At 41.6% G+C, this 576,716-nt stretch overlaps 4 protein-coding genes across 12 annotated transcripts; 2 read left to right on the top strand and 2 right to left on the bottom strand.

The window, feature by feature from the left end:
• Positions 1–119,306: 119,306 nt before the first annotated feature.
• On the top strand, positions 119,307–186,603 carry hyi (hydroxypyruvate isomerase). 5 transcript variants are annotated; one of them, XM_087990510.1, is made up of 10 exons: positions 119,307–119,386; positions 133,430–133,636; positions 134,252–134,363; positions 137,840–137,954; positions 138,637–138,715; positions 148,394–148,443; positions 152,053–152,122; positions 154,957–155,091; positions 161,977–162,102; positions 186,473–186,603. In XM_087990510.1, exons 2-9 carry the CDS (start codon positions 133,435–133,437, stop codon positions 162,060–162,062), a joined length of 849 nt encoding a protein of 282 aa, XP_087846636.1. In that variant the 5' UTR covers positions 119,307–119,386; positions 133,430–133,434; the 3' UTR covers positions 162,063–162,102; positions 186,473–186,603. The 5 variants fall into 5 exon arrangements, with proteins under 5 accessions (XP_087846636.1, XP_043554862.1, XP_043554863.1 ...); XM_043698927.2 differs by lacking the exon at positions 186,473–186,603 and having other exon boundaries at positions 161,977–162,974; XM_043698928.2 differs by lacking the exon at positions 186,473–186,603 and having other exon boundaries at positions 119,310–119,355; positions 161,977–162,975.
• Positions 186,604–186,658: 55 nt separating this feature from the next.
• szt2 (SZT2 subunit of KICSTOR complex) lies at positions 186,659–447,270 on the bottom strand. The gene is given in 75 exon segments (XM_087990508.1): positions 186,659–187,930; positions 188,597–188,665; positions 192,650–192,766; positions 194,229–194,715; positions 202,968–203,090; positions 209,303–209,486; positions 210,918–211,131; positions 220,702–220,767; positions 223,600–223,674; positions 226,741–226,824; positions 231,803–231,875; positions 233,460–233,662; positions 241,818–241,943; positions 242,488–242,567; positions 243,599–243,869; positions 252,917–253,099; positions 253,783–253,922; positions 265,219–265,346; positions 266,199–266,331; positions 273,075–273,172; positions 274,650–274,831; positions 276,491–276,651; positions 277,903–278,094; positions 281,535–281,717; positions 299,633–299,714; positions 301,071–301,235; positions 302,391–302,509; positions 306,746–306,857; positions 306,953–307,076; positions 310,248–310,350; positions 313,091–313,243; positions 315,836–315,965; positions 316,772–316,889; positions 317,263–317,401; positions 324,523–324,597; positions 325,843–326,152; positions 327,031–327,324; positions 327,911–328,096; positions 329,691–329,769; positions 337,665–337,781; positions 339,715–339,850; positions 340,451–340,747; positions 342,026–342,107; positions 346,877–346,969; positions 347,414–347,588; positions 358,971–359,229; positions 360,197–360,324; positions 362,890–362,937; positions 367,302–367,527; positions 372,531–372,899; positions 375,400–375,535; positions 387,357–387,463; positions 391,870–392,070; positions 392,701–392,814; positions 406,217–406,331; positions 407,100–407,268; positions 409,477–409,571; positions 410,237–410,315; positions 411,893–412,129; positions 415,015–415,220; positions 423,534–423,648; positions 424,417–424,569; positions 424,848–424,993; positions 428,617–428,746; positions 428,898–429,129; positions 431,319–431,496; positions 431,498–431,562; positions 431,565–431,781; positions 431,870–431,976; positions 432,292–432,451; positions 433,178–433,309; positions 434,376–434,546; positions 444,132–444,305; positions 445,298–445,423; positions 447,146–447,270. Coding segments are annotated over 75 exon segments (11,430 nt in total). The 5' UTR covers positions 447,173–447,270; the 3' UTR covers positions 186,659–187,783.
• Positions 447,271–447,276: 6 nt separating this feature from the next.
• Positions 447,277–475,821, top strand: med8 (mediator complex subunit 8). Its single transcript, XM_043698924.2, has 7 exons — positions 447,277–447,380; positions 453,674–453,795; positions 455,141–455,285; positions 459,787–459,927; positions 461,295–461,382; positions 463,044–463,289; positions 470,458–475,821. Exons 1-7 carry the CDS (start codon positions 447,375–447,377, stop codon positions 470,520–470,522), a joined length of 813 nt encoding a protein of 270 aa, XP_043554859.1. The 5' UTR covers positions 447,277–447,374; the 3' UTR covers positions 470,523–475,821.
• A 6,119-nt stretch (positions 475,822–481,940) lies between these two features.
• Positions 481,941–557,217, bottom strand: LOC122554232 (very long chain fatty acid elongase 1-like). Of its 5 annotated transcripts, none has more exons than XM_043698908.2 (10): positions 557,126–557,217; positions 518,716–518,770; positions 501,044–501,147; positions 496,606–496,691; positions 493,863–494,053; positions 491,615–491,695; positions 487,502–487,558; positions 486,520–486,625; positions 484,839–484,975; positions 481,941–483,744 (listed from the first exon to the last, which is right to left on the bottom strand). In XM_043698908.2, exons 4-10 carry the CDS (start codon positions 496,661–496,663, stop codon positions 483,463–483,465), a joined length of 912 nt encoding a protein of 303 aa, XP_043554843.1. In that variant the 5' UTR covers positions 496,664–496,691; positions 501,044–501,147; positions 518,716–518,770; positions 557,126–557,217; the 3' UTR covers positions 481,941–483,462. The 5 variants fall into 5 exon arrangements, with proteins under 5 accessions (XP_043554843.1, XP_087846632.1, XP_043554848.1 ...); XM_087990506.1 differs by lacking the exon at positions 557,126–557,217 and adding an exon at positions 556,487–556,545; XM_043698913.2 differs by lacking the exons at positions 518,716–518,770; positions 557,126–557,217 and adding an exon at positions 518,538–518,588.
• Between the last annotated feature and the right edge of the window lie 19,499 nt (positions 557,218–576,716).

Raw genomic sequence — 576,716 nt, 5'->3', positions numbered from 1 at the left:
CCCCTGCTCTTGTTTGTATCATGTCATGAGATCTATTACATCCATCTGAGAAGACAAGTCATTGATTAAATGCCTCATCAGAAAGGCATCACCTCTGCTCATACAGTATGGCATTGACCTGTCAGCTTAAATTATGTGCCTAAGTCCTTGAAGGTATAATGTTCAGTCCCAAATGGCTTCATTTCCATCTCTATCCATGCACCCAACTCCCCCAGCCCTGTCACTACCGAACACTGTATTGGTATCACAGGAGCCTGTAGACAGATAAGGCCAGACTGAACCCTTAACAGCAGATGGGATTCAGCCCAAAGCTACATCATCTGTTGTATGAGCACAAGATCCACCTTGGGATATGTAACTATCATCTTCCTTTTCTCTTTCCTGTCTCAGGAGAACTGTTTAGCTGAAACACACGCATACCCCACACAAAAGAAAGACTCTGTTAAAAAGCAAAAACACAGTAATGGAAAAAATTAAGTTGACAGAAACAAGCATTCAGTAAATATGTTGTTGACAGATTGGTGTTACTGAGATTTTGAAGTAATTATGGCAGGTTGAATAACGATAAAAGGGATTGTGAATGGATTTGCATTGCGATTCTCAGGAATGTCTTTAAAATAGCAGAAGGGCAGAAAGGAAATGACAGGATTCAGAGGTATCCTGAGTAGCAGAGTCAGCAGCAGAGCTCCAGCAGGAGGAGACAAGAGATGTTGAAATCAATGACAACATACCTGTCCTCAGTGTGTCTTAAGACTTGTCTTATCCATCTTCCAAATCCTTCTGCCTTAACACTTCCCTTGTACATTTTGTGCTCTCAGTAAAGGATCCTAGCATCAGCGGCTTGGTTGCTCCAAGTCTCACTGATGTCACAGTGAAAAGTGTCTTCATGAGTTACATCTTAAGATTTCAGCATTGGTGTTGCTTTCATTCCTTCTTACATTTAAGTGAATGTTGCTACGTGTTCTGTGTCCCTAAAATACCGCACATCCTTGGCCGTGAGTTGACATAAAGGTTCACATGCCAACAACAAATCGAGTGAAAATTTTGCTAAACAGTTAACAAATCTATCGAATCATTGGATTGCTTCTATATCTATTGCATCTCTGTTACAGGTTTCATCTATTCAGGATCTGGATAAAGACTTTTTAACTGTCGGTATGCGGCCTATGTACTTGAGAATGGACATCTTTAATTGTAACCATACTTGTTCAGCCTTAAGATCATCTGCATAACTCTGTCTAGCAGTTGCACTAGATTTTTATTATGGTCAGAAAATGCCTTCTTTCTTCTTTTCCAGCACTTCTATCTTATCTTTCAGGCTGGAGTTGAGGGCAGTTGAAACATTTCTCGGCAGATACTGGGCTAATGCTTACACAAGTTTAGAAGAATGAGGGGGAATCTGATTGAAACATCTAAAATTCTAACAGGGTTGGACAGACTAGATGCAGGATTGATGTTTTCTTTGGTTGGGGAGTTTAGAATCGGGGACAGTCTCAGGATGCAGGGTAGGTCATTTAGGTCTGAGTTGAGGAAAAAAATGTAGTGAACTGTAATTCTCTAGCAAAGAAGGGTGTGGGCCAACAGACCCAATTGCCCTCAATTGTTGGGATTTTAAAGGCATCAAGAAGTATGGGGAAAATGCGAGAACGTGGCACTCAGAGTTAGCACTGCTGCCTCACAGCACCAGGGACCCGGGTTCGGGCGACTGTGTGGAGTTTGCACATTCTCCCCGGTCCGCGTGGGTTTCCTCCGGGTGCTCCGGTTTCCTCCCACAGTCCAAAGATGTGCAGGTTAGGTGAATTGGCCATGCTAAATTGTCCATGGTGTTAGGTGCATAAGTCAGAGGGAAATGGGTCTGAGTGGGTTACTCTTCAGAGGATCGGTTTGAACCTGTTGGGCCGAAGGGCCTGTTTCCACATGTAGGGAATCTAAACATGATCATATTAACGGCAGAGCAGGCTCAAAGGACAGAACAGCCTACTTCTGTTCCTGGTTTCTATGATTCTAGTTCAATCTTTATGCTTGATGCAACTGAAATAAGTGGGTTTTACTTGCTGTTGTGATCTGGAACTCCAGATCTTCACTCATGTTAGGGCACTGGGGTACCAGTATAATCTATCTCCATGGCACAAATATTGCCATTGTTTGTCTCAAACTTACTTTCAAGGACCTAATTTATATGATATCATGTTGTGCCGCTTCATACACATCATGACATAACATGACGCACTTGTGTCCATTTTTACATTGATTTGGTATTCCTTTCTGCAGTCATCATTCCAGCAGTCACCCATTGTCACCTCTCATATATCACTTATCAACCTGACTTATTAGGCAAAAGTGAGGACTGCAGATGCTGGAAATCGGAGTTTACATTAGAGTGGTGCTGGAAAAGCTCAGCAGGTCAGGCAGCATCCAAGGAGCAGGAAAATCAACATATTGGGCAAAGGCCCTTCATCAGGAATGAAGGCAGGGAGCCTCCAGGGTGGAGAAATAAATGGGAGGGGAGGTTGGAGGTGGGGGGGAAGGTAGCAAAGGGTACAATAGGTGGATAGAGGTGGGGTGAAGGTGATAGGTCAGAGAGGAGAGTGAAACGGATAGGTGGGAGGAAAGATTGGGAGATAGGACAGGTCATGAGGATGGTGCTGAGCTGGAAGGTTGGAACTGGGGTAAGGTGGGGGGGAGAGGAAATGAGGAAACTGGTGAAGTCAACCACTCTGATTCAATTTATTGCTTCATTGCATTATTCATCAAAACCTTCAGCTGATCTGTCTCCAGTGGCCATCTGTACTTCCTTGTCTTTCTTTCTAAGCATGTGCTTGTGTGCAAAATCATTCAGTTTCTTGCAGTGAGGGCACTTCTTTCCCAATGTTCCCAATTTTCTCCTCCTTTGCATGATGCCCTCCAAGTATATATACCCTGCCTTTCTCCATGATTGTTATTTGGGGTGGGGAGTATTAATTCACATAAAGCAAGACCTGGTTTGTTCTGTTATGAATATGTTCCAGCTGCTAATCTATAATCTCAGCACTTTAACACTTCAATTGCTTCCCTGAAAATGAGCTTCTCCTCTCTCAGTAGAGGTGGTCTCACTGCAGGATCTCTTTAAAATCTTATCTTTAATTAGATTATTCTTGAGTTGTACAGATTCGCTGAGTTTTGCCAACTGTACTTCAAATCACACATTCATTAATGGACTCTTTCACCTTGGGCCCTAATTTTGAACAAGCCACTTCTGATGAAGGGCTTATGCCCGAAACGCTGAGTCCCCTGCTCCTCAGATGCTGCCTGATCTGCTGTGCTTTTCTAGCACTACGCTTTTCAACCTTGATCTCCAGCATCTGCAGTCCTCACTTTCCCCTAATTTCAAACATCTACTATTTATAACTTATATGCACTTGGAATTCAAAATGTCTCTTCAAGGCGTCCAAAATATCTGAGGTCTTTGTTTTTGTTGTTATAGAGATTCAGGGTGAAATACACTTGGAACGAATCCCTTCCCAACAGAGATAAAAGTGGTAGTGCATAACAATGACCTGTTGTTATTTTGTAATTTTGCCACTGAGTGTGAAAGACGACTACTTTTGCTTCATATCAACTTTTGTTTTGACTGGAACTGGGAGAAGAAATGTTGGAGCCATCCTTTCTTGCCGAGTGTTGCAGCTGTGGACTGCTCCTCTGTTTTTTATTCAGTTGCCTGTTAGCAGTATTCATACGTGTGAATGCCCTTGTGTCTCCATGCCATAGCTATGCTTTTTTACACCTTTACAACACTCAATCCCAATTTCACTTTTGGCACCATGTTCTGTACTTAGTAATGATTATTCCCTACAGTGTGGAAACAGGCCCTTCGGCCCAACAAGTCCACACTCATCCTCCGAAGAGTAACCCACCCAGACTCAGTTCCCTCTGACTAATGCACCTACCACTATGGGCAATTTAGCATGGCCAATTCACCTGACCTGCACATATTTTGGACTGTGGGAGGAAACCGGAGCACCCGGAGGAAACCCATGCAGACACAGGGAGACTGTGCAAATTCCACACAGACAGTCTCCCGAGGCCAGAATCAAACCTGGGGCCCTGGTGCTGTGAGGTAGCCGTGCTAACCACTGAGCCCCTGATCTTTATTGAAATGTTTCCTAAGATAGCTGCTTGGAATGTGTGCCTCATGTCTAATGTCACATGAATATGGTCTAGATTAGAGTGATCTGGAAAAGCACAGCAGGTCAGGCAGCATCCGAGGAGCAGAAAAATCGACATTTCGGGCAAAAGCCCTTCATCACGAATGCATCACTCTAATCTAGATTCTGATCTCCAGCACCTGCGGTCCTCACTTTTGCCCTGTCACATGAATCTGGCAGACTAGGAGGACATTTATCCATAGTTGTATTTCAATCCATATATATTGGCTTCCTTTTAACCTGCTTGGAACATTCTCAAAGAACACATATGATGTTTTTTTCATGAAATCAAGTTGACATTAATTACCTCACAATATCTATAAACAAACTGCCTCTACACCCAAAGAACAATTAAGCTCTTTTACCTGTAAACAGCGCTCCATTATGGTGACTTTTAACATTGGTTAATTGTAAGGCTGCATGGTAGCATTGCTGCAAAAACAATGCAAGTCTATTTCTTCATTCTTGTTATTAATTACAGAACCAACAAAATAAAACATCCAAACTAATTAGTTGGTATTTTTGGTGACCAATAATATTCAACATGGTTTCCAGAACTGTGATTGTAATGATTGGAATCACCATCAATTGGCATCTTCCATGGCAAACATCCAAACTAATTAGTTGGTATTTTTGGTGACCAATAATATTCAATATGGTTTCCAGAACTGTGATTTTAATGATTGCAATCACCATCAATTGGCTTCACATTCAAGCCAATGCATGTGTTCATGTAGGGAATATTTATTAAATCCTTGTGACTGAAACAAAATAAATATTAAGTAAATAACATGGATACTTTATCACTCCCTCACTTCATGAAGAAAGAATAAAGAAAAGGTTTGCACCGATATAACACTTTTCATGGCCTTGGGATGCACAGAAGCACATTACAGTCGCTGTCAAGTATTTTTGTAGCATAATTATGTAGCCAATTTGTGAAAATTTGCAAAAGCTTCCTAACATCAAATCATGCTAGTGGTCTCCCCCTCTAAACTGTCTTCATTTTGTTCCTCATGTCCATTAACATTTTGTGTAAAAAGACCAATGTGACAAACATGTTGTAGTTGGATGTTATATTTCATATTGAAATCTGTACTGTCTGTAGAATAAGCCATTGAAAGCAATTTGATTCATGTATCAACGGAAGCTACACATATCTGCTTTTGGGCCAGCAGTGTCCTTATGAGTTAAGCAGCCCAATGTGACAGCTATGTGTAATGTGTTCTGATTTTCTTTAGTTTCCCTGGCATTTAGAATAACCACACTATAAGTTTGGAAAGATTAAAGTTCTTTTGTTTACTTCTAACTTGCCATGTAGTTTGGTGGAAGACTTCCAGAGCTGTGGCTATGTTCCACAAAAGATCTGACTCTCAGCCTAGTCATGAATGTTCCTCGCTGGAATATTTATTCATACTTGTGGTTCCTGGTTAATTAATTCCTGGCTCTTTACAGACATCACAACCTTAAATAACATTGTGTTTTAAGGATCTCACCATTAGGTGTCCTTACTTAGTCCAAGAATAAAATTTGTAATGTTATTTGTTTATTATTTCCTCAAATTGCTTTCAATTTTTTAAAGATGTGATATGCGTTCCATTAGTTTGCCACTATCATGGATGGTAAGGACTTTGAACAGTTAATCTAACTTTTCCATAAAAGAAAACATTTAGCATGTCTGAACTGCACTGTCGTTTACATCAAATCAGTCACAGAAGTGAAAGAGGTAGTAATTTAAAATCAAACTCAAACTGAGTACAAAATTCACTTCTAATCAGTCCTTTCATTGCTCTGTCCATTAGCTCATCAGGTTTGTGAGAAGACCCACCTCGTTCTCTATAATCAGAATCAAGACACGGCACTTAGCCGCAGCAGAATGTCACGTTGTTGTCGGCCCTTTTCCAGACCTGAGCTGCAGCTGAAGGAAGCTGGTGATCACTGAACTCCTTAACCGTGGCTTGCATTCCCATTATAGTGAGAAACCTTCCACTTTAGTCAACTCTCTAAATCTGCAGCAAACATTGAGAGCTGACCTTATCAGAATGTAATGGAATTTTGATTGTTTCAGCTGCAGAATGTGCCTGCAGCAGTTATGAGACTCCCTGGCGGCTCACCAAGTTTACCCAGCCAGAGATTGTGCCAAACAGATTTTAAAAAGTCTTGTTTTTGGACTTCAGCATGTTCTGTGGGATTTGAAATAACAGCAGGACTGTTGCCATTACCCTCAGTAGCCTGAGGAGAATTGACCAGGGCCCAACTTTGATTCTGATTGCTATCCAGTGACCTGTATACAAGCAAACAGCATACCAATTCTTCTGGCTTTAAACTATAATGTCTTCAAAGGTGAGGCGTGGTCCCATGGAGTGGCTTAAGTTCAACGTAGTGAAACATACGCAACAACAATCTGTCCAGCTGGCCTGAGATGTGAACGAGCAATCAAGTCGGTGATAAATAGGTTCAGGACCCTTTTTTTTAAAAAAACACCTGTTGAGGCATGTTGTGATACACTGGAAATGATGACTTTGTACACTTTTCACTGTACTCATGTACTTGAGTAGACGTGACAACATGCCTAATTATAATTCTAACCTCTAGGTGGAGACACTTGCACTGCTCCACACGAGTGGAGCCCTTAGTTAAGTTGATCCTGACAACTACTTTGAGCAGTGTTGAAACTTTATTGCTGGAACAGCACAGCAGGTCAGGCAGCATCCAGGGAACAGGAGATTCGACGTTTCGGGCACAGGTCCTTCTTCAGGAATGAGCAGAGAGTGTTCAGCAGGAGAAGATAAAAGGTAGGGAGGAGGGACTTGGAGGAGGGGCGTTGGAAATGTGATAGGTGGAAAGAGGTCAAGGTGAGGGTGATAGGTCGGAGTAGGATGGAGGCGGAGAGGTCAAGAAGAAGACTGCAGGTCAGGAAGGCGGTGCCGGGCTGGAGGGATTCGGCTGAGACAAGGTGGGGGGAGGGGGGATGAAGAAACTGGTGAAGTCCAAGTTCATCCCCTGTGGTTGGAGGGTTCCCAGTCGGAAGATAAGACGCTCCTCCTCCGACCGTCGCGTTGTTGTGGTTTGGCGGTGGATGAGTCCAATGACCTGCATATCCTCGGTGGAGTGGGAGGGGGAGTTGAAATGCTGTGCTACAGGGTGGTTGGGTTGGTTCGTCCGGGTGGCCCAGAGGTGCTCTCTGAATCGCTCCGCAAGTAGGCGGCCTGTCTCCCCAATATAGAGGAGGCCACACCGGCTGCAGCGGATACAGTAGATGATGTGGGTGGAGGTGCAGGTGAATCTGTGGCGGATATGGAAGTTTCCTTTGGGGCCTTGGAGAGAAGTGAGGGGGGAGGTGTGGGCTCAAGTGTTGCACCTCCTGCGGTTGCAAGGGAAGGTGCCGGGAGTGGAGGTTGGGTCGGTGGGGGGTGTGGATCTGACAAGGGAGTCGCGGAGGGAGTGGTCTCTACGGAAAGCTGATAGGGGAGGGGAGGGAAATATATCCTTGGTGCTGGGGTCTGTTTGGAGGTGGCGGAAGTGACGGCGGATGATGCGCTGTACATGGAGATTGGTGGGGTGGTAGGTGAGGACCAGTGGGGTTCTGTCCTGGTGGCGGTTGGAGGGGCGGGGCTCAAGGGCGGAGGAGCGGGAAGTGGAGGAGATGCGGTGGAGGGCACCGTCGACCACGTCGGGGGGGAAATTGCGGTCCTTGAAGAAGGAGGCCATCTGTGTTGTACGTATTTTGAACTGGTCCTCCTGGGAGCAGATGCGGCGGAGACGAAGGAATTGGGAGAATGGGATGGTGTTTTTACAGGGGGCAGGATGGGAGGAGGTGTAGTCCAGGTAGCTGTGGGAGTCGGTTGGTTTGTAGTAGATGTCCGTGTTGATTCGGTCGCCTGAGATAGAAACAGAAAGGTCTAGGAAGGGGAGGGAGGAGTCCGAGACTGTCCAGGTGAATTTGAGGTCGGGGTGGAAGGTGTTAGTGTAGTGGATGAACTGTTCAACCTCCTCGTGGGAGCACGAGGTAGCGCCGATACAGTCATCAATGTAGCGAAGGAAAAGATGGGGGGTGGGGCCAGTGTAGTTGCGGAAGATGGATTGTTCCACATACCCTACGAAGAGGCAGGCATAGCTGGGGCCCATGCGGGTGCCCATGGCTACTCCTTTTGTTTGGAGAAAGTGGGAGGATTGGAAAGAAAAGTTGTTCAGGGTGAGGACCAGTTCGGTCAGTCGAAGGAGGGTGTCGGTGGAAGGGTACTGGGTGGTACGGCGGGAAAGGAAGAAGCGGAGTGCTTTGAGTCCTTCGTGATGGGGGATGGAGGTGTACAGGGACTGGATGTCCATGGTGAAGATGAGGCGTTGGGGATCGGGGAAGCGGAAATCCTGGAGGAGGTGGAGGGCGTGGGTGGTGTCACGAACATAGGTGGGGAGTTCTTGGACTAATGGGGACAGGACCGTGTCGAGGTATGCCGGACTAATGGGGACAGGACCGTGTCGAGGTATGCCGGATTAATGGGGACAGGACCGTGTCGAGGTATGCGGGACTAATGGGGACAGGACCGTGTCGAGGTATGCCGGACTAATGGGGACAGGACCGTGTCGAGGTATGCCGGACTTGAGCAAATGCAGATCTCATGTCAATTTTGAAAAGAAATGCGCATTTCAGATCCCAGTTCTTAAATTCAATCTGACTAATTTGAAGACGAATGTTTAAGAGCAAAATCAAAGAAAAAGCTAGACTTGAGATAAAACTTGCCCATTAAGAATCTCATATAACTGCTCATAGTGCAGACTGTGCAAGAGATCTAAATGACGTGGAATTGCATTACTGCCTGCAATGGCGATCAGAAATTGTCAGCCATATTTCCAGATTTTGAGATGCCTGAAGAATGGCCTGTGAAGGGACTGCTGGGCCACACTCAAAAAGAAGAGTCCAAATGCTACAAAAGTCAGAGATTGGTGTAATCAGAAAGATTCTCTTGTCCTGTTCAAAAACCCTGGGATCACCCAACACCAATCCCAGATAACAGAGCTCAATGAAGTTATTTCTGATTTTCTTTATTCTTCCATGGATTGTAGGTGAATTAGTCATGGGAAATGCAAGGTTGCGGGGGGGGAGAGTGGGTCTAGGTGGGATGCTCTCCAGCAGATGGCTGTAGACCTGATGTGCTGAATGGCCTGCCTAGACATTATAGGGATTCTATGTAGGCACCAGTGACAAGGTCAACATCTTTTACCCAAGTAACTAATTGAAATTCCACCAGCTACTGTGTTAGGATTTGAATCATGTCCCTGGAACATTAACCTGGGCTTCTGAACCACTAGTCTAGTAACATTTCACTACACCACAGTCTCCACTGAGTGCACCAGTTGATCATTTGAACTCACCTAAATCATAAGGCTTAAAGCATTATTGGCAACTTTGATATTATCATTTAAACAGACATTAATATTAAGATGCATGTCATTGCAGGCAGTAATGCAATTCCAGGTCATTTAGATCTCTTGCGCAGTCTGCACTACAATTTGACATGTGAGATTCTTAACGGGCAAGTTTTATCTCAAATCTAGCTTTTTCTTTAATTTTGCACTTAAACATCAATCTTCAAATTAAGAGAAGTTACATTTTATTCCAACTTATCAGGCTGATTTAAAATTGTTTTTTGAAGTATTGAATCAGTTGCTTTCAGGAAGCATAGAGACCTTGCTGAGTACTGCATTGTCTACCCTGAATGCTGTGTGAGCTATACAGAGTGCGAAATGGAAATAGTGAGATAGAAGGAGTTCAATGAAAGGGGAAAGAGATACTCCTTTTATCTTCAAACATTTTCAGCCTCCAGTAGTTGGAACTTATTGTGAATACAAAGACAGGCTGATTGGTGAGTATGGGTAAGTAATTCTACTATTCCAACTGTAATGAATAGTTTTCAAAGTTATGGGATTGCAAGTCAGCTCAGCCAAGTGCAGTGTGTATCCTGCAGTATGTATGAAGATACAGCTGCACCACATGTCCCAGATGAACACCATCTATAGGGAGCTGGTCATACGACATATTAGAAGTATGAAGGAAGAGAGAGGATGCGTCAACACCAGACAATCCAAGAGAACCAGGTGGGCATTAAAGGAGTCCTGAGTCTACCCCTTCTTCTGATTTCTGAGGCACTGACACCACTCTTGGGGAAAATGGGACTTCAATAAGCCAGTCTGCACCTGAGCATGATCAGAATAAATATTCTCGCAGAAAAATTTGCAAATGCCGTTGGGGAAGGTTTAATCTAGATTGACAAGGTGATGGAACATGATGGCAAATTCAGAGCTGGGAAATGGATGGAAGAAATTTAGCAAATGGCTCTGAGAGACAGAAGAAGCAGAGGTTAAAAGGTGTACGGCACAAGAATGTGGCAGCATTAAACTGTATAAATTAGAACACGAAGCACATAGCGATTAAAGCTGATGAGCTGAGGGCATAGTTAGACACATGGTAGCATGATACAATTCGTATAATGGAAAACTGGCTTAATGAGGTGCAAGGATGACAGTTTAACATCCCTGGATATAGAGTTTACAGATAGGACATAGATGGTGATAATATGAAACAAATGTATCGTTTGTTTTGTAATCAATCTCCTCAGAGATTAGATTAGATTCCATTCGGCCCAGCAAGACCACACTGACCCTCCAAAGAGTAATCCACCCAGACCCATTCCCTTACATTTACCCCTGACTATTGCACCTAAAACTATGATCAACTTAGCTTGGCCAATTCACTTGACCTGCACATCTTTGGATTGTGGGAGGAAACCGGAGCACCTGGAGGAAACCCACGCAGACACAGGGAGAATGTGCAAACTCCACATAGACTGTCATCTGAGGCTGAAATCGAACCCAGGTCCCTGGCATGTGAGGCAACAGTGGAACTTGAATCTACGCCTCTTGGCTCAGAGGTAGGGACTGCACCACAAGAGCCCTGTCAGGTTAAATCACTTACATTATCGATTGCAGCTCTGAGGAGGAACAGTATATTAAATGAAGTATCCAATAAGCCCATCTGGGTTGAGCTCAGAAACAAAAAGAGGGCAGCTATACTGCTAGGTATACACCATAGACACTCAAATAATGGGAGACAGTTAGAGGAGCAAATACATCAGGAAATATCTGACTGCCAAAAAGAATAGAAGGGGAATTCAACTATCCAAATGCAAACAATGTGAACCTGAAAGAGGACAATATTCTTGAACTGCATTCAAGGGTATCTTTTTTGCCAGCACGCAATAAATCAAATGAGAGAGTGTACAATTCTGGAATTTGTTTTTGGGCAATAAAGGTGAGTAGCTGGATAAAGTAGCAATTTTGACCTCCTTGAAGATGATGATCATGATGCAGTTAGATTTAGCATCATCATGCAAAGGGACAAAGGTAAAACAGGAATACAAGTTCTAAATTGGGGTAAGACAAATTGTACAAAGCTGAGAGATGATCGAGCAAAAACAGACTGGATAAAATTACTTGATTGAAAATCAGTGGCAAATCAATGAGGGGCTTTTGAAAGAGGAATTCCACAGGTGTAGTGTTAGCATGTCCCCACACAGAAAAGAATTTGATGTCCCCACACCATCAAATCTAGACTCTAGTTATCAGAAAGTATATTGGATAAGATTCTGCAGGAATATAGAGCTTGAGACAATGTCTAACAAAATGTTATATTTCAGGAAGGTAAAAGAATGGAGTAGGCTGCAGGGAAAGTTAATGGAGGTGTAAAAAAACAATGAAGGGCTTGGATAGAGAGGACAGGGAAGACCTGTTTCCCCCAGCAGAGAAATCAGTTACCCAGAGGCATAGATTTAAGGTGATTGATAGAAACGTCACAGCCATAGAACCATTAGATTAGATTACTTACAGAGTGGAAACAGGCCCTTCAGCCGAACAAGTCCACACCGACCCGCCGAAGCGCAACCCACCCACACCCATTCCTCTACATTTACCCCTTCACCTAACACTACGGGCAATTTTAGCATGGCCAATTCACCTAACCTGCACATCTTTAGACGGTGAGAGGAAACCGGAGCACCCGGAGGAAACCCACGCGGACACTGGGAGAATGTGCAAACTCCACACAGTCATTCGCCTGAGGCAGGAATTGAACCCAGGTCTCTGACGCTGTGAGGCAGCAGTGTTAACCACTGTGCCACCGTGCCGCCCATTAGAAGGGACATGAGGTAAAACTTTTTCGCCTAGAGGGTAGTGGATGACTGGAATTCACTGCCCAGTTTGGTGGTTGAAGCAGAAGCCTTCAACGCATTCAAAAGGAACCTGGATCCGTACCTGAGGAATTAGAGACCAGGCACTGTAAAGTGGGATTATTGTGGGTGGCCAGTTTATTCAGCCAGTGCAGACATCATAGATTGAATGGCCTCTCTCTATGCTGTAACTCTTCTATGGTTCTCCGGTTCTGTTAGCACTTGAAAGCTGAAGCACCAAACAGTCTCCACTAATGCTAACTCTATGCCTGTCCTTCAACTACATCTATATTAATTTATTAAGAGGTAATGGAACAAATCACAAAGATGAATTTAATACAGTCCTCAAGCCTCTCCATCTGGCACACTGTCACTGTGCTTTCCTCGATTCACACCCTCTTTGGGCACAATCCATTCCCTTTACATTTATCATGCTGACTAATATTGTCAAAGTCAGAAGTCACACAACATCAGGTTATAGTTCAAAAGGTTTATAGTTCAAAAGGGACCTAAGGGGCAGCTTTCAGATCGCTGCTCCTTCATCATTGATAATTCCAGGTAATTCAGAGTTTCAAAATTTCTCAATCATTTCTGGAATTATCTAGCGTTTATCTCTCCGCTTATAAATCTTGTGCTTGTGTGCTTCCCTCCACGTCACCTGATGAAGGCGCTGCATTCCGAAAGCTTGTGATTTCAAATAAATCTGTTGCATTATAACCTGGTGTCGTGTGACTTCTGACCTTGAACATCAATCTATGATGTCTGCACTGGCTGAATAAACTGGCCACCCACTCTAATCCCACTTTACAGTGCCTGGCCTATAATTCTTCAGGAATGGATCCAGTTTCCTTTTAAATGAGTTGAAGGCTTCTCCTTCAACCACCAAACTGGGCAGAGAATTCCAGTCCAACACTGGCACCTCCACATCATAATATTGCCATGTTATTGTTAAAGCTTCAACTCCTGTATAAACATCTTTCAAATCACTGCTTATATCGTATGGTAACAGCTCGGTTAAACCATCACCAGTTGTTTCTCTCTAATGAAAGAACAGTCCTGTGATCCTCTGGGACTATGGTGACTTTTATATGATATAAAAAGATGTATTAATATATTTTACATGGCATTGGAGTGATTTATGGATATGATGTGATTAAAATTGTTTAGAGATCTGTGCTGTCCTTTAATTCTGGAACTCCTATGAGAGTCCCATCTAGTGGTGTCATGGATGAATTAATGCAGATCAGTGTGATTACTGAACATTACAATTTGAATTAACATGCCACTTTGTATTCACACCATGGGTGTGGGCTCTTGTGGTGTACCCATAATGTCCTTACCTCTGCACTAGGATGGTTGGATTCAAGTCCTACCTGCTTCAGAGGTGTAATCTCCCTAAACAGGTTGATCATTAAATATCCATATGACAGGGGTACTGGCACCTTGATATTGCAATTTCCACAGAAAATCGTTGCAGAAAAGCTTTCAATGCAATGTTCACCCACAGAAAAGTTTTTGAGTTAGTTACAGATTAGCAGATTTCCCATGATATTGCTCAAGGCAAGTCAAATGAGAAGTTATCAACAGACGCGATGCAGTGTTCTGAATAACGAATCACAATGCACAACTTCTTGACTCGGGTCAATCAGAGATTAGCTACTGCCTGCACAATTTTATCTAAGTGAATATGAGGACTCCATCCCAATTGTTAAGCAATTTTAAGGGGAGTCCTTCTTTTCTATGGACTCCAAACTTGTTTTCCCAGGGATCATTGGGCCTGGCTTCATCACCCTGCCCCCACTAACTCTGCCCCTTCATTTTGGTTGGGCAGCAAAAGCAGATGGTCCTGACACCTTCGGCAGGAGTATAATGCCAATTGGTCCACACACTAGTAATGCCCCACTTCTCCAGACAATGACCCCTTAAGTCTGAGAATTTCAGCTTGGTTGATAACATGACGACAATCTCAGTATAATTCGCAAAATTTTGTCTTCCTGAAAGTTAATACTTATTGTAAATGCAAAGAATCAACGTCTTTGTAGAAGAAAAGAAACTTTCTACACAGGTAGCACTATGTATGTTATTTGACCTGGTCTTGCAATATCAGTAAGGTGTATATGTTTACCCCTCAGAAACGGTGTTTAACCAAGATAGACCCAAAACACTATGTGGACAAGGAGGCAAGGCAAGAAGTGTCAGCAGTCTCTTGGATTCCAGAAGGCTTTGACAAGGTGCCATACAGGAGGTTGCTAAATAAGATAAGAGCCCCTGATGTTAGAGGCAAGACACTGGCATGAATAAAGGATTGACTGACTGGCAGAAGGAAGAGAATGGGGATACAAAGGATGGCAGCCCATGACTAGTGGAGTGCTGCAGGGTCTGTGTTAGACACCACACTTATGCATGGTGTACATGAACGATCTAGACGAAAGAATTAAGGGCATTGTTGCTAAGCTTGCAGATGACAAAGTAGGCGGAAGGACAGGTAGCGTTGAGGAAGGGAAGAGGCTGCAGAAGGACTTGGACAGAGTAGGAGAGTGGACGAAGAAGTGACAGATGGAATGCAATGTGGGGAAGTGTGAGGTCATGTACTTTGGGAGGAAGAATAGAGGCAGAGACTATTTTCTAAATGGGGAAAGGCTTCAAAAATCTGAAGCACAAGGAACTTAGGAGTCCTAGTCCAGGAGTCTGTTAAGGTTTACATGCAGGTTCAGTTGGCAGTTAGGAAGACAAATGCAATGTTAGCATTAATTTAAAATGAGTTATAATACAAAAGCAGAGATGTAATGCTGAGGTTATATAAGGCTCTGATCAGAACACATTTGGAATATTGTGACTCATTTTGGGCCCAGCATCGAAGGAAGGATGTACTGGCATGGGAAGAGGTTGAAAGGAGGCTGATCCTGGGGATGAAAGGCTCATCATATGAGGAACAGTTGAGGACTCTGGGTCTATATTCAATGGTGTTTAAAAGGATGCAGGGGAATCTGATTGAAACTTACAGAATACTGAGAGACCTGGACAGAGTAGATGTGGAGAAGATGTTTCCACCAGTAGGAGAGACTAGGGGCTGAAGGCACAACCTCAGAGTGAAGGAAAGACCCTTTAGAACTGATTGATGCCGACAAAATCATGAGAGGTATTGACAGGGTGGATAGCAAGAAGCTTTATCCCAGAGTGCGGAACTTAATTACTAGGGGTCACAAGTTCAACGTGAGAGGGGAAAGGTTTAGGGGAGATATGCGTGGATAGTTCTTTATGGAACACGTTGCCAGTGGAGGTGGTAGAGGTGGGAATGATAGCATCATTTAAGATGTATCTAGATACATGAATGTGCAGGGAGCAAAGGGATACAGATCCTTAGAAAATAGGCAACAGGTTTAGACAGAGGATCTGGATTGGCGCAGACTTGGAGAGGTGAAGAGTCTGTTCCTGTGCTGTAAGGTTCTTTGTTCTTGTTCTTTGTTCAGACTTAAGGGGGCGAATGGCCAAATTCGATTCCTATGTCTTTTCTTCTTAGCTACAGCTTAGAATAAATTCAAATATTACCAGTGCTGAATCCTCCAACTATTAATGTCCTGGGGATTAACATTTACAGAGAATTGAACTGGTCTAACCATATAATTACTGTGGTTAAAAGAATGTGTCAAAAGCTTGGAATTTCAGCAAGCAATTCACTTCCTGATTCCCCAAAGAACATCTACCATCTACAGGGCACAAGTCAAGAATGGGTTGGAATATGCATCTGTCACCTGGATGGGTTCAGCTCCAATAACACCCAGGAAGCTTGATACCATGCAGGAGAAAGCAGCCTGCTTGACTGGCACCCTATCCACCAACTTCACCACTGATGCACAGTGGCCGCGGTCTGTACCATCTGCAAAATGCACTGGAATAATTCAGCCAAGCTCCTCCGAAAGCACCTTCCAAACTCTATCACCATGAAGGACAAAGGAATAGCACCAGCTGCAGACTCCCCTCCAAAAGGCACACCTTTCCTGACATGGTAATATGTCGCCAATCTTTCATTGCTGCTGGTCAAAAATCCTGGAATTCCCTTCCTAAAAGCACTGTGGATGTCTGTACATCCCAGGGACCACAACAACTCATCCCCACCTTCCCCTCGACAATTAAGTCTGAGAAATAAATGCTATCCTAGGCAGCGATTGTCACATTCCATGAATAAATTTTTAAAAATGAGGGAAAACACAAGTGTCGTGAATTGCATTTCTCAGTTTCTGTGTGAAATGCCACTCAAAAAACTGTTGTTGGCTTTAAGTGTTCATCACAGTTTCTAGTGCAATATCCTTCCCCTATTATGTGAAAAGTCCCTTATGGGAATTATAAATGTATTAGAAGTTAAACTCTAATCAATATGTTGGTACAAGAGGTGTTTGTTTCAATTAGTTTTATTGATTAATCTGATGATTTGAAATGGATGCAGCCAAACAGTAATGATATAAACCAGTACTGCAGCAATTACTTTTGCTGAATTCTTAATGAAGGTTAGAAATAATGAGTCACCAACATTTAGCAGAACCTTTGCTATTGGAATGGTCTTATTAATGTTGACCTCAGAAACCCGGTGGCAATGAAGTTTTAATGTTAACTGGACTGAAAGGAATATAGTTAGCATGTGATACTCAATAATACTGCATAGTTTTACCCGTTAGTTGAAAGAAGGTAAGTGTAATTATCATTGTAGTGGATATTTATCATCAGAATCTATACATCTCAAATAGCACACAAGTGCTGGTGTTTTGCACATTGAAAATTCACAATTCATTTCAATATGTCTACACTATCTATTGCCGTTAAATGTTCTGCCTCATTTGCTTAAGTCAGTTCAGGTTCCCAAAATATTGGGTTTGACAGCACATCAAGTTAGTGGATTTGTATTAACACAGTGCTATCAACAGGCAGCCGAGAGTGCAAAGGTCATGCTTCAGAGCAGTCCAAGTTATGAGCAGGTAAGAATGAAAGAGTCAGGCAGAATTAAGATGTCCAGCTTTCACTTGAATCTAACAAGTTTGGAATTTATTTCTGTTGAGCCTGGGAGAAAAGACATGAAGAATGAAACACACGAGAAAAAGAAATGTTTCCTGTAGAGGAGTCAATCGTTTTCAGCAGAGAATCACATGAGATCTGCATCTGTTGTTTCAGTTTGAAATTCATTTCATGTCCTGCATCATTTCTATCTTTGTCTTGATGGATTACATTTCCTGATTATCTGGGGCTTGTTGTTTCTCTTCCTGCCTCTTTTCATTTGCTCTTCCAAAACAAACCTCAGGTTTTGAGGAAAACAAAATATGAAGAGAATGAGAGGAAAGGAATGATAAGCCTGATTTCAACCACTGCTGCTGGGCAGGGACGAGGGTCAGCAAGGGGTTAAAATGAGCAGAGTTACATACTGGCACCATTCCTGTACGGTGGCATTTTGATGACAAGTTTCACCATGGATGAGATCCCTGCTGCAGTCAGTCCTGATGGCGAAAAATCAGGATAAATGGAACCTAATGTTATTGCAGAACAAGTCATTCTTATTCTTCAGCATGCCTACTTGGGGAAATCTATGTTTAATGCAATGTCAAATTTAAAGTGGCCACAATCTTGATCAACTCCACTGCAGGTTGTATGATGTGTCATTTGGCTGTGTGTTTATTGTTATTGTATATTTTGAAAAATATTGTGTACATAGAGTTGGGACAAACAGTTACGCAGAGTATCAGTGAGAATTTTTGTGACAGTGGGAGTATGGTTCAGAGGAAGAAAACAAATCTAAGGAATTTAAACCAAGGCACGATAAACTTAAGAGACTGAAAACTAACCAAGTCCCAGGATCTGATGGCCTACATCCAAAGTTTCAAAAGGAAGTAGATGCACTAGATCCAATTTTCCTAAATCCCACAGATTCTATCATGGTTCCAGAGTGGAAGTTAACAAATATAGCACTGTTAAAAATCACACAACACCAGGTTATAGTCCAACAGGTTTATTTGGAATCACTAACTTTCAGAGCGCTGCTACTTCATCAGGTGGTTGTAATCAGCGCTCTGAAAATCATCAGGCAAAGTCAATGCAATTTACAGAAGGAAGATTGTTTTTGAGAAATTCATTCAAGGTTTTGAGGAATTCCAAGACTGTAACCCATCAACAGTGGAGGAACAGCTATCATTCCCAGTGAAATGGTTTAGAGAGGAACTTGCAGGTGACCCCATATATCTGTCGTTTTTGCCCTTCCAGATTGTAATCATAGGTTTGGAAGATACTGTCAAAGGAGTCTTGGTGAATTTCTGTATTGTGTCTTGTAATAGTGCACCCATAAGGTCACATGTTGTGCTACCATGCATCAATGGTGGAGGGAGTTAATATTTGTGGATATGGTGCCAGTCAGGTGGGCTGTTTTGTTCTGGATGGTGTCAGGTTTCTTGTAGTGTAACCTACACTCATCCAATAAATGGGAAGTATTTCATTATTTTGCTGACTTGTGCCTTATAGGTGGTGGATAAGCTTGGGGAGAGAGGAGATGAGTTATTCAGTGCAGCATCCCCAGCTCTGACTTGATCTTTTATACATAGTGTTTATGTAGCTGGTCCAGTGATGGCAATATCATTGAATGTCAAGGCACAATGGTTAGATTTTATCTTGCTGAAGGTCATCATTCTCAGGTATTTTTGTGTCGCAAGTATGATATGCCACTTGTTCAAGTCCATTGTCCAGGTCAGTTCAATATGGACTGTTTTAGTATCTGAGCAGTCACAGATGGTGCTGAACATTGTGCGGTCATAAAAAAGAATCCCCACTTCTGACTTTGTGACGGAGAGGTCATTGATGAAGGAGCTGAAGATGGTTAGGCCTAAGACACTAGCCAAGGTATCATATCAAAGTAACAGAGTTGATGAGAATCTATGTAAATTGGGCCCATACTCTCTGAAGTTGAGCATAATAAGAGGTGATCTCATTAAATTGTACAAGGATCTGCAGCAGTTTGACATTTAGACACAGAGGGTGGAATCTTATCAGGGTTTGAATGATGTAGGCTATGGGCGAGATGTCACAAAGTGCCTTATTAATATTCAGACTTCCATTTTACTAAACCCACCAAACAAGCTACATCAGGAAAGATGTACACACCATACTTTCTGTACATGGTGGATTCAGCTCACCTCTGCTCCAAACAAACTGTAGTCCTGGGCACGGTCAATGGGCATCAGCCAAATACACTCCTCCTCCACAGGCACTGGCATCTGGCATCTGTCAACCCATCATGACCACCCTGGCACTATAACTATGGACTGGTAGAATGTTCTGGAATCACACATTTACATTGCAGCAATTTGTATTGAAAGGTTGCATTAGGAATGGTTTGTGCACAGTGGCAGATACCCAGCTCGCAGACTGGACTAAGCTGCATCTCCAGAAAGGTCACTTGTTTTCTTAGTGCTCACCCACTTAGCACCAATCTGCAATGCTGCCTTTCCAATTAGTACAGTCATAGACCCTTAGTTCACTTTGTTGTTAGACAGTTCTCAGTCTAGGGGGTGCACATATGAATCTCACAACTGCAACATGTGCCAGCAGGGTACTCAGCAAACACACTGCATGTGCAGTAAATAAGCAGCTGGGTCTCAGTCCTAGGGAAGTAGTCCTAACCAAGATCTACAGAGACACCCATCAGTCAAGAGTTCCAGCCCAATAGGTCAAAGGCAGCTTTCCATACCATTCCAGGGGATTGGCCGTGGCCAGGCATCTGGGTGAAAGGATCTTGGGAAGGGGGCCTTTGCCTCTCAAATTGAGTTCCAAAGTGACCAGTTTAGGGGGTAAGGCTCACATGGTAGTGACTAGTCAGGGGTCTGGGAGGGACTTGACCTGGGGGTGTCTGGTCATGTCAGTCAGGTCTGTCCAAAGAAAATGAGAGGAGGGGAGTGGGAACAGGTAGGAGGAGAGGGGTCAATGCGTGTATGGCCCCAGTACTGAGCCTCATCAATTTCATCTTCAGGACCAGGGGGCTGCGAGCTCTGGCCAAGGGTATTAACAATTGTGAATTGGAGGGATTGGGGGGGACAGGATATGCAGAGGGGAATGCATGGCTGGGAAAGAGATAACGTGCTGGGGTGAGGGTGTGGGATTTGTCTTCAGTCAGGAACACCTTGGCTTCAAGGGGTTACCAATGTATATTTTATTTCCAGGGTCTAGGTGGGAAGGGTAGGCAGGTGTAGACACATCGAGATAAGATGGGCAGGCACTTTGGAAAATAGGTTGACATGGTGGGCTAAGACAAGTAAGTGGATATGGATATTTGGGCTGCTCACTGGTACGTTCAGCCACTGGAAGAGGAACGCACACTACCACCTTCCATCATACTGACTATTGTGAGCGGGGAAGAAAATGGCTAGGAGCACATTCAGAATGGATGGGGTCAGTGGCTCAACCTGTGAGAGTGGCAGCTGAATTGTATTGAATTGAAGTAGCTTTATTGTCACAGTGAAAAGTTCATACATCGCCACTTACAGCACCATCGTAGGTACAAACATATCTACGTACAATCCTCAGTTACAGAATACAGCAATGAAGAAAAAAAAGTTACGTTACAGCTATACACATACAGCACTCACCACTCAGAGGTTTTAAAGGGAGAGCCCATCAGTGACAGGCCCATGGAAGGTGCAGCACACAACTTATGCAGGCTTATCTTTTTCATTCATTCATGGGATGAGGGCATTGTTGCCTAGGCCAGTACTTACTGCCCAACCTACAGGGCAGATAAAAGTTAACCATATTGCTCTGGATTTGGAGTCACATGTAATCCAGACCAGTAAATATGGCAGTTTCCTCCCCTAAAGGACAAAAGTGAACCCAGTGGGCTTTTTAAACTCTTAAATCCAAATTTTTATTGGATTAAAATTCCACCATCTGCCATGGTAGGATTTGAACCCGGATCCCTGGAACATTATTCGGGTCTTTGGATTGATAGTCCGGTGATTTGACCACAAGACTTGGTAATCTCCCTGTATAAGCCTTATCCCTGACAAACTTTCAGCATTGACCCTCTCTGTATGTTGCACATCCGTAACGCAGCAACTGCTGGACAACTCTTTGACAACTATATCCTTGCACACAGAGGGAGTTCAACATTAGAGATGTTGAATAAGGAGGACAAATGTGTCAGCAGGACCCAGAGTCATGTGTACACATTGTCCGCCCTGCTTACAGCTGGTGCTGGTTGCTGTCAGCTCAGACTTCCATCCATTGAGCTTCATGCGTGTGTGACCATGAACTGATGCTGATCAGTGGGAAAGTACATTCTGCCCCTACACAGAGACTCCCAAATACACATGTGTGAAAGTTAACACCATGTACATTTATGTGAAAATTGATGTTCACATAAAAAACCCATGTCATCAACCTGCCCTCAGTAGACTATTTCCTTCCTCTCCCTCTCACTAAGTATTGGTGTATTCCCTGCTTCCTCAGATCGATTAGAAGGATCTTGCTCTGTTCTGGATGTTTGGTGGGATGACCCTGGGGATTGGGGGAGGAGGGCGATGCATACATAAGAAGTCCTTATGTATGCATTTCTGGCAAATGTAAATGAGCCATGTTATTAGTTTGGCTGATTCACTTCAATTGATTCTTTGTTTAATTATTAGCACAATTGAGGATTGTTCGGCAAGTGCTGCCAAATCACAGAATCTCATCAAACAGTAAACTGTTCAGAGTTGCATAAGGTAACTTTCGGGGACTATCAAGCGGAGGTTTTGTCAGAGGGCTAGGTTTTATGCAATGCCTTAAAAGAGGAGAGAGAGAGAGAGAGAGAAGTGGAAAAATGTGGGGAATGAATTCCAGAGCTGGGGTCAGAAAGCAAATCACTCATTAATTGATCACAATAATTACAATTGTGAATGCTCCAGAGGTCTGAATGAGGGGAGCAAAATATCTCAATGTTGTGGACCTGGAGAAGATCACAGACGAAGAGGGAGATAATCCTGGAGGAATTTGAAAACAAGGGCTTCACAAAGAAAGAGAACAGTAATGTGGAAGTCATCCTTCAGCAGGATACAAAAAGACTGGAAAGATAAGTCCTGAAGTATTAAGCACTTCAGATTCTCTTTCATGATATAGTGGAGGCAACAGGTTTCAACAATTCATTTTGAGATATTAACAAGAAGATAATCCCAAGCAATGGTTACACCAGCTACATGATACTCACTATAGTCTGCTGAATTCAATCTATCATTATTTTTACGTCCTTGAGCACCTTGAGGAGGAAGAGTTGATAAAAGTCTTTGCATCAGATGAAAAGATCTAACCAAAGGAACATTGATAACATTTATACTATTTAACAATGGAAACCGTGTGCTGGCATGTGTACAAATACCATCTCTTTCAATGAAAAATGAAATTGGTTATTTTAGGTGGGGTGAGAATCACATAGTTATCATTAGTGCTGCTGAAAGAAATGGTTTGGCTGGAACTTCACCATATTCTTGACATGCACTAGTGTTCAAGCTAAGGCACACAACCCTGCAAAAAGCACCAATCTCACACAGGTTAGCAAAAAGAACTATTCACATTCATGGCAGCTAAAGGTTCTTCTGGAAATTGTGCCAGACATTTTTGTGACCAAGTTCAAAATTAAAAGTGGCTGTTAGCCTAAAAATGCAAATGATCAAATGGAAGATCTCAGAGTTCTGTCATCAATTGTCAAAGAGCACATTGAGAGAACAAAAGGTAAATCCATTAGCTAAGGAAGCTGCTTGCAAACGGGGCATTGCAGTGTGAGTATCAGAATGCATCATCATCCTATTACATAAATACGAATGAAAATAATTTACAGAATACCATGGAATTGCTGACAACAACAGAGCAATTACAGTTAACAGAAGTAGACAGTTTCCTTGTTGGGATTAGAGTGGTGCTGGAAAAGCACAGCAGGTCAGGCAGCATCTGAGAACCAGGAAAATCAATGCCAATTTTCCCGCTCCTTGGATGCTGCCTGACATGCTGTGTTTTTTCAGCACCACTCTAATCTTGACTCTAATCTCTAGCATCTGCAATACCCACCTCTGCCTAGTTTCCCCATTGGTTTCACCAGATTTTAACTTCATGGGCAGTAATTATTGGAGGTGATAAGGTTATCACACACTGGTTCTGGACAGCCAGTATGAACCTCACATTCCTGGTATTCAGGAAGGCCATTGAGTATCACCCCAACCTCTATTCAGGTACAACACATCCAATCTATTTCAGTCCTAACTTCTGTTATGGACCAGGGCAAACCCCCTCAAAATATTTGAAGGAGGTAGCCGAGGCCCTAACTTTTTATTTGTTGTCTAGGCAGATGGATAGTGGATATTCCAGGAGTGAAGCAGCTGGTCAAACTACTCGGCCTGAAACAAAACAGAATTTATTTAAACACTATGGATGAAACAAGAACAAAAGAAAACGGAACTTAGAATAACTTAGCGTAATTGAAAACCCAACCAACATGATATCGCAACTGAATGAAGCTGTTCCAATCTCTGCAAAATCTCATAACCACACCCCTTGGCAAAAGGTAAATTCAAACTCAGGTTCTTACAGGCAGGAGAGATTTCAGAGAGAAAGTTCAGGCAAAACCTCTGCTGAAGCTTGGAACCTTGTTTCCCAGGAGCTGCTTCTTCTTGCTAGCAGTTTTCTGACCCTCTTCCAAAACTGAACCAAATTGGAAAAAAAAACCCTGAACTGGGAAAACTGGCCCTTCCCCTGCCATTATTGAAAAATACCACTTCCAGACAGATCAGCACCTCCACCTTTATAACCCTGCTTGAAAAACACCAAGGACAACATAACCTTGTTAAAGGGGTTGCATCACCACACTCCCCCAGAACCAGCCCCAGTATCCCTGGAATCTTAAAAAAAGAAACCCTCATGCACAGTTTCTCCAGCTATCCATTCATCTGTGCTCACAAACATGACCCTGGCAGTAATCCAAAGATTACTGGTAGAAATGTGGGGTCTACATTATTGTGAGGGACCATGAACAGGCTTTATTACTCCTAAGCATTTACTAAACATGGTTGGAGAAGCCATCCAGCTGGATGTTTATGGACTCAGGCTCTGAAACTACTGACATAGCACCTTCTGCACATGCTCAGTAACTGGAGTAAAGGTATATTTAACATTTCCCCTCCAATACCATCCCCCCTCCCAAGTTCTTTTACACTGCAATAAACCCCTACTTAAAGTTATTTCACCTAATATTTCATTTTAATGTTGTCAATAAAGTAGGATTGACACAACTTCAGTTTCACTTTAACATCATTTACCAGATTTCATGTTCAATGGCTTGCCTGTTCAGATTACCCTATCCCCAGAGTTCTGCTCTCATCTCAGTTCCTCTTACCTTTTGTAATGTCTCTACTGAAAAAAAACGGAGTGTCTGTATCGCCTTTGTGTAGAGGTGGAACTGGAATGTCAATAGTAGAGCGTGATTTTGTGGTGCACTGCATGTATCGCAACACCTCACTGTGGTTAATAATGATATACAGAGTTTATATAATATCTATCATTTGTAGCATGCTTCTGCTCTTTCACTCTGAATAATAAAATATTTGTTGTATAAGATATCTGATTTCAATTTATCTTGTATCCCAAAGTTGATTGAAGAGTAGTCTGAGAACGTTTTGCCTTAACCATGATGAGTTTCTGAAAGAATAAATGCATCTTCCTCTGTGTACAAATTAAACCTGGTTACTTTATCATTTTCCACCTGCATGCCAGAATTCATCTTGCAGCCAACATCATCAGAAACCACTTTGGGAATAGAACCAATCTGACTCAAGATTGGGATACAAACAGACTCTAACCTCACACCTTCAATGCATTGTCTGAGCTGGGATGTCACCTTTTGTTACAAAACCTTAAGTTATCTTGAGAATGTGACTTAAAAGAAGTTCTAGAATTGACATATTAATGAACTGAAACCTGCCACCCATTCTAAAAGATGAAAGACTTATCAAGCTAGCTACATGATACCGTAATCTTTTGCTGTAAATTCTGTCTCTTATGGTCCTGCTTCACAACCTGATGAAGGAGCAGCGCTCTAAAAGCTAGTGCTTCAATATAAACCTATTGGACAATAACCTCTTGCTGTGTGATTTTTAACTTTTCCCTGCTGTTTTTAGACTTCTGAATGTACCTCTCAAATTTCAAATCTAATGTTGATCTTGCCTTTCATACACCTTCTTTGCAGTAGTAATTTTGAATTCCTTGCTCTGTTCAATCATTCTGTGGTCTTTGTATGTCATAACCTGTCTGTGCTACATGCAAAACAAAATTTGCACTATACTTAGATACATGTGACAATAGTAAATCAAATCAAATCAGGAAGTCAAAATCCTGCAGTGAGCCTGCCAGGAGCTCAAGGCAGACTTCATTCTGCCTCTTTGTTTCCTTTACAGCTCAGACACCTGCAGAATGTCGTGCTCTGGCTTTAATTTTTTTATGCTACTGCTGGAGCTGTGACCCAGTCTCTCTCTTGGAGCTTGCAACCCACTGTAAAACTGGAGGGACTGAGTTCCCATTTATGGGGTTCTTTAATAGCATCAACTACATCTTGTTCCTTTGCGCATTTGCCATCAGTGAAATTTCTGAGTGCTTGTTCTGGTGAGCACATCTAATTTACTGTAACGGTTCAGTGCACTGTGGTCAATTGATTTTTTTATTATTGCTTGCCATGATCTCTGCTGTGGCTGTCTCCTGTGCTGTTCCAGCTTGTGCATGGGTTTCCTCTCTTTGCATTTTGATGTATAGGTGAGTCTTAAACTCTGTTGCTCACTGGTTCCTGTCATCACTGGAGATTTTTTTCAGATATTTCCCAGCTTTGGGACCTTCCACATATTGTCTAGCTATCACCATTGTTAACAGCTAACCCGAGAATGCAACTTTTTTAAAAAATGGTTTTGTGATTTACACATGAAAGAAGTGAAACTATCACTGTATTCTAACAGATGAAAGGCTTGACAATCAATTTTTCAATGTATAATTTCAGTTACAGCACACTGTAAATTTTTGCTATAAATTCTGTGTGTTAGGATTGAGCCCTCCACTACCACCTGATGAAGGAGCGTCACTCTGAAAGCTAGTGTGCTTCCAATTAAACCTGTTGGACTATAACCTGGTGTTGTGTGATTTTTAACTTTGAGCTCCTATAGTTCACCTGTAACATTGCCAGAGTTAATTGCAGGTCCATATTGCCTACTTGCCTCTAATTTAGTGGGTCTGGTCAGTGCTGCAACCATACTGTATTACAAGGTATGTACACTTGTGAGTGAAAATTAACAGGTATTATTAAACATAAATGACCATAGTGTGGTAAGAGAGAACAACTAGCTGGAACCTTACCTTAGGCTTCAGTTTCATTGATCTGATGCCACTGTGACACAGGTACTGAGCACATAAGAGCTAATCTTAGTGTAAAGGTGTACTTAACCCTTTACCCTACAAACACAACCTCCAAGATCCTTGTTTCCGGTTTCTTTCTTAGCTCCCTAAATTCTGCCTGTAGGATATCTAATTTTCCACCTGTGTCATTGATGTTAATACAGAACACACCCTCTTGCTGTTCATCTTTGTCCTTCATGATGCTCTGCAGACTCTCAGTGACATCTTGGACCTTCGTACCAGAGAGGAAACGCATCATCTTGGATTCAGGTTTGCAACCACAGAAATACCTCCCTGTTCTCCCAGCTATAGATGCCTCATTCACTATTGCTTTCCCAATTTTCCTTCTAAGCTTCCTGCTCCATCTCAGGGCATGTACTTTACTCTTAACCTCATAGTTGTTCTACAGTGATGCCAACTGCTGGTACTCAAACTCCAAGACTAAGGATGCCAATCTTCCAGGATTGCCCTGGCATCTCCAAGAATTAAAATGGATGTTGTGGTCAGTAAAATGCAGGAGAAAATCTACCCCCTTTTGTTTCAGCTCTGTTTATCAATGATCAGGCATTAAAGATGAGGAATTAAAAGCTGTTTAACATGTAGGGCAAAAGAGGAGATATGATTTGATTTATTATTGTCAAATGTACCTGGGTACAGTGAAAAGTTTTGTTTTGTGTGCAGTACAGACAGATCAGACCATACAAAGTGCATAAGTGTATTTGAACGGAGCAAGGAATACAATGTTACAGCTGCAGACAGGGTGCACAAAGAGCAAGTTCAACATTAAAATTAAAATTTGAGAGGTCTATTCATGTGTCTAATAACAGCAGGGAAGAAGCTGTTCTTACTGGATAAACATATAGGTGAAAATGAAACAGTGTAGGTTAGATGGGCTTTAGATTTGTTTCACAGGTTGGCGTAACATCGAGGGCTGAAGGGCCTGTACTGTGCTGTAATGTTCTATGCTCTAAATCTGTTGGTACGTGTGTTCAAGCTTTTGTATCTTCTGCTTGACGGAAGAACTTGGAAGAGATTATAACTGGGGTGGGAGGGATCTTTGATTATGTTGGCTGCCTTCCTGAGGCAGTGAGAAGTATAGATGGAGTCCATGGATGGGAGGTTGGCTTGTGAGACAGAAAACCGTGTTCTCAACTCTGTTTTGTTTCTTACGGTCCTGGGCACAGCGGTCGCCATACCAAGCCACGATGCATCCAGATAGAATGCTTGCATCTATAAAAATGGGAAAAAGTCTTTAAGGATATGCCCAATTTACTTAGCCTCCTGAGGAGGAAGAAGTGTTGTTGTGCTTTCTTGAGTGTCACATCAAAGTAGGTGGACAAGACAGATTGCAGGTGGTCAACACTCCTAGGAACTTGTTGCTGTCGACCATCTCTACCTCAGTTCCACTGATGTAGATCAAGGCGTGCCCTCCACTCTACTTCCTGAAGTCAGTGACCAGCTCTTTTGTTTTGATGATGTTGAGGGGAAGATTGTTATCTTTATACTGTGGTACTAAGCACTCTGTCTCTTTCCTGTATTCTCTCTCATCATTGTTTGAGATCCGGCCTACAACAGTGGTGTTGTTTGTGAACTTGTAGACGGAACTAGGATGAAATTTGGCCACACAGTAATGAGTGTACAGGGAGTAAAGTAATGGGTTGAGTACATAGCCTTGCAGGATGCAAGTGTTCAGGTGTTGCTGAAGAGAAATTCTCAGCATTGGCCACCCTATGAGCATGAGCTGCTTCAGCTGAAATGTCAGTTATCAAGGCTGCCTAGGGAAGGTGATGTGTCCTCCATGGGACAGAGAAGCCTCTGTTTATTAGGCTGTGAGCTGACTTAGCTGGAGTAAACCTGAGACTTGAAAAGTACAGACACACCAGTTTCATCCCTTGTGCTGAAATCGCATTTTTATAGCGAGTTAACCGGAGTGTTTTATTTCTAGTTTCATCAATTCCTTCAGCCAGGTTAAACCATAAATTTAATATAGAACCTCATAATTTCCAAGAACATGCTGGTCCTATTTTAAACAACTGCAGAGGATCAGAAGAATGGCAGGGACACCCTTTATACACACTACAGCAAAAACACCCAAAGACGTCTACCTGCTGTCCTTTGACCTAAATAATTGCTGAATTCTTGTTGACTTGTTCTCACATTGCTATCTCTCTCTCCCTCTATCACTTCTTTATTCCAAACATATTTTCGGACTTTTCCCCTCTTGTGCTCCCTGTCTCTCTCTCTCTCTCCGTGCTATGCTCGCTGTCTGCCTGTCTCTCTGTCTCTCTCCCTGCTGTGCTCTCTGTCTGTCTGACTCTCTCTCTCTCTCCCTGCTGTGCTCTCTGTCTGTCTGTCTGTCTCTCTCTCTCCCTGCTGTGCTCTCTGTCTGTCTGTCTGTCTCCCTCGCTCACCCTGCTGTGCTGTCTGGTTGTCTGTCTCTCTCTCTCTCTCTCTCTCTCCCTGCTGTGTTCTCTGTCTGTCTCTCTCTCTCTGTGCTGTGTTCTCTCCCTGCTCTCTCTCCCTGCTGTGATCTCTGTCTGTCTGTCTCTCTCTCCTTGTTGTGCTCTCTGTCTGTCTGTCTGTCTTTCTCTCTCTCCCTGCTGTGTTCTCTGTCTGTCTGTCTCTCTCCGTGCTGTGCTCTCTGTCTGTCTCTCTCTCCCTGCTGTATTCTCTGTCTGTCTGTCTCTCTCCCTGCTGTGTTCTCTGTCTGTCTGTCTCTCTCCGTGCTGTGATCTCTGTCTGTCTCTCTCTCCCTGCTGTGTTCTCGGTCTGTCTGTCTCTCTCTCCGTGCTGTGTTCTCTGTCTGTCTCTCTCTCTCTGTGCTGTGTTCTGTCTGTCTCTCTCTCCCTGCTGTGTTCTCTGTCTGTCTGTCTCTCTCCGTGCTGTGTTCTGTCTGTCTCTCTCTCCCTGCTGTGTTCTCTGTCTGTCTCTCTCTCTCCGTGCTGTGTTCTCTGTCTGTCTCTCTCTCCGTGCTGTGTTCTGTCTGACTCTCTCTCCCTGCTGTGTTCTCTGTCTGTCTCTCTCTCTCTGTGCTGTGTTCTCTGTCTGTCTCTCTCCATGCTGTGTTCTCTGTATGTCTCTCTCTCTCCGTGCTGTGTTCTCTGTATGTCTCTCTCTCTCTCCGTGCTGTGTTCTCTGTCTGTCTCTGTCTCCCTGCTGTGTTCTCTGTCCGTCTGTCTGTCTCTCTCTCTCCATCTGGTCTCTGTCTGTCTCTCTCTCCATGCTGTGCTCTCTGTCTATCTGTGTCTCTCCATGCTGTGCTCTCTGTCTGTCTGTCTCTCTCCCTGCTGTGCTCTCTGTCTGTCTATGTGTCTCTCTCCGTGCTGTTCTTGCTGTCTGTCTGTCTCTCTCCCTGCTGTGCTCTCTGTCAGTCTGTCTGTCTGTCTGTCTCTCTCCATGCTGTGCTCTCTGTCTGTCTGTCTATCTCTCCCTGCTGCGGTCTCTGTCCATGTTCTCTGTCTGTCTCTCTCTCCCTGCTGTGCTCTCTGTCTGTCTGTCTCTCTCTCTCTCTCTCTCTCCCTGCTGTGTTCTCTGTCTGTCTGTCTCTCCCTGCTGTGTTCTCTGTCTGTCTGTCTCTCTCCCTGCTGTGTTCTCTGTCTGTCTGTCTCTCTCCGTGCTGTGATCTCTGTCTGTCTCTCTCTCCCTGCTGTGTTCTCGGTCTGTCTGTCTCTCTCTCCGTGCTGTGTTCTCTGTCTGTCTCTCTCTCTCTGTGCTGTGTTCTGTCTGTCTCTCTCTCCCTGCTGTGTTCTCTGTCTGTCTGTCTCTCTCCGTGCTGTGTTCTGTCTGTCTCTCTCTCCCTGCTGTGTTCTCTGTCTGTCTCTCTCTCTCCGTGCTGTGTTCTCTGTCTGTCTCTCTCTCCGTGCTGTGTTCTGTCTGACTCTCTCTCCCTGCTGTGTTCTCTGTCTGTCTCTCTCTCTCTGTGCTGTGTTCTCTGTCTGTCTCTCTCCATGCTGTGTTCTCTGTATGTCTCTCTCTCTCCGTGCTGTGTTCTCTGTATGTCTCTCTCTCTCCGTGCTGTGTTCTCTGTCTGTCTCTGTCTCCCTGCTGTGTTCTCTGTCCGTCTGTCTGTCTCTCTCTCCATCTGGTCTCTGTCTGTCTCTCTCTCCATGCTGTGCTCTCTGTCTATCTGTGTCTCTCCATGCTGTGCTCTCTGTCTGTCTCTCTCTCCCTGCTGTATTCTCTGTCTGTCTGTCTCTCTCCCTGCTGTGTTCTCTGTCTGTCTGTCTCTCTCCGTGCTGTGATCTCTGTCTGTCTCTCTCTCCCTGCTGTGTTCTCGGTCTGTCTGTCTCTCTCTCCGTGCTGTGTTCTCTGTCTGTCTCTCTCTCTCTCTGCTGTGTTCTGTCTGTCTCTCTCTCCCTGCTGTGTTCTCTGTCTGTCTGTCTCTCTCCGTGCTGTGTTCTGTCTGTCTCTCTCTCCCTGCTGTGTTCTCTGTCTGTCTCTCTCTCTCCGTGCTGTGTTCTCTGTCTGTCTCTCTCTCCGTGCTGTGTTCTGTCTGACTCTCTCTCCCTGCTGTGTTCTCTGTCTGTCTCTCTCTCTCTGTGCTGTGTTCTCTGTCTGTCTCTCTCCATGCTGTGTTCTCTGTATGTCTCTCTCTCTCCGTGCTGTGTTCTCTGTATGTCTCTCTCTCTCCGTGCTGTGTTCTCTGTCTGTCTCTGTCTCCCTGCTGTGTTCTCTGTCCGTCTGTCTGTCTCTCTCTCTCCATCTGGTCTCTGTCTGTCTCTCTCTCCATGCTGTGCTCTCTGTCTATCTGTGTCTCTCCATGCTGTGCTCTCTGTCTGTCTGTCTCTCTCCCTGCTGTGCTCTCTGTCTGTCTATGTGTCTCTCTCCGTGCTGTTCTTGCTGTCTGTCTGTCTCTCTCCCTGCTGTGCTCTCTGTCAGTCTGTCTGTCTGTCTGTCTCTCTCCATGCTGTGCTCTCTGTCTGTCTGTCTATCTCTCCCTGCTGCGGTCTCTGTCCATGTTCTCTGTCTGTCTCTCTCTCCCTGCTGTGCTCTCTGTCTGTCTGTCTCTCTCTCTCTCTCTCCCTGCTGTGTTCTCTGTCTGTCTGTCTCTCCCTGCTGTGTTCTCTGTCTGTCTGTCTCTCTCCCCCTGCTGTGCTCTGTCTGTCTGTCCGTCCGTCTATCTCTCCCTGCTGTGCTCTCTGTCTGTCTCTCTGTCTATCTCTCCCGGCTGTGTTCTCTGTCTGTCTGTCTGTCTGTCTCCCTGCTGTGTTCTCTGTCTGTCTGTCTATCTCTCCCTGCTGTGCTCTCTGTCTGTCTCTCTGTCTATCTCTCCCTGCTGTGTTCTCTGTCTGTCTGTCTGTCTATCTCTCCCTGCTGTGCTCTCTCTGTCTGTCTATCTGTCTGTCTCTCTCCCTGCTGTGTTCTCTGTCTGTCTGTCTGTGTCTCCCTGCTGTGCTCTCTGTCTGTCTGTCCATAAGACCATAAGACCATAAGACATAGGAGTGGAAGTAAGGCCATTCGGCCCATCGAGTCCACTCCACCATTTAATCATGGCTGATGGGCATTTCAACTCCACTTACCCATATTCTCCCCGTAGCCCTTAATTCCTTGTGACATCAAGAATTTATCAATCTCTGCCTTGTAGACATTTAGCGTCCCGGCCTCCACTGCACTCCGCGTCAATGAATTCCATAGGCCCACCACTCTCTGGCTGAAGAAATGTCTCCGCATTTCTGTTCTGAATTTACCCCCTCTAATTCTAAGGCTGTGTCCACGGGTCCTAGTCTCCTCGCCTAACGGAAACAGTTTTCTAGCATCCACCCTTTCCTAGCCATGTATTATCTTGTAAGTTTCTATTAGATCTCCCCTTAATCTTCTAAATTCCAATGAATACAATCCCAGGATCCTCAGCCATTCCTCGTATGTTAGACCTACCATTCCAGGGATCATCCGTGTGAATCTTTGCTGGACACGCTCCAGTGTCCTTTCTGAGGTGCGGGGACCAAAACTGGACACAGTACTCCAAATGGGGCCTAACCAGAGCTTTATAAAGTCTCAGTAGCACAACAGTGCTTTTATATTCCAACCCTCCTGAGATAAATGACAACATTGCATTCGCTTTCTTAATCACGGACTCAACCTGCATGTTTACCTTTAGAGAATCCTCAACTAGCACTCCCAGATCCCTCTGTACTTTGGCTTTACGAATTTTCTCACCGTTTAGAAAGTAGTCCATGCTTGTATTCTTTTTTCCAAAGTGCAAGACCTCAATTTGCTCACATTGAATTCCATCAGCCATTTCCTGGACCACTCTCCCAAACTGTCTAGATCCTTCTGCAGCCTCCCCACTTCCTCAGTACTACCTGCCTGTCCACCTAACTTTGTATCATCGGCAAACTTCGCTAGAATGCCCCCAGTGCCTTCATCCAGATCATTAATATATAATGTGAACAGCTGCGGCCCCAAAACTGAACCCTGCAGGACATCGCTTGTCACCGGCTGCCATTCTGAAAAAGAACCTTTTACCCCAACTCTCTGCCTTCTGTCAGACAGCCAATCCTCAATCCATACCAGTAGCTCACCTCGAACACCATGGGCCCTCACCTTACTCAGCAGCCTCCCGTGTGGCACCTTATCAAAGGCCTTTTGGAAGTCTAGATAGACCACATCTACTGGGTTTCCCTTGTCTAACCTACTTGTCACCTCTTCAAAGAATTCCAACAGGTTTGTCAGGCACGACCTCCCCTTACTAAATCCATGTTGACTTGTTCTAATCCGACTCTGCTCTTCCAAGAATTTAGACACCTCATCCTTAATGATGGATTCTAGAATTTTACCAACAACCGAGGTTAGGCTAATTGGCCTATAATTTTCCATCTTTTGTCTTGATCCTTTCTTGAACAAGGGGGTTACAACAGCGATCTTCCAATCATCCGGGACTTTCCCTGACTCCAGTGACTTTTGAAAGATCTCAACCAACGCCTCCGCTATTTCCTCAGCCACCTCCCTCAGAACTCTAGGATGTAACCCATCAGGGCCAGGAGATTTATCAATTTTAAGACCTTTTAGCTTTTCTAGCGCTTTCTCTTTTGTGATGGCAACCATACTCAACTCAGCCCCCTGACTACCTTCAATTGTTGGGATATTACTCATGTCTTCCACTGTGATGACTGATGCAAAGTACTTGTTAAGTTCTCCTGCTATTTCCTTATCTCCCATCACTAGGCTTCCAGCATCAGTTTGAAGTGGCCCAATGTCTACTTTTGCCTGTTGTTTGTTTCTTATGTATTGAAAGAAACTTTTACTATCATTTCTAATATTACTGGCTAGCCTACCTTCATATTTGATCCTCTCCTTCCTTATTTCTCTCTATGTTATCCTCTGTTTGTTTTTGTAGTCTTCCCAATCTTCTGATTTCCCAGTGCTCTTGGCCACTTTATAGGATCTCCCTTTTTCTTTCAGACGTTTCCTGACTTCCTTTGTCAGCCATGGCTGTCCAATCCCTCCCCGGATAATCTTTCTTTTCTTGGGGATGAACCTCTGTACTGTGTCCTCAACTATACCCACAAACTCCTGCTATTTTTGCTCTACTGTCTTCCCCGCTAGGCTCTGCTTCCAGTCTATTTTCGTCAGTTCCTCTCTCATGCCCTTATAATTACCTTTATTTAACTGTAACACCATTACATCCGATTTTGCCTTCTCTCTTTCAGACTGCAGACTGAACTCTACCATATTATGATTGCTGCTTCCTAAGTGTTCCCTTACTTTAAGATCTTTTAAAAAGTCTGGTTCATTACATAGCACTAAGTCCAGAATAGCCGGCTCCCTTGTGGGCTCCATGACAAGCTGTTCCAAAAAGCCATCCTGTAAGCATTCCATGAATTCCCTTTCTTTGGATCCACTGGCAACATTATTTACCCAGTCCACCTGCATATTGAAGTCTCCCATGATCACTGTGACCTTGCCTTTCTGACATGCCTTCTCTATTTCCCGGTACATGTCGCGCCCCTGATCCTGACCACTGTTAGGAGGTCTGTACATAACTCCCACTATGGTTTTTTTGCCTTTGTGGTTCCTCAATTCCACCCAGACAGACTCCACATCATCCGACACTATGTCATTCAGTGCCATAGATGTAATTTTGTTCTTAACTAACAAGGCAACCCCACCCCCTCTGCCCACCTCCCTGTCTTTTCGATAAGTTGAAAATCCTTGGATGTTTAACTGCCAGTCCTGACCCCCCCTGCAACCACGTCTCTGTGATGCCTACTACATCATAATCACTCACGATGATCTGTGCCATTAGTTCATCTGCTTTGTTACGAATGCTACGAGCATTCAGGTAAAGTGCCTTAATGCTAACTTTCTTATCATTAGAGATATTGGAAGTCATAAGATGTCCTAAGTTATCCTTCCTTTTTGCTGCATTCCCAGTCTGTCTCAAGTTTAAATCCACCTGCACATATGCTATCCTGTTGCTTATCTTTCCATTTAATGCCATACTCCCTGTCGCTTTCACTTTCCCTTCACCCCAACTCAGAAGGTTAAAGACCGACTGACCACCCTATTTATTCTCTTCGCTAGAACATTGGTACCTGATCAGTTCAGGTGGAGACTGTCCCAACGGTACAGATCCCCCCAGTTCCAAAACTGATGGCAATCCCTCTTTCCCACATCAATCCCTTAGCCACGTGTTTACTTCCCTAATTTTCTTATCCCTATGCCAATTAGCACGTGGCTCGGGCAGTAATCCGGAGATTATGACACTTGTCTGTCTGTCTATCTCTCCCTGCTGTGCTCTCTGTCTGTCTGTCTGTCTCTCTCTCTCTCCTTGTCTTCTCTGTCTGTCTGTCTCTCTCTCTCTCCCTGCTTTACTCTCTGTCTGTCTGTCTCTCTATCTCCCTGCTGTGCTCTCTGTCTGTCTGTCTGTCTGTCTAACTCTCCCTGCTGTGTTCTCTGTCTGTCTGTCTGTCTCCGTGCTGTGCTCTCTGTCTGCCTGTCTGTCTCTCCCTCCTGTGCTCTCTGGATGTCTGTCTCTCTCCGTGCTGTGCTCTCTGCCTGTCTGTCTATCTCTCTCTGCTGTGTTCACTGTCTGTCTGTCTCTCCCTTTCTCCCTGCTGTGCTCTCTGTCTGTCTCTCTCCGTGCTGTGCTCTCTGTCTGTCTGTCTGTCTCTCCCTCTCTCCCTGCTGTGCTCTCTGTCTGTCTCTCTCCCTGCTGTGCTCTCTGTCTGCCTGCCAGTCTCCCTGCTGTGCTCTCTGTATGTCTGTCTCTCTCCTTGCTGTGTTCTCTGTCTGTCTCTCTCCGTGCTGTGCTCTCTGTCTGTCAGTCTGTCTCTCTCTCCCTGCTGTGCTCTCTGTCTGTCTCTATCTCCCTGCTGTGCTCACTGTCTGTCTGTCTCTCTTCGCGCTGTGCTCTCTGTCTATCTGTCTCTCTCCGTGCTGTGCTCTCTGTCTGTCTCTCTCTACCTGCTGTGCTCTCTGTCTGTCTGCCTGTCTCCCTGCTGTGCTCTCTGTATGTCTGTCTCTCTCCGTGAAGTGCTCTCTGTCTGTCTCTCTCTCCCTGCTGTGCTCTCTGTCTGTCTGTCTCTCCCTCTCTCCCTGCTGTGCACTCTGTCTGTCTCTCTCACTGCTGTGCTCTCTGTCTGCCTGTCTGTCTCTCCCTCTCTATGTGTTGTGCTCTCTGTCTGTCTGTCTCTCTCCCTGCTGTGCTCTCTGTCTGTCTGTCTATCTCTACCTGCAATGTTCACTGTCTGCCTGTCTCTCCCTCTCTCCCTGCTGTGCTCTCTGTCTCTCTCTCTCCCTGCTGTGCTCTCTGTCTGTCTGTATGTCTCTCTCCCTGCTGTACTCTCTGTCTCTCTCTCCCTGCTGTGCTCTCTGTCTGTCTCTCTCCATGCTGTGCTCTCTGTCTGTCTGTATGTCTTCCTCCCTGCTGTGCTCTCTGTCTGTCTGTCTATCTCTACCTGATATGTTCACTGTCTGTCTGTCTCTCCCTCTCTCCCTGCTGTGCTCTCTGTCTGTCTGTCTCTCCCTGCTGTGCTCTGTGTCTGTCTGCCTGTCTCTCTCCCTGCTGTGCTCTCTGTCTGTCTGCCTGTCTCTCTCCCTGCTGTGCTCTCTGTCTGTCTCTCCCTCTCTCCCTGCTGTGCTCTCTGTCTGTCTGTCTCTCCTTCTCTCCCTGCTGTGCTCTCTGTCTGTCTCTCTCACTGCTGTGCTCTCTGTCTGCCTGTCTGTCTCTCCCTCTCTATGTGCTGTGCTCTCTGTCTGTCTGTCTCTCTCCGTGCTGTGCTCTCTGTCTGCCTGTATGTCTTCCTCCCTGCTGTGCTCTCTGTCTGTCTGTCTATCTCTACCTGCTATGTTCACTGTCTGTCTGTCTCTCCCTCTCTCCCTGCTGTGCTCTCTGTCTGTCTCTCTCCCTGCTGTGCTCTCTGTCTGTCTCTCTCTCCCTGCTGTGCTCTCTGTCTGTCTGTCTCTCTCCGTGCTGTGCTCTCTGTCTGTCTGTATGTCTCTCTCCCTGCTGTGCTCTCTGTCTGTCTATCTCTACCTGCTATGTTCACTGTCCGCCTGTCTCTCCCTCTCTCCCTGCTGTGCTCTCTGTCTCTCTCTCTCCCTGCTATGCTCTCTGTCTGTCTGTCTGTCTGTCTCTCCCTCTCTCCCTGCTGTGCTCTCTGTCTCTCTCTCTCCCTGCTATGCTCTCTGTCTGTCTGTCTGTCTCTCCCTCTCTCCCTGCTGTGCTCTCTGTCTGTCTGTCTCTCTCTGTGCTGTGCTCTCTGTCTGTCTGTATGTCTCTCTCCCTGCTGTGCTCTCTGTCTGTCTGTCTATCTCTACCTGCTATGTTCACTGTCTGCCTGTCTCTCCCTCTCTCCCTGCCGTGCTCTGTGTCTCTCTCTCCCTGCTGTGCTCTCTGTCTGTCTGTATGTCTCTCTCCCTGCTGTACTCTCTGTCTCTCTCTCCCTGCTGTGCTCTCTGTCTGTCTCTCTCCATGCTGTGCTCTCTGTCTGTCTCTCTCCATGCTGTGCTCTCTGTCTGTCTGTATGTCTCTCTCCCTGCTGTGCTCTCTGTCTGTCTGTCTATCTCTACCTGCTATGTTCACTGTCTGTCTGTCTCTCCCTCTCTCCCTGCTGTGCTCTCTGTCTGTCTCTCTCCCTGCTGTGCTCTCTGTCTGTCTGTCTCTCCCTGTTGTGCTCTGTGTCTGTCTGCCTGTCTCTCTCCCTGCTGTGCTCTGTGTCTGTCTGCCTGTCTCTCTCCCTGCTGTGCTCTCTGTCTGTCAGTCTCTCCCTCTCTCCCTACTGAGCTCTCTGTCTGTCTCTCCCTCTCTCCCTGCTGTGCTCTCTGTCTGTCTGTCTGTCTCTCCCTCTCTACCTGCTGTGCTCTCTGTCTGTCTCTCTCACTGCTGTGCTCTCTGTCTGCCTGTCTGTCTCTCCCTCTCTATCTGCTGTGCTCTCTGTCTGTCTGTCTCTCTCCGTGCTGTGCTCTCTGTCTGTCTGTATGTCTTTCTCCCTGCTGTGCTCTCTGTCTGTCTGTCTATCTCTACCTGCTATGTTCACTGTCTGTCTGTCTCTCCCTCTCTCCCTGCTGTGCTCTCTTTCTGTCTCTCTCCCTGCTGTGCTCTCTGTCTGTCTGTCTCTCCCTGTTGTGCTCTGTGTCTGTCTGCCTGTCTCTCTCCCTGCTGTGCTCTCTGTCTGTCTGTCTCTCCCTCTCTCCCTACTGTGCTCTCTGTCTGTCTCTCTCTCTCTCCCTGCTGTGCTGTCTGTCTGTCTCTCCCTGCTGTGCTCTGTGTCTGTCTGCCTGTCTCTCTCTCCCTGCTGTGCTCTGTGTCTGTCTGCCTGTCTCTCTCTCCCTGCTGTGCTCTCTGTCTGTCTCTCCCTCTCTCCCTGCTATGCTCTCTGTCTGTCTGTCTCTCCCTCTCTGCCTGCTGTGCTCTCTGTCTGTCTGTCTCTCCCTCTCTCCCTGCTGTGCTCTCTGTCTGTCTCTCTCCCTGCTGTGCTCTCTGTCTGTCTGTCTCTCTCCGTGCTGTGCTCTCTGTCTGTCTGTCTCTCTCTCTCTCTCCCTCTTGTGCTCTCTGTATGTCTGTCTCTCTCCCTGCTGTGCTCTCTGTCTGTTTGTCTCTCTCCCTGCTGTGCTCTCTATCTGTCTGTCTCTTTCCGTGCTGCGCTCTCTGTCTGTCTCTCTCTCCCTGCTATGCTCTCTGCCTGTCTCTCTCTCTCTCCTTGCTGTGCTCTCTGTCTGTCTGTCTGTCTCTCTCCGTGCTGTGCTCTCTCTCTGTCTGTCTCTCTCTCTCCGTGCTGTGTTCTCTGTCTGTCTCTCTCCCCCTGTTGTGGTCTCTGCTTGTCTGTCTCTCTCTCTATCTCTGCTGTACTCTCTGTCTGTCTTTCTCTCTCTCTCTGCTGTGCTCTGTCTGTCTGTCTTTCTGTCCTTGCTGTGCTCTCTGTCTGTCTGTCTCTCTTTCTCTCCCTGCTGTGCTCTCTGTCTGTCTGTCTCTTTCTCCCTGCTGTACTCTCTGTCTCTCTCTCTCACTCCCTGCTGTGTTCTCTGTCTGTCTATCTCTCTGTGCTGTGCTCTCCTCTGTCTATCTCTCTCTCTCTCCCTGCTGTGCTCCCTGTCTCTCTCCCTGCTGTGTTCTCTATCTGTCTGTCTCTCTCCATGCTGTGCTCTCTGTCTGTCTGTCTGTCTCTCCCTCTCTGCCTGCTGTGCTCTTTGTGTGTCTCTCTCCCTCTTGTGCTCTCTGTCTGTCTGTCTCTCTCTCTGTCCCTCTTGTGCTCTCTGTCTCTCTGTCTCTCTCTCTCCCTGCTGTGCTTTCTGTCTGTTTGCCTGTCTCCCTGCTGTGCTCTTTGTCTGTCTCTCTCCCTCTTGTGCTCTCTGTCTGTCTCTCTCTCTGTCCCTCTTGTGCTCTCTGTCTCTCTGTCTCTCTCTCTCCCTGCTGTGCTCTCTGTCTGTCTATCTCTCTCCGTGCTGTACTCTCTGTCTGCCTATCTCTCTCTCCCTGCTGTGCTCTCTGTCTGTCTCTCCCTGCTGTGCTCTCTGTCTGTCTGTCTCTCTCCGTGCAGTGCTCTCTGTCTGTCTCTCTCCCTGCTGTGCTCTCTGTCTCTCTCTCTCCGTGCTGTACTCTCTGTCTGCCTCTCTCTCCCTCCCTGCTGTGCTCTCTGTCTGTCTCTCTCTCCCTGCTGTGCTCTCTGTCTCTCTCTCTCTCCGTGCTGTACTCTCTGTCTGCCTCTCTCTCCCTCCCTGCTGTGCTCTCTGTCTGTCTCTCTCCCTGCTGTGCTCTGTGTCTGTCTGCCTGTCTCTCTCCCTGCTGTGTCCTCTGTCTGTCTCTCTCTCTCTCTGTCCCTGCTGTGCTCTCTGTCTGTCTGTCTCTCTCTCTGTCCCTGCTGTGCTCTCTGTCTGTCTGTCTCTCTCTCTGTCCCTGCTGTGCTCTCTGTCTGTCTGTCTCTCTCTGTCCCTGCTGTGCTCTCTGTCTGTCTGTCTCTTTCTCCCTGCTGTACTCTCTGTCTCTCTCTCTCTCTCCCTGCTGAACGTAAATTTTCATATGTAAATCCCATACAAAAGAACTGAAACCTACATGGTCATCCTAAAAGGTGAGAGACTTAACAGACAATTTGGGTCTTTTTCAATATATAATTTCAGTTATGTCACACTGTAAACTTTTGCTATAAATTCTGTGTCTTCCAATCTTTTCTCCACAATCACCTGATGAAGGAGCAGCGCTCTGAAAGATAGTGCTTCCAAATAAGTCTGTTGGGTTATAACCTGGTGTTGTGTGATTTTTAATTTTGTACACCCCAGTCCAACACCACTATCTCCAAATCAGGATAATCATAGGAAATGTAGAATGGAGAGAGGAGTATAGGAAAGAAAGCAGGGTGTAGAATAGTGACAGAAGGATGAATCCAAAGAATTGAAATGAATGAGAAAGGGGAGGCAACATAATGAGATAGGGAGAGGGATAACAACGTGAGAAAAAGATTGCGATGAATAAATGGTACAACAAAATCAATCCAATAGAGATGATGTGAAGAAAAGAATGGGAGGGAATTGAAAAGGGAAAAAAGATTATGAGAAATAAAGCTAATACCCAGGGTCATGATTTTATTCACACATAAAATAACGATTTGTGACCATCGCCATGGGAACAAGATGGAGGCTGCAGCCTTTGTTCATAGCCTTGTCAGTGCTTGTGTCTGGAAACTCTAATTATTTATTTCTTTAAATGTAAAATGCAGGATAATGCACATTTCAAACAAATACACTCTTGAATTCACCTTCTGACATTTTACAGGGATGTAGATAAAGACAGTTACACGTTACACATTGCAGATTCAGAGTCTTACTTTGAAAGAGTTCAGACTCTTATCAACTACCTTTTCCTTTATTGCTGAGCACAGCTTAAGGAGCCTTTAATTGGTTTCTGCCAAAGAATGGGGGTGAGACAGACAGTAAAAGGAACATGGAAAAATAAATTAAAAGGCTGCAATTCCTGTAGCACCTATATTTATGGAAAAGATAAGACTTGTCCTGAGCTTGTTCAGCTGAAAAATTTAACCTGTGATTGCCAGAATATACAAAGGTGCATGTAAATAAGATGTAGAACAACTTGATAGATTTAAGAAATAATGACCTTAACTATACTGTGATTCTAATATATGACTCTTTAGGACAATCATCTGAACCTTTTTTTTTCTTATCAACAATGTTATTAAATAGCTTTGGAGCAGGTGGGACTTGAACCCAAGCTTTCTGATTCAGGGATAGGGACACTACCACTGTGCCATTACAGCCAAGAGAACATAGAACAGGAACAGGCCCTTCAGCCCACGATGTTGTGCCAAACATGATGTCTAACTAAAGTAACCTCTTCTGCCTGCCCTAGGTCCATATCCCTCCATTTCTCGCATATTCAGGTATTTATCTGAAAGCCCCTTTAATGCTCCTATTGTCTCTGCCTCCACCACCACCTCTGTGTAAAATACTTGCCCTCACGTCTCCTTTGAACTGTCCCTTTCTCACCTTAAATGCATGTTCCCTGGTACTAGACATTTCAACTCTGGGAAAAAGATCTGACTGTCAACTCTATCTATGAATCTAATAATTTTATAGACTTCTATCAAGTCTCCCCTCAGCCTCCACCATTTCAGGGAAAAAAACCCTAGTTTTTTCTATCCTGTCCTTACAGTTCATAAGCTCTAATCCAGGCAACATCCTGGTAAAACTCTTCTGTACCATCTCCATTTCCCTAATCAAACTCTTCAGGGATGTTATTACACTCCTCTGGAGCAGGTAGGACCTGAACCACTATCTCTGCACCACATGGGGGTCTCCCAACTACAGCTTCTTGCTCTATTTAGTTAAAAATCACACAACACCAGGTTGTAGTCCAACAGGTTTATTTGAAAGCACTCGCTTTCAAGGCACTGCCTCTTCATCACATGGTTGTGGAACAGAACTATAACATCTGCTCTATTTAACTTAATAGGAGTAATGACTGCTATTGATCCATTAATTAGTGAGACACACAGAGCTTTCTTCTAAAGACACCCTGGTAGGCAATGAAACACCTAGTTCAGGAGCGTTATATTAGAATCCTCTCTGCCATGAGAAAGTGCCAAGAACAGCACTATAGGTGGTCCCTCAGACAACATTCCAAAGAACCTCAATGCAAAGATAAAATAGCTGAGAGAGAAACTTGAGAATTCAAACTACAAGAATTTCAGGGTCAATGCAATTAAGGAAATGTTTTATGCACCTAATTCTGCATTGAAATCTTAATTCAGTATAGGCTTGAACAAAAGCCAAGAATTTGTAACATCTGGCTTGGTTTGCTTTTTAAAATGTCGCATTTATCTAATTTGAATCCTTTCAAATTTAGGGTGACCCACCCCTTTCAAAAAATGTTCTCTATATGAAATCTAAAGAAGCTGTTCAATTTTGTATTCACTTAAATATTAACTTCTTGTTTCTAACTGCAAGCAAAATGCATTCCCAGCTTTGATTGCTCCAACCTACAGCAACACTTTTGCTACATTTGTTTTGCTATTAAATAATTTAAGGTTACAAAGTAAGATTTAAAAACACATTGCCCTATAACGATCTAATTCAAGACCTCCAGTTCCCAGTACAGAATTTCTGGACCAGTTAATTCAAGCAAGGAAGGTTGTAAGTACTACACTGTAATTTCACCACTCTAAAAGGCGATTGTTCAAAAAAAATACAGTTGTCTAGTATTTTCATGAACAGACATGTACATCATTAATATCATTTTGGGAGCAGAAACACAGAAGGTACAGTATTTGTGTCAGTAAAACAATTTTAATTGCTGTTCGGTAATGTTTTTTCACTGTTTCATGTAAATATTTCTGTCCACAGTGTTTGTCATTTCACGCACCATTTGGTCAAGCATTCTAACATCATTCTATAATCCAGAAAATTGCAATATCCTGAAATTATTTGGTTTCAAATATTCCCAATTTGTGAGGCTACAGTGTGTATGACCTTGGTACTGTCAGCTGTCTAGCGCAGTTAAATATAATGACAAACAACTGATGTCACAATCGCTTCAGCTTGTCAAAATTATACTGATAATAAACTTGCAACCTCACTCATAAAATGCTACAGACAACAAATGCCATTTTGACAATGCAGCAAACAAATTGCAGCAAAAGCATTGCTGTGGGTTATAGCAATCAAAGCTGGGAATGCATTTTGTTTGCAGTTAGAAACAAGAAATTAATGTTTGAGTGAATACTCTTCTGAAGTTGGAGATTTGGCACGTTGCTAAATGGTTACGTTCCAACTTGATTGTGCAGCTCTCTCCTGCTCTTTTTACCTTTAAAACTATGTCAATGAAACAAGAGTGAAGGCAGACATTACATTGTCCAATGGCATATGATAGAGAGGTAGAAGAACTAGAAGATGGGAGGGGCTAAAATAGCAATATGAAAAGATTTAGGGAGTTATGGCTCTGGTAGCTGAGGACTCTGCTTTTCATGGAGGAGTGTGGAGAAAAGAAGCCAGTGAAAGCAAAGCACCCAATAGCATAGGATCTAGAAACGGCGAAGATTGCAATGTTAAATGGAACAATGCCACAGAGAGCTTTTAAACAAGGAAAAGAAATTTGAATATAATTGTTGGGGAAAAAGGAATCATTGCAGATTAGGAATAATGAATGAACAGCACTTAGTAAGGGACAGGATATGAATGTCTTGTTTTGGATAACTCAGAGTGAGTATGTACTGGAGTTTGGAAGGCTAGCTAAAAATAGTATCAGAGAAGATAACAATTGTAATGATAAAGAGTTTGATATCAGTCGAGCTAAGATGACGGCTTCTCATTTAAAATTACTTTTGAAGAGCGACTGAACTTCAGCGATAGAACTACAGTTGTGATTAGGCTGGATAGCTCTTTCTCAGCCAGGGCAAACCCAATGAGCTGAATGGCCTCTAGCTGAATGTTAGAACTTACCATGATTTTAAACAAATGATGGAGAAGGAAGTGACCTTGATGGTGAGGCAAATATGGCTTGAGTTAAGGTTGATTGGTAAGACAGAGTAATGACACATTTACTCCCCAGCTACTGTATTTTACATCCTTCCTGGAAGCACTAAAGGTTGCTAAAAGGACCAAAAAGTGTCATTCACACACTTAAAGCTAAAGGTGGCCACCTGATAAATGTGAATTTAACCAGAATGTTTCTGGGTTTCCCTCAATGGTGCAACAAACATTTCTTTTTAAATGATCCCAGGTTTTAACCTGTCATTGAGGGATGGCACAGTGGCTGAGTGGTTAGCACCATTGCCACACAGCACCAGGGACCCAGGTTTGACTCCAACCTTGGGTGACTGTCTGTGTGGTTTGCACAGTCTCCTCGTGTCTGTGCAGGTTTCTTCCTATGGCCCAAAGATGTGCCAGTTAGGTGTACTGGACAATTTAACATGGCCATGGTATCCAAGAATGTGCAGGCTAGGTGGAATAACTGTGGTAAATGCAAGGTTATAGGGTAGGGGGTGGGTCTGGGTGGGATGTTCTTCAGAGTGTTGGTGTGAACTCAATGAGTTGAATTCCACAATTTCGAAGGATTCTTATTCTTCGAAAAGCCCATTTCAGTAGTTGATTATTTGGAGCCCTGCATGTTTACTGTGATAGCAAAGAAATCAATGGGAATGGGACAGAGTCTCCTTTGGACACTTGGCAGTCAAGACATCCCACAGACAGGGGAGGAACTTTAACTCCACAGTGAATTTATTTGACCCCAACACATTTCCCAGCTGGGGATGGAACTGATGAACTGGCCTGATTTCTAGTTGGTCAGGGATCACTATACAGGAGGCCATAGTACTAGATAGATCCATGAGCTATGGAGAGGAGATCTACAGTGCAGGATGTCAGCAGGATGTTTGGGATGTGATCCCCAGCTTGAAATGTCCAATCCGATTGGGGAGGAATTCAGATTCCCAGTTTTATTGTGGTGATGATCCATTATTGACCTGGGGTTGTTTATCTGAGTGGGATGATAAGAAGAGGGCTTTGCAGACTGGAAGGGACACTCCTGCTTCTCCTAGTCCAGTAGAGATATGCAGTAAAAGACATTAAGCTGCTGCCTTGCCCATTATTGAAGGTTTCATGAGGCCTGGAATGCATAGCTGCTCACATTCCGCCTGTTAAATCAGGCCATTTCTGAGTTAATATATTGGCAATGGCAAGCTACCTCTGGTGATCAGTTGGCTGTATCTCAGTCATCCTGCCTCCTAAAAAAACCCAAAACAATCTTGTGGTGGGAACTTGTTCAGATGGTATGGCGCTTATCAATTGGCAGGAGAGTCTGATCCTGAAAAGATCCATCAAATCACACACCAATTACATCATAGAGAAGTCAATGAGCTTTCCCACGGAATCAGGTTGTCTTTGTCTATGTAAATGTGAGTGTGTTCATGTGTATGTGTCTTTGTGGGTGTGTCTGTGTGGTTGTGAGTGGGTAGGTGTTAGTATGTGAGTGTGTCTGTGTGTGTGTCTCTGTGTGTGAGTGTGGATGTGTGTCTGGGTGGGTGTGAGTGAGTGGGCCTGTGTCTGGGTGGGTGTGAGTGATGGGTGTGTGTCTGTACATCTGTAGGGGTGCGTGTCTGGGTGTGTGGGTATGCCTGTGTGGGTGTGTGTGTCTTTGTGGGTATGAGTGGGTATGTGTGTATATTTTGGTATGTCTGAGAATGGGTAGGTGTGTGGGAGTGTGGGTGAATATGGTTACGTATGTAGCTGTGTGTGCGCGTGTGTCTGAATGTGTGTAAAGGTGTGTATGTAGATGTGGGGGTAGCGTATGTGTGTGGTGGGGGATGGGTGTGTGCATGTTGATGTGTATGCAGATATGGATGTGTATATGAATGTGACTGTGTGTAATGTCAAGTGAGAACTGTTAGCCAATCAAAAACCAGTGGCTCCTGTGCTCACTGAGGAGGTCATGACATTTTTTTATTAAGTGATGGGATGCGAGCATCACCGGCTAAGCCAGCATTTATTGTTGGTCCCTAGTTGCCTTTGAGAAGTTGGTGGTGAGCTGCCTCCTTGAACCATTGCAGTCCATGTGCTGCGGTAGACCCTTAGGGAGAAAATTCCAAGCCAACGATTTTGGTCAGAAAAGCTGCTGGATGTTGTGGATTGGGCCCAGAACAAAGCTGAGTGATACTGGGGCTGGGGTTTCTCAAAGGGGAAAGAGGGGTCTCAGCAGCAAAGGCAGGGCTTGACTCACTATTGGCACCTATATCAAATCCCTCGAGCTGACCCTGATTAGCTTTGGTTCAGGGACACCCACTGAGGAGAGGAGCTGCCTGCAGTAATTAACGTGTTGGGCACATCACCCACTCACACCCACCCAGACACACACCCACACTCACACACCAGCCGCAGGCTCCGAGGCCGTTAAATAATCCTTAATTGGTTTTAATTGATAGTGGGGCTGGAAGATCGGCTATGGGCTTTCCCAACCAGAACTTAATTCTGGAGAAGGCAATGCAGTCTGGGAGTGCCATTTCCCCACTCATTATCTGTCCTATCTACCTCTAAAGTAGAAGCTTCTGTCTGATGAGCTGCAACTACTTTCCCAACACAATCGGGATTCTTCTATATTTAACTCATAGCTGACCAGATTCCAATCCGACATGTTAAAATTGTCCCTTGTGTAGAATAAACTTCTTAATATCAGTCTTACAATGACCTTTTGTTAGATTGTGTGTGTGTTTTCTTGGAGGAACATAGGATCGGGAATGTGGCATTCAGTCTCTCCAGTTTGTTAATCCATTCAATCAAACTTTGGCCAATTTGTATCTTAATTCCATCTGCATCCATCTTGGTACAATATTCCTTAAATGTCTTGCCTAAGAAAAGGCTATCGATCTCAATTTTGAAATCTTCAGTTGACCGAGCTAATTGTTCTCTTTTTTGCAATTTCAAGTAACATTAAAAATAGCCCCATGGGTGGCACGGTGGCACAGTGGTTAGCACTGCTGCCTCACAGCGCCAGAGACCTGGGTTCAATTCCCGCCTCAGGCGACTGACTGTGTGGAGTTTGCACATTCTCCCCGTGTCTGCGTGGGTTTCGTCCGGGTGCTCCAGTTTCCTCCCACAGTCCAAAAGATGTGCAGGCCAGGTGAATTGGCCATGCTAAATTGCCCGTAGTGCTAGGTAAGAAGGGGTAAATGTAGGGGTATTGGTGGGTTGCGCTTTGGCGGGTCGGTGTGGACTTGTTGAGCCGAAGGGCCCGTTTCCACACTGTAAGTAATCTAATCTAATCTAATCTTTCTATCTTGTATATCTCAGCAATAACCTGCCTTTTTAAAGACACTTTTCATTTAAGTAAATACTCCAAGTTGTAGGTTTTCTTTAAGATGCCTCAGTTCCAGGGTTAAGAGCTCAGGCCTTTTCAGTCTTGTTTCTTAACTTATGGCATTTTACATTAAGTGATCACCCTTTGGACTTTTTTCCTCTGCATTTCCTTCAGGACTTAAACATCTAATGCTGTTGTTTCTTGGTAAACTAGTGGCAATATTTAAGGAGCAGTCTAATCAGATCCAGCACGACACTTTAATTTTCTGTTCTACTGTTTCAGTTATACAGCCCAATAAAAGACTGATGTGATTGCAGCTTTGTATTCTTCAGAAAGATTGTATTTTTTAATCTAATCCCAGGGCCCCATATCCTATTTAGAAAGAATGGGTTCAAGTTTTTGTTAAAGTAGTGTACTAAGCACTTTCTGACAAAGCATTAATTCTCGGATCACATAGCACAATTTTAATGTATTAATTCCACTAATTTATGTGTTTTGTTCGTCTCTGATAACTTATCACGTTTTTTCTGCTTTGCTGCTTTGTGGATTAAATCAAATATTTTTCCTGAAGCCAGCATTTTTCATGAGCAGCAATAAAAAATGCAATTCAATTTTATTAACTGAATGGTAAGCAGCTTGTTAAAAGCTATTGAGGAATTTGCAACAGTGTGTAGTGTGACAAGATGCTAACTGTTTGAGCTATAGAGCCATGCTTCAATCTCCTTCTATGTTCGTACAGAAACTGCCCCATCACTTAAACAGCTAACACAGACTGAACTCTGGGCTGCAAGTGCAATTACATTAGAAATGTGGTGCCAACAATGATAAACTATTTTTTAATTAAAGTGTCCGCATTTTTCCATGATCTTCATCTGCAGCAGAGCTGGGATGCCCAAGAAGTGCATGTGTCTTGACACCATACTTATGAGGTGTATGCAATGAGGTATTATAGCTGGTTTAGACCTGTTTCTGCATTAAATTGCAGTAAGATCACTGCAGTGGGAGAGATCAGGAAGGTTTTCTCTGTGTGCTTAATGTAGTGAAACTGCAAACACGTTTAAAATGAAAATATCTGCAATCAGAAAGTGAATCTTGTCTTGTGTATCAGGATGCCAGATTGGTACCTGGTAGGATTAAATTTTACAGAGAATTAACACCAGTTTTGAAATGGGAGGTAATTGTTTGGGAATTGAAAATAAATCTCACCTTCGTTAGATTGGTCCGAAATATATGTGGAGTTGAGATTCTGAGTTTAATCGAATAGACAAAGGGGGAACAGTGGAATGAAGAAATTTTGATTAGAGCAGATGGAGAGAGATAAAGAGTAAACATAATGAAGTTGTAAAACAGACTAAAATAGAAACATTTAGAAATCTGTGGTCATTGTTAAATTATAATAAATTGCATCAACATGGCAAGTTTTTACAGTACAGCGACTTCATGACCAGATTTTATGTAAACCACAAAAGGAAATATGAGGTCTGATGATCAAATGTTTGGTAGATTTTATGGAATGACCTTAACTGAGAAGAAACATGGAGAGAACTAACGATTTCCAAAGTTTATTACCTGGGTAACTGAAAGTACAATCACCATGCAGCAAACTGGGTATGTGTGAGAGGCAGAATGGGAGGAGGACAGAGATCCTTCAGGGTTGCATGTCTGAAGGAGCTTCGAGACATAGGGAATGGAAAACCATGAAGGGATTTAAAAACGAGATGAGATATTTAAAATTAAGATGTTGCCAGACCTGGAGCAATTGCAGATCAGTAAACACAAAGAGTGATATATTGTATATATATATATATATATATATATATATGTTGGACATAGACTCATAGAGTTATAGACATGTTCAACATGGAAACAAACCCTTTGGTTCAACTCATCCATGCCAACCAGATATCTGAACCTAATCTAGTCACATTTGTCAGCAATTAGCCTATATTACTCTTCCTTTTCATTCACCCATTCAGATGTTTTAAATGTTGTAATTGTACCAGCCTCCACCACTTCCTCTGGCAGCTCATTCCATACACGCACCACCCTATGCATGAAAAAGTTGCCCCTTAGGTCTCTTTTATATCTTTCCCTTCTCACCCTAAACCTATGCCCACTAGTTCTGGATTCCACCACCCCAGGGAGTAGACTTTGTCTATTTATCCTATCCCTGGCCCACATGATTTTATAAACCTCTATAAGGTCATCCCTCAGCCTCCAAAGCTCCAGGGAAAACAGCCCCAGCCTATTCAGCCTCTCCTTGTAGCTCAAATCCTCCAACCTTGGCAACATCCTTGTAAATCTTTTCTGAACCCTTTCAAGTTTCACAACATCCTTCTGATAGGAAGGAGTCCAGAATTGCACACAATATTCCAAAAGTTGCCTAATCAATGTCCTACACAGCTGCAACATGACCTCCCAACTCCTGTACTCAATGCTCTGACCAATAAAGGAAAGCATATCAAACGCCTTCTTCACTATCCTATCTACCTGCGACTCCACTTTCAAGGAGCTATGAACCTGTACTCCAAGGTCTCTTTGTTCAGCAACACTCCCCAGGACCTCACGATTAAGTGTATAAGTCCTGCTTTGATTTGCCTTTCCAAAATGCAACACCTCGCATTTATCTAAATTAAACTCCAGCTACCACTCCTCGGCCCATTGCCCATTTGTTCAAGATCCCATTGTAATCTGAGGTAACCTTCTGCACTGTCCACTACACCTCCAATTTTGGTGTCATCTGCAAGCCTACTAACTATACCTGCTATGTTCACATCCAAATCATTTATATAAATGACAAAAAGCAGTGGACCCACCACTGATCCTTGTGGCACACCATTGGTCACAGGCCTCCAATCTGAAAAGCAACCCGACACAATCACCCTCTGTCTTCTACCTTTGAGCTAGTTCTGTATCCCAAGTGGCTCGCTCTCCGTCTACTCCATGAGATCTAACCTTGCTAATCAGTCTCCCATGGGGAACATTGTCGAACGCCTTACTGAAGTCCATATAGATCACATCTATGGCTCTGCCCTCATCAATACTCTTCGTCACTTCTTCATAAAACTCAGTCAAGTTTGTGAGACATGATTTCCTACGCACAAAGCCATGCTGACTATCCCTAATCAGTCCTTGCCTTTCCAAATACATGTAAATCCTGTCCCTCAGGATACCATCCAATAATTTGCCCACCACCAATATCAGACTCACTGGTTTACAGTTCCCTGGCTTTTCCTTACCACATGTCTTAAATAGTGGCACCATATTTGCAAACGTCCAATCTTCCAGTACCTCACCTGTGACTAGCAATGATACAACTATCTGAGCAAGAGGCCCAATATCACTTCCCGAGCTTCCCACAGAATTCGAGGGGTACACCTGATCAGGTCCTGGGGATTTATCCACTTTTATGAGTTAAGACATCCAGCACCTCCTCCTCTATAATATGAACATATTTCAAGATGTCACCAACCATTTCCCCACATTCTATACCTGCCACGTCCTCCACAGTAAATACTAATGCAAAACACTGATGTTTAGTATCTCCCCATCTCTTGCGGCTCCACAAATAGGCTGCTTTGCTTATCTTCGAAAGGCAAGATTAGAGTGGTGCTGGAAATGTATAGCAGATCAGCATCCAAGGAACAGGAAAATTGACGTTTCGAGCAGGAGCCCTTCGTCAGGAACATGATGAAGGACTCCTGCCCGGAACGTCGATTTTCCTGTTCCTCAGATGCTGCCTGACCTGCTATGCATTTCCAGTACCACTCTAATCTTGACTCTAATCTCCAGCATCTGCAGTCCTCACTATCGCTTGATCTTTGAGGGGCCCTATTCTATTGGAAGGTTTTAGAAGAAATGGGCAAAGTGTATATACCTTATTCTATCCCTCTTAACCTTAATGTATTTGTAAAAACCCTTTGGATTCTCCTTAACCCTACTTGCCAAAGCTACCACATGTCCCCTTTTTGCCCTCCTGACTTTCCTCTTAAGTACACTCCTACTGCGTGACAAGTTTTGGATGAGCTAAAAATGTGTTGCTGGAAAAGCGCAGCAGGTCAGGCAGCATCCAAGGAACAGGAAAATCAGCGTTTCGGGCATAAGCCCTTCTTCAGGAAAGCCCTGAAGAAGGGCTTATGCCCGAAACGTCAATTCTCCTGTTCCTTGGATGCTGCCTGACTTGCTGCACTTTCCCAGCAACACATTTTTAGCTCTGATCTCCAGCATCTGCAGTCCTCACTTTCTCCTCGAAGTTTTGGATGAGCTCATATCAACAGTGTAGTCTAGCCAGGAGAGCATTGGAATAATCCAGGATGGAGAAAACAAAGGCATGAATGAAAATTCTTGTAGCAGATGGGCTGATGCAGGGATGGAAGCAGGCAATGTTACAGAGGTAGAAGTTAGCAGTCTTAGTCATGGAGAGGATGTCAATGGGATACTGAGGTTGAAAGCTGCATGCACCGGGTGGTTGGGGGCGGTCAACGGAGTTAATCAGGAACCGAATTTTGTTGAGGACAACAATAATGGCATAACCTTCCTAACAGTGGATTGAAGGAAATTGGGTATATGTAAGAGGGCAGACAGATATATTTCAACTCATACAATAATGCGTGTCATAGTTCCCTTCCAATTCATTTACCCATTCAGATGTCTTTTAAATGTTGTAATTTTAATAGCCTCCAGCACTGTTTTTTTGGCATCTCATTCCATACATGCACTCCCTCGGTGTGAAAAAGTTGCCCCTTCGGTCTCTTTATATCTTTCCCCTCTGACCTTAAATCTCTGCCCTCTAGTTTTGAACTTCCCTACCTTGGGAAAAATACTTTGTCTATTTACTTTATCCATGCCCCTCATGATGTTGTAAACCTCTATAAGGTCACCCCTCAGTCTCCGATGCTCCAGGGAAAACAGCCCCAGCCTATTCAGCCTCTCCCTTTAGCTCAAATCCTCCAACTGTGGCAACATCCTTGGAAACCTTTTCTGAACACTTTCAAGTTTCACAACATCTCCCTATAGCAGGGAGACCAGAACTGCACACAGTATTTCAAAAGTAGCCTAACCAATGTCCTGTACATGACATCCCAACTCATATACTGAATGTACTGACCAATAAAGGCAAGTGTACCAAACACCTTCTTCATTACCCTGCCTGTGACTCCACAGGTCTCATTGTTCAGCAACACTCCCCAGAATCCTACCATTAAGTATATAAGTCATGGCCTAGTTTGCCTTACCAAAATGCAACACCTCACATTATCTAAATTAAATTCTACCTGCTGCTCCTCAGCCCATCAGCCATCTGATCAGGATCCAGTTGCACTCTGAAATAACTTTCTTCACTGTCCATTACACCACCAATTTTGGTGTCATCTGCAAAATTATTAAGCATTCCTCCTATATTTACATCCAAAACATTCATATAAATGACAAAAAAAACAATGGATCCAGCATCAATCCTTGCACCATACCATTGGTCACAGGCCTCCAGTCTGAAAATGAGCCCTCCTGCAAAACTGCCTGCTGTCTCCTAGCTGCAACCAAGTTTTGTATCCAAATGGCTAGGTCTCCCTGACTTCCATGCAATCTAACCTTGCTAACCAGTCTACTGTGTAGACCCTTGTTGAATGCCTCAGAAAATCATCACGGTAATTCACAAGCAAATTAACTGTGGCCGTTTACAAATTTAATGCATGATGTTTTACACAATTTATCTAAATCTAGATTATTTTTATTACCATTTGGTCTTTCCCATACAACATAATCATCATGGCATAATCATTTTCCTGGAGCTGACCTTGAAGACAGCATTGTTGCAAAATACAACAATCTGTAACTCATTGTGATGTTGGATTGTAGTTACTGTATACTGTGCTTTCCCAATGTGGAGATGCACTGGTGCCATCAAATTGTCCAAACAGCCAAACAGATTAAAGAACTCTCAAAGTCAGTCAGAAAATGTAAAATAGCATGAATAAAATCTTTGTTTTCAAAGCTTTATATAGAGCAAAATCAAAACTGGAGTGAAGATTGAATCTAAAAGACCACGGGAGAATTTTCTTCTGAATGCTGAACAACATGGGCAATAATGAGTCAGTTGGAAAGAATGGGAAGAGATTCCTGATATTGAGAAAAATAAGTTCTGATTTTGCACTGAAAGTTTTAACAGCTAGATAAGAGTCTCGCCAGTAAGTACCACAGGGTCTATTTACATGCATTAATAGCTCGTTGTTACTTAGACTTGTTTCATTTATGAAGCAGGAAAAGCGACGTTTCAGGCAAAAGCCCCTCACCGGGTCTTTCTGCTCTTCGATGCTGCCTGACCTGCTGTGCTTTTCCAGCACCACTCTAACCTAGACTCTAATCTCCAGCATCTGCAGTCCTCACTTTTGCCTTGTCTCATTTATGTGCAGTTTCCTATTTTCCCAAGCCTTGAAGAGCAATTAGCATCAATTCTCAACATGAAGATCAGAGTGGTTACCTGCTGGCCGCAGCTTGCTGCTTGTTTATCCAGACTTGGATAATGCGACCTTGGCTCGCATTTGTCAACATGTCAGGACCCAATCCAACTGAATCCTCCATTCTCAGAGGTTGGCATCGGCCAAGCACTAGTATCATCATGGGACCTGCCCAATTTATCATATTATGATCCATTTGCTAAAGTGTGCTGGGAGCAGATACTTGCAGGAAAATCCACATCTGAGCAGTCAGAGACTTTCGAAAGGATAATACTGAGAGTGCAGGGGCAACACATTTCAGTAAAGGTGAAAGATGGGACCAACAAGTGCAGAAAACTCTGGATCTTAAGGTAGATAAGAAGGTTAAGAATACAAGAGTAAGTAGGTTATGATAGAGCATTTGTTAGGAGTACTGAGTACAGCTTTCGGTACCACACTAGATGAAAGATATAAGTGCACTGAAGAAGGTAGAGAAGTTATTCACCAGGATGTTGCCAGGGTTGGAATGGTTCAGGTATGAAGAGAGATGAGATAGGCTGGGATAGGGGGCACAGTTTGAAGTTAATGAGCAGGATATTTCAAGGGGATTGGAGAATTTTCTTTACAAGAGGGATGTGGGTAACTGGAACTCACTGCCTAAGAGTATAGTAGAAGTGGGATTCCTCAAGATATTCAAAGAGTTCTTAGATGAGCATTCAAAACGCTACAGTGTACAGTGTCCCCATGGTAGGCTTATGCGGAAAGTCAGGAGGCATGGGATAGAGGGAAATTTGGCCAATTGGATAGAAAACTGGCTAACCGGTCGAAGACAGAGAGTGGTGGTAGATGGTAAATATTCAGCCTGGAGCCCAGTTACAAGTGGAGTTCCGCAGGGATCAGTTCTGGGTCCTCTGCTGTTTGTAATTTTTATTAATGACTTAGATGAGGGAGTCGAAGGGTGGGTCAGTAAATTTGCAGATGATACGAAGATAGGTGGAGTTGTGGACAGTGAGGAGGGCTGTTGTCGGCTGCAGAGGGACTTAGATATGATGCAGAGCTGGGCTGCGGAGTGGCAGATGGAGTTCAACCCTGCCAAGTGTGAGGTTGTCCATTTTGGAAGAACAAATAAGAATGCGGAATACAGGGTTAATGGTAGGGTTCTTAGTCAGGTGGAGGAACAGAGGGATCTTGGGGTCTATGTACATAGATCTTTGAAGGTTGCCACTCAGGTGGATAGAGTTTGTAAGAAGGCCTATGGAGTATTATCGTTCATTAGCAGAGGGATTGAATTCAAGAGTCGTGAAGTGATGTTGCAGCTGTACAGGACTTTGGTTAGGCCACAGTTGGAGTACTGTGTGCAGTTCTGGTCGCCTCACTTTAGGAAAGATGTGGAAGCTTTGGAGAGGGTGCAGAGAAGATTTACCAGGATGTTGCCTGGAATGGAGAGGAAGTCGTACGAGGATAGGTTGAGAGTTCTCGGCCTTTTCTCGTTGGAACGGCGAAGGATGAGGGGTGACTTGATAGAGGTTTATAAGATGATCAGAGGAATAGATAGAGTAGACAGTCAGAAACTTTTTCCCCGGGTACGACAGAGTGTTACAAGGGGACATAAATTTAAGGTGAAGGGTGGAAGGTATAGGGGAGATGTCAGGGGTGGGTTCTTTACCCAGAGAGTGGTGGGGGCATGGAATGCGCTGCCCGTGGGAGTGGTAGAGTCGGAATCTACCACTTTGCAAATGATACGAAGATAGGTGGAGTTGTGGACAGTGAGGAGGGCTGTTGTCGGCTGCAGAGGGACTTAGATATGATGCAGAGCTGGGCTGCGGAGTGGCAGATGGAGTTCAACCCTGCCAAGTGTGAGGTTGTCCATTTTGGAAGAACAAATAAGAATGCGGAATACAAGGTTAATGGTAGGGTTCTTAGTCAGGTGGAGGAACAGAGGGATCTTGGGGTCTATGTACATAGATCTTTGAAGGTTGCCACTCAGGTGGATAGAGTTTGTAAGAAGGCCTATGGAGTATTGTCGTTCATTAGCAGAGGGATTGAATTCAAGAGTCGTGAAGTGATGTTGCAGCTGTACAGGACTTTGGTTATGCCATAGTTGGAGTACTGTGTGCAGTTCTGGTCGCCTCACTTTAGGAAAGATGTGGAAGCTTTGGAGAGGGTGCAGAGAAGATTTACCAGGATGTTGCCTGGAATGGAGAGGAAGTCGTACGAGGATAGGTTGAGAGTTCTCGGCCTTTTCTCGTTGGAACGGCGAAGGATGAGGGGTGACTTGATAGAGGTTTATAAGATGATCAGAGGAATAGATAGAGTAGACAGTCAGAAACTTTTTCCCCGGGTACAACAGAGTGTTACAAGGGGACATAAATTTAAGGTGAAGGGTGGAAGGTATAGGGGAGATGTCAGGGGTGGGTTCTTTACCCAGAGAGTGGTGGGGGCATGGAATGCGCTGCCCGTGGGAGTGGTAGAGTCGGAATCATTGGCGACCTTTAAGCGGCATTTGGATAGGTACATGGATGGGTACTTAATCGAGGTTAGAAGTTCGGCACAACATCGTGGGCCGAAGGGCCTGTTCTGTGCTGTATTGTTCTATGTTCTATGTTCTATGTACAAGACTAGAGGCCAAGGGCTAGAAGATGGATTAGAACAGTTGGACGTTTAATGCTATTTTAGTCAGAGTCATTCTTATCATTTAGTTGAATCAGATAGGCATTAAGACCGCGCATTCTATTCCCTGAGGAGACGGTTTGAAACCCAAGACTCACGTGATCTAGGCCAAACCTTGCCATTTTAACAACTAAATCACTGGAAACTAGGGGTGGAATCTTTTAGGGGCCTGAACAACGTGAATAATGGCTAGATTTGCGGCAGAGTCGAGCAACAAATCCAGCAAGGCCAATTTCGACGTTGGGAATGACTTGATGCATCTTTGTGCACTTACTAAGCAGCGAGGCAAACTTCTTACTAGACAACAGTGAGTTGCCAATTAATGGGAATGATTGCTTGTCAAATGCCTCATTAACACCACAACTCACCTCATTAATATTCAGCTTCCTAACTTATCAAAGACACTCAATAAGCTAGATGTCAAGAATTCTCGATATAGCAGTTACAGCAGGTACCTGACACTTTCGCTGAAGAACTTCCATGTTGGACACCAACATCCCAGGGCACACTCCTTTGGCACCGACTGCATACATCCCATGGCCAAGAATATCACCATGTGTCAGCCTCTATGAACCTGCATGCACATGTCCAATCCACTTACAGGATGCTTCTGAACTTCAACACTACACTATGGGCTGCACTGGCAACTATCAATGTAATGCTGCAGCAAGGACACTGTGTGCTCAGGGACACATACCCAGCTAATGCACTGGACTAAGCTGTCTCTCCAACCTTGCTGTCATAGTGTCCACTCACTCCGAGCTTACCTGGATGCTCACAGTATCCCTGCTTTGCACTGCATTCTTGTGTTTTGCCCCATCAGTCAGGGATACCAGGTTTATCTTGCTTTTGTCTTGTCATGTCATTTAGTGCAGGTACATAGCCACCAAGTTTGTCATGGTTGTCAGCTGACCTCTATCAAGTCAAGGGAGATAGCCTTCACTCTGGGGTTCCAAGTACGGTAAGTCAAGGCCAGCCTCTGGAACTAGCCTGGAAATCAGCAGCATGCTATGATCAGAGTTAAGTTGCTTTCCACATCAAGGGTGAGGGGTTGAATAGTTGGGTTCAACTCTTCCTGCTCTACTGCGGACCACTTTTCTCCAAGAATGAGAGAGAGAGGTCCATATTATGGTACGTAGGTGGGTGGCACAGCTCTTACTTTCTATAGATGTGGGGAGGTTTCCCGAACAAGTAAATAGATAATGTAGAAGGCATGCAGGGTTAGTGGTGCTGGGGATTGGTGTGTGTAAGTGAGGGAAGATGGTATAGACAATTTGGGAGTGATAGGGCATGAGCCATGGTGAGACATAAGTGCAGTAGCAAAGAGAAGCTGACAGTCTTTACACTGGCAGTGTGGAGAAGGTTATTGACTTACTTCCTACTTTGCTGGGAACTCCTCCAATTTGGGTGGCACGCTCGGAGCAGACTGGCATTGTCTGCTGCTGTGGCCTCCCCTGCTGGTCCTGGATAAAATCCCATGTCTGCACCATCCAGTCCAGCAGGACCTCCAGATCCTAGAGTACGAAGTGGTGTGCCAATTTTCCCTTGTCTGCCATGTCTGGGGCAAAAGTCATGAACCATGCAAGTTAGCGCTGGACTGACAGCACTTGTCTGAGTGCAAAGCAGGTTTTTAAAGATGGAATGGGCACAACAGATGTTGTGTGGTGAGTTGTTCCAAGAAAAGTGTCCGGGAAGATGGGCATTGAATCAAATGTGACAGGAACCATAGGGGTAGGTAGTTTAAAAAGGTAAGTTTGATAAGATACAGTGAGAAATCTCTTTGGTCCGCAAGGCAAGAAACACTCCAGAAAGTCCAATGGAGATCCTAATTAGTCAAAAAACAATAAGATTCAGCCCTAGGTTATTTTACTCATTATAATTCACTGTCAGTTGATGCAAATACTTTTGCACTGTGATTGCCTCTTCATCAAGAGAATTTGTTACATAATGTGAGGAACTACAAAGACAAGCAAACACCAAAGCAGCTGAAAGACAACATTAATCACATCATCACACAATGAGCATATACACAATATCTACACCTTGAAAAAGATTTTAAAAATCACACAACACCAGATTACAGTTTAACATGTTTATTTGGAAGCACTAGCTTTTGGAGCTCTGTTCCTTCTCGTGTAGCTGTGGAGCAGAATCATAAGACACAGAATTTATAGCCAAAGATTTTAGTGTCATGCAACTGAAATCATATATTGAAAGGTTTGTTCAATATAGCATTTCTGTTGCATGACATTGTAATCTCTTGCTATAAGTTCTGAGTCCTTATGATCCTGCTCCACAGCTACCCAAGAAGGAGCAGAGCTCCAAAAGCTAGTGCTTCCAAATAAACCTGTTGGACTATAACCTGGCGTTGTGTGATTTTTAACTTTGTCCACCCCAGTCCAGCACCAGCACCTCCACATCTTGAGAAAGATTGTGAGAAGAAGCAGCATAATGCAATTCAAAGGGTAAACATAATGAATTACACAACTTCAGAAACAAATCATTAAAATCATTTTGAAGTTTTTGTGTTTCTGTGTCACTGCCCTTTCAAAACTGCAGGGTGATACTTTCAAACTGAGATTTAGAGAAAGATGACAGCATATTTTCCAGAAGTTTAGTGAAATCGAAATCAAATTGTCCTATTACCAGTGTTACAACTGAGATGCGGGGAGTGTGCTGTCTGTCTCTCTCTCTCCCTCTCTAGTTTCACGTATCCTGGGTCTCAATTCCAAGGTAATTGTTCTACCTAACTTCCAAAAGGGCCAATCATATGCTTTCTCAACATGAGACTTTCAATAAATGATCCATCAACCATGTTTCCTGAATAGAAAAAACTATTCACTCATTAGAAATCAAAGCTTATTCAAAGATGTAAAACTGGTTAACACACAATTTGGAATTTGAAAAATTAATAAAACTAAACCCAAAACAGATACATGCAAATTTGTCTCTGCAGATTCAGTAGTCGCGCCCGCACCCACAGGGGATACGTTCCAAGACCTACCACAGAAGCCTGAAACCGGGGATAGGAACAAACCCATTCATTTAAATGGGAAATTTACCTTCCCAGCAGCCCCCTGGAGCCTGGTTCTGGAATGTTCCCTGTAATATGTTGGAGCAGCGGTAAACCGCGGGTAATTGAAACCATGGAAAACAATTCAGCAGCGACAGCGATTGCCCTGCATTTACTTTAGAGAAGAAAAAAAATTTGGGCCACCGTGGTTAGTTATTTAAGGAAAAATTAGTAAGGAGTGTTCAGATAGCCGTCTATTAGGTTCTGACACACATGGGTAGGTCGTTAGACATATAGAGTTGCCTCTAGTATCTTGGGAGATGCAGCTGGCTGAGAAACATAGGATTGTAAAATATTCTAAACAAACAATCTGATGTTTCACGAGGATAATTTGGTTTCACATTCAACACACAACAACAGTGTTTCAGAAAGAGATGAGCTGGGCAGCATTTTCGTCCATAGGCTTTTCCCCAAAGAAATCTAAACAACACGCAGCTGCAAGTAAAATACTGCTCAAACAGAAGCTAGTTTTCTCCCAGTTATAAAACCCAGACAAGTGTTTTCCAGGATGTCAATCCAAAGAAATACCTGAAGTCGTGTGATTTCTCAGAGTATCTTTAATTTAAAAGGTCCAGTATGTCCCTTACAGCCTGAAATCCTCAAAACGTATTAAATATGAGCCTTCGTATCACCAGAAAAATACCACCATAAACAGCTTCCCATCACTACCTCTTTTAGCTCCACAATATTAGAATGGCACTGTTTAAGGACCAGATTAAATTTCACAAGCTACTGATGGGGATTCCTGAATTAATACACTTCTTGTCAGTCATAGAGTCATAGAATCATAGAGATGTACATCACAGAAACAGACCATTCGGTCCAACCCGTCCATGCTAACCAGATATCCCAACCCAAACTAGTCCCACCTGCCAGCACCCGACCCATATCCCTCCAAACCCTTCCTATTCATTTACTTCTCCAAATGCCCTTTAAATATTGCAATTGTACTAGACTCCACCACTTCCTCTGGCAACCCATTCCATAAACACACCACCCTCTGTGTGAAAAGGTTGCCCCTTAGGTCTCTTTTATATCTTTCCCCTTTCACCCTAAATCTATGCCCTCTAGTTCTGGACTCCCCCACACCAGGCAAGAGACTTTGTCTATTTATCCTATCCATGGTCCTCATGATTTTATAAATGTCTATAAGGTCACCCCTCAGCCTCTGATGCTCCAGGGAAAACAGCCCCAGCCTATTCAACCTCTCCCATAGCTCAAATGCTCCAACCCTGGCAATATCCTTGTAAATCTTTTCTGAACCTTTTCAAGTTTCATAACATCCTTCCAATAGGAAGGAGATCAGAATTGCATGCAATATTTCAAAAGTGGCCTAAGCAATGTCCTGTACAGCCGCAACATGACCTCCCAACTCCTGTACTCAATACTCCGACCAATAAAGGAAAGCATACCAAACTCCTTCTTCGCTATCCAATCTGCCTACAACACCACTTTCAAGGAGCTCTGAACCTGCACTCCACGGTCTCTTTGTTCAGCAACACTCCCTAGGACCTTACCGTTAAGTGTATAAGTCCTGCTAAGATTTGCTTTCCCAAAATGCAGCACCTCGCATTTATATAAATTAAACTCCATCTGCCACTTCTTAGCACATTGGCCCATCTGGTCAAGATCCTGTTGTAAACTGAGGTAACCTTCTTCACTGTCCACTACACCTCCAATTTTGGTGTCATCTGCAAACTTACTAACTGTATCTCTTATGCTCACATCCAAGTCATTTATATAAATGATGAAAAGTAGTGGACCCAGCACTGATCCTTGTGGCATTCCACTGGTCACAAGCCTCCAGTCTGAAAAACAACCCTCCATCACCACCCTCAGCCTTCTACCTTTCAGCCAGTTCTGTATCCAAATGACTAATCATTAGCAAGTTGAACACATATTTATATAAATCAGTCTTGGCAAAATAAACACAGACACAATTCTCTCTTTAAATTACAGGCAGAACTTTCCCAACCCTGAAATATATGGGTGTGGCTAAGAAAGTTAGGAAGCTAACATGACATTGACCATTTACACCTATCATTGCTATGGAAAGGTTGCCCACATCATCAAAGACCCTTTCCATCTTGGTAATGCTCTCTTCCATCAAGCAGAAGATACAGAAGCTTGAACACATGCACCAACAGGTTCAAGAACAGTTTCTTCCCTGTTGTTATTAGACTGATGAATGGACCTCTCTAACTTCAAATAATGTTGATCTTGCTAATGATGATCTTGCTTTGTGCACCCCCGTGCAGCCGCAACCTTGTATTTCTTGCTCTGTCTAAAAATCCTTTGATCTCTATGATTTGGAGATGCTAGTGTTGGATTGCGGTGTACAAAGGTACAAATCACACACCAGGTTATAGTCCAACAGATTTATTTGGAAGCTCTAGCTTTCAGAGCACTGCTCCTTCATCAGGTGGTTCATCAGGTGACAACCAACTGATAAAGGAGCAGCACTCCAAAAAACTAGTGCTGCCAAATAAACCTTTTGGACTATAACCTGATGTTGTGTGATTTTTAACTTTGATCTCTATGTCCTTGTTTATTATGATCAATCTGTACTGCTTGCAAAACAAAGCTTTTCACTGTACTTAGGTACATGTGGCTACAATAAATCAAATCAAATCAAATCCCACCGTCAAGACTAAAAAGTCCCATTTGCCAATCAAATTTTGAACAACAAGATGAGATTTTTGCTAGTAAGCAGCAAGAGACCTATTTGCTTACAGTAACATGTATTAACTTCCTCACCATGTATTATTCTTCCTTGTTGATATGCAGTTTCCCATTCTCCCACTCACCACAAAGAAACGAGTCAGTAACAATTCCCAACATGAAAATCAGAACAGTAACCAACAGACTCCAGATTGCTGCTTAATCCTCCAGATTTGCTTCTGTCACCAACACCTCAGGGCACACTACATGGGCAGTGACAGCACACAAACACCCCTGCCCCCATCCAGCAAGATCTCCAGGTCACCATCAGCAAAGTAGAGTGCCAATTACACAGCTGTACTTTAAAGATGGCATAGTTCCAACTGTGGTGAGTGGGAGAAAATGACAAGTGGAATGCCATAGCAGTGTGATGCATCATTAGCGTGCCACATTGGGGAACATAATGTTCACAGGGAGAAACCACTATGAAACTCGCCAAAAATAACACTTGATCAACTCAGTCTCTGATGAGATACAGCCTTATATCAATAAACCAAATCTAATGAACAGCTGAAATCAACTGTGTCTGATCTGCTGGAAACCTTACCCCAGTGATTAAATGGCACGGTGTGTAGTTCTTGAGAGTCGTGCAATGGGGCTCCTGTGATTGAGTCAGCTTTGGAAATGGGAATGGGGAAAGGGCCATTATTTAAATTGCTGTTGCAAATTCATTTCCTACAGGAGTTTACATCTGTATTTGACATTGCCAAATCCCAAATCACTTCTCAAAAAAAATACCAGCATAGACCGCCCTCCTGAGACGATTTACAATTCATTCGCTTTTTTGTATTTCTAGAATAGGCTAATATTTCTTTCATCATTACAATAATAGCACTTGTGGCTCTCTACTGGGATTGCAGATAACACGAGTCTAATTACATCAGCTGAAAAGAACACTCAAGTGAAAACGCGGGTCAGAAAGTTCCTTCCATTAGACACTCTTCCCATATGATTTATGCTACCCTCCCAGTGCCAGAGAAAATTGCACAGCACAATTCAGGGTCAAACTGTAAATGAGAAAGACCATTAACACACTGCAGAACTTAATAACCCTTCATCTTGCCATGCTATCCCATTGGCTGCAGCTGTATACTAATAATTATTTCACTGAAGCTTCAGTCACACACAGAGGTGAGAGCTGAGTACAATGACTGCAAGACCATGTCTGCATTTAATATTTTTCTCTCAGAATAGCCAAACCTGTGTAAGGGAAAAAGAAAAGAATATCGAACCATCGCCATTCCAATTCAAGCAGGCAATTTCAATTTAAATTAGAAATCATCCTGAATTTATGAGGCAACATGTAACTTGAATAAGGAAGTAAGTAAACAACACAAAAGCTTTTGATGAAGGGATCTGCTGTACAAAATGAAGGGAGCATTTCAAAATTTCAAAGGCACAGATTTCTAATGTGAAAATCCCTGCTTTAGGAAGGTGAAATAATTTCAAAACAGCAATAGACATGGGGCTGGGTAGGTTAAAAACACACTTGATTTTTTGGCAAGGAGCTTTCTGATAAATAAAATGATATGAAACAGAGATTGAATGTACTTTGTAACACTGGCTTTATAAAGATAAAGAAGGACAATGCCCAGAGTCTTAAACATTTAGAACTGAGTTTTAAAGCAAACATTAACCTCTTCAAAACAATAAAGTAAAAGATACTAAAATGATTTGGTTTCAATGTTAAATTACATACAGGTGGCATGATCAGATAAAAATTCATACCAATGTAGAGAAAAAATAGTGAGTGACAGACTTTAGGGCTGCTTCCTAAAGGAGTTTAGGTAAATATTTATCTATCTATAATTTTACTGTTGAGTTATTCATTGCCACATTATTGCAGCCAAAATAATAAAGGCATTGATTTTCTGATAATTCAATCATTTCATGTTTATGGAACCTTATGCATAAATCATTCGTCACATTTGCCAAGATAATAATATGTAATGGACTTCAGAATTGATCCATTGTTTAGAAAGCACTCTGCGACATATGCAGGTTTTGTTATATTATGTTCATTATATATAAGAAATATACTCTGAAATGAATTAACAAAGAAAGCACAAAAGAATTACAGAATCACACAGTCACAGAAGCGTTCTGATACAGAACGAGGCCATTCAGTCCATCACAGCTAGACTAATTCACTAAATGAGCAAGATTACCTCGTGCCAAATTCTTGCTTTGTCCCATATACATACATGTTATTTTTATCCAAATAATCATTGTGAATGACCCTTGTGAATGTCTCTACACCACACTTCCTGGCAAGACATTCCAGACCCAATTTACCTGCTGCATGAAAAAGTTTTTCCTGATTTCACCTTTGCTTTTTTTGTAGATCACTTTAAATCTCGAAGCTTGTTTTGGAGCCACAAAGGAGCAGGAGTAACACCACCTCCATTACTCCCCTACTCCACTGTACTCATGACCATGTCCCTCTCCTCGCTGTTCCTGATGAAGGGCTTATGCTCGGAACATCAATTCTCCTGCTCCTTGGATGCTGCCTGACCAGCTGTGCTGTTCCAGCACCACACCTTTTGACTCCAGCATTTGCAGTCCTCACTTCTTCACTGTTGACACCCCACAATTTTCATCCAGGACATACCACAAGGCCATGTTGACATGAGGCGAAAGTGAGGACTGCAGACACTTGAGATCAGAGTCAAGATTAGGGTGGTGCTGGAAAAACACAGCAGATCAGGCAGCATCTGAGGAGCAGGAAGATCGACGTTCCGAGCAAAAGCCCTTCATCAGGAATGTTGGCATGACCTGAGAACTCAGAAACAACAATGGAAAACAGAAAAGCAGCTTATCCCAAGAATGCAAGTTTATTTTCAGTTTGCTTTAGACCTACTATTTTGGTCAGCCCTGAGCAATACTACCTACGTGCTTGAAAATAGGTCAGAACCAATTTCCAAATCAATTCCAGTGTTCCTATCCTGACATAGCAGGTGAACCTTGGGTTGGAATTCCTGGCTGATGAGTTGGTGGGAACCCCACGCAGGATGTTTTGCCATCGCTCCAGATGTACCTTCCTGTTCAACTCAGGTGATTAACAGGTTGGGAATGAACAGTGTCTCCCAGCCCCAAACAAGGACCATGTGCAAGGAATTCACACCCACCTACAGCTGTGGGGCCAGCAGCTCCACTAATTGGCATTGGCACATTACCCACACCCTTTCCAGGCCTTGGGATTGGTGCTGGATCCCACAAACCTTCTGAGTGATGGCGATGGGAGGGGAATTCACAGGATAAGGATGGGCAGCAAGTGCAGGGGATGACTCTCAGCAAACACACCATATCCTTGTTATCCCCTTGATCAGGGCGAATGAATGTGAAGTCCCTTGGAGCCCCCACAAGAAACTCTACACAGGCTGGTTTGCTGTGTCCCCAGCATAGTGAGCTGCCCCTCCCTCTGTTGGGTGAATACACATCAATACACATAAGTGGGCATTGATTGCCCATGGATGGGCCCAATTGGTGGCATCTGCAGGTTCATCTCCATTCCCCCTTGCCAACAATCAAACTCACCCCAGAGGAAGGCACAAGGTTGTGGCCAGATGGCAGAGAGAGGCAGGTCTGCGTGTTCCATGTTCGACAAGGCAGAGAGGCAGGACCTGACAGGTTTATAAAGACACATACAGAACTGGCTCACAAGAACCTCACATGCTCAGAGAGAAGACAGAGCTGATGTGAAATGACAGACCCACAAAAGGAAAGGAAGCACCAAGGTCAGCCTCTGAAACAATTAGCGGCGAGCCCAGAAGATGAGAGATACATTCTGATAAAGCCGAGATAAACAGACTTACTCAGTGCAGAGAGAGACAGGCACAAAGCAAACATGTACTGTAGTTGAATCTGCTTTCCTTTCAGGCTTTCACACAGGCTAACCACATGCCTGAAACCCTTAACAAGTCTATAAACAATGATATGCCCAGTTTGCAAACGTGATTATAATTTTCACCATAGGAGTGCAAGGGACCTGTTCTTCAAATTAGAATTGTACTGATTAAAAAATATTGTGGTCAGGAAAATCTCAGTCTTTTTGGAGCCAAAAAATTGCACAATCCAGGCTGCACTTGCACATCCATGTTTCTGAGCCAATTGCTGCTGCTTCCAAGGGGTGTCTCCCCATTACATCAGCACCTTGTTCAGGAATCCTTACTGACTAAAGATGTTGAATTACGCCTTTATTGAACAACAGGCACAAACACATTCACATTCTACACCATTCTCTTGAAGGTGAAAACTCAATACAACACTTGTAGAACCTTGGGGAGGATTCTCTGATTTAGCTGCCACAAAACTTATCAGCACAGACATGATGGGCCAAATGACCTTGCTTAGCACTGTATCATTCTGTGGTTCTATGAATCTCTTGAATTGTTGGGATAGTAGATGGGGAAAACCTGTTGCAAAATGGAAAAGTTGTTAGGGAATGGCCAGCAGCATCTTTGTTATCACCCTGCTACTGAACTGTGATCACGTTCATGAATAACTGTCAAATTGGAACTCTTCAAATGGTTTGGAAGACACTTCCAATAGTTTCAGTTTATGGAACAACTCACCTGAAAAGGACCAGATCCCATAAGAAAGACAGCTTTCAGCTTCCCTCTCTACCAGGTTCAGCTCACCCAGTGTGGCATTCTCTTCCCAAGTATCTGTTCAATCACACTCATCACAGAGATGTCATAGAATCATAGAATCCCTACAATGTAGACTGAGGCCATTCGGCCCATTGAGTCCATGCAAACCCTACAAAAGGCATCCCACCCAGACTTTTACCCTATGGCTTATCAACATAGTCTGCACACAATGGGAAATTGGAATGGCCTATCCACCTCCCCTGTACATCTTCAGACTGTGAGAAGAAACTGGACTGGAGCTGGAGTTGGATGAACTTAGGATCATTCGGGAGGCAGAGGGGGTCATAGATCGGAACTTTAGGGAAGTAGTAAGTCCAAAGATTGCAGACAGATGGGTGACAGTGACGGGGACTGGGAGGAAGCAGCCAGTGCAGGGACCCCCTACGGCCATTCCCCTCAAGAACAAGTATACCGTTTTGGATACTTGTTGGGGGGACGACTTACCAGGGGTAAGCAATCGGGTTCAGGCCTCTGGCACGGAGCCTGTCCCCGTTGCTCAGAAGGGAAGGGTGGAGAAGAGCAGAGCAATAGTTATCGGGGACTCGAAAGTTCGGGGCACAGGTAGGCGGTTTTGTGGGGGCGAGAGAGACTCACGTTTGGTATGTTGCCTCCCAGGTGCAAGGGTACGTGACGTCTCTGATCGTGTTTTCCGGGTCCTTAAGGGGGAGGGGGAGCAGCCCAAAGTCGTGGTCCACATTGGCACCAATGACATAGGTAGGAAGAGGGCTGAGGATGTTAGGCAGGCTTTCAGGGAGCTAGGTTGGAAGCTCAGAGTTAAAACAAACAGAGTTGTTGTCTCTGGTTTGTTACCCATGCCACATGATAGAGAGTCGAGGGAGAGAGAACAGTTAAATGCGTGGCTACAGGGATGGTGCAGGAGGGAGGGATTCCAGTATCTGGATAACTGGGGTTCTTTCTGGGGAAGGTGGGACCTCTATAAACAGGATGGTCTACACCTGAACCTGAGGGGCACCAGTATCCTTGGGGGGAGGTTTGCTAGTGCTCTTGGAGGGGGTTTAAACGAACTCTGCAGGGGCATGGGAACCTAGACTGTAGCTTTAGGGTGCAGGACCTGGAGTGTAGGGAGGTTAGGAACATGGCATCAATTTCAAAGGAGGGTGCCTGTAAACAGGAAAGTGGCTTGAAATGTGTATACTTCAATGCAAGAAGTATACGACATAAGGTAGGTGAACTTGCAGCGTGGGTTGGTACCTGGGACTTCGATGTTGTGGCTATTACGGAGACATGGGTAGAACAGGGACAGGATTGGCTGTTGCAGGTTCCAGGGTTTAAATATTTTAGTAGGGTCAGAGGTGGGGGTAAAAGAGGGGGAGGTGTGGCATTGCTTGTCAAAGATAGTATTACAGCGGTGGAAAGGACGATGGATGAAGACTCGCCATCTGAGGTAGTTTGGGCTGAGGTTAGGAATAGGAATGGTGAGGTCACCCTGTTAGGAGTTTTCTACAGGCCTCCTAATAGTCCGAGAGACGTAGAAGAAAGGATTGCGAGGATGATTCAGGAGAAGAGTGAAAGCAATAGGGTGGTTGTTATGGGGGACTTTAACTTTCCAGATATTGACTGGGAAAGCTATAGCTCGATTTCGTTAGATGGGTCGGTGGTTGTCCAATGTGTGCAGGAGGGTTTCCTGACACAATATGTAGATAGGCCAACAAGAGGTGAGGCCATACTGGATTTGGTTCTGGGTAATGAACCAGGCCAGGTGTTAGAATTGGAGGTAGGTGAGCACTTTGGGGACAGTGACCACAATTCGGTGACTTTTACTCTAGTGATGGAGAGGGATAAGTGTGCACTGCAGGGCAAGAGTCATAGCTGGGGGCAGGGAAATTATGATGCGGTGAGGCACGACTTAGGATGCGTGGCTTGGAAAAGTAGGCTTCAAGGGAAGGGCGCAATTGATATGTGGAGCTTGTTCAAGGAGCAACTATTGAGTGTCCTTGATAAGTATGTACCTGTCAGGCAGGGAGGAAAGGGTCGTGTGAGGGAGCCGTGGTTTAATAAGGAATTGGAATCCCTTGTTAAAGGGAAGAGGGCGGTCTATGTAAAGATAAGGCGTGAAGGTTCAATTGGGGCAACTGAGAGTTATAAAGTAGCCAGGAAGGATCTGAAGAGAGAGCTAAGAGCAGCAAGGAGGGGACATGAAAAGTCCTTAGTTGGTAGGATTAGGGAAAACCCAAAGGCTTTCTATAGGTATGTCAGGAATAAAAGAATGACTAGGGTAGGAATAAGTCCAGTCAAGGATAGTAGTGGGAAGTTGCATGTGGAGGCTGAAGAGATTGGGGAGACACTGAGTGAATCAGTATTCACTCAGGAACAGGACATTGTTGCCGATGTGGATACTGAGTCACAATTAATTAGAATGGATGGCTTTGAGGTATGTAGAGAAGAGGTGTTGGAAATTTTGGAAAGGGTGAAAATAGATAAGTCCCCTGGGCCTGATGGCATTTATCCTAGGATTCCCTGGGAAGCAAGGGAGGAGATTGCAGAGCCATTGGCCTTGATTTTTATGTCCTCGTTGTCTACAGGAGTAGTGCTAGAAGACTGGAGGATAGCAAATGTGGTTCCCTTGTTCAAGAAGGGGAGTAGGGATAACCCTAGTAACTATAGGCCGGTGAGTCTCAATTCTGTTGTGAGCAAAGTCTTAGAGAGAATTGTAAGGGATAGGATTTATGAACATCTGGATAGGAATAATGTGATCAAGGATAGTCAGCATGGTTTTGTGAAGGGCAGGTCGTGTCTCACAAACCTTATTGAATTCTTTGAGAAGGTGACTAAGGAGGTGGACGAGGATAAAGCGGTAGATGTGGTGTATATGGATTTTAGTAAGGCGTTTGATAAGATTCCCCATGGTAGGCTACTGCAAAAAATACGGAGGTATGGCATTGAGGGTGAGTTGGAGGTTTGGATTAGGAATTGGCTGGCTGGAAGAAGACAGAGGGTAGTAGTTGATGGTAAAGGTTCATCTTGGAGTGCAGTTACTAGCGGTGTTCCGCAAGGATCTGTTTTGGGACCATTGCTGTTTGTCATTTTTATAAATGACCTGGAGGAGGGTCTAGAAGGTTGGGTGAGCAAGTTTGCGGATGATACGAAAGTCGGTGGAGTTGTTGACAGTGAGGAAGGTTGTGTCAGGTTACAACGGGATATAGATAAGCTGCAGAGCTGGGCAGAAAGGTGGCAAATGGAGTTCAATGTGGGTAAGTGTGAGGTGATTCACTTTGGTATGAGTAACAAAAAGATGGGGTACTGGGCTAATGGTCGGATACTTGGTAGTGTGGATGAGTAGAGGGATCTTGGTGTCCATGTATACAGATCTCTGAAAGTTGCCACCCAGGTAAATAGTGCGGTGAAGAAGGCATATGGCGTACTGCCTTTTATTAGTAGAGGGATTGAGTTCCGGAGTCCTGAGGTCATGTTGCAGTTGTATAATACTCTGGTGCGGCCGCATCTGGAGTATTGTGTGCAGTTTTCGTCACCATACCATAGGAAGGATGTGGAGGCACTGGAATGGGTGCAGAGGAGGTTTACCAGGATGTTGCCTGGTATGGTAGGAAGATCGTATGAGGAAAGGCTGAGGCACTTGGGGCTGTTTTCATTGGAGAAAAGAAGGTTTAGTGGTGACTTGATAGAGGTGTACAAGATGATTAGGGGTTTAGATAGGGTTGACCATGAGAACCTTTTTCCACGCACGGAGTCAGCTATTACGAGGGGGCATAGCTTTAAATTAAGGGGTGGTAGGTATAGGACAGATGTTAGGGGTAGATTCTTTACTCAGCGAGTTGTGAGTTCATGGAATGCCCTGCCAGTAGCAGTGGTGGACTCTCCCTCTTTATGGGCATTTAAACAGGCATTGGATAGGCATATGGAGGATGGTGGGCTAGTGTAGGTTAGGTGGGCTTGGATCGGCGCAACATCGAGGGCCAAAGGGCCTGTACTGCGCTGTATTTTTCTATGTTGGACCATCCGGTGGAAGCTTACACAAACACAGAGAGAATGTACAAATTTCACACGCATCAGTTGCATGAGGGTGGAATTGAACCCGGGTCCCTGATGCTGTGAGGCAGCACTGATAACCACTGAGCCACCTTGCTGCATTTAGTGAACTCACATCACTGACTGGGATGAGGACAGCAAGTGGTAAGGAGAATAGCAGAGTACTGAGAGAAAGAGTCGTAATCATTGAGAGTGTCAGTGGCACCTTTCCTTTTCTGAAAAGCAACATGAAAATGAACGTGTTGCATTTAAAAGAAGGATGCTGGCCTTAGAATCTTAGAATCATCGAATCATATGGGACAGAAGATGCTCTTTGGCCCATCAAGTCTGCACTGAACAGAAACTATATCTACACTAATCTTACTTTCCAACACTTGGCCCATAGCCTTGAATATTATGACATTGCAAGTGCTAATTCATGTACTTTTCAAAGGTTGTGAGATTTCCTGCCTCATATACCTTCCCATGTAGTGTATTCCAGATTCCCACCCACTGGATGAGAAAAGTTTTTCCTCAAGTCCCTTCTAAATCTCCTGGCTTTCATCTTAAATTATGCCTCCGCGTTATTGATCCTTCAACTATGGGAGACAGTTACTTTCTATCCAACCTGTCCATGCCCCTCATAATCTTAGACATCAGGTCCCTCCTCAGCCTCTATGCTCTAAAGTAAACAACCTCAGCTTATCAAGCCCCTCTTCATAGCTAAAATGCTCCATTCCGGGTAACATCCTGATCAGGGGAAGACAATGGCCTAGTGGTATTGTCACTAGACTATTAATCCAACAACTTGGGTAATATTCTGGGAGCCCAGGTTCAAATCCTAGCGTTGTGGAATTTGAATTGAATAAAAATCTGGAATTAATAGTCTAATGATGACTGCTGATTGTTGGGAAGAACACATCTGGTTTGCTAATCCCCTTTAGGGAAGGAAACTGCCATCTTTATCTGGTCTGGCCTAAATATAACTCCAGGCCCACAGCAATATGGTTGATTCTCATATAACTTAGCCAATGATTCCCATGAATGAAAAAAATCTTTTCTGCACCCCCTCCAGTATAATCTCATCCTTTGCGTAATATGGTGACCAGAATTGCACAGAGTACATCCAGCTGTGGCCTAATCAAAGTTTTGTACAGCCCCAACATAAGCTCTTATAATTATGCCATGATGATAAAGATAAGCTGCCCATATGCCTTCTTAACCAGTTTACTAGTCTGTCCTGCCACCTTCGGGGATCTGTGGACAAGCATCAGAAGGTCGCTCTGTTTCTCTGACCTTCCTGGTATCCAGCCGTTCATTGAGTGCTCTCTTGCCTTGTTTCTTCTTCCAAAGTGCATTGCCACAGACCTTTCAGGGTTAAATTCCATCTGCCACTGATCTGCTTATCTGACCAATCTGTCTTTATCCTTCTGTAATCTAAGGTCTTCTTCCTCACTATCAAACACCCAGCTATTCTTCATATCATCCACCAACTTACTTATTATGCCCCACATTTTCTTCAACATTGCTTCTCTGGAATCCAGCACAGACCTCTGTAATATGCCACGAGACATCTGGTTCCAGTCACACACGCAGCCGTCTACCGTCACTCTCCATCTCCTACCTCTAGTCAATGTTTGATCCAACTTGTCAAGTTACCCTGGATCTCATGTGCTTTTATCTTATTTCTCAGTCTACCTTACAAGACCTTATCTAAGACTTTGCTGAAATCCATAGAATCTGTCTTGTAGCCAAAATCTGAGGATTGCAAAGTAAAAGGTTGCATATTGCACTTATCATACATGAAACAAGGAGAAATTTCCTCACCCAGACACTGGTGAGCCTGTGGAATTCTCTGTCTCATAAAATGATTGAAGCTATAACATTGAATGTTTTTAAGAAGGAGTTAAATAAAGTTAAAATAATCCATTTACTTATTCTGATCACAAAAGAGTATTGTATATATACCCAGAAAAGGAAAATTTACAATGAAATGAAACTGGATAGCTCTTTCAATCAAACAGTACATGCAAGTGCAATTGGCCAAATGGTTTCTTTCTGTGTTTTATGATTCTGTGGAATTTTGAGTTCAAACAGCTTGAGGCTTTGCTAAAGCTATACAAGACACTAGTGAGACCACAGTTGGAATATATTGAACAGTTTTGGTCCTATATCTAATGAACTATAAACTAGCATTGGAGGCAGTCCAGAGACGGTTTACTGGGTTGATACCAGGTATAGCGCAACTGTCTCATGAGGAGAGATTAAGTAGTTTGGTCCTGTACTTGCTGGAATATAGAAGAATGAGAGGTGACCTTATTGAAATATACAAGATTCTTAGAAGACTCGACATGTTAGGTGCAGAAAAGTTATTTCCTCTTATGGGAGAGTCTAACATCAGAAGAATAAGGAGTCACCACATTTGAGACAAAGTTTATTTCTCATAGAGTTGTGAATCTGTGGAATTCTTTACCACAGAGGGCTGTTGAGGCTGGGTCATTAAATATATTCAAGGCTGTGATAGACAGATTTTTAATCAGTAAGGGAATGAAGGGTTGTGGAACAAGGCAGGAAATTGAGGATTAACAGATTATCCATGATCTCACTGAATGGGGAAACAGACTATACGAATCGAATGGCCTACTTTTGTTCCTATTTCTTCTGGTCTTATGGTTAACCTTAGCTATGTTATCTGTGTGCTTGACAAATGACACTGTAGAAAATTGGAACAAATGTTGTCCCTGGGGATACATTAGTTTTCTCAAAGCTGATCTGAAATTGCCATTGCCTCTTTTAATCTGTACTTTGAACAGAGAAGGGATTTCACTCCTTTGTATATTTTTATGCGAACTTTGAAGAAAAAAACAATTTTTAGAGAAGCAAATGAAAAATGCCAGAATTGCTTTCACTGAGTGAACCACTCACTCTGTTTCACACAAGTCATTTTAAAAAGTGACATGGGATATGATGGGGGAACCAATAAAGTTGAATATCTCCAGCTTTTCTTTCAATAAAGGAACATTCTTTCCAAGAACAGCTTTTGGGCTTGGTCCTAAAATATCAGTAAATTTCATTGGTAAACAGGGACCTACTTAGAGCTGTTGAGGGCATATAATTTTTAAATAACTAGAGAGTCTTGGCAGTGTTTTTTGCATACCATATTTATGGATTTACGGACAAACTGATTTATAGTGATTGGTGGAAAATGCAGGGATTAATTTCTTTGCTTATTAACTCTCCATTGGCCTCTAGGGAATGGTGAGCTACTCAACACCTCTCAAAGGTGTTTCCATTTTGTTTCATGATTGACTTCCTTTGGTTATTTAGCTATAATTAAATTCAGTATTTCATGCTTCTTCAGGAAACTGAGTCAGGCTGCAGCTCTAATCCTATTACAAACAAATGATTTGCAGCATTTTAATTTCAGTTTGATGTGGTGCATGCCTGATTGTATATAAAAGAGTTCTAACCATTGGGTCTGTAACTGACAATGTGAGCATATTCCAAAATATCTTAATGCCTGTCTATGTGCATCTCATGATACATGTTTGCCTCATTATATGTGTGCATAAATGTGTGTGTATCTCACTGCCTAGGAGCAATGGTACACCATTTAGCTCCCCTCAACCCTGAGCATGTTCAATAATTCAAATAGATCATGGCTGCTCTATAATTAACTCGCTATTCCTTCCTTTCCCACACATCCCTTAGTACTGTTGGTTGATAAAAATATATCAACAAAAGATTTAAAATAAATAAAAGATCTTGCACAATTATCATTTGCAGAATAAAGTCCCAAACGTCTGCCACTGGTTTTACAAAGAAATATTTTTGAATTTGACTCCTGAAAGATGTGGTACTAATTTTTAGACTCTTTATTCAGCCCTGGACGCCCCACACAGCTGAAATTATTTCACTCTACTTGTTCTAATATATTGAACACTTGGAACAAATAACCCCAAAACTTTCAAAATTCCTGAGAAATCCCAGTTTATGTAACTGTCTGAATTCTGGTCGATAGATTTACACTGAATTCTCTCCAAGGCTATTATATTCTTCCTAAAGTTTGGTGTCCAGAACTGCTCAAACTGCTGCATGCATGGTTGATACAGTGGAAGCATGATCTCTACCCCCTTATATTCTAGATATAAAGGCCAACATAGAGTCATAGAGTCGTAGAGATGTACAGCATGGAAACAGACCCTTCGGTCCAACCTGTCCATGCCGACCAGATATCCCAACCCAATCTAGTCCCACCTGCCAGCACTTGGCCCATATCCTTCTAAACCCTTCCTATTCATATACCCATCCAAATGCCTCTTAAATGTTGCAATTGTACCAGTCTCCACCACTTCATTCCATACACGTACCACCCTCTGCGTGAAAAAGTTGCCCCTTAGGTCTCTTATATCTTTCCCCTCTCACCCTAAACCTATGCCCACTACTTCTGGACTCCCCCACCCCAGGGAAAAGACTTTGTCTATTTATCCTATCCATGCCCCTCATAATTTTGTAAACCTCTATAAGGTCACCCCTCAGCCTCCGACACTCCAGGGAAAACAGCCCCAGCCTGTTCAGCCTCTCCTTATTGCTCAAATCCTCCAACCCTGGCAACATCCTTGTAAATCTTTTCTGAACCCTTTCAAGTTTCACAACATCCTTCTGATAGGAAGGAGACCAGAATTGCATGCAATATTCCAACAGTGGCCTAACCAATGTCCTGTACAGCCGCAACATGACCTCGCAACTCCTGTACTCAATACTCTGACCAATAAAGGAAAGCATGCCAAACGCCTTCTTCACTATCCTATCTACCTGCGACTCCACTTTCAAGGAGCTATGAACCTGCACTCCAAGGTTTCTTTGTTCAGCAACACTCCCTAGGGCCTTACCATTAAGTGTATAAGTCCTGCTAAGGTTTGCTTTCCCAAAATGCAGCACCTCGCATTTATCTGAATTAAACTCCATCTGCCACTTCTCAGCCCATTGGCCCATCTGGTCCAGATCCTGCTGTAGTCTGAGGTAACCCTCTTCACAGTCCACTACACCTCCAATTTTGGTGTCATCTGCAAACTTACTAACAGTACCTCTTATGCTCACGTCCAAATCATTTATGCAAATGACAAAAAGTAGAGGGCCCAGCACTGATCCTTGTGGCACTCCAATGGTCACAGGCCTCCAGCTGAAAAACAACTCTCTACCACCACCCTCTGTCTTCTACCTTTGAGCCAGATGTGTATCCAAATGGTTAGTTCTCCCTGTATCCCATGAGATCTAGCCTAGCTAATCAGTCTCCCATGGGGAACCTTCTCGAACGCCTTACTGAAGTCCATGTAAATCAATTAATCTGTCCTCATCAATTCTTTTTGTTACTTCTTCAAAAAACTCAATCAAGTTTGTGAGACATGATTTCCCACAATTATTAATTTTTGAAATTATTTTCTATACCTGTTCACTACTGTTTGATGATCCACATACCAGGACACCCATGTCTCTATGCACTTCCACCATTTCAACCTTTGCACATTTAGAAAACAATTAATTTTATTCTTTTAAGATCCAAAATGGATGAGCTCACACTCACCTACATTGAAACTCAACTTTTATAATTTTGTTTGTTCATTTAGCTTATCAATATCTCTTTTAAATTTTATGCTTCCATCTGTATTGCTTACATTGCTACTTACAATGAAATCATATCATCAGAAAATTTGTAGATATGTTTGCTATCCAATTATATAAGTTAGTCATATAATGTGAATATCAGAATGCCAACACAAATCCTTACAGGGCACCACTAGTTAGAGACTGCCAATTGTTGCTTGTCCCATATCACAATTTTCCAATCTAAAGGAATGGTTTCTAAATTGATAGAACTTTGTTCAATTATAAATAGGCTATTTGGAATGTTATCAACTATTTCATTTGAAATCCTGGGGTGAGACCATCTGGTCTTGGGGAGTTGTTGCACTTTAGTGCCCTTACTTTTTTTACTATTGTTATTCTGCTTACATTAATTTGGATCAGTCCCTGCTCCTGAGTAAATATCAGTCTCCTTGGGATGTGTAGCATGCTCACCACCACATCTACTGTAAGCATTAACCCATTAGTTTCTTATTGTCATGACAATAACACCACTATCGATTTTCAAAATAGCCACATAGTTCCAGATCAACCTCTTTTCTTGAATGCAATTGAAACAGACTCTTGGGTCAATTTTGATATCCATTGCAAATTTTGTTTTGTTCTGTTTTGTAGCTTTTACTTTCTGTTATATTATTTTTTGCTTTTGCTGTATCTTCCCCATGGCTTTGAATCTGTAATATTTTACTGTTTTAGATTATTGTTTGTGCTTTTTTTTAGTTTTGTGCTGCCTCTTACCTCTTTAGAAAATCATAGCTCTTCATTTGGCAACTAGAGCTATTGTGCCTTAATAAACTGGTCCAAGAACTGTTATGCTGGAAATCTGAAACAAAAACAGAAATTGCTGGATAAATTCAGCAGGTCTGGCAGCATCTGTGGAGAGAAAGGAGTTAACAATAAGTGTCCAGTGATGCTTTACCACAGATGCTACCAGACCTGCTGAGTTTCACCAGCAATTTCTGCTTTTATTCTATATTATCAGATTTTCTTAGTTTCCATGGACAATCTGTCTCATCATAATCCAGAATCTCAATATATGTTTCTCATTTGTCCTCCTTCGGAAATTATGTCAAATTTGATCATTATAATGATCACTATTTGATAAAAGTTCACCCATGTTTAGAGTGTTAACTAAATCTGGCACAAATGGAATGTCACACTTGTTGGTTCAAGGAAATAAAGAGTGGAACGTCTCCTCTCATTCCATCAGTTTCCCTATTTTCCTGTAGGCCACTAGATTATTAAGCCTGGAATATTTTGGTCCCAGTCCTGACCATCTCACAACCAATGTCCCACTAGACGCTACTGTGTTATAGTCTTCAAGGTTTTATCTTATATATTTTTATAAAGATCACTTAGCTAAGCCATACAGTCAAACCTGTCTATATGCTTTAATGATGTACTTACGTGTCTTAGTTCTCTTTCTGATGTTTAGTTACGTTTTACCTGCAATGTTTAAGCACAACCTTTAACTATTGTTTCACTCTCTTCCTTTGAACTTGTTTCCACAAGACCATAAGACATTAGAGTGTATTAAGGTCATTCGGCCTATCGTGTCAAAGAACAAAGAACAATACAGCATAGGAACTAGCCCTTTGACCCTCTAAGCCTGCACTAACACATTTTGACCATCCATACTAAAATTGCCATCACTTATAGGATCTGTATGCCTCCTTGCCCTTCCTATTTATGTACTTGTCCAGGTTCGTTTTGAATGCTCCCACCACCTCCTCTGGCAGCACATTCCTGGCATTCACCATCCTATATGTGAAAAACTTGCTTTGCACATCTCTTTTAAACTTTTCCCCCTGCACCTTGAACCCGTGTCCCCTAGTAATTGACCCATCCACCCTGGGGAAAAGCCTCATACTTACCACTCCAGTCATGCCATTTACAACCTTATAAATGTCTATCAGGTTGCCCCCTCAACCTCCTGCATTCCAGTGAAAACAAACCCAGTCTATCCAACCTTTCTTCATAGCTAAACTCTTCTATACTAGGTAACATCCTGGTGAACCTTTTTTGCACTCTCTCCAAAGTATCCACATCCTTCTGGTCATGTGGTGACCAGAACTATACTCAATATTCCAAGCATGGCCTAACTAAAGTTCCATAAAGGTACAGCATAACATACCTATCCTACTCAATGCCCCTTCCAATGAAAGCAAGCATGCCATAGGGCTTTTTACTACTTAATCTACCTGTGCTGCCACCTTCAATGATCTGTGGACTGACACACCCAGATCCCTCCGCATATCAATACTCCTAAAGATTCTGCAATTTCCACCCATATTTAACCTTCCAAAATGCATCACCTCACATTTGTCCAGATTAAACTCAATTTGCTATTTTTCTGCCCATGCATCCAACTGAACTATATCCTGCTGTATCCTCTGACAATCCTTCTCACTATTCACAAGTCCACCAATCTTTGTATGGTGTGCAAACCTATCAGCCACATTTTCCTCCAAATCATTTATGTCAACCATGAACAGCAAAGGTCCCAGCATTGATCCCTGTGGAACACCACTAGTCACAGCCCTCTATTCCAAAAAACATCTTTTCATCGTTACCTTCTGTCTCCTATGACTAAGCCAGTTTTGTATCGAGCTTGCCAGCTCACCCTGATACCAAGAACTTCACCTTTTATACCAGTCTAATCTGAGGGATCTTGTCAAAGTGTTTACTGAAGTCCATATAGAATATTAAAAGCTTTTCCCTCATCAATCATCTTCATCACCTCCTCAAATATCCCAATCAAGTTAATGAGGCACAACCTCCCCTGTTCAAAACCATGCTATCAATAATTGAAATGTATATAGATCTTGCCCTGAAAATCTTTTCCAATAATTTCCCTACCTCCAACATGAGGATCACAGGCCTATAATTTCCAGGGTTATCCCAGCTACCCTTCCTAACAATGGTATAACATTGGCTATTCTCCAGTCGTCTGGGATATCACTTGTGGCCAAAGTTATCTGCCAATGCTCCAGCAAATTGTTCCTTGCCTCCCTCAATATCCTGGGTTAGATCCCATCAAGAGCTGGGGACTTATCTGCTCTTCCAATCAATCATGGCTGAAATGTTTCTCAACCCCATTCTCCTGCCTTCTTCCCAAGATCCTTGATCCACTTCCTAATCAAGAACCTACTATCTCTAACTTAAATACACTCAGTTTTCTGCAGCAATGAGTTTCACAGATTAATCACCCCCTAGCTGAAGAAATCCCTCCTCATCTCAGTTCTAAAGGGTTGTCCTTTCATTCTGAGGCTGTGCCCTCAGGTCCTAGTCTCTCCTACGAGTGAAAACACCTTCTCCACGTTCACTCTATCTAGGCCTCTCAGTATTCTGTAAATTTCAATCAAATCACCCCATTCACTTCAAAGGGGTGATTCTAAAGCTCCATCCTGTACACATCCAAAATCCTCAACCACTCCTTATATGACATGCCTTTCATCCTCAGGATCATTCTTGTAAATGTCCTCTGGACCCACTCCAACAGCATCCTTTCTTAGATATGGGATCCAAAGCTACTTACCAATGCAGGCTCACCAGTATATATCTGTTGTTTACTAGCCTTCTTGAAATGAATGCTAACATTGCACTTGCTTCCTAACTGTCAATTGAATATGCATGTTTACCTAAGAGAATTTTTTTTATCCATTTCTGAGATGTGGGCATTGCCAGCTGGCCAGTGTTTATTGCCCATCCCTAGTTGCCCTTGAGAAGGTAGTTGTGAGCTGCCTTCTTGAACCTCATGATTTGGCGATGCTGTTGTTGGACTGGGGTGTACAAAGTTCAAAATCACGCAATACCAGGTTATAGTCCAACAGGTTTAATTGGAAGTATTAACTTTCGGAGCGCGGCTCCTTCATCAGGTGGTTGTGGAGTATAAGATTGTAAGACCTCTGCAGTCCACCTGAACTAGAATACTGAACTAGGATTCTTCCAACCAAAGTGCATAACTTCACACTTTTTCACATTGTATTCTATCTGTTACTTCTTTGCCCACTTTCCTAGCCTGTCCAAGTTCCTTCTGCAGACTCCCTGCTTCCTCAACACTTCCTCCACCTATCTTTGTATCATTTGCAAACTTAACAACAATGCCCTCAGTTCCTTTGTCCAGATTTTTAATGTATAACCTGAATAGTTATGAACCCAACACTGATCTTTGAGGGAATCCACTAATCACCTGTTGCCATCCTGAAAAAGACCCCTTTATTACCACTCTCTGCCTTCTGCCAGTGAACAAATCCTCTATCTAAGCCAATACCTTGTCCCTAACACTTATCTTATTTTCCAGCCTCCTTTGCAGCATCTTGTTAAAGGCCTTCTGGAAATCCAAATAGATCGTGTTCATTGGCTCTCCTTTGTCTAATTTGCTCATTACCTCCTCAAAGAATTTGTCAGGCATACCTCCCTTTGACGAAGTCATACTGACTCAGCCCTATTTTACCATGCACTTTCAACTACTCTGCAAACTCAATTTAATAATGTATTCTAAAATCCCACCAACAACAAAGGTCAGACTGACCAACGTATAGTTTTTTGTCTTCTGTCTCCCTCCTTTCTTAAAAAGAGATGTTACAATAGCCATTTTCCAGTCTTCTGGGACTCTCCCTGACTCCACTGATTCCTGAAAGATCACTACCAGTGCCTATACAATCACCTCAGCTGTCTCCTTCAGAACTCTGGGGTGTATTCCATCTACTTTGGATGGTTTACCTACCTTCAGATCTTTCAGCTTTACCAGCACGTGATCCTTAGTCAAAGCAATTGCACTCGTCTCTGCCTCCTGATTCTCTTGATGTCCTGATATGCTACTTGTGTCTTCTACCATGAAGACAGTTATAACATATCAATTCAGTTCCTCTGCTGTTTCTTTACTCCCCCATTACTACTTTGGCAGCCTCATTTTCCAGTGGTCCAATGTCCATTCTTGCCTGTCTCTTAGCTTTCTACATATAAAAACTCTTGCAATTTTCTTTTATATTACAAGCTTGCTTACTCTCATACTTCATCTTTTCTCCACTTATTGTATTTTTTGTTGTCCTCTGTTGATTTGTAAAGGTTTTCCAATCCTTTGGCTTCCCACTAATCTCACTAGATCATAAGTTTCAATCTTTCAATCTCTGAATGTTTCAATCTCTCCTCCATTAATTTGTTTTAGAACTATTATTTATATAACTATTTTCCAATTTAATAAAATTGTCCTGACTGCCCTCCTTATCATTTCTGCTTGGACCCTGGTTTCAAGTAAAGCCCATCCCAATGGAATCCCTATCCCAATACTAGTGGAACCCTTCCTATAACATTCCTTCAGCTACATGTTCACCTCCTCCTCCTGTATCGTTTCACATTCAACTGTAAATGTATCAATGAATCAATAGAGATGGGTGCAGCACAGTGTGGACATGTTGTTTTACTGAATATGGTTGTGACTCACAAGACATGTGTTTCATGATACTCTGGCTTTAGGAGGTATATTTTGTCCTAATTTTTTTTTGAAGAGAGGTTTTAAGAAATAGCTGACGAGCTGTCTATTGAAAGCCCATAAAGTAAACAGCTTGTGAGACCTTGCGGCTTTTTAAATGTAGGAACAGCAGCAGCAGCCTGAATGAGTGGGGCATGCTCCCACAGAACCAGGATTTTTGTTGTAATTTTCAGTCATGGTTGCTGGGATCTTGAAAGAGTGTTTGGAAGCTCCAGTACACCTCTCCTCGCTACTCTCTCTCTCTCTCTCAGAGCTTTCTCTTGATATTTTGTTTCTCTCCTGGACTGGAGGATTGCCTGGGAGACAATCTATTTTTCTGAGCTTGCCTTTTGCCAGGGGTGTGTTTATGGGATGTTGCTACATTAGAACAGTTACTGCTTAATGGTAAAATAATCTATTATTCTGTTAGATTTTCCAATAGAGTTAAGTTATTCCAATTTCTTCTTTCTTTTGGTGTATTTTAACTGAGTGTATCATTAAAGTTTGTTACACTTCAAATCTGGAAGCTTGACCAATCCAACACTTGACTTTAAAATAAGAAAAAGTTAGCGTCAAGGCTATTGTCTCAACATAGCTTGAGGAGGTTTAGTCAGGTCCATAATAATCACACTGTGCATTTCACACTGTGCATGCATATAAATATAAGAAAGATCTTTACTGATTATTTTAGGACTTGGAACAAAGCCTATTGTCAAGGTTGCATTGGAGAGAAAGCTAAAAACTTGCTGCATATTACTCCTCATCACATCTCTTGTCACTTTGTAAATAACTTGTGCAAAACAGAGGGGGGGTTCATTTTGGCCTTGGCGATAGTGTAAATCCCCCAGATTCTGGACTGGCCATTACGATCATGAAGAAAAATTAAGATTAAATAAGGAAACATTCACATGAAACAAAGCCTGTGATATCCAATGAATTAAGGAATACTTTGACTGTCTGCCCCTTCTTTCCATCAGGCTTCCTTCTCCCAGAGATACACTATTATTTCTAGGGAGTGCCCATATCACCTACCTGCAGCCAAAAGTCCTGGCACAACTGTTCAAGCTGCCCTGCTTAGTGCCCTCCATTACCATTGCTATGTGCTGCTGGAGGTCCTGTTGCTTTCACATTCCAGCACAATTCTAGGATTGCGAGCAGATCAAATCAGTAAAACTTTATGATGGCCAGCCACATCTGGCTATGGATGGTTAAACCGATAGACCACCACACACATTCAGATCTGCAACAGTTGGACTTCAGGGATTGGGGATGAAGGCCATACCAAGGGGACCGGCCCCAGAGTCAGAGGGAAATGGAAAGTAGAGCATCAGTTTGTGCTTGAGCAGCTTACTATCTGCAGAGAAATCATGTTGAATATGGCAAAAACCACGTAAGCATATCTGGAAAGGATTTGAAATTCTTGCCACAGCAGGATCCTTTAACATTAGAAACTGCAAGTGGAAGATGCAGTACAGGCAGATCAAAGCAATTAAATTGCAACCTCCAGCTGTTTTACACTGAAATGCCATTGCCCCCCAAAGGCTACTAAATCCTCACAACCATAATGGTGATAGATTTCTAAACCGACTTACAGCATCTGCTCTTTAGCTCAAAATGCTCAAAATCTATTTTGGAATTTGTCTTTAGGTGAACATTGAAGCAAATCAGATGTATTTCAGCTTCATCTTTCAATAAAGCAAAGCAAAACGCACATTTGTTAGAAAAGCTGCAGTGAGAGTTCTCACTTCCCTCACAGCCACATCTATTATGCATGTTATTGTAAAGCTTTCCAGTCACTTTCACTTGTGAAACTTCAGTGTTTTTCTTCTCTCCTGCATTTCAAAGTCAACCTCAGTGCACAATAGACGAATGGATCCCACGCTAAGGCAAAACAAAATCCTAAAAATGCTGGAAACCTGACAAAAAAGGCATCATCTTGAATGGTAGCTCTGTTTCTCTCTTTACAGATGCTGCTGGATAGGCTGCATGAATCCAGCATTTTCTGGTTGATTCATAATGGTTTCCACAACTGCTCCCAAATCACTTCTCACACATTGAGGCTGTCTGCTATAGCATTGACACCCAGCTCAGTGATAAGATTAGGACACAGAGGACACAACTTCTAATCACTAACTTGCATTTCAAATTGTTTTGGCTGTATCAAAAACAACGCTTCCGACTCCATGTGCAAACATAGAGATAAATGTGCATTCAACTACTGGGTGTAACTATTATTCATACTGGTGTTAACTCTGGACTCGGTCATTCCAATGCTGTCCTGATCAGCTTCCCATCTTCCATCTCATCGGCTTTCCCAGCAACTCCACCCCACCCCTGCCATGCCATTTCCACTTCTCCCCGCCAACCAGCCAAATCTTGAGCTCATCTGAAACTCTCTTGCCTACTGCCAAACTCACCTTGACATTTTTAGCTGATTTTTTTGGGGGGCCTCCTGCTATTGTGGAAAGGTGATTTATTTTATAAATAACAAGTCATCAATGTCACCTTCCACCAGGAACAGGAGAAGGCCATTCAGTCCCTCAATCTAGTGGGATCACGGCTCAATCTGTGGTCTGACTCCTGCCTCTACCCCTTAGTACCTTCAATGGACAGGGATCTATCAGTCACCAAGTCCTGCTCGCTTATCACCTCAGCTTTCATTAACCTAGATCATATAGATTTCTAGTCCAACAATACTTTAATTTTAAAATTCTCACCTTATCGCTATATCAGTGTCTTCAGAGAATAGTATCCCACCCCCATTCCCTGCATGAGCTTTAAAATGCACACTACAAACCCACTCAAAAGGGCAATCCCCCCTCTGCCAATTCCCTGGACTTAGCCAAGTCCAGGATTCCATTGGGCCTTCTTCTTGGGACTGATTGTAATCCCAACAGTGCTCATTACCGAGGTCTGGTATTGCCAGGACCGTTGGAGCTGCCAATCTGGTCTAACCCTGCATCTCCAAAAGGCTGGGACTACTGATACTGACAGGCAAAAGTCCCACTCTGCAGTATTTTAACCAACCCAAACCTTATGGGCTTGGGCAGTTTTGTTTGGAGTCTGTTAGCTGACCTACAACTTTATTCTGCAGGGAATACTGGAGTGTTGAGCTATTGGTTCCGTGTAAATACATGACCCAAGTACTGAGCTTTGAAGCATTAGCAGAGCTCAGTTAATAACATACTCTGTTTCTGAATAGGGTAGTTGTAGATTCAAAAACAAACAAAAACAGACATTGTTGGAGAATGGGCAGCAGAGTGACTCACAGTGTTAGGTTCGATTCTAACCTCAGGCGACTGTCTGTGGAATTTGCACATTCTCCCCGTGTCTGCATGGGATTCTGCTGTTTGCTCCAGGTTCCTCCCTCAGTTCAAAGATGTACAGGATAGGCAGATTGGCAATGCTAAATTGGCTGGAGTGTGCAGGCTAGGTGGATTAGCCATGGGTAATACGGGGTTACAGGGGTAGGGTAGGGAGCTGGGTATGGGTGGGATACTCAGTGGACTCAACTTGACTTTTTGCCTGATTTTTCAGAACTCCCTACTATTGTGGAAAGGCGTTCTCTTTTATAAATAATAGAGGGTCAGTGCTAACTCAATGGGTCAAATGGCTTCTTTCTGCACTGTAGGGATTCTATGATTCTATGAGAAATTCAGCAGTTCTTGTAGCACCTGTAGAGGGAAAACAGCATTACCATTTTGAGTCCTGTGACCCTTCTTCAAAACTGTTTTCTGTTTTCTCTCCAAGGATGCTGCTCGACCTGCTGAGTTTCTCCAGCAATTTCTGTTTAAGCTTCTTGCAGATCTTCAACATCCACAGTTCTTTGTTCTATTACACTTGTACAAGAATTTTGGCTATTACGGGGAGCATTGGGCTAAGTTTCCATGAGGGAAATGTCACTAAACTGATGGCCAATAACAATGGTCCCTACTCACCCCAGGCCTTGTGCTGCACTTCAAATGCCATTTGAAATAGCAGCAGGTCCAGTTAAAATAATAAACATAGGATCTCAAGTGTCATTTCTTCATTGAATTTGGTGAAGCATGCAACTCCAAGACTCCAACCAATAACTAGCTCAAGAGGATCTCAATATGTTCCCTTTATTTACCAGAAGACAGGAAGTAGGAATGGGGGTTGGGGGAGGGGGCTGCTTAGGTTTGGATTATGACCCAAAACGCTGACTCTCCTGCTCCTCAGAGACTGTCCGACCTGCAGTGCTTTTCCAGCCTCACATCTATTGACTTTGACTTCCAGCATCTGCACTCCCTACAGTCAGTAGGAATGTTGCAGCAAAGAAATGGTTGACGCCAGTACTGCTCTGACTAACCCACCTACCAGACTTCAGGCCTTCTTTTCTCCTCTCACTTGGTTAGGGTCAGAGATCGCGAGGGTTCCCAATAATAAGCAGTGACTCAGGAGCCAGCACACTGCCACTCAATCTCTGACTGCAGCTCGCTGGAGGTCTGGTTCTCCTAATTGATCAGATCTCCCACCCTGGTGACCAAGTATCCACTCAGCAAGCCCAATTCACCCCATTGTTCTTTGAATATGACATTAAATGAAGGGCCTCTTTCCTTATGCAGTGGTTTGTAGCTGATTGTAGAAATTGAAAAATAATTCACACTATGGGAGGTTCATTATTCTTCCTTCATTAAAGAAAATGTATTGTCTTTAAACACGTTGTTATATGTTTGGATGCTATTGGACACAAAACTGTGAAGCGTCTCCCTCCATTATAATAGATGTTACCTTTCAAAGTAATTCATGAAATGTTTCTGATACCTGAGATTAGGACCTATACAAATCTTTGTTTTGCATGTATATTGGTGCCTCCAACCCTGTAAATGGTTAGTGCGAATGTGTAAATATGATGGGTTATTTCATCATTGGGAAGTGATGCAAGGTTGCATGACAACTGGAAGATGGCTGTCTCTAACATCCTCGTGGCAGAGATGAAGTCTTGACTTGTATATATTTTGCCTATGTTTGGCTTAAATAAAAAGGGAAAGGTTTGGTTCTTCCACAAAAAGATTCCTGCAATATTTGCCAACCTCTCTCCCACACCCAACTACAGTATATACCAACCACACCCGCAAATATTTTGGAATCACTACAGTGGGGTAGAGGGAGGCAAACCATTCACATTTGCCTGATCCCAAAGTGATCAGACAAGTTTACTGCACTTAGTTATTATATAATAATACTCAATCATTCGGATCACAGGATGTTTGGCCATTTTTAGAGGACTCTTCCTTGCCTTTGTTACTAACTACTCATAATCATTGGATGAAAGGCTCCCTACAAGGTACATGCCAAGTAGAAATCAATAACTATGTATGTTTCTGTCATTGTATGACAGAACTGATTAGGAACAACACACAATAAATGTTGCAGCCTTTTTCAATTTCCCGGTTCGATAAGCAGAGCCTCAAAAGAAGAAACTATTTCTAAAAGATATGTTATGTTTAACAAAACCAGCCAAGGCGGGCTCATTTCTCAATATATTTACGCTGTCTAGTATCCATCTTATTGTGACGGATGTAGTCACAAGCCAAATACACTTAATAAGCCATTTCACATCACCAACCTGTTCGCTTTCCAGTCATCCTATCTGCACTGAATTTAATATGATATCGGTTTGACTCTTGAGAAAACGTGTGAGGGAACCTGATTTGTACTGAAATCAGACTTGCCAAAAATGCTCCTCAGTCTGTGGAAACAAGAAATTGGGGACAAGAGTTTGATGGAGGAGGGGGTAGTTCCTATGTCACAGAATGGAAGTGTATTACATTTTGGAACGATAAACAACACATAGTCGCTCAGAATAACTCAAGGTTTTACTGTGACATTTCAGTCTGGGTCTGATCTAGATATGGAAGCTTTTAAATTAATGACATTTCTGAGATAATATTGTGGAATCAGAGCCTTTGTCCACTTCAAGTTAAGCTGGGTACAGGAGGAAAAGCTCCATACCTAGCCCAAAGAGGTAATGCTGTGAAAGAATGTTAAGCTGATCTTATTTCTCTGAGGAACTCAACAGCGATACAAAGGAGCCATTACAGTTTGCCTCCAAAATTGACTGTGTGACTACAATCAATAGAGAACCCTCACTGACTTAATTTTTAGTAAAGCAACAGCGTCCTCATTCTTAATGGTTTGTTTGATTCAATGCAGCTTTTATGTCAATGAGTGCCAATCTCCCTCCTTCTCTTGGATTTTCAGTCCAAGTATGAATGAAAATCAACTAAAACTCTGGAACTGAATGGATCTGAGGTGAAAAAAACCCAAAACAACTAAGAATGCTGGAAATCAGAAAAAAAAAGAAATTGCTGGAAAAGCTCAGCAGGTCTGACAGCATCAATGGAGAGAAATCAGAGTTAATGTTTCAGGACCAGTGATCCTTCCTCAGAAAAACCTGCAGTGGGAGCCCAGTGAACAGTTTATTGTTGAGTAGATCTGCGTTTTGCACTGCTGGTGACTGGTGAATGAGATGTGGCTGATAGATCAATACTGAATTAGAATTATCCTACCTCCGAGGATAGGATAATCTTCTAATCTTCCAAATTCTTAGGCTGATGTCAATATCATAGCTATAGTGCAATTGTTGAATTACGGAGCAACTGCCTATGGTAGATGGGTCTTCAGCACTACAGCCGGTTTTTGTTGTATCAGGTATGTTCAGTTGCTTTTCAATGTTATGTTTGCTGAGGTACAATGTGGGAAATGAGAATTCACGCCAATGAACGCTTCACCAGCTCCTGGCACACACATAAAGTTTGCTAACATTTCTGGGTTAGTAAATTTGTGGACGACACTAAGGTCAGTCCAGTTGTGGATAATGCCAAAGGATGTTATAGGTTACAGAGGGACATAGATAAGTTGCAGAGCTGGGCAGAGATTTGGCAAATGGACTAGGCAAAAGTGAGGACTGCAGATGCTGGAAATCAGAGTCTAGATTAGAGCGGTGCTGGAAAAGCACAGCCGGTCAGGCAGTATCCGAGGAGCAGGAAAATTGACGTTTCAGGCAAAAGCCCTTAATCAGGAATGCAAATGAAGTTTAATGCAGAAAAGTGTGAGGTGATTCACTTTGGAAGGAGTAAGGAATGCAGAGTACTGGGCGAATGGTAAGATTGTTGGTAGTGTAGATGAGCAGAGAGATCTCGGTGTCCATGTACCTAAATCCCTCCAAGTTGCCACGCAGGTTGATAGGGCTGTTAAGAAGGTAGACGGTGTGTTGGCTTTTATTGTTTCGGAACCATGAGGTCATGTTGCAGCTGTACAAACCTCTGGTGTGGCTGCACTTGGAGTATTGCATGTAGTTCTGGTCACCACATTATAGGAAGGATGTGGAAGCTTTGGAAAGGGTTCAGAGGAGATTTACTAGGATGTTGCCTGGTATGAAGGGAAGGTCTTAAGAGGAAAGCCTGAGGGACTTGAGGCTGTTTTTGTTACAGAGAAGAAGGTTGAAAGATGACTTAATTGAGACATATAAGATAATCAGAAGGTTAGATCAGATGGACATTGAGAGCCTTTTTCTGAGAATGATGATGGCTAGGGCAAGGGGGCATAACTTCACATTGAGGAGTGATAGATATAGGACAAATGTCAGAGGTAGTTTCTTTACTCAAAGAGTAGTAGGGGCGTTGAACGCACTGCCTGTAACAGTTGTAGACTCACCTTGACAGGCATTGAAATGGTCATTGGAAAGGCATATGGATGAGAATGGAATAGTGTAGTTAGATGGGCTTCAGATTGGTTTCACAGGGCGGCGCAACATCAAGGGCCGAAGGGCCTGTACTGTACTATAATGTTCTGTGTTCTATAAAATAGCCAGTTAAATCCCCATTTTAATTGTGTTACTTGTTTCAGGAAGAACTTAATTAACAATAACTTCAACTACAAACAACACAGAGTTTTTAAAAAATAAGATTGATGTGTTCTTGATCCTCTTGTACATGATTACATCCACAATTGAGAACCACAAAATAACTCTGCTTGTGTGAATTAAATAGCATTTAACCATGTGTTTTCTTAATTATTGCCAGTGTGTAGCTAATTTGGAGCTCTTTGCTGCAAACCTATTTGATCTAGAAATCTCGCACACCCGATTCAACTAGCAACAAATTCAGAATGAATTACATGTTAATAACCTACAAAGTGCAAGAACACAACCCAACAATGGCCTTTCATTATATACTTTTTTTTATTTTTGTGTAGGATTTAAGCATTGCTGTTCTGGCCAAATTTGTGACCCATCCCTAACTGTACTTGAACTGAGAGGTCTATCAGGCTTTTTCAGGGGCTAGTTATAAGTCAAGCACATTTCACAAGATCTGAAGTCACAAGTAGGCCAGATCATTTAAGGAAAGCAGATTTCCTTCCCTAAAAGTCATTAGTGAAAGATTTTTTTAAGTGACAATGGTTATACAGTAGATATATGGGAACATCACAACCTTCAAGTCCCCCTCATCATCCTGATTTGGAAATATATCTCCATTCCTTCACTGTCACTGGGCCAAAATCGTGGAATTCCCTCCCTAATGGCATTGTGGGTCAACCCACAGCAGGTGGACTGCAGCAGTTCAAGGAAGCAACTCACCACCATCTTCAATAGGGCAACTCAGGGTGGGCAATAAATGCTGTTCAGCCAGCAATGACCACATTCTACAAATGAATTTTTAAAAAAGATAACATTTAATTCTGGATTTTATTGGATTCAAATTTCACTATCAGCCATGATGGGATTCAAACCCATGCTCCCAGAACATTAGCCTGCCTCTCTGGATTACTAGTCCAAATACATTAGTACTCGGTCATCACATCCCTATAATATAACTTTTTAAACCTGACCCAGTTTATCATGAGGTATTGCCATAAATTATGTTGATCCTTATTAATATGCTGTTTCCACTGGATACACAAACAAACCATTTTACTGTCAATGTATTCTCCTTTAATTCCTTTGCGACAAATTCAGCACAGACCACACAATTATATATTAGAAGGTTCGCTTGAAGAGTTTGCCCATGGTAACTTGGAGGACACTCTGTTTTATAAGGACTAGAGCACTACAATGTCTAATAAATAACACATTGTTGTACCTACAACCATGGAACTGAATGCTAAATCATGAAGTTTACTTGTTGTGAACAAGCAATTAGAGGATATATAGGATTAGAAAAAAAAAGCAGATCATTGATTCTTTGTAAATTGATGAATGCTTTATAAATTCCTATCTCTTTCTGAAGGTCAAAAATCCAGCAAGAAATTACAATCTTTCTCTTTTGTTTCTAAGTACTCATTCACAATGATTTGTGTCTTTAACAAATAGACGTCAGTTCCTGTAAAGTATGTCTTTTAGGTACAGAGAGATAAATGTATTCATAAGTTAAAGGATATTGAATTCAGTATCATTTATTTTGAAGCCAGTACAGTTTCAATATAACATGCAGATCTTGGTTGTAATGCAGAATATATCTGACAGAGCACAGAAATAAAGTAGGCAGAGTTTTACTAACATGCTGCCAACTGCCAATATATGTACAGAAAGGTGCTCTCCAGTGATGAGGAGCTGTATCTTGTAGCAGATCATTCCAAGAGAGAAAAATTTGTAGTGACTAGCATATGGTAAAGTGTGCTGACACATTAAAGTGCAATTGCCTTTCAGTGAAGTTGCTGCTTACGCAGGTGATATTTCCTTCTTATATTTTGTTTTCGAATGACCTGGAAAACAAACATGTTTTCGGTTTTCAAAATAAATAGCAATGGCGATCTCTTTCTGAGACAGGGAGAGTCAGCCAAAGAAACTAACACTGACCAGCACCTCAGGTCACTTGGATTAAGTGGATTCTATCCAGTAGGAGATTGACCATCTAATGAAGAAAGATAGTACAATATTTTTTAAAGAAAATATGCACTTCAGAAAAAAAAGAGATAAAATGTTTTCTTTTTTAAAAAATCCACAATTAAGCTATTTCCACACAGGTTCTTGTACAATAGATGACATCACAGAAATCCCTAGTTTTTCAGACAGAAATTTGAGGCAAAGAACACATAATTACAATTACAATAAGATGCTGTTTATTTGGGCCACAGCACAGGGGAAACACTTCTTGTATTGTATCACTGCATTAAAACAAATAAGCTGACTTTACACTGACTAATTGTAAAAGTCAAGATATCCACTTTTAGGTAATTGAGATTCTGAGCTAATTCAATGATGTTTTATCAAGTCTACCAAATTAACAATTTCTTCTATAAAACATACTTCTGAAATTTCAGTGAATATTACAGATATATAAACAGATCATTTCGATGAATGAGATCCTCACCTTCCAATGTGGACAATTTATTGGGCCAAGTATTCTGATCTGGACTGGAACCCATCTTTTTGACCCTGATCAGGCAAGAAACAACTAGCAATTAGCTTCCTCCAATTTTTTTTTAAACCAAATTTCAAATGGCGTGACATCTGTGCCAAAGCCTTACCTCCTGTTTAGTGCAGTAGCTGCCATTTTCTGAGAATGGTACACTAATCCACTAGTTCAAGAGGGTAATGCTGAATTGAAAGGTTGGACTGGAATGCAGTGGGGGGAGAGGAGATGGGGAAACTGGTGAAATTGATGTTGATGCCGTGTGGTCAGAGGGTCCCAAAGTAAAAGATGAGGTGTTTTTCCTCCAGGCGTCAGAATGTTTTAGAGAACATCTCTGGGATACATGAACCAAACAACCCCACCGCCCTGTGGCCAATCACTTCGACTCTCCCTCCTACTCTGCCAAGGACATGCAAGTCCTGGGCCTCCTCCACACCAATTCCTAGCCACCCAACATGTGGAGGAAGAATGCCTCATCTTCTGCCTTGGGACCCTCCCACCACATGGCATCAATGTTGATTTCACCAGTTTCCTCATCTTCCCTCTCCCCACCTCATCCCAGATCCAACCCTCCAACTCAGCACCGCCCTCTTGAACTGTCCCACATGTCCATCTTCCTTCCCACCTATCCACTCCATCCCCTGCTCCGACCTATCACCATCACACCCCCATCTACCTCTACCTATCACCTTCCTAACTACATTCCCCTCAGTCCCACCGCCTCTCCTATTTATGTCTCAGTTCCCTTCCACCCTCACATTCCTGATGAAGGCCTTATGCCCAAAACATTTACTCTCCTGCTCCTCAGATGCTGCCTGACCTGTTGTACTTTTCCAGTGCCACACTTTTCAACTCTGATCTCCAGCATCTACAGTCCTCACTTTTTGTTCTGGGATTAAGAATCCCATTATCTACCACTGAGCTTTGTAGAAATTCCCTGCAAACCCTTAACACATTGGATCTGCCCTCAGAAAGCAGCACTGCAAAAAATCCCATTATGATTGTGATCCAATCACAAATTGAAAACTGTAATGACTTGGTGCTGACAAATGATGATTTACAGTGAAATCTAAAGCTGATCCAAGCTACTGACATGACCACAAAAGCATCAGTTGTACATGTGCTGTGGCCACAGTATGGGCAAGCAACATGGATGTAACAATTCCTCATGCATTTCCAGTCAGTAGAAAGGAGTTACAGTAATTGTAATTGGTAAAAGAATTGAGATGAGGAAAAATGAATTTAACAGTAAGATGTTATGATCTGGATTACACCTCCTGAAAGCATAGTTGAAGTATATTCAATAACCAAATTTTAAAAGAGAGCTAGACAACTACATGAAAGGAACAGAACTGCTGTAGTAAAAAAGCAACAGAGTTGTATTAATTAGATAGCTCTTTCATAGAATACAATGGGCTGAGTGGTCTCTAAGATTCTATAATTTAGCTATGAAGATTGAATGGTATAGAATAATGTTAAATTAAATTGTTGAATAGAGACTCTGACATTGAATGATTTCTGCCAGAACCATATCAAAAAATTCATTAATCAAAGCAAATCCCTCTACTCAATTATCCCTTCTGGATGTAAATGAACCACAATTAAGACTTGGCTGTATGTAATTCTCTAAAACCTTCTTAGTAAGACTCCAGCTGGTGTGTCATTCTTAAATGCATTCTATTTAAAATGTGCTTTTTGCAAATTTAAATTTATAATCTGTTGTCTGCAGCATGAACTTAAAGTAATATTCTGAGTTTACCTTATCTCTGCCATTTAATACTTTATGTACCTTCAATGAAGTTATCCTAACCTTTTCTCCAGACTGCTGCGCTTAAGCTTTTTTTTAATCTTTTCTCCCAGCTTATCGTCTTTACAGTTCAGTTCTCTGCACCCTGCTCAATGCCTGTATGTTCTCTTTGAAGTGTAGCAACCAGAGTTCCATACAGTATGCAACTGAGGTCTAACCTGTGCTTTATAAAGTGTCAGCAAAACTCCACCGTCTGGCTATTTGTTCCAAAATTCTATTTGTCTCTTAAATTGCTTTTCCACATTGTCTCGACATTGAAGGCACTTCCATACCCCTTTCAAAGTCTCCTTGTGCTAATTCTATTCCCCTGTTCTCTATCTATGTTGTTCCATCTTTCTTCCAATGAGTAGCACTTTGTATTTGTCAGTATTCATTGTGTTTTGCCATTTATCTAATCAATTGAAAACAGATTTAAATCCTTCTGCAAGACATTAATTGCATCATCCATTCCTACTGCACACTTCTTAAAAATCCACTGCAAATACTCAGTTAATTTCTGTTTCCAAGGACATTTGTGAGATTTAAAAATAACAAGGATCCCAGCACAGAGCTTTTGCCTCCCCTAACACCACCTCCCCCAAACATGATGCTACAATTGCCCCAGACACCAGTTTGATGCTGTCCTCCTACAAATACATATTGTTGTGGAAATCATTACAGTGAGTTCAGTTTATTTTCACTGTATGCTAAAGTTGTAGGTATCGTTTGTGCAAAAACGTAAGGGAATGTGTAGCATGAGGTGAAAGAATGGGCTAAATTGAAGAAAATGTGACATGCATAAGAATTTCAGTATTCTGTGTCAGCCTAGCTGAGTAATAGCATGTTCATAGCCACAAGGTCATGAGTTAAAATGTGACCACAGGACTTCAACAGCACAATCCAGGTTGGCACATCAGTGCAGCACTGAAGGAGTGCAGTACTGTTGAAAGACGATTTATTGCCCTTTGAACAAATCGCTAAACTGAAGTCTCTATGAGTGAAATAAAACATTCCATAGAACTATTCAAAGTTCAAGGTGCTCCAGTCAACATCACCAAAATAAACCAACTGACCATTTGCAGTCTGAAAGATACTAATGACAACAAATTCTCTTTTTCAATATTTGCTCATGATGTCAGTATCACTGGCAAGGCCAACAATTATTGCCAATTACTAATTAACCTTGAGAATATGATGGTGAGCCACCTCCTCAAACCATTACAGTTTAGGTCATTTAACCCTGTTGGGAAGAGTTCATGGACTTTGATGCAGTATCAATATAGTTCCAAGAAGTAAGAATGGTGTATGGCTTGGTAGCATTATGCTCGTGTGTATGGGGTGCTGATCAAACATGTTGCTTTGTTCTGGATGATGCTAACTTTTGTGAGTGTTGTTGAACTGCATATCAGACAGGGAAGTGGAGAGTATTCTATCAGCAACCTTTGACATCAGATCCTTTGTAATTCCCTTGTTCCCTTGTAATTCAGTTGTGGTGAGTGAGCCAACTTCTTCCAGAGTCTTCCTCAGTCACTTCTCAATTACTGCTGATTCTAGCAGAGGGTAGCAACCTTTCGGAAGTCAGGAGATGTGTTATTCACCACAGAACACCTAACCTCTGGTCAATTCTTGCAGGCAATCATCAGAGGACATCCTCAATTCTGACTTATTTCTTTCGAGTCTGGTATGATTCTCCTTCAGTTCTGAAATGCAAACTCTGTTTCTCTCTCCACAAATGCTCTCCAGCATTCACTGTGCTAGTCTCAGATTTCCAGCATCTGCAGTATTTTGCTTTTATTGTTGCTGTAGTTAAGGTACTGTTAAAAATACAGTCCAGGAGAAAATTGTGAACTTTGTTAGCTATGGTATGAAGTCTATGGATATTTTTAATTGCTAAAAAAGATTAAATCAAGGAGAATCTGGATAAATATCCTTATCTGGGGCTCTGACCATATTCTTAGTGAAGACTGGCATGTGTAATGGAAGTTCATGTATTGTATTCCCCAAAAGATACACTTAGTAACTGCAAATTGTGTATGAAGCAAAGGAAAACTTCAAATGATTTATCCCAAGGAACTATTACATTTCCAGAATCTTTAAACAGATAACTTGCTGAAAAAGAAAACTTCACCTTTTGAGGACTGATTTTCAGTTTTGTCACATACCATTACTTTTGCAACTTTGCCCGTGACCTTTTTCTTTTGCGAATCGTTTCCTTATGAACACATATAGTTGAATATATGTTGCTGGCATGGACTTGTTGAGTTGAATGGCCTTTTCTTTGTGCTGAAGTGTGAAATAGCATGACTTTTGCCATGATATGAATAGAAATCAGAAAAAGCTTGCATCTTCCATGCCCACCAGTGCAAACCCTACAAAAACCCTTAGGAAGTTAGTTGTTAGATGAAATTCAACTAAATTATACTGATTTAATTAAATTAAATCCAAATATCTCAGAAAATAACCTCGCATACTTTAGCTTGATGGAAATCTCTACTTCATTCACCATTTGATCTCTATTTGTCAGAGATATCTCTTTGAATAGACAGCAGTAATTGAGAAGTGACTGAGGAAGGTTCTGGAAGAAGTCGGCTCACTCACCACAACTGAAAAGGGGATTACAAAGGACCCGATGTCAAAAGGTTGGTGAAAGATAGTATCATAGCCTTTGAATGAGATGCTGTCCCTGAATCAGAATCAGACTGGAGAGAGGCAAATGCAATTCCTCCCTTCAAGAAAGGAAATAGGGAAATCCCCGGCAATTACAGACCAGTAAGTCTCACGAGTGTCGTCTGCAAGGTGTTAGAAAGGATTCTGAGGGATAGGATTTATGACCATCTGGAAGAGTATGGCTTGATTAAATGCAGTCAACACGGCTTTGTGAGGGGCAGGTCATGCCTCACAAACCTTATCGAGTTCTTTGAGGATGTGACTAGAAAAGTTGATGAGGGTCGAGCTGTGGATTTGGTGTATATGGACTTTAGCAAGGCATTTGATAAAGTTTCCCATGGTAGGCTCATTCAGAAGGTCAGGAGGAATGGGATTCAGGGGAACATAGCTGTCTGGATACTGAATTGGCTGGCCAACAGAAGACAGCGAGTGGTAGTAGAAGGAAAATATTCTGCCTGGAAGTCTGTGGTGCGTGGTATTCCACAGGGCTCTGTCCTTGGGCTCTATTGTTTGTAATTTTTATTAATGACTTGGATGAGGGGATTGAAGGATGGGTCAGCAAGTTTGCAGATGACACAAAGGTTGGAGGTGTCATTGACAGTATAGAGGGCTGTTGTAGGGCTGCAGCGGGACATTGACAGGATGCAGAGATGGGCTGAGAGGTGGCAGATGGAGTTCAACCTGGATAAATGCAAGGTGATGCATTTTGGAAGGTCAAATTTGAAAGCTGAGTACAGGATTAAGGATAGGATTCTTGGTAGTGTGGATGAACAGAGGGATCTTGGGGTGCAGGTACATAGATCCCTTAAAATGGCCACCCAAGTGGACAGGGTTGTTAAGAAAGCATATGGTGTTTTGGCTTTCATTAGCAGGGGTATTGAGTTTAAGAGTCGTGAGATCTTGTTGCAGCTCTATAAAACTTTGGTTAGACCGCACTTGGAATACTGTGTCCAGTTCTGGTCGCCCTATTATAAGAAAGATGTGGATGCTTTGGAGCGGGTTCAGAGGAGGTTTACCAGGATGCTGCCTGGACTGGAGGGCTTATCTTATAAGGAGAGGTTGACTGAGCTCGGACTTTTTTCATTGGAGAAAAGGAGGAGAAGAGGGGACCTAATTGAGGTATACAAGATAATGAGAGGCATAGATAGAATCGATAGCCAGAGACTATTTCCCAGGGCAGAAATGACTAACATGAGGGATCATAGTTTTAAGCTGGTTGGAGGAAAGTATAGAGGGGATGTCAGAGGTGGGTTCTTTACACAGAGAGTTGTGAGAGCATGGAATGCGTTGCCAGCAGCAGTTGTGGAGGCAGGGTCATTGGGGACATTTAAGAGACTCCTCGACATACATATGGTCACAGAAATTTGAGGGTGCATACATGAGGATCAGTGGTCAGCACAACATCGTGGGCTGAAGAGCCTGTTCTGTGCTGTACTGTTCTATGTTCTATGTTCTAGATGGATGGAGGTGAGAAACAGAAACGGATTAGATTCCCTACAGTGTGGAAACAAGCCCTTCGGCCCAACAAGTCCACACTGACCCTCTGAAGAGTCACTCACCCAGACCCATTTCCCTGTGACTAATGCCCTAACACTATGGGCAATTTAGCATGACCAATTCACCTAACCTGCACATCTTTTGGACAGTGGGAGGAAACCCACATAGACACAGGGAGAATATGCAAACTCCACGCAGACAGTCATCCAAGGCGGGAATCGAACCCAGGTCCGCAGTGCTGTGAGGCAGCAGTGCTAACCACTGAGCCACCATGCCATCCTTAAATTAAGGGAGTGGTGATCTTGTTGGGTATTTATTATAGACACATTCCTGATAAAGAGCTTATGCCTGAAACATCAACTGTCCTACTCCTTGGATGCTGCCTGACTGGCTGTGCTTTTCCAGCACCACACTTTTTGACTCTGATCTCCAGCATCTGCAGTCCTCACTTTCTCCTATTTATTATAGACTTCCAAATAGTGGGGAGGAAGTAGAAGAGACCAGTTGTAGGCAGATTATGGAAATTGGCAGAACAAGTAGTGTTGTGATTTCAATAACCCTAGGGTAGACTAGAAAAGGTAGAATGTGGGGCACGGAAAGAGAGAAAATACCACAACATGTACAGGAGAATTTTCTGGAACAGAGCATTTCTGGTCCTACCAGAGAGGAAATTATGTGGTCCAAGGAACTGATGCAGGCCAAATGGAGAAAGTCAGATTGAGACACCCCAGTTGGGAAATAGCAATCATAATATAAAGTTCCTCAAACATTTTAATAGTAAAAGGATAGTGTGGGGCCTCTAAAGAAAAAGCAGGGTAAACTGCTCACTGAAGCAAATGGTATGCCCAAAACATTAAATACACGCTTTGCTTCTGTTTTTACCAAATTACAAGATTAGATTACTTACAGTGTGGAAACAGGCCTTTCAACCCAACAAGTCCACTCCTACGCGCTTCCCCAACAAGTCCACGCCGACCCATTCCCCTACATTTAACTCCTTCACTTAACACTAGGGACAATTTAGCATGGCCAATTCACCTAAACTGCACATTTTTGGACTGTGGGAGGAAACCGGAGCGCCCAGAGGAAACCCACACAGACACGGGGAGAATGTGCAAACTCCACACAGAGAGTTGCCTGAGGCGGGAATTGAACCCGGGTCTCTAGCACTGTGAGGCAGCAGTGCTAACCGCTGTGCCACCATGCCGCCCATAAAAGATGGCATTGAGCAACTCAGCAGTGTAGTGATAGATAAAGAAGAAGTGTTTAAAAGGTTGGCAGCAGTCCAGGTAGAGAAGTTGGCAGGCCTGGATGCATCCTAGTTTGCTGAGAGATGTTAGGGAGCAAATCGTGGAGCTGCTGACAGAAATTTTCTAGGCCTTTTTGAACTCAGGGTAAGTGCTCGGGGATTGGAGGATTGCAAATGTGATGCCACTGTTTAAGAAAAGATAAGGGATAACCCAAGAAACTACAGCTTGACATCAATAGTTGGAAAACTGAAGGAGGTTATAATATATCTGGAGAGCTGATGGCCTAATGGTATTATCGCTATACTGTTGATCCAGAGACCTAGGGAATATTCTAGCGACCCATATTCGAATGCTGCCGTGGCAGATGGTAGAATTTGAATTCAATAAAAATCTGGAATTAAGGGTCTAAAAATGACCATGAATCATTTGTTGTCCTTGAGGGAAGAAAACTGTCATTCTTACCTGCTCCGGCCTACATGTGACTTCAGACCCAATGTGGTTGACTCTTAACCTCTCTCTCTGGGTGATTGGCGATGGACAATAAATGCTGGCCTAGCCTGTGACTCCCACATCCCGTGAATGAATAAAAGAAAGGATCAGATAAGTTTCTTTTTGGAGAAAAATAAGTTACTACTAGACAGTCAAGATGATAGTGGATATTGTCTATTAGGACTTTCAGAAAACGTTTGATACATTACCACATGGTAGGTTGGTTAGCAAATTAGAAATGTTCGGGATTAAATATGCTTGGCAGCATGGATTAGAAGTTGGTTAAAAGAAAGGAAACAGAGGGGTAGATATAGATGGGCATTTCTCAGGCTGGAGATGAGATGAAAATGGAGATCCCCAGGGATTGGTGGAAAGATACTTGCTTTTTCTGGTTTGTATAAATGATTTGGAGATGGATGTTGAGGGTATAATCTCTAAATCTGTAAACGCTATGAAGCTAGAGAGAATAGTGAATTGTGAGAATGATGCTGAGTAACTTCAGAGAGATTTTGACAAGTTGGCCAAATTTGACACCTGGCAAATGAATTTCAATGGAGAGAAATGTTTTGGTAGAAAAAACGTAGAGAGATAATACAGGCTCAAAGGTACAACTATGAGGGGAGTACAGAAGCAGAGGGACCTCGGAGTTCAAGTGTATAATTTTCTGAAAGTGGCCAGGCAAGTTGAAACAGTTGTTAAAAAGGCTTATAGGATCCTTGGTTGGATGCATGGAGTATACAATTGTAAAATCATTGGCCAGACTACATTTTAAATATTGTGTTCAGTTCTGGCACCTTATTTAAGGAGGAATGCTAAAGCCTTCGTGATTCACGAGAATGATACCAGGAATGAGGTATTTTAGATACAAGAAAGATTTGAGAAATTGGGCGTATTCCTCTTGGAACAGAAAACATTAAGAGGTGACTTTATTGAGGTGTTCAAAATTACAAACAGTTTTTATACGGTCAAGAATAATGTTCTGTTTCCACTTATTGATATGCCATTAACTTCTGAATCACAATTCCACAATTGTCAACAAGAGAACTTGGAGTGAGATGCAGAGAAACTTCCTAATTCACAAAGTTGTTAGGATTTGGAATGTGTTGCCTGGGAGACAGGTGGAGGCAGATAACTTAGGAGGTGTCATAAGAGAACTAGGTATATATTTGAAAGTGATTAATATAGAGGGATAATGCTGGAGAATGGCACTAGCTGATTAGCTCTTTCAGGAGTGTGCTGAATGGCCTCCATCTATCCTTAAAACTCTGCAGTTCTATGATTGAGGCAGGCCAACCATTCACACAAGGAAAGGAGTGTGGAGTATTTTTAATTTATTTGCAAGAACAAGCAATTCTCTTCGTGATGTCTGAAATATAAACACAGATTCCTCTCAAGATTTGCCTAAGTCACGAATCGGACTTTTACGGACACCTGTGGAGGTGGAGCTGGTAATGCAAAGATAATGATGGAACTGCTTATATGGAGTTTGACTGCCCTCAGACAAGTAAAAATGAATGTGTTTTAAAGGAAAAGAATATAATAGTTAATGAGATCTTAATTAGCATTTTTAAATGTTCATTAAATATGGTGGTACTGATTGAAGGGCTGGTAATGCCAATTATTACTTGAATATTTGAAAAAAAATCACCAGAAGACAATATCTTGAAACTTCAGACTAGTCAACTTGACATTTGTTGTAAGATAAAGAACAGCTTGGTAAAAATGAATTTCAAAAAGGGAAATGATAGCTAACAAACTTGAATTGTGTTTGAAGGTATTACTGATACAGCAAATGAAGGAAACTCAGTGGTTATTATCCATTTGATTTTCACAAAACTTTTGGCAGGTTTCATGCTGAAGATTTAATTACTTTGATAAGCTTTTTTTTAAAAATTAGCTTACAAATCAGGCAACATAATCACTGTAAAACAAAAAGCTTATGAGTACTTTATCAAGAAACCAGTCTTGAATCATGTTATCTAAAATAAATGCAAATAACAGATGAAGCTATTGAAAGATTGATTTTAAAGTACAGTGTAAGATGTATTGATTGTGGGACACTAGTTCTTGAAGTATTTTGGCTCCAATAGCACAAAAACATTACGTTTTGAGAGTTGACATTCCTTATTATAGTGATCAAATTTCATTGACTTCAATGCTAAAGCACATAGTTTAACTAGATGCTTGGCTCCAGGATTCTTTGTGCTTGATTGATTTTTACTCTATGCCAATGAAATATATTAGAAAAATAAAATACTGCGGAGGCCAAGATCCTGACGGTCTGTCTGATTGAGAAAAGTTGCATTTACTGTAACACATTAGCCATGATAAAAAAAACACTGGAAGTACCAGAACAAGCTTCTACAAACCAGTAATATATGGATATTGATGTACTGGTTGTGCTAAAGCTCCATTTTAAGATATACAAGACAGATCAGTCCAGTATAGAAACATAGAAACATAGAAGATAGGAGCAAGAGGAGGCCATTCAGCTCTTTGAACCTGCTTCGCCATTCATCGTGATCATGGCCGATCGTCCAACTCAAAAACCTAATCCTGCTTTCACCCCATAACCTTTGATTCCATTTGCCCCAAGTGCTATACCTAGCCACCTCTTGAATATATTCAATGTTTTGGCACCAACTACTTCCTGTGGTAAAGAATTCCACAGGCTCACCACTCTTTGTGTGAAGAAATGTCTTCTCATTTCCACCCTAAATAGTTCACCCTGAATTCACAAGTATCATTGTCTTTTCTTTCTCGGGATTTCAGTGGAAGGAAGTTTCCTAATAGATGTTTTGATCAAGACAAAAAGCATGACTAAATTGCTTCTGTTTCTGTAGTGGAATTTCAACAGGAGCTATGTCCCAGTCTAAGGTCTGAAACCGGGGATGAAAACTTCCTTTGGCCATTATGATATCACCACTAGAAGTACATTTTAAAAGAAACTGTTTACAATTTCATTTGAACGAGTTGGCTTGAAACTGTTAGTCTCCTGTGAAAACCAAAATATTGTAAATATAATCCTGCATTGTACTTTGGGAAGGTATTGACAATATTGACAATAACTTGTGGTAATGGAGTAACATATAAAACTATATCTTCAGGCTGAAATAATCTCGCACTCAAGTACCTCAATTTCTCACATAATTTTTATTTTAAATCCTGTATGTCGGACACAAGCAAGTTCCCTAGTAGGGAATTGTCAAGTTCCCATGGCAACCAAGAGAATCACTTGGGGCCTACATACTTGTGGTAATCGTGTCTGCTTAGTAACTGCAAAATATGCCTGGTGGCAAATACAAATTAGAAACCAGATAGCTCACTTCTGCTAATCAATAGGGTCATTGATTAACAAGGTACTGTAGTGTGTTCCACAAAACCATCAAAACATCTTAGCATGATGTGCAGGGTTCAGAAGGAAATGAATGTTGGCAGATAATGTTGACAAGAAGATGGGATTGAGATCAACAGTGAGATCAGCAAGGGGAGATGACGGCCTAGTGGCATTATCACTGGACAAATAATCCAGCGACCGTGATAATGTTCAAAGGATCTGGGATTGAATCCTGTCATGGCAGATGTAGAATTTGAATTCAATAAATATCTGGAATTAGGAAACTCTGAATGACTGCGAAATCATTGTCAAGGGAAAAACCCGTTTGGTTCACTAATGTCCTTTAGGGAAAGTAATTGCTGGGCTACATGTGACTCCAGACCCAAAACAATGAGGTTGACACTTAATTGCCTTATGGCCTAACCAGTGACGCCCACATCCTGTAAATGAATTTTTAAAAGTTTAAAGAGACAGGCCTTGTCAAGCTAAATATTTACATCTGCTCCTAATTTTTTCAATGTTCCTTGAAAATGAGAGGAGTTTTCTTTGCTTTTAGAACATTCTAAATGTTTCTTGGAATCTCCTAAAGAGATTTTCTTCCTTCATGTTTAGCCAAGTTGCAAGTTGCCAAGTCTTCATATAATCTGCAACCAACTGAGTGGAAATTCTAACACGCTCCCAAGCCATTATTAATGCTGCACTTACCAATTGCCACATCCAGAGCAGCCTGGTGGGATCGATGCATTCTTCCTCATTTCTTTGGAGAGATGTTTTATGCAACAGAGATGAAAGCAGATAAGGACTGCAAAACTCTTCTGCCACTCTATGTATCCATATACTGAGGCCCTAACAGGAAATATATCTGTATCGCTATTTAAGAATTGAATTCTGTTAAATGTTGCTCACCTTATTCTCCCCACTGGTTGAAAATGTTCCTTCTTCAGTTTTCTGTCTAAAGATAGTCTGACCCGTAGCACCAACAGCCTTCACCATGTTTCTGGCAAGAAGGCATGTCCACCCCAACTGAAATAAGGATCGAACTCTATGCTGATGACATCTGTGTAATCAGAACAGCCATCAGTAACACTGGGTGCTTCCAATCAAACCAACTGAGCCAACTGGTCCCTCCAAAGTATCCAGGTTGGTGTGACAATATACATGTTTACATTTGTGTTGCAGTCCTGGCATTATGGATAGGGGCTCCAGTTTCTTCCATCACATGGATGGCTAGGAATATCTCCTGCTCTGAATGCTTATCATTGACCTGGACGGGAAGGATTTACAAGGTGATACTCAGCCTGGTTGGCTATTCTGTTTGCACCTTTCCCAAGTGCTAGAGTGTATCTTCTGCCTCAGAGACAGAAACACAACTACAAAACCTCACACGAATACTTATGCAGCTTAAATATTATTGTACAGTGAGGCAGCTGGTACAAAGAGGCAGTTGACTATTTCATGCACAGTGTCAAAAAATGAACAAATAGATAAGAGCAGCTCATTCTTTCAGAGCTCTCTAAACAGTGGGTGAATATTTAGGATTTTTAACATCTGTAAAAAAAAAAATTAGGCTTTTTAAAAATTGATCTGCTTCTGGCATTCCAAAGTAACTAAATAGCACTCACAGAACATTTTCTAATCAGCTGATGCCACCAATAAAAAAGGTTACAATAATGTATTGAAGATTTCCAGCAGGTACTATGAACTGTAGGAAAATCTTTCAATTTAATTAGCCACAGGAGATTAAGTATTAGAAAAATATGAAAGCTCCGATTCTGGCATATTGGTTCAGGGCTATGAAGATGGATGTTATCGTGTGAATCCCAGCTGAGGATTCTGGCACTGGTTCCATCTTTTGTGCAGTGTATGTTATTCGAAGTCTAAGACCTCTTGTGAGCAATCAATGTCACTACAGTACACTCTCCCTGTGAATGAATGAATTGAGATGAGCAATTGTACGATCCTGGACAATGCTGAGTCAAGCAGGAATTATATTGGACATTCCCAGTCAGACCAATCTGTAGATGTAGTCAACAGAGGCTGCTGGAGTGAAAAGGGCAATAATCATGGTCTCTTTGTACTGATGGGGGGGGGGGGGGGGGGGGGGGGGGTGGAAGGATGTTGACATAATATCAGGATTTCAAATAGGTTGTTCAGATCTTCCTGAGGGCTGATATGAAAGGTTACAACTCATTTAAAGGAAGCTAGAAGATTTTAGATACAAAAGTCGAAAATGCTGGAAATACTCAACAGGTCATTAGGCAGCTATGGAGACAATCAAAGTAAACATTTCAGATCGATGACCCTTCATCAGGATTGTGGAAAGAATAGATTTTAAGGATTTCTTACATGGAAGTTGCTTTCTTTAAAAAAAGTAGGCTGCTTCAATGACAGCATCTAACTGTTCAACCATCAATGTCAGCCATGAAAATAAGACAGTTTCCTATTATCTCTGACTAAGGAAGAGAAAGCTCAAGATGGTCTTAGTGAAGTGGAAACTGCTGTGGAATCGTGACCACAGGATGTTTGCGAAATAGAGCAAACTGAATCCATTATCAACATGGAAAAGGTATTTCTGGCCTACCAACCAAATCTGGGGAATTTGGAGTTCTAGAACAGTTTTAACGCAATGGTATAAAAGAACCATGCATTCTAATAATTGGATTTGGCTGACAGGTTTACTCCGATTATAGAAGTGCAACATCTAATATTGCACGTAAATATTGTGGCTCGTAGATTGATTTATTTTGGGTAGGTCCCATTCAATTTTTGTTCTATTTTTCTTTCTCATTTTTTTCCTCTTTCACATGAACAGCTGCTGAATAACAATTCTTCAACTGCCACTTACCCTTCTCTATCTTACAAAAGTATGAGACTGAACATTAAAGGCAAGCATGTTATTTAATACACCCAATCCTGTCCTCATCCGGAAACCAAAAGAAATCACCAGATGGCAATCAGCTCAAGAATCTTGACTGACTTGTCCTCTTCCCAGCCCATTGGAGTGTTAAGACCAATTGCAATCTAATGTTACTCTAAATGAGGCCAGCTAACCAATCACTGAACCTGGAATATTTTAAGGTGGGTGATCCATTTGCCAAGTGAGTTACTATCTGGAATAGGATGAGGTAAATTTAATAAATTGTATAATCTCAATGTCCTCCCTTTGCTTCTTCAGCTCCCTCTACACAACATCATCGTCAGGCCTGTTTTTTTGCTTTCTTCACTACAGTCATCCACTTAGAGGTGTTAGATTAAATTGGGAAGACTAATCTTGGAAATTCACGCTGCAGACTCATTCCATAGCACAATTTTTGGAGCACGTATTACATAGCAATGATTCAGATAAATCCAATGCTCTCTGCATGATAGACTTTTCCAAAAGATGTGCATCAAGGCAAACAACTATTTTTGAAGGACCATTAACTCAAGTGGCTAAAATATGATGGCATTCCAGTGTAAGAGCTGCCTTCAACCAAGTGTTAAGGTTAGAGTGGTGGTGGAAAAGCACAGCAGGTCAGGTAGCATCCAAGGAGCAGGAAAATCAACGTTTTGGGTAAAAGCCCCATAATCAAGTGTTGCAGATGGACACACTCCGAGGTTCATGACTACTTACCAAAGGATGCATTAAACCACTGAGGCAAGTTCAGTGGTGAAAACTTTGTGTCGAAGGCTGTTCCATCATTGTCCACCAAGGACTGGCACCCATCTTTGCAGCAGAGAATGTCTGGAACATTAAAATACATTGCAAATACAACCTGTAATAGTAAGTGTGGTAACCACCTCAGGGCATTGCATGCTGTACATTGAAAGTAAATGAACTACATTGCAATTTATGGAATCTCAAATTTGAACTATTATATATCATACCTGTTCAAATTTGATAGAGTATTTTTTTGGAAAAAAGTAATAATGTTCTAACAAACTATTTACACTGACTGAACCTGAGGGTGGTGAGACTGTCTCCATTCCTTCTCTACTTCAGAATTAGAAACCGAGGAACAGAGTAATCTGTTGAGTCTAGCCACCCATTCAATATAATCATGGCTGATCAAAATTGTTAACGATATTAGTTAATAAGTGAAAATCAAATGCTTTCAGCTTATTCGTCATTGCCCCCTGTTTTGCTGTGATATTTTTATTCCTACGTATGTTAATCTTTCAGATCTTTCACATATTCCTCTTACAAGGTATTTCTAAGTCAAGTGTCTGCGGAGATGTTGACGGTAAATCTTACTGCAGTGCTGGTGACTGCATTTATTCGGTGCTGCTATTGATAAAGTAAAACAGCACCCTCTTTAGGCAACTTCAGCTAATATCACCAATGAGTAAATCTGGGAAAACTATAATCCCCTTGCATATAAAATAAAACTTTGCTCTATGACATGTTATCCACATTTTATTCAAAGATTTATTCTACGAAGACAACTCCTGATATATATTACTAATCCAGTGAGAAATATTGAGTGCAATTTTACAAGGAGCTTGTCTGAGCCAAGCTATAATGAGCAGAAATGTAAATTTTCTTCTTAATCTGTCATGGCAGCAGTTTAACCTGAAGGAATGATTGATATATACTCAGAATCGGTGGAGGGTCACTGAGGAGTGGAATTCCCAATATAGATTCAGTGCAGGATACATGTTGGAGTACAAATAGAGGGAGGCTTATTGTCATCCTCAAAGGGTTACTGGTCACGTCTCATTGATATTTTATTAAACTACTCCAATGCAGTAATGCCATCGGGATTTCAGCTTCAACACATCTACAGGCTACGCTAATGCTTCAGTGCAAGAAATTCTGAAATTCAGGTAAGCTAATACCACTTTTCCCCCAGAGGAACATACAGCTCAGTTTAACTCTACTGGCAGTTTTTTAACCCCTGGGTGCAATCTTAGAGCATCTAAGGGAGTTTATGCAGAGCTTTGTATGATTGGTTCCGCTAACAGCAAAACACACATCAAATCAACATTCTTTGAATATTCTAGCAAGTCTTTTTGACAGTTCTGGTCCCTGTAGAGGAGTTGACTGACAACCTCAATAAGTCTCATCGTCTGTTCAACCTGCAACCTGCTCAATCCCACTGTCACTTCAATTAGATACGGAGCCCTGCAGTAATCTATCAGCAAAGGAGGGTTTGTTTATCTGTGTGGTATATATCTAGACAGGAACACCCTGCTACAGCAAGGCTTGCTGAACAATGATAGATAAAAACAATGACTGCAGATGCTGGAAACCAGATTCTGGCTTAATGGTGCTGGAAAAGCACAGCAGTTCAGACAGCATCCGAGGAGCAGTACTGCTCCTTGGATGCTGTCTGAACTGCTGTGCTTTTCCAGCACCACTAATCCTGAACAATGATAGGGAAAGGTCAAGGATGTGGTGAGGTGGGCATTGTTTACATTCTCAGGATCTTTCAACCCCTCGTGTCAAGACCAATAGTTTTCGCTCAATCAATGTTGGAATAAAACAGTTTATGTGATCATTAGCACATTGATGAGGGTGGGCATTTGCAATTTATAAAATCAGCCACTGAAATTCCTTCGTAGCAAGAAAGACTATGGTTTAAAGTATTTCATTGGCTGTAAAGTGATTTGAGATGCCCTTGGTTTGGAGAAGCTGGTTTCTTCCCACAATCCAAAAATAAACGTGCTGGTTAGGTGACTTGGCCACGCTAAATTGCCTGTAGTGTTAGGTGAAGGGGAAAATACAGGGGAGTGGGTTGTGGGTCGGTGTGGACTTGTTGGGCCAAAGGGCCTGTTTCCACACTGTAAGTAATCTAATCTAATCTTAATAAAAGTGCTATATAAATGCAAATCTTTCTGTAGAGCCACAACAACCAGCATTACACAAAGCCTGGCACAAAAAAAAATCTTATATAATGCAAGGAGGAAAGAAAGACTGCTCTGCTTGTACCAAATCAAAAGCAAAAGGGAGATTTCAAACTCATTATCCCCACATCATTTAATCCAACTATTGAGAATTCTTTTGCCCAGTTTGGCAGCTTTTTCCAAACATTTATCATCCAGTGCTAAGTTCTTTCTGCTATATAACTTAAGTATACCTGGCATTAATTTCCCTCCATGACCCCTGCTTCTATTTTCTGGACTTTGAGGTTGTCATCTAAGTTTACCTTATTGACGCCATTTAGTATTTCATTAAACATGATGTAATCCTGTTCAATTGCATTCCCTCTGGGCTGTAAACCTCAAGCTTCTCAACATTTTGACTCTCAATGAATGTGCAAAGTGCTGTTAATCCTTTCTGCAGGATATTTTATCGATTCCATCTGTTCTGAAGACACATCCTTCATTATTATAAAAACATAAAATGCTGCAAACACTCAGCAACATCTGTAGAGAGAGGGTTAATATTCAGCCTAGCAGTATTATTGTTTTGGCTTGTTTTTAATAGTTTGAGTTTCAAAATAACAGTGGTACAGCAGTGAGCAGTACATTGTCAGCTTTATTTACATTTAGCTCAATGTCCTTTTGATTCAGTGAATACTGTAAAGTTTGGGGGAGGCACAGAAGCTAAAGGTTCTTTGCAGTTTTCCCAATTGCCAGAACATTACTCACTTATGGGAAGCCTGGAGGTGCAAAACAAATAACAAAGGTCACAACAAACATTTAAATAGATCCAATAAATGGGAAAAAGATTGTCAGCAAAATCCAGTAGTGCATGACATGAAAATAAACACAAGATAGGCTATAATCCAGCAAGACAAGCTACAACGAGTATACCGTCCAAAGGCTCATAATAAATTTCATTTTTTAACGCAAATGTGATTCAATCTTTCAAGCAGTTGAAGTCACTGTCAGATCAAGTTCGCAGTGATAAGAGTAATTTTCAGCACATCCACTCTGCCCCACAAATCAAACTTCCTCTACCTTACCAGAGATTTGTTTTAAGAAAATCCTTTACCTCTTCAAGATGTATACCAGGCATTAACACTGTAATGTGTGCAAATACGTTGACAGAAGGATTAATGTCAGACGTTTCTTTGATGTTAGCATTTATAATACAAAAATATGTGATGTAATACAGTTATATCAATCTTCCCACTTGTTAGTTCAGTTATTTTGATTAGCAGCATTTTCACATAGTAAATCTTCTCAGATCCCTGGTTTGCTACTATTTCTGCTTCTCCATGAAACATCTCCACAAAGGCTGGTATTCCGTCACCAAGTCATCTTTTATTTACATGTCCATAGTACATGATACTGACCCAGCCAGCTCAGAACCAGCTCCAAGAGTGAACAGAACCTCTGACACACCTATTTATATCTGTCAGCCAGGATTCCCTGATTGGACCAGTTTAACAGCCTCAATCAGGAAACTCGTATTCTATGAGGTCCATCAGGCTGGCTTCATTCCAATCACTACATCCCTCATCTTCCAAGTCCTCAGACATAGGTCCAATCTTCTTCCTGTAGCTTCTCGTACCAGTTTGGTGATTCCTTCACTCTCTATCTTCCTAATTTCTGCCTCTACTTTTGCAGAGGCACTTGGTGGCCTTACAGAATCATGGAGTTGCTTCTTGGTTTACATGTAAGGTGGCCTTGGCTCCTTTGATAGTCCCTAGACCTTCCTGAAAAACCTCTGGGAATTTAATCAGGACTTCATTCAGGCAGCCATTTTCTAATCAAAAAATGTTGAGCCAATCAAGTTGAATCTTTCTCAATCAATTTTGCCCCATCAAGCTCAGGCCCAGGGTTTTTACTACAATCAGTGGTAACTGAACCAGCTGCTTCTCATAAGAGACTGGAACTGAAGCTGTTCCCTTAATCTGTTGAGGTTCCCCAGTATAGGGTCTAAGCCTGACTGATGTCTGAAGCAAACTGAAGTGTTAGAGCCCAGAGCGAATTTTAGTGAAAACTGGCTCCACAATCACTGATACAACCACACCGGTATCAACCTCCATCAGAATTGGGTTACCATTTAACCAGACATTTATTTTATCTAGTTCTGATTCAATGTTACTAAGTATTTAACTGCTCCAAACCACCTGGAGGTGGACTTTCCATGGTGTGCATTCTCCTGGACTTTCCAGGCTGTGCATTCTCCTGGATACTGGTCTATGAGTTCTCTTACTCAGTGCAGACCCAGTGGGACTCTTTAGTTGTCTTGAGTCCACATACCAGGAGTAGCTACAAGGGCATATCTGTCCGGAACCTCGGCAAAATTTTAAGTATTTAGCTAAGGCTTGGCTTTGTTTTGGGGTATGCTGTGGGCTGATCTAGAGGCCTTCTATTCAGGATATGTCCTGAGTGAGGCGATGCAATTGCCTTCATTTGAGTGATGTTTCCCAAGCTCAGTCAGTCTGGTGAGCATGTCCACTTGGAATAGCCTGTAACTCAGAAGCTCCATTTGCCACATTTTCCACAACTGCCGCAAAGTCAGTTGCAGTGCCTGTTTGAAGACCAGTTAAGCTTCAGCCAATAGGCGCATTTGCATAGTCACATTGTTAATCCTACACACCAAATGGTGTCTCAGCATCTCAGTTAGGATTAAACCAAAATCACATGCCTCTGCCAGTTACCTTAAGTTGTCAAAAAATCCAGAAATGGATTCCCTGGTTCTCAAACTGCTGAGTAAAACCGATAACATCTCTGAATTACAGGAAGCTTGGGGTCTTCATATTCCTTAGCTAAATCCACCAACTCGTCAAATCTTTAGTATCTGGTGCCTCAAGGAAAGTTAGGCGTCTAATAATTGAAAAAGCGGTGGCTCCACAAGCTGTTCAGAGAATTACCTGTGCCTTCCGCATACTGAGCCCAGTCTTTGATGGCAGGATCAATGAGTCGAGCTTCCCAAAAAGCGACATGATGCCAGAAATGCTTACCCAACTCAAAGATAACTATTGCGAGTGAATGTCTACAGAGGTGTGCTTTTCTCTCATCGCCCCTGAAATAACTGCACGAAGGCCGGTATCCCATCACTAAGTAATCCTTTATTTACACATGCATTGCACATGACACTGACCCAGCAGTTTACAGCCCACTCCTAGACAGAACAGATCCCCTGACACTCCTGTTTATATCTGTCAGCCAGAACTCCTGATGGGACCAGGTGAACAGCCCTTATCAGGGAACTCATATTCTATAAGGTCCACCTGGCTGGCCGCATTCCAATCACATACTCTGATACTACGTGTTCCTGTAGGCTGGGGTTACAAAACTGTCTTTTTATAACCATGTCTTCTTTTTCCATCTCAGTTTTATAGCTAAGCTTTTGAAGTTTCATTACTTTTTTTTTCAAATGTCACAGGTTAATTCAATTGGAGAATTCTAGAATCAGCCACATTCTGTGGTGTGACAATCCGATAGGCTCGGGCTGATATTCAGGCTGTAGCATTTTGCCTTTGGGTTTCTTTGACAGCCAGAGCCTGCTGAATGTTTCCAAAATTTTAAGGATATGTCTTCAGAACAAAATGGAATTGATCGCATATCCCAGATCATCCCTTATTCAAATTATTTGCATCTCCTTATATCAGTCATGAATAACAGAAATGTACAATCTAAAAATTTGCAACTTGTCACACTCTTGAAGACATACATAGCAGACAGAAGAGCAAGGAACTAGAACAGGCCATTAAATCCAATAAGCCTGTTCTAACATGTAATTAAATTATGGATCGTCTGCACTGCAACACCCACGTACATCAATTTATCTCATCTTAACCTGTACTTCTGCAAGGTTCTTGGCACCTCCTCAAGTCTCAGTTGTGATCATTTTCACTTCTATCTCTCATTAGTTGCTATTATTCTGTTTTTCAGTAGAACTCCAGAGCTCTCTTCCTCTGCTAGAAGATCATTAACCTTTTAACTCTATCTTTCTTTCTATGACTGACCTAATGAATGTTTTCCAGTACTTACTGATTTGATATCAGTTTTCTCCCTCTTTCTAATCTTTCTGTCTGCCAATATGCCTCTAACATACGTTAAATTTTATCCCAAGTAGCTCCATGATGCAGGATTCTGTGCTTTACAATCTGTTCCCAGGGATAGACACCAAGACAAATATCAACGGCATGTGTAAGACTATCAACCTGGTGAAAGATGTTGTTTGGTCTGCCTGAAACCTATTGGTCTTCCAGAGCAAGGAGTTGACTTTGACGATTGATACAGACTGACACATTCTGAAGTCCAGGACTATGTGCTGAGGAACGCACTAAAGCTTGGGGCAGCTGCTGCCAAAGTGCAGTGGGGAAAGAGCACCATCTAAGATCCTTCAGCCAAAGTTAAATGGGGGTCAGTTAAGTCATTCCCAGTGCCTCAAATGCATGCAAATATAGTGTTGTACAAATAAGAGATGCCTTTGGTTTGTTTGTTAAACACAGTCAAACTCCAAAGTTTGCTTCAAAAACAGAAGTTGCTGGAAAAACTCAGCAGGTCTGGCAGCATCTGTGGAGTGAAATCAGAGTTAATGTTTCAGGTTGAATGACCTTTCCTCAGAACGTTCTTCAGGAGTTCTAAGGAAGGGTCACTCAACCCAAAACATTAACTTTAATTTCTCTCCATAGGTGATGCCATACCTACTGAGCTTTTCCAGCAATTTCTGCTTTTGTTTCTGAATTTTATTCAGGTTTATTCAGTGTTTGCTTGCTTCTTCATATGTTACTGTATGGGATCAAATTGATTCAGTGACTGTGTACGTATATAATGCTATGAAGTGTAGCGGTATTATACCTTTAAGAGAATTGAAAAGCTAGCAAGAACAAAGCACAGAGATTCCAGAACAAGGTAACAATGTAACACTTGGTCAAAACAGCTAGCAACATCTGGGTTGCCATGAAACAAAACAAAATTCAAATTCGGCCAATCCATTTAAATTATGCCCCAAGATACCAGAATCCAATCAAATTTAAATATAGTATTTTGATAATATTAAAACCAATGAAATTAGATTAGATTAGATTACTTACAGTGTGGAAACAAGCCCTTCAGCCCATGATCCGATATTTTGGGGTATAAAACTGGACATTTTGAACAGCTAGAGAGAGAACTGCCAAGCCGCCAACAAGTGCAGACTGCCAGCAGAACAGCTCTCTGAAAGGTACCTGTCTATAAGATATTTGAGCAGCAGAACCTTGAAAAGACAACAATGGAAAATCTGCAGAGGAAGAAATAAAGAGAAGGTTCAACAGCTGACTTGTGTTGAAAGTTGAATTTCTTTTGTAAATCTTACTCTAGATTTTTTTAGCCTCAGAAATTAAAAATAATTCTAAAATCTGTGTAAAGGATTCATGTGCCTATTCATGCCTTTTCTGTCCCTGATATTGATCTTGGCTCTCACGAATGTCTTCTCTTACATTCTCCAACTTTGTAATCTCCCATTCCTTGGCCTTCCCTTTGTGTTGTTCACTATATCTCTTATAGACTGGCAGAGTTGGGGTTTATTTCACAGTATAGTGTTTCATTTTGCTGTGGTTTCTTTTTACAAGTTGCCTAATGTGAATGCTATTTTGGTACTGTACAGTTGGTTGCTATTTCATATTTACTTTCTTTCCCTTTAATTATTTTTTCTCTTTCTTTTTAGTGACAACCACTTTGGGTCAGAGTTACTGCTTTGAACTCATTTTGTGAAAAAGGCACAAACTGTGCCTGTTTTTGAGAAATGCTTTCCTTTCTTTTGAACTTTCACTCAAAATTTATTTACAGATCACAGAAAGCAAAACTTGCCACAATATTGCGCAACATCTTAAAACATTACTTTTTAAAAAGCGACTTTGATAAGTATTTGTTGATGTATTTAAGGTTGGCACAGAAGTAGGCCAAGACAGTCCAGGAGTCTGTTTTGCCATTCAATGAAATCATGGCTGATAAACTCCAATTTCATTTTCCTGCCTGTTCCCCAGAAACCTTAGCCCATACTGATTATAATCTGTCCATCTCAGCCTTCACTATTCAATGGGCTGATTGATCTAATGACCCAGCCTCAACAGCCCTCTGTAGTAAAGAATTCCACAGATTCACAACTCTCTGGGAGAAAATATTCCTCCTCATCTGTGCCTTAAATGTACAACCCCTTATTCTGAGATTATGCCCTCTGGCCCTAGAGTCTTCCACAATCTCTCTGCATCTATCCTGTCAAATCATCTAAGAATCTGATATGTGGTATTTCGGTGCAGTTGATTAATTCATGCTTGTGAAAAGAAAAATCATCTGGATGTGTGCCTCAATAAGTCATTCCATGATCATGTTCACAAACCGAATGGAATAGATGGTTAGTTGATAGAGAAAAAGAAAATCTTCGCAAGGAGCAGAATTGTGTATGTTCCCCACAAAATGTTTTCTCTGATTCAGTTATGTATTGTGGGCTGCTATTTGTGTAACAAGCATCATCCCAGCTTTCAAAGAGTACAGAATAGCCAATTCAATGGATGGAGAGGAAGATGATTTATTGCAGAAGGGCAATTCTGAATAAAGTGCTGGATCTGATCTGGTGTGGGAACCTTACAATGGTACCACTAGTAAACTGACTCAAAATGAACACAATGAACTGTGTGTTAAATAACAAAGACAATAAATTTCATTTATTTTTAAGAATGTTCTGATTATGATTCAAGGAGTCTTTGTACAAATATGTTGTTTAATAATCTAATAATTTAATATGACCTGCTAGTATTCTTCATTTTTTTTCCCATTTCAAAATAGCAGCTAGTCTTTAAACTCAACATAATTCAAGATTTGCTTTTGGAAGGATTTTTGGAGACTTTGATTGTTAATTTATATGCTGCAATGCAAGTTTACTGCATCGGACTGTTCTAGATATGATGAACATTCAAACTGCAGATAGAGACGCAACTTTGCATTTAATATTCCTGAGAGTAGAATAACTCCTAACTGAACTGTGTGAGGCATTTATACAAGATGGAATCTCTGTTCTCCTGAAGACTACTGGAAGCTAGGTAGAAAATGGACACTCAGTAGGGGGTTTGAGAACTTGAGCTTCTTCAGTACAAAAACCAGTTTTACCTCAGTGTATGAATTATATGTACAGAATTCAGGTACGTATGGGTGTAACACCATATACGCTCCACCAATCAGATCTTTAGTAAACTAAAAAGTGGTCTTTAAAACAACTGGTGAAGGCTACACAAAAAAGAAAAAGCAAAAAACAAAAATGTGTTTCAGTTTAGCATTATGGTTCAGGACAGATGCCCTGTCCCATTGCTGGCATTGTCTATGCCAGTGTCCCTGGAATACCTATTCTGTGTCCAGTAATGAATGGCCAATTAGATTACAGTGAGGAAATACACCATTTGGCCCCATAAGTCCACACCAATGAACCATATCCTTCTAAACTCTTCCTATTCATGTAATCAACCAGATGTTATAATTAAATGTTGTAATTATACCAGCCAGAATGAGCTGCCAGAGGAAGTGCTGGAGAAGGGTACAATTCAACATTTAATTATAACATCTGGATGGTTACATGAATAGGAAGGGTTTAGAGGGATATGGACACAGTGCGGGGGAGGTGATGGCCTAGAGGTGTTATCACTGGGCTGTTAATCCAGAGACCTATGTGACGCTCCGGGAACCTGAGTTCAAATCCTGCTACGGCATGTGGTGGAATTTGAATTCAATTGCGAAAAAAATCTGTAATTAAGGTCTGATGATGACTTGGAATCCATTGTTGATTGTCGGGAAAAATGTCATTTGTTCACTAATGTCCATTAGGGAAGGAAGCTGCCATCCTTACTTGGTCTGGCCTACATGTGTCTCTAGACTCACAGCAATGTGGTGGACTCTGGGGTTGGGCAATAAATACTGGCCGAGCTGGTGATGCCCTCATCCCATGAATAAAAAAAATGAGACTAAATCAGTTTAGGATATCTGGTCAGCACAAATAAGTTGGACCAAAAGGTCTGCTTCCATACTGCATGAGTCTATGACCACAGCAGTTCAAGAAGGTGATTAGGGAAGGACAGTGATGTTCACATCCCATGAACAAATTTTTAAAATGCATAAGGATATAACCAAGTTAAGAATTCCAGTTTTCAGTACAAGTAACAAATGTATCTGATCATGGGATTTGTAAAGAACTTTTTTGAAAAGGTGTGTAGATGAGCATGTTAAGTGTGACAAATATGTGATCCAACTCCCACTGCCACGAAATAACTCACCTAATCAGTCACCAGTCAACTCGCTAAGAAGACATTCCTGATTAAAAGCTTATGCTTAAAATGTCGACTCCCCTGCTCCTCAGATGCTGCCTGACTGGCTGTGCTTTTCCAGCACCACATTTTATGACTCACTAAGAAGACAGGCAAGCAAGGACAGGATTTCACTTGATCACAGGCCTCAAAGGCACAGGTCTCTTAAGAACTGCCTGGGGGGCAGTGGGAAGATGAGTGACACAGATAGAGACGGCGTATAGGGAATTAGAATCAAGTGAACTGGGTGGCTTTTCAGAAGCCAATCCTTACTCCTTATCCATGTCTCCAATTTCAAGGAGACTGGGGCAATTGGAAACTTCTCCCCAGCTTTAGTATCCAAGTTAGAAACTTTTGTCATCAGAGTTTCCCAGTTAGAAACTTCTGTCATCCACTTCACATAGAAATATAGAAAATAGGAGCAGGAGTAGGCCGTTTAGCCCTTTGAGCTTGCTCCTTAATAACATATGATCATGGTTGATCAGTATCCGCTTTCTCCCTATATCCTTTGATTTCTTTTTCACTTAAGAATTATTACTATTTCCTTCTTGAATGGTTTGGTCTCAACCATTTTCTGTGACAAAGAATTTCACAGGCTCATCACTCTCTGAGTGAAGATATTTCACCTCAGCTCAGTCCGAAGTGGCCTACCCCGTCTCTTTAGACTGTAACCCATTGTTCTGTGCTCCCTGGTCATCAGGTAAATCCTTCCTGCATTTATCCAGTCCAGTCCTGTTAGGTTTTTATGGGTCTCTGTGAATTCTTCTCAACTCCAGTGAATATGATCCTAAACAATCCAGTCTCTCTTCACATGTCACATGTCAAATAGCCAGTAATTGGCCATTTAAGGCCCTTAAGTATTGGTTGAGTTGAGGAAAGTCCCCAGTAGACTTTTCTCTCAAAACTCTGTCTGTCGGACAGGATATCCCCAGCTTCATTTTGTCCTTTCCACAGTTGGACCCCCTTTCCATGGTCAGCCTGTTCTGCTTGTCTAGACAGACCTCCACCCTTGGCCACATTTCTTTACTTGTGTCCATGACTATCCAACTCTCTCTCTCAGTCATCCTCCAAGCCCCTCGCAACTTAGATTGCAACCGTCCAATCTCAATTGTAGCCTGCCATGGATGAACATTCCTCAAAACCAACAGCTCCAAAATCTAGGAAGTACAAACCTTGCCTGGCACATGCCTCTAATGTACAGTTAGGAACCTCAAGGCTAGAATAGCTTGCCTTGACTGGTAAGAGGAACTGAATTCTGGTGAGTTGGCCTATTATTAAGCATTCATGAATGGCAAATAGATAAAAAAAAAGAGGGCCAGTTGGACCTGCCCTTTAATTTCCATTTCCTAAATTGCAAAGGTTCATCCCATCATCCGGATAAGGAATTTTTATTTGCCGCACTGGTTCCCTGCCAAATTGGTTCCCTCCAAACCACTCTGGCTCTATCCCAATTCCCACCAGCAGTATAAAGGACTAATCTAGTTCAATACAAGCCACTGTGTGGTGCTATGGAGCGGATTTTTTTAATAGGGCAATGTGTGCATTCAGTGGAAGGTGAAAGAGCAGCAGTTTAGGTGGAGTGAATTAATATTACCCTTTTAAAAGGTATTTTGCAGATAAAAAATATCCTTTAAAGATCATCTTCTTTTGCAGGAGTTTATGTTTTTAAAACAAAACATATCTGTGGTTGAACACAATTCTGCATGCTGACAGTATGTATTGTAGGCCTCAGTATTGCTTACAGCTTTATTTAGAAACTGCCCTGTTCACAAAGTGCTGTGTTTTGGGTGGTTTGCAAATTGAGGCTGCTGGAAACCAAGGCCTGTTTTACAACTTGCAAATCTGCAGGTTTGCTGGATTAGGGTTGTGGAAATTAATATTTACAGTGAATGGATATATTCTATGTAGAATTTTTTTATGCAATACTTTGTAAATTATTTAAAAAAAAATTTAATGGTTATTGGAAGTCTGTTTTTGGGACCTGATTTGCAGATGATGTGTTTCTGAGGTGGCTGGAGGGGAATCAGTGAGTGACTGCAGGATTATGGATTCATTAGGGGACTGTTGAAAGCTGTTCCTGTAATGAATTTTTGTCAACTGCGTTTGGGATTTCAATCCAGACTGGCCAAGAGTTGCACTCCCAGCGTAAGAAAGGTCTCCAAATGCTTTTGGGCAGGCTTGAAGCAGGAAATGTGGAGGCTTGATCAGAGGCTTTGGTGAAAGAGCTAGTTTTCAGGTGGCATTTAAAGGATTGGGAAGCATATCAGGTTTGGGACAAGCATTTCAGGGAACATAAAAACTTACAAAATAGGAGTACAAATAGACCATTCGACCCCTGTAATACGATGTAGCGCCCTTTTTGCTGTAGCGTGAGGGAACGGGGAAACCAGTGGTAGACTCAAGGCAGATAAACACAAGTTGTGGACTGGAATGTTGGGCTGGGTGATAGCATTCTAGATGACATAGAGCCGTACAGCACAGAAACAGACCCTTTGGTCCAGCCCGTCCATGCTGACCAAGTTTCCCAAACTAAACAAGTCACATTTGGCTCATAATCCCTCTCAGCCTTTTCTATTCCTGTATTTGTCCAAATGTCCTTTTAAATGTTGTAACTGTACCTGCATCTGCCATTTTCTCTGATAGTTCATTTCACCCTCTGTGTGGAAAGGTTGCCCCTCCGGTCCCTTTTAAATCTTCCTCTTCTCACCTTAAAAATATGCCCCCTGCTTTTGAATTCCCCCCCCCCAGGGTAAAGACCTTTACTGTCCACCTTTTATTTATGTGGAGTAAAAATCTGAATTCAGGCCATATATCCCCACTGGCATCTTGAACGCGTTTGACAGAGGCAGAGATATATAGGTCCTTTTTTTCGTGACATCGATCTGAAGGAAATTTTCATTTATCCAACAGTTATTGTCAGATGGACAGTTTGAAAATTTTGACCGGAACATTAGTGCGCTGGGGAAGGAGAATTGGCTATCACTACTTTGTCCGTTACTAATTGTCTAATCTTCTCCATCGCTCCTACCCTCTAAGATCTCTGAGCTGTTGACATTCTGTCCACTTCTTCACATTAAAGATTGGCAGCCATGTTGTCAGCTGCCTCAGGCCTCACTGGGGTTCCTTCCTTAAACACCACCTTTCAGATGCTACATAAGCCAACAGGAAAATATAGCACCATTGTAGGAAATACATGGTGTATGGAGAAACACCTTTAACGAGCCTGTGTCTTATATAGATTACAGTTCAGGGAAAAGGATCAAATTTAATGAGATTCAAGATTGCTCAGCGCTGCTCAGAAATCTCCCTGTGTGTATTTTTTGAAGTTTGGAATGGTTCACCGAATGTGCACAGAAGTTACACTTTTCAGAAACAAGGTTGCCAGAAGTGCACTGCAGTCTGAAACCGACAAGCTTCCAATCTGCCAAGTTCCCTGATCAAACAATTAATTTGATTGTTCTCCGTCTCTGTTGGCTTGACAATTACACATTGCAGCCTTAAAGAGCAACTGCTGCATCTGAATAATATATCATGCATTACACAGTATGCACTGACTTCCTTAATTACTCACTTACAGTATCAGGAGAGATAGGGCACTGTATAAAACACACACCTGTCACATTTCAGAATTCAACTGAAAAATATCCATTCTTTTTAAGCACAGTAGCAAGCTTCTCAGTTCCTGCTAGCATTTCTAATCTTACTCTTGTGGCCTTTCTCCCTAGTTAAGGGGTGGAATTTACAAGTAATGTACTATAACCTCCATCAATTAGCCTGTAATGCAGTTCAGCATCTGCCTAATTATGTTGCTTCATCACAGAAGATAACCACAAAGAGACAAACCGAGTATATCTTAATGCCTGAGCAACTATATTCAGCCTAGTCGTGAGCAATACGATGTAAACTCCACTTAGATACATTTAAAAATCCCATGAAATTCATTCCAGCTCACATATTCTCTTTGTAAACATGATGGAAAGCGGTGGGTAATCCAAGAAGTGCTTTCTCTCCACAGATGCTGCCAGACCTGCTCAGTTTCTCCAGCAATGTCGGTTTTAGTTGCTGGTATATAGTGTCTGCCCATCAACTACATTACAGCAGTATCTGCACTTCAAAAGTATATAATGGATTGTAAAATATTTTGAAGTATCAAGTGACCTTGAAATGTGCTATATCGATGCAAAATTTTCTTTTCCCACCGGACGTTTTCAATGGCTGATGATCATTGCGTAGTAAAAGAAATCCATAATTCAGAAAATCCTGATTGCCCACTTCCCTATTTGAAGTGTGGTAGATGACATGGTACCTTCTCATCAATTTCTGTATCAGCACGAGATGTGTTTGCTGATGCCCAGTTCAGAAATACCTCCGATTTAATCTTTTCATCCGTGTTCCAATCCTTCCACAGCCTTATCTTTCACTATCTTCATAACTTTCTTCCTCTGTCTTTGCAATCTCCTGTAGCATTAGAAGCCTCTGAGATCTCTGGATAACCCTGATTCTGGTCTCATAAGTGTTTTATTTTCATTTCTTCAGCTTCCAAGGCCCTAAGCTTCTTTAATTCCTCCCCAAACCGCTTAGCTCTCTCACCCGCACTCTCTTCTCCTCCTTACAAATATTCCTTAAAACCTACCTTTGACCTAGTTTTGGGGCACCAGTGTTAATATTTCCTTAATAGGTTAGTTGTCAAATTTTAATTAGTCATGTTCCTGTGAAGCAGTTTGGAATGGTTTCTACATTAAAGGCTGGGCCAGGGTGAGAAGTTAACTTTCTGCTGTTATCCTTCAGGTGACAGAATTGAGAACTGTAGTCACTGTGGGGTCAAATCGTTTTACATAGACTTAGCAATTTTGCAGGTCTTTGTGCTCTGTTCCTCTATTTATAAAGATGATCAAAAGCTCAGGTCTCAGAATGATACATTGAATCATAGAGATGTACAGCACAGAAACAGACCCTTTGGTCCAACTTGGCCATGCCAGCCAGAGATCCCAACCCAATCTAGTCCCACCTGCCAGCACCTGGCCCATATCCGTCTAATCCCTTCCTATTCATATTCCCATCCTTTTAAATGTTGTAATTTTACCAGCCTCCACCACTTCGTCTGGCAGCTCATTCCATATATGCACCCCCCCTCCCCCCCCCCCCTTTGTGTGAAAAAGTTTCCCCTTAGGTCTCTTTTAAATTTTTCCCCTCACCGTAAAGCTGTGCCTTCCAGTTCTCAACTCCCCCACCCCAGGGAAAAGACCTTGTCTATTTACCCTATCCATGCCCCTCATGATTATATAAATCTCTACAAGGTCGCGTCTCAGCCTAGACGCTCCAGGGAAAACAATCCCAGCCTATTCAGCCTCCCCTTGTAATTCAAATCCTCCAACCCTGATACAACTATGGCTTTGTTAGACAATTACACACAACTTGGTCATTCATTGAATGCAGTCATCTCTTTGAAACTGGCCCTACAATATCCAGATCTCATTATCCAAAAAACTTTGGTTTCATCAATAGCAGAATTAAACTTTTTCACTGATTGATCAGTATTTTCTCATTTTAAATTGAAATTAACCAATCTTACAAATGCTTACCACGGAGCACAAAGTAGAAAAGCAAAATAGTGGAAATCTGAACTGTGACTAGAAAATGATGGAAATAGTCACAGACCAGGCAGCATCTGCAGAGGGAAAAACAAACTCAACACATCCGGTTCACAATCTGTGTTAGTTCTGATGAAGAGTCATAGAGCCCTGCCTCTCTCTCTTTCTCTCTCTCTCTGTCTATCTCTTTCTGCGTCTCTGCATAGATACTTCCAGACTTGCTGAGCATTTCCAATACATTCCATTTCTTTTGAACATGACCCCTTTTCTCAAATACTGTAGATTCTGCAAATCAGAAACAAAATCAGAAATTGCTGGAAAAACTCAGCAAGACTGGTAACATTTATGCAGAGAAAGCAGAGTTAACATCTCAAGTCCAGTGACCCTTCTTCAGAACTCCCTTTCAGCAGGAAACCAGCAGTGGCTGCCTGAGATGAAGTTCGGCAAAATATTAAACATCAACTTGAAAAAAATTGGTAACGATATGAAGAAAATGGAAAGAACCTGCTAAACGAAAGAGAAATCAATGTTTGAGAAATAATTGACCATTTAAAAATATATTTTTATATTTTAAAAATTAAAAATATAAAACTATAATATATGGTTTCCAACAGCAAAGCTAACAAAACCTTTTTCTGCTTTTTTGATTAAGAAATACATCTAGAGACAGAGAGAGTGGACCTCAAGTCCAAGTCACCAGGGAAGGGGAGGGGACTGCAGCAAAGTGAAGGTTTTGGTTTTAGGGTTGTATTTGTCTCTGATGGTGCACACTCCAAGTTGGTCACTGTGGAATTGAGATGAAACTAGAAATTGGAAGTGGGTTGCCTTTCAGCCTACATATTCCTCCTTTCCTAAATGAGTTTGTGGATGGATTTTGGGGAGGGGTGGGCTTTTTTGTGACCCCCATCCTTCCCCATACCAATCAACTTCTGTTTATTTGTGTATGTCCAGCTCACTCCCAGTCTCTCTCACACACTCTCAGTCTATTTCATTCTCTCACACTTTCTCTCTCTCTCTCACACACACATTTGTGCACCTATACACACAATTTTTCTCTGTCTTACAGACACACACACTCCCATAGAATCCCTGCAGAAACAGACCATTTGGCCCAACAAGTTCACACTAACCCTCTGAAGGGTATCCCGCCTAGACCTATTCCCTACTTTACCCCTGACTAACCCTGAAGAAGGGCTCATGCCTGAAACGTCGATTCTCCTGCTCCTTGGATGCTGCCTGACCTGCTGCGCTTTTCCAGCAACACATTTTCAGCCCTGACTAACCCCCCTAGCCTGCACATCCCTGGACACTATGCACAATTTAGCATGCCAATCCACCCAACCTGCACATCTTTGGACTGTGAGAGGAAACTGGAACACCCTAAGGAAACCCATGCAGACATGGGGAGAATGTGCAAACTACACACAGACAGTCACCCAAGGTTGGGATTGAACCCGGGTCCCTGGCATTGTGAGGTAGCAGAGCTAACCACTGAGCCAGCGTGCCATCCATTCTCTATTGCAGAGGGAGGGATAAGGTCAGGTCTAGACACAGGTAATGAGCCAGCGTCAGACACTGGGAAGGAGGAGGTCAGGATATCGGGGTGGCATTGTTCAGTCCATGGAAGAGCCGCATACACCATTGAGGAAGGAGGTCAAGAAGGACCTTCGAGTCTAAAGGTGAGCACGACAAGGTTCTTTACCTCATCTTGCACTGCAACAGCCTCCACCCAGGGCCATCAGAATAGCCCATGAGTCACCACACAAGGTAAGAAAGGAAGGATGGGAGGGGGGGGGGAGTTTAGTGTGCCCTACTCAACCAATGTACTCTGTTAGTCAGAACATCAGAAATCATCAGTCAATGAGACTGTAAATCAATGTGGTGTCCTGACTTCATTAGCTACATTGGATACTGTATATTCTGACTGACAAGCTACTCAGCCAATCAACTCAGGCGATGGATCTGGTGATTAGAACTATCAGCTCCTCCCCAGCCCAGATCCTAACTGAAGTTCCCATATAAATGCAAGATTTCCTACTGTGATACCTGGTGGGTATCATCTCACTGGGAGGCAGCTAGAGTTAGCAGTACCATTCTGATCCATTGGAGGTGAGTCGATTGAGGCCCAAGACAGAACAAATCATCCTTTTGATCTTTCTAATGGCAGTCAATCAGGCTGAGAAGTTTGCACTTTGGCCTCACACGCTTCTGTGGGGTAGCTGGTTATGGTGTCATTCCATCCTTTTTGCCTCCTACAGTAACCAGGGCTCGGGTGAAGGAATCACCTACACTCAAGTAACCTTCCCTAATCTTCCACGGCAGTTGGAGAAGGGTTGGTCACCCCACAGAATGGGATCCTCCTCTGCACCCAATGTGGCCTCCTCTATATTGGGGAGACAGGCCGGCTACTTGCGGAGCGTTTCAGAGAACACCTCTGGGACACCCGGACCAACCAACCCAACCACCCTGTAGCTCAACATTTCAATTCCCCCTCCCACTCCACCAAGGATATGCAGGTCTTTGGACTCCTCCATCGTCAGACCACAACAAAACGACGGTTGGAGGAAGAACGCCTCATCTTCCGGCTAGGAACCCTCCAACCACAAGGGATGAACTCGGATTTCACCAGTTTCCTCATTTCCCCTCCCCCCACCCTGTCTCAGTCAAATCCATCAAATTCAGCACCGCCTTCCTAACCTGAGATCTTCTTCCCGACCTCTCCGTCCCCACCCCAGTCTGACCTATCACCCTCACCTTGACCTCTTTCCACCTATCACATTTCCGACGCCCCTCCCCCAAGTCCCTCCTCTTAGCCTTTTATCTTAGCCTGCTGGACAAACTTTCCTCATTTCTGAAGAAGGGCTTATGCCCGAAACGTCGATTCTCCTGTTCCCTGGATGCTGCCTGACCTGCTGCGCTTTTCCAGCAACACATTTCCAGCTCTGATCTCCAGCATCTGCAGACCTCACTTTCTCCCCACAGAATGGGATGCCTGCCCAAGCTACTGCTCCCAAGTCTCACTGGGGAAATGTTCACTTCTTGTTGATCTTGCATTTCCTACATCACCACAGCAACTATACCTCCGTGACTAAATGGCACAGTGGCTCAGTGGTTAGCTCTCTTGCCTCACAGCACCAGGGACACAGGTTTGATTCCAGCCTTGGGTGACTGTCTGTGTGGAGTTTGCACATTCTCCCCGTGTCTGTGTGGGTTTCCTCTGGGTGTTCTGGTTTCCTCCCACAATCAAAAGGTGTGATACTGGAAAAGCACAGCTGGTCAGGCATCATCTGAGGAGCGGGAGAGTCGACATTTTGAGCATAAGCTCTCCATTAGCAATGAAGAGCTTATGCTTGAAACCTTCACTCTCCTGCTCCTCGGATGCTGCTCAACCTGCTGTGCTTTTCCAGCATCACACCTTTTGACTCTGATCTCCAGTATCTGCAGTCCACACTTTGTCCTTTTCTCCCACAGTCCAAAGATGTGCAGGTTGGGTGGATTGCCCATGCTAAATTGTCCAGGGATGTGCAGGCTAGAGGGTTTAGCCATGGGAAATGCAGGGTTGCAGGAATGGGTTGGGTCTGGATGGGATGCTCTTCAGAGGGTTGGTGTGGACTCAATGGGCAAATAGTCTGTTTCCACACTGTAGGGACTCTATGACTAAAGTGCCTTGAGATGTCCAGTACATATGCAAGTCTTCCTTCCTTGCCTTCATTCTTACGATTGTAATCTGATGTGGAGGAACCAATGTTGGACTGGGGTGGACAAAGTTAAAAATCGCACAACACCAGGTTATAGTCCAACAGGTTTATTTGGAAGCATTCGCTTTTGGAGCTTTTGCACCACTTCGAAAGCTAGTGCTTCCAAATAAACCTGTTGGACTATAACCTGGTGTTGTGTGAATTGTAACCTGAAACAGTTTAAGTTCACTGATTGTCATTGTCCAGTGTGACTTTTTGCTGGACTCTTATGTTCCCATCCGCCACAGGAAATATATGAGTACAACACCCATCAATTTAACACGCTCTTTCTCCCGAGTCTTACACTCCAGCTCCTTAATTGTACGTTACTGGAGCCCTGCAATCATATTGGTAAATTTAATTGGTGTGTTACAGATAACTATTTTCTAAATTTAGGCTTTTTTAAAATCTAATTGTAAATATCATTAAGCGTTATCATTAGTGTTTTCTCACCATTTCTCTGCAGCTCCCAAGGCCTCCAGATTTCTTTTCCCTAAGTGTTTTGTTGTTATGGAAACCCATGCAGGTTCGTTTTTATGCAACAGGATCATTCGCCCTGAGGTCTTTTACTAGAATGACTTAATTTAAAACCAGTATGGGGTTGATTCATTTAAGTTAATTTATATGCAATAAGGAGAGCAAAAATATCAATAATAAATCAACTGCCAAGTTCCAGAACTCTAGTATTTTAATCCTCATTGATGGAATAAAATTTAATAATTAACTATAAAAGTTAATGATTGTAGAATTAATTATCTTCCAGGCCCTGTCTGTGATTAGTGCTGGGTTAGTAATGTTGTGTTTGATCTCATACTTCCTCTCTGCTATTGTAATTGGTAATTCTGTCTGCACACTGTCACTTTACATTGATTTGCTACAATTTTCTCCCTCGCATTTGGGCAGCTGATTGGCTGAGGTAGACATTGGTCATTGTAGGTGTTAAGTGGGCATCAGGAGAGCTCCCATTTTGGGGAGTGGTGTCCAAAGACAGCTTAAAGGCGTCTGAATTAAATTGAGCTGGGACACCTTTCACGTATGCCTGAAGTCTGCCTTCAACAGGTATTACCCTGTCATATTTAATGTGAATAATGGGGACCATCTACTTGGTGTAGGCCTCGTTTATGACAGAATCCAATCTGTGCTGGGCCTGCTCTGCTGCAGCCTATGCCGCAGCCGTCAATGCAACTTGGATTGTTTTCTGGAAAAGGTAGCTGCAATTCCAAAAGGACCTAGTCGCAACACTGTAACCATTGTTGTTCAAACAAAACCTGGTCTGGCCTACATGTGACTCCAGTCCCACAGTAATGTGGTTGACTCTTAACTGGCCTCTGGGCAATAAGGGATGGGCAACCAGTGACGCCCACGTCCTGTGAATGGATAAAATAAATCCCATTTAGTTCACTAATGCCTTTTAAGGAAGTAAATCTGCTGTCCCTCCCTGGTCTTACCTAAATGCAACTCCAGACCGACAGGAAAGTGCTTGACTCTGAAATGGTCTATCAAGGTGCTCCAAAGTATCAAACACTAGAAAAGTCTAAAGGAAGAAATGAAACTGGAAAGACCACCTGATATTGCACTAGACACCAGGCATGCTAATAATGAAGTCAAGATTAGAGTGGTGCTGGAAAAGCACAGCAGCTCAGGCAGCATCTGAGGAGCAGGAAAATCGACATTTCGGGCAGGAGTGCTTCATCAGAAATGAGGCTGGGAGCCTCCGGGGTGGAGAGAGAAATGAACCCAGCCCTGTCCACCCTGCAACGTCTTTCTTACTAACATTTGAGGACCATTAAAAATTTGGGAGACTGTCTCACGGACTAATCAAGGATCTCAACATCACAGATGCTAATTCAAGTCACTCCCTGTGATGTCGAGAAACAGCTGAAGGGAATAATTCTCAAGGCTTGAGCTCCAGAATTAGTCACACCCCTAGCTGAATGTTTCCAATACAACTACAGCACTGGCACCTCCCTGACAGTTTATGCCCAGGTATAACTTGTCCACAAAAAGCAAGATGAATTCAAACTGGTTAACTACAACAAAGTGATGCAAGACATCATCGACACTGCTATCAATATAAAACATGCAAAGGAATAACCCGCTCACTGGCGCTCAGTTCTGGCTCTGCCAGGGCCATTCAGCTCCTGGCCTCGTTATAACCTTATTCAAATGTGGGCACGAGCTGAGATCCAGGAGTGAGATGAGAGGGACTACCCTCAAAATTAAGCCTGCATTTGAGTGTGGCAACAAGGAACACTAGCAAATCTGGAGTCCATGGAAATCAGGGAAACACACTCCTGGTTAGAGTCAAAACTGCCACAAAGGAAGATGGTTGAGATTCTTAAAGGTGAACCATTATCAGGTCATCACTGGAGGAGTTCCTCAGGATCTTTTTTTTATATTTTCTAATTAATCTGTTCAGAGACATTATTACATTCCTCTGGGCTTGATGGGACTTGAACCCCGACCTCCAGGCTTAAAGCTAGGGCTACTACCACGGTGCCACAAGAACCCTAGTTCCTCAAGGTACTGTCATAGGCCAACCCATCTTCAGATGCTTCATCAATGACCTTCCCTCCATCTTAAAATCAGAAGTAGGAATGTTCACCAGTGATTGCACTGTATTCAGCACCATTTATGATTTCTCAGATACTGAAACAGTCCATGTTCAAATGCAGTGGTTTTGGACAATGCGCAAGCTTGGGCTAATAAGTGGTTAATAATATTAATGTCATGGAAGTACCAGGCAATGACTATCTCCAATGAGGGAAGATCTAATTTGTCAGCCCTCGACATTCCAGGTTCAAGTCCCATCAAGCCCAGAGGAATGTAATAATATCTCTAAACAGGTTAATTAGAAAATATTTTTTAAAACCCTGAGGAACTCCTCCAGTGATAATTGGCATTAGCAACACCAGATTACCCACTATCAACAGCCTAGGAGTTACCATTGATCAAGAACTGAACTGGATCACTCACTTAAATGCTGTGACTGCAAGATCGGATCAGGGACTAGGAATTCTGCAGCATGGAACTCACCTCCTGTCAATACAAAGCCTGTCCACCATCTCCAAGGCACAAGTCAGAAGTGTGATGGAATATTCTCCACTTATTGGGTGCAGCACCAATAACATTAAAGAAGATTGACACTATTTGGGACAAAGTTATGCGCTTGATTGGCATCCCATCCAAGACCTTCAGTGACATAGGCTGTCAGGGAAGGATGTCGTGAAAATGTGGAACTTTTTCAAGGAACAGATACGACGTGTCCTTGATATGTATGTACCTGTCAGGCAGGAAAGAAATGGTCGTGTGAGGGAACCTTGGTTGACGAGGGAGGTTGAATGTCTTGTAAAGAGGAAGAAGGAGGCTTACATAAGGTTGAGGAAACAGGGGTCAGACAGAGCAGTGGAGGGATACAGGATAGCCAGAAGGGACCTGAAGAAAGGGATTAGGAGAGCTAAGAGAGGGCATGAAAAATCTTTGGCGGATAGGATCAAGGATAACCCAAAGGCATTTTATGCGTATGTGAGAAACATGAGAATGACGAGAACGAGGGTAGGTCCAATCAGGGACAGTAGTGGGAGACTGTGTATTGAGTCGGAAGAGATAGGAGAGGTCTTGAATGAGTACTTTTCTTCAGTATTTACGAATGAGAGGGACCGTATTGTTGAAGAGGAGAGTGTGAAATGGACTGGTTAGGAAGGAGATACTTGTTAGGAAGGAAGATGTGTTGGACATTTTGAACAACTTGAGGATAGACAAGTCCCCCGGGCCTGATGGGATATATCCTAGGATTATGTGGGAAGCAAGAGAGGAAATTGCAGTACCGTTGGCAATGATCTTTTCATCTTCACTGTCAACGGGGGTGGTACCAGGGGACTGGAGAGTGGCGAATGTTGTGCCCCTGTTCAAAAAAGGGAATAGGGATAACCCCGGGAATTACAGGCCAGTTAGTCTTACTTCGGTGATAGGTAAAGTAATGGAAAGGGTACTGAGGGATAGGATTTATGAGTATCTGGAAAGGCACTGCTTGATTAGGGACAGCCAGCACGGATTTGTGAAGGGTAGGTCTTGCCTTACAAGTCTTATTGAATTCTTTGAGGAGGTGACCAAGCATGTGGATGAGGGTAGAGCAGTGGATGTAGTATACATGGATTTTAGTAAGGCATTTGATAAGGTTCCCCATGGTAGGCTTATGCGGAAAGTCAGGAGGCATGGGATAGAGGGAAATTTGGCCAATTGGATGGAAAACTGGCTAACCGGTCAAAGTCAGAGAGTGGTGGTAGATGGTAAATATTCAGCCTGGAGCCCAGTTACAAGTGGAGTTCTGCAGGGATCAGTTCTGGGTCCTCTGCTGTTCGTAATTTTTATTAATGACTTGGATGAGGGAGTCGAAGGGTGGGTCAGTAAATTTGCAGATGATACGAAGATTGGTGGAGTTGTGGATAGTGAGGATGGCTGTTGTCGGCTGCAAAGGGACTTAGATATGATGCAGAGCTGGGCTGAGGAGTGCAGATGGAGTTCAACCCTGCCAAGTGTGAGGTTGTCCATTTTGGAAAGACAAATAAGAATGCGGAATACAGGGTTAACAGTAGGGTTCTTAGTGAGGTGGAGGAACAGAGGGATCTTGGGGTCTATGTTCATAGATCTTTGAAAGTTGCCACTCAGGTGGATAGAGCTTGTAAGAAGGCCTATGGTGTATTAGTGTTCATTAGCAGAGGGATTGAATTCAAGAGTCGTGAAGTGATGTTGCAACTGTACAGGACTTTGGTTAGGCCACATTTGGAGTACTGTGTGCAGTTCTGGTCGCCTCACTTTAGGAAAGATGTGGAAGCTTTGGAGAGGGTGCAGAGAGATTTACCAGGATGTTGCCTGGAATGGAGAATAGGTCGTACGAGGATAGGTTGAGAGTACTAGGCCTTTTCTCGTTGGAACAGCGAAGGATGAGGGGTGACTTGATAGAGGTTTATAAGATGATCAGAGGAACAGATAGAGTAGACAGTCAGAAACGTTTTCCCCGGGTGCAACAGAGTGTTACAAGGGGACATAAATTTAAGGTGAAGGGTGGAAGGTATAGGGGAGATGTCAGGGGTGGGTTCTTTACCCAGAGAGTGGTGGGGGCATGGAATGCGCTGCCTGTGGGAGTGGTAGAGTCAGAATCATTGGTGGCCTTTAAGCGGCAATTGGATAGGTACATGGATGGGTGCTTAAGCTAGGACAAATGTTCGGCACAACATCGTGGGCCGAAGGGCCTGTTCTGTGCTGTATTGTTCTATGTTCTAACACTGTGCACTGACTACAAAATGCACTTCGGTATCTCAAGAAAGCTCCTTCGACAGCATTTTCCAAACCCCAGTCTCTAGCATCCAGATAGACAAAGCAGTAGATGCATGGGAACACCACTACCTGAAGGTAACCACACACCATCCTGACTTGGTACTATATCATTGTTCCTTCACTCTCACCAAGTCAAAATCATAGTGTTCTCTTCCTTACAGGACCAGGTGTCTCAGCACTCCAAGGCCTTCTGTGACTCAAGAAGGCAGTTTACCAGCACCTTCTCTCGGGCAACAAATACTGGCCTACCAGCAATGCCTATGTCCCATGAATGAATAAAGAACAGTTTAACAATAAATCTACATAACTTTAAATGGACATTTTAGTGCTGAAGGAATATCTGCTGGCAATTCTGATTATTCATTAACCTTCCATGCTAAAGAATCTGAACCGGAGGACTGAGCAAAAGTTTTGTAATGAACAAATAAAAAATGCAGAAGGTTTCTCTCCTGGTAAATGTTAAATTATTAGTACTCTTTGAAATATGTGACAAAATGATGTAATCACAGCTGGTGGTTAAAATGATCACACATTGCATGGATCACCCACTGTGACATTACATTGAAGGATAATAAAGTTCCATAATTAACTTCTCAAATGAATCTATATTTAGGAGAAATGTTGTAGAATATTTGTTGTTTAATGAATATCATCCAAAAAGAGAAGGTTTTACTGTCTGTTAAATTTGCTTAATAGGCCATTGAAAAATAGCAGTCTAATGTAGCTTCATCATACCTGCTTTTTTGTGTTTAAAGCAATAAGGAGTGAGTCACTAAAGATGAATACAAATTGTGTGTGGCAGTAGTGAATTGTAGTAATTCAGTCATGCCCTTCAATATGTGTAATAACTGTGTGCTAATGATAATGCACAGAGCAATTTTGGCATTTCAATCAATCTGTGCTCTGACCTTTAGAGAATGAGATTTCACCTTTGGACCTTTCAAAGCTTTTCACTGATACTTTTCCTTCCATTTCGCTTGCAGTCCCAATGTCGTATCCCCTGCATTTCGCTGCCAATCTCTCCTGGCTTTTCCTGGAGTTGGATAACTTGTCCGAACGGGTGGAAGCAGCTGCCCGGGCAGGATTCAAAGCAGTGGAGGTGGCATGGCCGTATGATACTGAAGCAACAGAGCTAAAGAAAGTTTTGGAGAGGAATGGAATGGAGATTGTACTGATTAATACCCCACCTGGTAAATATATATCCATTAATTCCAAATCCAAAATGCATGCCTAAAGGATTAAAATGTGAGGGTTAAATAATCAACCACTATGTAAAGTTTAGATTCAATCATAAATACTTCAGTAGTGAATCCCCTAGAGTCATAGAGTCATACAGCATGGAAACAGACCCTTCGGTCCAACTCATTCATGCCGACCAGGTTTCCCAATCTAGGTCCTGGGCCTCCTCCATCGCCAAATCCTTACCACCTGCCACCTGGAGGAAGAACACCTCATCTTCCACCTTGGGACCCTCCAACCACATGGGATCAATGTGGATTTCACCAGTTTCCTCATTTCCCATGCCCACCTTATCCCAAATCCAACCTTCCAACTTGGCACTGCCCTCTTGACCTGATCATCTTCCTTCCCACTTATCCGCTCCACCCTTCTCTCCGACCTATCACCTTCTCCCTCACCTTCATCCACCCATCGCATTCGCAGCTACCTTCCCCCAGCCCCCCGCCCCTCCTCCCCCCCTACCCACCTTCCCATTTATCTCTCAGATTCCCAGCCCACATCCTTCCACCCCACAGCTCATTAGATATCTTGCTGGATTTTTTCTGTGTTGGCTTTCTCCTTTCCAGGAAACAAAGCAAAAGGAGAACTGGGGCTTGGAGCACTTCCTATGCAGCAAGTGGAATTCCGAACAGGACTGGAATTGGCAGTGAAGTATGCTAAAACTGTAGGGTGCAAACAGTGAGTATCATTCAGGTGCTAGTTTAGGACTTTTGCCATTTATATTGTAGTTACATAGTGAAAGCAAACCCCTTAAGCCAAGCAATAGCCTGCTGATTGGTTAAATTTTGAGATGATCAGTCTGTTATGTAGTCTATAGAGGGAACACTTCTCGGTAATGTGCAGCATTGATTGCATCTCCCCACTTAGAGATTTCTAGTCAGGTCTCAGAAGTAGAAGTTAGATGTGCAGGGACCCCCAACGTTTTCTAGGTCTGTTGAAGAATGACCACTGTCACTGTGGTAAATCAAAGCCTGCCTTTTGACAAATAAGGTTTTGGACAAGGCTTTGTTAGTGACTTCCCCTGTTTCCAATCTTTGATTCAATATGTGTCTGCTGGTGAATCTTATTCAGGAAAGTTGATTCATATGGGGTGATGAGATGGAAGACAGACAGTAGGTGGTTTGAACATGTCATCCAAAACTGGAATGTGAGAAGTAGCATGAACGGTTCCAATCAGCTTGTGGGTTTTTGTCAGTCAACATGTGTGTAGCGGAGTGCTGCTTAAGAAGACAAGAAGCTAGAGGTTATTGATTGGAAGCTTCCAATTATAATACTCATTGTTGTATTCAACTGAGTGTCAGTGAGATGTGTGTTTTGACAGACAGGTACACAGTGCAGTGCTGCAGGGTGTGATAGCGCAAATGCTGAGGTTCAGGCTGTTGCAGCATCAGCATCCCATGTAGAACCGATACTTTGGCAACTGATACATCTAAAACCGATTAACTCAGCTGGATTTTGGGTAAAGTGAGAGCAGGGAGAATGTAGAAATGTTCAGAGAAGAGAGCAAGAGAAATTAAAGCAAGGTCAGGGAGAGGGGGAGAAGTGTACTGTAGGGCAATGGCAATAGAAGATAAAGCAAGAGGCAAGAAAGGGAGAGACCTGCTGTAAGACTGTAGAATGTCAGAAGTCACATGACACCAGTTATAGTTTGACAGGTTTATTTGAAATCATAAGCCTTTGGAGTGCTGCTCCTTCGTCAGGTGAATACCAGTAAGACTGGAGAGTGGAGGAGAGGCCATGGGTGCAGACTTAGTAACATATTCCATGTAATTAATAATCCAGTGGACTCTCTATGGTCCTGACAGAGCCGCAGAACTGAATTATATAATTACAAAACTGCATTTGTCTAGATACCCAGTTGGACGGGTTACTGGACTGGTGGATATGATATGATCGCTGCTTATAGGTTTCAAAAGGGGCGAGATAATGTCAACCATGGCAAACATAGAGTGCAGAACTCATGGCTCAAGATTGAATGGGATTTAAATTCAAAACTCATCTATGGTGATAATGTTTTTGTGAACATCTAGAAAATCTGTGAAATGGACTCCCAAAACAGATAATGGAAGATAGAAGTATTTATTCATTCAAGTGCAAATTAGATAGATTCTGTTCAGTGAATAAAAAAATTCACTGAGACATGATAATGGTATAAGTATAGTGTGCTTGCCTGGAATGGATAATTTCAGCTTTATGGCGCCAAAACTCTCCATTACTACAGGTTTTCCTTCCCATTTGCTAGTTCCATCGTAGGTTAATTGATAAAAGATGAATTGCCATGATTAGTGAACAACTCCATTAATACTGTATCATACAACTACCAAAATGCTAGAAGGTAAACTAAGTGAAACTTGCTCATTTACTGTGCCTATTGTTCTCATTCTTGTATTCCTAGTTGGCTACTGACCTGGACTACTAAACCCGAGTTCAGACACCAAAGTTCAGTTTGAAAATTTAGATTCAATTTAGAATCTGGAAATAAGCACAGAGTAATAGTCAAGAGAATCCATAGAATCATAGAATCTCTACAATGTTGAAAGAGGCCATTTGGCCCATTGAGTCCACACCAACTCTCTGAAGAGCATCCCACCCAGACTCAGTCTCCCTTTCACCGCATCCCTGGATTCGCCATGGCTAATCCACCTAGCCTGCACATCCCTGGACACTTTTGACAAGTTAGCATGGCCAATCCTTCTAACCTACACATCTTTTGGACTATGGGAGGAAACCAGTGTACCAATGGAAACCCACAAAGACACAGGGAGAATGTGCAAACTCCACACAGACAATCACCCAAAGGCTGAGATTGAACCTGGGTCCCTGGTGCTATGAGGCAGCAGTTCTAACCACTGAGCCACTGTGGCACCCCTCACCCCCACCCCCCATCTCCATGAAATTTGGATGGACTACAAATACATTCTACCTTTAGAATTTCTTGTACATTGATGATTTGGACTGCAGCTGAGTTAGTGGGGCATGTGAGAAACATTGACGAAACATGCTACTTGAACCTTCAGCTCAATAACCACAGGTTAATGATCAAATGTATATTTCACTAATAAATTCTTGAAGCAATGAAACTAAAGCTAAATATCAGAAGAAAATTAGAAATACTTTAGCCAGACAATAACTGAGAACAAAAGTAATGAAATCTGCCTATATATCTGAAGTTCAACTTGGGACTTAAAACTTGCAGCACCGGGTGACACGTTAGCTCAGTGGTTAACACTACTGCCTCGCAGCGCCAGGGGCCTGGGTTCAATCCCAGCCTAGGGCGACTGTCTGCGTGGAGTTTGCACATTCTCCCTGCGTCTGCGTGGGTTTCCTCTGGGTGCTCCGGTTTCCTCCCACACTCCAAACCTGTGCAGGTCAGGTGAATTGGCCACGCTAAATTGTCCATAGTGATAGGTGCATTAGTGGGGAGTAGGGGAATGGGTCTGGGTGGGTTACTCTTCGGAGGGTCGGTGTGGACATCTTGGGCTGAAGAGCCTTTTTCCACACTGTAGGAAACTGAATCTACGTCCATAAATAAATTGGGAAAAGGCAGCCACTTGGCTCACCAAGCCCGTAGTGATAATGAATGGGGCGGCGATGATAATGTTATAATGATATATTAACTAAGTAGTCACTGGAATAATAATCTAGAACCCATGCTAATGTTTTGGCAGCATGAGTTGAAATCACATCATTTGAATTCAATAAAAATCTGGAATAAACAGCAAGCCTAATGGTGACTATGTAACCACTGTCGATTGTTATAAATATCCACCTGGTTCATTAATGTCCTTTAGGGAAGGAAATCTGCTCTCCTTACCTGATCTGGACTACATGTAACTCCAGACCACAGCAATGTGTTGACTCTTAACTGCCTATGACTCCCAACCAAGTGACACCCTACATCCTATGAATGACAAGGAAAAATGTGATCATGGTATTAACCCATGTGGTTCCTTAGAGAAGCAAATCTGATAATCTTATCTGATCTTTATGATGGACCACGAAGCCACTCAGTTATAGGAAACCAAGGTTACTAGAGTTGGACAGTAAATACCAACCTTGCCAGAGAATGAATGCAAAATGTTAGAATAGTCTATAAGATACATTCTAAAGTAATGAGTATGTTTTACGCAGTATTGCTATTCTTTCTGTTGAAGGATCCATTTGATGGCAGGACGTGTTCCAGTGGACCTAGACAGAACATCTGTTGCCAAGGCAATGGAGACCACATTTATAGAAAATCTGAAGTATGCTGCAGACATCCTTTCAAAGGTAACTTTCTAATAGAACAGTAAAACGTCAAAGACTAATGATTCAGGAGGAATGTGGTGATATCTGTTGTGCACAATGACTGTTAATGGATCTACCTCCTCCATCCTCTTCACTATAAATCTGTTTCAGAAAGAGCCTTAAACCGAGAGTACATCTCAGCCTCTGCAGTTTCTGGAATAAAGTTCACATTTAAGAGCCGGCCCCTGTAGTTATGGGTAAAAGCAATTGACTTGGGATTGTTATTGTTGCTGGTGAGATTAGACAGTGGTAATGTTCTGAGTACAATTGAAATAAAAGCAGTAAATGCTGAAACACTCGAGATCAGGCAGCAGCTATGTGGTTTGTGAGATTGGGTTTGCAGGAAAGATCATAGCACCGTTGATTTGAGTCATTAATGAGTTGAGACATGGTATGACTTACATAGAATTTTTTGTTCTTTGAACCAGATATTATTGTTTCCCCCTCTTTTGTCCCTCCCTACTCAATTGTACCTGGAGTGCATAGACTTTTTGCCTGTCCATAGCCCCTTTACTGTGGGTTACAGTCTTCCAGTCCATCCATTGATGGACTGGAAGACTGGCTGATACTATAATTTTTCAACCTTCCAAAGATTTGTCTTTTTTTTATTATTTGCCAAACTTAACCACCTGAGCGTAACGTTAAACTTATTACTTTTATTCAGGAAGAGATGCAAGGTTTGATTGAACCTATTAACTCTCGAATCACAGATCCTCGTTACTTCCTGAATACTCCGCATCAAGGTAAGTGTGAATATTGATCTTTAGGCAGCTCCATTCAGGTCTGTAAATTACTCGGGTAGTCAGGTTATTCATAAAATTTAAAAAGCAATTGAGTTTAAATTTACTCAGCTGATGAAGAGTTTGGATAAAGAAATATGTGTCACACACTATGATCACCTCTTGCTATTTTTCATATTATTTATTAGGGAGCAGTACATGAATTGGGAAATATATTGGGCATTTACTAACATATTAAGAGTCTGTGTGCACTTTTGTTGACAATTCCAATGACCATGTAAATTTGTCATTCTATAGTTATACCATCTTGCCAGTGACAGCACTGTCGATTGAGTTTTCTTTGTGTCTTCCTGGTCCCCAGCCTGTCATCTCTTCAAAACAACCTCTTCGACTTTAACAAAACTTGTTCTCCACTTCCCAAATTGCAGTACGTTTTTTTAAAGATATATGAAGATGTAAAATCTAAGTGTCGTACAAAGTAAACATAAATTTGAAATGTTCTTCTGGAATGAAGGTTCTAGAGTATGACAGATACAACCTCCATAATATTTGTTCATCTGCGATCTAAATTTCTGCAAACTCATCTCTGTACTGACCAGCATGGTTTTACTATCTGGGAAGTGAAGCACATATGTTAAGTTTTTAATATATTTCTCATACTGATCCATGCATTAACTTCCATGTCATACAAGTGTCTGGCAGGGTCTGTCTCCAAAGATAGGCTAGGTGAATTAGCCATGGGAAATTAAACACTGCAGCCTTGAAATGGAGGAAAGTATGCCTGCAGTGCGGTTAGGGAGGGAGTATGATTCTAAGTGAGAACCTGATCATTGTCCCATGGTGTTCAACCATTTTACTATTGCTGATTCCCCAAATGGCATTGCCTCTTCTGGATGTTCCACAACCAACATCCTGTGGATGACCATTGACCAGCAACTGAATTAAACCCACCACGTAAGTACTACAGAACAGTCCAGAAGCTGATGATCATGTCGTGAGTAACTTCCCTCCTGACTCTCCAAGACACACTTCAGGAGTCTGATGAATAGTCTCCACGTTTTTGTATAAAGGCAGCCCCAATCAGACTCAAGAAACTTAGCACTCTCCGAGACAAAGCAACCCAATTATCTGCACCCTGTCCATCACTTCCTCCACCAATGGCAAGGAAAGCAGTATATACCATTTGCAAGATACACTCTCCAAGGTTTCATCAATAGCATCTTACAAATCTGTGACCTCAATATGCCTCCACCACCCGAACGCCTCTGTCCAAGTCACCTGTTCTCTTGACTTAGAGATCTGTCACTGTAACTCACTGCCTTGAATCAAAATCCTTGAACTCCCTCACTAACCACACTGCAGGCATACTTTCCTCAGCTACCTGGATTACACCTCTTCCCACCCCATCTCCTGCAAAAATGCCATCCCATATTCCCAATTCCTCTGCCTCCACCATATCTGCTCCCAGGAGGACCAGTTCCACCACAGAACACACCAGATGGCCTTCTTCTTTAGAGACTGCAATGTCCTTTCCCATATGGTTGAAGATGCCCTTCAACGCATCTCATTCACATCCCGCACCTCCGCCCTCAAACCCCACCCATCCAACCATAACAAGGACAGAACCCCCGCCCGGTCCTCACTTTCCACCCTACCAACCATCGCATTAACCATATCATCCGCCGACATTTCCGCCACCTCCAAACAGACCCCACCACCAGGGATATATTTCCCTCCCCACCCTTTTCCGCCTTCCGCAAAGACCTTTCCCTCCGTGACTACCTGGTCAGGTCCACGCACCCACAACAACCTACCCTCCTGTCCTGGCACCTTCCCCTACCACTGCAGAAATTGCAAAACCTGCGCCCACACCTCCTCTCTCACCTCCATCCAAGGCCCCAAAGAAGCCTTCCACATCCATCAAAGTTTCACCTGCACATCCACATTTATTGTATCCGTTGCTCCCGATGCGGTCTCCTCTACATTGGGAGACTGACGCCTCCTCGCAGAGCACTTTAGGGAATATCTCCGGGGCGCCCGCACCAATCAATCCCACCGCTCTGTGGCCCAATATTTCAACTCCCCCTCCCACTCTGCCAAAGACATGCAGGTCCTGGGCCTCCTTCACCGTCACTCCCTCACCACCCGACACCTGGAGGAAGAACGCCCCATCTTCTGCCTCACTTCAACCCCAGGGCATCAATGTGGACTTCATCAGTTTCCTCATTTCCCCTTCCCCCACCTTACCCCAGTTCCAACCTTCCAGCTCATGACCTGTCCTACCTGCCAATCTCCCTTCCCATCCATCAGCTCCACCCTCCCCTCTGATTATCACCTCCATCCCCACCCCCATTCACCTATTGTACTCTTTCCTACCTTCCCCTCAGGCCCCCAGCCCCCCCCAACCCCATTTATCTCTTCACCCAGGAGGCTCCCTGCATCTATTCCTGATGGAAGGCTTTTGCCCGAAATATCGATTTTCCTGCCCCTCGGATGCTGCCTGACCTGCTGTGCTTTTCCAGCACCACTCTAATATAAACTATACTTCCCTCCTTTACAAGGCTGCAATGTTTCGAGAAGGTAGCTCACCACTACCTCCTTGGAGACAACTAGAGGTAGGTGTCAGATGCTGGCTGTACTAATGGCACCAAAGCCTTGCAAACAAATAATGATGCGCACTTCACACGTGTAAACATCACCAGTCTCTCAGGGGTAGTTCATATGAAATACCCTTGAGATACAAATATAATTATTTAAACATAAATACTAATGTCATACAAGTGTAATTCCTGTCAGAATCTGCTTTTTAAAAATTGGTATTTAGGTATTTTTTTCTAGATTTTAATACTATTTACAAGTCACTTTAGCACCAAAGTGATATTTCAGTATGTCTAGGATGAGCCAAACGCCCTCTTTTAATACTGTAAGAACTCTATGCTGTGCTAATACTCGACCATAGGAGAGTAACTGGGTTTGAGAGGCCTGTGAGAGTGCCCCTTGAGGAATTGTGTTTACCTGGGTTTTTAATATCATGTGGAGACAGCTCTGTGTTGTATTTACTGTGGATTATTTGTGAAAACTGCAGTCTTATCTCCTGAAGTCATGACAGAGAGGGCATGCAAAGCCATTAGCTTTTCAAAGCAGCACTCCTTTACAGCTGCTCCTTTATTTACAAAGGATGCAAACCAGTTTGTGTGTGTGTGTGTGTGTGGGTGGGGGGTGGGGGTAATTTACTGCATGTTTGACAGTCTGGCTAGGAGAGATTACTGAATCCCCATTAGGTTTTAATAATAACTACTTTATTACATATTAAGAAACAAAGTGCAGCTTTACAGAACTCTGACCAACACCACTGTAGCCATGATGCTTCTCACTCATCTCTTACAGGATCAGTGTAGGACGTGATAGTCCCTCTGTCCTAGACATTAACCCTTTCAAACCCTTCTACCCAGAAATGGTCACTTTAGAACACAGAAGGCTATAGGAAGTTGACTAGAAGCCTTCAAAATTATGAGGGATGTTGATTTGAGTAAATGGGAAGACATTCCTTTGAATGAATGCATGAATTAGCTTTGTTGTCGCGTATATTTAATGAGTGTGATAAAAGGTGTATATGTTGCCATTTACAGCACCGTCTTACGTACAAAGGTAACTAGGTACAGGTTCAATTACAAGATCTTAAAAAAAAGCTGGCTCCTGTGAGAAAGAAATGACTGCCGATGTTGGAGGGTCAGTGACAAAACGTGTGACAGTACAGAAGTTGGAACAGTACAGAAGGTCAGACCGGACCCGAGGAGCAGGAGGGCCCATTTTTAGGGCGTAAGTTTTTCACTGGGCCCTAACCCCAGACCGCACCAGACTTCACCTTGAGGATCATGAGGCTGAGGAATTGCTCAGACCACCATGCCGGGCCGCGAGGACACCACACCGGGCCAAGAAGACACCACACTGGGGCCGAGAGGGTACCACACCAGGCCGAGAGGACACCAACACATTCCACCCTGACCTTAAATTTACCTGGACCATCTCTGACACCTCCCTCCCCTTCCTGGACCTCTCCATCTCCATCAGTGACGACCGACTTGACACTGACATTTTCTACAAACCCACCGACTCCCACAGCTACCTGGATTACACCTCTTCCCACCCTACCTCTTGCAAAAATGCCATCCCGTATTTCCAATTCCTCCGCCTCCGCCGTATCTGCTCCCAGGAGGAGCAGTTCCACCATAGAACACACCAGATGGCCTCCTTCTTTAGAGACCGCAATTTCCCTTCCCACATGGTTAAAGATGCCCTCCAACGCATCTCATCCATATCCCGCACCTCCGCCCTCAGACCCAACCCCTCCAACCGCAACAAGGACAGAACGCCCCTGGTGCTCACCTTCCACCCTACCAACCTTCGCATAAACCAAATCATCCGCCGACATTTCCGCCACCTCCAAACAGACCCCACCACCAGGGATATATTTCCCTCCCCACCCCTCTCCGCCTTCCGCAAAGACCGTTCCCTCCGTGACTACCTGGTCAGGTCCACGCCCCCCTACGACCCACCCTCCCATCCTGGCACTTTCCCCTGCCACCGCAGGAACTGTAAAACCTGTGCCCACACCTCCTCCCTCACCTCCATCCAAGGCCCTAAAGGAGCCTTCCACATCCATCAAAGTTTTACCTGCACATCCACTAATATCATCTATTGTATCCGTTGCTCCCGATGCGGTCTCCTCTACATTGGGGAGACTGGGCGCCTCCTAGCAGAGCGCTTTAGGGAACATCTCCGAGACACCCGCACCAATCAACCAAATCGCCCCGTGGCTCAACATTTCAACTCCCCCTCCCACTCTGCCGAGGATATGGAGGTGCTGGGCCTCCTCCACCGCCGCTCCCTCACCACCAGACGTCTGGAGGAAGAACGCCTCATCTTCCGCCTCGGTACACTTCAACCCCAGGGCATCAATGTGGATTTCAACAGTTTCCTCATTTCCCCTTCCCCCACCTCATCCTAGTTTCTAACCTCCAGCAACTCGATCCCCTGACTTGTCCGGACTTGTCCGACCTGCCCAGCTCCTTTTCCACCTATCCACTCCACCCTCTCCTCCCTGACCTATCACCTTCATCTCCTTCCCCACTGACCTATTGTACTCTATGCTACTCTCTCCCCACCCCCACCCTCCTCTAGCTTATCTCTCCACGCTTCAGGCTCTCTGCCTTTATTCCTGATGAAGGGCTTTTGCCCGAAACGTCGATTTTGCCTGTCCTCGGATGCTGCCTGAACTGCTGTGCTCTTCCAGCACCACTGATCCAGAATCTGGTTTCCAGCATCTGCAGTCATTGTTTTTACCTACTGAGAGGACACCACACCAGGCCGAGAGGACACCACACCAGGGCCGAGAAGATACCACACTGGGCCGAGACGATACCACACCGGGCCGAGACGATACCACACCGGGCCGAGACGATACCACACTGGGCCGAGAGGATACCACAACGGGCCGAGAGGACCCCACACCAGGCTGAGAGGATACCACACCGTGCCGAGAGGACCCCACACCAGGCTGAGAGGATACCACACCGTGCCGAGAGGACCCCACACCAGGCTGAGAGGATACCACACCGGGCCGAGAGGGTACCACACCGGGCGGAGAGGGTACCACACCGGGCCAAGAGGATACCACGCCGGGGCCGAGAGGGTACCACGCCAGGGCCAAGAGTGTACCACACCGGGCCGAGTGGATACCACACCGGGGCCGAGAATATACCACACCGGGCCGAGAGGATATCACACCGGACCGAGAGGATACCACACCGGACCGAGAGGATACCACACCGGGGCCGAGAGCGTACCACACCGGGCCGAGAGGGTACCACACCGGGCCGAGAGGGTACCACACCGGGCCGAGAGGGTACCACACCGGGCCGAGAGGGTACCACACCGGGGCCGAGAGGGTACCACACCGGGGCTGAGAGGGTACCACACCGGGGCTGAGAGGGTACCACACCGGGCCGAGAGGGTACCACACCGGGGCCGAGAGGGTACCACACCGGGGCTGAGAGGGTACCACACCGGGACGAGAGGGTACCACACCGGGCCGAGAGGGTACCACACTGGGCCGAGAGGGTACCACACTGGGCCGAGAGGGTACCACACCGGGGCCGAGAGGGTACCACAACGGGCAGAGAGGATAGTTGAAACTTTATTGCTGGAACAGCACAGCAGGTCAGGCAGCATCCAGGGAACAGGAGATTCGACGTTTCGGGCACAGGCCCTTCTTCTCCGGGCAGAGAGGATACCACACCGGGCCGAGAGGGTACCACACCGGGCCGAGAGGGTACCACACCGGGCCGAGAGGGTACCACACCGGGCCGAGAGGGTAACACACCGGGCAGAGAGGATACCACACCTGGATGTGAGGGTACCACACCGGGGCCAAGAGGATACCACACCGGGGCCGAGAGGATACCACACCGGGGCCGAGAGGATACCACACCGGGGCCGAGAGGATACCACACCGGGGCCGAGAGGATACCACACCGGGGCCGAGAGGATACCACACCGGGGCCGAAATGAGACCACACTGGGCCGAGAGGATACCACACCGGGTCGAGAGGGTACCACACCGGGGCCAAGAGGGTACCACACCGGGCCAAGAGGATACCACGCCGGGGCCGAGAGGGTACCACGCCAGGGCCAAGAGTGTACCACACCGGGCCGAGTGGATACCACACCGGGGCCGAGTGGATACCACACCGGGCCGAGAGGATATCACACCGGACCGAGAGGATACCACACTGGGGCCGAGAGGGTACCACACCGGGGCCGAGAGGGTACCACACCGGGGCCGAGAGGGTACCACACCGGGGCCGAGAGGATACCACACCGGGGCCGAGAGGATACCACACCGGGGCCGAGAGGATACCACACCGGGCCAAGAGGGTACCACACCGGGCCGAGAGGGTACCACACCGGGCTGAGAGGGTACTACATTGAGCCGAGAGGGTACCACACCAGGCTGAGAGGATACCACACCGGGCCGAGAGGATACCACACCGGGCCGAGAGGGTACCACACTGGGCAGAGAGGATACCACACCGGGGCCAAGAGGATACCACACCAGGCTGAGAGGGTACTACATTGAGCCGAGAGGGTACCACACCGGGCCGAGAGGGTACCACACCGGGCCGAGAGGGTACCACACCGGGCAGAGAGGATACCACACCTGGATGTGAGGGTACCACACCGGGGCCGAGAGGATACCACACCGGGGCCGAGAGGATACCACACCGGGGCCGAGAGGATACCACACCGGGGCCGAGAGGATACCACACCGGGGCCGAGAGGATACCACACCGGGGCCGAGAGGATACCACACCGGGGCCGAGAGGATACCACACCGGGTCCGAGAGGGTACCACACCGGGGCCGAGAGGATACCACACCGGGGCTGAGAGGATACCACATCGGGCCAAGAGGACACCACACCGGGTGAGAGGGTACCACAGCTCGCCATGAGGGTACCACACCAGGGCCGAGAGGGTACAACACTGGGCTAAGAGGATACCACACCGGGCCGAGAGGGTACCACACCGGGCTGAGAGGGTACCACATCAGGCCGAGAGGATACCACACCGGGATGAGAGGGTACCACACCGGGATGAGAGGGTACCACACCGGGCTGAGAGGGTACCACACCGGGGCTGAGAGGGTACCACACCGGGGCTGAGAGGATACCACACCGGGATGAGAGGATACCACACCAGGATGAGAGGGTACCACACCGGGCTGAGAGGATACCACACCCGGGCTGAGAGGATACCTCACCGGGCTGAGAGGGTACCACACCGGGGCTGAGAGGATACCACACTAGGCCGTGAGGATACCACACTAGGCCGTGAGGATACCACACCAGGCCGTGAGGATACCACACCAGGCCGTGAGGATACCACACCAGGCTGTGAGGATACCACATCAGGCCGAGAGGACACCACACCGGGGCCGAGAGGACACCACACCAGGCCGAGAGGACACCACACCGGGCCGAGAGGATACCACACCGGGGCCGAGAGTGTACCACACTGGGCCGAGAGGATACCACACCGGGCCGAGAGGATAGCACACCGGGATCGAGAGGATACCACACCGGGGCCGAGAGTGTACCACAGTGGGCCGAGAGGATACCACACCGGGACCGAGAGGATACCACAACGGGGCCGAGAGTGTACCACACTGGGCCGAGAGTGTACCACACTGGGCCGAGAGGATACCACACTGGGCCGAGAGGATACCACACCGGGACCGAGAGGATACCACAACGGGCCGAGAGGATACCACACCGGGCTGAGACGGTACCACACCGGACCGAGAGGATACCACACTGGGCCGAGAGGATACCACACCGGGTCAAGAGAGGATACCACACCGGGTAAAGAGAGGATACCACACCGGGCCGAGAGGTTACCACACCTGACCGAGAGTTTACCACACCGGGATAAGAGGATACCACACCGGGCCGAGAGGATATCACACCGGGCCAGGAGGATACCACACCGTGGCCGAGAGGATACCACACCGTGGCCGAGAGGATACCACACCGTGGCCGAGAGGATACCACACCGTGGCCGAGAGGATACTACACCGGGCTGAGAGGATACCACACCGGGCCGAGAGGGTACCACACCGTGGCCGAGAGGATACCACACCGTGGCCGAGAGGATACTACACCAGGCTGAGAGGGTACCACACCGTGGCCGAGAGGATACCACACCGGGCCGAGAGGATACCACATTGAGCCGAGATGAATCCAGGAGACTCAGTCATTTAGAGGATATTGGTTTCAGTTAATTTGCAAAAGAGCTAGAGGAATGAGGTGGAGGGGAAGAGCTTATTGATGTGATGAGCTATTGTGCTCTGAAATGTGCTGCTTGAAGGAATGTTGGAAGCCTCTTAACATTCTAAATGGAGTAAGATCTACACTGTTAAATGAAATGTTCGCAGGGTTATGGATAGAGAACAACGCTTGGGAATAACTAGATTTTCCAAAGAGTTACATGATCATGATGGGCTGAGTGTCCATCTTCAGTCCTCTATGATTCTGAATCATTATTGGTTTTGTTTAAATGAGCATCTCTTTTGGAGATTGTATCTATTGCTGTTTTCAGTCACGTGAATGACTGGGTGGAGCTTGATACCAATCGTTCAAAACGGCGACAGTTTGCCCATTGAGCTGCATCAAGCATTGAGTCCAGATGCCTCATTCATGAGGGGAAGCAGCAGTAACAAAGAACAAGTCAATCCTACACTCTGGATCCCATTACATCAAGCAGCTGCCTAACCACAAAGATCTCTGGGTCGAGAATTGACCTGTTCAGTCAACTGAAGACCCCCTTGCAGAACCTCATAACCCTGCATAGACATCATGCTGGAATTGAGGGACAGCTGACAACTATGTAAACACCAGCCTGCCTGTTTTCACAATCACAGTTACAGCACCTCTGATGTACACATTGCAGCAGTATGCCATTATATTAAACCCCCTTGGAATAAAAACGCTAGCTTAACCCAGCCTTTAAAGATTAGTCCTGAAGTGGTTTAAAGTTGAGATGAAATACAAGTGGTTTAATCTGCAGGTTAGTAACCATTTCCCTCTGTACCCATTTAATACGGGCTGTGCTGTTTGTTTCAGCTGAGAAGATTCTGCAGCAAGTGGATAGGCCTAACTTGAAACTCCAGCTGGTGAGTGACACCATAAATAGAAAATAATTTCCTAAATTCCCGAGTCGTCAGCGATTTACAATCTGTAAGAATAATAGAGGACAGAAAGCCTGATGAATCAGTAATCACATCCTCTTTTGATGAGGACAGCAGTCAGCATATTCATGTTCACTTGGAATATTAATATAACATCCCTGTCCGATTGCTGGTTTTTGATGTTGACAGAAATGCTTCTCAGCAATCCAGCTTGGGTAAATTTCTACTGAACTTGTCATTATTGCATCAAAATTCTTGACCCTTCAGTGAGTGCCTCATTCCAAATCATCCTGCCTCCAGATACCCATTCAGCGGCCATCACATCAGCTCACAGTTAATTACCTTATTAATATTAATGCTGCTTTAAGTATTATTAATAATTGATAAAAGTGAGTGGAAGTGATCAAGAAAGAACTAATTGGCAATAGTGTGGGATACTCCCTCCTGTGCAGGTTCGGTGTTTCACGTCTGGCACCATCAGGATTAAGACTTTGATGGATTTGGGGTTTTTTTTTCCAAATTTTGGAACCAAATCCCTCTTTATGCCACACTTTGTACTGATCATCAGAGTGCTAAAGCTAACTAGGTTATAGATCACTGTTAGGGAGTGCTGGGGGTGCCTCAAGACTTTGTAACTGCTTTGGGCAAAAAAGATTTTAAGGTTTGATTAGGCAAGAGGTCTATTCATCTTACATTGACATGACTCTTGCGGGGAAAGTCCTGCAATAATGGGAACAGAGAGAATTGGCTGATTTCTGATCCTCTGCTCTGAAAGTAGCCAGGAATATTGACATTGCGACATTCCTGCTGCGTATCCGGAGAATAAGGAGGGCTAGAGGTTGGCTGTAAGTCTGAAAGCACCGCAAAGGACTTGGATGATTTGAGTATGTGGCTCTTGGTGATCTTCTGCTTTCGGTCCAGTCGGCGAACAGCCTCTCCACTCCCATACTGATGCTGCCTGGAAATTAAGTGGCTGGGTTTTTGGACAAATACAGTTTTTGGATCAAAGTGTGTTCCCCACACAGGAGATAGGGTGTCACCATTGAAAATGTCCTGCATGATCCGTTGCACGTGTGTTTTTGTACCCAACCCTTTTTGATACACACTTACTAAATAGCCACCATGACCAGAAGGCCACAGCGTGATAAGTGATGAATTAAAACAAAATATTTGGATTTGCAAATACTAAACTTTTTCTGGATGCTCAGGAATGGCTGGTATTTCATGGTACTCTGTTATTTCCCCGGTCAGTAGCATGAGCTATGTAGAACCATAGAATTTCTACAGTGTGAAAGCAGGCCATTCAGCCTATCAAGTCCACACTTACCCTTCAAGGAGCATATCACCCAGACACCCCCACTCTATCCCCGTAGCCCTGCATTTCCCACAGTTAATCCACCTAGCCTGTACATTCCTGGATATTATGGGCAATTTATCATGGCCAATCCAGCTAAACTACATGAAGACTTTACATATCCATCCATAATAAACAGTTGTTCATATTGACTAGGGTCCCTAAGTCTTTGAAAGGTATAGTATTTATCTGAACACCAGGAGAAGTGATCTGTTTGATGCTGGACTTAAGTTTAAAACAATGTCTCCAACCTTACACATATGCACAAGGTGCTCCACTTAAAGCTGGCACTGGTCACTAGCACAGCTCCTTTGGTATAGCCAGATTTGAGAAACTTTACATGTGGTCAGTGGAAATTCCCTTCCACTCACTCCAGTTATTTACTGATGAACATAGTTAGAGATTTACTTTGAATATTGAGGGTTCTGCTCTCTTTTTGGCAATGAATGAATTAATGCCTTACCTGTCATGTAGAGTGCCAACACATGGAGCATCTGTGTGCTGCTATCACCATCAGCAATTTGTACAGTCACATGGCAGGATTTGTGAGATCGCATGCCACTAGTCAGCCCTCAGACAGCAAGGCAAAAGTGAGGGCTGGAGATCAGAGTCTAGATTAGAGTGGTGCTGGAAAAGCACAGCAGGGTCAGACAGCATCCGAGGAACAGGAAAATTGACGTTGCAGGCAAAAGCCCTTCATCAGAAATGATTCGGAGACTGCACAACAATCAACAGACAGGAGGGTTCCCTCCCAGTTGGGGAACACTTCAGTTGACCAGGACATTCAGCCTCGGACCTTTGGGTGACCATCCTCCAAGGTGGACTTCGGGACAGGCAACAGAGGAAAGTGGCCAAGCAGAGGCTGATAGCTAAGTTTGGTACCCATAGGGAGGGCCTCAACCGGGACCTTGGGTTCATGTCACATTACAGGTGATCACCATTGCACTACACACACACACACACACACACAGATATTCCTATACACACGGACACAGATACACACAGATGCGCACACAGACACCCACACATATCCTTATAGACACACAGACTCCCACACATGCACCCCCTCACAGACATAAGACACTCTATACACACACACACACACACTTTCTCACACTCACAACCCCCACCCCAGACAGACAGACAAAGACCCACATGCACACATATATTTTGTGTGGTGATTTTTTTTGTATTTGCAGAGTTACATTGCACTTTGCTCAAAAACTGCGTACATTCATGTAGAACTCTGAGCTCAAAAACTGCATGAATTTATGTAAAACTCTGTTATCACACTTTTTAGATTAGAATCAATATAAACATCAGGTCATAGACAGAGAACACAGGGGGCTAACACCTTCAACATATTGTCTAGCTATCACCATTGTTAACAGCTCACCCGAGAATGCAACTTTAAAAAAAAGGGTTTTGTGATTTACACATGAAAGAAGTGAAACTATCACTGTAATCTAACAGATGAAAGGTTTAACAGACAATCAGTTCTTCAATGTATAATTTCAGTTACATCACACTGCAAATTTTTGCTATAAATTCTGTGTTACGATCGAGCCCTCCACAATCACCTGATGAAGGAGGAGTACTCCAAAAGCTAGTGCTTCTAAATAAACCTGTTGGACTATAATCTAGTGTGTGATTTTTAACTTCGTCCACCCCAGTCCAACACCAGTTCCTCCACATCATGGCTAACATTGACTCTTCTGTTGTGACACCAGGCATCACAAATTTTTGGACATTCCGAAAAATTCCTCTACTGATATTTAATATTGGGGCATGCATCTTTTCATTGGGAATTGAATTGTTTGAATGATGATATTTCCCCAAAGAGTCACTAAGTAATTTAGTAGGGAGTTCAAGGGAATTTACTTAGTGTTCTTACAATGTGAAATTTGCTACCCATTAGATTAGCATATACACATTGAAGAGGAAGTTAGACACATACAGAAGGGAAAAGGCATAGAAGGACGCGTGAAGCTGAAGTAAGGTGGGAGGCAGCTAATGTGAGGCATGGACTCCTGTTTCAACTCTGCTGTAACAGCATGATAAACCCCTATCCTCTGAAGGAATGCAATCCTCAGTCTCACTCGATTTCTGTCATGATCAGACATTCTTTCTGTACAAGGTTGTTCCTTGTAAATTTGATGCCTCAAACTGAGGTAACATAGTGCAAATTTCTTTGCAGAGACTGGCTGTTTCCGGATTAACTGAGTTGTGTTTCACTGCAGGACTTGTTTCACTGCCAGATAATGGATGGGAATCTCACTCAGAATGTATCCAACTACTTCTCCCGAATAGGCAAGTACTTGCATTCTGTTTACATATTTATGTTTCAGATGGATTGTAACCAGTGATCTGCCCGTATACTAAGAAAGTCATTAAGTGTGGCTCAAGCTGATCTTCCAGCATTTTTGCGGTTGTGTCTGTGAGCTCTGTTGCTTAGAGAGTGAGCACTGCTGATCTTCTGTTCTTCAGAAATGATATTCAGAGAACTCAAAACCATTATAAATAATGAATCAAAGCACACAATGCTGGAAATACAGACAGCGTCTGTCGAGTGAAGCAAAATTGCTTGCCTGAATTTTCCAATAACTAAATAGCTGTTTGTGCAGCACGGATGGTATTTGTGCATCAGGACCCTGGAGAATTCCTGAAGGAGCACATTCTAAGGGAATTACTCAGGGCAATTAAGATTCTGCTGGACATTCTCCCTCGGAAAATATCCATGTAGTTTGAGAATTTGGAGGATTCCTCGGCAGTTAAGTTAACTGGGAAACGTTAGACAATTAAAAACCCAGTCAAACTCTTGATAACTATTAAGCTGAACATCTGCCCAACTATACTTCCCTGAGACTCCCTCTGCATCACATTGTTGAACCTGACATACCCTGTAGTCCTAGGACCCAGCGGCCCCTTCCTTTTTGGGACCCCCACCCCGATTGAGACTGATAACAGCTTCACCCACCCACCCCCACCAACTAGGGTCCAAAATCACTCTCCCCACACCCTCCGAGAAAATGGAAAAGTAGCAATGTTTGCCCCTCCTCGGAAAATCCAACCCAGTGTTTGAATAAAATGGAAGAATGTTGGAAATGTAGCAGGTTTTAAGCAAGTTACAGAGTTCAGAAAAGGGGAAAGGAAAGCAACTCAATCCCAGTTCTGGGAGAACAGGTAAGTGGTGAGAGCACAAGTGGAGGAAATTGAGCAGATACAGTCAATGTCCCTATCAACCGTGCTGGAGAGTTATTTTCAGTTGAGGAAAAAGGAAGTGTTATTTTGGAAGTAGCATAGTTGGAAGGTCATTGATCTGAAATGTTAACCTTTCTCCTAATGAAGATCATCAGAATTATGAAAGGGTTTGACAGAGTTAACACAACAAGAGTATTTGTATTCATGAGTGGAGCAAAAGGAGGGACCAATAAGATATTCCCAAAGGAATCAAGTAAGAAATTCAGAGAAAATTGGTTAATAGGTAGAATTCACTTCCAGAAGGAGTAGAGGGAGTGGAAAGAACAATTGAAATGATGCATTTCGGGGGAAGCTGGCTTGGCATATGAAGGAGAAGTGAATAGAAAGTGTGCTGCTGGAGTTAGATAAGGAAGTTTTAAAAATCACACAACACCAGGTTATAATCCAACAAGTTTATTTGGAAGCACTAGCTTTTGGAGCGCTGCTCCTTCATCAGGTGATTGTGGAGAATAAGATTGTAAGACTCAGAATTTATAGCAAATTTATAGTGCTTCCAAATAAACCTGTTGGACTATAACTTAGTGTTGTGTGCACCCCAGTCCAACACCGGCGTCTCCAAATCATTACATAAGGAAGGCAAGGAAGAGATTCAACTGGAACAGAAGGACTGGATTGGGCTAACTTGCCTTTTTTTCACATCAGATATTCTGGGTGTTGATTTGATTTAGAGGCGAGAATGCTCCCAGCTCTCAGCAGCAGTATAGCATAGTACAGGCCCTTCAGCCCTCAATGTTTGCCAGCCTTCTATCCTACTCTAAGAGCAGACTAACCTACATACTTTTCATTGTACTAACTTCCATGTGCCTATCCAAGAGTCACTTAAATGTCCCTAATGCATCTAACTCTATTACCATTGCTGGCAGTGCATTCCACACACCCTCCACTCCCTGTGTAAAGAACCTACCTTTGACATCTCCCCTAAACCTTCCTACAATTACCTTAAAATTATGTCCCCTTGTGATAGAAATTTCCATCTTGGGAAAAAAGTTTCTGGCTATCCACTCTATCTATGTCTCTCAATATCTTGTACACCTCTATCAAGTTATCTCTCATCCGTTTTTGCTCTAATGACCATTATGAAAATGCCCATTAGGGAGCTAACCCACAATGTGTTATTTAGGTACTCTAGCCTTCTGCAGCTACTGATAAAAATTCACTGCCTGACAAGTATTGCGGCTCGTGAGAACGAATGTTCAATTTTATAGAGCTAATTGGAGTAGTTCAGCAACCCAATTTCTGAAATTAGAATTAAAATTAAATTTTAAGGATTGCATTTTTCTCAAGGTTAAAAACACCCTAAGAATGACTAAAAGCTGCAAGCTCTTTTATTCCCTTGACTTAACGTCTCGTAATCAAGGTACAGAATGTAAGTGGAGTCCTCAGGCATATTACAGTAGGCTTGTGAGTGAAATGTTGAAGTGAAATTTCAGTGCTCATTTGTCCAGTATAGAATGAATTGTCCCTGCATGAAGTTCAGCTGCTGATTGTCTTGGGTAGCTGAATTCCCCAATGGTTCAATCACACTAAGCTGTTCACATAGTGGAATTGTGCAGTGCTGATCTGTAGAAAGGGCATTATATTTGAGACTGGTACATCATTAAAGTCAGTTAATTTGCAGAAAGACACTGAAGTTTTGCCCAGGCTGATGAGATATTACATTGAGCAAACCAGCCGTCATGAATACGCTGCTAAAGCTGTCATTCCCAGAAACATAATTAAGAACTGTGTTTTTCATTAGAATATATTCAGTTCACCAAGTTTGATGACATACATGCTGTCAGTGAATTCCATGCAGAGATCTCCTGTCAGAGATAATTGCGCTTTTAATCCCAAGTCTTGAAGAATATACTGCTGTTCTGATGTGTTGTGGCTTCCACAATCAGGTCATGTCCAAATTGCCCAAGCTCCTAACCGGAATGAACCAGACAGTCCAGGAGAGATCAACTACAGCTACATATTCAGCTTACTGGAGAAGTTGGGATATCAAGGTTATATAGGCTGTGAATATTCTCCAAAAGGTACGTTTATTGTCCTCACATTTGTCATTATTTATAGACAGTACTTATGTTGTCATATGGAGAATAGAAGGAGAGCTTTTGTGTCCATTCTACCTGAGCTAGCTGTTTCGCAGACCTATCCAATAAAATCCCACTCCCTGGTTTTTGCCCCACAGTGGAGCATTTGCCCATTTTCAAGTATTTATCCAACTTTCAACTGAAAGTTATTATTGAATCTACTTCCGGTCAGCTGTACATTCCAGATCATAACATCTTGCTGTGATATAATGTTGCCTTGTGTCACTGTTGGTTCTACTGCCCGTTATCTTAAATCCGTGTCCCTTGGTTACCAATTCTTCTGCCACTGGAAACAGTTTGTATTTGTTTATTCTATTAAAATCTTCCAAGAATTTTGAACACTTTTACTGAATTTGTCCTTCCTTATTCTTCTCTGCTCTAAGGAAAAGGTCAGTTTTTATAGTCAATCCACTTAACTGATGTCTTTGATCCCTAGCACCATTCTGGTAAACCTCCTCTGCATCTCCTCCATGGCTTTAACATCTTTTCTGAAGTGTACTGCCCAGAATTGGACACAACACCAATAGCTGAGATCTAACCAGTATATCCCATGTTTCCATTTATAAAATCAAAGAACTCATCATAAATTTCTCAATCGGTTCTGCCACATTTAAAGAGTTGGTAAAGTACACCACCACAGAACATAGAAAGTTTCAGTGCAGTACAGGCCCTTTGGTCCTCTATGTTGCGCTGACCTGTGAAATTAATCTGATGCCCATCTAACCTACATCATTCTGTTATTATCCATATGTATGTCCAATGCCCATTTAAATGCCTTTAACGTCGGCGAGTCTACTACTGTTGCAGGCAGAACATTCCATGCCCCTACTACTCTCTGAATAAAAAATCTATCCCTGATATCTGTCCTAAATCTATCACCCGCTCAATTTAAAGCTATGTCCCCTCGTGCTAGCCTTCACCTTCCAAGGAAAAAGGCTCTCACTGTCCACCCTATCAAACCCTCTGATTATCTTATATGTCTCATTTAATTCACCTCTCAACCTTCTTCTCTCCAACGAAAACAGCCTTAGTTCCCTCAGCCTTTCCTCATAAGACCTTCCTTCTATACCAGGCAACATCCTAGTAAATCACCGCTGAACCTTTTCCAAAGCTTCCACATCCTTCCTTTAATGCGGTGACCAGAACTGTACGTAATACTCCACCTGAGGCCTTACCAGTGTCGTGGACAGCTGAAGCATGACCTCATGATTCTCCTGTTCCTTGGATACTGCCTGACCTGCTGCGCTTTTCCAGCAACACATTTTCAGCTCTGATCTCCAGCATCTGCAGTCCTCACTTTCTCCTCATGGCTCTGAAACTCAATTCCCCCTACCAATAAACGCCAACACACCATATGCCTTTTTAACAACCCTATCAACCTGGGTGGCAACTTCCAGGATTTATGTACCAGAACACCAAGATTTCTCTGTTCATCTACACTGCCGAGAATTTTACCATTAGCCCAGTACTCTGCATTCCTGTTACTTCTTCTGAAGTAAACTACCTCACCTCACCAGTTCAGCCTGTTTCTAAAGCCCTAATACTTTATGGTTTAGTTTATGTTGGTTCTCCTCATTTATACGTCACACTTACCTATATCAGACCTTAAGCACTATGTATCTTTCCATTTCACTGGTCTATCTAAGTCTTCCTGAAGTCTGTTTCTGTCCTCCTCATTGCTCACTACATTTCTGAGTTTCATGTCATTTGCAAACTTGTGCCCTGAGCAGTGATGTCCAAGTAATTTTTATATATTGAACATTATATCGGAGGGGACACTGCTGAACACTTCAATTCCTGAAACTGTAGGATTCAGAGAAAGTGTAGGCCATTCAGCCCCTCAAAGCCTGTTCTACTATTCAGTAAGATTACATCTGATCTCGGTTTCACTTTCCTGTATTCTCAATGTGACCCTTATCACATTGTCCACCAAAATTCTAACTCAGACTCGAGTAAGTCCATTGATCTGGTGTCCACTGCATTCTGGGGAAGCCCTTACCAAGATTTGGCACCTGGTGCCAAGATTGGAAAAGCTGTCCCATAGAGTAGTCAAGCAAGGGCCTGACATGCCCCAGACCCAGCAGATCCAGGTGGTGGCATTGGTTAATGGTCACCCTGGGAGTCCTCAACCTTGACCCTGGACCTCATAAAGTCTCATGGCATCATGTCAAACATTGGCAAGGAAGCCTGTTACTGACCACCACATATTGCCCCTACCTCAGCTAATGAAACAGTCAAGATGGACAGGGCACAGAATGTGCCCTCTTTGGGGGACTTCAATTCCGTCACAAAGAGAGGCTTGGTAGCCCATTACCAACTGAGTTCTCCAAATACTAAAGGACATTGCTACTTAACTGGGTCTGAGGGAAATGGTGCGGGAACCAACTAGAGGGAAATATATTTGACCTCATTTTCACCAATCCACCTGTTAAAAGATGCTTTCGTCTATGACAGTATCTGTCAGAGTGACTGCTCAAAGTTCTTGGAGAGCATAGAGCATAGAAAAGTACATCACGGAACAGGCCCTTCAGCCCACAATGTTGTGCAGAGGATTATTCCTAATCTAAAGTAAAATAACCTAACCTACGCACCCCTCAATTCACTGCTGTCCATGTGCATGTCCAGCAGTTGCTTAAATGTCCCTAATGACTGCTTCCACCACCACCGCTGGCAACGCATTCCATGCATTCACAACTCTCTGCGTAAAGAACCTGCCTCTACATCTCCTCTATGCCTTCCTCCTAATATCTTAAAATTATGACCCCTTGTGCCAGTCAGTCCTGCCCTGGGGAAAGGTCTCTGGCTATTGACTCTATCCATGCTCTCATTACCTTGTATACCTCGATTAAGTCATCTCTCTCCCTCCTTCTCTCTCTCTCTCGAGAGAAAAGTCCGAACTTAGTCAACCTCTCTTCATAAGGCAAGCCCTCCAGTCCATGCAGCATCCTGGTAAACCTTCTTTGCACCCTCTCCAAAGCCTCTGTATCTTTCTTTTAGTAGGGCGACCAGAACTGGACGCAATATTCCAAGTGTGGTCTCACCAGGGACTTGTAGAGCTGTAGCAAAACCTTGCTGTTCTTAAATTCAATCTGCTGTTAATGAAAGCCAGAACGCCATATGCTTTCTTAACAAACCTATCTACTTAGATGGCAACTTTGAGAGATCTAAATACTTGAACAACCAGATCCCTCTGTTCCTCAACACTGCCAAGAACCCTGTCTTTAATCCTATATTCAGCATTCAAGTTCGACCTTCCAAAATGCATCACTTTGCATTTACCCAGGTCGAACTCCATCTGCCATTTTTCAGCCCAGCTCTGCATCCTGTCTATGTCACGCTGGAGCCTGCAATAGCCCTCGATACTATCAATGGCACCTCCGACCTTTGTGTCATCTACAAATTTATTAACCCACCCCTCAACCTCCTCATCCAAGTCATTTATAAAAACTACAAAGAGCAGAGGTCCAAGAACAGATCCCTGCGGGACCCCACTCAATACTGACCTCCAGACAGAATACTTTCCATCTACAACCATTCTCTGCCTTCTGTCAGCCAGCCAATTCTGAATCCAGATAGCCAAATCTCCCTGTATCCCATATCTCCTGACTTTATGAATGAGCGTACCATGGGGAACCTTATCAAATGCTTTGCTGAAGTCCGTATACACCACATCCACTGCTCAACCTTGGTCGACCTGTCTTGTCACCTCCTCAAAGAACTCAATAAGATTAGTTAGACATGACCTGCCGCTCACAAAGCCATGCTGACTGATTTTAATCACGCTATGCTTTTCCAAATAGTCATAAATCCTATCCCTCAGAATTCTTTCCAAAACTTGCTGACCACAGACGTAAGACTGACTGGTCTGTAATTGTCAGGGATTTCCCCATTCCCCTTCTTGAAAAGAGGAACAACATTCGCCTCCTTCCAATCCTCTGGTACGACTCTCATGGAGAGTGAGGAAGCAAAGATCTTCTCCAGCTGCTTAGCAACCTCATTTTTCGCTTCCTGTAGCAGTCTGGGATAAATCTGGTCTAGCCCTGGGGACTTATCAATCTTAATGTTTGCCAAGACTTACAGTACATCAACTTCACCAATCTTGATCTGTTCAAGCCTGTATCCCAGCTCCTCAAAGTTCTCGTTCACAACAAGTTCCTTTCCTTAGTGAAAACTGAAGCAAAAACTCATTTAGGGCATCCCCTATCTGCTCAGACTCCACGCACAAGTTCCCTACGCTATCCCTGATTGACCCTATCTTCTCCCTGATCGTTCTCTTATTCCTCACGTATGAGTAAAATGACTTTGGGTGCTTCCTAATCCTTCTTACCAAGCCTTTTACTTGTGTCCTCTCCGGGCTCTCCTCAGTCCATTTCTGAGCCCCTTTCTAGCAAGCCAGGAATCCTCTAAAGCTGTGCTAGATCCTTGCTTCCTCCACCTTATGTAAGCTTCCTTCTTCCTTTTGATGAGAAGCTTCTCTGTTCTCGTCATCCAAGGCTCCTTAATTTTACCCCTTCTTATCAGGCTCAGAGGAGCAAATTTGTGCATCACTCGCACTAACTGCTCCTTAAGCAGTCTCCACAATTGCTCCCAATCTGTACTTCCCAACTCCTGTCTGATAGCGTCATAGTTTCCTTTTCCCCAGTTAAATATCTTCCCTTGGTAACTGCTCCTTTCTCTCTCCGTGGCTATGGTAAATGTGAGACAGTTGTGATCACTTTCACCGAAGTGCTCTCCCACTGCGAGATCTGACACCTGTCCTGGCTCGTTGCTGAGCACCAAATCCAAAATGGTCTCTCCCCTTGTCGGTTTGTCTACATACTGAGTAAGGAAACCCTCCTGAACACACCTGACAAAAACAGCTCCATCCAAACCACCTTCACTAAGGAGGTTCCAGTCGATATTGGGAAAGTTGAAGTCACCCATAACAACAACCCTGCTAGATCTGCATTTTTCCAAAATCTGCCGGCCTATGAGTTCTTCAATCTCCCTACTGCGATTAGGGGGTCTGGAGAAACCCCCAATGAGGTGGCTGCTCCCTTGCTGTTCCTAACTTCCACCCAAACTGACTCAGTGGACAAACCTTCCTCAAAACCTTTGTTTCTGTAGCTGTGATGCACTCTCTGATTAACAATGCTACATCCCCTCCTCTTTTTCCACCCTCCCTGTTCTTTTTAAACGTTCTAAACCCTGGAACATCTTGCAACCATTCCTGCCCCTGTGAAACCCATGTCTCCGTTATGGCCACGACATGATAGTCCCAAGTACTGATCCATGCTCTAAGTTCATCGCTCTTATTTCTGACACTCCTTACATTAAAACTGACTCATTTTAACCAATCTCACTTTAGATCTCACCCACTGAAAAATTTCCCAGCAGCCCTTGTTTCTCTCCACCCTCTCTTCTCGCCACTCTGTTCAAAATGGACGCCCGACTCTCAAGGAAAGTCCCTTTTTAATTGGGAAAAAACTGACTTACCTGGCAGCCCTGGCTTCTCTCCACCCTCTCTCCTCGCTGCTCTGTTCAAAATGTGGTGACAATGTTCTGCTTTCACCTTAGAAATACCTTGCATTGGGTTGTGTGGCATGACAAATATGCTAGATGGGACAGATGTAACAACACAGACTGGGCACCTTGGAGGTGGTGTGGGTCATTATCAGCAACAGAATTGTATTTGATGACAATCTGCAACCTCATGGTCCAGCATATCCCCCACTCTACCATTTCATCAAACCCAGAGATCAATGGAGAGTGTAGGGGGGCATGCTGGGAGCAGCACCAGGCATATCTAACAATGACATGTCACCCTGGTTACGTTATAAAACATGACTATATGTGTGTGGAAGCAGCTTGTGATGGAGAGGTCTAAGCAATCCCACAATCACTAAACAAGATCTAAGCTCTGCAGTCCTGTCATATTTAATCATATATATTAGGCAGACTCAACAGGAATGATGAGTCCACACATCTCCCCATCCCGAATGATGAGAAAACCAGCACCTTAAGTGAAAAACGCAAGGCTGAAGCATTTGCATTCACCTCCAGCCAGATGTGCTGAATGGATTAACAATCACAGCTTCTTCCTTCTGTCCTCATGTTCTATTCTATTCAGCTACTGCCTTTGGAAACAAATTCCACCTTTTGACCATTTCTTTTTCGGAATTCCTCCTTGATACCCTTGTGAACGTCTTATATTCACAGCGTCCATTCATGCCACATGAATCAAGAAATGGCTCAAAGCACTAGATACTGCAAAGCCCACATTCCAGCAATATCAGTGATCTGGAATCCCCAGCCAGGCTGATCCAGTACAACTACAAAATTAGCATCTACCTGACCATGTGGAAAATCAGCCAGGCCTGTCTCAGATGTCCAAATTAGCCCAGTTACTCTTGACCATCAGTGAAGTGATTGAAGTGTTATCAAGTGGCACTTGCAAAGTAATAACCTTCTCACTGATGCTGTTTTTGGGGTTCCTCTGGGACCACTGAGCTTCTGACCTCATTACAGTGTTGAATCTGTCTTTTTATAATAAATCCATGTTTTTCAACTGTTTGAAGAATTTGCAAGATACTAAAAAATCTGTTGCAGTGTGTATGTTAGCAGAAAGGAAAAAAAAAGCTTGTTCTGGAACAACTTAACAATCTATTAAAAGGAAAGCTCATTTCTTGAGTTATTTACTTTTGTGCATCTTTTAAAGTATAAGATGAATACTCCCATAACAATAAAATCATGCAGGCAGCTCCAGAGGTAAAACAGCATGAGCTCGAATGACAACAATCATTTCTTAAAGTCTGAGTTTAATTGGTTTCTCTTTTTGTAATTAAACAGGCAGCACGTTCAATGGTCTTGGATGGTTGAAGAGCTATTGGACCAGCCAGGACACCAACAAGCTGCCTCTTCCAACTGAATGTTAACACTGGAGAGGAAGTGTATTCTGCCAAATCTTCCCCTTGAGTAACAACAGTTTAATTTCTATGAAATCAGATTGTAATTCACACTAAGTGTCTGACTGATAACAGGATGATCCTTTGAGTAACTATTCATGAAGCAATTTTCAGAGCTTGGAAGTGTGGAACTAAACATGTCAAACTCAAATCATGTACAATCCAGCTCAGTCACTCAGCCTCCTCAGCAAGGTTTCCTCAGAAAGATTGATCGATCGCTAAAGAAAATAAAACCAAAGTCTGAACTAGTCAGTTGGCCTCCTCATCTCATAGAATCAAGCAGCACAGAAAAGATACTTCTGTCCAACTCATCCATGCTGACCAAGTTTCCCAAACAAAACTAATCTCACTTGTCTGCATTTGGCCAATATCCCTCTAAATCTTCCTTATTTATGTACCTGTCCAAATGTCTTAAATGTTGTAACTGTATCTGTATTTATCACTTCCTCTGGCAGTCCATTCCACATATACAAATACCCTGCGTGAACAGGTTGCCCCTCAGGTCCCTTTTAAATCTTTCTCCTCTCCCCCTAAAATTCTGCCTTCTAGTTTTGAACTCCCCTACCCTAGAGAAGAGACCTATGCTACTCACATTATCCATGCTCCTCATGGTTTTATAAATCTCCATAAAGGTCACCCTCAACTTCGTTTCGCTCCAGTCAAAATCCCAGCCTTTTCATATAATTCAAACCCTCCAGTCCTGAGTTAAAAATCACACAACACCAGGTTATAGTCCAACAGCTTTAATTGGAAGCTCTAGCTTTCGGAGCAACGCTCCTTTATCAGGTGGTTGTGGAGAACACAATTGTAAGACACAGAATTTATTGCAAAAGTTTACAGTGTGATGGAGTTGAAATTATACATTGAAAAATACCTTGATTGTTCGTTGAGTCTTTCATCTGTTCGAATACCATGATAGTTTCACTTCTTTCAAATGTAAATCACAAAATGTTTTTTTAAAGTTACATTCTCAGGTTAACTTTAACAATTGGTGTTAGCCAGATAATATGCTGAAGGTGTTAGCCCCCTGTGTTTTCTGTCTGTGCCGTAATGTTTAGACTGATTCTCATCTAAAAAGTGAGTTAACAGAGTCTTACATGGATTCATGCAGTTTTTGAGCAAAGTACAATGTAACTCTGCAAGTACAAATTCACTCCACAAACGTATATGTGTATGTGTGCATGTGGGTTTGTGTGTGTGTGTCTGTATGTTTTTCTGTCTGGGTTGGGGGGTTGTGAGTGTGAGAGAGAGTGTATATGTGTGTGTATGTGAGTGTAGAGTGTCTTAAGTCTGTGAGGGGGTGCATGTGAGAGTGTGGGAGCCTGTGCGTCTGTAGGGGTGTGTGTGTGTGTCTGGGTTGGGGGTTGTGAGTGTCTGTGAGAGAGAGTGTATATGTGTGTGAGAGTGTAGAGTGGTCTAAGTCTGTGAGAGGATGCGTGTGGAAGTGTGTGTCTGTGAGTGGGTGTGTGTGTGTGTATGTATGTATGTGTATGTGTATCTGTCTGTGTATAGTGCAGGAGTATCTGTGTGTGTATAGTGCAATGGTGGTCACCTGTAGTGTGACCTGAACCCAACGTCCCGGTTGAGGCCCTCCCTATGGGTACCGAACTTAGCTATCATCCTCTGCTCGGCCACTTTTCGCTGCTGCCTGTCCCAAAGTCCACCTTGGAGGATGGTCACCCGAAGGTCCGAGGTCGAATGTGCTGGACCACTGAAGTGTTCCCCAACTGGGAGGGAACACTCCTGTCTGTTGATTGTTGTGTGGTGCCCATTCATCCGTTGCCATAACCTTTGCTCGGTTTCCCCAATGTACCATGCCTTCGGGCATCCTTGCCTGCAATGTATAAGAAAGACAATGTTGGCTGAGTCACATGAGTCCTTGCCACATACAAGGTGGGAGGTGTTCCCACGTGTAATGGTGGTATCCATGTCCACAATCTGACACGTTTTGCAGCGTCCACCGTGACAGGGTTGTATGGAGTTATCCTGAGAGCCGGGCAGTTTGCTACGAACAATGATTCGTATGAGGTTAAGCAGTTGTTTAAAGGCGAGCAGTGGAGGTGTGGGGAAGGTCTTGGTGAGATGCTTATCGTCATTGATAATGTGTTGCAGGCTGCGAAGAACATGGCGTAGGTTTTCAGCTCCTGGGAAATACTGAACAACAAAGGGTACCCTGTCAGTTGCAGCACGTGTCTGTCTCCTGAGGAGGTCATTACGGTTTCTTGCTGTGGCATGTCGGAACTGGCGGTCGATGAGTTGAGCATCGTACCCCGTTCTTATGAAGGCATCCCTGAGTACTTCCAGGTGTCCGTCACTTTCCTCCTCATCTGAACAGATCCGGTGTACGCGTAGGTTAGATTAGAATCATTCTAAACATTATGGCACAGACAGAGAACACAGGGGGGCTAACACCTTCAGCATATTATCTGGCTAGCACCAATTGTTACAATTAACCTGAGAATGTAACTTTAAAAAAATGTTTTGTGATTTACACTTGAAAGAAGTGAAACTATCATGGTATTCGAACAGATGAAAGACTCAACAAACAATCAAGGTATTTTTCAATGTATAATTTCAGCTCCATCACATTGTAAACTTTTGCAATAAATTCTGTGTCTTACAATTGTGTCCTCCACAACCACCTGATGAAGGAGTGTCGCTCCGAAAGCTAGTGTGCTTCCAATTAAACCTGTTGGACTATAACCTGTTGTTGTGTGATTTTTAAACTTTGTACACCCCAGTCCAACACCGGCATCTCCAAATCCAGTCCTGAGAACATCCTTGTAAATCTTCTCCACACCCTCTCCTATTTAATAATTTCCTTTTTATAGAAGGGTGACCATAATTATAATCAGTACTCCAAAAGTGGCCTCACCAACGTCCTGTGCAACTACACATGACATCCCAACTCCTATACCCAATAGTCTGAGCAACGAAGGCAAGTGCTCCAAACACCTTCTTTACCACCCTGTCTACTTGGACGTAATGGTACATTTTTCATCATTGTTGAAACACCTTTGTTGTCCATGCCCATCCCAACAGCACAAGAAATCTATACCTGACAAGTTAATCATTACACCAACATTCCCAACCGGCTGCTTCCCAATTCTGTTTTAGAGGAATGTATATTTTCAACCTTAATTCTTGTTGTTGGTAGTCTGTTTCATATTGCCACTACTGAATAATCATCAAGACATTCCGACTGATACCTGCACTTACACAGGGTTTACTTAATCTTTAAAGCTGTGCATGTTCCAGTTTCTTTCCAACAACTTGCTTTCTCTGCATGACTGACATGTCTCAACATTTTAAAGATGTAAATCATTCCTGTTCCCCATCTCCCTTTCCTCCTGTAAGTTTGAGATATCTTTCTTCGTAATTTAGAACCCTCAATCTCAGAATCAGTCCATGTTGCTGTACTCTGACACTTCTAAAATAACAACAACGCTTTGGAAAGTCTGACCAAAACAAGATCTCATCAACGAGACTGGTTGCTACAAGTTTAGAATAAATTCTAATTGTCACCAGGCAGGATTCAGGATTTGATTAGTTTTGTCCCAAGTGCAATTAGGGATAAGCAATAAATGCTGGTCTTATTCATGACAATCTCAACTTAAAAACAACTTTCAACAACTTCATAGTGAAAACAAAATGATTGGTAAACACACCCAGAAACATTTCGTATCCAATTTTTATCGCAAGACAAGAACTGTTTCTTTTGAGTGGCCCAAAGACAGTTTAGTCTTGCTGTCTTTGGTCCGGGTTTATTCTGCAAATAGCAATTCTTCATTATCTATCTGCGCAGTTTCTTTAACAATAATGTTTCACTGCACTGAAATCCATCTACACATCTTGGACCTAGTATGCTTAATTGGTTTGGGCCTCTGAATGTTGTTTATCTATCTTAGGTTTATTACCTATCCACTTAGCTTGAAATCATCATCACAGTTGACGTAAGTATATTGCTGCAGGTTATTTATGAATCCTGTAAACAGTAGGGAGCTGACACAGATCTGTGTGCCATGCTGTTGCTCACTGACATTGAGGCAGTGATTTTTATTTTTGTTTATCACCGCCTATGCCTTCTTGTTGCCAAGTCACTTTTCAATCCAGCTGGCTTAACTGTCACCAGTTCTATGAGCCTCATTATAAAATAAACACAATGACAGGCTCGTCCAAATTTGTAGTCATTCGTCTGAGGGAATATTTCTGTTTACTGAATGGAATAATTTAAAGTATTTTCTCTTTGTTTTGCACCATTTCTGCTGTCCTATGTACGTATCAAGTTAAAACTAGGGTGATTTCCTTTGAGTTGAGAAAATCTGCTCCTGAAAGCTATCATTATCCAATGACTTAGAGGATTGTCACATTATTTAAAAAATGTAAACACTGTATAAATTGACTTTAAGACTAAACAGTGGGAAGATCTGATTATCTTTGATTATATCAAATTCTTTGATTTGGCATCTTTTTTGGTGTTTGTTGGAATATTTTATAGAATTTAAGTTGATGTCCTTGCTATGATAGCAGTGTATGGTCTAATACATAAGAATGGTTCAACCAACACTGAGGGAGAGCATTAAATTCACGGTAAAAGGGTACAATGATGACTGTATACATTTTCTGTATAGTGGGTCATCATTCCAATACAACTCAGGAAGCAAAATGTAACTCAAGCCTACTCCCATGCTGTTTGCCACTTTCTAGCAATCATCAGTTTTACCCAAACAAACAGACTGCTATGAAAAATTGAAGTCCTCCCTGATATAGTATTAGTTACTCCTTTTACATTAGGGCTACAGCATGTTGTGGAGGTTATTTGCATGGAACTTACTTTGCGATTATTTATTGCTTGAGGGTGTACTGAATGGTGACAGGGATTCAAACACACAAAGGCATTCCGACAACAACGTTCCATTCTTTGTAAGGAGCAAACTGAATAAATTGAACATTAACATTCTGATAAACCGGAGCTTTTCCGGTCCCCCCCCCCCCCCGTAATGAATCAGCTGGGAAGAGAACCAGAGGATACCGGGGCGGGGTTATGATGAGATAAGGAGGGGTGAATCAGCTCTTCACAACTTCCGTGGTTGACCACAACAAAAACTGAAGTTTTTTTTAAGCACATGGTTATATCTTTCCCCAGTTAAAATTTACTTAACAGTTCCAACCAAATACAATATTGAGCCAATGACAAGATCTTCTTGAGTGAAAAAATGAGCAATTTTATTATCCTGCTAACCTCTTGAAAAATAAGCATACAACCTCTGCAAAATCATGTTAACTCTCACATAGACAGGGTGCAAAGTTGAAAAGGCGATTATATTCAGTATAACGTAAGGAGATATGTAAATTACAGACCTTAGGATGTCCTTGAGGTGTTAGCCTGAGACCACAGTTGGGTATTGTCTTGCACTATCGACAGTAATGAATCTTGTTGTTACTCCTTCAGGCTTTACTGGTCTGATGTTTATTTCCAATCAATATTGTCCCCAGGTGCTTTTTTCTTTTGGAGACAGGAAGACTTTTGCAGACATTTCACTTTTTGCAGTGAAAAGAAGCATCTGCCTTGCTCTATTGAAATAAAAGTTGTATATTCTGTCTGTTGGTGTAGTTGTGTTTCTCGGTCTTCACAATTCTGAGTGGTGATTTTTATGATGGTGTATAGGAGGTGGGCATGTTCTCATACCCAGGGGTGTGTTCACAATTTTAATTGCCTTTGTATAAAATGTTAATTTTACCTCAGATGGTTAAAAATCACACAGCACTAGGTTATAGTCCAACAGGTTTAATTAGAAACACCAGCTTTCTGAGCACTGCTCGTTCAGGTGGTTCTCAGATGGGTCTTTTCTAATCTACATCTATTTTGTGAAACTTCACCACTAGCATGATCAGGTGATACCTGAAGCTATTTTAAGTCAATGTTTCTGGTTTATTTTTGAAACCCTTTCAGGTGAACCCAACCTCAATATTATTGTCCTGTGAATCTATTTGCTCAGATCATGACATTGCTACTGGGATTACAGATCATAACATAAATTTAATTTAACCCACAGTGCTGTGAGAAAGGGAATCTACAGATAAAAACAAGATGACGTTCGGTGAAAAATAATCAGTGAAATTCATAAAAAAGCAAGTATCAACAGGGAGCTGTTAGGTTCACAGATACACAGAACTAAATCCACACAACTGGCAGCTAAGTATAAGAAATGTCTAATTCAATGACAGCTCACAAGACACATCACTCTGTGAGTTACCAAATGTGTCAGGAGTTGATAATATTTGGTCCTTTGAGAGAAAAGCTGCTGAGTGTAAGAGTATTAAGCATTAACTCTCAGCAGTATTTTTATACAAGTGCCTATACAGGACAGTAATAATGTACCGTATTACCCAAGCTTCCTCCCACAGTATTTGCTGCTGTGACCCCCAACTTCAGAATAATCTGCATTAACACAACTCCTCATCTTAAAACAATGCCTCCTCCATCCTGGGGAACGTACCTTGTCTATTTATCCTATCCATGTCCCAATGATTTTATAAACCGCTATAAGATCACCCCTCAGCCTCTGACACTCTAGGGAAAACCACCCCAGCATATCCAGCTATAGCCTCCCAATAGCTCAAACACTCTAACCCTGGCAACATCCTTGTAAATTTTTTCTGAACCCTTTCAAGCTTCACAATATCCTTCCTCTATGTTGTGGTTCTGTTCGCCAAGCTGGGAATTTGTGTTGCAGACATTTCATCCCCTGTCTAGGTGACATCCTCAGTGCTTGGGAGCCTCCTGTGAAGCATTTCTGTGATCTTTCCTCCGGCATTTGTAGTGGAAAGATCACAGAAGCGCTTCACAGGAGGCTCCCAAGTGCTGAGGATGTCACCTAGACAGGGGACGAAACGTCTGCAACACAAATTCCCAGATCGGCGAACAGAACCACAACAACGAGCACCCGAGCTACAAATCTTCTCATGACTTTGAATCCTTCCTCTAGCAGGGAGACCAGAATTGCAGACAGTATTCCAAAAGTAGCCTACCGATGTCCTGTACAGCTGCAACATGACCTTGCAACTCCTGTACTCAATGCACTGACCAATAAAGGCAAGCATACCAAACACCGTCTTCACTACCCTATCTACCTGTGATTCTACTTTCAAGGAACTATGAACCTGCACTCCAAGGCCTCTTTGTTCAGCAACACTCCCCACCTTATCGTCAAGTGTATAAGTAAATCCTGCCCTGATTTCCCTTTCCAAAATGCAGCACCTCATATTTATCTAAATTAAACTCCATCTGCCACTCATTCGCCCATCTGATCAAGATCCCATTGTACTATGAAGTAACCTTCTTCACTGTCCACTACATCTCCAATTTTGGTGTCATCTGCAAACATACAATCTGGATGGGTATATGAATAGGAAGGGTTTAGGGGGACATGAGCCAAGTGCTGGCAAATGGGACTAGATTAGATTAGGATATCTGGTCGGCATGGGTGAGTTGGACCGAAGGGTCTGTTTTCGTGCTGTACAACACTATGACTCTATAACTCCCAGCAAACAGTTTCTCATTCAAAGAATCACCCCACTGTAGAGGAAGGTGGGGGCATGGGCAGAAAATAAGACAGTTTGCTTGAATGAGATTCCTTCTTGAATTCTGCCAATCGAAGGAAAGAGGGAGCCCAGTCACAAAGTTTACTGCCAATTTCTTTCTGCACTTTTGCACTTGGATGTCTGCCTTGTGCTCTTGAGGCCATGCGAAATAGAAGCTCATTTCACTTTCCACTTCATTTTCTGGTTTTACTGGCTTGTATGTGTAGTAACAGGATATGAGAACAGCATTGGGCTGAAGTTTAACTTCAGTCCCTATGTCCTATAAAACCGGACGGTCATTAAAACATGTAAGCAGCCGCACTTCCAAGTACCCCATTAAAGAAAGTTTGATTTCTGGTAACGAAACCGTTTTGTAAAATTAGATCCCCAATCCTGCTGCTTTCTGCCATCTCTCTCCCTGACCCAACTGCTCACCTTTCAACTCCTTTTGCAAGATCATGCTACAGTAACATACAAGATATAATTGAAAGCTATAGACAAAAGGAAGTAAATGCAATCGGCTTACCAAAAATATAGTTAAAGTCCAAGGATGAGGATGAGCTTTATACGGTGGGATTCATAAAAGACTGAAAAAAATTTTTTTAAAAGAACAATGTTGCTAAGAGGACCTGACACTAATCAAGAGGGACATATGAGCTGCAGATGACGGGAGGCAGACTGTCAGTTGGTTGAAGCGTGTAATATCAAGAGAAAGAAGTTAATAATTTGGGATCATTATATATTAGCAGAGCAAGGAGCTTAAATTGAAATAGAATTATTCAAGTTTTAAAAAATGGAGAAAGTGTTGATTAGGAGAGATTTTAATCACCCAAAACTTAATTGGAAAAATGGGGAGTTTTCTTGAACTGGAAGAGTAGCTGCAGGAACTGTTCACATAGAACTCTGGGGAGTATAGCCCATTCATTTCACTGGCATTTATTAAAGAATGAAAAGCAACAATATTTTTCTTGTGTGGAGGGTTCATGTGTAACTATGACAATTAGCTTTATCTTGAGTGTAAAATGCAAATCACTGAGAAAAGAACTTTAGTAGAAGCAAGTCTTGGGCAGGGTTGGTTAGGCAGGGAAAAGAATGTAAGTTTTGAAGAATAGGCTGGAGATGAACGGATAAACCATTGACCAGAAGGCAAACTGTACTAGCCATACAAATACAGTGACTACAAGATAGTCACAGGTGAGGTGCTGGAAGACTGGAGGTTGGCTAACGTGGTGCCACTCTTCAAGAAGGGTGGTAAGGAGAAGACAGGGAACTATAGACCAGTAAGCCTGACGCCAGTGGTGAGCAAGTTGTTGGAGGGAATCCTGAGGGACAGGATGTATGTGTATTTGGAAAGGAAAGGACTGATTAAGGATAGTCAACATGGCTTTGTGCATGGGAAATCATGTCTCACAAACTTGGAGTTTTTTGAAGAAGTAACAAAGAGGATTGATGAGGGCAGAGCAGTAGATGTGATCTATATGGACTTCAGTAAGGCACGCGACAATGTTCCCCATGGGAGACTGGTTAGCAAGGTTAGATGTCACGGAATACAGGGAGAACTAGCCATTTGGATATAGAACTGGCTCAAAGGTAGAAGTCAAAGGTAGAAGTAGAAGTGGTGGAGGGTTGTTTTTCAGACTGGAGGCCTGTGACCAGTGGAGTGTCACAAGGATCGGTGCTGGGTCCACTACTTTTTGTCATTTACATAAATGATGTGGATGTGAGCATAAGAGGTACAGTTAGTAAGTTTGCAAATGACACCAAAATTGGAGGTGTAGTGAATAGTGAAGAAGGTTACCTTAGATTACAACAGGGTCTTGATCAGATGGGCCTATGGACTGAGAAGTGGCAGATGGAGTTTAATTCAGATAAATGTGAAGTGCTGCATTTTGGGAAAGCAAATCTTAGCAGGACTTATACACTTAATGGTAAGGTCCTAGGGAGTGTTGCTGAACAAAGAGACCTTGGAGTGCAGGTTCATAGCTCCTTGAAAGTGGAGTCGCAGGTAGATAAGATAGTGAAGAAGGCATTTGATATGCTTTCCTTTATTGGTCAGAGTATTGAGTACAGGAGTTGGGAGGTCATGTTGCAGCCATACAGGACATCGGTTAGGCCACTTTTGGAATATTGTGTGCAATTCTGGTCTCCTGCATATTGGAAAGATGTGAACTTCAAAGGGTTCAGAAAAGATTTACAAGGATGTTGCCAGGGTTGGAGGATTTGAGCTACAGGGAGAGGCTGGACAAGGTGGGGCTGTTTTCCCTGGAGCGTCGGAGGCTGAGGGCTGACCTTATAGAGGTTTACAAAATTATAAGGGGCATGGATAGGATAAATAGACAAAGTCTTTTCCTTGGGGTGGGAGAGTCCAAACTAGAGGGCATAGGTTTAGGGTGAGAGGGGAAATATGTAAAAGGGACCTAAGGGGCAACTTTTTCACGCAGAGGGTGGTACGTGTATGGAATGAGCTGCCAGAGGAAGTGGTAGAGGCTGGTACAATTGCAACATTTAAGAGGTATTTGGATGGGTATATGAATAGGAAGGGTTTAGAAGGATATGGGCCAAGTGCTGGCAGGTGGGACTAGATTGGGTTGGGATATCTGTTTACCAGGATGTTGCCTGGTCTGGAGGGAAGGTCTTATGAGGAAAGGCTGAGAGACTTGGGTCTGATCTCATTGGAAAGAAGAAGGCTAAGGGGGGATTTGATAGAGACATACAAGATGATCAGAAGATTAGATAGGGTAGACAGTGAAAGACTTTTTCCTAGGATGATGACGTCAGCTTGTACGAGAAGGCATAACTACTAATTGAGGGGTGATAGATTTAAGACAGATGTCAGAGGCAGGTTCTTTATGCAGAGAGTGGTAAGGGCATGGAATGCCCTAGCTGCTAATGTAGTCAACTAAGCCACATTAGAGAGATTTAAACTATCCTGATATAAGCACATGGAATATTTTGGGATAGTGTAGGGGGACGAGATGAGAATAGTTCACAGGTCGGCGCAACATCGAGGGCCGAAGGGCCTGTTCTGCGCTGTATTGTTCTATGTTCTATCTGGTCGGCATGGACGGGTTGGACCGAAGGGTCTGTTTCCATGCTGTACATCTCTATGACTCTAAGATCAGGTCAGAGGCTGGGAACGCTGCAGTGAGTAACTCACCTCCTAACTCCCCACAGTCAGGTGTAGAGGGGCCCTTGGGGTGCAGTGATAGTCATAGAGTCCTAGAGATGTACAGCACAGAAACAGACCCTTCAGTCCAACTCATCCATGTCAACCAGATATCCTAATCTAATCTAGTCCCATTTGCCACCACTTGGCCCACATCTCTCTAACCCTTTCCTATTAGTATACCCATCCAGATGCCTTTTAAGTGTTGCAATTGTACCAGCCTCCACCACTTCCTCTCATTCCATACACACACCACCCTCAGTGTGAAAAGGTTGCCCCTTAGGTCCCTTTTAACTTTTCCCCCTATTATCCTAAACATATAGCCTCTAGTTCTGGACTCCCCCACCCCAGGGAAAAGACCTTGTCTAATTATCCTAGTCATCCCCTCATGATTTTATAAACCTCAATAAGGTCACCCCTCAGCCTCCGACGCTCCAGGGAAAACAGCCCCAGCCCATTCAACCTCTCCCTATAGCTCAAATCCTCCAACCCTGGCACCATCCTTGTAAATCTTCTCTGAATCCTTTCAAGTTTCACAACATCCTTCCGACAGGAGACAAACCAGAATTGCACATTGTATTCCAAAAGTGGTCTAACCAATGTCCTGAACAGCCGCAACATGACCTCCCAACTTCCATACTCAATACTCTGACCAATAAAGGAAAGCATACCAAAAACCTTCTTCACTATCCTATCTACCTGCAACTCCACTTTCAAGGAACTATGAACCTGCACTCCAAGGTCTCTTTGTTCAGCAACACTCCCCAGGACCTTACCATTAAGTGTATAAGTCCTGCTCTGATTTGCCTTTCCAAAATGTGGCATCGCAAATTTATCTGAATTAAACTCCATCTACCACCCCCCAGCCTATTGGCCCATCCAATCAAGATCTTGTTGTACTCTGAGGTAACCTTCACTGTCCATTAAACCTCCAATTTGGTGTCATTTGCAATTTTACTTACTATACCTCCTACTTTCCCATCCACATCATTTATATAAATGACAAAAGGCAGTGAACCCAGCACTGAACCTTGTGGCACACCACTGCTCATTGGCCTCCAATCTGAAAGGTCACCCTCCACCACCACCCTTTGTCTTCTACCTTCAAGCCAGTACTGTATCCAAATGGCTAGTTCTCTATGTACTCCATGAGATCTAACCTTTCTAACCAATCTACTTTGTTGAATGCCTTACTGAAGTCAATATAGATCATGTCCACCTTGGGCAACTGTCTGTATGGAGTTTGCACATTCTCCCAGTATCTGCATGGGTATCCTCCCACAGTCCAAAGATATGCAGGTTAGGTGAATTGACCATGCTAAATTGCCCATTGTGTTCAGGGATGTATAGGTTGGGGGTAATGTAGAGGAATGGGTTTGGGTGGGATATCCTTCAGAGGGTCAGTGTACACTTGTAGGGCCAAAGGGCCTGTTTCCACACTGTAGGAATTCTATTTATTCTATTTTAAAATACCTGATATATTTGAAATGCATCCAAGATGTGTTTTGTGGTAGAAAATGAGTGAAAAGGACATTAGTCACTGACCTTTTACAAAATAGTTTGTAGAAAGTGTGTAATCGAGCCGTAGAAAGTAATTAACATGATTCAGGGTAAATAGAAATAAACTGTGCCACTTGGATTAGCACGAGGTCCATTAACTTCCAAATTTACATTGAAATACAACCTAGATCAACAGAATTAAAATGCCCTTGATCTGCTAATCTTTGGCTTCTGCAAGAATTGAATGTGTCTCGTTGAAAGCATTTCCAAGTAAACACACAGCAAACTTTGACTCTTATAACATCATAGGACCATAAGACCATAGAAGCAGAAATTAGGTCAGTCAGCCCATCGAGTGTGGTCCACCATTCAATATGGCTGATAGGTTTCTCAAACTCATTTTCCCGCTTTCTCCCTGTAATCTTTGATCCCCTTAGCAAACAAGAACTTATCTATCTTTTTTAAAAATATACTCAATGACCCGGCCTCCACATCCTCTGTGGCAATGAATTCCAGAGATTCACCACACTCTGTTCTAAAGGGTCTTCCCTTTACTCGAGGTTGTGGCCTCGAGTCCTTGTCTCTCCTACCAATGGAAACATCTTCCCAACATCCACTCTGTCCGAGGCATTCCGTACTCTGAAAGTTTCAATTGGAACTCCCCCCAACTTCCTGCTAAATTCCATCGAGTATAGTCCCAGAGTCCTCAAACATTCACCATATGCTAAGCCTTTCATTCTGGGGACCATTCTCGAGGACCTCCTCTCGACCCGGTCCAGGGCCAATACATCTTTCCTGAAGGGTCAACACCTTCAACATATTGTCTAGCTGTCACCATTGTTAACAGTTAACCCGAGAATGCAACTTTTTAAAAAAAGGTTTTGTGATTTACACATGAAAGAAGTGAAACTATCACTGTATTCTAACAGATGAAAGGCTTAACAGACAATCAATTTTTCAATGTATAATTTCAGTTACATCACACTAAATTTTTGCTATAAATTCTGTGTTACAATCGAGCCCTCCACAATCACCTGATGAAGGAGTGTCACTCCGAAAGCTAGTGTGCTTCCAATTAAACCTGTTGGACTATAACCTGGGTGTTGTGTGATTTTTAACTAAATAAATTTGACAGAGTGGATATTTCCTCTTCTGGGAAAATGAACAATTAGGGGCCATCCATTTAAAACAAAGATGGGTGATTATATTTCTTTTCTCTTGAGGGTTGTGAATCTTTGGAATTATGTTCCTGAAAGGTGGTGGAAACTGAGTCTGTAAATATTTTTAAGGAAGAAGTGATAGATTAATAGTGAGCAAGGTTATCAGGGTAGATAGCAAAGTGGATGTGAGGTTACAATCAGATTAGCTATGATCTTAAATAATGGAGTAGGCTCAAGGGACTGAATGTCCTACTCCTGGTCCATGCGTGCATGTTTATATAGAATTGATGTTCATAACAAGTGACAATCTGCCACCCCCAATGTCCCCACCTTCACGCAAGGAAACACAGCATAAAATATCACAATAAAATACATATGGCAGCGGTATCATAAACTTTTGAAAGCACTGAACATTTAACATGAAGAAAAGATTATTCCCATCAATACTGGTTGACAAAAGCCAGAGCAGCAATTGCTGGCAAATGCATAAAGGTTAGGATATCTGTTCGGCATGGACAAGTTGGACTGAAGAATCTGTTTCTGTGCTGTACATCTCTATGACTATGAGAACAATCAACTTTTGCAGATTTCAGTGATATTGCAACTGGCTACGGAAGTCAGAATAGAGAGATGTAATGCATTCATTCTTGAATTCAAAAAAGATTTATTCAGGTCTCTCATTAGGGATATTTTGATAAAAGATAATGCACAGGGATCTTGAAGAATGTGGCAAATTAAATTATTAATTAGTTAGATAATAGGAATCTGTGTCATTGTGGATGATAAGACGTTCAGCAAGATAATTGAGTAGCTGTGACCAGTAAAGTTCCTGTTGGTCTTTAATGGCACACCTGTTGTTCGAAATTCTTCACCAACATCTTGCACTGTTTTCAAAGACATTCAGTTCAGGTTTAAAGATAGTTGAACTATATCATTACAGTGCAAACTGGACAAGTGGGTAGTTAAAATCCATCCAGTGGTCTTTTAACCTCCTCCTTTGAGGAAACAACAAATTGCCCGAACAGGACAGTACTTTCTGGTCAAAATACAAATCGAGGTCTGACGACAGCATGGTGCTCAACAACAATTTTTGTTCTGGTCCTGTCCAAATTAGTGCTCACCAAACTTGACTGAAGTCGCTACCCCCTACCCATACGGTACATGCAAATAACAAACATAACAACATCCTGAACGTCATTAACTTTAGTATCATTATTTAAGCAACAGAGTTAAAAAGAAACGCAACAGAGTAAACTTTTAAATCCAGTGACCAATTATTGAGGGTCACTGGACTTGAAATGTTAAGTCAGTTTCTCTCTGCAGAGATGCAGCTAGACTTTCAAACTCTGTTATTGTTTGGACAAAATTGCCTGCCCAGTCATACTATAAAAGGTAATTACATAGCATTAGGTGGAAACAATTATGTAAAAATTCCCATGAATCACTCTGCTTGGTATTGTAAATCTCAGGAGTTGGATGTTTTGCGAATGTGAAAGAGCATGTTTCAGTGTCTTCTGTTGCGATTCAGTTTGGCCTGCTCCCAAGGTCTCCAGCATCATAGATGCTACAGATACCAGTTTGTTTTTGAAAAAAAACCAGATTTACTCCACCTGACATGAAGAAAGGCTGAGGCACCGGACACAGCGGAATCTCTGGGCCCTGACAAAGCAGTTCTGAAGACTTGTGATTAAAATTGTGGTTCCTCTAGTCAATCTGCTCCAGTGCAGCTACAGATGAAAAATGGTCCAGGCGTGTCCTGTACAAGAAACCAAGCCAATTACTGCACCATCAGTCTACTCTTAACCATCAGCAAAGTGATGGAAAGGGATCACTCTAAGTAATATCAAAATTTGCTTAAGCAACAATAACCTGCTCACGAATACTCAATTTGGGTTCTACCAAGACCGCTTTGAGCTCATTGCAGTTTTGGTCCAAACATTGGCAAAAGAGTAGAACTCCAGAGATAGTGTGACAGTGACATAATAGTCATACTTGATTAAGAGTGGCATCGATAAGCCATACAAAATTGAGGAATATAGAAATTGGGGGAAAAAGCTCCACTGGTTAGAGTCATACCTAGCAGAAAGGCTGTGATTGTTGGAGACAGGTCCTTTCAGCTTCAGGGCTTTGCTGGAGTTTCTCAGAGCAATGTTTTAGGTTTAACTGTCTCCAATTACTTCATCAATCATTCCTACCATTTCAGGCCAGTGACGTGGATGTTTGCTGATGATTGCCAGTGTTCTGTACCATTCAGTAATCCTCAGGTACTGAAGCAATCTGAAGCCATCTGTATTGCATGTGGCAAACCGAGACAACATTGGGTTGATAAGTAGCCCATTTTATTTGCATATTTTGAATAAATGCCAGGCAATGACCACTTCTAACAGAAGAAAATCCAATCATTTCCCTTTGACACCTGATGCATTACCACCACTGAGTAATCCACAGTTATCATCTTGGGGGATTATCTCTGACTAAAAACTGAACTGGATCAGCCAAATAAATACTGTGATGACAAGAGCAGATCAGTGGCTGGGAATTCTAGAATTCCTAAACCCTCCTAAAAATCTGCCCACAAGGGGGTTCAGGCCTCTGGCACAGAGCCTGTCCCCATTGCTCAGAAGGGAAGGGTGGAGAAGAGCAGAGCAATAGTTATTGGGGACTCAATAGTTCGGGGTACAGATAGGCGGTTTTGTGGAGGCGAGAGAGACTCACGTTTGGTATGTTGCCTCCCAGGTGCAAGGGTATGTGATGTCTCTGATCGTGTTTTCCGGGTCCTTAAGGGGGAGGGGGAGCAGCCCGAAGTTGTGGTCCACATTGGCACCAATGACATAGGTAGGAGGAGGGCTGAGGATGTTAGGCAGGCTTTCAGGGAGCTAGGTTGGAAGCTCAGAGTTAGAACAAACAGTGTTGTTGTCTCTGGTTTGTTACCCGTGCCACGTGATAGAGAGTCGAGGAATAGGGAGAGAGAACAGTTAAATGCGTGGCTACAGGGATGGTGCAGGAGGGAGGGATTCCAGTATCTGGATAACTGAGGTTCTTTCTGGGGAAGGTGGGACTTCTATAAATATGGATGGTCTATCCTTTGGGGGGGGTTAAACTAACTCTGCAGGGGCATGGGAACCTAGACTGTAGCTTTAGGGTGCAGGACCTGGAGTGTAGGGAGGTTAGGAACATAGCATCAATCTCAAAGGAGGGTGCCTGTAAAGAGAAAAGTGGCTTGAAGTGTGTATACTTCAATGCAAGAAGTATACAAAATAAGGTAGGTGAACTTGCAGTGTGGGTTGGTACCTGGGATTTCAATGTTGTGGCTATTACGGAGACATGGGTAGAACAGGGACAGGATTGGCTGTTGCAGGTTCCAGGGTTTAAATGTTTTAGTAGGGTCAGAGGTGGGGGTAAAAGAGGGGGAGGTGTGGCATTGCTTGTCAAAGATAGTATTACAGCGGTGCAAAGGATGTTGGATGAAGACTCGCCATCTGAGGTAGTTTGGGCTGAGGTTAGGAATAGGAAAGGTGAGGTCACCCTGTTAGGAGTTTTCTACAGGCCTCCTAATAGTCCTAATAGAAGAAAGGATTGCGAGGATGATTCAGGAGAAGTGTGAAAGTAATAGGGTGGTTGTTATGGGGACTTTAACTTTCCTGATATTGACTGGGAAAGCTATAGCTCGAGTTTGTTAGATGGGTCGGTGTTTGCCCAATGTGTGCAGGAGGGTTTCCTGACACAATATGTAGACAGGCTAACAAAAGGTGAGGCCATACTGGATTTGGTTTTGGGTAACGAACCAGGCCAGGTGTTAAAATTGGAGGTAGATGAGCACTTTGGGGACAGTGACCACAATTCGGTGACTTTTACTCTAGAGATGGAGAGGGATAAGTGTGCACTGCAGGGCAAGAGTTATAGCTGGGGCAGGGAAATTATGATGTGGTGAGGCACGAATTAGGATGTGTGGCTTGGAAAAGTAGGCATCAAGGCAAGGGCGCAATTGATATGTAGAGCTTGTTCAAGGAGCAACTTGATTGAGTGTCCTTGATAAGTATGTACCTGTCAGGCAGGGAGGAAAGGGTCGTGTGAGGGATCGTGCTTTAATAAGGAATTGGAATCCCTTGTTAAATGGAAGAGGGCGGCCTATGTAAAGATGAGGCGTGAAGGTTCAATTGGGGCGATTGAGAGTTATAAGGTAGCCAGGAAGGATCTAAAGAGAGAGCTAAGAGCAGCAAGGAGGGGACATGAAAAGTCATTAGTTGGTAGGATTAGGGAAAACCCAAAGGCTTTCTATAGGTATGTCAGGAATAAAAGAATGACTAGGGTAGGAATAGGTCCAGTCAAGGATAGTAGTGGGAAGTTGCATGTGGAGGCTGAAGAGATTGGGGAGACACTGAATGAATACTTCTCGTCAGTATTCACTCAGGAACAGGACGTTGTTGCCGATGTGAATACTGAGTCACAATTAATTAAAATGGACGGCTTTGAGGTCTGTAGGGAAGAGGTGTTGGAAATTTTGGAAAGGTTGAAAATATATAAGTCCCCTGGGCCTGATGGCATTTATCCGAGGATTCTCTAGGAAGCAAGGGAGGAGATTGCAGAGCCATTGGCCTTGATTTTTATGTCCTCGTTGTCTACAGGAATAGTGCCAGAAGACTGGAGGATAGCAAATGTGGTTCCCTTGTTCAAGAAGGGGAGTAGGGATAACCCTAGTAACTATAGCCGGTGAGTCTCACTTCTGTTGTGGGCAAACTCTTAGAGAGAATTGTAAGGGATAGGATTTATGAACATCTGGATAGGAATAATGTGATCAAGGATAGTCAGCATGGTTTTGAGAAGGGCAGGTCGTGCCTCACAAACCTTATTGAATTCTTTGAGAAGGTGACTAAGGAGGTGGACGAGGATAAAGCGGTAGATGTGGTGTATATGGATTTTAGTAAGGCGTTTGATAAGGTTCCCCATGGTAGGCTACTGCAAAAAATACGGAGGTATGGCATTGAAGGTGAATTGGAGGTTTGGATTAGGAATTGGCTGGCTGGAAGAAGACAGAGGGTAGTAGTTGATGGTAAAGGTTCATCTTGGAGTGCAGTTACTAGCGGTGTTCCGCAAGGATCTGTTTTGGGACCATTGCTGTTTGTCATTTTTATAAATGACCTGGAGGAGGGGCTAGAAGGTTGGGTGAGCAAGTTTGCGGATGATACAAAAGTCAGTGGAGTTGTTGACAGTGAGGAAGGATGTGTCAGGTTACAGCGGGATATAGATAAGCTGCAAAGCTGGGCAGAAAGGTGGCAAATGGAGTTCAATGTGGGTAAGTGTGAGGTGATTCACTTTGGTATGAGTAACAAAAAGATGGGGTACTGGGCTAATGGTTGGATGCTTGGTAGTGTGGATGAGCAGAGGGATCTTGGTGTCCATGTACACACATCTCTGAAAGTTGCCACCCAGGTAAATAGTACGGTGAAGACGACATATGGCGTACTGGCTTTATTGGTAGAGGAATTGAGTTCCGGAGTCCTGAGGTCATGTTGCAGTTGTATAAGACTCTGGTGCGGCCGCATCTGGAGTATTGTGTGCAGTTTTGGTCGCCATACTATAGGAAGGATGTGGAGGCATTGGAACGGGTGCAGAGGAGGTTTACCAGGATGTTATGAGGAAAGGCTGAGGCACTTGGGGCTGTTTTCATTGGAGAAAAGGCGGCTTAGTGGTGACTTGATAGAGGTGTACAAGATGATTAGGGGTTTAGATAGGGTTGACCATGAGAACCTTTTTCCACGTATGGAGTCAGCTATTACGAGGGGGCATAGCTTTAAATTAAGGGGTGGTAGGTATAGGACAGATGTTAGGGGTAGATTCTTTACTCAGCAAGTAGTGAGTTCATGGAATGCCCTGCCAGTAGCAGTGGTGGACTCTCCCTCTTTATGGGCATTTAAACGGGCATTGGATAGGCATATGGAGGATAGTGGGCTAGTGTAGGTTAGGTGGACTTGGATCGGCGCAACATCGAGGGCCAAAGAGCCTGTACTGCGCTGTATTTTTCTATGTTCTAAGGCACAATCCAAGAACATAGTGCTATCTTTCTAGATGAATGTAGCCTCAGCAACACTCAATAAGCTTGACAGTATCTAGGGTAAAGTAAATGCTGGAGATCAGAGATGGAAATGTGTTGCTGGAAAAGCGCAGCAGGTCAGGCAGCATCTAGGGAACAGGAGAATCGACGTTTCGGGCATTAGCCCTTCTTCAGGGCTTCAGTCCTTCCTGAAGAAGGGCTAATGCCCGAAACGTCGATTCTCCTGTTCCCTGGATGCTGCCTGACCTGCTGCGCTTTTCCAGCAACACATTTCCATCTCTGATCTCCAGCATCTGCAGACCTCACTTTCTCCTCAAAGATTTCAACCTACTGCGAATCCTCTTACAAGGATGCCTTCCTTGAAGAAGCTCTCTTTCTCCCTCTACAAAGGTTTCAGTGAGTCCCTCTCTCACTGCACCCCCTAGGTCATCTCCTCTGCACAGAAGCTCTTCAGCCACATTCTCAAACGATTCCTGAAGAAGGGCTAATGCCCGAAACGTCGATTCTCCTGTTCCCTAGATGCTGCCTGACCTGCTGCGCTTTTCCAGAACACATTTCCATCTCTAGGGTAAAGTAGCCTGCACCTCAACACCACCTTAAACAGTCATTCCCTCTACCACTGGCACAGTAGCATCTACAAGGTGCATTGCTACAGCTCACCCAGCCTCCTTCAATGACACCTTCCAAACACAGCCTAGAAAAGGGAAACAGATGTGTGGGAACATCAACACTTGAGAGCACCCTTGAAGTCTCACAGCATTTTAATCTTGGAACCACATCACTGCTCCTTCACTGTCAGAGCACTGGAGCACACTCCTGAGCAGATACACTGTCCTGATTCAAAACTCTGGTTTACTATCACCTTCTAAAGGACAATTGGGCTGAGGTAACAGCTACAGCATTGCAAAGGTAACAGCTACACACTTTCCAGGTACACTCAAAACACCCATGAAAGATTAAACCCAGAAAGAACAAAGAACAGTACAGCATAGGAAAAGGCCCTTCAGCATACCACACCTGTGCCAACAAATGATGCCTTCCTAAACTAAAGCCTTTTTCCACTATGCAATCCGTATCTCTAGTTCCTTCCTTTTCATATGTCTGTCAAGATGCCTCATTGCTATTGAATCGACCTCCATCACCTCCTCTGGCAGCGCATTCCAGGCATTTACCACCTTCTGTGTAAAAAACTGCCTCTCTCATCTCATTTAAACTTTCCCCCTTTTACTTTAAACCTATATCCCCTCATAACTGATATTTCTACCCTGGGAGAAAGCTTCGGACTGTCACTTCTATCTATGCCTCTCATAATTTTGTCATCTATTAAGTCATCCTTCAGCCTCCAATATTCAAGTGAAAATGAACTGAATTTGTCCCATAGCTCATACCCTTCAAACCAGGCAACATCCTAGTAAACTTTACTGATCCCTCCCCAAAGCCTCCATATCCTCCTGTTTTATGTGGCAACCAGACCTGTATGCAATATTCTAAATGTGATTCTCCTTAAACAAAGGAACAATACTGGCTATTCTCCAGTCCTCTGAGGCTTCTTCTGTGTCTAAAGAGGATACAAAGATTTTGTACAAGCTGCACCCATGTTCTCACCTGTCTCCCTTAGCATTTTTGGATAGATCCCATTAGGTCCTAGGGAGTTGTCTAATGCTTTTCAAAACACACACCACCTCCTTTTTTATATTGACATGCCCTAGAATATCAACATACCCCTCTCTAGACTCACCATCTAGCATGTCCTTCTCTTTTGTGAATATAAAGTACTCACTGAGGACCTCACCCACATCCTCCAACTCCACACAAATTTCCTCCTTGGTCCTTGGGCGGACCCACCCTTTCCTCTTGCTCATTATATATGTATAAAAAACTTTTGGATTTTCCCTAATTCTGTTTGCCAATATCATTTCAAGGCCCCTTTTAAGTGCTCCAAAATCCTAAGTTTTTTCCTATTTTCTTTATATTCTTCGAGGGCTCTGTCGGTCTTAAGTTTCCAAAACCTTGCGTATACTTTCTGTTTCATTCTAAGCTCACAATTTTCCTCGTCATCAAAGGTTTTCGAATCTTTCCGTCCTTAACTTTCACAAGAACCTGTCTATCCTTCTCAGAAGACTGAACTATTTGTGCAGGAGAATCATTATTGTATCGACAAAGGCGGCCTCAAATTTGTTCTTTGGTCAATGAGCCAGCTATGTCAACATGCTCAGAATGAAGAGAACAGCACAGATAGCTTCAGTGAAGGACAGAAACAAGAAAACTGATAAAATGTTTTTTCTACTAATTAACACAATAGAATTGATTTCACAGATACATGATATAGTGTCACTGTTCGTTCTTGTTCTCTTGACTATTAACATGAAAATAATTAATGTTGAAGTTAGCTTTGCAAACAGTTGTTACAATGTTTATAACTTTGTGGTGTTTTGGCACAATGTCTCTCATTTAGGATAAAATTGACGAGTGAAGGGGATCACATGACCTGTTCTAAATTCTGCTGTCAACATGCTGTTGTAGTTTGCTTGTTAAAGATTAGAGGGGCTCCCAGGTTGTTCAGCTGGGAAGTAAGTGCTAAGTATTCACATCTGTAAACAATGCCTTGACATACTGTTTTGAAAGTGAACAGATTTTATTTATCTCTAAATCCCAGGGAGGTGTGGAATAGCACGTTTAGAAATGGTTATACTTTAACCTATTTAGTTCCGAGATAGAATGGAGTTGGGCGGCTTTAGAGGATAACTAATTAGCGGTTCTACCTGAATATAAGGCCAATGTGGGTTTACATTACCATGAATTTGGGTTTTCAGAGTAAAAGTCCATGGGAATCCATTGTTGGATCAGGTTACAGATTTTCCCAAGTATCAGTAGTCTTCATCGACTGACCCTATTTGCAGACATCTGAGAGTCAACAGAGAGATAGAGGTAGCAAGTTTCTGTTCTTTAAGCACAATCAGATTAAACAGACCAAGATCACGAAGGTTTAAATGAAGTTGGAAGATATTCCTAGTTTTGACTAAATAAAGAGACCTCTAATGTAGCACATAGTGTGGCAATCAGTTCAGAGATTGGAAGGTGAAAAGGGAGTGAGGACAGATTGCTTCCTAGAGAATAAATTGTCCTACTTAAGGGACAGAGTAACGTATAACTAGTTGCAAATTTTTCTTTTTTTTTCCAAATGTTAAATAGGGTATTTTTTTCTGTAATTTAGAGTTACAAAATACTATCTAATCAATATTTCTTTTAGTTTGTGTGCAAGATTACAACTTTAAATGCGGTTACACGATCCATTCAGCTATTTACTAGAAGTTTCCTTTCTTTTTACTACTTAGTGGTACCTACGTATGGGATTGTTAATGTCGTAAATGTTCTTTATGCATTCTTTGAATTTTGACAGTCCTATCTGTTAAGGCTAACCTGGAGGCTTTTTTTTAGGCGACTGACTGTGTGGAGTTTGAACATTCTCCCCGTGTCTGCATGGGTTTCCTCTGGGTGCTCCGGTTTCCTCCCACAGTCCAAAAATGTGCAGGTCAGGTGAATTGGCCATGCTAAATTGCCCGTAGTGTTAGGTAAAGGGGTAAATGTAGGGGAATGTGTCTGGGTGGGTTGCGCTTCGGCGGGTCGGTGTGGACTTGTTGGGCCGAAGGGCCTGTTTCCACACTGTAAGTAATCTAATCAAATATACAAAAAAATTGTATGACATGGTTGGATCAGCTATTGAGCTCGATACATATTTCAGAAACTGCCTAATTCAGTGGCGCAGGTTTGCAATTTGGCATCAGTTGATAACACAATCCCATTGCTCATGTAACTGAGTGGCTTTAAGTTCCAGGAGAAAGTGAGGACTGCAGATGCTGGAGATCAGAGCTTAAAAATGTGTTGCTGGAAAAGCGCAGCGGGTCAGGCAGCATCAAAGGAGCAGGAGAATCGACATTTCGGGCATAAGCCCTCCTTTAAGTTCCAGCCAGATGACTGGAATATTGACTTCATTTTAACAGAGAAATGCCTAATAGCCATCAATTTTCATATTATTGACCAGTAACAAAGCATGCCTGTGCAGAAATCTTTGGAACTTGAGTTATTAAAAGCCATTCCTTGGGTGCAAAAGAAACTGCTCGTTAGATATATGGGACTGTCTACATTAATTGAGGAAAGTTCTGCATCAAATTGAATAGGCTCTACATGTATGTAAAGGTTCTTCTGTTCTGAAACTCATTTCCTGCATTTTTGCACAAATACTTCTTAACCTCTCCAGGCAAACCACTCAACAAAATGAAAACACTAATCAAGCATAGTTACATACAGATATTTTACAAGGATATATTTTCATCTTGAATGAAATACCAAGTATAGATAAACTAGCACCATTCCTTTGCAAACTTGCTCCTGAACCAGCTCCAAAGAGGTGCAACTTAAAGTTGTGTACTTCATCTGTCTACTGAAGTAATGCCCCACCAAATGGAGATTTACGGGAGATATTCAAAATCACATTATGGTTCTTTTAACTCCCTGAATTAGTTTGCAGGCTGTGATGTTTTGTTAAGATTTTATATTAATGATTCATTCTGTTTCATTTCAGCACCACGAGTAATGTTCCAATTACGAGAATGAGAGAAAAGGGAATTGAACAGCAGCAGAAAAAGATAGATTTTGTGTCCAATTTTGCAGCTTGAGCTGACCTTTGATAGAATGAGACATTTAATGTTATAAACAATTTTCCCAGATTAACCACCAACATTTACGAATATCACTAGGGCCTAATGCTGTTCAATGACTGAATCAATCAAATTTGACTGCAGCAGATTCTATGAGTTTATCTGTATATATCAACTACATTCTGTGATTCATTGTCTTTAGAATTAGAATTATTATTATAATACGATGACTTAATGACCTAAGTAAAATTCTTTTTTAGGACGCAGAATTCCCTGGATTTCTCACAATTATATTCTGAATTCCGTCTACTTCTCAGACTTATCCAAAAGCTTCAACCCATGAAGATGAGGAAAATAAAAATATTAATGGATTAGCAAAACAAATTATAACACTGAAAAGGAAATAAAGTTTACTAGTCTATAGATCAAAAATTTACAGAGAAATATTTTGTTCACACAGAAGTGATTAATAGAACTTTATTATTTTACAATGATAATTCAGCCATTTTCACTATATACAAAATATACATCAAATATATTTATTTATAATTAATTCTCCCCAAACAAGGGGACATTGTGCAGCTGCAACTAAGTATATAGTTGACGGTCGAAAATTCTATAAAGGAATGTGCTTTAAAACCAAAGGTACTTCTTATGCACTTCGAGCATTCCATTCCCAAGTGCAGCGTCACCTTTATTCCACTGTAGGAGTGGTGAAGAAGCCATGCTTAAAGCAACACCTCTATCAGGCTACGAATGGAAACAATTTCACTGATACAGGAACAATGTGAATGAAATGCAGGAATTAGGATTTTGTTTTATATCTTTTAAAATGAAAACAAACCTGCAATTTAGAAAGATGGTACCTGTGAATCTCACAGTAAATTATATCTGATTGCTTTCCAGTGCACGTAAAATTGTGACAATACCTAATGAAAGTAAATGGTTCAGATTCAAAAACTGGACTGTCTCAAATTCTCATCCCCACTGGGTCTCATTGCTCAATCTTTCCACAATACTAAGATGAGTTTTGTCAGTTCATCAATTTGATTGGGACCAGGAGGAAGTGGCAAAAAGGGAAAGGCTATCCTATCATGGAGCTTATCGAACAGCCACAGTGCTGTTTTGCAACAGGATAAACATTTTAGTTGAAACTACACAAAGCCCTTCAACCTTCCTGAGTTGACTTGTCTCATACAGGGATGAAACAAACAGATGAAGGAAGGAAAAGAAGAAAGAGGTTTAAAGGAAAAACAAAGAAAATATAATGACATATTAGTATATTAAGCTTTAAATTCAGTAAAAGAAAATAAATTAAGAAGTGCAAACATCCAACAATGTTGGACTGTCTAACTTTTGGAAGTCAGCAATGGATGTCCCAACAGCTTCTGTATTCAAAGTATGTGAACATACAGGGATAAGAAGTTTGAATCATAATAAAATCAATACTTCTGTGTGGGATTACACAACAACACATTTTCTTGCCGTGAGCAATTGAACAGTAACTTTGTGAATATGAAAGTCAATGTAATAAAGCAAATTAGTCCAAAAGCAGGTAGGTTTGATGTCTGCTACTGTAGCATGCCAGTCCACAGATTAAAGCATGCTGTATTGATGACAGACTCCAGGTGGTAGTACATAGATACGAGCTGAGGTAGTGGGCTGTCACTGTTCTGTGGTTGCGCAGGAAGTGGCTCTCGGAATACAACCTTCAGATTCTGAAAAAGAAAAGAAAGGGCTTCTAATCTTGTAATGGGTTGATGGAAGTCCATAGCCTCGTCATATAGAAATAGTCTAAATTGCTAGTTCCGTTGATCTATGTAAATGATGCAAAAGCTTCTCAGAAAATTCCATTGCTCTGAGCCTCCATCAGGATAAATGTGGCTTCTGGACGACTCATTGTCTGATATAGCCAGCTACAATAAGCATCCATTAGACGACTGATCCATTCCTCCTTATATCAATTGATAAAGTCACTAAAGGAAATGCAAGAACAATCCAGGGTAATATTGACTGTTTCACCTGTAACCTCCCTTATGAAATGTCTGCTCTTTCCTGGCATCATTAATATCAAAGCTCAGTGATTACCAGATCAAAGTTGCACGTCAACAGAAAATCGCTCAGTTCATTCTAACACTAACATTTTGCAACTGTTGCAGTGCCATACATTCACTACTTATTCTCTTTACACAGTGCTGTCACTCACCTTCCTCATTGTGTCGAGGAAAATGCTCTTAAGCCTTTAGTTATACAGCTGTTCTGAGGAGCTCCCTGTTGTGAGATTCTCAGTTCTGTACAAGCACTATTATGCCTTGTCTATTGCGTACATGGGTTTCTCAGACCCTTTGCGATTGCATATGTCAAAGGCTCTTTTGAGAACTTACCGTCTTTGCAGACTGTGAATCAAGGAAGATGAGAACAAAACAATCAATAAACTTCTGGTTCAGCACTGCCTGTGAAGGAATTACATCACTGTATTACAAACAAGCTGAAGATGACCATCACTTCTCATATAATTTATATGATAGGCATACAATGATACACAAGAACAAATATGACTACTGCAAAACATATCTCAATGCTTCAAACGTATGTAAATTACAAACATGTATTACCCATGTATTCTCTATCAAAAGGAGAAGAAATGATTAGACCTATTAAATGCTTTGACCTAAGCACTGTCAAATAAATGCAGTGATGGAGACTATATTAATCAGCATGTTGCACAAAGTTATAATACCTGGAGACTTAAGTGCTGAAAGGTTTAGATGAAATACCATGCATTGAGAACCATGGCATGTTCAGCCATCAGACTCAGTATTTTGAAAAAGACTTTTTTCTCCCCTGAATCTAGATGCAACCTCTTTCTGGTGGCATATGATAAGAGAACATTTAGTAATACAAATAAAAAGCTTGCTGATGGACAGGAAATGTCATGTTAAAGGGCATTATTTGGATTTATGTATATTTGGAAGGACTGTACCACTGAAGATGGCACTCGGTATGCATAGATACCTGTGAATGAGTTTAAGAACACAATTTTGAAGTTTGCTGATGACTCAAAATTGAGGGCACCTGACAAACAGCGAGGAAGACCGTAAAATACTAAAGGAAGACAGAGATGTGGCATATATAGATAGGTGACAGATTTAGTAGACATGTGAGCTAATAATAATTTTCAAAGGAAATAGAAATGGGAGTATAAAATTAGTGCTTATATAAACTTATATGCTGAATGAGTGCAGGCGAAAAGAGACTGAAAGATTTAAATAATTTTCTATCCATATAAAAATTGCATTATCCAGAAAAGTCATAAAAAAAGCAAATACATTTTGAGTTCAATGAATTGTATAAACATTGGTTAGTTTCAGTTTTGGGAGTACCACATGCAATTTTGGGAACCTATTATACGAAAAAAAGACAGTAAAGTCAAAAAAACATTTAGTGTGGATTTATCGGGAATGGGAAATTATCAATAAAAGAAGAGTCCATATAACTCGTGAATAATATTCCCATTACAGCAGAGAAGGCTTTTTAAAATATGGAAATTGCTGATACAATGCATTGGGTAAGACTATTTCTGTCTACAAGGGAATAACTCATGGAGTGTGTCAAGTATTTAGAATTTTCACTATGAGGACAGAGCTGCAAGCATGTAGAATGCTTTGTCTTGGGAGGGGCTGATACAGAGACCAGGAAACATACAGGACAACCAACACAGCTGGGAAATAGTTTTGAATTATTCCAAGATGGGGTGTGAAAGATATAAAGGCCCAGTTTTGGTTTTATTTTGTTTTGGTTATTACTTTACAATGGAGGATGGAAATTCCACAGTGTTTCCAAAACGTTTTCTGTTGCATTAATGAAGATATAGCATTTTCCTTGATTTCATCGGAATCTGTTATCTTAAGTGGGAGAAGACAAGTTGCTGAATTTTGGAAGGTGACACAATGCCAATAGTTTAACCATATTTTGGTAGCTACTGCTCTTCTACACTGAACCTTGAGCACTTTGTTACTGGTTATATGACCGAAACATGATCAGTATTGAAATGTTCCTTCTAGAAATGTATATTTATCTGTTCAGATTAGAAATGATCCACTCCTTCAATTCTTTGTGGTACCTCAGTATTGGAATGAGATAAATAGTGCTTCCTCCTTGACTCATGAATTCCCCCTATATGTTTGAGAGTTTGAGTTGTAAAAGCAGGTTGGATCAGCTGGGGTTTCTGAGCACAGGAGATTGAGGGGTGACCTTATAAAGGTTTATAAACATGAGGGGCATAGGTAAGGTGAATGTAAAGGGTCTTTTCCCTAGGGTAAGGGAGTTCAGAACTAGGGGACATATCTTTAAGGTGAGGAGAATGTTTTAAAAAGAACTGGAGAGGCAACATCTTTTTTTACATACAGAGTGGTGCAAAAAACTGCCAGAGGAAGTGGTGGATGCAGGTACATCTACAACATTTAAAAGACACTTGGATAAGTACATGAATAGGAAAGATTTGGATGGCCCAAATACAGGCAAGTGGGACTAATTTAGTTTAGGCACATGATCAGCATGGGCTATATGGACCGAAGGGTCTGTTTCACTGCTGTATGACAGTATGATTGCATAGTGTATAATTGGAATAAGACTGTTACTCCCTTTTGTCTGAACTTCCACAATAAATTGGCTCATATTTCATGATTTCATATCAAAACGATTGGACAAACTTCGCAAATAATCTATGAGGCAAAATACATCTGTTATTTCCCAACTTCCCTACAATACTATAACATAAAAAAAACTATAGATTCTGGAAACCTGAAACAAAGGGTCTGATGAAGGGTCCCTGTACTCTGATTCCCTCTTTCCATTGCTGCAATAAGAAGGGACTTGGCATGGGAGTGGGGTGTACATGTGCACGAAACACAGACAGCCAGCACACAGGAGCAGCAAGTAATCAGAAAAGCTAATGGAATGTTGGTCTTTATTTCAACGGATTGGAGTATGAGTAGGGAAGTCTTACAGCAACTGTACAAGGTGCTGGTGAGACCACAACTGCAGTAGTGAGAGCAGTTTTGGTCCCCTTATTTAAGGAAAGATATCACTTAATTGGAGGCAGTTCAGAGAAAGTTCACTCAGATGATCCCTGGCATTGAGGGATTGTCTTATGAGCAATGGCTAAACAGATCGCGACTCTACTCATAAAGTAGAGTTTTGAAGTAGAGAAGAATGAGAGCTGATCACATTGAAATATATAGGATTCTTAAAGGTTTGACAGGGTAGATGCTGAGAGATGTTTCCCCTCATGGAAGGGGCTAGACAGCATAGTCTCAGAATAAAGGGGCACCAATTTAAGGCTGAGATGAGAAGGAATTTCTTTTCTCAGAGGGTTCTCAGTCTTTGGAATTTCTTGACACAGACAACTGTGGAGACAGAGTCCTTGTATATATTTAAGGCTGAGGTAGATAGATTCTTGATCAGTCCGGGATTGAAGGATTGCAAGACAAATATAGGACAGCAGATACAAGGAATGGATGTGTGTATATGGAACAAGCTGCCAGAGGTTGTGATTGAGGCTGGTACAATTACAACATTTAAAAGACATATGGATGGGTATATGAATAGGAAGGGTTTAGAGGGATATGGGCCAAATGCTGCCAAATGGGACTAGATTAGGTTAGGATATCTGGTCAGTATGGACGAATTGGACTGAAGAGGCTGTTTCTGTGCTTTACATCTCTATGACTGTGAATGATGGATCCCATGAACCCATCGAATGATGGAGTAAGCTGGTAGGGCTGAATGGTCTACTCCAATTCCTATTTCTTATGATCTCTTTACAAATACTGCCAGACCTGCTGAGTTTCTTGAGCACTTTCTGTTTTTATTCCCACCAATGCTGCCCTAAGTGAAATTCCCAAATCCAAACCCCACCTGCCACAAGCTAAAACTAACAAAAAGATCAGAATTAGCTCCAACCACTCCCACACCCAGTACCCATCTATACATTTAGATATGCAGAGCTGATTATTTCATTCCTCCTTATTCCACACACCAAAACTACATTGGTACAAGACTTAACCAGGCCCTTTTCCCCATGCACTATTTGAAGCCATCTCCTAATTACAACCTTCTTGAAACATCTTTAGTTATAGATATTGGTAGATATATATTTATCACGAAGGCCAATGACTCTGACTGCCCTCAAAGGTACACTCAAAAATGCAGCTTTCAACCTGAAAAATATCAACATCAGCTCTCCAATAAAACTGCAGTTTATGTCTCAAGTTTTCCCAATGATAAATGCTAGAAAGAAGAAAATTACGTTGATAAGCCATAGGAGATCTTCAGGTTTTAATAACGAGACTGTTGACATGTCTGGAAATGGAACCATCCTTAATCTAAAACAGGCTGTGGATATATATTTGTAAAGACATATGCTATTAACTTACCAAGTACTGAGTTCCTCTATCTGAATCTACAAACAGTCGACAACTCTGAGAGAATCGGTTGAGTAAAACCTTGATCAGACTCTGATACCAGCTGGTACTCATTGACAGAAAGCAATCCTGGAGCAAGACAAAGCACAATAATGACAAATGACAAGAGGTATCAGGATAACAAGAACAGTCATAACATTAGGCAATGGTGAATGAAGTCATGAGAAACAAATCTACAAAAGGTCCAATTAGAAACAAGTGTAATAGTCATATCAATGAAATCAGTGAAATGATCAGGATTGAATCTATGTAATACATTTACACAGATGCCTGTCTGCAGTTGGAACTGGTGCTATTTCTGGAATTAAAGCACATTGTTTAAGCTGAACAATCAAAGTTTTATTTTGTATATTGCAGTTTCATTCTCAATAATAGCAGGAATTTCACTACTCATGTTAGTCAGGGATACAGTGGAGAGGTTATGAAATACACAATCACCATCTGCCTTTGTTTACTCAGCTGTATCTCCAGTGATATAGAGGCAAGTCCTGGATTCCTATAGTATTTCCTATGAAACAGATGTCCATTGTACTAGTGCATTGACTTCAGTTTTGGAAATGCTAAGATTTGATTCAATAGAGTTCCACCAAATACATGCAATCAGTTCTGCTCTAATGCGGTAGTTCCATTCTCGTGCAATCCCGTGTTATAAGAAAAATCGCATAATAGCAGCACCATTTAAACTAATGGGGCAGGAATTGCATTATAACCAATACATGCTTTAAAAATTTGCACTTTTGAAATGGTGTCCCCAATTCGTTAATTGTGTTACAGCAAATTTCATTTGAATGAACCGCGTGTTATAGCGGAACGAACTGCGTACAGAAAACTTATTAAGTGGCACCTATGGGACCAGGAATGTACTGGTTGATCAAATATTCCAGTTGATCTAGAGGTTCACACAATCAACACAAACATATGTACTAAATAATAGAAATGTAATGCAGGGATATACACATCACTATTATACTTGATTTGTAACATCAATCACTTAAGTAATAATGAAATGTTGCTGTAAATAAAACTTTCTGACAGAGAGCCTGCTCACTCCCACCCTCAACAGACTACTTGGGCATAATGGAGGTCATGATAATACAGGTCAGTTCTGTTGTAACGTGTGTTTCTTCAAAGCGAATTGGCTATAACACGATTGAAGAATTTAGACCATTATTTGTAGAGCGAGAACTTTCCTTACCTGTATTGGCCATAACATAATTCCAGCCCCATTAGTTTAAATGGTGCAGCTACTGCACAATTTTCTTGTAATGCGAGATCACATGAGAACCAAACTATCGCATTATATCAGAACCAACTGACAGTAAACATCTGTTCAAGTACATAATTTTTGCCAATTTATTGAGAGTGCCAGTTAAAAGAAAGTTGCTGTATCAATAAATAAGTCAGGATATCTGGAGAAAGTACCTAAGTCTCTAGTCATAAATGTTCATAGAATTAAGTTTTTATCACAATACAGCTGTCACTGAAAATAATCATTTAATTTTACTATAATGCAGAATTGTCTGTCACTCACCAGTTGTGGGTCAATTTCAGAAATTGATTTACTATGCACAGCTCCAAGTAGCTCTTCCAGCTCCGCAAAGGACAGCTTGCTCATTTTGTGTTTATCTGAAGAGAGATGTTCTCCCAAAAAGAGGCGTTGCCAGAGGACATCACGCCGACAGTGGGACTTTGCTTGCTGAACCATCATTGTAATCTGTTCTTGGGCTGTTGCTACCTCAGATGCCAACAAAGGGAAGAGTGGAGAGGAATAGAATAGTTCTGGAACCATCTTCGATGGTTTCCTGTGCAAGTAAAACTCACTGGAATCGCTAGAGTCATCCCAGCCATCTGGGTCAGTCTCCCTCTGTTCAGGTTCATATTTTTCTGACAATGAGGAATCTCTTGTGAAATCAAAAGAGTCCTTACGAGTGTGTGGTAATTTCTTAAAGCGTCTCATATCAGCAGTTAGTCTTGGGAACAACTCCCGGCAGCTTGTCATGATCACATAGAAACGTAATCTTAAAAAAAAAAGTTTTGAAAAATGAAATTAGCTAATTTTTCATGCAGATATGGTTTGGTCCAGGACCTCTCAAACAAAATACATCCATTCTCAATGCAAATTAAAGCTTCGTGTTTTTTCATGTGCTTTACATTAATACATTCCCCTTTTGGAGATCAAGAGGCAGGGGGAGAAGGATAGGCATATTTTAGGATATGACAGATGGAACTTTGCATCTGTAGTTATTTGTAATATCGTAAAAGACGGGCTTGAGTGACACTCAAAGCTGCAAAAACTACAAATTTAATGGACTGCTAACTGTTACTACAGGGATAAGAATTCACAAGCAGAAAAACCACAATTTGAAATTCTATTCCATTATTAATTTGTTATTAAGGGAGAGTTTTAAAACAAGGGTCTAGCATTTCCTATAAGTGCAGTCTTGCAGGTCACTGTATTTCTCTGATGTATTTAGTTTTTTAAATGAACAAGAGTGCTTTGGCATTTTTGACATCCATGTTGCAACCAGCTTTGATACATTATGCAGATGCAGATTAAAATCACTTCAAGAAGCAGACCGAAAGATGAATTAGTAATTAAATGCCTTTCCCTACCATTTTAAAGGGTTAACGTGTTCATTTGACAAGCATAAAAATGAACATACTAATCAGGAGCAGAAGAAGAGGTAGAAGTAGGCCACATGGACCTTGGAGCCTGCTTGTTGATCAATATAGTAGACAGGCAGGAGGTTGGAAGAACACAACAAGCCAGGCAGCACAGGAAGTGCAGAGCATAAGGGGTACAGTTAGTAAGTTTGCAGATGACACCAAAATCGAAGGTGTAGTGGACAATGAAGAGGGTTACCTCAGATTACAACAGGATCTGGACCAGATGGGCCAATGGACTGAGAAGTGGCAGATGGAGTTTAATTCAGATAAATGCGAGGTGCTGCATTTTGGGAAAGCAAATCTTAGCAGGACTTATACACTTAATGGTAAGGTCCCAGGGAGTGTTGCTGAACAAAGAGACCTTGGAGTGCGGGTTCACAGCTCCTTGAAAGTGGAGTCGCAGGTAGATAGGGTAGTGAACAAGACATTTGGCATGTTTTACTTTATTGGTCTGAGTATTGAGTACAGGAGTTGGGAGGCCATGTTGCGGCTGTACAGGACATTGGTTAGGCCACTGTTGGAATATTGCATGCAATTCTGGTCTCCTTCCTATCGGAAAGATGTTGTGAAACTTGTAGGAGTTCAGAAAAGATTTCCAAGGATGTTGGCAGGGTTGGAGGATTTGAGCTACAGGGAGAGGCTGAACAGGCTGGGGCTGTTTTCCCTGGAGCGTCGGAGGCTGAGGGGTGACCTTATAGAGGTTTACAAAATTATGAGGGGCATGGATAGGATAAATAGACAAAGTCATTTCCCTGGGATCGGGGAGTCCAGAACTAGAGGGCAGAGGTTTAGGGTGAGAGGGGAAAGATATAAAAGAGACCTAATGGGCAACCTTTTCACGCAGAGGATGGTATGTGTATAGAATGAGCTGCCAGAGGATGTGGTGGAGGCTGGTACAATTGCAACATTTAAGAGGCATTTGGATGGGTATATGAATAGGAAGGGTTTGGAGGGATATGGGCCAGGTGCTGGCAGGTGGGACTAGATTGGGTTGGGATATCTGGTCGGCATGGACGGGTTGGACCGAAGGGTCTGTTTCCATGCTGTACATCTCTATGACTCTAAGTCGACGCTTTGAGTGTAACCCTTCTTCAGGATGTTTCGGTTGTGCGGAAGTCGACACTTCTAACAAGCTTTTTTTGTCTCTAACCAAGTTTGTTCCACTGCAAAGTCTCTTCAAAGAATGCCACTTTGAAGAAGTTGTCTGCCTCCCTCAGGTGTGCACACCCTCCACACCCACCCCCAGTCCTGAAGAAGGGTTACACCCAAAACGTCAACTTCTCCACCTCCTGATGCTGCCTGGCTTGCTGTGTTCTTCCAGCCTCCTGCTTGTCTACTTTGGATTCCAGCATCTGCAGTTTTTGGGTCTCTAACCAAGTTGTTCAATAAAGTCATGACTGAGTTTCAAATTCCACATTCCCTTCTATTCCAGTAACTGCTGATTCCCTTGCCTAACAAGAATCTATCCACCTTCGCTATAACCATGCTTCCACCAAATTCTGAAACAGAGTTCCAAAATCCCTTCACAACTGCCTTACGAGCAACCCCTCATTTTAAAGCAATAGACTAATTAGGGGCTCCCTCACATGAGAAACCACCTTGTCAAGATCATTCAAATTTTTACAAACTTGAATCAAATCATTCCTCACTCTTCTCAACACAAGGGGAAACACACCCATGCTAACCAATTTTTCCTTTCAGCACAACCCACTCATTCTAGGTATCTAATAAACCTCCTCTGAACCATCTTTCAGTGGGCATTTCCTTACCAAAACTGCTACCCAAAACTCAAGATCAAAACTGCACACAATGAGAGATATGGTCTCACCAATGCCCTGTACAAGTGAAGCTTAACTTCCATACTCTAAAATTTAAGTTTTTTTCTTTATTTATTCATGGGATGTGAGCATCACTGGCTGTACCAGGATTTATTGGCCATCCCTAATTGTCCAAAGGCATCTTAACAGTCAACCACATTGCTATGGGTCTGGAGGCACACATAACCAGATCAGGTAAGGATGACAGATTTCTTTCCCTAAAAGGTCATTAATGAGCCAGATTGGTTTTTCCAACAATCAACAATGGTCTCATGATCATTATACTCTAATTTCCAGATTATTATTCAATTCAAATTCTATTTGCCATGGCAGGTATCAAAGACAGAATATTTACCGAGGTTTCTGAATTCATTTTCCCCAGGGTAGGGGAATCTAATTCTAGACGGCATAGATTTAGGGTGAGAGGGGAAAGATTTAAAAGGGACCTAAGAGACAACTTTTTCATGAAGGTGGTGGCGTGTGTATGGAATGAGCAGCCAGATGAAGTGGTGGAGGTTGGTACAATGACAACATTTAAAAGGCATCTGGATAGGTATATGAATAGGAAAGGTTTAGAGGGATAAGGGCTAAATGCTCACAAGTGGGACTAGATTAATTTAGGATATCTGATCAGTATGGACGAGTTGGACCAAACAGTCTGTTTCCATGCTGTACATCTCAATGATAACTTTGCTAAGACCACAAGGCCATCCCCTACCCAAGATTCCTAATTTAATTCCTCTTGTAAGTAACCTTCTTAATCATTACCTCCAGACCAACTTGAGATCGTGTACGAGGACGTCTAGATCCCTTTGCACTGTGGAATTCCACAGTTGTTCTTCGTGAAAATACTACTGACTTCTACTCTTAAGGCAAACTTCATATTTTCTCGCATTATTCTTCATCTGCCAGATTTTTCTCCACTTGCTCAACCTATGTCTATTATTCAATCTGTCTGAAAACTCCTTATATCTTCTCACTTTCCTGCCTACCTTAGTATTAGCTATGAATTTAGCTATCATGCTTTTGCTTACCTCACCCTACATGGTCACAAATTTATAAAATGTTGTGGCCTTAGCATCAAACCCTGCAGAAGCCGCTCTTCATTTCTGTCTGATTATCTGTCTTCTATCCATGCTAAAATGTTACCCCTTACATCATGAGCTTCTATTTTAAACAATAATCTTTTATGTGGCACCTTGTCAAATGCCTTCTGGAAATACACGTATAGTACATCTTCAGGCTCCAATTTATCCAGAGCTCGTGTAACTCCTTCATAGAACTTCAATGAATTTGTTAAGTATAGACAATAGATGCAGGAGTAGGCCATTCTGCCCTTTGAGCCAGCACCACTATTCATTATTATCATGGCTGATCATCCTCAATCAGGATCCTGTTCCTGCCTTATCCCCATAACCATTGACTCCATTATCCTTAAGAGCTCTATCCAATGCTTTCTTGAAAGTATCCAGAAACTTGGCCTCCATAGCCTTCTGGGGCAGAGCATTCCATAAACCCACCACTCTCTGGGTGAAGAAGTTTCTCCTCAACTCTGTTCTAAGTGGCCTACCCCTTATTTTTAAACTGTGTCCTCTGGTTCGGGACTCACCCATCAGCGGAAACATGCTTCCTGCCTCTAGAGTGTTCAATCATTTAATAATCTTATACCTCTCAATCAGATCACCTCTCAGCCTTCTAAACTCAAGGGTATACAAGCCCAGTCGCTCCAATCTTTCAGCATAAGATAGTTTCGCCATTCTGGGAATTGACCTCGTATGACTGATCTTTCAGCAAACCATGCTGACTTGTCCAGATTACTTGCAGTTTTTAGATCAGAGTGGTGCCGGAAAAGCACAGCAGGTCAGACAGCAGCCAAGGAGCAGGAAAATCGACGTTTCGGGCAAAATCCCTTCATCACGTTACTTGCAGTCTATGAGCTCAGTTATAACTTCCTTGATGAACAATTCTAATACCTTGGTTGGTCCTCCCCTTGGATTTTTTACACTGGCAATATGGGCATTCTTTAAATATCTGCCATTGTTTCTCTCCTAATGCATGTTCTAGCCTAATATCCCAATTCACAGTAACTAGCTCTGGTTTCACGCCCACACAGAGTCATAGTCATAGAGATGTACAGCATGGAAACAGACCCTTCGGTCCAACCCGACCAGATATCCCAACCCAATCTAGTCCCACCTGCCAGCACCCAGCCCATATCCCTCCAAACCCTTCCTATTCATATACCCATTCAAATGCCTCTTAAATGTTGCAATTGTAGCAACCTCTACCACATCCTGTGGCAGCTCATTCCGTACACGTACCACCCTCTGTGTGAAAAAGTTGTTCCTTGGGTCTCTTTTATATCTTTCCCCTCTCACTCTGAACCTATGCCCTCTAGTTCTGGACTTCCCGACCCCAGGGAAAAGACTTTGTCTATTTATCCTATCCATGCCCCTCATAATTTTGTAAACCTCTATAATGTAACACCTCAGCTTCCGACACTCCAGGGAAAACAGCCCCAGCCTGTTCAGCCTGTCCCTATAGCTCAAATCCTCCAACCCTGGCAACATCCTTGTAAATCTTTTCTGAATCCTTTCAAGTATCACAACATCTTTCCGATAGGAAGGAGACCAGAATTGCATGCAATATTCCAACAGTGGCCTTATTTACTTTAGAATACCAGTCTTGGATCCACTCTTCTCCCTTTCAAATTGGACGTAAAGTTCAATCGTATTGTTATCATAATTGCTGCTACCAACAGTCTTCACTTTGAGGTCATTAATTAATCCTGTAACGGTGTACAATACCAAGACGAGTATAACCATTGCTATAAAAAATTCTCACAAAAGCATTCTATGAATTTTTTGTTCAAGCTACTACTACCAGTATGATTTTGTTGGTTTACATATGGATTAAAATCACCCATGATTATTGCAGTCCCTTTATTACAAACACCTAATTTGTTCTCTTGTATAATTTCTATATTGTGTCAACCTGTTCGTGAGTGGGTGGGGTGGGGTGGGGGGGGGGGATGCTGTGGATCACACTCTCAATCTTTTCCCTACTAACTTCATCACTATCCAAACAAATTCCTCAACCTGTTCTCCTCAATGAAGATCATATCTAATGTTTATACCAATTTTCATTATAAAAGCTACCCCTTTGCCTAACCACCTATTCTTCTTGAATGTCACATACCTCAGAATATTCAGAACTCAATCCTGGTCATTTTGCAGCCAATGTACTATCGGACTGTATTTATTCACTTCAACATATGTTATCAATTGATTTACTTTGTTATGAATGCTCTGTCCATTCAGATATAGATCATTTAGTTCCGAGTTTTGTTCTCTTTGCAGCATCCAATTTTGAATGCTGGTACACATTTTATGGACAAAAATCACAAGTCTCTAAGGGTCTCTAACACAGATGAATGCAAGGTATAGTACATGGTGCAAAATGTAGACTAATTGTATTTATAAGTACTATTAATTTCCATTTGACTGAAGATATTTTAAGTCTTCTGGCAAATATTAAACTTTTTTTAAGTGAAACGCAAATAAACGAGAAAGCCTTGCAATTTGTAAGGTGCACAGCTTAGTAATTGCACAATATAAAACTCTGGATTGTAGCTTGCTAACACGCTTAAGTATGTTTCCTTAAATTTTCTTAACCCTACCCAAAACGCTAAGACCTTATTAGCGACACCTGTACATGTAGTTCTCCTATAATGCTGTAGTTGCGTTCTAGTGAAATCTCACTTAACAGAAAATCACTTCATAGAAATAATGGAGCCTATGGGAAAGGTGAGGTTAAGGGCAGACCAGCAAAAAATGTCACTCAGGATTGCTCAAAAATCACCCAAAAGTCTAACGCACAGAATAGCACAGCCTGAATGAAGGTTGAAATCATATTCAATCAGAGAACAAAAGCAAATTTAATAATAAATTTTAAATATGTAAGAAAGCCACTCTCTGTACGGTACCTCTCATAGAAAGCTGCTCTATCGGCAGCTGGCTTCGGCACATGCGCAGAACGTCATGAAGACCTGAGCTCACCTTGCGCATGTGCAGAACGACAGAGAGATTTCGGTGCATTCACAGCACGGCACAAAGACTGGTACCGACATTGCGTATACACGGATACCGGAGCATGCGCAGATCAGCAAGCACACGCATGTGCAGGCGTGCAGATTTGGACGCAAACCAATTCCTGCTGAAATCGCGCTATTGCCAACGGAGGTAAACATTCTCCAAATTACCGTTCCCTAATTCTTCAGCAAATTCTTGTAGCCAAATCATGCTGCCGAAATGCACATTATACCGGAACTACCTATACCTGTAGTATTGTATGCAAAATAAAAATCAGTTTTCACTGTGTATCAATGCTTCAAACATCCCTCAGCTATAGTTCTGATATTGATTGTAGCACAAGGTAGTTAATAGAGTATAATAGCAGTGATCAGATTCAGCCATTGCTCCATAGCTGATGAAGAAGAAAGCCTTCAGAAGTGACTTCAAATTACAATTTATAGACAAATCGACCTAAAGGATAATTAACAATTAGTGCTTCTTGTATTTGAGGTTTATGTCAAATAGATCTGTACTTGGTAATTACACTAATGTAGAAACAATACATCGGGGAAGACTTATGTTGGAAAGCCAGGTTAAACTTTGAATAGTTAATCTATTAACTGATTCTCACTTTACAGTGAAAATTGCTAAAATAATTGGAATCACTGTTTACATAGACAAACACAAACTCTTCATTAGCTACCCAAATCATATTTGAAGGTAATCCGTAATTTTAACTGAGCATTGGATGAATCAAAAGCCATCAGATAACAATATCCAGAACAAAACACGGATATTTTATTGTCTTGCATTTTAACAGCAGCACATTACAAAGCAGTTTCAAGAGCTATTTGCTCCCCTCAATTGAAAATATATAATGAACTCCACAACTTCTGAAAGGTTAACAAATATTTATAGGTAAGGCGTAAGATTTGTTACAGACTGTTAGACTGGAAGTGGTATGTGGCATTAAGTCGGAATAATAGTTACTCAGTATTCAAAAGTATACTTGCTCAAGGAATATCCCTGGTAACCTCAAGGCACAAAACCATAACTTGGACAGAAATGATTAGCATTCAAATGTATGATACAAAGTAACTAGAAGCTTTGAATCCTCTCACATAATAGACACTCTTTCAAATCCAGTAGCAACATTTATCAAGGATCCACAATATTCCAGCTTTGCGATTTTAAACAGACATCTCAGGCACATCAATGTTGTACTGGTTTGGTAAATATTCTCATTACAGTGACACTAAAAGATGTACAGATTACTAATCTTCACAATGAAGGAGAGAACTTTGAATCTAGGAATAGAAATAAATAGGGGATGAATTGGAAACTATATGCTTCTAAGATTTAAAACTCCAGATAACAAAATAATGCACCAAAGAGGCAAAGTAGGCATAGGTTAAGGGCGAGAGAGGAAAAATTTAAGAGTGACCTAAGGGTCAAGTTTTTCATGCAGAGTGGTGCATGTATGGAATTAGTTGCCAGAGGTAGTGGTGGAGGCTGGTACAATTACAGCATTAAAAAGGCATCTGAATGGGTATATGAATAAGAAGGGTTTAGAGAGATATGGACCAAGTGCAGGCAAATGGAACTAGATTAGTTTAGGATATCTGATTGGCATGCATGAATTGGACTGAAGGGTCTGTTTCCATGCTGTACATCTCTACAACTCGGTGACTCTATACAAAGACATAGACCTACCGTAGCATGTTGCGTTCTGTTTCTGGTAGCTCTTCAAAAGGACCCGCACTATGACACACCAATAAGGATACATCAAACTCATCATGATGTCTGATTCCTTCAGAATCTTTGTATGATCCAGATCTGGATGTCAAAAAAAAATCCTGTCAGCCTTTTCATAAACACCAAAAAAATGAATGCAACACATCACTTTTCTAAACCAATCGTGACATTTAAGATTGTAATCACCAAAAACAAGTTGACCGTTCAATATTTTTAGTATAGAAAACTTGCTCTCGCATATGGGTTGTAGTATGAGTAAACAACAAACACAATTGATCACTGCTCATACTATGCTCTGATTAGATTTAAAATCTATACAAGTTTTAAAAAAAACACAGTACTTCTAAATTTGACCAGCTGGTTACTGAAAGTACACTGGGAATAGTTTGTGGAATTCGAGATTAGGAACCATCAAAAGGACATTGATAATGTTAAATGCATTCAGAGAAGTGCAATAAGGATGATTCTAGGATGTAGGTCATAAAGTTATTAGGATAAATTCTAACTTTATCTATCTCCACCCTACTTCAGATCATCACCTTCTGAAACCATACCTTTGATGTCTGTAGACTACCTTAGCTATTCCAATGTTCCCTGGCAAGCCTGATATATTCCATTTTTATCCAAAATTCTGCTGTCCTACATCACATCAAGTTGATTCACCCATCATTCATGCCAGCTACCCTACACTGTTTCTCCATTTTAGAAGGCTTCTGCTTGTTTTCAAAACATTTTCTGACATTGTCTTTCTTGCATCCAAGTCTTTAAAGATCCCAAGATCTCTGCTCCCATCTTGGGCCTCTGTGTACATGTCATTTCTATAGACTGATTATTGAAATCATATCTTCAACTTCTTAGACCAGGCTCTGGGATCTCCTCCTCAGCCTCGCTACTTGCTTCCTCCTGTAGATGCTTCTTAAATCTACAACTTCAAGCAAACTGTTGTGCACCTTACTACATCTCACACGTGGCCAGCGTCAGATTTTGTTTGATAACATTTCTGTGAGGTGCCTTTGGGTTCTTCTGTAAAAATTGCAACTTATAGAGTCATAGAAATGTACTGCACGGAACCAGACCCTTCAGTCCAACTCACCTGTGCTGACCAGATATCCTAACCTAATCTGGTCCCATTTACCAGCACTTGACCCATATCCCTCTAAACCCTTCCTATTCATATACCCATCCAGATGACATTTTGTTGCAGTAGCCAGTAAAGCAGTTTCATTTTATATATCCATTCACAAGATGTGAGCATTACTAGCTGGGTGAGCACTAGTTCCCCTTAAGAAAGAGGTGGTGAGCTGCCTTCTTGAACCAGTGCAATCTATATGCTGTAGGTAGATCGAAAATGCCACAAGAGAGGGAGCTCCTGGATTTACTCATTGATACTGAAGGAACCATGATACATTTCCAAGTCTGGAGGTGGGTGGCTTGGAGAGAAATTACAGGTCACAGTGTTCCCATATATCTGTTGCCCTTATCCTGCTAGATGGAAGCGATTGTGGGTTTGTAAGGTGCTGTCTATAGAGTCCTGGTAATTTTTGCAGAGCATCTTCTAAATAGTACACCCTGCCACTACTGAACATTGGTAGTGGGGAAGGGGGGGGGGGGGGGGAAGCCGTCAATGTTTGTGGATGTGGTGTTATTTAAGTAGGCTACTGTGTCCTGGATGGTGTCAAGCTTCTCAAATGCTGTTGGAGCTGCACTCCTTCAGGAAAGTCAGGGGTGTTCCATCGCACTCCTGACCTGTGTCTTATAGATGGTGGACAGACTTTAGGGAGCAGGGAGGTGAGTTACTTGCTGCAGGATTTCTTGCTCTTGTAGCCACGGTACGTACATACATGCGTGCATGCCAAATTCAGGTTTTTGGCAAAGGTAAGTCAGGATATTTGTAGTGGGGGATTTAGTGATGGCAACACCTTTGAATGTCAAGAGTTAATGGTTGGAATCTCTCTTGTTAGCAATGATCACTGCCTGACACTTGTCTGGCGCAATGTTATTTGCCACTTGTCAGCCCAAACCTGGATACTGTTCAGGTCTCGTTGATTTCAAACATGGATTGCTTCAGTATCTGAGGAGTCACGAATGGTAAAGAACATTGTGCAATCATCAGCAAGTATCACCACTTATGACCTTGTAACGAAGGGAAGGTCACTGAAGAGTCACCAAAAGATGATTGGGGCTCAGACACTACCCTGATGAATTCCTGCAGAGATGTTCTGGAGTGAGGTGACTGACCTTGAACAGCCAAAACCATCTTCTTTTGTGCCACATAGCCAAAAGTTTCACCCCTATTTCTCATAGACTCCAATTCTGCTAAGCTCCTTTATGCCAAAGACTGTCACTTTCATTTCACTTCTGCCCCATGATTGAACCAAGGTCATAATAAGGTCAGGAAGCTGAGTGGTGCTGATAGAACCCAAACAAACTGTCAGTAAGCAGGTTATTGCTAAGGAAGTGCTGCTTCAGAGCACTGTTGATGACACCTTACATCACATTACTGATGATTGAGAGAAGACTGATAGAGCAGTAACTGGCTGGGTTAGATTTGTTCTGCTTTCCATATCCATGACTTATTTGGGCAATTTTCCATCTTGTTGAGTTGATACCATTTTTATTATACTGGAACAGCCTGGATAAGGGAATGGCAAGTTTTGTCAGGTCTTTAGTAATGATTGATAAAATGTTGTCAGGGCCCAGTGTTTTGCCTCATGGATTGAACTAAATTGGCTGAAAACTGGTATCTGTGATGCTGGGGCCCTCTGGCAGAGGCCAAGATAGATCATCCACTTCTGGCTGAAGACTCGTGTAAATGCCTCAACTTTAACATTTGCTGATGTGATATATTCCCCCATGAGAATGGAGCCACCTCCATCATTGTGTTTAATTGTCTACTACTGGATGTATCAGGGCTATACAGCTTAGATCTGATACTTCAGCTGTGGACTCACTTTGCCCTGTCTACACTGGCTGCTTATGTTGTTTAGCATGCAAATAGTTCTGCTTTTATAGCTTCACGAGGTTGACACTTCAGTTTTAGTGTGCCTAGTGCTGCACCTGGCATGCCTCCCTCCCTTCTTCATTGAACTAAAGACTGATCTCTTGGCTTGATAGTAATGGTATAGTGGGAGATACTGAAGTTGGAGATTGTGTTGGAATACAATACCGCTGCTGTTGATGGCCCACAGTGCTCCATGTATGCCCACTCTTGAGTTGCTAGACCTGTTCATAAGTCTGTATCACTTAGCATGGTGATAGTCTCTCTTTTAATTCCCTCACCACCTGTGGTAGACCCAGTCTAGCAGCCATACCCTTTAGAACCTGATCAGTTTGGTCAGTGGTGGTGCTGCTGAGCCATTCTTGATGATGGACAGTGAAGTCCTCCAACCAGAGAACATCCTGTCCTCTTGTCACAGTGCTTCCTCAAAATGCTGTTCAACTAAATGAGTATTCATTCATCAGCTGAGTGAAGGGTAGTTTATAATAATCAGCAGCATATTTGACCTGATGCAATTAGACTTCAGTGAATGCAATGTCATTGTTGAGAATTCCATAGTAACTCCCTCCTGACAGTATAACACTGAGCCGCCACCACTGCTGAGCCTGATCTGCCAATGAGACAGGACATAGCCATGGATGGTGATGCTTGTGCAAGGCATGATTCCATGAATGTGATTATGTTAGGCTATTGTTTGACTAATCTGAGAGACAGTTCTCTCAATTTTGGCACTAGCCCCAGATGTTAGTAAGGAGAACTTTGCAGGGTTGATAGAACTGTGTAGGGTTGACAGAACTGTGTTTGCCATTGTTATTTGCAGTGCCCAGGTGATGCAAACTGTTCTGTCTGGTTTCTTTCCTTCTTTGAGACATTCTTGTGGTCGATGGAACTAAGTGGCTTGCTAGGCCATTTCAGAAGGCGGTGAAGAGTCAACCACATATGAGAAATATAGATTGGGTAGGTAGAAATAAACCTTTCTCCTCATAGTGGGGTCAACTACCTTAAATCTCTGCTCCCTGGTTTATAACAGGAAGTTTAGATGGGATTTAAGAAATAATTTTTTCATCCAGAGGTTAGTGGGTATCTGGAACTCATGGCCTGAAAGGTAAAGATGGGAATCATCACAACATTTAATACGCTTTTAAATGATCATTTGAAATGCCACAGTATACAAGGCTGGAGGCTGGAAAATGGGACGAGAGTAGATAGGTTCTTGATGATCAGTATGGACATGATGGGCCAAAATACTTCTTTCCACGTTTTAAAACACTATGATATTACTGATGGTCTGGAGTCACAATTAGGCCGGACTAGAAAAGCAGGGCAGTTTTCCTTCCCAACGGACATTAGTGAAACAGAAGAGTTTGCAAAACAACTGACATTGGTTTCACAGTGATTATTAGACTTTTAGTTCCAGATTTTCACATTCAAGTGGTGAGATTTTAACTCGGATCCCCAGACTATCTGGGTCTCTGAATGACAAGTTCAACAATAATACCACTACACCATTGCCTCTCCTGAAAGTATTTACTTTTCTTCAGTATTTACAAATGAGAGGGACCGTATTGTTGAAGAGGAGAGTATGAAATGGACTGGTAAGCTAGAGGAGATACTTGTTAGGAAGGAAGATGTGTTGGGCATTTTGAAAAACTCGAGGATAGACAAGTCCCCGGACGGGATATATCCTAGGATTATGTGGGAAGCAAGAGAGGAAATTGCAGAACCGTTGGCAATAATCTTTTCGTCTTCACTGTCAATGGGGGTGGTGCCAGGGGACTGGAGAGTGGTGAATGTTGTGCCCTGTTCAAAAAAGGGAACAGGGATAACCCCGGGAATTACAGGCCAGTTATGCTTCCTTCGGTGGTAGGCAAAGTAATGGAAAGGGTACTGAGGGATAGGATTTATGAGTATCTGGAAAGACACTGCTTGATTAGGGACAGCCAGCACGGATTTGGGAGGGGTAGGTCTTGCCTTACAAGTCTTATTGAATTCTTTGAGGAGGTGACCAAACATGTGGATGAGGGTAGAGCAGTGGATGTAGTGTACATGGATTTTAGTAAGGCATGTGATAAGGTTCCCCATGGTAGGCTTATGCGGAAAGTCAGGAGGCATGGGATAGTGGGAAGTTTGGCCAGTTGGATAGAGAACTGGCTAACCGGTCGAAGTCAGAGAGTGGTGGTAGATGGTAAATATTCAGCCTGGAGCCCAGTTACAAGTGGAGTTCCGCAGGGATCAGTTCTGGATCCTCTGCTGTTTGTAATTTTTATTAATGACTTGGAAGAGGGAGTCGAAGGGTGGGTCAGTAAATTTGCAGACGATACGAAGATTGGCGGAGTTGTGGATAGTGAGGAGGGCTGTTGTCGGCTGCAAAGGGACTTAGATATGATGCAGAACTGGGCTGAGGAGTGGCAGATGGAGTTCAACCCTGTCAAGTGTGAGGTTGTCCATTTTGGAAGGACAAATAAGAATGCGGAATACAGGGTTAACGGTAGGGTTCTTAGTAAGGTGGAGGAGCAGAGGGATCTTGGGGTCCATGTTCATAGATCTTTAAAAGTTGCCACTCAGGTGGATACAGCTTGTAAGAAGGCCTACGGTGTATTAGCGTTCATTAGCAGAGGGATTGAATTCAAGAGTCGTGAGGTGATGTTGCAGCTGTATAGGACCTTGGTAAGGCCACATTTGGAGTACTGTGTGCAGTTCTGGTCGCCTCATTTTAGGAAAGATGTGGAAGCTTTGGAGAGGGTGCAGAGGAGATTTACCAGGATGTTGCCTGGAATGGAGAATAGGTAGTATGAGGATAGGTTGAGAGTGCTAGGCCTTTTCTCATTGGAACGGCAAAGGATGAGGGGTGACTTGATAGAAGTTTATAAAATGATCAGGGGAATAAATAGAGTAGACAGTCAGAGACGTTTTTCCCGGGTACAACAGAGTGTTACAAGGGGACATAAATTTAAGGTGAAGGGTGGAAGGTATAGGGGGGATGTCAGGGATAGGTTCTTTACCCAGAGAGTGGTGGGGGCATGAAATGCGCTGCCTGTGGGAGTGGTAGAGTCAGAATCATTGGTGACCTTTAAGCGGCAATTGGATAGGTACATGGATAGGTGCTTAAGCTAGGACAAATGTTCGGCCAACATCGTGGGCCGAAGGGCCTGTTCTGTGCTGTATTGTTCTATGTTCTAAAGGGTGAATGCTCCTTGATAGTACAGTTAAATTTCCGTTGGCAATCAAATTGCCTAAATGGAAAGATGGGAAGATATCAACACAATGGCACATACACACATTGCTTTGCACTCACCGATTCCAAAGAGCCACTAATGCATACTCATGCATTTCTGTGTTCTGGGTCCCCTTTCTTCCCTCCATACCCATTGCTGTTCTTGACATACGCAATGGTTTCATTCCATATATACTGGCATGGTCAGTGATATAGTTGTACAGTTGATGAGCAGTTGTCATGTTTGTGGACAAAGCTATCGTCCCTGGAGAAAAAGATCGAATTTCCGCAACTCATCATGGTAGAAGGCATTTACTTACAAAAATTCTTTTTTAAGCATGCATCTCACAGCTAGTATGTTGTTCAAACTTATCAATATCAATCACATGAATCTTGTTATAAGACTAGCTATTGAGTGCTCCCTTATATTTAAATGGAAAGTCAAAGTCATTGCTGAGGCCATCGCTGCCCTCTCCTAATCCCAGCACTTTCTACCTGAGGTCACTGACAAGTAAACAGTGAAAGCAACTCTGCTAGTTTTATTTATTTATTCATTTACATGTTGTGAGTATCATGTCTGGGTCAATATTTGTTGTCCATCTCTAATGGTGGTAGTGAGCTGCCTTCTTGAACTGCTTTTCCAGTTTCAACTCAGGAACACTAATTAAGTGATCCATAATGTGGCATTGCACCATATCTTTTCATTTAAAGAACAATTACCTTCTACATGTTTTTCTCTTTGGTTCAACTTCTATAGTACAATTTTGGCCAGAAAAGCTAGCAACTATAATTTTTTTTCTGTAACATGTAACTAGATGCAATAACGAGGTAGCCTAGGGTAACTCATTTCTCTATCCATGCAATTCAGCTGGTGATCACATGAAATAGCACCCTATCACATTGTGTTATATCAGTTGGAAATGCCAAGATGCTGAAAAATCATAAATTACATTTATTGTTGATTAGGATATTTACAGTTAACAAAACAATGTAGGTACAGAGAATATTAACTTATTTTCTCAACCTCACCCTACAAATGAAATTTTAATAAGCACTGTAAAGACCATCTATGCACTGTGTCACTTTCTTCACTCATAGGTTAGCTGTAGTTCATTTAACACAGCCTTTAACATTTAAGTACAATTGGCATTCCATTGCAGTGAAATATAAAAATATTGCAGATTTAACTAATAAATGTATTGAGAGATTTGCTTTAGTAAATATTGACTGTGCAATCACTGTTTTGAAATCTCTCCTTGGCCTCATTCCTTCCAAATCTGTAATCTCCTGCAGCTCTATAACCTTCCGATTTACCTGCACATCTCATCTAATTCTGGGCTTGATCTTCCTAGATTTTAGTTGCCCTGCCATTGGTGGACATGTCTTCTGTCTAGACCTGAGCTCTGGAACTCCCTGCTAAACTTCTCTCCCCCTCTTCCCTTCTTTAAGATGTTCCTTAAAAAACCTACCCCTTTAAAAAATCTGCCAAATATTACCAAGGTGGCTGGGAGTCCAAGTCTGCTTCAGAATATCCCTTTGAGGTGACTGGGACATTCTGTTACGTTTGAAGCCTGATATTAACTTAAAAATCAAAGCTCAGATTGTGATTTGGGTTCCTTCAGTTTTTCCACTAAGTGATGCTAAACAAATCTTGCTGTTCCAAATGTTTTTTTCAAAAAAATTACAGTTCTCTTACCTTCAAAGATGTGGTTCCTTCCATATTTTGGAATATCTGGATGGTGACAGATAAAATCTTCGAGGAAGCTAGTCAAATGGTAGCCCTGCCTCAGAGTCATCTGACGGCCGACCAAGTATTGATGAATGATACGAAGGTGGAAATCATAACTAAAGGAGTGAACATGCATCAGGTCCCGAACCTTGTCACACTCCTCTGTAAACAACATTGACAGCTGCCAGGATAGAGACAACACATAACTTTGGATTACATTCATCCTATTCGTGGGGATTATGGCTTGTTACTCCTATCTTAAAGGAATTTTTTATTTACTTAAGTTGCAACAAATTGATTTATTTTCCTTTTGCAATGCACTCCTTTTAATTCTAATTTTTAAAAAAAGTGGATCATTGTAAAATGGGCATGCCTTGTGCTATTCTCAAGCCTATTGTTCTACTAATATCATGGATTGAATCTTGGACTAAATATTAACATCGCAATGCATGGCAATATCCAATGAGAGAAAAGATGAGATAATATTAATTCTAGTATTAAAAGTAGAGATAAAAAAATTCAGGAATTTGAGCACTGAATTTTAATCAATAAGCCACCAAATCGTACAGTTTACATTTTAAGTTCTTAATAAAGTACACCACATTGCACTATAATTATTGTGGTTCAATGTGTGTTTCATGATTAGAGCCAGAGAGAATGACTATAATGATCGAAGATAAAAGGATCTTTAGAGTCATGATTGGTAATTTTATTCTATTGATGACATATTTAATGCTGCTCCCATTTTGATCTCCTTATAGTTCAAGTGTTTGTCAAATTCTGAACATTATTATTATTCAAATTAGTGAATGAGAGAACAACTGAAAAGAAAGCTGATCTATTTGAAGAAGGCAGAAGAGAAAAGCAGACAATTTCCAATTTGGAACTGTTGAGAAAATATATCCACCTCTAAAAGCTGTGATCTGTATGAGTCTCCCAAAAGGCTGCTAAATGTTTAGCAGCTCTATTTGTACCACCTGAGGTTGGGAGAAATTTACTTCCCTCAATTTAAGACTATTAATGCATCAGGCAAAAATGACAATCCTCAAATCAGACTGGAAAACTAAGGTGGCCTTTCACTTATTCAGCTGCCATTTTTGTTTATTGGTACATGGGGTGTGGGCATCATTACACTAGTAGTAACTGCTTAACACGAGTTGCCCTTGAGAAGGTACTGATAAGCTGCCTTTTTGAACAACTGGAGTCCATTAGTAGGTAGACCAAAATGCCATGAGGGAGGCAGTTCCAGGATTTTTACCCATCAACACTGATGGAATGGTGTCAAATTTCCAGGTCAGGACAGTGAATAGCTTGGAGGGGAACTTGCAGGTGGTGATGATTCCATGCATCTGTTGCCCTTTTGCTTCTAAATGGTAGTGGTTGTATGTTTGGAAGGCACTGTTCAAGGAGCCTTGGTGAATTTCCACAGTGCATTTATAGATGATGACACACTACTGCTGAGCATTGGTGGCAGAGGGAGTGAATGTGGATGTGGTGTCAATCAAGCAGGTTGCTTTGACCTGGATGGTGTCAATCTTCTTCAGTGCTGTTGGAGCAATGGTCAGGCAAGTGGTGGACATTCCATGACAATCCTGATTTGTATCTTGCAATTAGTGAACAGGTTTTGGGTAGTCAGAAGATGAGTCAGTCATTGTAGGATTCCTAGTCTCTGACCTATTCTTGTAGCCACAGTCCTAAGTGGTTTGTCCAGTTCAGTTTTTGGTCAACATAACCCATTAGATGTTGATAGTGGGGTATTCAGTGAAAGTAACACCACTGAGTGTCAAAGTGTGATAGTTAGATTCTCTTTTGTCTGGCTACCTATCTGGCGGACATGTTACTTGCTACTCAAGCCATGAAAAACCTGCATTTGGATATGGACTGCTTCAGTATCTAAGAAGTCATAAATGGGGCTCAACATTGTGTAATGACTGGCGAACATTCCCACTTCTGACCTTACAATGGAGGGAAGGTCACTAATGAAACAGCTGAAGTTGGTTGGGCCAAGGGTACTACCCTGAAGAGCAACTGCGGAGATGTCCAAGAGCTGAGATGACTAACCTCCAGCAACCATAACCATCTTATGTGCCAGGCATGACTTCAACTAGGAAAGAATTTACTCCCAATCCCAGAGAGTCCAGTTTTGCAAGAAGTCCTTGTCACACTTGATCAAATCTGTCCGTGATGTCAAGGGCAGTCATTCTCACCTCACATCTGGACTTGAGCTCTTTTGTCAATGTTTTGAGCTAAGACTGCAATGAGATCAGGATAGGAGTGGTTCTGGCAGAGCCCAAACAGAGTGTCAGTGAGAAGGTTATTGTTGCCTGACACTACTGTTGACAGCATTTTCCATCACTTTACTGATGATTGAGGCTAGACTGATGGGAGCGGTAATTATCGGAGTTGGATTTGTCCTGAATTTGGTGCACAGGTCATACCTGAGAAATTTTCCAGACTGCTGGGTAGTTGCCAGTGTTGTAGCTGTACTGGAACAGCTTCGCCAAGGGCATGGCAAGTTCTGGAGCAGAGGTCTTCAGTACTTTTGCTGGAATGTGGTCTGGGCACAGAGGCCTTTTCAGTATTCAGTGCCTGCAGCTGTTTTCTGATATAATGGGGAATGATTCAAATTTGTTGAATATTGTTATCTGTGGTGCTGGGGATTTCTGGAGGAGGCCAAGATGGATCATCCACTTAACTGTTCTGGCTGAAGATTGCTGCAAATGCTTCAGCCTTATCTTTTGCACTGATATATAGGACTCTGCATCGCTGAGCTTGGGAATACTTGTGAAGCCTTCTCCCACTTCAGCGAGTTTTGAAATGGTCCACTACTTTTCACAACAAAATGGAGCAGGACTGTAGAGCTTGGATCTGATCTGTTGGGTGTGAAATTGCTTAGCTCTGTCCATGATTTGCTGCTTATGCCGTTTGGCTGCTCTGTTTTGTAGTTTCACCAGATTTGACATCTCATTTTCAGGAAGGCCTGGTGCTGCTCCTGACATGCGATCCTTCACACCTTAGTGAACCAGAGTTGATCCCCTGATGGATGAGTGATATGCCAGGCCATGTTGCTGCAGAATATGTTGGAGTACAAGTTATTTGCTGCTTATTGCTTAGATTGTCTCATGAATGCCCAGTTGAGTTGCTAGATCTGTTTGAAGTCTGCCCCATTTAGCATGGTGGTAGTGCACAGCGCGATGGAGGGCATTCTCAATGGGACTTCATCTCCACAAGGACTGTGCAAAGTCATTTTTAACAATACTGTCATGGTTATATGCAACTGTTGCAGACAAATTGTTGAAGATTAGGTCAAGTTTGTTTTTGCCTTTTGTTGGTTCCATCACCACCTGCTGCGGACCCAGTCTAGCAGCAATGTCCTTGAGGACTTGACCAGTTCAATAAAGACTGGTGCTGCCATGACGCTCTTGGTGGTGGACACTGCTGTCCAATCAAAGTCCATTCTGCACTCTTGCCACGCATAGTGCTTCTTCCAAGTGCTGTTCAATATTGAGGAGCACTGATTCATTAGGTGGTTTGGGGAGGGCATGAGGTAATTAACAGGCTTCCTTGCCTAAGCTTAATCTGATGCCACAAGACCTCAAGGGGTCCAGAGTCAATGTTAAGGATTTAGAACATAGAACAGTACAGCACAGAACAGGCCCTTCAACCCACGATGTTGTGCCAACCATTGATCCTCATGTAAGGTAAACCTAATGTACGAACCCTCAAAGTTCTGTGACCATATGCATGTCCAGCAGTCTCTTAAATATCCCCAATGATCTCGCTTCCACAACTGCTGCTAGCAACGTATTCCATGCTCTCTCAACTCTCTGCATAAAGAACCCGCCTCTGACATCCCCTCTATACTTTCTGCCAAACAGCTTAAAACTATGACCTCTCGTGTTAACAATTTCTGCCCTGGGGAAAAAGCCTCTGGCTATCAACTCTATCTATGCCTCTCATTGTCTTGTATACCTCAATTAGGTACTCTCTCTTTGTTCTTTTTTCCAATGAAAAAAGTCCGAGCTCAGTCAACCTCTCTTCGTAAGATAAGCTCTCCATTCCAGGCAGCATCCTGGTAAACTTCCTCTGAACCCTCTCCAAAGCATCCACATCTTTCCTATAATAGGGCGACCAGAACTGGACACAGTATTCCAAGTGCAGTCTAACCAAAGTTTTATAGAGCTGCAACAAGATCTCACGGCTCTTAAACTCAATCCCCCTGTTAAAGAAAGCCAAAACACCATATGCTTTCTTAACAACCCTGTCCACTTGGGTGGCAATTTTAAGGGATCTATGTACCTGCACACCAAGATCCCACTGTTCCTCCACACTGCCAAGAATCCTGCCTTTAATCCTGTACTCAACTTTCAAGTTCGACCTTCCAAAATGCATCACCTCACATTTATCCAGGTTGAACTTCATCTGCCATCTGTCAGCCCATCTCTGCATCCTGTCAATGTCACGCTGCAGCTACAACAGTCCTCTATACTGTTAACGACACCTCCAACCTTTGTGTCGTCTGCAAACTTGCTAACCCATCCTTCAATCTCCTCATCCAAGTCATTAATAAAAATTACAAACAGTAGAGGCCCAAGAACAGAGCCCAGTGGAACACCACTCACCACTGACTTCCAGGCAGAATACTTTCCTTCCACTACAACTCGCTGTCTTCTGTCGACCAGCCAATTCTGTATCCAGATAGCTAAATTTCCCTGTATCCCATTCCTCCTGACCTTCTGAATGAGCCTACCATGGGGAACCTTATCAAATGCCTTGCTATCAAATTTCTGGGCTATACCACCGGCCCAACAGCAATGCAGAGTTTCTCCTGCCCGTGAGACAGGACATATCTGGGAATGGGTCTCCAAATGTTGGCACTAGACCTCAGATGTTAAGGAGGACGACTTTGCAGGATTGACAGGGCTGTCTCTGCCGTTTTAGGTACTTTAGTTGATGCAAAGTGGTCTGTCCAGTTTCATTCTTTCTTACTTTTCTTGTGGTTGGTACAACTTAATGGCTTGCTCGGCTGTTTCATAGGGTAGTTAAGATTCAACCACACATGCTGTGTGTCTACAGTCCCATTTTTGCCAGATCAGGTAAGGATGGCAGCTCCCTTCCATAAAGAGTATTAATGAACCAAATAGGTTTTTACAATAATCAACAATGGTGTACAGTCATCATGAGACATTTAACTTTCTAGGTGGAGTAGAAATTGCAGTCAGTTGCCAATACAAAAATAAATTCTGTTCCTCCTTTGCCCTGAACCTTAAAATTAAGCCAAGACTTCTTCCACCAGATGGCAGCCAATCAAAATGTTAACAATTTTTAAGTGGTGAAAGTGGCATTCTACTTTTAACAGAAATCCAATTGCAATTCAAATTCCCACCTTCAGTATCTAAACACTTCTTTACATCTAGTTCAACCAATCCACATTACAATTTTAAAACACTTGATAGTTCCTTCTCCCTCAACCCAAGAACATTTTTCTCAGTCAAAACAGATTAGGTTTTCTATATACCTTAAGTGAACATGTGCAATCTGAACTCACTATCGAACACAATCTATCATTTGAGTGAAAAGACTTTGGATCTTGATGTCCTTAAGCTACAGCTGATAGGATATTCTGAGAGTTCTTCACCTCAGCATGGTAGCTTAAAATATCCAGCTATGACCTGACGTAACTGGAACTGCTGAGATTATGTCTAACTTGAAATATCTATTTAGACTCGCTTGGAAAATGGAAATGGAAGTGAAGATAAAATAATTTTGTATGATTTACCCCTTCATCACTACAGTGAAAGGGAAAAAAACACAGATCAGGGCTGTGTTAGTGGTGGACAAGTAAAAGCTTGACTGAGAATATTCTGGAATAATGGGTGAAGATGTGTATAGGAGGGAACAAAAGGTAAGATACTCCAAAAACAGCTGAGCCAAATGAAACCAGGCTGAAACAGTTCACTTTGTGTTTATTTAGCTCCTGTCACATCCATTCACTGTTGCTAGCTGAGCATGTCTAGCAATAATCAGATCCATGGAAAAATGAGTTCTGAACAAGTCTGTCCTACAGTTTGCAAGTTCACATCAATAATACGCAGCTTTATTTAAACTGCTTTTATTTTACATCTTAGAAAGAGATTTCCAAGTTGCAAACTAAGTTTGAGGTTTGATGATAAGCTTAAACCAAAGTTAATTGCCTTATTCAACTTCTATCTTACAATATAGTTATACCAATTAAACAAGAATATTTTTCCTGTGTTCTAGGGAATTCAGAATCAATCCTTTAAATGTTGTTGTCTTGCAGCAATCACATGTCTTTTCACAGGATCCTACATTTTGAGAATATGATTCCGCAGTTTCAGAAATGTTGATTTTGGATAACACACTGGAATAGAACTGGTTTGAGCAGTTGTACAGTCTACTCACCATAATGGGAAGCCAGCTGATTTAAGAAAAGCTAGTAAAAGCATCAAAATTGAACTGAAAAGTCTAAATTCCCAAGAATTCCCATTGAGCATTCATAGTGCCCGAATGTCCATAGAAGCATTCCGTCAGAGTGAAGTAATTCACATAGAAGCACCATTAAACTCTACTAGCATTTCCAGAGATGTCCATCTGGTTGCACTGTCAGTGTCTACAACAAGCATTTTTCAAAACTGTTTTGTGATATTTATTTCTTGGATAATGGTTGATAATAATTCCAGATTCAAATAGAATTGCTGTCCTCACTTTGAATGTGGGGCTTTCCACCCACAGGGATGAACAAGCCTAATTTGTTTCAGGCAATTTACTGCATCTCTGGTCTGGAAGACTGTGTTGGGATGTATCTGTGAGTAACCTTTTGATAACAGTGCACTTTTGATTCCGGTGCAGGAAGTCTGGCATGACACAACTATGGTGCATAGTAACAATGCCAGGTTTCCATAACAGGAAGGAAAATCAAGTGGAATTTTATACTTCTTTGTTTCTATATATACTGTTTCATCAATTTCTTGTCTGAACAGGTAAGTTAGTGAAATAACATAGCAGCTTGACTTTATGAAGTATGAAGAGATTTTGTCCCAGGAACTCTTTTGCAGTTCAGATCATCTAAAAAGACATCAGTCTGCAGGGCCACATGAAGTGAGAAATTACAGTAAGAATGCAATAGAATGCTCATTTCTTGAGACCACCATATTAGAGAAATAAAGGTGTCTTGGCCAAGAGTGGCTTCTCTGAATAAGAGGCAATTTGTAAGTGACCATCATGAAAAGTTATGCAGGTGTAATAGTCTCCTGACAAACTTTGAAGTTGTTACAAAAAATCTGCAGTTACCACTACTCTTGGAGTTACATTTAGATACTGATTAGCGTAGGAATAACCATGACTAAATAAACAGAACATAAACTGTGCTAATTTCCATCCTGGTTGTTCCTCCGAGTGTCACTCCCAACTTTGGTCCTCAACTCCATTTCCAAGAACCAGTTAACTACGTCATCTTTCTCCTGCATAATTCTTCTATCCCCATTTAGTCTTTATTAAGTTTTCATAAGTACAGCATCAGCAATTAACTCTGCACCCATCCCCTCACCATTTATCCTTGCCCTACCCTTTTCCTCATCGACATGACCCCCTTGGTATCACAATCTCCACCATCAAAATCCTGGAAGTTACCATTAACCAGAAATGGCACTAGACCAGTATTTACATACTATGGCTATAAGAGCAGGTCAGCGGATTCTATAATGAACCATAGAATCATGGAACCCCTACAGTGTGGAAACAGGCCATTTGGCCCAACAAGTCCACACCGACCCTCCGAAGAGGATCTCACCCAGACCCATTCCCCTACTCTACTTACTTTACATTTCCTCTGACTAATGCACTTAACCTATACACCCTTAATACTATGGGCAATTTAGCATGGCCAATTCACCTAACCTGCACATCTTTAGACTGTTGGAGGAAACCAGGCAGCCAGAGGAAACCCACACAGACATGAGGAGAATGTCTGTGTGGAGTTTGCACAGTCGCCTGAGGCTGGAATCAAACTTAGGTCCCCTGGCACTGTGAGGCAGCAGTGCTAATCACTGAGCCATCCATAATGTAACATATCTCCTGATTTTCCCAAAAGCTGTCTACCATCTACAGGGCATGAGTCAGGAGTGTGATGGCATACTCTCCACTTGCCTGGATGTGGGACGTTCAGACAACACTCAAAGCAGCCAAGGCCAAAACATTGTATGATTTCAAGGAGGAGATGGATATAGCACTTGGGCTCGAGGGATCATAAGGTATGGGAGAAAAAGGGAAACAGACTATTGATTTGGACATTTGGCCATGATAACAATACTTGGAAGAGCAGACTCAAAGGGCCGAATGGCCAGCTCCTGCTCTCTATATTTCAAGTTTGACAGCATTCAGGACAAAGTAGCTGCTGAATTTACACAGTGAACAACAGTGTGTACTATCCAGAAGATGCAATGCAAGAAGTCACCAAGAGTCCTTCGACAACACCTTTTGAATCCACAACCCTTAGCATGTAGAAGGGCAAATGCAACAGATGCATGGGAACTCTACCACCTGCAAGTTCCCTTCCAAACAATTCTTCCTTGGAATGTTCATTACTGGGTTGCTGAAATCTTGGATCTCTCTTAGCAACAGCACTGACGGTTTACATACACAACATGGACTACAGCTGTTCAAGGCAGCAGCTCACTACCACTTTCTAAAGGCAACCCGAGATGAGTAACTAATGCTGGACTAGCTAGCGATACCCAATTGTTGTGGTGGGATTTGAATTCATGCACTCAAAACACTACCCTGAACCTCTGGATTATTAGTCCAGTGATATTACCAATATCTTACCATTTCCCTTGATAAGCCCAATGCTCTCTCTGCAGCTTCTATCTTACATGCTCAATAAAATTCAGGTATTCTAAAACACTAGTTTTGCTATTCTAACCTCACCCACTTGTCATCCATCAATATATTTCTTCTCACCCCTCCTATTTAAGTCCATCATAATCATTCCCCTCACCATGTTTCTAACCTTCTATCATGATATATCCCCACATTTCTCTGACTCGAGCCTCTTACACATCCTTCCCTCTGCTTGTCCCAACATTGGCAATACTGCTTTCAGTCTTCTAGGCCCTTTTCTCTTGAATTTTCTACATAAATCATCTAACCGCTTTCTCTTTTAACCCACCTATTTCACCCTCCAATAGCCATGAATTTGTGAAGTAATTCTGTACAGTTTTTTGACATTAAAAGCACTATGTCTACGCAAGTTGTGTAGAAAAGTCAGTCAAAATTGTGGTTAGTAAAAGTCTCAAGGTATAATATGGCCTTTAATGAACAGTAGAAAAAGGATGATCACTTAATTGAAAGGCACTGCAGCTACCATTTCTCAAAGGGTTATTGTTTGGCCCTTAAATGGGAGGACAGCAATTTTAATTTGATGTTTGTAGGCTGAATAAATGAAAGAGGGAGGCAATAATGGGCAAGGATACTTCCCATTTTTTCAATACTTAATCAAATCACAGCTGCAAGTTATAGCTTAACAGTGCAACACAAAGTGAATGTCCAGGAATTGAAAAGAGCATAGTATAAGCAACACCTAAACCGTTCCCTCAGAATGACTAATACTCTGAGCCACAGAGTGAAGGCAAAAAAATAAGAGAACCAGCAAAATTAGCAGAAAGTGAGTCAGTGTGCAGTCGGGAAGGAGAAGAAGTGTATGAGAGTAAGGCCTCTGGAGCTTGGGACATACCGCTGACTCTGAGACCGAACTCACTTCGGCAAGGCACTTGATGCGAGCTTTGGACACTAGAGAGCCCTAATGGGAGACAGGAATGGAGATGGATATGGCACTAAACAGACACACATGCAGTTTCTATTCTAGGTACAGTACATTTAAGTGAGGCATTGCCACAGGCCAGAATTAATCATAAAACATCATGAGAGCAGTCTAGTAATTGAAGGGTCACCAAACTTGATTTTCATCCAGACTTTAAATTAACACAGCACTGTTTCTTTTCAAATCACATTTTCCAATACTGAAAACATCAATAGCAGCTGCTTTAGAAAAAGTCAAACTAAGAAATGGTATGTCTTTTGTTTAAAAAAGGTCTTCCCACTTAGATTTGTTTATGTACATGAAAGGCTGGCTTTATTTCAGGGACAGTTTGTATCTATGGGACTCCCTTTTCCTTCAATTGCCAGAATACCAAGATAGGATATCTGACACCCTGTAGGAAATACTACTGGAAACTAATTGCAAGTTAGTCTGAGTGAACCATTCAAAAACATTAACTTAAGTGAGATGTTGGTGCAGTCGCTTGGCAGGCTGCAGTGAGGGTGGGTGGGGAAAGTTGGTCAGTGTGGTGCGGAAAGGTTTGGTTGGGGTTTGTGGTGATAAGGAAGTCCCTACTGCTGCTATAGTTCATCGAGCAACACAATGGTATTCACTTAGAAAAGGACAATAACCGAGCCTGGGTGTAGGAGTCAGGCCATTTGTGAATTTTGGCCCAGCCCACCCTTATCGGGGGGGGGGGGGGTTGTGAAAGAGTCAAGAGGATAATGGGCTCTAAACCCCATGCTTTTCCACTCAACAGCACCCTTTGTTTCTGGAAACAGGGAATTAAATCTGTCATTAAATCAAAACCATCTCGGATCCTAGCCTAACATTGGATGGCATTACAATGATTTTGAATAAAAGACTCTTGAGGTAGTGGGAACTTATTGCCTAATTAATTGCTTTATGGAATCAATCTTGGTTGTCCCTGATGTTGAGAACAAGCTAATTAGTGTAAAGTTTCGGAAACATGTTGTAAAGTATTTGTAGTGAAATCTTTATTATTATTCATCTGCCTGATGACAAATGTTTCCTTTATAAAGATGAATTGCCTTCTCCAGATAGTTTTGTTCCATAATTTCAGCTACAAATCAATTAGCAATTTACAATATACAGTTTTAAATAATTTTGTTAACCAAGGGAAGCAACAAACTGCAGAAGATCGTTACAAACCAAAACCAAATTAAACCAATGGCAAGTTCAAAGAGGTTTTGTGCTCGCACTAATGTCATCAGAAATCGTTAAAGTTTCTGTTCTAACAGCCTATAAGGTATGTAATATGACAGGCACACCTTATCAGGGGCAAGGTCCAGTTGCACAAGGGTTCCTTTCATTTTAAAGGATTCAAATTAAATTATGGAGTGGCCTGCCCTAGGAATGAATATCAAGGCAGCCTTCAGAAAATAAGAGGTTGATTGGGTTTTGAAGAGGGAGCCAAGATGTTAAATGGGAGAATTTGGTGCGCCATTCCATTTTTCTCATACACAAGGACAGTTACACAGGAGAGATGATGGCAATCCAACTAACGCCCTACAACATGAATTTGAAGCTATTTCAGTTCAGTATATAGAAAGCCATTAAGACAATTCCCCTAGAGGCATGGTTGCTTGACAGAGGTCATGGGCCAGATCTGTCATAATGCTTCAGACTTTCCATTTCGACAACTTAAGGATTGAAGGAGATTCAGTTTTTGTTTTACTGTTTATGATTGTGCAAAATTAAAATTTGATTATCCAAGGACAGTGTTCTGTTGAATCTAATTCATTAAGTGGCAATGCCTTAACCAAATGTTGTGAACAAATAAACATAAAGACTGAGAAGAGATTACAAATTATTTACAAATATACAGAAAGATCACTTGAGTCATTCTTAAAAATCAAGCAAATAACACAAGTGTCATTTTAAACAGATACTGCACAACACAAATTTAAAAATGAATTATTCAGAACCATCAGAAAAATTGAATCTACACAACATATTCTCAACATCTGGTGAGATACAAACTAAGGGATCTAATGAGACTGATCTAGATACATAACTTTATGAAGGGATATGGAGGTGCCAGTGTTGGACTGGGGTGAATAAAGTTAGAAGTCACACGACACCAGATTATAGTCCAAGATATTTTAAATAAAGCTGTTGGTGTCTTGTGACTTCTGGCTTTAGTAAGGGAGCTGCTGGCACTAAGTGGCAAAATTCAATGTGAACTATTAAGGTGTCAAAAATGCTATGGAAAAAATGTTTCATATAAATCCTGCTTGAGTCTGGAATGATCTATTAATATAGAAAGGAAGGTACAGTAAAACTGATGCCTACTTGTTTGCAATTTATTATTTAAAATATTATTTAGTTCCTTGGCTAGGGAAGAAGGAATAGTGAGCAGGATGAATGGACTTTTCCCGTTTCTGAAGTATTGTTCTAACTGGTTGTTCCACTTTTAATCACACCAATATCATATTCATTCCTAGGGTAGGCCACTCCATAATTTAGTTTGAATCCTTTAAAATGAAAGGAGCCCACTCATGAACCTGCCCACTTCCATTCATTTAGTTCAGTAACATTAATATCTTTGAATTAAGCAATGTCTTGTTACATTGTTCTGTTAAAATGAATGAATTAAGAAGCTGCAGCCTTTACATTTTTCACAAAAAAAATTAAATTGTGCTTTGGTTTTAAGGCTGTCATCTGTTCAGAGTTATGCTGTGTAGCATTGATTTGTAAAATGTTGTTATTTTAGGGTCAGTCATCTGTCTTTAATACCAAGCATGCCCAATGTGTAAATATCTCATATTTCTCTAACATACTTAAAGTTACCTGAGAATTGACAGACTGTCCCATTGGAATCCGGGAGCATTCAAGGGCATATTGTTTCACACAGAAGTAACAGCCCTGGATTGGGGTAAAAGAAAAGACATAAATTAATGTGTATGTTTTCCTCTTTTGTTGTGAATAAAATTCTACTTCATTCTCTGAAATTGCAGATACATGCTATTTCGTTGCAAGTCACTCTTTCGTGTTTTAGACAGTGGCAACGAATGGAAGCCAGAAAACCACGTTTAACCTGTTACAAAAAGCTCCTTTGACCCCTTATAATGAATAAAATCCTACAATTCAATGAAAAGGTAACCAATTCAGCCTAAGTATAACTGTTTCACAAAACTACAAAATATTTTCAATTACCATCTGAGTCTTTCATAAAAGAAGTCATCGTAACCCTAAAAGTGAGTGAGTTCTCTCAGCTTATGGAAAATAGTTTCTCGGGCTGTAGCATGATTCCAATTGTCAATTACAAAATATTCAATGCACACCTTGCTGCAGATATTCTAGTTTCTTAATAACCAATACTCTAGTAGGCAATTGAATAAAGAATGGCATTAATGCCATCTAGTGACGACAGTTAATCACACAATTATACCTTTTTGTACAGGGCAACAAGCAAACAGATAATTTACACAAAACGTTTCAGATATATCTGATACCAGTGCATTGTTTCAAATACCAGCGAAATATGCTATCTTATCAGGGAATACAAATTGATGCCCAGAGATCTGAATGTCATGTGACATGCTGACTGCAGTATTGTGATTCCAGAAGGTCACAGTTTCATACTAACTGCGGCATTGATATTCCAGAATGTGTACTGTGTCACACAGACTGCTGTATTGAGATTGCAGAGAATCATTGTATCACAGCAACAAGGGTTTTCTTCACAGAATTCATTTGTTTGCAAATAACACTTACATAACAACATTAACTTCCATACAAATAAACTCTAGAGTTTATAACCTGGGTGACATCAATTTATACTGAATTAACTTCTTTATGGCTATACAGATACTTTTCACCTTTCTGTTCTCAAAAGAGACTGGAAGATAGAGAACCAGCTTTATAACTGTGTTTTTTTTTGCTCACGATTCAATGAAAAAGACTCACATTAAGCAAAATTATTTCGATGTCAATTTCAGAGATTAGATTAGATTACTTACAGTGTGGAAACAGGCCCTTCGGCCCAACAAGTCCACACCGCCCCGCCGAAGCGCAACCCACCCATACCCCTACATTTACCCCTTACCTAACACTACAGGCAATTTAGCATGGCCAATTCACCTAACTTGCACATTTTTGGACTGTGGGAGGAAACCGGAGCACCCAGAGGAAACCCACGCAGACACGGGGAGAATGTGCAAACTCCACACAGTCAGTCGCCTGAGGCGGGAATTGAACCCAGGTCTCTGGCGCTGTGAGGCAGCAGTGCTAACCACTGTGCCACCGTGCCGCCCAGATCTGGAAGTATGCCTAGAGTGTGCAGAATAACTTTAATTATTCAAACAAAATGGACGGGGAATATTTTGTTCGGATAATGGATAACGTTTTTATGGGACCTTGAGATCTTGTTCGGATAATCCGAAATTCAGATAACTGACATTGTTCTGTATTTTGCAATGAAACTTACAACAACTTGGAGTCATATGGTTAACATTTAAACTTTTCCTGATAGGCCATCGTTGATCCAATGGTACAGAGAATGGATGAGTCCATAAAACCCATTTTATTTTAGGGATCCTATGTCTGCCGCTGATAAAGCCAGATACACCCTTTATTTAAGGATGCCGGCAAGCAGCAGATTGTTGTTTGATCTCAAAACGAAATTCTATTAAAATTGGCAGAGTAGGCCAGTAGCATGCCTGCATCTTGGGCTAATTTCTGGGCATTCTCCTGTACTTTCTTTCAGATTTATAGTAGGAATGTTGCAGGGGGTCACCAGAAATTGTGACCAAGAGTTTCAAATTAATCCACCAGAATGGAATCAAAAATGCAATAGTTCAGAGAGAATAGGAAACATGGGTGAATGGAACATATGGTTGAGTTTTACATCAATGAAAATTTATGGAAGGTACAGAAAACTAAACAAGGAGAGCTTTGGAGTAGTTAAGCCTGAAAAGAATGTATAAAAGTTTCAATAGTAGGCAAAAATAGGATCAGAAACAGGTATTGTTGACAAGGTGGAAGTAATGGTTTGTATGGTTTAAAAAACAAAGAATTTTAAACAGATGTTGTGAACAGTCTAATTTATTCTGGGACCTGAATGCAATGGATGGACTTAAGGTAAGGGGCAGGAGATTGAGCAGGAATGTGAGGAAAGAGTATTTCACCCAGAAGGTGTCTGTAAGGTTGATGGAGAAAGAAATACTCACATTATGTACATTTGCGATGTCAAGGCATATAGGGCTGCAGGTCAGGTGCTGGAAAACGGGATTGGAATAGTCAAGTCGTTGTTTTGTTTGGAGCAGACAGTGTGTCAAAGGGCCTTTTTCTGTGTAGGGAAGAGAGAATGTGGCAGGCACCAAAGCCTTTGGTTTTCCTGTCTTTGATTCTAGGACATTACCATTCAATGATGACTGGATGTTGAAAAAACAGTCAACACCACAACCACAGTCTGACAATTAATTCTGGTACAGTCATTGAAATAGAAATGGTCTAGTGTCTTAGGGGAACATTTCTGACTATGACTTTCTCTTTCTGACAACTGTTTCAGCACAATTAAAATTTGCATCAAAATGTCACCAAGTACAAGGCAAAGTGGTGTTCACAAACTGAATTGTAATGCAAGCTGTCTACATAATCAACATGAGAAACTTCTAAGCAGCCTTGTCCCACAGCCAAGGAAAAGTAATGAATCATCTCAGATTGACTGAATGTGGAAAATGATCCATTTGTTCTGAGGTTATATATTTGGCTTTGTACTCACTCACAAGTCACATGGTCAGGTATTATTCAACAAACAGGCTAAGATTTTTTCATAGTTTTTTTTGTGTTTACTTGTACATTCTCATTCACCAATATTTATGTTTTGCTTCTGTAACAATGTAATTACATTCCTCCTGCACAAAGTAAACTTTTGCCGCTGTATTAAAGATATCTGATATCTTTACAAATACTGTATCTTGTCCTTACCTGGAAAGCAAGCTCCATAAGTACAATTCCACCTGGCAGAGCCCTTTGAAGATGGTAGATCATTACACAGGAGCCATCCGTGCTCTAAAACAGATTTTCACACACACATCAAATAATTCAGTTTCTGTGAATATTATAACCTTTCACCCAGTGCCTAAGGCTTGGTACCAGTGGGGGACCACCTTTACAAGGTACAGATAAAAATTACAGAGATAATATTGCAAAGTGCTTTTTGGTGACAGACACAGTTCTGTCCTTCCACAAAAAATGCATTTTTCTCCAATTGCAAAATGGATCATTTAGTTCAGCAACTAAGATGGGATAATGATCATAAATATATCTGAAAATTCAGGTAGCTCAAAAACTCATGTCAAATGAAGATACTGTGAAGCACAATTCACACAGTAACTTATAAAGACAATACCAAATCTATACTAACATTAACCATTAAAAATGGTTTTGTTGCTGTTTGTGTGTCTCAGTTGTACTACCTTGAGGCTTATTTTGGAGGGTTTCTAGAAGATGGGCTTTTAACCCTATTAGCGTTAAGTGATGAATGATCACATGCTCATTATCAAAATCAAAGATTTGTCAGTAGTAATAAGTACCCACACAACAATGCAAAAATAAATTGAAGCATACTTTAAAACCAAAACACATTTTTTGGTCACTTGGGGACAAGAAAACAGCTGCATGGTTTTTCTAAGCAAGGCAAACTTTCAGCTGAATTTTACTCAAGGTCTCATTAACACATTAAAAACTGAAATTTAAATGCTATCTCCATGTTATATGGGATCATTTTACTCTCTTTCACTCATACCAAATGTCAAAGTTTTAGACGCAAATGTACTTAAGAGAAATTACATAAGGTAAATAATGTTTGCATCAGTCAAGACTTTTGCTTTCATGATAATTTTATGACGACATTACATAATCTGGGGAACAGATAGGAATTCAAGAAAAGCTCAGAGCTTCTCAGCACTTAATGTTTTGAAGCGACCATACTGAATACTTAATAATTACCTATATTTAAGGGCAAGAACACAGGCTCCTCAAACTCACTTGAATGCTATTTAATTCCAATGTCTCTCTATGGTGTCACACATCAACACACTGGCATCCATAGTATGATATAAATATTACATGCACTATGTTCCAAAGCAAGCATCTTTTAAAGAAGCTGAAGTTGAGAACAATTGAGTGTAGAAAATGATTTTCTTAAGTTATTAGTTGGATAAGGCACAAGCTCAAACACGATGTACTTCATAGCACCCCACACCTCTTTCAACAAAGTTTGAAAGTAGTCGAGCCACCAGCAACATCCTAGAACATGCTGGCTAAAGTCGCATAAGGTTTGTTACACGATACATTGTGCAGCAATTGAGGATATCAGCTATACACCAGGAAAGGAGATGAACACGGATTTGTTTTCTGCTGTTTTGGACAACTATAGGATGCATATCCTGGCAGCACACATTATAATACCACAGTCCAACTTCGGCTAACTTAGAAGCTGAAGGGAGGAGAGAACCAGCACTATTCACAACTCTACAAATATCAAAACAATCCTCATCAACCCTTCATTTTCCTTGATAGCAAGACATGGATAATATCTAGGCTTGTGCTGATAATTGATAAGTAACACTGGTGCCACACAAGTGCCAGGGAATGACAATCTCCAGCAAGAAAAAAACCTAACCATTCCTTTGACATTTACCAGCATTAGTATTATAGGTAGGAAATAAATGCTAGCCCAGACAGAGACACCCGCGGTGCCTTGAAAAAATAAAAATAAGATCCAGATTGTCATTGGCAGTGCAATCCCTACAGTGCAGGATAACTATTGATGCCCATGCAGCAGGTGGCATATTTTAGCAAATGACACTCCACTGACAGGGAGCCTGCAAATATAGTTGGTGCATAACTGTTTCAGGCAGTGCATCTCTGAGACTTGCTCATTTCTTTGGCATCCTTCAATTAGAAATAAAAACTGAAACCAACTGTCACTAAATTTAACAATGAACATGCCATGTAATATGACATTTAACAATGTCTTATTACCTGAGCTATAATAAAAGTTAGTCATGCAAGAATCTATTTTCATTCCATTTCATTTTTAAGTGATTGTGTTCTACTGAAATGTTGCAAATGCCTCAATTAGAGTCAGTTTTTCCATTAATCTGCATATTTATTGTAAATTCATAATGGAAATATGGGCTGTTCTGGCAAGACCAGCATTTATTGCCCATCTTATGCCTGCCTTTTTCAGGACAAATAAGCTACCTGGTTGAACATCGCTGTTAGGCTTCTTAAGTCATTTCAGAGAGCAGTTAAAAGCCAACCATAAGCTAAGGGTCTTACATCTTGCACATGGCAAAGCTGTAGATTTCCTGTCTTAAACAACATTAGCGATTCAAATGTTATGATAATCAAATAACTTCACAATCACCAGTAGAGATATTAATTTATTTCATGGAATTCAAGTTTCCCAGCTGCCATGACAGTATTTGAACTCTTGTCCCTGGATTATTAGGCCAGGCCTCTCAATTGCTAGTGCCAGAACATAATCACAAGGCCATAAGACATAGGAACAGAAATTGTGTCATTCAACCCATCAGGCCTGCTCTAGCATTCAATCATAGCTGATAAATTTCTCAACCCAATTCTCCCACTTTCTTCCCTCAACTCTTCATCCCCTTGATACTCAAGAACCTACCTATCTCAATGACCTGGCCTCCACAGCCTTCTGTGGCGATGAATTCCATAGTTTCACCACTCTCTGAATGAAACAGTTTTCCCTTATGTCTGTTCTAAAAAGTCTTCCCTTTACTCTAAGGCTATGCCTTTGGATCCTAGTCTCTGCTACCAATGGAAACATCTTCCCAACAACCATTATATCCAGGCCATTCAGTATTCTGTAAGTTTCAATCAGATCCTTGCTCATCCTTCTAAATGCCATGGAGTATAGACCCAGAGTCCTCAAACGTTCCTCACATGTTAAGCTTTTGGTTCCAGGAACCATTTTCGTGAACCTGCTCTAGGCCCAGTACATCCTTCCTGAGAAATGGGGACCAAAACCATGCACAGTACTCCAAATGTGGTTTGACCAGAGCCTTGTAGTGCCTCAGATGTACATCTTTTTTTTTTTAATAATCAAGTCCTCTGAAAATAAATGCCATCATTGCATGTGTCTTCTTAACTAATGACTCCATCTGCAAGTTTAACTTGAGAGAATCCTGGACTACAATTTCCAAGTCTCTTTGTACTTCAAGACTCTGAATTTTCTCCCCATTTAGAAAATAGTCCATGCCTCTGTTTGTTCCGATCAAAGCGCATGACTCACAATTCCTGGCAGCATACTCCATCTGTCACTCTTTGGCCACTCTAATAACCTCTCCTAATTTCCTCTCTAACTGAATATCAACCCCACAACCCCACTCTCACTCCGACAATTTAGTTTAAAGCTCTGTCTGCAGCCCTAGTTATGTGAATCGCTAGAATTCTGGTCCCAGCACGATTCAGCTGAAGACTGTCCCATCGGAACAGTTCCTTTCTTCCCCAGTACTGGTGCCAATTTTCCATGAGTTCAACCATATTTCTCCCACACTAATCTGTGAGCTACGCATTTATCTGCTTAAGCTTATTGAAGCTGTGCCAATTAGCTCATGTATCAGGTAGTAATCTAGAGATTATTACCTTTTTGGTTCTGCTTTTAAATTTAGCTCCTAGCTGTTCATACTCCCTTAGCAGAATCTCTGCCCTAGTTTTATCTATATCATTGGGACCTATGTGGACCACAACCACTAGATCTTTACCCTCCTACACCAAGTTCGTCTGCAGCCCAGATGAGATATCCCAAACCCAAGCATCAGGCACTGGTGAAAAGTGGCAAAAGAATTTCCAGCCTTTTATGTATATCCTGTGCCATGGAATCTTAATAATACGGAAACATTTAGGTCACTAAATTGTGATTTAAGAAATCCAAATGTAAGAACGAAACTGATGATTCACAAAATATCTTGGAATCAACTACAGGAACAAAGTTATTTTAAAGATTGCATTGATGCCTGAAACAACTGACTGTGAGCAAATTAACATTTTAAGAGTTGTTAAGTAACTTTGTCGGATATTTCATTTGATTTGTTCATCCATATGTCAGAAAAGTTGAACACCTACTTTTAAATATTGATGACAATGCCATACAAGCTGTCACACTTGTGGCTATGTTCACCGAACTGGGAAGTTGATTTGCAGATGTTTTGGTCCCTGTCCAAGTGACACTTCAGGGCTTTGGAGCCTCCGGTGAAGCGCTTCTGGAATTTACTTAATTCCGTTCCTGCAGCCTTCAGGTTGCTTGCTGTAGTGGCCGATGGGTTTAGGTTGATGTTTTTGTTGTTGGAGTCCGTGGATGAGGGCTATGCTTCTATAAATTCTCTGGCTGTCCTCTGTTTAGCTTGTCCAATGATCATTGTGTTGTCCCAGTCGAATTTGTGGTCCTTGTCATCTGTCTGTGTAGCTACTAGGGATAGCTGGTCATGGCATTTAGTGGCTGTGGATTCTAGTTGTTTGTCTGTTTGTCCTATATAGGGTTTCTAGCAGTCTTTGCTTGTAAATTATGTTTGTCTTGCCCATGATGGGTATAGGCTCTTTTGTTCTGGTGAGTTGTCTGAGCCTGGCTGTCAGTTTATGAGCTGTCATGAATCTGAGTGGTTGGAGAAGTCGAGCTGTCAGTTCTAAGACATTTTTTATATAAGGTAGCGTGGCTACTGAGTTAGGTCATGGCATGTCCTCAAAGCGTTCCTCTGAGTGTTAGGCACCTGCGGATGAAGTTGTGGGGATATCCGTTCTTAGCAAAGACTCTGTATAGGTCTTCCTCTTCTTATGTTTGTATGTTAGATGAGCTGACAGATGACACCTGAGCTACAAATCTTTACGCAAACCTTGAACGCCATACAAGCTCTTAGGACACTTGTTAACTAATCTTGAAATAATTTTTGGATTACACGGACAAGGACTCAACTTCTCACCACGAACTACTCTCTAAAAACTCTTGACTACTCACCTTTGGACTGTCATCACTTTTCTGCTTGTGAATAGAAACAGGTCGTGAGTCCAGTGGCCGAGTCCGCCCCAAACTGAAAGAAATAAGCCCATAAACATGGACTGGTTATGAATGTTGAAATAAAGTGATCAATGGATGCTGCAGTCCAACAGTCAGATTTTGTAAATGTTAGTTATAAAGAAAAGTCAATAGCTTAGAACACTTTTAGGGCTGTCGGACTTCTGCAATAAGATTGTTTGGTCTATTGACAACTATGCAGCATAGTTCCTCATAGCACACAGTCTAATGTTGGTGAAAAGGGGCCAAAGGAAAGTATTAAGAAATGCGCTAAGCAGGAGTCTTGTTTGATGTTTCGAATTGCCACAGTAGGGAGGCAGGTCATTATGACAATCAGGAAGGGGGATAGGTTGCTACAATGAGGCAACAGAACCATCTGTTAAATATTGAATATTTAATGCATCTCCTGATCTGAAATTTCAGAATCAATCAGGTTATTTGCCAACCACATAACAGAATATCAATGGAACTATTATCAGATTCACCTTTGCTAAGAAACTACAGTGAACTCATTTACACCTTAAAAGGTTAGGTTGGAAACATATATGGTAATGCATAAAAATCTTCCTTTCTATTTTACAGTAGTTATTTCAATTCAAACACCCAGAGATACGAGTATTTATAGAAACCTCTCCATATAATTTGAAGATATTACCATATTTGATAGATTATGCAATATTAGTTACACATTTTGGATTTGTCAGTAAGTGCTGTATTTTGGAAACAGTTAATGATGATAAAAGAATTTTGGAGCTGAATTATTTTCAGATTGTGTTGCAACCTAAAACCAACTCTTACAATTCCATAAGTAAAATGAACTCTCTAAGCTTTCAGACATTCAATTTTATCATTCTTTGAATCTAGTAGAATTCCAATCGAGTTATTATTTTGTACATAGATAGACAAAATATAGTTTTCAAAGCATCAGTCAGTTAATTTGCTCATGCACTTATCTGTCTTCCCATTCAGATCCTCCACATTTCACTCCTAAGTATCTTGTTTTAAATTGAAAGCATAAGAAAACCGTCTGCATTTAACATTGAGCTTGCATTTCCATCATTAAGAAACTTGAGGGACAGTGAAAAAGAATTATGTTTCAATTTTGCTTCCAGATTATTATTGAATTCAAATTCCACCCATTGTAATGGTGGGATTCAAACACATATCCTCAGAACATTATCTGCCTCTCTGGATTAATAGTCTAGTGATTATACCACTAGGCCATCATCTATCCCTTATTTGTTCTGAGATTATTTGCCATGCCAGTTTGTTTACTCAACTGCCCAAAACATGGTTTTCAATACATTACTAGAGTTATTTTGTTGCAATACAGCGTGAGGATGCACACTAAAATCCATATATTGTGAAGAAACACTATTCATTACATTACTTCTCAGTATCAGTGTACTATACTGTAAGGAATTATGAACGCTTCCTTCAATTTAAAGAATGTATCAGCAGCATGAGAAAATTAAAATATAAAGTTTAAATTATAGGGCTGTTACTGAGTAGTAATTCTACTATTGCAACTGTAGGACTTGCATAGAGAAAGCACAGGTGGCTATTTCGCAACCTTGCCCTAAACTGTTGTTCTTCTTACCTCCTCGTAGGAGAAGGTGGGCGAACCTGCACGAGGATAAAGCCCATGCTTTGTAAGTACTGGATGTACTGCTGCATGAATGCGTTGGAGATTTCTCCCAGCCACTGTTCCTCCTTTAGTTTAAAAGGCATTGTTTCCACAGAATCACAGCTATGACTCCGGTCTCTTCCGGATGCAGTTGAGTCATTAGAACGATGACGCTTCTAGGGAAAAAAAAAATAAAAGTAAGAGGTAATCAGAAAATGTTATGACGAAAAGATTATTGCAGTTCATTACTGCACTAAAATGGAAATAAACACTTACTGTGTTCTAAACTGTGTAATTTATGTATATTTAGGTGCACAGTGGCTCAGTGGTTAGCACTGCTGCCTCACAACACCAGGGTCTCAGGTTAGATTCCAGCCTCAGGTGACTGCCTGAGTGGAGTTTGCACATTGTCCCCATGTCTGCGTGGGTTTCCTCTGGGTGCTCCGGTTTCCTCCCACAGTCCAAAGATGCGCAGTTCACGTGAATTGGCCATGCTAAATTGCCCACAGCGTTAGGTGCATTAGTCAGAGGGAAATGGGTCCGGGTGGATTACTCTTCGGAGGGTTGGTGTGGAGTTGTTGGGGCCGAAGGGCCTGTTTCCATACTGTAGGGAATCTAATCTAATGTCATCTAAATTTAGGTTTACCAAGTTTAGGGCTTTGCTTTTTGAGTTAGTAATATGTGAATTTTATGTGTCTGAAGTTACTTATTAATATATAAATATTTCTATAGTCACGGTGATTTCTTTTCAAAAGTGTTTGAGGAATAGCTTTAGAATTACTGGGCTTTGTGCAGCTCCAATGGATTTTTGTTGACCTTAAAACTGTTTTGTGCTTCAGGAAGGTAAATAATGGGTAAATAAATAAATATTGTTGAATATTTCTGTAACTAGTCTTTTAAGCTTAAGGAAAACACTCACTGCCTAGAGAGACTTTTCTTTCAATGTTGCTTTGCATTTTGAATAGCCCTGTGAAATCCTTGGATGAAGTTGACAATGTAAACTCATGCTCCTGACAGGAGTTTAGTGAAGGATATAGTGAAACTATATTACTTTGGAGTAAATAATTAGTGTTAGTCTCATACCAGAAGTTTTTGGATAAAACCATAAAGAGCTTACTTGAAATTGAGTATATAAACGCTCCAGAAGGTACTTACCTGCAGTTCCAGTCTGTAAATTAAAGTCACATGTGACTTAAACCTATCAAAGTATATTACAGATGGGAGTCTGGTGAAAGTACTAAATGAAAGTCATTTTTGGATACTATAGTAGGTGCGTTTTGAGTACTGCACAAAAGCTGTCATTCTTCTTTTCAATTTGCAATGAGTGCTTTTTGACCAACAGATTGTACTTTCACCGCATGTTTAGAAATCTTTGAATCTGTGTCATAAGTAGAGAGTTTGATTTATTCTACTTCATCTTCATTTCATTTGTTCATAAACTTTCATTTTTATTGCTAAAACAAAATCTGCAGAATTGCATCCTTAAGTTTTGTTTACAGACAACTTTGCTAATACCAAGATTGAAACAAAACACAATCTAACAAGCCAGGTTTCAATCTCAGATTGGACTTGTCCAGTAATATCATCAGCTGGGTTCATAACACTAACCAAAAATAATATATTTATCTCTAATTAGTGCTTTGCACTCTCTAAACAATTTTGCTTTCTTTGGAGCCAAATTGGTTTCAATATCCCATTCATGAGTGTTTAAATAATTTTAATTTTTTCGAGTTACTTATTTGGTAAGGCAACCTGCCACAAATTCTCTCTAAGTCTACACTACGTCATTATCACCGGCCTGCATTTCAAATATTTTAATTGTTTCTAAAGCGTTTTGGAAATCTCTAAAGATGTGCAAAGGTTTATATAAATTGAAGCTGTTGACTTACTTTCTTTAACTACATACACTGAACTTTCCCAAAAGAAAACAAGCAATCCCAACCTGCCTTTATAAACCAATAGAAATTTTTCCAATGTAGCTTTATAAATGATAGTTCATTCCTCCTAACATTATTTAATTCAAAGCACAAATCAACTAAGTTACAACTTCCTATATAATCCACTGCCCCAGTTTGAACTTTACCCACTTTCTAATGGCACAATACTTCGATCCAAACATACAAAAAAACGCTAATCCTGATTTGAAATCTTTATATTTAAAATGATTGACCTTACAAATCCAAATCAAATGCAGACAATTCATTTGATGGCAATATGAGCCTATTTCTTTGGATTCATCCAGACATCTAGATGAAAACACTGATTTGCATTGAACTTTTGAGCACAGATAATTTTTTTTAAATATAAGTAGTATTCAGTGCAAAGGTAAATGCAGTTGAGCCAGGAGTATGATGCTAACTATACAACTACTGAAGTTGTATGATTATTCTGCACATTACTGAATGAGAACTTGACCCATAAGTTGCAGGTCCTATCAATGGTAGATTAAGTAATCAAAATCAAAGGTGGGAGATACATTAATGGCAATAATTTAATGAAGGAACAATAATGGTTGTACTCATTAAACTTCATTGATTATTTTTGAGGATGCTACAAATAAACTGGATGATGGAATTTTAGCACAAAGGCTTCATTGAAAGGACTACTAATTAAACTAAAATTCATATAGAAGCTGAACTAATTTTTTAAAAATTACACAGATGAGTCACTCGCTACTACTGAATTGGAGCAGTGTTGAAAAAGGATACATTTTGTCGAAGCTTTTTGTCTTGCATTCATCTGGGCAAATAGATTGTAGGGTTTATATTGGGTAATAAAAATCCATAGGGCCTAATTGGCTGAAGACATAGCTTTCAATGATGGGAAGATGACTGCCAGGGATATACTAGAAGTCAAAGGTGGGCAGCAGAAGGCTCATGTAGCAGATGTTGCAGGAGAGTGTTACAGAAATGGAAGAGAGGTAATAAATTTGAGGATACAGAGGACTCAGAAATATTGCCCCAAATCTTCCCCTCAGTTGCAAAGCTAAGGCTTATGCCACTGACTCTATTTTAGATTATGTTCTTATCATTTTCATAGGCTGTCGCTTGGAGCCATTGGTGATCTAAGTAGTTTGTCCTAGTGGTGTGTCATAGTTGAAGTAATACAACTCCCTCTGTAATGTGACAAATGAAGGAAGGTCTCTTGAACTGTAGTTTCAATTCAGCAACTTTCAGTTTTTTTTAAACCTGTCGCATCTATTTCTAATTGTCAGGCATCTATCCTTTCTCCGACCACCTCCATCCCGCCCACCACTGTTCCAGGAACCACACATGCTCAACACCCCAACCCCCAGAACCCAACCAAAATCAACTGCTCATCAATCTGCACCCCTTCCAAATATCCAGCATTGCTTAAATCCCCTTTACATCCTGAGATGGGACCAGCAAAGGAAAATCTAGGCAAAAAGGTAAGGGCGAAAGTAGCAGAGCAGATGGTCTCAATTTAACCGTTATTTGCTAATGGAGAGTCTGGGGGAGGGGGAGGATTTTTAAAATGATTCATACAGTCATACTGCACGAAGAGGGCCTTTCCACCCATCAAGTCTGCACCGACATAACTACCACTAAAGGTGCGCTAATCCCAATTTCCGGTACTTGTCCCAAATCCAAATATTTTTTAAAAGGTTTCCGGTCTCCACTACCTTCCCAGGCAGTGCATTTCAGAATCCCTCCACCTGCTGAGTGAAAACATTTATTTCCCTAATTCCCACTTGAATCTCATGCCCTCCTACCCTAAAACTATGCTCTCTTGTGATTGGCCCCTCAACCAAGGTTCTCTATTCACCCTGTCTATACCTGTCATAATCCCATATACCTCAATCATGTCCCCCCTCAGTCTTCTCTGCTCTAGAGAAATCAATGCAAGCTATCTAGTCTCTCCTTATAGCTCAATTACTCCATTGCGGGCAACATCCTGGTGACCCTCCCCTATACCCCCTGTAGTGCTATCACACCCTTCCTGTGGTGTAATTCTTCAGCAGTATTATATGTGTGAAGTATTTATATGGTGTTTCTGTCAGAACATAAATACTTGTCCGTTTTTCTGTGCTTACGATGGATTACTGATAAAACACTAGACACATTGTTTGGTTTGGAATTAAGTTAAAATTAGTTCATACTGACAACTAAATTGAACAGGCATTGGAAGGAAAACAGTAGACAGAATTTCTCAGAAAAAATACTGCCTTACAGTACCAAATATTGTTTCTGTCACTTCCCATGCAATTTATGAAATCTCAATCTGTATTGCATTTTACTTTTTCTGTAGTCGAAGGACAGACAGACTGTCTGATTTTTATATCAGAATGCACAATGAAAAGGTGCCAGGAAAGACAAAAATGCAATTTCAGGCAAGTTGCAAGGAATTCAACAGTAAAGATTAAGCCACATGGAAAGAACAGAGGTCAAAATAGAAAACCTGAGAAGAATGAATCTTTACAAACAAATTAATTCACAGCAAAATTGCATAAGACAAAAATGACAAATTTTGAAGCCAATTTGCAACAAAAGATGCAGCAGCAAACATTTTTTGCATCTTTCACATCAAGTCAATAACAAATTAGGATACTATTACAAAACAAAAAAAATGCAGCTAAAAAGACAACCACAGTTAAGACCACAAGATCTGGGAACAGAGTAGGCTATTTGGCCCACTGAGTCTGCTCCACCATTCAATGAGATTATGGCTGATCTGATAATCCTCAATTCCATTTCCTGCCGTATCTCAGTCTTGAATATCCTAAACAACACGGCCTCTACAGTCTTTGATGGTAAAGAATTCCAAAGATTTACTACCCTCAAAACAAATCCTCATCTCTGTTAAGTAGGTGAACAACGTTTAATAAATCTCACAACACCAGGTTATAGTCTTGGACTTTAACCTGTTGTTGTGTGATTTTTTTAAATTCCATCCCAGTCCAACACCAGCTCCTCCACATCTTAAGTAGGTGACCCATTTCTAAATTACATGTTATATTATCTAAATGGTTGTACAGATTGTAGAGCTCTGTGCTGGAGAGAGATCTGGGGTGTCCTGGTGCATGAATTGCAGAAGGTTAGTATATAGGTACAGCAAGTGATCAGAAAATGTAATAGAATGTCATGGTTTATCGTGAGGGGATTTTAATGCAACAGTTGGACAATTATGCTTCAGGACAATGATGAGATCACATTAGCGTACTGTGAACAGTTATGATCTTTATAATTATGGAAGGATGCTAATTAATTGGAACAGTACAGAGGAGGTTTTACGAGACTGATACTTGGAATGAGTGGATTGCCTTGTGAGGAAAGGTTAGATAAGCTAGGCCTGTGTTTCTGGAGTTTAGAGGAGTCAGAAGTGAATTAATTAAAACATACAAGATGCAGGGGGACTTGACCAGTTGGATGTTGAAAGGATGCTTCCTCTTGTGGGAGGATCTAAAATAGGGGTCATAGTTTAAAATAAACAAGGTCCTATTTAAAACAAAAATGAGGAAACACTTTTTTCTCTCAGATGATAGAGTGTCTATGGCATCCTTTCCTCAAAACACAATGGATGCAGAATCTTTAAATACTAAGGCAGCAATAGATAGGCTCTTGATTACCACAGGGATGAAGGATTATCAGTGAAATGCAGCAATGTAAACATGAGGTTAAAACCAAATCAGCTATGATCTTATTGAACGGTAGAGCAAGTTCGAAGGGCTGAGCGGCTTACTCCTGTTCCTCGGAGCAGGAAAATCGATGTTTCAGGCAAAAGCTCTACATCAGGATAAGAGATCTTTCCTGATGAAGGGCTTTTGCCCGAAACATAGATTTCCTGCTCCTTCATGCTACCTGACCTGCTGTGCTTTTCCAACACCACTCTAATCTTGACTCTCATCTCCAGCATCTGCAGTACCCACTTCTGCTATTCCTGTTTCTCATTTGTTCATCCATCTTACACACTCTGAGATTATGTCCTCTGGCCTTAGACTCTCCCACAAGGGCAAATAAGCTCTCTGTATTTACCCTACCAAGCCCCCTGAGATACTCCTATCACTCACTCTTCTAAATTTCAATGATTACAGCACAATCTACTCAAACCTTTCTGCCCAAGAAAATACCCCGGCATATCCAGAATCAACCTCATGATTGCCTGTGGATTACCTCCAATCTCAGGACATCTTCCTTTAGATAAGGGAACCAAAACAGTCCACAATATTCGAGGCGTAGTCTTATTAGTGCCTTGTATGGTTTTAGCATGAGGTCCTTATTTTTATACAACATTCCCTTTGAAATAAAGGGCAACATTATATTTGCCTTCCTGAACATGGATGCTAGTCATTCATGTACCAGAACAGCAAATTACCCTGTGCTGCAGTTCTCTACAGTTTATTTCGCTCTAAATATTATTTAGCTCTCTTATTCTTCTCACCAAAGTACACTACCTCAGGCATTCCCAAATCACATTCCATCTACCCACTTGCTTAAGATCTCTATATCTGCCTGTAAACTCTGTGTCATCCTCACTACTTGCCTTCTCACCTTCTCTTAGCGTATCTGCTAACTTGGCAATAGTGCATGCATTTCCATCATTCAAGTTAAAATGTAAATAACTGTGGCCCTGGCATTGATCCCATGCACTCCACTAGTTACAAGTTGCCTTTCTGAAAATGCCTTCTTTATTCCAACTCTGTCTTCTATTAGTTAGCCAACCTTCTGTCCATGCTAGTATACTGTTGCCAACAACAAGAGGTCTTATGTTTCTCACTAGCCTTTTAAGTGGTACATTATCAAACACCTTTTATAATTCCAAATACATTACAATCACTAGTTCTCCTTTATTGAACCATCTCATTTATTACTCAAAGAACTCTAACAACATTTTCAGGTAGGATTTCCGCTTCATGAACTCTGCTTGCCTATATTATGTGTTTCTAAATGCCATGCTTGACATATATATGTAATATTACATAACATATTAATATATAATATATATAACATATTATACAATATACTCTAAAGTCTTTCAAGGACAGATGTTAGCCTACAGTTTTATTGCATCCCTCACTTTTGGACACCATCAAAGAATAATGCTTGCCAAATCTAAAAGCATGGGTTAAAGCAACATATGTTAAAGGTGGTGAGCCAAGTTTATCAAGGAGAGTAGAACATTTTACATTCCAGGTACTCCAGATTGAACATTGGACACATCTAAGCAAGTTTATGGCAAAGCCACCTGCAGAGTTAATCCCTATCATTTTGTCCCAGCAGCAAGTAGAAACTTAGAAAAATAAATCTTAATTTACTCAAAAATAAAACAAAGAACTGTGGATGCTGGAGATCTAAAACAAACAGAAACAGAAATTGCTTAAAAAAATCAGGAGTCTGGCAGCATCTGTGGAGAGAAGACACAGTTGAGTTTCTCCAGTAAGTTCTGTTTTGGTTCATTTCTTAATTTATTCAATACATTGCATGTTCCATTGCCATACCAAATATACTTGTGGCCTTATTGAGAATGACATTTAAATAAGTATTTGGGGAAGTCTTTGTCTCCTTCATTTGGACACATACAAAATAAGATCCAAAGGTTATGAGGAGTTTAAAGAAGATTATTACTTAACACTGAAAACAATGGTCATCTACAAATTACAAAATATTTATTTCAATAAATTTCTCAAAGGGGCATTAGTTTTGTTTGTTTGTAAAGATGGGACAAAAAGCAAATAGTGAAAATAACATTCAAAATTACAGGCATTTCTAAATTAACAGCAAGTTATGTTCAATTTGAGTCAAGGTTCAGATTGCTCCTACAATAAGAATTTATGATATAGGATGGGTTAAATTAATAGGATTCTTTTAGCTGAAGAATGCCTGTATCTGATTATTTTCAGTTGGAACCTATGCACTGGCAGATGCTCACTCCCAATCTGCAGAGCTCAAGGCTCATATTTTGCTTCAACAAACTCCTGATTTCCAACAGATGGTGACTTGTTCTCAGAAATGACATGACTGACCTCTTGTGCACAATTAATGCTTTTACCATGACAAGGTCAATTTTTAAAGATGGTCTGAGCATATAGTTGTTCCAGCACCCCAACAGTCACTTCTGCTTTACAACGTTCCTAATTTATTCTTAGGACTTCCCGCCCAATCCTTCAGATTTGACCTTATTCCACATTGTTCGTTAATTTGTTTACCTCTCCATCTCAAATTCCTTTTTCAACTTCCTTTCCACTTTTACTGGTGTAGACTACTCTTGCCCACTTTCCATTCATTTCAGACCAAATTTGAAATGGTCACCAGCTCAGATTCCAATTGGCAAAAATGGCTGCTGCTGTTTAAATAATTTACTTCATGAACTTACCTTTCCCTCAGATCCAATCTGCTGCTCTGCTTGGATTTGTTGCCTAAAAACGGGATCAATCAGCAGTGGGGTGGCACAGTAATGAACAAGACGTGAAGACTGTTTCAGGGTATCCAAGTCACCAAGCTGAATCAGAAAAACACAAAGGTTAACCTATTCCCTAGTTCAAAGTTAGTTGCTTATGGCCCAATATTTGTATAGGGAAACACAATACTATGAATAATAAAGAAACCAAAAGAACTGCAGATGCTGTAAATCAGAAACAAAAACAGAAATTACTACAAAAGCTCAGAGGATCTGGCAGCATCTGTGGAGAGAAATCAGTGTTAACATTTCAGATCTAGTGACCCTTCCTCAGAAGGGTCTGAGGAAAGGCAACTGGACCCAAAATGTTAACTTCTGATTTCTCTCCACAGATGCTGCCAGACCTGTTGACCTTTTCCGGCTATGAATAATGTAGATGTACCTGTTCAACTGTTCTATCACAGTCAAGTGGACCTGTAAAATTACGAGTCACAATACTTCTGAATATATACTCAACTAAAACTTCTGCATTGAATCTTATCAAAGGTAAGTTTTAAATTTATTTTGAATGGCAATGATTTACTTTGAAGTGCAGTAAACAGTTCAATACAAGATATTTCCCTAAGTAAGTCAGGATATTACTTACTGTAATAGGCATGTTGGACTGCGCAGAACGTTGCTGCCATGTCACAAATAGGTTCTCAATTTTCATCTGTTTCTCCATCTCTGAAAAATAAATAATCGGAACAGATTTTTGGTTTAATTCAAGAATCCTGCACTATGTGCAGCACCCAGTGGAGAACTCACTCACGTTTCTCAGCTCAGCTGAATAGTATAGCACCAGCACACCTATCCATAAAGCTCACTCATGCACTACTCAGCTCAGCAGTACCTCATTAAATAATAACATATTGTGCACCTTGGTGGGCACTGACAGTTTCATTAAAATAAGTTTATAAAACTAACCAAGTGAGGATAGCATAGTCAGAATAAGATTATATATTCTATGTGTGGACTTCATCTTATGAGAAGCCCTAGCTACAACTGAAATATCTGCTTGTGAACATTGCTTTGTGTAAAAACCTCTACAGAGCTAAATACGTAGCCAAATATGAAAGTGCAACATCTAATTAAAACACCTAGTGTGAAGTCAATGTAACAAGGGCTACCGGTAGATCTGAGCAAATGGCAAGTATATTTCAGGACCTCAACATGGTGCCACAAACAATGCACAGTTTGAGACTTGTAGATAAAAATGACAAAAAAAACCTTACAAAAGAGTCAAATGACGCGGGTAACAGCTACTTTTAACAATATTTCAGCAATTTCTTTTCTTGTATGCTGACAGACAACAATGAGATGATTGTGAATGAAGTGACAAGCATTCAGAATGAAATGTTGTATTATTTAAACACATACAATATACACCACAGAAACAAACAGGAGTGGCAGTCATGCACCCGAATGATAAAAACCTGTAAAAGAAAATTGCTTCAGTGAACTCCATTACCTTCTGGAGTTCAATGATGATTTATTTTTTGAAAATTTAAGCAGATGAACACATTTTTATTTAGAAGAGAAAGCACATCTTGGCTGCAAATTTTCAGATCAGTCTCACTAGTTCTTATATTTAAAGACAGAAGTGCAGTTTATGCAAGACGCTTAACTGATTGTGGACCAGTTGTAAGCATACATCGTATGGAACATTCAGGTTATTTAAAGAATAATACTGCACAAAATATGTATATCTCTCTCACCTTTCCGCTCCAAGTTTTTGATTTCTAGGAACTGTGTGCCATGACGTGAGACTGGGTCATTCAGCCCCACATCGTGCAACTGTCGCATCACTTTAGGCACAGTGACATCACGCAAGGCCTCATCAAATGGAACAATCTCTGGTGGAAAGTGGAGAACTGGAAGACTCCGGTTTGTCGAACTCAGCCGCCCCTGTTCTTTACTTGGTGGCGGGGTTGGGCTCTTGATCAGTGCATCAGCTTCCAATGTGGACTGAAGGAAAGGATTTGGTTCCTGTGAGAGAGAGGAGATCAGAATGAGGGAGAAAAATGACTCCAGTTGTACACTGTTTCATTGGAAATTACTAATCCAGTTCACCTTTTACAAAAAGTGTGTATGCAATTTTTGCTCAGCTAGAATTATAAAGCCAATAACAGATGAACAAAAATTATTTTAATTTGGTCACAAACTTCATTAGAATTAATATTATGACTCATGTGTCAGGATCTGATTTCTGGGAGAGGTATTTAGCTAATGCCCTGGATGGATCACTTCAAGACAGCAAACCTCTTCCATTTCATTGAAAAGGAAAACAGCAACTAAACCAAAGATTACAGACCAATTGATTACAGATTGGTAACACAGCATGCCTTCCAGTTGTCAGCGTGAATGAGCACTGCGAATCTGACGAGATACACAAATGTTAAAAAAAAGATAAACCATCATAAAATCAGTACTATTATTCATTTGTCTTTTACAGGTAGACTAGCTGAGGCATTTTTCAAACTTTCATACATAGTAATTGAAACTTGATTCTTCACAGATTATAATCTGTGACAAATGTTATGGATCTTTGGTAACCTTTCATAGTGAAAGAAAGGCTTGATTGGTCATCTTCAAAAGAAAATGGCTCTTACAGAAAAGCCTGCACCTGAACATTAATGCAAATACAAATGTTAGAGCATAGCCTAGAATCACAGAATCCCTTCAGTGCGGATACAGGCCATTTGGCCCATTGTGTCTGCAATGACACTCTGAAGAGCATCCCACCCAGACCCACACCCCCCCACCCCACCCTGAATTTACCATGGCTAATCCACCTAAACGACATATCCCTGGACACGACAGGACAATTTAGTATGGCCAATTCAGAGAACTTGCACATCTTTGGACTGTGGGAGGAACCCATACAGGTACAGCGAGAATAGGGGAGGCACAGTGGTTAGCATTGCTGCCTCACAGCACCAGGGACCTGGGTTCAATTCCAATCTCGGGCGACTGTGTGGAGTTTGCACATTCTCCCTGTGTCAGTGTGGGTTTCCTCCCACAGTACAAAGATGTGCAGGTTAAGTGAAGTGGCCATGCTAAATTTCCCATAGTATTCAGGTGTGTGTAGGTTAGGTGCATTAATCAGGAGTAAAGATAGGTTGAGGGAATGATTCTGGGATGGTTACTCTTCGGAGTGTCAGTTTGTACTTGTTGGGCCGAAGGACCTGTTTCCACACTATAGGGATTATATGATTCTAACATGCAAACTCTACACAGGGAGTCACTCCAGGCTGTATTTGAACTTGGGTCACTGGCTCTATGTCTGAAAATTCAAATTGCATTATGATATCATACTATTCCTTTTGGCATTCCTTCTCTTGTTCCAATTATATACAAGTTGTGTAAATTAAAAATAGTTAAATGGATGAGCAGTAATATTCATGGCTTCTACTGAATGGAAGTCTGAACATAAAAGCCAAAAGAATGCCTTTTTAACACATACATTTCACTTCATGAATGATATGGTTGCCGAAAATTGAAAGCATAATTGTCTCTCGTGGAGTCTAGTGATGCAATATGAACTATTCTATGAACAATATTTATTAGACCCTTGCATCAGTTACTTTCAGGCAAATTAGGGCATCTCTCAGCTGCACTCAAGTTTTGTGGCATAGATACAGTATAGAAAGAGATTGACATCAAAAGATTATATTTAAATTCGTAAATTGTTTTTTGTACAGCTGAAAGGCACAGTCACTTTCTTCAGTTTTCCATCCTCCTCCACCCAGCACTTACCCAAACGCCGCTGAACAAGAGGTCGGGAGTCCAGAACTACAGGGCATAGATTTAGGGTGAGAGGGGAAAGATATAAAAGAGATCTAAGGGGCAACCTTTTCACACAGAGGGTGGTACGTGTATGGAATGAGCTGCCAGAGGAAGTGGTGGAGGCATATGGGCCGGGTGTTGGCAGGTGGGACTAGATTGGGTTAGGATATCTGGTCGGCATGGACGGGTTGGACCGAAGAGTCTGTTTCCATGCCGTACATCTCTATGACTCTAAGTGGCCTGTCATTGATCAATAGGCAATGCAAGAGCCGACTCTTAAGGCAAGACAGAAGCTTTAACTTTGGAAACCAGATCCCCGCCCTAAGGCCTACATACCTGATTTTGGGTGAGCCTCTGCTCTGTGGCACATATAAGCTACTACAATAGTAACCAATTCCTCCCACTCATAGCCTAGATTATGCACCATGATTACATGTTCTCTATCAACAAAACCTAATAGGAATGACTCCAATTTAATATCTGTTGATGACTTGTGTACACCGTTTAGTCAGGTGAACCAGAAAATGGCCAACCATCTGTGCATTTATTATCCCTTAAGAGACCTTTGAATACAATGTTGATACAGGTTTTGCATACCCAAGAACCAGTAAGTCATACGAACAAACAACAATCTATTCAAAGTGTAGACATGAAAAAAGAACGGCAAACATCCTCTCCAACCAAGATCTCACTGCTTGCCTTCCTCATCCCCACCAACAACTAGATTTAAACAGCAGCTTCAATATAGTAATACAATCTAAGGGTATTTCACAGATATTGTTTCTTGCAACATATTTATCAGCTGCAACAGTCACAGCAAAAACACATACAATAAAGACAGACATCACATGACTATGACGAGCCAGCTGGTATACTTAAACGCATTTCTCCAAATCTCTCCTTTTTCATTAAAAACAGCGTGTACTATATGCAGTTGCAAGTTCCCAAGTGCACATGGTTAACACAGAAAATTCTCATTCATTAACAAAAATGTGTGTAAATTCCAGTCAACTTTCATAGATTGCTGCAAATGCACACCAAAATAATACACTATGCAGGTCTGCTGAGAACATGTTGTTGGTTGATCATCTTGTATCTGCTCATGTCTGTGTTCCAAACAGCTTCCTTCCCAATGAAGATGCTACGCTGGTGCTGGTCCCTTAATTGGAGAATGGTGGACCTCAGAACTAATGGTCATTGTGCATATTGTGTCAAGGGTGAGATCACATCTTCCTGGTCAATTCCCTACATTGAAGGGGGAGCTTCTCTGGTTGTATGTGTTTGTCTGTCATGGCAAAGATATATCTGGTCATTTAATTCATCACATATTATTGAAGTGACAATTGCTTTACACAGGTCCCAGTCTGTCATTTGGGCTAACTCTTGTTGAGATCATTGAATGTCTGCACTCCGACTGGTTTTCCAAAGCTCACCTCCAGCAATCAAAAGAGAAAATGCTGGAAAATCTCAGCAGGTCTGGCAGCATCTGTAAGGAGAGAAAAGAGCTGATGTTTCGAGTCCAGCACCTCCAGCAATGCTTGGGCAATCCTAATCAAATTGAGATCTGGTTTTGTCATTTCACTTCGATTTTGTCTGTCACCAATGTTTATTTATTCATGAGATGTAAGCACCACTGGCTGAGAAAACATTTATTGCCTATCTCCAGTTGTCCTTGAGAAGGTGGTGAGCTGCCCCTTGGCAATATTTCCAAGTCAGCATGTTAAGTGGCTTTAAGAAGAACTTACAGATGATGGTGTTCCTGTTTGTCTGCTGCTCTTATCCTTCCAGGTGGTGGTCATCATGGGTTTGAAAGGTCTTGTTTCAAGAGTGTTGGTAAATTTCTGCAGTGTACCTTCTAAACTGTACAGATTTTCTAAGATCTGTTTAGCAATCAAAGGTTTAGTGCCTTGCAACAAATGCTGCATTTCTGTACTGGTATCTGCAAGCTTACTAGTCTAAGCTTTAGCCTTGCATCAGCTGGGATGAGTACTTTTTAAGCTTAACACCTATTGTCCAGAACTCTGTATCTTCATTTTTCTCATTACATTGTTGTCTCAGCTTTATTTGTTCTCTTGTAATGCATTTTGATCCAACAAAGTTTTAACCTTACCTGCAAGGCTTAATGTTTGGTTAACATCTTGAGTCACTTTGCAAAAGTTTACGAAGCTCATGATGTTGCACAAATCATCAGTCTCTATTGGTGACACTTCAGATTGGCTTGACATTGTTCTTCTGCAGTTATCATTCCAATAGTCACAAACCATTTCTCAATGCTCATCTGCTGTGTTGTGCGGAGTGATTCAGCTGACATCTCTCCAGCAGCTATCCTTATCAGCTTACTTTGTTTCTTTCAAGTTAAACACTTACAAAGCGATTGAGCTTCTTCCAGTTTGAGCACTTTTTCTCCACTTGGATGTGTTTTCTTTTCTTTTGTACAATTTCCTCTTCAATGTTTACAATCTGCCTCATACCTTTCACCTTTTTACTCCGCGTCTGTGAACATTTCTTCCTTTTTTCTTCATTTGTTTTTGTTTGGCCAGATGCAGTATAATTCAAGCCTCACCTATCACCCATTAATACACTCTCGCCACTACAGACAACCTCAAGGTTTCTGCACACATTGATAGCTTTCGTGAGGTAGCTTTCTCATCAGAGCAGATGTGCTGTCATGGTGGATCTCTCATGCCACAGACAATCCCATGTCTGCTCAGGTCACCTTTCAGTTCTCCAAACTCTCATGATTCAACTAGATGTGTCAGTGTTATCATATATTGGTCAATCTCCCTGAGCTCTGATATTGAACACGTGTTCATAAGGCATACTAATACAGCACATGAATTGTGTCTTCACAACCTTCAAATTCTCCCATCCCATCACTGTCTCTCATCAGTTAGGTCTAGACTGCAACATAGTGTATAGCATTCTTTCTCCAGCACCGATTACAGGACAACTACTGATAGAGATATAGATAATATTGAACAAACTGTTCAGACGTGTTATTACATATCTCTGGAGCAGGTGGGAATTGAACCTAGACCTTCTGCTTCTGATGTAGGGACATTACCACTATGCATAAAGAACCCTACTAATAGAGTTATATGCTCTTATTTTGTCAATCTTTTCTTTAATTGTGTAGTTATTTCAGAGTTTTGCACATGAATCCAATTTTATCTTGCATCTTTTTCAACAGCAGAAGGGAGTAGAAAATTTATAGACATTCTGACTCACCCTTCACTTCAAAAATGTACGCCACTGCTTAATTCTTCCTTGCTGCTTTGTTACAATAGCTGGCTCTCTTACAGCTCAGAAAGTGCACACAATTTCATCTGGACACTCCTTACACCCTGTACCTTACAATGTATTTAATGACTGCCATAGATTGGAGTGCAAATATTTACAAGCATAGAGGTCACATGACTAAAGCAAGACAGCTGGTACACTACTCCGAATAGGAGTTATCAAATAAAATTTGACATGGAGCAAGAAAAGGAGACATTGAAGAAGGTAACCAAAAGCTTAGTCAATTAGGAGGATTTTGAGGAGTCTTCCAAAAGAGAAAAGAAAACGTAGAAAGGTTTACTGTAGAAATTCCAGAACTTAGAGCCCAGGCAGATTAAGGGATAGTTAGCCATTGAACAGTCCCACACATAATCTAGTAACTGTGTTACTTCAAAAATGTTAAGGTCCATGTGCAGATACTGACAGCATAATACAAATAGTCAGCACTGACAATTACATAAGTTTGGTGTAACTTGTGAGATGCATTGTTTAAGTGACTGTTAGTCATAGTGAGCTTCTATTTTAAGAAAATACTTTTGGGGAAGTTTATCTTTCAAAGTTTCAATCTACAAAAACAAAGTGCATGAGGAACTCAGGAGGTCTGGCAGCATCTGTGGAGAGAAAGCAGCATTAATGTTTTGAGTTCAGTGACTCTTCTTCACAATTGGAGTTGTAGTTGCACTTATGAAGGAGGATCACTTTACTCAAAGCATTAACCCTGCTTTAGATTAGATTAGATTACATTACAGTGTGGAAACCGGCCCTTCGGCCCAACAAGTCCACACTGACCCGCCGAAGCGCAACCCACCCATACCCCTACATTTACCCCTTACCTAACACTATGGGCAATTTAGCATGGCCAACTCACCTGACTTGCACATCTTTGGACTGTGGGAGGAAACCGGAGCACCCGGAGGAAACCCACGCAGACACGGGGAGAACGTGCAAACTCCACACAGTCAGTCGCCTGAGGCGGGAATTGAACCCGGGTCTCAGGCGCTGTGAGGCAGCAGTCCACAGATACTACTAGGCTTCCTGAGTTTCTCCAGCTATTTCTTCCTTTGTTTCAGATTTCCAGATTTGTTTTCTGGTTTTAATTGCTGTAGGCTGAAGATTTTAACCATTAAGTCAGCGACTTTGTAATCTGTGAACCACTGTACCTCCTGTGAAGTTGTAAAAGAATTCAAACACAAAGCTCGGAGAACTAAAGGACTTGGGAAACAAAAGAAAGTTCTCCATCAAATCTTGAAGACTGGAGCCATTGAACTGTTTCCCTGGTTCTTTGTTTCAATCTCCATCCATAACATCAATGTGTTTTTTATGGGGGAGTGGAGGGTTGGGGTGTGTGTGTGTGTGTGTGTGTGTGTGTAGGGGGGTGGGTTTAAAGTACAGTAGTAGAGTTAGATGTCAATAGTTCATGACAGTTTACTGTGGCTAGAATCTATTTACTTGTACTAAATATTAGTTTTTTTTTTAAAAATACAGAAACCTGGTCCATGTTTCAGCCTAAGTCTGTCAGTCAGACGTATTGGAATTTCGCATTCTTTGATAATTAAAAAAAACCTTTTGTGATGATTCCACGATTAGTAAGGCTTGCTTTCAAGCCCACTACCCCAGTGAGGGAAACAAAATACATCCAAGGAATTATCCTTAAGCAAAAAAAAATCGCATATTGATTCTGGCATCAGAATCTGAAAATCTGGTTCTCACCTGTTAACTCAGCCTAGTTACAATTCAGTAGTAATCAAGGAATTATAAACATCCTCCTCCTTTGATTGTGATGGATACAGGACAACTTTGTACCAAAAATACAAGAAACATGAGTTGTCTGAATTCTTGATAGATAAACGGCCAGTTCACTCAAATAATGTTAAGTTAATTATATGTCAGTAATAGACTGGCTAGCACTACAAAATAAAGGTGTTATGAATTTGAGGTGAAAAAAAGATTTGTTGACTCCATGCACAATAAAAATTATAAAAGTCTCACAAAAAGTTACTGCATTTATGATCTGTTGCATTTATTTACTGGGTGGTCTGCTACAAAATGTTACAGACTGGCAAGATATTGTTAGTGGGCCTTGTTACTGTACACTGTGCCCCAATATGCACCATTTCTCAACAGGTGGTCACTATGGCAAGCATTCTTTCTGTTTACCTGTCAACGATCAGAGACCGTCCCTAATGTATGCTGACAGCACCCAACAGCTGGTTGCCATGACAAGTTAATGTCACATTGCTCAAAACATGAAGCTCCTATGCACAGCAATGTCAGTCATCAGCACGCTCAGTTGCCCTGCCATCTCCTTCAGGGCAAATACCTGCAGAATTCTGAACAATTTCATAAAGCAACACCGCTCCTTTGTACAACATATTATTAAATTAATATCAAAGTTACATGCTTCAAAAGGCATGCCATCTGTTCCAGCACTTTGTTACAGACTCAGTTCATAGGAGTTTACTGTAACTTGAGAGATATGAATAACTTAATAGAATTAAGTCATGCAAATTAACTCATCATCATGTTTCAATTTTCCGACCTAATGTCCTTTAGGGAAGGAAACTGCTGCCCACACCTGGTCTGGCCGACATGTGACTCCCGACACATAGCAATGTGGTTGACTGTTAAATGCTCTCTGAGCAATTAGGGATGGGCAATAAATACTGGCCTATCCAGTGATGCCTTCATCCCATGAATGAATAAAGAAAAACAAATTCCGTTCCCCAACAGGGACTATTTCATGATTTCATTTATTTTCCAAATGTAAGGCAGAAACTAAATGAAAAGTAGAACACAGTAACAGATCTGAGATTTATACAAAGTGCTATTTTAAAGTACATCATTTACCTGTGCTAAAACACAGGAATGGCAATGTTATAAAACTGCAAGTTTTCAGTAATGAACATTCCAAAGACCAAATGCATCTTAATAACAGTAATCCAAGCATTTCACTGGTACCCATCTGCGCCTCATCTACTTCCAAATGGTGCAATTATGGCACCTAACATATCCAAACTTATTGCTTCCACATCCATAGGTCAGTGTGTAAAATTAATGCCAGTTCGTGCTGAAACTGAGACATTCAGCTGAAAAAACAGTCAAACATTGAAACGGATAGGCATTTTCATGTTGCAGTTGATTGTAATCTCGTTACTGAGTCTCAGTCATGTTCTATCAAGGATCTGAATGTATAATTGGAACATAGGCTTCTATGCAGTGCTGAGATTGATTTATTCATTTGATTTAGAATTAGATGCAGATTCCATTGCACTAGTAATTCTTCTGGCTAACATTCTTCCCTTAGGCAACATCATTAGAACCAATTAATGATCATTTACAGCTTATGGGATCTTGTTTTTTGCACATTGTCTGCTGGTATTGCCCACAAAGTAACAGTGACTGCTGTTCAAAACTAAATAATTGGCTGTCATGTAACTTTAGGACATCCTGATAACAGTTCCTTTTTACTCTCAGTTTTAGTCATGCCACAAAAAAATCTTAACTTTAATTCCTGCTACATTTTGGAGTCTTTTAAGTTTAGTGATTTTTTTTGCGCTATTTCTACTACTCAAGTGATACAGTCTTGAAAAAACAGGGCACTATTCAGTTCGTTCAAATTTTGAACAAACAATTCCAGGTCCCACAGCAATCAAATCAGAAATCATGCTTTGGCATCCTTTTTTGTATTTTATAGTTTTCCATCTTACATTGATTCCAGGTGTTCACTTAAACACCTTTTATTTAAGTGCTCATCAAACAACATTTTTACACTCCTGACATTCACTGATAAGGCATTCATACCTCGTTCTGCCGTTATAACTCAACAGAATTATTTCCTTTATTTTCAATACAGAAAGCGTAACTCATCTTTATAGATGATGGCAGCATGTTTACACATGATGAACGTGATTTCCTAATTTGAAAACTGACATTTTGTATTGGGATACAATGATAGTGAAGTCCCTTACCTGTTTAGAGTCATCATATACAGGTGTGTCAGCAAAACAGTAATGATGGAAGAGACCCATCTTTTGACTGAGGAGGCAGTGTACCACATGAGAGCGTGCATTTTGCCACTGAATAAGGCGAATCAATCCTCGATTCAATGAAACTCCCAGATCCACTGACCAGTTATAGGTATAAAGTGTCAGCTGGAAAAAATGAGAGTACATCAGCACACAAAAAGAAAAACAGTGCACATTGAATAAAGGGAGTAGATTTTCAAAAGAGGAGCAAGCAGATGAATAAAAACATTCAGAGAAAAAGACTGGACTACTTGCATGGTAAGAGATAAAAGAACAAATTTTCTTTCTAGGTAAAGACTTCTGCCTAAAATATAAAATTGTCTTTTCTTTTTACATATATTGATGAAATTAGTACGTCCATGCAGTTGTTATTTTCATGATAATTAAACTGAAAAGTATGTTAGCTTTAATGCAAATTACAAAGGGTAATGTAGGAGCAAATTATTGCAGATGCTGCAATCTGTAGTGAAAACATCAAAAGCTGGAGATCATAGTGGGTTGGGCAACATCTATGGAGAGAGAGCAAGCTAACGTTTAGCTTTCTTCTCTCCACGGATGCTGCCTGGCCTATTGTGGTCTTTAGTATTTGTTGTTTTCTGTACAAAGGTAATACTTCCCATATTTAGAACTGCAGAATAAAATTCCTATTGTCAATAATTTAATGAAAAATATTGGTGTAAGTATCAAACAAGAAATCCTACTTCATACTTGTAGTTGTATTTTTAGGAAATTTAATCAACAGAAGGAATTCCCTCAACATAATCATATCATAATAGCAAAGTAACTTAATGAGGTTCTTATTTGGATACCTTTTTATCAATGATGTCAATTATGAGGAATCGCTGCCGGGGGATCATACTCTTTCCACTCATGCCCGGACTTGAGGAATCACCCGATTTCTCAGCAGTATTGAACTCTACTGCTTCAAACTTCTGAAATCCCTTGTGGGCTTTTCATTTTATTGTGAGAGACAGAAAAGTAATATATTAGCACATGACAAAATGTGCGAAGCTCACCTAACTTTTTCATACTGGATTTTCAAATAATTAACAAAAAGAACAATTCATTTTAGAAATAACACTTTCACATCCTTCAAATTAAAAAGAAAGCAATTCAGGCATCACAGGATATTGGAGTTCTTTCATGTTGCTCTACAGTGATAAACTGTGGATTGAATTTTTGATTTCCCAAAGGATAGTTACCTACTTTAGCTATTCCATCATGGGAAAGCCTCAGTATGAAGTCTAAATTTACTGCAAGAGATGTTTTAATGACAAAATCATATGGACATCACGGTTCATTTCAAGAAAAAAGCTGACTAAAGAAGGAGGGCCAAAGGTACAGAACACTTACCTTGAAATAGTATGTAATATAAGCAATCAATTGACAAAGGTAAATAAAGAATAAATGCCTTAATTAGCCTTATTTGATGTTGTGATGCATACGATGATGGGGTGATTTTATGCTTTTGAACAGAAACTCATGGTTTTGCTTTTGTTAATAATAGAAATTGTGTAGCATTTGTATGGTACAAATGTTAGCTAGCACTTACTAGGCCAAATCTGGGCAACATCTAGGTCATGATTCATGAACCGCTTTGTTATTTGAACCATTATGACAGAAGCTGAATAATGTGCACACATCAAAACAGTCCTAATTCTGACCTTATGAATGAAGGAAGAATTGATGATAAGCTGAAGATAAACTGTTTTCTCAGCTGTTGCCCTGAGAAACTCCTGCACTGATATCTTGAATCTGAGGTAATTAGCCTCCAAAGAAAAACAAGGCTGAAACATATCTTCAGTCAGTAGTTCCTCACGGATAATCCATCTCAGCCTCCTCCACTAGTCCCCAGCAATGTTTCCACTCAGAAGGATGGTTCTGGAGGTTGCTGCCACGCATTGATCTTGGAGGGCATGCAACCACAAAGAAAATTAGAGTGATCATTGGTGCATAAGTCCATAAGATATAGGAGCAGAATTAGACCATTTGGCTTACTAAGCCTGCTCCACCATTCGATCATGGCTGATAGGATTTTCAACCCCATTCTCCTACCTTTTCCTCATAACCCTTGTTCTCCATACCAATCAAGAACCTTTGTCTTAAATACGCTCGATGACTTGGCCTTCGCAACCTTCTGTGACAATAAGTTCCACAGTTTAACCACCTTCTGGCTGAATAAATTCCTCCTCAATGCAGGTCTAAATGGTTGTCCCTTCATGGAGGCTGTGATAGTTGAGTCCTAGTCTCTCCTGCTAGTGGAAACATCTTCTCCACGTCCACTCTATCCAGGCCTCTCAGTATTCTGTAAGTTTTAATGACCTCCCCCACTTCATCATTCTAACTCCATTGAGTACAGGCTCAAAGTCCTCAATTGCTCTTCATAAGACAAGTTTGTCATCCACAGGATCATTCTTGTAAACCTCCTCTAGACTTCCTCAATAGCCAACACATCCTTCCTTAGATATGGAGGCCAAAACTGCTAACAATATTCCAAGTGCTATCTAACTAGAGCCCATACAGCAGTGCATCATTACACTTACATTCTAGTTCTCTTGAAATGAATGCTAACATTGCATTTGCCTTCCTAACTGCCAACTGAACCTGCACATTAACCTAAAAGAATCCTGAACTGGACTCCTGGGTCCATTCTTGCTTCAGATTTCTGAAGCCTTTCCCCCTTTAGAAAATGGTCAATGTCTCTATTCCCTCCACCAAAGCATATAGCCTCCGTATCACAAATGTCAGTCTTCAGCTAAATCAGTTCACTCCACATAATATAAATGGCTATAGACACTGGATAATACAAAGGCTATGGGTCTTGACAACATTTTGGCAATACTGAAGACTTGTGTTTCAGAACTAGCTATGTCCCTAGCCAAGATGTTGCAATATAGTTATAACATTGCTATCTACCAAGCAATGTGGAAAATTTCCAGGTATGCCCTGTCCACTAAATGCAGGACAAATCCAGTCTGACCAGATAATGTCCCATCATCATCAAAGTGACAGGAGGGATCACTAACAGCACTATCAAGCAGCACATGCTTAGTAATAATGCTCAGTTTGGGGCCACTTGGCTCTTGACTTTATCACAGCCTCAGTACAAATATGTGCAAAAGAGCTGAACTCAAGACGATAAATTGGCTGACTACACTTGACTTTACGTGTGCCATCAAGGACGCCTAGAAAAACTGGAGAGTAAATGAAAATCAGAGGGGAAAAAGCTCTCTGCTGAATGCAGTAATACTTAACACAAAGAAAGACACTAGTAATTGTTGGAGGTTAATCATTTCACCTCTGCAGTAGTTCCAAGTGTCCGAGGTACATCCAGCTTCAGCTGTTTCATCAATGACCTTCCATCCATCACAAGATCAGAGATAGGAATGTTAACTGATATTGCAACAATGTTTAGCATCACTCATGATTTCAAATACTAAAGCTGTCCATGTCCAAATGCAGCAAGACTGGAATAATACTCAGGCTTGGTCTGAAATGGTGAAAACACCATTATGGGTGGCACGGTGGCACAGTGGTTAGCACTGCTGCCTCGCAGCGCCAGAGACCCGGGTTCAATTCCCGACTCAGGCGACTGACTGTGTGGAGTTTGCACGTTCTCCCCGTGTCTGCGTGGGTTTCCTCCGGGTGCTCCGGTTTCCTCCCACAGTCCAAAGATGTGCAGGTTAGGTGAATTGGCCATACTAAATTGCCCGTAGTGTTAGGTAAGGGTTAAATGTAGGGGTATGGGTGGGTTTCGCTTCGGCGGGTCGGTGTGGACTTGTTGGGCCGAAGGGCCTGTTTCCACACTGTAATCTAATCTAATCTAATCTAAAAAAACCTGTGACACACAAAGGTGTACACAACGGAATCTTTCAAAAGAGGGAACCTAATCATCACCCCTTGACATTCAATGCAATTACTATCACTGAGTTCTCCCACTAACAAAATCCTGGTGATTACCATGGATATAAAACTGAACTGGACAAACCATGTAAATTCTGTGACTACAAGAAAGGGTCAGAGGCTCATAATTCTGTGGCAAGTAACTTCTTGACCCCTCAAACCTTGTCCACCATCTACAAGGTTCAAATCAGGAGTATGATGGAATACTCGCCAATTGCTTGGATAGGTGCAACTCCAGCAATAATCAAGAAGCTTGACATCATCCAGAACAAAGCAGCCTGCTTGACTGGGAACCCATGTAATACCTTCAACATGTACTTCATCCACCATCAATGCACAGTGATGGCAGTGTGTACTATCCACAAAATCCACTGCAACAACTCACCAAGAAACCTGAGACAGCACCATTCAAACACATGACTCCTACTAGGAGAAAGTGAGGACTGCAGATGCTGGAGATCAGAGCTGAAAAATGCGTTGCTGGAAAAGCGCAGCAGGTCAGGCAGCATCCAAGGAGCAGTAGAATCGACGTTTTGGGCATAAGCCCTTCTTCAGGAATGAGGAAGGTGTGCCAAGCAGGCTAAGATAAAAGGTAGGGAGGAGGGACTTGGGGGAGGGGCATTGGGAACGTGATAGGTGGAAGAAGGTTAAGATGAGGGTGATAGGCCAGAGAGGGGCTGGGGGCAGAGAGGTCGGGAGGAAGATTGCAGGTCAGGAAAGTGGTGCTGAGTCCAAGGGTTGGGACTGAGATAAGGTGGGGGGAGGGGAAATGAGGAAGCTGGAGAAATCTGCATTCATCCCGTGTGGTTGGAGGGCTCCCAGGTGGAAGATGAGGCGCTGTTCCTCCAGGTGTCGTGTGGTCAGGGTCTGGCGATGGAGGAGGCCAAGGATCTGCATGTCCTTGGCGGAGTGGGATGGGGAGTTAAAGTGTTCAGCCACGGGGCGGTTGGGTTGGTTGGTGCGGGTGTCCCAGAGGTGTTCTCTGAAATGTTCCGCAAGTAGGCGGCCTGTCTCCCCAACGTAGAGGATGTCACATCGGGTGCAGTGGATGCAGTAAATGATGTGTGTGAGGTGCAGGTGAATTTGTGATGGATATAGAAGGATCCCTTGGGGCCTTGGAGGGAAGTGAGGGGGGAGGTGTGGGCGCAAGTTTTGCATTTCTTGCGGTTGCAGGGGAAGGTGCTGGGAGTGGAGGTTGGGTTGGTGGGGGGTGTGGACCTGACGAGGGAGTCGCGGAGGGAGTGGTCTTTCCGGAATGCTGATAGGGGAGGGGAGGGAAATATATCCTTGGTGGTGGGGTCTGTTTGGAGGTGGCAGAAATGGCGAAGGATGATACGATGTATCTGGAGGTTGGTGGGGTGGTAGGTGAGGACCAGTGGGGTTCTGTCCTGGTGGCGATTGGAGGGGCGGGGTTCAAGGGCAGAGGAGCGGGAAGTGGAGGAGATGTGGTGGAGAGCATCGTCAACCACGTCGGAGGGGAAATTGCGATCTTTGAAGAAGGAGGCCATCTGGGTTGTTCGGTATTGGAATTGGTCCTCCTGGGAGCAGATGCAGCAGAGGCGAAGGAATTGGGAATACGGGATGGCGTTTTTACAGGGGGCAGGGTGGGAGGAGGTGTAATCTAGGTAGCTGGGGGAGTCGGTCAGTTTATAGTAAATGTCCGTGTTGAGTCGGTCGCCCGAGATAGAAATGGAGAGGTCTAGGAAGGGGAGGGAGTGCAGGGGAAGGTGCCGGGAGTGGAGGTTGGGTTGGTGGAGGGTGTGGACCTGACCTCCCTCCCCTTCCTAGACCAGGAATTGGTGTTGGAGAGACTGTTAGGTCTGAAGGTTGATAAGTTCCCTGAGCCTGATGGTCTACATCCCAGGGTACTGAAGGAGGTGGCTCGAGAAATCGTGGATGCGTTGGTGATTATTTTCCAGAGTTCGATAGATTCGGGATCAGTTCCTGCGGATTGGAGGATGGCTAATGTTGTACCACTTTTTAAGAAAGGTGGGAGAGAGAAAGCAGGAAATTATAGACCAGTTAGTCTGACCTCAGTGGTGGGAAAGATGCTGGAGTCTATTATAAAGGATGAAATTACGACACATCTGGATAGTAGTAACAGGATAGGTCAGAGTCAGTATGGATTTATGAAGGGGAAATCATGCTTGACTAATCTTCTGGAATTTTTTGAGGATGTAACTCTGAAGATGGACGAGGGAGATCCAGTAGATGTAGTATACCTGGACTTTCAGAAAGCTTTTGATAAAGTCCTACATAGGAGGTTAGTGAGCAAAATTAGGGCGCGTGGTATTGGGGGCAAAGTACTAACTTGGATTGAAAGTTGGTTGGCTGATAGGAAACAAAGAGTAGTGATAAACGGCTCCATTTCGGAATGGCAGGCAGTGACCAGTGGGGTACCGCAGGGATCAGAACTGGGACCGCAGCTTTTTACAATATATGTTAATGATATACAAGATGGTATCAGCAATAACATTAGCAAATTTGCTGATGATACAAAGCTGGGTGGCAGGGTGAAATGTGATGAGTATGTTAGGAGATTACAGGGTGACCTGGACAAGTTAGGTGGGTGGTCAGATGCATGGCAGATGCAGTTTAATGTGGATAAATGTATGGTTATCCACGTTGGAGGCAAGAACAGGAAGGCAGATTACTACCTAAATAGAATCAATTTAGGTAAGGGGCAGTACAGAGAGATCTGGGTGTTCTTGTGCACCAGTCAATGAAGGTAAGCATGCAGGTACAGCAGGTAGTGAAGAAGGCTAATAGTATGCTGGCCTTCATAACAAGAGGGATTGAGTATAGAAGCAAAGAGGTTATTCTGCAGCTGTACAGGGCCCTGGTGAGACCACACCTGGAGTACTGTGTGCAGTTCTGGTCTCCAAATTTGAGGAAAGACATTCTGGTTATTGAGGGAGTGCAGCATAGGTTCATGAGGTCAATTCTTGGAATGGCAGAATTACTTTACACTGAAAGGTTGGAGCGACTGGGCTTGTGTACCCTTGAGTTTAGAAGACTGAGAGGGGATGTGATTGAGACATATAAGATTATTAAAGGATTGGACACTCTGGAGGCAGGAAACATGTTTCCGCTGATGGGTGAGTGCCGAACCGGAGGACACAGCTTAAAAATATGGGGTAGACCATTTAGGACAGAGATGAAGAGAAACTTCTTCACCCAGAGATTGGTGGCTGTGTGGAATGCTCTGCCCTAGAGGACAGTGGAGGCCCAGTCTCTGCATTCATTTAAGAAAGAGTTGGATAGAGCTCTCAAGGATTGTGGAATCAAGGCTTATGGAGATAAGGCAGGAAGAGAATACTGATTCAGGATGATCAGCCATGATCATATTGAATGGTGGTGCAGGCTCGAAGGGCAGAATGGCCTACTCCTGCACCTATTGACTATCAGCGTTCCAGAAAGACCACTCCCTCTGCGACTCCCTCACCAGGTCCACACCCCCCAGCAACGCAACCTCCACTCCCAGCACCTTCCGCTGCAACCGCAAGAAATGCAAAACTTGCGCCCACATCTCCCCCCTCACTTCCCTCCAAGGCCCCAAGGGATCCTTCTATATCCATCACAAATTCACCTGCACCTCCACACACATCATCTACTGCATCCGCTGCACCCGATGTGGCCTCCGCAACATCGGGGAGACAGGCTGCCTACTTGCGGAACATTTCAGAGAACACCTCTGGGACACCAACCAACCCAACCGCCCCGTGGCTGAACACTTTAACTCCCCCTCCCACTCCACCAAGGACATGCATATCCTTGGCCTCCTCCATCACCAGACCTTGACAACACGACGCCTGGAGGAACAGCGCCTCATCTTCCGCCTAGGAACCTTCCAACCACAAGGGATGAATGCAGATTTCTCCAGCTTCCTAATTTCCCCTCCCCCCACCTTATCTTCATCCCAACCCTCGGACTCAGCATCGCCTTCTTGACCTGCAATCTTCTTCCCGACCTCTCTGCCCCATCACCCTCACCTTAACCTCCTTCCACCTTTCGCATTCCCAATGCCCCTCCCCCAAGTCCCTCCTCCCTACCTTTTATCTTAGCCTGCTTGGCACACATTCCTCATTCCTGAAGAAGGGCTTATGCCCGAAACATGACTCCTACTACCTAGAAAGGCAACAGATGCAAGGAAACACTACCACATAATTGTAACCTGAAACTGTAATTGTCATTTCTTCACTGCCTAACAGATCTGTGGTTATACCATAGACTGCAAAGGTTGAAGGGGGCAACCACCACTATTTTAATCGCAATTAGGGATACGCAACAAATGTTGGCCTAGCCAGCAACACCCACATCCCATGAATGAACAAAACAAAAGATACCTAGCACAAGGAAAGAAATTGTATGAATCTAGCAACTGAAGAATTTTCCCGCAATCCTCATGGATTACAGTATTATTTAGTTTCCTCATTAGAACATCAGTTAACTACTATTTTCAGATCAAGGGTAATCAATTACACCTCACCTTTGGGGATTAGCCCATATCCATATTTGGATCAAGGCAGTAAAAATGTCTGAAGTTGAACAAATCTGACAGAACCCAAACCGAACATCAGTGACCAGGTTACTTGTGAGTAAAATTGCTTCATAGCATGGTTGACTACTCCTTCCATCACTTTGTTAATGATTGGAAGTGAGCTGATAGGAGAAGGTTAGATTTGTTCTTATTTGCTGACAGGGTAGAGCTGGGCAATTTTTTGTATTGTCAGGTACTCCTGCACTGTAGTTCTACTGGAACAAATTAGCTAGCTACACGGCTAGTAAAAAGAAGTCTTCTACAATTCAGCTATCTTGTTGTCAGGCTCCTAGCTTTTCACATTAATTAGCAAAGAAAAATTGTTTGTGTAGAGGAGGAGAGATATTGGACAATTCCAACATTAATGAAGTTGTCACTGCAAAATGAAACTGCAGCTTCTAGGTGCTGCGCAACATGGTGCCAAAAACACCACCAAGAGAAACAATGGAGCAGTACGAAATGATTGCAGCTGCTTGGGGTAATGTATGGTAGTTAATACAGATCACCAGTGTTTGGCACATCAAAACATGAGGCGATTTTTGTTGTAGCTCTATACACATATGGCATTTTCAATTGGGGAAAATGAGCAAACTATTCAGATGCTATTACATATGTTTCAACCTTGAGCATATTTAAGATTTGGCTTGATATGTTTTGGTCTCTAAGGAAACCAAGCAATTTGAACAGAATTGGGACAGAGGATCAGCCATGATAGCATTAAGTGATGCAGTGCACCATCTGCATGTCCTCCCATTTCTATGCTCTTATCATCTTAACTTTAGAGATGACCACAAATATGATCTTGCTATTTGTTACACTCATATCTGTGGTTTCATTGAAATACAGAAATTAGAAGCTGAATAGCATAACATTCTGATATCTTTAACAAGTGTAACCCACCACCATAATCACCATAAAATCATTTGGTGAGACTTACGTTTGACACTATTTACCAAAGGTCTGTTTTCACCACCATCACAGTCAACTGTAGGCACATAAAATATGAGCAGGAACAACATAGCAGAGTATGACAAAGAAAACTAACAGTTATGGCAGTTAAGTACTTGAATTCACTAGGACACCCAATGATTCAAATACTAAAGTAGAAACTTCACTCAGCAATTGGACAGGTAAGTTATTTAATTTAATTTACTGAAAAAGATTTTATCTGTAAATTAGTACCCTTATTGTATAACAATGCATGCCAAATTGATTGATTGCTATATTTAAATACTATATTTTTATGATTACCACATTTCAAAATGGTCTGTGATACATCGATTATTAAACTTTATTTTAGAATGAAACATGGAGACAGTCTGGGTGCCGACAATTTCTCAAAAGCCATTTACTGGGAAGTAATTTATTATGCATTAGGAAAATTCTGACTTCTCAGCAAGAAAAGCTAACATAATTATTCAATTTAAATGTTTCAAGAATTCCTGCAATGTATTTTTAAATTTCAAATTGGATATGCTGAGACATTTAAAATGGCTTTCTTTCCCTTCGTTCTTTCCCACATGTCACAATTAGCAGTCACGACAATGCAAGAAGATTTTCACCTCCTCATTTCTGGATTCAAACCTTGTTGCAGCAACAAAAGCAACATGCAAAACAGCTCATTTCACAGAGTAAAATTATCAATCCAGTCCAGGAATCCAGGTTTCTGTTGTACAAAGGCGATGCTTAATGCGCATTATATCCTTATTGTAAAAAAAAGACTGATGACAGTTGACAAAGATTCCAATTTTACTATAACATTGACCGCATTACAACTGATCAACATTTCTGATGTGTACTTAAGCATTAAAATTCAAATCTTATAGTTTACCTTTGTGTGAATTTAGAAACATAAAAACGAGGCCATTTACTCTTTTGATTTGAGCCTGCTTTGTCATTCAGCATGACTATGGCTGATCCTCTACCTCAATGGCATCTTCTCTCTTTCTCTCTATGTCCCTAATTAGCAATCTCTTCCTAGAATCTACTCAGTAACGCAGCCTCGACAGCCTGGTGGTCGCAAATTCCACAAACTGACCACATTCTGAACGAAGCAATGTTTCCTCATCTCAGGCAAAAGTGAGAACTGCAAATGCTGGAAACCAGAGTCTAGATTAGTGTGGTGCTGGAAAAGCACAGCAGGTCAGGCAGCAGCCGAAGAAAGGGAAAATCGATGTTTTGGGCAAAAGCCCTTCATCAGGAATTCCTGAAGGGCTTTTGCACGAAGCGTCGATTTTCCTGCTCCTTGAATGCTGCCTGACCTGCTGTGCTTTTCCAGCACCACTCTAATCTAGACCCCCGTTTCCTCATCTCAGTCTATGGCCCATCCATATCCTAAGATTTTGACCCCTGGTTCTAGACTTCCCAACACAGGGAAACTTCCTTCTTGCATCAAGTCTGTCTAGCCCTGTTAGAACTTTATATGTTTCAATCAGATTCCCTCTTATTCTTCTCAACTTGAGTGAATACATGCCCAGTTGACCAATCTCTCCTCATAGGACATTCCTGTCACCCGCAGCAGCACCCTAGTGACCTTTCACTACACTCCCTCTATAGCAACTATATAATGTTTTAGGTATAGAGACCAAAGCTGCAAACAATATTACAGATGCAATCTTATTAAGACTCTGTATAACTGCAGCAAGAAACTGCCTCCTACTTCTGAACTCAAATCCTTCTACAATGGCCAATGTACCGCATGCCTTTTGAATTGTTTGCTGTATCCGACACTGGATCAGTGGTGCTGGTAGAGCACAGCAATTCAGGCAGCATCCGAAGACAGGCAAAATCGACGTTTCGGGCAAAAGCCCTTCATCAGGAATAAAAAGCTTTTGCCCGAAATGTCGATTTTGCCTGTCTTCGGATGCTGCCTGAATTGCTGTGCTCTTCCAGCACCACTGATCCAGAATCTGGTTTCCAGCATCTGCAGTCATTGTTTTTACCTTGCTGTATCCGACTGTCTACTTTTATTGACTTGTGTACAAGATACCCAGAACCCTTTGTACATATATGTTCCCAAAATATCACTATTTAAATAATATTTTGCCTTATTGATTTTCACACGAAAGTGCATAACTTCACATTTATGCATGCTATACTGCATTTGCCCGCACACACAATTTGTATACATTTTCCTGAAGCTTCCTTGCATCCTCAAAACTCAGAATCCCACCTAGTTTTGTGTTGTCATCAAATATTGCATTTACTTCCCTCATTCATGTCAATTTATACAGATCCAAGCACTGTTCCCTATGATAAGCCATTAGTCACACTTGCCACCTGAAAAAAAGGTCCATTTATGTCCACTTTCTGTTTCTGATCCGTCAATCAATTCTCAATCCATGCCAGTTTAATACCTCAATCTTGTGTGCTTTAACTTTTCCCAATAGCCCCTTATGTGGAAGCCTTTCTAAAGCCTTCTCGAAATCCAAGTACACCACATCCACCGGCTCACCCTTATCTATTCTACTAGTTACATGCTCAAAAAATTCCATTACATTAGTTAAACATTATTTCCCTTTCATATGCCCACGATTACTTTGTCTGATCCTATTAATGCTTTCCAAGTGTTTTGTTTTCACGTCTTTTATAATAGACTCTAATATTTCCCCATTACTGATGTTACACGATATAAAGATATGCAACGATTAGATTCATTTGACATCTGGGCACTATTAACTTTGCCTGCTGAACCAACTATTGCAAGAATTAATTTGGATTCGTACTATGCACTCAGCTAGATAAATGTATTATCCAGGAGATGTAGCAAACCAAACCAGTACGAGTCAGAACACATCCATACCTTGTTCTGTACTGTAACGCCACTGGTGGAAATTACGTCCAATCAGAATGAACTGTCTGGCTGAACCAGGCCGAGTAGAGGAGTGTTGACTGAGACAATATGGCAGGAAAGTGGAACCATGCGGAGAACTAAAATACGAAAAAGTAATGAATACAGCATTCCACTTTGATTCAAAAAGGGCATTAACATCTGAAAAATTAACATTCTTGTGGATGCAGTGTCCTACAGTCTTTCTGAAGCAGTGATTCAATGAGAATGAGGGCGAGCAAAAGCTTTAGGACTATAGGAATGACCTTAAGGAAGGAGATTCTAGAAAGCAAGTCCAGAAGACTGAAGGCACAGTCACCAACTTTGGAATTGTTTGTGGAATAGGGGTTGAGCAAAGGAGTTTCCCATACTAAACCTCCACTTTATGAAGCTGGCGATTAATTTGAAGCCACAATGATCAGTCTATACTATTCCAGAGGAAAGTAGCAAATCACAGCAAGCACTATTCCAATCTAAAAAACCCTTGCAAAATTCTTAACCCTTCTGTAAGAGAACAAACTCTCATTGTTGCAGAACTTGAAAAGCACTTTCATCAGATGTGTGCGATGTCTTAGTGCATATATCAGTTCTGAATTCTGAGAGGATGGGTATAATTTATTTTTCATAGACAACTGCTGGATGTGGAAAGGGAGAAGAGAGAAACAAACAGAGCAGGACTCATTTGCAATACATAACTAAGATGTGCCTTCTTATGTACTACAAACCTTGAGTTGGCAACAGCAATAGACCCACATCAAGTGAAGGTGAAAAACAACCATTACCAAGTAAGCAGAGAAAATCTCATGCCACAAAGAGCAATAGAAGCAACTTGTCTTTGATCTATCTATACAGAGATGCAAAATGGCTCAGCAATACCTTCATATTACTTTAACTGGAATTCAAACAATAGAGATGGATGCAGAGTTTCAAAATATAAAAGCATTGAAACTTACCTAATTTTTTCAAAGATTTTAACAGTTGTGTCAGTGGCAAGACTGCTGATCAAATTCACAATCTCAGTGAGAATGGAGCTGAGTAAAAATCGGGAACCAATATCAACAGAACACTGTTGTACGGAAGGACATCCTGCGTGAGTAGATAAGATACATAAACAAGTCAACACTAGTATCCAGTTATCATTAAGGGTAACAAAATAAAGTATAATGGTGGTGCAGCATATGGGAACAATAAGATTGCAGAGATAGTGGTCCAATGATAATACCACGGGTAATCCAGAGATCTAGGCTAATGTTCTGAGGCACAGGTTCAAATCCCACCACAACAGCCAAAGGAAATTTAATTCAATCTGAAATATAAAATTTGATTCTGTATTGCTAACCATGCTAATAATAACTATCTACTATCATTAAACCATCTGGTTCACTAAAGTCATTTACAGAATGATAACTGCCATCCTCATCACATGTGACTCTAATGATAGGGTTTTACAAATGTGAGGTGCTGAGCTAAGGTAAGTGATGTAACTTAACTGCAGTCATGTGTCAGTTTGTCTGTTATAAGGTTGTTTCAGCAATGGCTCATCAGGTATATACTGTTAATAAAAACTACTTGAAGAAGTACTTGAGGGGCTGGCCTGAGCATGTCTGAGGAACTAAAGAACCATAGTAAAAAATTTCTGAAATGACTCAGCTGGTCACTCAGTTTGCGATTCTGGAGAAGAGTTTTAGCTCATGTTGTGGATCAGGTTGTAAGTTTGCTTGCTGAGCTGAAAGATTTGTTCTCAAGATGTTTCGGCACCATGCTTGGTAACATCATCAGTGAGCCTCCTGTGAAGCATTAATGTTCTGTCCTGCTTGCTATTTATCTATCTCGGTTTGTTGTGGTGGGTGATATCACTTTTGGTTCTGTTTCTAAAAGGTTGGCAAATGAGCTCCAAATCTATGTTTGTTAATGGAGTTCTGGTTTGAATGCCAAGCATTTAGGAATTCCCGTGCAGGTCTTTGTTTAGCCTGTCCCAGGATGGATGTATTGTCCCAATTGAACTGGTGTCCCTCGTCGTCTGTGTGTATGGATACTAGTGATAGCTGGTCATGTCTTTTTGTGGCTAGTTGGTGCTCATGTATCCTGGTGGCTAGTTCCCAGCCCGTCTGTCCAAAGTAATGTTTGTTGCAGCCCTTGCAAGGTATTTTGTATATGATGTTTGTTCTGCTGGTTGCTGATGTGTGGTCCTTTAAATTCATCAGGAGCTGTTTCAGTATGGTGGTATGTTTGTGGGCTACCATGATGCCTAGGGGCCAGAGTAGTCTGGTCGTCATCTCCGAGATGTCTTTAATGTATGGCAGTGTGGCTAGAGTCTCTGGGCGAGTTGTTTCTTCTTGTTTAGGTCTGTTGTGTAGGAATCGGCAGAATACGGTTATCAGGTACCTGCTGTTCTTGAAAACGTTGTATAGGTGTTTTTCCTTGGCTTCTTGTAGTTCCTGGGTGCTGCAGTGTGTTGTGATGAAACATCTGAAAACAATCTACCAGCTCAGCGAGCAAACTTGCAACCTGGTCACTCAGTTCTAGAGCACATTAAGATAGGTAACCAATGTTGGCACTGCTAGCACAGCATACATCCCACAAATGAATTAAAAGGAAATGTACATTCATGCCAGACTCCTCATTATAACAAGTTGCAAGACCATTGCTACATCATGTAAGGAAATGTTAAGTGAAAGTAAAGTATCTTGGAAGAAAATTGGGAAGCTTAGGCCAATCCCAACACCCACTGGAGCAACAGCAGCTTACATCTCTCTCTCTCTTTCCCTCCAGGAACTGAAGACACAACAGAAATATCCTTAAAAGCTTGATGGAGCTATACTATCCTTCATAAATAATATTACAGCCTGTGTGGATAAGATGTTTATTAATGTTGTACTCTTAAGAGCTTTAGACCACAATATTAGGTGATTTTAAAGCACTTCTATAAATAATCATCAACTTAAAATGAATTAAAAAGAACGTAAAAGCTGGTTTATTAATTTATTTGTGAGCTGTTCTAAGCTGTATTTTTCAGTACAGCTAATAACTATCCATTTATATGTCATTATCTACTTGGATCAGTCAGTTATGCTGTCATCATACAACAAAACTATTATTCAAACCAACACAATGAGTCATTAGACATATTCTTGACAAATTATAAGATGGTGCAGTAGTTGACCTAATGAATGTGCAGATATAAGAACGGCTCAGTGGGTAGCACTGCTACATCACAGCGGCAAGGACCCAGGTTCAATTCCAGCTTCAGGCGATTATCTGCGTGGAATTTGCACATTATTCCTTCGGGTGCTCCAGTTTCCTCCCACAGTCTAAAGATGTGCAGGTGAGATGAATTGGCCATGCCCATAGTGTCCAGGCTAGCCAGATTAGTTATGGGAAATGCAGGATGACAGGGATAGGGTAGGGGAGTGGATCTGAGTTGGATGCTCTTTGGAGGGTTGTTGTGGACTCGAAGGTCGACTGGCCTGCTTTCACACTGATTCTATGATTCTGATTCTGTAAGAGGCAAGGTTCTATTAAAGCCAATATTGGAGAGCTTTACAAGCACTCTCATCTCTGAATGCTCCAACACTCAATGACCAGAATAGCCTTTATTCTCACATATACTCAATGTGTATACTGAAAAGTTTATACGTCTCCAATTACAGTGCCAAGAAAAGTACCTAGGCATAGCCTCTTCAGTTACAAAATCATAAGACAGTAGAGAAAGAAAACGTCCAGCTTTACAGAAAAAGAAGTTGAGTACAACAGACCACGCTGGCATCTTGCTTCCAGTTCACACCAGGCCCTGGCTCCACACTGCTCCAGTAACACTGCTCCAGTAATTAATTATCCATTGCAATATTACATCTTTCTGTTCTTAAATTTGTGAATTAAACCATGTGATACAGCAATATCATTTATTTTAAGATTGGTTTAGAATTATTAGTTAGTAACATATCAGGTTGCGTGTTAGTTATTAACGTGTATACATATCTGTAGTTATGTTTATTGCTTTTAAACCAGTTTGTAAGTGTTACTTTGAGCCTAATGAGTTTGCACTTACTTGAGGATTTTATCACTTAGCAAGGCAATCTGTTGTGTTTCAAAGTTTGTGAGAACTTTCTCAACTTAGTGTGTGCCATAAGCTTTAAACAAACCCTGTTGTTGACTGTTGGTGGTGGAGGGACTGAATGTTGGTAGATGTGATGACAATCAAGTGGGATGCTTTATCTTGGCTGCTGTCAAGCTTCTTGAGGGTTGCTGGAGCTGCATAGAGTTTTCCATCATCACTCCTGACTTGTAGATGGCAGACAGGCTTTGGGGAGTCAGGAGGTGAAGTACTCACTGCAGTATTCCTAGTCTCTGAACTGCTCTTGTAGCCAGTATGTTTATATGGCAAGTCCAGTTGAGTTTCAGGTGAATGGTAACTTCAAGGATGTTGAGAGTGGAGGCTTCTGTGATAATAATACCATTGAATATCAAGGGGCAGTGGTTACGGTCATAGGCTGATTTTTGTGTGGTGCCAATGTTAGTTACTAATTATCGGCCAAGCCTCAATATTGTCTAGATCTTATTGCACTTGAACATGGACTGCTTCAGGATCTGAGGAGTCAGATGGTGCTCAACACTGTGCAATCATCAGCGAACACCCCCATTTCTGACCTTATGATCGAGGGAAAGTCATTAACGAAGCAGCTGAAGATGGTTGGGCTTAAGCCATGACCCTGAGAAACTCCTGCAGCAATACGATGGGGCTGAGATGACGGACCTCAACAACCACAACCATCTTCCCATGTTCCAGGTATGACTCCAATCAACAGAGTTTTTGCCCCGACAGCTACTTAACTATTTTTACTAGAACTCCTTGATGCCACACAAATACAGCCTTGATATCAAAGACTGTCACTGTAACCTCATCTCTGGAGCTCAGCTCTTTGTCCATGTTTGAACTAAGGCTATAATGATGTCAGGAGCTGATTGGCCCTGGCAGAACCTAATCTGATCATCAGTGAGCAATTTATTGCTGAGCTGGTGCTGCTTGGTAACACTTCTGTTGACACTTTCCATTACTGATGATCGAGAGTAGACTGATGGGGCGATAATTAGACAGGTTGCATTTGTCCTGCTTTGTGTGTAGAGGGAATACTTAGGCAATTATCAAGTAGATGTCAGTGTTATAACTGTAATGTAGGTGTGTGGCAGGTGGAGCACAGCTCTTCAGTACTATTGCCGAAATGTTGTCAGGACTTATAGCCTTGGCAGTATCCAGTCCCTACAATTTTTTCTTGCTACCACATGGAGTGAATCAAATTGGCTGAAGACTGGTTAACTGTGATTTGAGGGATCACTGAAGGAGGCTTAGAATCAATCATTTAGTTGAAGATTGCTGCGCATGCTTCAACCTTATCTTTTGCACTGGTGTGTTGAGCTCTTCCCTCATTTAGGAGGGGGATATTTGTGGAGCTTCCTCCTCCAGTGAGTTGTTTAAGTGTTCACCACCATTCATGACTTGATGTGATAGGACTGCAGAGCTTAGATCTGAGCTGTTAGTTGGATTGCCACGCTCTCTCTATCACTTGGTTCTCATGCTATTTGGCATGCAAGTAGTCTTGTTTGGTAGCTTCACCAGTTTGTGTTTTTGGATCAATGGGTTTATACTTAAAACTCTTTGAATTTGTGTCATAACTAAATAGATTAGTTTATTCTATTTTACCTTAATTTCTTTACTTCTTTTACTTAAATTTGTATCTTATTGTTAAAATCTGCAACACTACATGCTCCTGTCTCAGTGAGAAGACACCTCACAAAATCCAAAACATAAACAATGATCTATCATGCCAGATTTCAGTCTGGGATCTGACTTGTCCAGTAATAACATTGCCTGGGATCATAACACATATTGGAAGGGATCACCCTCCCTATTAAGCTCCTCACAGGTTATATTTATAAGCTTAAAAGGTTTCTACTCATTCCTTGAACTTTAAAAGGCTCCTAACTTGTGGGACATTTGCCATCATGTCTACATGTTAACCACTTCCAGTGAATCAAGTTCCAATATCAAATGAGTTGACAGACCAAATTACATGAATAGTTGTCTCGCTGTAATCAGCAGTCTGCCACACAATTAGAAATTTGTTCCCCAAAAAGCATTACATGCTTGAACTGTGACACAAATTAAATCCATCACTGGATAATCAAGATGAAGGAGCATATGATGATAAAGATCTTGGCTACTGCTCATCAAGTGTTGAAAGTTTAGTCATGTCATTTAATTGAAAATTATTTTAGAATTTCATTAAACTTTCTACATATGCTTCTCTCACTAAACAGAGAGATTTCATCTCTTTTCGATTAAACAACAGAATAATAGCTTAATGGCTCTTTTTTAAAAATGTGATTCACATCAATTAATTTTTTGTTTTTGTAAAATTAACCTATTTTTCTAATCAACCTGTTCAGAGATGTTAGTACAGACCTCTGGAGCAGGTGGGTCTTAAACCCGGGTCTCTCAGTCCAGGGGTAGAAAGACTACCACTGAGCCACAAGAGGGTCCTTGTACATTGATTAGGATAAGCTCATACAGGTATTGCATAAGCCTGCATGGATCAAGCATTTACTGAAGCAGCAACAAGAGTGGGGCTCAGAAGGCACACGAGTACAACATAATAGATTAGCAATTCGTCACCTTAACCTCTTGACCATCTCGTCTTGCATCTTAATGATTCTTACAGGACAGGTGATACTGGCAAAAGGAAAAGCTCTAGCTTTTAGGTTGTTGCTCAAATATTATCCAGATTCACAGATATTGGTGCACCTGAGAGTCTGTGGAGGTTCACCCTGGCTAAATCTCAGTAATCTGCTGGAGAGAGGCTAATGCAATAATTCCAGTCGTAAAAATCGCTGTTGTAGATTATTGCACCTGCAGCTTTGCACAGCTGGACTTGGAAAGATTTGTATTTTAATTAAAGCAATTAATGGGGAGATGAATAGATCCTAGTCAATTCAAGCCGACAATTTCACCAACATGTTCTGTTAGTGGACAAAAAGATGGATGAGTACAATTAAGCCAAGTACCTAGCACCCAACAAACATTAATTAAGTGCCCATCTTTATCCAACTAAATGCATCACAGTCCCGAGTGTACCACGGATGGAGAAATGTCGACTTCAATTTTTTACACACTCATACATCCCGCAACACTTCGTGCAATAATAAATAAATCAGTTTGGCATTTCAGCTCATTTACAAACAATGACTTAGTTCATCTTTAATCTTTGACAGAAAGAGGAAATCCGCATCTATGCTCATCACATGCTCATGATATCCCAAAGTAGCTTATCATCGAAGAAATGTGGAAAATGACACATCCAATTTGCAAACAGCAAGCTCTCACAAACATTAATGAATTAAATGATTTGCCACTGAAGAAGAGATAAACATTGGTTAAGAGATCTGAAATAACTCACCTGTTCTTTCTTGAAATACTGCCATTGAATCTTCTAGTTCTCCCTGAAGAGCAGGGGCAAATACAGGGCTTCACCTTAATATTACACCTAAAAGACACCGCCTCTGACAGCACAGCACTCCCTCAGTACTGCACAAAAAGCGATAGCCTAGGTTACTCAAGCTCATGTTCGAGCCTTTGGCTCAGAGGCAAGAGTGTTGTCATTGATGAAGGCAAACATCTAGAGTTACTGTTTTATTTTATGGGTTAAAATACAAACAACTCTGAACACAAAACTTAAGTTATCAGACAAATTAATTAATGGATATACAAAAGAAAACAGAGTCTCATGTTGAAACGCAACTTTTTGGGATTGCATAAGGAATTGAGACGTACTCACCCAGCACACCCATGAATGCCATCCACTGCTGACATGTGACGTGAAAGAGAGGATGAAGAGATCCCAGGTCTCCTTCCTCCAACTGGCCAGTCCGCTTCCTGCAAGAAGTTAGCAGGCTATAGAAATTTGTTTCATTTTTATTTATTAAAATGTATTCACCTGCATTTATCAAACCTATATGCACACCCACATTGGGATAGTCCAACCGAAACTAATTTTCATCTTGTCTATGTAAGTTGAAAGAAATGATATTTGATTTTCATTGTAATTGAGCATTATTAAATACTCTGCTCTCCTCATTGAAATAAATACATTTAACTCGATCAAATTTCCTAATCAGTTACATGAAAATCATCGATGTTGAGAATAAAAGTCAGATAGAATAGAACGTACCGAAGAGTAAATGTCAGATGATTTACAGCACTCTTTCTCAACATACTTGGATATAATTATAAACAATGATTACACCAGTTATACTTATCAGAGGAAGGCCTAGTGAGACACAGCAGATTGATCAGTAATCCCATACCAGATATTAAAATACTGAAAATCAAATGCATATAACAAACTGGAGACACAGGGCAACATGGGTGGATACATTCAAGCAATAATTATATGGCTTTCCAAACATATTGCCATCCGAGCAGAAGGGCTACCTATTAGACAGGACATGGACAGGGTGGTTCCTGACCATCTCTGGCAGTTTTCACAGGTTAGTTCAAAGCCTCTACCTGTTCAAAAAAGCTGAACTAGAAAAATAGGCATGTACTGAATGAATTTCCATTTACCTCACTCGGAGAAAGACATGCAGTTGGGCTCACTGAGAATGCAAATGCATTATCTTATCAATCGGCAGAAGTGGGTCGAGCTTGGATACAGGCCTTTAAAGTAGACCTTCTAATCCTTATTTGCATGCATAGTTAAGCATCTCAAGCTGTTAACAAATCAGATCTGGAAACAAGTTTCAATTTGTTGATATATTACTCATTAGCTTCTGACTACAGCAGTAAATAAAAACCACAGGGTCACAAATAGTCTCCACTGTTTACAATGGCCATACTCATACGTACATGGCTTGTCCATTACATGCAATGGTTGCTACTTGAGGCAGGATTAATAACTTTAGAAATGTACTGTTTAAAAATTAAATCCTCAAAGTTCTTATAGATTGAGTTACTGCTGCTTCCTCATTAAGATGCAACTCCAAGTCATGCATTATTTACACTTGCGCAGATTACATGTTTTAATTTCACTCAGTCGACCCACTTAAAATACAAATATTAAATCGGTCCTGCACAGCTTGTTATTGAAGCCCTGAGCAACAGATCATTTCCTCAGGATTTCGATATCAATCTGCACAAGTCTTATGTCTTGAAATTACACTCAATTTCAGAGGGTAATCACAGCAAATGCAGTCAGTCTGGCTGAACAACCTGAAATCAGACCACCTGAAACAGTTTTAATGCTGTCTTTGTAATTGACACCTTGTAGTATGAGTAGATTGTTTGTGCCGTGTTTTTGATATAGCTAACTAACAAGGATAAACAGGGACTGTTGAATTGGCAGAGGCTGTACCTTCTTGAAGCTGCCTGTCTCTGTGTTTGTTCCAGTTCCACTGTGGATGCTCGGTCGTGACTAGAAGACTGCTTCAAATGTTCTGTTTTGTGCCTACGACGAATACGACTGTCATCGGTCCTTTCCAGAACAATGTCATCTGTGGTCTTAGGGGTGCCAGTGTCAGAGAAATCAGTCTTACTCTGAAAAATATAAACATTCCTTGTCACTTTTCAAATGGAGAAAGACTGTCCACCTGGCTCTGCAACACAGAATCCTTACAGTGTGTAAGCAGGCTATTCGGCCCATCAAATCCACACTGTCCCTCCAAAGAGTATCCCATCCAGACACACACCCCCTATCCCATCCCCGTAACTTTGCATTTCCCATGGCTAATCCACCTAGCCTGCATAATGATGGATATCATTGGCAATTTAGCATGGCCAATCCACCTAACCTGCACGCAGAGGCAAACAGATGTACAGCACGGAAACAGACACTTTGGTCTAATTCATCCATGCTGATCATATATCCCATATAAATCTAGTCCCATTTGTCAGCCAGTGGCCCATATCCCTCTAAACCCTTCCTATTCATATATCCATCCAGATGTCTTTTAAATGTTATAATTGTACCAGCTTCACCACTTCCTCTGGCAGCTCATTCCATACACCTACCACCCTCTGTGTGAAAAAGTTGCCTCTTAAGAGAGAGAGAGCGCACGCGAAAGCAAGAGTAACCCAAGGAATGTCACCTATGAATGCGAAGGGAATATGAACAACAGGCCTTCAAAGTGGCAGGAAACAAACAGGTCTAATAGATTCTTTGATCTCTTGTGGCTGCTAAGGTAATGAGGCAGCCTGATGGGAGTTATCAATATCCACCACCAAGAGTGGCTCGGCAGAAGCACAACTGATTAAGCTGCGTGACTCCTAAAGGAATTGGCAGCTAGACTTGGTCTGCAGCATGTAAAGGAAAACATACTTGACCTCACCCTTACCAATCTGCCTGCTTCAGATGTATCTGTCCATGACCGTTTTGGTAAGAATGATCACTGCACGGTTCTTGTAAAAACCAAGTCCCACCTTCACATTGAGAATGACCTCCATCATCTTGAGTGGGCGGCACGGTGGCACAGTGGTTAGCACTGCTGCCTCGCAGCGCCAGAGACCCGGGTTCAATTCCCGACTCAGGCGACTGACTGTGTGGAGTTTGCACGTTCTCCCCGTGTCTGCGTGGGTTTCCTCCGGGTGCTCCGGTTTCCTCCCACAGTCCAAAGATGTGCAGGGTCAGGTGAATTGGCCATACTAAATTGCCCGTAGTGTTAGGTAATGGGTAAATGTAGGGGTATGGGTGGGTTTCGCTTCGGCGGGTCGGTGTGGACTTGTTGGGCCGAAGGGCCTGTTTCCACACTGTAATCTAATCTAATCTAATCAAATATCAATATGCTAAACAGGACAGACTTTGAATAGATCCATCAGTTCAAGACAGGGCATCCATGAGGCGCTCTAGGCCATCACCAACAGCAGAACTGTACTCCAACACAATCTGCAATCTTATGGCTCAGCATATCCCTCACTCAACTATTGCCATCAATCACCTCTGGTTCCGTAGAGTTTAATCATATCGGTTCATTTTAAAGCACAAGTCCATTTGGTTGGGAGTCCAGGAATCCTTTCTAAATTAACCTTACTGCAACCAACCATTGGGTGGGTGAGTTAATTAGGAACTGGAGTCTGGTTATCCCTCCTCATCTAGGACCTTAATAGTTTTGGATAGCCCGTTAGAAACTGTAACAAAGTGGGAAACCTCAACCAAGATCTGGCTTTAAACACTGCAGGCATCCAAATATCTACACTCACCAGCATATCCCAGAAACTGCGTCGGCCTGTCTTGCTTGTTGGAGTGGTGGATTCCGAGTTGCCAGGGGTGGAAACAGGTACAGGGCTGCTTTTACTTCCAGCCAAACTGCTAGAAAGGGCAATTGCTTCTTTAATCTCTGACCCTGACCTGCTGAGTCGACCTAACCATTCACAAAAAAGAATGAATCATTAAGAAATGCTTGCAATATGAAAGGCTTTTAATATTTCATTGGCACCAGTAGGAAGGAAAGCAAAAACTGCAGATGCTGGAAATCTGAAATAAAGACAGAAAATGTTATCTTAGCAGATGCTGCAGCAACTGCCGAGTCAGAAACAGTTTTAACATTTTGAGCCTGTCTTTTGCAAGACAGCAAGTCATAAAAGTGTGATGATGGCCTAGCGGTTTTATTGCTTAACTATTAAGCCAGGTTCTGGGGACCCAGGTTCAAATCCCACCATGGCAGATCCCACCATGGTAAAATTTCAATTTAATAAGAAAAATCTGGAATTAAGAATCTAATGATGACCATGAAACTGATGTCAATTGTCAGAATAAACAATCCGTTTATTAATGTCCTTTAGGGAAGGGAATTGCCATCGTTGCTTGGTCTGACTGACATGTTACTTCAGACCAACATCAGATTGACTTTTACCTGCTCTCTGGGCAATTACACATAGACAATACTGCCCTAGCCAGTAACACCGACATCCCATGAATAAAATGAATTAAGAAAAAAAAAGGTTTAAAAAAGACTCAGAAATAAAGACTCTGTTTTCTCTCTTCACAGTGGCACTACGGAAGTTGACAGAAACTGGTGACACATGAAACAGTCCAAAAGGGACATTGATTCATCAGCGACAACATGCTCATTTAGGAACCATGTTTGAGATACCTTTAATCACTTGCAGAGGTCTAAGCTTTAGGCCTCACATCTTAATATTTTTTATTATGTCTCGACATCCAAACATAATCCTAAAAGTGTTGAGGGAAGGCCTTTTTTTAACGTGGGGAATAGGTGGATGATCACCAATTCTGAACAGAGTTCTGGAATGTATTCAGTTAAATTAGAAGATTAGAGAGGTCTGAGGAATTGAGAGGACGCTACAGAGTTAGGGAGATGCAAGACCATGAAAGACAAAGGATGATTTTAAAAACTGGGAGTATGAGCAGATCAAGAACCAATGTAAACCAGCATAAAGAGGAATGGAAGGTAAACAGGATTTTACATGGAACTACAAAACTCTGAATTGAAACTCAATCTAACCCACGTGAACCTGCAACAACTTTACAGAAAACATCTTTCTCAGATCAAAAGGTATTTGCACTGCTCTGCAAAAATGACCATAGCTGATTATCACAATATTCTTCCACTATTTTGTAAAACATTGATGTGTGAATTTTAAATGCTTACCATTTGTGTCACTCTCTGGTGTGACCATGGCAGGGCAGTAGGATTCCACGCACAGTGGGCACTGGAGCATTCGAAATTCCATAACAACATCACAAAGAGCATGACGAAGACCATTCTGAAGTTTTTCAGTAAGTTGCAATAGACTGATGTTTCCCTGTTCCCAAATATCAAAACGTACAAGGGTGTTGGGGTCTGAAGAGATAAAACAGTGATTAAAATGTGCAGTTAAGAGGATAAGCTGCACAATCAATCTAGGGATGGTCAGTTTTGCCCACATTCTATGATGTGCACCTATATGTTTATATGCTGTTCACCACTCTCTTGGGCGAACTGGTTACATCTGAATGCTCAATGAAGCATGTTTATTACAGTATTCAGTACATGCTGCTCAAATACCACACTGCACTCTCGGAATGAGAGACGAGGCATGATATTTGTAAAGTGCCAACTGTTGTCATGCATTGATAAGTGAAGGGTTGGTTGCACTGAGATGGAAACAAGCCAAGGCAGTAGCTCTTTTTGAAAAGAGGAAAAAGACAAAACTATGGACCATCTTAAATCAGTAAAGAAGAAAATAATGGACTGAAAACCAATAACAAATTTTAAAAAAACCTGTAACCAGGATGGTTTCAAACATTTGCCTTCCGTAAGTGTCTTGACATTTTTGTAGAAGTGACTTTCCAGTGAACACTGGAAAACCTCACAATGTAAGGTACCTGACTAGCTGGCAAATCCTTCAAGCTTATTCATCTCTGGACCATCTTTGCAAGTAGAAAGGAATTAGTGTAATTGGATAGAATACAAAGTGGATTTGCTGACATCAAAACAAAACTTGCATTAATATCACAAAAGGGACTGGTCAGACCAAACAGAAACAAACTGTCTGCGGTGGCTTATGAGTGAAGAAGAAAAAGACAAATGCAATGGGTATAAGATTAAAAGGTAGGCACAGTGGATTAGGATTTACTGCTAATATGGAGAACATGAACCTGTGGGCCAAACAGCCTAACCCTGTGTTGTAAGGTTGATTTAAATCTGTGTGTCTGGACTGAGAAGTGGAATATAAGTTCCTAAAATGACAGGGTACACTAACTTTTGGGAACACTTAAAGAAACTGAAGTGGACAGATGCAGATGAAACACAATACACTGAAGTGTTACACATCAGTAAAAACAGCAATATTTTCATGAACTGTACAAATACTGTCAGAGAGACTGAAATAGATCCAAGAGTGATGTTAACTTTAGAGTAGCAATCATGCTGCAGAGTTGAACAATGCAGTGCACAGCTGAAGTTGTCATACTAAAAGTATATAATGATTTGCTGAGGTCAAACTATGCAATCTCTGCAGACCATGTTGTGAACATATAAAAATGATGAGGCCAAAAAGACGTACTGGTCAATCAAACAAGTACCTTGATGCCTATATCACCTCTTACCCCCTATTCCCAGTCTCATTTTCAACAAGAAATTGTCTACTATCTTCAATAGAGTTACTAAAAACAATAATGCGTATTTATTCTGTGCCTTTAATGTAGTGAAAAATACTATTATTAACTTTCTCACCATCATCCTCCTATGGATCAGCCCTACAGATTTCCAACAAGACTGACTGGCCACATAGATATTGAAATTACATGATTAGTCTGGGAATGAATATCCAGAAGAAAGCAGCTCCTGACACCCAAAACCTTTCTACCACCAGCTATTAAAGCACAAGTCTTTACTGGAGTTTTTTTGTTGAGACAGGCTCAGTTCCAACAAACTCAAAAAGGTTGACATCATCCAGTCAAAACGACTCATTTTAAACATTCACTCTCTCCACCATTAGCACACCATGGCTATTGTGTGCACCATCTACAAGGAGCATTGCATCAATTCTCCAACAGCATCTCGCAAACCAGATAGCTCTGCCACCTAGGCGAACAAAGGAAGCAGGCAAATGGGAGAAACACCATCTTTAAATTCCTCTCCGAGTTGCACACCATCATGACTTTAACATGTAGCATTATTCCCTCATCAACCCTGGATCAATATCCTGGAACTCTCCCTAAAGCACTATGGGAGTGCCTTCAGCAAATGGACCGTAGTGGTGTTGAAGGTAGCTCATTGTAGGTCAGCAGCAATGGCCATTAAATGAACATACTGCCAATGATACAACAGCGAGTGAATGCAAAAGTTAAAGACTTTTTAAAAAAAAAACAAACATTAACATCCAAATCCTGGGAGCAATGCAGAGAACGTCCATGAGATTTGCCCTACTATCAGAGGACTGTGTTACAAAATGTCAGAACAATTTGATTTTTCAGTTTTGAGGCCATTGAAAGATGGCGTTATTAAAGCATAAAAAAAATTCTTCAGAAAACAAAGAGTAAACTTCAGTAGTGTGAGAAAACAATGCCAAGGCAGAATTGTCACTGAATTCATAATCCTTGTAAATCTAGCCCAGGAAAACAAGGGAGAAGACATGAATTCAAATTCAACCACATCCGTTGGTTGATTTTAAATTCAAACAATAATAAATCTGGAATTGAGAGCTAATCAAAGTAATAGGCAACCACAAAACTATCACTGATTCTTGTGAAGACACATCTAACTCACTAATGTCCTTCAGGGAAGGAAATCTGCCACTCTTACTCAGTCTGGTTTATATGTTGAGTCCAGACTCTCAGCAACATTGTTGACTCTTAACTACCTTCTGACATGGTCTAGCAAGCTATTCAGTTCAAGGGCAACAAATGCTGGTCTTGCCAGTGATGTCCACATCTCATGAAAAAATAAAATAGTCAAAGTCCTCACCATCAACTCCTAATCACTCAAACTTGTCCATCTACAAGCTTTCTTTCAGGTTATAATGGAATATTTACCACACATGTTGATGGGTATAGGTACAACATTTATATCGCTTAACACCATTCAACACATTAGCTTGACTGGTGCCCCTTTCACCCACTCATTATTCACATTCTGCTTGCTTCCATCAACAATTTGTATGGATACAGTATGCACAACATACAAAACCATTACAGTACCACACCAGGGTTACTTTAATAGTCCTCTCACACCTGTGATCTCCATACCAATAGCTGAAATTCATGGCAGTAGCAACTCTGCAATGTTGTGCCCCAAATCAGATGCCATCCTGACCTGGTCATATCACATTTCCTTTATTGTCACTGGAAAAATCTTCAAATACCCCATCTATCAATGCTACCAGAGAACCATCATCACTAGAATTACAACAGTCTAAGGATGAGTACTAACACCACCATCTCAAAGCTAACAAAATGGACACTAAAACAACTTTGCCCACCTTCTCAACAACAGTTAAAATTCACTTCAGTATCTCTCAATAGTTCCAGCTATAAAGAAACCGTGGCCAAGGTGAAATCAAGCAAGTTAAAGTAATGTTTAAAGCAGAATCAGAATTTTAAAAATAGTTTTACTGCACTGTCTCATTCTTACATTCACCATCAATGATAAAGGTTTCATCACAATTGAGTGGATCTTTCTCTACGACTACATTTAAACTCATAATATTAAAAAAGTGCATTCTTGGGCTTGCCAGTGATACTCAAGGGCGTATTTAATTCCCAATCATATATATCTGTTTGAAATGTAGTGGTACTTACCAGATATTTTTCCTTCGGAGTTGCTGTCATATCTAGAGACACAGGTCAGTTTGTTGAAGTCTGCTTCCTGAATGAGATCTATGGGAAAACATAATCTGGAAGGGTCTGTTTGCTCTTGCTGCTGTGTTGTCAGTATGGGATTTCCATGTTGATCCACAATAGATAAGGCAATACAGGCAATGCCTGGAGTAAACACAGAACAAATAAAATGAATTGGACCAATAGTGGGATCTGGAGAAGTTCATAAAGCGACATGAAAGCAAGTGCATTACGTAAATTTATACACAGTTTGATTTGCTGACCCAATCTCTTGCCTACGCCACTCTCACCAAAACCTTATAGCTTTGTTCACTTTGTATATCTCACCATCTTGACCTCTCAAACATCTGGTACTAGTTCATCTAAAAAATTCCAAAGAATTTGAATGCCAGAGGCAGGCAAAAATCAATATACACAGACAAGTACTAGAAGCTTAGGTGCTCAGCTGACACTTCAAATTATTGGGCTCATATTATGTCTTTTTATTTGGTTCTAAAAACAATTCCAAGAGAAACGTATACTGAATCACCTAGTGTAGAAATGCATCTCTGTGTTTTTCATGTTAGGAGTTAAAGGTTTTTCATTGTGGAGGTCAAATAAAATGAGGCTTGCTACCAAGGAATTTCAAGGTCATGTAGAAGATCAACGTTAACCAAATTTAATTAATGAAGTGAATGCCAAGTGTATGTCAATACCTACATTAACAAACCATCGCGCACACACACGCACACACATGACACACAGAGAGAGTAAAAAGGTGCCTATTCAGGAAAATGCAGTTTTGATAGAATTGAGATACGCAATCCCAGAGTCATGTACTGTAAATGAATGAATTCTACAAGAAAAATATAATGGAATGATAGAAGAGAAATATGGCAGTGAGCATGTTTAAATTAATTTTGTTCATTTCTGAGAACAAAATCAAGCTCATTTTTAACAACTTGATAACATTTTAAGTAATATATATAATATAATGTTCATTGTATCATGAGCTCAGTGAAACCCACACCATATTCTTGTCAAAATGAAAATCATGAAGAATGAAATAGACTATAAAATGGCAATGAACAGCAGTTAAATTGATTTTCAATGTAGTGATGGAAAAACTAAGCATAATGGTCAAAATCTTTACCCTGTCTGGAGAATGTTCCAGAAACTCTTTTTGCTTTTTATCTGCTAGGAATCCAGAGTCCCAGGAGATCTGGATTTAAATTTTTAATTGTCAGGGTGGCCAGCACAAGCAATTCTGTCATCCAAGGAACACAGCGTGATATACCTCTCCATTAATGGTTGTGTGAGCTGGTTGATGAACTCAGTAAATGTTTGAAAAGAACTGCTTTAAATTTTCAATTTGGAGCCACACGGCAAACTCAGTGTCTGGGACACATCATGGTGCAGTTGTCATGAACACAGCAATAAGCCATCAGGAATAATGGATATACTGGTTAACAACTTTAGCAACACAGACTAATGCTCAGCCATTCAAACAGTAACAGAGTTTTCATCCTTGGACCGGAGGCTGGCACTCATGAGCAGGGACGAATAGGATGGGGCACTGCTGGTATCATTTGGGTTAGAGGTTGGCAGAAGAAGTCCTAATAGAGATACAAGCACTAGTTGAGGAAGTGAAAATGGAAGCAGGCTACTCTGGCATTCAATAGCAAGGACGTACAATAGACACCCATGCGCCCCCCACCCACTGCAGGGGATACGTTCCAAGACCTACTGTGGAAGCCCGAAATTGCAGTTGGAGTAAACCAATTCACTTAAAAGGGAAATTTACCTACCCGACAGCCCCCGATCCCTGGTTCCAGAAAGTTCCCTGTAATATGTTTGGGTTGCAGTAAACTGCGGGTACTTCAACACTGGCATCCTCCAAGCAAGGAGCAAGTCAAAAGAGCACAATGGGGTTTTGCATTGGAAAGGAGGTGTTACCCAAGACATTTGGTGAACGTCAAAGTTAACTAATTGCAAATGACACAATAGTGTCACAGGAGACTGTCTCAGACATTTGCACTCTGGCTCACAATAACCTGAGACTTCACGCTGCCCACGGCAGTCTCCCAACTGCAGTCAAAAACATTGGACTGCTCAATATTTATTTTGGTATTGAATTTGAACATTGCTAAAAAGAGAAACATATGGCTAAAGCTTTTAATATTTTTATACAGCCACTGCCAAGAAGCAGCATGGAATAGTCTGCTGAAATGTGTTGTTCAAATTTTTGAGATACTTTGTCTTTGCCGGCTAATTTGAGGTAGATTATGTACTTTTCAGGTCTCAAAGTCCTTCCTAGCCTTTTCAGCAATCATACAAATACAGCTCTAGACCTATCTTCACCTTACAAGCTTGACAGAGAAATAGAGTGCAAAGCTATCCTGATTAGATTACTGTTTACTGAGAATCATGCAAACTCACAAATGTGTCAAAGGTTGCCAGTTTCAGATATAAACAATGTCCATTCTAACCTCAATTTGCCCTAAAAAGGCAAAGTATCAAAACTATTTGAACAACAATTTATAAAAATGGTTAGAGCTTATTTTTCCTAAATTCAAAATATAACGGCCAACATCTGAGAGGATAATGAGACAGTGAAGACTACAGGGAAAGATGAACTTTTGAAGCTGTTTTAAGTTTTAGTAACATCAATTTAATATTAATTTACCATAGTTTACCGTATGTACAATTTATTCAGTAATTTATTCTGTAACCCAAGATGGCGCTGGAACATGGCAACACTATATAGGGGCCACACAGTGGCTCAGTGGTTAGCACTGCTGCCTCACAGCGCCAGGGACCCAGGTTCGATTCCAGCCTTGGGTGACTGTCTGGGTGGAGTTTCCGCATTCTCCCAGTTTCTGCGTGGGTTTCCTGCAGGTGCTCCGGTTTCCTCCCACAGTCCAAAGACGTGCAAGTCAGGTGAATTGGCCATTCTAAATTGCCCATAGCATTAGGTGCATTAGTCAGAGGAAAATGGGTCTGGGTGGGTTACTCTTCAGAGGGACTTGGTGGCCCAGCGGGCCTGTTTCCACACTGTAGGGAATCTAATCTAATTTCATGTACTAAATAAATCTAAATCTAAATGGCAGAGAAAATGAATGCTTTTTTACTTCAGACATTCCAATATGCACTCTCTTCCAATTCTCAAATGCCTAATTTATCTGCAGGCTGGAGATCTCATCCATTTCAGAAGGACGCCTGTACATTTATACAAGTGAAACATGTCAAAAGGATCAGAAGGAAATGAAACACCTAAAGGGGCTTCGCCGACTACTACACCAGATTTTAGGATTCACCTATCAACTGTCAGACTTTTAAACTTATCTTTGTTTGGGTCAGGAGGAGCAGTCCTGCCCCTCTGAGCCTCAAAGAGAACCATTTGTGGTTCATTAACCGCCCAGGGAACCTTATTCTGAACTTGCCCCTTGATTTATGTTGGGCCAAAAAATCTTGGGTGATTTACTGCATGACTTAACATTGGAAAGACTTTTCTCACATTTATACATTATATCAAATAGTTAAGACAATGCCTAATTCAAGTGGAAAATCACTTCAGCTTTTATTTTAAAAACTGTTAAATACCCAAAGTTCATAGCAATTCTACTCAGACATTGTAAGCCATTAAATCAATGCAGACCACCACCTTAGAAACAGAGGTTTCACTTCAGCTGAAGCTTCCGCTATAGAAAGCAATGGGAATACCAGCTTCTAAATTAAGTGAGGGCAAACAAATTCAATGGATTTAGAGAGCCATTATGAACCACAATTATCTGGATGCACAGTATCAAGCAGTCTACAAAATATCAGGATTCTAGTATAAAACATGCAGCAGGGAGCAACAGCAGAACATGCAGCGATATAACCATTTCCTCACCCTGCTCAAACATTTACGCACTAAGAATATAGCATTTGCTTTCATATCAAGAGTGTACTAAAATACTCAGCCAAAGTGACCAAATTGAAAGTGGAAATGAAATAGAATGGGACATTTTCAGAAAAAACAAAGAACAAAATAAGCCGTGGGGAAGGATTTTAATAGCACACTGCTGCATCTACAAATTAAGCAATACCTTGGAACTGGGAGGGTGGAAATAGATGCTGCACAAGTTCCACCATGGTACCTACATCAATGAAAAAACATTCATAGATAGCTTGTTGACCTAAAACACTTTCAACACCAATAATTATTAGAGGAGAGGCCCTAAACAGGTTGAACAAGCTCTAGAATGAAACAAATAACACAACAAAAGGTACATAGTAAGGACATAGGTAAAAACAATGACTGCTGATGCTTGAAACCAGAGTTTAGATTAGAGTGGTGCTGGAAAAGCACAGCATCTGAGGAGCAGTAAAATCGACGTTTCGGGCAAAAGCCCTTCATCAGGATTACTGCTTTTCCAGCATCACCCTAATCTAAACACATAGTAAGGACATGTTCATCGTTGCTGTGGTAATCGTGTGACTGTTGATAAGGATATACACAAACTAGAAAAGCAGCATGGAATTACATCTGGCCTATTGGAGTCCAAATAGAAGAATAAGACTTTTATCATCGCTCTGAACACTTTGAGCAAGTAGAGTCAAAATTCTGTTTTACTCATGCCAAAGATGAAGGTAACAGAAATATTCAGTATTTTAAAAAAAAGATGGCAAGGGGTATTTTGCCCAATTGACAAGTTCTGGTTGTCCTAAAAGGAAGCATCAAAAAAGATGGGGCACTGTTAGTATCCATTGGAGAGCAAAGAAACATTAGGAGCATCCATTCTAGGTTTCAGACAAGGAGATCCTCACCTAAATAGTGGTAGTGTTTCAATTATAACTCTGTAATGCATTAAACTCTAATCCAAGAATCTTGACAAGGAAAGGTACAAAAAGAATGAAGCACCAGAAAAATTATAATACCCAACAAAGAGAAAGTGGTGCACTTTAAATAGCATCTCACACACTGCCTTGACTTTAACCATGTGACCTGGAGGAGAAGCACAGATATCTCACCATGATATTTGAATGGAGATGTGCTGTCCCTAAATGAACTTTCACTTTTTGTCAGTGTCTCACAGCACAAGCTTGAGAACAAGTTGCATCTTGGTATCAGACTATTTATATCATTTTAGGGCACATAGTAAGTTGTGTGGATGGAAGCAGGAAGCTACAAACAGGAATATATCAATAGCAAAGCAAATTAAATATGTGGAGCTCTGAGGACACTCATTCTGGATCAGAGAAAGACAAATGAGACTATTTTCTTAATTTGGAATATAGACTTATAGACTAGAAATAACATACAAGTGAGTGTACATTGTTTTGAAATTTTCTTTCTTTGCAATTTTATTTTGCATCACTGATAGGCACTGTTTTTTAATCTTAATTCTCTGTAAAGGAGTAAGGAGATTTAGCTGCTATATACAGATATCAATAAAAAATGTTAGTGCACAAATGCAAATGTTAATCAAATAGGCTAATAAAATGCTGGCCTTTATCTCTAGGGAACTGAAACTCAAAGGAAAGGAAATTAAGCTTCAGTTAGCACTCCAGATAGCATCTGGTGAAGTGTTGATTTGGTAATGAATCCCAGGAATGATATACTTGCATTGGCAGGAGTAAAAGTGCAGGATCACCAGAATAAATCAAGGAACAAGTAAAAGGGTCAGATTATGAGGATAAATTGCATACACACATTTTGTATTATCTTGAGTTTACAAGAATCAAGGGTTCTCTAATTGAGATTAAAATCATAAAGAAATTTCTTGGAGTAGATGCAGATAATTTATTTTAGTGGAGAAATCCAGAGCAGGTGAATAATCTTAAGATTAGAGCCAGTTAGCTGTGAATTAGGAAGCTTTCTTTTTCTCATTAGTGTGCATTTGGCACTTGCTTCCCAAGAGGCAAGAATTCTGTGGATTGTCAGATGAAAACACTGAGACAGCTTGTAGATGTTTTGGAGTGGGGGGGGGGGGGGGGGGTGGGGGGGGGGGGGGGGGTGGAGGGGGGAGTAAAGGATATCAAGCAACATGAAATAAAGTGAAGTCAATGGAATATGCTCTTGACAGTAGAACAATTAGGAAGGCTGAATGGTCTGAATGGTTCCAAGAATGACAGTGAGAGACTGGGGACTCGCTCACAATGAAATATCCAAATCTAGAGTTACCAGGATCTGCAGGCATCCAGTCTAACAATATGTTGCGAAAGACTGCAAGATAACAGCAGTTCCTCAAAGAAAGTTATGGGCAAAAACACGGTGTTGGTGAGGACAGTGCAGGGGGGAGAGAGAGAGAGAGAGAGAGAGAACCTGCACAGTTACTATCTTTGCTGCTTTTGAATTCATGTATCGCTGGACATGGGAGTGCATCTGGGAAAATTAACAAACAGTGAATTTCCCAACTAATCTTGGAGGAACCGGTTTGGGCGAAGTTCACAACACAGAATCAGATAAGTTAATTGTTGTTTTAAGTCTGTCCAAGAGAAAGGCTGTATTAGTGAGTACAGTGGGTTCTTTCTTAATTATATGTTTTTGGAGATAAGTCTGTAGATTGTGAAGGAGAAAAAATGGCCTTTGCAGTGATATGTACTTCTTGTCAGATGTGGGAGTTTAAACAGAGTTTAAGGGTTACAGCAGATTATATCTGCCATAAATGCTGTTGGATGCGAATCTTATCAGATCGAGTGGATTGGTTGGAGAGACAGACATAAACGATGAGGAATTTGCAACAGCAACAGTATGTGATGAATGGCAGTTATAGGAAGGGGGGAAAGTCTCAGATACAGTCACATAGATAGGTTAACTCCAGGAAGGGTAAGAGAGGTCAGCACCGAGGGCAGGAGTCTTTTATGGATATACCCATTTCAAACAGGTATGCTGTTTTGGAAAATGTAGGGAGTGATGGATTCTCAGGGGAACATAGCACGAAGAGCCAAGTTTCTGGTACAGACTGGCTCTAATGCAACGAGGGGTACGCTGGCTTCCAAGAGACCAATTGTGTTAGGGGATTCTGTAGTCCGAGGTTCAGGCAGACATTTCTGTGGCCAGTAGAGAAAAAACAGAATGGTGTGTTGTTTCCCTGGTGCCAGGATCAAGGATGTCTCAGAGAGAGTGCAGAATGTTCCCACGGGGGAAGAGGGGCCAGCAAGAGGTCATTGTCCACATTGGAACCAACGATATAGGAAGGGAACAGGTTGAGATTCTGAAGGGAGATTATAGAGAGTTAGGCAGAAATTTGAAAAGGAGGTCCTCAAGGGTAGTAATATCTGGATTACTCCCAGTGCTACGAGCTAGTGAGGGCAGGAACAGGAGGTTAGAGCAGATGAATGCATGGCTGAGGAGCTGGATATTGAGAGAAGGATTCACATTTTTGGATCACTAGAAGCTCTTCTGGGGTAGAAGTGACCTGTACAAGAAGGACGGATTGCACCCAAATTGGAAGGGGACTAATATACTGGCAGGGAAATTTGCTAGAACTGCTCGGGAGGATTTAAACTAGTAAGGTCGGGGGGTGGGACCCAGGGAGATAGTGAGGAAAGAGATCAATCTGAGACTGGTACGGTTGAGAACAAAAGTGAATCAAACAACAGTCAGGCGCAGGCAGGGACAAGGTTGGACTAATAAATTAAACTGCATTTATTTCAATGCAAGGGTAGGCAGATGAACTCAGGGATTGGTTAGGAACATGGGTCTGGGATATCATAGCAATTACAGAAACACGGCTCAGGGATGGGCAGGACTGGCAGCTTAATGTTCCAGGATACAAATTCTACAGGAAGGATAGAAAGAGAGGCGATAGGAGGGGGAGTGGCATTTTTGATAAGGGATAGCATTACAGCTGTGCTGGGGGAGGATATTCCTGGAAATACATCCAGGGAAGTTATTAGGGTGGAAGTGAGAAATAAGAAAGGGATGATCACCTTATTGGGATTGTATAATAGACCCCCTAATAGTCAAAGGGAAATTGAGAAACAAACTTGCAAGGAGATCTCAGTTATCTGTAAAAATAATACGGTAGTTATGGTCAGGGATTTTAACTTTCCAAACATCGACTGGGACTGCCATAGTGTTAAAGGTTTAGATGGAGAGGAATTTCTTAAGTGCATACAAGACAATTTTCTGATTCAGTATGTGGATGTACTTACTACAGAAGGTGCAAAACTTGACCCACTCTTGGGAAATAAGGCAGGGCAGGTGACTGAGGCGTCAGTGGGGGAGCGTCACTTTGGGGCCAGCGACCATAATTCTATTCGTTTTAAAATCATGATGGAAAAGGATAGACCAGATCTAAAAGTTGAAGTTCTAAATTGGAGAAAGGCCAATTTTGATGGTATTAGGCAAGAACTTTCGAAAGCTGATCGGAGGCAGATGTTCGCAGGTAAAGGGACGGCTGGAAAATGGGAAGCCTTCAGAAATGAGATAACAAGAATCCAGAGAAAGTATATTCCTGTCAGGGTGAAAGGGAAGGCTGGTAGGTATAGGGAATAAGACCATAAGACATACGAGTGAAAGTAAGGCCATTCAGCCCATCGAGTCCTCTCCGCCATTCAATCATGGCTGATGGGCATTTCAACTCCACTTACCCGCATTCTCCCCATAGCCCTTAATTCCTTGTGACATCAAGAATGCTGGATGACTAAAGATATTAAGAGTTTGGTTAAGAAAAAGGAAGCATATGTCAGGTATAGACAGGATAGATCGAATGAATCCTTAGAAGGGTATAAAGGAAGTAGGAGTATACTTAAGAGGGAAATCAGGAGGGCAAAAAAGGGACCTGAGATAGTGGCAAATAGAATTAAGGAGAATCCAAAGGGTTTTTACAAATATACTAAGGACAAAAGGGTAACTAGAGAGAGAATAGGGCCCCTCAAAGATCAGCAAGGCGGCCTTTTTGTGGAGCCACAGAAAATGGGGGAGATACTAAATGAATATTTTGCATCAGTATTTACTGTGAAAAAGGATATGGGAGATATAGGGAAATAGATGGTGACATCTTGCAAAATGTCCAGATTACAGAGGAGGAAGTGCTGGATGTCTTGAAACGGGTTAAAGGTGGATAAATCCCCAGGACCTGATCAGGTGTACCCGAGAACTCTGTGGGAAGCTAGAGAAGTGATTGCTGGGCCTCTTGCTAAGATATTTGTATCATCGATAGTCACAGGTGAGATGCCGGAAGACTGGAGGTTGGCAAACGTGGTGCCACTGTTTAAGAAGGGCGGTAAAGACAAGCCTGGGAACTATAGACTGGTGAGCCTGACCTCAGTGGTGGGCAAGTTGTTGGAGGGAATCCTGAGGGACAGGATGTACATGTATTTGGAAAGGCAAGGGCTGATTCGGGATAGTCAACGTGGCTTTGTGCATGGGAAATCATATCTCACAAACTTGATTGAGTTTTTTGAAGAAGTAACAAAGAAGATTGATGAGGGGAGAGCAGTAGATGTGATCTATATGGACTTCAGTAAGGCATTCGACAATGTTCCCCATGGGAGACTGATTAGCAAGGTGAGATCTCAATGAATAAAGGGAGAACTCGCCATTTGGATACAGAACTGGCTCAAAGATAGAAGACAGAGGGTGGTGGTGGAGAGTTGTTTTTCAGACTGGAGACCTGTGACCAGTGGAGTGCCACAAGGATCGGTGCTGGGTCCTCTACTTTTTGTCATTTACATAAATGACTCGGATGCGAGCATAAGAGGTATATAGTTAGTAAGTTTGCAGATAACACCAAAATTAGAGGCATAGTGGACAGCGAAGAAGGTTACCTCAGATTGCAAAAGGATCTGGACCAGATGGGCCAATAGGCTGAGAAGTGGCAGATGGAGTTTAATTCAGATAAATGCAAGGTGCTGCATTTTGGGAAAGAAAATCTTAGCAGGACTTATACACTTAATGGTAAGGTCCTAGGGAGTGTTGCTGAACAGAGAGACATTGGAGTGCAGGTTCATAGCTCCTTGAAAGTGGAGTTGCAGGTAGATAGGATAGTGAAGGCGGCATTTGGTATGCTTTCCTTTATTGGTCAGAGTATTGAGTACAGGAGTTGGGAGGTCATGTTGCGGCTGTACAGGACACTGGTTAGGCCACTGTAGGAATATTGCATGCAATTCTGGTCTCCTTCCTATCGAAAAGATGTTGTGAAACTTGAAAGGGTTCAGAAAACATTTACAAGGATGTTTGCAGGGTTGGAGGATTTGAGCGATAGGGAGAGGCTGAACGGGCTGTGGCTGTTTTCCCTGGAGCATCGGAGGCTGAGGGGTAACCTTATAGAGGATTACAAAATTATGAGGGGCATGGATAGGATAAATAGACAAAGTCTTTTCCCTGGGATCATGGAGTCCAGAACTAGAGGGCATAGGTTTAGGGTGAGAGGGGAAAGATATGAGAGAGACCTAAGGGGCAACTTTTTCACGCAGAGGGTGGTATGTGTATGGAATGAGCTGCCAGAGGATGTGGTGGAGGCTGGTACAATTGCAACATTTAAGAGGCATTTGGATGGTTATATGAATACGAAGGGTTTGGAGGGATATGGGCCAGGTGCTGGCAGGTGGGACTAGATTGGGTTGGGATATCTGGTCGGCATGGACGGGTTGGACCGAAGGGTCTGTTTCCATGCTGTACATCTCTATGACTCTATGCTCACTTACTGGGCTGACGACATTGTCATTACAAATAAATGTCTTTTTTTCCCCCCATTCAGTTGGTCAAATTGCACACAGATTTGTTACTACTATTTTTGTAATGTAAAAACAATCAGCACAATTGTTAAAATGCAGTAGCAAGGCTCTTTTCTACCAACTGGAAAATTCATAAAATTGTTACCTTATCGTTACTGTGGTGTGCAATGTGCAGTAACTGTCATGTAATTTTAGCATGAAGACTGATTATTAAAATTAAGCTCTCATTTTGTATTCTTTTGAATTTAACAAACTTTGACATACAAGATTCACCCAAGCAGACAGTTAATCTTGTTTTAGACTTTGTTAAGTTCAATTTCAATTATTATTGTTATCAATTATTTCTCAAAAGATGGATTAGATTACTAAAGAACATGGTTAGTTTTTATTATATCCTATTTTGTATCCCAAATTCCTACCAAGTGTCAATTTGCTCTAATTTCTCTATGGTATAGCATTTTCCCCTTCTTTTTCTTCCACAGCACTTCTGATTCCTTTTATCACAGCAATGGTTTTCTGTGCTACCTTTCTGTTTCAATCCAATGTAATTATACGTGTTTTCTCTCCTCTGATGCCCAGAAAAGTTTTCACTCTCCTAACATCTCACTTCCTATAGCACCTTTCCTTATTACAAACATCACAATACTAGCCGTATCTCTTTCACTTCATCTTGTGCCACTGAACCAAATCCTTCCTGTAGTGGCTTTGTTTTACTTTCTCTGACATACATCCCCACAACTTTCATGTGAACTAATTCTTGTTCACTCTCTTTGTATTACAGTGCATTACTGTTTTGTTTTGCCTGCTCCAAAGCATCACCCATTTCACCTTCCAATCTCTTAAAGAAAACTGGCAGCACTGCCATTAATTATCCCACAGCAAGAACATTGTCTCACCACCCCCACCAACTCTCCACCCCCTCCCCACTTCTGTACATAGTCGTAGAGTTCTACAGCATAGAAACAGACCCTTTGGTCCAATTTGTCCACACCGACCAGACATCCCAATCTGACCTAGCCCCATTTGCCAGCATTTGACCCATACCCCTCCAAGATCTTTCTATTCATGTACCACCCAGATACCTTTTAAAACTTGTACTTGTATCTGCCTTCGCCACTTACTCTGGCAGCTCATTCCATACACATACCAGCTCTGCATGAAAAAGTTCTCTCAGGTTTTATTAAGTCTTTCTCTCTCACCTTAAACTTATACTCTCTAGATTTGGACGCACCAACCCAGGGAAAAAACCTTGGATATTCATCCTGTCCACGTCCCTCATCATTTTATAACCTCATTTTGACCTCTATAAGGTCACCCAATATATAATTTTCTATCTCCATCATCTATCCCTCCCCATTACAGTGTAACAGCCATTATCCAATAGAAGCAACTTGAACTTCCCAATGTGATACAGGCCTTCTGATTATGGAATGAAATCCAACCAAGACTGGTGAGATGAATTTCTCTTCTGTGAAATTTACTTCAGCCAATTTACCATTTTATTGGGTGAGCCAAAAAAAAACCTTTATTTTGATCAGAAACTTCAAAACATGGCTAGTGGGAGAAATAAGATATGTAAAAAAGAAATTGCTGGAGAAACTCAGCAGGTCTGGCAGCATCAGCGGTAGGGAAAGCAGAGTCAACATTTCGAGTCCTGTGACACCGAAGCAGCAGCCAAATCTCTGGTGCAGCTCTCGCATGCTGCTCCCTTTCAGGAGTCCTTGAGTCAACTAGCTGAATTATTAGCTCACAGAAATATTGTTTTTAATAAAGAAGGTCACATAATACGACAATGAAAATGTCAGGATTGTTCACTGCAGATCTTTCTTCAAATGTAATAGAATCTCCCACATGCAAGCAGGATGCATTATCATTCTTATTCTGGAGAGGCACCAAAGCTCACCGACCCATTATACATTACTGTATACTTTGAGTCCTACCCAATTCAGATACCTGTCCTTGCTTTGGAACACAACCTGAATTAGTTTCATGTAGACGCATCAGCCTAAGGGATTACATCAGGAACTTTACTTTAAAGTCCTTTACTTTAATGGCACTCCAATTATTTTTCTTTTCTCCTAATAAGTTTTGGTTTTAAATCAACTTCAATACCTCCTAATTACTATTAGCCAATTTATCTGTCCATTTCACTTTTCTAAACTTCGGTTGTATCCCACGGTATAGGATTTTGTGCTTCACTTTCATTCCTCAAAACCAACCCAATGCAAAATGCCATTCTTCAACTTAATTTTATTTTCAGAAACACAATGGGGTTAAACATCAGTTTGCATCAAAAGAAAGTAATCATTCATGTTCCTGAGAATAATGTTCGTTTAAATTCAAAGATATTAAATAGGCATGGCACCATCAGATTTCGCAGTCCAGGACTTTTGTCTTTGCTTAAAAGTGCAATCATCAGTTCAACCTTGTGCAACCCTGCATTATGGAAAAATCGCACTTGAGGAACAGTACTTAAAGTGTTGCCGCTATAATCATGTTACAGACAACACACATTTTAAAAGTTCATGCCGTAGAAACAATGTCCCCAGTTCATCAACCGAGTTTGCGAAATGCGCCTGATAACAGAATGACCTGTATTGACTTTGCTTGTTAGACCTTTCTAATAAGGAATCCTTTCTGGATGGGATTCTGGAAGTCATGCCAAGAATAGAAAAAAATTCATACAACCATCACTGTAACAAACTTAGAAACCTGAAATAAGATCCTGGTTTACTTTGGCAACTGTTGGAAATTGTATTGTTTGCATTGTTGACCTGTTTGTTTTACCTTTGCATGTATAGATTTCCCATGCAATTGAATTTTAGCTAGTAACAAACAGAATGCATCAATTGCAAGGAGTCCAACTATTTGCGCTATTTTCTAGACATGTCACACTTCATTACATGTGATATTTGCCAGATATTGTTTGAAGCTGAAGATCACAGAGGATTCTGCACTGGTTTAAACAAACACAGCTTCCTTTGTTGACAGTCTATAGAGCATTTATTGGATCTTAATGTCATCAGTGCAGTCTCTATTCAACATTGCTGACTGAAGATCAACCTCACAAGAGTTAGAACCAGAGTTAGTAAAACCTAGATCAAACATGCCCTTATCTTTGCCAGTTTACTTATTAACACTTAATAGCTAAAAGTAGGTAGTGGTGTGGCGGTAATGTCACTAGATTAGTAATCCAGAACACCTGACTGATGTTCCAGGGACAACGGTTCAAATCACACCAGATGGTGAAGGTAGAATTCAGTAAAAATTTCGAAGTAAAAAATAATAGTGATCAATTGTTGTAAAAATCTATCTGGTTCACTAACGTTCTTTGAGGGAAGGAAATACACCATACTTGCCTAGGCTGGCTGACATATGACTCCAGAAAAACAGCAATGTGGTTGACTCTCATTTGGAATCATTAGGGATAAGCAATAAATGCTGGCCTGGCCAGAGACACCCACATCTCATGAATGAATGAAAAAAGAAGACAGGACATCAATCACTTCTCCCAGTCATGACAATTGATACTGCAGATTACTTAGTCATGTAGTCATTGAGACATAGCAGGGAAACAGACCCTTCAGTCCAACCTGTCCATGCTGACCAGATATCCCCAACCAATCTAGTCACACCTGCCAGGAACTGGCCCATATCCCTCCAAACCCTTCCTATTCATATATCCATCCAGATGCCTTTTAAATGTTGCAATTGTACTGGCCTCCACCACTTCCTTCTGACAGCTCATTCCATACACTTATCATCCTCTGCGTGAAAAGGTTGCCCCTTCGGTCTCTTTAATATCTTTCCCCTCTCACCCTAAACTTATACCCTCTCGTCCTGGACTCCCCGACCCCAGGGAAAAGACTTTGCCTATTTAACATATCCATGCCCCTCATGATTTTATAAACCTCTATAAGGTCACCCCTCAGCCTCTGACACTCCAGGCAAAATAGCCTTAGCCTATTTAACCTTTCCCTCTAGCTCAAACCCTCCAATCCTGACAACATCCTTGTAAATCTTTTCTGAACCCTTTCAATTTCACAACATAAATCTGATAGGAAGGAGACCAGAATTGCACGCAATATTCCAACAGTGCCTAACCAATGTCCTGTACAGCCGCAACATGACTACCCAATTCCTGTACTCAATAATCTGACCAATAAAGGAAAGCATACCAAATGCCTTCTTCACTATCCTATCTACCTGCAACTCCACTTTCAAGGAGCTATGAACCTGCACTCCAAGGTCTCTTTGGTCAGCAACACTCCCTCGGACTTTACCATTAAATGTATAAGTCCTGCTAAGATTTGCTTTCCCAAAATGCAACACTTCACATTTATCTAAATTAAACTCCATCTGCCACTTCTCAGCTTATTGGCTCATCTGGTCAATATCCTGTTGTAATCTGAAGTAACCTTCTTCGCTGTCCACTACACCTCCAATTTTGGTGTCATCTGCAAACTTACTAACTGTATCTCTTATTCTCACATCAAAGTCATTTATATAAATGATGAAAAGTAGTGGACCCAGCACCGATCTTTGTGACACTCCACTGGTCACAGGCCTCCAGTGTAAAAAACAACCCTCCACCATCACCGTCTGTCTTCTATCTTTGAGTCATTTCTATATCCAAATGGCGAGTTCTCCCTGAATTCCATGAGATCTAACCTTGCTAACCAGTCTCCCATGGGGAATGTTGTTGAACGCCTTACTGAAGTCCATGTAGATCAATTAATCTGCCCTCATCAATCCTCTTTGTTACTTCTTCAAAAGGCTCAATCAAATTTGTGAGACATGATTTCTCACACACAAAGCCATGTTGACTATTCCTAATCAGTCCTTTCCAAATACATGTATATCCTGTCCCTCAGGATTCCCTCCAACAACTTGACCACCACCGACATCAGACTCACTGGTTTGTAGTTCCCTGGCTTGTCCTTACGACCCTTCTTAAACAGTGGCATCATGTTAGCCAACCTCCAGTCTTCCGGCACCTCACGTGTGACTATCGATGATACAAATATCTCAGTAAGAGGCCCAGCAATCACTTCCCTCGCTTCCCACTGAGTTCTAGGGTACACCTGATCAGATCCTGGGAATATATCCACTTTTATGCATTCAAGACAACCAGCTCTGTAATATGGACACTTTTCAAGATGTCACCATCTACTTCCCTACATCTTCCATGTCCTTTTCCATAGTAAATACTGATGCAAAATACTCGTTTATTATCTCCCCCATTTTCTGTGGCTCCACACAAAGGCTGCCTTGTTGATATTTGAGGGGTTCTATTCTCTCCCTAGTTACCATTTTGTCCTTCGTGTATTTGAAAAAACCCTTTGGATTCTCCTTAACTCTATTTGCCAAAGCTATCTCATGTTCCCTTTTCCCCTCCTGATTTCCTTCTTAAATACATTCCTACTGCCTTTATACTCTTCTAAGGATTCACTCGATATATCCTGTCTATACCTGACATATGCTTCCTTCTTTTTCTTAACCAAATCCTCAATTTCTTTAGTTATCTAGCATTTCCTTTCACCCTAACAGGAATACACTTTCTCCGGACTCTCGTTATCTCATTTCTGAAGGTTTCCCATTTCCCAGCTGTCCCTTTACCTGCAAACATCTGCCCCCAACCAGCTTTGAAAGTTCTTGCCTAATACCGTCAAATTGGCCTTTCCTCAATTTAGAACTTCAACTTTTAGATCCAGTCTGTCCCTTTCCATCACTATTTTAAATCTAATAGAATTATGGTCGCTGGCCCCAAAGAGCTCCCCCACTGGCACCTCAGTTCCCTGTCCTGTCTGACTTCTCAAGAGTAGTTCAAGTTTTGCACCTTCTCTAGTAGATACATCCACATATTGAATCAGAAAATGTTCTTGTACACACTTAACAAGTTCCTCTCCATCTAAACCCTTAACACTATGGCAGTCTCAGTCTACGTTTGGAAAGTTAAAATCCCCTTTCATAACCACCCCATTATTCTTACAGATAACGGAGATCTCCTTGCAAATTTGTTTCTCAATTTCCCTGACTATAATGGGGTCTATTACACAATCCCAATAAGGTGATCATCCCTTTCTTATTTCTCAGTTCCACCCAAATAACTCCCCTGGAATATTTCGGGGAATATCCTCCCTCAGTACACTTGTAATGCTATTCCTTATCAAAAACATGACTTCCCCTCTTCTCTCTTGCCTCCCTTTCTGTCCTTCCTGTTGCATATGTATTCTGGAACATTAAGCTGCCAATCCTGCCCATCCCTGAGCCATGTTTCTGTAATTGTTATGATATCCCAGTCCCATGTTCCTAACCATGCCCTGAGTTCATCTGCCTTCCCTGTTCAGTCTCTTGCATTGAAATAATGCAGTTTAATTTATCAGTCCTACCTTGTTCTCTGCTTTGTCCCTGCCTGCCAAGACTGTTTGATTCACTTCTGTTCTCAACTGTACCAGTCTCAGATTGATCTCTTTCCTCACTATCTCCCTGGGTCCCACCCCCCGACCTTACTAGTTTAAATCCTCCCGAGCAGCTCTAGCAAATTTCCCTGCCAGTATATTAGTCCCCTTCCAATTTAGGTGCAATCCATCCTTCTTGTACAGGTCACTTCTACCCCAAAAGAGCTTCCAATGATCCAAAATGTGAATCCTTCTCTCATACACCAGCTCCTCAGCCATGCATTCATCTGGATCAGTGGTGCTGGAAGAGCAGCTCTATCCTCCTATTCCTGCCCTCACTAGCTCATAGCACTGGGAGTAATCCAGATATTACTACTCTCGAGGACATAAATTTTGAGAGTGTAAGTTAGATAGCAAACAGTTCATGAATGACCTGGAAGAATACTTTCATAAGGATGCAGCTTTTTAAAATCTCAGCCCAAGAAGCAATACTGCACAAAATCATATCAGAGTAATTTTCAACCTAACCAGATAGTCAAATCAACCTCTTCCACTGATATCAAAACAAAGTCAGATCTTGAGGTTACATAATGGCTAGAAGACAATGAAAACAGATTAAAGTGCAGAAAACTTACCAAGGCATTCAATACAAATATTATTGTTATGTTTCTAAACCTTTACTTTACAAGCATTTGAAAATATAACAGATATGAAAAGAGTGAAGAAATTTGACATATTCCCATGACAGTGAACATGTTTTAGAATGAAGCTAGATGTGCAACTGACCAGAACAATGACCTTATGTGCACATTAAGATTTAGAAACAGCAGCCTTACCCTGTACCAATGACAGAATATCCAATTTTAAGTTGAGATGAATGAATGATAAAACATTTAATGTAGTTGCTAATCTTCTATTTACAAAACAAAATGGAAACAGAATATAGTATTTTTTAAAAACTAATACTGTACACATAAATCAACTGCTGTAAAGGAAGATTTATGTTACCTTTCCCACCAGTTCCTTGACCACCAGGTTTATTGTAGAGATAGATGTCTGCATCAGATACATTTTTTCCATGCGTGTAGTGCTGTAGAAAACAAATTTCACAACAAACACAACAAATTCACCATTAAAATCAAATTAATTCTCACAAAGCAGTCACAAATTCCTTCCTTTGTACAATTTTCAGAGAAAAAAAGACACTTGCACATGTATAGTGCATACTGGATGAAAGACAACATTTTACTCGTAGCCTTGTACCATGATTGATGTGTTGGTTTGTCGACAATACAGAATGTACAATGAGAAAAAGGGAACAACTCAATCATATTTGGAACTCCAAACTTTGCATCACCTCCAGTAGTTTCACAGTGTACAATTAACAAATTCAAAATAACTTCACAGATATTAGATTAAATGATAAGCATATGCTCATGTTAAACTTTGGACAGGTACAGCAACATTACAAGTACAATGGGCAAAAGTTTCCCCGTGGGCTTCTGAACTCTGCGGTCAAGCTCAACTGTGAATGAGAAGCCTGCATTACTTGAGAAACATTTACTTACGGTGCTTTTCCCTACAATATAATTAATGGTTTGAGGACAGGCTTGCTGTCCAATTAAGGGCAGTGGGTGTATCCTTGAAGCTGGCAGTTTGAACTGAGGCAAACCTGCTTGAAAGGAGTTTCAAGGAGCTAAATAAAGGCAGTAGTGCTTCAAAATGGAGTTGCATCCAGACAGATAAACTCATTGATCTCACCTGGATGAACCTGGAAGCTGAGTGGAAAATTGCAGCTGGACTCTTTTATAGGATGTTAAAAAGAAGGGAATTCTGACATGCGACTCAATTACGCCTCCAGCAAAGCTGAGAGCAGGTGGGGTACAGCCAAGGTACTGGTGAGTAAGCCAACAGTGCTGTTTTGAGCATTGGCCTGTAGGGGCAAAAGATCAGATCTGATGGATCTCCCAGGTCGTACTGCGCCATCGACAAGACAGCCTGGATTTTGAATATGCTCAGAATTTTTAAAATTAAAGTCAAACTTTGCCCTCCCACTTAATTATTTAGGATGTTCGGTGAGTTGTAATAACTAGCAGTGCATTAACATTCAGACCATGATTCTACACCAGTTCAATGTTTGATTTTAGTCTTAGTTAAAAAGATTATCTTAATCATACTTAAAACTGGGCTGAAAAATCTGTCATGCAAATTATTTCCACCAGTCAGCCCATTAAAAACCAGAGTGAAATCACAAATATCAGGCGCACAAAATAAAAGCTACAGAATCCAAAACCGTAAAGTTGGATGCAGTCAGAGATAGTTCTGGTTAGATTTAAAGAAATCAAGACACAGAGACACAAAGTGCATTATCTCACTATGTCTTACTTAATAGGGTGAATATTATGTTTTCTGTATTTAGGGATAAGTGACAGATACTGCTAGTTACCTGGAAGTGGTGTTCTACATTACTGTCTGTGTACTTTGGAGTATGAAGGAATATCAGTAGGTTCTGACGCAGGTAATATGCGACAGCATGCAGCCAAGGTAGACAGCAGTTTGAGATTGTGAACTGCACCACTTCAGTTGGTGGTGTGCCAGGCGGCTGTATAAACTGCAAAGAAAAAAAATAGGTTTTCAAAAATCAACTAGTTAAAAACTTACTAGAGCATTGAATCTGAATTATCTCAATTATAAAAAACTTAATTTTGGAATGAGCTACAATGAATTGTTGTCAGAAAAATAATGGTGCTTTAATATTTTATTGCTGACTAGACAACTAACTTTTATCAGTACCAAAAACAGTGCTCAAATTATTGATTTCACCCTGAACAACACTCAGGAGAAGGAGAGGTATAGAACTTTGCGTGCTGAAACATGTGGCTTGAGATCAAAAGCTTTGAAGAAAATGACAGGACAGGCTTTATTATTATGGATCGATACAAAATTCTTAATGACTATCTAAAAGTACTAAAATCAAGCAAATAAAAATGTAGAAGAGCTATTTTTAAATCATCACAACCACATTAAAGTTTAAAATCATATCTTTCTATCTCAAATACAAAATCGGAGTGTCCATTATTATAATGATCCATTACTGCCATCCTGTGGATTTTTTTTGTAACATTACAACCCAACAAGAATCAACGAAGACTCTTCCTTAATGAAAGCAAAATACCATGGATATTAGAAATCTGAAAAAAAGAGAATGCTGCAGAAACTCAGCAGGTCTGGCAGCATCTGTGCAGGGAACGAGAAAGAGAGAGAGAGAGAGAGAGAGAGAGAGAGAGAGAGAGAGAGACCCTTCCATCTGATGAGTTATACCAGACTCAGCATGTTAACTCTGTTTCTCTCTCCTGCTGAACTTCTCCAGCCTCTGTGTCTATGGTATAACAATGATCCTTAATTACCATTAACTTATTTCTTGACTAGTGAAGCTTTTACATTACAGTAATGGTTGAAAGTGTGGTAGCATTTTCTTTCACCAGAGATCATTCACCAGCCAGAGTTGGAGCTGGTGAATCTGTGACGGTTCACAAAGCTCACAAAATAAATGAGTCTCACCTCTTGTCTCAGCAATGGACACTGAACCTTTTACAAACGTAGCTTTAATAAAAAGAGCTGACATCAGTTTTCATATCATTTAGGTAAAAACAGATTAAAAGGAGTAACATCTGTTTCATACATTCAATTAGGAAGTAATTAGACAGCAGAGAGACTGGAAGTATTGGTACACCCAGTCACCAGCTCTCTTTCATGTTCAATATACCTCTACATCGGCAGGGGTCAGTTTGCAGTTCCGGACCAGCATGACAGTGATGATATCAAGTGTTGCTTCATCTAAACGTCTTCGCAAAACCTTCACCAACTCATCTGTGATTTCAGGTCCTGAGAACAGCAGTAATTTTTTAAAAAATAATCTACAAATGAGGCAATATTACTGTGAAGTGCAAGGCTGACTAATGTGCACAAATACACCAAACTATTAAATGTGCACTTGCATCTACATTAACAAGTGTTTTCACTGGACTTGTGTTATAAACAGCTGATTCCAATATATTTCAATTGACAGGCCTAAGTGGTCCTAGCATTGCCTTGACACCTTCCACTACTGTGCTGAAGATCATATTGTACTAGTAGGTAATTTAACATTTCATGATTAATTTAATTTAGTTATAATCACACAAAGTATATTCATAAATTTGCCTAATATATTATTCTGCTTAACTGTAATTGGTGTAGGTTTTCGTTACTTCAGATGATATGACTCTGCTTAGCCTCACTTGACAAAGAAATGCACCATTGGATGAAAAGAACAAACTACGGTATTTTAAAACTAAAGGGCAAATGTCAGAAGCTCCACTTCAGAGAGCCTGAATGTGAGAAATTCAACTTTGAAGATTGCACAGAGTCAAGTTAACATCTTTCCAATCCTTAAAGGGCAACAGAATAAGTCAAGGAGGAAGTTACTGGGGAAAAGAAAATCTTAATAATAGATGTGTTTTGTTTTATTTTGTAGTGTCTTAGAAAAAAGCAAATAGATTTGATTAAACTTATTGTTTGGAGTTATTTTAGTAACAATGTATGTTCAAGTCTGTAACTGTATAATCTTTTATTATTTTAGAATTCTAGAAAATGTGTAGTCTGAATAGATAAAGATATCTCACTAATTCACCTTTTATATGTTGCAGTGCACAACAATTTGCTTATGTTAGTACTCTGTGACTTTCTGTATTGCATTCATATAGTAGTAAAGTTACAAACAACATTTTCGCCATATCCTTCTTGTGAAAAAATAAGAATCTCATTTCAGGTACCCACAACGTCAGACAGAAAAATCACCTAACAAATTATCCTAAAAGCAAATGGTCAGGTGTGTGATCTAATGAGCAATTTGATTTGATTTATTATTGTCATATGTACCTAGGTACAGTGAAAAGTTTTGTTTTGCATGTCGTACCATACAAAGTACATAGGATAATATCACAGAGTAAATAATACGTTACGGCAGCACAGAAGGTGCACAGACAGCGAGATCAACAGTACATTTAAAATTTGAGCAGTCCATTCAGAAGACTAATTACAGCGGGGAAGAAGCTGTTCTTGAATCTATTTGTACATGTACACAAACTTTTATATCTTACGCCTAATGGAAGAGGGTGGAACAGAGTAGCACTAGGATGGAAGGTGTCTTTGATTATGTTGATTGTTTTCCTGAGGCAGCAGGAAGTATAGATGGAGTAAATGGATGGCAGGCTACTTTGCAGGGTTTAGATATGTCACCAGCCCATTGCCATCTACAAATTCACCATTTCTTGGAGCAGAAATTCCATGCCTCATTTCAGAAAGAACTTCATCGGCTTTAAAACCCTTTAAGATCACGTAACAAAAGAAGGAAGCATATGTCAGATACAGAGAGCAGGGACCCAGTAAACCCCTAGAACAGTATAAGGGCAGTAGGAGTATACTCAAGAGGGAAATCAGGAGGGCAAACATTGCTGGGACACAAGATGGCTTTGGTAAATAGAGTTAAGGAGAATCCAAAGAGATTCTACAAATACAATAAGGACAAAAGAATAACTAGGGAGAGATTAGGGCCCCTTTAAGATCAGCAAGGTCACCAATTGTGGAGCTGCAGGAGATGCTAAGATACTAAACAAGTATTTTGCACCAGTATTTACTATGGAGAAGGATATGGAAACTAGAGAACTTAGTAGAATAAATAGCGATATCTTGAAATGTGTCCATATCACAGTGGAGGAGGTGATGGATGTCTTAAAATGCAAAAAAGGTGGATATACCTCCAGGACCTGATCTGGTGTACTCCAGAACTTTGTGGGAATCTAGGGAAGTGATTGCTGGGCCCCTTGCTGAAATATTTGCAACATCGATAGCCATAGGTGAGGTGCCAGAAAACTGGAGGCTGGCTAACGTGGTACCATTATTTAAGAAAGGTGATAAGGGCGACACAGTGGCACGCATTGCTGCCTCACAGCGCCAGAGACCTGGGTTCAATTCCCGCCTCAGGCAACTGTCTGTGTGAAGTTTGCATGTTCTCCCAGTGTCTACGTAGGTTCCCTCCGGGTGCTCCGGTTGCCTCCCACAGTCCAAAAATGTGCAGTTTAGGTGAGTTGGCCATGCTAAATTGCCCGTAGTGTTAGGTGAAAGGGTAATGTAGGGGAATGGGTCTGGGTGGGTTGCTCTTCGGAGGGTCGGTGCGGACCTGTTGGGCCTAAGGGTCTGTTTCCACAGTGTAAATAGTCTAATCTAATCTAAAGAAAAGCCATGGAACTATAGACCAGTGAGCCTGACATTGGTGGTGAGCAAGTTGTTGGAGGGGATTCGGAGGGTCAGGATTTACATGTATTTGGAGAGGGAAGGACTGATTAGGGATCGTCAACATGGCTCTGTGTTTAGGAAATCGTATCTGACTAACTTGATTGGGTTTTTTGAGGAAGTGATGAAGATGATTAATAAAGGCAGAGCAGTGGACGTGGATAATATGGATGTCAGTAAGGCGTCTGTCAAGGTTCCACATGGTAGACTGGTTAGCAAGGTGAGATCTCAGAATACAGGGAGAACTATCCATATGCATACAAAACTGGCTCAAAGGTAGAAGACAGAGGGTGGTGGTGGAGGGTTATTTTTCAGATTGGAGGCTTGTGATCAGTGGTGCGCCACAAGGATCGGTGCTGGGTCCACTGCTTTTTAACATTTATATAAATGATTTGGATGTGAACATAGGAGGTATGGTTAGTAAGTTTGCAGATCACACCAAAATTGGAGGTGTAGTGGACAGCAAAGAAGGTTACCTCAGATTACAACAGGATCTTGACCAGATAGGCCAATGGGCTGAGAAATGGCAGATGGAGTTTAATTTAGAAAAATGTAAGGTACTGCATTTTGGGAAGGTAAATCAGGGCTGAACGTATACACTTAATTGGAAGGCCCTGTGGAGTGATGCCAAGCAGAGAGACTTTGGAGTGCAGGTTCATAGCTCCTTGAAAGTGGAGTTGCAAGTGATCAGGATAGTGAAGGCAGCGTTTGGTACACTTGCCTTTATTGGTCAGAGCATTGAGTAGAGGACTTGGGAGATCATGTAGCGGCTGTATAGGACATTGGTTAGGCCACTTTTGGAATACTATGTTCAATTCTGGTCTTCCAGGTATAGAAAAAATGTTGTGAAATTTGAAGGGTTTGGAAAAGATTTATAAGGATGTTGCCAGGGTTGGAGGGTTTGAGCTATATGGGGAGATTGAATAGGCTGAGGCTATTTTCCCTGGATCGTTGGAGCTATGAGATGACCTTATGGGAATTTATAAGGTCATGAGAGGCATGGATAGGGTGAACACTTAATGTCCTTTCCTCAGGGTAGGGGTAGGGGAGTCCAAACCTGGAGGGCACAGGTTTAAGGTGAGAGGGGAAAGATTTATAAGGGACCTAAGGAGCAACGTTTTCATGCAGTGAGTGGCCCGTATGGAATGAACTGCCAGAGGAAGTGGTAGAAGCTGATACAATTACAATATTTAAAAGGCATCTGGATGGGTATATGAATAGAAAGACTTTTAAAGGGATATGAGCCACATGCTAGCAAACGGGAATAGGATATCTAGTCACCATGGAAGAGTTGGACTGAAGGGCCTGTTTCCACGATGTATGTCTCTATGACCCTAAGCTGATATAGAAATACAAATTTTTCTTCCTTGGATTTTCAAATATTAGATGCTTGGAGATTCGTGCAGTGTCAATTGACTCTAAATTCAGAATTTCATTTGAAATGACTGATGACGTAGAGGCAAAAATTCAATTTGAGGCAGAAGGCACAATCTGTACAAATGTGTTTGGTTAGCTGATTGCTCAGCCTTGACCTCAACCTTGGCTGATAGCACAGATAACACTTCAATCAGTGTCTAGAGTAAGAGTGCTACAAAGGATTTTGATTAAAAGTGTTCCCTTAATACAGCATGTCAGACTTTTACAGCTAACTTGCCATTTTGGCAGTCTGATTGCTGATCATTTTGTGATTTCATTTGTTACTGTAGGATACATTTTCGAACTCTGCAGCAATTTTGTTCCCAAATTGCTAGGATGCTTCTGACTTATCATCAGAAGTTGCAATCCTACCTGCTTGTCCAACACCATGTACCATCAGTAGAATGTGCTTATCTACTTGGCCAACAGGTCGGGATGACTCTGCAGTTCGAGAGGGAGTGGAATCCACAAAGGGTCTGGAACTCTGGATTAAACATAAAAGGAAAGAATTATGAGCAAAGTCAAAACTAATCCAGGTAAAAATGTGAGGTACATAAAAAGATCAATGTTCGACTTTACCCCTAGTTCATCAACAAGTATCGGTTCCTGGCTACGTGTTAAAGCCAGTGAACGAGAAGACAGTGGGGGCTGACTCTCCCTGTCCCAGTCCAGTGGATTGCCACTGCATGTTGTTTCAGACAGTCTGGAAGAAAAGTGATAAAGTGTTAAGGAAGAAAGCAGGTATCAGTGGTCAAATACTAGGCTATATGCACTTTACTGTATTATTACAGTACAATATTATTGTGGCTTAATATGTAAGCATGTGACTTCAACTTTTTGCGAATAAAGTAATTCTCTATATAAATTCTGACCTAATCAGGTAATGAGCAAGCAAGAGCTCACCATGCATCATCTGTCAACCCAGTAAAGAAACCAATGATAAAGTAAATCGGTCTAATTAGAACAAACTTGTACTAAATCTCTGCAAACTTGAATTAAAGATTCACATTCCTTGCATTCTTAGACTCTTGGTTTAGTGCCCAATTTGTTTTTCAATAGTTTAGCATTTTATTGTCACCTGACTAGTTATTTTAGCAAAGTGTAAAACTTAAATGCATGGAAGGAATTCCAAATCAAAACCATCAGAGTAAAGTCATCAGGAAAGCAGTGGTGTGGATCTGAGGGTACAGAATGAAAGGTGAGAATTGCAGAGGTGATGGCCATAATCTTCTAATACAGGATCCAAGATAAAGCCAGAAGGCTGGAAATTTGCAACAACACACTTAAATCCAAAAAGGATTTAAGAATAAACCCAGCAACTACAGGCAGGTTAGCTTAACTGTGGTGCTCTTAGAAATATTTATCTCGGATAAATCAGGACACGTGTGGATTATGAAATCCAGCACAAATCTTTTCAAAAGTAAATGGTGCTGAGGGCGATGTGGTATTAATGGACTTCCATTAATTTTGTTTGATAAAATGGTACAAGTTTGCGAATAAAATTAAAGACAATGGAATGAAAGGGTCAGTGTCAATATGAAGAGAAATTTCATGAGCAGAATCAGAGGGTGAACACTTTATTTTTGGACTGGAGGAAAGTATACAGTGAGACTCTGGAGTCAGTACTAAGACTACTACTTCTCTTGAGATATAACAATAGCTACACATGGATGTATAGATATGATGGAACTCGTATGATTTATATATATTTTAATACCATTTAGTATAGAGTTTGGAGTCTTGAATTTGAATAAGTGGCATATGGGTTTTCAATGTGTCACAAGAGTTAATTGTTAAGTGGTTTCTAGCTATTGTGATTTCTATTAAAACCTAGTTCTAGACAGACACTTCCAGGAGAATGAAACAATAAGACATAGCATCAGAAACAGGCCATTGAACACACTGTGTCTACTTTGCTGATCTATAATCCTCCCTACCTTCATTTCCCTACCTTCTCCCCAAAATCAGTGATTTCCTTACATATTAAAAATCTGTCTTGCTCAGCCTTGAATATATTTAACAACCAAACCTCTGCAGCCCTCTGTTCTGAGCAATTCCACAGATTCATTATCCTTCAAAGAAATTCTTCCCCATCTTGGTCTGAAAAGAGTGACCTTTTGTTTTATGCCTTCTGATCCTAGACACTCCCACAAGGGTAAACAGCCTCTCTACATCTACTCTATCAAATTCCTTCAGAATCCTGTACATTTTATTTTATTTCTTACCTCTGCCCATGTGGATTCCATATCATTTGATCGAAAATCATTTCTTGTATTGCACTTTTTCCATCCCCTACTAACAATGCTACCCCACCACCATTTCCTTCCTGCCTGATCTTTTGCAAAGTCACATAACCCTGAATGTTAAGTTCCTTGCTTTGAACTCCTCCTGACTATGTCTCTGTAATAATAATAAGATCATACTTATTTCTGGAGACTGCAACTCAACGTGTGGCTAAATCAAAGACATGACAACCTCTGAGCTATATATGTATGTCACCTTCTTCTGCTAATGTTATTACCTATCTTCAAACTGCTCTTGAAATCAATAAGACCTCGCCAAAACCTATATGCAAAGTATGAGTTTAGGAAAATATAATGAATTATCTGAGTACTGCACTACTTGTACATTTTTCCCAAAACAATTTGTTTTCTGTTTTTATTATTCTATGAAGAATTCATCTTCTTTCAGAAACCTTAATGAGATGTAGAAGTAAAAGAAAATATTACTCATGAAAGGGAGAAAGATATGTGTATTAATGACTTGGCTTCTCTGTATTTGTTGGAAATAAATAAATGACTTAATTGTTTTACTTTGCTTCAATAAAATAAGACAAAAAATTACAATTAAGGACTACTAGAGATACAAAAACACTAAGCTATTCAGCCCCTTGAGACTGTTCCCCATTTAATTACACCATGCCAGCCCTGTGTTTGTTCATTTGCATCAATGTCTTGAACTAACAAGAAATCTATTGATCTCAGTCTCACATTTCAGTTGGTCCAGTAGTACTTTTAGGGGAATAAGTTCCATAAGTTAAGTATTCTTTATGCAAAAAAGTGCTTCATAATTTTACTCCAAAAAGCTAGTTGTAAATTAGGTATTCGGCCCTCATTTTATTCATTTTTAAGCAAAAAAAAGTAATATTTCCATGTAACAAAACTACTGATAATCAGCAATTGTGATAAACCCAACGAGAGCTCAACTGAGAAAATATTATTTCCACTGAATGTTTAATAGGCACCCAAAGGACCAAGATATGAACAATGTAGAAGTAAGCATATTTCAAAGACAACATAAAGGAAGCTTCAGTAAATATAAAAATAAGCAAACGATTGCAAGTTAGTAAATTGAAATTTTAGGAATAAATCAGAAAAAATAGAAGGTGACGGTACTGCGTTTTTATATATGTCAATTTACATTTTTGGTCATAGGCAGTCCAATAAAAGATTGATTAGAATGTGAAATAAAAATAAATGCATCTTGGAATAACTTCAAAAATACAATCGAGCCTGAAGTTTTGCTTTCATTTTAAAACGTTGTCCAAACAGTGTACAGAATTACAGGTGCTCCTTTAAAATAATAATGACTTTTTTTTTTACATTTCTAAAGGAAAAGATTACCAACATAGTAAGCTGAATTCCTTTCCATTTCTAACACCCAGAAACAAAAACTCCCTAGTTCAGCAGTATGTCACAGTCAGACATGGAACATACCTTCTTGGTGTCACTCAGATTTTTTAGTCACAACTTCTTTTGTAGTATCTGTATAATTTTACTTAATGATCACAGTTTTTCCCCAGTACTGTGACTGGAGGGCCACTGCTAATTTATTGCCAATTGTTGCAGCACTGTCCTCTGGGCTGTTTTCTTACCTTAGGTAAAATACAGACTTGGTGGCTCTTTCTTGGTAGACAAACATATTTTTCCTGTTCACAACCGAGAAAGCATTTAGAACAGATCTCAGGGCCTGAATTGCTGAAAAATATAAGTAAACAAGGTACGTGAAGTGAAGTAAGTACACGTTTAGCGAAGTTCCGTAGATGTGCAAGATGTGGAGAGAAATTACAAGTTATACGGGGTCAAGAAAATACCACAAAAAAAAACTGGACTGGATAAAGGAAGTTAAAAACAATGAATAAGATCTGATCATTCTTATTTAGCCATAGGTGAAACAGCAGTAAAATCATTCAGATCATTAAGTTGATGCTGGTTCTTTCAGAACAATTCAGCCACTGCTTACTCATTCTCCACATTTCTGCAATTTTCCTTGTCAATCAAATTTATTAAATTCCTCCTTAAAGGTTTTTGTTAAATTTCCTTCTTTTAGATGGATAATATTTCTTTAACTTTTTTGAAACATCGATAGACCTGACCATTTAATTCAAATAAAAGTTAGTTATGGGACTGTTTATGCACCACAAAGTTAAACACTGCAAAATGCTGGAAACGTAAGATTAGAAAATTTTGGAAACAGCCAGCACATCAAACAATATCTGGTCAATGACTTTTTATCAGACTGTAAAAGTCAGTGATGCAATAGACTTTAAGCAAGTTACAAAGGTAGACAAAGGGGAGGAAAAGAGGGGAAAAAAAAAACAAAAGGGAAGTTTTGTGACAGGATTCGAGATAAAGAAGACATTAAGTGGTAAAAACAGCTAATGGTGCAAGACAAAAGAAAATGGTAGTAGGAGAGTTGAGAGCAAAAGATAAAAAACAGTAAGTACAGGCAATGGTAGGAAATAAAACCACTGAACTCAATGAGAAGACCTGAATGTGGTAAAATGCCTAATCAAAAGATGAGGTGCTGTTCTTCAGCGCTTATGTTGAGCTACATTGGAACTAGGTAGAGTTATCAGAAAGAGGTCACAAGCCTGAGAATTTAAACGGCAAAAGCTTGGAATCAGGTTTGCACAGTGAACCAAGTTGTTCCATAAAGGGGTCATTCCAGTCTGGATCTTGTTTTCTCAATTTGGAGAAAACAGTATTATGAGCTGTAAATACAGTACAGCAAACAAAAAGGAATGTCTACTAAAGTACAGGACAGATGTGGGCGGCACGGTGGCCCAGTGGTTAGCACTGCTGCCTCACAGCGCCAGAGACCCGGGTTCAATTCCCGCCTCAGGCGACTGACTGTGTGGAGTTTGCACGTTCTCCCCGTGTCTGCGTGGGTTTCCTCCGGGTGCTCCGGTTTCCTCCCACAGTCCAAAGATGTGCAGGTCAGGTGAATTGGCTAGGCTAAATTGCCCGTTGTGTTAGGTAAGGGGTAGATGTAGGGGTAGGGGTATGGGTGGGTTGCGCTTCGGCGGTGCGGTGTGGACTTGTTGGGCCGAAGGGCCTGTTTCCACACTGTATGTAATCTAATCTAATCTAATGTCACACTGCCTGCAAAAGCGTGTGAAGTTTAATTGGGAAGTGCAGGTCATGTTCAAGATTCAGGTTATTGCACCAGAACTAATCTTTGGAATGCTGAAAGGGTAGGGTAGGCTGAGGTGGGAACAGACATACTTGATGGCAGATTCATGCTGGCTGTGAAGGCTATTGGGACCAAACACCGATTGGAGTACTGCTTTGTTTAGTCTATAAGCCTGACGCCAAAGTTTGTACCATTTTAATTTTCTGGTCAACTCTGACTAAGACCTGTTTGGCTTGGCCTTCTTCTTGTTCCAATGAATCTCAATCTGCTATTCAAGGAACAGAATATTATCTTTTGATTAGGCACATCATAACCTTTCACAACAATGACTTTAACAATTTTAGATGACAACCTCTGCTTGCTTGTTTTTCGACAGCAGCTTTTGAAGTTTGTTGTTGCCATTTACACCTTCTCTTCATGTGGTTTGTTTGGCAGCTATACTTACATGGGTAAAACACCATTTTAATGTTACAAAATCAAAGAATCTAGACTATCACAGCACTGGAGGCCATCCATCTTATTAAGACAACCTTTTGAACAGCAGATTAGTCCACTTCTCTGTTCGTTTTTCATTCCCTTGCATGTTTTTCTCCTTCAAACGTGTAACCAATTTTCTGGTGAAAGCTATGACTGAATCTGTATCCACGACTCATTCAGGCACCACATTCCAAATCTAACACACACAGTGTGTAAAAAAAAACCATTTTTTATGTCTTGTTGGTTCTTTTTCTAATCACCTTAAACCTGTGTCCTCTAGTTAAGATCTTTCAAGCAATGAAAATAGATTTGATTGATTTATTCTGTGAAAACCCTTCGTGATTTAAAACGCATCAATCAAATCTCCTTCAACTCCTCTACTCTATGGGGAGCAACTCCAGCTTCTTTAGCCTTTCCACATACTACGTAACTGTAAACCACATGTCTAGGACCATGCTAATACATTTCCTTTTGTACCCTCAACATTTGAAAGAATGCTCATAATTACTGTCAATATACTATTTTCCACTCAATAGTTTTGTCTAGCGTCCCATGGAACAGTGTGACCAAGCATATTCTTTCACTTTAGCAAAGACAAAGAAATTATGAAGTAGCCTGTGAAATATTTTAGTTGGCCAGAGTACAATTACAGGTAGGCACTGAGTACAATGAGCAGAGTTTATCTGCTCAATCCATGGCTCATGGTATATTTAAAAATTCTGAAAGTAAAGGCTCACCATTTTTATGGGGATAATGTATGGGAGTACGCATTGACACTAAATCCAATTAAATATACAATGTGGAATGTCCCAAAGTTTAGCATACCTCTCGCGACACCCATGTTAGGCCCCATCTTGAGTCGAGGGTGGATATGTATGATGGTCTTCCACACCACTTCACAAGAAAAGTGGCCTGCCATAAAATGCATTGTGGCAGCCAAGTAATCCTTTGACTGATAATTATCATCTGTTGAATAGTCTGTGAGTGAACAGAACAAAAATGTGAAACAATAACACCACCACCTGCAAGTTTCCCTCCAAGCCACTTGCCATCCTAACTTGGAAATATATCAGTTCCTTCAATGTCACTGTGTCAAAATCCTGGAATTTCCTCTCCAGTGGAATTGTGGGTCAAATCACAGCATGCGGACTGCAGCGGTTCAAAAAGGCAGTTCACTACTACCTTCTAAGGACGGGTAATAAACGCTGGCCAGCCAGCAACGCCCACATCCCAAAAATGAATTTAAAAAGTTAAGATTGCTAAAAACACCAAATGTATATATTTTGAGAGGTTGTGCATTTGCTTGTATCAAAACAGCAATTAGAGATAAATAGAAACTGTCTTCCTTGGTTCAGAAGTCAATTACTTTGAAAATAGAACCAAAATACAAGAAATGCTAATGATATGGTCTTTCAAGAGTAATGATGAAGAGATGAACTCTTTAGAAAATTAATTAAAAGATATAAAATACCGAGGAAACTGCATCATCTAGCTACAAGCACATCAGCTCAAGACATGCATCTGTTAATTCCTTAACCTGTTTAAGGCATTTACTTCAAACTCAGTGACCTTAACATGCCAAAGAATCCACACATTATAATCACAGGCTGTTTTAGTCTGATGTAAGGAATGATTTCTCTGGCTCAGCCATGTGCATAATTCAACCTTGATGGTCCACTAAAGAAACAAACCCACTGTTATTCATCATACAATAAGACATGTTCTTCAAGAAAGACTATTCTAACCTTGCTTATCTGCTTTTAGTCCCATTGTTAGCTTTCTGAAATATTGAGCTTCTAAGCAGCTTGCCATGATTTTTGCTTTGCTTTACAACTTTATTTAAAAAAGGGTCAGTTTTAAGGAAGGTGGATAGGATGGAATTAAGATACTGATCAGTGTCTACTGTAGTACAGCTTGAGGGGCTGAATGGCTAAATCTTGTTCTGCAATCCGTCACTGGATTGGTATTATGGTACTTTACGCATTCCAAGAACAAAACAAACATGTGATGCTATCCATTAATTCACCTGTAAACATTTACTACAATTAGGGCTTATTGTTCAACTTACACTTGGTTATTAATTAAATGGGATGCAAATTCTAAAGTCATGTCAAAATATCTAAATTAGACATTCATGTGTTTCCACCAGAGAATTATGGGATTATTAGCTTTATCTTGCTTGTTTGGCTATCATCAAGGCTCCTCTGTCCACAACTCAACGTTGTCCACCCATCCAATTCTCCTCCTGTCACTTCTGTTTTTAGGTAAAAACTGAAAGAGCTGTGGATGCTGTAAATCAGAAACAAAAACTGAAAGTGCTGGAAGAGCTCAGCTGGTCTGGCAGCACCTGTGCTGTTCAGAGGAAGGGTCAGAAACACATGCTGCCAGACTGGCTGAGCTCTTCAAGCAATTTCTGTTTTTACTTCCGATTTTACTCTTGATTTCTCCTTCAATTGGTGCCAGGATACGACTGTGGAGTTTTCTAATAGATGCATTTGGCTATCTTTCTCTCACTGTAACTGTACTTAGCAAGCTTTTGATTCCTGAACTTCTAGCCTTGAAACTGGCTACAATGACTAGATAGTCAAATGAACATATAAATTTTAATCACTGCTTCCAAACATTTTTGTACATCACCTCTGCAACAGAAAGCCAAGCACACGATAGTGCTGAAACTATTGTTTATGTAATTCCATAATGACCTCACGTTTGGAAATTCGAAGGCTGACAAAAAGAATTAAATTGAGACAAATAACTGGATGTAAGTTTGCTCGCTGAGCTGGAAGGTTCATTTCCAGACATTTCATCACCATACTAGGGAACATCATCAGTGGGCCTCTGGGCTAAGCATTGCTGATGATTCCTGCTTTCTATTTATATGTTTGGGCCCCTTTGGAATGCCATGTTTCTAGGAATTCTCACGCGGTACCGTGCAGGAACTGTAACAAACACTACATTGGACAAACAGGCAGAAAACTAGCCACCAGGATACATGAACATCAACTAGCCAGTAAACGACATTACCCTCTCTCACTAGTATCCTTACACACATATAAGGAAGGACACCACTTCGGCTTGGACAACACATCCATCCTAGAACAAGCCAAACAGAGAGACACACAAGAATTCCTAGAAGCATGGCATTCCAACCGGAACTCTATCAACAAACACATCGAGAGTTAGACTCCATTTACCACCACCCCGAGAAAAAGAACAGGAAATGACACCCACCAACCCAAAGGAGGCCAAACATATAAATAGAAAGCAGGAATCAGCAGTGCTTCGCCCAGAGGCCCACTGAAGATGTTACCTAAGGTGACAAATTGTCTGGAAATGAACCTTCCAGCTCAGCGAGCAAACCTACATCCAAATCCCAACCAGAGCTACAGATCTTCTCAAAACTCGCTGAGGCAAATAACTTCTGAAATAATTTAGAACCTTTTGAATATCTAATTTCATCCTAGGTTACTTAGCTTTCCTGCATAGTTGAAAGATGACCTGAAACAGACATTGAAAATTAACATATGAATAAAATATAAAATTGGGTGAATTAGGAATGTTATTGCAAACCATCACTAGCTGTAGCCCGTGGACGATATGAAGGATAGGGGGTTTCATTCTTCCAGATGTCCTCTTCACTTTCAGCGACAAGCAATGAATTACAGACATGACTGTCATGCAGATCCTGAAGTAACAGGCGCTGTGACAAATGAAGAAGAAATGAAAGTATAGAACAGCGTGGAATGTTAGCCAGAATATGCAGTGGTGCAGAATTATCAAACAATTTTCAAGCCAAACAATATAGTACATTGACAGGTTCAAAAGTGCAAAGACATGACAATACCAAAGTTAAGGGTGGTGTCAAATAAAGGTTAATTCACATCCATTAACATTTGCATGTGGGATTCTATCATCTGCAAAATGATAAGTAGCAATTTGCCTGGATATTTAACAAGAATTTTACCTGGGTGCTTTCAAAATAGAAGGACACAGGGAAGGAAGTAAATCCAGAATTTGTTTACAGTGAGATGAAATATATCACAATCAATAACAGTATTAGTGAAGCCAGTCAAAGTAAAAGTGGACAAAGTATCTGGATCTATGGAGTAGATCCATGTCTGCTGAAAGAATTGGTCAATTCAAAAAGGTTCAATCAGCCTCTTGCCTTGGTCCCTGGGTGGTCAAAAATATTGCAATGTTTCACCTAGTATTGATTCACATAACATAACAGCCACCTCACCTATGAACGAAACAGCCTTACATACAGTCTCACACAGCATACCTGATTCGAGGTTTCAATGCTGAAAACCGGAAGTCAAACTAAGGGCTTCAAACCAATTGTGATTGCTAATTTCAGCTCACTGAGTTGGCTTCTAGGATTTGTCCACAGAATTCCAGATACAACCTTCTGCTCACCAACCATCTACAAAGTCTGGCTTCATTCAATACTGGGGCTCCCTCCTTGCCAAAATTCAAACCAACACTCAGCCTCAAGTTTATGATTACCTGGTTGACCATACGACAAATCTCCGTAATTTTCTCAATCACTATTCTATAGAGACGCAAGTATTCGAGTTCTTCCTCTTCTTCAACTTCTGACTCATCCTTTATCCCAATAAGATTCCTAGAAAAATACAATAAGTATTTGTAAACATTGCCTTTCTTATCCTTCTCTGCCATAGCCACATTGAATCTATAAACATGATTACTTGCCTTAACATTAAAAAGTCAAATTTAATCTCCAATTTAGAGAAAAAATATTAGATTAACAGAATATTTGTCAACTGCATATCTTAAAAATAAATCAAAAATATTGAAGAACCTACCTGTCATCTTTGGTATGCAAATACACTTCAATCTCCAAATACAAATGAAAATGTGGATATTATGGTTAATGGTTAATATGCCATACTATTTGGACCGCTCACCCATTTAAATTTAGTGTGACCATGTCACATTATTTATAGACAGAAAGTTGGCGATCATCTTATACTCACCGTGTATGACAATAAACTTCAACTCGATCATGGTGAATTCTGATGATCAGCCAAAAGTCAGGCATCAGGGGACATTTTGGGTCCTGTTCATTCATGGTAGCACCTTCGCACTCTGAATCACTGCTGCCTCCATCATATCCTACAAATGGCCCAGAAAATCAAATCAAAACCATGCCACTTCAGACTTAACAAATCAGGCCTAACCAATATCATGGTCTGCAATTGCTTATGTGCATAGTATCCCAAACTGATGGTCTCCTCTTTTCTAACAAGGTATCAAAACTCCAATCTTTATGAGCAACTTGGGTGGCTTATAGGTGTGCTGAGCCAGAGGAACTAAGGAATTGCAAGGAGGTAAGGTGTGAAGGAGAGTCTTTCTTGGAACCCTCAGCCAGGCAGAAATTGAACCTACACAGTCAGTACCTTACTGGGTAACAAACTATCTAAGTGGACTTGTTGGGCACTGTAAGTAACCTAATCTAAGTAAACCCTCTGCACTGTAAGTAACCTAATCTAAGTAAACCCTCTGTGTATAAGAATCGATCCTCATTATATTGTCCAGTTAATAATTAGGTTTATACTAAGACAGCATAATATTGAGGTTGAGCAACTCTTAAGATTTAAATGTAGTCCAGACTGAAGCATAGATGCTCCAAACTCCTTATACACTTCAGTATTACATCATGACAGTGATGCTTTGTGAAAAGCATAGAAATTACTTCAGGCTACCTTACTTATAGTTGAAAGAAACCCATTGAATCAGGATGCAGTAGAAGACTGCATTGCTTTATTTGATATTTCTCAATCAGAAACTACTTACTCCTACATTATAGCTAGCAGCTAATTTGTATCCACCTTCCAACACCTGGAGCATTTAGAGGCATGCAGCTTTGTTAATGGCCTACCAAGGTATCCTCTCTAACTCAAAATAGCAATTAAATGTTATGAAGAAGCAGAACCCTTCCGGGTTTCATACTGCAAATAGTGGAAATGATAAATATAGCTTAAGAAAGATACATCTTGGACTCATCAGATCTATTTGCAAGAAAACCAAGTTTCAGAGGAAATCTAACATTTATACTGAACGAGAGGGGAGTAATGATTATTTGGCAAGCTGACTGACTGGCAGGAGCATTGCCATGGAAAATTCATCAATTGATGATGGCTGACAATGAACAGCCAGGTTTTGTTTAAATGTTAAACCAAGCAAGTTAACTCTAACTGGTCAGTGCACTGCCCTAAGATATGGAACCAGTGAATAGCTGTCATATATTCAGTTCAGTTGAAACAGATACTGTGTGTGAACATGTTCTTTCTACCTGCAAAGAACAGGGCCCTGTGTATTAATAGCCTACACAACTACCCAACACTTCAAGCCTGATGCTTAATGCTAAACTGATCATCAGTATAATTCTTCACACATTCAAGACTATCCAACAAACATTGTCCAATTGCAGATTTACATTACACCCAACGTTGGACACTATGGCAATTTTTGCAAATGCTGGCTAAACTTGTCTTTTTCTGGCAATATTCAAATTATGTAGCTCCAAGCAACTGTTTATAACTGAAAGAACATATTATATTGAAAAAATTAAAAATTGTTGCATCATGTATAATACAAACTTCATTTTTCGTTCTTTCTTAATGTTAATTGAAGAGGTAATTGTTTGAGAATATTATAGATTTTTATTACAAAAGGAAAAAAATCTGTATGTGGTATTATTCATTCAATGTGATTAAATCAACTATTAGGATTTAATGCTGGATAATCGATTAAAAATCAGAATAGAATATTTTAGATCAATGCCAAGGCTCCATTTGGAGAACTGTGATGGCTTTATCATCAGAAAGTCATGAACAAAATCAAGAGAATGCAGATGAAACAGTTAAGATGTGGCCTACACTTTAAATTAGAAGGACACCTGACAAAGATGAACAAAAATGTTTTTCTGTGTTGTTAAGTGTGGAATTCTCTTGCTCAGAAGGTAGGAGAGGCTGTGTCTTTAAATTTAAGAATGAGTTAGATCGATTTTTAATAGACAAGGGAATCTAGGATTACGAGATGCTGATAGGGAAAGTGGAGATGAGATCACAGCCAGGTCAATCATGACCTTACTGAATTGTGGAGCAGGCTCTAAGGGCTGCCTGGCCCATTCCTGTTTCTTATTCTTGTGCTCTTACAACTAAAACACAGGACCTATAGCCAGTTACTCAGCATGACAGATATACAACCATTTCTGGTACATTGAAGTCAAATCATAAACCTGTCTTTTATATTTATAAATGCTCACCAACTCTATTATATTGTTTCAATCAGCCAGCTTTGGTTTTTGATTTTATTTGCATGGTTAATTGCAATTTTGGTTTCATAGTCATTTTTGTCTTTTTCTCTCCACCTGTGACTGTGGAAAAAAACATCTTGTTTCCACTAGAAAACTGCCCACAGTAAGATGAATGAGCTTGAGAGTTCACTGTGCAAGAAACGGTGGTGTTATGACACAGCAGTGAACCCCTCTGTTAATTAAACTAAATACTCAGAAAAGCTCACCTTGCTTCATAATATATGAAGTTAAAATATGAGTGACAGAGAACTCCCAAATTCCACTATTTAAAGAAAATAATATCAATTTATTCTTTACCTCTAAAAGTGAACATTAAACAATAACTATTCACAACTCGAAGCCCCCCCTTCTCTTAATTGCTTATTATCTGCCTCCAACTCTATAGCAATGTACTGTTCCAATAAAACACTTATTAAAATTACAAATTAATTTCAAAACCATGCAGCGGTTGTCGCCTTTGGTGTCTTTCTTCTGGCTGACGATCTCCTGAGGTCATCTTTTTTTCTTTTTATTGTGTAGATGTTTCATATAAAAAGGCACCTTTGACAAAGAGCGTTTCAATGTCTTAGGTCTTAGGTCTCTGTCTGATTGCTCTGTCTGATTTTCAATATGCCTGCCTTTTTTATATCTTCTACATCAGATCATCTCATTGGTACGATGTTGGCAAAACAATAAATTCAAACTCAACTGGGGCTGAATTTAAACTGATTGGTTAAATTCGAATTGCTGTCAAAACAGCAACCAACTCAAGTATCTATTTCACAGCCAAATGTTACATATTTTCAATTTTCCAGTACACTCTGAGACTGCTCTTGTAAACTCTTAGTGCAGAACAGCATTCACTCTTTCTTAAAGGTACAGTACATGCCTTCAACTTCATAACAAAAGGCATTTATCCATGTTTCTTCACTCCATGTTGCAGCAATCTGACACTGACGATCAACCTCAAGCAAAATCTGGCCCTCAAAAGACTGAACAAAAAATATTTGGCTCATGCAACATTTACAAAAGATACATTTTTCGCCCAACTTATCGAAATGTTGTTTTGCTTTGGGTATAATAACTTTAAGTAAATTTCAGTTTTTCATTTTGCATAATATATTTTCACATATTGATGAAATTAAAACTATTCTAAACATGTGAGTTCCGGTCCATTAACTTAGAAACATCTGTTCCTTTTTAAAACAATCATATTCTTCCTTACTGAAGGATTCCAAAGGAGAGTCAGATCAGGCACAAATATTAAGTGTTCCTCTCTCCAGAGATGCTGCTCGACCTGCTGAGTTTCTACAGTGCTTTGTTATTATTTCTTTCTTTAGCTTGATAGCGTGGCAGAAATCCCAGCTTTAATTCTCAATTCCTGCCTGGATACATTTTTGTCAGTATTTTCTGATTACTTCAACACCTTTCTTTTTCTGTTTATTTTGCAGATAGCACACCACTTTATAGTTTCTCAACTGGCCTTAAATTGGCTTTGAAGTCCCAAAAGAGGAATGAGGATGGACAGATCACCAGGTATTAAGTAAGGGACAGGAATCGACCATGATGACCCTTCGAAGTCCTCCTTCCTAACACCTGGGGACTAGAACCAAAACTGAGAGCTATCGTACAGACTAGTAAAGAAATAGCTTGACAAGTTCATACACAGAGAATCAAACCTTATAATGTACCAGATAATAACACAATTTCTGTATATGGTCTATTCCAATGATAGGACAGGCTCAGCAGAGGTGGTGGCCAATGTAACTTTAAGTGACAATGTGAAATAAACAGTGCAAAATATGAATGAATTGGCATGTTTTTATATAGAATAAAGGAAGTTGAGATATTGTAAGAGAATCCAACTGGTCAGGAGTAAGAGCTGGACTTCTTTTGTCTATCTTGGAGATTAGTGACCCAGGGTGGCTTCGTCACCACTGTAATAATTTGTGATCAATATAGCCCAGAACTTGCTTTCCTCATCTCCCATTATGTGTCAAGGTTCTGGGTGTATAACCATCTGGTGAGGACCAACAAGAAAGAAGAAAACTATCAAGTCATGATAGTTTTAATGCCAAAAAACCTGGTTGGAGAGAGTTTCAGTGAAATGTAACCAAACATAATTAGCAAAATGCAGCACATCAGCAGCAAAGGAAAGGATGCAATCTGGCATTACAAAATTTACCATTGGGACGTTGATGGTCTATGATGGGGAATGACAAACTGCTGAATCATTCATTTGTGATCATTTAATCATAAAGAAGCCAAGAACAATTTAAACAAAAGAAGTACAGAAGAAAGTTTGACAACTAGAAATTCTGCGAAAGCTCATTAGATTTGGAATTCTTAGTTGACAGGTTGATAAACCCATCTGTTCAGGGCGCACTGGCGGTCATAAAAAGAAATGCCAACATTTATAGCTGCTAACCTTTTAAGTTGTATGCAGTTTTGATGAGACCACATCTGGAGTCGTACATTTAATTCTGGGCTCCTTAATATAGAAACTACATGATGTAGCACTATTAGAGGGAATCTAAAGAGGCACTTTGACGGTGATTCCTCAACTCAGATGATGGATTATGAGGAATGATCAACTACTCTGGTAGTTTATGTCCTTAATAAGAGAATAAGGTAGACTTGATGGTAGATCCTTAAAACTTTTTAAGGCCATGGAGAAATTAGATCCAAGAAATCTTTGACTGGCACAGTATTCAATGACTGCAGACACAGCATAAAGTTAAGAGTATCAAGGAAAAAAATTGCAATATGTTTTCAGTAGAAATATGATAGAAATTCAGCCACGTATCCAGTTGAATGAATAGCTATCCTGGAGGTTATTGGTTTACTCCTTAGTATAAGTGAATTGCAAGATCACAGTTGACTTTGCAGGAGTTTGGCCTTAATGTTTTAACAAATTGACTTCAAGAGGAACACTAGCATTTATTCAAAGATTCCACATCCGTCAAAGATTTACCTGCACTTCCACACACGTCATTTACTGTATCCATTGCTCCCACTGTGGTCTCCTGTACATTGGGGAGACAGGACGCCTACTTGCAGAACGCTTCAGAGAACATCTCCGGGACAAACACAGAAAATAACCCCACCGTGCCATAGCCAAACAATTTAACACCCCCTCCCACTCCACCAAGGACATGCAGGTCCTGAGCCTCTTCCACCACTAAACCCTTACCACCCGATGCCTGGAGGAAGAATGCCTCATCTTCTGCCTTGGGACCCTCCAACCACACGGGATCAATGTGCATTTCTCCAGTTTCCTCATTTCCCCTCTCCTCACCTTACCCCAGATCCAACCTTCCAACTCGGCACTGCTCTCTTGACCTGTCCTACCTGTCCATCTTCCTTCCCATCTATCCATACTACCCTCCTCGCTGACCTACACCTACATCTACCTAGTGCATTCTCAACTACCTTTGCCCCCAGCCCGTCCCCCTCCCATTTATCTCTCAGACCCCCCCACCCCTGGGCCACCCCCTCATTCCTGACGAAGAATTTATGCTCGAAATGTCGAATCCTCTGCTCCTCGGATGTTGCCTGATCAGCTGTTCTTCAACTTTGTTCAAAAATCCCCCTCATTTATGTAGAGAACATGGTGGGGGCATTTCTAGTGAAATCTTTCTCATGCACTAAGGCAAAACCAACTAGGTGGTACTGGAAATTAAAGCTGGATAACTGAAGAGTACCTTTGGTGCCAGGTCCAGTTTTTATCAATGCTCAAACAGTGAAAGTTCTAGGAAGGTCAAAGAAAATGCTCCAAAGACACACCGAAGTTTACCTTGAAGCATGGTGCCATTGACCTTAATGATTGAGGTGCACGCGACCAATTATTCAAAATGACAACTTATCCATAAAGCTTCATCATATTGAAATCATGCACTCCAGATTCCACTACTTCACAGGACATCCTGCCCATGTGTCCATAGATCTATGGGTCAGGAATCAGCCTGTTTAATCACATGAAGACCCATGGCAGAAAAAAGTGTAACCCTTAATTTGAGAGACAATCAATTAAAACGATTTGCAGTACAGTCTGAGAAAGGAAGTTACTTAAAAAGAACTAGTCATTAAAAAGTTAGGAAAACACAATTATGCATGTACTACCTTTTTAGAAACAAAACACTAAAATGTTTCCATTCATCATAACGGGAAGAACAGAAACTTTGAGGCAGTCTGGCTAATACAGATACATGGATAAAATTATACTTTAGCCTTCAAAATTATTTAACAGTGGCACAGTAGTTAGCACTGCTGCCTCACAGTGCCAGAAACCCGGGTTCAATTCCCGTCTCAGGCGACTGACTGTGAGGAGTTTGCACATTCTCCCCGTGTCTGCGTGGGTTTCCGCCGGATGCTCCGGTTTCCTCCCACAGTCCAAAAATGTGCAGGTTAGGTGAATTGGCCATGCTAAATTGCCCGTGGTGTTAGATGAAGGGGTAAATGTAGGGGAGTGGGTATGGGTGGGTTGCGCTTCGGCGGGTCGGTGTGGACTTGTTGGGCTGAAGGGCCTGTTTCCACACTAAGTAATCTAATGTAACGCATGTTCCCTTCTGCGGCAACTTAGGCATGCTTTCTAAAAGAGCTAGCATAGGTATGGTGGGCTGAATGACTTTGTTCTCTCCTGTAAAATTCAGTGATTAGTTACTCATTTAGTGCAAAGATGAACGTGAATGAAGAAATCCACTTCTTGCCATTTTGTAAGTTGCAAACAAAGGTACAAAATACAGTTACTTGTGCATCCTGAGGATCTGTAATGGAAATGTGATCAAATGGAGCTATAGCAGAGCACAGCCGCTCTAATCACATTTATTAGCGCATCATTTTCTGTACCTTTCCACTGTTAGTTCCATTCACATAACTTAATGAAACAAAGTACATATGGTTTTAAAAACCAAAGCTACAGAAAAGATTCTCTCACCTAATAGATCAGAATCCAGACTGCCCTGACTGGAAACCACACTCTGTACTCGGCTTGGTCTCAGCTTGCAAAAGCCTAAAAGAGACAGACATAAGAGAGGAGGTCAAGGATCAAACACAGATGAAAAATACATAATACTGTGAGAAAAATGAAGAATCCAAAGGAGGATACAAGCAGAAGGAAGAGAGTGAACACAAAAAACATCAATAAGATGCCCTGAACTGGTCAGGGACTTTGCAGCTGCTATAAGTGTTGTTCTGCTAGGCTTTATTCTCTGTGTGACCTAAAGGAAGCCCAAACAAACAATGCCAGCCTTGCTATGGTTGGTAGTCTAACTAGCCATCTGTTCATGCTCAAGAACTCTCCCAACTTCAACCAGTAGTAGTCAAATATCTAGCATAATTTCAGAATTTAGCATTATAAATTCACTTACACTGAAAATGATGATTATGGTTATTAAGCTAACACAGATGTTCTGTTTCAGCTTGTGATTGGGCTACTTATGTTACATAATCAAGCTTTCAACATGTAAAAATAGGATCCACAAATCTCTATTTTAATAAGGAGCTTTCTTTTGAACAATTAAGAGCTACCAGCCTGGACTTCTCGACCTAAAAGGACTCAGGTGTCCCAGATTTAAAATTAAATGGATAATAAATGTTATGAGATCATGGACATCCACTTCCTGTCTTGTTGAATGAAGTGCTCAAGACCCTGTGAAAAAAATCAAAAGAACAACAACATATTCAACATACATTTTAGTGGGTTTCTACAAAATCATAGAATTCCTACAGTGCAGATAGGGATCATTTGACCCATCCAGTCTACAGTGACCGTCCCAAACAGCATCCCATCCAGACACACCTTATTCCTGTAACCACCAAGCCTGCACATCCCTGGACACTATGGGACAATTTAGTATGGCCAATTACCTAACCTGCGCATCTTTGGACAGTGGGGGGAAGGTCGGAGCACGTGGCAGAAACCCATGCAGACACAGGGAGAACATGCAAACTCCACACAGACAGTTGCCCAAGGCTGGAATCAAACCCACATCCCTGGCACGGTGTGAGGCCACGGTGCGAATTCCAACTTCCATGAAACTCTTGTGGATAACGAAGCAACCTTACAATTGAATCCAATATTCAAACATTCACTGCACACTTGCCACATACTAAGCTTTTCTGTTCAATCCCTTTTGTGTTCGACCCTTGGCGTAAGACAAGGATTTAACCTGCAAGCACCTACTTTGGAACCTAACAGGCTAACATTCTAACTTCCAAGTCAGCATATGAGTTAAATTTGTAAAATATGACACACCTGTACTGCCAGGTATATTGGACTGCACAGATTCGACGAGACTCACAGCAGAAGAGGCCTGTGATGGGGGATTTGCCACTGGTACTCTCTCAGGTCCTGGGCTTGACTGTTGGAGAGGTGTACTAGTAAGAGATCGGTCAGGCTTGATCACTGTAAATACTTGATCCTGTTGATCAGACTGGCTGATAGACAGACAGCTTTTCCCTTCCATGCTCTCTTCAACTAATTCAGTTGACGTAAGATATGCTTCATTAGTCACAGCAGGTATCACTGTTCTCTCAGATGTTGGTTTGTTTTCATTCTTCAAGACCTTTAAAATACAGACCACAGCAAGGCATGAATAACAAGTGATTCAACTTATAGCATTCATATTCCCAGAAATGAATATATGAAAATAACAGACAGGGAAAGATTGGCAAGTCAATCAAACTTGTTACCAAACTTTTATGGTGTTATTGGAAATAACACAATCGCCAAAGCATTCCCAGCTATCAGTAACTCTGTAATATTCAAGGAGAGGTCAATTCAGGGGCAAGAAAATCTACAAAATTCTTCTGACCTTCAAAGTCAATTGAAGTAAGTTCCAGAACACTAGCTACAAGATTGATCATCCAGTGGGATCTTTCTTCTTTAATGACTGGTCACAGCCAGATTGCCAGCAATGAATACATTCTTAATGTATCGACCAGTCACATATTCCAAATGTTGATGATTCTCTCTAGATACAAACTTCAAAAATCTACCCTTAGTTTCTTCTTACATAACAATATATGTCCATTGCTTGCTCCATTTTAACCAATCCAAATACTCGATGACATTGACAACATGTTGTCTTTTCTTTATTTTGGAAACTTTAAAGAAATTTCTATGAGGGCTAAACTCATGGAAGTTCCATCCTAGTCTATAAAAATAACTTTAAAAAAAAAAACAGGAATGTTTGTAAGGCCATACTACCTCCTTAGCTAAACATTATATGCCTATTGCATTATCATATCAGAAAATCATTTCAATTTTAACAAAATAAATTTAATAGCCTGCACTGGATGCACAGCTTATAGCTCTTTTGTTACAGCAGTGGTCAATTTCTGATCAACTGTAAAGAAAATACTTTTAACACTACTTAAACAACTAAACCCTTCATTTTACAAGTGAAAGATGGATACCATCAGCTGATTGAAACTGGTTTACCTGCAATTTTTCTTCACTTTTCTCTCCCTCAGTTAATATTGATGCTGTTGTCACTTCCATTTGTTCAGTCCAATTTTCCTGTTGTTGATGGCATATCAGAGCTACTTCTGCATCTGCACTCTCATCACATGCGACTGCCACACACTCACTTGCCAGGCTATGCTGTGCTAGGTCTGTGGAACATTTCTGCGCTGCTTCAATTCTTTGTGCATGCAAGCGACTCACAGACAGATAGTAGAAGTTGTTTGCCTCCTCATTGAGGAGGTATCCTGGAAGATTCATGCGCTTAAATTCCTTAAGATGAACACATGAAAAAAGGAATTATTAAAATTATAATCATAGGAATGATAATCGATCAGCTCCTGTCGGTCTCTATATCATCTCTGAACTGTTGATAACTGATGCTGCACTTCAATTATGCTGGTACAACAATAAACACATTTGTTTTGATTAGATAAGATAGAGGGATGCTCCCAATCATTAACACTGATACTATGTATGTGAATGTGCTAGGCGAAACCAATAATTGCTTGCTTGACAGAGATGAAAGAAGACTTTCCCCATGGGTGATATTTCAAGAGTTATTCTGAAGAAAAGTGCAGAAATGTAATAATCAATCTCATATACTCCAAATTAGGATTGTTTAATTCTTGCCTCGCTTGACACCTGTGTAATCTTAAAACATATAATTAGTGTTTTAGTGGTTCCCTTTCTTACCCATTCCCACATCCTCCTGCCCAGCCCCTTCCTCAAGCCAATTTGTATGTGGATCTTAAATTAGAAATAATGATTACACCTTGCCATTTTTTTTGCCATAACAACGCTCTCTGAATTCTATGATCATGAGACTCTGTTAGTCACACCTAAAGTTTCTTCATACCTCTTTAAATTTCTCCAGTGACTCCTCCGGACCAAAAACAAACTTCAAGGGAACCACTTTGCTGTGGCATCGTGGTCTTTCTTTTGAAATGTACACATGATCTGCAACTTTCTGTAGGGTAGCTAAAGTAATATTTGTTGAATGACGCAAGGCTGAAACAATCTCATCCTCCAGAAGCCAATGGATCTATATAACAGGTAGTGTAATAGAACAGCTTAGAAAACAACAGATAACTGCTCAAGTTGCATAACATAACCTTTACATGGCTCTTATTCTGCCAAATTCTTAAAAGTTGAACTAAAAACAAAGCAGAGGCTAATCATTCACAGATTATTTTAAATCGTGTGAAACTTGCACATCCATCACAGCATTGCAGGACCTGATTTGATATTGGAAACTGACCACTAATTACAACATACACAATTTCAAACTACCATCTGCCCAAAGCCAATCCTACTCAAAAGCTGCAGAACATTATATCTTTCTTACTTTCTAGTAGCTTCTATTAGATCATGTTGCATGGATGCTGCAATACAGCATTTGGAAAATTATATATTGAGGCAGAATCAACACGGTTTTACTAAAAGTAGTCTTGTCAATTCTGCTGAGGTTTTTTTTGTTTGGAGCTGTAGAGAGCAGGGGAGTATTCACAAATTATATCAATGACTTAGATGAGAGAATGGTGAGATCCAAATTTGCAGATGGCAAATAGCTAAGTGGGAAAATAAGTGATAGAGAGGTCAAAGAGGTTACAAAAGGATGTAGTTTGAACAAGTGAGTGGACAAGGTGGCAAGTGGGTTAAATTGTGGGGCAATGCAAGATAATTCCTTTAGGAGGATGAATAGGAAAGTAAACTTTTTTTTTAAATAGATGATAGGCAGGTAAATACTGAGGGAATTAGGCACATTTGTGAGTTCCATATTTTTGGGCACAAAAGAACTCCAAACAGTGATTCTAATGGCAGTCCAGGGGTTGTGCTTTGTCATCCTGAAAATAACTTCTTTATTCTTACTTTCTCAGAGAGATTTGAGTCCCAGTCTTGTGTTTGGTATCTTATGAAATACTTTCAGAAAATCAAGATATGTTACGTTCACAGGTTCGCTCTTAACACTGCCTCTGTATATAATTGGAATATTTTTCTATGCTAAAGCTGCATTATAAATACATTTTTTATTGGTAATTATGCATAATTGAGACAGCAATAAGTGAGAATGTTACCTGAAAAGATAGGGATAAAACATAACAAACAATGATCTCACTTTGGTCCTCATTAGGGGTTTTCGTTTTTTTAAAATCCTTATTGACTATAAAAATGGTAGGAAACAGAAAATCCTGTGTGTTGATAGGTACCATACAATTAGAAAAACACAGCTGAACTTTTTTTTTCCTCAACAACGATGTTGTTTGGTGTGCAAACAGTTAACTGAACCCACATCACTAAGGCGTGACTTAGCGGTCTGGCCCAGCAATGGCAGGAATCAATTCTGTCTCAGCGCTCATAGTAATCACAGGTGTGTCTGCTGTTCAGCATTTATTTTAAGTTTTACCTTGAAGGTGTCATTTAATCCTTTATCCAAAAAGCTCCGAAATCCAAAAGACAGCTGGTCCCGAGGGTTTCGGATAAAGGATTGTCTACCTGTACTGGGCGAAGTTCCAATTGTTTAGAATCATGGTTTCCATACAGCACTGATACAGAGGTAATTAATGGAATCAATGGCACTTGCTAAAACATTCAGTATGCTGTCAAACAATTTAATAGTTGCTATTTCTTGACAGTACCTCATCCATTGTAGCGAGAACAGCTTGCTTGTGCAACACAGGCAGCTTAGACAGTGGATCACACAAAGCCTCAGTAATCCTGAAATAACACAATACATAGGTCAAGAATGAGGAGACATTATGATACGTTTTTCAAGTTTGGGAACAGTAAAAATGCAAAACGCTATCCACTGCACTTAAGACAGATCAGTTAAAAAAATACATCCTGGAAATACGAAGAAGCAGATTTCCGATACCTGGATTATTCTTACAGTAAATACTGGAAAATCTGTTAGGAAGAAGCACAAGCCTGTCAGAAAAACTGCCCAATTCTGATGTGTTAATTTAACAGAAGGAAGATTAGCTGATAGGTGCCCCTCTCTACTCAATTTTCCCAGAATCGCAATGCCTAAAAGATCCTATAGCTCCAGATGCAAAAACAGAGATCTCCACACTCAAAAATCCCTTTGTATTAATCATAGTCCTTGAATCAACAGATCTATTTCAAGTTTGTAAAGACTGGTATAGCTGGTAGCTTGGTGGATATTTCTAGTGCATGGAAATGCAACATATAAAAATTCACTTCAGGAGTTAGGTTTGGCTACTAACCTCAATTGTTTCTATAAATTTATCAGTTGCATGGATTAGGATAGGTTCTCTGACCAATTCCAAACAAGGTGGATACAAATAGGAAGTTTTTTTAAAAAACTGTTGCCTTACGTGATCTTAGAGTCATAGAGATGTATAGCATGGAAACAGATCCTTCGGTCCAACTCGTCCATGCCGACCAGATATTCTAACCCAATCTAATCTCACCTGCCAGCACCCGGCCCATATCCCTCCAAACCCTTCCTATTCATATACCCAGCCCATATCCCTCCAAACCCTTCCTATTCATATACCCATCCAAATGCCTTTTAAAATGTTGCAATTGTACCAGCCTCCACCACTTCCTCTGGCAGCTCATTCCATACACGTACCACCCTCTGTGTGAAAAAGTTGTTCCTTGGGTCTCTTTTATATCTTTCCCCTCTCACTCTAAACCTACACCCTCTACTTCTGGACTCCCCAACCCCAGGGAAAAGACTTTGCCTATTTACCCTATCCATGACCCTCGTTATTTTGCAAACCTCTAAAGGTGACCCCTCAGTCTCCGACGCTCCAGGGAAACCAGCCCCAGCCTATTCAGCATCTCCCTATAGCTCAAATCCTCCAACCCTGGTAACATCCCCATAAATCTTTCGAGTTTCATAATATCTTTCTGATAGGAAGGAGACCAGAATTGCATGCAATATTCCAACAGTGGCCTAACCAATGTCTTGTACAGTCGCAACATGACCTCCCAACTCCTGTACTCAATATCCTGACCAATAAAAGAAAGCATACCAAACGCCTTCTTCACTATTCACCTGTGACTCCACTTTCATGGATCTATGAACCTGCACTCCAATGTCTCTTTGTTCAGCAACACTCCCTAGGACCTTACCATTAAGTGTATAAGTCTTGCTAAGATTTGCTTTCCCAAAATGCAGCACCTCGCATTTATCTGAATTAAACTCCAACTGCCACGTCTCACCCCATTGGCCCGTCTGGTCAATACTGTTGTAATCTGAGGTAACCTTCTTCGCTGTCCACTACACCTCCACTTTTGGTGTCATCTGTAAACTTACTAACAATACCTCTTATGCTCACGTCCAAATCATTTGTGTAGATGACAAAAAGTAGAGGACCCAGCACCGTTCCTTGTGGAACTCCACTGATCACAGGCCTCCAGTCTGAAAAACAACCCTCCACCACCACCCTCTTTCTTCTACCTTTGAGCCAGTTCTGTATCCAAATGGCTAGTTCTCCCTGTCTTCCGTGAGATCTAACCTTGCTAAGCAGTCTCCCATGGGGAACTTTGTCGAATGCCTTATTGAAGTAAAATGAATGAGTAAAAGAAAGAACTTGTATTTATACCATGCACTTCACAACTACAGGATCTCCCAAAGCACAATAAGCACCGATTAAGATATTTTGAAGTACCATCAGTGAGATTAGGGGTAAGCTGGCATTACTGTACAAGCACAGTACTATAATATTGTAAGTAATTGGGATCAGTAAAGGATAGAAAAGTCTGGTGCAGAAACAATTTGCTACATTTTTAAGAAGAGTAAGGTGAAAGGAGTGTCAAGACAGAAAAGGAACATCAGCAATAAGACATCAGAACTGAAAGCAATTGTGCCGGTGGGGTACAAGAAATGGTAGGAATAAACTGTAAAATAACTGGAGGTAGAAATACAAATGATAGCCAGGAGTTTATAATATTTAGAAAAGGATAGATTGGATAAAAAGGGTGGCAATATCACCCAGTGTTTCAAGGACATCTGCAAGCTGAAATTTGTTCTCGTGGATGGTAGCAAGCTACAAAATTAAGATCTAGTTAGAGTTCTCTAATACAAAAAGTATCCAAGCTAACATGAGGATCTGTTTTGACTCCATTTGTCGAATACCAGTATAATATAAATATGAATTCAATTTTATAAATCAGGAGTTAAAGTCTGGTCTGTTGACATATAGCCATTGTCAACTGTCATAAATAAACATCTACTTCACTAATATCCTTCAGGAAAAGCAATCTGCTATTCGTGCGCGCTCTGGCCTACATGTGATTACAGACCCACAGTAACATAGTTAGCTTTTAATTACCACCTGAAATGGCACTAGCAAGCAACTCCATTCAAGGGAAATTAGGGATGGGCAATAAATGCTGGCCCAGCCAGCGAGTCTCATCATATGGAGGAATGAAAATGAAAATTATGCTGAAAACATTCAATGAACTCCTTGTCTAGGCTATCTTTGTTCTGACTTTACCAGTTAAAATGTAGATTAGAATCTTCCATGATCATCAACATATCCTTCTGACAAACTCTCAGTATTTCTTCCTTATTGCTTCATCCTATCATGTGGTTACATTAGGAAACCTGTAAGCCATTCCCCCAAGTGACTGCTTCACTTTATCATTTCTCATTTCTATTCAAACTGTTGGATACAAATGAAAAAAATGAAAAAGGTTTTTCCCAACATTAGGTCATCCCTGTCTATTGGGTTAATACCATCATTAGAGGCATAAGCCCTTCTTCAGGAATGAGGGCTGAAGAAGGGCTTATGCCCGAAACGTCGATTCTCTTGTTCCCTGGATGCTACCTGACCTGCTGCGCTTTTCCAGCAACACATTTTCAGCTCTGATCTCCAGCATCTGCAGACCTCACTTTCTCCTTAATACCATCATTAACCAACATATCCACAACTTCAACTTTTCCTGGTTTTCTGTCATTCTTAAATGTCCTGTGGCCTTCAAGATTCAGTTCTCAATCCAAGTCATCCTAAAGCGATGTTTCTACCAGATTATTCTCATTAATTTTCATTTGTGCTCTCAGTATATCTATTGTGTATGAATGCTACATGCTTATGAATACAGACCCTTTACTTTTATCTTTTACTCTTTTTGTAAGTTCTTGTCTCATCTGTAGGTGACCTTTAGGTTTGTACTCTCTATTCTTTCTTGTCACAGAAGTCTAATTAATTCCTGTATTAATGCGTTTAACTCTACTCTGATTTACCACATCTTTCCAAATTTGCCCCTCCTGCTTATATTAAAATCCACTCTATGGGTTATGCAGTAGGCAGGAACACCAGTCAGTGTTCACATAGACACTATTTCACTGATACAAATCCCACTTTTCTCAGTATGGGTGCCCTTGACCACAAACCAGAACCCATGTCTCCAACTAGGAGAAAGTGAGGACTGCAGATGCTGGAGATCAGAGCTTAAAAATGTGTTGCTGGAAAAGCGCAGCATGTCAGGCAGCATCAAAGGAACAGGGGAAATCGACATTTCGGGCATAAGCCCTTCTTCAGGAATCAATTCCTGAAGAAGGGCTTATGCCCGAAACGTCGATTCTCCTGTTCCTTTGATGCTGCCTGACCTGCTGAGCTTTTCCAACAACACATTTTTAAGCCATGTCTCCAACACCAATCTTTGAACCATAAGAAATGGTGATCATGTAGCAACGACAGACTTACAAAAGGCTTAATAGCCAAGGATGAGAATATCAATAAAATAATCATTTCACAGGTACAACAGCGACAAAGCAGTTGATGAAGGACCATGAACAATAAATAATTTAAATAGTCTTGACATATTTGTAAGGGACATTGACTACATGCCCTCTTTAAACAAAGACAACAGACATATTACTTCATGGCAACTAAGACTAAAGCTTGTGTTATGCTCAAAGCAAATAAATTGCCAAGGATAAATTATACAAAAGCCAAAATATGGTTCATACTAGAAATCCAGAAGAAAAATCAGAAAATTCTGAAAATACTCAGGAAAGCTTGTCAGTATCTTTTAAAAAATATAGTTGATGTTTCAGATGACTTTTCATCAGAACTGGAATAAGGTAGACATGTGATAGGTTTAAATAAAGTATAAAAGCAGGGAGAGGGGACATTGGTAGGAACGAAGAACAAAAAAGGAAGGTCTACATTAATATACCACAGTCCTTTCTGTTTGTTCTCCACTACCACTGCTCCTCTGCCCATAAATCTGCTTAAATATATTACATTTCTAATTTATTGTTGTTCTGATAAAAAGTAATTAATACTTGCATTTCTATGGATTTTCACTGAGTCAAAATGACTCGGGAGACCTTTCAAATGCGAGTGGGTAAGGGTGTGAGGACTGAAGATTAAGGTCTAAAAGCCTTTAATAAATCTGTACGAAAATTCCAGAGAACATCTTAGAAGCATCCTGTCAGACATTCTCACACCTAAATAATCTAAACAGCCACCAAAAGCAGTGGATCTGACTCCACCGTCTGCACCAGAGCAAAAATATGGTTGGGATTAGGGATGGGAAGCCTTTTTGGCTCATGTATCTCCTTTAATTGCGAGGTTTCCCATTTCCTCCATGAAAATCTGGCCCACTAATTCTGCTTAGCTCTTCACAGATGCTGCCAGACCTGCTGAGTATTTCAAAGATAAATGGTATTTATCCCAGGTGAGAAAGACAAAGATATTTGAGACGCACTGACAAATCATTACATGTTGTGGACTACAGCAGATTTAAACCAGCATACTTTGGTGCCTATATTCAGAAAAGCTGAACAAAACAGCCAATGACAATTGCAGATCCATTAGGTTTACTTTCACTGCAAGTAACATAAAGCAATAAAGGGTAAATTTGAAATCTGTACAACAATAATCCAGTTGGTAGCTGTTAGTGTAGATTCAGAAGCAGAAAATCCTGCCTGACTAAATTGCTTGGCTTCTTATAGGAAGTTAACAGCCCAAAATAGACTATGGTAAGTATTAACACTTACATTTTGATTTCCAAAAAAAGCTTTTGATAGCGTTGCACACAAAAAGCTACTAAATAAATAAAAGTTTTGAGTTTGGTGTAAAATTAGAGTAAAATTTAAGCGAGGTAAAAACAGTGACTGCAGATGCTGGAAACCAGATTCTGGATTAGTGGTGCTGGAAGAGCACAGCAGTTCAGGCAGCATCCAAGGAGCAGCAAAATCGACGTTTCGGGCAAAAGCCCTTCATCAGGAATAAAGGCAGAGAGCCTGAAGCGTGGAGAGATAAGCTAGAGGAGGGTGGGGTGGGGAGAAAGTAGCATGGAGTACTATAGGTGAGTGGGGAGGGGATGAAGGTGATAGGTCAGGGAGGAGAGGATGGAGTGGATAGGTGGAAAAGGAGATAGGCAGGTAGGCCAAGTCCGGACAAGTCATGGGGACAGTGCTGAGCTGGAAGTTTGGAACTAGGGTGAGGTGGGGGAAGGGGAAATGAGGAAACTGGTGAAGTCCAGATTGATGCCCTGGGGTTGAAGTGTTCCGAGGCGGAAGATGAGGCGTTCTTCCTCCAGGTGTCTGGTGGTGAGGGAGCGGCGGTGAAGGAGGTCCAGGACCTCCATGTCCTCGGCAGAGTGGGAGGGGGTGTTGAAATGTTGGGCCACAGGGCGGTGTGGTTGATTGGATGCAGGTGTCCCGGAGAAGTTCCCTAAAGCGCTCTGCTAGGAGGCGCCCAGTCTCCCCTATGTAGAGGAGACCACATCAGGAGCAACGGATACAATAAATGATATTAATGGATGTGCAGGTAAAACTTTGATGGATGTGAAAGGCTCCTTTAGGGCCTTGGATAGAGGTGAAGTAGGAGGTGTGGGCGCAGGTCTTACAGTTCCTGCGGTGGCAAGGGAAGGTGCCAGGATGGGAGGGTGGGTTGTAGGGGGGCGTGGACCTGACCAGGTAGTCACAGAGGGAACAGTCTTTGCGGAAGGCGGAAAGGGGTGGGAGGGAAATATATCCCTGATGGTGGGGTCATTTTGGAGGTGGCGGAAATGTCGGCGGATGATTTGGTTTATGCGAAGGTTGGTAGGGTGGAAGATGAGCACCAGGGGCGTTCTGTCCTTGTTACAGTTGGAGGGGTGGGGTCTGAGGGCAGAGGTGCGTATGTGGATGAGATGCGTTGGAGGGCATCTTTAACCACATGGGAAGGGAAATTGCGGTCTCTAAAGAAGGAGGCCATCTGGTGTGTTCTGTGGTGGAACTGGTCCTCCTGGGAGCAGATACGGCGGAGGCGGTGGAATTGGGAATACGGGATGGCATTTTTGCAAGAGGTAGGGTGGGAAGAGGTGTAATCCAGGTAGCAATGGGAGTCGGTGGGTTTGTAAAAAATGTCAGTGTCAAGTCGGTCGTCATTAATGGAAATGGAAGGGTCCAGGAAGGGGAGGGAGGTGTCAGAGATGGTCCAGGTAAACTTAAGGTCAGGGTGGAATGTATTGGTGAAGTTGATGAATTGCTCAACCTCCTCGCGGGAGCATGAGGTGGCGCCAATGCAGTCATCAATGTAGCGGAGGAAGAGGTGGGGAGTGGTGCCGGTGTAATTACGGAAGATCAACTGTTCTACGTAGCCAACAAAGAGACAGGCATAGCTGGGGCCCATACGTGTGCCCTTGGCTACCCCTTTGGTCTGGAGGAAGTGGGAGGATTCAAAGGAGAAATTGTTAAGGGTGAGGACCAGTTCGGCCAAACGAATGAGAATGTCGGTGGAAGGGTACTGTTGGGGACGTCTGGAGAGGAAAAAACGGAGGGTTTGGAGGCCCTGGTCATGGCTGATAGAGGTGCAGAGGGATTGGATATCCATGGTGAAGATGAGGTGTTGGGGGTCGGGGAAACGGAAGTCTTGGAGGAGGTGGAGGGCTTGGGTGGTGTCTCGCACGTATGTGGTGAGTTCCTGGACTAGGGGGGATAGGACAGTGTCGAGGTAGGTAGAGATGAGTTCAATGGGGCAGGAGCATGCTGAGACAATGGGTCGGCCAGGGTGGTCAGGCTTGTGGATCTTGGGAAGGAGGTACCTGCTGGACAAGCACATGGACAGCAGTAAATTGATGGGTGTGTAGGTTAGGTTGATCTTAGATTAAGATAAATACTGGGCACAACATCGTGGGCTGAAGGATTTGTACTGCACTGCACTGTTCTATGTCCTATTAAAATGCAAAGATAAATATCGCTGAGCTTCTACCGGCATTCTTTATAGGTCGCTAGCACTATGTCCAATGCTTAACGAATTAATTACTTCCATAAGATCGTTTTTCTAAGAATCCAGCTGCAGAATGTTAGAAAACTTGAAATTCTAAGCTAAGCTTGGGTCCATGATTTCCACAGTGCAAGCTGTTATAAATCAGTTACAAATTGCTGAAAGAAATTACTTTTGATTAGGATATTATATTAGCAAGTAATTTTCACAAATGACAGCAGAGCTTCATACAGTAGACCTAAAATGTTATCCTGAAATACACTGCTGATATTTTACATTTTTTCACTTTGGAAATAGCATGCTGCTCATGCAGATAATTTCAAATTGAAATAGATTAAGCAAATTCTGACAATTTCCTCAAGAACAATCTTACCAGGATGAATTATTCTAAAATTAGTTCTCAGCAGACCATACCTTTCATCTGTGGTAGAAACAAGTCGATCAATGTTTTGCATTATCTCGTCATCAGATCGATATGATGATGGTTGGCCTGGTGATCGGTTCATAGAGCTGCTGCTTTCAGATGTGTACCTAGAGACAATGAGAATATTTGTAAAGAGTTAGACACAAAAAGCCTACACAAATTAATTTACAATAGCACAGCTGTCCTTGGAAAAAGTACCACAAAGTCAATGTAGCCTGAAATTGAGTATAACATGTAAACATCTGCTCTTGTCTCAGACAACACCATAACTCAAGTACAGCGTGGGCAGGCAAATAGACTTCTACTCATTTCTACAGAACTACATAATCTAAATGACAACATTGCTAGACCTAGCAGAGACACTGAATAAAATATGCCCACATAAAGCAAGATCTGGACAGTATCCAAACTTTGGCTAATAAGTAGCAAGAAACATTTGCACCATACAAATGTCAAGCAATAACCATCTCCAACAAGAGAGAACATAATGATTTTCTCTTGATATTCAATGGCATGATCTTTGTTGAATGCCCTACTATCAACATCCTCAGTTTGTCATTGACCAGATTATTACGGTGGCTACAACAGCATGTTAGGAGCTAGAAATTCTATGACAGCTACCACCCAGAAGGCAGTAATAACAATCCACAATACTTTCCACATGCCTACTCAGTGCAGCTCCAACAACACTCAAGAAGCTTGACACCTTTTTTTGATTCATACTGCATGTACCACCTTCAACATTCAGTCCCTGCATCAACTAATTCACAGCAGCAGCAGTACATACCATCCAGAGAAAAACTGCTAAACTGACCTATAGCCCTTCAATAGCACCTTCCAAATATAGAACACAGAACATTACAACGCAGTACAGGCCCTTCAGCCCCCGATGTTGCGCTGACTTGTGGAATAATCTGAAGACTATCTACCCTACACTATTCAATTTTCAAAGCTTTAAAGCTATGTCCCCTCGTGCTAGCCATCACCATCTGAGGAAAAAAAGCTCTCACTGTCCACCCTATCGAACCCTCTGATTATCTAATATGTCTCAATTAAGTAACCTTTTAACCTTGTCTCTAACGAAAACAGCCTCAAGTCCATCAGCCTTTCCTCATAAGACCTTCCCTTCATACCAGGCAACATCCTGCATACCAGGCAAATATCTTCTGCACCCTTTTCAAAGCTTCCACATTCTTCCTATATGCAGTGACCAGAACTGTACGCAATACTCCAAATGTGGCTGCGCCAGAGTTTTGTACATCTCTTTGAAGCCTCTCTCTTCTGGAAGGCCACAGGCTACAGAAAATGAAAACACCACCACCTGAAAGCTTCCCTCCAAGGTACGTTTCATCTGAACTTGGAACTATACTATGGGTCCTCTACTGAACTGATCAAAACCCTGGAACCATCTCTATGGACGCACCTTCAATACATGGACAGCACCAGTTGAAGAGTTCACCACCATTTTCTCAATGGCAAGGAGAGATGGGCAATACAAATTGGCTGAGCTAGCAACGCCCAAATTCTCTGAACGAATAAATACTTAAGAATGCCTTTGTACAGATCTTCTTTGTCATAAACTTACTGAGTACAGTCCACATATTTTGTTTGAAAGGGAGTTCATTGTTTGAGCAAGAGGCACATTTGAGAAGGCAGAAAGCAAAGCAGATTCAAATTAGGCCGAGGTGGTCATATGAAGAAGTGCTCCAAGGAAATTCTGATGGGCCAGATGCCTGTATTTGTGTTGAAAAATTCAATTTGTTTTTACTGAAAGCACATGGATTACTCATTGGATCGTTTTCCAGAAGTGTGGCCAATACTTTACTCCAACAGTCATGTCTTAAACTCTGTGAAAGTATCCTTCTTGGCCAGTAGTAACAATCTTCATTCAGACTTAGTGGACTCTTGAGCACATAATTATAGTTGAACTTTCTGAACGAAATGTTAAGGTCCTGTCTACTCTGAGATGAAGGATTTACTCATTTCGCTATGCACTCTACAGCTGAGACTTTCAAAACAGATATAATACTCTTGACCTACCTGTGGTGGTTTACATGTGTTGGCATAATCTCAATTTCCAATGGAAGAGTCAGCACAAAAATGTCCAGAGTAACAACTAAGTCATTTAGATCAATTGATTTGACTGGGAAGCTCTCCGGGCAGCTGATAATTTCACCTGAATGAAGACAGTTCAACATTTAAGAAGAATTTCCTATGGTACAACCAATCATCAGTGACACAAGAAACTGATGCTCCAGTGAGAACAATAGTTTTGCAATATTCCAAATCCAAACAGCTGATTCTCTCTCAGTGAACAATTTACCAGACCCAAAGCATTTCAAACACATCAGATTCCTGAGCAAGTACAGTCAGAAAATTTAAGTGATCCTGTGCTCCATCAAACTGATAAAGTGCACGTGCTGCTCATTCAATGCTGTGCACAGGTTCACGTTTGAAATGAATACTACAAATGTGTAACAACTGCAAGCACAATTACTGTACTGAATGACATGACCCAAGTTTGCATCTAAATCTCTCCTCATTAATGCTTTATCATCACCGGCAGACATCAAGCTGACAGTAAAGCAGAGGCAAGGGAAGAGCCAACTGTCTCCAATTGATAGGCTGCACATACAAGCCTGTCAGCAGGAGTGCAGCCAAGCTTCCCAATTCACAAATTGAAAATACCACTGGGAATGGAGAAAATGTTTAAAAATTATTTACAAGAAAACATTATTATTTTAGCTAATCTTTAAAAATTAAGCTCATCACTTACCAAGGCAAGTAGGCAATGACTCCACTGGTATGGATTCTACAGAGAATGGTCCATGGCGCTTCTTCCCACCAATTGAGCAAGTGAGATGAACAAATAATGGGGGCATTTCCTGATCTGAAATGTCTTGTTCATTTAAAGAATCTCCACCAAGGACACTGAATGAATCATCATCCCTATTCATAGTGTTTGTATCTGAGAGTGATTCTGCATCCTGTACTTCTTTGTCAGATCTTTCTCGATATTCCACTTCCAGGTCTGGATCACTCTCTGTCACTACACCACAACCAGATATATTGCCTATTTGATTTCAGAAAGCAAAATCACAACAATGCAACATACTGATATTAACTTATCTCATAACAATCTCAAAAGTTCAACACATTAAATACTAGCTGACAGCTTTGAAATAAAATGGCTGTTACTCGATTGAAACCTGAAATTTTGAAAGATAAATTCAGGAAATCAGACCTGTAAAGATACTATTTCTGAAGTCGCATATAGAGTCATAGAGATATATAGCACAGAAACAGACACTTCAATCTAACTTGTCCATGCTAATCAGATATCCTATATGAAGCTTGTCCCATTTGCCAGCATTTGGTCCATGTCCCTCTAAGTCCTTCCTATTCATAAACCCATCCAGATGCCTTTTAAATGTTGTAATTATACCACCCTCCACTACTTCCTCGGGCAGTTCATTCCATACAACCACTACTCTCTGCATGGAAAAATTGCCTTTTAGGTCACTTATCTTTGATGAACTCCGATGTTCAGAGATTCTTGAAGTCAAACAGCATAGGCAGTAGCTGTGAAGGGTCACTGCTGGGTCAGACAGCAGTGTAGGTTTCTTTCTCCATTGATTCACTTCCCACCTTGTAGTCACTGCCTTTGTCTCCCTTCCTCATTTTTTTTAAAAGTGCCATTGTTTTGATCTTTTATCCCCCCAAAGTTCCAAAACAATGCAACAGCTTATAAAAGAGTAAATACTGCTCCTAGAATTCGAGGAAATCAGCTCCAATATTGAAAATACCTCAAAAAAGGTGCTACTCTTACAGCCACAACTTTTTCCCGTCCTCCATCTTGGATTACCCAGAATCCATATATGTTAGAGCATCTCAGAGTGGGCATGTGTTCTGAATAGACCATTGTAATGACCATCAACATTCTCTTTGATGACTTAGTGCTCAAAACTGAATTCCAAGAAATCATAATTCCCAATGAATCCAGCTCTTGAATCGACCCAAGTTGGAATTGTTGCTCTGTCAATTCACAAGGATGGTCACCATGGAAACAAGAAATGTTATAATGAGTTTTTCATTTAATATCATAAAGATATGGTAGAAAGTCTTCAGAATTTGAAATTAAGTCTAATTACTTATAGAGTTTCAGAATTATATTTTGCATTCAACTCTCATCTAACCTGGTAGATGCAGATAATGGGTGCAATATTTAGAATAAACTACACTCCTCAAAGCAATTAATTCATTAATAATTCAAAACTAAACCATTATTTGTGTCAGTGAACATAAATGGCGATTAAATCACACCATACTGTGAAATTCCCGAATACCTTACCCTCCTCCCCTGCAATCTCCAACTCCGAAAGATCATTTTCTTCACTCTGTTTTCGGTCCCTTTCATCTTGATAAGTTTCTTCCTTTGCAATTCAGAATAAAATACATTTGAGAAAATCTTCTTTAGAACAACATCAGTTTTTTCATTAATTCTGGTAGATATTATTAAATTTAAAATTTTAAAATAATCACATGTGGCTTTAACGAGTGGTATGGGCCTTCTTACTGGGGCTACACATTTTCAACTTTGGTCATGCTCACGCAAATATACTATTGGGTTGATGAAGAGTGAACTTTTTTTAAGCAAATGGAAATGGACAATCTACTTTCAAAACAAGATGGGAGTTAGGAGATCAGGTGACATCCCTTCCTGTTTACCAATATACATGCAAAAGCATAAGATGGAAAGTTAGCCTGCTTGTCTCAACAGGATATTAAAATGTAAATTACCAATAGGGACATTTCATTGAGAGGACATTTAAATGCAACAGATCTTTCCTTTTGATTTAACAGCTGCTATTGTGCAAATACCTACAGAAGAAAAGGGTCACGATGTTCCACTATACAGACTTTTTGGCTATAGCATGGAATTCCACAGAATGGTGGTGAGGAGAAACTCTCACAAGGAGATGCTACGTTTAAAACATGAAGCATTATTGTGTATAGAGTCATACAGTCATAGAGATATACAGCACAGAAACAGACTCTTCGGTCCAACCCGTGCATGCCGACCAGATATCCCAACCCAATCTAGTCCCACCTGCCAGCACCCAGCCCTTATCCCTCCAAATCCTTCATATTCATGTACAACCCAAATGCTTTTTAAATGTTGCAATTGTACCAGCCTCCACCACTTCCTCTGGCAGCTTATTCTATACAAATACCACCCTCTGTGTGAAAATGTTGCCCCTTAGGTCTTGTTTATATCTTTCCTCTCTCATCCTAAACCTTTGCCCTCTAGTTCTGCATACCCCCACCCCAGGGAAAATACTTTGTCTATTTATCTTATCCATGCCCTTCATGATTTTGTAAATCTCTATAAGGTCACCCCTCAGCTTCTGACATTCCAGGAAAAAACAGCCCCAGCCTGTTCAGCTTCTCCCTATAGCTCAAATCCTCCAACCCTGGCAACATCCTTGCAGATCTTTTCTGAACCCTTTCAAGTTTCACAACATCCTTCCAATAGGAACGAGACCAGAACTGCACGCAATATTCCAACAGTGGCCTAACCAATGTCCTGTACAGCCACAACATGACCTCCCAACTCCTGTACTCAATACTCTGAACAATAAAGGAAAGCATACCAAACGCCTTCTCCACTATCCTATCTACCTGCGACTCCACTTTCAAGGAGCAATGAACCCGCACTCCAAGGTCCCTTTGTTCAGCAACACTCCCTAGGACATTACTATTAAATGTATAAATCCTGCTAAGATTTACCAGGAACCTACCATATCGACAATGGAGAAACAGATACTAGGGTCTCTTGACATAAGCAATTTTGTGATGGGGAATGTTGATTAACAGACATGTTAGAGCAACCCCAGTCTGAGAAATAAGGGAGCTCAGAGGGAAGAAATCCAGCCCAGCAAAGACATGACATCATCTAAAATCATGCCATAGGAAGAGAATTAGGGCTTGCCCTTTATCTACAAGACTGGTGCAAAGCCAGAAACATACTGTTGCAAGAAGTAAGCCACGGTAAATTTGTCATCAGAAATTACCAAGCCCCATTTCTTCTGTGAGCTAAAAGGAAACCACCAGGACGGCAACATTTCAAGATTCCATTTCAGTATCAAGTATAATCATTAATTTCAGGTCGTTTTAAAAAGACTAAATGCATACTGCCTCTTTTGTTATCACCATTTCTTGTATCTGTGCATGCCAGTGTGCATGAGTGAGTAGGTGCTGTTGCAAATATATTTGGGTGTTGGAAAATAAATACTTAATTCTTCCTTTTGCTTAAAAATTGATGAGAAATCATGTATTTTACCATTCTCCCAGTTAATCCATTCAGAGGGTTAAAACCTTCATATCCCTTTAAAAAACACGCCTATCTGCGGTCAGTTGGGAGGTAAAAAAATGGTGGAATCCATCCTACCATCTTTCCCCTGTCTGTAACACTTTCCAAATAAATGCCGTCCGCACTCTATTCTTGCCACAACTTTAACCATTTATTGAATGTAGATGAACTATTGAAGTAGACTGATGTGACCCACTGCAGTAGGAAGCCAATCAGTGATTTGTCATTTAAAAAAAAACTATTTTGTGCTGATATGTTTTGCTGCACAGAAGCATGCTGAAAGCATACCTTCCAACTCAGTGAGCAAACTTACATCCAGAACCTCAACCTGAGCTACAAATCTTTTCAAAAATTGCAAACAGAAGCATGTTTGCCAAAGCTTGTCACGATCACTCCTCTGCAGTACCATCTGATTGGAAACACTATGATCTATGTGGCAGTGCATATTCTATATTCAACATGATCTATATTCCCCAGGTTAGCATGCTATTTCATACAACCAGATCCATTCTGCTGAAAAGGAAATGTATTGGGTGGTGGGTAAGTAATGAGTACATTCCCAGCTTTATTTGCTGCCATATATGGGAACAAAAGGTGAAGATGAAGCCCTCAGAGAGAGAACAATGGTTGGAGAGACAAAGGAATGTTGGGGTAGTCAATAGCTGCTTGTTGGGACCATTGCTAGCTGACATTGGGATGGCTGTGGTAACAGCTTATGTGATGACAAGACCTTGGTGTGTGGGGTTTGGGGTTTGGGGTAAGGACACGGGAGAAGATGCTCAGGCTCTAAAATTATTGAATTCGTCATTGAATACTGAAGGTTGCAGCATCCCCAAAAGGAAAATGAAGTGTTGTTCTTCGAACTAGTGTTGAGCTTCAATGCAGGACTGCAGCAAACCTGAGTTAGATATGTTGGCCAAGGAACACAGTGTACATAATCTGTCCATGCTTATTGCAGAGTGTAGGTCCTGATGAGAGGTGCTTATGAGTTTAATTTCCTATACTAATTCATTATTACTTAATCCGTGCTAGAAAATTCATGTATTGTTGTCACTTATTTGCACAGTCATAAAAGCATAAATATAAACAGGATTGAAAATTGGCCCTTTGAGCCGACAAAAGCCATTCTGTGGTCTTAAGTTCACTTTCTCATCTGCCCGCTATCACACTTGACTGCCTTTTCAATCCAAAATCTGTCCAAGTAAGCTTTGAGTGTTCAAGAATCCAACCTTTACTATTCTACTACATAGCGTATGTGCTGTTTTTTAATTTTTTTTTATAGCAGAATTAGATAGATTCTTGATAAGCAAAGGGGTGAAAAATGTCAGGGTATACAGAGGAACCTCAGTTATCCAAACGACACGGGTGGGGAGAATTTTGTTCAGATAATCAAATGTTCGGATAATGGAATGTTCAGATAACACAGTTTAGCAAAGAATGGTGATCTTGCAATCTTGTTTGGATAAGCAACGTTCCTCTGTATAGGAACATGGAGTAAATCAGATCAACCATAGTATTACTGAAAGGTGAAGCAGGTTCAAGGAGGCTTCACCTGCTCCTAATTCATGTGTTCCTAAGAGAATTTTTAACACTAACGATCCTCACAGAATAAATTCCTCCTCAGCTTCAATTTATATAGAAAGCCCCTCATTTTGAAACTGTGCCTCCTAGTACGAGATGTCTCCATGAAGGAAAATCTCCTTTCAGCATCTATACTGTGAAGCCCCCTCAGAATCTTTTATCTTTCAAAAGATCACTTCTCATTCTTCTAAATTCCAATGAGTATAGGCTCAACCTGCTTAATCTTTCTTCATAAGACAAACCTCTCACCCCAGGAATCAGCTTAGTGAACCTATGAACTGGTTCCAAAGTAAGCAAAAAAAGTGATAAAAATTGTACACGCTACCCCAGCTAAGATCTCCTTAATGCCTTCTACAGTCGTAGCAAAACCTCTGTATTTATATATTTCATTCGCCTTGCAATAAAGGCCAACATTATGTTTCCCTTCCTAATTGCTTACTTCATCTGTATTCTGACATTTTCTGATTCATGTATGAGGCCACCCAGATACCTCTGCACTGCAGCATTCTACAGACTCTTTCATTTCAAATAATGTTCTGCTTTCTGTTCCTCCTGACAAAGTGGTCAACCTCACATTTTCTCACATGAAAAGCCACTTGGCATTTTCCTGCCCATTTGCTTAACCCATCTTTATCCCATTGCAGATTTATTGCATCCTCCTTACAACCAGCTTTCTTACTTATCCATGTTTAGTCAGTCTCCTCATTCACGACATTAATATAAATTGTAAATAGTTGAGACCTCAGTAGTGATCATTGCAGCACTCCACTAGCTATAGTTTGCCATCCTGCAAATGAAAAGTTATGATCCTCCCCAGTGCTCAAGGACTCTTCGGCTGTCATCACCACAACTTTCACAATGAGAATGGCCATGTGGGTTAAATACTGTAAAGCTGCTATTTCCAACGAAACACACACGGAACGAATTAAAGGAAAAAAGTAAAATGGCACATCCCTTATGAGGTTTAATCCTATTTGTAATCATATAACGTTTTTAATCAGGCTTCAGTTGACATAACCAAATAGCATTGCCAATCTGTCCCTCAATGTCCTTAACAAAACAGCTGATTTACATATCTCATTGGGGATAGTCATGGTTTATAACCATATAATATGATTTGTGACTTACTGTGCAGACAATCTGCATTTCTCATTAGTAAAACAATTTATAGCTTTGCATAATTTCTTTTCTCAAATCTCTGACTCAATTCCCAATTACAGTGCATGTTTTAGGTCATTGCAAACTTACCTCTCGCTTCGCTGAGGGCGGACAGTAAAAGAAATAATAAGGATTTGAAGGCACAGTCTTGAAATGTTGCCGTCCAATCTCAAGGAATTTGTCCTGAAAAGACAAAATTCAAAGCAAAGAGTCAAAACAGAGGTTTACATGAATATGTAATTATGTAGATCATTTCATCAGTTACTGCTTTTAATTTTAAATGTTCATCAAATAATTTGTGAACTAAAGAATCATTAAGTGAACAAAGTCAGAGATAAACAGAAGTTAAAGGTTAAAATCTAATAAAATCTTCACTCCAACACTGAAGTTTAGTTAATGCAGATTTGCTGAACACAATCAATTGCATAATGCCTCACCTAATTTTATATCATGCCTTTAATGTTTTTCATATATATAATTCACCTCGTTTTTTTCTTCAAGATTTATACCTGAATGCTGTATCCTTAAGAATGGCCACACACTCTATTCCACCCTTATTTTTCTAATGTTTGTGCAATTGTCTGTTCATTGATAAATAAAAATAGCTGCTAAAACTCAATGCAATACCTGAATGATTTTATGCAAGTTGGGGTAGACCTCACAATGTTGGCTGGACTGAAGAAATGATAGAGGAAATTCCAGACAGATCTTCTTCGCTTTTGGTTCTTCGTGTGTCACTGGAGACGCAACACTGGATTGTACACTCTTCAAATCTTGTTCACTGAGGTCTTCAGTCTCTATACTGGTAACAGAACAGAAAAACATCAGTGACCTTAGAAGGTAAAATCAAATAATACGCTATTTATATGATATCGTATATGATCAGAGATGAAATACATTTCCAGTCACTGCAAGTATTAAATCTAGTAATCAGTTTTATACAATACGCTCCAAAAGCTGTCTGGCTTATCCATTCCCCACAAAAATATGCAAAATACATCTGGTAATGGTGTCTGTTGGATTTCTTTTAAATGTTTGGCAAGGTCTTTTCCCTGGTTTGGGGGAATCCAGAACTAGATTACATAGGTTTAGGGTGAGAGGGGAAAGATTTAAAAGGAACCTAAGGGGCAACATTTTCCCACAGAAGGTAGTGTGCATATGGAATGAGCTGCCAGAGGAAGTGGTGAAGGCTGGTACAATTATAACAGTTAAAAGGCATCTGGATGGGTATATGAATTGGAAGGGTTTGAAGGGATATGGGCCAAGTAATGGCAATTGGGATTAGATTAATTTAGAATATCTGGTCAGCATGGACGAGTTGGACCAAAGGGTATGTTTCCATGTAGTATATCTCTACGACGCTATTAGAAGTGATATATTAAGGCAGGTGAGATCATCCAAAACTTTCCTACCTGTACACTAATTTGTACCAAATCTTCATTCATCACACCTTCACACACTGACCTAAGTTGATTCCCGGTTAAGCAATGCTTCAATTTTGAAATTCTCAAGTTATTCCATTACTTACACCTTATCTCTGTAATCTCTCCCAGCATGATTGAAATTCCCTGATATTACTTGCTCCAGCACTAATAGCTGTCTGTTTAGTTTTGGGGCTCTGCAATACCCTCTGGAAACCTACCTCTCTGCTTCTCTTTCCTCCTTTTTGATGGTCCTGAACATCTATATATTTTGACCAAGCTTACATCCTCCCCAATATTGTATCTCATGTGTTAATTAGTGTCATATTTTGCTCATACTGGTTTTGTGAAGCACTTTGAAGACATCTTATTACATTAATGTCGCTATATGAATACAAACTGGCGTCATTGGTGGTAACTTGAAAAAGATTATTGACTAATTACAAAAATTTCTCAGGAATCCACAGCCATTTTATTTTGCTTAGCAAGACTGACATGGAATCCATAACTAAAAGAAAATCAGTATGATTAATCACTGCTTCAACTCACAATGCGATTACTGTCATATAGGGTCAAAGAACATTCTCACTATGAGAATTTCTTCTCACATATTTAATCTCAGTCACGAACTGGTACCCTCCCAATGCACAAATCCACCTTGTGTTGGGAACAACAAATCTGCATTCAAAATGATTCAGAAAATTTTACAAAGAAAGAATTCCAGTTTACCAGATACGATAAAGCTGCAGCAACCCAGATCACGTCAGCTTAATGAATGGACATGATTGTTTAGTTAATGGTCATTTATCACTTTAAGAGTTTAGGATCAGAAGTGTATTCACAGGGTATGCAACTCCCAGCTGAGTTTTATGAAGCAATATAATTCAACTCACAGCAGCTGCCGGCAATTTCATTGTCTTTCTATACAGATAATTGCTTCAATCAAATTTACATATGGCAATTTAAAATTGTTCTGCTAGCACGAACCAACTTCCAAGGCCAGCAAGGAGACAGGGGGATTTTGATCTGCGAACAGTTTTATATAAAAACTTTTTATGAAAGAAAATTAGATGATCCCTAACATCCAAAATCAAATTTCAGTGAAATTATGGAGAAAGGTGAGCTAAGTCACAGGTAGTTTAATAAAAATATCAAAGGCTTTAAGATTATGAAAGGAAATAATAAGGAAGACAGAGATAATGTTTCTAGTTATGGAGAGACCAAACCTAGAGGTGATCATATGAAATAGTTTCCAATGAACCCAACAAGCAATTCAGGAGAAATCATTTTACCCAAAGGATAGTAAGATTGTGGAGTCTGCTAAAACAAATAGTGGTTGAGGCAAAGGGCATATTTAAGGCAAAACTATGTAAGTACATAATGAAGAAAACAATAAAAGGACATGCTGGTAGGTTATAGAGAGAGATCTGGCAACAGGCTCCCATGAAGTGTAAATGGCAGCAAAGATTGGTGTACTGCTGTGTTTGAAGATCTATATAACTCTACGATAGCTATGCTAAGACATGCAGAAATATTTTATAATTAAAAGCACACAAAATATTTTGCTTGTAAATTACTCAGGATCAAAATATTTAGATGTAAGTTTGCTCGCTGAGCTGGAAGGTTCATTTTCAGACGTTTTGTCACCATACTAGGTAACATCATCAGTGAGCATCTGGTGAAGCATCGATGTTAGTGTCAAAGGTGTGGTGCTGGAAAAGCACTGCAGGTCAGGCAGCATCCGAGAGGCAGAAGAATCGATGTTTCGGGCAAAAGCCCTTCATCAGAAACCTTGCTGATGAAGGGTTTTTGCCCAAAACATCGACTTGCCTACTCCTCAGATGCTGGTTGACCGACTGTGCTTTTCCAGCTCCACATTCTCAACTCTGATCTCCAACATCTGCAGTCTACACTTTTGCTCACTGCTGTTAGTGACCTGCTTTCTATTTGTGTTTAGGTTTCCTTGGGCTGGTGATGTCATATCCTGTGGTGATGTCAGTTCTTGAGGTGATGCCATTTGACATCATTTTTCCATGTCATTTCTTGTTATTTCTCTCAGATGTGGTAATGTCATTCCCTGTCCCTTTTCAGAAGAACAGGAAATGACATCAACACAGGAAATTGCATCACCAACCCAAGGAAACCTAAACACTAAATAGAAAGTGGGTCACTGACACTAGTGCTTCACGGGAGGCTCATGATGATGTTACCTAGTACGGTGACGAAACGTATGAAAACGAACCTTCCAGCTCAGTGAGCAAACTTACATCCGGAACCTCAACCTGAGCTACAAATCTTCTCAAAACTGACTTTCAAAATACTTCTTTAATAATAATTTCTGCAGAAAACCTCAGGAACTGAAATTACAACTGAGAGGGGAAGGTCTTTACTCAGCGAGTTGTGAGTTCATGGAATGCCCTGCCAGTAGCAGTGGTGGACTCTCCCTCATTATGGGCATTTAAGCGGGCATTGGATAGGCATATGGAGGATAGTGGGCTAGTGTAGGTTAGGTGGGCTTGGATCGGCGCAACATCGAGGGCCGAAGGGCCTGTACTGCGCTGTATTCTTCTATGTTCTATGTCACATAGAATTTTGCATTCCATTGAATACTTCCTCTGATTTCTTTGCTAGTTACCTTAAAGCACAGAGAAAGTAATCACCATGCTCTTTCACCTAACAGTCTTTTTAAGAGTTACTGTTGCTGACATTCAATTACTTTCAGGCCTTCACAACTGTTAGAGTCATAGAGATGTATAGCAGGGAAACAGACCTTTCAGTCCAACTCATCCATGCTGACCAGATATCCTAAAATTAGTCAAGTCCCATTTACCAGCACATGGCCCATATCCTTCTAAATCCTTCCTATTCATACACCCATCCAGATGCCTTTTAAATGTTGTAATTGTACCAGCCTCCACTATTTCCTCTGGCAGCTCATTCCATACACGCACACCCTCTGCATGAAAAAAATGCCCCTTAGGTCACTTTTAAATCTTTCCCCTCTCACCCTAAACCTATATCGTCTAGTTATGGACTCCTCCACCACAAGGAAAAGACCTTGTCTATTTACCCTATCCATGCCCTTCATGATTTTATAAACCTCTATAAGGTCATCCCTCAGCCTCCAACATTCCAGGGAAAACAGTTCCAGCTTTTTCAGCCTCTCCCTATAGATCAAATCATCCAACCCTGGCAACTTCCTTGTACATATTTTCTGAACTCTTTCAAGTTTCACAATATCCTTCCGATAGGAGCGAGACCAGAACTGCACACAGTATTCCAAAAGTGGTCTAAACAATGTCCTGTACAGCTGCAACATGACCTCCCAACATGTATCTGGATTAGTGGTGCTGGAAGAGCACAGCAGTTCAGGCATCTGCAGTCAGTGTTTTTACCTCCCAACATGCATACTCAATGCTCTGACCAATAAAGATAAAAACAATGACTGCAGATGCTGGAAACCAGATTCTGGATTAGAGTGGTGCTGGAAAAGCACAGCAGTTCAGGCTGCATCCAAGGAGCAGGAAAATCAACGTTTCGGGCAAAAGCTTCATCAAGCTTTTCGGGCTTTTGCCCCGAAACGTCGATTTTCCTGCCCCTCGGATGCAGCCTGAACTGCTGTGCTTTTCTAGCACCACTCTAATCTAGCTCTGACCAATAAAGGCAAGTATACCAAATGCCTTCTTCACTATTCTATCTACCTGTACATCCACTTTCAAGGAACTATGAACATGCACTCCAAGGCTTCTTTGTTCAGCAACACGCTCCAGAACCTTACCATTAAATGTATAAGTCCACCCCTGATTTGCCTTTCCAAAATGCAGCATCTCACGTTTGTCTAAATAAACTCCACCTGCCACTCCTTGGCCCATTGACCCATCTGATCAAGATCCCATTGTAATCTGAGGTAACCTGCTTCGCTGTCCACACCTCCAATTTTAGTGTCATCTGCAAACTTACTAACTATACCTCCTATGTTAATATCCAAATAATTTATGTAAATGATGAAAAGCAATAGACCCAGCACCAATCCTTACGGTATACCACTGGCCACAGGCCTCCAGTCTGAAAAGCAACCATCCACCACCATCCTGTGTCTTCTTTTTTCAAGCCAGTGTTGTATCTAAATGGCTAGTTCTCCCTGTATTCCATATGATCTAACTTTGCTAGCCAGTCTATCATGAGGAACCCCTTGTCACAATGATGATTCACTGGACGTTTTTATACGTAGTAATATATTTGAAAGTCAAAAAATGAAGATTTCATTTTCTATTTTAAAACCACTGAAATATTTCTACAGGCACTTTGTTAAAATTGTATTGTTGATGAGTTTTCTAAAACAAAATGGAAAGAATTTTAAATGAAACAATTTTGACAGAAAACAACACGAATGGTTTTGAATTTCTTACCACACCTTTCATTATGATTGAAATAAATATTTTAAGTGTATTTGACAGAGTATTGCCCTGTGTACCATAATTTTATTCTTTAGCTAAGTTTGTTTTCATAAATGTGCGGCACGGTGGCACAGTGTGGGTGGCACGGTGGCACAGTGGTTAACACTGCTGCCTCACAGTGCCAGAGACCTGGGTTCAATTCCCACCCCAGGCGACTGACTGTGTGGAGTTTGCACATTCTCCCTGCGTCTGCGTGGGTTTCCTCTGGGTGCTCCGGTTTCCTCCCACAGTTCAAAAATGTGCAGGTTAGGTGAATTGGCCATGCTAAATTGCCCGTAACGTTAGGTGTAGGGGAATAGGTCTGGGTGGGTTGCGCTTTGGCGGGTCAGTGTGGACTTGTTGGGCTGAAGGGCCTGTTTCCACACTAAGTAATCTGTAAGTAATCTAATCTAAATAAATAAGAAGTTCACTTGAAGCACAAGGAAAATAAATTCACTCAGGCATTTTGAATTAGGTGCGAGTCTTCCTTCTTCTAAGTCATATTTTTGATAAAATAAAGCATCATTGAAACCAAGACAAACCAACAACAGAGGAATGTACAGTTGCCAATTAGCAGCTCTCAGCATAGAGAAAGGAACTGAAACTGACAAAGTGGGAAGAACAAAATTTATGTTAAAAATATGGTGCATCAAAATCCTGGAAGTCTTGACAACGTAAATATGCTTCCCCTAGCTGGAGAGATTGGGACTAGCAGTTACAGTCTCAGGATAAAGGGCCACAAGATAGAGGAGGAGAAATGCCTTCACTCAGCAGGTTGTAGACATTCAAAAATCAATCAGTCTAAGGTCTGTGGCTTTGCTATGACGTGGTTGGACTGTGGTTTTGGGAGGGTCTGTCAAAATTGTTTCATTTTATATTCTTTCCAATTTGTTTTTGAAAGCTCACATCAACATGGTTCTTGAAGAATACAAGTTTAATGAAATGGCTGTGGAAATATTTCAGTGATTTTAAATAGAAAGTTATTTTTTACTTTCAAATATATTAGTACGTATAAAAACTTCAGATGAATCATCATTGTGGGCATTAAGTAACAGAACCAAATGGCCATAAGATGTAGGAGCAGATGTAGACCATTGGACCAACCGAGTCTACTCCACCATTCCTTCAAATCATGGCACATCTGACAATTGTCAACTCCACTTTCTATCTTAATCTGAAATATTGTTAATGACCAGCCTCTACAGTTGTCTGTGTTAAAGAATTACACACAGTCTCCACTTTCTGAAAATCAACTCCTCCTCATCTGTGCGACCCATTACTCTGAGATTATGCCCTCTGATCCTGGACTTTCCCACAAGGGGAAACAACCTCTTTACATTTAATCTGTCAAGCTTCTAAAAATCTTCAGGAAGGCTACCTCTCATTCCTCAACCTACTCAATCTCTCCTCGTAAGAAAATCCTTCTTAACTAACCTTCTCTGGATTCCTCCAATGGCAGTATACCATTCCTTAGATACGGGGCCCAAAACTGTTCATAGAATTCCAGGTGTGTTCTGACCAATGCTTTGTATAGTTCTATCAAAACTTCCTTACTCTTATGCTACATTCCCTTCGAATTAACGGCCAAGATTCCAGTTGCCTTCCTTGCTACCTGCTGGACTTGGATGCCAGCTTTCTGTGACTTATGCATTAGAACCCCATAATCTCTATTTTGTAGTGTTCTGCGGCCTTTCTCCATTTAAATAATGTTGAACTGCTCCATTTTTGTATAACCTTACATTTGCCCACATCATATTTGATTTGCCAAATTTTGCCCACTCACTTAACTTGTCTATATTCTTCCATCGACTCTTTGTATCGTCCTCACCACTTCCCTTCCCATCCATTTTTTGCATCGTTTACAAACTTGGCAATTGTACATTCGCTTCCTTCATCCAAGTCATTAATACTTATTGTGAACAACTATGGCCTCAGCACGGATCCTTGTGGCACTCCACTAGTTACTGGCTGCCATCCTGAAAATGCCCACTTGATCTCAAACTTTTTTGCATTCTCTTAGTTAGCCAACCACCTTCTTTTGGGCGAGGTATAATTTCAACCAGTGGAATTTTCCCTCTGATTTCCACTGACTTCAAATTTGCTGGGTGGTCTTAAAGCTATTCCCAGCCAAATATTGTATGACTGTCAAGGGCAGTCATTCTCGCCTTAACACATGAGTTCAGTTCTTTTGTTCACGTTTGGACAACATGGGACTTTAAGTTTTCATCTTCTCCAATTGAGAAATGAGGTTTGAAAAAAAGAAACAAATGAATCTAAAAATTAAATTGGTACATATTGCATGGGGAAGGCAATTTGAAGATTCAACAGCAACTTGATAATTGCTTTCATATTTCTCCAATATTATCTTTTCTCGGCAGTAAATGTTTAAATGAATAAGCATTTTTCAATCATGTTAATATAGTGATAAACAAATAACTAAAGCGAATCATTCTCAGAATTCATTAAAATAAATTTCCAACCTATCTGACGCTCTCTAAACACTGTTCTTCATTAAGAATAAATACTCAGAAGTTCATATCCCAAATTTAAATTTAACTGTGAGAATTACAGTTAGATGTTCAATTCCAATATCAGGAAATTAGGTTCAACTTTTATAAATGTAATGCTAAATTCAATAATCTAAAATGATATGCAATAATGACAAATGAATGCCATTGGTATGCCTTCTAAGTATCATGTATTATTCAGTAAATATGGTATAAATTGATGGGAGATTTGTATTCTGGTTTTCACTGTATGCAACTTTCCCCTCATTTGGTGGCAAAGCCTTTAACCTTGTTCTCTGGAAGTCGATCCCTAAACCATGACATTTTACATCCCAGAAGGCGACCCTGCAATTTTGCCACTGCCCTTAAAGAATTAGCCAGAAGCTCTGTTCCATTTCTTGCTCTTTTACAATGCTTGCTTCTCTTTCATGAATATTTGTCTGTTCCCTTTATAAAAGCCATTTGGATTCCCTCTCACTATTCACAGAAATTCAATCTTTCAAAAAAAAATTCTAACCCTTTCCTTGATTTTTTTTGGTGATAGGGTCAAAGAGTCGGAGAGGTACAGCACAGAAAAGGACCCTTCAGACTATCATGCTCATGCCAGTCAAGAATAACTACCTAACCATTATATGTAATTTTCCAGTACTTGGCCCATAAACTTGTATCAAGATTAGAGTGGTGCTGGAAAAGCACAGCAGGTCAGGCAGCTTCCGAGAAGCAGGAAAATCAATGTTTCGGGCAGGATTCCTGATCAAGGGCTCCTGCCCGAAACATCGATTTTCCTGCTCTTCAGGTGCTGCCCGACCTGCTGTGCTTTTCCAGAACCACTCTAATCTTGACTGTAATCTCCAGCATCTGCAGTCCTCACTTTCGCCTAGTTGACCATAACCTTGTATGTGTTGGCATTGCAAGTGCACATCTAATTGCTTCTTAAAGGTTATAGAGGTTTCTGCCTTTACCAACATTATAAGCAGAGTGTTTCAGTTTTCGACTACCCTTTGGATTTTTTTTTACATTAAACCTATGCCTCTAGTTAACGAGCAGTGAAAATAGGTTTTTATTTTGATTAGATTAGATTAGATTACTTACAGTGTGGAAACAGGCCCTTCGGCCCAACAAGTCCACACTGACCCGCCGAAACATAACCCACCCATACCCCTACATTTACCCCTTACCTAACACTACGGGCAATTTAGCATGGCCAATTCACCTGACCTGCACATCTTTGGACTGTGAGAGGAAACCGGAGCACCCGGAGAAAACCCACGCAGACACGGGGAGAATGTGCAAACTCCACACAGTCAGTCGCCTGAGTCGGGAATTGAACCCGGGTCTCTGGCGCTGTGAGGCAGCAGTGCTAACCACTGTGCCACCGTGAGTATGTAAACACGATCTTCTCAAAATTTTGTTTGTTCAATTATTAAAAGCCCTTCGTTTCTCAAGTTTTCCTCTTAACTAAAGCTCTGGGAATGTCTGGGTGGTACAGTGGCTCAGTGGTTAGCCTACTGCCACACAGTGCAAGGGGCCCGGGTTCAATTCCAGCCTCGGGTAACTGTATGGAGTTTGCACATTCTCCACATGCCTGTGTGGGTTTCCTCCAAGTACTCCTGTTTCTTCCCACAGTCCAAAGATGTGCAGATTAGATGGATTGGCAATGCTAAATTGCCCATAATGTCCAGGTTTATAGAGTCATAGGGATGTACAGCACGGAAACAGACCCTTCGGTCCAAGGAGTCCATGCCGACCAGATATCCCAACCAAATCTAGTCCCACCTGCCAGCACCGGCCCATATCCCTCTAAACCCTTCCTATTCATATACCCATCCAAATGCCTTTCAAATATTGCAATTGTACCAGCCACCACCGCTTCCTCTGGCAGCTTATTCCATACACGCACCAACCTGTGTGTGAAAAGGTTGCCCCTTAGGTCTCTTTTATATCTTTCTCCTCTCACCCTAACCCTATGCCCTCCAGTTCTGGACTCATCCACCCCAGGGAAAATACTTTGTCTATTTATCCAATCCACACCCCTCATGAGTTTATAGACCTCTATAAGGTCACCCCTCAGTTTCTGATGCTCCAGGGAAAAAGGCCCCAGCTTTTAGATTAGATTAGATTACTTAGATTAGATTACTTACAGTGTGGAAACAGGCCCTTCGGCCCAACAAGTCCACACCGACCCGCCGAAGCGCAACCCACCAATACCCCTACATTCGCCCCTTACCTAACACTACGGGCAATTTAGCATGGCCAATTTACCTGACCTGCACATCTTTGGACTGTGGGAGGAAACCGGAGCACCTGGAGGAAACCCACGCAGACACGGGGAGAACGTGCAAACTCCACACAGTCAGTCGCCTGAGGCGGGAATTGAACCCGGGTCTCTGGCGCTGTGAGGCAGCAGTGCTAACCACTGTGCCACCGTGCCGCCCACAAATTGTTCAGCCTCTCCCTAAAGCTCAAATCCTCCAACCCCAGCAACATCCTTGTAAATCTTTTCTGAACCCTTTCAAGTTTCACAATATCTTTTGATAGGAAGGAGATCAGAATTGCACACAATATTCCAACAGTGGCCTAACCAATGTCCTGTACAGCCGCAACATGACCTCCCAACTCCTGTACTCAATACTCTGACCAATAAAGGAAAGCATACCAAACGCTGCTTTCACTATCCTATCTACCTGCAACTCCACTTTCAAGGAACTATGAATCTGCCCTCCAAGGTCTCTTTATTCAGCGACACTCCCTAGGACCTTACGATTACGTGTATAAGTCCTACTAAGATTTGCTCTCCCAAAATGCAGCACCTCGCAGTTATTTGAATTAAACTCCATCTGCCACTTCTCAGCCTATTGGCCCATCTGGTCCAGATCCTGTTGTAATCTGAAGTAACCTTCTTCGCTGTCCACTACACCTCCAATTTTGGTGTCATCTGCAAACTTACTAACTGTACTTCTTATGCTCGCATCCAAATCATTTATGTAAATGACAAAAAGTAGAGGACCCAGCACTGATCCTTGTGGCACTCCACTGGTCACAGGTCTATAGTCTGAAAAACAACCCTTCACCACCACCCTCTGTCTTCTACCTTTGAGCCAGTTCTGTATCCAAATGGCTAGTTCTCCCTGTATTCAGTGAGATCTAACCTTGCTAATCAGTCTCCCATGGGGAACCTTGTCAAATGCCTTACTGAAGTCCACATAGATCACATCTACCACTCTGCCCTCATCAATCTTCTTTGTTACTTCTTCAAAAAACTCAATCAAGTTTGTGAGACATGATTTCCCATGCACAAAGCAATTGTTCAGGCAGCCATGGGTTAGCCATGGGAAATGCAAGGTCACAGGAATAGGGAAAGGGGAGGTGGGTCTGTGTGGGATGCTGTTCAGTGGAGTGGTGTGGACTCATTGGGCTGAATGGTCTGCTCTATACTGTATGATTCTATGATCTTAGCGAATCTCTCATTTAGCCTCTCCATAGCATTAACATCATTTCCAAGGGGAGGCATAAAAGCTATGAGCAATATTTTAAATGCATCTCATCAATGATTTAGTCCACCTCTGATGGGATCATCACTAAAACAATATAATTACAACAGAAAATAAATTACAATTGCCTGCACCGCACAACAGAAAAGAAATTCCTCATGTACTTTTAACTCAACATGAACTTATTTGTTCCTGATCAGAAGTTTGAATGCCTAGTATAAAGCAGGATCGTTAAACTTAACACTACTCGCCTGTTATCAGCAGACAGCTACTAAATACCAAATGTGCTGGCTGGGAGATATGTGACAACCAAAAACACAGGACAGTACCTTGAAGTAGATGCAAGAACTCCCCTCTGGACCCGCTCATCCTCAGGTTCTACTCCTCCAATCACAAATGTAGGGTTGGAGTCATGATCACTCCAACGCTGCAAGTCATGACTTTCACGGAATGATCGGATATGTCCACAAAGTGTTTGCAGAAAAGTGGTGATATCAATTTCCTGCAGCAATTCCTCACAGTAGTCCATAGCTGTAAGCAGGTCTTGAGAGCTGATGTAATATGATTGCTGTAAACTTCTAAATACACCTTTAAGAAGAAAATAAAACAGCATCTTAAGAATAAACATCTGTGGCTTCAACAGAAGTTTTATGGTACTAATGTGCCCATTAAGATGAGTGAATTCAACTTTGGGAATGAAACATTTTCTCCTTTTAACCAAGTTTATCCCATACCACATAGATTAATATAAACATTGCTTCAAAAATGCACCTTAATACAAACCTTTAAAAAAAACATCCCTTACTGCACATTTGCATTATACAGAAGTTCAGGATCAGGATGTACACATGAAGAATTGGGTTAAACAAGAACAACCTGTTACTGACAGCGCATCTTTGGCAGGTTCTAGCAATGAAGAACAATGGTTAGACTGGGGATACCGTCACAATTTTAATGCTGTGAAAAGGGCTAAAAGTTTAATTTTAATTTTTAGGCACTGAATTAAAATCAGTAACATTTGAATTCAGTTTCATGACAGTATTATCAACAAAATTGAAAAATGAGTATTATATGACAACAGGGGGACATAGTATGAAGTTTTCCCTTCTCCAAAATGAAACATTTTGCCACCAAGTGAAATTTAAAAGTGCGATGTAAAAATGGCAGATTGAAAGTTAAACGTATGAGATTAGAATAGGGCCATACTACCTCATCAGGCTTATCTCAGAATCAATTATCTGTTTTTAATTTTTCTCATAAAACATAAACCAGAAATAAGAATTTGAATTTTATATGGGGGCATAAAGCTTTGCTATTTTTCAAGAGTAAACAGCAGCCTGCTTGAAAATAGCAAATTGAGCACTAGACAGCTTTACAAGAATTCTAGTGTAAGGTATACAATATATCATCATTTTATTAGTTTCTATATACATAAACATGGGGGAGAAATGTTCATGTCTTGGGTTACACAACACTTCAAACAGTTGGGACATGGGAGAAATCAGTGTTGAGTTACTGTAACATCAAAGAGCACAAACCCTCAGACTTTCATTACCTTTTACATAACATTGATGGTAATGCTCTTGAATAAGGTTGCAGTAGTTGGTGAGTTCTTTGTTCTTGTGGAGATAAGATTGTGGATCCACTGAGGATGAGTTTGCTGGCCGTTCCTGCGACAACGATCTTAAACCAACGTTAAAAAATTCATAGTAGCAATTATAATCATTTTCCTGTCCATTTTATATGGCATTATCTCCCACCACTGAAACTCTCAAAACAGCACTATCAAATTCAACAGCAATAAATACTATGAAGAAGCTGCATTCAAATAAATTAAGCACAAGGAGCTAAGACAGAGCATAAGAATTTGGAGAAAATTCTTGCAGTACTCTTTAGACAACTCAGACATCAGATATATCTAATGTCAGTGAAGCACTGATTTAATATCATGACTGATCTGTTCTTTTAAAAAGCATTCCAATATTAAGTATGAATTAACTTGCGTAGTGGAATAAGGATGAGTTAAGTCCGTAAGGATTCTGAGAGAGCTGTATTGTAATAGATTGAAAGGACAGCTTTCTTAACTAATATTAATAAAGGAAAAACACCTGCTGCACGAGATGTTCTTGACAGTTGTGAGAATTCCAATGTTGCTATTAATGGAAAGCTTAAAGTAAAAACTTGACAGATAACATCCAAAACAGAAGAAAGTGGAAAAATCTCAACTCATGATTAAAACCTTTGCTCAAGAACCATGGTGACTATACACGAAACAGCCACTGCTGTCATTTTCATTACAGAGATATTAATGCTATAAGGGGTCCTTAAACGCTATCAAAACATGCAACATTTCCAGTGAACCATAAATCCAACAACAATCTAAATTTCAAAATCTATGGAATAAAATTTAATTCAATTGCTAATTTTCTGCTCTATTATTAGGTATTAGTTGCTTCCAGTTCTCCAAGCTTGCTCACAGTAACACTACCATGCACGTGCCTCACACCAAATAGCAATACTAGATTCAGCATCAGCAATTCTACCCCAAGTTACAAAAATAGTTTAGGCTCTTTACCACACAGTTCTCCATTAGTAGCATTTCTGCAAGCACTGTTCTAAAGAAAAAAGTTAGAAGGAAAAGAAACTGCCAGCACAGCGCACTCCAAAAAGCACACCCTGGTTATAATCTTATACTGGCAGAGACCAGGGTTTGGATTTTCTGTTCAACTATTGGCTGAGATTGTGCAAAGACAAAAAAAGCAACAAAATTGTTTTGATTCATATGATTATATAGATGCACAGCAAATAAAACCACCTTCAGCATGGCAATTAAAATGTAGAAAATAGTTTCATGGACTAATCAAGGTCACAAGCATCCAGATTTTACACTGGCAGACTAAATCAAAATCTCTGACTGGATTTTAACTCAACTGACTTGTCAGGTACAGGGGTTTCCACTCCATACGGCGTACATAAGGTAACACCAACATGTTTCCTACTCAGAAGTCAGCCTGATTTACAGGCTTTGTTCCAGTTCATCATGGAGCAGATCAAAGGAAGACACAGGGCAAGGTAAGCCCATCCCCAATAGCAGCAGCAGTGTTGGGGGTGGAAAATCTATTGAAGTTCTCATTTAGAAGATGGGATCGGCATTAGATTAGAAGGCTGAAAGACAGGGAACAGAGATGTGCAGGGGAACATAAAAAGGCTCATCGGAGGCCAATGGGAAAACTGAAAAGGTTGAAAATTGGAAATATTGAATTGCAGGATTTGACCTTGCTAGAATGCTGGATCCATCAGGTAATTTGAAACGCACTCCCCTCTCACCCCTCCAGGATTCGACAGTCGTTGGCTGGATTTAGCTGCTAGGTTCTCAAGTTTGGGAAAATTACTGCCCAGATTAATTCAAAATGTTGAATTATAATGCATCTCGCAGCAACATTCTAATACTTAAAATGCCAAACCACATTCTTGGGGTGGGTTTGTTGCTTGCCTGTAGACATCGGAAGTCAATGGATTCAGATTTTTATCACTTTAGTTTCCCATTCAACTCAAACATGTCAGTTTTCGGGTTCAAAAAAAAACTGCCATCCAGAGTCACTATTTGTTTCGATTTAAACTGTTGACATGGAGCAGACAGGGTTAGTGTTTCAATGTACACGTCATGTAATCAATATTTCTGAAAGGCTTTTGTTTGACTTTTACAAAGTAAAATGCGACCCAAATTATACATCTGAAGGTTTGGGAAATGGTTAATTATTTTCTGCAGCAGCAAACAGCAGAATGCACACAGTACAACATTAATTTAGAACTCGTGCTATCCTGGGGAAAACTGCTGGTCAAATTCCCAGGGCATCTGGTTAAGAAGAGAAACAAAAACAGAACCAAGCTATTTTAAGCAAAAGGAGTAAATTACATGGGGGATTCTTTCACAAACTTTCAGTCAAAACATATGCAGCTGAAGAGACTCAGCATTAGGTGGTATGCTGCCTTTTATATGAGGTGAATCCTGGTACGTGAAACTTTTGAAAGGAAAAGGAGAAAATTATACACAATAAGAAGATTATAGGTAAGAACAGAACATTCAAGTGAAATGAGAAAGGATTGGAACACGAACATGCAAGTCACCTAGTGGCAGAAAAGAATATCTGCTATTACAAAAAAAAGTCAATCCCTTAACCAAAACAATCAAAGCATGTCCAGCAAGCAATGAATAGGAATCAGGGCTTAAGCTGATAGCTTTGCTACCTGGTTTTCAAATCCTGATACAGTTCCCAGGAAACATTGTCTTGAGATCTAAATTATTCAGAAGAGGAGGAAATTAAAAAATGCATAATCGAATCAGTCTCATTTAATTCAGACATGATCACCTCATCAATCTTATTCAGTAAGTGGAGAGGCAGAAATAAAACAAAAAGAACACAATTGATAGTGCCATGTTCCTGATATTAAAGTGACACAGTGTCTGAGTTAGTGTTGGGAATGGAATTACAAGGGTGAAAAGCTTAGAAGTGAAGTCAGCTTAATAGATCTTCCAGTTCAATTAAGATAATAAACTATGACTTTTAGATTCTGATGACCTCATGGTATAAGACCAAAACACATTGGAGCAGAAATTAGGCCATTCGTTCCAACAAGTTTGTTCCGCAATTCAATCATGGCTGATAGGAAAATGGGGTTGAAAACCTATTTTCTCCCCATAATCTTTGATCCTCTTGACAATCAAGAACCTCTGTTTTAAATATACTGAATGACCTGACCTCCAGAGCCTTCTGGGGCAATGAATTCCACAGATTCACCACACTCTGGATAAAGAATTTTCTCCTTATCTCCATTCTAAAGGGCCTTCCCTTTGCTCTAAGGCTGTGCCCTCGGGTCCTCGTCTCTCCTGCCAATGGAAACATCTTGCCAATGTCTACTCTGACCAAAACATTCAGTATTCTGCAAGTCTCAATCAGATCCTCCCTCATCCTTCTAAACTCCATCGAGTATAGTCCCAAAGTCATCAAACATTGCTCATAGTAGCTTTTCATTCTAGGGACCATTCTCGTGAATGTCCTCTGAATGTGCTCCAGGGCCAATACATCCTTCCTGAGATATGGGGCCTAAAATCGCACACAATACTTCAAATGTGGTCTGGCCTGAGCATTGTAGAGCCTCAGAAGTACATCATTGCTTTTATAATCAAGTCCTCTCAAAATAAATGTCATCACTGCATTTGCCTTCCTAACTATTGACTCAACCTGCAAGTTTACCTTGAAAGAGAATAGTTGCCGCCCCACACCCCGCCCCCTTCCGATTCTCTTTGCATTTCAGACTTCTCAATTTTCTCCCCATTTAGAAAATAGTCATACCTCTACTTTTCTTACCAAACTGCATGACCTCACACTTTCCCACATTGTACTCCATCTGCCACTTCTTTGCCCACTCTCCTAACCTGTCCAAATCCTTCTGCAGCCTCCCCAATGCTACTTGTCCCTCTACTTACTTTTATATCATCTACAACCTAGCCAGAATGCCCTCAGTTTCTTCATTCAGGTCATTAATGTATAAGCTGAAAAACTGTAGTCCCAACACTGACCCTTGTGGAAAACCACTAGTCACCAACTTCCAGCCTGAGAAGGACTCTTTTATCCCCACTCTCTGCCTTCTGCCACTCAGCCAATCTTCTGTCCATGCTAGTACCTGGCCTCTAACACCATGGGCCCTTATCGTATTCAACAGTCTCCTGTGTGGCACCTTATCAAAGGCCTTCTGGAAGTCCAGATAGATAACATCTATTGGCTCTCCTTGGTCTAATCTGCTCATTACCGCCTCAGAATTCTAACAAATTTTTCAGGCATGACCTCGCCTTGATGAAACCATGCGGACTTTGCCCTATTTTACCAAGTACTTCCATGAGATTCAGAAATTTCATCCTTCACAATGGATTCCAAATTCTTATCAACCACTGAGGAACTGCCCCAACCCTCACCCAGACGTGCCACATTCTATTATCACTAGACTATTAAACCAGTAACGTCCTAGGTGTCCAGGATCAATCCCTACGTGGCAGATAGTGGAATCTGAATTCAATAAAAATCTGGGAGTAAGAGTCTAACAATAGAAATGAAATCATTGCTGACTGTTGCAAAAAATTAATCTGTTTCACTAATGTTCTTTCGTGAACAAAATCTGCCATCCTTACCTGGGCTGGCCTACATGTGACTCCAGACACACAGCAATGTGGTTGACTCTCAACAATTAGGGAAAGGCAATAAATGCTGGCTGAGTCACATGCCATGAATGGATTTTTAAAAATCTCAACTATGTAAAAGGATTATTAAGAAATATCCTTGATATACTTAATGACAGAGCCTCAACCGCCCTCCTCCAATTTACTACCCTCAAAGAAGAAATTCCTCCTCACCTCTGTCTTACATGGGTGACCCCCTACACTGAGATTATGCCCTCTTGTCTTCGACACCTCACCAGGGGAAACAACTTCTCCACATCTACTCTGTCAAGCCCCCTAAAAATCTTACTTATTCCAATATCATTGAAACTCCAGTAAAAACCAGCCTAACCTTCTCAACCCTTCTTTTCTGAAGAAAATCCCTCCATATCTAGAATCAACCTAGGGAACCTTCTCTTGATCGCTCACAATGCCAGTACATTTTCCTTAAGTAAGAGAGCCAAAACTGTTCTAAGTGTCTTCTGATTAGCACCTTGCATAGTTTTAGCAAGATCTCCCATTTTTTAAACACTCAACTCCTCTTGAAATAAAAGCCAAATTTCATTTGCCTTCTCTAAAACCTGCAGAATGTGAATGCTAGCTTTTTGAGATTCATATAAGAGGACACTCCAAATCCCTATGTGCTGCAGCTTTCTGAAACAAGATGGGAAAAAAGAGAGACAGCTTAGTATTGAAGGGCATCTCTCAAAGTCCTTAAAGTGCACCTACAACATTTAAATGGCTTACTTTATTACACAACTGGTGATCGTGCATCTCTCATTGTAACATGCCGGTCTCTCACTGCTGGATTCTTGACATGTGTCAAGAGCCAATTTTAAAGTAAGTATCCTTTGACTTCTAAGCACCAAACCAGAGTTTGTTTCTTTGAATGTTGGATAATGCAGGATGAAAGAATCATGACAACTCCCAAGGAATATGGCATATAATTCATGGGTTGGACATCAGCTGCACGTTCATGGAAGAATATTCCTTTCAGATGATGAAACTGTTGGTTTCTGTGATGTTGTTCAGTTTTAGAAGTATGCACTGGTGGCACCCTGTACCGCTGGAGTGCCAGAGTGGCAATCCAGAGTACCTGCTTATTCTTGTTATTATCATAGAGGAAGTTTAGGTAACATTCAGTCCTGGCAAACAACTCACTATCTTATGAAAGTATATGAAACAGATTGCAAATCCAAGTTTAAGACGATTCTAGTGGCACCATGCAAGAAACTAGAGATGAAAAGGCTGAGGCTAACATGACAAGGTCTTCTTCTAGGAGGCTGCAGATGCCAGCAACTACTCAACACTACACTCTCAGTCTGTAGTTGCCCTATTCCTGAGAGGTCAAGAAACCAGAGTCCCTCTTGCTCTCTACAGCCTATCACATGACTAATGCCTCCTGCACCCTCAGTAACTCTCCTTTACTACTGATGATCACACTACAGCTTATCATCACTGCCATGATGATGATGGTTGTCTTCTGAACTACAGCCCCTCACTTTGTGCTAAGGTGTGAAATTGTCCTAAATTCTCCAATGTTTTGTACAATCACAAGAGCTCCGTGTTAAACATTTGACAGCGAGAACTGACAAAGCAGCTGCAAGAACTAAATGTTGATAAAATTTGGAAGCTATCTAAAGTTGATAAACACCCGTGAAATACACTTTAAACACTGCTTTTTGTATTGGTAACCTTCCCAAGGTCTGGCAAACACCAACTTTAGATATTAGATTGAAAGAAAGCTACACTTCTGTGAAAATCTCATTCTCATCCAATTATCACCTTAAATGCTACCTTCACAACCCAGCACCTTGTGTCAACTCCAGCAAGCAGGTTTGCTTTGTTTTTGCAGCCAAAGGCAGCTCAGTCAAGCACAGCATTTAGGATAGGTCCCAATCATGACCTTTTTTTCTCCGTCAAATGTTATTATCTGTCCTCTCCAAACACCTATTCTTGCCTATGAAAATGCTCCCAATGTGCCCACATTACAAACCAAATGTACTCTATAAATCCCAATGCAGTGTGTGCTCAATAAATAGATACATTTACCATGAGTAAGAAAAAGAGAACCTTCTTTGAATCAGGATGTAACTATGTCATGGGTATAAATAATCAACTGTCTTTCTGCATGTTATTGTGCACCTAGTACTGTAAGAAGTACTGTACACAGGCCATTTCTATACCCCTGGTTACATTTAATGAATAAAGATAGATTAAGCAAATGTTGCCAAAAGCAAAATATTTGCTGATATGGTACTTTGCCAGCCTTTCCAGTTCTATCAAAGATTGTTAACTGACTTTAGTCATGTCATTTATCTGCTCGACCAATGAAGGTTACATTTCTTTACTAAGAAGATGGTGTAAAAATGAGAAATGACAATGTTTCTGTAACATATTCAGATAGCATATACCTGCAACGTGAGCAGAGGGAGGAAAAACTTACCTGAAATAAATGTCCTTTTTAGAGCGTTCAGCGCAAGAATTCACAAGTTGCTCCCTTAACAACTCCAGGGAGCAGTTGTATATGTAGACAGGACATCGAAGGTGATTTGGGTCACACAAGTCAATCTGAGAAGTCTGTCGGCTGAATGTGATGTGACAGTCTTTTTTGGAAGGCAAACTGAACTCTACGCGTTCCTTTTCTACTTCTGAAGCCACATTGTCTGAGTCTGTGGAACAACATCAATAGGAACAAAGCACATATTTGGAAAAAGCTCAAAGAAATAGAGACTGCATGGCATAAAACACTACGACAAGCCAGAGTTACCAACTGTGAGAACAGCTCTTTATTGAATAGTAACACTATAATATCAATGTAACTATATGAGGACTGGGAGATAAACAGCAGAAAGACATTGACTAATAGGTCACCCTACCAGTTAAGTCAAACAGTGAGTGTTTATCCAAGATAGGGTGGTGTTGAAAGAATAGTATAATTATATTCTGCATAATCTCATTCCAGGAAGTAACAGAGACCACTTATGCACATAGATTATAACAACAGGGCAGACTGAGATTGAACTTCAGATATTAAATTATCACATTCTCCACTGCTACCACACAAAGCCAACTTCTGCAGCCCTTTAAAAGACTATATTGAGAAATACATTTTGAATTCAAATGCTAATAACTCTAACGTGGGGCAGCATGATGGCTCAGTGGTTAGCACTGCTGCATCACAGCACTGGGGACCTGGGTTCAATTCCACCCTTGGGCAACTGTCTGTTTGCATATTCTCCCAGTGTCTGCGTGATTTGCTCCAAGTGTTCCGGTTTCCTCCCACAGTCCCAAGATGTGCAGGTTAGGTGATTTGGAAATGCTAAATTGTCCATTGTGTCCAAGGGATTTGTAGTTTAGGTGGGTTATCCATGAGAAATGCAGGTTTACACAGATGGGGTGGATCTGGGTTGAGATGCTTTTCAGAGGGTCAGTGTGGATTTGATGGGCCAAATGGCCTGCTTCCACACTGCAGGGATAATACCTGAAAGCTAACAAACATTAACTAAAAATGAAAACCTGTTATATCTAATGTCAGGTGCATACAGTGCTAATCACCGGGGCCGATGCATTCAGAGAAGACCAGAATCAGGCTGCATCACTCCTCTCACAAAGTGCTTGCAAACATGTGCTGGGTGGACACTCCACTCCAGAACAAAGTTCAGCACTCAAGATCTGACTAAATCAAGTGAAAGCCTGAGACTCCATGGCCACTGATTTTTCTGGGTGATGTAGTCTATTCTTGGTCACGCTCCCTTCACAGCAGATGTGATACCACTGAAAGACAACTGCAGCCTCCTAATTTCTGAGTATGAGCAAGGTCCCCAAAACCAGTTCCCAGAACATTTATGAGGGTGAGAGGAGTACTGGCTCCTCCAATCACAAGCTGTTTGTTCTCTCTCTTGCTGCTGTTAATAGATATAGTGAATCTATCAGTGTGAGAGAAGCAGTCTCAACAGAAGAAGCTGCAAGCAGTTAGCTAAGGAAGTTCCGCAGTGAGGAAGTCACTGGGAAAGCTAGAGCCACGTTTTCTCTGAGCTCTGCTGTGTTTCTCTGAATGAAGCAAACTGCAAGCAGGTTGTGAGAGAAGGAGTCTGTGAAGAGATTGTGAAAGAGGCAACAATGTGGCTGCAAGTGGGTTGGGAAAGGGGTGAGTGCAAGGATGCAATGGGGTGGGGGGATGAAGAGGGAGAGAGGAGACAAGGAGGCTGAAAGGGCAAAGGAAGTGAAAGAGCAGCAAAAAAAAAAGGAAACCGGTTTTAAACCAGTCAACAAAAATAGCAACCTAATTGAGAGTGAAGAAACTTGAAATCACTATGTAATAAATTACAAGCAAATGAATGTAGAATCTCTATCTTAAGACTGCATATATTCAGGAACTACTATCCAGGAAAAAGCTATTGCAATGCACACAGCGTAGGTTGTTCAATTTAAATCTGAGATTAAGATCTGAAATGTAGCAAAAAAGAATAGCGACTCCTCAGATACTGAATCAGTCCATGTCCAATTGCAGCAATGCAGCAGCATTATGATTGCTGAATTCCCCACTATCAACATCCTAATGGGTTACCATTGACCAGAAGCTGAACCACTCTAACCATATGAATTCTATGACGACAAGAGCAGGTCAGAATTGAGGAACCCTGCAGCAAGTAACTCATCTCCTGTTTCTGCAAAGTCGGTCCATCACTTACAAGACACAAGTCAGGATGTAATGTTAAAAGATTAAATGGGACACTCTCTCTGGATATTAAAGAGTTAAACTGCTCTAATTGAACATTCTGGAAGTGGGTGGAGGACGTTCATGCAAGAATGCAGACGACTCTCACTCCATTAAGACCGTCCTTTGCTACTATTGCCCCTCCTACTATCAAATTAAACGCTCATTCAATCTCTTCCATTTATAAATGCTTTCTAGCCATCCCCTGAAGCTAGGTATATCACATCTAAATTGTCTTGGGGAATTACTGAGTTAGGAAATCATCTATATAATGATTCCTCAGGATTAGGGCATTTACATTTACATTATCTCAGAGGATGATCTCATTCTACTATTGTACCATGTGACTGTGAGGGAGTAGCTGGCAGTTGTCTTGAGTGGCATGTGACTGTGGGGGAGCAGCCAGAGTATCTGTAAGCATTTACCAACTGACCTGTATAAAGGGAATGCATTTTCTTTGTTCGGGGTCTCTTTTGACTTGCACGCCTGCAAGGAGGGTCAAAGGGGGTCACCTAGCTTGTACAAACTTTAATAAACTTCAATTGTTTACAGAAGTTGATGTGTGTGAATTGCATCTCGTGTGTGAAACTTCGGAGGAAAAAAAACCTAACAAAGAGTGCGCTTGCCTGGATGTATGCAGCTCTAACAATACTCAAGAAAGTTAACGTATTCCAGGCCAAAACAGAGCATCTGATTGGTAACATACCCACAAACATCAGTCCCTCCACCATGGACACATAATATCATCCAGAAAATGCACAATAGAAAATCATAGAGGTACCTTATATAGCACCTTCTAAACACGAGAAATCATTTTGAAAACGACAGACTTTAAGGCATCTAAGAAATTCATGTCATCCTTGTGTACTATGTCTTTAAATTTAAGCAAGATGGGATGACTATTAAAGATATGCTGAATTCTTCTACTGCTGCTTTTGAGAGTTCAAAAATCCCATGCATATACAATTATATAATGGTACAATTACTATGTAACTACACAACCTAATAAATAAGCTCATGAGAATGATTTAAAAAATGTAATGCTGAAGACAAAAATATAACTTGTGTCAAGTTTCGAGCAAGTCTGGACTGTGACTCCAGCATTTCAAGTATATTTCAACCTTATCAATTGTTCGAAATGCTGGTCAGTGTGGTCAGTTTAAATTTAAAATAAGAAAATATTGATCACTCACTCATTTGCAAAGTTTCTTTTGTTATTAGAGTTCACACTTGCAAATAGAACTGGCACATGATTGCAAGTGAATGGGTTGGTACTAATTTAATTAAATGCCACATTTAAACTTGGAACTGAAATCAGAAATCATACAACATGTCACTGAATAGAGTCATAGAGATGTACAGCACTGAAACAGACTCTTCGGTCCAACTCATCCGTGCCAACCAGATATCCTAAATTAACCTAGTCTCATTTGCCAGCATTTGGCCCATATGCCTCTATACACTTCCTATTCATCTACCCATTCAATTGCCTTTTAAATGTTGTAATTGTACCAGCCTCCACCACTTCCTCTGGCAGCTCATTCCATATTTGTACCACCCTCTACATGAAAAAGTTGCCCTTAGATCCCTTTTAAATCTTTCCTTTTCAACTTAAAGCCCTGCCCTCTAGTTTTGGACTGCCCCACCCCAGGGAAACAAGCTTGTCTATTCACCCTATCCATGCCCCTCATGATTTTATAAAACCTCTATATGGTCACCATTCAGGCTCCAATGCACCAGGTAAAACAGCCCCAGCCTATTCAGCCTCTCTTTTTAGCTCAAACCCTCAAACCCTGGCAACATCCTTGTAAATCTTTTCTGAACCCTTCCAAGTTTCACAACATCCTTCCTGTAACAGGGAGACCAGAATTGCAATCAGTATTGCAAAAGTGGCCTAACCAAAGACCTTTACAACTCCCAACTCCTGCACTCAAAGCACTGACCAATAAAGGCAAGCATACTTTCTTTACTACCCTATCTGCCTACAACTCCACTTTCAAGGAACTATGAATTTGCACTCCAAGGTCACTTTGTTCAGCAACACCCCCCAGGACCTAATCATTAGTGTATACGTCCTGTCCTGATTTGCCTTTTCAAAATGCAGCACCTCACATTTGTTCAACATATTTTCAAATTGCAGTTAGGATTATTATTTGCAGTGCTTGTTGCAAGGTTCCAGTGTTTAAGGCTGAAAATGTGTTGCTGGAAAAGCGCAGCAGGTCAGGAATTCCTGAAGAAGGGCTCATGCCCGAAACGTCGATTCTCCTGCTCCTTGGATGCTGCCTGACCTGCTGCACTTTCCCAGCAATACATTTTCAGCTCTGATCTCCAGCATCTGCAGTCCTCACTTTCTCCAGTGTTTAAGGATCAACTATCGTACATATGGCCAAGTTCAAAGCAGTGCAGTTGGTTGCGTAATATATAATTGTCTGATAAACCATGGCTCTGAAATGTATTTTCCTAAAACCAAAGTTTTTGTTGGACTTTATATCTTGGAGCATAGAATATAAAAGCCAAGAAGTTTTGTTAAACCTATAAGATTTTGTTCAGTCTCACTGTGATTATTGTTACTGCTGCATGGACCTCTGAGGTATATATATATAGCAGCAGCTTCCAGAAGTGGAAACCATTCATCAGCTTGACAACCTGACTGTGAGGAGCTCCCTTGCAGCATAGAGGTAACACTGACACAGTCAATGTGCCCTAATTCCAGGCATTCAAAAGATTTCAAGGGGGTGGCTAAATGTGGGATAATAGGAGGCATTTTCAAAATATGTGGCCTAGAAACAGAAGTGTGAAGGGCCACAATTTCTCTCCATGGGCCTGCTCATATTTGTCTGTAAAAGTATCCATCCAAAACATACAAGACAATTGACCGACACTACATGACCAAAACTACAGACCATTTCATTACAGTCCTAAATAAGTTACATACAAATGACTTCAGTCTGCTACCTGTATCAGGTTGTATTTTCTCCTTTTCAGATTCAGTAAGTGATATGTCATTACCACCTGCCAAGGTTGGAGAAAGGAGAGGTGTAGATCTGGCAGAATGGGTTTCCTGTCCTGGGGAATGCAATGTTGTCACAAAATCCTTTTTGCTGTTATTCTTCGATGCACTGACTGCAACTTGGCTAGCTTTGCTTTCAAGTGTTTCCTCGACGATGCTCAACTCAGATTTCTTTATTGTTAAGGGTGCACTAAATACGCCAGGGTGCTCACTCATCATTGATTCTTTCATTTCCACCTGGAGGAGTTCATCATCTTCTAATCTGGAATGCTTTGTGCTCTCATCGACCCCAGGTGCAATCAGTCGCTGCACATCTAACAGAAGGAAGTTCGGACAGAAAATAATTCAGAAAGGAAATGTGCAATAAGAAGTAACTATGATGTGAAGAACTTCTTTATCCTTAACGATAATGAATTGCTTAAATATTATCATTGTGAATCAACAGGATTAACAAAGCATGATTAACAACCGACTTCATATTGGAAATACTATGGTATTGCAGGCAAATATCCAAGACTTTTGGGGGTTACCATAGCAAGAACAGGATAACACCTGTACCATTGATTTAGAATGGTCAAATAGCTTAAATTTCATTCATGTTATAACTTATTCAGGTGTTTTGGAATTAAACTTCATAAATCTAATATTCCGTTTAAAACTTTATTCTTTATACATAGTATTTATTTACTGTTAGTTGTAGACACTATGGTTTACAATGAAACAGTGAGGTGTGTCCATAAGACCATAAGATATAGGAGTAGAATTAGACAATTTGGTCCATCAAGTCTGCTCTACCATTCGGTCATAGCTGATTTGTTTTTCTCGATTCATGTTTTCTAACAATCTGGGAAGAACTGCATCATTATTTGGCAAGGCTGCTTGGTATGCTGTCTGACCACGAATAAACTAGCCCATTTATTTCACCTCCAATAACAGTGTAAAGGATTGTAATATAAAATACAGAACACAGATATCCTGGTAAATAAAGCAACGTAGTTCTAGGTGTTGGAATACATTACTTGAACACATACAACGTGAAGGAAGCTGAAGGAGGGTTTACCATGTGACCATTTCGGACTAAAAAGGCAAAAGTGAACATATAGAGTCATAGAGATGTACAGCACGGAAACAGACCCTTCGGTCTAACACGTCCATGCTGACCAAATATCCCAACCCAATCTAGTCCCACCTGCCAGCACCCGGCCCATATCCTTCCAAACCCTTCCTATTCATTTACCCATCCAGATGCCTTTTAAATTATGCAATTGTACTAGCCTTCACCACTTCCACTGGCAGCCCATTTCACACATACACTCCACCCTCTGCATGAAAAAGTTGTCCCTTAGGTCTCTTTTATATCTTTCCCTTCTCACCCTAAACCTATGCCCTCTAGTTCTGGACTAAAGGACCTTGTCTATTTACCCTATCCATGCCCTTCATGATTTTATACACCTCGATAATGTAACCCCTCAGCCTCCGACGCTCCAGGAAAAACAGCCCTAGCCTATTCAACCTCTCCCTATAGCTCAAATCCTCCAACCCTGGCAACATCCTTTTAAATCTTTTCTGAATCCTTTCAAGTTTCACAACATCCTTCCGATAGGAAGGCGACCGGAATTGCACACAATATTCCACATGTGGCCTGTACAGCTGCAACATGACCTCCCAATTCCTGGACTCCATAATCTGACCAATAAATGTTATAATTCATCTGCTATTTACAAAAAGTCAAATGACTGTATGTAGAGAAGACATGTAAAGCTTTTGAAAGAAATTTCAGTGCAGCGTCCTTTCACATTTTTTTGTGTGGTGGCACATGTACTTTTGTTGTCATGAACAGAATAAAAGAATCATCCAACAGGCTTCTGTAATATAACTCAATCATTACCTCACATATAACTCATTCACAGTATAGACAAATATTAGGGTTTATAACCATTTCTCATCTGAACACAAGTCTGATTTGAGGATTTCATTGAAATGCTACCAGCCATAGAATCAATCTCATTGACAAGAAATCAATTGGATTTTAAGATGTCTTATCATTTCATCCTTTGAGTTTTGCCTCTTGGCCCATCATCACAGTTTTTCTTTTTTTATTTGAAAAACCCATAACACCTATTTCAGAGTTATATTTTCTGTTGCCCTATGATTGTGTGCATTTGAGATTAAGGGAAGATCATTTAATTCTACAAGTAACTTAGTTGTTAATCAGTTTTATGATTTATTGTAGGAATGAGTTTGCGTCTAATGAATGAGTTTTATTTGAGGTAATGATTGAGTTATATTACAGAAGCCTGTTGGATGATTCTTTTATTCTGTTTCAAGACAACGAAAGTACATGTGCCACCACACAAAAAAATGTGAAAGCACTCTGCACTGGAAAAAAAAGGTTGCACACAATTGAATTTTAAAGAAAAGATTATACAGAGCATCTTATTTCCTTATCAGGAAGCAGGTGACTGCCATATTTCGAGGATTGCTCAGATCTAAATGTCTATTTTGTTACACACAATGGGATAATAACTTTAAATATTATCAGATATTTCCAAAAATTGGCCCTCAGAATTTTAACATAGATATCATGTTTGTGAAAAATGTCATTTCTTAAAAAGAAAGATAGTCCTGAATAATTTCACATATGGCACACACACATCTTTAGAGCATTTTACAGAGAGACTGGCACGTGGGACTGACTCAAATTCCATCATAAGTATCCACAACAATTGAATGAACCTTTGTAACCAGGAAGAGGAGGCTACTTTCCTTCTTACAAAAATAATGGTTATAATGCCTGTTATCAGTAAAACTTACCTGCAAACGTGGCTGGCAAAAAGATGAGCAGGATTTGCTGTGCATTCACAAACCTGGCATAGCATTTCCATTGCGGTGTGCTCTTCTCTGGTGCTGGCAGTGTATTTTCCTCTGTCATCTCAGGATTGCCAACACTCTAATCAATTAGAATTAAAAGACACATTTATTGCAAGACATTAAAAGAATTCTTCCTGTGAAGGCAGTGAACATTTTAAAGATATTCTCAGTGTAAAATGCATCACATCATATCTATTACATCTATCTAGCAGTCCAATCACTATTCCTCATATTTCTTTAGATAAATCATCTAAAACAAGAACTGCTACTTCCAATTCATCCCCATCCACTGCTGTGACCATGATGATACTTATTGTGATGTAAAGTAAAAACATTCATTTAGATTGTAAAGCAAAATTGGCTTGAATACATTGTGGGAAATGTGTTGCTGGAAAAGCGCAGCAGGTCAGGCAGCATCCAGGGAACAGGAGAATCGACGTTTCGGGCATAAGCCCTTGAATACATTGTGGGTGGATAACAAAGGTTAGAATATACACAAGATACTAAGATATGTGGAACAATATAGCAGTCCAGAATTTGCACGACAAAATCAATGACAAACCACCTTCAGGTAGAACTAATCATACTAAGTTAGTGTCGAAATTCAGGAGGCCATTGTAAACAATATTTTATTGCCATAGGCAACAATTTAATAACAGGAAGTAAAAAGAGACTTTGGCTCACTCTGCATATGGACAATTTGAAATATTCATTATGTACCTATGTCAACCAAACTAAAAATTGACAAATCGTTTTGGACTAAAGGTACAATCATGGAGAACAAATCTGTCACGCAGAATGGGACAAGGGATTTAATCAGCTTCAAAATTAACTAACAAAATTTTCTAGATGCCCAGTGTTTCTGTGAAATAACACTGGAAACTGCTATTGAGCTATGTTTGCTGCAATGCTTTCTAGTATTGTCCATAATAAACCTTCAATAATATAATCTTACACAAGCTGTCTTCTGTTCTGAATCACATAGCCCCAAAACCCAAACCTGGCAAATGCAGACACAAAGCACAGAACACTTAGTACAGAAGAACCTTTGACCCACTTTGTCCTCTCTGGATTCAGCCTATTCCCAATTCCCACTTCTTGGTCCATAGCTCAATAGGTCATTGCATGTGTAAGTACACGTCCGCATATTTTTTAATGTGATGAGGGTTTGTACGTCTATCACTCTCTTAGATCCACACTACATTCTAAAGTGAAAATTTACTCCTCAGTGTCTCAAGGTCGAACTGGCAGTCTTGAAATAAACACTCTGAGAGAGCCTTGAGAATCACCTATTACAGTGAGAAAGAAACCCCACTGCAGTGATAACAATTGGAGAGCCTTCAGGGATAGATAGTCAACCACCGCTGTAGAGGCTCTTTGACCTACTTCTGAAAGCACCAAAATTGCTATGTGAAAACAACGAGGCAACTCAAAAAGCATTCTGTGTCAAGCAGCATTAGCTTGACAGGGTTTGCCCTCAATGATATGTAATCACTATCCAGGCATATGCCAAATGAAACCTACACCGGGCTATCCAAAGCAACTTCATAGAGATGCAACACACTTGGCTAAATCAGGAAGCAACAAAGTGCAATGATATGCAAACTGCAAAAATTGGGAGAGATTCTATGATACTTTGATATATGTCAACTGGCACCAATCTGCTGGTTCATCATTAATCCTCAGTGCTGACAGGCCAATACAGCACATAGTAGAAGCCCAAAGGTATGGAAAGTTAGGCAGATCATTTAAGCACATCCTCAATTTTCTGTTGTTCACCAATGAAAGAGCAATGAGAAGGCTGCCAACAGCTACGTTCCTTTGACCCTTCTAGACTAATAGATAAGACAAAAGCAATCAAACTCCTGTCTAGAAGCATAGTTCCAGAAGCTGATGCTATTCTACAAGAATGGGGGTTAATGACTAGTCAAGAAGCTCACTAAATTCTTTCAGGCGAAGTGAGTGCAAGGGTACACAAAGGTAAACAAACATATCTCTATTCTCCAACTGGATCAGCTAAAAAGGGCTTGCCAATCTTGTGACAATCACAGAGGAATCTAATCCTCTCCAACTCCAAAAATATTTGTCAGAATCCTTCTGAACCACTTAGCGTGACATCTCAACAAGGATCTACTGTCAGAGTCACTGCTGTTTCAGAAAAGGTCAAGGAACCAGTCATATGTTGTACACAGTTAGGCAGCTCTAGGAAAACTGTCAAGAACATAACATAGGCCGCAATGCCATGTTTGTTCATCTGACTAAGGCCTTTGACATAGTCAGTTATGAGGGCCTTTGGAACTATTCAACTATCCTGAAAAACTAATCAAATTGGTTGATAACCCAATCATGGCATGCCCGTGCATGCCCTGAATGATAGTGAATTTTCTGACCCATTCCCAGTCACTAATGGAGTTAAACAGGACTGCCTGCAAGAGCTGACCCTCTTTGTTATGTTTTACATACCCTGCTCTCTCATCACTTGGATGGTGATAATCCGAGCATTGAAATCTGATATTATATGGACATGAGGCTGCTCAATCTGAGACAACACTAGTAGAGGTCCAAGGTCTCCATGGATACTTTGCCATTGAATGTGCATTATCCTGCTGTTCAGGGCCGGAATGCTTTACATTAGATTTTTTTTTTTAGATTAGATTCCCTACAGTATGGAAACAGGCCCTTTGGCCCAACCAGTTCACACCAACCCTCCGAAGAGTAACCCACCCAGACCCATTTCCCTCTGACTAATGCACATCTTTGGACTGTGGGTGGAAACCGGAGCACCCAGAGGAAACTCACACTGACACGAGGAGAATGTGCTAACTCCACACAGACAGTAGCCCGAACCTGGGTCCCTGGCGCTGTGAGGCAGCAGTGCTAACAACTGAGCCATCGTGCTGCCCATACAGTGAACACTGCATGCGACAACTCTGCCTTGTGATTATTACAAAATACACTGAAGTGATGTACCAAGGCTTTGCCTGAAATACCCTGCCTTGACCCTAAATTTACAGTAAATGAGAAGGACCTATCAACTACAGATACATTCATTTACTGAGGCGCAGCCTCTCTCATTGTCAATATTGCCTATATTGACAGAGAGAAACATGCAAGAAATGCTTAAACAAATGTAGCCCTCAACAGTCATGGCATATCACTCTGGGAATGAAGAGTAGTACATCTGCCTGGCAAACTAACATTCTATAGAATAATAGTTCTATCCATATGTCTATACATCTAAAACTTGGACTGTGTATCAGCATCATGCTGAGAAGCTCAACCACTTTCACCTGAGCTGCCTGTAGAAGCTACTGAAGATCAGATAGCAGGTGAAAATACAAGACAATGCTAATCCAAGCTGGTATGCCAAGCATTCACAGCATACTTAGACAGTCACAACCAAGTTAGGTTGATCAAGTAGCCAAAATATATGACACTCGCCTTACCAAGGCAAAGCTTCTTTGGAGAGCTTAACTCTAGCATGCATCATCATGGCAATCACAGGAAGTATTGCAAGGACAGTTTGAAGGCTCAACTTAAGAGATTTAACATCACCCTTAATGCCTGGAAGAAGCTCCCTCTGGACTGTGCAGCCTCTTCAAATGTAGGCACAGAACAGAGACACAGAAAAATGCGGGATGAAATCCCAAGCCAGCAACTTGTCCAATCACTATAGTGTCAAGTCCTGTTTACAGCAGAGTGCTACAGATGTCAGTCAATTCCTGTTTACAGCAGAGTGCTACAGATCCTGAGGAAGGGCCTGTTCCCGAAACGTCGAATCTCCTGTTCCCTGGATGCTGCCTGACCTGCTGTGCTGTTCCAGCAATAAAGTTTCAACTGCTACAGATGTCAGTCATAACAAATATGCATCTAATGGAACCCAATCAAATAGCCCTGATAATGAACATTTTTGCCTCAAATAATGACAAACACATACTCTTTCAGGCAGTGAACTTCAGATGCTCACCACTCACCAGATGAAAATGTATGCCTCTCTCCCGCTTTAATCTTGACATCAATTATTTTAAATCTGTCCCATTACTAGCTATTGATTACACTGATAAAATAAGTTTTTTTTAGATTAGATTACTTACAGTGTGGAAACAGGCCCTTCGGCCCAACAAGTCCACACCGACCCGCCGAAGCGTAACCCACCCAGACCCATTCCCCTACATTTACCCCTTCACCTAACACTACGGGTAATTTAGCATGGCCAATTCACCTAACCTGCACATTTTTTTTTTGGATTGTGGGAGGAAACCGGAGCACCCGGAGGAAACCCACGCAGACACGGGAGAATGTGCAAACTCCACACACAGAGTCGCCCGAGGCGGGAATTGAACCCGGGTCTCTGGCGCTGTGAAGCAGCAGTGCTAACCACTATGCTACCGTGCCGCCCGTTCTTGTGATTCATGTTTACTCAGCCACTTAGAATCTTATACAGGTCAATTAAATCTCCCTTCAGCTTCCTCTATTCCAATATAAACAAACACAGCCTAGCAACCTAGTTTTCCGTTCCTAGTAACATACACTAAAATTCCATCTAGTGCAGTCACATCCTTCCTGTAATATATCAACTAGAATTGTCGGCTATGTTGTAGCTGCAGACTAACTGATATTTCAATAACTTTTAAAATCCATTCGCAGGGTGTGAATATTGCTGGCAAGGCTCGCATTTATCATCAATCCTAACTGCCCCTTAGAAGGTAGTGACAGTAGTTCCAGCATAAGCTCCCTGATCCTATATTCCATGCATCAGTTCAAAGGTTTCCATGGTCTGTCTTAATTTCATTTCTTAAGTACAGACAATTTGTCGACTGCAAACAGGTTCCGATCTTGAGTCAATTGGCAGGTGAATTTGCATGCAAGTCACATCATAATGCAGGAGAATACAAAACAGCAGGTTGTAAACGCAAGAAACGTTTATATGTCAGATCATTAACATTGTATCTGTGCCAGACCGTGGACGTCAGGGTGGGATCACACTCCCACGGAACTAGGATCATTAATGTAGCCTGACGGAGAGATGGAGGCTAAATCACTGACCAGGTTTCTGCAATTAGCAAGCAACATTAGTTCCACTGGCCGTGGCCGACACAGACAGACGCACACACTCCTATTGGTGGGGAATGTGCCAATTGAAAAGGGTTGGTTTATGGGATCATGTGGTGCTGGAAAAGCACAGTCAGTCAAGCAGAATCCAAGGAGCAGGAGAATCGATGTTACGAGCATAAGATCTTTACCAGGAATGAGGCTTGTTGGCAAGAGGACTACCATAGCTACATCTCCTTCCTCAGTGCCAATCTCAGTAAGTCTCTCTCTCACAAACCACCCCCCCGACCCCCACCAGGTCATCTCTTCTGCCCTGAAGCTCTTAACCACGTTCTGAAGCAGACTCACGACCACAGCCACATCTCCTTCCTCAGTGGCACACTCTCAACCCTGATCTCCAGCATCTGTAGTCCTCACGTTCTTCTCGGTTCATGGGATGTTACTACATTGGAAGACTTACTGATTAGTAGTCAAGTTATCTATCACTCTGTTAAATTTGCCAACAGAGTTGTTATTCCAATTTCTTCTTCCTTTTATTGTATTCAAACTATAACATATGAATAAAGTGTGATTTCCTTCATATCTGATAGTTTAATCAATCGATTTGCATTTGGAATGCAATGCCTGGCACTTGCCTTTAAAATAAGAAAAGGTTTGAGTCAAGGCTATTTTAATATATTTTGAGGAGATTTGGTCTAGTTCATAACTCTACTACCTCTTGAGAAAGGAGCTGCTTTCTTGAACTGCTGCAATCCAAATGCTGTAGATAGACCCTCAATGTGACTGGGGAGAAAGTTCAGGATACTGATTCATTACCACTAAAGGAATGGCAGTATACTTCCAAATCAGAATGGCTTCAGGAGAACTTGCAAGCAGCAATGTTTCTTTGCCCTTGTCCTTCTAGATGGCAACAATTGTAGATTTTGAAAATGCTAAGGATCCTTGGTGAAGTCCTGCAGTGCATCTTGAAGATGGCATTCAATGCTGCTCCTGTCCATTGGTAGTGGAGAAGGTGAATGTTTGTGGACATGGTGCCAATCAGTCTGGTTGCTGTCATGGATGACATTCAGCTTCTTGATTGCTGTTGGTGCTGCACTCATCTAGGAATGTGGGAATGCTGCACTCATCCTGACGTGCACCTTGTAGACGGTGAACAAGCTTTGTGGAGACAGGGTTCAAGTTATTCACTGCAGGATTCCCAGCCTCTCAGTTGCTCTTGGAGCCACATTTATATAGCTAGTCGAGTTCAGTTTCTCATCAATGGTAACCCCAGGATGTTGCGATTCAGTGATGGTAATGACTTTGAATGCCAAGTTAAGTTCTCTCTTGTTGAAGACAGTCATTGCCTGGCTCTTGTGTGACATGAATGTTAATTGCCACTTGTCAGTCCTAAACCTGCATATTGCCCACAATTTGTTGTAATTGGACATGCACTGTATCTGAGGAGTCACAAATAGTGCTGAACATTGTGCAATTGTCAACCAACATCCTCACTTCTGACCTTATGCCGGAGGGAAGCTGACTGATGAAGCAGCTGACGATGGTTGAGCATGGTAGGCCTTTTCAGAGCAACACCTGAGCTAAGATAACCAACTTCCTTTGTTGTGATTTCAACCAGGAGAGAGATTTTCCCCGATTCCTGTTGACTCCAGTTTCGTTAGGGTTTATTGATGCCATGTTCAGTGAAGCATGACCTCAATGTTAAGGACAGTTACGCACACATCACCTCTAGAATTCATCCATTTTGTCCATGTTTGAGCCAAGGTTGCAATGAGCTCAGGTGCTTTGGTCCTTGTGGAGTCCACATTGAGCATCAGTAAGCTTGATAGTTTTGTCTATGACAGCTTACATCACTTGACTGATAGTCGAGAGTAGACCGATGGGGTGATAATCGGTCAGGTTGGATTTATCCTTTGTACGTACCTGGGCTATTTTCCATGTTGTCACTGTATTACTGTAATGGAACAGCATGTCCAGGGACGCAGCTAGTTCTGGAACTCGTCTTCAGTCCTATTGCTGAAGTGTTACCAGAATCAAAACTGTTTTAAAAAAAAGCACCTAAGATGCTGCGAACCTCTAGAGGAAGAAGAGTTTGATCATGCATTTGGCACTTCAGGCTGAAGATTGTTGCAAATGCTTCAGGTTAATCTTTCTCACTAATGTGCTGATATCTCCCATTATTGAGGACAGAGATGCTTATGGAAAGTCCTCCTTCAGTGAGTTATCCAATTGCATAACACCATTCACAACTGGACTGCAGGGTTTAGATATGATCCATGGTTGGGAACTAACTTAGCTCTATCAGTTGTACCTTATGTAATTTAGTACACAAGTAACTTCATTTGACTGACACCTCATCTTTGAGTGTTGCAAGATGGTGACAGAATGAGATTCTCCAGTCGGAGCTCCTCAGCTCGCCAGTTCCTTTTGTTTATTTTTAAACCTCTTTGCAGCAGAATTTCTCCTCCCTCCCCCAACTTTTAACTTCTTAAAACACCCGACCAAATCTGGAGAACGGTGATGGAACGAACAGAGACAAGTCGGAGGCAGAGACCCGGAGCGGTGAGCAGAGCACGGAGCAGAGTGAGTCATGGGTGGAGCCCTGGAGCAGAGCGAGTCACAAACCGAGGCCTGGAGCGTGGAGCAGAGCGAGTTGCGGGCAGAGCCCCGGAGCAGGGAGCAGAGTGGGTCACAGACCGAGACCCGGAGCACGGAGCAGAGCGAGTCACAGACTGAGTCCTGGAGCAGGGAGCAGAGCGGGTCACGGGCCATGCCCCGGAGCAGGGAGCAGAGCGAGTCACAGACCGAGCCCTGGAGCAGGGAGCAGAGTGAGTCACAGACCGAGTCCTGGAGCAGGGAGCAGAGCGGGTCACGGGCCATGCCCCGGAGCAGGGAGCAGAGCGAGTCACAGACCGAGCCCTGGAGCAGGGAGCAGAGTGAGTCACAGACCGAGTCCTGGAGCAGGGAGCAGAGCGGGTCACGGGCCATGCCCCGGAGCAGGGAGCAGAGCGGGTCACGGGCCATGCCCCGGAGCGGGGAGCGGGCCATGCCCCGGAGCAGGGAGCAGAGCGGGTCACAGACCGAGTCCTGGAGCAGGGAGCAGAGCGGGTCACGGGCCATGCCCCGGAGCAGGGAGCAGAGCGGGTCACGGGCCATGCCCCGGAGCAGGGAGCAGAGCGGGTCACGGGCCATGCCCCGGAGCAGGGAGCAGAGCGGGTCACGGGCCATGCCCCGGAGCAGGGAGCAGAGCGGGTCACGGGCCATGCCCCGGAGCAGGGAGCAGAGCGGGTCACGGGCCATGCCCCGGAGCAGGGAGGAGAGCGGGTCACGGGCCATGCCCCGGAGCAGGGAGCAGAGCGGGTCACGGGTCACGGGCCATGCCCCGGAGCGGGGAGCGGGCCATGCCCTGGAGCAGGGAGCAGAGCGGGTCACGGGCCATGCCCCGGAGCAGGGAGCAGAGCGGGTCACGGGCCATGCCCCAGAGCAGGGAGCAGAGCGGGTCACGGGTCACGGGCCATGCCCCGGAGCGGGGAGCGGGCCATGCCCTGGAGCAGGGAGCAGAACGGGTCACAAACCGAGCCCTGGAGTGGGGAGCAGGTCATGGGCAGAGCCCCGGAGCTGGGAGCAGAGCGAGTCGCAGGCAAAGCCCCGGAGCTGGGAGCAGAGCGAGTCGCAGGCAGAGCCCCGGAGCTGGGAGCAGAGCGAGTCACAGACCGAACCCCAGAGCAGGGAGCAGAGCGAGTCACAGACCGAACCCCGGAGCAGGGAGCAGAGCGAGTCACAGACCGAACCCCGGAGCGTGGAGCAGAGCAAGTCATGGGCAGAGCCCCGGAGCGGGGAGCAGAGCGTGTCACAGACCGAGCTCCGGAGAGGGGAGCAGAGCGAGTCGTGGGCAGAGCCCCGGAGCGGGGAGCAAAGCGAGTCACAGACCAAGCCCCGGAGCATGGAGCAGAGCAAGTCATGGGCAGAGCCCCGGAGCAGGGAGCAGAGCGAGTCACAGACCGAGCCCCGGAGCGGGGAGCAGAGCGAGTCACAAACCGAGCTCCGGAGAGGGGAGCAGAGCAAGTCGTGGGCAGAGCCCCGGAGCAGGGAGCAGAGCAAGTCGCAGTCCGAGCCCCGGAGCAGGGAGCAGAGCAAGTCACGGGCAGAGCCCCGGAGCAGGGAGCAGAGCGAGTCACGGGCAGATCCCCAGAGCGGGGAACAGAGCAAGTCGCAGACCGAGCCCCGGAGCAGGGAGCAGAGCAAGTCGCAGTCCGAGCCCCGGAGCAGGGAGCAGAGCAAGTCACGGGCAGAGCCCCGGAGCAGGGAGCAGAGCGAGTCACGGGCAGAGCCCGGAGCGTGGAGCAGAGCAAGTCACGGGCAGAGCCCCGGAGCGGGGAGCAGAGCGAGTCACGAGCAGAGCCCGGAGCGTGGAGCAGAGCAAGTCACAGGCAGAGCCCCAGAGCGGGGAGCAGAGCAAGTCACGGGCAGAGCCCCGGAGCGGGGAGCAGAAACGAGTCGCAGACCAAGCCCCGAAGCATGGAGCAAAGCAAGTCACGGGCAGAGCCCCAGAGCGGGGAGCAGAGCGAGTCGCAGGCAGAGCGTGTCGCAGACCGAGCCCCGGAGCGGGGAGCAGAGCGAGTCGCAGACCGAGCCCCGAAGCGGGGAGCAAAGCGAGTCACGGGCAGAGCCCCGGAGCGGGGAGCAGAGCGAGTCACAGGCAGAGCGTGTCGTGGGCAGAGCCCCGGAACAGGGAGCAGAGCGAGTTGCAGACCGAGCCCCAGAGCGGGGAGCAGAGCGAGTCGCAGACCGAGCCCTGGAGCGGGGAGCAGAGCGAGTCGCAGAACGAGCCCCAGAGCAGGGAGCAGAGCAAGTCACGGGCAGAGCCCCGGAGCAGGGAGCAGAGCGAGTCACGGGCAGAGCCCGGAGCGTGGAGCAGAGCAAGTCACGGGCAGAGCCCCGGAGCGGGGAGCAGAGCGAGTCACGAGCAGAGCCCGGAGCGTGGAGCAGAGCAAGTCACAGGCAGAGCCCCAGAGCGGGGAGCAGAGCAAGTCACGGGCAGAGCCCCGGAGCGGGGAGCAGAAACGAGTCGCAGACCAAGCCCCGAAGCATGGAGCAAAGCAAGTCACGGGCAGAGCCCCAGAGCGGGGAGCAGAGCGAGTCGCAGGCAGAGCGTGTCGCAGACCGAGCCCCGGAGCGGGGAGCAGAGCGAGTCGCAGACCGAGCCCCGAAGCGGGGAGCAAAGCGAGTCACGGGCAGAGCCCCGGAGCGGGGAGCAGAGCGAGTCACAGGCAGAGCGTGTCGTGGGCAGAGCCCCGGAACAGGGAGCAGAGCGAGTTGCAGACCGAGCCCCAGAGCGGGGAGCAGAGCGAGTCGCAGACCGAGCCCTGGAGCGGGGAGCAGAGCGAGTCGCAGAACGAGCCCCAGAGCAGGGAGCAGAGCGAGTCGCAGACCAAGCCCCGGAGCGGGGAGCAAAGCGAGTCACGGGCAGAGCCACGGAGCGGTATCTCTGGTGTACTCCTGGCATGACCTCCTGTATTGGTTTATTGAACCGGGTGTTATTCCTCTGGCTTGATAGTAATTGTGGAGTGTAGAACATGCCAGGATGTGAGGTTGCAGTTGGAGTACAAATCATCTGCAATTGATAGCCCACAGTGCATTGTGGATGCCCAATTTTGAATTGTGAAATTTGCTGAAATCACTCCTCATTTAGCAAAGGGTTAATGCCACATAACACTACTGAAGGCATTCGCAATGTGAAGACAGGACTTCATCTCCACACGATATGTGCAATGGTCACTTGTAATGAAATTGTAATGGACAGATGCATAGGCAGCAGGTAGATTGGTGAGGATGAGACCATATTTTCTCTATTGTTCCCACCCAGTACACTCAGTCTATCAACCATGCCTTTTAGGACTTGACCAGCCCAGTTAGTCGTGGTACTTAATGCTGATTTTTCCCACTCTTTCCATGCCCTTGCCATCCTCAGTCTTTCCCCAAGAGGTATTCAACATGGAGGAGTACTGATTCACCAGACCATGGGAGAGCAGTATGTGGTGACAACAGAAGGTTTTCTTGGTTTTCCATATTTAACCTGATGTTATGAGGTTTCACTTCTCAGTCAAAATTGAGGACTTGCAGGACAACTCCTTCCCAACTTTATACCACTGTGCTGCCATCTCTTGTGAGTCCACACTGCTGGTAGAGTAGGACACATCTAAGGTGATGATATTTTCTGGGATGTTGTCTGTAAGGCATGATTCCGTGAATATGACTATGTTAGGCTGTTGCTTGACTAGACTGAGTGATATTCTTGCACAAGCCCCCAGATATTAGGAAGGACACCTGCGCAGGGCCAACAGGGCCGTGATTCACCATTAGTCGATGTCAGGTGGCCCTCTAGTTTCATTCCTTTTTCCCTTTTGTGGGGTCGATGCTCTCAGTCAGGGGACAGTTAAGAGGCAACCACATTACTATGGGTCTTACACAGTAAGGATACTTTACATGTTACCTTACAATGCAAGGATAGCAGTTTCTTTCTCTAAAGGACATTAGTGATCAGATGGATTTTTACGACAATCATTGGACTCTTAATTCCAGAATTTTAATTCAGTCAAATTCAAATGCGATGGTGGGATTCCAACCTAGGGCCTTAAAACATTACCTGGGTCCCTGCTTTACCAGTCCAGCAACAATACCACTAGTTCATTGTCTCTCTAGTTTAATTTATTTAGTGCATTGATCTATATTTTTATGACAATTGGATTTTTGAAGCAGTATCAAACTTGGGTAGGTGAGACCAACTACCTGTACATGAATTGAATTCAAATGTGTTAACAGCTCTGCAAGGCCCTAAACTTGCCTACCTGTAAGGTGCTGGTTGAACCCAGGACCTCTTTGTTACTTCCAAGGGTATGCAATGACATCATGGTATCTTGTCTGTCCAACATTTTGGTCACTTTCAGTGGTTCGTCTGCAGAACAAAAATATAGCACATTAACTTCTTACTTGTGCGTGATTATAAGACTTTTATGAAAGCAATTTAATGTCACAAAAAACAGACTCGTACGGACAGAAATTTACACAACTGCTTTTCGTGGATAAGGACATTAACACAGACAAGACACCTTTTCCTAAAACTAGCTTTCAGTTCAGACATCCATCCTGGGTAATCCAAGATGGAGAATGGGAAGAATTTCTGGCTGTAACAAGGTGCTCCTTTTTTGAGGTATTTTAGGTGTTAGAGGGGACTTCCTCAAATTCCAGGTGCAGCAAATCCTGTTTTATATGCTGTTGCATTTTCTTCCTCCAACATTCCAGAACAAAATCAAAACAACAGCACTTTTAAAAGGGAGAGGAACAAACAAATGGAGCACATGGTCAGGCAGTGCACGAGAAAGAGAGAGACAGAGAAAGAAATGCACGCTGCTAACTGACAGCAGTGAACCTGCGCAGTTACTGCCTTTGCTGTTTGAATTCATGTATCGCTGGACATCGGAGTGCATCTGGGAAAATTAACAAACAGTGAAATTCACAACTGATCTTGGAGGAACCTGTTTGGGAGAGGTCACAGCACAGAAACAGATAAGGGAATAGTTTTAAGTGTGGCCTTACAGTAAGTCTGTAGTAGTGAGCAGAGTGGGTTCTTTCTTGATTATATGTTTTATTGAAATATGTCTCTTGATTAAACTTAAAAATATAAGCCATAAGTATTAAGTTAGCCTGGAGCAGTGTTTTGTAGAGGAATCAGACAGTGCTATTTTCTGGGTCTATAGATTGGAAGAAGCAAAAATGGCCCTTAGTAGAGTGATATGCTCTTGTTGGATGTGGAAGTATAGGGAGACTTTACCCGTTACTGAGAATTATATCTGCAATAAATGCTGTTGGTTGCAAATCCTATCAGATCGAATGGAGAGACAGTTAGAGGCAATGAGGAATTTACAAGAGCAAGGCGATGTGATGGATGGCAGTTATAGAAAGGGAGAAAACTTGAAGATACAGTCACATAGATGGGTTAACTCCAGGAAAGGTAAGAGATGTAGGCAGGTAGTGCAGAAGTCTTCTGTGGCTATCCTTATTTCAAACAAGTATGCTGATTTGGAAAACGTGGAGGGTGATGGATTCTCAGGGGAATGTTGCACGAACAGCCAAGTTTCTGATATTGAAACTGGCTATAATGTAATGAGGGGTACGTCGGGTTCCAAGAGATCAATTGTGCTGGGGACTCTCTAGTCCGAGGCACAGATAGATGTTTCTGCGGCCAGCAGCAAAAAATCAGAATGGTGTATTACCTCTCTGGTCCCAGGATCAAGGATGTCTCAGAGGGTACAGAATGTTCTCAAGGGGGAGGTCATTGTATACAATGAAACCAATGACATAGGAAGGGAAAAGGTTGAGATTCTGAAGGGAGATTACAGAGAGTTAGGCAGGAATTTAAAAAGGAGACCCTCGAGATTACTCCCGGTGCTACGAGCTAGTGAGGGCAGGAATAGGAGGATAGAGCAGAGGAATGAATGGCTGAGGAGCTGGTGTATGGGGGAAGGATTCACATTTTTGGATCATTGGAATCTCTTTTAGGGTAGAACAAGATCCGTGCAAGAAGGACAGATTGCATCTGAATTGGAAGGGGACTAATATACTGGCAGGGAGACTTGCGAGAGCTTCTCAGAGGATTTAAACTATTAAGGTAGGGGGTGGGGTGAACACAGAGAGATAGTGAGGAAAGAGATCACTCTGAAACTGGTACAGTTGAGAAAATAAGTGAGTCAAACAGGGCAGGCAAGGACAAAGCAGAGAACAAGGTAGGATTGATAAATTAAACTGCATTTATTGCAATGCAAGAGGCCTAATAAGGAAGGTGGAGGAACTCAGGGCATGGTTAGGAACATGGGACTGAGATATCATAGCAATTACAGAGACGTGGCTCAGGGATGGACAGGACTGGCAGCTTAATGTTCCAGGACACAAATGCTACAGGAAGGACAGAAAGGGAGGCAAGAGAGGAGGGCGAGTAGTGTTTTTGATGAGGGGAAATATATCCAGGGAAGTTATTTGGGTTGAACTGTGAAATAACAAAGGGATGACCATCTTATTGGGATTGTATTATAGACCCCGTAATAGTCAGTGGGAAATTATGAAACAAATTTGTAAGGAGACCTCAGTTGTCTGTTAGAATAATAGGGTGGTTAGGGTAGGGATTTTAACTTGCCAAACATAGACTGGGACTGCCATAGCTGGAAAATGGGAAGCCTTCAGAAATGAGATAACGAGAGTCCAGAGACAGAATGTTCCTGTTAGGGTGAGAGGAAAGGCTAGTAGGCGTAGGGAATGTTCGATGACTAAAGAAATTGAGATTTTGGTTAAGAAAAATAAGGAAACATATGTCAGGTATAGATAAGATAGATCGAATGAAACCTTAGAAGAGTATAAAGGCAGTAGGTGTACATATAAGAGGGAAATTTGGAGGGCAAAAAGGGCAAATAGAGTTAAGGAGAACCCAAAGGGATTTTACAAATACATTAAGGGCAAAAGGGCAACTAGGGAGAGAATAGGGGCACTCAAAGATCAGCAAGGCGACCTTTCTGAGGAAACGCAGGAGATGGGGCAGATACTAAATGAGTATTTTGCATCAGTATTTACTGTGGAAAAGGACATGGAATGCAGAGAAATAGATGGTGACATCTTGAAAAATGCCTATAATACAGAGGAGGAAGTGCTGGATGTCTTGAAACGCATAAAAGTGGATAAATCCCCAGGACCTGATCAGGTGTACCCTAGAACTCTACGGGAAGCTAGGAAAGTGATGGCTGGGCCCCTTGCTGAGATATTTGTATTATCGATTGTCACAAGTGAGGTGCCGGAAGGCTGGAGGTTGGCTAACATGGTACCATTTTTAAGGTTGGTAATGACAAGCCAGGGATCTATAGACCAGTCAGCCTGACATCGGTGGTGGGCAAGTTGTTGGAGGGAATCTTGAGGGACAGGATGTACATGTATTGGAAAGGCAAGGATTGATTAGGGATAGTCAACATGGCTTTGTGAATGGGAAATAATGTCTCTCAAACTTAATTGAATTTTTTTGAAGAAGTAACAAAGAGGACTGATGAGGGTAGACTGGTCGTTGTGATCTATATCGACTTCAGTAAGGCATTCGACAAGGTTCCCCATGGGAGGCTGGTTAGCATGGTTAGATCCCATGGTATACAGGGAGAACTAGCCATTTGGATACAGAAATGGCTCAAAGGTAGAAAACAGAGGGTGGTGGTGGAGGGCTGTTTTTCAGACTGGAGACCTGTGAGTAGTGGAGTGCCATAAGGATTGGTGCTGGCCCTCTACTTTTTGTCATTTACATAAATGATTTGGATGTGAGCATAAGAGGTATAGTTAGTAAATTTGCAGATGACACCAAAATTGGAGGTGTAGTGGATAGCGAAGAAGATTACCTCAGATTACAATGGGATCTTGATCAGATGGGCCAAGGGACTGAGAAGTGGCAGATGGAAAGAGCAGGACTTATACACTTAATGGTAAGGTCCACGGGAGTGTTGCTGAACAAAGAGACCTTGGAGCGCAGGTTCATAGCTCCTTGAAAGTAGAGTCACAGGTAGATAGGATAGTGAAGAAGGCGTTTGGTATGCTTTCCTTTATTGGTCAGAGTATTGAGTACAGGGGTTGGGAGGTCATGTTGTGGCCGTACAGGACATTGGTTAGGCCACTTTTGGAATATTGTATGCAATTCTGATCTGTTTCCATTCGGAAAGATGTTGTGATATTTGAAAGGGTTCAGAAAAGATTTACAAGGATGTTGCCAGGTTGGAGGATTTGAGCTATAAGGACAAGTTGAATAGGCCAGGACTGTTTTCCCTGGAGCGTCAGAGGCTGAGTGGTGACCTTTTAGAGGTTTATAAAATCATGAGTGGCATGGATAGGATAAATAGACAATGTCGCTTCCCTGGGGTGGGGGAGTCCAGAACTAGAGGGCAAAGGTTTGAGACCCAAGGGGCAACTTTTTTTACGCAGAGAGTGCTGCGTGAATGAGCTGCCAGAGGAAATGGTGGAGGCAAGTACAATTGCAACATTTAAAAGGCGTCTGGATGGGTATATGAATAGGAAGGTTTTGGGGAGATGTGGGCCATGTGCTGGCAGGTGGGACTAGATTGGGTTGGGATATTTGGTTGGCATGCGAGTTGGACCAAAGGGTCTGTTTCCGTGCTGTACATCTTGATGACTCCAAGACGAGACTGTGTTCAACCACTCTCAGAAATGTCTTCAATCTTCACTAGTTTATAAAAATAAACTGCATGCTAAAATTGTGCTGTACTGACTTATTAAGATAGAGATTGAGATAGACAAAGCATAGCAAAATTTAGACTATTTTACCTTTAGCTTGTGGTAGCGAGAAAGGCATCGGATGACCATTCCGATCCCGTTGTACGATTTGTTGCATAAATGTCATGTGGTCAGAGTCAGCTAATGGCAATTCCCGATCACTGAGATCCTGTTGCAAATAGCTATGGAAAAGATTTAACAGGATCTCATTGGGTAAAGAGGTAGTCTCCTTTGTACTCTCATCATTCTCTGCTGAAGGAAGGGAAACAACACAGAATAAGGTGTAAATATTAACAAAACTCCTGTCTTAAAATACTTTTTGGGAAGAAGTGGAATAATTTTTACAGCCGTATCAGACTTGGACACAGGTAGTCATATTGGTAACAAGCTCCTGTGAGGAATGCACTATCAATTGTTCAGAAAATTCAATTATTCGTTCCCATTCCATATTACCATTTTATAAACTCAACCAATTTGGAAAACATACTTATTTCATCACTACTTATTCAACTGCATTTCTGCTTATAAGTTAAAGAGGAGATAACTTTTTCCAACAATACTATTCATGGACATGGAAAAGAACAAGAGATACATTGAAAGGTACTTCAATTAGAAGTCTTTCCCTATCCAATCATCACCATCCTGTTTCACACCATACGGGGAAACAAACACCCAGCTTAGTAGTTACACACTCACTCTCCTCCTGAAGCAGGTCTGGGTTGTTCAGAGTTCTCCTTTCTATAGCAGCAGGCAAGTGATGAATACATGTGTTATGCCTGTATTTGGGTACAATTGCACGTTATAGTGATACTGTGTGTGCACCATCATAGCACAGAGGTAGTTTTGGCTTGCGTCATTTAGGGACTGACGGCGGAATCTTACCTTTAGTGAACATGTGGAAAAACAGTTCTATTTGTTGACACTTTGATAAAAGTTTCATCAAATCGAACTGGAATGGAACAGCTCGGATAAAATCATTCTCTGCTTCATAATCACCTGCTTGGAAGAGAAAAAAGAGTAATCAATTTAGGTGTAATGGGGAATAAAAAGAAGCAGGATACAGATAGCAAGCTGAGACTATTTGAAGAATCCCTTTCATTTACAATAGACAGGTTTACAATTGGGAAAAAAAGACAAGAAAATTAACTTTGTTATGTGAACATCCTTTATCGATACTTACATAAGAACCAGGAGTAGGCAATTCAGCTTAAAAGCCTGCTCTGCCATTGATATGATCATGGCTGATCTCATCTCAGCCTCAATCCACTTTCCTGCCTACTCGCCATAAACCTTCAACCCATTACTAATTAAAAAGCTGTCTGTCCTTGTGTTCAAGAAGGTGATAGTGAGCTGCCTTCTAGAACCACTACAATGTATTTGGTGCAGATACACTCTCAGTACTGTTTGGGGAGGAGTCCCAGGATTTCAAACCAGCAACAAAGGTATGGTGATATAGGAACATAGAAGCAGGAGTCGTTCATTCAGCCGCCCAAATCTGTTCCAATATTCAATGAGATCATGGCTGATCTGCAGCTAACTCCATATGGGCCTCTGGCTCATATCTATTAATACCTTTGCTAAACAAAAACCTATCTATCTCAGATTTAAAACCAACACTGATCCTGCATCCACTGCCGCTTGTGAAAGAGTGTCCCAAACCTCTACCACCCTTTGTATATTTCCAAGTAAGGACGGCAAGTGGCTTGGAGGGGAACTTGAAGGTGGTAAGGTATATCTGCTGCTCTCGTTCTCGAGATAGTAGTGTTCATGAGTTTGGAAGATGCTGTATAACAACTATGTGATAATTTCTGCAGTGCATCTTGCAGATGGAGTGGTACTATGCCACAGTGATGGAAGGAGTGGATTACTCTTGTTGTGATGCCGATCAATCAAGCAGGATACATTGTCCTGGACGTTGTCAAGCTTCTTAAAATGAGGGGTCATAGTTTTAAGTTGTTTGGCGGAAAGTATAGAATGGATATCAGAGGCAGGTTCTTTACGCAGAGAATTGTGGGAGCATGGAATGCGTTGCCAGCAGCAGTTGTGGAAGTGAGGTCATTGGGGATATTTAAGAGATTGCTGGACATGCATATGGTCACAGAAATTTGAGGAATTGTACATTAGGTTTACCTTACATGAGGATCAATGGTCGGCACAACATCGTGGGCTGAAGGGCCTGTTCTGTGCTGTACTGTTCTATGTTTTTGGATACTGTTAATCTTTCACTAATCTAGACAAGCAGCCATAAAACAAGGATACATCAACAAATTCTCAAAAATGTTGAAAAAAAAGCTAAGATAGTATTTTATTCTGGAGTATCAGGCAAGGCATACAGACAACTGGCCCAATCAATGGCATTGTGGATAATGCACTGCTTTTTGTTGCACAAAGTCAAGAGCTTTGATCTGGCTCAGCAGACCTCGATCAGTCCGAGATTGGGGAATTGCAGACAATGCTCCCCAGCTGATTCTCCACTCACTTCAGGGAGTAAGAGAAGAAATTTATACTAGATACAGGCAGCATGAAAGAACACACAGCAAACAGTTTCAAAGTTTATTCAATAATATTGCTTATTAGCTGAAATATTCAAAGGAGGGATCCAAGATGAAAATTAGGAACTTAGAAGCAAGGATGAGAGATAGGCAGTAAGTTTATGGAGAAAAGGTTAAAAGGGAGATAATTGAAATTAATTTTATGAACAAAGTCCTGAATTAATCTAGACACTTTTTTCAAAAAGAAACTAGGCAGAACCTAAACAATTCAATAACATGGAAGACTATTTGCCTCCACAGATTACTGGAAATAAAAGCTAGGCTCAAACTGATGGCATCTGTCAATGGTCACAACTGCCTGCAAGAATCCTACAAGAAATATGTCTGAGCAGACTTTAATCAGATTCCAGCAATCACAGCCCTCACACAACTCTTTGAATTTTGATGTGGTCAAGAGAATCAGCCCACATGGATTTGTTATGAATATTGCACAAGCATGGTGTGTAATGTTAATGTCAATGAGCTATTAGTTGAGAACCCCAGGCTAATAATCTGGGAATAAGAGTTGAAATCCTAACATGGCAGATATTGAAGTGTGAATTCAATAAAAATCGGAAGTAAAAGCTGGATTGTCATAAAAAGATATCTGGTTCACTAAAAGTCTAAGGGAAGCAAATATGCCATTTCACCTCATCTGGCCTACATGCGACTCCAGACACCATGCATTGCAAGTGGCTCAACTTCCTCTGAAATAGCCTAACAGATCACTCAATTGCATCAAACGGCTGCAAAGTCCAAATACAGCAAAGAAACCAGATGAAGTGTTTAGTCTCAACTACCAAGCTCCAGAAACGACAACAGCAAATATTGCCCTGACAACAATTTTTCTCTAAGCTGCACATCCGCTCGGACACATATGTGCACACGTTGACATCCAGTTCCAGATAATGTTGCCACGCAAACATTAGAGGAAATACATATAAAACCTGTGAAGTTTGCCTCACCCACATCTGGGGCTTATGTTAAATTGGAAGAGCTGATCCACAGATTCCTGATGAAGGGCTTATGCTCGAAATGTTGATTCGCCCACTCCCAGGATGCTGCATGACCTGTTGTGCTTTTCCAGCACCACACTCTCGACTCTGATCTCCAGCATCTGCAGTCCTCACAATCTCCCACAAATTAGACAAGCAACAGCCTGACTTTGGCATTATAACTTCCAGACAATGTGCCAGTCATCACCATCACTGGTTATGTCCTATCCGACTCGCAGAACTCATTCACCAGAGGTGGCAACACAATGATATATATTCTCGGGGAGGAGTTGCCCTTAGAATCCTCAACACGGGCTCTGGACCCCTCCAAAATGCATTAACTCTTGACTTTCTCCTGGATAAAAATCTGTCTGTCTTAGACTTGAATACATTGATATAGCCCTGAATCAGCCGGAAAAAAACTCTAAGCTAGTTGAAGACATTTCTAGTGTAAGGAAGACAACAGCGGTTATTTGAGGTCAATCATCTCAGCCACAGGACATCATTGAAAAATATTTAAAAGTCTTAGGTTCAACCATCTTCAACACCTTCCTCAATGACCTTCCCTCCATCATAAGGTCCAAGATGGGGATATTCGCTGATGATTGTGATGTTCAGCACCATTTTCCACCCCTCAGATACTGAAGCAATGTGTCCGTATGCAGCAAAATTTGAACTGGCTTGTGGCTAGAAATATTCAGACTGCATATGTAAAAGGCAATGAACACCACCAACAAAACAAAAAATCAAACCATTGCCCCTTGATGTTCAATGGAAATACCATTATTAAATCTTCTACCATCAACATCTTGGGGGTTGCCATTGAGCTGAAACTGAACTGAACCCTGTTATGTAAATACTATGGCTACAAAAACAGTGTCAGAGGTTGAGAATTCTGCAGCAAGTACTCATCTCCTGCCTCCTTGTTTTCTGTCCATGATATAAAGTACAAGTCAAGAGTGCACTGGAATATTTTCACTAGCAGCTCCAACAACACTCAAGAAGTTTGACACCATCAAGACAAAGCGGCCCAGTTAATTGGAACCCAACATTGTGTGTAAATCACCACAAACTATCTTTAATTCTGATTTGGAGATTCCGCTGTTGGACTGGGGTGGACAAAGTTAAAAATCACAACACCAGGTTATAGTCCAACTTGTTTAATTCAAAGCACTAGCTTTCAGAGGGCTGCTCCGCAAGTGTTGTGTGACTTTTAACTTTGTACCTTTAATTCGACTACTTATTAAGAACTAACACAGACAATCAAGTACTGAAACACTGACTTAAACTTTACTGCAGGCCCCAAGTAAGCAAGAGACCCCAAGTAAGCAAGTTAAGGCTCAAAACTCAACTTGGCTTTTACCCGATTAATGGTGGAATTTAGCTCAGATTCCAAACACCAGTCGCTGGAAATGTCCAGAGTTTGATCCTTATGCAGTGTGTTGTTCTTCAAAGTTCTCCTGCTATATTGTTCTATTAGAATCTTATACAATTTTCTCTCTTTCAAGTTTGTGGTGTGACATTATTGATGATCCGTTAGATTCTTTCATCCCCAACACTGATTACACTTTTGGAGACCTCAAGTCTGCAGCTTGCCTTCTTATTAGATGTAGCTTCCTGGTGCTTGTTACAATCGGTGTTAACTGTCTGTTTGAAACACAACTTTTCTTGCAATTAACTCTTTTACCTCAGGTCATTCCTTCTAAGGCAGTCTTAATTGCCCAATTGTCGCAAGGCAGTAGGTTATCAAGCAATGTTAACTCCTCTCTCCCAGGAAACAGATTGTTTATGTTGCTTGGGGAGACCGAGTCAAAGAATGGCTGTGTAGCATGTTGCTTTTAGTACTTTTAGAGCAGTTTCTCCTTGTCTCTTTCATCTTCGGAAACAATTTATTCCAGAAAGAGTTATTGCTGATTCTTTCAATCCATAAGTTTACATTGTGACACTAACACATACAACTTTCATTCCCTTCAGCATCCAGGAACAGTGGTAGTCTGTACCTTCTACAAGATGCAACGCAGAAACTCACCAAGGTTCCTTCAACTGCACCTTCCAAACCTGCAAACTCTATCATCTAATAGAACAATCTTAGTGGATACATGGGAACATACAACCACCACAAGGTTCCTTTCAAGCCACACACCATCGGACTTGGAAGTATATCACAGTTCTTTCAGGGTTGTTAGATAAAAGTCCTGAAATATTTTTCGTAATAGATATTCTTGCATCTCAGGGACTGCAGTGACTCAAGAAGGCAGATCAAGAGGAATTAGGAATCGGCAAAAATTGCCAGCCTTGCCAGCAATGCCTACATCCCATGACTCATAAAATTAACTCTGGTTTCAATCCCCACCACCGCAGTAGCTGATTGAATTTAAACTCAAACTATAAATATAGAACATAAAACTATTCCCAGTGATGGTGACCATGAAACTATTATCGATTGTCTTAAAAATACATCTGATTCACCTTGCATTCTTTAGGGAAGGAAATGTGCCATTGTTACCACATCTGGCCTACATGCATCTCCAGACTAGCAGCAATGAAATCAACTGATCTCTGAAATAACCTAGCAAGTCACTTAGTCCGAGACCTGTAAGGGATAGGCATCAATGGCTGGCCTTGTCATTGATACCCACGTCCCATGAAAGTGCAAAAAAACCGAGCAACAATATTCAAATATAAAACTATAGCATAATACTGACAACCAGACTTAATGATGGTTGCGTGGGAATTCCTATGCACTACAATTCTAAATTCTTAGGTCAATCCTTTGTGGATTATTTTCAGAATACAACTGCTAGTTCCCATACATTTTTCTTATTTCTACTATATGACAATTTATAATACTGTTCTAAATAATTACATAAACATTAAAATATAACACAATTCAAAGAAAACTTAATTGACTTAGCTCTCACGAATAACTGCAATTTTCCTTAATTAACACTTTTTCTCCATAAAACTGCCTTACTTGGTTATATACTTGAATTTTCAGAAGGTTTGATAATTACCACATATTGGGTTATTTAATAAGAAACCCTGGTGTTGGAGGTAATACATTAACATGGATAAAGGATCGGCTAACTAACAGAAGACAGACAGTTGGGATAAGGGGGGGCATTTTCAGAATGGCAACTATAACTGGAGGAGTACCATTGGGAGCAGTACTGGGGCTATAATTATTTACAATATTAATGACTTAAACAGAAAAGTGAGTAGACTGCAGTCAAGTCTGTGGATATCACAAACACTGGCGGGATTACCAAGTGGTGAAGATGACACAAAGAGACTGCAGAGGGATACAGACAGGTTAATTTAGCGGCAAAAACTTGGCAGATGGAGTTTGGCAAGAATAAAAAAGCTGACTTGTTTTTTAAAATGGAAAAAAAAATGCAGAAAGCTACACAACAGAGATTTGGAAGTCCTCATCCATGAATCACAAAAACAATTAGCATCCAAGTTCAGCAGATAATAAGGAAAGTAAATAGAATATCAGCCTTTATTTCAAAAGGAAGAGAATATAAAAGTAGGGATATTTTGCTAAAATTTTATGAGACATTATTCAGATCACAGCTGGAGTACTGTGAACAGTAGTTTATAAAAGATATACTTACTTTGGAAGCAGGCTAGAGAAGATTCATGAGGCTGATATCAGAAATGGATGGTTGAGTAGTTTGGGCCTGTCTTCATTGAGATTTAGAAGAATGAAAAGCAACCCATTTTAAAAGATACAAGATCCTTTGGGAACTCGACAGGGTAGATGTGGAAAGGTTATTTCCCTTTGTGGGAGAGTCCAGGACCACAGTACATAATCTCAGAACAAGATGGTGCACATTTGAGAGAGAAATGAGGATGAATAACTTCTCTCTAGAGGATGGTGAATCTGTGAAATTATTTTTATCGCAGTGGGTTGTTGAGGCTGGGTTGCTGTGTATATTCTTGGCTAAGTTAGACAGATTTTTAATAGTAAGGTAATCAAGGGTTATGGGGAAAAGGTAGGAAAATGGAGTTGAGAATTATCAGTTGAGCCATGATCTCATTAAAGGGTGAAGTAGAGACAATGGACTGAATGGCCTACTGTTGCTACTATGTCTATAGTCTTACTTTCTCCAGTTCCATTCCTGTTCCATAAAATTGCTACTCTGCAATGGGTAGATTAGATTAGATTCCCTACAGTGTGGATACAGGCCATTTGGCCCAACAAGTCCACACTAACTCTCAGAAGAGTAACCTACCAGTGCCATTTCTCTCTGACTAATGCACCAAACAATTTAGGATGGCCAATCCACCTGACCTGCGTATCTTTGGATTGTGGGAGGAAACCGAACACCCAGAGGAAACCCACACAGACAGTCACCCGAGGCTGGAATCGAACCCAGGTCCGTGGCGCTGAGAGGCTGCTGTGCTAACCACTAAGCCATCATGCTACCTGTACTTATATATTTGTATTTAAATTAGGTGCCATTCCATACCAGCAAATGACCAGCTAGTACAGAAACACAATCAAAAAGGAAGATGCATACTCCGTCATCTTCCTCTGTTGCTTTTCATACTCATCACTGGAATCTGTAATAAAGTCTCTATTTAACTATCCCCCAAAAATAACTACTGCGACAGCTTAGTAAGTCAGAGATACTTTAAAATCAACATAAATATCTTTACTAAAAAAAGTAAAGGCTACTGTTCAAAACTACAATCAGATGAGTCACATCAATAATAGTATATCATTAACAGACATCAGCACAGTATCATTAACCCTTTTCTCACGATAGATTACACTCTTTCCAGTTCATTGTTGGCCAGAGATTTTGAAACTACAGCTGACCCTGGGCTGCTGATAACAACTACTGGGAAAATACTTTGTTCACCAACAACACTCATTTACAGTTACAAAAGAAACTGAAAATACAATGCTACTTGTGTTGGAGAAAAATATTTTATTGACTACTAATTCAGAAACAAAGCAAATGTTCAAATTCCAAAGTACATGTGAGAATTTGAATTCAATTCTAAAGATCTGGAATTAAGAGAATACTGATGACCATGAAACCATTGCTGATGGTTAGAAAAACCCACCTGACTCACTAATGTCCTTCAGGGAAGGAAACCTGCCATCCTCACCTGGTCTGGCCAATATATGATTCCAGACCCACAGCCCTTTGAAATGGCCTCAAGTTCCCAGTTCGAAGATGGTGGCAGAGCACCAGGGCTGCATGCAGGCTCATTCCCAGGGTTCATGAGCTTCCAAGTGTTTTCTTTCATTTTTACTTTTTACGTCTGCTCTTTTTCTTTTGTTTGTGCTTTCTTTAGCGAGTTAGTCAGTTGTATCGGCATGGGTCATGTGCAGAGTGGCAACAGCCACCCGACGGTCGGAGACGGTGCATATGGCACATCTGTGCAATTGGAGATTGTGGTAACGGTTGCAAGGATGTCCTTGTTTGGGGCCGGCAGTAACAGCAGCAAAACTCCTACAGTAACCGGAGAAGATGCAGCCTGGCAGCGGAGCCACGGACTCCTGGTTGCAGTAGGCCCACAGCAGGGACTCTTGGCATTGGCAAGGCGGTGGCTGCACCGGCATAGCATGGCCTGGAGAATCCTGGCATCCTCGAGGTAGCAGCGGAGCTAGAGACTCCTGGTGATAGAGCAAGTATGGGCTCAGCCTGGGACTTGGCAACAGAGAGGTAGACACCGCAGCAAAGAGATGGAGCCTGAAGAGTAGTGATTCCTACGTTGGTGGGTAAAGCACAGGCAGCAACAAGCTGGAGGAGGAGGGATGGTTGCTCAGGTGTCAGGCAGGGGCTCAGGACTCAGGCAATAGAAGGAAGTTAGATGGTGAGGGAACCAACAAGGAAAACCATACTTGACCTCATGCCGACCAATCTGCTGGTTGCAGATGCATCTGTCCATAACAATATCGTTAAGAGTGACCACCACAAAGTCCTTGAGGAGACAAAGTCCCATCTTCACATTGAGAATACTCTCCATAGTGTTGTGTGACACTATCATTATGCTAAATGGGACAGACTTTGAACAGATCTAGCAATTCTAAACAGGGCATCCATGAGGAATTATGGGCCACCAACAGCAGCAGAATTGTACTCCAGTACAATATAGCCTGGAATATCCTCCTCTCAACCATTATCATCAAGCTGGGGATCAACATTGGGTTCAGTGGAGAGGGTAGTTCAGCTGCCACCTAAAAATGAGGTGAAGTTGCCAAACAGGACTGCATACATGCTATATTGCATAAGCTGCAAGAGATAGTCTGAGCTTCGCGAAATCATCACCATTGGATCAAATCGAAGCTCTGCAGTCCTATCATATCCAGTCGTGAATGTTGGTGAATAATGAAACAACTCACTGGAGGTGGAGGCTCCACAAATATCTCCATCCTCAATGAAGGAAGAACTCAGTACATCAGTGCAAAAGAAAAGGCTGAATCATTCACAACAATCTTCAGACAGACGTACTGAGTGGATGATCCACCTCATTCTCCTCCAGCAGTCCCCCAAGTTACAGATAGGAATCTTCAGCCAATTCAATTCCCTCCACATGATATCAAAAAAATGGTTGGAGGTACTGGATATTGCAAAGGCTATGGGCCTTGATAACATTCCAGCAATAGTACCAAAGACTAGTGCGCTAGAACTTGCCCCTCCCCTAGCCAAGCACTTCTATTATAGTTACAACACTGGCTTCTATCCAACAATGTGGAAATTTGCCCAGCTATGTTCTGCTGGGCGCACTGATCTTTACACCACTGAAGCTAGACGCCAACTCACGGACACCTCTCCTACTGCCCCCTTGACCATGACCCTACCTCCCACCACCAAACCATCATCTCCCAGACCATCCATAACCTCATCACCTCAGGAGATCTCCCATTCACCGCCTCCAACCTTATAGTCCCACAACCCCACACCGCCCGTTTCTACCTCCTGGCCAAAATCCACAAACCTGACTGCCCCGGCCAACCCACTGTCTCAGCCTGCTTCTGCCCCACCGGACTCATCTCTGCATACCTCGACACTGTCCTGTCCCCCTTAGTCCAAGAACTCCCCACCTACGTTCGGGACACCACCCACGCCCTCCACTTCCTCCATGATTTTCGCTTCCCCGGCCCCCAAAGCCTTATCTTCACGATCCAATCCTTATACACTTCCATCCCCTATCACGAAGGCCTCTAAGCCCTCCGCTTCTTCCTCTCCCGCCGACGCAACCAGTACCTTCCACTGACACCCTCCTTCGACTGACTGAACTGTTCCTCACTCTTAACAACTTCTCCTTCCAATCCTCCCACTTCCTTCAAACCATTGGCCCCAGCTATGCCCGCCTCTTCGTCGGATATGTGGAAAAGTCCATCTTCCGCAGCTACACTGGCACCACCCCCCACGTTTTCCTCCGCTACATTGATGATTGTATTGGCGCTACCTCATGCTCTCACGAGGACGGTGAACAGTTCATCCACTTTACTAACACCTTCCACCCCGACCTCACATTTACCTGGACCATCTCAGACTCCTCCCTCCCCTTCCTAGACCTCTCCATTTCTATCTCAGGCGACCGACTCAACACGGACATTTACTACAAACCGACCAACTCCCACGGCTACCTAGATTACACCTCCTCCCAACCTGCCCCCTGTAAAAACGCCATCCCGTATTCCCAATTCCTTCACCTCCGCCGCATCTACTCCCAGGAGGACCAATTCCACTACCAAACAACCCAAATGGCCTCCTTCTTCAAAGACCGCAATTTCCCCTCCGACGTGGTCGACGATTCTCTCCACCGCATCTCTTCCACTTCCCGCACCTCCGCCCTTGAACCCCGCCCCTCCAATCGCCACTAGGACAGAACCCCACTGGTCCTCACCTTCCACCCTACCAACCTCCGGATACATCATATCATTCTCCATCATTTATGCCACCTCCAAACAGACCCCACCACCAGGGATATATTTCCCTCCCCACCCCATCAGCGTTCTGGAGAGACCACTCACTCCACGACTCCCTCGTCAGGTCTACACTCCCGGCACCTTTCCCTGCAACTGCAAGAAGTGCAAAACTTGCGCCCACACCTCCCCCCTCACCTCCCTCCAAGGTCCCAAGGGATCCTTCCATATCCATCGCAAATTCACCTGCACCTCCACACACATCATTTACTGTATCCGTTGCACCTGATGTGGTCTCCTCTACAGGCCGCCGACTTGCGGAACGATTCAGGAAACACCTCTGGGACACCCACACCAACCAACCCAACCGCCCCGTGGCTGAACACTTTAACTCCCCCTCCCACTCTGCCAAGGACATGCAGGTCCTTGGCCTCCTCCATCGCCAGACCCTGACCACACGACGCCTGGAGGAAGAGCGCCTCATCTTCCACCTAGGAACCCTCCAACCACACGGGATGAATGTAGATTTCTCCAGCTTCCTCATTTCCCCTCCCCCCACCTTATCTCAGTCCCAACCCCCGGATTCAGCACCACCCTCTCGACCTGCAATCTTCTTCCCGACCTCTCCGCCACCAACCCCTCTCCGGCCTATCACCTCACCTCCTTCCACTATCATATGCCCAGCGCCCCTCCCCCCTACCCTTTATCGCAGCCCGCTTGCCACATCAGCCTCATTCCTGAAGAAGGGCTTATGCCCGAAACGTCGATTCCCCTGCTCCTCGGATGCTGCCTGGCCTACTGTGTTTTTCCAGCACCACATTTTTCAACTCTGGTCTCCAGCATCTGCAGTCCTCACTTTCTCCCAGCTATGTTCTGTACACACAAAGCAAGACAAATCTAACCCAGCCAATTACAGCTCCAATCTAGTTTCAATCATCAGAAAAGAGATAGAAGGTGTTATCAACAGTGCTATCAAGCTGCACCTACTCAGTAATCACCTGCTCAGTCACACCCAGTTTGCATTCTGCTAGGGCCACAAAGCTCCTGACCTCATTACAGCCTTGGTTCAAACATGAACAAAAGAATTCCAGAGGTGAGGTGACAGTGACAGCCCAAGACATCAAGGCTACACTCGAGAGCAACAAGAAGCCCTAGCAAAACTGGAATCAATGAGTATCCCCAAGGTACAAATGCTCCCAAGGCTGGAGTCATACCTAGCCCGAATGAAGATGGTTGTCACCTGACCTCCAGGACATCTCCACAGGAGTTTGTCAGGTTAGGTGTTCTCAGCCCAACCATCTTCAGCAGCTTCATCAATAACCTCCCCTCCATAGTAAGGTCAGAAGTGGGAATAGATGCTGATGAATGCACAATGTTCATCATTGTTTGCAATTCCTCAGATACTGAAGTAGTCCATGCTCAAATGTTATAATGTCGCGAGTAACAAGTGCCACACAAATGCCAGGCATGGACCATCTCCAATTTAACCAGTGTCCCTTGACTTTTAATAGTGTTACTATCACTGAATCCCTCACAATTGACATCCTTTGTGTTACTATTAACCAAAAACTCAACTGGATTCGCCACATAAATACAGTAGCTACATGAGTAGGTTAGAGGCTTGGAATACAGCAAGTAACTCATTCCTGAGCCCCAAAGCCTGTCCACTATCTATAAAGGCACAAGTCAGGAGATGATGCAATACTACCCAGTTGCCTGGATTCATGCAATACTCAAGAAGCTAGACAGCATCCAGGATAAAACACCCCATTCAATTGGTACACATCCAAAAACATCAATTCCCTCCACCGATGCTCAGTAGAAGCAGTGTGTACAATCTTCAAGATGCACTGCAGAAATTCACCAAAGAGCCTTAGAAGTATCTATCAAACCCACGACAACTTTCATCTGGATGGTCAAGGAAAGCAGATACATGGGAACACCTACCACCTGCAAATTCACCTCTAAGTCAATCATCATCCTGACTCAGCGTCACCATTTCTTCACTGCCTGAGTGTGAATGGAACAAAAATATCAAACAATAACACCACCACCTGCAAGTTCCCTTTGAAGCAACTCACCATCCTGACTTGGAAATGCATCGGTTCCTTTACTGTCACTGGGCTAAAATCCTGGAATTCTCTCTCTAATGGAATTGTGGGTCAACCCAGAGCACCTGGGCTGCAGTGTTTAAAAATGCAGCTCACCATCACCTTCTCAAGGGAAACTAAGGATTGGCGATAAATGCTTCCCAGCTAGTTCTGCATACATCCCAGAAGTTTAGATATATTAAAAAATTTGAAAGGTATTCTCTCAGTCTTGTGTCAATATGGTCAATTGGTCATAACACTGATGGCATAGAGTAATAATAAATTGCACTTATAATGCGCCCTTAAAATATAAAACATTGCCAGATGCAATAAAAGATAAGAGAGGTAGAGATGTTTCTAGATGGAATTTAAGTTTGGGCCAAAGCAGTTGAAGTCACAGCCGCCATTAATAGGTTAATTATAATCAAGTATACGTATGAAAACAGATTGTCAGAAAGACAAATATCTTAGATTGAAAGGTTTAGAGGAGATTGTAGATTTAGAGAATGATAAGGCTATGGAAGAATTTCTTAACAAAGATATGAACTTTTGAATTGAGCTCTACAATACTGTAAATAGTCAACTACAGTTCTAACTTTATAACCCTAGATTTTCTAGCAGTCATCTTTTGTAAGATTTTAAACTTGCACAGGATATAAGGATCAACATGCAGCAACGAAACATCAGTATGGAATAATATCAATCAAATTAGTAAGTATTAAGGTAGCTGGATGGAAGAGTGTTTTTTTTGTTGTGGGTGGTCGAGTATTTATAGAGAGCAATTGTTAGTCATTACTTGATAAAAACACGTCAACACTGTCCAAACTTTAATCCACCTCTTAAGCTCTAAACTTCTAGTCCTAGCTCCTATATCTTTTAATTCCCTACCTTCTGTGTTCCTTGACCCCCAAAGTGGCAAGATGTAGTCCTTATTCTGACAGAGCTGACTTAGATGTTCAAAGGTCAACATGGAAGATACACATGCATAGTCTTGTGGAAAAATCTAGGAAGAAAAGAAGTTGTATTTATGAAAATACTTCACATCATCCTCCCTTGCAGAACACAATCAATATGGAAAAATCTCTTCAAAAAGAAACTGATGGATTAAATTTGCAGAAGATTTAGGGCTCAATGTTAAAGTGTAATTTTACAGGCTTTAAAATCCTGGTAGTCTTGAGAAAGGTTTGTTTGGCAATTCCAAAGGACGATATGACTGTGCAAAATGTTGATGTAGCTAAAAAAAAATTAAAACTTCAATTTAAAAAAGTCAAATTTTTCCAAAACTTCATCAAGAGAAGGACTATGCACATCAAACTTCAAAACAAAGTCTTTTTCGCTCTGCATTTAGATTCAATCTGTAGACAACAGACAATACACACAGCATTCCAAGGTCCATTTGACTTGTGGATGCATGTACCATTCATTGCTGTGCGTGATAACAGTAAACACTACTCACAAGATAGCATCCACAGCACTGAGGGATTGAACGGCTGCTGAACCCTGGACACCGTAAAATCAGTATGTTGCAATTTGCAAACTGACACCGAAAAGCAGAGTAATCTAATCTGCTGACTGAGGAGTTACATTTCATTTGCCCAGCATCACAGATGAACCAAATCAATGTGCATCACGGGTCTCTGTGTCCCAAACAAGTAACCGGTTTTACCTAGTGCATACTGATTGTCGAGACATTCTTTGTTTTGTAATCATCAAATTCTATGAGTGCAGAAAGCCTCTTAATGGAGTTGAAATAATTTCCCATATGACTTACTGCTTTTGGGATGTCTAAATAGGACAATCCATTCAAGTACTTTCGGCTGTCAGCAGAGGTAACCACATGACCGCTCTGAGGCTCCACCCAACATTCAGTCACTAAATTCAATTCTGTGTCAAGTTCAATTGCCTCAACTTCAGTGTCATTATCGTCATCTGTGGAGAAGCTAAGAGAAAATTACATGCAGATCAATAGTTGTCTCTATATTACATGCAAGTATTGAACAGATCAAGCTTGGAAAATATGTAAAAAACCATATTCAATAGCTGAAAAAATCCAAAAAGCAATTAAAAAGTGCAACCATTGTAAAAGCAACATGATGGTAAAGTGATATCACACCTACATGCTCCATATGGAGTTCAGATTCACCAGGATGGAGGGTTTTGCTATGAAGAGAGGCTGGATAGGCTTGGGTTTTTTTTCTTTAGAATGGAGGAGGCGGGGAGCGAACATGATTGAAGTGTATAGTTTTGATTTGATCGATTTATTTATTGTCACATGTACTTTGTCACAAGATATAGAGAGAAATCTTGTATAGTGTCACCACTCTCTGGCACCACCTTAAAACACAGAAAAATAAACCAAAACATAGAATATAAAGACAGAAAAATGAAAAAAAATAAAGAAGGTGTTCAACTTCACAGTCCTTATTGTTAAGTGCTCCGCCATGGGCCTGGTGGTCAATCACAAGCACCCTTCGCCGACCTTTGCCACTGGAACAAAACTCACCATTCTTCAGCACCATCTCGCCTCCAGAAATGCCCTTGCCACTATGAGTCCACACTGGACATTGTCGATGCAGGCGTGACCGATGCCACCAGGTATTTCACCTGCCCAAACTCGAGTCCACTGCTTCCATGAGTCTGCTTTGGGTCCACCTCGCCAATGCAGCCACTGCTGATGCTGCCGGGTCTTATGAGAATTATATGGGGCACTGACTAGGTGGAAAGGAAAGTAGCTTTTCCCATTAGTTGAATGGTCAATAACAAGGAGGCATAACTTTAAGGTGAAAGGGAGGAGGTTTAGAGGTGATTTGAGGACTTTTTTTGTCATCTAGAGGATGAAGAAAATTTTGAATGCACTGCCTGGGAGAGTAGTAGAAGTGGGAAACCTCATAACCTTTAAAAGGCATGCAGATAAACACTTGAAGCATTCAAAGCTGTATTGGAAAGTGGATTAGCATAGATAGGTAAGCACAGACAAGATGGGACAAAGGCCTCTTTCGGTTCTGTATGACTATGTTGTCAATACCCTTTCCACTTTTCAGAAGAAGAAACAGTTGCTGTACTCCAGTTCTAGAGGTACCAGCAGATCTAATTTATTAGCTCAAAGTGGTCAGTCTTCACGTGAGCCCAAACCTGAAGTACTGGAAGGTTATTCAAATATGGAGTCATCACAACTCAGCCTAATCCACTGCTTACCTGGATATCAGGCATGCCTCTGAGGAGAGTTTATCGATGATAATGATTTTCTACCTTCCGAGCCAAAAGTTTTGGGAATAATTGCAGTAACTCAATTATTCTAACAGCAGAGACAGCTAATGCAGCAAAGACCGCAAATCAAACTGTGACTTTCAGATCTATATGGCTTGATGCTACACTGGACAATCTCTTGAGCTGTTCGGTCAAGAGAACAGCTACCTGCCAAAACTACTGAGCAGCACAGCATACTTAATGAAGTTGCAAAATAACTGGCTTGACAACAACAAGTAATATTTTCCAATAAAGATTAGATTAGATTACTTACAGTGTGGAAACAGGCCCTTCGGCCCAACAAGTCCACACCGACCCACCAAAGCCCAACCCATCCAGACCCATTCCCCTACATTTATCCCTGCCCCTAACACTACGGGCAATTTAGCATGGCCAATTCACCTAAACTGCACATTTTTGGACTGTGGGAGGAAACCGGAGCACCCAGAGGAAACCCACGCAGACACGGGGAGAATGTGCAAACTCCACACAGTCAGTCGCCTGAGACGGGAATTGAACCTAGGTCTCTGGCGCTGTGAGGCAGCAGTGCTAACCACTGTGCCACCATGCCGCCCACTGTGCCACCGTGCCGCCCACAGTCAGTTAGATAACAGCTGGCCAAGGGAAACCATTAAAGATCTATAAAGATCATACATTCATAATGAAATTCATTCCAGTATCCTTCTGTTTATCGCACATAACTAACCCCATCTTAAGAGATCTAGAATTAACAACTATATAAAGCAAGTTATTTCTAGACTAAAAAAAAAGTCTAATTACTCAATGATTATTTAATGTCACCATTTTGCAATCTCCTTAGTTCACACTAAAAAAGGAATAATCCATACACATAATAATATCAGATAACTTCTGAACAGCAATTTCATATATCATATGTTTACCTGTCTTTGGTAGATGTAGTATGAGGTGGAAAGATGATGTACTGTACTAGGCATGTATGGAGCACATCATTATCAGCATCACATCTTGAACTGCCCTGCATCCAAACAAATTGCATTAATAAACAACTCCAATAAATTCCCAATACACAGAATCAACTGGATTAACAGTTTCAATATACAATTAGATTACATTACATTACATTACAGTGTGGAAACAGGCCCTTCGGCCCAACAAGTCCACACCGACCCGCCGAAGCGCAACCCACCCATAGCCCTACATTTACCCCTTACCTAACACTACGGGCAATTTAGCATGGCCAATTCACCTGACCTGCACATCTTTGGACTGTGGGAGGAAACCGGAGCACCCGGAGGAAACCCACACAGACACGGGGAGAATGTGCAAACTCCACACAGTCAGTCGCCTGAGGCAGGAAATGAATCCGGGTCTCAGGCGCTGTGAGGCAGCAGTGCTAACCACTGTGCCACCGTGCCGCCCACAATGCATATAATGTAAATGATTAATGTGGAAAACAATTTCCTTCTCTGGTATTGGTGTCTTAAATGTTTACAGGTTTGTCTGATAGGCTCGATTGAGTTGGTTTAGCTGAGGAAGAAGAGATGGAAGTGACCACAGATTCAGAGTCTAATAGGAAGTTTGATTCCTTAACAGTGTGCACTTGTCATTTCCAATCAGAATGTTTTGATACCCAGAACATGAACTTTCATAAAGTATACTCTCAGCAACCCCCATCCTTACCTTCATAGGTAACTCAATCACCATGGTGACAATGCCATCTCCAGTGGCAGCAAAGCGGAACCCTTCAGACAAACGAATCCTAAACGTTGAAATAGAGAAAATGGACAGTTAAAATGCAGTTATGGCCTTGTAAGTCTTTACACTTCATTTGTTGTGAACCAACATTATATTGAAAAGAAAATTATGGGGAGGCAGTGGCATAATAGCAATGGCACTAGACCAATAATCTAGGCTCATGAGTAAGTGAGTTCAAACTCCAATGTAGCCAATAGTAAAATCTGGATTCAATAAAATCTACGTAATGACAACAATTGCAACCATTACTGTTTGTTATAATCCATATCTAGTAAAAGGATTAAAAAGATGCTCAATTTTAAAATTGTACCATAGTACGTACAATCAGAACTAATGATGGTTGTTTAGCAATTTGTGCATGTCACAATTCTGAATTTGTAGCTCAATCAAGGACTCCAGATTTGGAAATATATCACCGTTCTTTCAGTGTCACTGGATCAACAACCTGGAATTACTTCCCACATAGCATTATGGGTCTACCTACAACATGTGGACTGCAAAGATTCAAGAGGCAGCTCACCACTAACTTCTCAGAGCAACTAGGGATGAGCAATAAATACCGTCCCAGCCAGTGACTTCCATGTCCCAGAATTGAATTTTTAAAAATTACTTTAATGAATCCATATACTTGTCTGGCATGCGTGTGACTCCAGAATCATGCCACTTGATTCTTCACTGCATTCTGAAATATCCAAGCATTTCACCGAGTTCTTTCACACCACTACAAAATCTAAACAAAGAAATGAATGGACTGCCAGGCATGACCTAGGTATCAATGGAGACAGCATTGAATGTAGCTCTGTTAACTCTTCAGAGTTCTTGCTACCCTCATCTAGGGGCTTGTGCCAAAATTGGAAAAATTGATTCACAGACTAGTCAAGCAATATCTAACACTTTCTGCAAGGTATGATTCTTTGAGTGTAACTATGTCCCAGATTCCATCCTACATCACATTGTGTAACACCTCACTGTCCAAGGCCCTAAAGACATCTTCCTGCCACAATTTGCCTAAACTCGCTCAATCTAGTCTATAATATTCATTGCTCAGAGTGTGGTCTCCTCGACATTGGGGAGATGAAATGCAGACTTGTTGACCTTGTATATTTTAAGTAATAATGCACATTTTTAATACTATAAAAAAGCTCCCAAACGAACAAAGAGAAAAAAAATGACATTTTTAATGATGAATGCACAGTCACATTTTGTCTTAAGAGTGTAGCTCCTCTAAACCAACACTGAATACTGATCTTTTCAAATTCCATTCTCACTTTCAGAAAGATCAACATTATGAAATTCACAGGGACCTCCAGACTTCCGTACAGAACTCAAACTGCTGCAAATCTCAGTTTGAAAACATTAAAGAGAACAAGATGCATCAAATTTTTGAAATAACAAAGACAGATTAAGAGGATATAGAGAGACATGATAGATGACTAATTAAAGCTGTACAAATTAAATATGGCAAATTAAATTTTTTCAAGTATTAAATCATGGATTTATGGAATAAACTGGATGGATTTAACAAAGCTGTTTCTTAAAATATTTTCTCTGCAGACTAAAACATTAATAATAATTCCTTACTCAGTGAGAATAGAAAGTATCTGTGCTGCAGAAGTGATGGGTACTGATGGGCCCAAACCTGGCTGCACAGACCATATCCAGCGCTGATGATAGAAGTAACGAGACAAGGAGGCAAGTGTGGAGGAAGCTGTGCGAGTAGTTGCCATTGTCGTAGCTCCTGACATAGATGCTGGATGTCCACAGCTGTCTAAGTTCAAGATAAAAGGAGTTCGATAGTCTGATGGAAGCTTCTCATACCTTGGAATCAAACATAAAATAGCACATAGTAAAAGACGGCAAGATCCAGAAATCCTTTTTCTTAATCAATATATACAACTGTGACAATCAAGTCATATTTGGGGAGAGGAGGAGGAGCAAGTGGAGTAAACGACAGGAGTCCAGAAAGAGAACAGTTAAGCAGACAAAGCAATGGATAATGATGAGCAGGGGAGAAAGAAAAGCTCATGATGGGGCCCATTAGTGAATGATAATGGATAGGCTATGATGAAAGTAACTGATGTGACAACAATGCCTGAGGTGTGGGGGTGGGTAAACAGCATGGATGGTGGTGTGCAGGTCCTAAAATTATTGAACATGACACACGCTCCTGAAGGCTGCAGAGTCCTTAAACAGACAACGCTGGGCTCTGCAGCAGGCCCGAGACAGAGCTGTTGGTCAGGGAACCAGAAATTCGGGGATCATTTTCGCAATGTTCAACAAAGCAGTCAGCCAGTCTGCATTTCATCTCCCCAATGTAGAGGAGACGACCTTGTTAACAACAAATACAGTAGACTATATTTTGTGAAGTGCGGGTAAATCGCTGCAGCAAGTTGTGTCTGGCGTCTCGGATAGTGAGAAGGAAGAAAGTAAACAGACAGTGTGACACCTTGCAGGGGGCTTTGGAGCCTTCAGGATTCAATAATTTTAGGGCGCGAGCTCCTCCTGTCACGTTCTTTATCCAAACCTCCCACTCCAGGCCTTGTCATCACATCACCTGCTTTCATCACAGCCAACCCATTTTCACACACTAATGGTCCCATTTGTTGCTTTTCTGTCTCCCTGGCTCACCATTATCCATTACTCTCCCTGATTAATTCATTGATTAATTGTCACATGTACTGAGGTACAGTTAAAAGCTTTGTTTAAGAGTAGTACAGGCAGACAATAGTTAGCAAGGATGTACAGATCAGACATTGGATAAAGACTTAGACAGATGCATACAGGTTACACTGCACAGAGCGTATGCTTGGGGTGATCAACATTGGCATTGTTTGAGGCCAGACAGTCTGTTCATCAGTCCAATGACATCCAGGAAGAAGCTGTTCCTGAACCTGCTGGTACGTGTGTTCAAGCTTGTATATCTTCTGCCTGACAGAAGAGGCCGTAGAAGACCATTACCGGGGCGTGATAGATCTTTGATGATGTTGGCAGCCTTTCCCAGACCATGATGGTCTGGGCTGCATACACCACCTTCTGTAGTTTCTTATGGTCCTGGGCAGAGCAGTTGCCAAACCAGGCCATTATGTACGTGGCCTATGTGCTTTCAAGGATGCATCTGCAGATGTTGGTGAGAGTTCTTATGGACATGCCAAATTTCCTGAGCTGCCTGAGGAAGAGGTGTTGTTTTGCCTTCTTGATGATTGCATCTATGTAAAAGTCCAGGACAGGTTGTTGGTTATTGTCACTCCAAGGAACAAAACGCTTTCAACCCTGTCAACCTCAGTTCCATTGATGTAGATAGAGGTGTGTTCTCCTCCTTTATTTCTGATGTCAATGATTAGTTCTTTAGTTTTGCTGATGTTGAGAGGGAGGTTGTTCTCAGCACACCATATCACCATGCCCTCTATCTCCCTTCTGTATTAACCCATTATGGTTAGTTAGCTGTCCTACCACAGTGGTGTCGTCAGCAAATTTATAGTTGGTTTTCATTCGGAATTTGGCAACACAGTTGTGGGTGTACAAGGAATACATTAGGGGGCTGAGGACCCTTCCCTGGGGGGTTACAGTGTTGAGTGTTATTGGGGAGGAGATGCAGTTGCCTATCTTCACTGATTGTGGCCTGTAGGTCAGAAAGCTGAGGATCCAGTTGCAGAGGGTGGAGCCGAGATCAAGAGCACAGAATTTTGAGATCAGTCTGGAGAGGATAATGGCGTTAAAGACGGAGCTGTAGTCAGTGAGCAGGAGTATGACGTAGTTGCCCTTGTTGTCTAGATGTTCCAGGGATCTGGACAACTCGATCTGAGGTTATCCATTTTGCTTTCAATAACCTGAACATCTGCTAGGAGTATGGTGGGGAGCGGGGTCTTGAAACACTTTGCTTCAACTCTCTCTGAGCTCCACCTTTTACCTATCATTTACTTCCACGATCCTCCACATCCCCACCCAATCCTGAACAATGATCACTGGATCTGAAAACATTGACTCTGCTTTCTTTGCTGCTAAATCCGCTGAGTTTCACCAGCAATTTCTGTTGTTGCTTGATGTTAATGTTCCAGGGACTTGGATTTGAATCCCACCATGGGAGATGGTGAAATTTGATTTCAAATAAAAGGTGAGTCTAGTGTCAACCATGTAACAATCCCGGATGAAAAGCTTGTATTTATTTGCTGTAAATATCCAATTGGTCTTTTCGGGAAGGAATCTGTCCTCCTTACTGGTCTGGCCTATGTGTGAGATCAGACCTAAGCAATGGGTTGGCTCTTAATTGCCTTGTGATGTGATATGACCCAGCAGGGGTCTCAGTTCAAGGGCAATAAAGGGAGGGCAATGCTGCCATCCCATGAACAAATTTTAAAAATTCAAATATCATCTATAAAAGCATCCCATATTTAAAACTGTACCATAATTTTTCAAAGAGAAAGGTATCTCCCACATATGTCTATCTTCTTTTCTAATCTTTTTTGCTAATATATGACTCTCTGTAATACTAGTATCATGTTACATAGCACTGCCAATTGCAATCATACATGATCTAGTATTACATCATTTTTTTAAAGGACAAAAAGGTTAGATACAGTAAATCATACTTGATAATTACACTGTGAATAGATTATACTATCATTCAATTACACTGATTCAGGTGCAGAACTAGTAAGGTTGTGCTGCAGTAGTGATTTCTTATTTCATTGTTTTCTGATCAGTACCTAATGAGAAGCTTTTCCAATGGTTTTTTCAGTATTACAACACAGGGTCGATCAGAAAGTGCCAGCTGTGTGGCAGGAAGAGGAGGAGACTTTGAAGGAGAGGCGTTGCCCAAATGTTTCCTCTTGACTTTTGGTGTTGCTTCTTTGCTTTGCACTCTTTGGGGAAAGCGAAGTGAAAGTATCTGATCTCGCAGTTCATCGACAATCTGCCAATATAACCACATAGAATATTCAGCATGCAGTGAAGGACAGAATGATCAATTACTGTTTCAGATATCTACGATATCAAATGGTCTCACTCTCATTTGGATTCTGCAGATTAAAACTGGAATTTTGCTATTCTAAATGGTGGGTTTATATCACTACATAATTTACTGACAAATATAAGTTTCATATTGAATATAAATGAAAGAAAACACAGCCTGGCATGAATTACCATTGTATATTTGATGCTCTATTGCTTTAGTACTTGCATTGACATACATTCCAATCAAAGGTCTGCCCATACATTTGCTATTTATGCTCTTTCATCCTTGTTCTTCCTTCAAGACATCCAGCATAACTTATTAAGCATCATGGAGTTGTTAACCTATTGCTATTGGAGGTTTCAACTTTTCAAATGTGATTACTACTAACCTAGATGTATGAGGAACAGAAGTAGGACATTCAGCCCCTCGAGTCTGCATCACCATTCAATAAAATCATGGCCGATTTGATTACAGCCTCAACTCCTCATTCGAATACCCAGATAACTTTATATTCTTAACTAACAAGGGAGTCAATGATGGTGGAGGTGATGGCCTACTGGTATTATCACTGGATGCAGGTTATGTTCTGGTGGACCTGAGTTTTTGAGTTCCACCAGAACAGGTAGGTAAATTTAAATTAAAGAAAAACTGCAATTATAAGCCGAATGATGACCATGAAATGATTGTTCTTATGGTCCTATAGAAATATATAGGTTCTTGATTAGTAAAAGGATCTGAGGGATAAGGCAGGAAAATGGAGTTGAGAAGCATGAATGGAAAAAGCCAGGATCAAATTGTGGAACAGACTCGATGGACTAAATGGCCTAATTCTGCTCCTATATCTTAAGGTGAATTTACTCCAGTTGAAACTTGAGAAGAGGATTCTGGGTAATCCAAGATGGAGGACAGGAAAAATTTCTGGCTGTAACAGCTGCTCCTTTTTTGAGGTATTTTAGGTGCTGGAGGTGATTTCCTCGAATTCCAGGAGTAGCCATTACTGTTTTATATGCTGTTGCATTGTTTTGGAACTTTGGAAAAAAAAGTCAAAACAACAGCAGTTTTAAAAGAGAGAAGAACAGACAAAGGCAGCACATGGTGAGATCAGTGCAGGAGGGAGAGAGAGAGAGAGAGAGAGAGAGATGGAGAGAGATGGAGAGAGATGGAGAAAGAAACTGACACCAGAGTGAACATGCACTGTACCGTCTTTGCTGTTTGAATTCATGTATCGTACCAGAGGGAATGGTGGAGGCTGGTACAAAATTCAACATTTAAAGGTATTTGGATGGGTATATGAATAGGAACGGTTTGGAGGGATATGGGCCAGATGCTGGCAGGTGGGACTAGATTAGGTTGGAATATCTGGTCGGCATGGACAAGTTGGACCAAAGGGTCTGTTTCCATGCTGTACATCTCTATGACTCTAAACATAGAATATATAACACAACATAACTTCCCAATACCTAGCAACTTGGAAAGAAGACAAATGTATGTAGTGCATGAGCCAAAAATCGTAATCTGAATATTAGCACCAGTTCCGTTATAATGCATAAGCGAAGAACAAGTAAATTACACCTGAATCTCATCTAGCTACATTACTGAAATTAGTCTTTTCTGATACTTGAAGGAGACATCCACAATAAGCACCTTCTTTTCAATGCTTGCAATCTCACTTATTTTTTCTTAATTAATGGGTAAACCGAATAGTCTCCCCAAATCTAATGTCATTCAGCCTAAGTAATCCATGCTGTCCTCAATTTTTCACACAAGCCTCTGCCAGTCTTTAACCTCATTAAACGTCATTAGTTCTATTACCCTTATGTACTTTGTATAGTATGACCTGCCTGCACTGCACACAAAACAAAACTTTTCACTGTACCTAGGTACATGTGACAATAATAAATCAAATTAAAAGTCAAATCTATAGTGTACCATTAATTCATAATCGGCTCACAGTCAAATCATTATTTGAAGAAAATAACTTCTTTTTCATTTGAAATATATATATACTTTATTTATTGCTGAGAATGAATTGCACGTGAAGATGACATAATTCAATCACAAGTTTATTTTTGAACGCATAATTAAGGAATGAAGTTTTATTTTATTGATTCCTTATTGGACAGATTAATAGAAGGCAACACCTCTATCAGGACTACAATTTCCTTTCCTTTCTATAAAATCTCAATTAGTTCAGGTTGAAAATTTGCTCGCTGAGCTGGTAGATTTGTTCTCATATGTTTTATCACAATGCGAAGTAACATCATTAGTGAACTTCCGGTGAAGAGTTGGCGTTCTGTCCCGCTTGCTATTTATCTGTCTCGGTTTCTTATGACAGGTGATACCATTTCCAGTTCTGTTTCTGAGGGTTTGGTAAATGGGGTCCAAATTTGTGTGTTTGTTAATGGAGTTCCGGTTTGAATGCCAAGCCTCTAGGAATTCCCTTCGTCTGTGACAAAGAGGGAATCTTTATTCTCAATTGTCCACAAGTTGGTGACTAAATATAGCATTTGCTTGGACTTTAGTATTTCTAAGATGTAATTAACTATCTCCTGGACATTGAGATTTTTTGCTGTTTTAAACAGCAAAGCAAAATACCGTAGAGGTAAAACAAACAGAGAATTCAGCAGGTCTAGCAGCATATGTGGAGAGAGAAACAGAGTTAACATTTCAGTTTTAAAGGAGTCATACCAAACTTGAAAAATTAACTCTGTTCCTCTCTCCACAAATGCTGCCTGACCTGCAAAATTTATCCAACATTCTCACTGGGTAGCGAGACCATTGGTCTGAGGGGGGCTTTGTTTTGTGAATTTTGGGTAAGCTATCGTACCGTTTGCTACCCAGAACACCAACTTACAGATTAGCCAAGGGGCTACACCACAAGACTTAGTAAAAGACTCACGCCACTCCATCCACTCCACCCAAGAATTCCTGAACACCAAAGACACAAGATAGAAGAGGATGAAATAATGGTCTCCTTTGACGTAACAGCCCTATTCACATCCATCAACATCAATCTGGCCAAGGAAACAGTGACTACATTATTAGAAGAACCAAAAGCACATACACCAGACACCACCAACTTCATCAGCAAGGACAAGAGGCAGCAATGCAGAAACTCTAACAAACAGCTCTGCCAACCATCCAGCCCAAACTTTGAGTCTGCTATGTGGATTACACTGTTGTCATCACAAAGTGAAACAAATTAGAGGAAACCTTCAAGACCATCAATAATACCCTTCATGGCATAAACTTCACTAAAGAGGAGGAAAACAACAACAAACTGCCATTCCTAGATGCCACAGTAGAGCATACAGCCAATGGGGAACTTGAAACCAGTGTCTGCAGGAAAACAACATATACAGACCAAATACTGAACTACAGAAGTAATCATCCCAACATCCACAAACAAAGCTGCATTAGAAAATTATTTCAATGAGCTACTGCAGCACAGATGAACTATGAAGAGCAGAGGAAAATCACCTATACAGTGTATTAAAAAAAAGGATACCCAATGAACACAGTCCACCGATTTCTCAGCAGCCAACCCAAAGGAGCAGACAAAACGCATCCAGACACCCTAGCCACTCTTCTCTACATCTGGGAAATGACTGCCAGACTACTCAGACTCCTTGGCATCATAGTAGACCACAAACCCACCAACACTCGAAAACAGCAGCTAATGAACTTGAAAGACCCTATACAGACAACAAGCAAAACAAATGTCATTTACAAAATAACATGCAACAACTGTAACAAACATTACATTGGACAAACAAGCAGAAAACTAGCCACCAGGATACATGAACATTAACTAGCCACAAAAAGACATAATCCACTCTCACTAGTATCCTTACAGATAGATGAGGAAGGACACCACTTCTTTTGCGACAATGCATCCATCCTAGGACAAGCCAAACAGAGACACGCACAAAAACTCCTAGAAGCAGGGCACTCCAACCGGAACTCTATCAACAAACACATTGACTTGGACCCCATTTACCACTCTGAGAAAAAGAACAGGAAATGACATCGCCAACCCAAGGAAACCTAAATGCATAAATAAAAAGCGGGCCACACCACAAGTGCTTCACTGAAGGCTCACTGATGTTACCTAGTATGGCGATGAAACGTCTGAAAACAATCCTTCAGCACAGCGAACAAACTTACACCCAGGTGAGTTTTTTTTAAAAACCCCAACTGCAAAATTACAGTGTCATTCAACAAACTACAGAATCTATCCCAGATTACATCAGTGATTGTACATAAAATCTAACCCAAAAGAATACCTACTTTGCTTTAATATCCACATCCTCAACTTTAATTACTGTCATTAATGATGCACTACTTATGCTATGAGGAGAAAGTGAGGTCTGCAGATGCTGGAGATCAGAGCTGGAAATGTGTTGCTGGAAAAGCGCAGCAGGTCAGGCAGCATCCAGGGAACAGGAGAATCGACGTTTCGGGCATAAGCCCTTCTTCAGGAAGGGCTCCTAAAGAAGGGCTTATGCCCGAAACGTCGATTCTCCTGTTCCCTGGATGCTGCCTGACCTGCTGCGCTTTTCCAGCAACACATTTCCAGCACTACTTATGCTATGTCAACTCGATCATCTTCAGAACACTGATACTATTTGTTTTGTCATCTTACATGGATTGTGATAAATATCTTGTTGCCATACAATTATTACTTTCTCAAGGCTGCCTCTCTCCACCTTCCCCAGCATCCTCCATTCAATTTATCCTACAGACATCATTGCATGAATTCCAAAATGTGTCCAAATCCCAGCCATGATTAACTGCTTCATCAATAACCTTCCCTCTATCATAAGGGGAGAAGTGGAAATGTTTGCTGATGATGTCAGGAATAGTGCTGAACCCTTCAGGTACTGAATCAGTCCACAGACAAATGCAACAAGACCTATCTTGGGCTGACAAGTGCCACGCAATGATCTTCTCTTACAAAAGGGAACTTAAACGATGTCCCTTGACATTTAACAGCATCATCATTACTGAGTTCTTCACTATCAACGTCCTGAGGGTAAATATTGACCAGAAACCGAACTGGACTAGCCACATAAAACAATAGCAACAAAAACAGTTCAGAGGCTAGGAATCCTGCAGCAAATAACTTGCTTCCCAACTCTCAAAAAACTTGATCACTATCTAGAAGAGACAAGTTGGGAATGTGGTGGGATACTCTTTACTTGCCTGGATGTGTGCAGCTCCAACATTCAAGAAGCTTGACAACATCCAGTACAAAGCAGTCGTGTGATTGGCACCACATTCACAAATATTCACTCCCTCCACCAACAATGCTCAGGAGAGTGCCATCTACAAGATGAGTCAGAGAGTGAGAGGTTTGCAACACAAAATAGACCTTTTGGCCCATCAGCTCTGCACTAGTCAAAAACCTGGCAACAACCTGGTAAGTCTCCTCTGCACCTCCTCCAGTGCTATCACATCCCTCCTCCTGTGGATTCCAGAACTCTACTCAATACTCTAGCTATGTCCAAGTCAACGTTTTATATACTTCCAGCGTAAACTCCATGTTCTTAAACTTAGTGCCTTGGCCAATAAAGACAAGTATCCCATATACCTTCTTAACTACTTTACCTACTTGGCCTGCTAACTTAAGGGACCAGCAGACATCTGCACAATAAAATCTCTTGATCCTCAGTGCTTCCCAAGACCCTACCATTCATGTATTCCCTTGCCTGGTTTGTCCTACCTAAGTGCATCACTTCACTTATTCAGACTTACTTCCATGTTCCACTGATTAGCCTATCTGACCAGTCCACCTATATCCTCGCATAATCTAAGGCTATAGAGTCAGAGAGTCATAGAGATGTCCAGCACAGAAACAGACCCTTCATTCCAACTAGTCCATGCCAACCAGATATCCCAACCCAATCTAGTCTCACCTGCCAGCACCTGACCCATATCCATCCAAACCTTTCCTAATCATACACCCATTCAGATGCCTTTTAAATGTTGCAATTGTATCATCCTCCACCACTTCCTCTGGCAGCTCATTCCATACACGTAACACCCTCTGCATGAAAAGGTTGCCCCTTAGGTCTCTTTTATATCTTTCACCTCCCACCCTAAACCTATGCCCTCTCGTTCTGGACTCCCTCACCCCAGGGAAAAGACTTTGTCTATTTATCCTATCCATGCCCCTCATGATTTTATAAACCTCTATAAGGTCACCCCTCAGCCTCCGATGCTCCAGGGAAAACAGCCCTAGCCTCTTCAACCTCTCCTTATAGCTCAAATCCTCGAACTCTGGCAACATCCTTGTAAATCTTTTCTGAACCCTTTCAAGTTTCACAACATCCTTCTGATAGAAAGGAGACCAGAATTGCATGTAATATTCTAACAGTGGCCTCACCAATGTCCGGTACAGCCGCAACATGACCTCCCAACTCCTGTACTCAACACTCTGACCAATAAAGGAAAGCATACCAAAGGCCTTCTTCACTATCCTATCTACCTGCCACAACAGCAATTGTTATATCATTTACAAACTTAATGATCAATCCTCCTACATTAGAGTCTAAATTGTTTATATGTACCACAAACAGCAAGGGCTCAACACGTTTTCCTGCAAGACAACTTCTTTCAGTCACAAAAATACTCTTCAACCTTCACCCTCTGCTTCCTGCCACTCAGCCAATAATAGTTCCAACTAGCCAAATACTGCTCTACAGAAATTCTAAAAGGTTCATAGACTGCACCTTCTAAATCTTCATCAACTAGCATCTACAAGCAGGCAAATACATGGGAACACCACAGCTTGCACATTTCCCTCCAAGCCACTCACCATCCTGACTTGGATATATATCACCATTCTTTCAGTGTCACTAGGTTAATTCCTGGAACTCCTTCCCTAACAGCATTGTGGGTATCCACAACATATATAATCCAGCTATTTAAGTGACAGCTCACTACTACCTTCTTCAGGGCAATTAGGGATGAGTAATAAATGTTGGCCTCGCTGGTGAAGCCTAAATGCCCTTAATGAATAAAAGAACTAAAGCATTTAAATTATATCCAATATTAACATTTTACAAACTGTTTCATTATTAACTGTTTTATTATTAACTGTCTTATTATAACCCCAAAAACTTGCCTTGCACTTCTAAAAGACTGCACAATTGATTAGATTAGATTACTTATAGTGTGGAAACAGGCCCTTCGGCCCAACAAGTCCACACCGACCCACCGAAGCGCAACCCATCCAGACCCATTCCCCTACATTTACCCCTTCACCTAACGCTACAGGCAATTTAGCATGGCCAATTCATCTAACCTGCACATTTTTGAACTGTAGGAGGAAACCAGAGCACCCAGAGGAAACCCACGCAGACACGGGGAGAATGTGCAAACTTCACACAGTCAGTCGCCTGAGGCAGGAATTGAACCCGGGTCTCTGGCGCTGTGAGGCAACAGTGCTAACCACTGTGCCACCGTGCCGTTATTTAACTTCTGGATTATTTCCAAAGCTTAAACATATTTTCGGGAGAAACATCCCTGCTTCTCATTTTAAAGAAGTAAATCTAATCTCTTAAAGTGATTACAATTTACAACCAATGCATCTTGTACTATGCTTCCATAAGTGACAAAAACAGCATGGCCTTTGTGGAAAAGGTACAATTGTGTCTGAACAACTGCAACAAGTGTAGTAGCAGTTAAATTATGTTAATTAAACAAATACACTTGGTAACTGGAGAAAAACAAGAGATGAAAGAGAGAGCAAAAACAAGGAAACAAAATAATCAGAAAACCAAGAAAAATGCTTTTCAAAGTCTTGTAAAATTAAGAATCTGCATTTTTTTTCTGGAATTTCTTATTTAGGAGTGATGCGCTCTCATGATCAAAATTACAATCTTTGGCTTTTGCATTAAAAAGAAATGGTAATACTATAGCAATAGGTCCTAAAGCACTTCAAAGAGACAAGTCATATGGAGAGTCAGAGGTATGTGGAGAAGAAATTCCAAAGTTTGGCCCTCGGCAACTAAAGGCATGATCACCAGTATGTAGATATCCGAAAGTTTTGGATCTGTTGAAAATCTCAGAGGGCAGGGAGGGGGTTTCACTGAAACAACAAGACAAAATACCGACAGTGAAAGATGAGAGTTCATTAAACAAGTAAATACCGAAATATGAGGCAAATGTTGTTTTGAGACTAAGACAGTATGCGTGACTGTTTTTGCAACAGTATGCGTGACTGTTCTATGCTTCACTGCATAACCCTGTACTCCCAAATCATACCTTATTTCGAGCTTGAGCTTGCATTCCAATGGGAAATCCCAAACGAAGGACCATGCATGGAGCTTTGGAAATAACTCGGACAAGGTAAAAGGAAGAAGGAGGCTGATCTGTTCCACTACGAATGAAACAAATATTACTTCGATTAGCAACACTTCGAAATTATGAAAAATAATTAAACATCTCTTATACTCAAACCTTAACACCCATCCTCTATTCACACCTCAGACTGAGTTAAGACAATTATTCTAGTGAGATACTACTCCTTTAAGCCACACTAAAAGAATCAATTGAAGTCACCTCAACATCTCAGATTAAACAGTTGAGTCTAACACAAATGCCACCTCAGAAACCAATGCATATAAAAATATTATACTGCACAGCATTTTAACAGCGTAAACACAGTGGGCGGCACGGTGGCACAGTGGTTAGCACTGCTGCCTCACAGCGCCAGAGACCCGGGTTCAATTCCCGCCTCAGGCGACTGACTGTGTGGAGTTTGCACGTTCTCCCCGTGTCTGCATGGGTTTCCTCCGGGTGCTCCGGTTTCCTCCCACCATCCAAAAAAAGATGTGCAGGGTCAGGTGAATTGGCCATACTAAATTGCCTGTAGTGTTAGGTAAGGGGTAAATGTAGGGGTAGGGGTATGGGTGGGTTTCGCTTCGGCGGGTCGGTGTGGACTTGTTGGGCCGAAGGGCCTGTTTCCACACTGTAATCTAATCTAATCTAATCTAAAATTACCTACAAAACAATTACACACTTAGTGTTATGCTATTATTCATGGTCAATCCTGAACAATATGCATGACAGTGCCCTCATGGGCTCTGCAAAACCAAGGATTTTAGCTTCACTAAACTGTATAACATTAAGGTAAATGAATTCTCACTTGTAATGAAGCTTAACATAGGAGTATCCTTCTACCAGCACAAAACTGCTCCAATCCCGCAGGAGGGATGTTAGTGCAGAGAGAGAGATACGACACTGGATGGTACTGTAGCGGCCATTACTTCCTGGCGTATGGATATGTTTTGGCACTGGACTAAAGGGAAGAAGGAAAACCACATTTAAAACAACCAATGAAACAATGTGGAACAGAAGTCATACGTCATTATGTTTACTGATGTCTGAGGCACACACAGATTAAAAGCATATCGTCTTTAGATTGAGATTTTTTTTCATTGCTAAAAAAAACTTCTTGGAAAAAAAATCATAATATTAACAATTTAGAATGGGAAAAACATTGCTTCCCATCTCTTGAAAATCTGAGGTGAGTATACATTGACTAAATTAAATCAAGTGAATATAATACCAACTTACATATCATGTTCCAATAGTATGCCAATGCGATGCATATGAAGCCACCGCTGCCAGAAGCTGGCATCCATAGACAAGATAGGCTTCCAGTAAGAGGAAAACTGGGACTGGCTGGAGTCCTTAGAGCCACTGTGTTGCAATGACAGCACCTAAGGAAGCCACAAAATCAATGTTAGCAAACTTCTATATAATCAAAACATACACAATTAAACAACACAAATCTAAACTATAGCAATCTAATATTACATAAACACTCTACAAAATGCATGCTTTAGAACAGCTAATTACTCCAGAAAAATAGCAGCAGTGATATGAAACAGCATGGTAGGAGAGAAGTGCTTTCTCACCACAAAATACCTTTCCCGAAATAAATTTCCTTCCCATTCATAGCTGAGAAAAAAAGTTACATTAGATGATTGGATAATTCTTTCAAAGAGTAAAGTGGTTTCCTACTGCGATGTGTTTGTTCTTTGAGGTGCTTCATCTTAGTTTTTCCATCCAGAACACCCCTTAAGCTTTAGGGACTTAAATTGGTCCTTAAAGTTTTCTAGATTTTTTTTGCGCCATTACTTTAATTGGAAGTTCATTTCATTTATTGATTGTTCTGTGTTTGAAGATTTTCAAACCTAAATTTATTTCGTAAGATTTTAAATTGGTGGTTCATCATCCTCTTACAATTTAGATCAATGTTAATTTCTAAACTTTATTTTTCAATAAGTTACAGTACTGTAACTATGCTATTATATTGTAAATGGCAAGATCCTTTGGAGCATTGATATGCAAAGGGATCTTGGGTTCCAAGGCCATAGCCCACTATAAGTGGCAGCACAAGTGGATAATGTGGTAAAAAAGGCATATGGCTTGCTTGCTTTCATTGGTTGGAGCACTGAATATAAAAGCTGGCTAGTCATGTTACAATGAAGACTTTGGTCAGGCCACATTTGGAGTGTGATACACAGTTCCAGTCACCACACTATAGGAAGAATGTGGAGGGGCTTTGGAGAGGGTGCAGAAGTGGTTTACCAGAATGTTGCCTGGATTGGAGTATATTAGCAATAACAACTGGTTGGACTAAATTAAATTGTTTTCACTAGAGCATCGAAGGCTGAGAGGGGACCTGAGAAGTATATAAAATTTTGAGAGACATGGATGTGGTCGATTAACAGAGTGTCTTTCCCAAGGTGAACATAACAAATTCTAGGGGGAATATGTTTAAAGAGTGGGAGAGACAGAGAGAGAGAGACAGAGAGAGTTTAAAGGAGGTAAGACCACAAGACATAGGAGCAGAATCAGCCCATCTATGCAAGGAAAAGGTTTTTCATACAGAGGGTGATAGTTGCCTAGTATGCACTGCATGTGGAGGTGGTAGAAGCAGATATGATAGCAATGTTTAGAGGCATTTAGACAGACACATAAACAGGCATAGAAGAGAGGGATATGGACTATGTGCAGGCAGGTGGGATTAGATTAGGCCAGCACCATACTCGGCACAGACATGGTGGGCCAAAGAGCCTATTCCCGTGCAGCACTGTTCTATGTTTACCATCTTATTCACATCTATAGGACCCCTCGCAGAAACCTCCATTCAAGGGTGAAGAAAGCAAAGTCATTCAATAGATTTTTCATAATCTAGACAATTATATTGTGCACCAGTACTAGAATTGCTCCCTCTAATTCACAATGAACACATTTTAGACATTTGATATAAAAAGATGATGCTGGTGATACTCATCAGGTCTTGCAATATCTGTGGAGAAACAGAATTAATGTTTCCAAGTCCAGTAGGATCCTTCTTTGAAATCAAAGGGAAATAGTAAATGATAGTTTTTATGTTGTTGCCAAAGGGAGAAGGAGCTAGCCAAACAGATGCTGAGGGTGCCCACAGCAAAACACAATGTCAATGGTAGTAGAGATATAGATGCAGAATAGGTATGAACAGAAAAAAAGGTCAACTTTGCTGGGAGCAAACCCATGCAAATAAGAGGGTGGGGAGTTTGCAATCAAAGCGGAGGAATGAGTTATTGAACTCAATATTGAGCCATGAATTCTGTAAAATGTCTAAGCAGAAAATTAGGGATTGTTCTTCCAGTTTGCATTGGGTTTTGTTGAAAGACTGCAGCAGATCAAGAACAGAAATGGTAGTAATGCACAATATATTAAAGCTGCAGTTTGACTGGAGTACTGTGTGGATTTTATCATGATTTACTTTGTACTGTTTTGACCACATAGTTTAATTTTCTATCAGCTTTGACCACTACATGTTAGACGGATATAAAATTACCACTGATTTTGTCAAAATCTCTTAATCTTTACCTGTCTCAACATATTAATGAACATGCAGTACCCATCTTTTCTTTTAACCAGCAGCACTTTAACACATCCACATTTAATTTCTTTTCTGATATTTTGTCCTATTTATATATTTTATCTGATCATGTAATTTCAGAGTTTCCTATCTTAGCTTTGATAAAACATGAGGAAGCACCAGATCTTACCATAGCCCATATGCGATTAAACTTTCTGCATTGTTCATTGCAGAAAACAAGATGAAATTATACTTTCAACAACTTACATCTTTCTAATCAAGTATGAAATCACTAAAAACAAACATTCTGATGCCCACAGTGGTCAAGTTGTACAAAAGCAAAAAATAAGCCTGACTCACAAGACCAATGTTTTACTGTCTTATAATTATTAGTCTTCCAAATTAATTATATCATGTAATGCCTTAAATCACAACTAATATTGGCATTAAGACCATAAGATATAGGAGCAGAATTAGGCCATTCACTCATCGAGTCTACTCCACTATTGAATCATGGCAGATGTGTTTCTCAATCCCATTCTCCTTGTAATCTTTGATCCCTTATTAATCAAGAGCCTATCAACCTCTGTCTTAAATACACTTCACAGTATTCTATGTCAGTCAGTTTCACAGATCAACCATCCTCTGGCTGAAGAAATTCCTCGTCATCTCAGTTCTAAAGGGTCCCTTCCTTCTGAGGCAATGCCTGTGAGTCTGAGTCTTTACTACCAGTGGAAACATCTTCTCCATGTCCACTCTATTACGCCTCTCAGTAGTAAGTTTCCATCAGATCCTCACTCATCCTTCTCAACCCCACCGAGTACAGACCCAGAAATCCTCAATCGTTCCTCAATGACAATTCCTTCATTCCTGGGATCATTTTTGTCAACTTCCTCTGGATCCCTCCAAGGCCCATTAAGGGCATACCCTATCAGGTTAATTACTGAATAGAAAATATTTAATTTTAGGACATGATGAATTGATAAATGTTTGAGTGTATTCTAACCACAGCCAGAAATTTTATCTAGATAGTAGTGGCTCAATCAGAATACGTTTGGCAGGCATTTAAAAAGCTGACCATTTCTCCCCTTCTCCATCTGTTACCCTTATCCCCAATATTGCAAGCACACAAATTTGCAAGATTGATTCAACAATTTTTCAAGAACTGTGGATTCTTACTGACTTACATCCAATATCAAAATGATTTTAAAACATACATGGATAGAAGGAATTTGGATTTATATAGTGACAGCCAATATCCAAAAGCACGCAAATGCTAGATCAAGCAAACACCATACACATTTTTTTCTTTTGCTGCTTTCGTATAACCTCACAAAATTTAATTTTTCCTTGAATAAACAGGAGATGATTGAAATAGAAATCCACAGAATCACTTTGCTCAGAATATTTATGTAGTCAATGATTTTGAAATAAATTAGTTTAAACTGATGTTTGACTAAACAATACCGGAGTGGTAGATCCTGGTGGGATGTAGAATAATGGAACCCCATTCTTCGTGCTCTCTGGGATGGTGTAATGCTCAGGGATAGTGTTGAAGGATTTGAGATGAACCAGCATCTGATCCGTTTGATTAATACTATGAAAGTACATGAGACACACATTAACAATTTTTTTCTTTAACAACAAGGAAGAAACATGCCCCTCCCCCTCCACTCAAGAAAACATGTTCTGTTATTCTGACAAATACACAATATTTTCATTTTTTGTCACACAATTCCATTACTTACCTCTGCAGTGTGTTCCAGAACCGCCGGATAACTGTGGTGCGATATGGACTGGTTATTGGTTTCCTCATCGTGCAGCTAATGTCATGAAGCATATCATAGCTGCCCTCCATTGTTACCTCCACCCAGGTTAAGCGTTTGGCTGCATCTAGAGGCCATGATGCTACCACAAGATATTCAATTCTCATATTGTGTTTCCATAGCAGCATCAGTTTCACTTCCAATTGAGTTCCACCTAAACTCCAAAGGAGGATGAATAGAGGAATATAAATTTAAAAGCCATAAATATGATTTCCTTTTGGGGCTGAAAATACCCAACCATGGGTGCTGGCAAGCTAGCGTGTGCTGGTGCTGATTCTCAATTGTGATAATTGGGGAGAGTTGGTGGCGGGCAAAGGGGTGGGGAGAGCGGGAATCAGGCTATAAAATCACCTTGCAAATCCAAAAAGTGCTGATTGATATCAAGATGATCAAGAATCATTATGGCAACCTTACGTAACATGCAAAATACCAAGAGAAAAAAGTAATAAACAAAAGAATTCCTTTAATCACACTCAAACTGCATGGTCCTTCTACAGCACTGGTCTACATTGTCAGTTTTCTACACAGCAGGTAACTTTGTTCACATGCACTAAAGTACTTCAATGGTTGCGATGTAGCTTGTTTTCAAATTAATGGCATATAGGGTTGGTTTCTCTTCTGAAGGGTTAAAAGAACAAATCTAGGTCAGGCAATGCTTCCAGACAGTGACCTAATATGCATCAAACAGCATGAACTCCATGAGTGTTAATGCAAGAATGTTTTTTGATTGTGATGGTTTATGATAGGTGGGGTAAATACTGAGAGTCATTCGCTTGGTTTTGGAACATGACAAACAAAAACTGATTTTACCTTAGAAAACCCAGAGATTGACAGTTTTTGGGTGAGAGGGCTGAATGGAGTCAGAAGCAAATATAGGTTCATTCCTAAAAAAGTACAGAACAGTTTGGGGAAAGCAGTTACCTCAGTGGAAACGTTTAGGACAGGAGTGCTGAGAAAGTCTATGAATATTTATACAAAAAGACTTCATAGTTCACAGGAAAGGACTGGGGAGAACCTGCCATATTAACCTTAAAGATTTGATATAGAGGAGTAAATTTGCTGTGTTTGAATCATTGTATAGTCATGGTCTTGGGCATAAATCAAAACCTTTTTTGCAGTGTGGTTCTAAGACCTTTTCTCCTAATTGTGTTTTGTATCTACATAGTTTTTATTTGCTTTTTTTCTTTGCTTTCATCTTTTGTGTGATAAACTTCAGTATTGTTATTAAAGAAACTCTACCTCCTTGTATGGCTATGCCTTATTGAATAACTACACTGTCATCTAAAATTAAAACAAGATTATCAGACTGAATTTCATTCTGGAGCCTGATTTGTCTAGCAGTCCCATATGCTAGGATCATAACATGTTGAAAAAACACTTTGGGGCTTGGACCAAAAAATGCTCTAAACGAAGACAATCCTTTTCAGATTATTTGGTAACTGTTATAAGACTGATACTATTGTGTAGGACTGAAGAAGTGCTGTTAGGTGTAAGGTGCTGCTTTCCAGCCTTAAACAGATGTCAAATCTACCTCACAGTTGTTTATAAAAGATCTCAATGCAATATTTTGAAGAACAGGGAGTTAGCCCACATGCCTTGATACATTTCTTTCCTATCAATACTACGAAACAGATTATGTGGTCATTATTATATTGTTGCTTGTGAGAGCTTACTGTGCATAAATTGGCTGCCACATTTCCTACCATAGTGTTTACACTTCAAACAGTATTTAACTGACTCTAATGTGTTTAGAGAGGTATAGCAGTCACAAAAGGCATGACAGAAATGCAAGGCTTTCGATTTGAAACTAAGCTCATCAGATTCATGATAAATATTGTGACAAATGGCACTGTAAAATCTAATTCTTGGTATAGTGGTTTCTTAATAACAGTTTCCAGTCATCCATAATTACCTACTGTACATGATGGACCATAACTATTTCTTCTCTGTTCAGGGACAAATGTTTACAGCTTGAGAGGTATCATTCTGCATCAAGCATAGCAAACCAAGAATCAGTCTTTATCTAACTGCCACGTTGGCAGGCCCGGCAGGTTGCTGGTTGGCCATGTTGTGAATACTCCTTCTTTGGTTAACAATAGAATTAAAGCCTCTGGTTCAGAGGCAGGGGGTTTACTATCTGAGCCACAAAACTTCCCTATAGTCACAATTTGCAAATCATGATCATGCTGACAACAAATCTATTGGGGTTCTACTCCATAACATTATCCAACCTGATCTAATGCAGTCTATGTGCCAATCCCAGATATATCAACCCTTCAAATCATTGCCCTTCGCACTGCTTCTTCTCCAGATTGTTCTGACATTTTAGCAATATTTGTTTACCTTTAGTGATATTAAGTTCCTTCACTGTGTAGCCCTCACGCAATCGTACTGAGACAACACTGGTCAGGTCTGCATGCACCTCGTTCTCAGCATGTTTCTTTCGTCTCATGGCCAGTGCGGGATTACTGCTGGCAGACACTAGGTGCTCATTGAACAGTTTATGTTGGGACACTAGATTTACAGAAAAACAAATAATTAAGGAATAGAAAGGCCAGACACCAAATGGAATTAAATAAACAGACTTCTTGTAGATATACTTGCCACAGTAATATTCTGGGTTCATTGATTCTCCAGGTCTCAGAAAGCTGTATAGTAGAAATGCTTTGTGGTATGCATTCATATTGAGGCTGCTTTCTGGGCATGTGGACATGTAGGATCCAAACGTTGCCATGGCAATGAACTTCATTAACTCCAAGTTTGGTACATAACCAAAGCTGCAATCATACGAATACACACCTCCAACCTATAAAGGAACACGACAATTTTTATACAACTACAGAAGCAGTTTGGTCTATTGAATTCAAAGGCATTACTTAAAAATATATGATCACCTGTATAAAAGAACAAGCAATTGTGCCACCACGCAGTTGGTTTAACAATGTTTCACACACTGCGACATCTGGTACACTTGTTACACCATCAGTGATGATTATTATACCTGTAAGAAAAGTAAGGTCATTCATGCAAACCTTGAAATAATACAGCATTTACATCACATTAAGTTAGCTGAAGAGTGAGCTTCTATATTATCTAAGGACTATGAACTTTTGGTGTCAACACCTGGATTGCAGTTTGCATGGCCCTCACAATTTTCAATATGTTCCAACTTAATCTTCTGAACCTTTAAAACCACAAATCAATCTTGTTGAGGTTTAAACTAAGCAATAGCCTATTGACAAAAATTAAAACAAGAATCAGATTGACTTGGATTTATAACTCAAATTATAAAGATGTATATACACAAAGTATTAACCTGCACTGGAGTTAAATGGCAGCAGCTGAAGTGCTAGGATTCCATTGCGGATCATGTTGACGAGTCCCATATCTGGTGTTACCATTGAAAAAGTCATCTTGCGCGAAGACTGATCATAGAAGTCACTAGCATCCCCTTGGGATAAAATGGGCCTATCAGACTGTGATTTAAGAGATTAAAGATTAGATAGGAAACCAAAAGGAGCAACTACCAATACAAAGGTGAAGTTCTGACCATTTACACACATCTTTACTATCAAGGCTGTGTTACATTTGTAGCTCACTGGATCAGTTCACCTGAATTTCCCTCTAAGGGAGATAGCTGGTTAATATGTAGTTTATCCTTTGTAAGATTGGAAAGAATTCCAAAGAATTGGAAGCTAATTTCCTGGGTTGGTGGTGAACGGAGAAAAAAGAACATTTTTGTACTGCCACACATGATATGCTGGAGCAGTAAAACACAGGTTTATCACTAAGCAAGGCTGTTGCACTGGGATTATTTAAGGGTTGTAGTCATACACTGCCAGTTGCTTGAGAATTAATAATGTGACTCTTCATTTTGACAGATGAGAGATATTGAATTTTCCTGCACATTCAGGTCAAAAATATTACTGCTTCAAATGTAGCATGTTTAGGTGGAGAGAATAGAACATATGCTCTTTTTCTAATTCAAATTTGGGACAGATTAAGACAACATTACTTCTTCTACAATATTCAAACATGATGTACTAACTCTTCACATGAAAAGTGCTCTGTACTGAACCAAATAAAATATGAAATCTATATCTTACACCAGCCTCTCAGAGATGACAAATTGGTGGTAATAACATATAGGATACTTAGATGACGGAATTTCTTTCTCCCTCCACTTTCAAACAGACACTGACCTGCATTTTGGGCTTATAGTACTGTTGAAGAACTTCAGCTACATTGTTTTCAAATGCTCGTAACTGCTGATAGATATGCTGAAGGAAAGTATCCAAGCTACTTCGGTCCAATAAACAGCCTTGTACTAGAACCTACAATACATATATGCAAAGATCAGAAGAGTTACGTACAAATATCTCTACTGCAGGTGCACACAAGCAATTACATAGGCATTTGCAGATAGAAGGAAGAATTATAAAATTAAGTAAAGAACAGTGACTAATTTTGTCAAAAACACAGATTTGTACAAAAATGTCACGTCACAGGGTAAGAAATTATCTACACTGGGATACATAGTCCACTTCTACCTTTTTCTATCAAATTTCAATATCATGCATTGCCAGTTTATATATAGCACATATTTAAAACAAGAAGTCTAAAACCAAACAATAATTTAATTTTTGCCTGTTGAATATTGCATATTTACTCTACCCTTGAGCTGTTACATTTCATTCTGTACAAAAGCAAACCAATTCATTTAGCATCATCTAGAAATTAAACTCTCTCAATTTTTGACCTGAAGCTTCAACACTGAAAATGATTTTACTTGATATTATTACAACGAATGGAGGAAAATTATCATTTGTTCACTTTCCATGCGATTTGAACTCAGATTCTGGAAGGAAAAGAAAGATGTGCTCTGTTGTATCACTGAGAGACCAAAAGCAAATGATTTAAACTCAAATCTGTTTCAGTTATCTGACTCTCTGTCCTCCTGGTTCAAGTTTTATCTAGTCTGTCAAAATAGCAGTGAAAATTGCCAGTTGTCAGAGCAGCCAGCAGAAGATTCTCCTGCTTTTAGAAAGAAAGAATAACAGCAGGAGGAAGAATGAAGAAAAAGAATAATTATGCAATTTTGGATTGACGGATAAAGTAGCCATATTAAACTGCATGAAATGAAAGTAAAGATCTTTCCATATATACAAGCTTGGCACAGTACCTGCCCCCTGAAAGTACACTTTTGTGTATGAATCAAGTGTATTTCAGTTTTAGAAATAAAACCAGATGCAGTGACTTTTTTGGCAGTGACAGCAGAGGGGAGTTAGTCATATATCAAGTCCAAAGACATCGCTGTTTTTCACTAAACAAAATACTGGCAATAATTTCATAATCAACAGCCTGAGGCAGAGAAACTTTTAAAGATAACTAAGTGCTCACCTGGTGAGACTGAAGTCCTATAATAGAAGAATAAGCGAGAATAGTAATGTAGATCTCTGGCTGAAACACTATGTCCGTACCCGGGACTTTAAATGGTCGCAGCAATTCCACTAAGCACTTTGAGAGTGCGTGAAATACTTCATCAAAAATCAGCTCTCCAGTAGAATCATCCTGTGAAACATTTACAATCATTTCACTGAACAAGTAATGAACATGCAATTAGAAAAGAGGGAAACTCTTACTCATGCTAAATCTAGTTTCAAGTGGTACTGCTCTTCCTCCAGACAATAAAACAGTGAGATAGGCTGAAGATAAAAAACAAATGTGCATTTACATTGCAGCTTTCACCTGCTCATGGTATGCCAAAGTACTTTAGAACAAAACAAATTATTTTTTAAATATTGTCACTTATTGTTCTATAGGCAAAAATAACTAAACTAGGCATATATCATAAACAGCAACTGAAACAAGCAATCCGATCATTTATTTTTATTGCTTTCTGTTGAAGTAAATGTGGACTAGAATACCATTCTAACATACATACCACCACGATATTCCAAGACTATTTCCATTTTCACTGATTAGACAGACCTCAGTTTAATTTGTCATATGAAGGACAGCACTTTGACATTGCAACATTCCTTCAGTACTTGAAGGGAACTTAGACCCACAATCTTCTGACCAATCAGCTGACACTTAACCCAACCATAAACAAATCAACAGAAACATGACAGTTCAATACAAGTTCATTGAACATACCCACCTCAAAAAAAAAGTATGTTTAATAACAGATCTCACTATTTCACTCAGAAGTTTCTTCAATCAAGTTAGTCTCTGTTGACAATTTAACTTTTCTATCATAATGGATCACTGAATTATATTTTTCCTACATTTTTGATATTACTGAAAGGTTCAGTGTATTTTTAATTTGGCAGAGGGTAGTGAAACCTTTGCACATGTCATATTTTGAACAGTTTAACAACTGTTGGTCATTTTAAATGCCCCTTTTCAATGTCTTTGATATTCTACTATGATGATAATAAGTGTAGGAAAACTAAACTGTGGATAATATTATCAACCCATCTGAAAAACAGTTTGATTTCACAAAACCATATCAGAAAGATTTACAAGCAAAGTGTGTGTTCTCACCAGCAACAATTGTACTTATATAAGCATAATGTTAGGAAATAAATTTGACATTGTCCTAATTTTGCTGTATGTGGTTCAAATTATCAAAGGTTTAGTTAGAGGTTCTACAGACTTTGGCTGGAACTTGGAAAATACTAGGCAATCAATCACAGAAATCTATATGTCATAGACTGAAACCTATCACAAAGAGCCAGAGTTGAGCTACCAAGTTAGAAACTATCCCAACCAATTTCTTTTCACTCATCAAATGACAATCCCCAGAATCTGCAAGGCACATTCTCGATATCCTTAAACTAACTACATTTCAGAAGTCTTCAGTAAATTTTCCTCACCCTCAAATATATTTATGCAGTTTATTTATGCATCTCAATTAAAAATTAATTAGAAGATTTATACGCTATACTCAGCTACCCAGCAATGTGGAAAATACCCAGGTATGTCCTGTACACAAAGAGCAGGATAAGTCCAACCCAGTCAATTTCCATCCCATCTTAATGATCAGCAAAGTGATTGAAAGGGTCATTAAATTGGGTCATTAAGTGGCACTTACTCAACAAAATCACACTCACTAATGCTAGGTTTGGATTCCACCAAACCAGCTCAGTTCCTGACCTCATGACAGGTTTGGTCCAAACATGACCAGAAGAGCTAAACAGTATATGTCAGCAACAGTGACCGTTAAAATCAAGGGTACATTTGACGACATCAAAGAGCCTGAGCATCACAGGAAAACAATTCACTGGTCGGAGTCATTGCAAACACAGTGGAAGATGGCTGTGGTTGCCTCAAGCAAGTCGACTCATTCCCAGGATATCTCCACAGGAGTTTCCCAGGGTGGATAATTTTCTAATCAATTTGGTCAGAGATGGTAATTACACACATCTTAAATAGGTGGACTTGAACCCAGGTCTCGTGGCTCATAGGGAGGGACAGTACTACTGTGTTACAAGACCCTAATTTTTTAGGGTGGTGTCCTTGCCCCAATCACCTTTACCCCATCCATAAATTACTTTCCCTCCACATTTGCTAATGACTGCACTATATTCAGTACCATTTGCAATTCCACAGATACAGAGGCAGTTCATGTGCAAATTCAAAAAGACCTGGACATCATTCAGCTTTGGGTGATAAGCAACAGTTTCCCTAATTTTTTTTTCCACATCAGTCATAAAATCATTTGTTACAGAAGTGGTTCTTTGGCCCATTGAGGTTATACTACCAAAAATATACTACTACTTACACTCGTCTCACTTTCCCACACTAGGCCCATAGTCTTTAACGATATGGCACTTTCAGTAACTTTTAAAGGCTGTGAAGATTCCAGTTCAGTTATCGTCCTAGACAGTACGTTGCAGACTCCTACCACCTTCTGTTTGAAAAGGTTGTTCTGCAAATTCCCTTCAAATCTCCTTTTAGAACATAGAAAAGCACAGCACAGAACAGGCTTTTCAGCCCATGATGTTGTGCGGAGGATTATTCCTAATCCAAAATAAAATAACCTAACCTACACACCCCTCAATTCACTGATATCCATGTGCATGTTCAGCAGTCGCTTAAATGTCCCTAATGACTCTGCTTCCACCACCACCGCTGGTAACGCATTCCACGTGCTCACAACTCTCTGCGTAAAGAACCTAACTCTTATATCTCCTCTATATCTTCCTCCTAACACCTTAAAACTATGACCCCTCATGTCAGTCAATCCTACTCTGGGGAAAAGTCTCTGGCTATTGACTCTATTCATGCTTCTCATTATTTTGTACACCTCAATCAGGTCACTTCTCTTCAATAGACAATAGGTGCAGGAATAGGCCATTCAGCCCTTCAAGCCTGCACCACCATTCAAGATGATCATGGCTGATCATTCCTAATCAGTAACCTCTTCCTACCTTATCTCCATAACCCTTGATTCCACTATCTTTGAGAACTCTATCAAACTCTTTCTTAAATGAATCCAGAGACTGGGCCTCCACTGCCCTCTCGGGCAGAGCATTCCACACAGCCACCACTCTCTGGGTGAAGAGGTTTCTCCTCATCTCTGTCCTAAATGGTCTACTCCGTATTTTTAAGCTGTGTCCTCTGGTTCGGCACTCACCCATCAGCGGAAACATGTTTCCTGCTGCCAGAGTGTCCAACCCTTTCATAATCTTATATGTCTCAATCAGATCCCCTCTCAGTCTTCTAAACTCAAGGGTATACAAGCCCAGTCGCTTCAGTCTTTCAGTGTAAGGTAATCCCGCCATTCCAGGAATTGACCTCGTGAACCTACGCTGCACTCCCTCAATAGCCAGAATGTCTTTCCTCAAATTTGGAGACCAGAACTGCACGCAGTACTCCAGGTGTGGTCTCACCAGGGCCCTGTACAGCTGCAGAAGCACCTCTTTGCTTCTATACTCAATTCCTCTTGTTATGAAGGCCAGCATGCTATTAGCCTTCTTCACTACCTGCTGTACCTGCATGCTTGCCTTCATTGACTGGTGTACAAGAACACCCAGATCTCTCTGTACTGCCCCTTTACCTAAATTGATTCCATTGAGGTTGCAATCTGCCTTCCTGTTCTTGCCTGCATCTGCCATCTCACCTAACTTGTCCAGGTCACCCTGTAATCTCCTAACATCCTCATCACATTTTACCCTGCCACCCAGCTTTGTATCATCAGCAAATTTACTCATGTTATTGCTGGTACCATCTTCTATATCATTAACATATATTGTAAAAAGCTGCGGTCCCAGCACGGATCCCTGCGGTACCCCACTGGTCACTGCCTGCCATTCCGAAATGGAGCCGTTTATCACTACCCTTTGTTTCCTATCAGCCAACCAATTTTCAATCCAATCTAGTACTTTGCCCCCAATACTATGCGCCCTAATTTTACTCACTAACCTCCTGTGTGGGACTTTATCAAAAGCTTTCTGAAAGTCCAGGTACACTACATCTACTGGATCTCCCTCGTCCATCTTCAGAGTTACATCCTCAAAAAATTCAAGAAGATTAGTCAAGCATGATTTCCCCTTCATAAATCCATGCTGACTCTGTCCTATCCTGTTACTACTATCCAGATGTGCCGTAATTTCATCCTTTATAATAGACTCCAGCATTTTTCCCACCACTGAGGTCAGACTAACTGGTCTATAATTTCCTCCTTTCTCTCTCCCACCTTTCTTAAAAAGTGGTATAACATTAGCCACCCTCCAATCGTCAGGAACCGACCCCGAATCTATTGAACTCTGGAAAATAATCACCAACGCATCCACGATTTCCCGAGCCACCTCCTTCAGTACCCTGGGATGCAGACCATCAGGCCCCAGAGACTTATCAACCTTCAGACCTAACAGTCTCTCCAACACCAAATCCTGGCAAATATAAATTCCCTTAAGTTCAGGTTCTCCTCCTCTCCAGAGAGAAAAGTCCAAGCTTAGTCAACCTCTCATCATAAGACAAGCCGCCCAATCCAGGCAGCATCCTCTTTGCATCCTCTCCAAAGCCTCCAGGTCAGGTCAATGAAGGTCGAGCAGTTGATGTTGTGTATGTGGACTTTAGCAAGGCATTTGATAAGGTTTCCCACGGTTAGCTCATTCCCAAAGTCAGGAGGTATGGGATACAGGGAGATTTGGCTCTCTGGATTCAGAATTGGTTGGCTGACAGAAGGTAGAGAGTGGTTGTAGATGGAAAGTATTCTGCAGCAAAACCTGCAGCAAAACCTTGCAGCTCTTAAACTCGAACCCTCTGTTAATGAAAGCCAAAACACCACATGCTTTCTTAATAATCCTGTCCACCTAGGTGGCAACTTTGAAAGATCCATGCACTTGAACACCAAGATACCTCTGTTCCTCTGCACTGCCAAGAATCCTGTATTTAATCCTACATTCAGCATTCAAGCTTGACCTTCCAAAATGCATCACTTCGCATTTATCCAGGTTGAACTCCATCTGCCATTTCTCAGCCCAGCTCTGCATCCTGGCTATGTCATGCTGCAGCCTGCAATATCCTTTGATACTATCAACAACACTTCCAATCTTTGTGTCATCAGCACATGTACCAACACACCCCTTAACGTCCTCATCCAAGTAGTTTATAACAACTACAAAGTGCAGAGGCCAAAGAACAGAGCCCTGCGGGACACAACTCACCATTAATCTCCAGGCAGAATACTTTCCATCTACAACCACTCTCTACTTTCTGTCAGCCAACCAATTCTGAATCCAGAGAGCCAAATCTCCCTGTATCCCATACCTCCTGACTTGAGAAATGAGCTAACCGTGGGAAACCTTATCAAATGCCTTGCTAAAGTCCACATACACAACATCAACTGCTCGACCTTCATTGACCTGTCTCGTCACCTCCTCAAAGAACTCAGTAAGATTTGTGAGGCATGACCTGCCCCCTCACAAAGCCATGCTGACTGCCTTTAATCACGCTATGCTTTTCCAAATAGTCATAAATCCTATCCCTCAGAAGTCTTTCCAAAACCTTGCTGACCACAGATGTAAGAATGACTGAACTGTAATTGCCAGGGATTACTCCATTACCCTTCTTGAAAAGAGGAACAACATTCACCTCCCTGCAATCCTGCGACATTACTCCCATGGAGAGTGAGGAAGCAAAGATCTTAGCCAGCAGCTTAGCAACTCCTTTCTCACTTCCCAGAGCAACCTAGGATAAATCTGGTCTGGCCTTGGGGACTTATCAATCTTAATGTTTGCCAAAATGTCCAGCACATCAACTTCACCAATCTTGCTCTGTTCAAGCCTACTTCACAATTTTATTTTAAAATTGTACCCCTTTGTGGGGCGGCACGAAGGCTCAATGGTTAGCACTGCTGCCTCACAGCACCAGGGTCCCAGGTTCTATTCCAGCCTTGGGTGACTGAGTGTGTGGAGTTTGCACATTCTACCCGTGTCTGTGTGGGTTTCCTCCAGGTGATCCGATTTCCTCCCACAGTCCAAAGATGTGCAGGGCAGGTGATATGTCCATGCTAAATTGCCGATGGTGTTAGGTGCATTAGTTAGAGCGAAATGAGTCTGGGTGGGTTACTCTTTGGAGGGTCTGTGTGGACTAGTTGGGCTGAAGGGCCTGTTTCCACACTGTAGGGAATCTAATCTTGTTACTGACACTTTTACTAAGGGGAGCAGCTGCTTTCTTTTCACTCTGTCCTTGCCCCCCATAATCTCATACACCTCTATCAAGTGCCCCCTCAACTTTTTCCACCCCAACAAAAACAACCTGAGCTCTCTTGGTAGCGCTCTCTCAGACAACATCCTAGTGAATCTCCTTTGCAACCCCTCCAGTGCACATCTATCCCATTGAGAGGTGACCAGAACTACACACATTACTCCAACTGTGGCTGAACCAACATTCTGCACAGCTCTGTCATGACCAGCTTGTTATTATAATCTGTGCCGTGAATAATACAGACAAGTATCCCCTATGCCTTAACTACTCTATTAAGCCATCCTGTCACTCTCATGGATCTGTGAACAAGCACACCAAGATTCCTCTGCTCCTCTGAGCATCCTAGTATCCTGTCATTTATTGAGTAATCCCTCGTCTTGCCCCTTCTTTCAAATTCCATCTGCCACTGATCTGCTCACCTGACCAATCTGTCTATACCCTCTTATAATCTAATACCTTTCTCTCACTGTCAACTACTCAGCCATTTTTTTTTGTCATCCGCAAACTTACTTATCATCCCTCCCAAAATGCTTATCTACATCATTTATGAAGGTCACAAACAATAAGCAATGCATCATTGATCCCTAGAGTATACCATTGCACACTGGGCTCCAGTCACACAAACATCCTTCTAGCACCACCCTCTGTCTCTTGTCATTAAGCCATGTTTGCCTCCAACTTGTCAGGTTACTGTGGATCCCATGAACGTTTACCTTCTATATCAATTTCCCATGTCAGATCTTGTCAAAGGCCTTGCTGAAATCCATATAAATTACATCAAATGCCCTACCCTCATCCAAACACCTGATCACTCCTTAAATTTGCTAGGCATGACCTCCCTCTATCAAAGCCATGCTGGCTATTCCTGATCAAACTCTGCTTCTCTAAAGGGAGATTCATTTTCTCCTTCACTACTTTCTCCAATAGTTTCCCAACCACTGGTGTTAGATTCACTGGTCTATCTCTACCACCCTTCCTGTAAAGGAGAACCATACTAGTTATTCTCCAGTCCTCTGTCACCTTACCTGGGGCCAGAGCCAATTTAAATATGTGGGTGAGGGCCCTTGTAATTTCCTTCCTCATCTCCCACAGCAAGCTGGCATTCAACTCATCAGGACCTGACTATTTGTCCACTTTTACATCCACCAAAATCTCCAATACCTCTCACTTCTGATAACAATTTACTCAACTATTTCACAGTCCATCTACTTGAATTCTGTACTTGCATCCTCCTCCTCCTCCTCCCAAGTAAAGACAGAAGTGACATACTGTACTCATTTAGTACTCCACCAACATACTCCATCTTCATACACAAATTACCCCCTTGGTCCCTAATAGGTCCAACTCTTTTCCTATCTATTCTCTGCTCCTTGATAAACTTGTAGAATATCTTGGGATTCTCCATCATCTCGCCCACCAGCACCTTTTCATGCTCCCTCTTTGCTCTCCTAATTGTTTTCTGGAGCTCCCCATGCCCCTGTACATTCTATACTCCTACAGAGTCTTCATTGTTTTGCTCCCTTTGAACCTGTAATATGTCTCTCTTTTCCTTTTAATCCAGTCCTGAAATGTTCCTAGGCATCCATGATTCTCTGGGCTTGTTGCTCCTACATTTCACCCGAAAGAGAACATGTTGGGCCTTTACTTCCCCCACCCTGTGCCTTTCTGAACATGTCTCATGGTTCTGCTGTAGATTTTCCATCAAGTCACTATTCCCAATCTAATTTGGCCAAATCCTGCCTTACTTTTTTAAAAAAAAAAATCAGCCTTACTTCAAACTAAAGACCTTTTCTGTAGACCATCTTTTTCCTTTGCCATAAAAGGCTTAAAACATAAGATTTTGTGGTTGCTATCACTAAAATGCTCCTCCATTATCACCTATCATACCTGTCTGGCTTTATTCCCCAGAATTAGGGCCAGCACTGCACCATCCCTTGTAGGACCATCTGTAGCTGACATGAAATGTATATAGAACAGCTTTCTAAGAAATCTACCCCCACTACACCCTTGATACTATATGATTATTTTAATTAATATGGGGTAGTTGAAACCCTCTTTTACCCTATTATTTTTACATGGCTTACTGAATTGACGACATATCTGGTCCTCAATTGCCCAATGATTTTTTGGGTGCCTACAATACAGTCAGAGTGCAAGCACTCCCTTTTTATTCCAAACGTGCGGGCATGCTTCTCAGTGTGTGTGAAGCCTCTCGACAGTTGTGTGGAGCTTTATAAATAGCACATCTATAATACACAAGCGCCAGGCAACGACTATCTCCAACAAAAGAGAATCTAACAATTTTTCCTTAACATTCAACAGCATTACCATCGTTGAATCCTCCCCTAACGACATTCAAGGGGTCATAATAGTAATCATACAAATATCGTGGCTACAACAGTGGGTCAGAGGCTACAAGTTCTGAGAGAGGTAACTCACTCTGTCTCCCCAATACCTGTCCAACATCTACACACACAAGTCAGGAATGTGACAGAATATTTCCCACTTGCCTGGATTGGTGCAGTACCAATAAAACTCAAGATGATGGACACCATTCAGGACAAAGCAGCCCACTTGATTGACCAATCAAACGCCACCTTTAATATTCATTTCTCCGCCATGAAACACTGTTGCTGTCCTGTATACTATTTAGAACTTATCCAGATTCCTTAGAAAACACGTTCCAAATTTATGACCTCTGCCACCTAGAAGGGGCAAGGGCAACAGATACTTGGGAACTCAACCACGTGCAAGTTCCACTTTAAGCCCATACCATCCTGACAAGGAACCATATCGCCACTCCTTCAAGATCACTGGGTAAAATCCACCTAAATCACATGGACAGTAGTGGTTCAAGAAGACAGCTTACCTTCTCGAGGGCTATTCGAGATGGGAAATAAATGCTGATCCAGCCAGTGCACCAACAATCTCATGAAATAATGTATTTTAAAACTATACATATGATTAAAGAAAAATTATAGCTAAACTTGAGGAGACCCAAAATATGTATTCAGATGTATTCAATTGCTTCAAATTTAATCACAGAATCCCTGCAGTGTGGAAAGAGTCCATTCATCCCATCGAGTCTACACTGACCCTCAGAAGAGCACCCCATCCAGACCCAGACCCAGCCCTCCACCCTATCCCCATAACCCTGCCCTTACCATAGCTAATCCACCTAGAATGTACATACCTTGGCACGACAGTGCAATTTAACTTATTCAAATAACTTAACCTGTATATGTCTGCACTGTAGAAGTAAACCAAATCAGCCAGGGAAACCCACACAGACACGGGATGAACATGCAAACTTCACACAGACAGTCATTTAAGGCTGGAATCAAATCTGGGTCCCTGGTGCTGTGAGGCAACAATGTTAACCACTGAGCCATTGTGCTGCCTCCTGTCTTCCCACCAATCGCAACAATTACTTACCACAATCCCTGTAGACGGACTGAGATCCAATTCAATAACAAAGCGGTATCGCTGAGCAAGGAAGGTAATGTGGGTTGAGGGTACCAGTTGGTACATTTGATTAGCAATTGATTCATCTGGCTGCCAGCCTTTTGGTAGGACACTGAGAACATCCAGTTCATTGCTGGAGTTGCTCTGTAAGAGATAAACAGTAATTGTAAGATGGATCACAGTGGCATACAACTGTAATAAAGTATAAAAGAATAAAGGATTTCAGAACAAATGAAAGTTGCTGAAACTGTTCTCTTCAGAGAACAGAAGATTAAGAGGAGATTTGATAGCCAAAGTATCTGAAAAAGCTTATAGATGGATCTTGGCAGTGCTGGAGAGAACCTGTTCCATTAGCAGAAGGGCAAAAATCAAACAACACCAATTTAGATTGATTAGCAAAAAAAAAATTAGGAAAAAGACTAATACGCAGAGAGTGGTTCTGATTTCAAATGCACTGCCTTAGACTGTGGAGGATACAGGTTCAATTGTGGCTTTTCAAAGGGAACTGGATTAACAACTGGAAGGACATAAATTCCAGGTTTCCTGGGAACTCCCATCAGTGCATGCTTTTGGTATATTACCAATCTAAAATCGTGGATTATATCAAGTGATTTTGCATGTTGACTCATTGGTTACCAGCATTCTATTGCATCAAACTGAGCCATGCAGACCAAATTACATCAAATGCCTTAGCCTCATCCAAACACTTGGTCACTCCTTAGATTTGCTAGGCATGACTTCCCTCTATCAAAACCATGTTGCCTATCCCTGATCAAGCCAAGGAAGTCCAATTTCAATTCATAAATCATATACTTTTTCACTTCACTGAGTTCAATTGGCCTCAGTGTCTGGTTTGGGCTAATAGTGGGAGAGAGCAGAAAAAAATAATGAGTTCGTTTCTCAGTCATTTAGGAAAACAAGAGAACAATTACATTAGTGTAATTATCTATTCCAACAAATACCTAAAAATACTTTTGTGACAAATAAATATTTTAAGCTAAAAAATGACCATCTAATTTTCTCCCAATGTACTGAGAGTGCAATTTGCATTTTGTGCAAAGATGAATATGCTACATTAGGTTCCCATTATTTTACTTCATCCATTTGCTCACAAACAGGTCACAGGGACCACTCACAAGCTCAGACTTTGACATCGGTCGAATGTTTTGATTCAATCTGTTGAGAAACCAAGCTAATCTCACATTGCGGGAAATCCGATATTCCTTCTTCATAAGCAGGAAAACTTGTCCTGCTTCTTCCACCTGTCAAAAAAAGATAATGACTTGAAACTAGTGTTCTAGGTCACCAGAGGCTCTAATATAATAGAACTTACATTAATAAAACTATAAGTACTTGGATACCATGATTTTGCAACAATGATATTTGGATGATTTTCTTTCTAGGCATGCTCCTTTGTTTGTTTACTTTACTCTTTAAATTAAATTATAAAATTAAGCAAATTAGGGACTCCAGGAAAGTCCATATTATACTTCAACTAGAAAAAGGCTATTAAATCAAATACCTACTTCCTATTAGAAATGCTAATATATTCCCATGTCTTTCCATACTTCTTACAAATTAACAGTTCATGTTAAACCCAACAGAGAACTTACTACCTCTATTTTTTCCTTGATATTCAAAACCATACTTCTTTATCCAAACAAATCATTCCATGAAACAATGCACTCTCCAGACAGGCAAAGAAGTATTTTTAAAGAGTCAGAGTTGTTACCCTGCAGGTCTAATGTGACACAAAGCCAATCTGTTTTAGATGCAGGGAACATGTTGTCATAAGACATGATATTAATGTGGCACTGGAGCTCCACTTAAAAATACCTTTTCAAATCTCCAAAAGAAATTTCGAAACATAAAACACATACTCACCACGTATATTTCCCTAAAATTCATTGGATTCCAATTGCTGCATTTTTGCCAGTGTGTCACATGATCAATTATACTACTGTTCCGTAAAAATTAGCTCCTGCCCATGCTATACTTTAATATTGTTTTCTTATCTTCTACAGGCTAGCTTTAGTTAGATATATCTCACTCTGTAAGTTCTCCAATATGAATGTTAAACTCCACAATTATGAAAAATTGAGAACTTTACAAACGAGGTTAATGCGTCTAGAACCTGACAACATGTGCCAAAATGCCATAGTATGATGTAAGCAGCTGTTTGGGCAGGAAGCAATTCAAATTTTGTCTGTTAACAACAGGTAGCATCTACAGGGAATGAACGTCCCTACAAGACGCTTTGAGATTTACTGATTTATGGGATGTGAGCATCACTGGCCAGACCCATCACTAAGAATGCAACTTTTAGCAACATTGGAGACAATGGAATATTATTTATCTCTAGTGTACTCTCCAAAGGTGGGTCTGCTGATGAAACCTGGAGCTCACTTATGACACAGCAACCTCCCCCAGAGCAAACACTGGAGCTGTCATTTCGGTTGTCAAAATAGAGAGAGAGAGAGCACGTATTTATTTATGTGCAGCTCACTGGACTTTAACTCTCCAACACCAACAACAAAAAACATAATCAGAGGGAGAGACGTAAATTCTGTGTAAATAAAGCTTAATAAGGAAGGGGCTGTGTGCAGAAGGCAGGGTTGCACAGACCTGGCTGTGCAGGTCTCTCCCCACTCCCCACCCCCCGGGGGGGTATGAGGGGGTGTCTCACTCCCCACCCCCCGGGGGGGGTATGAGGGGGTGTCTCACTCCCCACCCCCCGGGGGGGGTATGAGGGGGTGTCTCACTCCCCACCCCCCGGGGGGGTATGAGGGGGTGTCTCACTCCCCACCCCCCGGGGGGGGTATGAGGGGGTGTCTCACTCCCCACCCCCCGGGGGGGTATGAGGGGGTGTCTCAGTTTCCCCCCCCCCGGGCACCTTCATGTTCACTGACAGCGCACAACACCACCCCCTCCAACCCCAGTTCCAACCCCCACCCCGGGGCGGCCGCCGGTCCCCCTCCCTTTACCTCGGAGTCTCTGTCTCCCCCGGACATGCTCGATGGCCGCTCTCATGCCCTCCGGCCAGCCGGCCTTCCGCCCCGCCGCCTGTCGCCGACTATCGCAGTTCTCTGTCGCTCACGGTTCATCTCCTAGCCCCGCCCCCTCCACCCAAACGGCCGCGCACACTCCCCCCCTCTGACCCCTGACCTCCCGCCACCCGGAACCGGAAACGGGGAGATCGAGGTCGAGGCAGCCATGCAGGTAAGAAACAGGAATCAGAGAGAGATAGAGATGTACAGCATGGAAACAGACTCTTCGGTCCAACCAGTCCACGCCGACCAAATATTCCAACCTAATCTAGTCCCACCTGCCAGCTCCCGGCCCATATCTCTCTAAACCCTTCCTATTCATATACCCATCCAAATGCCTCTTAAATGTTGCAATTGTACCAGTCGCCACCACTTCCTCTGGCAGTTGCAGGACCAGCCTGGTACATTGAACTCAACCCTCACAGTAACCTGTTTGTCGGAGGAAATTGCTTCCCCTCGTGTTTCTCTTATTGAATTCATTGTGTTTTCCTGCACCTCGGAGACCTTCAGCCCTCAGCTCATTGTGGCATTTGTGGGCTAGAGACTTTGAAGAGAACCGGACAGGTAGACGAGGTGGTTAAGGAGGCTTAGAGGACACTGGCCTTGATTAGTCAAAGCATTAACTTCAAGAACAAGGAGACTGTGATGAAGTTGTGTATAACATTAGTTAGGCCACAGCTGGAGTACTGCGTGCATTCTGATCACCGCACTTTAGGAAAGGTGAGATTGCACTGGAGAGCATGTAGAAGGAATTCACCAGAATTGAAAATGCAAATTGCTGGGAAAACACAGCAGGTGTGGCAGCATCTGTGACGAGAAAGCAGAGTTAAAGTTTGGGTCCAGTGATCCTTCTGCAGAATTGATTCACCACAATGTTGCCCAGGCTGGAGTGATTCAGCTGTGAAGAGAGGCAAGATAGGCTAGGTTTGTTTCAGGTGTTTAAAGTTTTGAGGTGTAGATGGAGAGAAATTTTTCCCCTTTAGCAGAGGAATCAATAACCAGGGTGTAGTTTACCGTAAGCAGGAAACTTATAGGGGATTTGAGGGTGGTGGGTATCTGAAACTCACTGTCCAGAAAGGTGGTAGAAGTGGAAATCCTCAAAACATTGAAGAAGTGTTTAGATGAGTATTTGAAATGTCATAGCATACAAGGCTCCATGCCAAATGCTGGGATTAGAGTAGATAAATTCTTCATGACCAGCATGGGTATGATGGGCTATAGGGCCTCTTTCCATCATAGAACCCTACAGTGTGGAAGCAGGCCATTCAGCCCATCGAGTCCACACCGAGCCTCTGAAGAGCATCCCACCCAGACCCCTGTCCCTTAACCCTGCATTTCCCATGGCTAACCCACCTAACCTGCACATCCCTGGACACTATGGGCAATTTAGATTAGTGTGGTGCTGGAAAAGCACAGGTCAGGCAGCATCCGAGGAGCAAGAAAATCGACATTTCGGGCAAAAGCCCTTCATCAGGAATGGACAATTTAGCTTATCCAATCCACTTAACCCACACATCTTTGGACTGTGGGAGGAAACTGGAGCACCCAGAGGAAGCTCATGCAGACACAGGGAGAACAAGCAAACTCCACACGGACAGTTGCCAGAGAGTGGAATTGAGCCTGTGTCCCTGTCCCATTCCTGAAGAAGAGCTTATGCCCGAAACGTTGATTCTCCTGTTCCCTGGATGCTGCCTGACCTGCTGCGCTTTTCCAGCAACACATTTCCAGCTCTGAACTCCAGCATCTGCAGACCTCACTTTCTCCTCCCTGGCATTAGGAGACAGCAGTGCCAAATAACTGAGCCACCGTGCTGCTCCATGTTGTAAACATGCGAAGACTTTGTGGGATTTTGCTTTGTGCAAATTTGGCTGTTGTATTTCTGACATTGCAACACTGACTGCACTTCATTTCCTGCATCTGTAATGTCATTTGATTTCAAAATAAAATGTCACAAACACTTCCTGAGATGTAGAGAGTGTGGAAGGGACTTTATGATTTAGATCAATTGGAAACGTTGGGGGTGAAATGGAGTTTAATCGAGACAAATGTGAGGTAATGCATTTAGGGAAGTCAAATGCAACAGGAAAGTATATAATTAATAGCAGTGCCCTTAGGAGCATTGATCTGGGATCTTGGATTCCGAATCCATAGCTTCCTGAAATTGGCAGCACAAGTGAATAAGGTAGTAAAGAAGGCATACAGTATGCCTGCCTTCGTCAGTCAGGGCATTAAGTATAAAAGTTGGCAAATCATAATGCAGCTGTATAAGACTTAAGACTTTAGTTAGGCCACTTTTGGACTATTGTGTGCAATTCTGGTTTCCACACTGTGGGAAGGATGTAGAGACTTTGGAGAAGTTGGAAAAGACATTTGTCAGGATGTTTTCTGAATTGGAGTGTATTAGCTATAAGGAGAGGTTGGGCAAAACTGGACTGTTTTCACTAGAGCATCGGAGGCTGAGGGGCAACTTGTTAGAAGTATTAGCGAGCTTTGAATCTTTATATAGAAGTATGTAAAAATAGGGGAGCATGGATAGGGTGGATAATTGGAGTCTTTTGCCAGGATGGAAATAAATGAGGACTGCAGATGGTGGAGATCAGAGTCAAAAAGTGTGGCACTAGAAAAGCATAGTAGGTCAGGCAGCATCCTAGGAGCAGGGGAATCAACGTTTCGGGCATAAGCCCTTCCAAGATGGAAATATCAAATGTTAGGGGAAGCATAGATTTTAGTTGAGACAGGGAAAATTTAAAGGAGACGTGCATGGAAAGTTTTTCATACAGGGCAGTAGGGGCCTGGAGTGCACTGCTGGGGGAGGTGGGAGAAGCAGATGCGTTAGCAACTTTAAGAGGTATTCAGCCAGACACATGAACAGGCAGGGTATGGAGGGATATGAACTATGAGCTGGCTGACGCGAATAATTTAGAATGGCATCATAGCTGGCAGAAACATGCTGGCCCAAAGGGCCCTGTTGCTATGCTATACTGTTCTATGTGCTATCAATGCAAGTCTGTTAGTGAAATATTTTTCACTATTTCAGTCTTAATATATTTCTACAGTATTTTACACTGAAAGAAAAATACTACAGATGCTAAAAATGAGATATAAGCAAAATTAAGTGTAGCCCCTATAGTTCTCTTGGAAATGCAGCAATCCATTTGTGCAGAATCAAAAATAGAAATTACTGGAAAAGCTCAGCAAGTCTGGCAGCATCTGTGGAAGATATCGAGAGTGTGGAAGGGGTTTTATGACATAAATCGATTGGAAACTTGTGGAGAAATAGCAAATGGAGTTTAATCCAGACAAGCGTGAGATAAAGTCTTTTGGGACACATGCAAGAGGGAAGTATACAGTTAATGGCAGAGAACATCGAAACTGAGGATGGGTCACTTGACCCAAAATGTTAACTCTGATTTCTCTCCACAGATGCTGTCAGACTTGCTGAGCCTTTCCAGCAATTTCTATTTTTGTCTCTAATTAGTGATAGTGACCAGATAGTGTTTGTTGAGGTTAGCGGAGGGATAATTGTTGTCCAGGGCACTGGGGATGATACTTGTTTTTCTCGTGATGCTTTATTTTTTAGGCGTTCATCCAATAGTTCAGATCCTTAACGCCTTATCTGAAAGACACCACCTCTGACAGTACTGCGCTGGGTGTTATCCTAGATTTTGTGCTTTAATATCTGGAGAGGGACCAAGCTAAACACTCAGTCAAGAGTACTACAAGCTGATGCATACTTTTATACAAATTCTGTAAATACTTTAAGTGTAAATGTGTGGGATGTTAGTAAACACCAAGGAGCTGTGAGGAGTGCAGTTTATTGTCAGGAACTGAAATTGATTCAGTTCGACAAACTTGTTTCTTTGTTATGAAATTCATCATATTTTACATTTTTAAACAAAAACATCTTAAGTTATTTTGACAAGGTGTGTCAACAAATGTATTAGTGATGTATGAAATACACTTTAGCGACCATAAGAGTAGGAGCAAATGTAGGTCATTTGATCTCCATTGAATGAGGTAATCCTCAAATCCATTTTTATGCCTTTTTGCCTTAATCCTTGATTCCCTGACTGATTATTTTTTTGAAAATCTGTCCATATCAGTTTGAATGTACTTAAGGATTCAGTTTCTACATCATTTTTTTAAAATCCAGTTTCACTACCCTCAGAAAGGAAATTCCTCCTTATCTCTCTTAAATGAGTGGTCCCTTACTTAGTGATTACACCACTTGAATGTAGATTCTCCTAAATGGGGAAACCCTCTCTTAGGGATTTCATAGGTAAGTGCTCAAAAACTGGCATGTTTCAGTAAGGTCACCTATCAATCTTCTTCATTCATTCTTCATTGATTTACATTTTGTACAATTTATGTGGATTGTTATTCCCATGGTGTTCTAGTGAAGTGAGCTTTACTGTTTAGCACTATCTTTAGAAATCCATTAAGTTGTCGGTGTTTGGATTCTTCATGGATGAAGAGCTATATAAGATAGAGAGGAAGTAACACAATATCATCAGTTGTGTTGGGTACATTTCAAAGAAGTACTGTAGCCGAAGAATGGCATCATTAACATTATGTACAAGTCCATTGGTTGGTTTGGAAAATAGTTGGATGGCATGGGCATGTTTTGAAGTGTTGTCAATGAACATCTCCGTTCAATGTTTAAAAACCAAATTTGCATTGGTAACTAAATATATCCACACGCACCAACTACAGGGGAACCTTGTTCTTAAAAGCAAGTCTAGGCTGCATTTTGATGACACCTTTTATGCTTAAAATGACATTGACAGAAGGTTAAGCGGGTAGTATTGAAGCAGTAGTGCGACAGACATTCTTTAGAAAAGTTGTAGCAGAAAGTAAAGTGTTCAGTGACTCCCAAATTAGAAGGTACAACCTTAATAAGGTACAAAATGCCAATGAAACTATGATTATTACTGACACAAGATAAACGGCACAAGACTTTGGATAGAGTAGTGAGTGAGCATTAGAAAAAAAAGGAATGACCATAAATTTGTAAACCAAAAACTCTGCTCATGTCCAAAATGAAAAATCAGGCCAGAATACAAGATCAAAGATAAGAATAAAAATGTAACCAATTGATTAATTGTCACCTCAAAATTATGTTGACGTTAGAAAGATAAAGTCTGACCCCAGAAATAAATTGAAGGATTGGAATGCCTGGAAGATGCATTTCAAAAAAATAAAGAAAATTGATTCGCCACGGAAACAAAATCACAATTTAGAATGGTTTGTCACACCAGGTCTGATATTTGGAAGCAGGGATTGGATGGTCAGCAAAGCAATATGGAGAAGAATTGAGTTTGCGTAGTTGTGTTTTTTTTAACCAGATAATTAAGATGTCTTGTAGAAGTTGCACTACAAATGAAGGGTACTGGCAAAATCTGAGACCAAAAGATCAAAAAATTCCAAGATGGTTGCAATTTTTTAGGCACATAATAAAATTTAGAAAGTCTAATGCTGTTGCGATCACTAGTAAGAACGATTGAGGCAGACAAAGAATTAACTTTCTAATGAACCTTGCAAACTCATTAAATGTACCAGGAAAGATGATTCATGTCACTGCGGCAAGATAACACTTTCAGGGCATGTTATCTATGAAAGGAGAGAGCTTCCCAATTGAGTGATTTTGCAAAAACATTGTGTTACTGACGCATATAGTCTTATGTGTCCCAAGCTTAATTCCGGTTTCATTTAGTATTAGCAGAGTTGTTTGTTGCTATATGTGGTTCTATTGCTGTGGGCTTAGGGAGAAAATATCAGCCATCATTCCCAATTCTGAACACCATTGTGTTGGCAGTTGCATGTTTAGTTATAGATTGCACCAAGTGCCCCAACAGTTGAAGTGGTTGTGTGGGGTTTGCACGTTGTCCTAATGTCTGTGTGGGTTTCCTCTGGGTGCTCCGGTTTCCTCCCACAGTCCAAAGATGTACAGGTTAGGTGGATTGACCATGCTAAATAGTCTGTAGTGTACAGGGATGTGCAGGCTAGATGGGTTAGTCATGGTAAGTGTGGAGTTAGGGGGATAGGGTAGAGGGTCTGGGTAGGATACTTTTTGGAGGGTCAGTGTGGTCGAATGGCCTCCCTCCACATTGTATGGATTCTGTAATTCTATGGAGTTTTCCAGAATTTACTGGTCAGATCTTCATAAATGAAGCAGAACAACCTGCATTCGATGCCTAGGTATAGCAACAGCTCTGGAGTCAACCAAGAGTGAGGTAAGAGGAGAAGAGAGAAGGAGTTTGGCAAAATACTGTTCATCACATGCTTTCCATATCCTGAAAAGCCTTACTAAAGATTTTCCAATAATCAGATGGTCTGAATTTCATGTTTTGAGCCATCCACCTATAAATTCATTGATCGGTGTGACTAGAGGAAGGAATGTTCATACTGAATTGTTCTGTAAAAAAATGCTGCATCTTAATAAAAGTTCAATGTAACTCTCCATAGCCACAAGAAGAAAAGCAGTTGGAGGCATCTGTGGACGCCATTATCAGTCGGGTGGCTGACTTGAAAAGCTCTTTGGCAGCTTTCATCCTCAAATTAGAGAATGAATTTGAACGAATGAACTGGTAAGATTTCCGTCTATCTGTTCTATGCTGTGCAATTGCTTGGAGTGTATAGTCACTTGTCTCTCTTTGAGTTGGTCTGTATGTAAGAGAATGTGGGAACTGAAGTGGCCACTGTTGGCAGAATTACTGCTGAGATCAATTCTGTGCATGAATCAGAATCATTATAATGCCAAGGGAAACCACTTGGATATCATATCTGCACTAGTTCTCTGAGCATTTTAACTTACTGCCAATCTCTTTTCCCCATAACTCATTGTTTCAAATTAAATAATCATCCAAAATCCTCTTGAGTTCCCCAATTGAATCTACTTCCACGACACTTGCAGGCAATCCTTTGCAAGACCTAATTAATTACTTTATGAGAAAGGATTTTCACACTTGACATTTGCTTCTTTTGCATAGCACCTTAAGACTGTGCCCTCTGGTTCTTGATCCTCACACGTTCGCATTCAATGAAGTATATTTTTTCTCACAACTTACTAGTTTTATGATAGTCTAGAACACTTTATGGTTAGATTGTGTATCAACCACAATCTTGTGTTTTATCATGAGAGCCATTGTTTAGTTGATAGGATGTCCCCCTCTGAGTCGGAAGTCTCATTCCAAAACAGCAACACAAAAATCAAGGCTGTCACTCCAGTAATGACAGGAATACTGTATTTCAGATAAGATGTTAAACCAAAGCCCATTTTATCCCCTCAGGTCAATGTAAAACATCCAAAGTTTTTACTTTTTAAAAGAACAGGGTGCTTGTTCCCAGGTATTCTGGCCATTATAGGCAAAAAAAAACAGACTCTGATCATTATCCCATTGCTGTTTAGTAGCACTGTTCCACAATTTGGCTGCCATGTTTCCTATATTACAACAAGGAGTACATTTTAAATCTGCTTCATTAACAGTAAAGATCTTTTGAGATGTTTGGCGGTTTTAACAGGCACTATGTAAAAATCTTTTCTTGTCAACTGATTTGACTGTTGCCCCACTCCTCATTACAATATTCAGTCAAGCATCTTTTGAGCTTCTGTACAAAGTCTGCATGCAAATTTTTGACTTTTACCTTTCTTTCTTGTGTTCAGTCCTAAAATGGGCTTATCTTTAACCCATTAGACTTAGTTTGAGGTGAACCCCAATAAAATATATTCTGCTTAACATCCTTACTACCTGGATCTTCAACTTGCAACTCTGATGGCTTATATTAAACAATATTAACCTAGCTTTTGATCTCTTCAAATTTTGATTCATCCACTGTATTTCCAAAATTGTCTGTTTTTATTGTTATCTTTAACAATTTGTTGTACGTTCTCCCAAAACTGCCTTTGCCTAACCTGCATTGCATCTACTGCAGGCCTTCAGTATTGGATAACTTTGCCTTGGTATCTGGCCAGCTGAACACTTTGAACAAGCTCCTGAGAAATGAAAAAACACCACTGTTAAGAAATCAAGTCATCATTCCATTGCTGCTTTCTCCTGACCGTGATGATGAACTAATGGTAGGTTATGAATGCAGTAATATATTATAATAACAAATGCAGCTCAGAGTCACGTAGTATCTATGTAAAGGAAAGCAGAGTTAACATCTCAGGTCAATTTCCTTTCGTCAGAACAGAGACCAATACATTTTTGCATGCTAAGGAATTCAAGAGAAGCAGAGTTACTTGTGGCATATTGAAATGATGTGAGGGATTATGAAGAGGCCAACTGGCTCACCGTATCTCCTCTTGCTTTCCCGTCACTGTACAAAATGCTAGATTTGCTTCAGGAGTTTTATATCCCATTATTTTTCAAGTACATGTAGCAGGATGCTGATGAACAGTCTTTCACAAGCTATGGGTGCAGTTCACTCCATCTGTGTCTTTAGTTTATGAGCAGGATCCTTTAATGCTGAGCAACTGTTTTTCGGTAATGGGTGTGCATTCCCTTTTAATTTTAGAAAGCAGTATTGTGGAAAACTGAGAACAAAGAAATAAAGTATGTTTTGTAATCTGGAAAACTTAGCTGTAAATGATTCAACAAAGTCCACCTTTATGTGCTTTTACAGACAAAATCAACTACCACAGGTCAATCTGTTCATATTTAAAGAAGCTCATGTGAATCTACAGTTAATTGTCGCCATCTACATTCAATTAATTAATAAACTCAGCAAATTATGAAATGGGCCAGTCAAATAGGTTAACAACAAAATCTGTATTCAATACAGGAAATGAAGCTTATTTGGATTGAAACGTGAAAGTAGAGATTTAATTTTGCTGGAATCACAAGATGTTACAGTTCAGCATTCTGGACTTCAAACCGTAGTCAGTTTGATGATTGAGAGTTTGGTCGTTGGGGGGGGGGGGTGTTTCCTGATGACCGTTATTAACAAAGTTAAGAATGTGAACTATTAGCTCATTGCCCAAGCTTGCAGCATAAAATTAGATTATAGATTTTCACGTGCAATTGACCCAGTGATAGCTTCAATAAATGACTGCATTTTTCTTTAGCTTTCAGTACTTACTTGGTCTGGATTGGGTAATTCATTCTGACTAATGTAAACTGCTTTTGTAAGTCATAAACATGACAGCAGTTCACCTCTACTTTGAGGGAAATTAGTGATGGACAATAAATGTTGGCCAGCCAGCTCATATCCCATGAACTAATAATATGATTTACAGAGACAAGCAGTAAACATTGAGTGGTAATTTATAATACGTGTATCCAGTAAAAGTTCCTTAAAAAACACTTTTTCCCCTCAGTGTGAGGTAACTTGGCACATATTCCGGTGCTTGAGCAGAACCAGAGAAATGTTAGTAATCACTATGAAGAGTTACCTGGCTTCTAATTCTTCCTTTAGAATTAGATTAGATTCCCTACAGATTAGATTAGATTCCCTACAGTGTGGAAACAGGCCCTTCGGCCCAACTAGTCCACACCGACCCTCCGAAGAGTAACCCACCCAGACCCACTACCTTCTGACTAATGCACCTATTGCTACGGGCAAGTTAGCATGGCCAATCCACCTAACCTGCACATCTTTGGACTGTGGGAGGAAACCGGAGCACCCGGAGGAAACCCACGCAGACACGGGGAGAATGTGCAAACTCCACACAGTCAGTCGCCCAAGGCTGGAATCGAACCTGGGACCCTGGTGCTGTGAGGCAGCAATGCTAACCACTGAGCCACCGTGCTGCCCTAAAGAGCTTCTTAATAACCAAATTCCCCGTTGTAGGGCATGATAATTTTTGAATATTATTTCAAGCAATTGTGTCATATTGTGAATTCAAATTCATATTTAGTCTGTTACTCTATCCCATTAGAACTGCTGAACTCAGATTGAACCTTTTGCCTTCTACCCATCAATCCTTTATAGCATTTTCAATGCACTTCATAAAATCACCCATAGCACAGATTTCATAATCAGACTAAGCAATGGAAAAGTCAGATTGTATTGCTAATAAAATTAATCGTAAATCTATATCTTTCTAGTAGGTTGATTTGGAACTTCTGTAAAGTGAAAGTGGCCAGTTATTGAAATGTTAGAATCCCTCCAGTGCACATTTGGCCCCATCGTGTCTACACTGACCCTCCGAACAGCATCCCACATATGATTAAAGAAAAATTTTAGCTAAAGTTGATGAGGCCCAAAATATTTATTCTTTCAATAGCTTCAAATATAATCATGGAATCCCTACAGTGTAGAAAGAGGACATTCAACCCATCAAGTCTGCACTGAACCTCTGATGAACATCCCAATAGACCCAGCCCATCCCTGTAACCCCACATTTACCATGGCTTACCTACCTGGCTTGGACAGTACGGGGCAATTTAGCATGGCCAATCTACCTAACCTGCACATCTTTGTGATTGTGGGAGGAAACCAGAGCCATGCAGACACAGGGAAAATGTGCAAACTCCACACAGACAGCCACCCTAGGGTGGAATCAAACCCAGGTCCCTGGCACTGTGAGGCAGCAGTGCTAACCACTGAGCCACTGTGCACTCTTTACTGACAGTTGTCATGGTCACTGCAACTGGCTTTAACTTCCAGAATTTATTAATGGAATTTAAATTCTCTCTGTTACCTTGATGGAAATTGAACCCCTCTCCTCAGAGCACCAACTAGTCCTTATGATTACAAACCCAGGCTACCCTGTCTTTACATGGAAGGAAGTTCAAAGTCCAAAGGTGCTCCTTGGCAGCACTTGAAAGCAAAACTTGATAGTGAACAGGATACCAAGGTGGCTCAGAGAAGTTGGTTTTAAAAGTGGGAGAGGGGAAGAGAGCAAAGCGGCTTGGAGGGATGGTGGAACCGCATAGCTCGGAACCCAGGCACCTTAAACTACGTTCGCCCTTGGAATGAAGTGGGTGGTAAGGAGACCAGGATTAGAGGAATGCTAGATATCTGAGGGATTGCAGGGTAGTTACAGAGATCGTGAAGGTCAAGAATTTGAAAACAGGGCTGATAAATCCAAGATCAAGGCGTGTTTAACTGGGAACCAATTTAAGTCAGAGCAAGGGGGATGGATTGATGGGTGAATGGGACTTGGTACGAGTAAGGAGACGGTAATCAGAGTTTAGGATGACCTCCAGCTCGCAGTGGGTAGAATGGGGGGCGTTGAGCAGGAAGTACATTGCAACAGTCAACTCTGGAGGTAATGAGAGAATGGGTGAGGATCTCCAACAGCAGGCAAACTGAGACAGTCAGGGGATGTTACAGACGTGAAAATGTGCAATCCTAAGTTGCAACACAGAATGCCAGTCGAGAAGCATGTCTTCAGTCTCCAAGAAGAGCACATTTGCTCTGACCAGCAGCTCTTTCCAGCTCAGTAAAACACCGCGGCTGAGTTGTTTGCCACTCTTAACGTATGACATTAAAATAAAATCCGACAGTAGACGTCAGAGAACATAGTGCAAGTCTTAAAGGAAGAGGGAATACATTTGGATGTTAAGTTCCGAATCAATTTCAGAAATTTACTGACTTAAAATAACAGAGGCAACATATTTTCTGACAATGCATTATTAGACTTAAAACACCAAGCAGTCAAAAAGCTATGAAAGCTGAAATATTGTTCCTTTTTTTGCTGCTTCAAAGTGAGTGACCACATTATGAGGGAGTTTAATTATATCGATCATCTCAAAAGTCATAAGCCCAAGTTCAGGATTTGAACACATAATGTATACTGGCAGTTCATAGTGTCACAGTGGCTTCTCAATGGAATGTTGAGAGGCCCTGAATGCCTGCTTGTGTTAATGTAAAGAATTCCATGATGTTACATGAAGAATCTTATGACACCATTCCAAATAAGATGAGCCAAAGTCCTCTATGCATTAGCTAATACTAATCATTCATCTCATTGTCATTTGGGTCCTCAAAGTATGAAAGTTGGCTGCCATATTTGCCTACAAAATAATAACCAATCTTTTTTTAAAAAATATTCATTGTCTGTAAAATTGAATTATAATATCTTGATGTGCAAAAGCTCACAAGCATGACCTTCCTTTATGTTAATACAAGTTAATCCAGTTGAAGACATTTTGAAGGTTAGAATATAATCTGCAAGTCCAAAATTAGGGCTTTGAACAAATTAACATTTGAGCTTGCATAATATAGTGAAGAAATGGTTACATTACATAGGTAACAGAAAAGCAGTTCATATATTTGTTTGAGGAGACATAATTAAATTTTAAAATTCGTATTTTACCCTCAGGAACGTGAGGTGTCAAAAATGCTTCAACTGTGAGGGGAAAATTTTATACAAAAATGGTGGTTCGTGTGTGGAATGAACTTCCTGAGGAAGTGGTGGATCTGGGTACAATTGCAATGTTTAAAAGACATTTGGATAAGCACGTGAATAGGAAAGGTTTTGAGGGATATGAGCCAGGAGCAGGCAGGTGGGACTAGTTTAGTTTGGGATTATGTACAACATGGATTGCTTGGACGGAAGAATCTGTTCTGTGCTGTATGGCTCTGTGACCAATACCACCTTTTTTAAATTCATTGTCTTTTTATTATAGAAACTAACAGAGGGTCGAGTTCCTGTTTTCAGTCATGAGGTGGTTCCTGATCATCTCCGAACCAAACCAGACCCAGAAGTAGAAGAACAGGAGAAGCAATTGAGTACAGAGGCAGCACGCTTAGCACCTGATGTAGCTCAGGTATGGCTTAATTTCTATTTAGTGATTAGTAGTTTGTTAGTAATGAAACAAATCAGTAGAATTGGCTAACTGCAAGCAGGAAATAACAACTGGCCACGTGAAGAAATCACATGCCATTCTAATGACAATCCTGTCCAACATGATCAATTAAACAACGCTGCAGGAAGACCACAGGGAAACACCTCTGCACTTAATTTGGTATAAGTGCAGAGGAAGAAACAAAAGTCTCTTCTTGTCAGGTTATTAAGGAGAGCTTTGGTTGGAGAGGATGGTGAGTGGCCTATGCAGCCAAAAGTTGAAGGACTGGAATTTTAGTGATCATCTGTATGTAAAAGTGGGAAAGGTTGTCTCTAAAATTGCAATTTGTTATGTTCTATTGTTTATTTTTTCCAATATTTAAGCTTTAAATAAAATGTATTTCATTTATTCCTCAGTTAATATTTACCCATTCCCTGCATCTTGAACTGAATCAAGGGTGGTAGGAACAAATTCAATCGCAACTTACAGGAGGGAATCAGATTTACAGTATACTTGGAAAAGGAACAATTTGCAGGGCTCTGGGAGAAGATCAAAGGGACCAGAACTAATTATATGCCTCTTTCAGGCAGCCAGCACAATAGCCTGAATAATTTTCTGTACTCTTGACTTCCTCTCCTGGACTACCACAGTTTGCAGCTCTGTACAACTGAGTATAGGTCTACATACTTCAGAATGTGTACTGTTCTATGTTTAAACCCACTTTTCTCCTTCAGTTTAATTATCATCTTCCTTCCTGCTGCTGAAACCTACCTGCATGCCTTAAGCTTTCAAGACCTCATTTCTTAATTTCCATCTAAGCTGGTTTCATCTACTTCAATTTGACATTTGAACTTGGCTAAGGAATTAACAGAATACATTTTTCCCACAAGTTGCAATATATCAATCCTCATCAAGATCCACCACCTCCATGTGCCCAAGCATGCATCCCTGCTTTATGGCTACTTTTTGAACTTTACAGCTTTAGATGCTTCACAGATCTTCTGTAACTAGCTTTCTCGTCGGATTCTCAATTTCCATGCATTCACTGCCATGGAGGTTAGTTCACTTCCCAGTTCCCTGTCACACTACCTGCTTTGGAAACTTACTACTCAGTCCCTTTTCTACTGGTTAGTTCCTCATTTCAGTGCCCCACCCCACCTCCCCTTTTTTTATTTCTACTTTGTGTATCCACTGTATATTATTCCTAATTTGTAAAATTATACCTGAACGCTTTGCAATAAAGGGAACAAGCTAAATACAAGTTGTCAAGCTTAGTATCTAATACCACGGACACAAGATAAAATAATATTTCTATATTATTTTAAGTTGCTTATTTTCCCTCACCACAGAAACACATCCAGTCATTGAACAAAATGTGTAGCAATTTACTTGACAAACTTAACAACACTCGGGAGGAACGGGAGTCTGAGAGTGGAGGTATGCAACACATTCTTTGTTGTCGTAATAAATAAAGGGGAAAGTAAAGAATTTTGCAATTGTTTCTATGGTGTTTTCATGAAAGCATCTGAAATATGGTCTGAAATCCTGATAAGTATCCAAATACATAGCATAGAATCAGAATATGAGCTTATTACATCTCATTCAATTGAATTTTAAATCTGAATGTTCATGGTAAGATCAAGCCACTATGGTGAAAACATTGAAATGCTGTCTGTGGTGAGCTCCTATATCTCCTAGCATCTCTGAAGGAATACCTTTTCTTAAATGTTGATTGGAAAAACATTCCTGAACTGAGCTACAACAGTGATTTAGAGTTAATGATTTATAAATGTTGGTTCTTTATTTCTTGAGAATGGTTCTTTCTGCTGCCTACGAATGTAATACACTTAAGAGAAACTGCTGATCATCCCTAATATGTGACTAGCTTACCAGCCTTCAAGAGAATGCAACAAAGCTACTCAGCTGCTAAATAGCTAGCTGCTAAAGCTTTTTATATTGATGCAAAAAGTATTTATTAGTGAATTTGAGGCAAGATTATTGTGAACAATAAAATGCCTTCATTTGTTTGTGACCACAAATTAGACTGATACCAGTGTTCTCTCTTAGCTTTATTTTTGCGTGTGGCCTACTGATTTTAATGCATGATATCGTTAAGATTGCATGCATACACATAGGCCACTCAGGTTGCTCCCTGTAACTGTGCTATATTTATCAGACTGCAGTGCATTTGGTCATGAATGTAGCCTAGTAGGAACATTAGTAAAATCTGTGCACGCGTTTGCAATTGCTCTTTATGCATTTTAGCATCAGATTAATGGCCTTAATGTACCTACATGAAATTAAAATTTAATGAAGTCATGTGAGCTAAATGTTAAATTCTGACAATCAAAAGGAAATCTGTAGTGTCATAATTAGGCTGGTTATGGCAGTTGAAGCAGGTGAATAAAACAAGGTAATTTAATATTAAGTTCAGCAACAGGCACAATTATGTTATTTCTGAATATCTTAGTCTATCATTTTTCAGTGTGGAGAAAATGATTGTGTAATGATAGGCGCTGTTGGTGTATTTTATGCATATTCTGATTAAGCCTAGTCAATAAAGGGAGTGCATTGTATAATGGTGAACTTTATAGAGTAGGACAGTTCCAGGTTTAAGCCGTGATCTTTGTTGAGGTAGCCAGTCTCAAGCAAAGTGCACTCAGTGATGTTGCAATTAAAATTTTCTTGCTTGGCCTAGTGTTCAATTTGTTATTTCTGTCCACTCATCACTCTGGAAACACTGATGTGTGGGTAGTGAATGAGGATGGGATCTGGACTGGCTGTGACAAACCATCTGACAATTTTGATCCATTTTGGTCTAACTGGCCATTGTTTATCTTACACCAGACAGTAACCCTGTCAGGGTCTTATTAGCTCAGCATAAGCTCCAATTTCAGAAAAGAATGGGTAAGAGAAACATCAAAATTTACTCATAGAAAGACAATGCAACAGTAGTTAATATGCTGACCATAAAACCATATTAAAAAATCTCATCTAAAGACAACAATGCTATAAAATCAAGAGTAAATTAAACGTAAAGAAGCCTAATAGTAATAAAAACATCAACATTTGAACATTCCATTTTTTTTTCTCTCTAGCTTCCCGTCAGAACAAGCAGACCTTTAACCCAGCTGATACCAATGCTTTATTGGCAGCTATTGGATTTGGGAAAGGATTGTCCAAACCAATTAGACCAACTCCCCAAGGTGGACCAGTCTCGTCAGGTCAGCCCGTGCCAGGTGCTAGTCTCCAGGGTGGTCCAAATATAGCACAGGTGTCAATACAAAGTGGGTCTAACCAACAGGGTATGCAAGGCCAGGTTCCACCGCAGCAAGGTCAGCCAGGTAAGTGGGACAAATGCCATATCCGTATTCCACTTTATAAACTGAAGCACTCTCAATTGCTGCAATTATGTTTACTACATATATCCATTGTAATGGAAATCAAAATTCAGTCTTAGAGAGATTTCTGAGCTCATAGAGGGAAGTTTGATTTCACTTTAGCACACATAGAACATAGAAGAATACAGCGCAGTACAGGCCCTTCGGCCCTCGATGTTGCGCCGATCCAAGCCCACCTAACCTACACTAGCCCACTATCCTCCATATGCCTATCCAATGCCCGCTTAAATGCCCATAATGAGGGAGAGTCCATCACTGCTACTGGCAGGGCATTCCATGAACTCACGACTCGCTGAGTAAAGAACCTACCCCTAACATCTGTCCTATACCTACCCCCCACCTTAATTTAAAGCTATGCCCCCTTGTAATAGCTGACTCCATACGTGGAAAAAGATTCTCACTGTCGACCCTATCTAAACCCCTAATCATCTTATACACCTCTATCAAGTCACCCCTAAATCTTCTTTTCTCCAATGAAAACAACCCCAAGTGCCTCAGCCTTTCCTCATACGATCTTTCTACCATACCAGGCAACATCCTGGTAAACCTCCTCTGCACCCGTTCCAGTGCCTCCACATCCTTCCTATAGTATGGCGACCAAAACTGCACACAATACTCCAGATGCGGCTGCACCAGAGTCTTATACAACTGCAACATGACCTCAGTACTCCGGAACTCAATTCCTCTACCAATAAAAGCCAGTACGCCATGTGCCTTCTTCACCGCACTATTTACCTGGTTGGCAACTTTCAAAGATTTGTGTACATGGACACCAAGATCCCTCTGCTCATCCACACTACCAAGTATCCGACCGTTAGCCCAGTACCCCATCTTTTTGTTACTCTTACCAAAGTGAATCACCTCACACTTAGCTACATTGAACTCCATTTGCCACCTTTCTGCCCAGTTCTGCAGCTTATCTATATCCCGCTGTAACCTGCCACATCCTTCCTCACTGTCTACAACTCCTCCGACTTTCGTATCATCCGCAAACTTGCTCACCCAACCTTCTAACCCCTCCTCCAGGTCATTTATAAAAATGACAAACAGCAATGGTCCCAAAACAGATCCTTGCGGAACACCGCTAGTGACGGCACTCCAAGATGAACCTTTGCCATCAACTACTACCCTCTGTCTTCTTCCAGCCAGCCAACTCCTAATCCAAACCTCCAACTCACCCTCAATGCCATACCTCCGTATTTTTTGCAGTAGTCTACCATGGGGAACCTTATCAAACGCCTTACTAAAATCCATATACACCACATCTACTGCTTTCCCCTCGTCCACCTCCTTAGTCACCTTCTCAAAGAATTCAATAAGGTTTGTGAGGCATGACCTGCCCTTCACAAAACCATGCTGACTATCCTTGATCACATTATTCCTATCCAGATGTTCATAAATCCTATCCCTTACAATTCTCTCTAAGATTTTGCCCACAACAGAAGTGAGACTCACCAGCCTATAGTTACGAGGGTTATCCCTACTCCCCTTCTTGAACAAGGGAACCACATTTGCTAGCCTCCAATCTTCTGGCACTACTCCTGTAGACAACGAGGACATAAAAATCAAGGCCAATGGCTCTGCAATCTCCTCCCTTGCTTCCCAGAGAATCCTAGGATAAATGCCATCAGGCCCAGGGGACTTATCTATTTTCACCCTTTCCAGAATTTCCAACACCTCTTCTCTACATACCTCAAAGCCATCCATCCTACTTAATTGTGACTCAGTACTCACATTGACAACAATGTCCTGTTCCTGATTGAATACTGACGAAAAGTATTCATTCAGTGTCTCCCCAATTTCTTCAGCCTCCACACGCAACTTCCCACTACTATCCTTGACTGGACCTATTCCTACCCTAGTCATTCTTTTATTCCTGACATACCTATAGAAAGCCTTAAGGTTTTCCCTAATCCTACCAACTAAGGACCTTTCATGTCCCCTCCTTGCTGCTCTTAGCTCTCTCTTCAGGTCCTTTCTGGCTACCTTATAACTCTCAATCGCCCCAATTGAACCTTCACGCCTCATCTTTACATAGGCCGCCCTCTTCCATTTAACAAGGGATTCCAATTCCTTATTAAACCACGGCTCCCTCACACGACCCTTTCCTCCCTGCCTGACGGGCACATACTTATCAAGGACACTCAATAGTTGCTCCTTGAACAAGCTCCACATATCAATTACACCCTTGCCTTGAAGCTTACTTTTCCAGGCCACACATCCTAAGTCATGTCTCACAGCATCATAATTTCCCTGCCCCCATCTATAACTCTTGCCCTGCAGTGCACACTTATCCCTCTCCATCTCTAGAGTAAAAGTCACCGAATTGTGGTCACTGTCCCCAAAGTGCTCACCTACCTCTAATTCTAACACCTGGCCTGGTTCATTACCCAGAACCAAATCCAGTATGGCCTCACCTCTTGTTGGCCTATCTACATATTGTGTCAGGAAACCCTCCTGCACACATTGGACAAACACTGACCCATCTAATGAACTTGAGCTATAGCTTTCCCAATTAATATCAGGAAAGTTAAAGTCCCCCATAACAACCACCCTATTACTTTCACTCTTCTCTTGAATCATCCTCGCAATCCTTTCTTCTACGTTTCTAGGACTATTAGGAGGCCTGTAAAAAACTCCTAACAGGGTGACCTCACCTTTCCTATTCCTAACCTCAGCCCAAACTACCTCAGATGGCGAGTCTTCATCCATCGTCCTTTCCACAGCTGTAATACTATCTTTGACAAGCAATGCCACACCTCCCCCTCTTTTACCCCCACCTCTGACCCTACTAAAACATTTAAACCCTGGAACCTGCAACAGCCAATCCTGTCCCTGTTCTACCCATGTCTCCGTAATAGCCACAACATCGAAGTCCCAGGTACCAACCCACGCTGCAAGTTCACCTATCTTATATTGTATACTTCTTGCATTGAAGTATACACACTTCAAACCACTTTCCTGTTTACAGGCACCCTCCTTTGAAATTGATGCCATGTTCCTAACCTCCCTACACTCCAGGTCCTGCACCCTGAAGCTACAGTCTGGGTTCCCATGCCCCTGCAGAGTTCGTTTAAACCCCCCCCAAGAGCACTAGCGAACCTCCCCCCAAGGATACTGGTGCCCCTCAGGTTCAGGTGTAGACCATCCTGTTTATAGAGGTCCCACCTTCCCCAAAAAGAACCCCAGTTATCCAAATACCGGAATCCCTCCCTCCTGCACCATCCCTGTAGCCACGCATTTAACTGTTCTCTCTCCCTATTCCTCGACTCTCTATCACGTGGCACGGGTAACAAACCAGAGACAACAACTCTGTTCGTTCTAACTCTGAGCTTCCAACCTAGCTCCCTGAAAGCCTGCCTAACATCCTCAGCGCTCCTCCTACCTATGTCATTGGTGCCAATGTGGACCACGACTTCGGGCTGCTCCCCCTCCCCCTTAAGGATCCGGAAAACACGATCAGAGACATCACGTACCCTTGCACCTGGGAGGCAACATACCAAACGTGAGTCTCTCTCGTTCCCACAAAACCTCCTGTCTGTGCCCCGAACTATCGAGTCCCCAATTACTATTGCTCTGCTCTTCTCCACCCTTCCCTTCTGAGTAACGGGGACAGGCTCCGTGCCAGAGGCCTGAGCCCCGTTACTTGCCCCTGGTAAGTCGTCCCCCCCACAAGTATCCAAAACGGTATACTTGTTCTTGAGGGGAACGGCCGCAGGGGGTCCCTGCACTGGCTGCTTCCTCCCAGTCCCCCTCACTGTCACCCATCTATCTGCCATCTTTGGAGTTACTACTTCCCTAAAGCTCCGATCTATGACCCCCTCTGCCTCCCGAATGATCCTAAGTTCATCCAACTCCAGCTCCAGTTCCCTAACACGGTCTTGGAGGAGCTGGAGATGGGTGCACTTCCTGCAAGTGTTATCAGCAGGGATTTCCATGGCATCCCTCACCTCAAACATGTTGCAAGAGGAACATTGCACTGCCTTCACTGCCATCCCTCTGAAAGTAACCTTTTATAAAAAAATGTTTGCACATTTGAATGATGCTTTCTATGTTTAACATATGATGCAGTTCTGGAAGTTGAGAGTAATTTTCACATTGTTCCAAAAGACTTTCCTTTGAAATCAATCTTGTAGACTCTACTGGTTAAACACCGGGTGAAGCACAGCAAAAGTAATGACATTTCTGTAATGCCTTATCATAAGTATCTGCCTTCACAGAGCGAGATGACTTGCTGAGTCAAAAGATCATGAGTTCAAGCCCTAGTCTAGAAACTTGAGTGCAATATCCTGACTGACACTTCAGTGCTGGACTTGAGGGATTACTACACAAGAGATGCCATCTTTTAGACAAGACATTAAATTAATACCTTGTCTGCCTTCGGGTAATTGTAAAAAATCCAAAGTACTCGTTAACTATTTATTCCTCAATCAGAATCACTAAAGCAGACTGTCTGGTTCTGCTTCTTATTACTGTTTGAGAGAACATTCTATCTGAAATTCGGCTGATGCATTCTCTTGCAATGAAAACAGCGAATATGCTTGAGGACATACTTAATTGGCTTTAGAACATCCTAAAGTTATGAAACAAACTATATACATGTAACATCCCCTTCAGGTAACATGATAAAAATTTAAGATATTGAATGAGATGAACAATGATGATCCAGACAGAAGGTTAAAGTAAGAAAGATGGTTTAACAGTTTGATCTTTACAAGGACGGAAGCTATGTGAATATTTCCACACTGAAGAGAGTACACTTGATAGTATGGGGTTGGAGAGTCCACCTGGCAAAATAGTTGCTGCCCAGCTATCATTGTAGGCGTGCTTGCCAATTAACAAAAATGAATTGGGATTTCGGTCAGAGGCTAACCACTCTGCATTACCAGCAATACCTCGAGTTACTGTCAGTACTCCAGTGAGGTCAATAGGAAGCATGCATTCAGTCCAGCAGTAAAGATCCTCCTTTGATGTCAAGCCCCACTCCTCATGCCCAACCAATAAATGTGAAGTCTGGCTGACTGTGCTTTTTGAAAGCTACATTTTCATTTTCAGTAACCTATTTATTAGAGTTCTTCAGCACAGAAGAGACCCATCGAGTCAGCCTTAACCTTTCTACATTAATCCTACTTTCCAGCATTTGGCCCACAACCTTGAGAGTATTGAGTCCATGCCCCTCAATCTTATGCACCTCAATCATGTGCCCCCTCAGCTTATCCACCCTCTCTTAATAGCTCAATCTTGGGGAATATCCTGGTGAATCTTCTTTGCACCCTCTCCAGTGTAATCATATCCTTCCTATAGCGAGGACCAGAACTGCACACAATACTCTAGCTATGTCCTAACCAAAGTTTTGTACAGCTGCAACTTCATCTCCCTGCTCTTATAATTTATGCCATGACTGATAAAGACAAGGCTCAAGTATACCACCTTAATCAGCCTATTAACCTGTCCTACCACCTTGAGGGATCTATGGACAGGAACCGCAAGATACCCTGGTATCTGTGACATTCCCAGTAGTGTTCATCCATTCAATGAGTACTCTATTGTTTTGTTACTTCTTCAAAAGTGAATCACCTCACACTTCAATGTTATGTCCTGTCAGTCACTGATCATTTGACCAATCTGTCTATATCTTCCTGTAACCTAAGACCTTCTTCCTCACTATTAACCATACAGCCAATCTTTGTGTCATCTGCAAACTTACTTATCCAGATTCTCATCTGCATTGTTCATGTATAATCGTGAAAAACAAACAACCCAGCACTGATCCCTATGGTAGGCCACTGGACAATTGCCTCCAGATACACAAACAGCCTTCTACTATCACCATCTGTCTCCTACCACTAAGCTAATCTTAGATCCACCTAGCCAAGTTACCCTGGATGCCATGTGCTTTTACCTTCTTTCTCAGTCTTCCACGTGGGACCTTATCAAAGTCTTCGCTGAAATCTGGATAAATTTACATCAACTGTGCCACCTTCACCTACATACCTGATCACCACCTCAAAGAATTCAATTAAATTTGCTAGGCATGACCTCCCTCTGACAAAGCTGTGCTGATTAGCCCTGAACTTTCTCCAGTAGTTGAACTCACTTGTCTGTAATTCCCTGGTTTATTCATGACAGTCATCTTGAAAGATGGGACCATATTAGCCATCCTCCAGTCTTGTGGCACCATAATGACATACACACCTCTTTCAGTCTCACCATTCCATCCCAACTGCCCTGACAGCCCCAGATTAAACAGCAACCAGCTCAATTATCCTCAACTACTAGTTCTCAGTAGATGCTCTCCCAGAGACTTCCTCACTGCTATGACTTAGTTAACTGTGCTCTGCTGCTCCAATCACAGTTACTTCTCTTCCATATTTGGTACTGACGGTTTCACTCGCGAGCCTATCAGGACCAAATAGGAGTCAGTGCCAGTGTTTGATTGGAGGTACAGCACGTCTATTTCCTTTCATTCTAGTTATGGGGAGACTTTTCTCAGGTTGGTTGCTTGTGAGTGAATGTTTTCAGGCACCTTGAAGATTTCAAGTGTGATTCACTGATCTCTCTTGTATATTTGAGCATTGATGGGCATCTCCTGCTACCAATTAAATCCTGGTGGCCATTGGACGAGGCCCTTAATTGGAAATTCTTTGCCTACTTGAAGCACCATTTGTGGGCAAGCTGCCCAGATCTTCTACTGCTGTGGTTAAAATTCCCAAGCTGCCTCGTATAGGCATAGTGCCGCAATTTTTCAGGGCCCCTGCCTCCGACATGTCAGTGGGTGGGGGTTGCATGAACTCCAGTCTGAGTACTAAACAAATCAATGAAGCAAATAGTGCGAGTGATTTTGAGGGACATTGTGAGTAGAGGAAAGATATACTTAACAATTGCAATGGGTTTGTTTTCATATTTTCTGTTCTTATTGTGTAGAATTCAGTCTGGAATTTTTGTAATTGTGACTGTTAAAGATAACATAAAAATACATTAAAACAAATAAATAAAAACCAAGGCCTGTGATTACAGAAAATGCTGGATTTAGATCAGTTACCAGAAATGCTGGATTTAAATGTAATCCAGTAATTAAATGTACTTAAACTTCATATTTCTGTCTCTGTAGGTAAGATGCCAAGTACCATAAAAACCAACATCAAGTCTGCATCAATGCATCCGTATCAGAGATGAAATATAACCCAACTAAGGCTGTCAAACAATTACAATGGAGTCTCTGAAGATCTCAACAAGAAAATTGAGATCACATGGAATGAGAGTTACTCCACCAAGTAAAGAATCAGTTTTGAAAGGGATCTTGTCATAAATTGACATTTTTGTTGGCTGGTCAAGAAGCCTGTGTGCAAATAGAATCTACTGTACTTAGGTTTTATTTTCTAAACTTGGTTAAATTATACACTTCAGTGGAGGTGATTCACTGATCTTGCATGTAAAACAAATATTTGCCTAATGCTCCTGAACCTCAAACAAGGTTCATACAAGGGACGTTCCGGTAATCACTAAATCTGTTCCTAGTGGTGTCCTTGAGGTAGGTAAACTGTATAATTAAAAATTAATCACTTCCATTTTTATATCTTAACCAGAAGGTTACTATCAATTTGCATATGATCAAATCTTGCAGAGTGCCAAATTTTAAATTTTTAGATCTGACTTTTGAGAGTAAGCACAGTAATGTAAATTGACTGACCTAATATGTGGAGAAAGTGAGGACTGCAGATGCTGGAGATCAGAGCTTAAAAATGTGTTGCTGGAAAAGCGCATATGTGACCAAGTGTGGAAAGAAGGAGCTCTGGCAGAATTGAAATCAATAGGAATCAGGGCAAAACTTTCCACTGGCTGGAGGCACTCAACGCACGAAGAAAGCTGACTATGGTTATTGGAGGCTAATAGTCTTAGCCTCAGGACATCACTACAGGAGCTCCAAGGCCCAATCACCTTGGCTGCTCCAATGATCATTGCATCATAAAAGTGAAGATGTTCTCTGAAGATTGCACCATGTTTAGTATCATTCACAGCTCTTCTTATACTGAAGTTAATTTCCAGGTCTTTTTGTATGTGGATAACATGTATGCTTAACCTGATGACATTTGTATCAAACAAGTGCTACATAATGTTTTCGCCAGTGAGTGTAATGTAGTCATCACCCCATGACTTTACTGCTCTTACCATCATTGAATCCCTCAGCATCAAATCCTAGGACATAATATTCACGAGAAATTAAGTGCCCAGGCATAAATACTGAGACTGAAAGTGCAGGCCAGCAATGGAGAATTCTCCAGTGAACAACTAAGCTGACTCCCCAAAGTCTGTCAACCACCCATGAAGCACAAGTCAGGAGAGTGAAGAATATTCCCCACTTGCCTGAATGAGTGCAGTTGCAACACACAAGAAGCTGGACACCATCCAGAATAAGGCAGTTCACTTGATGAAGCATAACTTAATTGGAGTGTATATAGATCCTGAACCATCTTGATTCAGTTGATGTTGAAATGACATTTCCTCTTAATGAATCCAGAACTAGAGGGCACTGATTTGAAATTAGCGGTTGCCCTTTTAGGATAGATCAGGTTTGGTTTTTTTTTCTTGGGGAAAAAACTTTAGAACAGTCTCAAATGGTGGTGGATACAGGAACACTGAATATTTTTAAAGGTAGTGATAGATCGATCTTGTGAAGCAAAGATCAAAGGTTAATAGGTGTAACTGGGAATGTGGAATTCAGAACATGCAACCATTATCATATTGAATGACAGAGGTCAAGGGGCCAAAAGGCCTTTTGTTCCTAGTTTATATTTTTTGTCTGCATCAACACTTCAGCCACCACCAATGCATATAATGCCAGAATTGTGTACCATCTACAAGTTTGAGATGGTCATTGTCTGGCATTTGTGTGGTGCAAATATCACTTGTCACCCTAAGGCCTGGATATTACACCGAGTAAATCAAATTGACTGATTTTGATGCTGGGGATCTCTGAGGAGGCCAAGATATGTCATCCACTTGGCTTTTCTGGCTAAAGATCACAGCGAATGTGTCAGCCTTATCTTTGCACTTGCATTGAACTCTTCATTCGTTAAGAATGGGAATATTTGTGGAGCTTCCTCCTCTGGTGAGTTCTTTAATTGTCCATTATCATTTATGATTGGATATGGCAGGATTTTAGAATTTAGATCTGATCTGTTGGTGGTGGGATTGCTTAGTGCTGTCTATCAATTACTGCTTAAGCTGTTTGGCATACAAGTAGTCCTGTTTGGTGGCTTCACCAAATTGATACCTCATTTTTAGTTATGTCTGGTGCTGCTCCTGGCATGCCCTCCTGCACTCACCGTTGACCCAGAGTTGGTCTCCTGATTTGATGATAATGGTTGAGTCGGCGATATGCTGGGCCATGGAGGGTACAGATTGTACTGGACTACAGTTCCGCTGTTATTAATAGCCCACAGTGCCTCATAGGTGCCCATCTTGTGTTGACAGATCTATTTGAAGTCTGTCCCATTTAGGACAGTGATAATGCCACGCAAGATGATGGAGGGTTTTCTTAATATGTGAAGGTGGGTCTTTGTTTCCACGAGGATTGTGTGGTAGTCACCCTGACTGATACTGTCAAGGACAAACGCATCAACAGCTGGCAGATTGGTAAGGATGAAATAAGTTATGTTTTTCTCTCGTTAGCTCCCTCACCACCTGCTGCAGACCCAGTCTAGCAGATGTGTTCTTTAATATCCACCACCAAGAATGACTTGGCAGGATTCTAAAATCCCCCAGCCAGAGTACATTTTTGTACCATTGTCACCCTCGGTGTTTCTTCCAAGTGTTGCTCAACATGGAGGAGTCCTGATTCATCAGCTGAGGGAGGATGGTATGTGGTAATTAACAGAAGGTTTTGTTGCCAGTATTTATAGAGGAACCTCAATTATCCGAAAGACATGAGTGGGGATTATTTCGTTTGGTTAATTGAATGCCGATAACATAGTTTAGCCAAGCATCGGGACGTTTCAATCTTGTTCGGATAATTGAGGTTCCTCTGTACACTATACCACCTTAAAAAGGACAAAAGCGCCCAATGTTTAGGATTGCCACCATAATTGCAAATCCCCCATTAAGGCATTCCTTCTTTTAAGAGTTGGAACTATTTTGCCATTTCTTCACTTGTTGCAGTGAAATCTTAGAACTCCCGAACAACAAAATGATTGGACTTGTACAAACCAGACTCCACTAGCTCAAGTTCTGGCTCACCTTCACCTTTTCAGTTGCAGTGGTCAACAACAAATGCTGACCTTGACAACTTTGTTCCAAGATAAGGTAAAAACATTAAAATCTCACGTAGTTTGTATTATCTTCCCTCCTCTGCCACCCCTTTCAGATTGTGGTTTGACCCCTCTCATTTATCAACAGTATTTAATGATGGCATCTAGATGATAGCCCTATTTTCATCCAATTATGCATTGGATCCAAATTTTAGAAAAATTAAGCATGGTGAGTTTACAATTACACCTGGTATAGAAATCCCTTAAAAAATAATCTGCATCCTGTATTGCTTTCCCCAAGCTACACAAGACTTGTCCAGATTTTCATTTGCTAAAATCAAAACATTGTCCTCTTTGTCTTAATGTAGAGTTAATGATTCACATAAAATGGGATTTGGATATGACTGAAAGAGAAGGGTCCTTTGAAGTGTAACCACATTTAGATGAAACAGGGATAACTGGGTGAGAATTGGAGATAAGCACCATAAAGTGGCATTGTAGGCAAAAGCAAGGAAATTGAAGATAAAGAGTGTGTTGATAATTCTACCAATAAATGTAGCACCACAAAACTTGAAGATCTAGTGTGTAGATTTGTCAATTCTTTAGTGATTGCACATTTTTTTGAGTCATGGGTTCAAATCTCATTTCAGACAGTTAAGTATATTAGAATTGGAATTAGGTTTAATGTCATGTACACTTTTCACTGTACTCATTTGAGTGTAAGTCATGGCACCATAAGCAATCTTAGGTCCCTAGGTACAGCTTTTTCAGTTAGAGTTCTAGGAAAGAGAGAAATTTTTAAAATCCAGCATTGCACATTTACTAATTTTTTTTAATCCATTTTATAAATTATGTTCACAACAATGATCTTCTGTCTACACTCGGCCTTCACTCCAGGCTGGGGGAATTCGCTCTGTAATCACAGAGTAGATGTCCACCCAAGCTATGCTAGGCCAAGAGAGGCTGAGGCAGGCGGCCACTACACTGGGCTGACCAGGTGTGTCGTTGAATTTGTGCTGATGCTGGGAGTTTGAAGCAGCAATTAGTGTTAACACTCTTCACAAAGACTTCTACTGCCCAAAATTTCAGCTGCAAGTTTTGATCTAGTGTGACATTATCCAATGTATATATCAACCAACCACCAATGATCTTGCTACTATTTATGAAACCAATTTAAACAGCTGATTTGTTTGATACGGTCACTGTTGCAACTTGCAATTACCTCACTAGTTAAAAATGACTGTCTCATATATACACACACACACTACATTCTTTGTTACCGCGAGGGCATGGACATGGCATCCTAATTAGACACCTAAAGCATAATACAGAATGGTGAGCATTCAACAGGATCATCATCTATGGTTTCATAGATGCATGCCTCACTTTGTTCTATGCTGTAGAGTGATACCCCACAAGCTGTAAATAACCAAGTTCTGTCTGGGTTAGAGAGCGACGTCTAGATCCTTTGTGGATTATAAGCTAATGGCCACTTGATATTGAACAGCTTTATAATAAAAGGCTTAACATTAAAAACAGTAGACATATGCAATAATTTACTTCAGACATTTGATGTTTGAAATAGAAGCCTACAGCCAGACCACTTTGGCATAAGTGGTGGTTTCTTCTGTGGGGATATTTTATGCCACTGCAGATTATTGGACTAATAAAGTAATTCTTACAAACACTTCCTAATCCTGGACTAGCTAGCATTGACTTTAACTGTTTACAATTGAAAAAGGCATGACAAACCGGTTTACAGCACTGGTGTATCAGAGGTTATTCCTTCCCTCCCTCAACACTTGTCAGGAGGACAGACAAGTGATTTGTTCTCAGATTTTTTTTTGTCAATGCTAAGAGAGATCCATGGTGGACTTAATCTATAGGGGTAGGAATTTAAGAAACAAGTGCTTAGAGATGAGACACTAGGCGAAGGAACAATACAGTCACCCAAGCTGATCCTACAATATCTCCACTGCGCACAAGCCTTACTCTAACTTCCCCAGACAGTAATTTCATTAAGGAAACGTGCAGATTCACATTCTTCCCCTCTTTTGTCTCACCACCCCCCCCCCCCCCCCCCCCCCCACCCAAACATAGCACCATTGAAAGCTGGAGATAGTGGTTGTGTTATAACATGAAGATTAAAACAAAGCAACTGACATTAAAACAAACTTGCTGTGCCATGAATGCAAGGTAGTGCAGTTAAATAAACCGTTTTAACTGTTGGGGGCTCTGGATTTCTTGCTCAAAATATTATGTATTTTGGAAGGTCAAACTTGAATGCTGATATAGGATTAAAGACAGGAATCTCAGCAGTGTGGAAGAACAGAGGGATCTGGCTGTGCAAGTACATAGATCCCTCAAAGTTGCCAAGTGGATAGGGTTGTTAAGAAAACATATGGTGTTTTGGCTTGCCTTTGGCATTGTACAGGGGGAATCAAGTTTAAGAGCTGCAAGGTTTTGCTGCAGCTCTAAGTCCCTGGTGAGACCACACTTGGAATACTGTGTCCAGTTCCGGTCACCCTACTATAGGAACGAGGGGGGCTTTGGAGAGGGTGCAAAGGTGGTTTACCAGGATGCTGCCTGGACTGGAGGGCTTGTCTTATGAAGCAAGTCTGAGCTTATACAACCTCTCTCTGGAGGGGAAGGGAAGAGACCTGATCGAGGTGATAAGATGAGGGGGAAATAGATAGAAATCAATAGAGACACTTTTGCCCAGGGCAGGATTGACTGGTACGAGAAGTTGTAGTTTGTAGATGTTCAGAGGAAGGTATAGAAATGATGTCAGAGGTAGATTCTTTACCTAGAGAGTTGAGAGTGTGGAATGCGTTGCCAGCTGTGGTGGTGGAAGCAGACTCATTGGGGACATTTAGGGGACTAATGGACATGTGCATGGAGAGCAGTGAGTTGAGGGGTGTATAGGTTAAGTTACTATATTTTACAGTAGGATTAAATCTCAGCACAACCTCACGGACCCAAGGGCATGTTCTGTGCTGTACTTTATGTTCTAAACAAGTTGTAGGAATGAGAACCTTCAGTAATGTCCAAAATAAACTGTAGACAGGAACTAATATGGCTTTACTCCAATGTGATCCTTTAACAAGCAATACAAAAAAGGGAGCTTCAAAACCACATTATAAAAAACATTAAAAGGGAGACCCATAAAGTGATGTTAGGCCAGATTACTAAAAGCTCTAGCTGGAGGTAGGTAAGGAGTTCATTATAGAAAGAGGGGTGGTGAGATAGAGTTGTGAAAGTTGAAAATTCTAAACAGTAGAGTCTGAACACCTACAAGCACAAGTAGTGAAAAAAAGAAAAATCTCAAATGGTCAAGAGGCCTGAATTAATGAAGCATATTTTTCCGAAGGTTGTGGAGTTGAGTTTGGGAGGGGACAGATTTGTAAACCAGGATAACATTTAAAATTGTTAAGATTGGGGAGCTAATGTAGGTCAGCAGGCACAAGCAAAATTGGGACTTGCTGCAAACATGCAAAACACTGAAAAAGAGGACAAAGTCGCAAATGGAACAAATTAGAGTTTTCAGCAAGAGATAAACTGAAATAGGGCAGGTTCATAAAAACAGGGGAGAGGAAGAGAGAAGTAGTCTTAGTGAGTGTATAGATGTTGTTAGAATTTCAGAATCAAATACAATTCCAAAATTTGCAAACAAACATTTAATCATTATTAGGACTAGGGTTAAGATTCGTCTGCAGGAAAGAGTTGAGTGGGAACGGAAAATGTTAGTCTTCCCAAATTTGACTAAAAATTTCTGCTAAACATTTCTAGGTATCGATGCAGTCTGAACTTTCATACCCTCAAAAGATCAGCCAACTTGTGACTTTGACCTTGCAACCACAGCTGAAAACTTAGTGTACCCACAGGCAAAAAGAATATTCATAACTACAAGTTTAGAAATAAACTTGTAGCAGAAAAACAAATGACAAGACACAATGTGCAGCCATTCATTTCTATTCCCAAAACAGAGGTAGACATTTCCCCCAGTATTCCCCTACTTCTCAGAAATAGGAACAGTTACAAAGGAGTCCACTTCCATGTGTAAGTGCTAAAATAAATCTGCACATGCCAACCACCACTTCAAGAAGTCAGTGCAAAAAGTAATACTTTAAACTTACACACACATTTAGGTGTAAGAACTCAATAATCTTAATTCAGCACAGAAACAGACCATTTGGCCAAACTTATCCTTGCAAACCAGGTTTCCTAAACTAGCCTGGACAGAGTGGATGTTGGGAAGATGTTTCCTGTGGTATGAGAGAAGAGGACCTGAGAGCACAGCCTTAGAGACCTTTTAGAACACAAGGAGAAACTTCAACCAGATAGTGGTGAATCTATGGAATTCACTGCTACAGAGGCTGGAGGCCAGATCATGGAGTATATTTAAGACTGAGCTACATAGGTTCTTGAGTGTGAAAGTGAGGACTGCAGATGCTGGAGATCAGAGCCAAAAATGTGTTGCTGGAAAAGCACAGGTCAGGCAGCATCCAAAGAGCAGGAGAATCGACGTTTTGGGCATGAGAAGGGCTCTTGAAGAAGGGCTCATGCCCGAAACATCAATTCTCCTGCTCCTTGGATGCTGCCTGACCTGCTGTGCTTTTCCAGCAACACATTTTAGGTTCTTGAGTGTGAAAGGGATCAAGGGTTACAGGGAGTAAGTGGAAGAATTTCTCAACCCCTATTTATCAGCCATGACTGAATAGTGAAGCAGACTATCAGCTGAATGGCCTGATTTCTGCTCTAGTGTATTATGGTTTTAAACCAGTCCTATTTGCCTGTATTTGGCCTATATACCCTCAACTTTTCTATCCATGGACCAATACAAATCTTAAATTTTGTAATTTCACCAGCCTCAACCACTTCAGTTCATCAAGATATGCACCATTCTCTGCCTGAAAAAGTTGCCCTCAGGTCCCTTTTAAATCTTTCCCATCTCACCTTAAATCTATGCCCTCTAGTTTTGGAATCTACTGCCTTGGAGAAAAGACCTTTGCTATTCAACTTATCTATGCACTCCATGATTTATAAACCTCCAAGGTTACACCTCAGCCTCTGACACTAGGAAAAACCTTTCAACATCCATGAAAATCTTTGCACCTTTTCCAGTTTAAAAAGGTCCTTCCACTAGCAGAGTAACCAGAATTGTATGAAATACTAAATGCAGACTTACCAATGTCTCACAGCTGTAACAAGACATCCCAACTCCTATATTTAATGCTTTTACCAATGAAGGCCTGTGCCAAAGTCTCTTCACTGTCTGGTCTATCAGTAATGTCACCTCCAAAGGATGCACCCCTAGGTCTCTGATCAGCAACATGTCCCAGTGCTTTAGGAACTGTATAAGGCCTACCTTAGTTTGCCTTACCAAAATGTAACACCTTTTATTTAACTAGCATTAAATGCCATCAGCCACTCCTCAGCCTAGTGGCAGCTTGATCAGAAGGGCCATTAGTGAGATAATGGTATAGTAGACACTGGAGGTGATTAAATTTGATGTAATCTGCAAATTAACTATATGTCTAATGTTCTCATCATTCTTAAATCAGTAGACCCAGTACTGGTCCTTGCAGCACACCACTGGTCACAAGCCTCTAGTCTAAACAAATACTCTTGCCAGCACCACCTACAAATCAAGCTAAATTTTGTATCCAGTGGATCCCTTGTGATCTAGTCTTACGAACCAGTCTGTAATGTTGAACCATGAAGGCCTTGCTAAATTCCATGTAGCCAGTATCTACCACTCTGCCTTCATCTATAGTTAGGGAGCACAAACTGACTGTTTGGTACAACTGATCCACACTAGTTATCCCAATCAGACCTAGTCTCATTTGCCAGCATTTGGGATATGTCCTTTCCTATTCTCATACCCATGCAGATACATTTAAAAAGGTTGTAATTGTGCCAGCCTCCATGCCCTCAGCTTATTCCATACACAACACCCTATGCCCCCCAGACCCTTTTAACTCTTTCCCTTATCACCTTAAACCTATTCTGTCTTGTTTTAGACTCATTCACTGTAGGAAAGTGCAAGTCCCTGGCTATTCACTCTATCCATCTCCCTTATGACTTTATAAACCTCAAATGAAGTCAACCCTCCGCCTCAGATATCCCAGGAAAGAAAAAAGCCCCAGCCTCTCCTTCCAGCTCAAACCATTCAGTCCTGCAATATCCTTTCCAATATTTTCTACACCCTCTGGTTTAACATCCTTCCTATAGGAGGGCAACCAGAATTTCAGAGTATTCCAAAAATAGCTTCAATGTCCTGTACAGCCACAGCATGACCCCTTAACTCCTATACTCAGGGCATGACCAATAAAAAGGCAAAATGTGTCAAACATCTTCAACCACCTCCACTTGTGACTCTGCTTTCAGAGAAATGAGAGCCTGCACCCCTCAGTTGTTTTGTTCAGTAACTCACCAGGACCTTACCATTAAACATTCAAGGCCTACCCTGGTTTGCTTTACCAAAATGCAGCATCTCCCCCTCAGCCCATTGGATAAAGGTCCCATTGTACTCCAGATAATACTCTTCATTGTCCACTAGTGTCATCTGCAAACTTAAACCATATCACCTACATTCACATCTAAAATAATTTCTAAGTGACAAACAACAGCAGATAGTGATCCTAGTCACACACTGATCACTAGGCTGGAGGCCTAAACAGAATTTTGCATCAATTGGCAAACTTTAACCTGTTTACTCTACAGAACTTTGAACATTTCATAGAAATCCATATGGACATCAACCAGTGCCTTCAATCTTTAAAGTCACTTCTTCAAAAAACCTCAAATGAGAGAGACGTGATTTCCCCAAACACAAACTTATGCTGACTAACACTAATCAATCCTTGCCTTTCTAGATGCATGTAAATCCTGTCCTTCAGAATCCACTCCAACAACTTCCCACCACTAACATAAGGCCCACTGGTCTATTATTTCCTAGCTTTTCCTTACAGCACCTCAAATAATGGCATATTTACCAAGCTTCACCTCTTCCAGCACTTCACTCATGGCTATCAAATGATACAAATCTCAAGGGGCCCAGCAATCTCTTCCCTAGCTTCCCAAAGTTCTGGAAAACACCTGATCAGGACCTGAGGACTTATTACATCTTGGTTTTAAAGACCTCCAGCACTACTTCTCCAATATGAACTCCAAGACAACACTATTTCAGTTATTCTTCACAGAAAATACTGACTATTTCTTGGTCACCTTTTCAAAGTGACATTTGACACTATTTAGAATCATACAGCACAGAAACAGACCCTTCAGTCTGAACAGTCCATGTGCCACATAATCCCACATGCTCTCCAAACCTCTCCCATTCATGTATCCATTCAAATGTCTTTTAAATGTTGCAGTCGTACCCATATCCACCATTTCCTCAGCACTAGCCAACCTCAAATTGACTCAAATCACATTCCCCTCACCTTAAAAATGTCCCTTGTATTGAAATTTCCTATCTTCAGGGAAAGGCAACTACCAGGAGCTCTCTATACCTCATTACTTTAGAAATAGCATAGAAAAATGAGAGAGAGTTTATGATCAGTCCTTGTCTTTCCAAATGCACGTAGATAAATGTTTTTTATAATCTTCGCCAATAACCCTACCCACTGATCTGTAGTTCCTTGACCTTTCCTTCCAGGCAGTGTTAAATATGGCACAATATTAGCCACTCCAGTATGTAGCACCTTACCTGTGGATGATATAAATATTAGGAGCCCTGTAGTTTCTTCCCTAGCTTCTCACAATGTCAAAGATCTCAATCTACAGTCAAAAAATCCTTAAAAACATAAGATTGAGCCATTATGGTAAGTTGGAGAAAGTGAGGACTGCAGATGCTGGAGATCAGAGCTGAAAGTGTTGCTGGAAAAGCACAGGTTAGGCAGCATCCAAGGAGCCTGGATGCTGCCTGACCTGCTGCGCTTTTCCAGCAACACGTTCAATTATGGTAAGTTGGAGCATGGTAAAAGCTAGCCAGATAACCACCTTTTCCATACACCAAAGAATTCCAAACAATGTCATATTGCCAAAGCCCACATTCTGGATAAGGTTGAGGCTGCAGTTTCCTGACCATTTGAGCCAGAGGCAGGAAAAAAAAAAAGGCAATTGAACAGCATAGCTGTAGAAATACTCAACACACTGGATTGAGAAAACTATACTGTTCACAAAACATAGGGATATCTGGAATTGCAGTTAATATATTAAAATTAGGATAAATGAGAGGCAAAATTCCATTGACAGCAAAGTGTTAGGTGAATCAATTAAGTTGGAGATTTGTAGTCCATAGAAAATGGAGCAACAATGACAAAGTAAATCAGACCAAACATTTGAGTTTTGAAATTGAATTTATTTCAGAGTCAGAAAATTCCTATTGGAACTTGCTCCTGTGAGATCATAATCCCATAGATCTTCCTTCACTGTTTTTACTCATGGGGATCTTCTTGACTGCAATAAGATAGATTTGCAAAGAACTAAAGAATATAGCTGTACTGCTTTCCTTCCCCTACCCCATTCTGTACTGCATTTTGTAAAGCTCCTAAAATGGAGTTCAATATGGCTGATGAATACCTTGACAGTTTATGTCCAGGGCTACTTCAAAATGATGCTCACTTCTGCCTACAGCTAGCAGTGACTGAAGGGAAACTATGTACACAGCATCAGTTTTAGGTCCTATTAATCCTGCATCAAGTTAGAGTTGTACAGAATAAAAAAAGGGAAGTTATAATTCAAGTCCTACACTGAAAGTTTACAGTTTTCTTCAAGAAACTCCTGCCGCACCACACATTGATTAGGTAAATCTGGTTCCAGCCACAGTATCATTTCACTCCAGAGACCAATTAGAACTTACTTTGAGGGGGATGTTCAGCACTACCCCTTGACAGGCTTGTCATTTTGTCCCCACTAGATGACAGATCAAGAGGAAAAGGGTTATTTATGGGACACTCTGCCTACAGGATATTTAGCAAGTACTGAATGATTAAAAGTTGACTCTTCTACCTGCCCACCACAAAACATCAATAAAAAATTCTCTGCTGTAAGGACCACATTAACACTGTCCCACCGAGCAGCTTCTCAAACATTGTGGTTTCCTTCATTCCCAAAATATACAGCAATATTGCTCGAAGTAAATAAAAATCTAAAAATCTAATTAATTACAATTTATAGTGAAAAGAGCTTTAATCTTAATCTTAATCTGTAACTAGATATTATAAATTACTAAAGACTGACCCAACCAGGTGGGCCATTTGAAGGAAATCTCATTCCTTCAATTGCTGTGATGGTGGCTAGACTCAACAGCATTAGGTTTAATTGTTTGCAGATTTTCAGAGGAAGGGTTAAAGGCAACACCGTTACACCATTAGTTCTTTGCAGATCTGGGGTACTATTAGATGCAACACTGGTGGTGGAGGGAAATAGCAGAGACCGGAAAACTGCACATATTCAACTGCTCAGGAAACAGAGCATCCCACAGTTCAGTCTGAAGCACAGACTAGTGTTGAACTGGCCTTCTCTTAGTCAGGAGGCATGGGGTCCACCTTTTCCCCATGTCACACAATCTGCTTTATCCTTGTAACCAATGTCAGTTAGAAAAGTGCAAGGATTCCAAACAAAACCAAGACTTGATTAGCCATAAACCCATCATTTGTTAATTACACAGGATCCTTAAAACATTTAGTCAGACAACTTTTCCCAGATTGAATTCCAACGTGGTGCCAGAGTGATTAAATAGACTGTATGAAATTCTTAAGTCAAGTTCAAAACCAGCTTAAATCGCTGCACCCTCCCTCCTGAAAACTTGCCAAAAACAAAAATACAATAATTGGTTTATTTAAAAAGTTATGTTCCTGCTAATTTGTCTTCACTTTTCCATTCATCAACTCCCCATTTTCCAGCAAGTGCCCGCCATTCTCTGCTGCCGGCCTTCCATTCTTCTTGGCTGCTTTCTGTTTCTCTTCTCCTTTGGGAAGCCTCCTGCCCTTTGTGTACGCCTGGTACCAGAAGTTGGAGAAAAGAATGAAAAAGAATGTTCCATACATCCAGACAAGATGGATAAAGATGGGGAACTGGTAATCACAATGATCCATGAAGTAGTATTGGGTGACATGCAGAGAGACGATGACAAACTGCACCTAAAAAGGGATAGAAAATGCATAGAAAAGTAAATCTAATGGCAGCAGATAATGCACCTCCATTGACAATGGATAGTTTAAAAAGGGAAACTGGAAAATAATGATTGCTAAAACAAGAAATTAGATTTGGCCTAGATTACTAACACCTTAGCAGTATTTTCATTCAATCCAAAGTTGCTACAGTACTCAAGTTACGTATCCAGTTTCAAGTTGTTAAACTGGCCTCATCTAAATGCAAAATATTCCATGGCACATGTTATGGACATTCTCCCCAATGTTCAGGCCAATACTTGTTCGCAGGTAGAAAGAGAGGACTGCAGATGCTGGAGACCAGAGTTGAAAAATGTGGTGCTTACGCCTGAAACGTTGATTCGCCTGCTCCTCGGATGCTGTTTTTCCAGCACCACATTTTTCAATACTTGTTTGCAACCTTAGTGTGGAGAAGGGGCTTCAAAATTATTGATACAAAAGAGAAAATCACCTCCAGTACTAGAGGTGATTCACAAAAGAACTTGAAGTGTCCAGTGGTGTGTGTTCTGGAATGCACTGAAAGCTCAGTAGCAAAATAAAACAGCCATAACATTAAAAACCTAATAAAAAGGTAGTTTTCAGGGGACTATTAATTGGGTGGTTTCACCCAAGTGTAAGTAAATGAATATGTCCATGGATTGCACACAGTTTGACAATCTTAATGATGTATTTTAAAAACATGTAGCTTCTTGTGCCAATTGGTTGGCATTTCTGTAGCCAGAGATTATATTTCAAAATCAGTTAACTGGCTGCAAATACTGCAGGATATTTAGAAGCCTTGAGAAAGCTTTAAAAAGTATTTTTCTTTTATCACATTTTCTCAAAAAGTATTTTCAGCACTGTTAATAACAAAATCATAGTCTGAGCAACTATGCTGGATTTAAACTTTGCCATGTTCCAAGCTCTGTCACTGTACCATACACTCACCCACATTTATTTATTTATTTATTTTTTTAAAGTGTACAGTATCTCTTCCCCCCCATGCTGCTCCATTAAAATCAATGGTGGGATACCACACATCACCCCTTTCCTTTCAACAGCTAAATACTAAGAGTACTACTGACCAGTTGTATTGCTGTCATATACTTTTTCCACCAGAGGTATTTCTGAAAAGCTGGACCAGCTGCAGACAATCCATAATAGAAGTACATGATGACATGGACAATTGAGTTCACCATGGCGTGGAAGGATCCCATACCACCTGCAAGAAAGACAGCCAAAGGACAAAGCCTTTCCATTAGATAGTGTTTGTGGATGATTAGCAGAGTACCAACTTCTTTTTAAAAACACTCTCCATAACAAAGCATCCAAGCCAAGTCAGAGCAGTGGGCATTGTGGCACTAAGCCACAAAAACCAAAAATCTAGGTCTTGATGAAGATGTACATGCCAAGAACTGTCTTGAAGTGGAGGAATGGACAAGAGGATTTTTAGGCAGGGAATTCCAGAGCTTAAAGCTAACAGCTGAATATAGATAGATTGGAGAGTCGGGCAGAGAAATAGCAGATGCAGTTCAATCTGGTCAAATGAGACGTGATGAATTTTGGAAGATCAATTCAAGAGCAAACTATGCCTTAAATGGAAAAACCTAGAGAAAACAGATCTGGGTGTTCATGTCCATTGTTCCCTGAAGGTGGCAACAGACAACAATAGAGTGGTCAGGGCAGCAACATGGCAGGCTTTCCTTCATCAGATGGGGTATTAAGTACAAGAGTTGGCAGTTCATGTTACAGTTGTACAAGACTTTGGTTCATCCACATTTGGAATACTGAACAGTTCTGGTCACCACATTACCAAAAGGATGTGGATACTAGAGGGTGCAGAGGAGGTTCACCAAGACAGTGCCTGGTATGAGGGCACTGGCTATGGAGAGTTTGAATAGATTAGGATTATTTTTCGTTAGAAAGATGGAGGGTGGGGCACACTGATTGTGGTCTACATAAATCATGAATTAGACAGGGTGAATAGCAAGCAGCCCACACCTCCCCCCAGCTCCAAGAGTGAGACACTCAATTACTAGGGGTCACGAGTTCAAAGAGAGGGAAAAAGTTAAAGGAAGAGGTTGTGTGCAAAGTTCTTTATGCAAAGGGTGGTGAGTGCCTGGAATGTGTTGTCAGCAGAGGTGGTAGAGGCAGGCACAATTGCACCATTTAAGATGTATCTAGATAGATAATTGAATGGGCTGGGAGCAGAGGGATACAGACCCTTAGACAGTAAGTGACCGGTTTAGATAGAGGATCTGGATCAGCACAGGCTTGGAGGGCCAAACTGCCTGTTCCTGTGTTGTAATTTTGTGTTCTTGGGCAGCTAAAATGTGGTAATGCTGAAACATTTGAAATCAGTCTAAGTAGCCAAAACCAGAGTTAAAACAAAACTGGAAAACAAAAAACAAAGATTGCTGGAAAAGCTCAGGACATCTGGCAGCATCTGTGGATAGAAATTAGAACAAACGTGAGGAAGGTCACTCAACCCAAAACATTAAACTTTCCTCTTCACAGATGCTTCCAGGCCTATTGAGCTTTTCCAGCATTTTAGTACAAAAAGAATGGGTACAGATTGGGAGATAAATATTGTTCTCCAATCCAAATTTTCTTCCAAAGTGTTGCTTGATGAGAGAGCCAGCATCTGGGTGTAAGTCAACAAGACGCAGTGCAAATTAGCAAATTGCAAACTGACAACATCCAAATGCCACTTGGCAGAGGAAGGATGCGAAGTCCAATAAAAACAAACTTTCAATCTTTCTGTACCTGGTCCAAACTTAACTCCCCACCACCAGGTCCAAGGCATAATTGAATGGTGGAAGATGTGAAGGAAGGTAATCTGGCTGTTTTTCTTCCGCAAGACAAAGAATACCTGAGACAGAATGACAGTAAAGCACATCAACCCAAATGTCTTGGGCAAAAGATAACAAGCAATGACAATAGGAGCATTTGAATGCAGTCAATGTAGTTATGATTCAGTTCCTTGGATCAAAATGTTCTTTTGCAGAACTAAGCAGATGTGTTAAAAAGGTCTCATTGAATCTCATTTAGACTTGATGTTAAAGTAAGTGTGTCTTAAGTCTAAAAATGCCCTCGTTAAACATACCATTTTTCAAAGCAAAATTAGGATGATACATCCTATATTAATACTTATCTAGCACACGTTGAATTGTGTCCCCCCACTCCCTTCTCCCTTGTGCACTATTAGATCTGCAACGTAATGGAGTTTCTACATCTGAACAGATCAGTACAGACTCACCAACCAATCCGGAATCATTATGCAGGGTTTTGGCGAGGATGGTGGAAGAGTGGGGATGTTAGATTGGAGTGTGCTTTAGGAGACCAGGAAAATTAATGGATGGCGAGACATCCGCACCATCCTATTCCACCTAACTTCCAGTTATATTGGTGATCTCTGCTCTGATTTATAGCTAACAAATCTTGAAACATGCTACAAGACTAATGAATACCTCGGGTGGTCTTCTGCTACCTTCATCTGCTTGAAAAAATTTTTCAAATATTTTGTAAGCAGCCATTGTATCTTTACCTCCTCCACTTCATACTAGCCCAGAAAAAGCAAAATCTCCAGATTGAAAATATTTACAAAGAGGAATAAGTTAACTACCTAAAAATATCAACTCCATAACCCTGCTATTTATATCAGATTGCTTGTTACAAATGGGAAGCTTTGGCAAGAGGCTGAAATAGGCACACAATTATTTAGGTCAGGTTGATTAGTTATACTCACTGTGTCAAACAGTTCAACAAATTTGGAAAATAGGAACAGCCACGCCACACGTACCATCTGAGGAAAGGACAAAAAAAACCTTGAGCTTGCACATCTAAAGCTAGTCAACTGAACTAGTTTATGCCAGTCTTCAGGCAGACTACTAAATGGAATGCTATAGTTCAAACGAGTGAAAAATAATTGGTTCTACAAAACTTAAAAAGTGCTTGAAGTCTGGAATAACAAAATGCTACATAACATTAATCTACAGATTAAAAATTACGCCCGATGGTCTTTCAATTCATTGAACCTAGAAATGCTAGAGATCAATGCTATTAAACAGTCAAAGGCAACAATAAATAAGACCACAAAGAAAGAGTAAATGGTTTACTCGTGATCCTAAGAATACAGCCAAACTGTGGTCTAAAAATCCACTTATGGGTGGTATTGTTCCCCATTTTAAAAACAAACCACTTCACATGGTGCCTAGCAGAATGAAGTGCTGCTTTTTGAAAAAGTACACAGATAGGATTGTATTACTGGGCAGCAGAATTCACAAGTCACAACAGAAACAAAACACCTACAGCCAATCACCTACAGCCTAAGCACTTGTCACGGGTTCCAATAAAAAAGCTCATTCAATGGAGCAACTTAAAAATATTTTGTATCTGATGATCAAAGTGGAATTGTAATTTTAAAACCACAGACAGGCCAGACAGCACACTGTATAGGCAGTGCTTAAAAATGTGTTGCTGGAAAAGCGCAGGTCAGGCAGCAAAGGAGAATCGACGTTTCAGGCATAAGCCCTAAGCAGTCTAAGGTGATTAGTTAAAAACTGAAGCAATTCAGAGGCCGATTATGGATCCTATTTAAATAAGCAAGACTTCTAAAGAACTGGATGGGACTAGCAGTATCCTATACAGATGGTGCTGGGACTGCAGCTTTTCACCATAGTGAATGAAGTGGATTGCCAAATAGAAAGTCCTGAGTCTTTATTGAACTTAATGACAATGACAGACAGGTGAGTACATGCAACTCAACTACAGATCTCAATCTCATGGAATAGGGGAACATGTTTGATGACAGAATTAGGCCGATCATTGATCAGTGAGATTGCGAGAGGGCATAAATTTCAAGTGAACTTAGAGTGGCAGCAGAATGAAACTCTGATGGATGGGACATGGTTAAGTTAACTGTTTAAGTTGAAATCAACTGGATTCGAAGTTATTCAGTTCAGAGTTAAAACTAAATAAATTAGACACTGAACATGTCTGGTGAAAATAAGTTAAAAACTGGCACTGACCCAGGGAGCTGAAATTAATGGAATGCAAACAGCATAGACATAAATTAGCTAAGCTGGCATTGAATGGAGTGGAAGAACAAACGAGGTGCAAAATTAATTAAATAAAAGGCTTCACTTAAATAGAATGAGCCAAATCTAAGCAGCAGAAACTGGGGCCGTTGCTGTCAGCAGCTTGTCTGCCCACTAGGGAGAGTTAGTTTACAATGTAGAGGGGCACACATCTTCAAGTTGTGTCAGAGGGGTTCAGAGACAGCAACTCAATGAGCCAAATGTATATCATGGAAAACGAGTTTTAATGCAGCTTTTACAAGTGGTGTGCGCACACGTGAATGCTGGGGGTGGTAAAAAAGGATACCATATCCCTCCATTACCAAATTGTGAAAAGTTAGGGAATTAAAATTACAAGGACAGTCAAAAGCTCCCCCTCCATTGGATTTAAAACAGAATATTGTCAAGAACAAAATTCTGAAAGAGAAACAATTAAAGAGTGGATTGCTTCAAAACGATTTCCGGTATTGTTCTCATTAGGTTTTGACACAAACTAGTCAACCTACTGAAAACTTTCCTCTTATCTCCCTTAAAAACTTGCCCCACTGACTTAAAACCATGCCCAGGGGAGGGGGAGGATGCAGTTTGGCTACTCACCCTATATACACCCCTCAATTTTATGCACTCAGGTCACCCCTCACCCTGCAACACTGGCAAAAAACAATCCAAGTCTGTCCAACCTCTCCTTATAGCCAATACCCTCCAATCCAAGATGTGATAAATCTCTTTGCACCCTCTCCAAAGACTCCACATCCTTCCTATAGTACGGGGAACAGAACTGCACACAATACTCCAAAATGTGACTGAACAAGTCTTAGATGCAAGATGACTTGCCAACTTTTCTGGAACCATAGTGAACTTTAAGTTATGGAAGTTTTTGGATTCTAGATAATCTCCATATTTAGATTTGACGGTCAGCTTTTGACACTAAATACTCAGTGTAGTTGTAACCATGATCAGGTCCTTTCTGATCATGTAGTCTGGTATTAGAATAGAATTTCTACAACTTTGCTAGTAAAGCTAGTATACAACAGAGCTTCACAAATCTAAAAATGGCAGAATGCCAACTGAGTTACCAACTATCACCCAGGGTGGCAGCAAGTAGTTACAAGTGGATCATTTCTTCCTCATCCTATCCAAAACCCCACTTTAAACTACCTTTTAAGTATTGGCATCAAGAAAACGCAGTTTATCTATACACCCATTGTCGGAGGAAAGCATCCAATTGGCACAAGATGATAGCAGTGCAGTGGCTGAGAGTCATACATCATGGAAACAGATCAAGGCTTTCTAGTTCCTTCAGCCTGGTTTTTTAAATATTAGATTCCCTACCGAGGGGGAACAGGCCCTTCGGCCCAACAAGTACACACCGACCCTCCAAAGAGCAACCCACGAGACCCATTCCCCTACAATTACCCCTTCACCTAACAATATGGACAATTTAGCATGGCCCATTCACTTAACCTGCACATTTTTGGACTGTGGGAGGAAACCGGAGCACCCGGAGGAAACCCACGCAGACACGGCGAGAATGTGCAAACTCCACACAGTCGCCAGAGGCTGGAATTGAACCTGGGACCCTGGTGCTGTGAGGCAGCAGTGCTAACCACAGCCACCGTGCTGCCCACTAAATTCCCAACAGCATACTTCACAAATCGAAAAGCCTTCCTTTCTAAAAACTTTAAACATAAAGAGCTGTCTAAGAACAGTAGGGAAAGAGGGGTGAAGAGGCAAGGTGGTGGTGTACCAAGTCCTCAATAGGCCCATCAGTAAGAGGGAAGGATCCTTGAAAGAGACACCTTATCAACTCATCTGGTATACCTCAAAAATGGTTCCCAAGTACTTAATTTCCAATTATCACTTTTCAAAATATGCATTTCTTTCCTCAAGCAACCTCTGCCATTAGACCAAAGATTAGGAACAGAATAAAACCCATTCGGCCCATTGAGTCTGGATTTGATTATGGTTGCTTCTCAACCCTTCGACATAAGACTAGATCCCCTTACGAAATCAAGAACCTCTGTCTTTAAGACACTCAATAATTTGGCTTCCACAGCCTTCAGCAATGAGTTCCACAGGTTAACTGCCCTCTGAAGAAATTCCTCAATCTCAGTTCAAAAGGCTGTGCCCTCAGATCCTAGTCTCTCCTCGAGGAGAGATCTCCACATTTACTCTATACAGGCCTCAGTACAAGTTTTAACTAACTAGATTCCCCTTCTCCTAAACTCCATCAAGGACAGACTCAATCTTCAACCACATGACAAACCCTTCATCCAAAATCATTCTCACAAACCTCCTGTATGATAAATCTAAGAGAAGTTAACAAGTCAGAAGAGAAAACTATCAGAAGTAGGTTTAAAAGCTTAAAAACAGGAAAGGAAGGAAAGTGAGGTAAAAAGGAGAGGCTGAATAGGGGTGAAGGATCAGAGACAGGGGCTTAAGCAACTGAAGGCACAGCAACACTGATTAAATTTGGAAATATGCAAGAATCCAGAGTTTATGGAGTACAGGTATCATAGGGGCTGGAGGAGATTAACAATAAGCAGCGAGATTTCATCCATAAGAATTTGCAGGCAAGGTGTATAAAACCGGAGTGTCAACAGAAGAACCCAGAAAACAGCAATGTTACACAGTGGAAATAGAGTGCACGTGCACGGAGGAGAGAGAAAAGAGGGAGAAGAGAAGAGGTGTGGGCGAGGAGAAATACATATTCAGAGACTTGATTCAAATCAGCATCAAGAGACTGTACATTAGAACAGATAGAAACAAGAATCTGCACTTACTCGAAGAGCTCTGGGGCTATTTGAATAATCCACTGGATCACACCGGAATGTATATCCTGTAGCCCAGCCAGCCATCAAAAACTGTAGAATGTTGAAAATAAAATCAATTAGTATTCCAACAGAACAATACAGCTTTTACAGCGGTACAGTTATTGAAAGGCAGTAGGAAATGTAGAAAACCAATTCAAATCATCGTCCCATCTCCACAATGAAAGCATCAAGTAACTGGAGAGATCACTGATAATCCAATGAACCGGAGGCAGGGGGGAATACGGGGAAGATGTAGCACAGTTGTGTTCTCAAGTACTTTAAAAAAATATAAACTCATTGTGTTGGGAGTAATCTATTAGCCTGAATCCAAAAGCGACCACCAGAAAACAATTGGGATAAAATCATCATTTTCAGTGATTTCAACCCACAGTGGCACCAGGATCGGGGCTGGGACCTCCACTATTTAGACAAGACAGCAGCAGAAATTTGGCCATTCTTCCCATAGAGTCTGCTCTGCCATTCAATCATGGCTGATAGGTTGAGTATCACTGGTTCTCTCAATCTTAAATATACTCAAGTGACCTAGCCTCTATAACCTTCTGTGACGATGAACTCTATAGGTTCACCACTCCGGCTGAAGTAGTTTCTCCTTATCTTAGTTCTACAAAAGGTCCTCCCTTTAAGGCTGTGCCATCAGGTCCTAGTCTCTCCTACCAGTGGAAACGTCTTCCGAACATCTACTCTCCAGGCCATTCAGTATTCTGCATGTTTCAATTAGATCACCCCCTCATCCTTCTAGATGCCATTGAATATAAACCCAGAGTCCTCAAACATTAAGGTTTTCATTCCTGGGACCACTCTCGAGAACATCCTCTGAATGTGCTCCATGTCCAGCACATCCTTCCTGTTTACTATTGGAATGAATGTCAATTCTGAGGGAAAGGCTAACAGCATTGTAACTAGTTTGCATGAGGGACAGAGCTAGTTTAAGCAAGTAAAAATGTGGCAGATAAAATCTAATTTAGACAAGTTTATCCACTTACACAGCAAGAACGGAAGAGCAAGTTTAAATGGAGTGCAACTACAGAATGTTTGGTACCAAAAAATAGGCACCCTTGTACATGAATCCCAAAGTCACTACACATACAGCAAACTATTAGAAAGGAAAATGGAATGTTGATCTTCATTGCAAGAGGGATGGATTATACACATCTTGCTGTAACAGCAGCATGCAGACTACCATGTAGGCTTTTAATTTGACTTGCATTGCAGACAGTTCAGACATGGTTTAGTGATTTATTCTTAAGAAATCAAAAGTCTTGTTATGGCAAAGGTTGAGCATTTAGCCATTGAAGTTTAGACAGAGGTCAGCTTATGGATAAGATCCAAACAGAGGGGGATCAATGTTGAGAGGATGGCACCTCATATGGAAAACCTGCAACTAGGGAACCTGGTTTTAGAATAAAGCACTTGCCCATTTAGAGATGGAAAGAAGAAATTTCTCAAAAAAGCTTGGAATTCTCTACTTCACCACTGTGGAGCTGGATCATAAAATATACAAGATCACAGCTGAGCGCTATAACCAGGGATCAAGTGCATGGAAATGAAGTCAACTTAAATCCAATATCAAATTGAATGATGGAGCAGATTCAAGGAACCATACAACCTACTCCTGTTGTTCGTTATGTTGAGAACTGGACAGTGGAATAAAAAACTGCCTGTCTAAAGAACTTCCAGCCAACTGCCAGAGTCTGTTGAGAACTGGATCAGTGGACAGAAACAAAATGTAACCAGACATTTCTTAATACCATACTTCAGAAGAGATCGGATTTTTAATTGGTGATTAACACACGTTACTTGTCATGAACAGAAAGAACTCTTCCTTCAATTATTAGAGAGAATTACCTGCTAATATCAAAGAACTTAAATATTTAGGTTATATTTACAAGACAGTTTGAGAAATTTAAATCTAATGGTTGGCTAGGAATTGAGATCAGAACTAGTTCCCATGAGGGGCAACTTAAGTTCATTAGTTGAAATTAAATTATTTGAATTAAGCTTCACATTGCTGCCCTGTTCAATGTTCAGCTGCAAGAAAATAATGTCTTAGCATTAATGTTTCAGTAAAGTCTTGTAAATTTCACACAACATTCCTGAAAACTTCAAAAAAGGAATACATTCATGAGTTCTACACAATCTTCAATAATTCAAACAAGCAAAAGCAATACTCTCCAAACAAAGCAAAGAACAGACATACCTCATATACTATGTATATCGAGAAAAACACCAGTGCAAAATTATAGACAACCATAATCTTTTTAAGGTCGAAAGGTTTCTTGCCAGCCATGAGTCTGGGTCCCAGCGACAGTACAAAATAGACGTAGAACAAGAGGATTGCAGTCATAGGGACAGGAGATACCATTAGCGGGTATTCTTCAATCCTTGGATCTAGAGAGAAACAATTATAAACACCAGCAAACCCAAAACATCCCAGTTTGTATTCTTAAAAAGATACGCATGATAATAAGAGAAACTGTCCGAGGGCTTCTTTCCAAATGTCTATTTGTTATCTTCAAGAGAAGGCAAACCATTGAGAAATTTTACAGACACATTTGCCATTTGAGTACAGATTGTAGCTACAGGCTGGGAAAGAAAGGAGGGACACGTTATACTTACTCTTACATTCTAGAAAAAAATCTTATCTTGCTAAAAAAGTAAAAGTGAGACATCTGCACTGGGTGGCCACCATTTGTCTGTCCATAATTGTCCCTTACAAGATAGTAAGGTGACTTCCTGAACTACAGTCCCTGTGCTACACTAATCCACAATGCTGTCGGGGATGGAATTTTAGGATTTTGACCTAGTGACAGTGATATTTCCAAGTCAGATGGGGAGTGGCTGGAGGCTAACTTGCAGATACTTCTATGTATCTACTGCCCTTGTCCTTCTGGATGGAAGTGGTTAAGAGGTTCAAAGATCAAATCTGCTAGTTTCTGCAGCCCATCTTTAGACAGTGGCAGCAGAGATGGAACATGGATAGTTGAGAACGGATGCTTGTCAATGTGCTGCCAAACATGCTGCCTTGTCCAGAGATACGGTCAAGCTTCTTAATGTTATTGATACTGAACCCATCCAGGAGAGAGGGGAGTATTTAATCACATCCCTAGCCCCGCACCTTAGATAGAGGACAGGCTTTGGGGAGTCGGGAGGTAAAAGTTACTTGCCAGAGTATTGCCAATTGCTGACCTGCTCTTGCAAATACTACGTTTATATAGCAAGTTCAGCTCAGTTTCTAATCAATGGTAACCACCAGGATATTAATAGTGGGAGATTCAGTGTTAGTAACACCATTGAATGTCAAGGGGCATTAGATGGCCTGGCATTTGCGGTGTGAATGCAATGGCCACACAGTCCAAGCCTGAGTTACCATGTTACTGAACATTGTTTGAATGCACATTCTCACTCCTAAACTTAGGATGGAGGGGTGGTGGTCACTCATGAGCAGCTGATTGTTTGGCCTAGGTCACAACCCTGAGGAACACTAACATCCTGGAGCAGAGACAACTGACCTCCAACATTCACAACCATTTCACATGTGCCAGGTTTGACTCCAACCAGTGAGTTTGCCCCGATATGCACAACTTCCAGTTTTGCAAGGGTCGAAGGCCACACAAATGCAGCCTTGTGGTGAAGGGCTGTCAATCACCTCTGGAATTCAGTTCTTTTGTCCATGTTTGAACCAAAGCTGAAATGAGGTCAGTAGTGAGTGGCCCTAGCAGATCCCTAACTGGACGTTGCGGAGGTTGTTGCTCAGCCAGTGCTAAAGCGGGCAGCATCTTTATGGCACCTTCCATCACTGACGAGACAGTAATGGGCCAGGTTGGACTTGCACTGCTTTGACAAACTAGGCAACTTTCCACATTGTCAAACAGAATCCAGTGTTGTAACTATACTGGAACAACTTGGCTAGGGGAACAGTAAGTTCTGGAACACAAGTCTTCAGTACTTTTGCCAGGATGTTAGCAGGGCCTATAACCTTAGCAAACAGTTGGAGACATTGGATATTGCAATCACGGAGTCAATCAAATTGGCTGAAAACTGGGGACCTCTGGAGGTGACCAAGATGCACCATCCACTCAGCACTTCTAGCTAAACACTGCTGCAAATACAATAGCCTTATCTTTTACGCAGATGTGTTAGGCTCTTCCATCTTTGAAAATGGAGATTTGTACAGCCTCCTCCTGCAGAGTTGTTTATAATTGTTCACTATCATTTGTGACCGGATGCGGTAGGACTGCAGAGCTATGGCTTTTTTTTTGTGGGATTACTTTGTTCTGCCCATCACTTACTGCTTATGCTGTTGGCACACAAGTCACCCTTTTTGGTAGCTTCACCAGGTTGACCTTTCATTTTTAGCTATGCCTGATGCTGCTCCTGGTGTGCCCTCCTCCATTGACACTGGGTTGATCCCCTGGCTTAAGAGTAATGGCTGAGAAGGGGATATGCAAGGTCATAAGTTGCCAAATTGTGAAGTGCCTCTTCACCCTAGGATGGATTACTTCATCCAAAATCATACGTCACCCTGCATCTTTGGAGATCTTTGCTTAAAATCGGCTTTGACTTAACAGGGTGCATTTAGTTACTAACAGACTGGCAAACTGCCCAGAATTATTTTTCTAGCTTATTAAAAACATCCCTGGAATGCATTGGATTGGTGGTCACTACTCCATTTGCTGACTTCACTTTATACAAGATTATGCACGTTTAGTTTATTAAAAATGTCCATTAAGTTATGTATTTCAGAAACCACTAATGGATTGAGAAATTGCTTTCAGGCACAACTCAGCAAGAATTCTTTACTGCAAATATAAGTAGTGTCAAATACATGAATATAACTAAACAAATCATTGAAATGTCAAGTAGGCTATTAAATAAAACCTTAAAACAAAATCCAACTTGGAGTCACAAGTTGAACATTCTTTGAACAAAAAACATCTTACCTCCTTTCAAAAGATTTGCATATACTTGGGCAGCTCGTGCCCCCATCTCTGCCAACATGTTTGTTTCAAAATGACACTTCCAAAACCTAAGGGTCATAAATTGTATTTATATAGCACCTTCAGTATAATTTAAAAGCACAATTTAGCACTTAAAGTAGAAATCAGAAAACACAGACAGACATTAGAAATGTGAACTTGAGGGAATGATTTGAATCTTTAGTGGATAGAAGATCATGGAGATATTCAAATGTTAGGATACAATAGAGTCAGAATAGAAGGGAAGTGTGTAGGATAATTAGGTGATGGGTTAAATTAGACATAAGTTAGAGAGCATTTAATGGACAATGGAAAGGTCACCAAGAGCACTTTACAACAGCTGAGATACACAAAGGACAGGCAGAGGCAGGATGGAGATGGATAGTATAGTTGAAAGTTACAAGAAAGAGGGAATATGGAGTTGAAAGCTTAACTGAGTCGGAGAACATTATAGCCCAGCCTTAAAAACAAGACTAGAAGTCTCCCCTCCAACAGCTTCACACTACTCAATATTCAAAGGAAAGACAACGTGGCTCTTGAAGATCACCAGACAGACAGAGACAGTAAGATGTTAAGTTAGTACAACAAAGCATTGTACAAGATCTCATTTTTCTAAGCATCAGATGGGCAGCAAGGTGCTCAGAAACGAAGTCATGGGTAGATTCTTGGCAAACCTGAGGGAAGGAAGGGAACCATGATAGGAGGAGATTTGCTGGGAAGAACTGATTAGGAGTGGAACCAAACAACAGCAGTAACAAAACTGTAGACAGACACCTGAAATGCTGAAGAGGATTATAGATTTGAAAGACCAACTTCATTGCTGTCAAAATAGTTGGCACCTGACTTTTGTTTTAATTTTTGGAAGGGCAGTGTCATTCAGCTGGACAATAAATCGGAGCTGGAACAAGGAGACTGTGGACTTTTGGGTCAAAAAGGGTACAACAGGGTGGAACAATGTGGAAAAGGAAGGCACTTAGAACCAGGCAACTGACTGGACATTTTAGTGCTGCAATGGAGAGGTACAAACTTGAAGTTGTGGAAAATCAGACATTGCAACATGGACTATAGCCAATTAAGTGTTGGGGGAGGGGCAACAGTGAAATTGAGTGAAGGACAGAAGGGAAGGAGTAGAGTATTGAAGGAGAGTTTAACATTTTAGAGTGGTAAATAGCACAAGAGTCAGTTGTTCAGTGAAATAAAGCAGATCCAGATGGTCACAAACCTGAGCTTGGTAAAAACAATAACTGCAGATGCTGGAAACCAGATTCTGGATTAGTGGTACTGGAAGAGCACAGCAGTTCAGGCAGCATCCGAGGAGTAAAATCGATGTTTCGGGCAAAAGCCCTTCATCAGGAATAAAGGCAGAGCGCCTGAAGTGTGGAGAGATACGCTAGAGGAGGGTGAGGAGAAAGTAGCATAGAGTACAATAGGTGAGTGGGGGAGGGGATAGGTGGAAAAGATAGGCAGGTAGGACAAGTCATAGGGGACAGTGCTGAGCTGGAAGTTTGGAATTAGGGTGAGGTGGGGGAAAAGGGGAAATGAGGAAACTGTTGAAGTCCACATTGATGTCCTGGGGTTGAAGTGTTCCGAGGCAGAAGATGTGTTCTTCCTCCAGGTGTCTGGTGGTGAGGGAACAGCGAAGGAGGCTCAGGTCCTCCATGTCCTCAGCAGAGTGGAGTGGGGAGTTGAAATGTTGGGCCACAGGGCGGTTTGGTTGATTGGTGCGGGTGTCCCGGAGATGTTCCCTAAAGCGCTCTGAGAGGTGTCCAGTCTCCCCAATGTAGAGACCACCGCATCGGGAGCAACGGATACAATAAATGATATTGGTGGATGTGCAGGTGAAACTTTGATGGATGTGGAAGGTTCCTTTAGGGCCTTGGATGGAGGTGAGGGAGGTGGTGTGGGCACAGGTTTTGCAGTTCCTGCAGTGGCAGGGGAAGGTGCCAGGACAGGAGGGTGGGCGTGGACCTGACCAGGTAGTCACGGAGGGAACAGTCTTTGCAGAAGGCGGAAAGGGGTCGGGAGGGAAATATATCCCTGGTGGTGGAGTCTGTTTGGAGGTGGTGGAAATGTTGATGGATGATTTGGTTTATGCGAAGGTTGGTAGGGTGGAAGGTGAGCACCAGGGGCATTCTGTCCTTGTTACGGTTGGAGGGGTGGGGTCTGAGGGCAGAGGTGCAGGATGTGGACAAGCTGTGTTGGAGGGTATCTTTAACCACATGGGAAGGGAAATTGCGGTCTCTAAAGAAGGAGGCCATCTGGTGTGTTCTGCGGTGGAACTGGTCCTCCTGGGAGCAGATACGACGGAGGAATTGGGAATACGGGATGGCATTTTTGCAAAAAAGTAGGGTGGGAAGAGGTGTAATCCAGGCAGCTGTGGGAGTCGGTGGGTTTGTAAAAAAATGTCAGTGTCAAGTCAGTCATCTTTAATGGAGATGGAGGGGGTCCAGGAAGGGGAGGGAGATGGCCAGATGGTCCAGGTAAATTTAAGGTTCCCTGGTCAGGTCCACACCCCCCTACGACCCACCCTGTCATCCTGGCACCTTCCCCTGCCACCACAGGAACTGCAAAACCTGCACCCACACCTCCCTCACCTCCATCCAAGGCCCTAAAAGAGCCTTCCACATCCAAAGTTTCACCTGCACATCCACCAATATCATTTATTGCATCCATTGCTCCCGATGTGATCTCCTCTACATTGGGGAGACTGGACACCTCCTAGCAGAGCACTTTAGGGGACATCTCTGGGACACCCGCACCAATCAACCACACCACCCTGTGGCCCAACATTTCAACTCCCCCTCCCACTCCACCGAGGACATGGAGGTCCTGGGCCTGCTTCACCGCTGCTCCCTCACCACCAGACGCCTGAAGGAAGAACGCCTCATCATCTGCCTCAGAATACTTCAACCCCAGGGCATCAATGTGGACTTCAACAGCTTCCTCATTTCCCCTTCCCCCCACCTCACCCTAGTTCCAAACTTCCAGCTCAGCACTGTCCCCATGGCTTGTCCTACCTGCCTATCTTACCACCTATCCACTCCACCCTCCTCCCCACCCCACCTACCACCTTCATCCCCTCCCCCACTCACCTATTGTACTCTTGCTACTTTCTCCCCACCCCCCCTCTAGCTTATCTCTCCACGCTTCAGGCTCTCTGCCTTTATTCCTGATGAAGGGCTTTTGCCCGAAACATCAATTTTATTGCTCCTCGAATGTTGCCTGAACTGCTATGCTCTTCCAGCACCACTAATCCACAAACATAAGCTTGGCAGGGTCATGACACACAAATAGTGTCAAGGGCATGTATTGCAGCTCAGCTGCACAAAGCAAGAGAAAGAAAGAAAGAACATTAAATTTAGCATTAAAGTTGTCCGAGGGCTCTGCACGAGTTGCCTCAGTTTCCACATTCAAGACGGTGTAGAAAAAAAATAGGTGTCTTACAGCACCTGGGCCTACTTTTTGACCCAGGAAAGTAGGCCCAGGTGCACGTCCATCTGCAAAAAACAGGTGAATAGGCTGTAGAGAGGGGGAGACGAGGACAGAGGGACTGTCAAGTTTTTTTTTTAAAAAAGTGTTGTTGTACACCAAGAGTTACAGGTCTGGTTGGGGGATCAGTGCAAGACACTTAGAAGTGTGTAACTACCATTGAGATAACAATCCCAAGAGTGAGCAAAGCAACAAGAAGTTTGAAGTGACAAAAGGATTACCTTATCAGTGACCAATAAAGTGGGAAGAAAAAAAACGTAAATAGAGAATATCTGCAGTTGGCTCGACAAGCACACTAAACAGACATAGTAACTACTGCAAACGGACCAACTCAATTTCATGCTGAACACTGAATTTGCTAAAACAAAGCTGAAGAAACACAAGATGCTGGCAACAGTCCATTAAGTCAGTTACCATTTCAAATCACCCATCTGAAAGCTGGATATGGTGTGAGCACCAGAAATCAACATTAGTACAAAAAAGGACAAATAGATCCACAAGAGGACAACTAGGTGATCCTACCTCACCCACATTCAGGTTTCCATACAAATGTTTTAATTTCACCGGGCTGTGACAGACATTCCCCCTCATACAAGTTAGAAGTCACTCCCAAGGAGGTGCATTACCAGAACAGAACTAATCTCAGAGACCAGGATAATGACCAAAAGTCAGAATATAATGAAAAATCAAAAACAAAACCCATTCAGCCCATTGTGTTAAAGTCTTAGTGGAACGATACAAAGTAACCCAAGGGTTCTAAATCAATTATTTCCCTCAAAACCAAGAGTGAAATTTAGTGTATAAGGAGATCCATAAAGTAAGACATTTTTGCAGTGGTTATCAAAGCTTTATTTGCCTAAAATCAATTTTAAGCAGATGTAAAGCAAAGAAATTAAAGCTTGTTAACACTAACCTTTAGATGTAAAAGGTGGTATCCACGGATTTATACTGCAAAAACTAAGCTCAGGACACGAATCAAGGGGCTGATAGCTATCTGAAAGGTGGTTAGCTAGAAACCTGGAAGATAAAAATGTTAATGAGAACATGTGCTCTACTTCAACATAGAAAGTGTTGAGTATACACAGACGTTCAGTGCACGAAACTGGTGTGATTACCTACAGTAATGCCAATCCAGCACATGCCTCACTTCTGGTCCCCTTCCTGTTAAGGGTGAACAAGTTTTGACAGCATTTCTCAAAAAAAAGTATGTTGCTACCTATCAGGACAAATGTAACAACCAAATGTCAAAGTGATCCATTTATACTACAGAAAAAGAAAAATGGGTGATTAGCAGAGGTGTTGCCATTAAGAGCAACAGCAAACCACAGGATCCCCAGTGCCCCACGTTTCATAAAATGGCTAGAACATTTTTTGTAGCTGCAAAGGGTAGCTTGTAAGAAGAATTCTAAATGGTGAAAATTGAGCCAACTGATAAGTTGGTGTTACTATTTGCACACGAGTGTACATCAAGTGCTGCCCAGTTGCAGAACCTCTGTATATCAAGTATACATTGTTTTGACCTTTAAACATGGATTCACAGTACAGACTGTATACATGTCAAATGGATCAGATAGTTGATAGGATGTATTGCCCAAGTACCTGGCATCACCAGCACAGATGTGCATACATTATGTGCCTGTCCTGCAGCTGAGCAATAACGTGTTTTTGATTGAAGGGAGATCCACTGAGTGACATGAAATGGCTTACTCAAGGTGATTCAAAGTGTAGATACTTGGCCTTTTCAGGCTAACTGGAGATAGACCAAGCACTTTCAAAGTGACTGAGCAAGCCATTCAACTCAAGGGCAGTTAGGATGGGCAATACCATGAATGAAGGAAGTGGTTCCTTTCAGCCATCTGCAAATTTGTGGGGTATGATCTGATCAGGATAGCTACTGCCACACAACCAATCCATTCTTAAATTCTGCATCAAGCTTAGGAGGGTGAACAAGTGGCTAAGATTATCACAAAGCCAAACGTACAGCATAGGGAACTATTTGAATCCCACCATATAAGTAGACAAGGGCATAAAGTACATTTAAGCTATGCAAGACAATCCTTTAAATAACTACACAGATGATTCAAGAGGGTGTGAAATGTTGTTTCAGAAACATGCATAAGGTAGGAAATTAAGGCTGGTTCCACAAGAGTCTCATAATGAAACCAAAGATGTTAATGCTGATAGACCTAGAGGGCATCATATGATGCCATCTACTTTCGAATGCTCATCATGAAACAAACTAACCTCAACTGTGTTTACAAATTCAATAGATACATCGCTGTTTTCTGAATCTATGCAATGATAATAGCACAAAAAAAGTTAAGCTAATTGGATTAATCAGGTAGTTGTAGGTCTATCTAGCTAAATGTATGATTGGAAGTTTGAAAGTACCATTGCAACAGTTGATTCCCAAAACAGATAAAGCGAGGTTGGAATGGACAGGAGATTTCCAATCATCAGTTGATGAGGCAGAGAACTTTCTTAAAATAGAGAATATCTGCAGTATTAGACAAACAACACCCTCTGAACAGATAACTATTCCACAGAGGCCCTCCAGCAGTAATTCACTCAACCAATTGGCCGTTTATGGCGCACATCAGGACAGGACTTCACTAGTTAATATACACATTGCTAAAAAGAACCGAAATCAATCCCAATCTTCCAAGTAGCAGCCACCTAGTCATTTGCTCATCTTGCAAGTTTGATACAGAAATAGCACAAAACTACTCCGCCGACAGAATTATGCAAAAGTCACAAACGTGCTCAATGTTATTGACAGAAGGCTTGCTCAGCTTCGAGTTGGCTCACACTGCTATGACTCAAGTGGTTACAGGAGATATCTTCCAACACAGGATGCGGCCAAAAAAAAAGCAGTGCATTGCAACAATAGGTCAATGGCTGCTCGCAACAGGTAGAGTACACAATTGTATTCAGTCTTTTGCATGCTAATCTCCACAGTTGAGAGCACTTGCTCAATCTTACATGTTACTAGCAGCTATTAGCACAATGAGATAAAATCAGTGAAGTTGGACTTGCAACCCATTTACCCTTGCTAGATACAGATAGAATACTAAGAATCCTTTGTTGCAAAAACCAAAAATTTTAAAAAGGCTCATGATCAAGATTTGTGCCTTTTTGAATTACACAATAGCTTTGAGTGAGTTGAAAGCAAATCAGATACCAGGGGTGCAGCAGGGAAGAGGGGAGGAAAAGATGGCATTCTAACGTCACTAAGTTAAGAATTCAGTAGCCCCAGCTAATGCTTTAGTGAGAGATGGATTGCATTGCCAGAGGGAGGAGGAGGAGAGAAGAGAGAGAGAAGCCTTTAAACTAAAAAAAAGTCCTTCAGGTAATGATAGTTGCTGTCTTTACCTAGTTGGGCCTATATGTAGGCCCAGTAGCATGACAAACTCAGTTACACTGAATGGCCGAACAAACCATTTCATTGCATCAAAACCACATACCATAAAGCCTTAAAAAAGTGAACAAGCCAACCACCAAATGACCTGGCACCAGAAATGATATGGCAAACCCAATTGGTAACTTTGTAAAGTCCTCCTTACTAACATCTGAGGGCCTGTGTAAATACGGAAGAGCAGTCGCAGGTTCATGAAACAGCCCATTATTCTCCAAATCCATGGAGAACAAGTTTGAAAGAAAAGGTCACTGGACTCAAAACACTAACTGGTACTGTGTCCACAGATGCTGCCAAGCCTAATCATTGACTCAGATGTACAGCACAGAAAGACTTCAGTCCAATTCCTCCATGCCTACCAGATATTCTAGCCTAAAATCAATCCGTCTGATTTGCCAGCACCTAACCATATCCCTTCCTATTCATATACCCATTCAGATGCCTTTTAAGTGTTATAATTGTACCAGCCTCTACTTCCTCTGGCAGCTCATTCCATACAAACAGCATCCACTGCATAAAAATGTTGCCCCTCAAGTGCCTTTCATATCTCTCTTCTCCCCCCCCACCCCCCCCTCACCCTCTAGTTCTGGACTCCACCCCCCCACCCCAGGGGGCAGGGAGACCTTATTTATCCTATCCTTGCCCCTCATGATTTTACAAACCTCCAATGTCATCCGTCATCCCTCAGCTTCACATGCACCAGGGAAAACAGCCCCAGCCTATTCAGCTTCTCCTTGGAGCTCAAATCCTCCAACATCCTTGTAAATCTTTTCTGAACCCTTTCAAGCTATCAGACTTTTTTTTTTAAAATAACCATTAATCCAGAGCAAAAGGTTACACCACAGGTTATTACTGAATGTGGAATGGCTCAAATAGCACTGCAGACCCTCTACTACTGAAACCATCCGACTTGTAGCCTCAGAGGACGCAGATTTGACAATGCATGTGGGTTAAGTGTATTCACAGGACGTGAATGGCACTGGCTAAGCTAGCATTTATTGCTCATCTGAGCAAAGGATGGCAAATATACTTCCTGGAAGGACATTAGTGATGACCATGAAACCAGTGTCAATTATCAAAAAACCCATATGGTTCATTAAACTTAGTTCTATAGTTTAAGAAATGTAATCCAAATTTTCAGTTGCCATGACAGAATTCAAACCCAAGGTCCCCTGAACTAATAATCTAGTGATACCACTAGGCTATCATCTCAATTCATATTGTCAAAGGTCAGGGGTTTGATAAAGACATGGCTTTCTCAGCTCAAGGATTTAAGCTCATTCCATTTATTAAGTGGTATGTCAAAGAGTTCGCAGGGAATATTAAACATTGAAAGGAAGCAAATCATAGATTTAAACCAGGACAATTTTAACTTCAGGATTAGAATGTTGAACAATACAGTGCAGAACACACCCTTTGGGAAATTCTGCAGAGGTGGTAAAAACTCAAGATGAAAGCCTTTAAATACATTCAAGACACTAGTGCAGCAAGGAAAGGAAATAATTCATCCATTCAAAACTAGGACAGAGGTGGAATTATATCCAAATCTGTAACTACAGGCATTATTTACTAAACACTACTAGCCTACACAAGTCTACAGAATTCAACTAGTGAACCAAAGGCCTGAATTAGTGCTTAGTGGTCATTTTAACTCCACAGCACTATATTAATGTCTCTTAAAAAGAGACGATTAACAATTTCGAACTGGGGAGAAATATTTGGAAAATTGTACCATTCATTTCCAGAAACACCAATACAAATTTTGTATCAGAAGTGCAGTTGTAAATTAGTAACACAATGTTCAATGGAGAAGCAGCTCAGGTTCAGAGATCTCAATACTAAAATAGTGTAGTAGGACAGACAGGCTTCACAATGTTACCAAGTTAGTGAAAGGAGTTCTGAGGCACTCAACCTGAAGTGTTATTTCTCTCATTGGATGCTTCCAGACCTGTTGAACTTTTCCATCAATTTCTGTTTTTGTTGTTAAGTGTTAGTCCTGCCTGATATTTCCAACAAGTTGACAATTGAAATAAGCAAACTCCTGATGCCCTGGTCAAGAAATTCCTTTGATAAAACAGCCAAAAGGTCTCAAGTCCAAATTGTTGGTCCTAACTGAATCAGATCTCAGACCATCAAGTTGAGTAACACTAACATAGCTGCCAGACAATGGCATGATTTAACCTGTCCTTGGCTATCTAGCACCGGAACATCTACACTTGAAATTTGGAAAGCAGCTATCAAGAGTCTAAAAGCTGCAAGCCTATACACCTTCAGCATTCAGGGAGCTCACTGATTATCCTGGCAGTCCGACAGAGTTTACCAGGCTTAAACAAGAGTTGTCAATTGTTTAGGGCCACTGCCATTCATGGGAAATACCCCAAAAGTAAAATTGAAGATAAAGCAATTTTATACCCAGTTAGAACCTAGAGCTTCTTTCATTCTGCACCGTAACAGCCACAGAATAAGTGTACAGATTGCTGGAGTGTTGCAGCAATACTCTGGTCAGTGAGATTTAACTATTGCCATTAACTGACAGGGGAGAACAGGAAAGGCAATTCATTAAAGATAAACATTACAAGACCACTTTGCCATGAATATCCCCAAATGCAACAGAATGAGAGAAAGTAAAGCATCAAGATAAAAATAAATCACTTCAATTTTAGCTGGTAGTGTTTTTTTTTTAAAATGAGAGAGTCTCAGACAGTTTAAAGTTCAAACCAAGTCAGAGCTTTGCACAATTTCCATGCAAATGTGATCAAATCATGGGTGACTTCAATTTAAATCCAACTCAAAATCCATTGAACAGTAACGGTTTAACACATTCCAGCTCATTACTCAACCAAATTAAAACTGGAAAAAAGCAAATAGAGGACTCAACTCATTAAAATACTGCTTTGTCTGAGAATTAAGGCTAAATAGGGTTTACATTTCAGAAAGGAAGCAGTACAACACCATTACTGATAAACTATTGCTAGGATACGATCCTGAAACCCTAGTAACAAACTGATCACAAACAAAATTGCCAGAGTAATGTGTGTCCAACAAGTTCATTAATGTATTAATTGACAGAAACATCTGTTTTACGAGTCCATATACAAAGCTCTTGATCAGTTCATGTAACATTTTCTTTTCTCATCTTAGGAGATTATGCTCCATTTAACAAAGGGAATGTCTTCAAATTCTACCTGCTTTTGTTATTTGACCTTGAAGTCATTACAGCCCAGATTGTGCAGAATTCCACTTTGGGAATGACTGGCAGATCTTGACGCATTCCAACTGCAGGAAGCCAGTTGCATGGGTGGGTGAAAGTAGCTAATTTTTAACTTTACAACTCATTTGTGCCTTGTCTTTTCCCAGGTCAGATTCACCTCAAAAAAGATAACTGCAAACTGCCTTTGTACATTACAATTTGGAGTAGTGTGGGCCATTTAGCCTCCAAGCCTGATCAGCCAATAATTCTTCGTTTCAGGTCTTCCCCTCTAGATTGACTCATTGTTGATCAAAAATTTAACACTGCCTCAAATTGATTTCCCGGGGCTCGAGGCCTAAATCTAAAGTCTTTCAGACCCTCAACATGGTTGGCCCTCAATTACTCACCATTCGGTTCAAGGGCAATTATAATGAGTAATGTTTGCTTGGCCAACAATGTCCATATCCCACGAGCAAATGCTTCAATATCCAATGATCACTTTCTACTCTGGGTGTTCCAAGTAGCATGATACTTGCTGTATCTTATAATTTTGCTGTCTATGTTTAGAGATTGCTTCGCTACTCGACCTGAAGTGTATGTATTCATATTTTCTCATTACACATTGGCTAAAAATTGGCCTACTCAAACTATCACATCCTAGTCACAATTTAGGTTTTGGCCTACCTTGGGTGGCATCAGCAAAATTTAGCTACATAACATTTGGTCCCTTCATCCAAGCCACTGATAGATTATGATCTAAGTCCCCATTATGGATCTCCTGTGGCATTTTGTTAGTTGTAGCTCACCAACATGGGGGGAAAACAAAGACATTTATGCCTCTACTTCCAGACAGCTGACCGATGCTAGTACATTACTTCCTACACTGAGCTCACGTCATGAGGTAACCAATCTAGTACCATAAAAGTCCTTTTGAGAATTCAAGTACACCCACAATTCCAGGCTTCTCTGCATGCACCTTGCTAGTTACTTTCTGAAATGTTTAAAAAAGTTGCATTCTGCAAAACCATATTGATTTGGTCTGATTTTATTTTAAATGTTCAACATATAACCTCCTTAAAATAATGAATCAAGTTTTCAATGCCTGACATGCAACTTCCTGTCCGTCTTCCTCCCTTAAAGAAGGATTACATTTGCAACTTTGAATCTCTTCTGAAATCTTGGGACATTTGGGAATGTCACCACTAATGCATGTACAATCACCACAGTCATGCTGAGGCAGTACACAAGTCTGCACTAAGAGGTCACAGTATTTACAATTTTAAAAAAACAACAAAGATCACCTGCACAGGAACAAAAACAATGGGATAATAGAGCAGTTTTTTGAGAGGATTCAAAGGGTTTGCTCTCTGCATCAATTCTAGACAAAAACTGTACAGGCTTCCAACCTCATTAGCCTGCCTTCCTCACTAAACACCATTCGTGACAGACAGATTGTTCTACAAATAAAAGGGGAAAAGTCAGAAACATTCTAGTAAGAGAAATTTTCAATGACTTACCAGGGCTAAACAATGGGGCACAGGTCTCCGGTGCAGGGGAAGAGGAGCAGAGCTTAGTCACTGGGGACTCCATAGGGGGACAAACAGGTGATATTGTGGGTATGAGACGCACGATTGGTGTGTTGCCTACCAGTGTTCGTGATGTCCAATTGTGTTTCGGAATCCTTGGGGGGGGGGGGGGGGGGGGGGGGGGAGCAGCCCCAAAAAAGGTAGGAATCCAAGATCCAAGGCAGAAATTCAGGGAGTAGGGAGGAAGCTTAGAGCTAGAACAAACAAACAAAGTCGTTTTCTCTGGTTTGCCAGAGAAAATGCCAGGAGCATTTGAAATAAGGTGCGTGAACTTGCAGCATGGATTGGTACCTGGGATTTCAATGTTATGGCCATTTTGGAGACATGGCCAGAGGAGGGACAGGAATGACTGTTGCAGATTCCGAGATTTAGATGTTTCAGTAAGAACGAGAGGATGGTAAGGGGGTACAGGGGCCTGTGGCATTGTTAATAAAGGGTCACATTATAGCAGCTGAGATAAAGTTGGAGGATTCATCCTGAGGTAGCTTGACCCAAAGTTAACAGGAAAGGAGAGGTCATCCTGTTGGGAATTTTCTATAGTTCTGAATTGTTCCAGGAATGTAGAAAAGGATAGCAAAGATGATTCATGATAGGAATGAGTGTAACAGTAGTTATGGGGGACTTTAACATTCCCCAATATTGACGGATTAGTATATTCAAATAGTTTAGATGGGTCAGCTTTTCCAATATGAGCAGGACAGTTTTCTGACAGTATGTAGACAAGCCAACAAGGGGCAAGGCCACACTACATTTGGTAGTGGAGAAATAACCTAGCCGGGTGTTAGATTTGGAGGTAGGTGAGCACTTCGACGATAGTGATCATAATTCGGATATATGTTTACAACAGCAATGGACAGGGATAGGTATATACACCGCAGGGAAAGAGATAACTGGGGGAAAGGCAATGATGATGCAATTAGGCAAGATTTAGGATGCCTAGGATGAGGTAGGAAACTGCAGGGGATGGACACACTTGAAATGTAGAACTTATTCCAGGAACAGCTACTGCAGGTCCTTGATAAGTATCTACACCGATCAGGCAGGGAGGTAGTTGTCAAGAGAGGAAGCCATAGTTTACTAAAGAAGTTGAACCTCTTGTCAAGAGGAAGGAGGCTTATGAGAGGATGAGGCGTGAAGGTTCACTTAGGGGGCTTGAGTTATAAAGTTATCCCTCTCTTTAGATCTTTTCTGGCTAAGAGCCAAGGAGACATGAGAAGTTGTTGACAGATAGGATCAAGGAAAACCCTAAAGCAATCAATAGGTACATCAGGAATAAATGCATGACTAGCGCACGTTTAGAGCCAAAAATAGTAGTGGAAAGCTGTGTGGGACAGAGGACATAAGGGAAGTGCTTAATGAGTACTTTTCTCAGTCTTCACATTGGAAAAGGGCAATGTTAGTGAGAATATGACGATACAAGATTTGATGGAATTGCAGCTGAAAAAGGTTTTAGAAATCTAATCTGAAAATAGATAAGACCCCTGGGTTGGATGGGATTTATCCTCATTCTCTGGAAGCCAGGGAAGAGATTGATGACATTAAGATCGAAGCCAAAGTCTCTACATTGTAGACATTAGTGCCAGAAGACTGGAGGATAGCAAATGTTGTTCCCTTATTTAAAGGAGGGAGTTAGGACAATCCTGGTAATTATAGGCTAGTGAGCCTTCCTTCGGTTGTAGGCAAGGTGTTGGAAAAAGACTATAAGGGATAGGATTGATCATCTGGAAAGTAATAATTTGATTAGGAGTAGTCAATACAGTTGAAGGGTAGGTCATGACTCACTAACCTTAGAGGTCTTCAAGGTGGCAACAAAACAGTGGATAAGGTAAAGCAGTTGATATGGTGTATGTGGACTACAATAAGGCATTTGATAATTTTCACTCTACACTATTGCATAAAATAGATTTTCAGGATTGAAGGTGATTTAGTGGTTTGGAGATTAGAAATTGGCTAGCTGAAAGAGGATGGTGGTTGATGGGAAGTGTTCATCTGGAGCTCAGGTGTGCAACAAGGATCTGTTTTGTGGCCACTGCTGTGTCATTTTTAGAAGTGATCTGGAGGTTGGTGTAGAAGGATGGGTTAGTAAATTTGCAGATGACCAAGATAGGCAGAGTTGCGGGTACTTGTGGGTTACAGAGGGACATAGATGAGATGCAGAGCTGGGCTGAGATGTGGCAAAACGAGTTTAATGTAGAAAAGAGGGGTAGTTCACTTTGGAAATAACAGGAATGCAGCTTACTAGGCTAACTAAAATTCTTGGCAGTGTAGTGAAACAGATCTGTGTCCAGGTGCATAAATCCTAAAGTTGCCACCCAGGTTGATCGGGTTAAGGCAGCATATGGTGTGTTGACATTTATTGGTAGAGAGATCGAGTTCCAGAGCCACAAGGTCATGCTTCAGCTGTACAAGACACTTGTTAGGCCACACCTGGAGTATTGCATGCAGTTCTGGTCACCATATTATAAAGGAGGATATGGAAGCTTTGCAAAGGGTTCAGAGGAGATTTACTAGGATGCTGCCTGGTATGGAAGGAATGTTTTGAGGAAAGGCTGAGGGAACAGAGGCAGTTTTCATTGGAGGTGGAGAAGTGACTTAATTGAGACGTGTAAGATAATCAGGGTTAGACATGGACAGTGAAAGCCTTATTCCCCAGATAGTGAAGGCTAACATGAGACGACAGATTTAATTGGAGGGGCAACAGATATCAGGGTAGTTTCTTTACTAAAAGTAGAAGTGGCGTGGAACTACCTGCCTGCAACAGTAGTTGACTCGCTGATGTTAAAGGCATTTAAATGGGTATTGGACATACATATGGATAATAATGGAATGTTGTAGGTTAGATGGGTGGATTAATTTCACAGGTCAGTCCAACATGAGGGCCAAAGGGCCAGTACTGTTCTATCTTCCTTAGAAGATGACACTATTTATATCGCTTACAGTCAGAATTAAAATTAACCTGGGATGTTTGAGAAAAAGCTGTTTGGAGCGAGCGCACGATTCCTGACCCCATTGAACGTCAACGAGTGATACAAACTAATAGTTTGTTCCAAATGCTTCTCCTGGCCAACACTGCATGGTTTACAAATTGCTCAATTTGTAGGGATAAGTATCCAAAATGTTTTGTATACAAAAGCCTGGTATTTCCAGCACCACTTTGCCAAACCAGTTCAAAAAAAGTCAAAGGAATTCCAACGACAAAGTATCTGACTGTGCCAGTTTTTAAATAAAGTAATAAAATCATGGAGTGTTAAACACAATAAGCCTTCACAAGAAATTCTTGAACTTTGAGGCATGAACACCAAGACAACTTAAATAGTACAGTTTTTTAAATGACTAATGTTTGTAGCTTCAAGAAAAAAAGAACTGGTATCTAAGACCACTTTCACCAAGGTTCCCAACCAGCTGGTGGTTTAAGTGGCTGCCCTTTGGAATTGGGGAACAGGTATGCTAAACAAGTACAGCTGACAATGTGGAACAAGTGGCTCTGACACGGTTTACACACATACAGAATAGCAGCACGAGATTATACAATGTGTTTTGTTCTGGGAGTTAGAAAGCTCTGGGGCTTCTCTCAGAGGAGAAGCATCACTTCACTAAAGCTGAGCATTGTTACATGGGTGTGGAGGTTTGTAGACTGGATTAGGTGTCTTTTTTTTCTCATTATTAATATTCTTAGCAATGTTTTCCCACGTGATCAATTACCACATTAAAATCTCCAGGAATACCAAATCAATTTTTAAAAAGAGTGGCATCTAGCTTACTCCAGGTTCTCTGCTCCAATTAAAATGCTTAGTGGCAATGACTTATTTCAGCTATATTAAAAAACCACAACAGTCTACTGCCCAAGTACTACAACTTACATTTGATTCAAGATCAAATTTAGAAATAGACAACAATGTAAAGAAAATGCAATTAATCTGAGTGTGCAAATGCAATTTTCACTTGGATTACTGTCAGGTTAAAGTGGAAAAAGTCAAAATTAGACACATCAGGTTCATAGAACTAGCACCCATGTGCTAACTTTCATACACAAATACTCCTAAGTCTTTGGGTGGTTCCTCCATTTAAATACTATGGTTCGCCCTTCCAAAATGAACTTCACAATTTCCCACATTATACTCCATTTACCAACTTCTACCCTATTTAATCTCAGTCTAAGAATAAAAGGGTAAGCTATTCAGGACTGAAAAATTTCTTCACTCAGTTGTGAACTTGTGGAATTTTCTCCCACTGAAAGCTGTTGGGGGCCATTCATTAGATATATTCAAGAGGGAGCTGGACATGATCCCCTTTTGTTGCAAGGGCTAAGGAATATGGATAGAAAGAGAGATACTGAAATTGCATGATCAACCACCATCATATTGAATGGTGGTGCAGAGCCAAATTACCTACTTTTACAGCTATTTTCTATGTTTAACCTCGCAATCTCTTTAAAAGAAACTATCCCTCTTGCAACTTGCCCTTCACCTACTTTTGTCATCTGCAATTTGGGCTACAGTACATTTGCTTCCTTGCAAATCATTGCTAAAACCCTCATCTCCCTTGAATGGTGGAGCAGGCTCAACCACCTGAATGCTCTTATGTCTTAATAGATCTCCAATCTACAAGCATGATAGGAGTGCCTGGTCATTTGATATTTAATTCTCCAATCTCATTATCTGACTAGTACCTTGGCTTCTCTTAGGCACTTTATGGGGGTTCATCACTTTAAATCAACCTATTTCCCCTCATTTTGGCAGTGTGGAAATAAGTGTTCTTTTGTCCATCATCCCACACTATGTTCACACAGCATTCTTCCTTTGCTTTGAGTACTTGCATTAAAACTTTGCATTTTTGCATCTGCAATTTTTTCAAACTACTGAAGAGGTTTTTCTAGCAAACTGATACATTAGCTTCTTTCCAGATGGTTCCTGACCTGAATATGGTTATTCTGGTGGTGATCTTTGGCTATGTTTCCTTTTCCTCAAGCATTGCCATTCCTCAGTAAAATTTAATAAAGGACAACTCTGGCTGGAGGTAAATAGGCCTTTGTAAAGCAGAATACATGGCTGAGACTCCTTGGTAAGCCAGCAAAACCAAGTGCCACAAGCTCATCCATTCTCCAAGAAAAAAAATGGACTCTATACACACTACCTATACTTAATTATATTCCTTGGAATTCCTCAACTCCCAGGTTATATCACCACATTTTAAAAAGCATTCCACTCTGAAATAAAAATCCTAATGTAACAGCATAGTTATTCTCACTTGCCTTCAGTCAACTGTCTTTCCTTGCTGACTGAGGCTTTTTCAGGACTAGGGGTCATAATTTTATAGTTATGGAAGGTTTATTCTTTTCCATAACAGTTGAAGTTTTTAATTGGAGTAAAGCAAATTAATATGGAGACACGAACTTTCAAAAATTGATCGGAATAGACTGTTCACAGGTAAAGGGGTGACTGACAAGTGGAAAGTCTTCAAAGGTGTGATAACTAGAGCTTAGAGACATTATGTTCCTGTTAAGGTGAAAGGCAAGACTGGTAAGATTAGGGAATAGTGGATGAATAAGAGGTTATAGTCAAGAATAAGAACATTACATCTAGACAATTGGGAGAATGTAGGGGCATTCTACAAAGGAGGAAATCAGGAAGGCAAAAACAGGATGAGCTTTGGCAGGTAAAGTTGAAACTTTATTGCTGGAACAGCACAGCAGGTCAGGCAGCATCCAGGGAACAGGAGATTCGACGTTTCGGGCACAGGCCCTTCTTCATTCCTGAAGAAGGGCCTGTGCCCGAAACGTCGAATCTCCTGTTCCCTGGATGCTGCCTGACCTGCTGTGCTGTTCCAGCAATAAAGTTTCAACTTTGATCTCCAGCATCTGCAGACCTCACTTTCTCCTCTTTGGCAGGTAAAGTCAAGGAGAGATTCTACAAGTACATTAAGAGTAAAAGAATAAAAGCATAGACAGTGTAGGACCACTTAAAAAGTCAATGAAGTCATCAGTATTGAACTTTAGGATGTGGGAGAGATATTAATATTGCGCATCAGCTTCTCTGGCAAGAGAAATGGAGACTATAGAACTCCAGGAAATAAATGCTCATGTTTTGAAAACAGATCACATTACAGAAGGGATGATGCTGGAGGTCTTGAAACCAAAAAGATGGATAAGTGTCTAGAGTCTGATCCAAGTGTATCCCAAATATTATGGGAAGTTAGGTGGAAACCCTAGTAGAAATTTGTTTCACGTTAACCATGGGTGGAGGTGCTAGAAGACTGAAGGGTTGCTAATCTTGTGCCTTCATTCAAGAATGAGAAGGTTGGGAACTATCGACCTGAGAACTTGACATGAGTCGTGGGTAAGTTGTTAGAGGAGATTCGAAATATGGATTTACATGGAGAGGCAAGAAGTGATGGGGTCACCAGCATAGCTTAGTAAAAGGAAAAATCATGTCAAACTTGAGTTTTGTGAAAGTAACCAAAGGGATTGTGGGAGCAGAGTAGTAGATAGTTTCCTTGAACTTTAGAAAAGCTTTTAACAAGATTCTGATCAATGGATTAGTCAGTCAAGTTAGGGTGAGCTTGCCAGTTGAATACAAAATTGGCTTGATGTAGAAGACAGAGGCTGGTTCAGACTGGAGGCCCACGACCAGTGTATTCCAAAGAGATTGGTACTGCATCAACTTTGGTTTGTCTTTCATGTAAAAGACTTGCACGAGTATAGAAGGCATGGTTAGAAAGCCTGCAGATGACAAGATTGGTGGTATAGTCAACAGTGAAGGTTATTCAAGATTACAAAGGGTTCTTGATCAATTCAGTCAATGGGCTGAGTAGCAGAGCAAGTTTAATTTGGATAAATGTGAGGCTTTGCATTTTGGTAATGTAAACAAGGACAGGGCTATGATGAATGATAGGACCCTGAGCAGTGTTGGAGAAAGGGGAGGTCTGCAGGTGCTAGAGATCAGAGTAGAGCGTGTTGCTAGAAAAGCTCAGCAGGTCAGGCAGCATCAGCAGGAATATAGACTTTGGGTCAGAGCCTTCCATTCCTGAAGGGCTCCATCCAGAAATGCCGATACTCCTGCTCCTCGGATGCTGCCTGACGTGCTGTGCTTTTCCAGCAACACGACCCTGGGTAGGGGTGCCAGAGGTTGAGGGGTTAATTCTTGAAATTTGTCACAGGTAGACAGCGTGGACATTGACATCCCAACTCCATACTCATGGAGGGAGAATGTCCAGGACATTGAGACCTCTTCTGCAGCAATGTGAGCAGCTCTGATCACTTATGGGAAGATGGTAATTAAACTGGAGGAGGGTTCAAAAAATTTATGGAATGGTGCCAGGGATGGAGGGTTTGGAGATAAAACTAGGCAGAGAACTTTTATAGCTGAGCATAGGAGTTTGAGGGATGATCTTAGAGGTTAATGGGCTAATGGTAGGTGCCTTTTCCCTGGGATGGGGGATTTCAAGACTAGGGTGCACATTAAGTTAAAAATGTCAGCATTTTTTCCTCAAACTAGAGGGTGGTTCACATGTGGAAGTAACTTCCTGAGGAAGTGGATGTAGGTCCAATTACATTTAAAAGAGACATAAGAATATGAATAGGAAAAAGGTTGGGAGGAATACGGGCCAGGAACAGGCAGGCAGGACTAGTTAATTTCAGGATTGTGCTCAGTATGGATTGGTGGGACCAAAAAAGGGTCTATTTTCATGCTCTTAAAAATAAATTGCCTCATGTCATAAATGAGTGTGATTTGTGTACAAGTCAACTGCCGGAGAAAGTGGAGATGTGGATAGTTACAAAATTTAAAAAAAGTTATTGGATATGGGTCAAATGCAGGCATGTGGGACTAGTTTAGTTTGGGACAAAGCTTGGCATGGACTGTTTGGACCAAAATGGTCTATTTCCATGCTGCATAACTATGGTGCCAGTTGGAGGTCAGATCTATCCAAACAGAACTCCCTCCATTCCTGTTTAAATAAATCCAGCATTAGACTATACAAATCAATAGCACATATATTTAATGAAATTAATAGAACTGTAGCTGGAGAGAACTCAGAGCATGACTAGAGCACAAAGTTCAACAACTAGTATCAATCTTGAGTTACCTTTGAAATTACACTGGCAGTTGCTGCCAAAAATGTCACTAAGTATGAAATAGACTCAAAAAGCAAAAGTGACGTAAGCAAATTTACATATTTCACCACGGTGGAGGGGGGGTTCTAGGAGCGACAGCTTCAACATTGTAACCTTTAATGGAAATATATAGATAGCATGTTGTTACAAAAAAGAAGATTTCAGACATGCACAGCAATGAAAAGAAATTTTCAATTTACTTGGAAAAGCCAAATCGCTTCACATTTCCATCCCCATGTTCTCCCCCAATAGATTATGGGAGGAGTTTCCCCATGTGCCCTTCTGTAGTCACTGAGTGGGTATCTTACCCAGTGCCTAAAGGAGCAGGTTCATCACAGTCCAGCATTCACCAAGTCTACCTCGGAGTTTCAACAAAAAAAAAGGTTAAATAAACCTTCCCTGCAAATCCCGAGCTCACCAGTAAGAAGGCCTCGTACGAGCACTGAAAGAGCATTATTTCGAACACAAATCCATACCCCAGTTCAAGACAACCAAGATGAAATTGAAAACAGTTTTGAAGATCTATAAAGCTCTATTAAGTCAAGCGATTAGTCAAACAAATATTTTAGAGTGGATTGGGTGGATAGAATTACAAGCAGGCGGCACAACCTTCAAACCACCACATCCAGCAGGTGTGGAAAGAGATCTGCTTATTACTGAACAGTGCAAGACATGACAGGTAGGCACACTGAAAAACTATTTTTTGACCATGCTAGGCATATTATAGTAACAAAAATACAGATACAAATCGACAAACCTATCAAGCATCATCCAACAACTTGGGCCCAGGTGTAGACGACTGCCGATCTCTCAGTTTGTCACTAGGGGCCAGCCTCCCCCGCCTTCAAAAAAGGAGGAAGAGAGAGAGCGAGAGAGAGGGAAAGATTAAGGAATGTCCAAAATGTGGAAAAACAGGTTTGGGCTGCTCAATAAACACCTTCCACCTACGATAAATGCAACAGCTCAGTACAGGTGCATTACTCCACCTCTTTGTAACCTAACATAGTACAGTATTTAAAACCTCAGCAGTTAGTCTCTTTGCACAAGAGGACACATGCTTAACTAATCCTCCAGCAAGTCAATACAGGGGTACCTTTCAATAGAAAAAGGTAGCAGTGGGCAGCCCACAATATTCCAGTGTTACTCAAGACCCTGTTGCCAAGCCCAGCCAATACTCCACTTGAACCAAATCTTAAATCTGTGCACACAAATTAGGTAGCGCATCCTCAGACTCTGGAGAAACTCATTCTATAACTCAGTGATATGGGCCATTCCCTTATTTAATATAAAATTAAGGGTTTACTGTATCTGAAGCTCACAATGACAAAAAAGTCAACTTGATTGCAGCGACATTCAATCATGTTCACCTTGACAATAATCCAACACTGCTCCTAATCATAAAGGCAATTAACCCATAAAAAGTTAATGTGATGACGGGGGGGGGGGGGGGGGGGGGGAGAGAAGAGAGGGAGAAGGAGGAGAGACAGAAATACTAAGATTCAGAAGTGATTCTTTTTAAAAAAACAGGGTCATGGCTTCTTGCTTACAACTTTGTTGTGTGTACAATTTGTATAAAAGTTATCACTTAGATCAGGAATATTGTTGACTGAATTTACTACTTTAAATACCGACCCACATTTTCACTAGATTCAACACTAGAGGAACTGATCCACACTTGGAACACGCTTGAAACTAAAGATTCTGCCTGTCCTTTCTAGTAGGAATAAGAGGTCCAGTCAACATCAATTCTGGGCACCACAGTTCTCATAAAAACAGCAAAATATCGACATCTACATTACTAAAACAGCCGGAGATCATAACTGCAGTGACGAAGTAAAACGATTGCTTTCAGAATACCGATAGCTTTTTGAAAAATAAAAGTAGATACGTGCCCAGCAGGTGGATTAAAAAAAGTTTTCCATATTTTACAAAAGTAGTGAAATAAGCAACGCAAGGGCAGTCCCTGGATAAAAGTTCAAGCCTGAGCTCTCAAATCGAGAGAGATTTATCTTGACATGACAACGTACAATTGCTATAAAGATCAGCCGTGAAACTAAAAGCGGCCAGGCACCAAAAGCGGTCCGACTCTAGAGCACTTGTAATCACCCGAGTAGAGAAGCTTAAAACTGCTCCCTCCGCTGCGAGGCTGCTCCATTGCAATCAGTTCCTGTTTGTGAGCAGCGGACTTCCTTACACAGCAGCTCCCAGCGCACTGCCGCAGCGTTTGCCCCGACAGCTTCACAAACAATTAGTTCCTGAAAGTCAGAGGGAGGAGAGCTCTCACCTGGGTTCCAGAAATCCCCTGGTATACCTTCAAGTAACTGACCACCTGTCAGAGTCTGTAAGGGGGTGGGGGGGGGGGGAGGAAGGAGGGAGGGAGGGAGGGAGGGAGGAAGAGAGGTGGGGAGAAGGGGCGGGGGAATAAAAAAGAGAAAGATTAGAGAGCCTGGTACAACTCAGTGCCAAACGCCCCACCCCTGGATGAATCATCCATTCAAATGGCTACATTTTTTAAACAAATAGTCCCAATTCACAGAGTGTGGACCCCACCCCATTGCGGACCGCACAAAATCAACTTTCGCACAATTTACTACCTACCCCCTTCAAAAAAAAAAATTAAATATGCTGAGGTGTCAATGAGATTTTTAAAAAAAGTCAGTCGAGAGGCTTATTACAAAAACTCGCAATTCCCCTTTCACTCAGCTAGTAAGCACACACAGCAATCAGCCCCTTTCATATGACAACACCACTGCCTGGAGTAGCGGCACACTATAAATAGAGGATACTCATTACTGCCAGAGGTGCTCTGAACTACAGGCTGGTTTCCCCGAAAATTAACAATATCTCTGCTGCTCAAATCTGAAAAGTTGGCATCAGAAGCATGGTAAGTACTGCCAAAGTGTTGCCATCACTTCGAAGGAGAATCCTTGGTCTCCGTTACAAGCCAGCAATCAAGAGAAGCCACAAAAATCACTCAAACATTAGTATAGCAACACTACTGATCAGTGGAATCTACCCACAGTGGGTCCAGTTTCACAGCAGGCCGAAAGGGAGGACTGTACATGCTGGAGGGGAGTTGTGTGGGGGGTGTTGGGAAAAAGCACAGCAGGTCAAGCAGCATCCAAAGGAGGAGAATCGACATTTCACGCAAAAACATTTGTGATGAAGGGCTTATGCCCTAAATGTCGATTCTCCTGCTCCTCGGATGCTGCGCTTGTCCAGCACCACTCTTGACTGATCTCCAGCATCTGCAGTCCACACTTTCGCCCAGTTTCACACATTGCCAGTTCTGCTCATAGGATTAAAAAGCCCACTATTTCGGTTCCCCGTTCTCTTTACTGTTGCAATCTCGCCATCAGCACAGTTGAAAGAAAGGACAACAAAGAACTACAAACCTGCGTATACAGAAAACTGAAACACTGACCAAATACTTAACGACACCAGCAACCATCCAACACACAAAGCTGCATCAGAACACTATTCCAACGAGCCACCACACTGCAGCACAGATGAACTTCGGAAAACAGAGAACCACCTATACAACATATTCAAGAAGAACGGATACTCAAAATATAGTTCACAGATTCCTCAAGAACAAACCACAACAAGCAGACCAAACAGCCAGAAACCCTAAGCACCTTACCATACAAAAGTTTCAGAAATGACAGCCAGACTACCAAGACCCCTCAGAATCCTAGTAGCACACAAACCCAACACAAACAAAAACTAAAGCTTAAAAGACCCAGTACAACCCATGGACAAAACCAATGTCATCTACAAAATTCCATGCAAGGACTGCCACAAACACTACGTAGGACAAACAGGAAGTTAGCCACCAGGATACACAAACACCAGCTAGCCACAAAAAGACACGACCCTCTCTCCCTCGTAGCCCTACATAGATGAAAAAACATCTGACTAGGACAACACATCTATCCTGGGACAGGCTAAGTGAAGACATGCCAGAGAATTCCTAGAGGCCTGGCATTCCAACCACAACGCCATAAACAAAGATCTCGATACCATCAACCCCTCTGAAAACAAACAGGAAATGACATCACCACAAACCCCAGGAACCCCATCCAGGACAAACAAATATAAAGGAGACAACAGCTTCGCTTCACTGAGGTCGCCACTGATGTTACCTAACCAGATAATGAAACGTCTGGATATCAAAACTATGGCTCAGTGAGCAAACCTACACCTTAAACTACCCTCAAATATGCAGGCTACAACATTCCCTTTTCTGTAGGTGTCCTTCCCTCTGACAAGACCAGCTTTGAATCAACATTTCCTAGAGATATGAAGAGACCCTTTTTTTGGGCGCTGAGCACCACACACCCAGTAAGCTCACCATCAACCAATATTTTCACCCTTTCTCCAATCAATCCCTGATCCATTAGATCATGCCATCTGAAACCCACCTCAAAAAGGGCCCTTTCAAATCCTAAGTAATTGCTGGCATTATGGTGGGCTGGGGAGAAATCTACCTCAAAATGATAATATAATGCCCCTTTAGGATCCCATTGTCTAAACAAACAGTCACTGGTAATAAAAAAGTCAACAAGCCTCTATACCAGCTCAACCAGCCCTTATTCCACCCTCTTGACCACTTCTTGCAATTTGTCAGATCACTTACTCAAGGCTCATTTACATCAGTCCTTAAAACAAGATAAGTGTTTCACCTATTGTCAAATTAGACCCTAGTTGCTTCCCATTCGGCCTACTAACCCCCTTATTCCCATTTACTTGTAGCTTGAATAGCATTTCCTTTCCATACTCTTCACCCACATCACGATTAAGGAGCACATTTAATTACAAGTCCTACACAGCTAGATTTAATCATCTAACTAAAACTGCTTTTCCCCTGCCAGAAATCAGTATGTTGGTCCAGGAAAGCAAGTGTTGTTACCTCAGCTCAAATTCACAGGATTAGGGTGCTGCTGTCTTGGCCAACATTTATTGCCCATCTCAAAGTTTCCCAAGGGGCAGTTTGAGTGTCAACCACATTGCTGTGGGTGTGGACCCAAGCATATGCCAGACCAGGCAAGGATGACAGCTTCCTTCCATAAAACGGATATTAGTGAACCTGATGGGTTTTCCTGATAATCAGTGTAACAGATTCATAATTGTTGGACTCCATTCCAGTTTTTTTTTTAAATTGTAGAATTTGAATTCAGTCTGCCATGTGAGGATTCAAACCCAGGTCCCCAAGATTTTAGGTAAAAACAATGACTGCAGATGCTGGAAGCCAGATTCTAGATTAGAGTGGTGCTGGAAAAGCGCAGTTCAGCCAGCATCCGAAGAGCAGAAAAAAAAAAGACGTTTCGGGCAAAAGCCCTTCCATCAGGAATAGAGGCAGATAGGGCTTTTGCCTGAAACATCGATTTTCCTGCTCCCAAGATTATCTGGTTCCCTAGATTAACGTTCAGCAATACCACCACCAGGTGGTCACCTATTATTTCACTATATTTTCATTATCCATGAGAAATAGGGGTACAAACGTGTATGAGTGATCTGTGCTGTCTTAAGGACTGTGTGGTGTTGTACGGAGGCAGAATTGAGACGACAATGGGGAGAATGAAAAAGGGATTGGGGACTAACCTTAATTATGCAGATGCAAATCAGCTGAATGCCAAGTTATGCATGAAGTCTTCACTCGTTCTCTTGTTACAATCCCAAAAGGATGGAGATGGTCAAGATACTTAACACCATATCATCCTTTCTACACCAAGTCAAGCTTCAGTCCCTACCCTAGCTATAATTAGTTCAACAAACAATCCCTAGTGTGCTAGCAGGCCATTCAGCCCAAGTCCACACTGATCCTCCAAACAGCATTCCACCCAGACCCACCCCAACTAATCCACCTCGCCTGCACATCCCTGGATACTACACAACCATTTAGCACAGCCAATCCATGCAACTGGCATATATTAACTGTGGGGAGAAAACCAATGCAGAAATGGGGAATTACATCTGTGGAATTTGTACGGTTGCCCATGGCTGGAATAAAACCTGGGTTCCTGGTGCTGACTGAGCTACCTCCAAGTTTGCTTTAACCCAGTCTCTCACCAGAGAATCAACTGCAATTTTGTAATGAGCCACAGAGCCCCCTTCAAATGGTCATGCTTGTTACCATAACCCCTCCTCCCAAAAATAATTTCTATTGAACAGGACCAGAGAAGTCAGGCTCATCACCCATTTGCATCTTAGTCTAACAAGCCTGTTAAAAATCATACTTATTTACCAAGTGCTCACTGTGAAATAGGAGACAACTAAATCAGCAAGTGGTAATGTGGCTAATCAGGCCTCTGAAAGTCTAAGGAAATTATGTAGACATAACCAGTGAAGCACATCCAAGATACTGTTGTTATTTCCACAAAACATGGCGATCAAATCTAAATATTTTCCAGGGTAATGATACAGCCAAGAAATAAACAGCTAAGCAGTATTCACACAATGACAGTGTGTGTAAGAGGCAGGGTATAGTTCAGATGGTCCAGTATGTATGAGACATGCATTGTACACCCACAGCCACCTAGATATTTCAAAGTCTTGTACAAACTACAGTAGATACCTCAAAAGCCCCTCCAACCACCACCAGGACAGAACCCCACTGGTCCTCACCTACCACCCCACCAATCTCCATGCACAGCGCATCATCCGCCGTCATTTCCACCACCTCCAAACAGACCCCACCACCAAGGATATATTTCCCTCCCCTCCCCTATCAGCATTCCGTAAAGACCACTCCCTCTGTGACTCCCTCGTCAGATCCACACCCACCACCAACCCAACCTCCACTCCCGGCACCTTCCCCTGCAACCGCAGGAGGTGCAAGACTTGCGCCCACACCTCCCCCCAAGGCCCCAAAGGAAACTTCCATATCCGCCACAGATTCATCTGCACCTCCACACACCATCTATTGCATCCTCTGCACCCTCCTCTATATTGGGGAGACAGGCCGGCTACTTGCGGAGCATTTCAGAGAACACCTCTGGGATGCCTGGACCAACCAACCCAACCACCCTGTGGCTCAACACTTCAACTCCCCCTCCCACTCCACCAAGGATATGCAGGTCTTTGGACTCCATCGTCAGACCACAACAAAACGACGGTTGGAGGAAGAGCGCCTCATCTTCCACCTAGGAACCCTCCAACCACAAGGGATGAACTCGGATTTCACCAGTTTCCTCATTTCCCCTCCCCCCACCTTGTCAGTTCAATCCATCGAATTCAGCACCACCATCCTAACCTGCAATCTTCTTCCTGACCTCTCCGCCCCCACCCCAGTCTGACCTATCACCCTCACCTTGACCTCTTTCCACCTATCACATTTCTGACGCTCCTCCCCCAAGTCCCTCCTCCCTACCTTTTATCTTAGCCTGCTGGACAAACTTTCCTCATTCCTGAAGAAGGGCTTATGCCCGAAATGTCGATTCTCCTGTTCCCTGGTTGCTGCCTGACCTGCTGCGCTTTTCCAGCAACACATTTTCAGCTCTGATCTCCAGCATCTGCAGACCTCACTTTCACCTCAAAAGCACTGAAGTACTAATGGTAGTACCACAAAAACCTCCAAAATCTAGTTGCAATCCAAATCAACTTGTGCAGCTTCAATATGCAAAGTTACTTAAAACCAGTTTTTCCTTGAGCAGGACAGTCACTTGTTTGGAGAGCAGATTGGAACTGTCAGAACATTGCTTTAGGTGCATTAGTCAGGGATGAATGTGGGGGAATGGGTTTGGGTGGGTTGCTGTTCAGAGGGTTGGTGTGGACTCGTTAGGCTGAAGGGCCTGTTTCCACACTGTAGGTAATCTAATCTAATCTACCCAGAGATTGTGAAGAGACTAGGCATCCTAGTTTACTGATGAAAACCCTCAGACAAAGGAATATTTACAAATGCAAACAGGAAACATTTAATGTCAGTGTAGGAAAGAGCAAAAACCCTCAACCAACATCTACAAGCTCAGAGTCTGCAGATTATATGCACATGCGAGGGACAAGAGTATGGCCAGAGTGAGGGTAGTGCTGATCAGGGCTAGTGAAGGCAAGTTGCATCTGAAGTCAGGAGGTGGTAGGGGAGGTCCTTAATGGATACTTTGCTTCAGTATTCACTGCTGACAGACCTGGACATGCACGAGGACAGTTTGAAACAGATTAGATTCCCTACAGTGTGGAAACTGGCCCTTCAACCCAACCAGTCCACACTGACCCTCCGAAGAGTAACCCACCCAAGACGCATTTCCCTCCAATTAATGCACCCAACACTACGGACAATTTAGTATGGCCAATTCACCTGACCTGCACATATTCGGATTGCAGGAGGAAACTGAAGCAAACTCCACACAGTTGCCAGAGGCTGGAATTGAACCTGGGACCCTGTGAGGCAGCAGTGCCAACCACTGAGCCACTGATATGAAGGAGGATATGCTGAAAATTGAAATACACAAGGATAGACAAGTCCCCTGGGCCATACAGGATATACTTAAAGTTACTACAGTAAGTAAGGGAAAGATTGCTGCACCTTTGGCGATGACTTTATGTCCTCACTGTCCACTGGAGTAGTACCAGATGACCAGACGGTAGCAAGTGTTATTCCCTTGTTCAAGAAAGGGAATAGGGATAATCCTGGGAATGACAGAACAGTCATGTCCCTGTGGTGGGAAAAATATTGGAGGGTATTCTCAGAGACAGGATTGGTGATTACTTGGAAAAGCAGTTTTGTTAGAGATAGCCAGCATTGCTTTGAGGGACAGGTCGTGCCTCAAGCCTTATTGAATTCTTTGAGAATGTGACATTGATGGAAGAGCAGTAGCTGTGGTGTACATGGATTTTAGCAAGGTGTTTGATAAGGTTCCCCACAGTAGGCTCATTCACAAAGTAAAGAGGCAAAGGATACAGGGAAATCTGGTTGTCTGGCCCACATAAGACAGGGTGGTAGTAGTAGAGAGAAAGTATTCAGCCTGGAGCTTAGTGACCAGTGGTGTTCTGCAGGGATCTGTTCTGGGACCTCTGCTCTTTGATTTTTATAAGTGACTTGAAGGAAGTGAAAGGGTAGGTGAGCTTGCCGGTGACAAAGGTTGGTGGAGTCATGGATAGTGTGGTGAACTGTTGTAGGTCGCAATGGGACACAGTGCAGAGCTGGGATGAGAAGAAGTGGCAGATGGAGTTCAACCTGGAAAACTGAAGTGATTTGTTTTGGACAGTCAAATTTGAATACAGGTTTAAAGCAGGATTCTTGGCAGTGTGTAGGAATGGAGGGATCTAGGGGGTCTATGTCCATAGATCCCTCAAAGTTGCCCCCCAAGTTAATGGGGTTAAGGCAGCATATGGCAATGGCTTTCATTAGCAGGGAAATTGAGTTTAAGAGCCACGAGGTTATGTTGCAGGTCTACAGAATCCTGGGTAGACCACACTTGGAATATTGTATTCAGTTCTGGTCACCTCATAGGATGTGGAAGGTTTAGAGGGGGTGCAAAGGAGATTTACTAGGATGCTGTCTGAACTGGAGGGCATGTCTTAAGACAGCAAGTTGAGGGAGCTTGTGCTTTTCTCACGAGGGGCGACTTGGTAGAACTGTATAAAATGAGAACCTAGAGTGAACAGTCAGCCCTGGGGACAAAAGTCTAATCATAAGGCAACAATTTTAAAGGCGACTGGAAGAAGGTTTAGGGGAAATGTCAGAGGTTGGCTCTTGAGTGGTAGGTGTGTGGAATGCACTGCCAGCTGTGTAGTGCAGTCAGATACATTAGGGACATTTAAGTGACTCTTGGATAGGCACAAGGATGATGATAAAGTGAAAAAATGGTAGAGGTTAATTTGATCTTAGTAGGATTAAAAAAGCTGGCACTACATAGCGGGCTGAAGGGCCTGTAGACTGTTCCATGTTCTATGTATTGGACAGCCATCTCAGAACACACTGAACTGGAGTAGAAACAAGCTCAAAGGAGGGATTGCACAATATGGTCTCAAAAGATAAATGCTACTTCCTGTGATCAGCTCAGTGGTCAAATTGAGGTATAGTCTTAAATCACCAAAATGCTCTTCAATAGATACTTCATCCTAATCTCTCCATTAAAATTACAGTCTCTGTTCAAAAACTTAAGTTTTAGATTCATTCAAAAATGCAACTTCATCTAAATTTGGTGGGGTGGGACAGGGCAGGGAAGAAAAGGGAGCAAGTGTTAACAAATGTAAATGATTAGCTGTATACAACAATTTCTACACCCATACATGCCACAAGCTTAGGATAGTCACAAAATCCCAGTGCAAAAGTTGTAAACATTAAAATTCTGTCCCAAAACACATTCTTGCACTATATTTCCAGCATGAACACAGTCTGCTGGACTTTGAAACCAACTAATGCTTTAATTAAAATGACTTTTATAGTGTTAAGTGACTAATGGATAGAAACCCAAAGATGAGATTTTGAAAACAGTGCCGCACCTGTGGTAACTGGATCAGTCTTGTTTGTTCTTTTAAACCTTTAAACACTGCCCCAACCAGTTCAACGTGATCACTCTTTGAACTGTTTCTTTCAATGGAGAGAAAGATATTAGTCCTGTACCATTCAAAATTTGAATGTTTGGGAGTTCAGAGAATAAAAGGACAATTTTGAAATAGATACCAGAACACCAGGTAGGTAACAAGACATTTGGTTTGTAATGCAGTCATGCCACTAGAACTGGTTCAATTCCTGCACTGACTGAAGTTACAAAGGACTCTCCTTTTCAACCCTCCTTGCCAGGGGTGTGGTGACCCTCCAGGTTAAACCATCACACCAGCAACTTTATCTTTGACTATGGAGAAGCAGGATGATGATTGTTTGGAGCAAGTATCCAGGAAAGGAGGGCTGATTTCCCAGTGTTTTAGGTGGAGCTAAGTGAAGTTCTCATTCCTGATGCAAAACAAACACTGATATGCTTGCCTCATTTTTCATTCTAGCTCCACTCCCCCCTTTCAATCCAAGTGTGATTTAAGATTAGGGACAGAAGAACTGATTATAGGCTATCAAAATCTCAATTCTGATCACATACAAGGACAGAATAAGTCTACAGAGACAACATTCACCTTTAAAACTTCCCATAAACAAGCATTTGTTGAAGAATTAATATTTACCTGAAGTTGCAATCTCAAATCAGTGCTCTGCATAAATATGCAGCTGTAATTTACCCAAATTCACTTAAAACCATTGATTTAACACCAGCACTTTCAGCTTGTTAAACTGGTTTTTCCTTTTATACATTGTTCATTGCAATAGGAGTGGCCCATGTAACAGTATGACAATGGCTGAACTGTTTAAAATGACCTGATACTAAGATTTTAGAAGTCAGAATGTTATGTTCCACTCATGGTCAAGGAGGCCACAATGGGACTGTATTCCTGCTTTCAGGAGAGGAATTAATTGTGGTAGAAGAGCAATAGTTGCCAAAGATCACTTGTGGCACACTTATGGAACTTAAGATAGTTCTCATCAGATACTATCCCCAATCATTTGAAAAGACTTGTGAATCTAGACAGACTCCAGTGTGGAAATAGGTCATCCAGCCTATAAAATCTGCACTGACCCTCAAAAGCATCCAACCAGACACCAAACCCCATCCCCATACCCACAACTCCCATTTACCATGGCTAATCTACCTAGCCAGCACACTCCTAGAATGCAGCAGAAAACTAGGGCACCCAGACACAGGTGAAAGTACAAACTCCATGCAGTAAACCAAGGTTAGAGGAGAATCAAATCCTGGGTTCCTCAGCAATGCCCACTGAACCACATGCCACCCTACAGAATTTTCTCTTTCAATTCATTCAATAACAAACTTTGGCTTCAATTCAGGCAAAGTCTATAAACTGACTTGGCAGTTAAGAAAATCAAACATTTAACCCAAACTAAATAACAGTGCAGTTACCAGATAAGAAAATTTCAAATATCTGAAACCACAAGGAGCAGGGGTTACGAAGAAAGATGTCCGTTGACAAATTGTGGCCTTTGATGAGCTGGTTCAGTGCAGACTAGCACAATCTGTACATTAGAGACAGAATATTCCCACATCCAATTTCAGAATGTTGGCATCTGGCCCAAAGCAACGCAACTTTCCCACTGCTCAGTTTGTTTGCAAGGTAACCTGATTTATTCAAAACTGTGCTTCAGATTTCCTCAAATGCAAATTTAATAAGAACAAGTGGTCTTGATGCAAGTGTCATGTTTCTAGTGTGTACTAAAACAAGATTTCAAAAGAGACCATATATTTTCAAAGTTAACTAAAAGTCAACATATTACAGGTGTGAAACTCTGATCAGTGTTGAGCCACTAAATCACCAAGGGTATGATTTACAAATGAGATATTTAAAAGGTTGAGGAGAGAATAGCCATCAGAAATACTAATATTGGCTAGTGATTCCTGATAAAATATGCAGATACGAAAACAAGTTGCAAGGACAGTTTGAAACTAAGCCTGGGGACTGGAATGAGAAACAGCCTTGTTTTTTTTTTGAAATGAGAGGTGGTGCCTATACTTTGAAATCAAGTAACCAGATTACTCGTGAAGGCAACCACACGGACAACTGGTTGTGCAAGCAATTGAAGTTGAGCTGCAGACAACTTGGCACCAAAATAGATTGCACAGATGCAGGTTTTGCTGGCTAGAAGTTGAGGGCCTAAGAACCAGTGACCAGCTAATGATGACAGACCTTATGCCTGCCAAGTGGTGGTTGGCTCTTGGGTAACTGAACAGCTTGGAGCTGGTACCAAGTTAGAAAGGTGTTCAGTTCTTCCCAACCTTGGAGCAGCCTCGCTTCTCTGGAGAAAGCTAACTGACCCTGAAGAAAGCCAGTTTGTCCTGCATCAGCCAAACTGATGCTTTTAACTGAAATCAGATTGGAGTGAACTGGCCACCTTGCATCTTTATCTTCTGCTGGCCAGTACTTTGCTAGAACAGTCTTTCTCCAGATGCTTCCACTGGTTGGTGAGAAATGCAAGGCTGCCGGTTCACTAACTCCCAGTTAGAAGTAATGCGCAACTGTTGTGTGCTACCCCAGCATAAAGCACTGTCATGATGCTATCCATGTTTAAACAGTTGGACACTCACTGGCAACACCAGCACAGAACAAAAAAAGTGTTGCTTCAGTAAATTACTTACTAGCACCACATTCAATGTAATTTAATGTCTTCAAGACAGCAAAAAGCCATTTAGTCATCTTGAAAATCAGTATCCCAATTATGCATCATTGCAAAAAAGGTGGCCAATAAGTAACTATTTTTGCCAATAACAGCCTTTGACTCTATTTTCATCCTGTTTTCATGAATTAATAAAAGCTCATCTTTAAGCAGCATTTTCCTCAGACATCTGAAAAGCAAACCTGGATTCATAGGGGCAGAAGATATCTTGCATAATACAAGACTACCTTGAAAATCTCATGTCCTCTATTGAAAGTTTTCCACATCTCTGGTATTTGTTTTGTACTGAATGGATATAAATACAATACTGGGGCAAGTAGAAGCAGCATGCTACATGTCTTTTTCAGTTGTTGCAGGGGGACAGTATCCATGCCATTAGTACCATTAAGCATGACACTGCTCATCTGGCTGTTTTTTTAAAAAAAACCTAAAGGTTGGACAATTAACCACATTCACTTTGTGCACACTGGTCAAATGCAGAAGTCCTTCCTGAAGCCAGCACTGCAAGCTTTCAGGCAAAACACAAGACAAACCCAGCCATAGTTGAATGGACATTTAGTGACCAAAACTAGTCTCTTTGCCAGGTTAGGGATTTCTCTCACCTAATGCAGTGCTTCAGGAAAATCCAAACCAAAAACACCTCAGGAATGTGACCTCTTCCTGAAGAGGGACAGCATCAACATTAATGGCTGGAGGAACCTGCTGCCAATTATTCCAAATGGCAACTTGCCCATTAGCTGTTTCTCAAACAGTCAATATCTAGATAAGAATAGAAAATTTTGTAATTCACATTCACTTTCACACAGGCACGATGCCCTTCATGACCAGAGAAAAAAGCTGAGTCACTGACATGACTACCCATGAACAAAGCTTGCAAGATCACCCTCAAACTGTTTCCTTTTAACCACAAAATATTTAAGGGTGATCAAATTCAAGAGCAAATTTCAGTTAAGATTTTCATTGTAATACACAAAAATTCATGTACCATGAGAAAGCAGGGAGACATCAATTCTGTATCTAAGGACAGGAAGTAGTCTGTGGGTTGTTTGTTTGATCACAACACCAGGGTATAGTCCAGATGTAGTTGGAAGCACTAGCTTTCGGAGCACTGCTCCTTAATCAGGTGGTTGTCATAACCACCTGATGAAGGTGCAGTGCTCCAAAAGATAGTGCTTCCAATTAAACCTGTTGGACTATAACCTGGTAGTGTGATTTTTAAACTTTGTACACCCCAGTCCAACACCGGCATCTCCAAATCTTGATTGGAGATGGACATTTGGGAGCTGGAGAGAAACTGGAGGGACTAGATGTGGATTGTTACTAGATGTAGATGCATTGTAGGGCAATCTGAAGTGACATGAATCACAAGGGAAATGAGGAGCTGGCCAGAAACCACCTAGTTATTTAAAGACACTTTAGGCATGTTAAGTTTTTTTAAAATATCAAAATGTTCAGACATGCTATCCAACCTCAGGGTCAGGTGGGACATTACTTCCTAGCCCAGAAGAATCCTCATTGGGCATCAGAACCCATCTGAAGCAATAGTACTGCCACACCTAAGGTAATTAGTGTTGTAGATATTTTGAATGAGCCTACTCAGATGTGCATTATGACACATCTGAAACAGTTGTGACTTGAACCTTCTGGCCTAGAGATAGGGACATCATGCCAGAGACCCCAAGCCAACTTCATCTGAAATACAGGCAGTGTCCCACTTTGGGGGAATAAAGCATGTCCATTGGTCTTGGAAGTGGCAGGGCTGAGAAGTTATTCATCCTTTTGTATTAAATACAAAAAAAAGGAACTGAAGCAGTGGACATTACATCAGTCAGAAAGTGGAGTAATTTGTATGACCTGGCTGTAATACAGGAAGTACTTGCTACCTAATTAACCATCTTACCAAAAGCAGTGCCCCAAAACCAGTCGCTTTATTTGTAGACAAATGCATCCATTATACAATTTTCTGGATACGAAGACAGCAGAAATTTCTATGATAAACAAGCTACCCTTAATTGACAGTTTTGATTCAAAGACAGCACTTTAGAAGAAGATTGCTTTGAAACATCATTGGAACATTCATCCAATTGCACTAAAACAGAAGAGACAAACTTTAAGAGGCATGGGAGATTAGAAGCAATTTCAGTGCACATCACCATGACTTACTACAATAAGCTTGTACTGCTTACCCACCCAGATATTGGTTTTAAAATCTGGGAGATGCTACCATTGTTGGAAAGAAGAGTGACAACAGCAGTTCGTTTCCTTGCCAAGAAACTAAATTTGAGATATAGATCAAATGGGTAAGCAGATAATCCTGCCCCAGTAACCTGGCTCAAATCAGAATATTGAAAAATTGTGACCATTCCAGCAGCTGACTTCATTGATAGTATTCGTTGAGCAGGAGTATGGATCAGGGATAAGTATCAATTCTTTCACTCTCCCAGGCTGGAGGCAAATTGGATGTGAGTGAAACAATGTCAAGCCAAGCATTTCAAATATGCTCAACAATAAAAGAAATGTTAGAGACGATCAGAAAAAAAAGGGGAATTATTTTCTCTTTAGATCAAGGCAGCCAAGAGTACTCAGTTTACACATATGCTGTGGTTGTATTTTAATTGGATGTGAGCTTGCTTTGAGAAGTGCACAAAAATTTGAAGATGCACAAGATATTTGTTGTGGCATGATCTTGCCAATTCCACCTCTTTCAAATGTGGCATTTCTGGTGACATTTTACAAGCAGGCTTGAGAAAAAAGGTGGCTCCTACCTTCCATTGTACCACATTTTGAAATCCAGCTTTTGCTACAAGAATATTACATAGCCAAACACAAGTTGCTCGGAGATTAGACTGGATTTCATTTCAGAAATAAAACCCACGTCTTAAAGATCTGTAGCCTTTTTATATAGTCCAGTATGCCCGTAAACCATAGACATTTCATTAAAGCAATGAATGAAAACCCCAGCCACAGTTGGGCTTGAATCACAATGGTTATGGCATTGGCAGCCATTCAGCCCATTGTACCTGCATTGACTGTTCAAAACAAAATTATGAATGCCAATCCCTGCCTTTGCCCTAAACCCTTGCACACTATATCCAAATAATTGTCCAATGCCTCAAATGCAATAATGAAACAAGTTTCGTTAGAAAAAAAATCACTCTTGCAAATCACTTTAAAAACTTATGCCCTCACTTGTCCCCTTTACAAGCAGAAACAGTTCTTTACCTCACTTGAATAGTCCCCTTATTGACTATTCAAGTGAGGTAAAGAACAAGCAATAAGTGAGCTAATGCGAGCAGTGATAAATACATGATTGGAGATCAGAACATCCCTTCCCAAGAGAATTTTTGGCTGTTCATGGGCCAGGGAAGGTGAAAATTACGAGCCCTTTCAAGAGTTTGAAGTCTATAAACCCAAATCGTCTCCATATTGTCAGGTTAAGTGAAGGGACACTGTCCTAATTGACAACTGAGTGGCTTGTTAGATCATTTCACAAAAGGCAAGTGAAAAGGCTAGAGAGTCAACCACATTGCTGTGGCTCTGGAGTCACATTTAGGCCAGATGAGAATGGCAGTTTCTTTCCCTAAAAAGGAATGAACCAGATGGGCTCCTCCCATCCCCACATTTGGCTGTGGTTTCGTGGTCAGGCTTACAATTCCAGATATTTATTAAATTCACACTGCACTACCAAGTGAGTATTCAAACTGGAGTCCCAGAACATTAGCAGAGTTTCTGGATTAGCAAAATCAACAATATACCATTAGGCCATCACCTCACCTCTAAAAGCCTGCTCACAAAAACACCACCTGAAGCCATTTTCAATCCAAGCAGCAAAACCAAACCCAGCCCCAGGATCCTTAGAGCAACAGAAGCAAGTACCATCAAATACTGGAAGCCGATTCAGATGTGGCCAACGTGCTACAGGGAATTTAGAAAGGATTCAAATTTAGAATGCTGTGACTGCCTAAGAAAGTGTCTCATCTTTTAAAAACTCACCAACGTTACAAAAGCATTAGAAAACTTCAGGTCTGGCAACAGAAACAGTTAGCATTTAACCCAGTTAAGTTTTCTTCAGAACCCACTGTTAAAGCATTGCAACAGTAAAGTTGACTATTCAACCCTTATGTACTTGACAGCTCTCTGCCACAACAATTTACTTTGTCTCACTCCCCATCTAGCCTCTTGGGAAAATCATAAAAGGCATGAAATAAAGGGTTTTGGAAAGCCAATTTAATTTGCCTCCATAGTTTGGTAGAGATTCCAGATCTGTACCACTCCAAGTAATGTTTCAAAATTTCTCATGTTTCTTTAGTTCTTTGACCTTAAAATTGGCATTTAGTTAATTCTTTCACACAAAAGCCTCTAACCTTTACCATGCAGTATCTAGACTGATTCAAGCACTTATCAAGTCTCCTTGCCCCATTTCCAGTGGGGAAAATCTCATCTTTCCATTCTATTAGCAGAACAGAAGTCAGTCTTTTCTGCACCATCTCAAATCCAACCCATTCCTGACACACTGCTTGGAATTGGACAACTTCCTTGCTATGGAATGTGTTGTACACTTTGATAGAGTCGAGGATTCTGTATACCTGTCACCACACCACGATGGACATCTCATCTATCATGCAACACACACATACACCTTTAAATGCAAAAGGAGAAGTGGAGGAGTTGGAGAAACAGACGTAACCCCACAAAGTTCACCTGGAGATAACCCCTGTTGCTTTTGGTTATGTAAACAAAACATTTGAAAAGAAAAATTCACCTTGCCACAAATGGAAGTGGTTACAAATTTTGCTCTGTACAGTTTCAGCCAGAGATATGGAAGATGACCTACAACTTGCACTGCTATGTTAAGCTGGGATGTTAACCCAAAAAAAAAATGCCGGATGAACAAACTTTCAGTTAGAAGAAATAAGGGTTGTGACTAATGTCGTAGTGTTAAAAGATTTTTTATCAACTTGCACGATTTAACATAAATGGTTATAAACACCCGATCAGAGACTGAGGCAAGTTTGAGTACCAATGCAGAAAAGTGATCTGCACTGAAGTTACCATTTTATTTGAAGACATTGAAACCACACGGAGCCAGGTATCAAGAAATTCATATGCTTAGTTTAAAATTTGTCCAATTTGGGTATCTTCTGCACGAAGAGGATAGCCACTACAGTCCAATTTGTAAAAACAATGGAGTTGGCCTCAGCAACACACAATTGAACGTATTTCAACAGCTGCCTGTCAGAGCTGCAGAGAGGGCATGAGGGAAATGGATTTGTAACAGCAAGGACTGGAACTTGCTTTCTCAGCATGCTCATCTTAAAAGCCAGACTGATAGCAACAATTATTTAGCAAGAACAAGGATTCTACAGAAGTTTGCTATTGAGGAGACAGAGCATGAACAAGACAGCCATGGCTTCAGGTTCAACTCTTAAAGAACTTTAACTTTTTATATTCCAATTGTACTAGACTCTCTCCCTTTTTAACAACTTTATACCAGTTTGTACATTTGGTTTGAGTTTACTGGACAAAACCCATTCCAAGAAAACCTTAATTGACAAGCCAATTAAAACTTCATACTTTGTAAAATTAAAGTTATAGCTAAGTATTAAATAAAGTTTAAACAAGTGTGGTGGCCAGCTGCAGGATTTAAATGCTCATTTATCCTTCCTCACTGGGTCATAACAATTAAAGAACTAAAAAGGATGCTAGGTGGTACCTTACTATTGGAAGTCCATTAGAAGGTCAAATGAAATTACAAAAAATATCAGAAGACTCATTCTAATTGAAGAAAGAGTTAATGCCACAAGGAACCTGGAATTTCAAGACTAAAAAAGTACACCACATTCTCAGGAGAGGTTAACATATAGGGTTTCCATTTCAAGTTAGCGAATGCAGAGGCTGGTGGCTGAAAACAAAAAAAAAAAAAATGAGGACAAGGATCACAGTTATAGGAAGGGACAAGGGCAGAAGCACAGATGATAGGTTGAATGCAGTCAAAGGCCCTGTCAACTAGTGGGTGGGAAACCATGGTTATGAAGCAGCCATGTCAGCAGCACAATTTTGGATGGTGGTATTATACAAATGGATATGACAGGCAAAGGAACTACAACTGCACTTTATACACTGAAGCCATTAATATAGATCAAATTACAGGAGCCATTTTGGTACCAACCCCCAGGGACCACCACTCTGTACATTCCTCCAGTTTATCACTGCTGCTCTTTCTAGTCAGTTAACTATATCCATGCTGCCAGACCTTCTCATGGGCACCTTTTTCTAGCAAACTTGCAACATTACTGCCTTTCGTAAGCCCACAAAACATTACATCAAGGAAAACACAAGACTTGAGAAAATTCATGGTGTTTTTCAATTAATTCACATTGCTCAGATGTTTAATTTTGCTTTTATGCTAACATTGAACCAATGAGATTTATTCTTGATTTTTTTTTTTTAAAATGGTGTTGCTTTTTGCCAGGCCTCTAGCATCAATCCAAATCCATGATGATTGAGGATTAGTGCCAGTACCTCCACAATTCCTCTCAGCATCCTCAGATACACACTATTCAACCGAGATTGCTTTTCATGATAGACAGCTTAATAATCCTCTTCAGTTCTTAACCCAGAATATTTCAATAACCATCTCATTCACTAAAGATTAGCAGCATTCCTTTGTATAAAGATGTATTTTTAGTACTCCAGCAATACCCTCTGCCACCATGCATAAAGATTTATTAACCCTTAATTGACTGTACAATATTTCTCACCACCCTGGCATTATTCACATGCAAATCCAGAAACAATATACTCATGTTACCTGTAGATCTGATGTCTTACTTGCTTCTCATTTCCCCTTGCATCTAAACTTTAAAGAGAGAGTTCCCCCAATTGAATAAAGCTGATCTTTCAGTGACTATCTTCTAATAACTATGGCTTATCATCGAGCGAGCTCTGGCTTCAGTCTGACCCTCTCCCCTCGAGTCTAGCCCAATCATACCCTAACCAAAGAGGTTTTTTTTTTTAAAAAAAGGCACTCACTTTTCATTAGTTTTAATCAAATATCTTTCATTTTAGGTAGGACTCATTCTCAGGGGAGAAAGTGAGGTCTGCAGATGCTGGAGATCAAAGTTGAAACTTTATTGCTGGAACAGCACAGGTCAGGCAGCATCCAGGGAACAGGAGATTCGACGTTTCGGGCACAGGCCCTTCTTCAGGAACTCATTCTCAACCCACTGAAATTGGCCCTCATTCAGCTAATTACTTTTACTTGAGATTGCTTCTTATCTATGGTTAACCCAAACACATGATACTATGACCACTCAAATGTTCCCTTACTTGCACTTTATCCACCTCATTCCCTGGGGCAAAATCCAAATGCTCCCTTCATTGTTGGCCATAAACTGACCAGACAAACTTTCTTGAATGCCAGGATTTTCCTCCCCCTCCATGTCTGCGGTACACAGTATTAATCTCAGTCTATATTAGACTAATAACCCTTCCTTCCCCAGAAAACAAAATGCACTGTAGCCAATTTTGCAGATGACAAAGAAGGTGGAAAGGCAAGTTGCAAGAGGGATAAACATCTCTGTAAAACTGTTGTAAGTTAAGTGGACAAAATGGAGAAAAAAAGTGGGACAATGTAAAGTTATTTATTTGGAAGGGAGAACAAAAAGTAGATTTAAGTAGAGAAAAAAAACTACAGAAAGCTGGAAAACAAAGTAAACTTGAAGGTACTTGTGCACAAAAAAAAAACTAAAACAAACAATTGTGGGGGTAGAGTCCTTAAGTATATTTTAAGGTGGAGATTGATTCTTGGTCAGCAAGGGGGAGAAAGCCAACAACGGTTACAGATAGGTACAAGGAATGCTGGATTGGGGGGAGGGGGGGGGGGGGAGAAGAAGGGAGGGGAGAGAGGAAGGAGGATGACGAGGACAAGGAGAGAGAAGTGCAAAGAACCAAAAATTTACCTGAAAAGCTGTTACTTTATTATTGACCACCATGTTAGAATTGTGTGTATATCTGAGGATGCAGAGAGGGTGGACGCTAGGAAATTGTTTCCGTTAGGCGAGGAGACTAGGACCCGTGGACACAGCCTTAGAATTAGAGGGGGTAAATTCAGAACAGAAATGCAGAGACATTTCTTCAGCCAGAGAGCGGTGGGCCTGTGGAATTCATTGCCGCAGAGTGCAGTGGAGGCCGGGACGCTAAATGTCTTCAAGGCAGAGATTGATAAATTCTTGATGTCACAAGGAATTAAGGGTACGGGGAGCGGGTAAGTGGAGTTGAAATGCCCAACCATGATTGAATGGCGGAGTGGACTCGATGGGCCGAATGGCCTGACTTCCGCTCCTATGTCTTATGGTCTAATTAATGGAAACAAATGGACCAAATGGTGCAGTTGCTTCCCCAGTCTCTGCCAATAGATTCCAGCCTTGACAACTTCCTCTCTCCAGCCCAGTATTGCCATCCCTATCATTTTCTAGTTCACTATTTGCTGGAGCACCTTGTATTCAGTAACATTTAGAATTCAATGCTGCCTTTTAAAATAGATCTACTTGATTTTCTCTGGTTTCCAGAAATTAGAAAGGTCATACTTTAAGCTCAAAGTGTTGAATATTCACAGTACATTTCCTACTACTTTCCATGTAGCAGGTTGATTGGATCATTACTCAGCAAATGGGTGCCAGGTAACAGTACACCAGAATACATTCACAATGCTAGTCATGAAGGATCACAGATTAACTGTGCTAAAAGACAGAAGGAGTACAAGTTCAAATAAACAAAGGCAGTTGTGAAAGTCAGTCATTTGTGCAAGATTCAAGTGAAAGTAGTTCAGCTCAAGCATCAAATAGCACAAAATAAAAAGACCATTTGACTGCTCAAAAGTCAAATCAGGGAGGTATAACCTTGGGAGTGTTACAAACAGCTTACTAGGTTTAAAAAACCTCAAACAAATGTGCACACCTTTTATAAGCAGACTGAAGAGGGAAGAGAGATTGGCCTTTCTCTAAGCAGAGGCTGAGGAGTAACCTTAGAGGTTTACAAAATCATGAGGGACAATGAATAGGGAAAATAGCCAACATCTTTTCCCCAGGGTAGTTTTGGACTCTACCCCAGAGGGCATAGATGTAAGGAGCGAGGGGAAAGATTTAAAAAGGGACCACTTTTTCAAGCAGATGGTAGTGTGAGCTGCCAGAAAGTTGTGGAGGCTAGTACAATCACAACATTTAAAAGTCATCTGGATGGGTATAAGAGTAGGAATGGTTGAGGGCATATGGGCCAAAGACTGGCAAATAGAACTAGATTAATTTAGGATCTGATTGGCACAGATGAGTTGGACCAAAGGGTATTGCCATGCTGTATAACTGACTGACCACCAGATCTTGAAGCAAAATGTTGCTAGGAGGAAGTGAGGACTGCAGTTGCTGGAGATCTAGGTCGACAGTGTGGTGCTGGGAAAGCACAGGTCAGGCAGCATCCGAGATGCAGGAGAATCGACATTTCGGGCATAAGCCCTTCATCAGGGATGTATTGCTTAAAGCCTTGCAATTTGCCAGAACACATTAAAGTGAAGCTTAGAGTTCCAAGAAGAGCCATGTTTAACTTCTTTCTCCCTCCAGATACTGCCAAGTCTGAGTTTGTATAGGTGTGAAGAATCATGACATTGTTATTAGGAAGTGTTCTAAAGTGCACAGAAGCCATATTAGCTTTAGGTATGGTTTCTATTTATGCTGTATGCAAATTTTAAATTAAAAATTGACAAAAAGGTTTAAATACTACACAGAAGAGGTTTTTTTTAAAAAAAGTGAAAATGGAGTGATTTACATTGTATTTATTGACATTTGGAAAGTGGAGGGATTGAATGTGTTTCAAATTGTAAAAGAATGTGATTAAATGCAGTGTAGTTATTTCCTTGATTGGAAAAGTCCAGAACATGCAGACAAATTACAGCTAAACCTTTCTGAAAGAGAACACTGAAACAGATGCCAGTGACCTGTGTATTCTAACCAGGGGGACTTCTTACTCATTGTTCCAATAGCTCACAGCACAAGTGTTTCCTGCATTGCTGGAAAAAAGGGAAAACAGGAAGTAAAGTTTACAGGAAAATGATTTGGACACTAATATGATGTTAGAAATTAAAAAAGGAACAATTCAGCTTCTTACTCTAAAGAGTCATCAGGCAAAGCCACAATTTATTGGAGTAAGCATGCAATAAAAACAAACTGCTGTTTCTCTTCCTCTTATTTGCAGCCTACTCAGTTTCACTTTAAATTAGAGAGCTGGATACCGCCTGGAATTTGATCAAAAGGCAGCTTGTGGCTCAAATCCTATTTGCATGCCAGGCGGGTGAAAGGGGACAGTCTTCCTCCAAACCTCGCTCATACAACAATCTAATTGTGTAAACTGAAAGAACCTCCAGCAGATGGCATTTCTATATCAAAGGCCACATGCCTTCAGAGGTTTGGCAGGGCACGACATCAGTCCCATTACCTCCCCATGTCTGATCCTGAATTCGTGTGCGACAGTCCTCTGACCACTTCACTCGTCCCTTTCAAAGGAAGATGACAAGAAAATGCCTCCATCCACTACCCTCTTGATTGTCAAGTGCACACAACCATAATTCACATCCTTATTTCTCTTCTTTCCCCCCCCTCCCCAGCAAAGGAAGCCATCTGGTGAAGTGACCACTGCAGTCTTTCTGAAAGAGAGAAAGGACTTTGAGATACCCAGCCTGTATTAAACTACCAGTTGATTAAAGAAAGTTCACAAAGCAACACAAAATAATTATACATCTTTCCATAAAGATGTATAGAGTTCAACACATCTTGAAATATTACTGTAGCAAAAACAAAGGGAGCAAGAGTGTGGTGCAGTAGTTTTAAGTTTTAGTTTTTTTTGAAAAAAATTTGACAAACATCCAGAAGGGTTCCATAAGAGAAGGAAAAGCATCTTTAAACAAAAGGAAGGTTTTCTGCAGTCCCCTCAAGAGGTTTAAACACTTCAGGGAAAAAGAAGTTTTCCATCTGGATGTATTATATTTTATGTAGGTTTCTGCCAATATTAAAATCTGAATGCATCTTTTCAATCATTTAAACAATGCTGAAGTTACCCCTCCCATACATTTCTCCAAAACATACATTCTACATTCCTAGAAGCCCACTCCACAGCCCTCACATCAGACCCAATTCCAGGAGGAGAGTTTATTGCACACTTTTCCACATTTGTCCACAGTATAAGGAATTGCTCTGCAAGCAGTGATTCCATAGACTGTCATGTGCACAATTCTGATTTCACAGAAAATGTTGAGATTTCATTCTGATGGCAAACATGCCACATGTGCATGGATTTGTCCAGATAAAAGGATATGAAGCTAATCTAGAATGGACTGGACACCATTAAAGACAAAAAAAGTGTCCAAAGTGATCCATGTTGAATTTTAAGAAAAACTACTGTATATGCTGGAAAATCTACAGTTAGTGCTGAAAATGCTTAGCAAGCCTGACAAATTAGTTTGACTAATCAGAATAGTATCCCAACATTAAACTCAAACACTATCAGTCCCTGGTGAAGCAGGTAACATTGAAGTAGCCAGCAATTTAAAACCAAACTGCTTGGGTGGGGTTCTAAAACCTTAACCCATTAAGGAGGGAGCAGTTTATGGAGCAAACATTTTAGTTGTGAAACAATACATGTCATCTACAATGCTGTCACATTGTGCTTTTTCAGGCTGGGGATGATGCAGCATGTGCCACGTGTGACCAGTTTATTTTAGTCATTTACTGTTAAAGATGGGGAAGTAGAAGACATTGATCAAAGATCAGAGGAAACAACAGAAGCAATTTTAGGTTCATGTTTAGTCATCAACTACAAGCCTTGGGCAATGACACCCCAAGGGTCCCAAGTCAAAATGGATGAGGAGTTTTTCACTACCTCATCTCATGAGAAATATAGCCACAGGCAATACAATATAGGAGTAGGAACAGATGATCAGGTAAACATCATGGGTCAGAAATCACTTGTATTACTGTACAAATGTACCAAAGTGAAGAATCTTTTAGCTTAATAACCAAAAGTTATTACACAAATGTCTCAACATTTGAAATGGTTACAACCCAAAGATGTAGGAAGAGGGAAAAAAAAGACAAGTGTGCAAAAGCCCTAATGGAAACAAGCTTTTCTTCAAATGGAATTTGAAAACTAATGGAAATTTGTTCTCATCTTTCAAGTGCTCTTCCACACTAGTCAGATTATCTCAATAACAGGTCATTCAGCTCTGGTCAAAAATGCAAGGGAGAAGCTTCAATTAAGTTACTTTCATATGCGAGGTGCAGTCAAACTTCAGGAGGTCTTAAACAAGTTTGGACCCAAATTAAGTACTTGGTAAGCGTAGCCATGGCTGCATGAGAACTCCAGTCACCAGCATAACCTAACAACCTGTTTTAGTGAAGTTGCCTCAGGGGTAACGTGCCCAGGACATGGGAATCTTTCAACTTAAATATTGCAACATTATTCAACACCACAAAGCTCCACAGTTTTCAAAGTGTAATGGAATCTTGTTACATTAAGCCTATGGCCATCGTCTTGAAGATTTATAACCCATTCTGCCTAGAAGTATGATTATTTTGGGAGAAAGGGGTGAACAGAGAATAGTCAACCTTTCAGAATTATAGGCCCCAGGATTACTGATGCTCTTTTAACTGGCCTTAACACTAAGGCTGCCAGTGAGCAAAGACACTTCACAGTAAAATTCAATTATTGAAAAATGTGACACTATTACAGTAAACATGTATGCCAAGGCTTTCCATTTCTGCATTCAATAATGTCAGACCATTTATTGTTCTTTAAAATAATTCAGGCAGCTGTGTTTCTATAACAGTTAGGCTATTGTCCACATAATGAAGAAGTTGTTCTGATGTATAACAAGCCAGAGTAATCTGCATTGTTAAGGCTGAAGCAAACTGGTTAGATACTGCATTGCAAAGTGCCTCCTACAAGGACGTTGCTCCATTCTCGTCATTAATCTAGCTTTTCCACAAAGCTCCCATTTCATTACGATCTAGATCGTACAGTTTGAATCAGTGATGGAATTAGTTGTATGCTAACAAAAACATTGGATGGGAAGAACAAGTGGGGGAAGGAAATAACTGGATTTGACATTTTCACAGAAAATAAAGTGCACAGTGTCTCCCTTTATGTTTATTACCCGAGTAGATGGGATGGTACAAAACTGAAGAAAAATCAGTCAGCCCAGAAGTGAAAGTGGCAAACTGGTCTATTCAAGTGCATAGGAGCATCAATGTTATATTAGAACAAAGATTATAAGCAATATTCCTCAAACAGCATCACTATTGGTAATTTCTCAGTATGGTCAGTTTATACATGAGTTAGCTACTAACCCTGCTGAATGTTCAAAGGAATACAAGTTAATGTCTTACACCACAGACAGAATTTATACGAATGGAAGTAAATTCTGCAGTGTTGTCATAACGCAAAATTAGATACAAAATAAGTGCCTTCACATTAAAATGTGAACTGCATCAAGGTTGCTGTTGACAAGCATGTTTGATGGTGGTGAAGTTATTAACCAATCAAGGATTTGGTAGAGGTTATACCACCTCAACTCGGTGTGGGGTACCTGGAGGCCTCAACTTAGTTTCTGCACTGATTTTCCTTTAAAGGAAGCTCCTTTTAATACTGAAATTATGTAGGGCCTCAGACATCTAGATATACTGTGGCCTCCTTACCACGGTGGATAAACTTGGCTGGAGGAAAACTCTAGAAAATGTATATTAAGCTGAATTTCCAAGAGGAGGAATTTTCTTACATGGGAGAGAGATGGAGTAGACCTGTCTTATGATATGCCTGTGCCTGGAGTTTGAAAATCTGCAGTTGATGGTCTACAGGTCGAATGTATGTTTGTTTTGGCTGAAAAACTTGGAGGATTGGTCTCAACCTCAGGTTGACCACTTAGGCAATATTGATGACAGCATCCCTATACTTAAGTGATCAGATTTCAGGGAATCAAGGAATGATAAGTGCAGCAAGTCCAACATTCAAATGTAGTCATGGCTGAGCCAAAGATTGAAGTGTTTACACCTATTTCAATATGAAATTGAATTAATAAATCAGTCTACAAGTGAACTGTATGCACGCACTAGAGTAAATTTGCTTTATTCCTGGGCTGTTTGCACTCACCCCAGTTCAGTACAAATACAGCATTCTGCTTTGCTAAACATGGTTAGCGTTTGCAAGTCAGTTTATCCTCTAAACTGAACTGCTTTAGGATAGTAAGCTTTTTAAAATCACCATACTTGTGGTAAATGGTTTTCTAATCAATTGCTAGGTTATTTCAAAATGTTGTGGATGGGTAGACAAGCATCAGTTGAGGGGTACAGTAGAAATAGTGCATTTTCTTCTCTGAAGATTCATTGACTCAGCCAACAACAAAAAAAAAAAGAAAATCAGACAGGGAGCATGCCTTAGTCAGATGTACAGCATGGAAACAGACCCTTCAGTCCAACATGTCCATGCCAATTAGATATCCCAACCCAATCTAGTCTCACCAGCCAGCACCTAGCCCATATCCCTCAGAACCCTTTTTATTCATAAACCCATCCAAATGCTTTTTAAATGTTGCAATTATACAAGCCTCCACCACTTCCTCTGGCAGCTCATTCCATACACACACCACCCTGAGAAAAAAGTTGCCCCATAGGTCTCATATCCTTCCCCCCTCACCCAAAACCTATGCCCTCTAGTTCTGGACGCGCCAACCCTCAATTTTGTAAGCCTCTATAAGGTCACCTCTCAGCCTCTGACACTCCAGGAAAAACAGCCCCAGCCTGTTCAGCCTCTCCCTCTAGCTCAAATCCTCCAATCCTGGCAACATCCTTGTAAATCTTTTCTGAATCCTTTCAAGTTTCACAACATCCTTCTGATAGGAAGGAGACCAGAATTGCACGCAATATTCCAACAGTGGCCTAACCAATGTCCTGTACAGCTACAACAGGACCTCCCAGCTCCTGTACTCAACACACTGACCAAAAGGAAAGCATACCAAATGCCTTCTTCACTATTCTATCTACCTGCGACTCCACTTTCAGGGGGCTATGAACTATGGAAAAGAACATGAAAGCATGGGAAGGGTTAAAGCATGAAGACCACTGGCAATCTGTGGTCTGTGGAAGGCAAGATGGGATAACCAGAGTGGAGAACACTTACACCAATTAGCAGAGTAAGGTGAAGGCTGAAAGGTCACCATGGCGAGATGATATAACAAGTAATAAAGCAAGTTTCTCTGTTAAGTGTCATTATGACAAGATTGGGACCATAAATATTTGGGACATGACATTAAAATATCTAATAATTAATAGAGTCATGAGACAGGAAACTCTAGTAATAGATGGAATAGCTAAATATCTATCATGATAGGTTAGTCTGGAATGGAAAGATCACTGTAGCTGAGTTATCAATAAATATGTAACTGACATTAGAATAACATTAAGTAGAATGTACAACTAAAGAGATAATGGGAACTAACATGACTGGTTTATTGTGTAGCTGAAGAGGTACTTTGATTAATATAGTTGGACATGCTGATAAGCTAACAGAAACATGATAAAAAATATAAGAGTCCACAGACCGAGGTTCAGGGGCATTTGAGAATCTGCTTTCCTCAGTGTCACAGTTTTTGTTTGCAAATAAAAGACCTACTTCTTGAACTCAGTCTCCTGGTGATCCCCTATTTTCTCCACAACAGAACCTGCACTCCAAGGTCTCTTTGTTCAGCAACATTCCCTAGGACCTTACCATCAAGTGCAAGTCCTGCTAAGATTTGCTTTCCCAAAGTGCAGCACCTCGTATTTATCCGAATTAAACTCCATCTGCCATTTCTCAGCCCACTGGCCCATCTAGTCAAGATCCTGTTGTAATCTTTGCTGTCCACTACACCTCCAATGTTGGCGTCATCTGCAAACTTGCATGCCAATTCTTACAAAACTTGAAGTCAGTTTCAAATCAAGTTGAATTTAGACTCAAATCAGGATTACTGAGCTCGATGGTATGACTTCAATCTCGATAGCTTAATTGAAGAAAGTGATGGTTCATCTATACCTTCAGCAAAATGCTGGCTGCAGTTTCACAGGAAATAAATCTGGTGTCAATATAACTATTAGAATTTCATCTCTACCTTATGGACACCAAGGTGCACAAACCATGAGGAAAAAATGAATTGCATTCAGTGCTATGCAGTAGTCAAGTCGTACAAGAAATGGATGTATTAGTCAGTCATGAAATTGATCATTTTGACCAGTGCAGAGAAGCACTATGGAGGACAAAGCATATTGAAGTAATTTAAAGAGGAAATTGTGGGAGAGGCACATAAGCAGCAGTCTGGTGGTAATATTTCCAATCTGCTTAGAGGGGAAAGATTAGCTTTGGGATCCTCTTAAAGCAATTGCAAGTAGACTTGAGTGGGAGGGGTGGGAGGAAAGGGGAAAGGAGAATGCTAATTTCAGGACAGTATAAAATAATCATAGCCCAGATTTCTAAAGTTAAGTAAAGGCAAAAGATGAACTAAAATGCTACTTTATGGGAATGTAGCCCAGGGGGTTTGCTGCTAAGGTCATATTCTGCATTCCAGACTTTAATTGGAGAGTCTCATGATTCTTATCACAATCCTGTGACTTGTACTGCAACAACACCAAGTTCCCCACAGGTCAGTAAAAGAGGTCCACAGACTTCCCCCAGTACACATTTTTCTTTCAGTACCTCGTCATGTCAGACCTCAAAAGAGAAAGGTCACTTTTTTTAAAAAAAATCCACAATCTTGGCATAAAGCACACCCCACTGATGCAGTAATCTAGAGTTAGAATCCAACCTCATTCATGACAAACATAGCAGGTTACATCTACCTTGTCTCACTAAAACATGGTAAACCATGTGGTAGGGTAGGGGGTGGGTCCAGGTAGAACACTTCCAAAGGGTCAGTGTGCACTCAAGGGGCCAAATAGCTTGCTTCCACATTATAGGATTCAATGAATCTTTGTAGAATAACTTAGAACTAGAGAACGTCATCTTGAAGGCAGTCTGCTCTTCTTTCAGAGGCCATTTTTAAAAAAGGGTTAAATCTCTCGAAAGCCAGAGCATGTGCTGAGGATACTTTGAAGGCAGGTTGCACTTGCTTGTCTGTCATGAATAAGGTTATGGGTAAGTCCATATGGATTTGATGCCATAATCAGTTCAAACATGATCTTATTAAAATGGTGGAATGAGTTGCCAAAAGGTCTACTCCTAATTCCTCTTCACAGAAGTTACCAGACTTGCTGAATGTTTCCAGCATCTAGTATTCTGCATTTGCTTTGTCAACCTGTGAAATAAAATGCCTTCTATTAGCTTCAAATCCTGGGCATAACCCTAGGGAAAAAAAATGTACAAAATTAAAATCAACCAGTTTGTCGACGTGGGAAGCACAGTTAAAGATATTTGGTCAAACTGTTTGGTGTCATGTGGTCACTAACCACACAACATTGGAATGTGAACAATATATTAGAATATTAATATACCACAGTAAACTCAGCAGCCAACTGATTTTAATCATTCATTAAAGATCATTCCTCCTCCCCCCCCCCCCTACCTCCCATGAAGCATGGGGCATCATGTTTGAGAATTGGTTTGGCATCATGTTTGAGAATTGGTTTGTCATCACAAAACAAACTTGCACTCCAACAGGAAGAGAAAGTAAAATTGATTTCATTTATAAAAATGCCTAAGTTTTTTAAAATGAGGAATATTGCTTTCTTGGAGATTCTGTGCATGGACAAGGTTGGAGAAGTCACACCTTCACCAGCTCCCACAAATTGGCATAGCATACATGTGCTACTCTGTAGAGGCAGTGCTGTAGACTAAAAACGATTGATAAAGGTGAAGTGAATGTCCAAATATATCACCACTTCTCTAAGCAACTACTGCATTAATGGCAAACTCCAAATGCAAAGAAACTGGATAGTATTCAAAACTAAGCAACTCTGCACCTTACCCTCAATTCAGACTTATACTTCTCATATCCAAGATACAGACATGCTCAGATCACTAAGTTTGTTAAAATGAAAAAAAAACCATGAATAGGTCACATTATTACACTGATCACCCATCCAAGCATTAACTAAAACTTAACTTAAATGAGTGATTAAAACAGCCAATACTAATGCATAGAATTGGAATTTCATTAAATTCAACTCAAATTCATCCTCAAATTTGACACCTGGTGCCCAGCCCAGTTACATTGCCATAAATACATACCCCATTTATACTCAAGTGGCATTTAGGAGTAAAGGGCACCACACTGGGAGAAGTTTACCCCTATGTTGAATTGGAGGCTCTAAGTGGGAAAAGCTGGAAACTGCACAGCCAGACCATAGGAGTAAAGAAAAGGCTTTCAGGTTTAAAAAATAAACAGCATCTTTCAAATGTTAGTTCAAGCAGTTCAGAAGTGGAAAGTTGTCACTACTCCCAGATACAATACACAAAAAGGCAACCTCAATTTTTCTTCAGGGTGGGGGTGGGTGGAAAAAGAGAAGGTTAGAAATGTTGATTTTAAGTCACAAATTAAACATTGAGACCTTCTGCCCGATCATTAAACTTCTGTGGCCAAGATTGATTTCTTTTTACAAGATTTCTTTCCTGTTCCATAGGAATTGATTAGGATCAAATTTGTGCTGGGTAGCTAGGACAGGAGCATTTAAAACATACATATCTATTTGGTTCACTTCAAAATAGAATTAATTTTAATCCTCCAAAGATGAATCTGGAATTAAATCACAGGCATAATTTAAGAGCACAAGCTTCTAAACTAGCTGTGCCAAAGTCCCCTTTGAAGAATCTTAATCTTGCAGTATACAAGACTTGGTCTGGAAACAATTGCAGGTTGGACAATGGTTTATCAAAGTGGTTCTCAGAAAATTGTAGGAGTTGGGTATTAAAGGGCAAAGTTTATTTATTTCTTTAGGTTATTCAGCTTCATTCACTTCAAATAAAATAGTGCTTCTTCACCTTGTTGGCTTTCCTAAAATGTCATTTTGTCCCAACATTCAGTTTTACTTAAAGCGTATGGATTTCCAGGTATTTAATGTCTCTTCATCAAGGAACTCCAGCATTGGCTAGAACAAATCCTTCAGATGTAGGTGTGACTTGCCAAACTATTCATCCAATAACAAAACCGGACAGTAACAAACCAGCTTCTCTACATAAACTCTCACTTGCCACATCCAGCAGGGTGGACTAGAACTTAGTTACAAAAGCAAGTCTAACAGGATTTTAGGAATATTGACCTTGGAGCATCAGATGCTATGAGGCAACCTTAGAAATTTAAGATCATGAGGGGAATGGATAAAGTGAATGGTCAAGGTCTTTTCCCCTGGGTGAGTACAAACCTAGGAAGACAAAGATTTAAGGTGAAAAAGATATATTTAAACAGGGACCTAAGTGGCAATTTTTTCCAGTTAGGGTAGCACATGTATGGAACAAGCTGCTAGAGGAAGGGGAGGCTGGTACAATTACATTTAAAGACATCTGGATGGGTATGTGAATAGGAAAGGTTGAGGGGGATATGGGCCAAATGCTGACAAATGAGACTAGATTAGATACCTGGTCAGCATGGACAAGTTGGACCAAAGGACCGGTTTCCAAGCTGTAAACAGACTAATTCAACAAATTTAGATATTTATGGAGAAGGACAAGAGTGGACCTCAAATGGTGTTAAACTCTTGCAGGCAAGGGGGCAATTACAACCAAATTAGGCAAATGGAGAATGAGTTGGGAGCTGTTTGAGGGTAAATCCACTGACATGTAGAAATCTTTTAAAAGATGAGTTGATTAGGGTGCAGGACAGGATTCAGGAACTTCAGATGACTGGGGAAATAATCAACTTTGTCAAGAAAAAGCATATCCAAGGTCTAGGCAACTAAAAACATTTCATATCCCTCCAAATGGGGAGTTAGAGGGCTGAATGGGGATACATCGAACAGTAAAGCACAGGAACAGGCTCTTCAGCCATGGTTGTGCTGACCATGACACCAAACTAAACTAATCCCTTCTGCTTGCCCTTGGGCCAAATCTATCCATTCCTTGCATATTTGTGCACTTATCTAAAAATCACTTAAATACCCTTATCATATCTACCTCCAACACCACCCTTGGTAGTGTGCTGCAGACTCCTATCACTCTTTAAAACCCTGCCCTTCATCTCCTTTGAACTTGCCCCCCCTTCCCCCTTAACTGCATGCCCTCTAGTAAGATATTTCAACAGAGAAGATTCTGACCAGTCCTATCTATACATGTCAATTTTATAGCTCTCTAGCAAATCTCCATCATTCCAGAAAAGAAAACCACCCAGGTTTTTCTAGCCTCTCCTTAAAGCTCATACCCTCCAAACCTGGCAGCATTCTGGTAGACCTCTTCTGCACTTGCTCGAAAGCCCCCACGTCCTTCCTGTAGCGTGGCAACCAGATTGAACACCATAGTTTAAGTGAGGCCTAAACAAAGTCTTAAAAGCTGCAACATTACATCCTAACTTGTACTCAATTCCCTGATCAACAAGGTAAGCGTGCCATCCGCTTTCTTTATCACCCTATCTACTCGGGTGGCCAATTTCAGGGAGCTATAGACTTGTATAGAAAGCCTTAGTTTCTCTTTAACCCTACTTGCCAAGGTCATTTCATGGCCCCTTCTTGCTGTAATTCCCTTTTCCACTCCCCTCCCCATACATTCCACTTACATCCTGACAGATTTCAATTCTTAACCCTTACGTATTTTTTCCCTTTTGACTAGATTCACAACCTCATTATCCAAGGGTCCCTTACTTTATTCTCGCTCTTTACTGGAACTTGCACATTCTGAACTCAGGTTTTTAAAACAACTTTTTAAAAACCTCAAATCACCAGGATGAGGAGATCACTGCCAGGTTTTTTTTAAAATTTATTGCTCTTAATTGCCCTGAGGGCAGTTAAGAGTCAAATCACATTGCTGAGAGTCTGGAGTCACTTTAGGCCAGACCAGGAAAGGATGGCAGTTTCCTTTCCCTAGAGTTCATTAATGAACCAGATGGGGTTTTCTGACAACCGTTTCATTGTTACCATTACTCTTAATTCTAGATATTTATTTAATTTAAATTCCATCGTCTGCTGTGGCATAATTCAATCCAGGTCCTCAGAACATTATTTCTGTCCCTGAATTCAAAGTCCAGTGATAATACCAATAGGCCATTGCCTCCCCCATGTCAAATGTGGACTTGCCCCAATAAAAGCTCCCCAAAAATCAATACTCCCTCACATCTGCCTAATATTGACAATTTGCCCTTCCCCAAATTAGTACCATCCCGCAAGGTCAGACTCATTATTCATAGTTATCTTAAAACTAGAGTTGCGATTACTACTTCCAAAAATTCAGAGCAACCTCAATTAACCGAATTTCAGATTATCCAAACAAGATTGCAAGGTCCCGATGCTTGGCTAGTTATCAGGCATTTAATTAACCAAACAATACTCCCCAACCGTGTCCTTCAGATAATCTAGGTTCCTCTGTACCCTCCTAAAGGAGAGTCACATGACCAAGTTCATTTGCCAATACCAATTCATTATGGCCCCTCCTCTTGGACTATGCACACTGTTTCAAGAAACTCTCTTGCATGTATTTAAATTCTGCCTTGTCTAGACCTCTTGCTCAATCAATACTGGGGAAAAAACTCACTGACAACTCATCTTTCCATAACCAGTCTATATATTTGTTCCTCAATGTCTTGGTTGAGGAGCCCATTGTATAATCCTATCAGTGTGATTGCACCCATCTTTATTTTTGACCTCTATCCATATTACCTCAGTGGATGAGCCCTCCAAGAGCAAGCATGACATTCTCCTAATTAGTAATACGACTCCTCTACCTCTTACCTTCCTCTATCTCAGAGGGGATAGTGTTAGTACTGTCTAAACATCCAGAAACATGCCAAGACTAGTTTTACATTCAAAAAAATGAGATTACTTAGTGTGGAAACAGGCCCTTTAGCTCAACAAGTCCACACCGACCCTCCGAAGAGCAACCCACCATGACCCATTCCCCTACATTTACCCCTGACTAATGCACCTAACACTGGACAATTTAGCATGGCCAATTCACCTGAACTGCACATTTTTGGGCTGTGGGAGGAAACCGGAGCACCCGAAGGAAACCCACACAGACAGGGAGAATGTGCAAACTCCACAGACAGTTGCCAGAGGTGGGAATTGAACCCTGGTCCCTGACACTGTGAGGCAGCAGTGCTAACCACAGCCACCATGCCACCCCAAACCTGAATGAACAAGTCAATGACTAAAAAAATATTCTGTCACAGGATAGAGTTGACACTGGATCTTACTGCCTGTCCCTAATTACCCTCAAGGTGGTGGTCAGTTACTTTCTTGAATCACAGTAGTCTATTAATGTAAGTGCACCCATATGCTGTAAGGGAGGAAGTGTAATCAAAGCCAGAAATTTACAGCTTTCAAAGGAAGCCTTGATGCAAATTTATTGTATATTCAAAAATTTGAAATTGCTTTCCATTGTGAAAATTAAATTTAATTTGGAAAGAGTGATGTCTTAGTGAAGAAATATTTAGAAAAGGGAGATCTTAATGGCTTTTTTGGCTAACTCATTTGTCTAGCACCCATGCCCTTAGATCATTCCCAAGCACTTCACAGCAGCCAAAATATTGGTGAGCACAGCCAATGTACACAAATTCCCACAATACCAATGGTACAATTGATCAAGTCAAACCAAATGTTAACTCAGCTCCGGTAGAAAAAGCAGCACTTCAAATCTCTAGCATCCACAGTATTTCTCCAGGATGGTCGAACTAATAATAGTTAAAAAGCAAATTTGGGTTCCAAGACCTCAGTACAATAGGAAAAAAAAGGTATAGAGGAAGTGGTCATGATTGGTGTTGGAACATAAGAGTAGTTCACTTAACCCCCAAACCTGTTTAACCTTTCTTTTGAAACCTTAGCTCCAGAGACCCAACTTTTCTTCAGATTATTTAGTCTTTTATAGACTTGTTAGCCAAATCACCAGCTGAAGAGTTAATAGATCCATCAATCACCATTTAAAAAAAAGCTACAATTCAAAAAAGGTGGGGGGAAAAAAAAGTGTAGCATTTTAAGGTATACCTGCAGTTTAAGATATACTCCCCCAATTACTAGATATTCCTAGCACCCCATTAAAAAGGCAACTTTTCAAATCAAAACACCTTGTTAGTATACTTTCTAACCCCAGCCCATCCCCAAGGAATAAAACCATACAGTTTGTGAAATTTCTCAATTTCACCATCGAGTCCTGGATCATACTAGCAAGCAAACCTACACCTGAAGCCATTACATCTGGTCAAAAGTTTGAAGCCCAGAATTGGTTACAGGATTTTGACAATGGTTAAGCTAGGACTTTGTAGCTATAGCACAACTTCTACGAGTGTAGTCTGCATGAGAATTAGGCACTCCATCCACCTTGTTGGTGTATTTCAATCTGTTAGTGTGTGCTTGGACCCCACCACCTTCCTTTCTCTATCTGAAGTATTTGCATTTCTAGTTGTATAGCTTCATTAATAAATTGCTCCAATCTATCCTTCAGATAGAAAGCAGTAGTTAAATCAAGTCACAAATTGAAATCCATTCACTACAGTTTGTTTAGTTAATCTATACTTAATTTACACTTAAACCTACATTGATTGTTTGAGCAAATTTGAATGTAGTTTCCTATACAAACTCAGGAATAAAAAGACTGGTGACTAGTTGAAGCCCAGTACAGTCCTTTGTGTGAAGTAACTATTCGCATTGACAGATTGCCTCCAACACAGTACAGCAGGTAATTTCTAGAGGTCAACAGTTTGTCCTCAGTTCCATGGGCTTGAAAACTTTAGACTTTCTGGTTAACCTCTTCCAACTCATTAGTGGAAAGGGCATGCCTGATATTCCAAAGTTAATTCTGGTTATCTGTTAGGCTGAAAGAGGTATCCAATCAATTTACATCCTGGACATCTAGGCATCTTTTGAATGATATGCTAAACTGAAGCACACCTATCAAGGATAAGAAATACACTTCAGCATTCCTTTCCTGAAGGCACTCAGCTCTGAACTTTTAAATCAGAATAGCCCACTATTTCTCAATTAAAGGTAGTCTTGCTGTGACAAGTGTTCATGTCACAATACTAACATTGTTCTTTGCCACAAGCATTTAAATTATTTCTCCAGTCCAATATTTAAGGTTAATCAGGCCATGAGATTCACAAACAAGACGACAACATCTATCTAAACAACCAAGTTCCCTTATCTGACAGAAATATGATGTTGCAAATGTAACATTTACTTGCCACTTCAGCATGAAAACAGGCAGCTTTAAAGAAAAACTCCAAGTACAGATCGGAAAGCATGTTGCATTTTTAAAAAGCTATCAAAGAAAGGAGTTTTGACAAGTTAAGATATACCAATGGCGGGTGAGAAAAAAAGTACAACTCACTGTCCTGGATGGTGTAGAATTTAAAAATTTAGAATGGAGTTGACCAAAGCAAATGAAGAATACACTGGCAACTTTTACACATGAGGCTGTCAGGAAAGCAGCTGTTCACAAATTACCCTACCTCATTCTGTGCTTTTACTGCCGCAAAGCTATAAACATATGGAAATTCAAGACATGGTGACCCCAAGATTTAGGTGAGGCAATGTTAATGTTGCTTATGCCAAAGAGGTGGTGGTTAAAGTCTTAGAAATAGTTAGTTCCCTACATTTAAGTAGGACAATTAACATTTGTACCAAATATCAGCCCAAGCCTGAATCTGTTCATGTCTTATTGCCTGGGCCACTTCAACTATGTTACAAATGGCTGCTATCACCACAGTGAACACCTATTCAGGACTTGAAATGGATGGATGGTCATTGATCAAGCAGCTGAAGAGAGCCCAAGATTCTTAAGAGTGCCTGCACTGTTATAAACAGCTGAAGTGTTTTGCCTCCAACACCTTGTGCAAGGTACAATTCCAGCTATTGGTTCAATCATTCCTCTGGCTCCTGTCAAATGCAATCTAGAATTCAGCTCTTAACCAAGGTATGTTAAAAGTGGTTTCTGGTGGAAGCCCAATTGATCAACAATCAGGTTATTGCTGAGCAAGTGCCACTTGACAGCACTGTCAATGATACTTCCAACACTTAGTCCCGAATGGCCAAAACCTGATTATTCCACAGGGCTGAGGGATGTGAAGGAGAAACTTGAATGGGTTTAGTTTAATTCTGATTTCTAAATTTAGAGAGTTACACCTAGTGGCATCTCAAGTCAACAGAAAGAGTGCGCTGATCTCCACAAATCAAAACTTCCCTTTTTGAGCTCAAATCAGCCTAGAATATTGCAGAGGAGAACCACTTAAAGTCAGACATCTGATAAGGAACAGAACAATCCAATTAGCCTCACTCCTGTTTGTTTCTTGCATACCTACATTTTCTCATTCAAATATTGATTCAATTTTAAGGCTGCTACCCAATCCATTTTCACCATCCCATACAGTGTAAACATCAAATCCTAATCTCAAAAAAAAGGTTTTCCTCACATACCTTGGTTCTTTTGCCAATGGCAAAATATTGATGCTATCACCACCTTCAAATCTAAAGTCATTCATTTCAAAATGCCTCAAATCTAATCCAGTTCGCAAAATTGCAGTTCTGAAATTAATTCTCTTTTCCTGAAACTTGCAGTGTTTTGCCCAGAGTAGACATAATCCAACAAAGCCAATCTAGTGCTTTAGTTTTGCACAATTTCCTGGCTTTTTATAAGCCAAGAGGGAACATGCTAACCACTTGGTGACCAACGGTTGTATTTTTTTTTTTTAAAAAAAGACTTGTTGCATTACTTTGAAAACACAATGTTGTTGCACCAAAACAATCCATCCAGATACAAACTCCGTAGCGGCAATGTGCACCATCTACAAGACATGCTGCAAAAAATTCAAAGATCCTGAAAGAGCATCTTCCAAACAGGACTTCTTCCATCTAGAAGGTCAAGGTTAGCAAATACTAATTACCTGCAACTCTCTCCAAGTCACTCATTATCCTTACCTGGGCAAAGCCAAAAAACCTTATGATGGTGCAGGAAGTTTAAGTCCTGGAATTCCACTCCAAGGGCATGGGGTCTACTTACAACACATGGTCTACAGCCATTCGCCACCACCTTTAAAAGGTGAATCAGGGCAAATTATGTATTCTGACCGGGTAAAAACAATGACTGCAGATGCTGGAAGCCAGATTCTGGATTAGTGGTGCTGAAAGAGCACAGCAGTTCAGGCAGCATCCAAGGAGCAGTAAAATTGACGTTTCGGGCAAAAGCCCGAACTGCTGTGCTCTTCCATCACCACTAATCCAGAATCTATATTCTGACCAGCAGGTACACCCAAGCCCCATGAGTGAAGTGGATTTGTGAATGCAGGTTTTCCCAAAGGCAGATGTTCCCCATTCTTGAAGATATTGGCACAGCATTAAGTAGTAAATGTGGACTCTTTAAAAAGTCAGGAAATTTAAACTGTAAAAACAAAATTGGAAGCCAATTTTTTTTTGTCAGGGACGGGCGGTGGGGGTGGGGAAAGAAGGGAAGAGAGAAAGCAGAGAGAGAGAGAGAGAGAATTGGTGTGCACAGTACTGGGAATACTCAAGGAGATCAAGGTATCCAAAGCAACTTTCAAATGTCAGGAGTTATGATTAACTCAAACTTTTGAGTAACCTTGTGGGGTGCAAAGCGACATTTAAAAAGTTCTCCAGTTCAAAAACTTAAACATAGCATCGCTGAAACTTTTCTGAACAATTCCCCCCGAACCAGAATTTCTTGCCTTAGCCAAACCAGTTGGGTGTGTGGCCCGACCAATCCCACGCCTGAGGATCGGGTGTTTTATCACATTTGCAGCAGCGAAGGAAAGGGAGGTGCTTCAGCAAAATGAATGGAGTGTCTTCAACAGAAAGTTCTGCCGGGATATTAAAGGCCGGAAATGAGTGACAGATGGAATTCAAGTATTTTCAAAACAAAAAGGTTTCTCTAAAGTCCATTCAAACCATCGTGGGGACACACAGGTAGAGGCACAATCAACCCCGTCGGAAAACCTAATCTTTCCAAAACGACCAAAATAAAAACACGCCTCAGTCCAAATAAGCACATGGAAGACAGAAACAGGAGAGAGAGACTGTTCAGAAAGATCGGTTTCTGAGGATCTGAAGCAGCGTTGAGTTACAGCGGACACTCACATTTAGGTTAGGGGGCTAGAAGGACAGGGAAAAAGCTGAAACCCCCTCTTTTTGAACGCGACTTGTTGCACTTTTGATCGGCACTGAACAGAACCCGGCTAGTCCCTCACCCTTCACCCAGCGGAGGGAGGGAGGGGGGGGGGGGGGGGGGAACAATTAGCAAATAATATTAAACTCAGCCTTGCTGTGCAACCTCCCCTCTCCCTCAAGGAGGAAGACTGGGTTCTTACCGGGGATTCACTCAGCAGCAACTCTCACACTCGCCGCGGTTTCAGAAAAAGGAAGACAGTCCCAAAGTTAACTTGTCTGGCCCAACCCTTCGATCAGCTGATGGAGAGACGGCCCCTGAGCCGAGGGCAGGGAGTTGCCGGTTGGATGGAGAGATGAGATCAGTAAAGTGGAGGGAGGGGATAATACTGATGGTAATCTGAACATTCATTTGTTAAACGGTGGGTGGGAGGGAGGAATAAAGAGACGACCTCAAAGCGGCCGTGTCATTGACAACTTGTGACTAACCAACGCGAAAAAAAAAATAAAGCACAAAGGCTGGCAGCTTACTCTGGCGATCAGGACGAAGCAGAGAAAAAAAAAGTTGGTCATATTTTCCACGTTCACATGAACAACTGCCGACTGAATCATTATCGTTCTCCTTAAATTTCACGTCATTTCTTAGTGCTCATTTCTCCCCTATCTATATAGAGAGGAAAAAAATGAATTATGGTCCAAGTATGGAAATGATTCAGCTCAAAAATAGTTTGGTTCAAGGTTACTGTTTCTAATTTGATATTATTTATTGTCATGTGTATCTTGTTACAAAATACAATGAAAAGTATTGTATTTCATAGAGTCATATAGCAGTGAAACAGACCCTTCAGTTCAACTTGTCCATGCCGACCATGTTCCCACTTCCCTGAGTTGGGCCCATTTACCTCCAAATCTTTCCTGTCTATTCTTTAAAGTTGTAACTGTACCTGCATCCATTACTTTCTCTGGTAGTTCACCCCCCACATGAACCACTCACTGTAAAAAAAGTTGCCCCTCATGTCCTTCTTACATCTTTCTTCTCTCATTTAAAAATTTGCCTCCTGGTTTTGAACTCCTTTAGCAGAGGGAAAAGACCCTTCCCATTCACACTATCCATGCCCTTCATGATTTTATAAACCTCAATAACATCACCCCTCAAACTTCCTACGCTTCAGTGAAAGAAGACCCAGCCTTTCCTGTCTAATTTTATAATCTCAAACCTTCCATTCCTAGCAACAATGTTGTAGTTGTACTAGCCTCCACCACTTCCTCTGGCAGCTCATTCCATACACGCACCACGCTCTGTGTGAAAATGTTGCCCCTTAGGTCCCTTTATATCTTTTCCCTCTCACCCTAAACCTATGCCCTCTAGTTCTGGACTCCCCCACTCCAGGGAAAATACCTTGTCTATTTACCCTATCCATGCCCCTCATGATTTTATAAACCTCTACAAGGTCACACCTCAGCCTCCGACGCTCCAGGGAAAACAGCCCCAGCCTATTCTGCCTCTCCCTGTAGCTCAAATCCTCCAACCCTGGCAACATCCTTGTAAATCTTTTCTGAACCCTTTCAAGTTTCACAACATCTTTCCAAAAAGGAGACCAGAATTACACACAATATTCCAAAAGTGGCCTAATCAATGTCCTGTACAGCCACAGCATGACCTCCGAAATACTCATTTGATCCAGTTGTCTATATTTAATATATGATTCTTTCTTATTCTTGACTATATCCTCAATATCTTTATTCATCCAGTGTTCTCTACTCTTACCAGCCTTGCTCTTCACTTTATCAGGAACATAATACCTCTGAACCCTCGGTATCATACCTTTCAGGCCTCAGTCGACCCTTTATATGTGAACAGTCTACTCCAATCAACTTTTGAAAGTTTTTGTTTCATTCCCTTAAAATTTGCCTACTCCAGTTAAGAAATTTAACTTTTATGAAAGCCTTATTCTTTTCCATAATTCTTTTAAAACTAAGTTTGTGAGAAGGTTTGTAGCTCGGGTGCTCGTTGCTGTGGTTCTGCTCGCCGAGCTGGAAGTTTTTGTTGCGCTTCACAGGAGGCTCTTTTAAAACTAATTGTATTCTGATCACTAGTGCCAAAGTGGTCTCCCACTAATACTTCAGTCACTTGCCCTGCCTTATTTCCAAAGAGGTCAAGTTTTGCTCCTTCTCTAGTAGAAACATTCACATTATGATAATGAAAACCTTCTTGAACACACTTAGCAAATTCTTCACCATCCAAACATTTAACACTATAGCAGTCCCAGTTAATGTTTGGAAAATGAAAATTCCAGGCTATTACAACATTATTGTTCTTCCAAATATTTACATACTTGCTTCTCAGTTTCCCTCTGACTTTTGGGGGACCTAGAGTACAACCCCATCAAGGTGATCATTCCTTTCTTATTTCTAATTTCAACCGAGATATTTTCACTGAATGATCCCTCAGAAATATCTTCTCTAAGTACAGACTAATGTTTTCCTTAATCAAAAATGCCACCCGCCTCCTTGCCGCTCTTCCTATAACATCTAAAACCATGAACACTGAACTGCCAGGCCTATCCTTCCCTCAGCCAAGTTTCTGTAATAGCTATAACATCCCAGCCCCATGTTCCCATACTTGCCCTGAGTTCAGCGGCCTTATCTGTAAGACCTCTTGCATTGAAATGAAAACAGTTTAATTCTTCAGAGTTACTTCCTTCTCTGACTTCCTCTTGCCTGTCTTTTCTAATTAACTGCTTTTTTATGATTCAGCACCATCCTCATCTTTCTTTCTATTTTCACTGTTACCTACAAAGCCCCTAGTCCCCCTCTCTAAAAGTTTACAGGCTCCTGAAATAGAATGAGCCAGGATATTGGTCCCTTTCCAGTTCAGGTGAAACCCATCCTTTCTGAAAAGGTTTTTTCTGTCCCAGTAGTGATCGCAGTGATCCAAAATACCGAATCCCTGCACAATGCACCACCTCTTCAGCCATTGATTTATCTCCCTAACCTTTTTTCCTTTTCCTCATTAGAACTTGACACTGGAAGTAAACCAGTGATTGGTACTTAGATGTTTTTTTTTAACCTTCTACCTAGTCTCTTATATTCACTCTGCAAAACCTCACTTCATTATAAAGCACACACCACAATTAATTCTAGCAACATGGCAAAGATAATTAGATCATGTGGAAAAGTACATACACGTGGAATAGCACAAATTAAGGAAGTCAGTCAGCAATGGTTAGGTATCACAAATCTGAGATTATCAATATAAGACATAGGAGTGGAAGTAAGGCCATTCGGCCCATCGAGACCACTCCGCCATTCAATCATGGCTGATGGGCATTTCAACTCCACTTACCCGCATTCTCCCCTTAATTCCTTGTGACATCAAGAATTTATCAATCTCTGTCTTGAAGACATTTAGCGTCCCAGCCTCCACTGCACTCCGCGGCAAAGAATTCCACAGGCCCACCACTCTCTGGCTGAAGAAATGTCTCCGCATTTCTGTTCTGAATTTACCCCCTCTAATTCTAAGGCTGTGTCCACGGGTCCTAGTCTCCTCGCCTAACGGAAACAATTTCCTAGCGTCCACCCTTTCCAAGCCATGTATTATCTTGTATGTTTCTAATAGATCTCCCCTTAATCTTCTAAACTCCAATGAATACAATCCTAGGATCCTCAGCCGTTCCTCGTATGTTAGACCTACCATTCCAGGGATCATCCGTGTGAATCTCCGCTGGACATGCTCCAGTGCCAGTATGTCCTTCCTGAGTTGTGGGGACCAAAACTGGACACAGTACTCCAAATGGGGCCTAACCAGATCTTTATAAAGTCTCAGTAGCACAACGGTGCTTTTATATTCCAACCCTCTTGAGATAAATGACAACATTGTATTCGCTTTCTTAATCACGGACTCAACCTGCATGTTTACCTTTAGAGAATCCTCAACTAGCACTCCCAGATCCCTTTGTACTTTGGCTTTATGAATTTTCTCACCGTTTAGAAAGTAGTCCATGCTTGTATTCTTTTTCCCAAAGTGCAAGACCTCGCATTTGCTCACATTGAATTCCATCAGCCATTTCCTGGACCACTCTCCCAACCTGTCTAGATCCTCCCCACTTCCTCAGTACTACCTGCCTGTCCACCTAATTTCGTATCATCGGCAAACTTCGCTAGAATGCCCCCAGTCCCTTCATATATAGCAACACAACCTTAGTATGCACCATTAAACCATTTTGGAACAGATCACACATGAGTATAACTAATTAGTTGGATATTAAATATGCAGCTACAATTTTAAAAATTAAAACTAGAACTTAGTAACCCAAAACATATTAAAATGTTGTCATTATTTGACTGTAAAACAGATCTTCAACTGGAAACAACAGGAGTAAATAATCATAGTCATAGAGTCATAGAGATGTACAGCATGGAAACAGACCCTTCGGTCCAACCCGTCCACACCAACCAGATATCCCAACTCAATCTAGTCCCACCTGCCAGCACCTGGCCCATATCCATCCAAACCCTTCCTATTCATATACCCATCAAAATGCTTCTTAAATGTTGCAATTGTACCAGCCTCTACAACATCCTCTGCAGCTCATTCCATATACATACCACCCTCTGCATGAAAAAGTTGCCCCTTAGGTCTCTTTTATATCTTTCCCCTCTCACCCTAAACCTATGCCCTCTTTCTGGACTCCCCGACCCCAGGGAAAAGACTTTGTCTATCCTATCCATGCCCTTCATAATTTTTAAACCTTATAAGATCACCCCTCAGCCTCTGACACTCCAGGGAAAATAGTCCCAGCCTCTTCAGCCTCTCCCTATAGCTCAAATCCAGTCACCTTTTTTTCTTTTTTATATATCCAGATGTGCTGTTATGCACAACTGAATGTTTTTTATTTCTCTAATCACCAAATGTCCCATGGAGTTTTTCATTTAATAAACCACCATAAGAAAATCACCCAAAAATCACAAATAATTGTGACAATTTCAGCTAAAACACATAGTACGAGAAAAAGCATCTAAATCCCAGGACCAAGAAACTAAACTACTTTGAAGAAAGTGCTTACAATTGTTCAGTTGCTTCTACAATGTGCCAGCTGGTCCATCACTGTCAATGAGGGCCATTGCCAAATTGCCAGTCATGGCCAGGGCACAGAAATCTTTTCAAGGTGGTACGGGCATCAGGGATACCAGTATTTTCAGTGGATATCTGGTGAATTGTGAGTTGTTTTGGGAATGCTATGTGTTAAGATGGAGATAGAATCAGATAAAATGGACACCATAGCAGTATGGATGGCAGTTAATGGTGTATGTTTGGTTGGATACTATGAGAAATCTTGCTGGGCCCTGTAGCAAGAATCCCTCCAAATTCTTAATGCAACACTTAGCCAAAAGAATATAAGATTTAGCCCTGTCACCCGCCAGTAATAAGTAGTAGCTAGTAACTTCTTGACAACAGACATTAAATTAATAGGCTGAATTTTTAAAAAACTTATCTCAAATATCTCTGTTAAGTAACAAAGTGACATTGGTAATTTTCTAAATCAAAGTGACAATTCTGTTGAACCAATGTTGTACTGCCTCCAATGCAATTTTCCTGTTGGAATTTAACCAAGGTTGTGTGCAATAGATGTCCCAGAGCTTCAGAATTTTGCTTCAACAAAATGAGTGTATCCACCCTTTACCAACAAATACTGAACCACTTCTAGGAGATATCATTACTCCAATTCTAAGTATAATTGCATCTATCATTGTTCAGCATTTATCTTCAATGACAATGCACCGCCTCTATTGTTCCAGTGCTCTATTCTCATGCCTAAGGCTATGCTTAAGGATCCTGAAAATATTCTGTGTTTCTTCTACTTCTTTGATGTTACCATAACCCCAACATTTTGAGTATTCCCAGCTATTCTTCTGCATGAATACATATTGACCTGACCACTGTTACATCCTCATTTCCATTGCAAGTCAGACTCAATTAACCCTTCCAATCATCAGGCTCTTTCTTAGTGCTCCAAGGCCTTCAGATCATCTGGATGGTACCCCTATCAACCATCTCTCCACTATGATTGTTATCAGACAATAGTTTTTCCCAAAGTACCCCAATCATGCATGTCCTGATCAATCAACTCAACAAAATTCAAATCTGAGAACTTCCTGGTTTGGGTAATTTAACATCAGGCCACACAGTGAATTTACTTCCTGAAACACTAGGGAAGAACCACAAATGTTAATGAAGAAGACATATATCTTGTCTTGTTTGGCCTGATGGTTAGTAATACCATCCAAACAGTGGTACTGTGATGGCTCCAATATGAAATTATTTTTCATATATTTTCCTCACCAATGTTTCAGAAGTATTATTCACTAGTGGAGCAGGTAGGGCCTGAAGCTGGGCCTACTGGCTCAGAGGTAGGACACTATGACTGTGTCACAAGACCCCTTCCCTAAAGGACATTCGTAAACCACATGGGTGTTTTCCGACAATGCACAATAAATTCATGATAATCATTATACTCTTCAATTCCAGAGATTTATTGAATTCAAAATTACACCATCCACCCAAGTGTGATTCAAAGCCTGGTCCCCTGAACATTACCCAGGTCTCTGGATTAACAATCCAATAATAATACCACTAGACCATTGTCTCCTGCACTATCATACAATAAACGGTCATTTGGTTAAGCTACTCACCAAACATGAGCCAGCTCTTTCAAGACTGGAGTGGACAGATGAAAGATTTTTAAAAATTTGGAGCATGGAAAGCATGAATGACCTCTTCTCTCTGCTGTATGAATTATTGTAGGTGGTGGCTTGCAGCAAACAGGTTAATTGACTTTAAATTCCTCAATAGTTATAAACTGAGGGATCCCTCAGCAATTCAATCCAATAAAAAGTATTTTTCTGAACATTGTGAAAAATTATGCTGGTCTTTGCAAACTATCAGATGTTTTGCTGAATTGGCCCTTAATTTGCCTGTCAAGAACTTATTTGCTAAGTCTGTTTTGAGGCAGTTTGAAGATCATTATATTTAATTTAAAAAAGACGAAGCAAGAGGCACAATGTTACATACATCTCATCTTTAATGTTGAAAACCATTTCAAAGCTACTTTGCACATGCATAATCTAAACACATGCTGTGTTGATATCTCCTCAGGAAGGGTGTTAATAAGGAAATTGATGCCTAAGGCATAGTGAAAAAAGATCAGCTGAGGCACACGATCAGTTGTTATTGTAGTGTGTGACACAGCAGGTTTGAAGGGCCTGTTTTGCAACTATTTTTGATGTTCTTAGGCCCTAACAACAAGAAATTAAGGATGAGAGGGAAGTGGAGGAACTAACTCCAGGAACCCCCGTGCACGTCTCCGTCCAGCCCGTCCCAGGATGGATGTGCTGTTCCAATCGAAGCGGTGACCCTCTTCATCTGAGTTGAGTATGGTTGCCATTGCAAAAGAGAAATTGCTAGAAAAGTTAAAATGTCTTAAAATTGATAAATCTCCTGGCCCCAATGGGCTACATCCTAGAGTTCTGAGGGAGGTGGCTGAGGAAATAGCAGAGGCGTTGGTTTGATCTTTCAAAAGTCACTGGAATCAGGGAAAGTCCCGGATGATTGGAAGATCATTGTTGTAACCCCCTTGTTCAAGAAAGGATCAAGACAAAAGATAGAAAATTATAGGCCAATTAGCCTAACCTCGGTTTTGGTAAAATTCGAGAATCCATCATTAAGGATGAGGTTTCTAAATTCTTGGAAGAGCAGGGTCAGATTAGAACAAGTCATGGATTTAGTAAGGGGAGGTCATGCCTGACAAACCTGTTGGAATTCTTTGAAGAGGTGACAAGTAGGTTAGACCAGGGAAACCCAGTAGATGTGGTCTATCTAGACTTCCAAAAGGCCTTTGATAAGGTGCCACACGGGAGGCTGCTGAGTAAGGTGAGGGCTCATGGTGTTCGAGGTGAGCTACTGGTATGGATTGAGGATTGGCTGTCTGACAGAAGGCAGAGAGTTAGGATAAAAGGTTCTTTTTCGAAATGGCAGCCGGTGACAAGCGGTGTCCCGCAGATTTCAGTGTTGGGGCCGCAGCTGTTCACGTTATATATTAATGATCTGGATGAAGGGACTGAGGGCATTCTAGCGAAGTTTGCCGATGATACGAAGTTAGGTGGACAGGCAGGTAGTACTGAGGAAGTGGGGAGGCTGCAGAAGGATCTAGACAGTTTGGGAGAGTGGTCCAGGAAATGGCTGATGGAATTCAATGTGAGCAAATGCGAGGTCTTGCACTTTGGAAAAAAGAATACAAGCATGACCTACTTTCTAAACGGTGAGAAAATTCATAAAGCCAAAGTACAAAGGGATTTGGGAGTGCTAATTGAGGATTCTCTAAAGGCCACACTATGCCACAGAGAGTGTCTCAGCCCACGCCATGCCACAGAGAGTGTCCCAGAACACATCAAGCCACAGAGAGTGTCCCAGGCAACACTATGCCACAGAGAGTTTACCAATCCACGCCATGCCATAGAGAGTGCCCCACCCATGCCATGACACAGTGTCCCAGCCCACACTATGCCACAGAGAGTGTCCCAGCCCACGCCATGCCACAGAGTGTTTCCAGTCCACACAATGCTGCAGGGAATGTCCCAGCCAACACCATGCCACAGAGAGACTGCCAGCCCACACCATGCTGCAGAGAGTGTCCCAGCCCACACTATGCCACAGAGAGTTTACCAACCCACGCCATGCCACAGAGAGTGCCCCACCCATGCCATGCCGCAGAGAGTGTCCCAGCCCACACTATGCCACAGAGAGTTTACCAACCCATGCCATGCTACAGAGCGTGTGCCAGCCCACGCCAAGCAGCAGAGAGAGTCCCAGACCACACCATGCCACAGAGAGAGTCCCAGCTCACGCCATACCATAGAGTGTCTCCACCCACACAATGCCATAGAGAGTGTCTCCACCCACACCATGTCACAGAGAGTGGCACAGTCCACACTCTGCCACAGAGTATCCCAGCCCATGCCATGCTGCAGAGAATGTCTCAGCCCACGCCATGCCACAGAGTGTCCCAGCCCACGCCATGCTGCAGTGTCCCAGCCCACACCATGCCACAGAGAGTGTCCCAGCCCAAATCATGTCACAGAGAGTGTCCCAGCCCATGCCATGCTGCAGAGAGTGTCCCTGCACACACTATGCCACAGAGAGTGTCCCAGAACACACCAAGCCACAGAGAGTGTCCCAGGCAACACTATGCCACAGAGAGTTTACCAACCCACGCCTTACCACAGAGAGTGCCCTACCCATGCCATGCCGCAGAGAGTGTCCCAGCCCACACTATGCCACGGAGTGTCCCAGCCCACAGTATGCCACAGGGTATCCCAGCCCAATCATGCCATAGAGAGTGACCCAGCCCATACCATGCTGCAGAGAGTGTCCCAGCCCACACCATGCCACAGAGAGTTTACCAACCCATGCCATGCTACAGAGCGTGTGCCAGCCCACGCCAAGCAGCAGAGAGAGTCCCAGACCACACCATGCCACAGAGAGAGTCCCAGCACACGCCATACCATAGAGTGTCTCCACCCACACAATGCCACAGAGAGTGTCTCCACCCACGCCATGGCACAGAGAGTGCCACAGTCCACACTCTGCCACAGAGTATCCCAGCCCATGCCATGCTGCAGAGAATGTCCCAGCCCACGCCATGCCACAGAGTGTCCCAGCCCACGGCATGCTGCAGTGTCCCAGCCCACTCCATGTCACAGTGCCCCAGTCCACATCATGACACAGAGAGTGTCCCAGCCCACACCATGCCACAGAGAGTGTCCCAGCCCATGCCATGCTGCAGAGAGTGTCCCAGCCCATGCCATGCTGCAGAGTGTCCCAGCCCACGCAATGCTGCAGAGAGTGTCCCAGCCTATGCCATGCCACAGACATTACCAACCCCCGCCATGCAACGGAGACATTACCAACCCACACCATGCCACGGAGAGAGTCCCAGCCCACACCATGCCACAGAGAGTGTCCCCACCCACGCCATGACACAGAGAGTGTCCCAGCCCGCACTATGCCACAGAGAGTATTCCCACCCACACCATGCCACAGAGAGTGTCCCAGCCCACACTATGCCACAGAGAGTATTCCCACCCACGCCATGCCACAGAGAGTGTCCCAGCCCACACTATGGCACAGAGAGGGTCCCCACCCACGCCGTGCCACAGAGAGTGTCCCCACCCACGCCATGACACAAAGAATGTCCCAGCCCACACTATGCCACAGAGAGTGTCCCAGCCCACACTATGCCACAGATTGTCCCCACCCGTGCCATGCCACAGAGAGTGTTCCCACCCACGCTATGACACAGAGAGTGTCCCAGCCCACACTATGCTACAGATTGTCCCCACCCGTGCCATGCCACAGAGAGTGTTCCCACCCACGCTATGACACAGAGAGTGTCCCAGCCCACACTATGCTACAGAGTGTCCTCACTCGTTCCATGCCACAGAGAGTGTCCCAGCCCACACTATGCCACAGAGAGTGTTCCCACCCACGCCATGACACAAAGAGTGACCCCACCCACGCCATGCTGCAGAGAGTGTCCCAGCCCACACTATGCCACAGAGAGTGTCCCAGCCAACACTATGCCACAGAGAGAGTCCCAGCCCACGCCATGCCACAGAGAGTTTACCAACCCACGCCATGCCACAGAGAGTGTCCCAGCCCACACTATGCCACAGAGAGAGTCCCAGCCCACGCCATGCCACAGAGAGTGTCCCAGCCCACACTATGCCACAGAGAGTGTTCCCACCCACGCCATCCCACAGAGAGTGTCCCAGCCCACACTATGCCACAGAGAGTGTTCCCACCCACGCCATCCCACAGAGAGTGTCCCAGCCCACACTATGCCACAGAGAGTGTTCCCACCCACACCATGACACAGAGAGTGTCCCAGCCCACGCAATGCAGCAGAGAATGTCCCAGCCCACGCCATGCCACAGAGAGGGTCCCCACCCACACCATGCCACAGAAAGTGTCTCCAACCACGCCATGACACAAAGAGTGTCCCAGCCCAGGTCATGCCACAGAGACTGTCCTGGCCCACACTATGCCACAGAGAGTGTCCCCACCCACGCCATGCTACAGAGAGTGTCCCAGCCCACACTATGCCACAGAGAGTGTCCCCACCCATGCCATGACACAGAGAGTGTCCCCACCCATGCCATGCCAGAGAGAGTGTCCCAGCCCACACAATGCCACAGAGAGTGTTCCCACCCATGCCATGCCAGAGAGAGTGTCCCAGCCCACACAATGCCACAGAGAGTGTTCCCACCCATGCCATGCCAGAGAGAGTGTCCCAGCCCACACAATGCCACAGAGAGTGTTCCCACCCATGCCATGACACAGAGAGTGTCCCAGCCCACGCCATGCTGCAGAGTGTCCCAGCCCACACTATGCCACAGAGAGTGTCCCAGCCCACGCCATGCTGCAGAGAGTGTCCCTGCCCACGCCATGCCACAGAGAGTGTCGCAGCCCACACTATGCCACAGAGAGTGTCCCAGCCCACGCCATGCCACAGAGTGTCCCCACCTGCGCCATGCCACAGACAGTGTTCCCACCCACGCCATGCTATAGAGAGTGTCCCAGCCCATGCCATGCTACAGAGAGTGTCCCTGCCCACATCATGCTGCAGAGTGTTTCCCAGCCCAAGCCATGCTGCAGAGAGTTTTCCACTGCAGTCCAGTAACATTACTGGTAGGCCTCTGTCTCTCCACAGTTTAAATTAGTCCAAGTGAATGACAAAGGAGAAGACATCCGGCAGCAATGTCAGGACAAGGCAGACATGGCTCCACCTCAACCTGATTTTTTGAGCGTGGGAGGAGCAGGTTCCAGACTTAATCCCCCAGTTCAGGTTTGCAGGCTGAGCTGAGGCTCCAGACCCGGCCATCTGATGGCGGAGTTGGCAGCAGAATTTGGTCCCAGCGCAGGACTTTGTGGTATGGGCTGCCTCGGCAAGGTCAGCCCAGCATGAACTCATGGCGGCAGCGCTGGTGAAGGTGAGATGGTCTCGGAGAGCTGGGACTCTTTGTGCACTGTTGCAGCAGAGATGTCAGTTTAACAGCAGGGACTCAAGGTAACAGGGTGGATGACCCCAATTCCATGCCCTTGGCTGAGCTAGAAACAGGAGAAAGTGAGGACTGCAGATGCTGGAGATCAGAGCTGAAAATGTGTTGCTGGAAAAGCGCAGCAGGTCAGGCAGCATCCAAGGAACAGGAGAATCGACATTTTGGGCATAAGCCCTTCTTCAGGAGCACAAGGGCATAAGCCCTTCTTCAGGGGCATAAGCCCTTCTTTCCTCATTCCTGAAGAAGGGCTTATGCCCGAAACGTCGATTCTCCTGTTCCTTGGATGCTGCCTGACCTGCTGCGCTTTTCCAGCAACACATTTTGAGCTAGAAACAGGACCTGTTCCAAAGATCACCTAATTTTATTAAGATAAGACTATAAGGTGAACTTTATTGTTTTGTTTTTAGACCTTTACATTCTGTGTTTGGTTTATTTTCTGTGGTTTATGGTGGTGCCAGAGTGTGGTTCAACTAAACAACACTTTTCACTGTATTTGTAATAAATACACATGGTAATAAATCAAACCAATGGACAGGCTTTGCAGAAAAATCTTTTAGTTGAACTGTATCAAAGGCTGCAAAGATATTGAGGATTCAACTTGTGACTTTGATTAGGGTAAGTTTGGTGCAGTGGGTGTGGAATTGTGGGGAGGAGGTATTGTTGCTGGAGGAGGTATTGTTGCAGAAAGCTGCTTGGAGTGCTTTAGGTAGGGAGCTGCAGGATTGATAGGTATAGGTTTGAAAGGTGACACACATTCAAGGCTCTTGAATGGGAATGGAAGATCGAAGATGATGGAGCAGTTTGCAATAATGCAAAGTTTTCCCTCAATAAGGGGAGTAATTATGGCTGTTTGAAGAGAGAAGGCTTATCTGACCTAAGGGAATAATTTACAAAATGGGCCAAGACGGGGAGTTGGGTAGTCACAACCTTAATTGGAATGGGATCAAGGGAACAGCAGATAAGTCTCATGGGGATAGAAGATTTGGTGAGGAAATAGGGGGAGCTGAAAGACACAGTATAGATATTAAAGTTTAGGCTTAGTGTAGGATAGAGATTTGATCAGGTGTGCAAGAGGAAGGGGTGGAGGGTGGGATAGCATAAGCAACTAAAAGTCACCAAAACAGTGAGATCATCCAAAGATATCAAATAAGCTTCTGGAACATATGAGGATGGGGAGAGAGGGGAAAGGGAATAAGAAAAATAGCTACAGTCAAGAAAGGAAAATGGGGCAGAGTAGTGGACATACTGCAAGTACTCTTTGAGTTCCAGTCTACCAAATCTCTACCTGGATACAAATGAAATTATACTGTTTCCTTTTGTTAATATAAACTTTTCAAGTGACTTTGTGTAAATTTCCACTGAAATTGAATCATTAAAGAATTGATTCTGTAACTCACCCATCTGTGGTATGTTATCAAATACCTGCATGACTGCCACTCCCTGAAAAATGCAAAGAAAAGCAATCATATAGATTTCATCAGACTCTCCAAACATGTTCGTTCAATGTTCAAACAATCTACTTTAGTCGGCACAGTCATTTAATTAAGAGGTGTAAAGTTTGTACTACATTAATGATTTATTTGTTTAAACAGATCTTATTAGAATCACAGAGTCATAGAGATGTACAGCACGGAAACAGACCCTTTGGACCAACCATGCCAACCAGATATCCTAATCTAATCTAGTCCGACCTGTCAGCACCCGGCCCATTTCCCTCCAAACCCTTCTTATTCATATACCCATCCAGATGCCTTTGAAGTGTTACAATCATACCAGCCTCCACCACTTCCTCTGGCAGCTCATTCCATACACGCACCACCCTCTGCATAAAAAGTTGCCCTTAGGTCTCTTTTATATCTTTCTCCTCTCGCCCTAAACTTATGCCCTCTAGTTCTGAACTCCCCCACCCCAGGGAAAAGACCTTGTCTATTTACCCTATCCATGCCCCTCATGATTTCATAAACCTCTATAAGGTCACCTCTCAGCCTCCAACGCTCCAGGCCTTAGCCTATTCAACCTTTCCCTATAGTTCAAATCCTCCAATCCTGGCAACATCCTTTTAAGTCTTTTCTGAGCACTTTCAAGTTCCAAAACATCCTTCTGAGAGGAAGGAGACCAGAATTGCATGCATTGGTCTAACCAATGTCCTGTACAGCCGCAACATGACCTCCCAACTCCTGTACTCAATACTCTGACCAATAAAGGAAAGCATACCAAATGCCTTCTTCACTATCCTATCTACCCGCGACTCCACTTTCAAGGAACTATGAACCTGCACTCCAAGGTCTCTTTATTCAGTAACACTCCCTCAGACCTTACCATTAAGTGCATAAATCCTGTTAAGATTTGCTTTCCTAAAATGCAACACCTCATATTTATCTAAATTAAACTCCATCTGCCACTCCTCAGCCCATAGGCCCATTTGATCAAGATCCCATTGTAATCTGAGGTAACCTTCTTCGCTGTCCACTACGCCTCCAATTTAGGTGTCATTTGCCAGCATTTGGCCCATATCCCTCTAAACCCTTCCTATTCATATACCCATCCAGATGCCTTTTAAATGCTGTAAATGTACCAGTCTCCACCACTTCCTCTGGCAGCTCTTTGCATACACATGCATCACCCTCTGTGTGAAAAAGTTGCCTCTTAGGTCCCCTTTCAAATTTTTCCCCTCTCACCCTAAACCTATACCCTCTAGTTCTGAACTCCCCCACCACAGGGAAAATACCTTGCCTATTTACCCTATCCATGCCCTTCATGATTTTATAAACCTCTGTAAGGTCACCCGTCAACCTCCGATGCTCCAGGGAAAATAGCCTCAGCCTATTCTGCCTCTCCCTGTAGCTCAAATCCTCCAACCCTGGCAACATCCTCATAAATCTTTTCTGAACCCTTTCAAGTTTCACAACATCCTTCCGGTAGAAGGGAAACGAGAATTACACACAATATTCCAAAAGTGGCCTAACCAATGTCCTGTACAGCCGCAATATGACCTCCTAACTCCTGTACTCAGTACTCTAACCAATAAAGGAAAGCACACAAAACACCTTCTTTATGTTCCTTTCTACGTGCGATTCCACTTTCATTTAACTATAAACCTGCACTGCAAGGTCTCTTTGTTTAGCAACACTCCCTAGAACCTTAACATTAAGTGTGTAAGTCCTGCTCTGATTTGCCTTTCCAAAATGCAGCACCTCACAGTTATCTAAATTAAACTCCATCTGCCACTCCTAAGTCCACTGGCCCATCCGATCAAGATCCTGTTGTACTCTGACGTAATCTTTTTCGCTGTCCACTGCACCTCCAAGTTTAGTGTGATCTGCAAACTTACTAACTATACCTGGTATGCTAACATCCAAATCATTTATACAGATGATGAAAAGTAGTATCACTTGTGGCACATCCAACTCTCCACCACTGCCCACTGTCTTCTATCTTGGAGTCAGTTCTGTATCCAAATGGCTAGTTCTCCCTGTATTCCATGAGATCTTACCTTGCTAACCAGTCTCCCATGAGGAACCTTGTTTGAACGCCTTACTTAAGTCCATATAAATCATGTCCACCGCTCTGCCCTCATCAATCCTCTTTGTTACTTCTTCAAAAAACTCAATCAAGTTCATGAGACATGATTTCCCACACCAAAGCCATGTGTGGCTAATCAGTCCTTGCCTTTCTAAATGCATGTAAATCCTGTCCCTCAGGATTCCCTCCAACAACTTGCCCACTAACAACGTCAGGCTCACTGGCTTTTCCTTACCACTTTTCTTAAATAGTGGCACCACGTTAGCTGACCTCCAGTCTTCCGGCACATCACCTATAACTATCGATGATACAAATATCTCATCAGGAGACCCAGCAACAACCTCCCTAGCTTCCTTCAAGGGTACACCTGATCAGGTTTTGGGGATTTATCCACTTGTATGCGTTTTAAGATTTCCAGCACCTCCTCCTCTGTAATATGGACACTTTTCCATAAGACCATAAGACATAGGAGCGGAAGTAAGGAAGCATATGTCAGGTGGAGTGATGGAGTGAATCCTTAGAAGAGTATATAGATAGTAGGAGTATACAGAGTAGCATTCGATTGTTCGGTTAATCAAATTCCAGATAATCAAATGTCAGATAACAACGTCAGGCTCACTGGCTTTTCCTTACCACTTTTCTTAAATAGTGGCACCACGTTAGCTGACCTCCAGTCTTCCGGCACATCACCTATAACTATCGATGATACAAATATCTCATCAGGAGGCCCAGCAACAACCTCCCTAGCTTCCTTCAAGGGTACACCTGATCAGGTTTTGGGGATTTATCCACTTGTATGCGTTTTAAGATTTCCAGCACCTCCGCCATTCAATCATGGCTGATGGGCATTTCAACTCCACTTACCCGCATTCTCCCCGTAGCCCTTAATTCCTTGTGACACCAAGATGTCACCATCTATTTCCCCACAATCTATTTCTTCCAGGTCCTTCCCCACAGTAAACACTGATGCAAAATACTTGTTTAGTATCTCCCCCATCTCCTTTAGTTCCACACAGAGGTTCCAGCGCCACACTCTCGAGTCTGATCTCCAGCATCTGCAGTCCTCACTTTCTCCTAGTTGATCTTTGAGGGACCCTATTCTCTCACTAGTTACCCTTTTGTCCTTAATATATTTATAAAATCCATTTGGATTCTTCTTAACTCTATTTGTCAAAGCTGTCTCATGTCCCCTTTTTGCCCTCCTGATTTCCCTCTTAAGTACAGAGGAACCTCAATTATCCAGCATTCGATTATCCAAATATTGGATTGTCCGGTAAGATTGCAAGGTCCCAATGCTTGGCTAAACTATGTTATCTGACATTTGATTATCTGGAATTTGATTAACTGAACAATCGAATGCTACTCTGTATACTCCTACTATCTATATACTCTTCTAAGGATTCACTCCATCACTCCACCTGACATATGCTTCCTTTTTTTTTTAACCAAAACCTCAATTTCTCTAGTCATCCAGCATTCCCCTCACCTACCAGCCTTGCCTTTCACCCTAACAGGAATATATTTTCTCTGCACTCTCGTTATCTCATTTTTGAAGGCAATCCATTTTCCAGCTGTCTCTTCACCTGTGAACATCTGCCACCAATCAGCTTTTGAAAGTTCTTGCCTAATACCATCAAAATTGGCCTTCCTCCAACTTATAACTCCAACTTTTAGATCTGGCCTATACTTTTCCATCACTATTTTAAAACTAATAGAATTATGGTCACTGGCCCCAAAGTGCTCCACCACTGACACCTCAGTTACCTGCCTTGTCTTATTTCCCAAGAGTAGGTCAAGTTTTGCAGCTTCTCTAGTAGGTACAGCCACATATTGAATCAGAAAATTTTCTTGCACACACTTAACAAATTCCTCTCCATCTAAACCCTTAACACTACGGCAGTCCCAGTCTATGTTTGAAAAGTTAAAATTCCCTAACATAACTACCCTAGTATTCTTACGGATAACTGATATCTCCTTACAAATTTGTTTCTCAATTTCCAGCTGACTTTTGGGGTGTCGAAAATACAATCCCAATAAGGGAATCATCCCTTATCCTATTTCTCAGTTCCACTCAAAATAACTTCCCTGGAATATCCTCCCTCAGTACAGCTGTAATGCTATCCTTTATCAAAAACGCTACCTGCACCCCATCCTCTCTTGCCCGACTTTCTATCTTTGCTATATCATTTGTATCTGGAACATTAAGCTGTCAGTCCTGTCCGTCCCTGAGCTACGTCTCTGTAATTGCTATGATATCCCAGTCCCATGTTCCTAACCATGCCCTGAGTTCATCCGCCTTCCCTGTTAGGCCTCTTGCATTGAAATAAATGCAGCTTAATTTATCAGTCCTACCTTGGTCTCTGCTTTGTTCCTGCCTGCCCTGACTGTTTGACTCGCTCCTTTTCCCAACTTTACCAGTCTCACATTGATCTCTTTCCTCACTATCTCCCTGGGTCCCACCCCTCCTCCTTACTAGTTTAAATCCTCCTGAGCAGCTCTAGCAAATTTCCCTGCCAGTATATTACTCCCCTTCCAATTCTAGTGCAATCGTCCTTCTTGCACAGCTCTACCCCAGAAGAGATTCCAATGATCCAAAAATATGAACCCTTCTCCTCTTCACCGGATCCTGAGCCATTCTTTCATCTGCTCTATCCTCCAATTCTTACCCTCACTAGCTCATAGCATCGGGAGTAATTCAGATATTACTACCCTTGAGGACTTCCTTTTCAAATTCATACCTAACTTTCTATATTCTCCCTTCAGAATCTCATCCTTTTCCCTTCCTATGTCATTATCCCAACATGTTCAATGACCTCCTGCTGGTCCCTCTCTCTTTTGAGAACATTCTGCACCCTCTCAGAGATCTCCTTGGTCCTGGTCCTACTTCAGTTCAATGCCATTCACCCTATTGAAACTACAACTACTACTCATGCTTTACCTTTCCCATTGTGATTAATGCACCATCTAGTGCCTTTAATGTCCTTAAAACGTTCCAGTGTTTCACAGCCAACTAATTACTTTTGAAATGTATTTTGAATAATAGGCTGCTATACACAACAAATGAAATCCATGTCCCATTATTTATATTTTCAGCAGCGTTGAAAATTAACTATTGGCTAAGGCAATTCTTCTACATTTCTTCAACTAAGACCATGCATTATTTTATATCAGTCCAAAGCAACTTAATGTCTAATTTTAAAGACAGCGTCAGGCAACATTATTCTTCTGCTGTACTGAACTGAAATTACGTATAAATCCTGGAGCAGGGTTGACCTCATTGTTCTCACATGGTGGTGGGTGGTGCTACTACTACGTCAAGTAACAATTATTGGTTTTATTAAATTGTTTTGCAGCAATGTTCCATATGTTTGTTTGGAAGAAAGCAAGGACAAAAACAATGAGCATGTACAAAGTTAAAAATCACACAACACCAGGTTATAGTCCAACAGGTTTAATTGGAAGCATACTAGCTTTCGAAGCATCACTCCTTCATCAGGTGGTAGTCACCTGATGGAGCGACACTCCGAAAGCTATTGTGCTTCCAATTAACCTGTTGGACTATAACCTGGTGTGGTGTGATTTTTAACTTTGTACACCCCAGTCCAACACCGGCATCACCAAATAATGAGAATGTAGACTTGCTTGCCACTGCCAATGTTATCCTTCTGATTCAGTTTGTCCAGTTATTCTTGCAAACGTTAGAGTAAGTTTGTAGTGCTGGGTGGATATAGTCATCGGTATGACGCTGACTGCAACTAAAATAACCTGCAGTTCTCCATCATTTGTGTTATTCTATTGGGATTGAATACAATATATAGCACAAAACAGGCCGTTTGGCCTAACTAGTCTGTAATGGTATTTATTTATACCCTAGATTTTCCTCCTATCCCATCCAGCTCATCTCAGTCTTTCTAGATAATGTTCCTTTTCACCTCATGTGTTTGTCTAGTTTCCTTCTGAAAGCATTTAAACTATTTGCGTCAGCCACTTCCAATGCCAGTGTCACAGAGTTATACAGCATGGAAATAGACCCTTCGGTCTAACGGGTCCATGCTGACCAATTTCCTGAACTGATCTAGTCCCATTTGCCAGCATTCCTCTAAACTCTTCCTATTCATGTACCCATCCAGATGCCTTTTAAATGTTGTAATTGTA

This window comes from Chiloscyllium plagiosum, unplaced genomic scaffold (assembly GCF_037043375.1).
Source record: "Chiloscyllium plagiosum isolate Xiang-an unplaced genomic scaffold, Cpla_swu_hap1 HiC_scaffold_9, whole genome shotgun sequence".
Taxonomy (NCBI): Eukaryota; Metazoa; Chordata; class Chondrichthyes; order Orectolobiformes; family Hemiscylliidae; genus Chiloscyllium; species Chiloscyllium plagiosum.
Note: the sequence above shows the minus strand (reverse complement) of the source record. Positions and strands in the feature narration are given on the sequence as shown.

Coding starts and splice junctions, on each gene's coding strand:
- hyi (XM_087990510.1), top strand. CDS start 133,435: ATGTCGTATCCCCTGCATTTCGCTGCCAATCTCTCCTGGCTTTTCCTG. Junction 134,364..137,839: donor AAAACTGTAGGGTGCAAACA/GTGAGTATCATT, acceptor TTTCTGTTGAAG/GATCCATTTGATGGCAGGAC. Junction 155,092..161,976: donor CTGTGAATATTCTCCAAAAG/GTACGTTTATTG, acceptor GTAATTAAACAG/GCAGCACGTTCAATGGTCTT.
- med8 (XM_043698924.2), top strand. Junction 455,286..459,786: donor ACCGTGATGATGAACTAATG/GTAGGTTATGAA, acceptor TTTTTATTATAG/AAACTAACAGAGGGTCGAGT. Junction 459,928..461,294: donor TAGCACCTGATGTAGCTCAG/GTATGGCTTAAT, acceptor CCCTCACCACAG/AAACACATCCAGTCATTGAA.
- LOC122554232 (XM_043698908.2), bottom strand. CDS start 496,663: ATGTTGGCAGAGATGGGGGCACGAGCTGCCCAAGTATATGCAAATCTT. Junction 487,559..491,614: donor ATAGCCCCAGAGCTCTTCGA/GTAAGTGCAGAT, acceptor TCCTTTCCTCAG/ATGGTACGTGTGGCGTGGCT. Junction 483,745..484,838: donor ATATGACAGCAATACAACTG/GTCAGTAGTACT, acceptor ATCCCTTTTTAG/GTGCAGTTTGTCATCGTCTC.